Source organism: Pan paniscus, chromosome 19 (assembly GCF_029289425.2).
Source record: "Pan paniscus chromosome 19, NHGRI_mPanPan1-v2.0_pri, whole genome shotgun sequence".
Taxonomy (NCBI): Eukaryota; Metazoa; Chordata; class Mammalia; order Primates; family Hominidae; genus Pan; species Pan paniscus.
The window spans coordinates 62779189-63325103 of NC_073268.2; the positions used below are offsets into that span (position 1 = coordinate 62779189).

General features: G+C 42.5%; 9 protein-coding genes, 1 non-coding gene and 2 pseudogenes across 29 annotated transcripts; 10 read left to right on the forward strand and 2 right to left on the reverse strand.

Moving 5' to 3' along the window:
- Positions 1–90471: 90471 nt before the first annotated feature.
- Positions 90472–241824, reverse strand: LOC134729455 (uncharacterized). Of its 8 annotated transcripts, none has more exons than XR_010110552.1 (4): positions 241693–241796; positions 217033–217166; positions 169135–169244; positions 90472–91449 (listed from the first exon to the last, which is right to left on the reverse strand). XR_010110552.1 is itself a non-coding variant. In XM_063598741.1 (4 exons), exons 1-4 carry the CDS (start codon positions 241777–241779, stop codon positions 156593–156595), a joined length of 420 nt encoding a protein of 139 aa, XP_063454811.1. In that variant the 5' UTR covers positions 241780–241818; the 3' UTR covers positions 152973–156592. The 8 variants fall into 8 exon arrangements, 1 of the variants encoding a protein (XP_063454811.1); XR_010110554.1 differs by lacking the exon at positions 90472–91449 and adding an exon at positions 143314–145636; XR_010110551.1 differs by lacking the exon at positions 90472–91449 and adding an exon at positions 152973–165479.
- Positions 108195–111322, forward strand: LOC134729430 (large ribosomal subunit protein eL15-like; annotated as a pseudogene).
- LOC112437731 (U6 spliceosomal RNA) lies at positions 113851–113956 on the forward strand. The gene has a single exon (XR_003026273.1). It is a non-coding gene; the product is annotated as a U6 spliceosomal RNA (small nuclear RNA).
- On the forward strand, positions 133462–149166 carry PIRT (phosphoinositide interacting regulator of transient receptor potential channels). The gene is made up of 2 exons (XM_003818105.6): positions 133462–133650; positions 145848–149166. Exon 2 carries the CDS (start codon positions 145986–145988, stop codon positions 146397–146399), a length of 414 nt encoding a protein of 137 aa, XP_003818153.3. The 5' UTR covers positions 133462–133650; positions 145848–145985; the 3' UTR covers positions 146400–149166.
- TMEM238L (transmembrane protein 238 like) lies at positions 165479–167918 on the forward strand. The gene has a single exon (XM_055101923.3). The coding sequence runs from the start codon at positions 167679–167681 to the stop codon at positions 167916–167918; it is 240 nt and encodes a 79-aa protein (XP_054957898.1). The 5' UTR covers positions 165479–167678.
- On the forward strand, positions 241198–291102 carry LOC100988585 (transmembrane protein 220). 9 transcript variants are annotated; one of them, XR_004667236.2, is made up of 14 exons: positions 241683–241813; positions 242535–242564; positions 245324–245384; positions 246454–246577; positions 248260–248319; positions 267738–267824; positions 273772–273843; positions 274169–274550; positions 275929–276019; positions 278797–278994; positions 279793–279885; positions 284603–284718; positions 288891–289097; positions 290185–290323. XR_004667236.2 is itself a non-coding variant. In XM_034942370.3 (13 exons), exons 1-13 carry the CDS (start codon positions 241742–241744, stop codon positions 290317–290319), a joined length of 1521 nt encoding a protein of 506 aa, XP_034798261.1. In that variant the 5' UTR covers positions 241683–241741; the 3' UTR covers positions 290320–291102. The 9 variants fall into 9 exon arrangements, 7 of the variants coding, with proteins under 7 accessions (XP_008969600.1, XP_003818151.1, XP_034798262.1 ...); XM_034942370.3 differs by lacking the exon at positions 288891–289097 and having other exon boundaries at positions 290185–291102; XM_034942371.3 differs by lacking the exons at positions 242535–242564; positions 288891–289097 and having other exon boundaries at positions 241682–241813; positions 290185–291102.
- LOC134729454 (protein mago nashi homolog) lies at positions 252182–255988 on the forward strand (annotated as a pseudogene).
- ADPRM (ADP-ribose/CDP-alcohol diphosphatase, manganese dependent) lies at positions 260671–274215 on the reverse strand. 2 transcript variants are annotated; one of them, XM_008971356.6, is made up of 4 exons: positions 274117–274215; positions 266368–266985; positions 265345–265457; positions 260671–261070 (listed from the first exon to the last, which is right to left on the reverse strand). In XM_008971356.6, the coding sequence occupies exons 2-4, from the start codon at positions 266966–266968 to the stop codon at positions 260900–260902; spliced, it is 885 nt and encodes a 294-aa protein (XP_008969604.1). In that variant the 5' UTR covers positions 266969–266985; positions 274117–274215; the 3' UTR covers positions 260671–260899. The 2 variants fall into 2 exon arrangements, with proteins under 2 accessions (XP_008969604.1, XP_003818152.1); XM_003818104.5 differs by having other exon boundaries at positions 265341–265457.
- Positions 291103–292807: 1705 nt separating the features above from the next.
- MYH3 (myosin heavy chain 3) lies at positions 292808–342789 on the forward strand. The gene is made up of 42 exons (XM_063598738.1): positions 292808–293168; positions 298986–313999; positions 315132–315190; positions 316213–316424; positions 318733–318876; positions 319629–319785; positions 320902–320929; positions 321619–321727; positions 322654–322746; positions 323864–323927; positions 324010–324108; positions 325258–325361; positions 325445–325583; positions 326593–326711; positions 326795–326944; positions 328304–328474; positions 328577–328883; positions 328989–329059; positions 329934–330021; positions 330104–330221; positions 330620–330743; positions 330837–330973; positions 331055–331310; positions 331503–331745; positions 331831–332007; positions 332116–332261; positions 332342–332432; positions 332873–333262; positions 333370–333496; positions 335469–335587; positions 335758–335954; positions 336298–336481; positions 337139–337304; positions 337606–337730; positions 338538–338846; positions 339314–339517; positions 339594–339719; positions 340870–341040; positions 341131–341235; positions 341390–341485; positions 341593–341730; positions 342642–342789. The coding sequence occupies exons 4-42, from the start codon at positions 316221–316223 to the stop codon at positions 342666–342668; spliced, it is 5823 nt and encodes a 1940-aa protein (XP_063454808.1). The 5' UTR covers positions 292808–293168; positions 298986–313999; positions 315132–315190; positions 316213–316220; the 3' UTR covers positions 342669–342789.
- A 77540-nt stretch (positions 342790–420329) lies between these two features.
- On the forward strand, positions 420330–448881 carry MYH2 (myosin heavy chain 2). The gene is made up of 40 exons (XM_003818100.5): positions 420330–420429; positions 420571–420613; positions 422046–422269; positions 422374–422517; positions 424488–424644; positions 425874–425901; positions 425985–426099; positions 426198–426290; positions 426840–426903; positions 427028–427126; positions 429312–429415; positions 429944–430082; positions 430447–430565; positions 430655–430804; positions 432173–432343; positions 432466–432775; positions 433402–433478; positions 434645–434732; positions 434820–434937; positions 436378–436501; positions 436589–436725; positions 438123–438378; positions 439953–440195; positions 440287–440463; positions 440546–440691; positions 440775–440865; positions 440948–441337; positions 442153–442279; positions 442971–443089; positions 443232–443428; positions 444154–444337; positions 444414–444579; positions 444682–444806; positions 444965–445273; positions 445361–445564; positions 446144–446269; positions 446362–446532; positions 446616–446720; positions 446843–446938; positions 448597–448881. The coding sequence occupies exons 3-40, from the start codon at positions 422066–422068 to the stop codon at positions 448747–448749; spliced, it is 5826 nt and encodes a 1941-aa protein (XP_003818148.1). The 5' UTR covers positions 420330–420429; positions 420571–420613; positions 422046–422065; the 3' UTR covers positions 448750–448881.
- A 2596-nt stretch (positions 448882–451477) lies between these two features.
- On the forward strand, positions 451478–477837 carry MYH1 (myosin heavy chain 1). Of its 2 annotated transcripts, XM_008971348.5 has the most exons (40): positions 451478–451500; positions 451750–451780; positions 453337–453580; positions 453677–453820; positions 453937–454093; positions 455124–455151; positions 455893–456007; positions 456106–456198; positions 456330–456393; positions 457052–457150; positions 457233–457336; positions 457471–457609; positions 457825–457943; positions 458029–458178; positions 460364–460534; positions 461347–461656; positions 462063–462133; positions 463918–464005; positions 464088–464205; positions 464506–464629; positions 464718–464854; positions 464952–465207; positions 466765–467007; positions 467099–467275; positions 468098–468243; positions 468325–468415; positions 468510–468899; positions 469257–469383; positions 470892–471010; positions 471162–471358; positions 472072–472255; positions 472537–472702; positions 472796–472920; positions 473440–473748; positions 473836–474039; positions 474689–474814; positions 474905–475075; positions 475332–475436; positions 475556–475651; positions 477436–477837. In XM_008971348.5, the coding sequence occupies exons 3-40, from the start codon at positions 453377–453379 to the stop codon at positions 477586–477588; spliced, it is 5820 nt and encodes a 1939-aa protein (XP_008969596.3). In that variant the 5' UTR covers positions 451478–451500; positions 451750–451780; positions 453337–453376; the 3' UTR covers positions 477589–477837. The 2 variants fall into 2 exon arrangements, with proteins under 2 accessions (XP_008969596.3, XP_054958233.2); XM_055102258.2 differs by lacking the exons at positions 451478–451500; positions 451750–451780 and having other exon boundaries at positions 453377–453580; positions 461347–461662; positions 462066–462133.
- Positions 477838–500417: 22580 nt separating this feature from the next.
- Positions 500418–526383, forward strand: LOC103786029 (myosin-4). 3 transcript variants are annotated; one of them, XM_008971345.5, is made up of 40 exons: positions 500418–500440; positions 500641–500689; positions 503192–503434; positions 503560–503703; positions 504066–504222; positions 504956–504983; positions 505078–505192; positions 506021–506113; positions 506263–506326; positions 506477–506575; positions 506697–506800; positions 508608–508746; positions 509343–509461; positions 509563–509712; positions 510259–510429; positions 511951–512260; positions 513125–513195; positions 513779–513866; positions 513949–514066; positions 514385–514508; positions 514603–514739; positions 514870–515125; positions 515795–516037; positions 516352–516528; positions 516748–516893; positions 517174–517264; positions 517350–517739; positions 518228–518354; positions 518784–518902; positions 519030–519226; positions 520632–520815; positions 520895–521060; positions 521158–521282; positions 521552–521860; positions 522462–522665; positions 524310–524435; positions 524526–524696; positions 524773–524877; positions 524973–525068; positions 526146–526383. In XM_008971345.5, exons 3-40 carry the CDS (start codon positions 503231–503233, stop codon positions 526296–526298), a joined length of 5820 nt encoding a protein of 1939 aa, XP_008969593.4. In that variant the 5' UTR covers positions 500418–500440; positions 500641–500689; positions 503192–503230; the 3' UTR covers positions 526299–526383. The 3 variants fall into 3 exon arrangements, with proteins under 3 accessions (XP_008969593.4, XP_008969594.4, XP_008969595.4); XM_008971346.4 differs by lacking the exons at positions 500418–500440; positions 500641–500689 and having other exon boundaries at positions 503231–503434; positions 511951–512265; positions 513127–513195; positions 526146–526298; XM_008971347.4 differs by lacking the exons at positions 500418–500440; positions 500641–500689 and having other exon boundaries at positions 503231–503434; positions 505078–505185; positions 506017–506113; positions 526146–526298.
- The last annotated feature ends 19532 nt before the right edge of the window (positions 526384–545915 follow it).

Here is a 545915-nt window from a genome sequence, read left to right on the forward strand (position 1 = left end):
CCATTTTTTTATATTGTCCCTGAGTTTTTGAATATTCTGTTTGCTTGTTGGGTTTTTAAAATTCTTTTTTCTCTTTACCTTTCAGTTTGGAAGTTCTGTTGACCTACCTTCATGCTCACTGAAAAGTTCCTCTGTTGTGTCAAGTCTACTGATGAGCCCATCATTTTTATTACAATGTTTTTAATTTCTAGCATTTGCTTTGATTTCTTTTTCTTAAAGTTTCCAATTATAGGATTAAAAGAAAATTCCCTATCTGATAATCCCAAAGTGTGTGCATATCTGAGCCTGGTTCTAATGATCACTTTGTTTCTTCATACTGTGTTTTAAAAATATTTTCCTTGGAGCCCTATCGCATGTTGATTATTTTCCCCTTAGGGGACTGGAGTAGGGGAGAATTCTTTTTCCCACAGTTGGAGAAAGTTTCCAGAACTGTGAGTAGGCAAAGCCCTTTCCCCTGGGGAATGGGCCTTGGTTATTGAGAGGATGCTCTGTATATTTGACCATAGCTAATCCTTCCCTCCCACTGCCAGGGCCCTGAGGGTATCTGAGTGAAATTTTCACCATGAGAAACCTGGTGGGGTGTCTAAAGGGAAAGCTCATAACAGTGTGGAGGCCCCAGGAGTTTCTCACTCTCACACTAGCCCTCCAGCAGTTCCTTGAATTTACCATGTAAACGTTCCTACAGGGTTATGACTGCAGGCTTCTGTTCCAGATAAACAGGTCCCAGTTACTGTACCTCCCCAGATGTACTCAATGTTCCAGTTTCAGGTTTGCCCAGGTTTGGCAGTTTACCCTGTGATCTCAGTTCTTTGATGTGGTCAAGAAAAGTCATTGATTTTCCATTTGTTCAGCTTTTTCTTATTTTAAGGATGACAGTGACCATTTCTAGGCTTTTCATACTGGAAGTCTCTTCATACTATTCTTACACCTCAATGAATATGAGTCATGAATCCATTTTTGTGTATTTGAGATATAACATCACATAATATGACCACAGAAAGGGAAATGTGGTGAATATTAATAATCCCAAATACCATGAAGTTATAGTGGCAAGATAACTTCACTCCCTGAATGATGTGTTAGTTGAGACAGATGGATGAGTGCACTCCTTGTGGGGCCCATGCAGCCTTCAAGGTTGTAATGTTTAAAAAGTCACAGTGCTTCTAAGAAAAAATAAAAAAGCACACATTTCCCTTTTGTGAAATACATGTTTCTCACAAATAAAAAAGTTTTTTCTTATTAATATTTCCTTGGAAACTGCCCAAATGTCTATGGACTACTTGATAAAATCCCAGAAATTACACCATGAGATTCTCCTCGCTAGGTATTTTTAAAATTTTCTTTTATTCTCCTCACTAGGTATTTTTTAAATCTTCTTTTAAAGTGTGATATCTTGTAAAAGAAGACAGCATTAAGGGGTGAGTCCAAAGAAGCAAGGTGATGGAGAGGCAGGTGTTTACTTGTTTATGAATTCATTCATTTACTACATTTTTATTAAATATAACATATTCCAAGTGCCCCATAGTCCAGATATATAGTCCCTTTTGAAGAGTGTTTTAGTCTGTTTGGGTTATTATAATGAAAATACCATAAACTGAGTAGCTTACAAACAACAAAAATGTATCACTCACAGTTCTGGAGGCTGGGAAGTCGAAGATCAAGGTGCCAGCAGATTGAGTGTTGGGTACAGGTTCACTCTCTGGTTCAGAAATGGTACCTTTTCGCTGCATCCGCATGTGGTGGAAGGGGATAGCTGGGTCTCTGAGGTCTCTTTCATCAGGGTACCACCAATCCCATTCATGAGGGATTAGCCCTTATGGCCTAATCACCTCCCAAAGGTCCCATCTTATTGTTATCATATTGGGGATTAGGTTTTAATGTATGAATCTGGGGAGATCACAAACCTTCAAACCACTGCATATTATTGTGATTGTGAAGCTCTCCATATGTGTAAAGCTTGCTATAGAGAAAATTAATTTACTCTTCAAGGGTCAAATGAACATTCTCTTTGCCTTCAAACAAGATTACCTCTCTGGTAAAGCATCGTGGGCCTATAATAATTGCACCAATTATGGCAAATTAACTCATCATTGGTGGCCCAGAGGGTAGTCATCACCAGCATCTCTCCTTACTTCCACTTGCAGGAATCACATAAGAAAGAATAAGCATTTGGTCACCATCTCCGTTCCCTATCTGACTTCATAGGAAGAAGGATTATCTATTTGGCTAAAACTGGGCTCAAATGTCTTGTGAGAGAAGTGGAGAAATAGAATCCTTAGTCATTTGTTAGTGTTTTCTTGGCTAGCCCCTGCTCAATATGAATGTGGTACATTCAAAGCCACCCACTTTAGAAGCTCCATGTTGGTCATGTCCATCCTTACTGCACATCCAAACCTTCTTCTTCTATAGCCTTGCTCTAATGTTGCTAGTTTACGTCTAATTTTTTCTCTGGCTCTCAACTTTCTTGGGAAAAGGGATACGACTGCTTCTAACAACTCAAATCCTTTTCATATCAGGTGGGAGTGCATTTTTAGGCTTGTCTGTTAGTATAACAGAAGTCATCTTGTCCTGATTTCATTTACTGAGAAGTTTGATTATATTCGTCTCAACATGTATATACCCCAGACATTACAGTTGACATTGTCTGCTTAGGTGCGTGGTCTGTTGTCATTCTCAAGGTGTTCCCTGCACATAGTCAATAGGTAAAGCAAATAGGTCTTGTCCTTCTGTTCTGTTTACAATGTTGTGGCCCAGAGGATATATCAGCCTGAGGGAAGCAGATCCTTTTTATAATTTATCTTCCCAAAAAACAATTGATATAGCTGAGTAGATGTGACTCTTACTAGAACAGTGACATCAAAGGAACACGATGAGTGAGTGAACCTCATCCACTGAGCTTAAGAGAAATGGGTTCTGAACAGAACAGATAGTGATTTCAAATATTAGAAATTGGGATGTGTGTCTTTCTTTGTCATTTTTATCTATACAAATAGAGAAGTTGACACATGTCTGCCCACCAATGAAACCATAAAGTTAAGAGTACTTCTGTGCGCATTGATCTTGTTATAATCTAGAAGTGGTCTCAATGGACAATTTGGTAATCTCATCATTGACAGACCTAAAAATAAAAGCTTGACATCCATTTCTGTCATCATCTTTGACAGATGCACTTTCACTTATTTAGATTGCCTCCAACATCTATATTTAAAATTTAAATAATGATTTATTTAATCATTAGTTAAATGATGTGTATCTTGTAAGAGAAGACAACAGTATGGATTATTTGCATTTATCCTAGAGGGCTCACCATAAAGCTGCTTTGCTAAGTATTGAACTGCTTTTGGAAGCAGTATATTTTAATAGTGAAAAAACGCAGACTTTCATAAATACTAATTATAAATCTATAGCAATTAAGAAAGACTGCTATTTTCATGGAATATATTAAAATATATTGATATTTTAATTGAATACCCAAATAGAACAATGGAACAGAATAGAAAACCCAGAAACAAATCCATGTGTACAGAATTACAGCTAGATAAGAGGAATTAGTTCTAGTGTTCTATAGAACTGTAGGGTGACTATAGTTAACAATAACATATAATACAGTTTCACATTGCTAGAAGGAGGATATTGAATGTTCCCAACACAAAGAGATGATAAATACTCAAGATGACCTTGATCTGATCTCTGTACATTATATGTAGCAAAACATCACTATGTACTCTGTTATTACGTACAATTATTATATGACAATTAAAAAAGAAAAAAACCCAAAAAATCCACATGTAAAAAAATGTGTGTATATATGTATTTATATACATAGTCATGGATTTCATACAGTCACAGATTTTGAATTAATGAAGGATAAACTATTCAATGAATGGGGCTGGATCAATTGATTATTCCTAGTTAAAAAATAAAATTGGAACCTGTGTTAGACCATTCTTACAATGCTTTAAACAAATACCTGAGACCGGGTAATTTATAAAGAAAACAGCTTTAAATGACTCATGGTTCTGCAGGCTATGAAAGCACGGCACTGGCATCTGCTTGGCTTCTGGGGAGGCCTCAGGGAGTTTTACTCATGGCAGAAGGCAAAGCAGGTGAAGGCACATCATGTGGTGAAAGCAGGAGCAAGAAACAAGGTGTGGGAGGAGGTGTCACACTTTACATTAGAGAGAACACTCTAGACAACTCATTCACTATCACAAGGACAGCACCAAGCCATTAGGGATCCACCCCCATGACCCAAAAACCTCCTACCAGGCCTCAGCTCCAACACTGGGGATTATATTTAAACATGAGATTTGGGTGGGACATCCATACTGTATCATAACCTACCTCACATCATATACATAGGTCAGCAGGAATTTCAAAGTGTGATGATACCAAGTATTGGTGAGGAGATGGAACAAAAAATAGGACCTCTAAAACACTGTTGGTGGCATGATTTTTTTAATTGCTATGGAAAATAATTCGACATTTTCTAGCAAATTTTCAGATGGGCATGCTCTACAATCAGAAATTCCGTTCCCAAGCATCTACCCTGGAGCACTAGTTCACAACCCTATCAAGCCCAATGTCCTCTTTTGATAATAAACAGTTGGTAACACTCTCTTTACCTTCTTTAAACGAAATTCACAAATAACACAACTTACCCACACACATGATTTCAAAAAGTCAACATAAACTGGAGAATCAAGGATCTGTTACAAAGCAAACTAAATTGTGAACAATGATTGAGTATTTCATACAATATAAGAAAACTACACTTTCCCTTGATAATAAAAACATTCTCTTTTGAGGGGCATTAAGCCCATGAAAAAGGAAAGGTAATTCTAGAAGATGACTTAATTTTTCAATTAAAGATATTTCTAAGTCATAAAAAAGTTAATATGGTACCTAACTGTATTTTTAAAAGGAAATGGATTATACTAAAATATTATATTTCTTTTTATTTTTTAAAATGTCTGATTTTATTATGATAAAATATACCTGGTAATACCACTGGTAATATAATATGTACCTTTTTTTTTTTTTTTTTTTTTTTTTTTGAGATGGAGTCTTGTTCTGTCACCCAGGCTGGAGTGCAGTGGTGTGATCTTGGCTCACTGCAAGCTCTGCCTCCCGGGTTCATGCCATTCTCCTGCCTCAGCCTCCCAAGTAGCTGGGACTACAGAAGCCCACCACCACGCCAGGCTAATTTTTTTGTATTTTTAGTACAGACGGGGTTTCACCGTGTTAGCCAGGATGGTCTGGATCTCCTGACCTCGTGATCCGACCCCCTTGGCTTCCCAAAGTGCTGGGATTACAGGCGTGAGCCACCACGCCTGGCCCAACATGTACCATTTTAACCATTTTTAAGCATACACTTCAGCAGCATTAAGTACATTCACGTTGTTGTGTAGCCATTACCACCCATCCATCTCCAGAACTTTTTCATCTTCCCCAACTAAAATTCTATACACATTAAACAATAACTCCCCATGCTCCTTCTCTCCAGCCCGTGGCAACTGCTGTTGTATTTTTGGTCCCTATGAATTTGACCACTCTAGGTACTTCACATAAATGGAATTATGCAATATCTATCCTCTCTAGACTTGTTTATTTTACTTATCATAATGTCTTCAAGGTTCTTTCATGCTGTAGCATGTGTCAGAGTTTCCTTCCTGATATGAAACCTACTTGATCATGGTGGATTATCTTTTTGATATGTTGTTGAATTCGATTAGCTAGTATTTTGTTAAGGATTTTAGCATCTATGCTAATCAGGGATATCAGTCTATAGTTTTCTTTTTGGGTTATGTTTCCTCTTTCTCTAACTTGTGGAATAGTGTCAATAGGATTGGTACCTAGCTGTATTTTTAAAAGGAAATAGATTATAATAAAATATTATATTTCTTTTTATTTTTAAAAATGTATTATTTTATTCAATTCTTCTTTGAATGTCTGGTAGAATTCTGCTGGTAAATCTGTCTGGTCCTGGACTTTTTTGTTGGTAATTTTAAAATTACCTTTTCAATCTCTGTGCTCGTTATTGGTCTGTTCAGGGTATCTAATTCTTCCTGATTTAAGCTAGGAGGGTTGTGTTTTTCCAGGAATTTATCCATCTCTTCTAGGTTTTCAAGTTTATGTGCATAAAGATGTTCATAGTAGCCTTGAATGATCTTTTGTATTTCAGTGGTGTCAGTTGTAATATCTCCCGTTTTGTTTCTTATTGAGGTTTTTTGGATTTTCTCTCTTCTTTTCTTGGTTAATCTTGCTAACGGTCTATCAATTTTATTTATCTTTTCAAAGAACCAGGTTTTGTTTCATTTACCTTTGTATTTTTGTTGTTGTTGTTTCATTTTCATTTAGTTCTGCTCTGATCTTGGCTATTTCCTTTCTTCTGCTTGGGTTTTGTTTAGTTCATTCTTGTTTCTCTGGTTCCTTGAGGTGTGACCATAGATTGACAGTTTGTGCTTTTTTGTTCTTTTTGATGTAGGTGTTTAGGGCTATGAACTTTCCTCCTAGCACCGCCTTTGCTCTATCCCAGGGGTTTTAATAGGTGTCACTACTGTTGTTCAGTTCAAAGAATTCTTTAATTTCCATCTTGATTTCATTTTTGGCCCAATGATCATTCAGGAACAGGTTATTTAATTTCCATGTATTTTGCATGGTTTTGAAGGTTCCTTTTGGAGTTGATTTCCAGTTTTATTCCACTGTGGTCTGAGAGGATGCTTGATATAATTTCAATTTTCTTAAATTTATTCAGCCTTGTTTTGTGGCCTATCATATGGTCTATCTTGGAGAAAGTTTCATGCGTTGTTGAATAGAATGTATATTCTGCAGTTGTTGAATGGAATGTTCTGTTGTATCTGTTAGGTCCATTTGTCCCAACATATAATTTAAATCCATTGTTTCTTTGTTGATTTTCTGTCTTGATGACCTGTCTAGTGCTGTCAGTGGAGTATTGAAGTCCCCCACTATTATTGTGTTGCTGTCTATCTCATTTCTTAGGTCTATTAGAAATTGTTTTATAAATTTGGGAGCTCCAGTGTCAGGTGCATATATGTTTAGGATTGTGATATTTTCCTGTTGGACAAGGCCTTTTACCACTATATAATGTCCCTCTTTTTCTTTTTTAACTGCTGTTACTTTAAAGTTTGATTTTTCTGATATAAGAATAACTACCCCTGCTCATTTTCAGTGTCCATTTGCATGAAATGCCTTTTTCCATCCCTTTACTTTAAGTTTATGTGAATCCTTATGTGTTAGGTGAGTCTCTTGAAGGCAGCAGGTATTTGGTTGGTGAATTCTTATCCATTCTGCATTTCTGTGTCTTTTAAGTGGAGTGTTTAGGCCATTTACATTCAATGTTAGTATTAAGATGTGAGATATCATTCCATTCTTCAGGCTATTTGTTGTCTGTATAACTTAGTTTTTTGTTTTTGCTTTTTAAATTGTATTTTTGTTTTATAAGTTCTGTGAAATTTATGCTTTAAAGAGGTTCTGTTTTGATGTGTTTCCAGGATTTGTTTCAAGATTTAGAGCTCCTTTTAGCAGTTCTTGTAGTGGTGGCTTGGTAGTGGCAAATTATCTCAGCATTTGTTTGTCTGAAAAAGACTGTACCTTTCCTTTGTATATGATGTTTAGTTTTGCTAAATACAAAATTCTTAGCTGATAATTGTTTTATTTGAGGAGGCTGAAGATAGGGCCTTGATCCCTTTTGCCTTGTAGGGTTTCTGCTGTTAATCTGATAGGATTTTCTTTATAGGTTATCTCATGCTTTTGTCTCACAGCTCTTAAGATTATTTCCTTTGTATTAACTTTAGATAACCTGATAACAATGTGCCTAGGTGATGATCTTTTTGCAATGAATTTCCTAGGTGTTCTTTGTGCTTCTAGTATTTGGATTTCTAGGTCATTAGCAAGGCCAGGGAAGTTTTCCTCAATTATTCCCCCAAATATGTTTTCCAAACTTTTGGATTTCTCTTCTTCTTCATGAACATAAATTATTCTTAGGTTTGGTTGTTTAACATAATCCCAGACTTCTTGGAGTCTTTGTTCATATTTTCTTATTCTTTTTTCTTTGTTTTTGTTGGATTAGGTTAATTCAAAGACCTTGTCTTTGAGTTCTGAATTTCTTTCTTCTACTTGTTCAATTCTATTGCTGAGACTTTCCAGAGCATTTTGCATTTCTGTAAGTGTGTCCAATGTTTCCTGAAGTTTTGATTGTTTTTTCTTTATGCTTTCTATTTCCTTGAATATTACTCCATTTGCTTCTTGTATTGTTTATTGAATTTCCTTGCACTGGGCTTTGCCTTTCTCTGGTGCCTCCCTGATTAGCTTAATAACTAGCCTCCTGAATTCTTTTCCAGGTAAATCAGGGATTTCTTCTTGGTTTGGATCCATTGCTGGTGAGCTAGTGTGATTTCTTGGAGGGGGGCCTTGTTCTGTCATATTACTAGAGTTGGTTTTCTGGTTCCTTCTCATTTGGGTAGGCTCTGTCAGGGGGAAGGTCTAGGGCTAAAGGCTGTTGTTCAGATTCTTTTGTTCCATGGGGTATTCCCTTGATATAGAACTCTCCCCCTTTTCCTATGCGTGTGGCTTCCTGAGAGCTGAGCTGTAGAGGTTGTTATCTCTCTTCTGGTCTAGCCACCCAGCAAGTCTACCAGGCTCTGGGCTGGTACTGGCGGTTATTTGCACAGTCCTGTGATGTGAACAGTCTATGAGTCTCTCACTTGTGGATACCAGCACCTCTTCCAGTGGAGGTGGCAGGGGGGTGAAATGGATTCTGTGACAGTTCTTAGCTCTGGTGGTTTAATGCTCTATTTTTATGTTGGTTGGCCTCCTGCCAGGAGGTGGCACTTTCCAGAGAGCATCAGCTATGGTAGTATGGAGAGGAACAGGCAGTGGGTGGGTCCTAGAACTTCCAAGAGTATATGCCCTTTGTCTTCAGCTACCTGAGTGGGTAGGGAAGGACCATCAGGTGGGGGCAGGACTGAGCATGTCTGAGCTCAGACTTTTCTTGGGTGGGTCTTGCTGTGGAGTATTTGGGGTATCTCCTGGGTCCTGCAGAAGCAGTTCCCATCCTTCAGAGGGTCTGTCCTTTCAGAAGGTCCTCTCGGGATTCCTGATTTTTCCTGCAGTCGTTCTGGAGCTAAAATTCATGATACGAGCCTCCACATGCTGCTCTGTCCATCCAAGTCAGAGCAGCAATCTAGTCCTGCCTCTCATCCACCATGATGATCCTGAATCTATGTTTGATTTTTTGAGGAACCACCATACTGTTTTCCACGGCAGTTGCACCATTTTACTTACCCAATTGCAATTACAATTCCCAGAGCAAAAGTGTTTTAATTTCTTCATATCCTCACCACTTTACTTCCTGCTTTTTGGGTAGTAGCCACCTTAATGGGTTGAAGTGGTATCTCATTTCAGTTTTGATTTGCATTTCCCTAATGATTAGTGATGTTGTACATCTTTTCATGCACTTACTGGACTTTTATATATCTTCTTTGGAGAAATGTCTCTTCAAATCCTTTGCTCATTTTTAAAGAATGTTGCTTGGGTTTTTCTGTTTTTACAGAGTTGTAAGAGTTCTTTATATATTCTGGGTATCAATCCTTTGTGAGTTATATGATTTGCAAATATTTTCTTCTAGTCAATGGGAAATGCTTAGGTAACTGAACTAGAACACACCCACCTTTGTGTAGTATGACCTTAATGCATCCATTGCTAAGGCAAACTTGAACAAGCGTGTTGAATGGGTAATTCAAGTACACCAGTAGAACTGCTGTTGATGATGTGATTTTCCAGAATAGTGAATACTTGGTAAAGTTCTGAAAGTGCATTTTTAAAAAATTACATGTCAGCTACATTCTTGGAAAGCTCATGTGGACTAAACCTATGTAGAGTATTTTGTGGTTTTATGTAAAATAAATTTATTTTATAGATTCAAATAATTACAAATTTTACACCTGAATATCTGGCAAAACACTTCAAAGTCACAAGATGTCAGGACACATTCCTGTTTATAAGAATGTATCATACACTGCAGTACATCTAGCTTCTCTTGACCTCAGCCGCTAAATGCCAGTAGTGCCTCCCAATTATTGTGACAAACAAGTTTCACCCAGCTGGGCCCGGTGGCTCACGCCTATAATCCCGACACTTTGGGAGGCTGATGCAGGTGAATCGCTTGAGGTCAGGAGTTTGAGACCAGCGTGGCCAACATGGTGAAACCCTGTCTCTACTAAAAATATAAAAATTAGCTGGACATGGTGGTGCACATTTGTAGTCCCAACTACTCAGGAGGCTGAGGTAGAAGAATCGCTTGAACCCGGGAGGCAAAGGTTACAGTGAGCCGAGATCATGCCACTGCACTCCAGCCTGGGTGACAGAGGGATACTCTATCTCAAAAAAAAAAAAAGTTTCACCCACAATTCTAAAATATCCCACTAAGCTGGAGAAACTCTTAAACATATCCACCAGGAGATATGGACAAGAATGTTCAGAATGGTTTTTTCATTAACAGCAAAATATTAAAAATGACTCAAGTAAACATCAATAGAAGAATAAATGCAATTCTTACAATAGAATGCTATCCAGCAGTGACAATGAATGGATATGAACTACATCTATGAAGATGGATAAAACTAAAGTATAGGTTGGGCACAGTGGATCACATCTGTGATCCCAGCACTTTGGGAGGCGGAGACTGGTGGACCGCTTGAGCCCAGGGGTTTGAGACCAGCCAGGAAAACACGGCAAAACCCTATCTCTACAAAAAATTACAAAAATTAGCCAGGCATGGTGGCATGCACCTGTAGTCCCACCTACTGGGAAGGTTGAGGTGGGAGGATGACTTTAGCCCAGGAGATTGAGGCTGCAGTGAACTGAGACTGTACCACTGCACTCCAGCCTGGGTGACAGAACAAGACCATCTCAAAAATAAACTAAAATAAAATAAGTATATACAGTTAAACAAAAAATAAGTTAAAGAAAGATCCATACAATTTGGTATAAATTATTTAGTGCTTTGAAATACACAAAACAATATTGTTTGGGGCTATACATAATGATATGTAATTATAAAGACATTCATGAGAGTGGTATCAATTTCAAGAATAGGGGCTATCTCTAGGAGGAGAGAATCAAGAAGAGAATGAGATCAGGAAAGAATCTGCGAGGGTGTCAACTTTATTCTTAATGCTTTATACCATAAGCTGGGCAACGGGAGCATGAGTGTTCAATGCATAATACCTTAAATTTTGTATGTTTAAATATTTTTAAGCAAACAAAGATTTGGAGATTTCTGATTCCAGAGAGACCTGATTTTGAATCCTGGCTCTAAGACTTACAAGCTTGTAAGTTGAACAAATCACTGAACTCCTCAAAATGTTAGCTTTTCTGTAAAATGGGGATGAAAATAGAAGCCACAATAAAGGGATGCTATAGGATGTTCAAATGACAGAATATATCTAAAGGTCTCAGCACAGCACCTTCTTCTAGAATAAGAACACCTTGCACCAAGGAGGAATAACCCCTATTCAAACACACCTTATATAGTCTTCACGATTTTCAACTAACAATAATATCCTACCTTCTGTCTGATCGGTTGTCAAAATATGTGTATCAGCCCTTAATGGAAACATTGAATAGATGTATTCTAGTTACTTGTCAGATAAGTCTCTGTTGCCCAAATCCTATCAAAACCCCATTTATGAGAATAGATATTCAAGGAGGATTGTCTGAAGGATGTGCTATTTATCTATTTTCTAGAAATGATAAATTTTGCCCTAGGATCAGAGCACACCATCTGAGAGCTGTGTATCTGGATGGCATCACTCTGACTGTTGTCAGATTTACTTGACATAATGGAGCTTTGCCGTTCCAATATTGACTTGCATTGAGGGATGCTGCACGAAGCAACCAAGCAAACTTTGCTCTTCTTGTATTTATTGCTTGGATGGAAGCCAGGAAGATATTCTCTGAATCAAAAGGTGGTTTCTTTATGAAGACCCAAGGGAGAAATCTTTTCTCAGCTCAGCAAGATGAAAACCTTAAACAAGTGGGTTGTCTTTTTCTTCTGGACAATATGGGTTTTTTAACCAAACACATTTCCCTACTTACTTTAGCCTCCAGAAAATATACAGCCCAATCTCTAGTATCTCTATAAAATAATCTGGTATACATTCCTGGGGGGTAAGTAAATTTACCCCTGGATTGTTTTGGGGTTTTTTTCTCATATTATCTCTTTGTCCAAATATTTTTAATGATTTATTTTATGAGTACTTTTGGAAGCTGGTTCAAATCCTTTATAAAACAAGATAGAAGAAAGGGGGGCGGGAATGAGGATAGAGTAAAGAAAAGTGTAGTATAAATAAGTGACAGATAAAGAAGTAAAACAACGTCTTTTTTACCTTTGTATTCCCCAGAACACTTTGCACTGACTTTTACAACTAGTATATGGTTAGTAAATGTTCATTATAGTAAAAAATGATTTTAAAAATCTCTCACTCTCCAGAATATCCTTTTTTGTGCTTGTGCATGGCTATAAGGTTGGACCGCAAGTGAAAAAGGCCTAATGGACTCCTGAGAAGCAAAACAAGAATATTTAAGTACTTTGTTAGTGATGTTCAACATTTGTAAAGGGATGTCCTAACTACTCTCCAAGGCTCACTCAAATGCCATCTACTTTTATAAAAACACCCCCAGTTGTAAACAAAGACCTCTCCCTCCTCCAAACTCCTTCAGAACTTACTGCCTCTAAGCAGTCATTTAGAATTTTTTTATGGTAACTTACCTTGAGATGTACATATAAAGATAGATAGATGATAGATAGATAGAAAGATAGATAGATAGATATTTGGAATGGAAAAAGACCATGCTTATGGATATTTATTTGTGTTTATTGAACTTATTGAAATTATGACCAAGCATATTAATGGTCATAATTTCAATAAGTTCAATAAATATTTTTAAATTAGTAAATGAATATCTATTTCATTGATTGATCTCTTAACTAACCTTGAATTAAAACCTGTTCACATGCAACAATGTGGATGACTCTCAAATGCATTATGCTAAATGAAAGAAGACTGTCTCAAAAGGCTACAGACTTTAATTAAATTTATATAACATGCTTGCAAAAGCAAAACTATAAAGATAGAAAGCAAATTAGTGTTACCAAGGGCTTGAGGTAAAGGGAGGAGCTGACTACAAAAGGGTAAGGGGGAATTTGGGAGGATAACAAAACTCTTCTGTAATCTTTACTGCATGATGGTGGTTACACAACTGTGTGTGTTGTCAAAACTCTCAGAATGCTATCCTAAAAAGTGTAGATTTCACTGTTTGTAAATTATGTATAAGTTAAAAAGAACAATGGAAAACCCATCATTCAGCATATACTGAAAATACTGAGTAGAGTTTCCAATTTTGTTACTCTAGTGAGTTAACCCATCTCTGAGGCCTAGGGCAATAGGATAAGGTCTGTGTATGTGCTGCCTCTCCTCCCTATTCCCAAAATAGATACTGCTAATCAACCATGCCATTTTTTTTTCATTGTGCGGCAAGATAGGACTTTAAACAAAATCTTCAACATAACACTCTAAGCGGCTACCAATGATATTCTGGAATTGGCATGAGATAAAGCCTATTTTCTGACTGGGACCCAGGTCATCCCATACAGGCACTACCATTTGCTTATTTATACCTACTCAAATTGTAGGAATAATGCTTACAAAGAGTTCATTTAATTTCACATAATTTTGTCCCCTTTATCTCAATGTAGTATATTTTTTTCAAAAAGAAATAAAGAAAACATAAATGTCAGCACAGGATCTCATTCTGGAAGCTACATCCATACAACAATTTTCGGAAGTGAGTCTCTAGCCATACAAGTAAATCAGATGATCCCAGAATGAGACTACAGCACAAGGCAGGAGATTTGGAGCCAGAGCACATGGATGCAAGTTCTAGCTGGGACCCCTTAAACAGTGTGTAAGGAGAGAACATGAGGATAGACGTAAAAGATTAAAGATGGAAATTGTAACAGACCTCATTTTGAGTCAGACACTATGCTGGGCATAGAATGATGAGCAAAAGAGGTGAATTTCCTACCCACAGATCTTATAATCCAGTGGAAGTAATAGACATAAAAGAATTAATCTCACAAATAAGTAGACACAAACCATTGTAAGTGTGATGAAGGAAAGGCACAGGAAAGAGTACAACAGAGGAATTGACTGAGATACAGGGAGGGGATCCCGGCAAAACCCCTTTTGAAGAAGTGGCTTTTATTATGAAGGCCAGAGGAAGAAAAGTTGTTGCCCAAATGGTACGAACAAACATATCACTGGCAGAACCCTATGCTTAGATCTTGAAAAGGGACAAAATACAAAGCCTTCACCAACCGAAAGGCCACTAGTGTTGTAGGAAAACATTGTCCTAGGAGCAGTGTGACTCCAGCTCAGGCAGGGGAGGTGGGCAGGGCCAGGTCACGCAGGCCCCAGTAGCCAACTCTGAAGATTTTAAATATACCCCAAGAGCACTGGAAAGCCATAAAGTCAGGTCATACCATCATTCATCTGGACCAACAGCCATGAAAAAAACTTCAAGAAAAACTTCAAGAAAAAAAAATGTATAAGCTCTAAGATACTCTCAAAAACGAAATAAAATCCAAAACTTAGCAGCTTGCACAGCATTTTATGCTTATCATGAGTATCACTTGCCACACTGTATCAAGATCTGTCTTTTCTACTAGATCAAGGGCTTCTGAAGATCAGCATCCACATGTTATGAATTATTTTATGTCCAGGGTTTGATGCATAGTAGGTGCTCAATAAATATTTGTTGAATTGAAATAAATCAAACAAAATTTCTAAGCATGCAAATATATAGCATTCCAAAGCCAATTTCATACATGAGTTCCATGTCATGTCCAAAAGTGGTTTCTGCTCTGAGGCTGGAAGCCATGTGTACTGAGAGATGCAAAATTACAGATGTATGTGCCTAAGAATAAAATAACCTTTATAGGCCTGCCATGAATATATGCTAATCGAAATTACTCTGAGAATTTTCTGTCATGGTTCCAGCAATGTGAAGCAAAAGAAAAGACAACGTAGAGAAAAAAATTACAGGTTACAAAGGATTATTTTTGGAATTTGTTCAAAAACCAAGACAAATGCAGCAAGAGCACGAGAACAGCCAACTAGTGACAGAATTTCCCCTCAATGGATCAAGAAAGAGTCAGAAAAAGTAATGACAGTCAAAGAACGAGACTAAATTGAGCCAAACTTCTAAAAAAAGGAAAGGTGTGTGGAGCAGGTGACTGAGCCTCACAAAGAATTTGGAAATTTCTCAAACTAGAGAGCACCAACAAAGAGCAAGATGGGACAAAACTAGCAGAAGAGAGAAGTTATTGACAAGCCAATTATTATAGATTGAATTGTGTCTTCCCTACCAAAATTCATATTTTGAAGTTCCAACCTCCCCCATCTCTTAATGTGATCTTATTTGGAGACAGGGTCTTTACAGAGGTACTAAATTTTAAAGTGAGGTCATTAGAGTGGAGCCCAATCCAACATGACTCATGTTCTTTTCAAAAGATACAAGTTTTACACAATGATATGCAGAGAGGAAAGACACTAGGTGAAAAGACATAGAAGACGAGGAGAGAGGCATAGAAGAGGTTTCTCCTTCACAGCCCTCAGAAGGACCAACTCTGCTGACACCTTGGTCTTGGACTTCCAGCTTCCAGAACTATGGGAAAATACATCTCTGTCATTGAAGCCATTGAGTTTGTGTTACTTTGTTACAGCAGCCCTAGCAAACTAATACAGTAATCAATCTGAAAAATCCTCATTTATTGGAGGATTAAAGGGGGAAGGCTGGGAACGGTGGCTCATGCCTGTAATCCTAGCACTTTGGGAGGCTGAGGCAAGTGGATCACTTCAGGCCAGGAGTTCGAGACTAGCTGACCAACATGGTGAAACCCCATCTCTACTAAAAATACAAAAGTTAGCCAGGTGTGGTGGCATGCGCCTGTAATCCCAGCTGCTCGGGGGGCTGAGGCAGGAGAATCGCTTGAACCTGGGAGGCGGAGACGACAACGAGCCCAGATCATGCCACTGCACTCCACCCAGGGAGACAAGAGTGAAACTCTGTCTCAAAATAAATAAATAAATAAAATAAAAAATAACAAAAAATTAAAGGGGGAAAAATATAAACAAGTTAGTAAATCAAGGGGATAAAAGAGGTCTCCGTGGGCTCATATTTGTATAAAATAGGTGATTTTTGTGGAAACCCATTCACCAGGAACTACTTACAAGACTGGAATGATAATATCAAACCTGGAATGATAATATCAACTAATAATAATAAATAATAATAATAGGTCTTAACATGTGCCCACCACAGGATCATGTGTTTTACATAAATAATTTTACTTCATCCTTATAAAAATAAGTTTAATTATTTTACCAATGAGAATTCTGAGTCTCAGAGAAGTTTAGTTACTTGCCCAAGGTCAGACAGCTAAAGGGGTAGAGGAAGGATTCAAACCATGGCACCTTCCCTCCCTCCTCTCTCCTGCCTTCAGTTCCAGAGAGTCTGGGGGATACCAGGAAACTTTGATATCACAGAGTGAACAGTTACTCTCTCTCAAGCATCAGATTAATGAAAACTGGAAAAGGTGAATACTAGAATCTGTTTCTTGGATTCACAGACATTAAATTATATGTATAAGAGTTAGTCTTTCTCTTTTTCTCCTCCTCTTTTGTCCTCTTCTCTATTTCTCTATGTCTTTTAACTGCCAAAAGTGGAGCCAAAAATAACCCACAGGTTTCTAGATTTCTCTGGGTAGCAAACTGAACTGTGTGAAAAAGTTTCTTCTTTATATGTGAAGGTTTGCAGAAAGGAGCACAGACAAAATGGTCCTCAAAAGGACAGAGTTGAGAAGGAAACATACATGCAATTTAAATGTTAAAATAGGCCAGGCGCAGTGGCTCACGCCTGTAATCCCAGCACTTTGGGAGGCCGAGGTGGGCGGCTCACCTGAGGTCGGGAGTTTGAGATGGAGAAACCCGGCTTTATTAAAAATACAAAAAAAATCAGCTGGGCATGGTGGGGCATGCCTGTAATCCCAGCTACTCAGGAGGCTGAGGCAGAAGAATCGCTTGAACCTGGAAGGTGGAGGTTGCAGTGAGCTGAGATCGCGCCAATGAACTCCAGCCTAGGCAGCAGAGCGAGACTCCGACTAAAAAAAAAAAAAAGAAAAGAAAGAACAGAGCAGAAAAAATATTTGAAGTAATAATGCCTGACAATTTTTCAAACTTAACAACTTGCACCAAACAAAACATCCAGGAAGCTCAGAGGACACCAAGCAAGATAAGTAAAAAATCTACACTTAGGCGTATTATGGTCAAACTTCAGAAAACCAAAGTCAAAGAGAAAATTTAGAAAGCATCTAGATCTACATTGAAAAAGAAAGCATTGGAGAAGAAATAAGTGAAGGTAAAATAAAATGTTACGTTTTTCTTATTTTTAATTAATCTAAAAGATTTTTAAAGTAATGATATTAAATGTATTGGGTAACTATAAATATGCAGAAGTGAACCGAATGGCAGCAATACCATAGGGAAGGACAGAAGGAATTGGGAATACTCTGCTATAAGGTAACCAAACCACATGTTGAGTGGCATAGTGTTATTTGAAGGTGAATTTAGTTCAGTAGATATTAATTCTGCTATATCAATAAGCATTTTAAATGTGAATGTTCTAAATACATCAGTTGAAAGACAAATATGATTAGAGTGGATGAAAACATAAGAAAAACACTTTAAATATAAAGATACAGATAGGTTAAAAGTAAATGAATGGAGAAAGATATACCATGCTAATACTAATCCAAAGAAAGCTGGCACATTTATGTTAATTTCAGACAAACAAGACTTCAGCTCAAAGAAGATTATGGGTGATAAAAAGGAGCATTACTTAATGATAAAGGGACCAACTTATCACAAAGATTTAATAATCCTAAATGTATATTGACCTAAAAATGGAGTATCAAAATTTTTGCCTCAAAATTTTTGAGGCCAAAACTGATAGAGCTAAAAGAACAAATACACAAATCTAATATTGTAGTTGAAGATCTCAACACCTCTCTTTCATTTACATTGTATCAGTTTTGGCCTCAAAAATTCACTGTAATCATATTTGTCTTTTAATTGATGTATTTAAAACATTGACATTTAAAATGTTTATTGAAATGAAAGATCTAGCAGACAGAAATCAGAAAGAATATAGGTAACTTGAATAACACTATTAATTCACTTGATCTAATTGATACTTATAGAATACTTCATCCAACAACAGCACAGTACATATTCTTCTCAAGTTCTGATGTAATATTCACCAAGATAGTTCACATTCTGGGCCATTAAACATACCTTCATGATTTTAAAAGAACACAAATCATACAAAGTATGTTCTCAGAGGACAATAGAATTAAACAAGGTATCAATAACCAACTTTAAATAATAAATCAATCATTAATACAAATAGTTGGGAAATTCTTAAATATTTGGAAATTAAACATGTTTCTAAATAACCCATAGATAAAAGAAGTCTAAAAAAAATTTAGATATTTGAACTAAATAAAAATACTGCTTCAAAATTTGTGGGATAAAGTAAAAACAGCATTTTGAGGAAAATTTATAGCATTAAATACATACAGTTGAAAAATAGAAAAATCTAAACTTGAGAACCTAAACTTCTACTTTAGGCACTAGAGAAAGAAGAGCAAATTAAACCTCAAGCAAGTAGAATAATACAAATAATAAAAATTAGAGCCTAAATCCACAAAATTTTAAAAAGAAAACAATACAGAAAATCAACAAAACCAAAATCTGGTTCTTTGAAAAGATCAATAAAATTGATCAACTGTTAGCTAGGCTAACCAAGAAAAACAGAAAGAGGATACAAATTACCAGTATCAGAAATGAAAGAGGGATTATCACCACAGACCCCAAGGACATTAACAATATAATTAAGAAATACTATGAACAACACTATGCCAACAAATTTGATTATTTCAATGAAATAGACCAAATCCTAGGGAGATACAAAGTATCAAACATCACTCAAGAAGAAATATATACTCTAGGCCAGGCATAGTGGCTCATGCCTTTAATCCCAGCACTCTGGGAGGCCGAGGAGGGTGGATCACGAGGTCAGCAGTTTGAGACCATTCTGGCCAAGATGGTGAAACCTGTCTCTACTGAAAATACAAAAATTAGCCAGGCGTGGTGACGGGCGCTTGTAATCCCAGCTACTCGGGAGGCTGAGGCAGAGCATTGCTTGAACCCGGGAGGTGGAAGTTGCAGTGAGCCAAGATCGTGCCACTACACTCCAGCCTGGGTGACAGAGCAAGACTCCATTTCAAAAGAAAAGAAAAGAAAAGAAAAGAAAAAAATATATACTCCAAATAGGTCCGTATTTATTAAAGAAATAGAATCAATAATTAATAACTTTTCAATACAGAAAGTATCATGTCTGAATGATTTTACTGTTTAATTCTTCCAAACACTTAAAAAGGAATTGACATCAATTATCCACAATCTGTTCCAGGAAGTAGAAGCAGAAGGAACACTCCCTAACTCATTCTATGAAGCTAGAATTACCCTAATACCAAAGCAAGATAAGGACATTACAAGAAAGGAAAAATTAGACAAATTTCTCTCATGACAATGGATACAAAAATCCTCAAAAATATTAGCAAATCCATCCAACCACATAAAAAGAATTATACATCACAACCAAGTGGGATTTCTTGCAGGTATGCAATGCTGGAACAACATTTGTAAAAAGCAATCAATACAATTCAGCACATCAACAAGCTAAAGGAGAACAAAATCATATAATAATATCAATGGATTCAGAAAAGCTTTTGACAAAATTCAGCACCTATTCATGTTAAAACAAAACTAAACTAATCTAAATCTCTTAGCAAACTAGCAATGAAGAAAACTTTCTCAATTTCTCAAAGAACATCTACAAAAGAAACTTACAGCTATCTTACTTCATGTTGAAAAACTGAATGTTTCTCCCCTAAGACTAAATACAAAGCAAGGATGTCCTCTTTCACCACTCCTATTTAACATCATACTGGAAGTCATAGTGTAAAAGGACAAGAAAAGGACATAAAATGTAGACAGATTGGGAAAGAAGAAATAAAACTGTCCTTGTTCACAGATTAGATGACTGTCTATGTGAAAAATCACAAAGAATCGACAAAATTCTCCTGGACCTAGTAAGGCAGTATATATAGTAAGATCACAGGGTGAAATGTTATTATATAAAAGTACATTGCATTCATATATAACAGCAACTAACAACTAAAATTTGAAATTAAAAATCACCATAGGATTTACAATAGCACTGAAAAAGGAAATATTCACATGTAAATCTGACAAAATTGTATTCAGGATTTATATGCAGAAACAACAAAACTCTGATTTAAAAAAAAAGATCAAATAAACAGAGAGATATTCCATGTTCATGGATTGGAGGACTCCATTGTTCCAAACTTGATCTGTAGATTCAACACAATCCCGATCAGAATCCCTGGATTTATGTTCAGTATTGTAACATTGCGCAATACTTTCAGTTGAGAAAGAAGAGGTGGAAACGCATTTCAAGATCAAAAAGGAAGATTAAGATTTATTCCTAAACACCACTTATGATAATAATTTACACAACATTAAAACTAGTACAACATAATCCTCACAACAGTCATATGATGAAGACTCACACTTTCGCCAACAAATCCCACCCCCAAAGTTTCTTTGGTCAAGGACAACAGTAATCTTCACTCCAAGGGTCAGTTCTCAGCCCTCATCTTAACTTGCCCCATCTGTAGTGTTTGACACCGTGTATCATTCTTCTTCCTTAAAACACTCCTTTACTTAGCTACTAGGATACCTCAGTTTCAGTCTTAGCTGATTCTTTCTCTTCTTCCTATTCTTTCCATATCAGAAAGTTCCAGAACTCAGTATGTGGTCCTCCTTTCTTCTCTATCTGTTCCCACTGCCTTATTGGGTTCTTAGCATTTCAATGCTTTAGAAACACTTCTATAGTTAATCCTGAATTTATTTCTCCAGCCAAGACTTCTCATCTGAACTCCAAATCCATATAGCCAACACATCGTCACCATTCCCACTTGGATATTTAATAGACATCTCAAATTTAACATGTCCTAAACTGAACTGCTGATCTTCCTCTCAAAACCTGCTCTATTCACAAACCAATTCCTAATTTTAATGTATAGTAGCTACATCCTTTCAATCTCACTGTCCAAAAACTTAGATTCCTCCCTGACTCCATTCTCTGAAACCCAGTATTCTATCCCTCTACCAGTAATGCTCTTGCCCAAGATAATAATTTAGCTAATTCCCTCTCTTCCTTCAAGTCCTTACTCAAATTACATTCCCAATGAGGCCCACCCTGATTAGCCCTATGTAATACTACGACCTGCTCTTTCACTTTCCCTTGCACTCTTGGTCTCTCTTGGACTACGCTTTTCCTTTGTTTCTTGGCACTATGGCCTTCCAGCACACACAATACTTACTCTTTTAATTATTTTCACAGTCTGTCTCTACTGGACAGAGGTCTTCACCCCTTTGTTCACTGATATATCCCAAATCCATTAGATGGCATCTGGTACCTAAGAAGCACTACACAATTATTTGTGAATGTCATTAATATGTGAATGTGATTATTTCTGTTTTACAGGTGAGGTGATGAAACTGCAGTGTGGCTAATAAATGATGGAATAGAGTCCCAGATATGCTTAACTTCCAAATATTGGTGCTTTCTATCATTATGTTATTTTTCTCCTCTCTTTAGATTCAGTGGATGTTAAAGCTGGCTACACAGCAAAATCATCTGAGGAATTTGAATAAAACACTAGACGCCTCCGTCAGAGTTGGGGGTCTGTGCGCCTGTGTTTCCACTCCCCTAAGTGATTCTGGTGAACATCCAGGTTTGTGAATCACAGCCATAGATCGCACTCTCTTCTGAGGGCATGTTTCCTTTCTGGAATGCTTAAAGAATGAGAAGGGTGTGTATGGAAATCATTAGTTCACCAATACAGCAGCCGTTACAGAGCATCATAAAGGAATAAGCTGCCCCATATTTATTAACTTCTCATAAAACAGAAGTTTCGCCTTTTAAACACCAAAGTGTTTTTAAGTAAGTCATCTGAGATCCAAATCTTTCTGAAATGTAATGCCCTTTTCTTTAAAAATAGCGTGTTAAGGCCGGGTGTGGTGGCTCACGCCTGAAATCCCAGCACTTTGGGAGTCCGAGGTAGGTGGATCATTTGAGGTTAGGAGTTTGAGACCAGCCTGGTGAAACCCCATCTCTACTAAACAATACAAAAAAAAAAAAAAATAGCTGGGCATGGTGGTGTGCACCTGTAGTCCCAGCTACTCGGGAGGCCGAGGTAGGAGAATCACTTGAACCCAGGAGACAGAGCTTGCAATGAGCCAAGGTCATGCCATTGCACTCCAGCCTGAGTGACACAGCGAGACTCTGTCTCAAAAAAACAGAAAAAAGTGTGCTAAATAAATTTTAGTTTATTTTTATCTAGGTTCTTCCTTCTTCCTGGAATGTACCTGGACAATTCCCACTCATTCTTTACGATTAGCCCAAGTAATTCCTCATCCTGGGATTCCTTCTCCAAATCTCTCAGGTTGGGTGTGGCCCCACTTCCCCAGCCACAGATTCCAAGGCACTTCTGCACACGTCTATTATCACGATGTGTTATAATAAGTGATCGACTCATCTTGCTCCCGTTTTACTCTAGTACGAACTGTTTTTGTTTCAAAAGACAAAAACCCACATCTAATTGGCCTAAGGAAAAAAAAGATAATTTATTAGTAATTGAAACATTCATGGGTAGATTTGGCATAATTGGATCTAGGTACTTATATGATGCATTAAGAAATCTGTTCTCCTCTATTGTGGCTTCATTCTCAAGCAGTCTCTTCTCGAACAGCAAGAAGGATAGCCCCAGAATCTCTAGGCTTTCCTCCTGCCTCTTAGAAACACTGGTAGAAGGAAAAAACTCAGTTCCAAGAGCTCTAGCAAAAATGATGGAATAGAGCAGAGCAAATGATGGAATAGATCCAGGACTGACTCTTTCTGGGACTGAGACGGGTCGTGTTCCCTCTCTGAACCAGTCATTATGGCTAGGAAAAAGGTACAATTTGTGGGACTGTACTCTAATAGCTAGACCTGGCTCATCTGCCAAGCCCTTAAGCCAGGAAATAGAATCAGTTCTTTCCTTCAAATCTCTGTGGATAGAAAATGGGACGAGAGGGTCCCTCGGGAAGAGAGTAAGGTGTAAGTATCAGATAAGGAGAAATAGATGTTGCTCAAGTCTCAAACATACTGAACCCCTTGAGAGCAAGAGCCTGCCCTCTTGCTCATCCATGTATCTTCATCTCCTAACCTAGTACTTAACATGCAGAAGGCAGTTCATGGTTAGTGAATTAATCATTGGACAAATGAATGCAGTCAGGGTTATCATTAAAATTACCTTGTGTCGCAATGCAGGATGTCCTCAGATTACAGACATGGTATGCCTCTCTGGTACTCAATGCCTGCCGTCTGATGGATGTGGACTACATTGCCGTCTGATGGATGTGGACTACATGGAACACAGGCCTCTAGGACAAATCCAAAGATGCTCTTTGTTATTTCACAGAGATACAATTCCCAGCTCCAAGTATGACTATTGGTAAAAGCACTGTCGGCCTTTTAATTAGGTATCCCAGGAGATCAGTCCCAAGATGTTGCAGGAAGACAAAGACAACAGAAGGAAGTGGAAATGTCACCCTCGTTAGTGTGGCCATTCATGCGAGGAAGGGCCCTGGTGAGTGTCAGAGGGCAGGTTCCCGCCAAGAGCCCGAAATGAGTGTCAGAGAGAGAAGCTGCAGAGTTTTGGGGTGGGGAGGGGGTGGGGGACTTGTTGAATTCAGATTATAAGGCAGAGGGAGCAAGAACATCTCTAGGGCTGACTCCAGCTCCACTTCCCTCCACAGCTCCTGGGGGATCCTGAGGACTTTCTTCCAAGGTGATTCTGAAATGTGAATGTTGTGGCTATTGCTTATTTATTTCCCATTTATATTAATGTACCCTTATTATGGGAAACTTCTAACTATTTAGACATGGGCCCTCTGACCAAGCAAAAGGGCAAATTAAGGTGTTTTCTGAAGTGTTCCATGCTCTCCCCAAAGTGCTGCCAACTCCCTCCACCCTCCTCTGTGCACACACACACCAGCCAACCCACACTGCAGGAGGAGAGACTTGTTGAGTGCTATCCCATGGACCCTCTCACTGCTCCTGTCACAAACCTGACTGGCCAGACAGTTGCCAGGATGCTCAAACTGAGGAAGCTGTGGGTTGTAGGAGAGCAGTGGACTAAAGAAGCCCTGAGTTCAAGTCAAGTCATAGAAATTTGGGCAGTTTGACCCATGTACCTCCTTTTCATTTTTCCTTTCTTTCTTTCTTCTTTTTTCTTTTTTTTTTTCTTTTTTTGAGACAGTCTCGCTCTGTCACCCAGGCTGGAGTGCAGTGGCGCAGTCTCAGCTCACTGCAACCTCCACCTCCCAGGTTCATGCCGTTCTTCTGCCTTAGCCTCCCGAGTAGCTGGGACTACAGGCACCCGCCACCACGCCTGGCTAATTTTTTGTATTTTTAGTAGAGACAGGGTTTCACCGTGTTAGCCAGGATGGTCTCGATCTCCTGACCTCGTGATCCACCCTCCTCAGCTTCTCAAAGTCCTGGGATTACAGGTGTGAGCCACCGCGCCCGGCCTTTCTTTCTTTCTTTCCTTCTCTTTCTTTCTTTCTTTCTTTTCTTTCTTCTTTCTTTTTTTTTTTTGACAGAGTTGCACTCTTGTCAACCAGGCTGGAGTGCAATGGCACAATCCCAGCTCACTGCAACCTCCGCCTCCTGGGTTCAAGCAATTCTCCTGCCTCAGCCTCCTGAGTAGCTGGGATTACAGGCACCCGCCAACATGCCCAGCTAATTTTTCTATTTATTTTCTTTTTTTAGTATAGATGGGGCTTCACCATGTTGGCACAGGCTGGTCTCGAACTCCTAATCTCAGGTGATCTGCCTGCCTCGGCCTCCTGAAGTTCTGGGATTACAGGCGTGAGCCACCATGCCTGGCCTCTGTTTTTTTTTTTTTTTTTTTTTTTTTTTTTTTGAGACAGGGTCTTGCTCTTTTGCCCAGGCTGGAGTGCAGTGGTACAATCTTAGCTTGCTGCAACCTTAACCTCCCAGGCTCAAGCCATCCTTCTACCTCAGCCTCCTGAGTATCTGAAACCACAGGTGCATGCTACACCAAGCTATTTTTCTTTTTTTGTATTTTTTGTAGAGAAAGGGTTTCACCATGTTGTCCAGGCTTCTATTAAACTCTTGGGCTCAAGCAATCTGCCCACCTCGGCCTCCCAAAATGTTAGGATTACAGGCATGAGCCACTATGCCTGGCCAGTCCACAGATCTCTTCAATTTCTTCTTCTGTTAAAAATAAAGACAAAAGCAACCACATGAAGGATTCTGTGATCTCTAAAGTCCCTGCCCTGGAATTAATAAAAACTTCAATAAAAAAACATAGGTTCCTGCCAACAAGAAATTCAATTCCAACTAAGTTAAGCATAAGGGATCTCAGGGTTGTATAGCATTGAAGAGAGATTGCTGAGCCAGGCTAGGAACCAAAACAGATCTAGAAGAAGGTACCTAGGCACCACACTTGTCCCATATTCTGGCTAGGACCTGACCACTGGGGTGCCCTGGAACACCGGCCATGCCAGGAGCCATGTCACGTGTAGGAATCACCTAGCTGGCCAAGACTGGGTCATGGGATAACTGGACCATGAGGACATTTCCATAAGACTGTATCACACAAGGAGGAAACAGTGCTTCAAGGGGAATCAGAGGACCCTTTAGAGCAGAAACAGATGTCAGACACCCAGAAAACATTAGCGAAAGAGGAGAGTTAAATGCTGCCATTATATCCACAAATCTAGAATTCTGATAGCCCAGGACACGTGCACCCATGGAGAGCATCCCAGGCCACAGAGGCTCACTCAACCCCCAAACAATTGTTCTAATTCGATCTGATTCTCCACTGTCCTTTGCAATTTTTTCATGATGACCAAGAAGCCATCCCCCTAGTCATTAGTCCCCCGATCAAGTAATTTAAGTATAAATTTACTGCCTATTTAATGAGCTTAGCCAAGCAGACATCACAGGTAATATTGTCATGGCAAGTGGGCTACCAAATTTCATTTACAAGTAATACATCAAAATGGTGATCTCTATGAACCAGCAACAATCCCTCTGAAATTTGCCGAATGGGTGTGAGGTGTAATATCAGAGACTAAAATCTGAGTCCCCATTGATGGTCCTTCGCTTCCTAGCACCCAAGCTAGGCAGCAGCTCTGTCTCGTCTTCCCTGTGACTGCTCCACATTCTCCACCCCACCCCTCATCCCTTACCAGCCCCCCACCAATGTACCTTCACCTTGCACAATACTTTTCAGCTTCTTGGTTTGAATGCAGCATCGGTCCCTGAAGCTGAGCCAAGGACCTACATCTCAGGTTGATGAGAACAAGCTCTCCCCACCTCCCTCTCTCTACCCCCTGGTCTCTGAGACTGCCCATGGCCCCTGCAGGTTAAGCAAAGAGGAGATTAGAAATTATCTAAATCACAACAATTCCCCAGCAGCTTTTGTATGATTGCAGGGTCTGGTGAACTAAACTGTCCAGCTGGGTAATTGAAGGAAACATATTTATTGAAATGTTCATGCTTACAGTTATACTTAGCCCCTGGATATCAGCAAAGCTGACCTGAAAGAGAATAAAAAAACCCTTTCAGCATTTCAAGTAATCATTCAGTACAGGCCTTTTGGGGTTTAACTCTCTGGTGGCAAGAGAGAGCTTTGATTTTCCACACCCTTGGTGCCTCTTGGCTGCTGACAGCAGCCAGCGGGGTTGCCAGGACTGGAGCAGGACGTAAAAATGGGACCTACAAACATTGACACTTCCCCCTATAAAAGGCTTTGCCCAAGAGGTGTCAGCAACATGGCCTTGCTTTTCAGATTTCATTTTATGCTCAGAAAGAGGAGGGCTTTGATCAGCCAGTGAGTTCACTCTGAGTGACAGCTGCAGTTAGTAGCAGATGGGTTTCTAGAATAAGCACCTACAAGCCTACCTGGGCAAGGTCTCCCTGAGCCCTATGTAGCTTCACTGAGACAAGCTGTAAAAAAAATGTCACGTTAAGGCAAAGCATGCTATGTATTACACATAAATATATATGTTCCCTTTTAATATAAGGGAGGACTAACAGTGATGTTGCCCCCCACCTAGTACGGAATCATAGTCCTTAGAATTCAAAGAAATGTCCAAGGTCATCAGACCCTGTCTTCTGCCAGATGTTGGAAGCCTTTTCCTAAGCCCCCATGATCTTCACCAGGATTTTAATTAGGTTTCAATTCATAAGCCCATCCATAATCAGTGGAGCATCCTATAGTTGAAGTTTGCGAGCCCATATTTGGGTTCATCAACAATGTCATATGATGTTTGACAAGGGCTCTGGTGGGAACAGCAGCAGCATCAGGGCGAGGAACTTGCTACCTCTGAGCTCAAGCGTCAGCAGTGTTACTGGTAATGGAACCTCTTTCTGCTAAATAGGCCTGGCCCCTGTAGCTTAAGGGGTGACATATGACAGGCAGAAACCAGCCTGAATGGAGAATTGTGATGACTTTGTAGGCACCTTGGCCAGCAACTTATAAGTGAGTAATGAGACACCTCAAATCCAACCACCAGAAGTGTATTGACAAATGTTTATGTTGGACCTGTGCCCCAAAGTGGGAGATATTTTTCCTTGGCAATCCCATGCAATAATTTCACCTTTTATTGTTTGTTTGTTTGTTTGTTTTTTGAGTTGGAGTCTGGTTCTTTCGCCCAGGCTGGAGTGCAGTGGCATGATCTCGGCTCACTGTAAACTCCACCTCCCGGGTTCAAGTGATTCTCCTGCCTCAGCCTCCGGAGTAGCTGGGATTATAGGCGCACACCACCACACCCAGCTAATTTTTGTATTCTTAGTAGAGACAGGGTTTCACCATGTTGGCCAGGATGGTCTGGATCTCTTGACCTCACGATCCACCCTCCTCGGCCTCCCAAAATGCTGGGATTATAGGTGTAAGCCACCGCGCCCGGCCTGTTGGTTTTTTAAAGCACCTTTAGATATATTATAGCATTCAACTCTAAGCACTGGAAATGTCCAGACAGGCCCAGAATCTTAGTACTGAGACTTCTTCCTGCTTTCATGCATAATCCCTAGTAACAAGAAACAAAAGCTAACATAAATGCTGAAATGACACAAATCCTACTTAATGGGGAAATGGTGAAAGTCAATATGTGTCATCAAGAGGAACGCAGGCTAGAATCACTAGATAGTCCATCTGTACATAAGGAAATGCAAAATTTTCTTGAGGAGGGACAGGACCAAATCCCCAAACATAAAAGAGAAGCGAATTAATTACTGGCCAGAGGAGACTAGACTTCATGCGCACTCAGGCTGTGTCTCCAGCCCTGTGCCTGGAAAGTGAAGAGCCCATGCAGATTGCTGTTTGAAATTACACCTAAATTTTGTTGATCTGTTCTCTGAATTGAGAATAAAGTTCATGCTTTTGCATTCCCTGCAAGAAAAGGGTTCCTGAAGTCAAATAGATTGCCTAAATCCTATTTAAGGGAATTACAAGAACATACTGATTTTAAGGACTTCAGCGCACTAATTGTCAGAATAAAGATGGATAAAACCAATTACCAAGGGGATTCACAGAGTTTCCAAAGTGGTCCTCCAGGACCTCCACTCAGAAACACTTTGTCAGCAGTCAGTGGTGCTGTGTGTATATGAAATTGAGTCTAAGAAGTTAATGGGTTTTTTTTTAAAAAGTAACTCAGAGTAGCCTACCATCCCCACGCCGGCCAACAGTGGGTTTATTCTGCTTTTAAAAATATCTAATCTATAAAGATAACCTAGATTTATAAAAGAAGTCATATACAATAAAGAAAAAGATTTGCTGTATGCTATTCCTATGAACAGTAAGCTCTCCTACCGAATCTGAAATTTTATCTTTCCTAAAAATAAGCTTAAGAACAAATGCTTAGGAAGATGTCAGTTATATAAAGTGACTCACATCTATGAGGCAGATTTATATCAGCAAGCTCGGGACATTTTATATGCCCTCTGGTGAGACCTGCCCTGGTGTGAAGACAGAGATTGTGGCTTTGCGTGGGCTGTGGTCGCTCCTGGTTTGCAAGGGAACGGGAACTGATCTTCCTTGCTGCTAACTGGAGTGTGTTTTCCTCTGTAGGAGTATCCATTCATTTATATATCCAGCAAGATTGTATTGAGCACCTGCTATGCACATAATATATGCGCAGACATATACCTAGACATGAATAAACATGAGGCATGTGGAGTGTGTAGGAAATCAGTGCCAGTCTTTAGGGATTGATAGTGGGACTTTGTTAATGTTTTTGATTGGTACCAATGTCTGCTTCCTCACAACACCCCAATTTTTTTCCAAGGAGCCCCCTTACTTCTTGGATTCATCATGAGGGGCTGCTGTCAGGTTGCCCACCCTCTCCTGGTCAGGTATTGGGCTGGGCCAGTTGGCTGCTTCCTCCCTGAACTGAACTGAAAGTGTTGGCAATTCCAGGTCATCTGTGTGCCACTGTTTTGACTGGGGTGTCCCTGACACAAAACGGTAGCTGGGCTTCTTCTCCCTAACCTACAGTGTTGCAAGGGTATCTCTCCAGCTTTTCCTCCTTCTGTGACTCTCTAATAGGCTTTCAACATTCCCTCCCGCAAAGTCAGCCAGAACCATTTTCTGTTGGTTGTAACCAAATCACCACATGGTACTAGACCTTGAGCCCTGATCCCGTGCATCAGAAACTTTCCCTAGCATAGAAGCTGAGCCTTGCTCCCTCCAGTACCTGTGCATTTTCTAACTGCTTGGAACTCATCTACTTTGGGTCTCCTTTGCTATCGTTTTAGAGGAAATAGCATCCCTCCTTTTTGAAATTGAGCCTCCACACAGTAAGGTGGCCAACTCATCTGCGTTTGCCCGGGACTTACTATCCAGTTTTAGCATTGACAGTCCCATGTCCTGAGAGCTCCCTCAGTCTCAGTAAAACAGGATGTTTGGTCATCCTAACTGAGAGCTTTTATCCCATATCCTTATGCATAATAATAGGAGTTTTGCCCTCCCTCAACCAATCATGCAATGTTTTGCTTGGATTACCCAACTTCCCCGCTGTCCCCACTTTCTAAGAGAGCTTACAGAGTCGCCACTATAATCCACATCTCCAGTCTTAAAACTCTAACCTACCTTCTCTCCAACCGGGTCTTCAGGAAGAGGTGCTCTGCTGACAATTCACACCAACATATTCCAAGCAACGTTCATTCTCTTCTCACAAACACTAGTTCCTGTGTGGGTGGCCACTGCCGCTTTGAAGGCAACATATCTAAATGGCAATATAGCCATCAAGTAAATACCAGACAGTAAATACCAAAATGCCCCATTTGCCGTAGAGAAACACTTGTACATGTGTAAACAAGCAGACACAAGGACATTCATTAGAGGATTGTTTACAATAGCAGAAAATGAAACTCTCCCCCAATAGCATATTCATAGAGGGTAATGTATAAATAAACTATGGTAGATCCCTACCGTGGAATCCAAGCAGCAGTGAAAAATAACAATTGCTAATTTGTATACAGCTTACTACACTGAGGCACTGTTCTAAGTTCTTAAGCGTATAGAGAAAGGTCTATAAAACTACTTCTCAAAGTAGTTTTTACCTCTAAGAAGGGAATTGAGTTTATCGGGAGGTAGTCAATAATGACTAATGTTTTTACATTTTACTCAGGATAATATTTCCACAAATTATTTGATTAATAAAAATTATTTTTTAAAAAAACTACGGCCGGGCATACTGGCTCACTCCTGTAATCTCAGCACTTTGGGAGGCCAAGACGGGTGAATCATGAGGTCAGGAGTTCAAGACCAGCCTGGCCAAGATGGTGAAACCCTGTCTGTACTAAAAATACAAAAATTAGCTGGGTGTGGTGGTGGGCACCTGTAATCCCACCTACTCGGGAGGCTGAGGCAGAATTGCTTGAACCTGAGAGGCAGAGGTTGCAGTGAGCTGAGATCGCGCCACTGCACTACAGCCTGGTTGACAGAATGAGACTCCATCTCAAAAAACAAACAAACAAACACACACGCACACACACAAACTACATTCTCAAACTCCAATCCCCCTATCTGCTAATACTGCCATTCTTCTTTAATCACTCAGACTCAAATCCTTAGTGTTAGTCTCTGACGCTTCCCTTTCCTTTATTTCTCCTCTGTAATCAATGAGTTTTCAAGCACTATCAAATCTTTCTGGAGATCAATGTTTGGATCAATGTGCTGGAAATTGCTGTTAATAGGCAAATGTTACCTGAAAGGAATAGCAGATTAAATGTGTAAACATGCAAATCAATAACAGATAACTCAGCCTGAATTCTTTTGTCCCATCTGCCCACACAGATTCGGCAATGGCATGAAGGGAAACCCATTAAGTGGGAGACGGGAAAAGCTGAGACCCCTGAGAATCTGATAAGGGGAGGGGGTGGGGATGGGGCTTCAGGAGGATGAAGAATGAGGCGTGGGAGATAAGCACAACTTCTGCTAAGCGCTTAGAGAGAGAGGAGATTTGTATGGAAGAGATCCTATAGGAAACTCGCAGTAGGGTTTCTAAACCTCAGGATCGAGCAAATAGCATCTGACTAGAAAGGTCTTAGAGGCTGTCTTGTCTCACCCATCAGATGGTATGTAACTTGAAGCCAAGATCTCTTTACTCAGTGTCTCTGACACAGAGGCCTGGTACAGAGCAGAGGCTCAATAAATACTGGTTGGATGGATGAAATACACAGATCGGGAAACTGAGGCAAAAGAGGTATGGTTATTGGCCTCAGCTCCTCAAGCAAGAGAGGGCAGAGCCAGGAATCAGCCTTAAGTCTCTTTATTCCCTGATCTTAGCTGCTCCCCGACACCACATTGATGCTCTCAGCCACTTCCTCTGGGGCTGCCAGCCTGTCTTCTACATGGAAAGCTTTGGCAGGCACAAGGCCCACCCACATGATTTTTTTCCATGCCACTGTCTCAAGATTCACTTGTAAAATATGAATGCTACTCATCCCTCTCAGTAGCCAAATACTAGGACATCAGCTGCTGCACCCTGTTTCCAGCAGAGGGAAAGGGCTTCCTGTCTCTGTTACATTTTATCCTCATAGAGTGCAATGCTTCCAAACTCTGTATCACTCCCACTGGCTGCTTGCAAGACTACCTAAGAGCCACCAGGCAAAAGGATATTAGAAAGCATATTCATTCAAAGAAATAAAATCATTCCTCTCACCTTCCTTTGGGCTCTGATCTCCAGGTAGTAGGCAGAATAGAAGATGTGTTTCTGGATCAGAAGTTCTGGTTGCAAGGTAAGAGCTACATAGACTCCTAAACAAAACAACATGTGTTTGATCATTCTCCCTATTTCTGAACACACAACATTTCTCCTTTCTGTAAGAACCAGAGCCCACTGAGAGATTCCCATTTCCTCCCTCACGACTTCTAAGAGAAGTCATCCTTGCTTCCCGTCAAAAACAGATGCAACTGGTCTGTCTAGGCACTGCCAAAAAAAATACGGCTTTTCTAGGGGCGAGACCTATGCTCCTTAGCACTGAGGGCTCTGTGTGCTACCTACTTGCATTTTTCATGAGGTGCAAGTGGACGAAATTTTCAAAAACACTCTCATAGAAGCTGAGCAGAAGACGCTGTGTTATATTGAATTGTGAAGAACATAAATCACAGTGTAAAAGGCCCATTTTCTGCTTAGAAATGATGACTTTGACCCAGGCGGTCTTCGCTTTAGTCCCAAGAGGGCAGCTCCCACTCCTAAGGCAGAGCAAGAGACTCCAGGTCTCTCCCTAGAGACTTCAAATCATGCCCCATCTTTATCTTTACTCCAAGGCAGGGCTTAAGATGAGTAACGATGAAGGGGAGATGCATCTGCTCTAGGTACTACTCAGGATTGGGTGAAGATGTCACATCAGTGCTTGCAGCAGTACTCCTGGTACCAGGTCACAAAATTCAGTCGTCTGGCGCTGTTTACTGAAGAGAGCACCACATTTGCTCTCCTTAAGCCAACTGTCCCAGCATTTCAACATCACTCCTCCTGACCCCTCCAGCCTCCCAGTCTCCCAGGAGAAACTCAGCCCAGGGAATACAGTCTAAGGGAACTAATTAAGAGATTTCTGTGGTGCAACAGTAGCTTGATCCTGATTTAACAGATATAATAAATATTTCAAGAATATCAGGCTTCAATACGCAAAAAATAAAATAAAATAAAATAAAATAAATGTAGCTTTCTTAATATCTAGAGCTGACTTTAATTTCTGGCTCTGAGCCTCCAAACTGCCCTGGAGTAGGTAAAATAATATGATCCATTCAGTTTTCATATTCCAATGTGATTTTTCAAATTAAATCTGGGGGCCAGGCTCAGTGGCTCACGCCTGTAATCCCAGCACTTTGGGAGTCCGAGGCAGGCTGATCATTTGAGATCAGGAGTTCAAGATCAGCCTGACCAACACGGTGAAACCCTGTTTCTAGTAAAAATACAAAAAATAAAAATAAATAAAAATTAGCCGGGTGTGGTGGCGTATGCCTGTAGTCCTGGCTACTCCGGAGGCTGAGGCAGGAGAATCACTTGAACCCGCGAGGGGAGGTGGAATCTGCAGTGAGCAAGATTGCACCACTGCACTCCAGCCTAGGCGTCAGAGCAAGACACCATCTCATAAATAAATAAATATAAATAAATAAATAAATCTGGAATGGATAACTCTTTCCCAGTCTGATTTTGAAATTATAACAATGTCATTCCTTTCTGTACTTTCCTTGCATTTTTCCCAACCAGCTCTGTCTTCCTTCTCTATCTTCTATTTTTCCCAACCCATTCCATTGAGTTGCAGCACCTCAACTCCACTGAGTCGCACACCTGAGGGCGGCAGTGCTGTGATCATCTTTGTAATTGGCCCAACTCTGGTGGAGCTGAGAAGAAGCTGTCCATCTTGGTCACTCATAAGCTGGTCTCTTGCTGACCTGCTGCCTGAGCCCTCTTTTTCTGTGTTCTCAGTGCTGGCCTCCAGAAGGCTGGCTCTGGCCATGGGAAACCAGCAAATTGTCGTAGGGGCGATTAGTTCCAAGGTTCTTATCAGGGCAGACCTTCCACCAAAAGATTTTAGGGCACTTTCCATTCTTTCCCTCTGTATTTGGCTGTATACATCTTGAATCCCCCCACAGCATACCTCTGGGGCCAATACAGTGACAATCTTGACAGATGCTCATGTGTCCTTGCTATCCTTCAACTCAAGACTGACAAATTTTGAGAAATTTATTCTTTCACCTTTGACAAATATGCAAATCTAAAAAGGGGTCTAGGTCTGAGACTAAGCCTACATGTTTCACACTACCAGGGATCCTAGGTCAAAAGCCAAGAAATAACCTGTCACCCTTGCTTATTCACAAATACTCTTTTATATCAAACAAGATCATGAGAGGCAGGGAGAAGAGTAAGCAAAGGCTGCCTAATAAGGTGTCTTTACTGTGAAGCTAACAAAATTTAAGCTTCACAACCCTTCACCTACACAGGCTACTTCCACATTCCTGGAGGGACCTAGTAATATTTCTCCACAGTCACTTTGTTATTGTGAAATTTTCAAAAGTCAAAAATTTTAATCTCAATTGGTCAGGACCAGTATTTCTTCTTTGACTTCTCCTCCATCATACCTTCTTTCATATCTGGTGGCACTGAGATGGCCATGAGCATTTTGGAGATACAGTTAAAGGTAAATTGAGTTGGGAATATAATTTGAAGTTAGGTGGATATATTTATATGGTTGGCAGTCACTTCCATATATAACAAAGTTATTGCTAGCTGTCCTGACAGAGTAATGGCTTCCAAGAGGAATCCTAATGTGCAGTCTACCAATCACCCAGTGCCTTGACTTTGTACAACAAGGTGCAGGGCCAGAGTTGTGTCACCTATAACCATGGCCTACAGCTCCCAGCAGAGAAAGCTCAGGGACAGTGGAAGCAAAATGACATTTCAAAGTTGATATGGTTCGGCTCTGTATCCCCACCCAAATCTCATGTTGAATTGTAATCCCCAATATGTTAGAGGTGGAGGCTGGTTGGAGGTGACTGGATCATGGGGGTAGTTTCTAATGGTTTAGCACCATCCCCCTATTGCAGTCTCATGATAGAGTTCTCATGAGATCTTGAGATCTGCTTGTTTAAAAGTGTGTAGCACTGCCCCGCCCCCACTCTCTCTCTCCTGTTGGCCATGTGAAGATGTGCTTTCTTCCCCTTCCCCTTCTACTATGTAAATTTCCTAAGGCCTCCCCAGAAGCAGAAACCTGTATAGCCTACAGAACCATAAGCCAATTAAACCTCTTTTCATTGTAAGTTACCCAGTCTCAGGTATGTCTTTATAGCAGTGTGGGAATGCACTAACACAAAATTCTGTTTCCTACCTGACATGGCATATCTGCTGACCTTTGCACATTCACATTAAGATGGGGCCGGCCTGCCACTGACAGCAAAGGGCTGAACTCGACATTATGAGGCTCAAAGAAAACTTGAAAGTGGATGTGTTTAGGTACAGCTACTTTCACACTCCTATGGTCAGGGTCAGTGGTTCTCACTGAGGGGCAGTTTTGTCCCCCAGGGGACATTTGGCAATGTCTGATCTTGGGCATGAAATATAATATCTCTTGACACTGTCTTATCGTCTGTAAACTGAGATAATATCTATCTTGCAAGGCTACTGTGAGAATTACATGAACTAATGTAGTGAAGTGTCCTGTACAGAGCTTGGAACATATTAGGGGCTCCATAAACAAATGTTCTATAAACATTTATTTCTTTGATAACCAGATAAGCAAAGGCAGAATTATCATACATGCAGTCAATTTCATTTATATGCAAGTCACTTATAAGACACAGTTTCCAAGTGTGCATTGTATCTAAAAGTGGGATCTTCTGTACCATTAAATGTGAATAAATACAGTAGCCCAGTAGAATCACTGAACTATCGGGAAGAACCACTGAAAAGCCTCCTAGGAATGTGGTTGAAATTCCAGGCACAAGATGAAGGAACAGAAAATTGTTCATACATTTCCTCTTATTCAGAAAAATATGAGCTAAAGCAGGAAGCTCAGCTCCTATTGTTGAGAGCAGCAGGGAATATTAGGGGCTGTGTGTGCTGAATATATATTTTTGTGTATTATCTTGTAAAGAGCGGCAAATTTGGCTTCATAACAGTGAGATCAAGCATAACAAATTTACTTAAATTCTTGGAGTGCATTACTGACTCACACAGCTTTTTTATATATTTCACCCCTAGAAAAGAATTTAATAACCTCTCTGCTGCATTCTTTGTCTGGGTAAAAAGCAAGGGAAAAGAGTATGAGTGGATTTGATAAATTACAGCTTGTCTTGTGCATAGGACAAAGCTCATTTGGCTGTTGCAAACGCAGAAAATTGGCATCTCCTGTGGATTAAAAAAAGCTGATACAGCTTAGGAGAAAGGTGAGCTTGTCCTTCTGCCCTTTGAAGCCTTAAGAACCCTGCCTGTGGGTTACACCACTGTGAAAATTCCACTGGGACAGAATTTCATGGCTGCCAGTGTTCACCTAGGCAGGTGTCCACAGAACTGGAGAGTGGTGAATATCCTGTTTGACCAAAAGGAATACAGACAAATGTCTGATGCTTGAGTGTGAGTGGCTGCAGGTCACATGTGGGAGCCCAGCTGATTGGCAGAGCTTAACAGTTCTTTGATTCATTGGGGCTTAGAATTGGCTAGATTGTGTAGGACAGTGCTGGACCCAAAAATCTTCTCTTAGCAAAACTTAACTTGCCATAATTAAGGCAGATTCACAATTCCCAGCACATCACCTTTGACCTCTCTCCAGGTGAAGATGGGTCTAAGAATTTGCGAGTCAGAACATGTGCAGCCGTGGAATTCTGGCCCAGTGGAATCTTCATAGTGGTGTGCATGTGGCAGGATCCAATCCCCTGGGATTTTATTACCAAATGTTTGCTGAAATCTCCACCCTGGCTCTTTAGGTAGCAATACTGCAATACTGTAGTCAGAGGTTGAAGGGGACCCAGAAGACAAGCCCAGACATCATTGCCCTAGTCCTTCTCGAATTTGTCCAGTCCCATAAAGGGTTATTCAGCTTCTCCAGCAGCTGGAAGCCTCCAGGATGAAAACAAATCACTTTCTATAACACTATCGACAGCTGCTCCAGATTTGCAGGATTTTTCCTTTGTGGCGGATTAGTTATTTAACTTGGTGAAGGTTAATGACTCATGGGGTTTGAGTCTGGCTGGATCAGTAGCTCACAGTCCTGACTACCCATTAGAAACTCTGGAGGTGCTTTTAAAAAATGTCAATGCCTGTGCTCCACCACTGAAGATTCTAATAAAGATGGACTAGGGTGAACCCCAGGGAGCCCAAAGCTTTGAAAGCTCCCCTGGTGTTTCTGATGTGCAATAACTGGCTGGAGAAAGTGCAAAGCATAAGAGAGTGTCTTTAGAAGAGACAGCAGGAAGCATTTCTCACCACACATGTAAACACCAACCCAGCAGTCCCTGAACTGCAAGGCCATGGAATATCAGTTTATTTTGCGGCTAATGAAGGATAAATAGACCTTTCCTAAAATTTTTGCTTGGAGGCCCTGACTGTCCTCAACTACTCAGAACTAACTAGTGCTACTTTAAGGGTATGACCTAAAGTAGAGGCTGGGCAAGGAGGAGGGACAATCAGAAAGGAATACTATAGACTTCTAGGTTGGATGATTTGGTAATAAGACCCATGCCTGGTCCCACCACTGCCCCCAGCCACCTTAATGGACTCAAAATGCAAATAGTTCCTCAATTCTTACCAAGAACCATTCCATGTTCCCATAAGCAACATGCTCCCCTATTCTTCGTATAGACTGGATCAAACCTTTCCTGGTTTTCCTTTTACTCCCTTGACTGGACTTTCTCTGACTCTATTGCTTTCATTCTGTTCTTTGTGGTCCTTTGTGTTCTATCCTTTACCCAGTTCTCTTCCCATTTGACCTATTGTGCTGTGAGATCTCTCCTGTCATATGCAGCTTGCTGGCTCCCACATCCATTGCCTCCAGCCTATACCTCTCCCTGAGATGCACACCCTACCAAGCAAATTCCCTCATTGGATATCCCACTGACATCTACATTCAATAGTGCAAAGTGGAATTCACCATCTTCCTTTCCAAACTTGTTTCTTCCTCCTGGGTTTCCTAATTTCTTGAAAGATGCACCATCCACCAATACCCAAGCCAGAAACCTGAAAGTCATCAAGGACTTATTTCTCTGACTCCTCTACCTAGTTAACTACTCACTAAATCCTCTTAATTTTATCTGTTAAATGTGTCTCAAATCCAAACACTTTTACCTATGCCAATGCCCTAGTTCAGGCTATCATCATCTCACCTGGAACAATTTCAATAGTCTCCTAAAACCTCCCCATCTCCCGGCCAGGTGCGGTGGCTCACGCCTGTAATCCCAGCACTTTGGGAGGCTGAGGTGGGTGGATCGTGAGGTCAGGAGATCGTAGACCATCCTGGCTAAAACGGTGAAACCCCATCTCTACTGAAAATACACAAAAAATTAACCGGGCGTGGTGGCAGGCACCTGTAGTCCCAGCTACTCGGGAGGCTGAGGCAGGAGAGTGGCGTGAACTGGGGAGGCGGAGCTTGCAGTGAGCCCAGATCATGCCACAGCACTCTAGCCTAGGTGACAGAGCAAGACTCTGTCTCAAAAAATACAAACAACAACAACAACAACAAAAAACCCTCCCAAACCTGCCTCTCTCCAACCTATTCTCCATACCAAGAGTCAGAAAAATCTTTCTAAGTCTGCTCAATTCACTTGTTCACTCTCTTCCTTAAAGCCCTGCAGTGGCTCCCACTGTCTTCAAGATAAAATCCAAACTATTCCACAAAGACCTATGAGGCCCTTTATTACCTGGTTTCTGCTAATCTCTGCAGCCTGATCTCATGCATCCCATCTCCCATTATATTTCAGTCATACTGATTGCTTGTATTTTACTTCATCTGGCTAATTCTTATTCATTTTGCTTTTCACTGATACTGATCACCCTTATTATTTGATTGACAGTTTACCAGTGTGTCTTCCCAATTAGGCTGTGAGCTCCTTTAAGACAGATGCTTAAATTTAAGGGTGCCAATGAGCATACCCCTCTTTCCTTCAAGGTCAGAATCAACTGAGACAAACATCAGATGGTAACGACACATTAAATTTATTTATGGTAAGACATATGGGGGAAAAATGCTTAGTCCTTGCTGTGTAATTACCCTCCACAATGGAAACTACCTCGTAGTTCAGGTCCTACACCCACTCACGCCACCACACACAGCAAGGAAGGAAGCAGGACAGGACTTTTACTGAATGGAGAAAATAGGAATGAGAGCGCACACAACTAAGATCCTAAACAGAAGCAAGAAGGGGCTAAGCTACATAGGAAAGTTTTCTTTCTCCAGTGTTAGCAGTTGGGTAAGTCAACGCCTCCTCCTGGGAGAAGAAACAGCAATGCTATTGGAAAGAAGGATGGACTTTTTTTTCCCTATGAATAGAAGGAGAAATTGATTCCCTTCTACAGCAGCCATTATGTCCATTGTCATGTGCATGGAGAACTGCCTCGGGGGACACATAAAAGAAGCCCCCAGAAGTTTCTTTGGATGAATAGAAGGAGCGAATTGCTAAAGGAGTTTGCACAAGAAGGAAAGAAATTAATATTCTCCTTCCCAGGACATGGTGGTCCTTTCTCTAAATGGAGAGGATACAGTAGACTTGCTAATAAGTAATGCAACTGATGCTTCTGAAGATGTTGTTCCCACTAGTTAGTCGAAGTGGGGAGAACCCGCCCTGCACTGTACTTTGAGTTCAGTAGCCAGGGAAACACAAAGGCTGTATTCATTCAGCCCTGGCAACATCAACCTTGGGGAGCTGCAGCAGCTCTTGGAACTAACATCCAATGCAATCAAGAGAAAGTTGACTTTGCAGCACCCACTGGTTGGCTATTCAGTATGACTGCATGACAGTGGTTCTGCCACTTTCTCCCTGTTTCAAAGAAGGCATAACATTAACTAAACCCTTAATATAATCATTTGGGGCTGTAAATTATATGGTTATTCTTAAAGAAATGTTTCATGTTTCTGTTCATAAATCATTTTTCTGGCTTAGAATTGAAGCTGCCATATAACTAAAACTATTTCTCCCCAGATGGAAAAAAAAAATCTTTGAATTTTAACAAAAGGGAACCTGCCTAATTGTCTGGTGGTAAAAATAATAGTAAAAATTCTATGCAGACTTCCCCTCCCCCTTTCTCTGTGTTGTTTGTCATAGAAGAAAAAAGCTTGACCTAGTATTCAACATCCCACCCACAAAATGAAATAGACTTTATCATACATCTCACAAGGCTTCACATACAGGATTGATTCCTACTAAACTCTCCTTTTTTTCTTCATTCCTTCTGTCCTTCTAACCTTTCCTCCCTTGCTCCCCTACTTCCTTTTCTTCTGTCCATCTGACAATATGTTTTGAAGCCCTACTATGAGCCAGCCACAGTGCAGAACCCAGTTATTTCACAGAGAATATTCCCTGACCTCATTAAAGTTCAGCTTAGAGCCCAGAGATTCAACTTTTCTGCAAAATCATCAATACCTCACTGTTCTCTCTTTCCTTAAAAGGGAAGAGAAATTTGGAGAACAATTCCTCTTCTGTGGGATCCCAACATACCTACATTACTCAACTAGGATCCTTTTGTAAAGTTTTGTAAAGTCTTTGGTGAAGACCGTGTATAACCTTAATAAAAACTCTAAAGTTAGATATTGTCGTCCTCATTCTATGACGAGGAAAACTAATGTCTAGTTCAAACTGCACAATTGGTAAATTTAAGGTCTAAGAATTTTGATCTAGATTTGTGCAAATCTAAGTCCCTTTCTGGTTCCAACAGCCAATTGTGCCTCTTCTAAGTATAACTCGTATAAGACTGAATGGCCAGGCGCGGTGGCTCACGCCTGTAATTCCAGCACTCTGGGAGGCTGAGGTGGGTGGCTCATGACGTCAGGAGATCAAAACCATCCTGGCTAACATGGTGAAACCCCGTCTCTACTAAAAAAAAAAAAATACAAAAAATTAGCCGGGCTTGGTGACGGGTGCCTGTTTTCCCAGCTAATCTGGAGGCTGAGGCAGGAGAATGGCGTGAACCTGGGAGGCAGAGCTTGCAGTGAGCCTAGATCGCACCACTGCACTCCAGCCTGGATGACAGAGCGAGACTCCATCTCAAAAAAAAAAAAAAAAAAAAAAAGATGGAATGAAAGGATAATGGGAGGGAGAAAATATGTATTTTTGGAGGCTCTAAGATGTAAACTTTAGAAAATGTACAAGCAGAGTTTCCCTTGATCCAAGAAACTAGACTCTTAGAAAGAGTAAGAAAAGAATTCCTGCAGATTCTTCATGTCCACCTTCAAGCCCATCAAATGGATGTGTCATTTGAAGTCAGAATACAAGCCAGAGGGTCCATCTGGAGTCACCTAGAGAGTGACTCTTTAGTTTTGAAGTTGTAAGAGGGGCTGAACTCACTCAAGGAATGAGGACTAAAGAAAAAGAAGAGAGCCAGGCTTTAGTCAATAACACTGCTGTGAAGAGGCGAAGAGGCCGCATGGTCACATGTGTCTATTCTTTCTATTTGATTCAACCTCCTCCTAGCTCCGGATGTGTGGAAAAGAGCCTACAGGCATGTCCACCAATGGCTGGCAGAGGGATGTGGGATGGGTGTTTTCTCTCAAAATTTCCCTGAGTGGGGTAGGAGACAAAGTACTTCCCTGTATGTCTCAGGACCCTGATGCTACTGGGAGAAGAGGGGAATGGTGGTCTGGCCTTGGCACCCAAACAATGATGGAGCGCTGGGGCAGAGGAGTGCTGCTGGGGTTGCTGAAAGCAGCTGAACACCGCAGAAGCGCCAAAGAACAGAGATCTGCCTCTCCTGCCCTTGGAAAGGGTGAAGCTGCTGCACCAGCACATGTATCTGCATTCTACCATGTACCCACACAGCCCTGTGCTCCAACACACGTGCCCGAGTGTGTGCATGTGAGCACCTCCCCTCACACTCCTACCTGGGCTCTCAGAGAACTGACAGCAAAGCCTATTGACTTGGTTCTTAAAATATATACCAAATCGGCCAGGCGCGGTGGCTCACGCCTGTAATCCCAGCACTTTGGGAGGCCAAGGCAGGCAGATCACATGTCAGGAGATTGAGACCATCCTGGCCAACATGGTGAAACCCTGGATCTACTAAAAATACAAAAATTAGATGGGCATGGTGGTACATGTCTGTAATCCCAGCTACTTGGGAGGCCGAGGCAGGAGAATGGCTTGAACCCGGGAGGCAGAGGTTGCAGTGAGCCAAGATCACACCAGTGCCCTCCAGCCTGGTGACAGAGTGAGACTGTCTCAAAAAAAAAAAAAAAATATATATATATATACCAAATCCAGCAGACATCATCTCCCCCTCTGGCATCCAGTCTAGGTCCCCATCATTTCAGTCCTGGACCCCTGAAACAGCCTGCTCACTCAGCTCCCTGCTTCCACGCCTGCCCCCGTAGTCTATTGTCAACACCATAGCCAGAGGGATCCTTTTAAAATGGAAATCAGATCATGCCTCCCCTCAGCTCTCATCCTTCAGAGGCTCCCATCATGTCACTGCCCAAAGGTCCAATGCCTGGTCTTTGATTTCCTTTCCAGTCCTCTCTGTGCCCTCCCATCATCTCACTTCTCTCCAGCCACTCTGAGTCTTCATGCTATTCCTTGGAAGGCCTAACACACCCTCACTCAGGACCTCCAAACTTGCTCTCCTTCCTGCTGAAAAGCTCTTCCCTTGAGTACTTAGAAGCCTTGCTCTCTCACTTCCTCCTGATCTTTCTTAAATGACACCTCCTCAGACTGGCCTTTCTCTTTCCTCTGCTCCATTTAAACTAATCATTTTTTGCCTTTTATCTGCCTTATTTTTCTTAAAAGCAGTTTTCAGCTCCAGATACATATTAGGTGACACATCTACTTGTTTATTGTCTGTTCATCCCTGCCTCCTCACCAGAATGTAAGCTTCAGGAAGGCAGGTTCTTGATTGCTTTTCCCCTGCTGAATTCCTAATGTCCACAAGAGTCCTGACAGGTGTTTTATAAATACTTTGTGAATGAATGTTTGAGGGAATGAATGAGTGAGTGAGTGAGTGAATAAATGAGTGAGTGAATGAAAGAGTTGGTGAGTGATGAATGAGTAAATAAATAAGTGAGTGAATGAATGAGTGAATAAATAAGTGAATGAGTGAGTGAATGGATGACTGAATAAATAAGTGAATACATGAGTAGGTGTGTGAGTGAATGAATGAGTGAATGAGTGAGTAGGTGAGTGAATGAGTGAATGTGTAAGTGAGTGAGTGAATGCACAGATGAATAAGTGAGTGAATGAATGAGTGAATGAGTGAGTAGGTGAGTGAATGAATGAGTGAATAAATAAGCAAATGAATGAACAGGTGAGTGAGTGAGTGGTGAGTGGGTGAGTGGGTATCCTTCTGCATCATCCTTCACACCATACACGACTCAGGGGAACAGGACAATGGCAGATGCTGTTCTGGCATCAGACCCCAGGGAAGTGCAAGACTGCTCCACATCAGGCTGTGTGCACTCCTTCCTCCAACCCAAAACAAACAAAAAGACCAACTTTGCTCTCTCTTCACTTCTCTCCACCTTTGGGATGCAGGAGCCCCTCCTCTCCCAGTCACCCCAGACAGCAAGGAAGAAACTTGATATAAGGGTATGGTGCTGAAATACTGACCTGGGAAGCTGGGTGGGATCTCAGGTAGACACACAGAGCTGGAAGGGCTGCGATGAAGCCATCTTGGGAATGCCCAGACCCAGAGGTCGGAGAGCAGAGTTGGCCGGATATCTGCCCATGGGCCAAACTCAGATTACAGTTGTATTTTGTTTGTCATGCCCAGCATTTTTGAAGATTTTTAATTAGTCATCAACATTTATAAAGCAGATTTCCCTGAAAATCTAGATTTCCAGCTTTTGTGGAAAACTCAGAAGATGGGTCATGTCTGGGCAGTCAACACTGGCAATGAACTGGAGGAAAGTAGACTTTGGCCCCCTGCAGGCTAGTTACAGTTCCCACCCAGGACTTTTGCCCATTTGGGTGACCTGTGGGAACCCTGCTTGTACTTTAGCTGAACTTGAGAGCCCTTTAGTCTCAACTACAGGGAGTGGGCTTATTCCTTGTGAGGAGAATGCTAGTCATAAGTTATTAGTGGTGGTTAAAATGTCAATATTTGCAAGTAATTTACTTTTAAGCTGAATCAAAGCCGCACCAAAGTCATCCTTAGAATCATCCTACTCTTGGTCAATTGCATTCCAACATGTTTTCTGGTGAAAGAGAGGAAGGGAGCTGTTAAAGGGAGGATCCATCCGTGGGCATCCATGTTATGGCAAGAGCAGGGTTGAAACCTGCAGGGATAGATAGAACCGCAGCTGCTCTTCTCCCTTAGAGGGGAGAAAAATATTCCAGGAGTTCAAAAGACAAAACCTGGAGGGCAGGCCCAGTTGGTCTCCCTTGAGAGCACAGGAAAGAAACACGGCCAATCCCACTATGTGATTCCAGCCCTGGAGCCTCGCGGGCTGGGTAAAGCAGCATGCTCTATCTCAGCACAGGGTCAAGTCTGCTCTTAGGTGAGCCTGGTCTTCCTGGAAGATGTGCAGCTCAGGTGAGGTTAAGAAAGAAACAGTGTGGACACCTGAGAAAGCAAAGTTGTGAGTGTCTACAAGTTGAAGTCTATGGCAGACAAAGGTAGGGCAAAGACCTCTGTCTGGTTGTTAGCATGCAGTCAAGTCCCCAGCCTGCCCAACCCATTCTGTTCATCCCTGTCTCTGTCCCAGGCTAGAGCTCTTTGAGAGAAAGAGCAGAGTTCTGCATCTCTCTACCTCCATCTGTATTCCAGTCCTGTGAACATGCCTGGCTTCTGATGAGCATCATATAAATGTAAACCTACTGTTCCCAGGTTCTTTTCCTGTGACTTTAACTCACTAAATTTAAGATAACTAAAACTGCTGGTGTAATTGCTTCCAATTCCTCTTCTCCCCTTCTCTCTTTCCTTTTTTTTTTTTGTGATATGGAGTTTCACTCTTTGCCCAGGCTGGAGTGCAGTGGCATGATCTTGACTCACTGCAACCTCCGCCTCTCGAGTTCAAGCGATTCTCCTGCCTCAGCCTCCCAAGTAGCTGAGATTACAGGCACACACCACCACGCTCGGCTAATTTTTGTATTTTTAGTAGAGATGGGGTTTCACCATGTTGGCTAGGCTGGTCTTGAACTCCTGACCTTGTGATCCACCCACCTTGGCCTCCCAATCCCCTTCTCTCTTAAACCTGCTCCAATTTGTTTTTTGCTTCAATCACTCCATCAAAGTGACTTTGTCCAGGCTATTGCTAAATCCAAAAAGGAGCGGAGACAGTAGGCAGTAGCTGGTGAGGAAGTGGGGCCAATAGAAAGTTTTGCTCTGTAAGATGGAACAAGTAACAGCGTGTTACTGGAGAGGGAGAGAAACTGACACTGTAAAAGACAGCAGGGAGAATTGCCAGTGTGATGTCACAGAGTAGAGGAGAACGGATAGAATGAAAGTATAAAAACAAGATTGGCTTACTATGGAAACACAGACAGTTCATCTAGAAAAATGGTCCAGAAGGTAAAGCATACGGTGCAGATGCCTTAAGTGGATGGATTTGGTGGTGGGAATTTGAGGAAGCCCTCTTCAGATTGCTTCATTTTCCCAGTGATACAGGAAGCAAGTCATCAGCCAATAGTGCGGGTGTGTGAGGAAGCCTAGGGGATTTCTGAGGTGAGAGGAGAAGATATCAACCAGTTATTTGAGAGAGGAGAATGGATGAACTAGGAAATATATTACTGCTCCCAACATTATGTTTGTAGTCATGAGTCAACAAAAGAATCATCTTAGGTTTATTTTTTTTTTTGTTTTCAAGTCTTATTCAGCTGCATGGGTGCAGGCATGGAGCAGGGAGAATAAAACAGTGTGAGACATGCAAGGAAGTTGAAGGCACATACAAGGAAATAAAAATAATAGTCAGCCATGGACTTTAAACTGCATGAGGAGGGAAGCCATAACATCACGATGCAGTGGGCAGGGGAATGATCAGATCAGTGGATGGACTGTCCCTGCGAGATTGGAAAATTGTTAGAGTTAGTTACTAGACGCAATAAGTTAAAACATAGGAGGTAGTGGTCAAAAAGAGTTGCATAAAATAGACATTATGACAAGTTGTAATTATTGATCATGAAGAGTTCTAGGATAAGACCACAGGAGTGAATGGCCAAGCTAGGGTAGAATATAACTTCAAGGGAGGAGAGGAATTCAAGAACAGAGAAAATTATCCAACGGTTTGTGAAATCTTCAAGAATTAAGATGAGAGTGGTGTTGGAGACAGTGAGATGGCCTTCAAGGATGCAAAACTGTCAAGAAGTGTGAGACCTGAGTGCTTGGTCAAGAGAAGTAGTACTGGAGGGTAGGGTCTGACATAGCCTGATAACATGAGAGTTCAATGGGGATTTGAATGAAGGTGGGAGAAAGCCTGGTCTGAAAGAAGAAATGAGAAACCAGGAGACTCTGAGGTATAAGGAAAAGGGATGGGAGAGAAGCAAGCCATCACTTAGAGAGTGGCAGAGAAAACTGCCCTCAATGAAAGCCAGGTCCCTGTTACAGCAAGAAGAAAAAAGGTCCATCCAGAGGAAAGGTTGAAGACACAGAATTTGGCTAATGATGGACCAGGAATTCCTGATGTCACCATGGATGGTTTCCATGAGATGAGGACAGATAGGAAATGCATGAGAATATGGAGTGCATTTGGGGAGTTAATGGGCTAAGAAACATGGTAACCTAGGAATCTGGAGCCTTGTGTGTAGTGGAATTGAACAGAGATACAGGGGAAAATGAGATTTGTTATGAAGGACTCAGGGCAATTTGTAGTAGGGCTGAAAGCATTGAAGCGCAGAGAAGGGTGGGTGTCTAGAACTGACTCTGGACTCTGTCGTTGGAGGTGAGGAGGCTGGAGAAGCTCAGTCTCATTGCAAACTCCAGAGACTCCTTCCTGATCCTTATCAAGGCTGGATAGGTTTTCTGGGAGCTGAGGTCTTAGGCCCACTGCTCGGGGTTCACTCTTGGCTCCTCTTGAGGGAAGGGCAGCCTTGCCACCATTTCCTCATATGAAAAAAATGAGTCATAGTTACAACTATCTCTTAAGTAAAAATTATAGCATACCTCATGGAAGAATACGTTCAAAAATGAATGTAAAAAGCTTGGCACATTAGTAAGACTGCAATCTTTCCCTTTCCTCAACCACAACTCCATTTAAAAAAATAGACTATTAACTGATGGAAGAGTTATGTTTAGTGAGAAAAAAATGCAGAAATGAGTGGATCACATGCAAAATGCCTACTTGTCCTAGGTACACTTGGGAAGGTCTAACAGCTGGGCCTCCATCAATAGGCTACTGTTCTCCAAATGGAAACTAATGCAAGTGCCCAGGAGGAATTAATCAGTCTCTCTAGGACTGGTCTAGGAACCCACACTTTTTTTGTGACATAGATTCCAACTGGTGGCTCACTAAATCTTGTTGATTGATTGGGAAGGCTGGGAGGGCTGGAGCCCAGCTGACAGCTCTATATCGATCGTGGCTTTTAGCCAAGTTATTAAGTGGTTGGAGTAAGGGGTTGTATGGCAGAGTCCCACATTCCCTCTCTGCCCTCCCCTTCCCCGACATTTCAGCTGAAATCACAGTATTTCCCAAAAGGATATTAGCTCCCACGGACAAAAGGGCTGAATGCATTAAGCAAGACAGGCTTTATTGCACACATCAAATTTTCATGTGCTGTGTGGGGTGCCTGGGCTGTGCTCAGAACAGCTTACCCCTCACTTAGAAACCTGAGAGGAGTGCAGGAGCCTGTGTGGCTTAGACATTTGGGGAAAGAGCAAAGAAGTCACCTTCAGAAAGGACTCAGTGGATGTTTGGCCTTCTGTAGCAGGGAAACTAGAGTGTGCAAAATTCTTCAGCAGTTCCAGGAATTCCCTCCTTCTGAGTCAGGAGGAAATAAATTAACCTATGGAATGTTTCCCCTGAGCAGATGCAGCTTCCATCTGCTTAGCATTGAGAAAATCAGTAAATCTATTAAGAAATAAATAAATGAAAGGGCCAGTATTATTGAGTGTGAACTAAGGGTTAAGACTGATTTAGGCAGGTTCACATAGAGTCTCTCAGCTTTGGTCTCTGCATTAGTCTATAATACTAAAACAAGCTCATGTTTTTCCTCCTGTAAAACTCTCTAAGCTCATTATCTTGTCCCATGAGATGGTTCTAGTTCATCAGGATATAAGAGGACATATTCAGATCTTCTCCCATAATAACAGTGAGTCCAATCTCGAGATTTGTAGAGTTATTAATGCATCTTCCCCACTGAATCTCCTCTTGGGGAGTAAGAATTATGCTGCAGGAAGATTCCTCTTCTACCAAGTGTAAGTATGAGGGAGACTGATGAAAATGGTACACACAGGAGACTTAGGTGGGACCCATCCCATATGGGAGAGGGAGCAAAGAGCACAAGCACAAAGAAGAAGCCTTCTCTGAGCCCCTGCCTCTTTCCTCCAGGTGAGCCCCTGCCTCTTACCTCTTGACCTTCAAATGTAGGATGGTCACTTGCAGATAAGTCCTAACTCCAACCTTTATCATGCTGAGTCCAGCCCTTGAGGACCCCTTCACAAGCACAGAGGTTCAAATGGAAGGAAAACTGGAAAATCCACAGAATCAGTAAGAGATATATGCTTTGGATTAGAGCCGAAGGTGAAACTTGATGATAAACCCTTGGATGTTTCACGTGAGCAATCTGCCTTTTTGCTGCCTTTCCCCAGTTATTTAGCATCCCACAAGATTCCAAGAGTCAAGGGTGTTGGGGGCAAAAATCTAGAATGGCTGAGCAAATGTTAACAAAAGATTTGAGGTGGGGATAATGGGCAGCAAAAGCCATTAGGACAAAGCCAGGTGCAGTGGCTCGCTCTTGTAATCCCAGCACTTTGGGAGGTCGAGGCAAGCGGATCACTTGAGGTCAGGAGTTCAAGACCAGCCTGGCCAACATGGTGAAACCCCATCTCTACTAAAAACACAAAAAGTAGCTGGGCGTGGTGGTGGGCACCTGTAATCTCAGCTACTCAGAAGGCTGAAGCAGCAGAATCACTTGAACCCAGGAGGTGGAGGTTGCAGTGAGCCAAGATCACACCATTGCACTTCAGCCTGGGAGACAGAGCGAGATTCCATCTCAAAAAAACAAACAAAAAAGCCATTAGGACAGATAATGCTGAGCAATGGATGGCCATTGTTGAGTGAATGCCCACCCAGGTTTCTTTCATCGCAGGTGGTGTAATTTCAGTGGTAACTGTGAACATTTTGTTTATTCGTACTGTTCCAACATGGGCAGGTCTGGGCAAACCTACTCCCAAAGTCCAAGGAAGCTGAAAGACCAAAGAAAGAGGCTGACAAATCCAGTCTCTCAGGAACATTTAATAGGGACTTACAAACAGAAACCATGACTGTGTCTCAGGAAGCGGCAAGGTAAGATGGTAGATCCTTGTGTAGTTACCCCCTAGAGCCAGGGCTTATATACCATAAAGAAAGGGTGATTCAGAAGGGATGTGTAGAACACTTGAAGTACTATAATCTCAAGGTTGTTTGACCTAAGGGCAGGATTTATGATAAGTACTTGCTGTTACACAAGGAACAATGGGTAAACTAGAAATCTTAGAGACATTCTCAGAACAGGGGTTAATCAGAAGCCAACATGGCTGATTGGCACCCACGTTGTTCTGACCTACACACTCCATCCACAATCTGGTTCTTAGAATCTCACATTCCCCGCTCTTCCACGATGTTCCCTCAGCCTTTAGGGAGGATGCTTGATGTGGTATAGCTTTAGCAGCTGTGCTTTGCCAATGAAAAACAGATCAGGCCCAGTGGGATTCCAAATCAGGGAGATTCACAGGCTGTTTAATCAGCTCTAGTCTTCAGAATACGGTGACTTTGTTTTTCTCAGAAGTAAAACAATGAGATACATAACATTAGTAATTTAAATTGTAGTGTCGACAAAAAGAGTAAAACTCTGTAAAATATTTTAAGAGATTTATTCTCAGCCAAATAATGAGTGACCATGGCCTGTGACACAGCCCTCAGGAGATCCTGAGAACATGCGTCCAAGGTGGTGGGGGTAAAACTTGGTTTTATATATTTTAGGGAGGCATGAGACATCAATCAAATACTTTTAAGAAATATATGGGTTTGGTTTTAGGAAGGCGGGACAACTCAAAGCAGGGGGGCTTCCAGGCTACAGGTAAATTTAAACATTTTCTGTTTGACAATTGGTTGAGTTTTTCTGAAGACCTAGGATTAATGGAAAGGAATGTTCAGGTTACAATAAAGGACTGTGGAGACCAGGTTTTATTATGCAGAGGAATCCTCAGATAGCCGACTTCAGAGAGAGAGCAGGTTGTAAAATACTTCTTATTAGACCTAAAAGGGTGCCTGGCTCTTAGTTATTATCTCCTGGATCTACAAAGGAAGAAAAGAAAACAAAGGGGAAAGGAGATTCTCTATAGAATGTGGATTGTTCTCACAAAAGACTTTGCAGGGCAAAGGTATGGCAAGGAAATATAGTTTGGGGTTAAATATTTTTTCCTTGTCTCATAATGTTGTGCCAGGGTCAGATTGAAAAGTAAGTCATGGCTGAGCATGGTGGCTCACACCTGTAATCCCAGCACTTTGGGAGGCCAAGACGGGCAGATCACTTGAGGTTAGGAGTTTGAGACCAGCCTGGCCAACATGGTAAAACCCCGTCTGCACTAAAAATACAAATATTAGCCAGGTGTGGTGGCAGATGCCTGTAATCCCAGCTATTCGGGAGGCTGAGGCAGGAGAATCGGTTGAACCCTGGAGGTGGAGGTTGCAGTGAGCCCAGATCACACCACTGCACTCCAGCCTGGGTGACAACAGTGAGACTCTCTCCAAAAAAAAAAAAAGAAAGAAAGAAAAGAAAAGTAAGTCACTATATATAGGGTCAAATAAAATCCATCTGATGAGAATTTATGTTTTGTAGGGCATGACTCCCTAGACCCCTTAGGCAGGAATTTGGGCTAGATAAAAATCAGAGCTTAGTCCTCAGTAGAAATATAATGCACCCAGGATTACAATGAAAAGAGAATCTGTAAGCCAGAACAACAAAAAAAGAAGCCATTCCATTAAGAAGGCAACTAAAAGCGTTGTGAAAAAAAAGTAAACCTGGTTCTTCTTTAGAGACTTGTTGCAGCCAGAAAACAATTCAGTATCAGCCCAAACTGTAGGCAAATAATAAAAACTTGAAAACAATGGCCAGGGCCAGAATCTAAATTTTTCTCTCTCCAGTCTCCTCATTTCTGCCAAGGATAAATCATAGTAGGACAGATTTATTTGCAAAATAAATTTTAGTTTTATTCTACTTTGCCTGATTATTTGCATAAAGTGTCACAAAAATAGTGATCAGTCATGGGCTCCTTTTAAGTTGGCTTTTCTGAAACTTTTATAAGAAATTTTGGATTCCCTCAAGGCCAGAAGCCAAGCCAAACACTCGCCATTAGACTGTGCTTATAATACCTGTATGAATTCCTCTCTTCCCAAAGTCCCAAAATATTCCTCTCTTCCCAAAGTCCCCCATCAGAATGTTTTTCATAAAAACATTTAGGTGAAGAAGACACAAGTACTTTACATAAAGCCTGTTTAAATATTCTAACCTTCATAAACGTATTAACCTTTCCATTTTATTTTCTAGTCCCAGAAACTTTTCTTCTCCAAGACCAACTTTCTTCAAGACCATTTAACCCTGTCTTGAGAAAAAGGCTTTGCGTTTCCAGCAGGCAGTTGAGCCAAGGGATCCAGTCCCTTTCTCCCTCTTTATCTTGATTAACCTGCCTCAGTATTGCTCCAGCAATTGTTGGCCGACTTTTTCTTTGGAATTTTCGCCTTCTGATTTTTTTTCCCTCCACTCTGGGGTAAATACAGAAAACCAGTTTGAGGCCCTTTAGTATTGGGGAACTAGCAGGGGCTAACTTTGGTCCACTCAACCTTCTGTAGCATTGTATTAAGACCTTTGTTTTAACCCATTAATTTTCATTTTACTCACTGCATTTCTTAATAATTATTTTCAAAATTTCCATTGACTCTCTCCTTTCCTTTTTCCTTTGAGTTTCGCTCCATCAGTGTTTTGGACATTGAAGTTAGCAAATGGGAAATTGAGACAGCAAATTTAGGTAAGGCTTCCTGGACTGTCTTTTGGTTTTGCAGCTGTAATGAGGTGCAGAAGCAAAAGGGGTCCCCTTAACCACAGCATTTACCATGACCTGGAGAATGGGCACATTCAGTGGGTGAATATCCCTGTCATTATAAATTAGCCAGTCCTACATGGCTTGGATACAAAACACACCAGCTGCCTTACCTGGGGTGTCCACTTGGCATTTGTGGGTGGAGTTGAGCAGTCTGCCTTCTCAGGGTAAACAGACCTTACAGGCCTTTTATCCAGCCCATCAGGCTGGCTGTTCCCTCGGGAATACCCACCTGTGTGTCTAAATCACATATCTGCGATTATTCAATAGTGAGCTGTGGGGCCTGAATCAACCCAAACGTTTTTTTAGTCTGCAGCATTTAAAAGCAAAGACACACATCTCAAACATGTTATTCTCACTACCCACTTTAGTAAAGGTTCCACTGTGAGCTGATGATACCAATCTACTAAATGGAACAATTCCTTCACACTATCCCCTCTGGTTTCCATAGTTACTTGGTTTTGCCCTCCCCTGTGTTGACTACCTTCTTGGTACTCACGGGTCTCTTGCCCTGGGCATAACTTTCCCCCTTTGTGGGTAGCTTTGAGGCTAGTGACATGAGCTCAGACAGACCCACATCAGCCTCAAGGCCCAACCCAGCACTCTTTTACTTTCATGTTAGCTACTATAGATAACGATAACCAAGGGTTTAAATATTTCACTTTTTCCTTGTTGGTTTGCATTTCCTTATGTATCCAGTGAACCAACTCCCCAGGAGTTGAATTCATCTTTAAATTTCACTGCTAATGTTTTCTTTAGTAACTGAGCACAGCACACCTGGAGTTCCATACCATGGATGGCCATATGGCCACCCAGGAATCAAAGATTCTGCATTTTCCACCCTTTTGTCCTTTCTCCTCCTATTGACTATGATGAATAGTGTTTTTGTCAACATCCATGTACGAGTTTTTTTTTTAATATCTGTTTTAAATTATTTGGGGTGTATACTTACAAATGAAATTGCTAGGTAGCTCTATGTTTAACTGGGGTAATATATTTAATAATATTTCACTGTGTATTTTGGTGATTGAATGAGATAGTGCATGTAAACTCACTTTGAACACTAAAGAAATCTGTGAGACAAAATATTTTCTAAAACAACCCTGTGCGTTATTGCTTCCCAAAGACACTCACTGGCTAAAAGCAGAGCTACTTTTCTCAGGGATATTCTTCTGTTTAAAAATGTGGGTTATCCAAATAGTAGGGATGAACATTCTTCCATGGGACTCAATAAAAGTTTTCATTTGCATTTGCATTATTAAAAAGGTGAGCCTCTTGAGCTAAACTATGGGTTGGCAAAGGCATACAGAGTGAGTGGAATAATGGACTTTGGAGACTTGGAAGGCAGGTAAGGAATAAAAAACTACATATTGGGTACAATGTACACTACTCAAGTCGCCGGTGGACTAAATCTTAGACTTCACCAGTGTACAGTTCATTCAGGTACCACTTGTACCCCAAAAGCTATTGAAATTTAAAAATATATACATATATATATGTATATACATATATATATGTATATACATATATATATGTATATACATATATATGTATATACATATATATGTATATACATATATATATATGTATATACATATATATGTGTATATACATATATATATGTATATACATATATATGTGTATATACATATATATATATATTTTTGAGACAGAGTTTTGCTCTTGTTGCCCAGGCTGGAGTGTAGTGGCACGAGCTCGGCTCACTGCAACCTCTGCCTTCCAGTTTCAAGCAATTCTCCTACCTCAGCCTCCCGAGTAGCTAGGATTACAGGCACCCACCACCACGCCCAGCTACTTTTTGTATTTTTAGTAGAGACGGGGTTTCACCATGTTGGGCAGACTGGTCTCGAATTCCTGACCTCGTGATCTGCACCCCCACCCCCGGCCTGGCCTCCCAAAGTGCTGGGATTATAGGCGTGAGCCACTGCACCTGGCCTTAAAAATATATTTTTTTAAAAAAGTGATCCTGGTTTAGGCTAGTGCAAACCAAGTTGCTCATTATTAGAAATTGAAGAAAAGCTAGAATTTGAACTGAGATCTGTCTGGCCCCAAACTCCATCTGTTTTCTTGTCATTAATTCTTGAAGGAGCTTACACACTTAAGATACATAGAAGTAGAGAGAGTTTCTAAACAATAAAAGAATTTTCCATTTGTGTAGTTCTGTTTAGATTATAAAGCACTTCCGCATAATTCTTATGAACACAAGTGTCTCCTCAAATCAGCATTATCTCTGGATTTTTTGATTCATTCAAAATAGTGCTTGACAAATGTTTGTTTCATTCATTCAAAGATTATTTATCAAGGTCCCCCAAGGTTGCAGGCATTGTGTCATGCCTGGCGAATACAGAGACAAAGGAAATACCCTTTTCCTTCAAGTAGTTCAGTCTAGCGGAGAAACCGGCCCACAGGAAAACAGTCTGATGAATGTTTTGCCCAGTTTGCTAGAGAGACAGAGTAGAAGGAGGCCAATTCAGGCTAGAGGTGAGTCTCAAAGAATGAGAATGAATAAATGAATGCGTGCATGAATACATGGCTCAAAATGCTTTACCATTAAGATAAAGCTCCACCTTCTTAACAAAAAGAACCACAATAGGCCCCTTCATTATCTGAATACCAGCGAATGCTTCAATTCAATATGAATCACCAGTATATTGAGCACCTACCACACGCCAGGCAATACACTGGAATCTCCATACCAGGGCACATGGCAGAGTTAGATGAGAAGTCAACAACTTCATCTAGAAAGGGCCAGATAGTAAATATTTTGGGCTTTGTTAGCCACACTGTTTCCGCAGCAGCAGTGGTGGTTTCTGCACCACTCTGCCATTGTAGGGCAAAAGCAGTCACAGACAATATGTAATCAAAAGGGCATGACCTTGCTCTGATACACCTTTATTTACAAAAACTTTTGGCCAGTAGGCAATAGTTAGCCAACCCCCTGAATTAGATAAACAAAGCTCCCAATCTAATGGTGTTGACAATCTACCCATCCTACTTCCCATCAAACTGTAGCTGTCTTTCTACATGTGATGTGTTCCCTCCACCTCCATACTTCCGTCCCTGCTTCTCCACCTGCTTGTAGTGACTTTTCCACCTTTTAACTCTCTGTCCTTCCCCCAAATATCTCTTCAACCCCAATCCCTACACACAGGACACACTTTATTACCTGGTAAAGTCCTGCCGAGTCTTTCAAGGGATGGCTAAGTTGCCTTTTCATGTATTTTGCTAAGTTGTTAAGTCTTCCAAAAAATAATGTAGCAACCTCTTTGGCAATTACATTTTACAAATGCTTTCTTTGGCAAAGGACACGAGAATTTACAATTCTCAAAATTAGACATTTTATGAGTGCTTCACTTCAACTTTTTAAATAACCTACATGGTTATTAAATAGTATCCGCTTTTAAAAGTATTTGGAGTAAAGTTTTTACAGCCATGCTCCATGGCTTAGAACTTCGACGCTTCAATCATTCATTCTTATGTGTTGAAATCAAGTCACATTTATTTATTGAAGAATACATTGGCCCTGAAAAAAGGAAAGACTGGGGAAAAGTCATTCTAAACAATACCAGGAGGTACAATGTGTAGTAGTGGGGTGGGCTTATATTTAGATATATTTTGTCTTAATGAAACTGCCTTTGCAAAGATGATGACAGTAAGAAAGTCTAGCATGGCTGATTCCATTTTGCTTCTAGCCTCACAGGCTGGCCACCCTCATTCATTTCTTGGAGTAGGACAAGCTAACTATGGGATGAATTTCGTTCAAAGCTTAACTTTGCCGCAAGGGTGATAGTAGCCCCTCCCTATAACTGACCCCTTTCTTATTCAGGGATTGAAACTTGCCTTTATAAGACTAATGAAAGGCGACATGAATAGGATTATGGGAGGGGACTGCATTCTGCTAAAATGTAGGCATAGCTTGCCTTTCTATAGTCATTTACTGTGACAGAGATCACAAGATTTGTAACTTCCCCAATTGCTCCTACAGATAACATCACTATTATAGAACCTAAGATTGGTCTTTTGAGATATTTTTCAGACTTCTGCATTCTGGCAACCTACTGACTCCACCAAGACCCATAACTCATGGCTCCCTAGCCAGAGGCTAACTCAGTACACAAGGACCATTTTCCACAAGACCCGTAACTCATGGCTCCCCAGCCAGAGGCTCAGTGCACGAGCACCATTTTCCACACCCTTATGATTTCTCCCCCAACCAATCAGCAGCACCCATTCCCTAGCCCCTGCCTGCCAAATTGCCCATAAAAACCCTAGCCTCTGAGTTCTCAGGGAGATGATTTGAGTAATAAACTCTCACCTTCTGCCTGAGTAGCCTTGCATTAATTAAACTCTTTCTTTAATGCAATACCACTAACTCAGTGAATTGACTCTATCTGTGCAGTAGGCAAGAAGAACCCACCAGGCAATTACATTAACCTACTCAACTTCTATTTAAAAATTTAATCATTCCCATTGTTCTGTCCTTAATTGGAAAAACAGGACAATTGTACAATAGGTACTTGTTAGAGAGTATACCGTGGAAGGCAATGTTGCTCAAATCTTAATAAAAACCCGATTAAGACTAATTGTTCAACATTTAACCATAATTGAACAACTTAATTGTTCAACTCAGATTCCCAGGAAGAATGAGAAAAGGTAGAACCCTGCAATTCTTAAATCTAAGACTGATTAATAAACAACTGCCAAAATGGAGAATTGGGGTTCATCTTAATAGTAGATGGAAGTGGACTCAGAAAATCCTTCCTCAGCTTCACATCCTGGTACCCTTTGTCTTCACCCTATGAAAATGCCTGGGAAAAGTTAAAAAGGTGTTTCAATTTTTTAAAGAAATCCCCATCATTGGTCTAGTTCAGAGACTCAGGGTCTCTACCAGTCAGTTCTTTCTTATCCCTCAGATTTTAGCTAAAACACTTCCTTAAACCCGCAATTGAAAGTAGTCATTTTCTTTTTTCTTTTTTTTTCTTTTTTTTTTTGAGACAGAATTGCACTCTGTCGGGCTGGAGTGCAGTGGTGCAATCTCGGCTCACTGCAACCTCCACCTCCTGGGTTCAAGCAATTCTCCTGCCTCAGCCTCCCACATAACTTGGATTACAGGCATGTGCCAACACACCTGGCTAGTTTTTGTATTTTTGGTAGAGACAGGGTTGGCCAGGCTGGTCTCAAACTCCTGACCTCAGGTGATCTGCCTGCCTCAGCCTCCCAAAGTGCTAGGATTAAAGGTGTGAGCCACTGCACCCGGCCAAAAGTAGTAATTTTCTAGCTTAGGAGTTTATCTATTTTCTACTAAACATTTAATTCAATAAATATGATCTTGTTTAAATGTTTCCTTATTCACAGTCTGTGCCCCTCCATTAGAATGTAAGCCACATGAGAGAAGGCACTGTGTCTCCCTTGGTCACAGCTGCTTCCACAGCAACTAGAGCAGGACATGTAGAAATCACCACTAAATAAATACTTACATAATGTGTGTGTACAAATATGTACACTTAAGAATCTTCGGCTGGGTGCGGTGGCTCACGCCTGTAATCCCAGCACTTTGGGAGGCCAAGGCGGGTGGATCACAAGGTCAGGAGATTGAGACCATCCTAGCTAATACAGTGAAACCCTGTCTCTACTAAAAATACAAAAATTAGCTGGGCATGGCAGCGTGCGCCTTTAGTCCCAGCTCCTGGGGAGGCTGAGGCAGGAAAATGGCGTGAACCTGGGAGGCAGAGCTTGCAGTGAGCCGAGATCGTGCCACTGCACTCCAGCCTGGGTGACAGAGCGAGACTCCATCTCAAAAAAACAAAAACAAAAACAAAAAACAAATAAAAAAAGTATCTTCAAAATAGTGAAAACTTGAAAACAATCTAACAGTCCAAGTTAAATAAATGCATGGATATTATGAACTACATGCAACAATTTAAAAAATTGAGCGAAATCAATATGTATTGACATGCAAAGATGTTTAAAGTATATTGATAATTGAAAGAAAACAAAGTCATAGGGCAATAAATATTGCATGATTCTACTTATTTTTAAAAGATTTATGTGTCTACTTGTGTAAAAGACATGTATTTGTATATGTATTAAATGTATTATAAACATTAAATGTAAGGGTCACATAAAACCTTTGCACAAATTACAAAAAGGTACCCCTTCCTCAAGATAGTTTACTTCAAGCTATCATAAAATTGTAGTGATATTCTGACTTTGTTAGATCAAGGTATTTTACTGCCTTCTGCCAAAAAATTGTCATGATAACTACACAAATCTACAATGTCTAGGTGTGGTACCCTGTGCTGTTTATATCCTACAAAACCACACATTGAAGTGCTTTAAAAAAAATCTGAAAGCAACCCATTGTATTGTTACTATTCAGTATCTCCAGGGGTAAAGTAGGAGCTGGAGTGAAGGTGAAGGGTTGCATTTATATTTGACTTTCTTACATCTTTTCAATGTTTGAATCCTTTATGATGAGACTATTCAGGTAGTACTTGGATTTCAAAAATAAAAAGACAATAAAAAAAGAACCAATAAAAGCAACTAACAAAGACTCTAATCACCAAATATTTTAAAAATCATTCTCTGTCTTATAAACCAGAAAAAAACATTTAGAAAATGGAAGGGGTTGGAAATCCTATTTACAATGACAAAAAGAATGATAAAACAATTAGAAATAAATGTGACAAGAATTGTGAACTTACATTTACCCTATGACACAGCTATTTAGCCTGTAAATATTTACCCAAGGCAAGTGAAAACACATATCCACAAACACACTTGTATAAGTGTTTTAACAGCTTCACTCATGAGAACCCCAAACTGGAAACAACCTAAAAGTCCATCAACTGGGAAATGTATAAAAAATATTATGAAATTGAAAGTATTGTATGATACTACTAAGGAATAAAAAGAACAAACTACTAGTATACAATTACATGGATGAGAAAAGAAGCCAGACACAAAGAAATGCATGGTGCCTGGCCCAGGCACGGTGGCTCACGCCTGTAATCTCAGCACCTTGGGAGGCTGAGGCGGGTTGATCATGAGGTCAGGAGATCGAGACCATCCTGGCTAACTTGGTGAAAACCCGTCTCTACTAAAAATACAAAAAAGCTAACTGGGCGTGGTGGCAGTCACCTGTAGTCCCAGCTACTTGGGAAGCTGAGGCAGGAGAATGGCGTGAACCCGGGAGGCGGAGCTTGCAGTAAGCCGAGATTGCGCCACTGCACTCCAGCCTGGGCAACAGAGCCAGACTCTGTCTCAAAAAAAAAAAACCAGAAAAGAAATGCACAGTGCCTGATGACAATGGACAATTGCATTTATGTGAAGTTTTAGAACCAGTGACACGAATCTCTAGGGTCAGGCAGCAACACGAATCTCTAGGGTTGTGGCAGGCCAGGTTTCCATGAGCAGCCAGAACAGACAGTTTCCACTAACCCTTTACTGTAATTCTTATGAGTGTATAAGTTAGACATTAAAGAGCTGGAGAAACTGGTACCTGAGTACAAGGGCTGGAATGTAAAAACAACACCATTAAGACCCCACCTGCGGTTTCTCAGACCCTAAAGTCTGATCAAGTAAGAATAGTATTCTTACACATACACCTCGTTGCAGGGCCCATTTAAGATTTAAAAACCTTCCAAAGTTCTAGAGAAAGCTTTCCAAACCCTAGACCCTAGTTAAAGATTAGATATAGATGGAATGAAACACTTCTACTGGTAGGTGCATTTCCACACATAGGCATAAAACTTTAAATGTATATAAGCACTAGAATAAAACCTTCAACTTTGAGTCGGTCTGGTGAGTTACTCTGAACTTCTCCCTGTCACCAGTTGCAGAAATCAACTCCCTTCTTTCCCAGTCTGTCTGCATCTCATTATTGGACAGTAGGAACTTGCTCTGTCCAGGAACAGGGTGATACAAAGCAGGTGGTGATTGCTTGCAAGGCATGGTGATTGACTGGAATGGGGCACAAGGAACTTGCTGGGGCAAAGAATTGTTCTGTGTCTTGATGGGTGTTGGTTGACTACATGAATGGATACATCTGTTAAAAGCATCAAAGTTTCAGATGTGTGCATTGACTGTTGGTAAATTCAAATGCGATGTTCAGATCTGTGTATTGACTGTTGGTAAATTTTATCTCCATAAAAAATAAAAAGAAAATGTTTAAAAAACTCTTGTCAAGAATTATATAAAAGGTGGGGCAGGAGGGACTTTCCTTGAAGAAATGTCAGATTTCTAGTTGGTTACAAAACATAAAGGAGGCAAACGTTTTTCTGCATGTTTGCACAGTTGGTTTCAATTCTGTCACACATTAAGACAGTATGAGACTTCTGCATGCTTTTTGTTGTTGTTGTTGTTTTGTTTTGTTTTTGGAACGGAGTTTCGCTCTTATTGCCTAGGCTGTAATACAATGCCATGATCTTGGCTCACCACAACCCCTGCCTCCCAGGTTCAAGCAATTCTCCTGCCTCAGCCTCCTGAGTAGTTGGGATTAAAGGCATGCACCACCATGCCTGGCTATTTTTTTATTTTTAGTAGAGATGAGGTTTCTCCATGTTGGTCAGGCTGGTCTCGAACTCCCGACCTCAGGTGATCCGCCTGCCTCAGCCTCCCAAAGTGCTGGGATTACAGGTGTGAGCCACCGCGCCCAGCTTGAGACTTCTGCATGTTTAATAATCACTCTCCATAATAGCAGGCCCTAGTAACCATCTTACACTCGTTAGCAGAGGCTGCAGAAGCTTATGCAAATCTAGTTCACAGGACATCAACTAATTCCTGAGACACATCCACATCCACTGCTCTCTAATGATGGCAGATGGCATTCTGCAGATAAAAGTGCAAGACTTCAAGAAAGAAACTGTCAAATCTTACATAATCCATCTAGGAATGTGTGGAGTAAATAAATAAATAACAATAACATCAATGGGAGCAAAACTTAAGTAGCTATGCGTTGATTTTACATAAATTTCCCAGCAGCAGAATAGGGAGATTAGAAGGAAGAAGAATATCACTTAGAAGCCAGTGACAATGTCCCTCCATATCTGTGCGTCACAGCCCAGGCTCGCACTGGGGCCGTGCAGGGAATGGCAATAGCTCCTTCCTATTCCCTGATGGCTCAGAAGCGGCTCCGGAAGAGGCTGAAGCAAACACCAGCTGCTCAGACTTCATTTTTCCCTCCTGACTTTATCCTTGTGCTTTGTTCAAACTCTGGAATGGAGATAATAATGGCACCATGGCTCTGTCTGTGAGAAAACCTCACATGGAGGTTAGCCTTACTTTTTTTTTTTTTCTTGGAATGGAGTCTGGCTCTGTTGCCCAGGTGGGAGTGCAATGCTGCGATCTTGGCTCACTGCAACCTCTGCCTCCCAGGTTCAAGCGATTCTCCTGACTCAGCCTTCCAAGTAGCTGGGATTACAGGCGTGCACCACCCACCTGGCTAATTTTTGTATTTTTAGTGGAGACAGGGTTTCACCATGTTGGCCAGGCTGATCTCGAACTCCTGACCTCAGGTGATCCACCCGTCTCACCCTCCCAAAGTGCTGGGATTACAAGCATGAGACACCATGCCCGGCCGAGGTTAGCCTTACTTTTCAACTACCATCACAATAAATCATTAACTTTTCCACATGAAACCTACAGTACTAGGGAGCTTGCCCCATGAAAGGGTCAGACCAGAGCATCTGAAAACAGGAGACAAGAGGAGGAGAGACCCCCAAGCAAGAAGCCCAGCCTCCCTGAGGCCTCTTCCCTCTCAGTTCCCCATCCCTCACACCCACCTCATGTCCTGTAGGCAGCTCCGTTATCATTTACTTACTCCAGGAATAACCACACAGTTGTCTAAGTAGCTTGTGCATATAAAATGTGGTCTCTGCTCCCAGGGCCAGCTAAAGGCAATGTGTCAAAGGAATTTCTAAGTATCAAGGCAGATTGAGCACAAATGTATAACTTGACTGCTCCCTGCTCCCCATCCCATTCCTGACTTCCCAAATTGCAACTAAAACTATCAGTGAAATATCAGAATATGGGGAAATTATATGAGAAAGTTGAGAAAGAATGACACCCACATACCATTCATTCAGCAAGTTCCAGGCACTCCCCTGGGTGCTGTGCTGTATACTGTAAACGTTCAGCTATCTCTTCTAAATATAGAGGAGAAAGCATGAGCCTAATGAATAGGACTTTGAAATAGATATTCTCTTCCTGGGATCCTCTAATGAATGGTTTGTTTGAAAACCCACTCACCGACTGTGAGCTCCCTGACAATCTGTGCACATGCATACACACGGCCTCTCATAAATTTTTATCGTCTCACTTTAAAAAGTAAACTGAAAGAGCCAAGAGCAGTGGCACATGCCTGTTGTCCCAGCTACTCAGGAGGCTCAGGCAGAAGGATCGCTTGAACCCAGGAGTTTGAAGCTATGACGCACTATGATCATGCCTGTGAAGAGCCACTGCACTCTAGCCTGGGCAATAGAGAGACCCCATTTCCAAAAAAAAATGTAAACCAAAAGAATTGAAATCAGGGACTTGAACTGATCTTTGTACACCCATTTTCATTACAATGTTATTCACAATAATCGAAAGGTGGCAGCAACCCATGCCCATCAATGGATGAATGGATAAACAACTTATGGTCCAGACATACGATGGAATATTATTCAGCCTTGTAAAAGAATGAATTTCTGATACTTGCTACAGCATGGGTGATCCTTAAAAACATTTTGCTAAGTGAAATAAGCCAGACACAAAAAGGATAACTATTGGATGATTCCACTTATATGAGGTACTTCAAATAGTTAAATTCTTCGAGAAAGAGGAATCATGCTTACCAGGGGCTGTGGGGAGAGGGGAATGGGGAGTTAGAGTTTAATGGGTACTGAGTTTCAGTTTGAGATGATGAAAAAGTTCTGGAGATGCATGGCAGTGATGATTACATAACAATGTGAATGTACTTATCACCACTGAACTGTCTACTCAAAAATGATTCAAATGATAAATTTTGTATGCTGTATATTTTGCCACAGGAAAGAAAATGGCCAGCAAAGGATAACCAGACACTTGAAATGTCCTCTAATCGACAGAGAGAAAACGAAACTAGTATAAATAAGGGACCTTGGTTATGCAGAAATGACTCCAGGAGCAAAGGAAAGATCTACATCTTTATCTGGATCTGTATCAGCGTCTTTAGTAGAATGAAAGGAGATATTTCACCTGCCTGGACCGTGAATTGCAAAAGGAACAACATTCCACACAAAAGAATTGTCCAAGAACAAGGAAAGAACTTTTAGAAATTAAAGTATTTGAAGTCCTTGCCCATGCCTATGTCCTGAATGGTAATGCCTAGGTTTTCTTCTAGGGTTTTTACGGTTTTAGGTCTAAAGTTTAACTCTTTAATCCATCTTGAATTAATTTTTGTATAAGGTGTAAGGAAGGCATACAGTTTCAGCTTTCTACATATGGCTAGCCAGTTTTCCCAGCACCATTTATTAAATAGGTAATCCTTTCCCCATTGCTTGTTTTTCTCAAGTTTGTCAAAGATCAGATAGTTGTAGATATGTGGCGTTATTTCTGAGGGCTCTGTTCTGTTGCATTGATCTATATCTCTGTTTTGGTACCAGTACCATGCTGTTTTGGTTACTGTAGCCTTGTAGTATAGTTTGAAGTCAGGTAGCATGATGCTTCCAGCTTTGTTCTTTTGGCTTAGGATTGACTACTTTAAAGTAGTTTTTTCCAATTCTGTGAAGAGAGTCATTGGTAGCTTGATGGGGATGGCATTGAATCTATAAATTACCTTGGGCAGTATGGCCATTTTCACGATATTGATTCTTCCTACCCATGAGCATGGAATGTTCTTCCATTTGTTTGTATCCTCTTTTATTTCATTGAGCAGTGGTTTGTAGCTCTCCTTGAAGAGGTCCTTCACGTCCCTTGTAAGTTGGATTCCTAGGTATTTTATTCTCTTTGAAGCAATTGTGAATGGGAGTTCACTCATGATTTGGCTCTCTGTTTGTCTGTTATTGGTGTATAAGAATGCTTGTGATTTTTGTACATTGATTTTGTATCCTGAGACTTTGCTGAAGTTGCTTATCAGCTTAAGGAGATTTTGGGCTGAGACAATGGGGTTTTCTAGATATACAATCATTCTAAAACACCAAAAGCAATGGCAACAAAGCCAAAATTGACAAATGGGATCTAATTAAACTAAAGAGCTTCTGCACAGCAAAAGAAACTACCATCAGAGTGGACAGGCAACCCACAAAATGGGAGAAAATTTTCACAACCTACTCATCTGACAAAGGGCTAATATCCAGAATCTACAATGAACTCAAACAAATTTACAAGAAAAAAACAAACAACCCCATCAAAAAGTGGGCAAAGGACATGAACAGACACTTCTCAAAAGAAGACATTTATGCAGCCAAGAAACACATGAAAAAATGCTCACCATCACCAGCCATCAGAGAAATGCAAACCAAAACCACAATGAGATACCATCTCACACAAGTTAGAATGGCAATCATTAAAAAGTCAGGAAACAACAGGTGCTGGAGAGGATGTGGAGAAATAGGAACACTTTTACACTGTTGGTGGGACTGTAAACTAGTTCGACCATTGTGGAAGTCAGTGTGGCAATGCCTCAGGGATCTAGAACTAGAAATACCATTTGACCCAGCCATCCCATTACTGGGTATATACCCAAAGGACTATAAATCATGCTGCTATAAAGACACATGCACACATATGTTTATTGTGGCACTATTCACAATAGCAAAGACTTGGAACCAACCCAAATGTCCAACAATGATAGACTGGATTAAGAAAATGTGGCACCTATACAGCATGGAATACTATGCAGCCATAAAAAATGATGAGTTCATGTCCTTTGTAGGGACATGGATGGAACTGGAAATCATCATTCTCAGTAAACTATCGCAAGGACAAAAAACCAAACACTGCATGTTCTCACTCATAGGTGGAAATTGAACAATGAGAACACATGGACACAGGAAGGGGAACATCACACTCTGGGGACTGTTGTGGGGTGGGGGAGGGGGGAGGGATAACTTTAGGAGATATACCTAATGCTAAATGATGAGTTAATGGGTGCAGCACAGCAGCATGGCACATGTATACATATGTAACTAACCTGCACATTGTGCACGTGTACCCTAAAACTTAAAGTATAATAATAATAAAAGAAAAAAAGAAATTAAAGTATTTGATAACTAAAATTCGATAATAGAATATGAAGTTGAGGGAATATCCAATATATAGGTGAAAAGATCAGGAGGTAGAAAATAGTGGAGAAAAGAAAAAAGTATTTTTTAAGAAACTGCAATATCTAAATACTTGGACTTAAAATAGCAAAGAAAATAAAGAAAAGGAAGTCACTGAGGGAAATAATAGGAAAACATTCTTCAGAATTGAAAGGCCTAACTCCAGATGGAAGGAGCCCATAAAATGTTACTCATGATGAATATTAAAAAGTCACACAAGGCACATCACTTTGAAATTTCAGAACCCCAGGGATTTTTACAAAAGGTTCTAAAAGTAACCACAGAGGAAAAATTAATAGGTCATATACTAAGAATAAGAAATCAGAAACACAATCTCTTATGAGCAACATTAGATGCTAGAATATAATGAATCAAAGCCTTACAAATTCTGAGGGAAAACTTATTGCCTAGAATTTTATATCCCCCTAAACTATAAATTGAGTATGATAAAGAATGTAGATGTTTTAAAACTCATGTAAAAACTGAAATTTTCCTTGCTTTGTGACCTTTTTTTAGCTATGAAGAAAAAAGGAAAACAGCAAATCTAACATAGAATAGTGAAGAAGTCACAGATAACAACTGTGCATTGTGGTTTTTGGTGCAGATTTAAATTCTGCAGTGGGATGTTAACGTCCTTATTTTTCTTGACGTCTAAGCAACAATCACTTTCATTATCTGATCTAATCTTTCCAATGAACCCTATAAAGTCAGTATGATTTTAACCTCCACATGAGCTAAAGGTTAGCTAGGCTGTCAGGCGGTAGAAAAGGTTTTGAGGGGAAGATAAGAACTTCTTTTTGATAAACAAAACTTGACAACAGTTGAATGTATGGATCTGAAGCCTAGGATAGAGATCTGGGCTAGAGACAAAGGTTTTATAAGGGAAATAAAGTTACGGGAAGGAAAAATGAACTATGGAAAGTAAACATATTTTAGTTTTTTTGTTTTGTGTTTCATCAAAAGACAGAGCCTCACTCTGTTGCCCTGTTGTCCAGGCTGGAGTGCAGTGTCATGATCATAGCACACTGCAGCCTCAAATTCCTAGGCTCAGGTGATCCTCCCACTTCAGCCTCCTGAGTAGCTGGGGCTACAGTCATGTGCCACCATGCCTGGCAATTTTTTAATTTTTTTGTAGAGATGGGGTCTTGCTACATTTCCAGGCTAGTCTCAAACTCCTGGCCTCAAGAAATCCTCCCGCCTCAGCCTCCCAACATGCTGGGATTACAGGCATGAGCCACCGCACCCGGCCAAAAGTCAACATATTTTAAAAATCAAGAGTTTAAAACCATAAGAGAAATGATAATAAATAAGATAATAGATCAGAACCGATAGACTAGAAATAGTAATCAAAGCTATCTTAGAAGAAAGAATGTGTGACCTGTAGGCATAGTGGAAGCTACCAATGAAAAGATTTTTGTTACATAGCTGGAAAAATGAGTGAACAGAGACCAAGGGCAAGAGCTTTCTTAGTTAAGGTGCTGTATTAAAAAGACAGAGAGATAAGAACATGTTTCCAGACAGAAAATACTGGTTACTATTAAAAGAATCAACCTCCCCACTAGTCTTATAGTTCTATGGGGAGGAATTTTTATGAGAATAACACTCCTGGCCTTTTTCTCTACCTCATGATTTCTCTGCATAAGAAGAGCAGCAACTTATAAGTGAAAAAAAAAAAAAAAAAGAACAGTAAGATAAGTGCATTTGAGAGAAGTAACTAGAGAAGTAACTATACTAAAGACTCAGCCCTTGCCCCTGTCTGATCAGGTCTATCAGCTGTAGGAAGTATGCCCCTATCTCCTTACCTGCCAGGTGGTAACAGTCCAGCCCACAGGGTAGAGCCAAGCAATGGTACTCATGACTATGCCCAGGAGTCTGCCAATTTTAGGAGGTAGGGGTTAGTAAGTCCGTTTGGCCACAGTTCTAAAGCCTCTTTCTCCAATCAGCTTTAAGGTAACACAACTAACATTTTGATTTTCCTTTTTCCATCTCCTGTGTTCTCAAGTTTATCCCAAAGTATGTAACCCAAGTCAGTACCAACTTGGGAGGGAAAGAGGAAGTAACTTAAAACACCAATGGTTACCCACAGAAGATTACAAATACATGAGAAGACAGTAGCAAAGTTCACCAAGTGCTGGTTCTTAGGCAAAATATAGCTCAGGTGTGTGTGCTGTTTGCTGATTTTACTTGGCATGTACAATGTTTGAAGTGGCCATATAATTAGGCAGGCACGATATTTGATTGTAACACACCTTTCTCCTGGGCATCACATTTAGGTTTCCCACATAATGGATGTAGAATTTGAGTTTTCTACCCCTCCAATACAGCAATGTTGACAGAATCAAAAGTTAAATAGAATTAGGTAGATATATAAGTACCAATATGGCTAGACCTCCAAGCCAACTGTTGACTGAAAAAGCAGAACAATTGCATACAGGTCTTTCTAGAACCTTGTGGGATCTTTTTATGTATTCATATTCTGAACTTCACTTTCAGATGCCTATGGACCTGAGAGATGAAATCCCTGTCTTCTCTTACATTCCAGTAAAGTTCATTCCAGTGAATTTACATTCCAATAAGTGAGGCAGCCAATAAACGACATAATAGAATACATATGTAATATGACAGAAATTGATAAATTAAGAATAAATAAATTGGAGCAAGGGTTCCCTCTCTCTTCCTGAGGTTGTTTCTGAGCTCTTGGTGCTTCGTATAGGACAGAACCATCCTATGTGGAGAGAGAGGCACAATGCTGAATGGAACTTTGATAAACTGCCAAACCACCTTCCCAAATGGCCATACTGATTTATAATCCCCCTAGCAGTGAGACTACAGATATTCCCCAATTTGAAAGACACAAAGTATTGTATCCATTTTCACTTCCTTGATTAATCTGTGGTTGGTTTCTTGTTGTTCTTGGCCCCCTTTTCTACTGGGTTGTCCAGCCGATTTCTATTTCACCTTCACAGACCCAGTTTCCAGTTCCAAATTTGTTGGTCCCCCCCATGGTCCTTTTACCAGAATCCCTACTGGAAAGTAGATATGAAGCTCTCCTTAATCAAATATGATTCAATCACGCAACTTGTAAATACAATTGGATGACAATTTGTAATGCTTCTTCCTAGACTCAATTAGGTGATTTGCCAACAAGATGTTATTTAAGCCTTATTACATGAAAACGTAAGTGATAGTATCGTCACTGCACAGATAAGCAAACAGTCTTGAAATAAATTACTTTACTTCAAGGTCCCACAACAAATAATTACAGAAGCCAGAACTCAAAACTGTGTCTGATGATCTGTAAAGCAATGCTCATCTCCCATCAGTACATTCCTCATTAGACATGGAGCACAAAAGTGACTCTGCAACAGCATTGGCTGTTTCAAATTTTAGCTAAATTCAGATTGGCACTGGAAGCAGCTCACAAAAATAAAGTTTTTGCAGTTGTCCACAGATCTTCTTAGCTCATCTTCCACCCCCAATCCAATGCTATTTTATCTCTGAAAAACAAGATCTCTCTTTCCATCCAGGTTCTAGGCCCATCCTCCCAATTCTAGGTCTTAAATTGCCCTCAACATAGCTTGACATTAATCCAGATTATTTTCATAAAATTGTCTTCAATTGTTACTTCCTTAAGTGACATAAACCAGGAAAATACCTAAGAGAGATTTTTTTCAGTTTTCCACATCCTTTTCTTCTGTACAAACATTCATTTAAACATGTTTAAAATCACATTTACATGTCAGTTTCTCAGGTCCCAGACAAATGGTGGTTACTCAGATTATCATGTAAAGTTTAACATCACAGACTCCTAAAACATTGAAGCTGCAAGGAATTGCAAAGTCAACCCAGCCCAAGGATGGCCAGCAGGGTCTATAACTGGAAGCAGGTGCCAGGGAAGCTGGGGTTGCATCCAGGCTCTTCAGGAAGGAGTGCTGTGCTCCATTAGTAATGTCTGCCCTGGACAGCTGCAGGAACTCAAGCCTCTGGGGCAGCTGCTGGAAAATGCTGATGTGAAAGAAACACTAAAACATCACTGGGATAGACTAGTTAAATGTAATTTGTTCCATTCCCACCAAAGCAGATAGCACTCTGAAGTGAAACTTTTAAAAGCACATCTCTGCTTATGTCTTTTGCAACTTGCTCATGAAGTCCCACTTTGTTAAAATTCTCAATTGAAATATTTCATGATATAGTGCCTTTTGCCCAGAAGAAGAAATTTGTTTTATTAAATACATTTCAAAGGTTGTAATATAACTCCCAAGAAATGGACTAAAGAAATCAGGGGAGAGAACAAGAACACACAAAAAAGGGAATATTTTAGAGAGTTTTTCAGTGACTCTGATTAGCCTTGTTGAAGTAAACTAGCAAATATAATTTTTATTAATACAATTTTTTTTTTGAGATGGAGTCTTGCTCTGTCACCCAGGCTGGAGTGCAGTGGTGCGATCTCAGCTCACTGCAAGCTCCGCTTCCCGGGTTCACGCCATTCTCCTGCCTCAGCCTCCTGAGTAGCTGGGACTACAGGCACCAGCCACCACGCCCGGCTAATTTTTTGTATTTTTAGTGGAGACAGGGTTTCACCATGTTAGTCAGGATGGTCTCGATCTCCTGGGCTCGTGATCCACCCGCCTCGGCCTCCCAAAGTGCTGGGATTACAGGCGTGAGCCACCGCTCCTGGCCAATACAAATTTTTTTCTTTCAACTTCTCTCTCCTCCCTAGATAAATAAATATTGAACAACTTTGTAAGTAATATTGGTTGGATGAGGGCCAATTAGTCTGGAGTGCCCACACGTCAACATCTGGCCCTGCTGCCTGGTGTGTGGGAGAGAATGTGCGTGCCATACATTTATTATCCTTAATATCATCCAAATCCTACATTTTATGGAGTAGGAAACTGAGGCTCAGTTAGACTGAGCCATTTATCCATAAACATGCAACTAGTTAATGGTGGAGCTAGAATTTGAATTGGCGCCAATCATAATCTCTGATGTGGTTTGGCTCTGTGTCCCCACCCAAATCTCATCTCGAATTGTAATCCCCATAATCCCCACGTGTTGAGGGAAGAACCTGGTGGGAATTGATTGGATCATGGAGGTGGTTTCCCCCATGTTGTGCTCATGACAGTGAGTGAGTTCTCACGAGATCAGATGGCTTTATAAGTGTTTGACAGTTCCCTTTTCACAGGCTCTCTCTCACCTGCCACCATGTAAGATGTGCCTGCTCCCCCCTCTTCTGCCGTGATTGTGAGTTCCCTGAGGCCTCCCCAGCCATGCACAACTGTGAGTCAATTAAACCTTTTTTCCTTTATAAATCACCCAGTCTTGGGTAGTATCTTTATAGCAGTGTGAAAACAGACTAATACAGTCGCTAAAGACAGAATTCCCAGTGCTTAAATCCTGAAAGCCAAATTCTGGGGAAGGGATTAGTGTGCTTTCAGTTGTATTAGGGATAGTTGCATTGTGTTAGTTGCTTCACATTAGGTGGAACTGATACCTTGCTATTGTCTTTATTTGCAAATTAAGTATGGTTTAAAGAGATGCATACGGTTGCCAAGTTGACAAGGGGTGGATTTGTCAACCTAATTTTAGGTGTCAACTTGATTGAATTAAGGAATACCTAGAATCCAGATAAAGCATGATTTTGGGTGAGTCTGTAAGGGTGTTTCCAGAGAAGAATAGTGTGTGAATCTGAGTGGAACAGGTGGGGGAAGATCTGCCCTCAGTGCTGGCAGGCACCAGGCAGTTGGCTGGGGGTCCAGAGAGAAAAATGTAGACAGCAAACTGAGAGCTGGGACAGACTTTTCTTCTGCTGCCTGGAACGTCAGAAATTTGACTCCACCAAAGTGCATCATCACAACATTGACTTTGTGTGTCAGCATCATGCCTGTAATTAATAACGTTGAAACTTCCTCAGTAAATGAAGAGATGTCCTCTATGTGCATCTTCATTTGTGAAAGGCAAAATTTCTCAAGATCTTTGCTCTTTGGGTGATTGCATAGGCAATGGTGACTCATCGCTGTTTTTGATGGATTTCATTGAAAGACTTAGGTTGTTTGTCACGGTATTTCAGGTGAACACAGGTATAAAGCTGGATGCACACAACACCATCCATAGTAATATGTATCTATATATTTCACTTTTTGACATGATTCTTTATGAATATGGTTCATCTGATGCTCATAAGTGTCATATTCATGTGACTGTAGTTAGTAAGCCTGGGTGTTTGTGCTTGCAATAATATGTATGTTGTTATTGCCTATTTTGTTGTATCAAGTGACCTGTGAAGTGTTCTGTTGTGTTTTTATGTTTCTTAAATACATCCTCTTTTTAAAAATGTAAATAAATATCTTTTTTCTTTTTTTTTTCTCGAGACAGAGTCTTGCTCAGTCACCCAGGCTGGAGTGCAGTGGTGCAATCTCGGCTCACTGCAACCTCCACCTCCCAGGTTCAAGCGATTCTCCTGCCTCAGCCTCCTGAGTGGCTGGGATTACACGCACCCACCACTACGCCTGGCTAATTTTTGTATTTTTAGTAGAGATGGGTTTTCACCATGTTGGCCAGGCTGGTCTCCAACTCCTAACCTCATGATCCACCGCCTTGGCCTCCCAAAATGCTGGGATTACAGGCAGGAGCTACTGTGCACGGCCTAATAAATATCTTTTAAATAATTTTTTAAACTAATTTTTTTAAGAATCATGTTTTTGGGATTTTGATCTTTCAGGATTGTGATTTTCAGGGTTTCAACCATCAGATTTACGGCATTCAGGATTCTGTCTTTTGGGATTATAGCCCAAGCCCATTTGTAATCCATTTCTGCTGCCTCTTGGTTTAGTACTTTAACCCTAGCTCATTGTTCAACAAGTAGACATAGATTTAGGAGACAGAACTGAAATGGCACAGACTTGGGTGGTCCTAGGATGCTCACAGCCTGATAGCAGAGGCAAACCAGCAACTCCACAAGCCCCTTGGCTTTCCTGAGGAATGCAGTCAGAGGTCTTTAAAATCCCCAAGTTCACCATTGCGTTTAGACCCCTTCACTCCCCTACCAGCACTAAAAGTCAACTTCCTTTCTGGAGTCCTTTTAGGACAAAGAAACTTATCTTTAACACTTCATGGGAGTTATCCTGTACCGAACAATAGAGAGCCACAAAATAACCAAGCTCATTCCTGCCTTGGGGTCTTTGCACCAGCTGTTTGCTCTGGTAGGAACGTCACCTCCCCTCCATCTTCACATGGCCGGCTCTTGTCATTGAAAGTTTCTTTTCTTAATTTGTTTTTAATTGTGGTAAAATATACATAATATAAAATTTGCCATTTTTACCATTTTTAAGTGTACAAGCCAGTGGCATTAAGTATATTGACAATGTTGTGCAACCCTCACCACTATCTCTTTCCAAAACTTTTTATCACCCCAAACAGAAACTCTGTACCCACTAAGCAATACTCCCCATGCCCTCCCTACCCTCAGCACCTGGTAATTTCTGATCTATTTCCTATCTCTAGGAGTTGTCTATTCTAGATATTTCACATAAGCAGAATCATACAATATTTGTCCTTCTGTGTCAGCTGATTTCACTTAGCATAATGCCCTCAAGGCTCAACCATGTTGTAGCATGCGTCAGCACTTCCTTTCTTTCTTTCTTTTTTTTTGGAGATGGAGTTTCACTCTTGTTGCCCCAGCTGGAGTGCAATGGCGCAATCTCAGCTCACTGCTACCTCCACCTCCAGAGTTCAAGTGATTCTCCTGCCTCAGCCTCCTGAGTAGCTGGGACTACAGGCGTGCGCCACCACACCCAGCTAATTTTGTATTTTTAGTAGAGACGAGGTTTCTCCATGTTGGTCAGGCTGGTCTCAAACTCCCAACCTCAGGTGATCCGCCCACTTTGGCCTCCCAAAGTGCTGCGATTACAGGCATGAGCCACCGTGCCCGACCCTGCACTTCCTTTCTTTTTAACGTTGAGTAATATTCCACTGTATGGAGAGACCACACTTTGTTTATCCATTCATCTGTTGCTGGACATTTGGGTAGTCCCATCGTTTGGCTACTCTGAGTAACACTGCAGGGCTCCCTTCTTTTTTTTTTTTTAATTTAATTTTATTTTAAGTTCCAGGGCACCTATCCAGGATGTGCAGGTTTGTTACATAGGTAAACATGTGCCGTGGTGGTTTGCTGCACCTATCAACCCATCATCTAAGTATTAAGCCCAGCACGCATTAGCTATTTATCCTGATGCTCTCTCCCTCCCCCTGTTTGTTCCCCCAACAGGCCCCAGTGTGTGTTGTTCCCATCCCTGTATCCATATATTTTCATTGCTCAGCTCCCACTTGTAAGTGAGAACGTGCAGTGTTTGGTTTTCTGTTCCTGCATTAGTTTGCTGAGGATAATGGCTTCCAGCTTCATCCATGTGAGGGCTCCCTTCTAATGCTGACTGCTCTCCCTCCTTCCCACTTTCCATCACGTCACTCTGTTTTATTTTCGTCAGTCTTTACCCCTTCAGTCTCCTTCCAAAAGGACAGTCCATGGGAACAGAGAACCTTTTTATTCATCAGTGGATCTCCAACTAGAAGTCCTAGTATGAGGTCTGACACACAGTAGGTACTCAATAAATATTGTTTTTAACAAATGAATTAAAAAAACAACAAAATGCAAAGACTGGGCAGGTAACCAGGCTCACTAACTTGCTAACTAACTCCAGCCCTCCCATTGCAGAGCAATGCATACAGATTCATATCTTAGCAGGATAACCAGTGACTACCTGTCGTGGGTCTTTGGGATGTGATGTATAAAGTACAACTCAAAACGATAAATCATCAAAACCAAGGATCTACCACATCATATGGTTGAAAGTTGCTATAATGCTGATGTGGACAAAGGATCCAGGACACAGAAATGCTAGTGAGTAAAAGAAGTAGGATGAAGAGAAGAAAGAAGCTTTGCATAAGCTCTGTGCCTGGAAGAAAGGGCTGCTCATGTCTTTATACAAGGCGAGAATCTCCAGCATAGCTGACCCAGAGAGGCACGCGAGAACGCAGCCCACCCTGGCAGCTCTGTGTCACCTTCTGCCCGATTTAACAGGGCTCTCTTTATCCCCAAGGATAAGACCACACATCTCTCCAAGAGAGCCTTCTTCCCACTGATCTCCGCCCTGGGGGATTGTAGAAAATTTCAGTCGGTGCACGTTGATCCCATTATTGCTTACTACATGACTATTTCCTGGGGCAGGGAGATTATCCAATTCTGCTCCTTTCCCACACACAGGCATAAAACCATAATATATAATAAATGATGTCAGATGCAGCTCTATCCAGTTCAGCATTCTGTCCTTAACACCAGGAGCAAGGAATATTTTGTGAGCAGCTCTAGTACTTGTTCCACCTGACACAGACGCCACGTCCTGCTCTTTTACCACAAAGTCCCACTGTGTCCCTGAATCCTACTGTCCCATTCTCTACATCATCCCTACTGGTTCCACTCAGCACATGCCCACTGACCTCCTGCAGTGTTCCAGGATCTGTGTTGGGAATGAGAGAGACAATGAGGGATGAGTTATGACCTCCGTCCTCAAGGGCTTCACCAAGAAGCAGGAAAGACAGACAATAAATCAGTTCCCATAAGACACTTGAGTAAGTGCTTAATTAGAGTTTGTTATTACGCTCCAGGGGAATATAAATGAATAAAGAGTGTCAGAGAGCCCTGACATTTTATTTGGACCTTGAAGGTGAGTAGAAGGTCACCAGGGAGTTAGAAGGGTAGGAAGGGAGTCCAGGAAAGAGCAAGTACAGAGGCACCAAAGATTAAATGTATGTGCAGTGAACAGTGTGTTTCTGCATGAGGAAACTGAGGGGCAAGGAGTAGCTGGCAGCAGGACCAGAGAGGCAGACTGGAAGCAAATTGTGAATGGTCTTCTCACGCAGGATACAGGATTTGGACTTCATCTTGTTGCAAACTGAGACCTCGCAGAGGTTTCCAAGCAGAATGTGACTGCAGTGACAATTGAATCTTTGTTAGCCAATCAGATGCACATGTGAAGGAAGGAAAAATGTCAGTGATGCCTCCAAGTATTGGTAGCTTGGCCAATTTAGTGGGAGTAGGAGGAATGCTGAGCACATTGATAGAAAAGGAACAGAGAAGGCAAGAGAAGAAAGGGATGGGAGTGGATGGCACTGCTGCAGAAGAATGTGTAAAGTGAAATAAAGTGGGTTAGCACAGAGACACCAAGAGAGGAAAAGAAGCCAAATGGGGCAATGAAAGAGAAATCTAAGTGGGAAGAGAGCTGGGACAGAACATTGCCTTGGAAGTCCACAAGGTTGAAAATGTGTATTAAGAATCACATGCTTCATAACTGTTGAATAGCCTGAGGCCTGAAGGTGGTGGCAGAATTTCGGAATGAGGAAATCCTTGGTGACTTTAGGAAGTTCATTTTCAGTATAGAGGTGGCAAAAAGAAGATGGATTGACATAGGCTGAGATTTGAATACAAGCAGAGGGAGCAGTGGCTCTCAGCCATGGCTGCACATTAGAGATACTTGGGAAGATTTTGAAAATGCAAACGCCTGGGCCCTAAACCTAAAGATTCTGGTTTAATTGTCCTGGGATAAGGAATAATCATGGGGATTTTTTTTTTTTTTTTGACAGAGTCACCCAGGCTGGAGTGCACTGGCACAATCTCAGCTCACTGCAACCTCCACATTCCGGATTTTAAGTGATTCTCCTGCCTCAGCCTCCCCAGTGGCTGGGATTACAGGCACGCGCCACCATGCCTGGCTAATTTTTGTATTTTTAGTAGAGATGACGTTTCATCATGTTGGCCAGGCTGGTCTCGAACTCCTGACCTCAAGTGATCCACCCTCCTTGGCCTCCCAAAGTGCCGGGATTCTAGGCCTGAGCCACAATGCACACCCAATCATGGAGATTTTTTTTAAAGCTCCCCCATAGGATTCCACTGGGCTGCAAAGGTGAAGGACCAGTGGACGAGTGACTAAGAGAGGAACCTACAAGGCAGATCTTGAAAAGGAAGCAAAGTAGAAAGAAATGGGGGAAAAGCATGTGAAAGGGGAAATGAATACATAATTGTATGTGGTGGGGGAAAGCCCGGAGAAAGAAAGAGACAGTGAAGATGTGAGAGTAGAATAATTTCAGATATAATGATGAAGGAAGTAAAAATATAGACAAATTTAGAAGTAAAAACTTAGAAGGGACATACATGAAATAAATCACTTCTGATGACCTCCATATTCTCTGCAGAGCCTCGGCTGGGAATAGGGGGTGATGGTGGATTGGGTGAAGCAAGGGGAGGTCAGGGCAGCCACTGAAAGGAAAGGGAGAGAAAGTCAACAAGAGATGATTAGAAGATAACTGAGCAGGGTTGGCAGCACAGCTGAGGCTGGGAAGCTCATAAATTTGTAATGGAACCAATTCAGCATGGTTATGTGATTTTTCTGCAGCATTGGAAGGCACAGAGGGAGAAAACAATCAGTTGGATTGACATAGCATTGGGGATGGAAGGGAGGCACAGCTGTGGAAGGAGGACAAGGAGATGGAGGAGATGGGGGCATGGATGAGAGTGCCCTTGCAGGGACGGGTGATTAAATCTAGCTGAGGAAGGGGAGAAGGGCAAGGCCAAGTGAGGTCTGACAGCCTGTAAAATCAAGTGCCAGTTACATCAGAACACATATTTTGGTATAAGGTTTTGTATTTGTAGGTTTTGACTAGATATAAATCAGGGTTCCCCAGAGAAACAGAATCAATAGATATAGATAGATATCGATATAGATACAGATATAGATAGAGAGAAGAATGTTTATAATTAAGAACATTTATAATAAAGAACATTTATAATATATCATGTATATATATGAGTTATTATGACATTATTGTAAAGAACTGGCTCACACAATTAGTGGCTGAGAAGTCCCATGATTGGCCATCTTCAAAGACCCAGGAAAACCAATGGTGTAAATTCCAGTCCGTGTCCAAAGGTCTGAGCACTGATCGTGTCCCAGTCCAAGTGCACAAGACCAATGTCTCAGGCAGAAAGAGAGGGAGAGTTCAACCTTCCTCTGCCTTTTTGTTCTTTCTGGGCCCTCAACAGGATGAGCCATGCCTCCCCTCCCCACATTGGGAGGGGTCTTCTGCTTTACTCAGCCTACCAACTCAAATGCTGATCTCTTCCCTCACAGACACACTCAGAGATAACGTTTAGCCAGATATGTGGGCATCCCATAGTCCTGTCAGGTTAACACACGAAATCAACTATCACAGACTTGATAACAGTAGCTCTCATTGTAACCCTTGGTATTTATGCACCAGTTATCATGCTAACAGCTTTACATGTAGGGTCTCATTTAGTACTCTCTCACTTTGCAGAAGAGTAACTGCAATTCAGAAAAGTCAGATTACTGTGGACTTCTCTGACTCTAAGTCTCAGGCCCATGAATGTATGACCCAAAAGGGTTGCAGAGCTAGACTTCTGAGCATATGGATTTTTCAGGTTGGGTCATCCCAAGTGATGGGGAGGAACAAGGTATAGGAGGTGACAACAGGACTGGATTGGTGAAGTGAATGGAAGCTGAGTCGTTGACAATGAGGAAGTCAGAGCCGTCTGTGGCCAGAGAATGGAATGCTTCAACAACAAGGATGTGAAGTTATGCCAGTGGTCCAGCAGTCAGGGACCTCAGAGATCACAAGGAAAATTTAACTTCCCAGAGGCGGTAACATGAAGAAGAACCAGCCTAAAGCCAACTGGAATAAACGTTTAAAGGCCAGGGAGACTCTGAGACTTGCCAAGAGGTGGCATCTCTCTCTTTGCAGGGTTCTCAGTTGTGCTGAGGGTCCCCAGGACCACCCTCAGGTTCAGTGATTCACTAGAAGGACTCATAAAACTCAGGAAAGCTGTTATATTTATGGCTATGGTTTATTACACTGTAAGGATTCAGATTCAAAATCTGCAAAAATAAAATAAAAATGGCATAGGGTGGCGTACAAGAGAAACCAGACATGAGCTTCCAGTTGTCCTCTCTCAGTGGAAAAACACAGACAGGGCTTAATTGTCTCTGCAATGACACGTGCCTGTGCACAAAATATTACCAGCCAGGGAAGCTCACCCAAGCCTTGGTGTCCAGGATTTCTATGAGGGTCAGTCATATAGACATGGAGCACCCACGTGGTATACAAAGACATTCTTATCAGGCAGAGTATTCCAAGCATTTCAATCACTTACATTCTGATAATGCCTCTTGAGCAGAGAAGAAAGTAAATGGTTCCCTTACACCTAGCATTCTAGGCCATGGACAACACTCAGCTTGTCTTCTCCATGCTGCAGTCCAGTCTAATATTCGTGAGTGCCTCCTGTTTTACAATTCTCAATGAGTAACTCTTTTGTAGAGGGATATTCTATTAGAGATCACCTATGAGAGTTTTGCCTGGGGGCTGCTTTATGCCTACCTTTCCTTGACCAATGGGGAGACCATTCTATTCCAACTGCCATTGGGGAAGGGTGTTACATCAGCAAAAAGGAAAAAGAAAAAAAAATCATGCTTAGATTTCCTTTTCCAAATGAACATTTGAACTTATGGCAGAGACAAAATTTTGACAGGAAAGGGATTTTGGAATTCCAAAGCAGAGCCTAGTAAGACTCAGGGCCTAAAGTTTAGTTAAGCAAAAAGATTTCATGACCAGTCAGAGCCAGCTTTTACCTCCACTCATATTAGATTAAAATCTCTTAAGTAGAAAGAGGGTGAAACTAGGAGTGGTCTGAGAGAAGCCTCTGTGTCCTGATCCTCTGGGGTCAAGTCCATGGTGCTGGGAAGAACCATAAGCCCAAGAGCAGAAGGAACCCACACTTACCTGCTTAGCAGGGCTGAGGCAAATAAGCAAGGTCTGGGAATTCTCCATCTGTATCCTACCATGGAGCCACAGTGATGGAGAATTGGCCTGAAGGGTCCAGGGAAACAGGCTTGACCTCCCAGGCCCCATGCAGTTAAAAAAAGTAGGTCAGATGCTTCCCATTTAATCTTTTTTTTTTTTTTTTTGAGACAGAATCTCACTCTGTCATCCAGGCTGGAGTGCAGTGGCACCATCTTAGTTCACTGCAATCTCCACCCCCCAGGATCACGCAATTCTCGTGCCTCAGCCCCCTGAGTATCTGGGATTACAGGTGTGTGGCATCATGCCTGGCTAATTTTTGTGTTTTTAGTAGAAACAGGTTTTTGCCATGTTGACCAGGCTGGTCTCAAACTCCTGGCCTCAAGTGATCTGCCTGCCTCGGCCTCCCAAAATGTTGGGATTATAGGCATGAGCCACTGCACCTGGACTCCCATTCGATTTTTAGGGTTGATGAGCCCTAATGTCCCCTTGTTGTCTTGTGAGGCTGCAAAGTGAACTTTATGGACTAACCACCAGGGAAAAGATGAAAACTTGGATATCGCAAAGGACATCAGCAAAGATGGGCATTGACAACAGAGCCAATGGGAATGAGGATGTGGTAGAGATGCAGAAGAGAAGATGTGATGGCCAAGAATCAGAAACCATTCCCAACAGCTTCCCAGTAGTCAAGTCTCCTCAAAATTAAATACAATTGTGGAGGGAGGAGGAAAAGGGGGAGCTGTGATCTGATTGAGAAAAATCTTGAATTAATTAGTTTTCCTAAAACGGCTAAGATTAAACATTCACTGTCAGTGACATGGAGCTGGAGGTAGAAATCAAATTCAGTTATGGAAATAAAAAGAGAATTGTCTTTTATTTTGCAAACCTGAGTTTGAGGTCTAGGAAATGAGCACTTGCCACATTTTAAACTCTTGAAAGTTCAGAGATGGGAGGATAGGTAACATCATTGGTAGTAGCAGGAGCAGCAGGAATTTTTTCATGCTATGTATATAGATGTCACTTTCTCCAAATCGAAATTTGGGATGCATTGTTCTGACCATGGAGCACATCTGTAAGGGACTGCCTTCAAAAACATCAACAGTGTGTGCCTAGGATATCTTGTTTCTGCATCAAGAGCATAACCATTCCTGAGCAGGCAGATATAGTGACCGTGCATTTCAAAAGGGAAGATGTGTACAACTTCTAGATGTGTGAAATTGTCTCAGAGATGCAGACTGGGCCCAAAACTGTTGGAATATCTGAAACAATTCATGGAATAAATTCAAACTCCCTAGTATGGAAAACAAAGCTTTTCAGTCTGTGGCCTTGCTTTCCTGACCCACCTCTCTGAGGCTTTCCAGCGGCACTCTGGTCACGATGAGCACTGGAAAGCCTCTAAACCTGCTGTGTGCACCTGCTTCGGGGATTTTGCACAGCCCATTCCCTTTGCTTGAATTGTCATCCCCACCCTTGTTGTTCTGGCTACTCCTATTTATCCTTCATGTCTCAAATTGAAATTACCTCTTTGTCTTAATCAGTTTGGGCTACTATTTAAAAAAAAAATACCATAAACTGGATTGCTTAGAAACTATAGAAACTTGTTGCTCACAGTTCTGGAGATTGGGAAGTCCAAGATCAGTGTGCTGGAAGATTCAACGTCTGGTGAAAGCCCCCTTCCTGATTCACCAACAGTGCCTTCTGGCTATGTCCTTACATGGTGGAAAGGATGAGGGGTCTACTTCAGACCTCACTTATAAGGGAACTAATCCCATTTATGAGGGCTCTGCCTTCCTGACCTAATCATCTCCTAGAGGATCCACTTCCTAATGCTTTGGGGATTAAGATTTCAACATATATTTGACTTCCTCTCATTATTGGGTATACACCCAAAGAAATATAAACTGTTCCATTATAAAGACACATGCACGTGTATGTTCATTGCAGCAGTACTCATAATAGCAAAGACATGGAATCAACCTAAATGCTCATTAATGGTAGACTGGATAAAGAAAATGTAGTACATATATACCATGGAATACTATACAGCCATAAAAAAGAATGAGATCATGTCCTTTGCAGGGATATGGATGAAGCTGGAGGCTATTATCCTTAGCAAACTAATTCAGGAACAGAAAACCAAGTACCACATGTTCTCACTTATAAGTGGGAGCTAAATGATGAGAACACATGGACACATAGAGGGGAACAACACACACTGGGAACTACCCTAGTGTGGAGGGTGGGAGGAGGGAGAGACTCAGGAAAAATAACTAATGGGTACTAAGCTTAATACCTGTGTGATGAAATAATCTGTACAACAAACTCCTGTGGAAAAAGTTTACCTCTGTAACAAACATGTGCATTTGCCCCTGAATATAAAATAAAAGTTAAAAAAATTTTTTTAACAAAAAAAGATTTCCACATATGAATTCTGAAGAGACACAAACATGCGGACCATAGCACTCTTTCAGAAAGCCTTCCCAAATTTTCCCAAACTGGTTTTATTGCCCTTCCCATGAACTCCCATGGGATCCTGAGTTTTCCCTGGCTGAGCAGAACTTAGAAGAATGTATTTAATTGTCCATCTACTTATCCATCTCCCTCACTAGACTGTCAGCTACTTGAGGTGTATCTTGATCATCATCACATTCCCAGAGCCTAATGCTGCCCATGGCAACAAGATTGTGCCCAATAAATACTTATTACCTCAACAGGGTTAATGACTCATAGAGAAGGAATAGCTTTGACCTGAACCACTTTAGAAAATCCAGGCTTACCAGCCCACTTCCCAAAGGGAAATGGCCCCCAGCAAATAGACATCAGAATCAGGGTTGTGGCCAAATAATTTTTCTTCACTTATTCCCTGGCAGAAATTAACACCCTGAGCAGCAGTGTGATACTTCTTATTCTTGGAGGAAGAGAAATCCCCCAGGGTAGTTAACCCAAATCAACAGGTGCACAGCCGCTGTCTCTGGAGGGTCTGTTTGTGCTGGTGCCAGAAGGCAGAACCTCAGCATCCCCATTCCTGAAGCTACTTTTCAGAGACTGGGCTGTTGGGGTTGACTGTGTGGGCACTCCCCAGGGGCTCGTTCTCTGCTCCGGGGCTTTTGTTATGAATGTCCTGAACAGAAAGACTCACTGGAAACCTTTCCGATGGAGGCTCTATGCCGGGCACTCACAGACAGCATATGATTTAATCCTCACAAAAACACTGAGAGATAAAACCATTACTCTCAGATTTATAGAGATAAAAACTGAGGCTCAGAGCGGTTAAATAACTCACTTGAAGATCACAGCTAGTCAGAGGGTAAGTTGTTCTTGAGAAAAATAAATAAACAACCTCCATCATGTGGCTGTTCTGTTTTTACACTGCTATGGCAAAAAAACATTCAATACCCCACTACCTGTTTCAAAAGCTTCCGGTGACGACAACACACACACACACACACACACACACACACACACACACACACACCATTAAGAGTCCAGCAGGTGATAATTGGTGTTGCTACAGCATGAAAGAAAAAAGGGAACTGTGAAACTCTCCACTATCCTGGGAAAGAATCGGGCGTTTTATACTTTGTTAACCATGGTATAAGGTAAAGATTTAAGCAATAGTTTTCCAGGCTTCTGATTTAAGTTTAAAATGTTCAGGAAGAGCAGAATGTGTCAGTTAGTTAGCTCTTTGCCTTTTTTTTTTTTTTTTGAGATTATGTAAGCTGTTTACTCTCACAAATACTCAGGTGAGTTTGAGTGCTGTTCACTGGCTCACCCATCGATATTTCATGCAGTCATTAATCGTTCACAGATTATTTATCCTCTGCACATGCCCTCTAATGTTCCTTTATCTTAGTTGGTTGGCTTGAGTTATAAGTTCCAATGCCTACGAGAAGCAGACCCATAATATAGAAATTAAGAGTCCCCACCATCCCCATTTAACATAGCACTGGAAGTCCTAGCCAGAGAAATCAGGCAAGAGAAATAAATAAAAGGCATTCAAATAGGAAAAGAAGAAGTCAAGCTATCTTTGCTGATGATATGATTCTATGCCTAGAAAACCCTAAAGACTGTGCCAAAAGGCCCTAGAGCTCATAAATGACTTTGGTAAAGTTTCAGGATGCAAAATCAATGTACAAAAATCAGTAGCATTTCTATACACCAATAACATTCAAGCTGAGAGCCAAATCAAGAACACATTCCCACTTACAAAAGCCACAAAAGAATAAAATACTTAGGAATATAGTCAACTAAAGAGGTGAAAAATCTCTACAAAGAGACTTACAAAACACTGCCAAAAGAAATCACAGACTACACAAATAAATGTAAAAACATCCCAAGCTAATGGATTGGAAGAATCAACATCATTAAAAATGACCATACCGCCCAAAGCAATTTACAGGTCCAACACTATTCCAAACTGTCAAAGTCATTTTTCACAGAATTAGAAAAAACTATTCTAAAATTCACACGAAACCAAAAAAGAGCCTGACCATACTGCCCCAAGTAATCTACCGATTCAATGCTATTCCTATCAAGTGACCGATGTCATTTTTTACAGAATTAGCACAAAAAAATTCTAAACTTCATCTGGAACCAAAACATAGCACAAACAGCCAAGGAAATGCTAATCAAAAAGAACAAAGCTGGAGGCATCACGCTACCCAACTTCAAACTATACTATAAGGCAACAGTAATCAAAACAGCATGATACAGGTACAAAAATAGACACATAGACCAATGGAACAGAATAGAGAACTCAGAAATAAAGCTGCACACCTACAACTACCTGATCTTTGACAAAGTTTAGAAAAATGAGCAATAGGGAAGGGACTCCCTATTCAATAAATGGTGCTGGGATAACTGGCTAGCCATATGCAGAAGAATGAAACTGGACCTCTACCTTTCACCACATACAAAAATTAACTCAAGATGGACTAAAGACTTAAAGGTAAGACCTCAAACTGTAAGAATCCTAGAAGAAAACCTAGGAAACACCATTCTGGACATTAGCCTTGGGAAAGAATTTATGACTAAGTCCTCAAAAGCAATTGCAACAAAAACAAAAATTGACAATTGGGACCTAATGAAACTAAAGAGCTACACAGCAAAAGAAATTACCAACAGAGTAAACAGACAACCTACGCAATGGGAGAAAATACTTACAAACTATGCATCCAACAAAGGTCAAATATCCAGAATCTATGAGGAACTTAAATAAATCAACAAGCAGAAAACAAATAACATCCTTAAAAAGTGGGCAACGGACATGGACAGACACTTCTCAAAAGAAGACAAACAAGCAGCCAACAAACATATGGAAAAATGCTCATTATCATTAATCAACAGATTAATGCAAGTCAAAACCACAGTGAGATAGCATCTCACATGAGTCAGAACGGCCATTATTAAAAAGTCAACAAACAGCAGATGCTGGAGAGGCTGTGGAGAAAGGAAAATGCTTATACATTGTTGGTGGGAATGTAAATTAGTTCAGCCACTGTGGAAAGCAGTTTGCAGACTTCTCAAAGAACTTAAAACAGAACTACCATTTGACCTAGTAATACCATTACTGGATGTATATTCAAAAGAAATAAATCATTCTACCAAAAAGACACAAGGACATACCATCCTGAACATGCCTGATCTCATCTGATCTCAGAAGCTAAGCAGGGTCAGGCCTGGTTAGTACTTGGACAGGTGACACATGCACGTGTATGTTCATCACAGCACTATTCACAATAGCAAAGACAGGGAATCAACACCAGTGCCCATCAATGACAGTTTGGATAAATAAAATGTGATACATATACATCATGGAATGCTATGCAGCCATAAAAAAGAACAAAACCATGTCCTTTGAAGCAACATGGATGCAACTGGAGGCTGTTATCCTAAGCGAATTAATGAAGGAACAGAAAAACAAATACTGCATGGGAACTAAACAATGGGTATTCATGGACATAAAGAAGGGAACAATAAACACTGGGAACCACTAGAGGGGAAAGAGAGGGAGGCAAAGATTGAAAAACTACCTATTGGCTACTATGTTCACTATCTGCATGATGGGATCAATCATACCTAAACCTTAACATCATGCAACATGTCCAAGTAACAAACCTGAACATGTACCCCCTGATTCTAAAATAAAAGTTGAAAAAGAAATACATAACCACCTATGGGTGTTCCTAAGCAGAAAATAGAATCTCGCATTTATTTTGGCACCTAAAAAAAAACTGGGCTGAGTGCGGTGGCTCATGCCTGTAATCCCAGCACTTTGGGAGGCTGAGGCGGGCAGATCGCCTGAGGTCAGGAGTTCAAGACCAGCCTGGCCAACATGGTGAAACCCTATCTAAAAATACAAAAAATTAGCTGGGCGTGGTGGTGGGTGCCAGTAATCCCAGCTACTTAGGAGGCTGAGACAGAAGAATCACTTGAACCTGGGAGGCAGAGGTTGCAGTGAGCCGAGATCACACCATTGCACTCTGGCCTGGGCAACAAGAGCGAAATTCCGTCTCAAAAAAAAAAAAAAAAAAAATTAGTAGTCCCAAGAGGCTTACTTGGAGGGATATGTAATGACTTAAAGTATGTACTCCATCTGCAGGGGGCGCCATGACTCAACTCCAGCCAATGGTTGCTATGTAGAATGTCAGAGTTCCTGTGCCTGGGTCTTTTTATATTCCTCCGCCCACCAAAAAAAAAAAAAAAAAAAAAAAAAAAAAAGTCATTAATCTGTAATTTTGCATGAAATTTCCTGATTTGCAAAACACTATGTGATCCAAACAGCATATGCCTGTGGGTAATTTTCTATCCAGTCTGTGACTCCTGTATGACCATCTGCAACAGACCCTAGGATCCAGGTCTTGAATTAGCTCATCAGATTGCTGAACAGCACAGCCCATAATCTAAGAGCAGACAGCCCTGAGCAGGTGAGGATGGGCAGCTGTGGGGCACAGTGGCAGGAAAGTTCTGTGTCTGATGAAGTCTCAAGCATTGAGCCAAGGAAGAAAGGAACTATCCGTCCTGTCAGAAAACTACAATGCTCAACAAGTCTTTGTGGTCTCAATTTTAACATTTTTGGTTATCACTGCAACAGTAGCATCTGTTCAGGCAATATGAGACAGGACTCTGGGAACATTATGTGACACCTTTTATCTCAGCTCTGGGTGAGGTGAACTGCAAGTACAACTATTTACAAGCAAGACAATCACAGGTACAGAGGTGTGCCAACATGCTCGGTGAAATTCAGAGGGAATCTGACCAAGAGCTTCGACAGATTTCCAAAAGGGTAGTGTGAGGTGTTAGAAGAAGCAGAGCCGATAGGAAAACTCATAACAGCATGTTCCTCCTCAGAAGCATCTTTTGTTTATTTGGCAAGGATGCAGCGAGAGCTTGGCTAGACCCCAGGGATATGCCAGTGAACCACACTGACCATGTTCATCAGTGGAAGTCAAAGTCAAGAGGAGGCCCCTGAGTTCTGCACTGTCCAGGCAAGATCACCCTTCACCCAGCCCTGCCATTCAGACAGCAGGACTCCCTAAACTCATCCCTCAGTATCCTGCCTTTCATCCCCTAAACCTCTGTGAACCCCGTAATCTGACTACCCCCAACTTCCCAAACCCACCCACTGGGTCACTGGAATGCATGATCTATTATCAGCAAAATCTCTTTATCTTCAATTGTGACTGTAAACATTCCCCTCACCTTTCTGTCCTCACAGAATAAGGGGGCCATCAAGAGCAGAATGTGATGGAAAAATAGTTATACTAATAACAAACATTTATATGTGCAACCACTGTCCCAAGTCTAGTGCAAGCACAGCTCCTATATCTATTGCCTGAACTTCACAACAATTCCGTAAGCCCATTACCATTCTATCTTTTGATGAGGAAACAGAAGCACAAAGAGGTCGATTAATTAACCCAAGATCACAGAATTGAGAAGTAGTGCATTAGAAACACAGGACTTGAATCGAGACAGTTGGAGCCCAAACCCTGTGTATGTAACCACTGTGATATACAGTAGTACAGAATGGTCTGTGGTCAAAGACACAACTCCAGGAAGCAGCAACAGAGGCAACAACAGGGAGGAAGCATTAGGAGGGCTCCGCATCCACTGGGTTCCAGAACTAGCCCCTAAGAAAATCTCAAAGCTCCCTGCAAAGACACCATTTCCCCTGCTGTCCTCTGAAAAGGCAGCTGATTTTTTCATTCCCATACCCCTTGTTCCACTGGGCCTGGAGGTGAGGCAGGGCTCCTTTTTGCCCGTTACTCCTTTTTGCCCGTTACTGATCTTCCATACCACTGCCCCCAACACTCCCGGTTTTAAGGGTCATGCGGCCATACTGAACAACCCACTACCCTCCTTGTCATAGTCAACTATTGAGCCCTGTGTCATTCCCCTCCTTTCTACAAGATCCCGGCACCTGGGTCATGGTCACCCTCTCCAATACTACCTCAGCTGTGATTCTCAGTGATTTTGCTTTCCATAGAGAAATCCCTGCAAAGCCCTGGACTGCCCATTCCATGACCTCCTCTTTTCTGGGGATTGTTTTCCTCCATCCTAACTCATCCACTCTCCCTTATAGTCATACCCTAGACCTTTTTACACAAGTAACTGCACTCTGTTATCTCAATTCTAAGAATCCTACTTTCCAACCACCACTTCTCATTTTCAGTTTGCCAATTCCAAAAATTATTGACCCCTCTATAAACTAAATACATGATTATATCTAAATATATGGTCAATACATGGTTGTACTGTCCCTCAACTCCTCCATTGCCTCACTCTTCTTATCCAGCTTCCATTCAAGTAGGTGCTGTTACCATTACTCCCCAGAACATACTCCAGCTCCTTTTTTCCTCACTCCCTAATTCTCACCTAGGAAAAAAAAACCCTCAACCCTTATTAAATCTCACTCTCTAACTATTCTGAACCTTTATCCAAGCAGCTGAACTTAGTGGGAGAAAAATATGCAAGCATATTGACTGGCCTATTTCAAATGCATGAGATCCTACCTCAAGGGGCCCAAATGCTACCTTCCAATCCTACTCCATTTCGCAAGTCATCCATTCATATGCTTTTCTGCCTAGTGTGATTGGAGAAAATCCAATTAAGAGACTAAACTATTATTTTGTAACTTCTTTCTCCTCCTCACTCTGGACTAAGAAAATAGAAGCAATCAGAAGAAAATGTTGCAGGCTTCCACCAAGACATCTACCACCCTCAGGGCATTTGTCCTAGAAGCTCTGCATTCCCACTCAACATCACAGATGAACTGAAAGCTCTAATGCCAGCCCTTCTGCTTGAACCCTAGGTCCTCATTCTCTTTTTCAATAACAAGGTCATTGATCGGTCAGCCACGCTGTCTCCTGCACCATCAAATTTTCTCTCTCTTCTTGACCTTTTCCATCCAATGCAAAACACAAATCCTTTGCTGACCCTTTACCTACTTCTAGTTCCCACTCATTTCTCTGCTCTCCTTTGCAGAATGGTCTCCAATTTCTGACCTCTTTTTCCATCTTGAACTCAATCCTTTTGGGCTTTTTTGCCCATCACCTCACCAAAACAGCCCTTATCTAGGTTTCCAATACCTCCATGTTACAAAGCCCAATCATCAATTCTCGGTCTTCATCTTACTCAGTCTCTCAGAAACTTTTGACAATTTTTGTCCCTACCTTCTTCCTGAAAGTCTTTTATGATTTGCCTCCAGGATGCTCTTTTCTCTAGAGTCTCCTTCTACATCACTGGCCACTCCTTCTTGGTTGTTTCTCCTGGTCCCTGCTCAGATCTCAGACGTCTGAACATCAATGGCCCCAGACCCAGCCCTCGGCTTTCTTTTCCTGGTCTACCCTCCTCACTAGAGACCTCTCTAAGACCTCATTCAGGCTCATGGTGTTAAATGCAATTTACACTGATGGCTCCCAGGTTTATCTCTCCTGCTAGACCTCTCTCCTGAATTCCACATGCCTCAACCCAACTTTACATCTCAGCTGGATTCTTAATACACATCTCAAACTTTAAACGAACAAAACCCAACTCCTGAGTCACATACCTCCCATTCACATACCTCCCAATTCTCTCTCTCTCTCTCTCTCTCTGTCTCTCTCTCTCTCTTTCTGTCTTTCTCCCCTTGCTCAAAAACAGCTTCCCGTCGCACTCAGAGTAAAAGCTAGGGCCACCTGCTACCTCTCTGATTTCATCTTCCACCACTCTCACATGGGATTATTCTGCAACAGTTGCATTGGTCTTCTTGCTGTTCCTTGAACATACCAAACATGTTCCAGCCCTCAAAACCTTTGCACTTTCCATTTTCTCTTCTTTAAATGCCCCTCCTCCCAGAGAGCTTCATAATATGGTCCTTCACTGCTTTCAGTCTCCATTTTCATGCAACCTGATTTGAGAGACTTTTTCTGACAGCTGTGTTAGGTAGCAATTCCCTTTGTCCCCATCCTGGAACCAGAATGGGAGTTCTGGGTGAGCAGGTTGTATCTGAAGGGCTTAAAACAGTACCTAGGATGTGTATAGGTAATTTGTAGCTATTTGTGGTAAGCTCCTGTCCTTTCGGAGCTCACACTTTAGTAAGACAGACAAACATTGAATAATTAATGACACATATAATTAATCCTATTGCTGAAATATGTTGTGAAGAATAATTATAGGCCAGGCATGGTGGCTCATGCCTGAAATCCCAACACTTTGGGAGGCTAAGGCGGGTGGGTTACCTGAGGTCAGGAGTTCGAGACCAGCCTGGCCAACATGGTGAAACCCCGCTTCTACTAGAAACACAAAAATTAGCCGGGTGTGGTGGCATGTGCCTGTAATCCCAGGTACTCAGGAGCCTGAGGTGGGAAAATCGCTTGAACCTGGGTGGAGGAGGTTGCAGTGAGTGAAGATCACACCACTGCACTTCAGGATAGGCAGCAGAGTGAGACTCCCTCTCAAATAAAAAAAAAAAAGAATTACAGAGTAAATTTAGGGTATACGAGTAGCATATTCAAGGATGTTACATGAAAAGGAATATGACTTCCAGACCCTAAGCTATGGGAACTCTCTAACTCCTTAAGGATCAGAGTTACGTGTCTCTTAGAAAAAAAAGGATGACATAGACATATCCAAATTGACTTGTCCTAGGAATTTCCAATTCTCTAGCATTTATTTATCCAAATATCTCTGCCTCCACTTTTAGCCACATGTAAAGCATCCTCAAGGTAGGTGGCAGAGCAGAGGAGATACCCTGTATGTCCAACCCTTTAGTGATAGAGAGTTTTCAGTTTGCTCAGAGGCCACTGTACCTCCATAGCTTCCAGTATCCTGTGCTTGGACTGTGCCTTCCGTGTATCAACTTAAAGATGCAAGTAGACACATGAGACAAGAGGTTCCATTGCATTTGGTGGCACCTTCTACACTATAGACATAGTGAGAGCTTGATCAGTGATGGATGGGTGGATGGATGGAGGTGTGGACAGGTAGGGATAAAGTGAGGAAGACATCAGATCATCCAGGTTTTCCTCACGCTGGTTCCTCAGGTTCCTTGCCATTCCCTGTGGAACAAGAAGACAAATTCAAGAAGAATCTATGCCAGCCTGGTGGTTAGATCCTCAATTCCCATACCTTGGAGTTGTAATGCCATGGAAAAGAACTTTCCACCAACACCCTCACCAACCAGCATCCTTCAGCCTTTTTTGGGACCATGGTGGTTAGGACATCATCTTGAATCAAGCTTCCTATCCTGGAGCCCAAAGGTGGCTCCTTGTGCAGTTGGTCATTATCATCACCTGTCATCATAGGCTTTTTGAGTCAGTTCCTTGACCTCATCTTTTCCACTGATTTTTTTCCTCCATCCTAACTCAGCCACTCCCTCTATAGTCGTATCCCAGATTCATTTTATAGAACAGGCAGGGGGAAAATGAAGGTCAGAAAAGGTAAAGTGAAATGCTCAAGGTCAACATCAAGAATTAATGAGAAAGGTGGGACTTGATTCAAAGTTGCCAATCCCTCAACAGCACTGCAACACCCTCTAGGAAATGTGCTCTGTATCCAGCCCCCGCCCCTGGTACTTTGCATGCAAAGTTGCTGCTAGGGGATGAGCCAGGTTCCCAGTGAACAACCAACCCTTGGTCCTTCCGCCGGGGCTGAGCCCAAGTTAAGCAGACACTGAGCTGGGAAAGGGCGGGGAGAGGAGATTCTGCTCTGCTTCTAGATCATACTCCTTCCCAAAAAGATTGCAAAAAGAAAGCAACTTAAAGCCAGTATCCGTCCAGCCCTTAAGCCAAAAGTTATGTGTTTCCCCGGGGGATGGAGTATAAAATAGCTGCTGGATGTGCACCACGTTTATCTTGTTCTCTGTGCCCCCGGAGTGTGCTGTTTACTTTCTCACTGGAGGTGCAATTATTTAATGAGGTGCTGAAGCCTGGGGAAGATTGCACATTTTAATCAAAGCACCAGAGGAGCAAGTCTACATGACTTTACAAAATGTATTTGAGGCAAATTTTGCACAGCAATGTCTGGATATCAGGTAATTAAGTGAAAAGGGAAATAACTTCCCAAGGGGTGTAAACAAACACACCAAGTCAGTCTCATTTCAGTGTTATGCTGAGTGGGGAAAATGGATTTCGGAGTGGACCGTGGACTGCAACTGGGCTGCTTCCTCCAATGTCAAAACAGGCTTTGTGAGGCTGGGAGCTGCAGGGCCATGGTGCCTCCTACAGGTTGAGGGGAAAAAACAACCCTCAGAGAAAGTCTTGTCGAATTTCTTCAGTTAGAGGAGGAAGAGGAAGCCTGAAGCCTGGAAGGGCAAAGTGACTTCCTCAAGGTCGCATGGCTGTTTAGGGGAGAAGCAAAGACCAGACTGGTTTTCTGACCCTCAGTCCTGTGTTGCTTCCAGTCCACCAGGCCAATGCTACCCAAATGTCAGCTACTGGGAACAACAAAAGAAATAATAATAACAACCCAGTGACATCTAAAATAATGAGAGCTAACATGTATAAGTGTGTGTGCCAGGTGCTATGTCTTGTATGATGTCTCCATTTCTCATTAGATAGCTCCCCAAGACCCCAGGAAGAAGACACTATTATCCTCAGTCTAGAGGTGAGAAAACAGAAGCAGAACATTTAAGAAACCAGCCCAACGTTACAAGTAGAAAGTGTCATAGAGCAAGTGCCAGACACAGATGCCCTGATATCCCATGGTTCCACAGTCTCTGAGCTTCCAGACCCTTCCCCAGGTCCCTAAGACTTCAGAAGCACAAGCCTAGAAACCTCCATCTCCAGGGTCCTGCTACTAAATCTGTTACTACATTTACCAAGTGATATCTCTTTGGGACCACACCAATCCTGATGAGTAACTCAGTCTTTTTCTCAGTTCCATGATAGCAAAACCAAAACAAAGCTGGAGGAAACAAAATGCAAGATGCATTTGCAAGTGTGGTTACTTAGGAGTCATGAGGGAGGGTCCCAGAGAACACCTTCCAGCCATCTCCTGAAAACAACCTTTTAGACATTTTCTTCCAAATTCCAGGGGTTTCTTTCCGGCTTTCTCATAGGCATTTCTTGCTCTTTCTCCTGCTTGGGTCTGGGCTATGGTTCAGCTTTCCAGTTCTTATCTTTCCCCTTATTCCACTTCTTCTATCTCCTTTGTCTCTTTCCTGCATTGTGAGGAAAAAATAAACAATTCATTTCACTGGACACCCATGCCTTCAGGGTCTCTCACCTTCTGCCCTGAGGAGCTTATCAAGATATTTTCTTGGACAGAGGCAATCTCCTTGTTGGACCGGGATTCTGGAACTAGCTGCTAAGAAAATGCATTATTCACTTTGTGACACCAATAAATATGAGGTCTCCACTTCTTTTTTTTATGCCCACATATATGTTTACTTGCACAGCATATGGTTTCTGCAGGATAATTCACATTTGGGACCCCAGAAGTTGAGCATCTTTGTTTATTATGTTTCCCCTGAACTTGTTCTTTCTTGAATTTCACCCTCAAGGCATCATAATGATGCAAACACATACTGGCTGAGGCGGAAGGATGTCCACCTGCCTCCTGACTCCAACCCCTCAAAAACAGCTCTCTCAGAGAGCACACATAGTAGAAGCTCCTTGAGAATAGGGTCCTTGGTTGGCTAAATTCTGTATCCCCAGAACCTAATACTGTATATGGCCTGCATACAAAAGGCACTCATTCATTCTACATACATTTATTGAGTGCCTGTTATGATCAAGGCCCTATATTTTAGGTTTTGAAGATATATAAATAAAGAAAATATAGTCCCTAAACTCAAAGTTGGGTCTATATCAGAGGTTCTTGAACTTTTGCAGATATGGGTCCCAGTAAGAAATTGGTAAAAGCCTTAGATCATCTTTCCAGAAAATATACAGTATTTTGGCATACAATCCATGGTAGATAGCAGCAATGGCCCTAATTCTTCTCTCTTTTCTGAATGATGCCCTTGGCCACGCAGCATGGCCAACCTTCCCTCTGTGAGTAGGGGGGCCTTCCCCACCACTTGACTTTGAGCTCATCCATGTAACTTGCTTTGGTCAAAGGGATGTTAGTGGGAATGAACAATGCAGAAGCTGATGAAACAGGCTTGCATTTTGGGGCCTGATCTTTTGCATTTCCACCACCATTATGAGAAGGACCTCCTGGGTTAGCCTTCTAGTCCAGAAGGGAGATGGGAAGCATGTGGAACACGGCTCAGTTGCCACAGCAAGGGCCAATCTCCATCAGCCAGCAGTCAGGTAATCCCAGATGTGTAAACAAGCCCATCCAAGAGTGGCAGGACCCCTGCCTGGCTGAATTCCAGCTGACTCTAGACACATAACAAATATTCACTTACTATGGGCCACTGAGGTTTTGTGGTTGCTCTTATTCTGTATTATTGTGGCAGTAAGTAAATAATACAAAATTTTTGAGGGCATATCATGGATAGCCTAAAGGTCCAAATACCCCAAGTTGAGAACCCCTGATCTTTTAGGGGATACGGAGAAGGATTCGTGAATTACAGCATAGTAGAAAGAATAACAATGGGGTAAAAGCAAGCACCTAACAAGCTCTTGTTTTGCACAGGAGGTGATGTCCAATCTAAAATCTGAAGAATAGGCAGGAATAGATCAACTTAAGATGGAGAAGAAACTGTTCCAGAAGTGGAAATTAGCAAGCGCAAAAACAATAAAATCAGAGAAAGCGTGGTCGGTTAGTTATTTTGATGGGACTGCAAGCATTTTAGTTGCTCTTCAAACAGGTAGCTCTTCAAAAATTGAGAAAGGAGTCCTAAATACTTCCAATATCTAAAGATGCTGACATATTTTTAAAACGAAGGTATGCTAAAAAAGAGCACAAAAATAATGATACAACTTACGTATACCATTATTCGTAAGAACGAATAAACTGTTTTAACATTGGGAGGGATATAATGATCGTATGCGTGGCCTTATTTGAATGCAACATTAAATGCCTAATCATGTTCTTCATAAATGTGAGAACTGGGACTGGTGGCCTTCCTGTCCCCACACCCCAATCCAGTCTAAAATAGAGGGTGTGAAGACAGAGGGGGTGTTAGTGAGAGCTGAGACTCAATAATGTCTTGTTCAACTGAGTTGAAATGAAGTGAATAATTTTCAGATTTCAACAAGAAGAAAATGCACCCTGGCTTAGTAAGAGTCCTCTCCATTCATCTGCTCATGGGCAGCATAAACTGGAAAGCCCTCAACTCCAACTACAGAGTTTGGTGCACAGACCCCCATCTTGGCCATCTTGATTCCCAAGAGGCCCCCAGCCACTCCACCGGCCCCACGCAATCGGTCCAAGTTGCCCACTAGCCCACGGCGAGGTGATGATGGTGTCACACCACCACCTAGTGGCCACTCCTGTGAAATCGTATTCTCCTTAACCTCTGGGATTTACAAGCTCGCCCAGGTGAGTCTTCTGCTTGGGAAAGGACTACCAGTGACTGGGAGGACCTAGAGTTCCTCTCTCTCAATATACTAAGGGTGATATAAAGTGTTTTGCCCAAATCCCAGCATGTAACACTGAGAGCTTAGTAACCGCAATGAACATTACCATTGTTATTGCCATGATACTGTAGAAATTCCTGAGTCTCTTTGAAATTAATTGGGCTGCCGGAAAATGAGATTTTTCAAAGATAATTAAGAATCCATTTCTACTTTAATTTCATTCAATAAACAGGTACTAAATGTTTAATATATGCCAGCACTGTGCTGGTAACTGGGACAGCGTGAAGAAGATATAAAAATGGCTAAGATGCAGTCCCTGCTCTAAGACATTTCCAGTCCAGAAGGAGAAGTAGGCACGTAAACAGCCAGCTCTCAAGTGCTAAATAGAGACACAGCCGGAGTGCTGGCTATGACAGCGCGGAAGCAGCAGTGATTCATTTAGACGCCTGTGGTTTCCCTTAATTCTCAAAATAAAATCCTGGTCCTTACTATGGTCTTGCAGGGTCTGGCGGGGCTGCCTCTCTACGCTGCTTCTGGGCCTCTCTCCAGAACCTTGGAGAGCTCCTGGCCTCAAAGAAGGAAAGGAAATTTCTTGAGATTGCAGAATAGGCAAAAGGCCGCGGGGGTGGGGGGTTGGGGGTTGCAGATGCTGTTTCTGGAGTCAAGGTTCTAGCTCTATGACCTTGGACAAGACACTTAATCTCTCTGTGTCTTATTAGCCTCATGGTGGAAAGGACGATGTTAATAACAGCACCTACCTCCTGGGGTCATTGTGAGGATTCAAAGACTTTATATTACAATGTAAGGCACTTAGTCTCTGAGGCATGGTAAATCTTCCTCTTTTTTTTTAAGACATGGTCTTTTTCTGTCTTCTGTCACCCAGGCTGAAATGCATGGCACGATCATGGCTCACTGCAGCCTCAACTTCTTGGCCTCAAGCAAGTGGCCTCCCAAGTAGCTGGGTCTACAGGTGCTCACCACCACGCCCTGCTAAATTTTTTGTATTTTGTAGAGACAGGTTTTCCCCATGTTGCTCCGGCTAGTCTCTAACTCCTGAGCTCAAGCAATCAGCCTGCCTTGGCTTCCCAAAGTGCTGGGATTACAGGCGTGAGCCACTGCACCTGGCCTAGATCCTCCATATTTTTATTACCAGCTGTACTCTGCAAAAACCTCCTGGGCTCTCCATGAGATGCAGATCCAACTTCGTAGACATTCAAGCTTTTGTGTTGTTGTTGTTAAAGCTTGGTCTATCCTGTTTAAAGCTTTGCTTTCATATGTGATTCAGCACTTCCCACGCATCCACTGAGTGCATTTGGAATTGGAGGTGCAGAAGAAGGTGCCTGGCAAGCTCCCTTTTTTCTTTTCTTCTTGATTTGTCCCCTTCATCATCCTGTGTGACTCTAAACCCTTTAGAGGCCTACACTGGCCTGTGGCCCAGCAGCAAGGACACGAGGAGGGGAGATTCTGCTCCCATTGCTCACGTGACAATGTTCTGACTCATTCCTGTGCTGGTGACCTCTATGAGGGAGGATCCTGACGGAGGTGGTGTATTTGGCTAATATGGAAAGCTGTTCAGCCTTGCACTGCTCACCCTTGACTCTTTTCTTTTCTTTTCTTTTCTTTTGAGACAGAGTCTCACTCTGTTGCCCAGGCTAGAGTGCAGTGGCGCAATCTCAGCTCACTGCAACCTCCACCTCCCAGGTTCAAGTGATTCTCCTGCCTCAGTCTCCTGAATACCTGAGATTACAGGTGTGCACCACCACACCCGGCTAATTTTTGTATTTTTAGCAGAGACGGGGTTTCACCATGTTGGTCAGGCTGGTCTCAAACTCTTGACCTCATGATCCACCCACCTCGGCCTCCCAAAGTGCTGGGATTACAGGCATGAGCCGCCGCACCCGGCCCTTTGACTCCTTTCTAAAGAAGATCTCTGGAGGCGAACCATGTGGCCCTTTGTCCACCAGTTTATGTTCACCCTCTTCTCCAGGCCACCATCCTGTTGTCCAGTCTGCTAGACTGGGGGATCCACGTGGGCAGGACCTGTCCATCACCTCTGTAGAGTCAGTTCTGGGTACAGTGCCTGGCGTATGTGTGTCTTCAACAAGTGCTCGTGGTGTTTGCAATATTTTCCCTTCCCAGCATCAGGAAATAGATGGGATGAATATTTATGATCACTATCTGATGTCCTTAGACAAAGGGAGGAGAGGGACCAAAAGGTCCACTCTGCATCTTTGGGGGGTGTAGGTATACAATAACTGCAAGTCCCTATTAGGGCCTCAGCACTCAGAGAGGCTGCTGGCCTGCTCTTATGATAAATATGCCTCTAAAAATATATTGGGAAAAATTCATCTCTTTGTATCCCAGTGAACCAAAGGGAAGTGAAACAGGTCATTAAAATGAGACTTTTTGTCATCTCAGAGTTTCAGCTGTCACCCCAAAGCTAAAAACAATGAGTGCCAAGTAGACGCCCACTGAAATGCTGAACCACATGTGTAGGCTTGGCGAAGGGCATTGCCAAAAGCTACTGCTGCTTTCAATAGATGTGCACCCGTCTCCAGGCTATGGAGGAAAAAGCCGAGACTCACAGGAGGTTAAAGAGATGCAAAGGATTAGATCTTTGAAGAGAGATATTGGTGTTTTGTATGGGTTGCTCTCCACACATGTGTGAGAGCAAGCTTCGGGTCCAACACCTCAGGTCAGAGAAAGGACAGGACTTAAGGAGAACTATCGAGGCTCCCTGAAGCCTGGGTGGCAGCCAGGCTCATTCCTAAAGAGTCTACAGGTAATAGGCAACAGCTGAATACAGAGGCTGCCAAAGATGCAAGCTGCACTTACACTGAGCGTGGGGGAAGGAGCCTGTGATGGGTGGTCCAGGAAAGAACCAGCCATGGCCCTTCTAGAAAAAGACCCTGTCCGACATATACACCATGGAATACTATGCGGCCATAAAAAGGAATGAGACCATGTCCTTTGCAGGGACATGGATGAGGCTGGAAGCCATCATTCTCAGCAAACTAACACAGGAACAGAAAGCCAAACACCACATGTTCTCACTCATAAGTGGGGGTTGAACAATGAGAACACATGGACACAGGGAGGGGAACAACACACACCAGGGCCTGTTGGGGGGTGAGGGGCAAGGGGAGGGAACATAGAGGATGGGTCAATAGAGGCAGCAAACCACCGTGGCACACGTATACCTATGTAACAAGCCTGCATGTCCTGCACATGTGTCCTGGAACTTAAAGTAAAATAAAAAATAAAAAGAAAGAAAGAAAAAGACCCTGTCTGAATATGCCCAACAGTAAAAATGTTTAAATAGTTTTATTGAGACATAATAGATTTACAAAGAACTGCACGTACTTAAAGGATGCAATTTGATACATGCACAAAACTGTCTCCATAATCAAGATAAGGAACTCATCCATCACCCCCAGAAACGTCCTTCTAGTCCTTTAGCATCCATCCCTCCCACCCTTCCCTTTGCCTCATTAAAAAGCAATCACCGCTCTGCTCTCTGTCACTGTAAATCAGTGCATATTTTTGAGCATTTTATAGAAATGGAATCAGACAGTATGCATGCTTTTTTTTGTCCGCCTTCTTTCACTCAGCGTGATTATTTTTAGATGCAACCATGTTGTCGTATCAATAGTTCACTCCTTTTTATCGCTGAGTGGTACTCCAGCATGGGAATGTACAACGATTTGTTTCTTCATTCATCCGCTGATGGGCATTTGGGATGTAGGTGGTGGGAATTTGACTAATTATCTTCTGCTCTCTTATTTTTAGAAATATTCTGTTGTCACGTGTGTTGCTTTTATAATCAGGTTACCACTTAAGTGTTTTTTTTTTAATGAAGAGGAAGAAAAGAAGCTTGCCCATGTGGGCTTCCTGCCAGCAGTGAGGCAATCTCAGCAGAAGGAGCTGTGGGCGTGCCATTGGGTGCACAGCTGTCAAGAGAAAAAAGTCAAAGGCAGCCAACGTGTGGTGGCTTCCTCAGCTTTAGGGGCTGCAGTCAGAGGGCTCATGGAGGAATTCACAAAGTGCCACATAGAGAGAGAGAGAGACATGTGCTTACTGCCACAGACAGGTTACAGGCGGGTGCAGGAAGCCTCTTCTGTCCTTCCTCTCCTCTCTCCTCCCCACCTACGACCCCAACACAAGAGGGTCCTAAAATGTCTGCTGAGGTGTTAGGGTAGGTAAGAAGGAAATGGGTGGAGAAGCAATCACAACTATTTCCCCCACTATGACTTCTAAACCTGAAATCGGCCAAGTGGTGGAAGGAGGGTCTGGAGTTTGTATATTAGACTGGACTAGATTTTCTCTTACCTAGAAGTAGCCAAGTAACATTATTATATCAAATTTGTCGTTATTGTCTAAGAGTGACCACAAAAGCGACTGCATTCACCCAAAATGTTTTCCAGGGACAGAGATCAGGTAGAAATGGGCAGATACAAAAAAGAGTGTTCTCATTTAACGAACCAGTTGCCGAAGTTCTGATCGAATGGTACCATGAAGCAGTAATGTCTACTTTAAGGAAGACCAAAACACTGACATATATATGCTTATACCTTTAAAACAAACTTGCTTTGCCAAAATTGTTGCCTCTTTATACTTTCAGGGGCTCAACTTGAGGCCATAGGTGAAGGCCCTCCACACCCATTCCCATCACAAAGCATTTGGGGAAGCTCCAGCCTGTTCAGACCTTGTAAAAAGAATGCACAGAAGGATGGAAGCAAAGCAGGCCACCTGGCTATTGCTCAGCAATGCAGCCAGAACTTTGCTGAGAGGGAAACTGTGATTGTTTTAATCTCTGGGTGTGCTAAAATGCTCTCCCCTTATAATCAAAAGAATCAAAGCACAGTTTTGCCTGGAGAGGAGAGACAACCTAATTTTACCAATGCCTGGAACAGTGAAGCCAGACTGAGGTATTGCAACTTTGTTAGTTTGTGGGGAAAATAAAAACTCAGCAAGGTCCTTGAGCTCTTAGGTGCAGAAATCCATTAGCCTTCCTTAAGGAGAAGTCCACCCCAGGAAAGGCCATGACGATGGCATATCACTGAAAACTCGTCAGGCGCCATTGCATATAACAGATTCACTGTACGTATTAGAATGAAAGATCCACACTTGACCATCATTCTACATCAATGAGTCATTGCCAATGTACGTGATAATCATAGCTACATTTCGTTGAGCTGCGTCACTTTCATCCTTGCAACATCCCTATGAGGAATCTCATTTTACAGATGGAGAAACCGATGTTCAGAAACATTACATTACATGCCCAGTATTATATAGTCAGAAGGCAGCAGAGACAGAATCAAGCCCAGGTCTGTTTGGTTCCAAATTCCAGAATCTTTCTAGCATGTGACACCAACACCATGGGCTGTTACTGAGTGAGATGGAGTGGGGAGGGGGTGTATGGTTAGTATCAAAGTTGGAAATGTTCTTCTTCTGAAATGCCAGATGGTTATCACCAAGACGAAAGGCCAGCAGACTATCTTCCAAGATGTCTCATAAACTAATACGGCTTACTTTGGGGAATTTTCCATCATCCTAGATCTGCTACTTGGATGCTACAGAATCTGAAAAGGGATCCATCTCTCAATAGAGACACTTTAACCAAGCACAGAACACTGGCAGATAAAACCAGAATGCCAATGCCTTCATTTACTGTGAGAAATTACTGGCACGGAGACCTAAAAACTCAGATTCCATAGAATGAGCCCAAAGTCTCCCCATAGACAGACTCCAAGGAGAAGCCAAATCATAGACTGAAAGTTTCTGGTGAGCCTGAATTCAGAAAGAGGGAAGTTCAATAATCCAGTGCTTCAGGCATCCAGCTGAGATACCTCAGTGTTTTCATTCCGCAAGGAGGACGGTCTTGCCAGTGAGACCAGAGTCGCTTAAAATATGTGGGCTCCACCTCTGCCCTGACAAAACCAGAACTCTTCCAGTCACTGGTTAAGTGGAATATCCTAGGATGGATCCTGCTGATATTTGCCTCTGACAAGTCCTTCCTCTGATGGACACATCCTTTCTTGATGGAAATATATTCAATCTGGTGGCTGTGGGGGCTTGTCTACCTGAGAGCTGTGCCTCCTCCTTCAGCTGAGTTCACATATCTGTACTGTGATGCACTGTGCCTAATTCCCCAAAAGGCAATCTTGCTTCCTTCATTTCCAAATCTGGGAAGGCAAATGTCTACTGTGCCCAGAGAAGGAAAGGTAGCTGCATCCTTTTCTGTGAATACACTTCTATATATGAATATTAGATTTTTTAAGGAAAGAAGCAGTTTTAATTAAGATGTATATAAACATTATATGCAGAGAACCCAAAAAAGAAGAAATGGATATTAGTTTCCAAGTGCTTAATGAGGGCTTGGTGCCATGCTAGGAGCATTTAATAAGCACAACAATTCAAGGAAATAGTTATTAGTGCCACCATTTTACAGTTAGGAGAACTGAAACTCAGAAAGATTAAGTGACTGCTAGTTTCAGGAGAACTGGGATTTCAACACTGGCCTGTCTGACTCTGAGACTCTGCTAGGAACCCGTGCACCAAGAAAAGTGCTCATATCTGTGAAGATGCATTGTGAGCTGCCAATGAGGTATGGTAACTGTCTAAAACTGAAAGGAAAGCTGAGGAGCCATATTTTATAATCAGCAGACTGCTTTTTCAGCTAAAACATGAGTAACCTTCTAGAATGTTTTGCAAAGGCTTTGATACCTGCACTGGTTGCATTTCCATAATGATACCATTTAAATCCAACTGGACTATCTTCCCGCCACAAACCAACATAGGAACTCCTTCACTCATTCCATTCCAATTCCTAGGGTGGTGAGGTCAAAGGCAGCCAAGCTCCTTCAAACATAAAGTAAAATAAGAAGTTCTCATCAGAAGCCCGTGGCTGTGGTTACAGATGTGCAGAGCTCACCAACACTTTAAAGAAATGTAAGTTGCTCATTTACAATAACAAAGACTTGGAACCAACCCAAATGCCCATCAGTGATAGACTGGATAAAGAAAATGTGTCACATATACACCATGGAATACTATGCAGCCATGAAAAAGAATGAGTTCATGTCCTTCGTAGGGACATGGATGAAGCTGGAAACCATCATTCTCAGCAAACTAACACAGAACAGAAAACCAAACACCACATGTTCTCACTAAGAAGTGGGAGTTGAACGATGAGAACACATGGACACAGAGAGGGGAACATCACACACCGGGGCCTGTCAGGGGGTGGGGGGAAAGAGGAGAGGGAGCATTAGGACAAATACCTAATCCATGCAGGGCTTAAAGCCTAGATGACGGGTTGATAGGTGTAGCAAACCACCATGGCATATGTATGCCTATGTAACAAACTTGCACATTCTTCACATGTATCCCAGAACTTAAAATAAAATTTTTTTAAAAAAAAGACAAAAAAAGGAATATAAGTTGCTCAAAGGGATGGGGAAAAGCTTGCTGTAGCCATGATCTGGATGCAGTCTATTGGGAATTCTTCAATACCTCCCATCATTCAGATAGGCCCCCGAGATCACTGTCCTGGCAGCTCCTACTTAGCAACCCCCAAATATCCTCTCCTTGGCTTCCTGGCCCTTGTCATTGTAAGCTGTGAGAAAAGAAAGACAAAAAGAAGACCTTGAATGGCTCTCGCTCCCAGAGATAACAAGACCTGAAATATGGGGCAGAAGGAGCATGAGGAGATTATGGATTGTCATCCCGGTGGAATGCTAGTTTGAGATTTCTAGCACCAGGTCACTTCTGCAGCTGAGACATAGCATGACCAAGACAGCATGGGTCCTCACTCAAGAGCATTCTTGGTATATTCAGTTAATGGTTCCAGGCTGGAAGGAAAGGAAAAGGAAAGTAAGGAAAGTAAGGAAAGCAAAAAAAAAAAAAAAAAAAGGCATTTATAATGTTTTTTTAAAAGCATATTTGATTTCATCTAGTTCCCCAAACATTTCATCTAGTTCCGCATCATTATCTGCATTTTATGGAGGAGGAAGCTGAAGTACAGAGAAATTAAACACACACACTCAAGTCATAGACTTGGTAGGATCGAACTCAGGCCTAAAGGAGTGGAAAGTCCATGCTATTTTTCATTAAAGCATGGGTTCAGAAGATCACTAGTTGAGCACCAAAGTTTCCTAAGCCAAAATGAGTATTTTTAAAGAATGCTCTACATTGGTATTTGTTGTTTTCTCCCCATATGGAGTAGGTAGAATAATGCTCCCTACCCACCAAAATGTCCATGCCCTCATCCCTGGGCCCTGTGAATTGTTAGGTTATATGAAAAAGGGGAATTAAGGTTGCTGTATTAGTCCATTTTCATGCTGCTGATAAAGACACATCTGAGAATGGGAAGAAAAAGAGATTTAATGGACTCACAGTTGCACATGGCTGGGGAGGCATCACAATCATGGCAGAAGGCAAGGAGGAGCAAGTCACCTCTTACATGGATGGCAGCAGGCAAAGAGATAGCTTGTTCAGGGAAACTCCCCCTTGTAAAACCATCAGATCTCATGAGATTTATTCACTATCATGAGAACAGCATGGAAAAGATCTGACCCCATGATTCAATTACCTCCCACCAGGTCCCCTCCACCACCCATGGGAATTCAAGATGAGATGTGGGTGGGAACATGACCAAACAATAACCTTGAGATGAGAAAATCATCCTGATTTATCCAAGTGGGCTCAGTGTATTCACATGGGGCAGGGGAGTAAAAAGAGTGAGTTGGAGAAAGCTGTGACACTGGAAGCAGAGTCAGAAAGATGCCACATAATTCACTTTGAAGGTGGAAGAAGGGGCCACAAGGCAAGGAATGTGGGCAGCCTCCAGAAGCTGGAAATGCACAAGGAAATGGATTCTTCCTGAGAGCCACCAAAGGAATTGGCCCTGATGATGACTTCATTTCATCCCAGTGAGACCAATGTTGAACTTCCAAACTGAAGAATGGCAAGATAATAAATTGACATTGTTTTATGCCACCCATGTGTGGAAGCCACATTATTATACAACAAGGTCCCAGCTTTCATAATGGTAGGCCACGAATCTAAGAAGAAGACACAGTTTGAGTCCCAGCCTGACCATGCCTGGCTGACGCAGCATGATCCATCCATTTCACTCATGCTGGGAAGATCTTGCCAGGAAAACTTGAAATAATTGAGGCTGTCACCTAAAACCCCATCTTAGTTAGAAATGGTTTGGTTCTGTGGAACATAGCTCTACTCATCAAGGCTCACGTGAAAAGGGAAAGCTATTTAGAAGCAGAGCGAAGCTTCGTGGAACCAGAAATTTAGTAGATGGCATTCTCGCTCTCTTCTTTCTTTTCTCTCTCACTCTGTCTCCTCTCCTCCTCTTATCTCTTCTTTTCTATAAATATCTTATTTATTGTTCTCTTCTTGCAGACATGACTTTGCTTACATCTCTGTGTGTACAAGGCTTCTACAAGGCCATCCCAAGATGATGGCTTCTGTTCCATGATGTCCCAACATTCCAGCCTTGTTCCCCCCACAGCCAACTGTGTCAGTCTTCCTATCCCTGATGGAAAGGTCTGAACACATTGAAACTGATAAGCTCAGCTCTAGTCTGATGTTCACTCTTAACTCTATCAGTTATGGTCAGGATGGAGGAGCCAGGAGCTGGGGCTTTTGCTATAAAAATCTGTCTCATTGGGTGCTGTGGCTTAGGCAAGCCCTTTAAGATGGCGTCAGAGAGCAGAGAGGAAATTACTGGCATCATCAGAACATCTCTGCATCCTAGGGCTGGCCTCAGAAACAGAAAGCCATCACTTCTGCTGGCTGAACTGCCCTCCTCCCTCCTTTCTGCACAGGCCAAGTCAAGCCTGTTTGCCTCTGTGACTGCTTTTCCTGTCCCTTAATTCTCTGATTGACATACTTTTTTTAAATATGTAAATATATTCAACCAAGTTACATTTAAATGGTGCTGGTCTGAGAACTATTCTATATATTTCTGGTGACTTTGCATGTTTCACTTTAACTCCCAAAGGAAGAGAATGATTGTCCAGTTGTTGAGAGAAGGAGCACTTCACTGCGGGCTTCAAGTTCTGATTATCAGTATTATTAATAACAACTTTATTTAGGGTTTTCATTAGTGTTCAGAAAATGCATCTCAGATCTACAGAAAATAATAATTGTTTTCTCTTATTAAAAGTAGTGGCTGGTACTCTGTAATTGCCCTTTCTGATCTTCACACTACCCCTTCTAGCCAGGACTTTGCCCTAAGTCCCACAGTTAGTAGGAGCACCTGACTTGAAAGCCCAGACTCCCCACCCTCCCAAAGTGCCCCACCTGTGTCCCTGAATTCTTGAGAGTGTCTTAGATGGGATCTTCTTTTCTGTCCTTTAAGGCTCTGCTCAGACACCACCTCCTCTGCAAAATCTTCCCTAGCTCTCCTTGCAAACATGGCTGCTCCTTCTCCAGGGTTCTCCCAGCAACCAATTCATGCACAGATGGTTACTGAGGGCTGTCTCTGTGGCAGGCAGAACACCAAGGGCTGAGCATACAGCTGAAAATGAACCAGACCACAGCTGCTACCTTCTTGAAGCTAAGGTATGATGGGGAAGTGAATGTAGGGAGGAAATATCGAATGCCAAGGGAGTCCTCCTTGAGGGCAGCAGCCTTGCTTGGAAAGCCAAGATGCTGGCTTCCTAGGAACTGGCATTTGTGTTGCAATGTGAAGGAAGAGCATGGCACAAGTAGGTGGAGAAGGGAATCAAAGTATACTCTGGCAGGAGGACGACAGGGGCAGGGATAAAAGAGAGGGCAGTATGTCCAGGAACTGGAAGTCTTCCAGGGTGACCATAGTACAGAGCACAAAGCAGTGAGAAGCCAAGTTGATCAGGGCTTTGGGTCCAGCTTCAAAATTTGGGGCTGTGTCCTAAGGTCAAGGGAATTTTGACTTTTTTTTTAACATGATAATGCCAGTGTGTGAATGAAAATTATTTGGCTGCAAGGAATAGAAATCAGCTCAAAGTAGCTTAAGTGAAATGTGGAAATTTATTATAACGACTCATAGAAATTTGATGAAACTTAAGAAAGAAAAGAGCCTGGAGTCATAATGTGGAAACTCTTGGGAAAGCCTAGAGTTGGTCTCTCTCCATCTGTGCTGTTGCCACTCAGTGTTTCTGCTTCACTATTTTCTCTTCCTCTGTTTGCAGTTATTTTCCTTGCTTCTCCAAAAACAGGGTGAATGACAGTCACCCTACAACCCTCATATTATAATTTATTATTCTATCTGTAGGACATTGTATTAGTTTGTTTTCATGCTGCTGATAAAAACATACTCGAAACTGGGAACAAAAAGAGGTTTAATTGGACTTATAGTTCCACACTGCTGGGCAGGCCTCAGAATCATAGCAGGAGGTGAAAGGCACTTCTTAACATGGCAGTGGTAAGAGAAAAACGAGGAAGAAGCAAAATCGGAAACCCCTGGTAAACCCATCAGATCTCATGAGATTTATTCACTATCACGAGGATAGCACAGGAAAGACTGACCCCCACGATTCAATGACCTCCCCCCAAGTCCCTCCCACAACATGTAAGAATTCTGGGAGATACAATTCAAGTTGAGATTTGGATGGGGACACAGCCAAACTATATCAGACATTATGCTAAATGGAATAAGCCATGTACAGAAAGACAAATACTGCATGATCTCACTTATATGTGGAATCCAAAACAATCAAACTCATAGAAGCAGGGAGTAAAATGGCAGTGGCCAGAAGCTGGGGTGTAGGGATAATGGTTCCAGAGATATTGGTCAAAGGGTACAAACTGTCAGTTACACAGGATGAAGTTCCAGAAATCTAATGTACAGCCTGGTGACTACAGTCAGTAATACTTTCTTGTATACTTGAAATTTGTAAAGGCAGTACATTGTAAATGTTCTCACCACATACACACAGTAACTGTGTGAGCTGATGAATATGCTAATTAGTTTGATAGTAATTATTTCTCAATGTATAGTACACGTATATCAAAGCATTGTTTTACACCTTAAATATATACAATATTCGTCAATTATATTTCAATAAAACTGGATGAAAAAGAAAGAAAAGAGAAAGGGAAAAAGAAAGAGGAAGGAAGGAAAGGAAATGAAAAGAAAGGAAGAAAGAAAGAAAAAAAAAAACCAAAGGGTCTGGCCATACAGAGAGACACACACAACAGTGGTTATTGACCCCAATTCAAACTTCATGGAGAAGGAATTCAATTAAGCCAGCTTGGGTCAGCGTATTCATCCCTAATTCAATGAGCTATGAGCAAGGCAAGGGAACTCCAGCTCTCATGACGCAAACATGGCTTCAGGAATCAGCACACGTCTCTGTGAAGGAGAGGCTTATAGGTTTGGCAGACCTCCAATGACAACTGCTGTAGACGTAATCAGATCTACAATTGAAGCAGATCACCACATCTGCCATGTGGAAGAAGGCCTGCAGGGGAGAAACAGTGGAGCTAGAAACACCAGAACATTACCCCACCCAGGTACGAGACGGTGAGGTCTTAGACAGGCGTGGTGGCTGTGGCACTGGAGAAACGCTCCAGAGATATGGAGGGAGGTAGAACTAACAAAACTTGATGATTTGTTGGATATGAGGTATAGGGAGAGGAATGCCAGGTAATTGTTGGGTTTCTGGCTTGACCAACTGGGTGGACAGTAATGTCATTAACAAAACATCTAGGACATTGGACTAGAAAGAGGGTGTGGGTGCGGTTCAGAGAACAAGAATTCTATCTGAGACATGTTGAGTTTCAGGCAGCCTGTGAGATGTCTAAGGAGAGACATCCAATGGGCTGTTGGACGCATTGCTCTGGAAGAGAGGGTTGCTCTTAAGAGACTGGCACAGCAATGGTAATTAAAGCAATGGAAGTGAAAGAAATGTTCTAGGAAGAGCACAGAGCATGAGAAGAGAAAGGCTTAGGACAGGTCCTGGGGAATTCCGACTTTTAATTGTTTGGATAGTGATATGGTTTGGCTGTGTCCCTACCCAAATCTCATCTTGAATTGTAGCTCTCATAATTCCCACATGTTGTAGGAGGGACCCAGTGGGAGATAATTGAATCATGGGGGTGGTTTCCCCCATACTTATTCATACTTATTCATGGTAGTGAATAAGTCTCATGAGAGCTGATGGTTTTATAAGGGGAAACCCCTTTCACTTGGTTCTCATTCTCTCTTGTCTGCCACCATGTAAGACTTGCCTTTTGCCTTCCGGCATGATTGTGAGGCCTCCCTGAGCATGTAGAACTGTGAATCCTTTAAACCTCTTTTTCCTCATTAATAATCCAGTCTTGGGTATGTCTTTATCAGCAGTGTGAGAACTGACTAATACAAGTAGCCCACAACTGAGAAGAAACAACCTGAGAAACGGAAGGGAAACCAGAAGAGAGAGTCACTCTAAGCAAATGTTTCTGAAAGAATGGAAATGTTGTCTTTGACAAACATTCCTAAGAGGCCAGGGAAATGACTGAAAGATGTCCAGTAAAATGACGCATTTATGGTATTATGTATTTTTTGTTAACATGTCTAGTTACTGGCCTGAAAACTCCTTTAGTAAATATGGTTTTGTGCCTTTGTTCCCAGCAATTAGTACAAATGTCTGGCACAGAGTAAAGCCTCAAAAACTGTTTATTGAATGAATGAATATGCCCTAGGCATTAAAAGATCTTAATAATCACTTCTGGAGGAGATAGAAAACATGGAACAAGTCTTCAGTCATTTGCAATAAATGAACAGAGAAATCAACAAGATCTTTGAAAAGAACTACAGTCTCACTGATATTTTTTATGTGAATAGCCCACAGCCTACCTAGCTTAAATCACAATCCCACCAGTGGTCACTACCTAAAGAGTGAGTTGGGTGCTTAAAACCAATTTTACTTATGTGCTTTCAGTGTTCCAATTGTATTTGCATAATTAAATTTCATTATCTCCAAAGTCAAGGTCATCTTCAGTCTAATCCTTGCCTGAATTATCCAAAGGCTCTACCATTAACAGGTTTTTCCTCCATTTGTGAAGCAAAAGTGCACGTGTTAATAGACACTCACAGCCAAAATCTGACCTTGACCCCACCCAGCTGGCCAAAAACAAGGAGTCAGATGGAAAAATCTAAAAATCACCTTTCTTTTTGTTTGTAGAGAGTGTAAACAACCACTAACTCATCAGGTGGGTGATGCTTCTCCCCAAGGGCATTGATGTCATTTAGCCGTGGGCACGGCCAAGGTACTGAGGACTCAAAAATGACCTTGATAACAACAATAAGGACGCCGTGTCACAAGGCATCTGGACCAGATGTGAAACTTTAGCTGATGCTGATGGGAGTCCGGGTGAGGAAACCTGCAGCCAATGCAGCCAAGGCGATCAGGAGGCAGTGGGCAAGGGGTGCAGGAAGAGGGGCTTTGATGGTGGCTGTTTGCCAGTTGGCACAGAGCATTTCTGCATTTCAGTAATTCCAACGGCCTTTCCATCTGGCGGCAGCCATCCGGTAAGCCAAGATGGGTACACACAAAGACATCCAGGAGCCACGGAGGAAGAAGCAGTCTGATGTAATGCAGTTTCTTCTAAGGGTTATAAGGCCAAGGAAGGTTACAAGAGCACCAGAAGAAAAGGGGCTAAGGACCGGTCCTGGGGATTCCAACTTTTAATTGTTTGAGTAGCCCACAATGTGGACTGAGAAGAATGCACTTTCTTCTGAGAGTTACAAGGCCAAGCAAAGTTACAGGACACGAGAAGACTAAAGGAGTTTTCAGGCTAGTGGACAGACATGTTAGCAAAAAAATATAATACCATAATGGGTTGTTTAACTGGACCCATTTCAGTAAAACCCTTTCAGTTATTTCTCCTGGCCTCTTAGGAGTGTTTGTCAAAGACAACATTTCCATTCATTCTGAAACATTCGCTTAGTGTGACTCTCTCTTCTGGGTTCTTTCCCATCCCTCAAGTCAGATACAAGGCGCACGGACTGGGATAGAAGGCCAAGTCAGGTTACATTATATATAGGATTCACGTGCGCCATGGTGGCGGAAAACACCCAGTTCCTACAGGTGCAACTTACAGCAAGCCTGTCCATCCTGGTGTTAACCAGCTAAAGTTTGCTTGAAACCTTCGGTTCATTGCAGAGGAGTGAGCTGGATGCTACTGTGGGCCTCTAAGTGGCCTGAATTCTCACTGGGTTGGTAAAGATTCCCCATACAAATTTTTTGAGGTTATCCTCATTGATACATTCCATAAAGCTGTCAGAAGAAATCCTGACACCCTGTGAATCACCACACCAGTCCACAAGCACAGGAAGATGAATGAGCTGATAGCTGCAGGCTGAAAGAGCTGTGGCCTTGGAAAGGGCCGTAAGTTCCACCACACTATTAGTGGTTCTCGCCGCGCAGCTTGGAGAAGGTGCAATACTCTCTGGCTCCACCGTTACCGCTAATATAAGTAATGTTTGTAAAATTCACACCTAAGAAACAATTTAGGACAGTCAAAGAAAAACCTCCAATGGCCAAACCTCTTTGCACTTGCTGATGTGCCAGCAGCCCAAGGCATACCAGCTCAGGCTATTACACTTCTCTCTATTTAACAGATTAAGAAACTGCAGTTTACATTTGACCCAGCCATCCTGTTCCTGGGTATATACCCAAAGGATTACAAATCATGCTGCTATAAAGACACATGCACACGTATGTTTATTGTGGCGCTATTCACAATAGCAAATACTTGGAACCAACCCAAATGTCCATCAATGATAGACTGAATTAAGAAAATGTGGCACGTATACACCATGGAATACTACGCAGCCATAAAAAAGGATGAGTTCATGTCCTTTGTAGGGACATGGATGAAGCTGGAAACCATCATTCTCAGCAAACTATCGCAAGGACAAAAAAACAAACACCGCATGTTCTCACTCATAGGTGGGAATTGAACAATGAGAACATTTGGACACAGGAAGGGGAACATCACACACCAGGGTCTGTTGTGGAGTGGGGGGAGAGGGGAGGGATAGCATTAGGAGATATACCTAATGTAAATGACGAGTTAATGGGTGCAGTACACCAACATGGCACATGTATACATATGTAACAAACCTGCACATTGTGAACATGTACCCTAGAACTTAAAGTATAATTAAAAAAAGAAAAGAAACTGAGGTTTAGTGAGATAAGATTTGAAGAAAGGCCCACAGCTAGTGGCATAAAAACTGGCCATGGAACTCATCTCTTCGTTCTCAGATCCAGCGTTTTATTTTACGTCATCACTCATAAATTTCCCCTAGAACTGTTATGAGCATCCAAATACCTGTTATTAATGAGAATACTAAACCTGGGCTGGCTCAGCAACTGTACCACTAATAGACAGTCCCATAACAATGGACATATGATCAGGAAGAGGTCTTCTCCTCCATGGAAAATCTGTAAGTTTTCATCACGGAATCATGCATTCTAACAGAGGCTGGTTCCAGGAAGAAGCAGGCAAATTCTGAAATATTCTCCCAGGGTGAACTCCCCTGCAGGTGATCCATCTGACTCAATTTCACTGCAGGGAAGATCCATCTCCAGAACTCTTTCACATGCCGAACATTCTAGGTATGAGACACGATAATTAACTGCATGTTCTGATAAGCTGGCTGACAATTAAAGCTGAGGTTGCTAAGCAGTTCTGAGAACAATTACCGATGTGATTTTCATATTTTGTGACAATGGTCTAAGAAAGAAGCATATTATGATTCCTGGTGGATGAGGCCCCTGCTAGTCATGTTTTAATTATTAACTTAATTATATGGATGAAGCAATAAGTGGTAATTTAGTTCCTTCACTGACACTTAATTCTCGCTCGCTCAGCCACCAGTCTGGGGACTCTTCAGAAGCAATTTGTTTTAGGAATTCATTCTAGATACATCCAGCAGTATCAGGGCTCTACCACCATGTGTCCCTCTGAAACAGAGGCAGGAATGGGTAGGAGGGTGAGTGGGAGAAGAAGTGATGTGTCCTGGTAAACTACCATGATCTGGATACACTAAAATGAGCTAGTGATGGGAGAACTGGCCCAGATGGGCACTGGCTGTGAGTGTGAAGCTGAATGCGCCAAGCGCAGTGTTCAAACAACACACTTTCCTCATTAAGTCCAAAAATTATTGGGAGGATATAAGAGTGAATAAGAGGCCAGGCACGGTGGCTCATGCCTGTAATCCCAGCACTCTGGAAGGCCAAGGCTGGTAGATTACCTGATATCAGGAGTTCGAGACCAGCCTGGCCAATATAGTGAAACCCCGTCTCTACTAAAAGTACAAAAAATTAGCTGGGCGTGGTAGTGGACACCTGTAATCCCAGCTACTCAAGAGGCTGAGGCAGGAGAATTGCTTGAACTCAGGAGGTGGAGGTTGCTGCAAGCTGAGATGGTGCCATTGCACTCCAGCCTGGGCAACAAGAGCGAAACTCCGTCTCCAAAAGAAAAAAAAAAGGTGAATAAGAGATTGGAAAGATTGTTCTGGGCTCCCCACTTAAGAGTGGAGGATGTGGACTCAAGGGTTTTAGAGAAAACATTTTTTCTTCCCATGGTCTTTCTAGAGTTTTACATGTTCTTATTTTTCAGAAAGAGCCACTCCATTTCCCTTGGAATGTTAGTGGAATCTGTTTAGATGTGATACTCCCCTGATCTCTGCTTGCTAGACCAAACAGGGAAGGACCTGGTGTAGCGGACAAGGAAAAAAGAAAGATCACGAGGAAGAGTTATGATCTAGAGAAAAATATACCCCTAGGGCTGTTTCCTAAACCCACATGGTTGGGAATGTGGTCAACTTCAAAGGCAACTCAGGAAGCCACGTGGGAGCCCAGCCATCAGGGATAGACCACTGAAGCCAAGATTGGGAGGTATGGCTTAACGCTTAACCCAACCAAGTAGAGGCTTAAGCTGCTGATTGTTTAGTACCTCAGTTAAGATTGGTCTAAAAAATTAAGTCATGTACTCACCTTGGCAGCACATATACTGAAATTGGAATGATACAGAGAAGATTAGCATGGCCTCGGTGCACGGATAACAAAAAACTTGTGAAGCATTCCATAGTTTTAAAAACAAAAATATAAAAATAAAGTTTAAACGTTGGATCAGGGTAGGCCGGGCGCAGTGGCTCACGCCTGTAATCCCAGCACTTTGGGAGGCCGAGGCAGGCGGATCACAAGGTCAGGAGATCCAGACCATCCTGGCTAACAGGGTGAAACCCCGTCTCTACTAAAAAATACAAAAAAAAAAAAAAATTAGCCAGGCGTGGTGGCGGGCACCTGTAGTCCCAGCTACTCAGGAGGCTGAGGCAGGAGAATGGCGTGAACCCAGGAGGTGGAGCTTGCAGTGAGCCGAGTTCACGCCACTGCACTCCAGCCTGGGCAACAGAGCGAGACTCCATCTCAAAAAAAAAAAAAAGTTGGGTCAGGATAGATGTCTACATTTGCGACTTTCGTAAGTAGAAGTATCCATGTATGTGAATGTGTTTAGCAAACATGGATCACACGATGCTTTTTACTGTTTTGTTTTTTGAGATGGAGTCTCACTCTGTCACCCAGGCTGGAGTGCAGTGGCACGATCTCGGCTTACTGCAACCTCCACCTCCAGGTTCAAGCGATTCTCCTGCCTTAGCCTCTGGAGTAGCTGGGATTACGGTTTTTTGTTTTGTTTTGTTTTGTTATTTCAGTAGAGATGGAGTTTCGCCATGTTGGCAGGGCTGGCCTCGAACTCCTGACCTCAGGTGATCCGCCCCTGCTTGGCATCCCAACGTGCTGGGATTACAGGCATGAGCCACTACGCCCAGCCCTTTTTACTATTTTGTAAAGTGTGTTTTTGTGCTCACTGAACAGTATATCATATACATCTCCATAAATAAAGTTTATCATTTTGTCATTTAGTAACATCATAGTTTTAAAATGGTTTATTTTGTCATCTCGTGAATGCATAGTCTTAAAAGATATTTTATTAATTTTCTATTGTGGGACATTTGTTTTGAATTTTTCACTATAAATCACAGTGCAGGACAGAACTGCCATCTTTTCCTACTGGCCTGAGGCATTGCTGCTATCACATCCTAGTTTCCACACATACATGGGTTCGTTCTGGACTCTCTGCTCTGTTGCATTTGTCCTTCAGGCTATTTACACACCATCCCCATATTGTTTTAGTTATTATTACTTTGTCATGTGTTTCCCTGCCCCTCCAAGCCTCTGATTTATATTTTTAAATGTCTATGCTATTCTCTTACATTTTCTACTCCAGGTGCATTTTTTTCTTCAGTTTGAAAAACTCCATGAAATATCCCTAAGGTTATTAAGGGAATTGCTTTGTATTTATAAATTACTTTGTGTAGAACTGACCTACTGGGGCTTCCCACCAGGAACACAGTTTGTCTCTCTTTATTCACATCTTCCTTTGTGGCCTTCTGGACAGTTTCACAACTTTTCTTCATATCGAAAGCCTATATTTTCTAATTGATTACTCCTAGTATGTAAGAATGCTTTTGAATTTTTGAATGTTACTTTTTTATCCTCTCCATTTTTTTCTATTGAAGTGTTTGTCTTTTTCTTAGTAGTTCAGGTATTAGACTTTCTCAGGCTCTGAAGAAGCAGGTTACCTGTGGTGATGGGGTGGATGACCGCCTGCCTCATACCCACGTGTGATCACTGCACTGTGATCTTAAATCAGTCACACCACCTTTCCACTCCAAAGTTTCATTGTCAATAAGATGATACATTTCTCCATTCCTCTCTCAGAGAAGTAGCAAAGATCAAGTCAGCAAGTACCTTCTTAATCCGCATTGCCCTACATGGTAGCTACTAATGCTAAGTCACTATTTAAATTTAAGTTAATGAAAAGTAAACAAAATTTAGAATTCAATTTTCACCTAAGGTCCCTTTGGTCACCTTCCAAGTGCTCATAGCCACATGTGGCTAGTGGCTGCATTTTGGACAACACAAAGAAAGGATACTCTCATCATTGTAGAAAGTACGACTGGATGGCCCTGTTGAAAGCCTGGTGAAAGTACAAGTTAGGTTATCATTGCTGCTGCTGGAGGTTGGAATTCTCATATATACATGAGGAGAGGCACTCATTCACACAGGCCCACACTCCAACATACATGGGGGCTGCCTAAGCACTCACAAAGACACTCATATTTCATCACTGTATCTAAAGCAGTCACGAAGCAAAGAAAACATAAATTAAACCTTTGAAAAACGGGAGCAAGGGTCAAATAATTGAATGCACTATTTTTCATAAATGTTACTATCTCGACCACAAATAGATTCATGAACCTTCTAATTACAGCAGCAAGAAAGTACTATTTTCTACGAAGTTGCTCATTCAGATTAGCCATTTACAAAAAAAGGCATGTTATCTTCTAAACTCTAACATCCTTTATTCATGGTCTTCAATATAGGACTTTGGGCTGTGAGCAGGATGGAGCAAAGAGCAGCCAGAGGAGAGCAGGATGGAGCAAAGAGCAGCCAGAGGAGAGCACCAGGAGCCTAAATCCTGCTCAGAAGGTGCCTGGATTTCTCTGGCACAAGGCAAGAAGACAGTGATGAATAACAGGTGCTCCCCCCACCACAGGACTTAATAAACCAGCAACTAATAATAACAACAGCAAGAGCAATAGTTTCAACCATTTACTACATTCCAAGGCTCATGCTAAATGCCTTATATACCTTACTGCAGTAGCTCTTGCCAAAAGACCAATGAGGTAGGTATTTGGCATTATTCCAATTTTACAGATGCAGAGACTAGGTTCATAGAGGTTTAATAACTTACCTGAGGTCACACGGGAAAGAGTTCAGAGTCATGGATTGAATGGAAGTATGCGTGACTTGAGAACTTATGTTCCTAATTGTCATGTTTCTCATCTCTGGTCAGGATGGTCCTAAATGGAGGAAATGATGCTACCTGCACAGGAATGTTTGGGCTCTGATTCCATCCCCCATTCTTCTCAACCTCGGCTCCATCCTGAACTACAAGGACCTCACATGGCATGTGGACATCCCAGCCTGTACATCCAACTCCATCCACTCCCTTCCCATCTCCTATGAATAGTCCCCGTGCAGGCCCTGGAAGTGGGCTCAAGGCTAGTTGTACAAGGATCTCAAGTACCCAGAGTAGGGTCTAGTGGGGAAGAGGATGGTCCCTTGGTCCCAAGACTCCCCTGTAGGGAAGGGCACAGCTGAAGGAGGATCAAAGGAGGGTCCTCTGAAGAACCATTACTCAAAGTTTGATTCTGGGACCAGCAGCATCAGCATCACCTGGGAACTTGTTAGAAATGAAAATCTGGGGGCCCCACCCCAGACCTCTTGAATCAGAAACTCTGGGATGACAGCCAGCAGTCTGTGTTTTATTAAGCTCTCTAGGTGATTCCGATGCTAAGTTTTAAGGTATATATAGCTTGGATATTGAACCCTCCAAACCTCATGTTGAAATTTGAACCCAATATTGGAGATGGGGACTAAGGGGAAGTGTTTGGGTCATAGGGATGGATTTCTCATGAATGGCTTGGTGCGGTCTTGGTGAAAATGAGTAGTTTTCACTCTGTAGAACTGATTGCTAAAAAGAACCTGGCACCTCCCTCCTCTCTGTCTTGCATCCTTTCTCACCATATGATCTCTGTATGTGCTGACTCCCCTTTCCCTTTCACCATAAGTGGAAGCAGCCTGAGGCCCTCCGCAGATGCAGATGCTGGCACCATGATTTTTGTACAGTCTGCAACACCATGAGCCAAATAAGCCTCTTTTATGAATTACTTAGCCTCAGATCTTCCTTCGTAGCAACACAAATGGACCAAGACACCTTGAGAACCACTGCTCCAGGGCAGCTCTTGTTACACAAGTGTGGTCTAAGAGCCAGTGGCATCAGCATCATCTAAGAGCTTGTGAGAAATGCAAATTCTGGGCCTCCCCACAGACCCGCTGAATCAGAATTGATGAGGGCCTAGCCCAGCCATTTTTGTCTTAACATCCTCTCCACGTGATTATAAGCCATGCCCAGGCAGAAACATAGAAATTGCAGAAATCACAGGGAGGGCTTTGAACTTCCATAGGAAGTTCAAGGAATAACCTTACCTAGATTTCAAGAAGCAAGTAGACTCAAGGTCATTTTAGAACTTTCAAGGTCACGAATTATCTTCATATTTGGAGACACTCAACCTCACAGCATATTAAAAATAGCAATCAAAATATGCCCACATGGGACATGATTTATATATGATAATATAACCATGCACTGAATTTTAGTGAACTCAATGACTTAATGTTACCTTGAAAAAGATTTTGTTAATATTTTCTTTCTGAGTTATGGAGAGTTTTTTTTTTAAACCCTCAGTTACTTTTGTAGGTCCTAGTGAAGCTTGCAGAGCTCTGGCATGGGTCTGTATTAGCGAGGTCATCTTTATGAACTGGATGTAAATAGATAAGAGTGTGTGAAAGTCACTGGCTTGGCGAATGCTGGAGACACGTTCCAGGATTTTGTCCTCTGTTACTGTAGAGGGGAAAAAGCAGGACATTGTAGCTGTTTAATTTCATTGTTATTCTTTGGACAGGGGTCCAGTACACTACAAACACTGGCTGAAATTATCTAATCCATTTGAGAACCTCACACCAGGGAGGACCGCTTAAATCAGACAGGTCCACAGAGAAATTAGTGTGAAAGGACAAGTGAATGTCAATTCAAACCAGTGACTGGCGTTGCAGGATGAGATTTGGACTTTTAGGGCTAAACAGAAAAAATGTCCATCCTTTGGGGTTGTAATCCACAGCAGCAAGTCCTCCTCATAGACCTCAGTAAGATTCTCAGCAAAACAAATGACCTCATTAATTAAATGGGTTAGTACTCTCACCACGCTTTTCTTAATTGCTATTCTGACTTTCGGGAGAGGCATTTTCAAGCCAAATTGAACACCCAGAGCCTCCAGTAATCAATGCCACAATAAGCCCTGTGTGCTCTGAAAGCGACTGCAAAGACACCCGCACGAGATGTGCCCACAGCTTGCCTCCATCTGCTGAGGCTCCCCATGTGAGCCTAGTGCCTAAGTGCCCTATCCAACTGGCTTTGTCCTCCAACCCAGCTAGAAATCCAGGAAGTCCTTCATCATCATTCTCTCCTTACAGAAGACATTTTATTTTAATTTGAAGATATGCTCCACTTCCATTTTATCTATTGAATACATATTATGTGAATGCCTTTGATCCTGTGCTAAGTATAAGAGATAAAGGAATAAACATCATAGGCCAAAATCACTCTTCCATGGGGCTTTTATTCTATTTGGTGAGTTTCTTCTACAGCCTTGAGTTCTGCTTGTTTTGTGTGAGATGTCCCTTTTTTGTTTTATGCTACCCAACATGTATCTGTGTTGCATTTGAGAATAGTGACTTTTTCTTTTTTTTCTTTTTTTGTTTTTTGAGACAGAGTCTCACTGTCTCCCAGGCTGTAGTGCGGTGGCACGATCTCGGCTCACTGCAAGCTCTGCCCCCTGCGTTCAAGCCATTCTCCTGCCTCAGCCTCCCTAGTAGCTGGGACTACAGGCACCCGCCACCACGCCCGGCTAAATTTCTTTTGTATTTTTTGTAGAGACGGGGTTTCACCGTGTTCGCCAGGATGGTCTCGATCTCCTGACTTCATGATCTGCCCACCTCGGCCTCCCAAAGTGCTGGGATTACAGGCATGAGCCACCGTGCCTGGCCGATAGTGACTTTTTCACATGAATTTCTTTCCGCAGTGCCTAGGACTGCCTAACACATAGCAGTTGCATCAGTTAGGAATTGGTTATATTTGTTTGTAAGTAGAATTTGGTTGTAAGTGACAGAAATCCTCTCCTACCCCCCAAAAAACATGCAGTGGCTTAAATCAGATAATGATTTTTTAAAAAGTCATTTAGTTCAGGAGTAGAAGGTCCTGGGCTGTCCTGGTGGCTCCACAATATTCTCAATGCTCCAATTTCCTTTTATTTCTGTTTTCACCCTTTTTACTGCTCAGTTCCACCCACAAGACTTCTTCATTGTCCTCAGAGGGCCACTGCAGCAATAAAAGTGGCACTCACAGTCCAGACGGTAAGAAAGCAGAAGGTGTAAAGGGAAAACAAGCCAGGTATTTAGGAGGTGCTCCTGGAAACCCCAACTGCATCTTCTCCTGGTGTTTCATTTTCCTGAACTATGTCTCAAAACCACATCCTTCTTTAAGAACGTGGTAATTTTTAAATGTTTCTACTTGGATAAACCTCCTTCTGAGAAGTGGAGCCTAACTTTTCTCCCCTTGAGTGCACACTGTACTGAGTGACTTGCTTCTAATAAATAGAATGTGGAAGAAATGATGGTGTGTGACTTCCGAGATTAAATGATAAGTGATACTGTGACCTCTTTCCAGGATCACTCATTCTGGGGAAGCAAGCTGCCACGTCATGAGGCCACACAAACAGCCCTGTGGAGACGCTCATACATGCAGGAACTAAGACCTCCTGCCAACAACCTGCATGAATGTTCCCAACCCATTGAAGCTAGGAATGAGCCACCTGGGAAGCAAGTCCACAGCCTCAGGCAAGCCTTCAGATGAGTTGCAGCCCAGGTCAAAGTCTTGACCACAACTTCATGAGTGACCCTGAGCTGAAAACATCAGCTAAGCTGTTCCCAAATTTTTGACACACGGAAACAATGTGAGGTAACAAATGTTTATTGTGCTAATCTGCTAATTTGGGGGATACTTTGTTACACAGCTTTAGATAACTAAAACAAAGGGAGACTATGAAATATTAATTTTGGTCATCAATGTGGCAGAGACTGCTAGTTTTCCACAAAAATCTACTTATCACTTCTTTGAGCACAGAGCTAGACTATATTTCCCTTCCTTCTTTACAGTTAAGTGTGGCCATGTGACTAAGTGCTCTCAAATGGAATGTGAATAAAAGTGATATATACCACTTGTAGGCTTGGCAAAAAGACCTGCATATGCTCCTCCAAACATTTTCCCTTCCAACCCGACTTTTCTGTTTTGCCAGATCAGTGTAGACAATAAATGACAAGGCCATAGGAGAGAGCAGAGCCACAAATGGAAGGAGCCTGGGTCCCTGAGGAATCAAGTAGAAAAGAGTTGCCTTGACAAGGTGAAGACATGCCAAAGGTTACTATGAGAGCATGAAATAAATTTCTATTATGTTAAGCCACTAACATTTTGGAATCCTTTTCTTTTCTTTTCCTTTTTTATTTTTTATTTTTTGAGATGGAGACTTGCTCTGTCACCCAGGCTGGAGTGCAGTGGCGTGATCTCAGCTCACTGCAACCTCTGCCTCCCAGGTTTGAGCGATTCTCCTGCCTCAGCCTCCCCAGTAGCTGGGATTACAGGCACACATCACCACGCCCAGCTTATTTTTGTATTTTCAGTAGAGATGGGGTTTCCCCATGTTGGCCAGGCTGGTCTCGAACTGGAATCCTTTCCTTATCTCAGCCTAGACTTTTCTACCAAATATAGAAATATTTCTGCCGCCCCCCTCTGCCCCACCAAAATTGCAACTGTTAGAAAGAAAGAGAGATTGCAGGTGAACCCTAGAAGTCTTAGTCTCAGGAATAGTCCATGGTTAAGTATATACAGCACCTCCTGGCTGGTGCACAGAGGGAGGTCTGTCTCTGAGACTGTTCAAGGCACACAAAGTCCCTAGACCCTGCCCTCAGGAGATCATGTTGGTATCTTAAGAAAGTGAGGAGGGGAATTGGATCTTGGAGGAGAAGGAGGTGAATTGTAGGCCTGATCCTACCTCATTATCACTTCCATAGGCACCAAACACTGATATCTAACTCAGGCTATCTCCACCCTGGGGTGTCCCTGCTCCATCAAGAAGTGTGCAATCTGCCCGTGTCCATCCTTATCTCCTCCTTGGCTTACGTAGAAATATTTCCTTCTTCACCCTTGCTTGAACATTTTCACCACTGTGTTGCTATCTTGAAACCTACATAAGGCTACCCAAGGGTACCTAAGGAAGGACACCTTTCTGATATTTCATTCATTCAGACATGGAAGCTAACATTTACAGAGACTCTATTATTGATGATCATAGTCTACAAGGTGCAGCAAGCTCTGGCCCCTGCTTATGACTCCAGTTTCATCTGAACCACTTTTGCCTGGTTTTCTGACCTCCTGCCAAGTACCTTTCTAAGTCAGTCTTACCCAGGCTCAGAGCCTCCCCCTGCTAACAGGATACCAAATGCCAAGACCTTAGCTTGCAGGTCTCTATTGAAATGGTCCCTGCTCTGGGACGCCTCCATGATACTCTATGAACTAGGTCAGGTCCTCCCATGGTATAGTCTTATAGCTCCTGTACCTCTTCTTTCTAGTCACTATTGAGTAATTACTGGAGTAATGACCTATTTAATGTTTACCTTTCTCAATAGTCTGAATGCTTGGGAAGAGCAGGCACTATGTGTCTCTGATTTCCCATGCAACAGAAGCATCCTGGAGCTTGGTAGTAGGGAAACATTTCTTGAATGAATTCATGTGCTAGAGACAGGGAGGCAGGGGCTGAATCTCTTGCCCTGGAGAAGCTAAACTGACTAGAAGGGAAGGAAGCATGTAGACAAATAAACTGTTATATTTGATGAACTGTTTATCCCTTGGATTGGACTTAAAGGCAGTCCTCTTCCCAATGAATCTGACTTAAGGAAAACTATGTTACAACAAAGATCACTCAATAGCCATAGCTCCAGGGATGCATTTCTGGACTGATCAGGGAAGAATTCATAGCCTTTCTTAAATGCAACTCGGACTGAAAAGAACTTGTTCTTATTAATTATTATTGTAATTATTCACTCACCCTTCCCCATCCCAATATATACTTAGAGATATAGCAGAGGTCCAGTGAAGGTGCCTTACTAACTTCTAATTTGTACAATTTTTCAGGCCCGTCTATGACTAATGGTGGAATCTTCAAGAAATCAAGATGCATATCCTTGTTTTGGGGAGAAACAGCAGAAAGGGACTTATCCATGGTGCTTTCAAGTAGGACACCATGACCTGAGGGAATGAGTGAATAGAATATTCCAGTGTTATTGTTGTTTGTGGCCATATAAAGCCTGCCCTGCCAATGCACTGTGGTATTCAGGATTTTGAGAGATTCTGGACACATTTCTTTCCACTGCAAGTTACAGAAACACCCTTTTGAGCAGCTTAAACAGTAAGAATGTGGACTGTCTCATGCAAGAAGTACAAAAGTAAGCTAGCTCCAGGCTGAGATGGTCTGCCTCCCAGTCTAATTCTCTGAAATTTTCTGAGCTTTGCCTGACACTACATGTCTCTTTTTCCTTGGCCAAGTTCCTTCTGTGGTCACTGACTGTCCCTCACATCCATGGTACTTTGAAACGTTACCAAGGTCTGAGCTCTTTCCACAGCTGAGATGCTGGTGCACCACTTTGTTTTTCCGAAGGAGCCTAACATTATTCCCTTTTGCAAATATAATGCCCACAATGCTCCAAAGAGGGAATGCTGTGTTCATCTCAGACCAAAAAATGTTCACAAGTATTCGGAATACAACCTCTATTGATGAGGCCCCTTCCATGGGGTGTGTTCACTGGTATTCTTGGTTAGAACCCACCCAGGTTGAATCCAAAGGTGTGCTTGGGCCCTGCCTTCTGAAAAGCCATGGCAGACTGGCCCAGACACTAAAAAGAATGCAAGGGCATGTCACATGGATGATGGAGCTAAGAAAAAAGTCTTAACAACAGGAAGGCCTTCTCTCCATCCACCAACATCCACGTCATTCCCCTCTACCACCCCAACACTGGGAAAGGATGTCCTGAGTTGAGAGAATGGAAGAGAATCATGGTATGCATTATTCTTCTTGGGTCATCATAACAAACTACCATAGACTGGGCGATTTAAACAATAGAAATTTATTTTCTCACAGTTCTGGAGGCTGGAAGTCCAAGATCAAGGTGCTGGTAGGATTGGTTTCTTCTAAGTTCTCCTGAGCTTGCAGTCAGCAATCTTATCGCTGTGTCCTCACATGGCTTTCCTCTGTGTAGGCATGCACCTAGTGCCTCTTCTTCATCTAAGGACACCAATCCTACTGGATTAAGGCCCTTATAATCTTACTTAAACTTAATTACCTCTTTAACAAATACAATCACGTTGGGGGTTACGACAGCTTCAACCTATGAATTTGGGGATGGGGGCATACTTAACACATAACAAAGAGTAAGAAGAAAACACAGACATTGGTGTTTTCCCAATACAGGGTCCCTGCAACCCACTGCCTGGCCTGAGGCCCATATTGATGAATAACTCAGTTGCATCTTGGAAAAAGTACAGCAAAGAAGAACAAATTTCTTACTCCAAGTGGAGTTCCAGAAAAGAAGCAGGGAAGTGACCAGATCCTAATGAGAGGGAGCTGTTTATATCTCTAGAGACGTATCACCTCCGATGGCTGCTCAGCAATTCTTTGTGCCCTGAGGCAGTATGGAAGCAGTAGAAGGATTTCTGAGGACCAAGAATGGGTAGAAGTAGAGATGAGAGTCTCCAACCCTGGAAAGGCCATAAAGATGGGAACCGGTGGAGGCTCAGCAGTGACCTGTGTAGTAGCAGCAGCTATGGATGACTTGAAGATCAGACCTCCACCTCCATCTCCATCTGCAGCTCCCTCACTGCCACTACCACTACACCATGACCACCACCACCACCACCACACCCACCTCTACCAATACCATCCACATTCATCACCATCACCAAAACCAAAGCTAACACATCCAACAACAACAGTGCTATCATCAGCACACTCACCAACACTATAACCACCACCACAATCGCGACTCTCCTCATCATCACCACCTTCATCACCACTGCAACCGCTTCTACCTCTATCAGCTCTACCTTCACAACCACAGCCTGCATGGCCTCCAGCCTTTAACTTTACTGCCTCCAAGACCTCCACCACTATGTCCACCATCGCCTCTATTTCCACCACCACCACCGCCTCCATCTCCACCATCACCTCCACTTCCACCACCACCGCCTCCATCTCCACCATCACCTCCACTTCCACCACCACCATCACCATCTCTACCATCACCTCCACTTCCACCACCACCACCTCCATCTCCACCATCACCTCCACTTTCACCACCACCATCACCTCCACTTCCACCACCACCGCCTCCATCTCCACCATCACCTCCACTTCCACCACCACCATCACCATCTCCACCATCACCTCCACTTCCACCACCACCATCACCATCTCCACCATCACCTCCATTTCCACCACCACCTTCATCTCCGTCATCACCTCTACTTCTACCACCATCACCACCACCTCTGTCACCTCCATCACTTTTCTTTGGCTCCTATATGTCCTTCAAGCCTCATCCTAACCACCAACCTTCATTTGTTTCTTTTATTTTGTTGGGTTTCTTTCTTTCTTTCTTTCTTTCTTTCTTTCTTTTGAGACACGGTTTCACTCTCTTTGCTCAGGCTGGAGTGCAGTGGTGGGATCTCTGCTCACTGCAACCTTTGCCTCCTGGGTTCAAGTGATTCTCCTGCCTCAGCTTCCCGAGTAGCTGGGACTACAGGTGTGTGCCACCGCACCCGGCTAATTTTTGGATTTTTTTGTAGAGATGGGATTTCACCATGTTGGCCAGGCTGGTCTCGAACTCCTGATCTCAATTGATCCACCCACCTCGACCTCCCAAAGTGCTGAGACTAACCATTACCTTTTTGAGGAAGCCTCTCCCATCACCACCCTATGCCAATCGTCCTTTGTATTTTCTCTTTTTTCGACAAGGTCTTGCTCTGTCACTCAGGCTGGGGTGCAGTGGTGCCATCTCCTCTCACTGCAGCCTCTACTTCAGAGTATTCTCCCACCTCAGCCCCGCCAAGTAGCTGGGACTACACATGCGCGCTACCATGCCTGGCTAATTTTGTTGGGGGGGTGGGGGGGAGTTTGTTTTTTGTAGAGAGAAGGTTTCCCTGTCTTGCCAAGCCTCTCCTTTGTATTCTCAATTGCGCAGCACAGACATGGCTGTATTGAAGAGGTTTTGCTTCTGGATTGGAATTGTTGATTCAGTTGCCTGTTTTTTCACATAAATTGTATAGTTCTCTTTATTTCCAATGCCTAACCTAAAACAGTGTCTGGTATGTAAGAGACCTATGTAATCAATATTTGATGGTGAGAGGCATACATGACTACATGAGTCTTTTAAATTATTTAAAAACTAGTAGGTCTTAATTATTTGACATTTTGAAATTGCAATGAATATTACTGTGAGATAGTATTTATCAGCATTGTGTAAGATTCGATTTTCTAATTTCCAGTCCACCGTGAATGACCAGGCCAGAGACAGATCGCGAAGGAATAATTGAAGTCGACTTCAGATAGCAGCACTGCTCCAAGTTCACCACTAGGTGGCAGGCGCACCCCAAGAGGAGGCCACCTCCGCCCTCGACCACAGCCCCGCCCTTGGGCACCGCGTCCCACCCAGCCCCAGCTCCTTCCTGGGACTGACGCCCCCACCCAGGAGGGGCAGGTGCCAGCAGATAACGATTGCCCTGGGAACTTCCCCGAAGAAAGATGCTCCTTCCTCCGACACTCCCACTCCTACTTCTTGTAAACTCCACCAGTCTCTTCATTCTTCACATCCCCAGCTCCCCGTCCCCACCTCCCCATACACAATTGCCCTAGCTTTAGCGCTCCCGGCTCCCGGCGCAGAGCCCAGGGGGCTGCTGTCTCCCACGTCACTGCTCAATTATATGCACCGAGAAAGAGAAGGGACAGACCTTCCTGGAGGCTCCCCCGAAGGACATCTTGAGAACTGTCTGGTGTGTGAGGCTGCAGCAGACAGGAGGAAGAGAGACAGGAACAAGGAAAAACTTCAGAAGAGTCAAGAAGAGAGAGAAAAGCAAAGCCGGAGGGAGCTGGAGGTTAAGGATAACGCCTTAGACGCTGTGTAGCCTCAAGACAGCTTACGGAGCCCAGCCAGAGTCAGGGAAGACACCTGTACTTGGGTCTCTCAAGAGAGCCAAGAGGACCAGACCAGCAGAGACTTAGGCTCACAGAATTCCGTCTCCTTGGTCATGAACCCCGATGGGAAGGGAAAGGAGGCAAAGACAAACGTAGTGGGAGGTGGAGCAGTTGGAAGATGGTGGTCCCTCCCTGGGCTGCCTAAGTTGAGTAATTGCTTTGCATAACTTTCCTGGGCCCTGGGTTTAAAAAAAAAAAAAAAAAAAAAAAAAAAAGGCTTCTTGCCCTCCTTGGAAGGAGCCTAGAGTCTTATGGGCAAAGGGGGCCTCGTCTCCTCCACCCCAACCCTGGGGCTGGAGCCCCTCCCTCCCAGCCTGCTTCCCCACTTACTTCCCCTGGCTTTGCATCTTGCTCTGCTCTTGGGCGCAGTTTGGGAGGGGGCTGGGACTCCCTCTGAGCACAGTTTCCAATAGTTTCCCAAAGTTGGTGGTGTTTTCTTTCAGCTTGCTGTGTGTTTGGTTAGGACAATGAGCTACCTAATGGTTATTAGACTACAATAAAAAGACACCAAAACAAACAGTGGAAGACAAGGATGTCAACATAGGCACCTCTTTGTTAGGCTTGTCACCGACAGCCAGTGCTGACAGCCCACCCCGGACTCCTTCCCATGGTTAGAACCTCACTCCCCCTCTGCACTGGCATTGGCAAGAGATACCCAGGGTCCTGTGGAAACTCCTGCTCAGGGCAGTTGCCTCCTCTGAAGTTACCCTGAAGGTTCCTATTTGCTCATTCCCCTGCCTTGGCGTGTGCGGGAGGGAGAGTGTAGCTGGGTTGCAAGTTCAGTTGCTCCCGAGATCTGCTACAAAGAAAGTGACTTTGTTCCAAAGCTAGCTCAGGAGAAGAAGCACAGGCTTCCTGCCTTAAGGGTACCGCTTCTCTTTTGGAAGAGAAAGGAGGGGTTTTTAGAAGGAGATTTTGCACGCGTGGTATGCAGGGGAGGAAACAAGCAGGTGGGGGTCTGCATAACTTCCAGTGCCTTATCTATATGTGCCTTATCTACAGGGCTGCCTTACCAGAAGTGGTCAAGTTGGTGCCATTGCAGGCAGAACTAGGTTGTAAAGTGGACTTGTCTCGAGGTGCTCTTCAGATGAGAGAGAGTTTTGTAGCAGGCATACTTTTGGTTGTAAATTTGCTTTTGTCTCTCAAGGCAAACTCCTGGTGGGAAAGGTTTCCACTGTGGAGCTTTTAAATACGCACACAGTTAGATAAGCTTACCCTATAGGCAGTGTCTGGTGAAGGGAAGGTAAAAGGTTATAACTGCATTCCTAAAGAGCTAAGTAGGAAGTGGGGCACAGGAGAAGAGGAGGAAAGAGGAAAAAAAAGAGAAAATATAATTTTAAATATTATTATCCCTTAGAAAATGAGAGTACTGGCCGGGCACGGTGGCTCACGCCTGTAATCCCAGCATTTTGGGAGGCCTGAGGCGGGTGGATCACGAGGTAGGAGATCGAGACCATCCTGGCCAACATGGTGAAACCCCATCTCTGCTAAAACTACAAAAAATTAGCCGGGCATGGTGGCAGGCACCTGTAGTCCCAGCTACTCAGGAGGCTGAGGCAGGAGAATCGCTTGACCCGGGAGGCGGAGGTTGCAGTGAGCCGAGATTGCACCACTATACTCCAGCCCGGGAGACAGAGCAAGACTCTGTCTCAAAAAAAAAAAAAGAAAAGAAAAGAAAAGAAAAGAAAATGGGAGCACTCGGTTAGAAGGGGATGATGGAAATGACCATGGCATTCAGAGTCTTTTGGCTCAGTAACCAGTTCCAGCATCACAAGGGAGAAGCAAACAGAAAATGTAGCTCCTGGCCGAACGGCATGTGGGCCAAAGCCCTCTATGCATTGCCAGGTACCTTATGAATATTCATGTGACTCCTTATTCACCATTGACTGGGCACCCCTCCTGGGCCAAGGCATTGTACTAGGATCCAGGGCCACAGTGGAAATTGAGACACGGCCCTTGCAAAATGCAGGCAAGTGATAAATGGCACCGTGAGGAAGCAGGCAGCCAAATCTGGAATGAGGGAAGTTCTCTAAGACAGAAGTCCTGTGTCTTCAATAAATAAATGTTATGAATAGAGGAGGGAAAGGCTGTTAGAGGCCAAAAGAAGTGCTGGAGGCAGACCTACTAAACGTAATCGCTGGAACTTGCTGGGATCCTGCTTTGAAGAAACCTGACTCTAAAAGGGTGGTTTCGAGGCTGGGCACGGTGGCTCACAACTGTAACCCCAGCACTTCAGGAGGCCAAGGCAGGAGGATCGCTTGAAGCCGGGAGTTCGAGACCAGCCTGGGCAACAAAGTGAGACTCTCTCTACAAAAAAATTTAAAAATTAGCCAGGCGTGGTGGCGGGTGCTTGTGATACCAGCTACTCGGGAGGCTGAGATGGAAGACTCTCTTGAGCCCAGGAAATCCAGGCTGCAGTGAGCCATAATTGCACCACTGCATTCCAGCTTGGGCAACAAAGCAAGACCCTGTTTCAAAAGCAAAAAAAAAAAAAAACGTTGTTTTGAGACAATCAAGGGAATGTGAATGTGGAATGGGTATTCACTTTAAGAATGCTTCAACTTCATGTATGGTTATGATGGCACTGCGGTTATGATTTCAAAAAAGAAGGAAGGAGGCCATCTGTTAGGGAAACACAACTCTCTATTTGCAAGGCTTTACGAAGAAGAGACGTATAGAATTAACTTTAAAATACTACATGAAATAAAGTATCTTGACCAATGTGGGGGTTAGGGGTGCCAACCTCTGTGCAGTCAAAACGTCATATGTAAGTTTTGACTCCCCCAAACTTAATTATTAATATCCTATCGTTGACCAGAGGCCTTACTGATAAGATGAAGAGTCAATTAACATATAAATGCAACAGTATCTACTCATATATATATATATATATTTTTTTTTTTTTGAGATGGAGTCTTGCTCTGTTGCCCAGGCTGGAGAGCAGTGGTGTGATCTCGGCTCACTGCAACCTCCACCTCCCGGGTTCACACCATTCTCCTGACTCAGCCTTCCAAGCAGGTGGGACTACAGGGGCCCGCCAGCACGCCTGGCTAATTTTTTTTTTTTTTTTGTATTTTTAGTAGAGATGGGGTTTCACTGTGTGAGCCAGGATGGTCTCAATCTCCTGACTTCGTGATCCACCCACCTCGGCCTCCCAAGTGAGCCATGGTGCCCAGCCAGTATCTACTCATATTTTATGCATTTATGACATATCTATCTTTTTTCTTAATTTTTTCAATATTTCTAGGCTATGCAGTTTGTATGTAGGTTTCTTCAAATTGTCACAAGTCTCAAAAAAGTCAATATATTTATGGAAGAAATATCCAGGCCAGGCATGGTGGCTCATTCCTTGTAATCTCAGCACTGTGGGAAGCCCAGGCAGGAGGATCGCTTGAAGATGGAAGTTCAAGACCAGCCTGGGCAACAAAGCAAGACACCATCTCTACAGAAAAATTAAAAGTTAGCCAGACATGGTGGCATGTGCCTGTGTTCCTAGTTACTCAGGAGGCTAAGGTGGGAGGATCGCTTGAGCCCAGGAACTCGAGGCTGCCGTGAGCTGGGATAGTGCCACTGCACTCCAGCCTGGAAGACAGGCAGACCCTATCTCAAAGAAGAAAAATTGCCAACATATAAGTTGTTCAAACTTGTGTTGTTCTCAAGGGTCAACTGTACATACACAAGGGAGACATATGAAAAAGAATGAACGTTGATAATTGTTGAAGCTGGATTGTGGAAGTTCATTAGGTAACGTGCGCACGTGTGTGTGTTTAAAATTTTTCGTAATAAACACTTTTTATTTAAAAAAAAAAAAACTACTCCAAGGAGTTTAGGGGATGCAAGTAGGGGACAGACAGACAGTCATCAAGAAGTATAATAGAGCAGAAGAGCGAAGGCCCAGAGGCTGTGCAGGGCCAAGGCCAGACTGACTGGATCAGCTAAATGAAGATGGGCTGGGCGCGGGGGCTCACGCCTGTAATTCCAGCACTTTGGGAGGCTGAGGCGGGCAGATTGCTTGAGCCCAGGAGTTCAAGACCAGCCTGGACAACATGGTGAAACCCCATCTCTACAAAAAAAATACAAACAAAAAAATTAGCCAGGCATGGTGGTGCGCATCTATAATCTCAGCTACTGGGAGGCTGAGGAGGGAGAATCATTTGCGCCTGGGAGTCAAGGCTGCAGTGAGCCAAGATCACGCCAATGCACTCCAGCCTGGGAAACAGGAGTGAGACCTTGTCTCAAAAATAAATACATACATACATACGTACATAAAGATTGGCAGAAAGAACATTCCAGAAGGAGACAGCCCATGTGCACAGGGACGGATGTTCCAAATGACATGCCACTGCCCAAAAGTGTTTACTAAGGAAACCAATTCATCTGGTTTGCTTGGAACTTTCATGGTTTTAGCACTGAAAGTCCCACATTTCAGGAAATCCATCAGTACCCAGTGAGCCTGGATGGCTGGTCATCCTACCTTACCACTGTCTCGTGCAACACTGGACTGGCCAGGTGAGGGGGCACAGCGCTGAGCAGGAGCAGCTACAGGGTGGGGAGTTAGGGCACTGTGGATAAGAGGCTAAGAGCCATCCCCAGGCAGTGACCATCCCTGCTCCCATTCCCTTCAACACCACAGCTGCAGTAGCGGCCTCTTCATCCCGGGACACTGGAGTCAGCTGCCCAGGGACCATGATGGCTCCTCATGCCTCCTCATCTGTCCTGCTAGGAAGGGGGTCTGCAGACAGAACAGCTTCTACCCTGGACATGTTCTCCTCTGATGCTTGCTGCCCCTCCAATTTACATTTATATTTAAATATGTACTTATACACATGTGTATTATGTGCATATATATTATGTATATATTCTTTAAGCACTTGCTATGAGCATTTCCTCATTTAATCTTCATAAAAACTCTGTGATGTAGTAATGATCCCACTCAATGAATACATGAGGAAATTAAGGCCCAGAGAAGTAATTCGTCCAAGGCCAAATACAGAGATAGCAATATACCTCACATGGCTACCTCATGGAGTTGTATGGGAAATAAGTGAATTGCTATATATATAAAGTGCTTAGAAGAGTGCCTGACATGGAGGGAGTGATGAATAAGGGTTTAACTTAGGATGGTATTACTCTGCCACACTGCTGTGCCCTGCAGAGGGTGGGGGAATAGCCCGAACTTTGTAAAAATAAATAAATAAATCATTTGATTATTTGTATTGCGAAATAATTCACTCTAGGGTTCCTCTGCGAGCCAGGCCACTTGGTTTTACAAACTGATTTGAGTATAAAGTCAGAGGCACCTAAGGCAAAGCAACTCACATCCTCAAAAACCTTCAAAGTCAAGTTCCCCTGGACACTCAAGGCAGGCCTCTCCCTGCTCATTGCCCTGAGCAGAGATGCTCATCTTCACAGAGGACAGAGGGCGTACTCAGCCTGATCCCTCACAGCAGCTCAGGGGACAGGCTCATCCTCCTAGCTCTCTGCTTCTCTAGGCATGGATCACACAGCAACCTCTACAGAGCCTTCTAGGCTCAGAATCTCCTGCTCATTGCACAGATGAGGAACTCAAGATGCCAAATATGGGAGAGTCTCATACCTGCCTTGACAGCAGCTTCCTTGGATGGCTCCTAGGAAAGCCCTCCCGGCAGACCACAGAGGAAGCCCCTCAGGGTACTGTTCCCAGTAGCAAGAATGCCCACCCACCAGTTATCCTGAGGAACAACAGTTGCCCACGTTCTCAGGTTAGTGTGGGCCAGGGCAGAAGCCAGCATGCCTTCCAGAATCATAGGCAATTTTGCTGACCTCAGTGTATCCGTCAGCATCTTGAGAACTGGCCACTCAACAGCTCACACCCAGCTTCCCCAAGCACAGTCTGGTAAAGGTTTATAGAGGAGAAAACCTTTTCATCCTCCTTGCACTGATTTGCATCATTCTCTTCTCATCATTGTGGCAGCAGGCATCCCATAAAAAGCAACAGGGCACCATGAGGAATGATTGGAAGAGCGATGGGGAACAAGCTCTTTTGCCTCTATTTGAGATGTCGGGCCTGGGATGGAGGTAAGTCGTGTTGTGGGCTCCTGGCAGTTTGTAACATAGGGTGCCCACCTATGCATTGGAAAGTTCCAAGAAGTGTCCCTGCCATCTTGCAACCAAGGATGTTTTCTAAGTCTGCATGTGCCCCCTCCAACATCCAGAACACAGAGAGTTCCCAGATCAAATTATTAAGGCCTGCACTGAACAGAGCCAGTGTAGCCTGAGTCAGCCGGAGGGTCTGATCCACTCTTTGGCAACTCATCCCCACCACCATGGCCACCACACACCTCCACCAATCCAGAAACTCCAGGTCCTCTGACTTCTGAGCCTGGGTCAGGAGAAGCTGCCCTGCCCAGGCACCAACGGAACACACGCCTCCATGAAACTTGAAGACAGACTGCAGAGAAGCATCATGAATTTTTCACAAGATTCATCTAATTGTGGCTGAGCAGAGCTGAGAAAGCCACAGTCCAAGGACCCATGCCAGCAGCTCGCAAAGAGTTAACCCATTAGGCCATCGCCTGGTGAGCTCATCCATCCCTGCTGGAGCCTGCTCAGTTGCTGGGATTCACAACACACTGACTTCTGGACGTGGTCAGGGTGGCTTTCTCCGGCTGGCATGGACTTGAGCAGAAACTCATTGCCGGCTTCCTCCTTGCACGAGCACCAAGTGATTCCCAGGTCCCCCATCCTCCCCTGGGACATCGAGGACAGTAAGTAAGGAGGGAACGTTTCCCTCTGCCCTTCCTTCCATCTCGCTGGAGGAAGGAGCAGGTTTTAACTTTGCTTTGGAGCGTGTTGTCTTTAAACTGGGGTTGGAAGGCAAGCATGAACAACAAGCGGAGAAGAGGGGGCTATGCCCTGGAAGTGGGTGAAGTCAGCCTGGAGGCACTGCCTGCTGAGGGTCTTGGCAGACAGTGGTGGCCAGAGGAAGGGGGGCTGCCCCTTGCTGTGTACCGGGAAGAAGGGAATTTGTGGGCAGAGGGCTGCTTCAGTCCTGCGTCTGTAGCATCCAGCCTTCACTCTTAGCAGCCATTGTGGGAAGGGCTGGGCAGGGACTCTCCTCCCAAATCTAAGTGGAAGAAGAAGCAAAAAAGCCAGACAGTAAAGTGCAAGGCCACCCCCCAGACCCCGGAGTACATGGGTGGAATCTCGGACCCCAGCCGTCCTCCTGAGCACCCTGTGTCAGACCTCTGCAGCTGCCAATGTCTTCCTCTTGCAGCTGTGGCAGGTGTCTGGGGCAGGTGCCAGAAAAACAAGGTGGAGTGCGTTGGCTGCCTCGGGAGTTTTATCTCAGACAGGGGGAACAAGGCAGGCACATGCAAACATGGACAAAGACGTGGCTCAGTCAGGCAACTGTGTGCCGTGAGGACCCTGCATCCGGGTAAAGCCAGCCGTGGTCACACACGCAATCGCCCGAGCTATTTTTCTACCCTGTCACTGGCCAGGGTCTGGGCACCAGCTGGGTGGCCCAACAAGGGAGGTGGGTGGCACCCTCTAGGTTGACTGTGACCTTTGGGAAACTTCCCTTCCTAGAAGCGCTATGAGCAGGTGACAGATGGGTGGCTATGGCCATGGTGACAGCAGCGGCTTACTCAGAAATCCTCTAGCTTCTATTAGCCCAGACACTTGGCCCCCACTCACCTTATCAGAGGGGTGGACAGTCACCAACTGAATGTCCTGGTGAGGGGAAGACAGCACCGCCAGAGAAGATAAGGGACCGTGGGGACGACCACTGGCAAGCTGGAGCTGGGTGGGGCCTTAATGGGGACTCCGTGAGGGAAACAGGAGGACCCTCCACTTCTTACCACTCTGGGTCTTCCACATGAATAATACATGGTGTTATTCCCACCACTTCCATCCTGCCTTCCCCGCTTCTCCCCCAGACTCCCCTCGCTGGGCCCAGCCTCCCAGCAGTGAGGTAATGTGTGCCTCTCTCCTCTGCTTTCAGCTCTTGCAACTTCCAGAATAGCCCAGGTGCTATCAGAGCTCTCTAGATGGTGGGGCCTGAGGGGCAGAAGCTCAGGAAGGGCCAGATAACTCCAGGCCCAAGCACAGCAGCACAGCGGGATCTCTTACAATATTAGGGGTGCCAGATGTATTGCCAGATGCCCAGTTCAATTTGAATTTGTCAAACAACAAATACATTTTTTGCATGTGTTGGTCCCATGCAATACTGGAACATTCTTACATGAAAAAAACTATCCGTTGTTGATCTGAGGCTGAACTGTAACTGGACACCTTGTAGTTTTATTCTCTAAATCTGACAACCCTATTAATACCAACTGTATTTCAGCACGTTCGAAGGAGGACAGCATCAGGGAAAGGCTGGGGAGTGAGTTCGGAGGTGGAGATGTACAGGTATAGCGTGGTAGAATGCAAGGAAGGCGGTGAAGAAAACAAGGAGAAAAAAAGGCAGGGCCCTCTCCTTGAGAAAGCATAAATAAAAGAGCAGGATTGGCCGGGCGTAGTAGCTCACGCCTGTAATCCTAGCACTTTGGGAAGCTGAGGGAGGTGGATCACCTGAGGTCAGGAGTTCGAGGCCAGCCTGGCCAACATGGCAAAACCCCGTCTCTACTAAAAATCCAAAAATTAGCCAGGCGTGGTGGCATGCACCTGTAATCCCAGCTACTCAGGAGGCTGAGGCAGGAGAATAGCTTGAACCTGGGAGGTGGAGGTTGCAGTGAGCTAAGATCACACCACTTCAGTCTAGCCTGGGCAAAAGAGCGAAACTCCATCTCAAAAAAAAAAAAAAAAAAATCAGGATTTGGAGGCTGGCAGCTCTGAGCCTGTGCTCCTAGCTGCAAAATGGGAATGATAATAGTATTACCTTCCTAAAGCAGAGGATTAAAAGAGACTCCCCAGGCGAAGAAAGTGGCACATGCCAGGCATCTTATGTTGGATTTGTGGCATGGTGACAGTGGTGACTTTAAGGCCACTGTGCCACAGGCCCCTTGCTGGCCTCTTGCTGCTTGCTGGCCCCAGCTCGGGGACCCCGGCGTCCTTGGCAGCTGTAACCAACAGTCCTAGGCCTACCTCCTCAGCCAAGGCTGCAGTTCTGTTCACTATGTCCCACTTTGGGCATCCTCCTCACTTGCTTTTCCCATAATTTGAAAATAAACGTTAAAACCGCCCCAAAGAGGGGCGGAATAGACTTGAACACAGAGTCTGGAGCCAGGCTGGCTGCAAAACTCACATTCCAATCCAGATGCTCTCCTCATCTGTGAGTCATCTTGGGCAAGTCACTTATATCTCTCTGATCCTCAGTTTCCTCACCTGCAAAGTGGGGCAAGAATATGGCTTCCCCAGAGGAGTGACTGGGTGGGAGGATGAAATGAGGCAATGCAGACAAAGCATTTGGCGTGGCTCCCACCACACACTAAGCATTTGATAAATGGTAGTTTTTATTATTGTATAAAAAGCACCTGCCCTCCCCAGCCGCATGGCTTCTTTGGCTTTGGAGAAGCAGCTGAGGTACATTGGAGATTTTTGTAGGAACTTCGGCCAGCAGAAGGAAGCCTGCCTTGGCGAGGTGAGCGGTCACTTAGGCCAAAGAAGGGAGGCAGGGAGGAGTTGGTCAGTGTGTCCTGCCTTTGCCCCTTCACAGCTGCCTCCATGCCGCCTTGTGAGCTACTTCCATCCTAACACCTGGCTGTAATATCAAAGGGAGATTTTTACAACCACTGGGTGGGAAGGAACAGGACCAGTGACTTGGTAAAGCGGTGCTAGTCAGTTTCTAACTTTCTGTAGTTAAAAAAAAAAAAAAAAAAAAAACAACGCTGGGCGCAGTGGCTCACGTCTGTAATCCCAGCACTTTGGGAGGCCAAGGCGGGCAGATCATGAGGTCAGGAGATTGAGACCATCCTGGCTAACACGGTGAAACCCCATCTCTACTAAAAATAGAAAAAATTAGCCAGGCATGGTGGTGGCGGCGCCTGTAGTCCCAGCTACTAGGGAGGCTGAGGCAGGAGAATGGCATGAACCCGGGAGGCAGAGGTTGCCGTGAGCTGAGATCTCGCCATTGCTCTCCAGCCTGGGCAACAGAGCAAAACTCTGTCTCAAAAAAAGAAAAAGAAAAAGAAATGCACAGATCTAACAACACCATATTGACAAATGGGTCCCTCATGCAACCCCCACCAATGTCACCGCATAGAACATGTCCATCGACCCTGGGAAATTTCCTCGTGTATCTTCCAGTTGGTTTCTCCTCAAGCCCCACAACCATTTTCTGAGCTTTGCCACCTTAATTAGTTCTTAGCTGGCTTCAGAATGCCAGGTAGATGGAAACATGCCATATAGGTACTCTTTCATATCCGATCTCTTCCACCCAGCATGTCTGTGTGGCTCATCCATGCTGTTGTGCGCTTCAGAAGTTAGCTCCTTTCTACTGCTTAGTAACATTCCATTGTGTGATTATACAACCATTTATCCTTTCTTCTGTTGAGGGACATTTGGGTTGTTTTCTTTTTCTTTTTCTTTTTTTTTCTTTTCTTTTTTTTTTTTTGCTATTATGAATAAAGCTTTTATGACTATTCTTAGAGAAGTCTTTTTGCAGACATGCCTTTTCATTTCTCTGGGACAAATAAACATTTGGAAGCGGAACTGCTGGGTCAAAGGGTAGACGTATATTTAACTTTGTAAAAAACAACCGATTTTACATTCCCACCAGCTCGGGTTGTTCCACGTTCACACCAACCTACGGCATTGTGAGATTTTCACATTTTATCCATTGTAGTGCATGTGTGGTGATGTCTCGTTGTGGCTTTAATTTGTATTTTCCTGTTAAACATCAATGTCAAGCACTTTTTCCTGGGTTCCTTGTTCACTTGTTATATTGTAATGAGTTTATTTAAACATTTGGCCCATTTTAACTGGGCTCTTTGTCTATTAATCATATGTAGCATTGACAGATACTTTTTTTTTTTTTTGAGATGGAATCTCGCCCCATTGCCCAAGCTGGAGTGCAGTGGCGAGATCTCAGCTCACTGCAACTTCCATCTGCCAGTTTCAAGTGATTCTCGTGCCTCAGCCTCCCGAGTTGCTGGGATTATAGGCGTGCACCACCACACCCAGCTGATTTTTTGTATTTTTAGCAGAGACAGAGTTTCACCATGTTGGCCAGGCTGGTCTCGAACTCCTGACCTCAAGTGATCTGCTGCCTCGGCCTTTCAAAGTGCTAGGATTAGATTGCAGGTATGAACGACTGTGCACAGCCCAGATACATATTTTGTAAATATTTTGTCACAGTTCAGAGTTTGCCTATTCATTTCCTTCATGGTGTCATCTAATGAGCAGGCATTTTAAATTTTGATGATATCTATTTTATTGATTTTTTTTTCTGTCTCTATCTTGTCTACAAAATCTATGCCTGTCCCCAGGTCACAAAGATTTTTCTCCTGTGGTTTCCCCAAAAATCTTTATAGTTTTAACTTTTACATTTAGGTTAGACCAAGGATCCAGCTCTAGTTTTTGTTGATGACGTCAAGTGGGATCAAGTTTCATTCTTTTTTCCATGTGAATATCCAGTTGTTCCAGCACCATTTGTTGAAATGACTTTCCTTTCCACGTTGAATTGCTTTGATGCATTTGTTGAAAATCAATTGTCCTCTGTGTTTTTTCCACCCTCTTCCCTTCCCTTTTCTTGTCTGGCATCCCTGTCCCTACCACATATCCATGTAAGAGGTGAATAAGTTATTTCTTTAAACCAGGAAGTGGGCCCCGAGTTATACAGTCAGGGATCATCACTCCGGGGTTCTGGGCCTGTCAGGTGGATCCCCAGACCCCCTCTCATCCTCTTAGCACTAAGGGTCTATGCAGTTGATTTGACCTTAGAGGTCAGCAACTACCTAGGGAAAACCAGTGCTGTTTGGGGGATGGAAGGTCACAGAGCTCTAGGGATAAATCTGCTTATGGAAAAGGGAAAGGAATCATGGTTCACACTGAGGCTGAGACGTATCCAAGTCCATGTTCAAACTTCCCTAATTATCCCCAGTGCCTTTGTACAATTGGCTTGTTCTAATCAGAATCCAAAGGAAGGAACGTATTGCATTTAGTTATATCTTTTAATTGTCTTTGTTTAAGCATTTTATTGACATAGATTGCACACACACAAAAACGGTCACAACTCAAGTGTACTGTGCCAGTAGTACACACCCTTGTAGCCAGCTGCCAGGTCAGGAATCAGAACATAGCCAGGTGTGGTGGCTCACGCCTGTAATCCCAGCACTTTGGGAGGCTGAGGTGGGCAGATCACGTGAGGTTGGGAGTTCGAGACCAGCCTGACCAACATAGAGAAACCCCATCTCTACTAAAAAATACAAAATTAGTTGGGTACGGTGGCACATGCCTGTAATCCCAGCTACTCGGGAGGCTGAGGCAGGAGAATCACTTGAACCCAGGAGGCGGCGGTTGTGGTGAGCCGAGATCATGCCATTGCACTCCAGCCTGGGCAACAAGAGCAAAACTCCGACTCAAAAAAAAAAAAGAATCAGAACGTTGCCAGCACCTCAAAAGTCCCCATTCCAGTCACTACCCCCACCAAAGGCAGCCACTATCCTAAGCTCTCATAGCATAGACTGTTTTACACATATTTGAATTTTACGGAAATGAGATCACATCGCATGCATTCTTTCTCTGTCTGGCTTCTGGTTGCTGTATAGTCCCAGACTGGCACTGTTTCTTGGTGCCAGCCTGCAGCCTGCTCAGCCTGGTTGTGTACTGTAATTAAGTCCCCACCCACTAACTCAGCCTTCTGAAGCTCCAAACTGGCCTCCAGGGGAGAAGGACCCATCCGCCCTTCTCCAGTTGCTGCCCTGCAGGCGAGCTGACATTCAAATCTGAGGTGAGTCCAGGAGGCCCTGCAACTCCAGGCTTCTCCTGCTCCTCCATAGGCCCATCCTCTCTGGAGCCTCAGTCCTTGCCCAGTCTGGGGCATCAGGACCTTAAAGGAAACTGAGTATACTTATTTTTTAGGGATGCCATGACAAATTGCCACAGACTTGGTGACTTGAAACAACAGAAATTGAAGGTCTCACATTCCTAGAGGCCAGAAGTCTAAAATTAAGGTGTTAGTGGGGTTGGGTCTTTCCGGAGGCTCAGAGGGAGAATCCACTCCTTGCCTCTCTCCCAGCCTCAAGCAACCCTTGGCATGCCTTGGTTTGTAGAAACATTCCTTCCATCTCTCCTCTGCACATAGCCTTCCCCTCTGTGTGTCAAATTCCCTTCTCCCTTCTCTTAGAAGGAGGATGCCAATCATTGGATTTAGAACCTACTCTCACTCAGGATGTTTTAATCTCAAGATCCTTATCTTAATTGTATCTGCAATGACCCTTATTCCACATAAGGTCACATTCTGAGGTTCTGGGTAGACATATCTTTTGGGGGCCACAATTCAACTCCCTACAGTGAGTGAAGGATCTCCTGAATCACACAAACCAAACTACCAGTAACTTAATTGAAGTGGAAAAGGGTGGTTCTCACTGGACCAGCCCCCTGAGTGTTACCTTGTCCCCGACAGAGCTGCAGCATCTGGACCACGTCCTCTGAGCAACTGCCAAGTGCCAGGCTGTGAGCCAGGTGCCGTGGGGTAGAAGATGAGGAAGCCCAGCCTCTATCCTGAATTTTCAAGCTAGGCAGGAGGAAAGGCTGGCCAGAGCAGCCTTTGATTCACCACATTGATCTTGCCCACCCCAGGGGACTTTTGCAATGTCTGGAGATATATTTTATTGTTGTTTATTGATGATAACAACAGGGAGGAAGAGGTACTGTTGGCATCTAGTGGGTAGAGGGCAGGAATGTTGCTAACTATCCTACAATACAAACATCCTACAATCCTATAGTCTGCCACAGCAATCCATTTTCCAATCCACAATGCCAACAGTGCCATTGTTAAAAAGCCCTGGTATACACAAAAAAGGGAATCTTATTGGGGCTTTAATAAAATGTTATAAAACTCCTACAGCCCATGAATTGGTGATTTTCTGAAAACCTCAGTTTTCAGATTTCAAGCTGATTCATTACCTATAGACTTATCTGAAATAGCTAAGAAAACTCCTTCATTTTATAAATGGAAAAACAGAGACCCAGAAAGAAAATAATTGCAATGGCAACAAAGGCCATTTCCTGAACACGTAGAATGTGTCAGACAATATAGCAGTGTTACTTGAAATTTGACTGTCACCGCAACCCTATGAGGTAGACACTCCATTATCCCTGTTTTATATGGGGCTCGTAAGGCTCAGGGGCTGAAGTAACCTGACTGAGGTCCCACAGCATGTAAGTGGCAAACTGCGTTCAAATTGTGGTCGCTCTGATGCCAAAGACCTGGGTCTTTCCATCACAAGCAGCTTCTGCAAGTAAGTTTAGTGACTTGCTGGAACTGTGAATAAGTAGGCTTAATTCTTCCCAGTACAGAGTTCCACTCACAGCCCTGCCCTGCCTGCCTGCCTCTGTTTATAGATGCTCCTTGCCTTTTTCCTGGTCACAGTTACAGAGAGTAGTGTGGGAGGGAGAGGAGGGTAGGCATTCCCTCTGCTCAGGGGAAGAGAACTTCTTCTCTTTCAGTCATTGCCTAGAAGTGCCTCCCTGCCCATTCACTCTCCCAAAGACACATCCTCCCTCCCAACAAATGGATAGTTGCTTTTCTTTGGGATTTCATGGACCATTGCAGATAGATGATGATGATAGATAGATAGATAGATAGATAGATAGATAGATAGATAGATAGACAGACAGACATCTACATAGTGGCCAATTTTTTTCTGAGCAGTTACTAACAAAACCAATGATCCTCTTCCATCATAATTATTTCATAAAATGAAGACTATTCTAATGCCAAGGAAGGACTCCACTCCATTACATTATGATCTCAGAATAAAAAATAGTCCTTCAAACTGAATAAATGTAACGTTATGAAAAACTTACAACAGAATTCTTCTTTCTCACATCACGTGGTGGTCAATGTTAGGGGGTTATGAATCTAAGTCATTCTGTATTCATTGAGAGATTATTTTACTACAGGATGGAGCCACAAAGTGAAAATCTCAAGATTCTTGTAGTTGAGGAACCTTCGGGACCCATCTAGACTAGCTGCTGTGCAGTGCAAGGAGCTTTGAGGCCGAAGACCTTGGCCTGATGCAGGGGTTGGTATAGTTCGCCAAGCTCCTAAACCCCACTGGGCCTCAGTCTCTGCCCCTAGAAAATGAGACTGAACTAGCGACCGCGTTGCAGAGCCAGAAAGAAGGTCTTAGTTACTTCCAGCAAGGCCCATTTTCCTCTCTCAGAATCTACAGTCCAATGTCCCTGCAGTGGCCCCAGCCTCCAGTTCAACACTTCCTGTTCCTGAGCCCCCTCACTCCCAGATGGCAGCTCCCAGGAGCAAGCCCTTCCCCTGCCCAGCCCCAGCTATCTCCTCTGGCACCACTGAGAATCACTGCATTTAATTCCTTCATCACAACCTTTCCAGCCTTGGGAAACAGCCATCATATTGCCCCATGTCTTCACTGAAAAGGGATGGAAATGACTACTGAGAAAAATAAATTCTGCTGAAGATGATCAAACATCCTCACATGAGACCAGATTGCAGTAACCAGCACAAAGTCTCCTAACAGCTTTATGAACCCATCCCTACTCCCAAGCCCACAGGGGGAAAAAAATCACTTTTTAAATGGCTACTTTGCTTATGCAAATATACCACAGGCTCCAAAGGGAAGCACACACTGGGTGCCTACAGTTACAAAAGCACCTTGTAATATTTTCAGAGTCTTAGGAAGCAGAGATCCAAACTGTAACATTACCAAGGCCAAATTCCGAAGGCCTTGGTTACAACTCCTATTTCCCCCTGTTAATGGTGAGGGATCTGTAACTGCTTGTTCTAGAGAATGGAATCATTATTCTTGGGGTCAGGGAAGACACTAGTTCAGAAAAGTTCAGGCCTGAGCAGTGAGGGTTGGAATGAACAGGTTGGAGGGACTCCGCTGAAATTGACGTTGTCGGAAGGATTGAAGGAGAACCCATTCAGTAAAGGACTCCTCTCTGTGTAACATGTGTCCGGAGCTGGTGGCTCCCAAGCCCTGATACATGTTACATTTATCTGCAACCTGCCCCTTCCTCTTGACCAAGGTTTCATGGTGACCAGGATGAATAGCCCACCTTCCCCAATACAATTTTTTGCTATGGAAAGAAATCTCCCACATCCCACTCATAAATAGAGATATTTGTAAATGCTGACGTGAGTGGGGCATGAGTAGCCCAACAGGAAACAGAAGAAGAAGCCAGAGGAGGAATCGCAGGATTCTTGGCCAAGAAAGAAGGTAGAAGCCAAGGTCCAGAGGCCAAGGTCTCCCTCTTCATCTGAAGAGGCAGAAAGAGCAGAAGCCTCGGAGAGCTGCTTAAGGAAAGTCATCCCAAGCAGGCAAGGGACCCTCAGAGAACAGCCAGAGAGCTTGAGGACTCAGGGTACAGGAGGAGAGAGCCTGTGGGCTCTGTCCCAGAGAGCAGCAACCACCTGAGCTTACTGCAGGGGAGGCACCAGGCTCCTGCTAGAAGATAAATAAGTGTGTAAGTGGTTTCTATATAAGTGGAGCAGGTCCTGTGTTTGTCCTTAGCAACCAGTGGAAGGAAGAGGAAGGGAAAGAAAGGAGAGAGAGTTGTTCATTTACTTACTCATTCAATTAAAGATGTGTAAAATCTCTGGGGTACAAAGCACTGTACAGACACCTTGGAGACATCTGAAAGATGAATCAGGGCAGTAACTTTGTGAAACCTCCAGGCAGGGAACCTGGGCTCTCTCAAACAGAATCTATCCTCAGGAAAGTATCTAATATCAGTCATTTACATCTTATTATCTTGTTGTAAATATATAGACCTTTGCCTTGAACCCACATTTCTGATTATGAAATGAAAGGCTTTAATCTAGGCTGGGTGCGGTGGCTCACACCTGTAATCCCAGCACTTTGGGAGGCTAAGGAGGGTGGATCACCTGAGGTCAGGAGTTCAAGACCAGCCTGACCAACATGGTGAAACCCTGTCCCTACTAAAAATACAAAAATTAGCTGCGTGTGGTGGTGGGCACCTGTAATTCCAACTACTCAGGAGGCTGAGGCAGGAGAGTCGCTTGAACCTGGGAGGCGGAGGTTGCAGTGAGCCAAAATCGCACCACTGCACTCCAGCCTGGGCAACAAGAGCAAAACTCCACTTCAAAAAAAAAAAAAAAAAAAGAAAGAAAGAAAAGAAAAGAAAAAGAAAGAAATGCTTTAATCGGACATTAAAAGAATTTGAGAAAGCACTGGTCTGGTGAAGTATTTGGCGGGCAAGCAGTACTTCTCTGCAGCCCAGCCCTGAAATTGCTCCACACGGGTGACCATCTACCTCCCCTGAGTCAGGGTCAGTGATGAGGGAGCCCCAGTGGCTGAGAGCTATGCAGATGGGCTCTCGATTAGACCCTGGGGTGGGCAGTTGAGTGAGACTCCATACCTTTCCAGGCCTGAGAACAGGAAGCTGGAAATTGGCCTTGATGTAATTAACATGGAGGGTAGGGAAGGGTGGCGTTTAGATCTTAGAAGGTTGCACTGTGGGGGCCAGGCACAGTGGCTCATGCTTGTAATCCCAGCACTTTGGGAGGCCAAGACAGGTAGATCACCTGAGGTCAGGAGTTCAAGACCAGCCTGACCAATATGGAGAAACCCCATCTCTACTAAAAATACAAAATTAACTGGGTGTGGTGGTCCATGCCTGTAATCCCCACTACTCAGGAGGCTGAGGCAGGAGGATCGTTTGAACCCGGGAGGCGGAGGGTGTAGTCAGCTGAGATCACCCCATTGCACTCCAGCCTGGGCAACAAGAGTGAAACTCCATCTCAAAAAAAAGAAGGTTGCACTGTGAACCTGTGACATCATTGTCCTCTGCTGACAGAGCACGTGAAAGCCCAGGCTGCACGAAACGGTGTTCTCCAGACTATGCATAGCCTGGTAGGAGTGACAGGGTTCAAATCTGAGCTCAGGCTGTTCCTTATCATGTGATCTTCAAGAAGTTGCTTCACCTCTCTGAAGCTTCACTATCTCATCAGTAAAACAGGACTAATGCCTAATTCACAGGTTTATTGTCAGGTTTCAATTTAATAAAGGAAGTGTTTGATGCAGTGTCTGGCACAGGACACACATGCAGAATTTATCTGTAAAGCATCACTCTTCTAATAGACAAACGATATCATGTATGGAGTACTTGCCATATGCTAGGCATTATTTCAATGCATTACATCCCTTAACTCACACCGTTTTGAAAATTCTATGAAAGAAGTAACATTATCCTCATCTTATAGATAAGAAAACTGAGGCAAAGAGAGGTTGAGTAATTCCATCAAGATCAGACAACTAGAAAGTGGTTGGGTCTGAAAATAAAATGCCATTCAACAAAATATAGCTGGCCGGGTGCGGTGGCTCATGCCTGTAATCCCAGCACTTTGGGAGGCCGAGGCAGGTGGATAACTTGAGGTCAGGAGTTCGAGACCAGCCTGGCCAACATGGTGAAAACCCATCTCTACTAAGAATACACAAATTAGCCAGGCTTCATGGCAGGTGCCTGGAATCACAGCTACTCAGGAGGCTGAGGCAGGAGAATCACTTGAACCCGGGAGGTGGAGGTTGCAGTGAGCTGAGGTCACGGCCACTGCACTCCAGCCTGGGTGACAGAGGGAGACTCCATCTAAAAAAAAAAAACAAGCAAACAAACAAACAAAAAACTATAACTATAACTTGTTTGTTTCTAAAATGGCATCACTGTTCCTTGTTTTAAATATTAAAAGCTATTGAATAAAATGTTATAATATTTATCTCTTGCAAGAAAAAAAAATTATACCAGCTTGGGTGGTTTCTTATTTACGTGAATTTCATTTCATTTTCTTTTTTGGCTTCAGCACAAAAACCTTGTTCACCCTCCACTGAGAGTGGGGCTAGAGATGGATGCTGAGTACAGGAAGGGTGTGTGAGGATTCCTTTGGCTCCACTCTTGTTTCCAACTATTGCCGGTCCTAGGCGCCCAGTCCTGAGCAACCATGACGATGGAGACTCTCCCCAAGGTTCTAGAGGTCGATGAGAAGTCTCCAGAAGCCAAGGACCTGCTGCCCAGCCAGACCGCCAGCTCCCTGTGCATCAGCTCCAGGAGTGAGTCTGTCTGGACCACCACCCCCAGGAGTAACTGGGAAATCTACCGCAAGCCCATCGTTATCATGTCAGTGGGCGGTGCCATCCTGCTTTTCGGCGTGGTCATCACCTGCTTGGCCTACACCTTGAAGCTGAGTGACAAGAGTCTCTCCATCCTCAAAATGGTAGGGCCTGGCTTCCTGTCCCTGGGACTCATGATGCTGGTGTGCGGGCTGGTGTGGGTGCCCATCATCAAAAAGAAACAGAAGCACAGACAGAAGTCGAATTTCTTACGCAGCCTCAAGTCCTTCTTCCTGACTCGCTGATGGTGGTTTCCACATCTCCCTGCCACCTTGACTGGGAGAAGATCTGATGACCAACATCCGACATCCCTGTCTCCTCTGTGGGGTGCCATAAAACTGATCCAGGAAAATGCTCTTCCTGACCCTGTGGGGAAGATAGAGCTTGGGGCTCCACCCTCCATGCAGCCGGGAATGTTGCCAGATGTATCCACTTGATCTCTATTCTGACTGATGCTTCCTTGGATCCCGGCTGTGGCCTTCCCTTTGGTCACTCTAACCCCCTGCCCCTGCATCCAGGCATCATTCATCCAACTCTCTCTGCCAAGTGCAATGCATGCTGGGAAATTCTTCGAAGGTGGGCTATGCCCAAGGGAGAACCTCATGTTTACATATCTGAGTGCCAGAGCTGGATTCTTCATTTGCATACTTCTGGAACCAAAACTGACCCACGGAGGTCCTTTACAGAGGAGGGAGGGATGGCTGAGCTCTGACCCATTGGGTTTGACAGCCCTAGCTCCCTTAGCAGACTTTCAAGATCACAAGTATCAAACATTCCAAAGACTGAACAATGAAGGGAGGCCTGGGAAAAACACTCTCCAAGATGGCACGTGCCCCTGGACATGACAACATGACTCTAGGGGTTAGTCAGCTGAAGAAGTTTAGTTCCTAATTATATAATATTTACATCAGAGGCAGTGGGGTAGGCTAGGGGATGTCACTGTTTCCGCTTGACCTTATCTTTCTCATTGACCACTGTCTTCTCTGAACTTGATCATTAGCCAAGGACAAAATGCATGTTGCCCTAATTTCTTTCCTACCCCTGCATCTATCTCTGCATCTAGAACAGCTAAATGGAAAGATACAGAGGGATCCTGTAAGGTTGTTTCCCCTTTCACGTCCATCAAGATCAAAATTGAGAGAATCAAGTTCCATATCTGAATGATCTGTAGGTTTCTAGAGATGGAATTCACGTCAGAAAATTCCAACTTCTGTTATCCCTGCCCCCACCCACCATAAAAGCCAACATTTATTAAATGTCGCACTCTGGGATAAGCCCTGGCTGGGGGCAAGACACGGTCCCTGCTGTCTTCTTGCTTCCCGAGGTGAGAGAGGCAGCCAAGCCAACTGGCGAAATGTGGGTGGGTGTGGGAACACAGGCGGTGTCTACCCTAGACTTGATAGAGGACGGAGAAATTCCTGGAGGCCATGTCCTCCAACCCAAAAACAAAAGGAAAGATAAGATTTACCAAAGAGGGGGAAGAACGGCATTGGAAGCAGCAGGAGCTGCTATGCGTGTGCAGGAGTAGCTTGGGAAAGGAGAAGCATGATGGAATTAGGAAACTGCACGGCCATTTGTCTGACCTCCCAGATGTTTTTACTTCATCCCTCTCTTGCCTGGCTTCCCACCTCTTCACCAAGTGCCTAGCGCAGCTTCTCCTGGAGGCACATTGAGGGCCTCCTGGTGTCTATGGTAGAGACGGGAAGTGGGTTTCCAGAGGGCCTGGCAAGCAAAGAGTCCCTGAGAAGTAAGTGCTTCTGTAACTCCCTGTGGCAACCAAGAGGCCCGTAGGTGAAAGAACAGAAGCAGTACCTGTGAGGGAGCCAGCCACGCTGCCCTAGGCCAAAGACCCCTGGAGAGCATTTGGTAATGAGGTGTGAGAGGAGAGCATCCTGCACCAGAATCACCCTTGTCTTGAGCTAATTCTCTTCACTCCTCAGCCTTGTGGCCTTCCCAGTCACCATGGCCCTCCAGATATCCCCATCCTGCATGGCAGTTCCATATGCAGAGCCAGAATCCATCCTTGTTCCTTCTGCATTGTGAGAAAATCCATGGAGGCAAGCACTTGTGTCATGGGGACCACCTCTTACCTGACCCACCTACGGAGTCAGAGTTTGGGGAACTCATGGCCGTTGAGGCTCACCCAGGATGGCCATAGCCTTCATGGAGACCCATGCCAGGGTGGCCATGTCTCTAGCTCACCTCTAGCCCTGCACACAGGTGGTCAGGACCAATCTTGGGAGTGTTGCAAGTGCTATGTCGTTAATTGTAGTTTTAGTGCCTCAGTGACAAACCTTGCAGATCATTTCCCTTCTTCTGAGATAAATGCAGATTTGATGGCCCTGTAATATTACTCTTGCATTCCTTGATGCATTCTTAAATGGGAGCAAATGGGGTGGGCTCCAGATCACTCACTGGAAACCCACACTCCAGGTGCCTCATTTCCTCTGCCCAGGAGCTTGTAGCCTGGGCACAGCTATATGAGGAGGGCCCATTTGGATACTGCTATCATGGATGTCTTAGTGGAAGGAAGTTTAGGGATAACCACAACTCTAGAAGTCCAGGTTCTGGACTCAATTTGCAGACTCTAGCAGTACCTGCCTCCATTCCCTGCCCACTCAAGCTAGTTTCTCAGCAAAGAGAATATGAGGAAATATCCCCAAACATCGTCATCCCCACTGGGATCCTCCACATGAGTATGAGCTGGAAAGGTTCCAGGGTCACACTGAGGCAGGACATTTTTTGCCAATGCCTGTTACCCCATGGAAGGCTGAGGTATGGATGCACCTGATCTGGAAATGCAGCCCAGGTCAGACTCCACATTTCTGCAACAAAGCATCACCTGCAATGACTCTTTTCACGTCAGTGGGTCAAAGGACAGAACCAGCTTCCATGTTTTAGGCTCACTAGATTGTATCATGCTCCCCATGGCTATTCTGTTTGGGAGAATTTGATCTAACCCGAAGCCTAAAGGAATCAATGTAATGTTGAATTGTATTCTATGTAACACTGTCTGCTGTGTTTTCATTCTTCTCTTCAGGAATTTCAAGACCATGTCCACCAATTAATTCATCTAAAATGCACCCCACCCTCCACTGCCACACATCCTTCTCCCCAGATTGCTGCCTGGGAGAAAATGGACAGGATGGATTTTGTGCATGGTTCCTCAGGCATCTTGTAGGAGCTGATGACCCTACTCTGAGATGCTGACGGGGCAGAGACCAGCAGCTTCCAACTCTTTCCATCCTCACAAGCCAAGTATTGAGACCAAAAAAAGAGATATCGAGAAAGAACCATCCAGAATGAATCAGTGTTTTGGGGCAAGGCAGGCAGCTGCTCCAGGGTCAGCCTATCAATGTCCCCAGTAACTGACAAGAGCAGGCACAAGGAGCAGGTGCAGTTCAGCTCCCCAGGTCTCCTTTCTTCTAAGCCCCTTCTCCTCGTCTCCTGTGCTGGCCTCCTCTGCCCCTCCAGCCTTTTAATCCTGACTCTCTTACACTTGGCTTCCCACCAAACTCACTGTGGCCTTGACTTTCTGCTTGCACTAGCTGGCTCAATCCATAAAGGAAATAAGAAAGCAACTGGTGGTATGTCTGGGTAGAGCAAAGGATATTTTATTCCTCCTTCAATTCCTGCAACATTGCCAGAGTCATGACCCCCCACCCTTCTTGACCCTCATACCCATCTCCTCACTATCTCCTGCACTCGAAGATCAGAGGGCACCAGAAAACCAAAACCCAGAGCTCCAAACATGTCTGATATTAAATGTGGGCAAGGAAACTACCCAGGGGGTGTACCTGGGGATGCTGCTGGGTGGCAACAACCCTGTGCCATGGGGGTTTGGAGGGTAGGGTTGGGGAGGGGAGGACAGAAGAAGGAGGGGTGATCAGAGGCGATTGGCAAGGAGGCATTCTGGGGTGGTGTCTGAAGAGCAGAGGAATGAAATGATGACTGTTTATTGGGTGTTCACTACATGCCTGAAGCTGATCTAAGCACTTTATTCATTGACTCATTCAATCCTTTCCAAAATCCTGTCCTGAAATACTGTTACCATCATCCTCACTTTACAGGTGAGATAAGTAATGCACAGGGACATCAAGCTAGGACAGCATGATTGAAACCCAGCTGGTCTAGTTGCAGAGGCCATGCCCATACCCTCCACCTCCACACAGCTCTCTAAAGGCCTCTAAGGAGCAGCAGAAGGCACCAGCATCAACAAGGTGGGGAAAGCGGAAAGGGAGCTGAGGTCACCAGACAGGCTGGGAGGGCACACCAGGCAGGGGCCCAGGACGGGGGTAAAATTCCTGGCCAGGAGCCCAGAAGGGAAGACAAAAGGAGCCACCAGCCAGGAAGAAGCCCGCATTCTGAGCACCTCCTCTGTGCCAGACCCCGTGCTGGGGGCTTTCACACAGTTTAGTTTGTTCTTTTTCTCCCCTGTATGCAAACCTTTGTAGCACCTTTCCCAGTTAAGTAAATGGGGCTTAGAAAAGTAAGTTACATGCCCCAGGTCTCAGCCTATAAGCACCGGTCAGAGGCGTAAGCCCACGGCTACCTCCAGAGCTCATATGCTCTCATATCCTGAGCTCCAGGCCATAAGCATGAGGTTCCATTCTATGGGCATGGTCAGGGGCAGGAATGGGGGCTCCAATCACCACACTGTCAAAGCAAGGTGGCCTTGGTACATACAGCCTTTGTTCCAGGGGCCAGGCTCACTTACTGAGCAGCAGGAGGATTCAGGACCTGCTGACACAGGTTATGTTCACATTGCATCACATTATAGGCCAAGTTCATAACCCCTCATAAGGCTAAGACCACCTCCCACAGGGAGTGCCTAGAAGCAAAGGGGCAATCAAGATCCAGTACCATGCTGGGCGTGGAGGCTCACACCTGTAATCCCAGCACTGTGGGATGCCAAGGCAGGCAGATCCCTCGAGGTCAGGCATTCAAGACCAGCCTGGCCAACATGGTGAAACCCCATCTCTACCAAAAATACAAAAATTAGCAGGGCGTGGTAGCAAGCACCTGTAATCCCAGCTACTTGGGAGGCTGAAGCAGGAGAATCGCTTGACCCCTGGAGGCAGAGCCTGCAGTGAGCCAAGATGGTGCCACTGCACTCCAGCCTGGGCAACAGATGGAGACTCCATCTCAAAAAATAAAAAATAAAAAAGACCAAATACCACTTCTCCAGAGAAGAGCTGCTGAGCACCTGGTCTTCCCACAGGCAGAGGTGCTTTAGGGGCCACTTGCTCTGTTCCTTCATTCTCAAAAGACCCTCCCTCTATCTCTCAAGACTAGAGAGGAGTCACTGAAGGACCTTGGGCTTGGTCACTGAAGGGCCTTGACCCTACTACACCAGCTCCTGGAAAGAAGCCCCGCCCTGCAGAAACCCAGGCAGACAATTGCCCTCCCAGGTCCTACCTTCATTCCCATCCCCAGAGCCCTGAGCCTGTGCTCCTAGCACCTGCAAGGAGGTCCAGTTGCTATTGGCCGTTTCCTCCTATCCAGACCTGCACAGAGCTCCAGGCACTCCACCAGCCCAGCTGAGCCCTGGCTCTGTGCAGTCAGCTTCCCCTGGTCTCCATGTGGGGGGGGGGGGTCCTCTATGGCTAAGGGACAGTGCTCACGTCTGTGGACTACAGGTGCAGGAAAGAGAGATTGCAGGCCTTCTCCAAGTCCAGGTCTCCTATTCCAAAGAGAACGAAGTTTAGGTAAAGGTCACCTCAAAAATAAGACCATCTCCCACTGCACAGCAGGGCTCTCTGGCAAAACCACCAAAGTGACTGCAAAGAGGAGGGGGAGTGATGGCCAGTGGCCCCTCTGATAATCATGTAGACCATGTTGGGCTCTTTTTCAATCAATAAAGGAATGTAAGCATTAATCATGGTCCTTTTCCTGTGGGGTTGCATGGGAGGAAGACCTGAAAGAGAAGGGAAGCAGATTCTATTCAGGCAGCCTTTGCCCATCTCATTCCCTAGGGCCTGGGGACCTTCCCTTCCTCTGATCCCTTTCTCAGACATGGTCTCTGATCCCTCCCTCAAGAGTAGCTGTTAGCCTAGCATTTCAAGGCCCCGAGTACCTGCCATGCACCAGACATCAAAACTGGAGATGCTGTGAGAAAGATGAGCTCTCATCTCAGAAAGCAATCAGGAGAGTCCCCAGAGGAGAGAAGCAAGGAGATCATCAGTTAGGATGGAGACAGAGGGAGGACAGAATGCACAGAGGGTGCGTGCCCAAGTCATTCTGGCTCCAGGCTGCCTTTCCAGCTCTCTAGAATGGAGATATGATAGGTGTTCACGTAGGGGTGGGAGGTGAGAGGAAAGGAATGGGGAGATGGAGGGGGTGGGGACTGGGAGCTGCCTATGGGTTAGTAGGAGAACCCCAGCCTATAAAAAGCAATGCACTTTTGATTCTATTCACACCTCTATTTCACGGTCTTGCTTTTTGCTGTTTCCTTGGAAACCTGTCCATCATAGCCTTCGATTGTGTTGTGTAGCTGTCATGTCTAAGGTAGGCACTTAGGGGGATCAGTGTCTCCCCACATGTCCCCATCTGGCTACACTTCTGTCCTGAGACCCAGCCATCAAAGAAACAGCAGTGCAATTTTTTCCCTTTCCTGGAATGTTGGTCTCCCAGAAGATTCTTCCCTGGATTCCGTCTCTTCCTCATTCTAAATAATTCTCTGAATGATTTTGTCCATGACAATGGCTTCAGTTATTCTCTGCGTGTTGGTGACTTTGCAAAACATACATCTAAATGCCTACTGAATATACAGTGTTAGCCTCCTATTGTGATTATAAAATAAAAAGGAACACCATAACTTTAGTAGCTTAAACCAACAAAAATTTATTTCTCACAGTTCTGGAGGTGAGTAGTCCAACATGGATCTCACAGGGCTAAAGCCCAGGTGCAGGCAGGGTTGTGTCCTTCTGGAGTCTCCAGGGGAGAATCTGTTCCTTGCTTTTTTCAGCTTCTGGAGGCCGCCTGCAGTCCCTGGTTTGAGACCCCTTCCTTCTTCGTAGCCAATGTCCACAGAAGACGGCTGGTGTTCTTATGTCATCACAGCTTTTCTCCGGCCCTCCTGCCTCCATCTTTCATTTATAAGGACCCCTATGTGATGCTGTACATTGGGCACTTATATTGAGACCTTACATTGGGCCCTCCTGGATGGCCCAGGATAATCCCCCAATCTCAAAATCCTTTTATGAGTCTGCTCAGGCTGCCATAACAAAGTGCCACGACCGGATGGCTTAAACACCAGAAATTTGTTTTCTCACAGTTCTGTGGGCCAGAAGTCTGAGAGCAAGGTGTCAGCAGGTTTGGTTTCTTCTGAGGGCTCTCTGTTTGGCTTGCAGATGGCCATCTTCTCCCTGTGTGTCCATGTGGTCCTTTCTCAGTATGTGTCTGTTCCCTAATCTCATCTTCTTACAGGGACACCAGGCAGATTTGATTAGGGCCCACCCTCATGACAACATTAACCTAATGACCGCTTTAAACACTCTGTCTCCAAATACAGTCCAATTCTGAGGTGCTGGGGATTCAAATTTTAATATAAGAATTTGGGGGCAATGCAGTTCAGCCCATAACACCCCTTAATCACAACTCAAAGTCCCTTTTGCCATGTATAGTAACCTACTCATAAATTCCAGGGACCTGGATTTGGACATCTTTAGGGGGCCATTGTTCTGCCTACAACAAAAACCTTCACCTTAATGCCTCCAGCAGCATATACTCGACCTGCCTCAGACTGAATTCCTCCTCTTCCTTCTTCTGTGTCGCCTGTCTCAGGAAACAACACCACCATTCAGTACCATTTAGCCAATTGCCGAAGCCAGAAATCTGGTTTTCTGGAGGAAATGTCAGAGACAACTACTTGCCTGTTGAATATCCTTTTCCCCCATCTTCTTTGGTAATAAAACCTCTAGTTTTTTTGAAGGTAGCAATATGCCCGGCTAAAGTATGATCCTTCCTAGATTCCCCAGCCTCCCTCATGACAGCAGTTGACCAATGAGATGTGTCTGGAAATCCTTAGTTGGAGGCCAAAAAAGCTCTCCGTCTGCCACAAGCTCTTCACCTGCCGGATGCTGCTGTCCCTTCACCCTTGCTTCTTTGGATGCAGACCCAATGGCTGGAGCTGCAGCTGCCATCCTGGGACCACTAACTGACCTTGAGAATAAAAGCCATTGTCAAGGAGGGTAGAGCAGGAAGTTATAAGATGCCTGTGACCTTCAAGACATCCAGGGAGCAACTGCACTGCCCAACCCCAGGCTACTCTTACAGAAGATAAACATAAAATTTTATCTTATTTAAGTCACCATTATTTTTGGTCCGTTACTTGCAGCCAACTGCAATTCCTACTTAGGTGACATGACTGGGAGAAGTTATTTTCTTCTTCTGAGTTTTGAATATGATTTGATTAGGTCCTGAACTGATATACTTAGAGCAAAGACTCTCATAAGTAAGTTCTGAATCAATGACATTTTATATTTGGCTGTCATCTATTTCAAAGCATTCCTCCAGTCTCTAAGGAAAGAGAAAATAGAGAAAAAAGTCAAAGCATCATGACTTTGATGGTTCCAGTCCTCTTCCCCTCCTATCTCTGAGGCTGCAGGAACTTTCTCACACTAGACACCCAGGTGGTGGACAGGGAAGAGTGGGGTTCACACAGGGCACCCAGTTTTCTCAGTGGCCTCTCAGGCTGGCCCACCCCTTCTAAGAGCTGAGGCAGGGGTGGGTGAAAGAGGGTGGTGAGGTGGAATTGTATTGGAGGAGACACCGCTCTCTCTCTCTCTTCCAGGTCTCAATCTCTGCAGTTGTCAAAATTAAGATTACCTAACCTTACCGAATATACAGCATCATGTATGTTTAAGAGTTGACTCTGGGCCAGGCGTGGTGGCTTACACCTGTAATCCCAGCACTTTGGGAGGCCGAGGCTGGTGGATCACGAGGTCAGGAGATTGACACCATCCTGGCCAACATGGTGAAACCCCATCTCTACTAAAAATACAAAAATTAGCTGGGTGTGGTGGTGTGCACCTGTAATCCCAGCTACTCGGGAGGCTGAGGCAGGAGAATCACTTGAACCTGGGAGGCAGAGGTTGCAGTGAGCTGAGATCACACCACCGCACTCCAGCCTGGGCAACAGAGTGAGACTCTGCCTCAAAAAAATAAAAAGAGTCGACTCTGGAGGCGGCCCACCAGGTCTCACACCCACTCTGGGCTTCCCAGCTGTTTGACCCTGAGTAACTTACTACAACCTGGAAGAGGGCCCTCACCAAACTCCAGCCAAGCTGGCTCCCTGATCTTGAACTTCCAGCCTCCAGAAATGTGAGAAATAGATGACTGTTGCCCATAATATAAGCCACTCAGTCCATAGCACTTTGTAACAGCAGCCTGAACTAACTAAAACAGTAGGCATTCAGTAAAATGCAGATATTGTTATTATCTTTGTCACAAGAAGAGAGAATTTCAGGCTACAACCATAATACAAGAATTCCCAAATCATCGATAAAAATAGCTTTACATTTGAACATGTAAAACCATATATAGATTATTTCAGGTAGGACATAGATATCTGATTTCAAACAAAGGCTACAACATTTTGGCAACCAAGAGCAGGGTCTTACCCGTAACATTACTGTAATTATTAGAGATCCTCTTAAGACCCAGACTAATTTGCACGTGCACATTTTTACTCAGAATTTTGCTCAGAATCCAAGTAAGAACCTCACAAAAGTCAGGTAAGAACTTCAAGTAAATAATTCTGGGAGCAATTGCCAAACTCCCCTGGTGCCTATGCACGGGCAAGAGGGAAGAAGAGGCCAGTGGAACGTGCCTGCAGGAATTGCCATCCCTCAGGGGAGAGGGCGTGGCTGCTTTCTGGGACAGGCAGGGAAACCAGACTAGCAACTGGCACCAGGCATGACCCATGGTCAAGGCCAGAGCAGCTGCTTTCAGGTTCACCCCAACAAACAGATGAAAGGGAGTGGGACTGGCCCCTGGGAGAGCCTGTGTGTGTGAGAAGAGACAGGCCAAGGTAGGCGTGGGTGGAGCCCACGTGAGCTGCTGGAGAATGAGGAGTGGCTGCTCAGTCTGGAGGAGGAAGGGGTGGCCAGGGCTTGAGGCTGATGCCGATGTAGGAAAGGCATGGGATGGCTTACAAAGCTTTCTCCCATAAAGCCTCTGAAAGACCACACTGTTCCATTCATCCACTCAGTGAGTAGCTATGGAGCACCGGAGCACACAGCCTCAGTGTTGAGCTGGGCCCTGGGGAGAGGAAGGGTGTGAACAAAACAGACAAAGTTCCTGCATTCTAGAACTTCCCCCTGCCAGGAGCAGACAGGCCACAAACAAGGACACCATCAAATGAGGAAGATGCTGTCGGAGAGTGATGAGGACTGTGAAGCCGAGAAACTGGGTGAAGGAGAGAGACGAGCGGGGGCTACTTAAGATTCTGGCTGTAGGAGGCCTCTCTGGAGAGGGAGCATTTGTGCTCAGACCTGAATGAAGAGGAGGCAGCCACGTGAAGATCTCGGATAGAACATTCCAGAAGAGGGAAGGGGAAAACAAGGGCAGAGCGGCTCCCTGCAGAGAGAAGGCAAGCAGTGTGAGTTGGAGACCACGTCTCACCTCTTTCTACCTCCCCTCTCTCCTCTCCACGCTGCCGGATGAGCCTTGTCGGTCCACCATGTTGGTCTGACTCACAGCCCTGTTGGGTGATGCCTCTCATTTGGTTGTTCTTCCCGATCTCTTTGGTTCACATGGCTGAAGGGTGTTCTGTTTTGTTTTTTTCTAATTTCTTATGATGTCTAGTAGCTTTTAAATCAAGTTTGGAAATCAAAATACAGTGAAGTTGTAGTTCTACAAAATGAATAAATTCTAGAAATATGCTGTACAGCACGGTGTATTGTGTGCTTAAAACTTTATTAAGAGGGTAGATATGACGATAAGTGTCTCAGGAGGCACCATTAGCACCCAGCTTTGCAAAACAGAAAGCTGGTAGTCCACAATAACCCCTTCCCTTTCCCTCATCCCACATTGCATCCACCACGGTGTTCTGTTGACTTCACTCCCCTGCAGGCTCTCAAATTGATCCACCTCTGTGGAAAGAGAGGTGTCTTTACTGTCCTCACCTTCCTCCTATCAGCTTAGCTGCAACTGTGCTTGCTGTTTGCCACACTCCCCTCTGATTTCAGCCCCTTCCAATCTGTTCTCTGTACAGCAGCCTCCTTAAAAAAATATGGATTGCTTGGGTGGGTTCCAAGTCTTTGCTATTGTAAATAGTGTTGCAATAAACATATGTGTGCATGTGTCTTTATAGCAGAATGATTTATAATCCTTTGGGTGTATACTCAGTAATGGGATTTCTGGGTCAAATGTATCCCGGAACTTAGAGTAAAATTTAAAAAAAAAAATTTTTTTTGAGATAGAATCTTGCTCTGTCACCCAGGCTGGAGTGCAGGTGGAGCGATCTCAGCTCACCACAACCTCTGCCTCCCGGGTTCAAGCGGTTCACCTGCCTCAGCCACCCGAGTAGCTGGGATTACAGGCACGCACCACCATGCCTGGCTAGTTTTTGTATTTTTAGTGGAGACGGGGTTTCACCTTGTTGATCAGGCTGGTCTTGATCTCCTGACCTCTTGATCTGCCCGCCTCAGCCTCCCAAAGTGCTAGGATTACAGGCATGAGCCACTACGCCTAGCCAAATAAAAATTTTTTTAAAAAACTTAAAAAATAAAAAATAAAATAGGGATCACATCCCCTACTGATTAAAACTCTCCAACAGCTTCCCAACACTCCTAGAAGAAAGATGTTAGCACGATTCTTTGCCCCTTCCTCCTCTCTGTCCCAGCCACACGGCAGGGCCATCTACCACCATCAGTGCTTTCATACACTCCTGCCTTACCTGGGAGCCTCTTCACACCCCTTTCCCTGGCCTCGCCTGCCCATCCTTTGAATCTCAGTTCCAGCAGCAGAGCCTCAGGGAAGCCTTGGTCAGCGCCCTCTTTATCACATTCTCATAGATCATGGTCCTTCACCTCTGACTGCTGATCTCTCATCTCTGTCATATTTACATGTTAATTTACATGATTAGTTCATGTCTGCTTTTCCACTGTCTTTCCTCTTCCTCCCTCTCCCCATTTTTTTTTTTTTTTTTTTTTTTGAGACGGAGTCTTGCTCTGTCGCCCAGGCTGGAGTGCAGTGGCGTGATCTCAGCTCACTGCAAGCTCTGTCTCCCGGGTTCACGCCATTCTCCTGCCTCAGCCTCCCAAGTAGCTGGGACTACAGGTGGCTCCCACCACGTCTGGCTAATTTTTTTGTATTTTTTAGTGGAGACGGGGTTTCACCATGTTAGCCAGGATGGTCTCGATCTTCTGACCTCATGATCTGCCCGCCTCAGCCTCCCAAAGCCTCTCCCCACTTTAAGCTCCCTGAAGGCAGGCACCATATTCCTCTTGCTCGTTTATACCTGGCTTTGCACATCTTTAAAGACATCTTGGCAGCTTAGGAGTGCTGGACCCCAGCTCCAGTAGGAGGTCATGGCTAGAGAGGCAGTTAGGCCTGAAGCTCTGGCTCTGAAGCTCTGGGTGGAGCTGCCTGGGCATGGCCTCTGGAACTTGGCACTGGGCCTGGCTGCGGGAGGAAGGGGGTGACAGCCAAGACCTCTGGCAGCTTAACCCTGGAACTTTGCAAGCAGGCTTTGCACCTGATTGCTCCTGGGGCAATCCAGTGATGCCAGAAAATGGTGACAGAAAGATCGGCTTTAACGCCTAACCCAGCTGCTCTCATGGTGGTGATGCCTCAGGATTTCCATCTCAACACCTTGTACAATGTGCCCAGCAATGAACTTGGAGCTGAGTGTCAGCAGAAACAGGCAGCAAAAATAAACTGGTGTGGAAGGGACCCACATTCACAGTAGTCCACTGAAGCGCTGGATTCCCCGGCATCATGGGACTTCACGGTATTATCGTGGAAGCAATTTGCTTTGATGGGAGGTAGCTGGGAGACTACCTCCCCAGAAATGGGAGGAAGGAAGAGAGGAACAACACAGAGGCACTTTGAGTAGAGCTGAGTAGAGTTGGGGAGATTTGGCGAAGCAGCCTCAGCTTTTCCAATAAACTGGGAATGTCCCAGGAATTATAAAGAATGCATCTATTCAGTGAACACCAGGTGCTGGGCTACCAAGGAGAAGGCAGGGATGCTTGTACTGAAAGGGATGCCCAGCCTCATGAGGGGGGCAGAAAACTAAACAAACTAATTGAATCAATGTAACGAGGACTAGTATAAAAGTAAATAGGAATCCAGCTTTCACTTTAGGATAAGATAACTATTATCAAGAAAACCGAAAACAACCAATTTTGGTGAGGATATAAATAGACTAGAACCCTCCTAGATCACTGATGGGATTGTAAAATGGTGCAGCCACTGTGGAAAGTGAATGGGATCCTCACATGAGAATGGGTTCCTCCAAAAATTAAACATAGGCTGGGCACGGTGGCTCACGCCTCGAATCCCAGAACTTTGGGAGGCCAAGGCAGGCAGATCACCTGAGGTCAGGAGTTCAAGACCAGCCTGGCTAACGTGGTGAAACCCTGTCTCTACTAAAAATACAAAAATTAGCTGGGCCTGGTGGCGCACACCTGTGATCCCAGCTACTCAGGAGGCTGAGGCAGGAGAATCACTTCAACCCAGGCGGCAGAAGTTGCAGTGAACCGAGATAGCACCAGTGCACTCCAGCCTGGGAAACAGAGCAAGAGTCCGCCTCAAAAAAAAAAAAAAAATTAAACATAGAATTACCATATGATCCAGCAATTCTACTTCTGGGTATATACACTCATACCAAAAGGAATCAAAAGCTCGGATTCAAATGGATATTTTTATACCCATGGTTATAGCAGCATCATTCACAATAGCCAAGAGGTGGAAGCAACCCTAGTGTCCATCCACAGGTGAATGGATACATAAAATGTGGTAAATACACGCAATGGAGCGTTATTTAGCCTTAAAAGGAAGAACATTCTGACACATGCTACAACATGGATGAACCTTGAGGACTCTATGCTAAGAAAAAGAAGCCAGTTACCAAAGGACAAGTATAGTATGATTTCAATTACATGAGGTAGGTAGAGTAGTCAAACTCACAGAGACAGAAAGCAGAATGGTGGTTGCAGGGGCTTATGGGAAGGCAGTCTGGGGGGTTAGTATGTAATGCGCACAGAGCTTCATTTCAGGACAATAAAAATGTTCTGGAGGTGGATGGTGGCGATAGTGGCACAATGCGAATGCACTTAATGCCACTGAACTGTACACTTAAAAATGGTTAAGGCAGCAAATTGTTAGTCACATACATTTTCTACAATGAAAATAAATAATTTTTAATTAAAAACTTAATTAAAGGCCAGGCACAGTGGCTCATGCCTTAATCTCAGCACTTTAGGAGGCCGAGGCAGGTGACTCAACTGAAGTTGGGTGTTTGAGACCAGCCTGACCAATATGGTGAAATCCTATCTCTACTAAAAATACAAAAATTAGCCAGGTGTGGTGGCGTGTGCCTGTAATCCCAGCTACTCGGGAGGCTGAGGCAGGAGAATCTCTTGAACCCAAGAGGCGGAGGTTGCAGTGAGCCAAGATCGTGCTACTGCACTCCAGGCTGGCCTGGGCAATAGAGTGAGACTCCGTCTCAAAAAAAAAATTAATTAAATGGGAATAAGAAAGAAACTAACTTGATTATCTGAGGATTTGGGAAACAACTGACACAAGGGTGGGGAACAGGAAAGGGAGAAGAGTGGTATTTGTATTTAATGCCCATTAGACGACAAGACCAGGTTCTAATTGCAGCTCTGTTACCTACTTGCTGGCTGAACCTAGGCAACTCTCTTAATGGCTTTCAACTCTGGAAGAGGAACAGGGCTGCAGGGAGGACAAGGAGATGCTGGATGTAGATTGATGTCCATTGTACATAAAGTGCAACACAAATGCATGGAAATACTATTATTATCTGCTGAAAGGGGGCAAGGTTACCAACCTGCAGAGAAGGAAGGTGATGAGCAGCAAGGAGGTGGTAATGGGAGGATGCTTTTGAGATGTGGACAGGAGTCATGAAGGTTTAGGTCAGCCCAGTGGGGAATAAGATAGGAAAACCAGAAAAGAGGGCTAGAGTTTCCTGAGCTGGAGGGAGGGTCCTCGAGCATGGATTACAGAGGTCCAGGCAGCGCACTTTGGGGAATTCTTATAAGACCCTGTGGTAGCCTAACAGAGGAGGAATGAAGAGCTCTGAAAATTGTCAGGGGTCACTAAGATAAGAGCGAATACATTTCTGAAAATAGTGACCCTAAGTCCCACACTGAGAAAAAGGAGGAGTAAATGAAGATTGATTGGGGAACATTGATCAGGGTCAACATTTTTCCAGATTCTGGCACTATATCCCTGGCAGTATGGGAAGGGATTTCAGTTGGCACACAGGCTCACATTAAAAGGCATAGCCATTTCAATTTTCATTCAATCTTTCCTATGACTTCCAGGACAAAGCCACTGGTTGGTGCTATTATGTTTTATGTACCTCTCTAAACTTTGTGAGTCTTGGGTCTTTATTTGAGAAAGAGAGTAATTTCAGTAGGCAACAATGTCTAGTTTGGAAATCAGCATATCTGACCTGCTGCCTGGTTTTGTAAATAAAGGTGTTTTGTTTTGTTTTGTTTGGTTTGGTTTTGTTGGAGATGGAGTCTCCGTCTGTCATCCAGGCTGTAGTGCAGTGGTGCGATCTCGGCTTATTGCAACCTCCACCTCCCTGGTTCAAGCGATTCTCCTGCCTCAGCCTCTTGAATAGCTGGGACTACAGGCATGGGCAACCACACCCAGTTATTTTTTGTATTTTTAGTAGACAAGGTTTCACCATGTTGGACAGGCTGGTTTCAAACTCCTGACCTCAGGTGATCTGCCCACCTCAGCCTCCCAAAGTGCTGGGATTACAGCAAATTTTTATTGGAATGCAGCCACACTCATTCATTTACATATCATCTCTGGCTCTTTCACTATGCAGTAGTCTATTTTCATACTGCTATAAAGACATACCCAAGCTGGGTAATTTATAAAGGAAAGAGGTTTAATTGACTCACAGCTCAGCATGGCTAGGGAGGCCTCAGGAAACTTACAATCATGGTGGAAGGGAAAGGGGAAGCAAGGCACCTTCTTCACCAGGCGTCAGGAAGGAGAAGTGCCAGCAAAGGGGGATGAGCCCCTTAGATCTTGTGAGAACTCACTATCACAAGAACAGCATGGGGGAAACTACCCCAATGATCCAATTACCTCTACCTGGTCTCTCCCTTGACAGTTGGGGATAATGAGAATTATGTGGATTATAATTTGAGATGAGATTTGGGTCGGGACACAAAGCCAAACCATATCACACTACAATGGCAGTGTTGAATGGCTGTAACGGAGACCAACAAGATTGCCTGCAAAGCCCGAAACATTTACTATCTGGCCCAATACAGAAAAAGTTTGAGTACCCCTGGTCTGATTTAATTATAATTGTGTTGTGTTCAGTATATTTATTCCCAAGTACTTTCTGTCTAAGTCACACCAGTTTTCCACTGATGGTGACAATAACTGATTGCAGTTTTAACAAATCCATTTTTTTTTTTTGAGATGGAGTCTTGCTCTGTCGCCCAAGCTGGAGTGCAGTGGCGCAATCTCGGCTCACTGCAAGCTCCGCATCCCAGGTTCACGCCATTCTCTTGCCTCAGCCTCCCGAGTAGCTGGGACTACAGGCACCTGCCACTATGCCCAGCTAATTTTTTTTGTATTTTTTTAGTAGAGACAACAAATCCATTTTTAAAAATTAACAAAATAATATAATATTAACAAATGAATGTAATATTCTATAAGTAAGAGACACAAATTGCAGGGAATGGTACACTTAAACAATAAGTGCAGCTTGATAAACACTGGATTACGAGATTAGGGGGCGTTGAGGGATTTGAGGATGGTGAAGATAAAGAGCCACTTTGGTAGAGGTAAGGGATCTGAAAGATAAAATGGGTCTGGGAAGAGGAGTTCATGAAAATAAAGGATTTGTACCCATCGAAGAATGGTGAGACAGCACTGCACGTCCTAATAGATTTAGTGAGGGTAGTATGGGGAGGCCAAGGGCTGGGCAGCTGCTACCAAGTGAAGCCCAGGTTGGTAAAGGGGAGAAAATGATGGTGCCAGAGAGTCATGGATGGATGCCTTCCAATCTGGGGTTTTCCTTACATAAGCATCATGGCAGAAATGTAAAGATTCCCAGCGGCAACCACAACAATAACACTTGTCCCTGTTTACAGAGTGCGGGTTCTAAACACTTCACACCCATGCATTCACTTACGCCTCACAGTAATCCTGTGAGGAAATTGAGGCACAGAGAGGGTAAGTGACTTGCTCAAGGTCACACAGCAAGTGAGTGGCACAGCCAGGCACTCTACTAAGCTCTGCACCATGAAAAGGTAGGCAGACCTAATGAACAGGCCGGCATGGCTAGACCCGCCCAACATCTGAGCCTGCCACCCAGGATGTGACTGGGCCTTTGTCATTCATGGAGTCAGGTCTGGGATCTGTGACGCTGGGTCAGCTGAGCACCTGGCTAGTCCATCCTGGTGTCAGTTGCCTGCCCTTTAGGATCCAGGTCATGGAGAGGCTGTCATCTGGTGACATCACAGATGACAAATCATGATGACTTTGCCAAGGGAGTGACAAGGTCTCAGTTGCCGAGAAGAGGTGGAGCTGTGAGACAGCAGCAGAAAGACAAACCTCTCAGAGGCACAGGGGTGGCTGCAGCCCCAACAGCCCAGCAAAATCCCAGAAGGAGAGAGGCAGAGGGGCCCTCAGTGACCAAATTGGAAGTTGCAGGCCAGGGGCTAGGCGTCCACCTGTGCCTTCCACACCATGTTATGGTTCAGAAAGCAAATGTCCAGAGGAGTGTAACAGATGCCTACTGTCTTATACTTCCCTGTTTTTGCAATTTTTTTCTGAAATTATTAAATTGCAATATAATCTGAAATTATACCATTCATGTGTTAATTATTTCCTCCACTCTTAGCATCTTATGTCTGTGATGTTAGGTCAAGATCAAGATCATACTTGATCTTGATCCTGCTGCCTGACCCAGAGTAGGTGCTAATAATATTGGTTCAATTTAAATCCCACTTCAGCTCAAACTTCAAAATGTGTAGGGGTCACTTAGGGTTACTCACTCATGGAGAATGAGCACCTTGGCTTGGTGAATAGAGGGGACAGCAGCCAGAACCCAAGCAGGGTGAGAAGACCCCACCTTCTCAGCCTCTCGCCCAGGGACACAGACATAGCCAACAGCAGCTCCGTGTCCCCAGGAGAGACAGGGAGGGGTTGAAGTAGTGCCTGCTGGCATGGAGGGCCACCTTCAATGCAGTGCTGACTTTGCAATTATGTTTTTTCTGAAAACTTGGCTTGAGAGTCTAAATTTTCTATCTATACTACAGCTAGAAATCAAAGGATGTCCAAATAAACAAACAAACCTTTTAGCTACTGCTATGGGCTGTGGTTGAATTCTGTCCTCCCAATTCATATGCTGAAATCCTAACCCCCAGTAACTCAGAATGGGACTTTATTTCGAAGTAGGATCTTTGCAGATCTAATTAGTTAGGATGAGTTCATACTGGAGCAAGATGGTGCTTCTTATAACAGGGGAGATGTGGACACAGACATGCGCACATGCGCACAGGGAGAACGCCATGTGAAGATAAAGGCGGAGAACAAAGTGGTACATCTACAAGGCAAGGAACGTCACAGATGGCCAGCAAACCACCCGGAGCTAGGGCCGAGGCCTGGACCCCATTCTCCCTCACAGCCCTCAAGGGAACCAACCCTGGAGACACCTTGATCTCAAGACTTCCAGGATCCAGAACTGGGAGATGATACATTTCTATTGTTCAAGCCACCCTGGCTCTGGTGCTTTGTTACAGCAGCCCTGGCAAAGCATGCAGCTATTTCCAGCTGTGGATCCAGCCTTGGCAAGTGAGGAAGTCACAAAGGATCTCCGTGAGAAGAAGAGGGTGGTGGTGTTCTTCTTGCTAATGGGGGTGCAGCAAACTGCTCTCTGATCACCTGCCCCTCGTCCACGCCTGCCTCCGCCCAGGCAGTTTCTGGTTCCCACACTTGGAGCCACCCTCCTTACTCACTTTCATCTCCCTTCTTTTCTTTCTAGCCTGCCCCCCTCCAGGGCTCCAGACTCACCTGGCTTTGCATCAAACGTCCCAGTAGGTCTCTCCCAGCTGTGCAAATACCGAGGCTGCCTCAACACACAGGAGTGGTAACTTTGGGAAACAAGAGTAAGAAAGATACACAGGGGCAGAGGTGGAGGGGCACTTCACAGCCTGGCCAGTCACCTGGAATGGGGCCATGGTTAGCGATTTGCCAGAATGGCCAGGTATTAGGAGAGAGAACACAGACCACGGAACTGAGAGTATGATGTGGCCCAGTTAGATGGGACTACATTGACCAACCATGCCAGTTGACCCAGAAACAAAGGATTTTCCAGCATGCAGAAATTTTAGTGCTAAATTGTTGTCCATGGTGGACTAGAGCCACACACACAGGACTCTGCAAAGGGACCTGGGAACCTGTATATGGCTAGACAAGGACTCATTAGCCCGGCCCTGTGCAGACACAGCAGCAGTGCTTGTCCTGGCACTGGGAAGAGGCCATTACTGTCCATCAATAGTTTTTCCCAAGAGACTCTCTCCTACACGGGGAACAAAAAATTGAAAGAGTCATGGCTTCCCCAGCAATGCGAGGTGTTCCTGTAGGTACCTGGCCCCTTCCGAGGAACTAGTGGGACAGGAGGCAAGTACTGAGACGGAGATTGGCCTCAGCTACTTCCCACTTTGAGATGTCCAGAGTGTTCACCTGGCTTGGCTCAAGTCTCGTGGCGTTTCAGATCCTAAGAGCTATGGTTTAGGTCATCCCCTGCCACCTTCCCCAAAATATTTTCTGAAAGTTTCTTTCTCATCCTGGCTTATTTTACACATAGAAAAATGAAGGCCGGGCATAGTGGCTCACGCCTGTAATCCCAGCACTTTGGGAGGCGGAGGCGGGCGGATCACCTGAGGTCAGAGTTCGAGACCAGCCTGGCCAAGTAGAGTTTGAAACCCCATCTCTAATACAAATACAAAAATTAGCCAGGCATGGTCATGGGCACCTGTAATCCCAGCTATTCCAGAGGCTGAGGTGGGAAAATTGCTTGAACTTGGGAGGCAGAAGTTGCAGTGAGCCAAGATCGCACCATTGCACTCCAGCCTGGGCAACAAGAATGAAACTCTGTCTCAAAAAAAAAAGGAAATCAGATCCACCTACTTATTCTCACCCTCTGGGGAAGGCAAAAGTGAGAGTGGAAATTATTTTCTTCACTTATCTGGGGAAACTGAGGCCCAGAAAGGTTTGGTGCCCTGTTCTAGCCTCCCTGTGAATCAGGGACAGAGGGGTGGCTGTCTGCAGCCCTGCCGAGGACTGCCGCTGCATTTTCCTCATTTGATGTTCACCCCCACACCCCCCGTGAGCGGCCACGGGGATAAGATCGTTCCCATCAATGTAGAAGGGACGCAGGCAGTGTCTGGAAGGGCTTACAGGGTCATCTATTATGAGAAAGAAAATGAACATAAAATGAGTTCATGTAGAAAACACAGAGGCAACAGGCCCCGGAAACATCCCTTGACTTTTGCCTGGGAATTGCCCTTTGGTCCACATAGAATCCACCGCAGGAAGAGGCCAGAAGCTTCTTCTCACCCTGTTGTCTTCTCTCTGTCCTCTCTGTCTTTTCCATCTCTACCCCTTTCCCGCCTTTATCCTTACTGTCCATTATCCTAGGGAGCTCAGATCCTTCCGTCTGCAGAGTGAGGGCTCTACAAGAAGGCAAAACTTCTCTTGCTAACATGGACCAATTCTTACAGCAACGCTTCAAAATCGATTGATCTTACAAACTCTTGCTTATGTCCTTTACATAAAATCTTTTCCCCCAAGGAAGAGAGTGGGGCAGAGAGGTGAAGAGGAATGGAAACTCCACCACTCCACCCCGCTATACTAGATGAAGCAGCTGTGTCTCAGAAACAGGGCACTCAGGCTCTCTGGCTCCCAGGGATTAGAGAACAAGGCACAGAACAGCCCCTCCCCCAGAATCACAGGACCGCCAACTTGGCAGATGCATCCAAGGGCACCCTGACTCCTCTGCCACGTGGATTGTAGGTCCCTGCGATGAGCAGCCCAATTAACAGTGATGTCAGACTGTTTGGGTCCAGATCATTCCTGAGCCATGAAACAGTTAAGAAATATCCTGCCCCACTGGCTGCCGTGCTCATAAAGGTAGACCCACGTGTACTTCCCTGTGGCTCCAAGACGCGCCGGCTCGCTCATTTGCTCACACCCAGCAGGCAGAGAAGGCAGCAGCAGGCAGGACCGCCACCCTCCCATGCAAATCACCCCCGGGAGTGCAGCTGGGCTCCTCCCGCTCCTCCTGGGCAATGCTCCTGGGGAGTCTGTGGGGAAGATGCCATCCAGGGCGCTGTGCGCTCTTCCTCATCCTCGCCCTCCTGCTGGACGCGGTTGGCCTGGTCCTTTTGCTGCTGGGAATCTTGGCCCCCCTGAGTTCCTGGGACTTCTTCATCTACACAGGTGCCCTGATCCTGGCTTTCAGCCTACTGCTCTGGATCATCTGGTATTCCCTCAACATTGAGGTGTCTCCTGAAAAACTGGACCTGTAGTTTGGCCATGGGAAGAGGAGAAGAGACACAGGTGCTGTATGCAGACATGTCTGTGAACCTGGGGCTCTTGGGCAGCAACACGTTGCAGCTTCCACCTAGCAAGCCACGCCGGGACCAGGTGAGTGCACACAAGACCTACCTGGCAGGGTGGCCAGAGAGGCTTGGACAAGCAAGGGCAAGACCAGGCCTCCTGAGGCTGCATAAGCAAATAGCCAGACACTGCACCCTGACTGGGGATCCTGTGGCCCTGGCCTCAGGTCCTGCTGGGGTGGCCAGCCAAGAGGACGTGGGGCAGGTGTTTTCTCCTCCGGGCCCTTTTCCTCGCAGAGGCTGGAAAGAGAGTCTCAACAGCCCCTTCCACCCCTGATATGCCACGAACGATCCTGGCTTCTGGGCACAATGGGAAGTTATCCCTTTACCTTGGAACTTGGGGACAAAAAGACCCCATCTGGGTTCTCTGTTGGGAAGAATCTCTGCTGGGGAGAAAAGTCTTTAGCACAGGAGAGGACGGAAAGTTCCCCAATGACTCTTGTGCCCTTGCATGCATGAAGGGGTGTGAACTGGGCCACGGTAAAAGCAAACAGAGCAGAACCACCCAGAACGGCCCCTCTCATTCACTTCCTCCCTGCACCTGCCCAGATGGGATACATGAAGCGGGGTAGGGACTACTCGCCTCCATGCCCACTCAGTGCACACACCTCCTCTCTCTGCAGTATTCCCACCCCACCCTCACTCACACTCACACGCAGCCAACACATGTGCCCAGCCAGTCTCCAAGACCCAGAAGTCAAGAAAGTTTGGCTTCATGGATTTCATCCGCTGAGTTGCATGTCACAGCTCAGTCTATCGCGTGCAACCAAAGAGGCAGAGAGTTGTAAGATTTTTTTCACATCAAGACAGAGTCCCAGAGATAGCGTGGTCTGGTCCTTACAACCCTGAATTAGAGATGGACAGCTGTCTCCAGGGGACTGAAGTCAGAGCCACGGTCCACTGGGCAGCCATACCCTCCTCCCCAGGTGGGCCCAACCTGCACACAGGTGTATCCAGGCACTCCCGTTTCTTACTCCCTTACCAGAAGTAAGAGCAAAGGTCGTTGCTGAGTTGAAAGAAGGAAATAATAATTGTGTCTTTTGTGGGGGATTACACCTGACTCTCAGAACTCAGAGAAAAGAGAAGCAAATTGAAGAGGTCTCAGTAGAGTAAGGTAAGCCCATACCTAGGAAATGATGTAGAAAGAGATGAGAAGTCAGTCCCACGCTGATCTTCAGCACTTGTTAGCTGGGTGTTTTTGGCCAGGTTGCACACTCTGAGCCTCAGGATTCTCATCTGTAAGATGAAGAGAATATTTCCGGCCCTTATTGCTGCAAGGATCGAAAAGAGATAAGGCAGGGAAAGGCTGTACAATTGATGTGGTTCTTACACCAGATGTCAAGCATACAAAACACATAATCTGGGATGAGTTAACTGACCCAAAGTCCAAATGTGAAGTACCTTGGTGTCTCTCAAATTGGTAGTGATGGGGGTCAACTCACACTTTGCATCAGGAAACTTCAGAGCAAAAAGGGTCCCTGATTTGTGTGCTGGTACGTTGGAATGTGTCAGGCACTGTGCAAGACACTGGAGATAAGAAATGAGACACATGGACCAGGCACAGTGACTCATGCCTGTAATCCCAGCACTTTGGGAGGCCGAGGCGGGCAGATCACTTGAGGTCAGGAGTTCAAGACCAGCCTTGGCAACATGGTGAAACCCCATCTCCACCAAAAATACAAAAAATTAGCCACGCATGGTGATGCACACCTGTAATCCCAGCTATTCAGGAGGTTGAGGCAGAAGGATTGCTGGAGCCCAGGAGGCACAGGCTGCAGTGAGCAGAGATTGCACCACTGCATTCCAACCTGGGCGGCAGAGTGAGACCTGTCTCAATTAAAAAAAAAAAAACAAACACACATGACGTGGGGGCTCTCCTCTCAGGGAGTTTACCATCAGGTGAGAAAGACAGACACTCACCAAAGATTCACACTTACAGAAGTACAATAACAAAGTCAGGTCTGCTCTAGGAAGGAGAGGAGCATCCTGCCACAAGAATATTCAATAGAGAAACTGACTCAGAAGATGGAGTCAGGGAAAGCTTCCTGGAGGAGGTGATGTTAGGCTGAATGCCAAAGGAAGAGTGGGAGGTGAATGGAAAGTCTTTCAGGGAGAGGCAATGGCTTGGGCAAAGGTCCTGGGATAACAGGAAATAAAAGACGACAGGGAGATTGAAGGGCAGAGAGCAAATGTCGGTGAGGGTTAGGGCTCTGTGGTAGACAGAGGCCAGATCTGGCAGGGCCTCGAGGGCCCTCTGAAGGATTTTGGTCATTACTTGAAGAACAATAAGAATCCACTGAGGGCTGGGCGCTGTGGCTCACACCTGTAATCCCAGCACTTTGGGAGGCCGAGGTGGGCGGATCACGAGGTCAGGAGATCAAGACCACAGTGAAACCCCGTCTCTACTAAAAATACAAAAAATTAGCCTGGCGCAGTGGCAGGCGCCTGTAATCCCAGCTACTTGGGAGGCTGAGGCAGGAGAATGGCGTGAACCTGGGAGGCGGAGCTTGCAGTGAGCCGAGATCGCACCACTGCACTCCAGCCTGGGTGACAGAGCGAGACTTCGTCTCAAAAAAAAAAAAAAAAAACAGAAAAAAGGAATCCATTGAAGAGATATAAGCAGAGGTAGGGGCTTAACATAATTGGACCTGTGTTTCCAAGAGACCACCCCGGCCACAGTATAGATTATTATGGTTATGATTATTACCGGCTGAAACCCATTTGGGGAGCCAAGACAAGTACCCAAACAACACAGAGTCCCCAGTGTGAGGCTCCGTGCCCTGAACAGCCTTCCCTCATTGAACAGAAGTTCAATAGCCCGGCGTTGAAGAGCATGGGCCATACCTAGACTCTGGCTTGAATCCAGTTTTATTCCTTTCTAGCAACGTGACTTGGGGCAAGTTACTTCACCTCTCCGTGCCCCATTACTCCAAATATGTAAAATGGAGATGGTGCTAATAATAGCCACTACGTCATAAGGATGTTGCCCAGATTAGGTGGATTAATATTTGTTCAGCACTATGCAAGTGATGACTAAATAAAGCGTCAGTCACGATGCAGGTAGCCAGCACATTACAGAGGGTGAGGCCCTGATGCATTATGATCAGTTCTAATGGCAATGTACAACCTTAGGATTTTTCAGTAGATATGAGACTGAATGCTGCTCCAGAATGCTAGAGTTTTGTCCCGGTTCAAAGAAACTTTAGAAGTTTTAATATGTTCTTTATTGTATTCTTTACTGCATCTCCATCCCCTGACACATTTCAGGGATGGCCCAGAGTGACAGATTTGTGTGTGCTGAGTCCTGCTGTTCAGGACGTTGCTCACTTATGGGGCTGCCCAACCCTCCTCCACCCCATGGCCTTGGGCGAATCATTTTACTTCCCTTTAGAGTTAAAGATGTGGTTTCCGGCCAGGCGTGGTGGCTCACGCCTGTAATCCCAGCACTTTGGGAGGCTGAGGCGGGCGGATCACGAGGTCAGGAGATCGAAACCATCCTCGCTAACACGGTGAAACCCCGTCTCTACTAAAAATACACTAAAATTAGCCGGGCATGGTGGCGGGTGCCTGTAGTCCCAGCTACTTGGGAGGCTGAGGCAGGAGAATGGCGTGGACCCGGGAGGCGGAGCTTGCAGTGAGCCGAGATCGCGCCACGGCACTCCAGCCTGGGCGACAGAGCCAGACTCCGTCTCAAAAAAAAAAAAAGATGTGGTTTCCAAGGGAGGTTTCAAACTGTGTTCTGCCAATGTCCCTGGAAGGGAATTGGGCCTGGGGTGAGGGGCAGAGTGAGGGGACAGGAGTCCAGCAGCCCTACCCACCCCGTAACACACATTTCACCCAGAACAGTGGAGCTCTCAGCAGCTTTGCACATTAAACTGGCACATAAGACTTTACATGAACACAAGTTTCTGATGCCAAAAAATATTTGAAAAGCAGCTCGTCTCACTTCCCCTACAGCCTACGACCTTTGGCCTATATGTCAATTCCAGACACATTCACGATTTACAGGCGGATTGTAACTGGCTTTGCCAGCTCTCTCATTCTCAGAGCGGGGTAAAAGGAAAGAATGTGGCCTCCCTGCATTCAGAGCTGATGCCAACATTCCTAGCTCAGCCTTCAGAGGCTCTGTAAGATGAGGTTGAGGCCGGGCATGATAGCTCATGCCTGTCATCCCAGCACTTTTGAAGGCCAAGGCCAGAGGATCACTTGAGGCCAGAAGTTGGAGACCAGCCTGGCCAACATAGTGAAACCCCGTCTCTACTAAAAATACAAAAAATAGCCAGGCATTGTGGCATGTGCCTGTAACCCCAGCTACTTGGGAGGCTGAGGCAGGAGAATAGCTTGAACCCGAGAGGCGGAGATTGCAGTGGGCCAAGATCGTGCCACTGCACTCCAGCCTGGGCGGCAGAGCAAGACTCCATCCCCCAAAAAATTAAAAATTAAAAAATGAGTTTGATAGGACCTGCCCCCACCCTGCCCCAGAGATGAGGAGGTCCCATGCCCGGTCAGGACAAGGCAGGGGCCTGGCTGCCCCACAAGCCTTCTGCCCACAGCCTGCGTGGTTCTCCAGAGACAGAGGGCAGGGTGGCTGCTAAACCTCAAAGGCACCCCCAGGAAGTTTCAGGGCGAGTGGCTGATTTTTATAGATCAACTGTGCTCCAAGAGAGACAAGCTGCCGTTTGATTTTATCACCTGGTCACTGTATTTTCAGATTTTTTTTTTTTGCTCCATTTTCCACTTCTTGGTTATTTCCTGCAGATAAAGATAAGTCCCCAAGCAAAGTCAGATGAAGACTCTTGTCCTTTTTTAATAGGGTGTCCAAGACTACACACCCAAACAATACACACACACCAACACCCCACACACATACACACACATCCCTCTTCTACTCCACGTGTTCATGCACACACAAACACGCCCCCACACACTCACACCTACCACACACACACCCAGAAACACACACTCACAGAAACAAACACACCCACCACACACTCACACCTACCACACACACACCCAGAAACACACACTCACAGCAACAAACACACCCACTCTCACACCAACCAAAGCCAAAAGGCTCACAGCCTTGAGCCTTGGAAAATGAAACTTCTTCCTCCACTTCGACTTTTTCCAACAGGTAGCCTCTCCCCTCTGCCCACAGAGGAGGCCAGTGGAGCTGCCAAGTCAGCTCAAAGGTGAGCCTGGTAAAAAGCCCTCCTCTCCTGCTCAACGAATCTGTGCCCCATGCAGACATGGTGCCAGGGCTGTGTGGAGGAGCAAACATTTCTCTAATCTCTCCAGGGATTTTTAATCTAAGGGGAGAGATAAAGCATGTGCACGATACTTCACAAAGTTTCCAAGGGAAAATGCATTGCGGGAGATAAGCACAGTCTTGCCAGGGCTCTGAAAGCTGAGAGGAGGCACAGAACCTCCTGGCTGGGGGAAGCGTGCTGTGTGTGGTTCTGGCTGGGCTGCTATGGAACAGGTAAGAATGTGACAAGTAGAGATGGCACAGGGACAGCAGCGGTGGGTGGTGGGTAGGGGGGCAGTCCAGGCAAAAGGAAGGGCTGCTAAGGAACAGGTAAGAATGTGACAAGCAGAGATGGCACAGGGACAGCAGCAGTGGGTGGTGGGTAGGGGGGCAGTCCAGGCAAAAGGAAGGGCTGCTAAGGAACAGGTAAGAATGTGACAAGTAGAGATGGCACAGGGACAGCAGCCGTGGGTGGTGGGTAGGGGGGCAGTCCAGGTAAAAGGAAGGACTGCAGAAATGAAAGAATTAGGGTGTCTAGGAAAAGCTAAGCAGGCACATTTGCCTGGGGGTTGGAGTCTTCAGTGCCGGCTGTGCAGGACTTTGAACACCAGGTGAGGAGTCTGACACTAGAAGAGGAGGGAGGAGTCTTCAGTGGTGTTAGATACTAGAGAGCAGCATGATCAAGCTTTGCCTGTAGAAGAGTAACTGAGCATCGTGTGCAGAATGGATGAGAGAGAAGCAGCAGAGAGACAGCAAGGCCATTCAGCAAGCTCAGGTGGCAGGTAATAAAAGGGTTCAAGCTGAAATGATGGCCACGGAGGGGAGGGGAGAAGAGCAGAGACTGCATGAGTGGAGAACGGCCTGTCCTGTTCTACAGCAGGTCGGGGGTGGCATTGTCAAAGACTTCAGAAAGCGCCCCTGGGGCATGGAATGAGGGAGGTCAGAAAAAGGCATGAGTTTGTTTAAAATGATTCATTTTCTTTTGAACATGCAGAGTTTGATATGCAAATTGTATACGAGCAGAACTACCTAATTAGCATTGAATGTGCAGATTTTAAACTCAGAAGAAAGATCAGATGTGGAGGGAGAGGTTAGGGGTTAGAGACATGTGGATGAGATTACAGAGGGTGAGGATGTAGAGAGAAAAGGGATTGGGAGAGTGAGGAAGGAAGGAAGGGAGGGAGGGAGGGAGGGAGGGAAGGAAAGGGGGGAGGAAGAAAGGAGAAAAGAACACTAAGATTCACTGAACCAGGCCCTAGGGTTGCACATTATCCCATTTCACCCTATCAACAAGGCCATGAGGAAAGTAGTATTATCATCATAATCATTATTATTCCTCTCTATTACAGATAACGATAATAAGGTGTATGGAGGTTAAGTAACTTGCCCAGCATAATGGAACTAGGCAGTGATCGAGCCAGATTGTAAAACCAGGTATATCTGACCCTGTGGTTTATGCTCTTTCCATAAGACCAGGGGTAGGCAACTACAACCTATGGGCCAAATCTGGCCCACCTCCTGTTCTTGTAGATAGTGTTTTATTGGAACACAGACTGGCTCGTTCACTCTCATATTATCTATGGCTGTTTCATGTTATAGTGGCAGGGTCGAGCAATGGTAACAGAGACCATGTGGCCTGCAGAGCCTATGACATTTACTACCTGGCCCTTTACAGAAAACATTTGCCAGCCCCTGGCCTAGTCACGTATGTTTCCTATAGGAGCCAAGTCAGAATCTTGATCCATGCCTGCATGTGGGGAACGGGAAAAGGAAAGCAGATGGAAGAGACCAAATGGAAGTTCCCAGTAATAATAAGGAAGAGACGTTATGCCAATGGCAAAGAGGACAAAGAAGGACAATTATCAAGAGTGAGGGGAACTGACCATCAAACACTTCAAAGCCATCAAAAAAAGGCTGAAGCCTAAGGAAAGGCAGTTAGGCAGACCCAGCAATGTGCCTTTCTCAGTAAATGGTGGAGACAGAAATCAGATGATGCTACTTATCAGGTGGCTGAAGATGGGTGAGGAGTGAGCGCAGATTCATCTTCGAAGTATTTGGTGATGAGATTAAGAGGGTAGGGCAGTCACCTGCTGGCATAACTGTGCTAAGGTGGGAATTTTTAGAGAAGGGATATAGAACATTGAGCAAGACGGTAAGTGGAGGAGAGAAAGCCAGCAGAGAGGAAAAGAGGATGCTGACGTGATAGACGAAGATGAACCTGTGATCACATCCAAGGTGGAGGTTGAGGCAGAATCCAGAGAGCAGAGAGAGGTAGGCATCGGCTTTGCCTGCAAGGAAGGGTAAGGAGAGGAAACTAAGATTTGATGAGAATCTTGATATTTATTAAGCCAATCACTTATTTTCATGATCTTATTCAGTGCTTACAACTCTGTGAGTGCGGGATTCAAATTTCCATTTTCCAGGCAAAGGAAGCTGAGTCTCATGTGGTTTCAGGGCTAGCCCAAGGTAACAGTGCCATGGAGAGGCTGCTCTAGGATTCAAACCTACGTCCGGCAACTCCAAAGACTATGCTGGTTTCACCACACACAGGCTTGAAATTGATGGATTTGGGTTGGGGGCTGATCCATTTTATCTTCCTTTGTTCAACACAGGTCCCATCTGATGGAGGAGAATCAATTCAAGGAGATGCCCTCCCTTTACAGCACACCCTTTAACAGCATCCAGGAGGAACGAGAGGCTGCAATGCTGAGGCTTTCAAAGTACTCACAAGGATGCCCGAGAATGGCTGTGATGCCGGGCTTCTGGCAGGTTCCAGACTCCATCACAAGCCCAGCATCCCTGCACCAGATCTGACATCGCTGCTGCTGTGCCAGCTGTTTATGAAGGGCCTGAGTGGCTAGCAGGTTTTTATCAGGAGCCTTGCTGGGGGCTTAGACACCAAAAGAGAAGTCTCATCCTCTGTAGTTCTTCTTGTGAATGTCCTTTTAGAAAAACAATTAGAACCAACCACAAGCACCAAAGTCCAAATGGAATCTCCTGCGAGCACATATCAAGCAGGATTGTTGCTATTTCTCCTCACTGGCTCTTTGGACAGACTGTGTGAGCTCCTGGAGGGTTCCACTGTATCTACCCTTTGATACTGACCAGTTGGCACATGGTGACATATTCCAATGTGTTGATTGCAAATGTGAACGTACAGCCAGTGCTGTGTGCGGGAGGACTCTCTCCTCCTCAGTGGGGCCACACCGTGCACTATTAATGGAGCCCCACTCGTTTGCACAGCCTGGCCATGCAGTGGCTCATATTGAGCTTTTAGCCAACTGAAATCCCCCGTGCATTTTTCTGACAAGCCAGCTAGGCCACTGCTATGCTGTCCTTGTGTCTTTCATTTGATGACCTTAAGGGTGGGACTGTTTTATCTTAAGTTACAGCTGGTCAAGTCCAGCCCAAGGACAGCAACTCTGAAGGTCAAGCCTCATAGGCTAACCGGATAGATGTTCTCTGCTTTGCCACCCACCGGAGCCTGACCTGCCCCACTAATTTATATTTCCCCTGGTCTCATTTTGTACTTTTTATTTATATTTCACCCTTAAAGTGTATGTGTCTCTTATAAGCTGCCTCTGATCTTTCATGGTATGAGGTGGTTACCTAAATAAAGAAGGAGATTTGGCCTTTGTTTTTATGTAACAGGACAGATTTGTGAGTCTTCGTGATCTCATAACAGTTCTCCCAGTTTTAGGATATCCTTTTCCCATTTGTTTAACCTGCCTTGGTGCAAATCCTGTAATTCTGCACTCAGTACAGTGCCTCCAGGGAAGGGACATGTAGAACACGGTGTGATAAAGACAGAGCAACAATGGGCGCTGTGGCTCACGCTTGTAATCCCAGCACTTTGGGAGGCCGAGGCGGGTGGATCACGAGGTCAAGAGATGGAGATGGTCCTGACCAACATGATGAAACCCCATCTCTACTAAAAATACAAAAATTAGCTGGGGGTGGTGGCATACACCTGTAGTCCCAGCTACCTGGGAGGCTGAGGCAGAAGAATCACTTGAGCCCAGGAGGCAGAGGTTGCAGTGAGCCGAGATCGTGCTACTGCACTCCAGCCTGGTGACAGAGCGAGACTCTGTCTCAAAAAAAAAAAAAAAAAAAAAAAAAAAGACAGACCACAGGTTATCCTGACACCATGAAGTCTTCTGGTATCTCTGTGCTCTGCCACCAGTCTACTATCTCTGAATTGGGCTGGACTCAGAAACCTGAAGAGCTATCACAAAAGAGCATTTGGAATTAAGAAGAAAGATTTCTTTCCTACTCAGAATCTCCCCCAACCATCTTCACTTGTAATACTCTTCATCTTCCCAGTTGGAAGTTTCTTTCTATGTCTGAACTGACTGTACACCGTGAGGGGCCAGAGCCTCTTACGTGGGGTTCTAAAGTTCACAGGGAAGGAAAAGTTGCATGTAATCAAAATCACTCTGAAAAATTTCTTGGGAAGACATTGTGTTGGAGACCACATGACTTCTCTTAATGAGACCAACATAGTTGTTTTGTTTTGTTTTAATTCTAGAAGTGGAACCATTTTCTGTTTTCTTTGGCTGGGTACCAAATGTAATCGTTGGCTCTCACTTAGTAGAAGCCACATTGTTTAAAATAGCAAATCTTAAAAAACTAGGATCACACTTAGGCCAGAGCACATGTTCACATCTAAGAGAGACTGAAGGAGCTGAGAGTGGCTGAGCAGCAGATTCCGACCTTACATGTCACACTCACTCTAGGGAATTTCCCACACTATTTACGTCGTCCTCTCTCACACTTGGGCTGTTAGTCTGCAAGTTAAATGCATATACGGTGGTTCTCCATATAGAGCATTTGTTCGACCCAATTAGAGGCCATGTTGCTTGGTAGAATGACTACAGAATAAATCTGTGATAATAGGAGTAAGGGGTGAATTAAATGCAGTCCCCGCTGATTACTTACTAGTCTTTAGATTAGCCTGCAGGAAGAAAAGGGAGGCCCACAGAGGAGGATTTCCTGGAATTTATCATTGACCACCCAGCAACCACATTTGAGAACTGAAACTGAGAGGGCCACCTAGACAGTGCATGTGGAAATTGCAGGGCAATCGCTCCAGGGCAAGGCTTGCTCCGTACCTGAGCATCTACAAGGATACCACTCAGAGAGACTCCTTACGGTACAGAATTGGAGGACATGAGCCCCGAAGCCATCATTTTTTGTTTTTGTTTTTTTGAGAAGGAGTTTCGTTCTTTCACCCAGGCTGAAGTCGAGTGGCGCGATCCTGGCTCACTGCAACCTCCGCCTTCTGATTTCAAACGATTCTCCTGCCTCAGTCTCCCGAGTAGCTGGGATTACAGGCGCCCACCACCATGCCTGGTTAATTTTTTTATTTTTAGTAGAGACAGGGTTTCACCATGTTGGCCAGACTGGTCTTGAACTCGTGACATTGTGATCCGCCTGCCTCGGCCTCCCAAAGTGCTGGGATTACATCTTAAAAACCATGGAGCCATGCTTCTCCAACTGTATGCAGATCACTTGGGGATCTTGTTCAATGCACATTCACTGTGGCTCATGCCTGTAATCCCAGCACTTTAAGAGGCCAATGTTGGTGGATCACTTGAGTCCAGGAGTTTGAGACCAGCATGGGCAACATGATGAAATCCAGTCTGTACAAAAAATGCAAGAATTAACTGGGCATGGTGGCACATGCCTGTAATCCCAGCTACTTGGGAAGCTGAGGCGGAAGGATCACCGGAACCTGGGGTAATTGAGGCTGCAGTGAACTGTGATTGTGTCACTGCACTCCACCTGGGTGACAGTGAGATCCTGACTCAAAAAATAAAATAAAAAAAATATAGAGAGATTCAGATTCTGTAGGTCTGGGGAGGGGCCTGAGACTCCGCATTTCTAACAAGCTCCCAGGCCATGCTGCTGCTACTGGTTCCTGAGACACTTTGAAGAGAGAGGCTCTCAAGCAACCCCATCATTTCAGGGATGGGGAAACTGAAACCGCAGGTAAAGCGGCATCACCAAGTTCAAGCAACTGAAAAGTGACAGATCCAGGTCTGGAGCCCAGGTCTCCAGGCTGCCAGTAAAGGCCTCTTTCCTCTCCATAAATGGCTGACTGGCTTCTCCCAAGCCCTGCTGAGCCTCAGGCAGAACAAGCAAGCGAGCAGGTCAGCAGCTGTGGAAGTGAGGCACGCTCATACTGCAGAGTCATGCACCTTTCCCCCTTGGGCCTCACCCCGGCTGTGCCGCGTGCCCAGGAAGGAGCAGGCCTCCACGCTGCTCTGCGTCACTTCAGATACCACAGCACTGAGCCCATGGGTGCCCCTCACACAGGGCAGGGAGGGAGGAGGAAATAGGAGGGGCCACAATGCCACCAGGCAGCTCCACATTGAGCCGGACTACATCTGATCTGGACTTGTCCTCCCAGAAAGCTCTCCACCAAAGGGCTGGGCATGGTGAGCCTCCTACTGTTCCCCAGGCCCACCTCATGGCCCCTCCTCCTGTTCATTCCCTCTAGAGGCAATTGGGCCTCTTCATTGACCTGAACTCTGTCCACCCTGCCACTTACAGGCTGAGTGACTATAGGTAGCCCTCTCCTATTAGGAGGTAATAATAATGACATCACAATCACAAGTGATCCAGCGCCAGTCTTCAGGACTTCTGCAGCCTCCTGAATTGGCAAATACCTTAGAAGGTATCATGCCTCATGTCTGTAATCCCAGCACTTTGGGAGGCTGAGGCAGGTGGATCACCTGAGGTCGGGAGTTCGAGACCAGCCTGACCAACGTGGAGAAGCCCCTTCTCTACTAAAAATACAAAATTAGCCCGGTATAGTGGTGCATTCCTGTAATCCCAGCTACTCAGGAGGTTGAGGCAGGAGAATCGCTTGAACCCGGGAGGCGGAGGTTGTGGTGAGCCAAGATTGCATCATTGCACTCCAACAGCAAAACTCCGTCTCAAAAAAAAAAAAAAAAATCAAAATGTAGAGCTGTAAATCTTAGGCCATCACCTCCTGATTCTAGGGCTATAAACCTGTTGTTTTCAAAGCTATTTAAGGTAAGGTTTGCCATAATGATCAAGTCCACATTTCTCACAACCTCATCCCCGTGGCTTATTGCAGAGATGACCAACAGGACCCACAAAACCAGGGGAAGGCGGTCACACTAGGTGGAAGGGCAGCCCACCCCCCAATCAGTAGCCTCGAAGCCCCTCAGATTGAACTCATCTCTCAGTGAAATTACAGTACGATTGAGGAAGGGGAGCTTATCCTGGCTGGATCACAAGCTGACCGCCACCGTTGAGGCAGGCTCAGAAATGTATTTGCATAAAGGATCGAAGAGCCTCCTGGGTAAAAACAAACCCTAAGGGTACAGGGAGTCAGGCAAACAGGCTTGGCCTAGTAGCAGAAACTTCACACGGATATGTTCAGCTTCCTTTACCTTCCATCTGTGTTTGTTCTCAGAGAAAAAGGGTTGCAAGAAGGAATAGAATTGCGGGGGAAACATACTCTCTATGATACTGGGATATACATCTCAGCACTTGAAGGCATCCAGCATACACTTGTGTTTGTTCCTGGTAGACAGAGTAATAATCTGGCAGAAAAATAAAACAATAGATGCCAACTAATAGCTGACTGAACTTGTTTAAGAGCTGAATCAGTTCTTCCAAGACTCCCAGAAGTTTCTTGGCAGGGCAGGCACACAAGGGGAATAGGCGCTAGCCAGGAAAACAAGGATAACAAAAAAGCCATTTCTTGTCAGGGGTATTGGGAAGAAAGGCTCAGAATACCAGAAGCTGAATATGAATCTGGGAATACCACAGCTTTGCTGTGTGAGCCAGTGCTATGCACAGATCCAAGGACTAAACAAAGGGAATGGCCAGAAGCAGGTGCCTCTGACTTTACAGTAGCCACATGGTTGCAGGCTTACATGCGTTCCTTTATTCAACAGATGGTCACCTTGGGTCTCATTCCAGCCTGGGTCCCAAAGACTGCCTCAACCGGAACTTGGAAGGTTCCTTAGCATTTGACACTGGTAACTTTTAGGAAAGGAAGGGAGAAGTAAGGTACAGATTCCCACTGGAGCCACCCTGCCATCAGACATCTCTGCCATACCCCATACTGCACTGGTCTGTGTGTACCCAAACCCCCCAAGTCAGCATGCAAATAATTTGCATGCCATTTCTACACACTATTTTATAAGTTAACATCTTAAATGCCGAATTTGGCCCGCCTCTGCTTTCCAAGTTTCGGCACCCAGTTTACTATTATCTATTTCTTTTCTTTCCTTTCTTGTTTTTCTTTCTTCAAACTGGCTGTGCCTTCACCAGCCCCAGCCCTCGAGAACAGCTTTTACCTATTTCACCCACTTCACTTCCAGCCAAAGCCACAGGCTTATCCCACAGTGAAAAGGACAGAGGCCCTCCATCAAAGCATTTTTCTGTGTTGGGCATATACCCAACACACACAGACTCAGTTTGGATGTCCTCTCACCCCTTGACCCCATCTTTCTGACTAATCCCTTCCACTCCCCGTCAATCTGGGGCTCTGTGGCCCTCCCTTCCCAAGTTCACATCTACCTCCCTGGCTACAGCTATTCAGAATCTGAACTCTGACACCTGCCCAGGACCTCTCACTCTGAAGAAGAGTCCAGGGCTACAACACCCAACACCAGACCTCAGTAGCTCCCTGGGAACAATAGAGCAGTGATTCTCAAAGTGCAGTCCCTGGACCAGCAGCCTCAGCCTCCCCTAGGAGCTTGTTAGAAATGCAAAGACTTCAGCACTCCGTCGAGTAACAAACTCATCCCAGTTTCCCCAGGACTTTCTTGGTTTCAGTATTAAAAATTCCACATCCTGAGAACCCTGATCAGTCCTGGGCAAACCAGGCTGGCTGGTCATCCTAACTGTATCCTAGACCGGCTAACGGAGCAGCTACGGGGGTAGGGGTCAGCAATGGGTATTCAACAAGCCCTCCAGGGGATTCTGATGCCCGTTCAAGTCTTAGAACTTCACCTTAAAGGGTTTTTGATGCTGAACTTGTGCCTGCCTGAGGGCTGCCCTCTGGGTGAACCCCTCTTGTCCATCTTGTCTCTGGGCACAGAAAAACAAACCATGTCATTTGGAGTCCTCCCAGACTGCACCAGCCCCAAGCAGCTCTGTCAGCTGTGAAGAACCTCAAGTCCTGTCCAGCTTATACCATCTTAAGTCACCTGCAACAGGTGTCCTCGCCAACTAGGGGGGTGCACTCATTTTTCTTCCCATCTCTTTCACATTTCAATTTTCAAGAAAATCGAGTTTCCCTTTGTTTGGGGAAAAAGTCATGTGGGATGGGGGAGCTTGCTGGGCCTGGTGTACAAAAAAGGAGGGAAAAGGAAGGAGAGGGGTCTCGGTGGGGTGGGGGAAGGGTGAAAGGTATTGAGGGAATGACGTTGATGAAGGGAGGATTAAAAGAAGGCTGGGATGGAGAACAGCAGTGGCAAAGCCATGGAAGAGAGAAAGTGAGAAATGGGAAAAGGTTTCTCAAAGTGTGGTTCCAGTGCACCAGCCGCGGCAGCAGCCCCTGGAACCTTGTGAGACATACAGATTCTCAGTCTCACCGCAGACCTACTTAATCAGAAACTCTGGGATTGGGTCCCTGTGTGTCTGCAGTTTAAAAAGTCTCCCCGGCCAGGCACAGTGGCTCACGCCTGTAATCCCAGCACTTTGGGAGGCTGAGGTGGGCAGATCACGAAGTCAGGAGATGGAGACCATCCTGGCTAACACGATGAAACCCTATCTCTACTAAAAATACAAAAAATTAGCCAGGCGTGGTGGTGCACGCCTGTAATCCCAGCTACTCAGGAGGCTGAGGCAGGAGAATCGCTTGAACCTGGGAGACAGAGGTTGCAGTGAGCCGAGATCACACCACTGCACTATAGCCTGGTGACAGAGTGAGACTCCGCCTCACAAAAAAAAATAAAAAATAAAAAATAAAAAGGCTTCCCAGTGATTCCGATGCCAGCTATGGTCTGAGAACCACTGGGCAAAACAACTGTATTTCTTTAAGCAAGCATCCTACTCCCCTTGAGGCTGGGTTTTCTCGTTTTCAAATTTCTGCTGGTCATAGTGGCTCAGGAGAGAGATGGGGATTCTTCTAATGTGGCTCTCAAATAACACCTCTTGCGCTGGTCTAAAAACTTCCTGAGTCACACATGGGGACAAATGGCTGTGATATCTGCCTTTCCCTCCATGGCTCTCGCTGTGCCATTGGTCCCGCCAGCCTAGGGCAGCTCTAGACTGGGCTGCCTCTGGTGCTGTCATTTCCAAATCTAGTCAATATCAAAACCCTCCTTTATAGTTTTATCTCCTCTCTCCCTTGTCTTGACATAGGTTGTCTGCCAAAGAGACTGTAATCATTAAGGAATAATTAATTCATTTCCCCATGATTTATTAATCAAACATATCCATAACCCCATAACCGGGTATACAAAAAGCATAAAACAAATGTATTATGATTTCCATTAGAGTTTTTGAAACATTTAAAACAATCCATTACAATTTCCATAAACCCCTGGGGATCTGGGAGGAACAAATGAAACCAGAGATCCAGATCTCAAAGGCCTGTGTGAACAAAGGTAGCAAAAGACCCAATCAACTAAATGCCTGTTGGCGCTTGTCACTGTCCCCCAACCCTCAGCTACTCAGGACTTTGTCCCCTTTCACAAACCCCACCCCTTCCCTTTTCTGGGAATCCCCAAGTGGCTTCTCATGTGGGCTCACAAACACACCCAGTACTAACTCAGTGGGGTCTGTGACTGGCTGCTGCTTTGCCTGTCCCCAACAGCTCAGCCTTTCCCAACCTGGCAGCCCCTACTAGATCCCACCTCCACCTCCTGCAAAATAGGGCTTCATTTTTCACCATTAAATCCACCAGAAAATGCCAGACTGCATGGCAGTGTGGCAGAGTAGGGAGGCAAGGCCTGGTGCCCCAGCGGTCCCCTCTGTCACAGCAATCTCAGAGCCATGCTGCTTGGGCCACAGTATGATGCAAGGTGCTAGAAAATTATATTTCCCGTGTCCACCCGCAGGGCCCTGCTCACACAGGAATTCATGGCAGAATGGAGCTGGGAGGCAGATGGAGCGATGGAGACCATATGCTCAGGATCCCTCTCCCCCTTCCATGACAAAGGCTTTGCCCCTGCTTCTGGCTGGAGGGGCCTGCCCTCTCCTTGCTTGGGACACTTGTTAACCAACACATCTTAATGACAGAGGAGAGAAGAATCAAGACCTGGGGATGGAGCTGGGAGAGGCCAGCCTCGAACAAAGAATATCTTGAAAGCCTCTTTTTATCATTAAAGTGTGTATGAATGTTACCTTTTACTTCATCATACACTTGTGCTTGTTCACTGTGTTTTAAATGTCCTCAGATCTTCAAGTATAATGTCTTCGTTCTACCTGCGGGTTTAACTTTCCTCCGGCACAACGATGTGGACCCCCAGACAGCCACACAGCACAGCTGAGAAGGAATTCTCATGGCTGGCAGCAATTCTCTGTCATAGGCTGGGAGGCTCTTGATTAATACGTTTCAAATTAGTCAGGGCTTAAGATCAAGATGCACTACTCTTTATTTTATTTTATTTTATATTTTATTTATTTATTTATTTTGAGATGGAGTCTCGCTCTGTCACCCAGGCTGGAGTGCAGTGGCGTGATCTTGGCTCACCGCAACCTCCACCTCCCAGATTCAAGCATTTCTCCTGCCTCAGCCTCACAAGTAGCTGGGATTACAGGCACCCGCCACCATGCCCTGCTAATTTTTGTAATTTTAGTAGAGGCGGGGTTTCATCAGGTTGGTCAGGCTGGTCTTGAACTCCTGACCTCCAGTGATCCACCTGCTTTGGCGTTCCAAAGTGCTGGGATTACAGGCGTGAGCCACCACGCCCAGCCGAGGCACCACTCTTATGCAAGCTTCACATGAGAAAGCTGAGATGTACAATGACTCTGGGGTGTAAAATGACTCACCCGAGGCCACAGGGCTGGACTGGAACACACACTTTCTGACTCCTGACCTACTGCTCTTTCTGCCATTCCGTTCTCTCTCTCTGAGTGAAAGCAAAAGTCTGGTGGTGAAACAAGGACCCCCTCTACCACTAAGCCAAAGCACGTGGTCAGCATAACAGGGGAATGAGGGTGTGTGCCTGGGCAGCCTCTGTGTACCTCTTCTATGGAATGGGAACATTGATGCCAGAACTATAGACTCCAGAGGATGGCTGTGAGATGTCTGCTGGGTAGTAACAGCCATACAAGGCTTTGGAAACGTATAAGTGTGGAACAACGTGGGTTGTGGCTCTTGATTCCCCCGCTGGGAAGGCTCAGGTGAAGCTTTGCTCATTCTAACCTTCTCCCTGCTCTTGCCCTGTTTACTGCACTTCAGCAAACACACATGGTGGAGTGTGGGGAGCTCAGGGAAGCCAACTCTGTAACAAGGAGGGCAAACACCTGGCCCATGAACCAGAGCCACCTCCACACACTCCAATGCCAATGTAAGTCATCAACATAGGATCTTATAACTGTACTTCTGGGCACCAGCATGGTCTCCATCCATGACTGCAGAAGCCACCACCAGGCCACTGAAATTGGCTCCAGAGGCCGGGCGCGGTGGCTCACGTCTGTAATCCCAGCACTGGGAGGCCGAGGCAGGTGGATCACCCGAGGTCAGGAGTTCGAGATCAGCCTGACCAACATGGAGAAACCCCGTCTCTAGTAAAAATACAAAATTAGCCAGGCATGGTGGCCCATGCCTGTAATCCCAGCTACTCGGGAGGCTGAGGCAGGAAAATTGCTTGAACCCAGGAGGTGGAGGTTGCAGTGAGCCGAGATCACGCCACTGCACTCCAGCCTGGGCAACAAGAGCAAAACTCTGTCTCAACAAAAAAAAAAAAGGAAAAAAAAAAAGAAATTGGCTCCAGAGATGAAATCATTTATCTTCGCTATTTCTTAAAGTTCAAAAAAGCCAATTCTCAGGTGTCAATTATGTAGGTGAACTTAGACCAGCTGCCATAGCGAGGGAACACCTACAAATCACTCCTCCCACTATAGCGCAAGTGATTCAAACTGGGAAGATCCCTGATTAGTTTGAAACTTATTAATTAATGTAGTCCTACATTCCAGGCATAAGGCTAGTATTTGTACTGTCCTTCATTCCAAATTCTTCTTGATCTACCTTACATGGGGAAAGTCTTTGTGCTTTATAAGCATAACTTTTGAAATGGGCTTGGTAGACCCTGTATTAAAGTTAAAAAAAAAATACCGTTTTCCCCATAAGCCAAAGAGGCTTAAAAAGAGAACTCAACTCAGAGAAGATCTAGAGATGGAATTAAAGGGTAAAAGCATGAAAGGGTAATTAAAGAGGTGGATTGTTTGAAACGGGCAGTTAATTGCTTCAAACCTGAACCAAACAGGCAAGTTGAGTGGCTCAGGGTTGTGTGACTGTAACTTACCTTATCTATAAATAGATCCTACTCTGTATTATAAATAGCTTTACACTTGAAGAGCTTCTGAATGTGCCGTACTAGAGCAGATGGGACTGGGGGCCAAACTGACGGACGTGGCAAAGGAACCAGATCATAAATCCAGAGTCCTACCCTCCCTCCATACATACACATACTTCCAATTTCCTAAATATTGAAGGCAGAGTAAGAGACATGCAAGAGACATCAGTGGAACTCCAGCAACAGGGGATTTAATTTGGAGTGTAGTGAGGACTTAGCATAACATAAAACCCCGTAGTTTGGAGGAAATCTCCACAAAGTTAAATGACAATAGCTGACTTGTCCCTCTTGCAAAGTGTAATGCAGTTTCCCCTCATTAATGCAAACACACACACACACACACACACACACACACACCCCTGTGGTTCCTCTCCCCTTGCTGGTAACCCTCCACCTTGATATAACTGTCAACTGAGGAAAGAGAATGTTTTGTACTAGAAGTCAGACCCGGGTTTCTGTTTCAGCTCTGCAACTTGCTGGCCAAATGACCTTGTCACTATACCTTCCTCCAAGGCTCCAATTTCATCTGTAAAATGGGCTCTTATAACTATCAAGAGATACAATACATACAATAATAACTAACATCTACTGAGGGCTTACCATGTGCCAACATAATTTATTCCTTATCGTAACCTTACTTGTCACCAATTGTAATCTCAGACAAATTTCTTAACTTCTCTGGGTTATCTTTTTATGATAGATAAGATATTACAGTAGTGACAAGTAGAGATGGAACTGGAACCAATCAATCTGACTCCAGAGCACTTTGAAATCTATAAAGAAGACTACAGTTGTAGGCCAAAGAAGGAAGGATGTCTGAAGTCAGCACTTCTGAAATTGTGGCCAGAGTACCTCACTGAAATGCAGATTATTTTCTCCCTCTCCAGACACCATATTGCTGTGTGGGAGCATCTGCATTTTAATAAGCCTCATCAAGCGATTCTTATATAGAGCAACTCCAGAACTTCTGAATTACGATTAGACCCTAAAGAGTCACTTCTGGCTAAGATGGAATAACAAAGACTGGATTTATGCTCCTGCCTGAAATAACAAAAAATAAATTAACAAACAAGACATATAAAATGATAGTTTACAAAAGTGTGGAGGCTGGGCATGGTGGCTCACGCCTGTAACCCCAGCACTTTGGGAGGCTGAGGCGGACAGATCACCTGAGGTTGGGAGTTCGAGACCAGCTTGACAAACGTGGAGAAACCCCGTCTCTACTAAAAATACAAAATTAGCCTGGCGTGGTGGCGCATGCCTGTAATCCCAGCTACTTGGGAGACTGAGGCAGGAGAATCGCTTGAACCTAGGAGGTGGAGATTGCAGTGAGGCGCGATCACGCCATTGCACTCCAGCCTGGGCAACAAGAGTGAAACTCTGTCTCAAAAAAAAAAAAAAAAGTGTGGACATCAGGCAATGAAATACAGTGATAAATGAAAGATGGGAAAAAAGAGATAAGGCCAACCGTTGCCGCAGCTTATGGCATTAGAGTTTCTAGAACACGGTATAAGGAAGGGGAACATAAATGGAGGCTGGAAGACTCCCCAAGTTAGAAGGAAGTGATAGTCCAGAGAGAAGAAATCAGCTACGGTCTGAAGGGCAAAATATCAGATAGGAGGAGAGAGCTGCACAGACAGAAATCTGCAGAGAATTCCAAAAGATTGTTCAGCAGAGTACTGATTGGCATGTGTGTGTGAGGAAACTACCCAAGGCTGGGAAAAGAACCATGGAAACAACTGGAGGGGAGAGTGGAAGGTGTTCAGCAGGAGTAGGAAGGATGCCTGGTCCAACAAAACACTATAAAAACCCACGTGATACATGCATTAAGTGAAGCACTCAGTACTTAGTAGTGCAGAATAATTACCTCTACACTAAATGCTACTCTAGTCTTGCAATAGTAAGTCTAAAAACAACTCCCCACCCAAAGGATTAAACTATTTCCAAGTAATTTAACTGTGTCTCAGGACAAAGCTCCAAGATGTTTACAGAAACACAAAAATATCTAGCATCACCAAACAAGTTAAAATTCACAATGTCTGGCAACCAAAAAAAGATTACCAGGCATGCAAAGAAGCAGGAAAATGTGACCCATAATGAGAAGGAAAATCAACCACAAGAACCTGAAGCAAACTATACTAAGGTACATCATAATGAAATTGTTCAAAACAAATAAAGGGAGAAACTTGAAAGCACCAGAGAAAGACAGAAAGACATGCTACAGAGGAACACAGATAAGAATGGCAATGTATTTCTCATCAAAAACAATGTAAAAAAGAAGACAATGTAGCAATATCTTTAAAGTACTGGGGAAAAAAATGACAACCAAAATTTCTTTACCCAGCAAATATACTTTTCAAAACCAAAGGCAAAATAAAGATTTCTCAGATATTCAAAAACCAGAACAATTCATCACTAGCAGCCCCATGCTACAGAAAATAATAAAGGAATTTCCTCTGGCAGAAGTAAAATTACAGATGGAGATACAGATCTACACAAAGTAATGAAGAATAGCCAAAGGGTAACTTCTTGGGTAAATACATAAGACTTTTCCTTATTATTTAAATCCCTTTAAAAGATAAGTAGATGTTTAAACAAAAATAAGAATAGTATATTGTGGTACTTATAATATATGCATAAACCCTTCTATATCTACATCTATATCTATATATACATCCTAAATAAGTGAAAACTAAATAACACACTTTTATGAATTCATGAGTCAAAGAAGAAATAAATAAGAAATTAGAGAAATTGGAAAGTATTTTGAATTAAATAAAAATGATACACAGCTTATCAAAAGTTGTAGGATGCAGCTAAAGCAATACTTAGAGGGAATTTATAGTTTGAAATGCTTATTTAGAAAATAACTTCTTGAAGAAACAACCTAGAATCCCATCTTTTAAAAAATCAGCAAAATTACTGCAAAAGAAACCCAAATGAAACAGAAGAATGGAAATCAGATCAGAGCAAAAACCAATAAATAGTCGATTAAAAAAAATAGAAGAAATCAGTGAAACCCAAAGCTGGTTCTTTGATAAGTAAAATTTGTAAACCACTAGCCAAAGTGATTAGAAAAAAAAATGAGACACAAATTACCAATATTAAAAATGTGAAAAAAATAAAAAATTAAAAAATTAAAATGAGAAAGGTGACATACTGAAGATTCTGCAAATAGTAAAGGATATTAAATGAATATTATGAATAATTTCATGCCAATAAATTAGATGAATTAAATGAAATAAACAAATTATCTGGAAAATACAAACTATAAATGCTTATTCAGGAAGAAATAGGTAACTATCGATAGCAACTATCGATAATAGTAACTATTGATAGTTATCTATTGACAATAGTTAACTATTGATAATAGATACCAGAATAGCTCTCTATATATTAAACAAATTGAATTTGCAGTTTAAAGTCTTCTGATAAAGAAAAGTTCTTTACACTGAAAACTATAAAACATTGCTGAGAGAAGTTAAATAAATGGATAAATAAATAAATAAATAAATGAAGAGACATATGATATTCATGTGTCAGAAGGTTTAATACTTTTGAGATGTAATGCTCTCCAAATTGATATATAGATTCAAACAATTCCAATAAAAATCTCAGCAGCGTTTTTTAAAGAAATTGACATGTTCATTCTAAAATTCACATGGAAATACAAAAAGCTAGTACTACCTGATTTCATGACTCATTATAAAGCTGTATTAAATAGGATCATATGATATTGGCATTAAGAAAGAAAATTAGGTTAATTCAACAGAATAACAGTCCAACAATGGATCCACACATATTTGGAAAAATGATTTTTTACAAAGATGCAAAGGTAATTCAGTCAAAAAAGACAGTCCTTTCAATAATTGATATTGAAATAAGTAGATATCTACATTTTTAAAAACGAACTTTGATTTATACCTAACACCAAATACAAAAATTAACTCAAAAAGAATCAAACACCTAAATGTAAAACCAAAAATATGAAACTTCTAAAAGAATAGCAGAAAATCTTTGTGAACTGGGATTAGGCAAGAAGTGGTTGAATGACATCCAAAGCATAATCCACAAGAGAAAAAAATGATGAATTTGACTTCATCGAAATTAAAATTTCATTTAAAGTGTCTCTGCAAAAGTCTCTGTTAAGAGACTCAGGAGTTTGAGCCCAGCGTGGGCAACATGGTAAAAACCCATCTCTACAAAAAAATACACAAATTAGCCAGGCCTGGTTGCATGCATCTGTAGTCTCAGCTGCTTGGGTGGATGAGGTGGGAGAAGGATCACTTGAGCCCAGGAGGTCTAGGCTTCAGTGGATTATAATCACGCCACTGCACTTGAGCTTGGGTGGCAGAGCAAGACCCTGTCTCAAAAAAACAACAAAAAAAGAATGAAAGAGGAGATATCACTACAGATCCTGCAGACCTGAAAAAGGTAGTAAGATAATATGAAATACTATGAAGAACTCTATGGACATCAATTTGATAATTTAGAGGAAATGAACTAACTCCTTAAAAGCCAAAAGTGACCACAACTCATCCAAGTTTAAATAGATGATGTGAATCACCTTTTTTTTTTTTTTTTAATTAAATTTGTGGCTAAAAACTGCTTTAAAAGGAAATCCTGGGTCAGCTGCGGTGGCTCACGCCTGTAATCCCAGCACTTTGGGAGGCCGAGACGGGTGGATTACAAGATCAAGAGATCGAGGCCACCCTAAAAATACAAAAAATTAGCCAGATGTAGTGGTGGGCACCTGTAATCCCAGCTATTCAGGAGGCTGAAGCAGGAGAATCGCTTGAACCCAGGAGGCAAAGGTTGCAGTGAGCCCAGATTGCGCCATTGCACTCCAGCCTGGGCAACAAGAGCAAAACTCCGTCTCAAAAAATAAAAGTAAAAAAATAAAGAAAGAACTCTCAACATTCATTAATAAGAAAACAATGACAACAACAACAAAATAATTTTAAAATGGGCAAAAGAGTTGAACAAACCTTTTAACAAAATACACCATATGGAAGGTGAATATGTTTAACATCATTCACCATTAGAGAAATGCAAATAAAAGCCACTCCGAGATATCACTACATGCTTGTTAGAATAACTACAATAGAAAATACTAGCAGTATGTGTGATCCAAGGGGTAACCAGAGCTCTCATTCAATGCTGGTGGAAACAGAAAATGGTACAGCCACTCTGGAAACCAGTTTGACAACTTCTTATAAAGTTAAACAGATATATTCCTTACCAGATGACCCAGGAATACCAGTCCTGCACATGTACTCCAGACAAATGAAAAGTTATGTCCACACAAAAACACCAACGTTTACAGCAGTTCTGCTCACAATTGCCCAAAACTGAAAATTCAACTGTGAATCAATAAACACACTGTGGTACATCCATACCATAAAATACTACTCAGCAAGGAAAATGAATGAGTTCTTGATACTTGAAGTAACTTGGATGAATCTCAAAGGCACTAAGATGAGCGAAAGAAGTCAGTTTCATACCGTATGATTACAGAACATGTTTGAAAAGACAAATCTATAATGATGTAGAACCTCTCGGTGCTTGCTGGGGCTTAGGGTTGGGGTGGGGATATGATCACAAAGGAATAGCAGGGGAGAGGTTTTTGGGGTGATGGAATTCTCTGCATGCCGATTACAGTGGTTTTTAAACATATCTATGCATGGATTACAAGTCATAGAACTATACATTCTCTGAAAGAATGTCAACTTTATTAGATGTTAATTTTTAAAATAAAATAAATTAAAAACTCAAGTTGTTTAGATTTTGTATTCCCTGAACTCTGCAAAAGGGTCTCTACATGTGGGCCACAGCAAAACGTCTTTGAAATATGCTTTGTCTCCCATCTATTTACACCGTCTGCTTGTAAACCTGTCTCACACTTCATTTTCAAATCCCTCTATCTGGTGCTAAGGGGAATTAGGGGACCAGGAGCCTCCCACAATCTCATCCCTTCATTCATTCTTCAATATTGACAATAGGCATGCCCAATGTTAAATGCAGTTTCAAGTTCCTCACTGTCAACTTTTCCAGCCTCCCACACTTTCCATATGGAGATCTGGAGCAGGCTACTGTCCCCAGCCTCCCCTTCTCTCCTGTATCTTCAGTCTGCACAAGTTCAAAAGAATCCTTCTGGGGAAACAGGACCTGCAGTGGGTGTTGGGGGACAGTGGGCTAAGCCAGCATCCTCTTCAGACAGCATAAGGAGAGCAGGATTTAGAAATCCACCTTAATGTGGAATGCGTGCATCCAAATGAGTCCTTCTAACAGCCAAACTGAGGCTGGGCGCAGTGGCTCACGCCTGTAATCCTAGCACTTTGGAAGGCTAAGCGGGTGGATCACCTGAGATCAGGAGTTCGAGACCAGCCTGGCCAACATGGCGAAACCCTGTCTCTACTAAAAATACAAAAATTAGCTGGGCATGGTGGTGGGCGCCTATAATCCCAGCTACTTGGGAGGCTGAGGAAGGAGAATCGCTTGAACCCGGGAGGTGGAGCTTGCAGTGAGCTGAGGTCGCACCACTGAACTCCAGCCTGGCGACAGAGCGAGACTCCATCTCAAAAAAAAAAAAAAAAAAAAAAAGCTCTAAGGTGATTTTACCAGGCAGTCAGATTTAAGGAGCTTCCCTAGGTCAGGGGTCAGCAAAACTTTTCCATAAAAAGCTGCATATTAAACATTTTAAGCCTTGCAGGCCACATAGAGTCTCTATCACTACTTCTTTTTTTTCCTTGTCCTCTCCCTCATTCTCCTCTTCTCCTCCTCCCCATCTTTCTTCGCCTTGTTCTCCTTTTCTCCTTCTCCTTCTTCCTCTTTCACAATCTTTTTTAAAATGTTAAAATCTATTCTTATCTCATGGGCAGTACAAAAGCTGGCATAGTTTGCCGACCTCACCCTCAGTCAACAATTCTCTGACATTAGTCTTTGGACCAGAGATGAGCAGACTTGGTGGAGAGCAGGTAAACAGGCTCTCAAAAACAAAAGCCCTGGCCGGGTGCGGTGGCTTACGCCTGTAATCCCAGCACTTTGGGAGGCCAAGGTGGGCAGATCACGAGGTCAGGAGTTCCAGATCAGCCTGGCCAACATGGTGAAACCTGTCTCTACTAAAAATACAAAAAAATTAGCTGGGCATGGTGACATGGGCCTGTAGTCCCAGCTACTCGGGAGGCTGAGGCAGGAGAATCGCTTGAACCTGGGAGGTGGAGGTTGTGCTGAGCCGAAATCACACCACTACACTCCAGCCTGGGCAACAAAGCGAGACTCCTTCTAAAAAAAAAAAAAAAGGCCCTGATTTGTAACATTTGCTGATATCGTGGTGTAAATACTCCCACCGTGCTCAATTTCAAACTACCAATGTGTTGTTATTGGACACAGAGTTGGCAGAAAATGCTCAGAAACGGCTGTCACCAGCCAGTGCCAGCTGCCTCCTGCACATCACTGTACTGAAATCACCTGGGAAGCTGATTAACAATACACCCCTGGAAATTCTGGTGCTGCCAAGTAGGGGAAACACTGTCCTTGGTTGCATGAGGAAAAAATAAATTGATAGAATCATTCTCCAAATGCTTGTACAAGGCACTGTGCTAAACTTTGGGGATCCAAAGGTGTATAACATACGTCGCCAACCTCAAGGAGGGCGTAGTCTAAAGGAGGAGACTTCACAAACAAACAGGCATCCACAGGATTAAAGGAGACTGTGACAAATAGGCTCAGGCACTATGGCAGCCAGAAGGAGCGGCACTTACCTTGAGCTTGCAGTCAGGGAAAGATTTGTTTAGGGAAATGACATGACTTAGATATAAGAAAAAAAAAAAAGATTGTGTGACCGACCATCCATGCTAGAGCATTCTCTCTTATTATTATTATTATTATTATTATTTTGAGATGGAGTTTCACTCTTGTTGCTCAGGCTGGAGTGCAATGGTGCGGTCTTGGCTCACTGCAATCTCCACCTCCCAGGTTCAAGCGACTCTCCTGCCTCAGCCTCCCAAGTAGCTGGGATTACAGGCACCCACGACCATGCCAGGCTAATTTTCATATTTTTAGTGGAGACGGGGTTTCGCCATGTTGGCCAGGCTGGTCTCGAACTCCTGACCTCAGGTGATCCGCCCACCTTGGCTTCCCAGAGTGCTGGGATTACAGGTGTGAGCCACCATGCCTGGTGAGCATTTTCTAAAAATCCCACCTGGGGGTCATCTGACTATCTTTTATGCAATGTACCTTTATTTGATACATTCTTGGTAAGGGCCTAGACATAAAATAAAAAGTTAACTTGTATAAAATTGATAAAGCCCTTTTTTTTTTCTGTCCAAGAAAGAAGTGTAAAGATAAAAACTGACACTGAGACTTTCTAATTCTGGTATCGTTGCATTCTTCCTCTTTTTTTTTTTTTTTTTTTTTTTGGAGACTGTCTCATCCAGGCTGGAGTGCAGTGGCATGATCTCGGCTCACTGCTATCATTGCATTCTTTATCTACTACAGCTAGAAAAAAAACTAAGCAAAAATAACAAGATCTCCCTGCCTGGCTCAGGTCATCTGCATCACAAAACCCTGGCTATTTCCCACAAACCTAGACTCTTTTTAACAAAATCATCTTTTCCTTGAATTTTGCTATGCTGATATCTGAAGATTTGCTGTGACCTTTGGGATTATGAGGATGATATGAGAAATATGTTTTTCACCATGAAAAGGTTAATGTAAACTTTATGAGTTGGTCATTTTGCAGGTTTTTTTTTCTTTAAATGCTCATTGTGTTTTCTATTTGGCAAGCCAGCCCTTCTGAAAAGGCTGACTACTTGATGCTCGTTAAAGATAAAAGTTTTCTTTCATTTCCTAAATGCCACCATCTATGAGTCTTTGAGATAACTCCAAAGGTTACTTTTTATTGCCTGGTTAGGTATTAACCAGTTTTACACTGAATTTTGCAGTCTTATTTCAGCATTCTTTTTCCTTTTGCTGTATAAATCCCAGTTCCTCATATCTTCAATGAACTTGTTTTTTTTTTTTTCCTGCTGATTCTCTCATGTATCAGTCAGCCTCAGCTGTGTAACAAAGTATTCCAAAACTGAGTGGCTTAAAACAAGAAGCCTTTCTTTACTGATGATTTTGTGTGCTGGGAAGTTCTTCTGGTTGGGGTAGTTAATGTCTGCTGGTCTGCTTACACATCTATAATTAACTGGCAGGACACTTGGAAACTCCGTGGTCTAAAATGCCCTCACCTGTATAAGGGACAACGAGTCCCTGTGTCTCTCACCATCTGGCAGGCAGGCCTGTGGTTTTTATCTGCTACTTGCTGGGTTCCAAGAACAAGAGCAAGAGTAAGCAACAACATGCAAGTACTTTTTGAGTGTCGGCCCATATTTTATTTGTCATGTCCCATGGGTCAAGGCAAGTCATATGGGCAAGCAGGGTGGGAAGTTGCAGACACAGGGAGGTGTGGATAAACTGAGGACCATTACTGTAACAGCTCACCACACCTCACTCATGAGTTGAATAAAAGTCTGGCGTGTGCTAACAAAATACTTTGAGAATTATGCATTTACAGGATGAAGAGATGACCAAAAGGAACCCTATAAAAAGAAAGGAGTGGGGAAAATGAAGGGACAGTGAAGGGAAGGGTGTTCTCAGCAGCAGGGATTGCAAGTGCAAAGTCCTAGAAATGGGGTGGGCCACGCCTGCTCCAGAAAGCTGCTCACTATGGCTGGAACAAAAAGAAAAGCAAATACACCTTGATTTAAAACTTCGGTTTTTTTTTTTTTGATACAGAGTTTCACTCTTGTCACCCAGCCTAGAGTACAGTGGCGCAATCTCGGCTCACTGCAACCTCCACCTCTTGTGTTCAAGCGATTCTGCTGACTCAGCCTCCTGAGTAGCTGGGATTACAGGCACCCGCCACCACGCCCAGCTAATTTTTTTGTATTTTTTTAGTAGAAACAGGGTTTCACCATGTTGGCCAGGCTGGTCTCGAACTCCTGACCTCAGATGATCCACCTGCCTCGGCCTCCCAAAGTGCTGGGATTATAGGCATCAGCCACCGCACCCAGCCAAAACTTGGGTTTTATTCAGATTTGCTTTTATTTAAACACAAAGAAGTAGACCATTAGTGGCCAGACCATTGCAATATGAAACTTAAAAGGTTGTGAGATTAAGACCTGCCTGCCTTAAAAAAGGAAGATCTGGTCTTTGGTGATTTCAGGTCAGGTCTAAGGGGCCATGATGGTCTACAATGAAAGAACAAAGCCAGGAGTGATAGTGCGTGCCTGTATTCTCAGCTACTCGGGAGGCTGAAGCGGGAGAAGTTCTTGAGCCCAGGAGTTCGAGGTTGCAGTGAACCGTGATTGTGCCACTGCATTCCAGCCTGGGTGACAGAGCGAGACCTTGTCTCAAGAAAAAGAAAGAGGCCAGGCACGGTGGTTCATGCCTGTAATCCCAGCACTTTGGGAGGCCAAGGCTGGCGGATCACGAGGTCAGGAGATCGAGACCATCCTGGCTAACAGGGTGAAACTCCGTCTCTACTAAAAATACAAAAAAAAAAATAGCCAGGCACGGTGGCATGTGCCTGTAGTCCCAGCTACTCAGGAGGCTGAGGCAGGAGAATCACTTGAACCTGGGAGGCAGAGGTTGCCATGAGCCAATATTGTGCCACTGCACTCCAGTCTGGGCAACAGAGCAAGACTCTGTCTCAAATAAAAAAAAAAAGAGAGAGAGAGAGAGAAAGAAAAAAAGAAAAAGAAAGAAAGAAGGAGAGAAGTAGAAAGATTTGCCCCTGGAGAAAGGAAGAATTTCTCAGAAATGGAAAAGGAGACTCCAGACAGAAGGAAAGAGAGAAAGGCAGGTGTTATGAGAATGGATTGACAGGGAGCTGGGTCAAGATTCCACAGAATTTGCTCAAGGGGAAGGGTATGCAGCTGGGAAGAAGTGAGGGTAGAGGGAAAGGGCGAAGAGGACCTGACAAAAGATGGCAGTCAAGGATCTTGTTCCAGAGTCCAGAAACTACATGGGGTCCTGTCTACACTGGGTCACCACACAAGCTCTTCCTCCCACTGGGGTCCATGAGGACTTTGCTTTGACAGCATCTGGCATTTAGCAATTTGCCCAGGGTCTTCCTTCCTTGGTTTCTGAGCACCTCACCTGGAAAACCCACTCTCCATATTCCCATAAAGCTACAAGAAAGGATAGCTGGGGACCTGGTCTGCTTGCGTGACCGTAGGGTGAAAGAAGTCCCCTCCTTCTAATCCTTTTCTCTAAGGCCTGAGGGAGTGAAGGTAAGATGGTATTGAGTCAGCTAAGGTACCCCAAGCTCCCTGCTTTTAGAAGATTTTATACAAGAACATGAACCAGCTCAAACATCCAGTCTTGTCCCCAGAGGCATTCATTGTTCATCATTTCATGTGCATTGTTCCAAAAAGTTTGTTTGTATTTATACCAACTGACCCATAACATTGGCAACTGTGTATTTCAGATGTGTTTTCAAATACTTAGAAAAAGAGAAGAAACAAACAAACAAACAAACAAATGACCTAGACTCAGAAGAAAACTGGGTAGCAGTCCCCGGGTTGGTTCTATGAAAATATTGAGTAATTTTATGCAAAATAACTTGTACCCAGGGGTGAGTTTCAAAGGCAGGGGAATGAATGATTTGGCTTAGTTGTCAAAGTCACGCTTCCCTAACTGCAGAAAGAAAAAGTGTCAGTCAGCTTTTACAATTACCCTCCTTGACATCTACATCCGGCTTTCCTGATCACAGAAAGGAAAGAAAGCTAAAGTGGCTTGCAAAGAATGGGCCCCTGGGAGCAGAAAATGAGATTCTCTCCTTAAAAGCAAGGGGGAGGGAGGAGCAGAGAAGGCCAGATTGACAGAAAGAGCAGCTCAAGAGCTAATTAAGTCTGCAGAGGAGCCAGATAGGCCTCCTCCCTGGTTCACTGCCAGCAACCAAAGCTGTTTGATGTTTCACTGAAATCTGAGTGGGCAAGCCCAACTTCAGGCCCAAGAAGGATTTTTACTACAAAGGCCAGAAGAATCAAGAGAAGTGGAACATAGGAAGGGAACTTGGGCAGAATGAAAACCACCATCTGACTGCACAGAGATAGTGTGAGAAAGGCATTTACACTCTCACCTTAATATCTAAATGGTTATTTTAGTAAATTATTTTACTTTTATTTTTTTAAATACCATGTCTCACTCTGCTGCCCAAGCTGGAATGCAGTGGCATGATCATAGCTCACCGCAGCTTCAAACTCCAGGACTCAAGGATCCTCCTTGCATACAGCTGGGGACAAACAAGAGCGAGCCACTGAGCCCTGCCAAACTATTTTAACCAAAGGGAACAGGAAATTGTCGTCAAATGAGATCTTTGCCATCCATGCCATGAATCGGGCACCCCCTAGTGTCAGCTTCTGGAATTACAAGCATAGGCGTTCTTGGCTTTGCCTGGTCTTGGGAAAACTAAATCAGAGTAGCAGGATGTGCCCCTCGGCTTTTCTTTCACTACGATCTTGCTGTAATTGTACGCCCACCTCTGGCCCCATTTTTTGGGTCTCTACAAGGGGCTAACACAAATAATGCTAATAATATTTTCTTGCGTTCTTGTATCCTTTCAGAATGCACAAAGCCCTTTCACACATTTGACCTTACAACCATGGCCAGGAAGCATATCCATGTGGATAATGCAATTATCTGCATCTTACCAAAGAAAAAAAAATTAAGGGACCAGAAAGACAAAGTGGCCTGTTCAAGGTCAAAGGCAACTTAATGATGGAGCCAGTACCAAAACCTCCAGGTCTCAAGTTTAGTGTGGTTCCCCCTAATCCTCACTAAGGGGTTTCAGAACACACCTTACATTGGTTGCAATTAGAGTTACCTGTCAAGCTTCAGAAACATACCAGTGCCCTGGTCCCACATCTGGAGACTCTGATTTAACTGATGTGCTGTGATACCCACACATGAGTATTTTATAAAGCTCTCCAGATGGGACTAATGTGCAGCCAGGGTTGAAAACCACTGTTAGAGAAATAAAACAGAAGGACAGAAAGCAATTATGCTTACATCTCAGAGAGCTAAATTGCCACTAAAACACCATGCACACCAGAGATCATCTCGATTGCCATGGACAAAGAACCCAGAACTGCCCCTCAGATCCCCATTTATTCAACTCACAGAGACACGAAGATAAGCACACAAAGACACAAACGGACACACAAACACACAGATACACAGAGACACACACAGTAACACACACAGCCATAGACACACACAGCCGACAACTTCATAATATACGAGGGACACAGCCTGCTTTCCTGGACTAGGACTCTCCCTCCTATAATCCACACCCAAACCTAAACGGGAGTGCCTCAGGTTCCTACTCTCCCACTCCAGGATTAAGGATCTCCTTCGTGTTTGTTGAACACTATTCATCACACTTGTCAGATATCAGAATTCAGGAAAATCTCCCAAACCTAAGTCTATTCCCTGCTCTCTCTGATCAGAGGAATGAAACACCCAGAATGATCTCAGGTCAACCAGCACATGTCACTCAGGAAAATGCTCCCCCTGAGTTGTCCACACAGAAAACTGGAGCAACTGGATTTACAGAACTTCAAGTTTCACTTGTGCAAGTCACACAACATTTTCTTTGGCAAAGACTGGGTTAAATTCAAGTCTACAGTCAAACACCTGCCTTCCTCCCCAGACCTGTCTGGCCAGACCCCTGGCCTAGCTGGAGCAGGCTCTGGCCATACCTGCATTGAAGCCAGTGATGCTGGGGCTAAGGAAGGTAGCCGTATGTCCAAATTCAGGCTTACCTCCACACTCGAGGCTAGGATGGCACCAGCATCAAGGCTGCAGGTCCCCTGGGCATGAATGTCAGACATCCATGCATCCATTCAATAAATACTCATCAAGCACTCACTATGTGCCAGACACTGGGTGCATAGTAGCAGACCAAAGATACAATTATGGGAGTTCCATTCTGGTTGAATGGAAAGACAGAAAACAAGATAAATAACAGTACACACACACACACACATACACACACTCCAGCTAGTGATTAATGCTAAGAAAAAAAGCAAGAAAAAGCAAGATGAAGAGTTGGAATTTAAGGCCGAGCAGCAGAGGAGGTGTTGTCTGAGTAAAGGTGGTTAGGAGACGGTATGCCAACATCTGGGCAAAGAATGGGGACAGGAGATGCAAAGATCCTGAGGTGGCAGCTGGAGGCCAGGGAGGGCTTCACCCCACACCACTCTCTTAGAGGGCCTCACCCATACCCCAGCTCTGAGTGGCCAAGGGTTGAAGAAAGAATCCAAGCTCAGAAAATCCCTCCCCATCCATCTTCCTCACCCAGAATGGAAAGATGGATTCGGGGCCTGGTACTCCTGGCAGAGACCCACGTTTGCTGATCCCCAACATCCAGACCCAGTGACAATTTTTAAGTTCACCCTGGCTAGAACATAGAGGAAGGGACCAACCGCTGGCCAGGACCAGCATGACTAACTAGGCCTGGGGTAGAAACAGATGCTTTGAGGTAGATGAACCTCGTAGTGAAAGAAGTCAGACACAAAAGGCCACATAGTGTATGAAATGTCCAGAATAGGCAAATCCATAGAAACAGAACACAGATTCATGGTTGCGGATGGGAGGAATGGAGAGTAATTGCTTAAGGGGTGTGGAGTCTCCATTAGGGGTGATGAAATTGTCTTGAAACCAGATAGAGCTCATGGTTGCTGCGGCTGATGCAGAGTTATGGCCTCATGGGAAAATACAGGCCCAGCTCTGCACCCTCGGACAGTGAGCAGCGGGCAGGGGTGGCCGAGAGCAGCAGTGGTGACTGGTTGGCCTGGCTTCCCAGGCACAAGGAGTGGGACTATGTCTTTTGGGCAGCAAGGAGTCTCCAGCCACAGGCCCCAGGAGCAGAGGCTGTTCCTCTCCTGTTCCAATGCCTGCTTAAACTGACCTTTCAAGACAACTAGGAAAACGCCAGCCTGCTGAGTACTGGTGTCAAATGCAGGCCAGATTCTCTCTAGGGACAGCGCCCACTTGGGAGCCAGCCTTTGCCAGAGATCAAAGGAAGGTACTGAAGGTACTGAAGGAGGAAGGAAAGCCAGGATGGTGATAAGCCTAAGAAGCTTTCTTTCTAAGAGGAAAGGCCAGAAGAACAGCGAGGTCTTAGCCAAGACAAGGTGAAAGTTCAGGGAGATCACATGAGTGACATCTTCGACCATCAAGACACCAGAAAGAAACCAGATTAATTCCACATGACCCCCAGACAATAGAATTAGGACAAGTGAATGGAAATTAAAGAATGGAGGTTTTACTCAACACTAAGAAAAACACTCTGGGTGGGTGCAGTGACTCACACCTGTAATCCCAACACTTTGGGAGGCCGAGGTGGGAGGAGCACCTGAGACCAGGAGTTCAAGACCAGCCTGGGTAACACAGCAAGACCCCATCTCTACAAAAAATAAAAAATAAATTAGCCAAGTGTGGAGGTACATCCCTGTAGTCCTAGCTACTCGAGAGACTGGGGCAGGAGGATCACTTGAGACCAGCAGTGTGAGGTTACAGTGGGTTATGATAGCACCACCATACTCCAGCCTGGGCAACGAAGCAAAATCCTGGCTCTAAAAACAAAAACAAAGCAACAACAACAACAAACATGTTCTAGAATCTTAATATCTGTGAGCAGGGAGACAGCTAGCCCATGCAGTACCCCTGTAGGAAAAAGGAAATGGTGCTCTCCAGGCAAGACCGCTTACAAAAAGGCACCTCTTCAGGCTAACACAGCCCTTAGCTCTGGACCAAGTGAGCCCAGAGCCTGTGCTGAGCAACAACCTGGGTGGGCAGCCCTGTGTGTGAGCATAATGGGCTGTACTGGAAACAATGAATTCAGGATATTCCAGTTACTATGGCTGTATAACAAACTATGCCAAAACTCAGTGGCTTAAAACAATAACATCATTTATTTTGCTCAGAAATCTGCAGATTGGACAGGGCTCAGCAGGGATAGGTTCTCTGTGCTCACTCAGCATAAGCTGGGACAGCTTGCAGGCTGAGGCCTGAAGTCATGTGAAGGCTCTCTCTCACGCATCTGGTGGTTGATGCTGGCTGATGGCTGAGATTCAAGCTGGCGTGCCTGCCAGAGCACTCACAGATGCTTCTCCATGTCACCTGGGCTTCCTTCCAACATGGCGGCTGGTGTTCCATAGGTAAGTGGCTCAAAATAGAAAGAGCCAGGTGGAAGCTGTGTTGCCTTTTAGGATTTGTCTTGGAAGTCACATGATATCTTTCTTGCCATAGTCTAACCATTGAGGCAGTCTTAAAGGGAAGGGAAATAGACTCCACCTTTAAACTGAGAGAGTGACCGGCTCTAGAAGCACATATGGGACTGGAAGTATTGTTGCAGGCACTTTCTGGGAAATATAATCTGCCACAAGGAGGAGGCGATGTGATTACCTGTCTGGCAGGGGCCTGGGTGCACATATGAAGGGGCAACTACTGCCTCAAACCACCCCACAAAGCCAGGTTCCTGAGAGACCAATATTCTGATACTCCATGTTTTCCTATAGGTGATCACTGCGGGGTGCCAGAGCCCCACCAAAGCAATCAGTACTAAGGGGTCTCTCCTTTCCTATGGACAGGAGGGGAGGGCTTTGAGTCTCTAGCAGTCCCCTGACATATAATAGATGCATCCTGATACCTCCACAGTTATTCCGAAAGTGTGGGGTTTGGAGATAGCCCAAATTGGGTTCAAATCCCCTTCTGCTGCTGTGTGCCTTTGGGAAAGCTACTTGACTACCCTGAGCCTATTTCCTTAGCCTATAAAATGTGGAAGATACAGAACTGTTGTGAGGATGAAATAATATATTCTGCATATACAATGTCTTGCATCAGAGCCCTGATGAGGCCAGGTATGGCACTGAGAATGGTGCTGTTGGGGGGACTTCTGCAGAGAGGGAAACTGGTACCACCTCGGTATACAGCTGTCAGTGGTCCATCCAGATTCAGTCCTGAAAACTTCTGCTCCTTTCACACCACACCCTGGCCACACTTGCACCATATCCAAGGAGCAGCTCACCCAGATGCAGCATCCCTGGACAAGGAGCTCTCTGTTCCAGAAGTTTCTCCTCTGCAGTAGCCCCACAGGAGCTGAGGAGACCAACAGGATTAAGTTAATGAGGTCCTGGCCAGGGTAGCCTTCCTGTTTCTTAGGTGCTTGCTTATTCCAGCCGGTGATTAAGAGGCAGGCCCTGCAGGGTGCAGGTTCATTCCTTCCCATGTAATTGAATCTCCTCCCAACGGCCAGCTAAGGCATGGAGAGGCTAACTACATTTCCCAAGATCATGAAGCCAGCCAGGCTGCCATCTGAGCTCCTTGGGGACAGTTCCCAGATACTGGGAAGTATGAGACCCTTTGAAAGTGTGCTTGATAGAAAGCTACTTCTGCCTATTGGTGGCCCACCCAGCAGCTGCTTTGAGCATAAACCACAGATGAAACCTCAGCCGCTTCTCCCCAGCATCACCCAGTGCTGTCCATAGCAGAGGCCTCAAGCTCAAAGTGCAGGACTTGGTGTCCTCACTGACAGGGGCTATGGGAATAAACTTGGAGGTGGGAGTGGCCTGGGGAGGGCGCCTCAGCTGAGCTGCTGGGGAGCACAGGCAAGAAGGGTGGTGAGGCAGCATGACTAGGTGGTAAAACGCAGGACTCTAGAATCCAAACTCTGCCATTTACTAGCTCAGTGACATTGGGCAAGTAGTAACTGCTGTGCCTCAGCTCCCTCATCTGCAAAATGAGGATAATAAAATTACTTATCTCATAGGTTTGTGGTAAACGTTTAAAAAGTAATTGACATAAAGCCCCGGCCAGGTGTTTGCTGCTGGGCTCCTCTCTTGGTTCCTGGATTCCCAGAAGCTTTGCCATTGCAATGATCCACAAGGATCCAGGTTGCACTTCATCCCTTTTTCAGAACTGAGCGGACAGCAGGAGCATTAGTTGCTCATGTCTGGGACTCCATGGAACGTGTGATAAGCACTTACTATGCTCCAGATACTCAGCTAGGTGTTTACTTACAAAGTCTAATGTACATTTCATGATATTCAAGGCAAGTGAACATTATACGGGAACAGGCTCAGACACTTGGGGAGGTAAGGACCTTACCCAGGGCCTCACACCTACAGCCAGCGAGTGAAGGGGCTGACATTTGAACCCAAGTCTTTGGGACTCCCGTGTTCATGTTCTTGCCTATAATTGATGGTGGTCATATGTTCCAGGAGAGAATCGATAGGAGAGTAGTCTGAAGAGGTTTTATTCCTCTTTGTTAAGGGAGCACAGGTGCCTTAAGAAAGGAAGAACAGCATATACTATGAACGTGTAATTTATGTCTGCATTGCTTTGCTTTATTTCTTATTCAGCATTGACCCAAGAGTCTGCATATTCCTCATAGCACTGTCTGCATCACTCTGTCTGTGGTAGACAATAAATTTCCAGGAGGATCTGATATATTAGGGCAAGCTGTCTTTAACAAATGAAGATCTGGTTTGCAACGAGAAAAACATAAAAAGCAAAAGGGACTTGCTGATTCCACTAATAGTTAACGCAAGTTTTCTTGATCTCCGCTCTACTGATGTTCTAGGCCAGATAATTCTTTGTTGTGGGTGACTATGCATTATAGGATATGTAGCAGCACCCCTGGCCTGTAGCTACTGGATGCCAGTAACACACACCCCTCCCTCCTCACTGCTAGTTATGACAACCAAAAATGTCTCTACATATTGCCCAACACCCACTTAGGGGCAATGGTGGTTGAGAGCCACTGTGCTAAATTTTTAATAATATAAGTACAAGCCATTGTAATCAGATAAGAAAATGAAATAAATATATATATTTTATATATATATCTTATATATATATTTTATATATATCTTATATATATATCTTTTATATATATATATCTATCTTATATATATATATATATAAAAGCCAGGAGAGGTGGCTCACGCCTGTAATCCTAACACTTTGGGAGGCCGAGGCGGGTGGATCACCAGTGGTTGCGGGTTCAAGACCAGCCTGGCCAACATGGTGAAACCCCTTCTCTACTAAAAATACAAAAATTAGCTGGGCGTGGTGGTACGTGCCTGTAATCCCAGCTACTTGGGAGGCTGAGGCAGGAGAATCGCTTGAACCTGGGAGGTGGAGATTGCAGTGAGCAGAGATCACACCACTGCACTCCAGCCTGGGCAACACAGTGAGATTCTGTCTCCAAAAAAAAAAAAAAAAAAGAAGGAAAATGAAATAAAATTAGTTCACTTCCTTATATGACATAACAAATTGAATTTCAGATGAATTAAAGAATTTAAGGCTTTGGCTGGGTGTGGTGGCTCACACCTGTGATCCCAGCACTTTGGGACGCCAAGGCAGGAGGATTGTTTCAGCCCCAGGGGTTCGAGATCAGCCAGGGCAACAATGTGAGACCCCATCTCTATTTGTAACATATTCATTTTTAAACTAACTAACTAACTAAATAAATATTTAAGGTTTAAAAATAATCAAAAATGTAAAAGATATAGGTGAGTGTTTATCTGGCCCCATGGTCTTAAAAATTAGAACATCTGTAAATCAAAAACATCATAAATAAAAGATAAAATTCAATATGACATATTCTATATGACACATAACATATATGAATATCTGACAGTCTACATTCATATAAAGGATTAATAATCCTACATTATAAATAACTTTTACAAATAGATAATAAAAACCACTGCTCTAACAGGGGAAAAATAAAATGCAAAGAGTATGAACTGGTTATGTGTAAAAGAAGAAAAGCAAGTAGACATTTTGTCTGATTTTTTAATAATCAAAAAAATGCAAATTGAAACAATTGCAATGTACCCCTGCATAGACAATTGGAAAAAAAATGATTTTAAATAGTAATATCCCGATGCAGGAAAAATGTGCAGAATCTGGCACTGCAGATGTGAATTTATGCAGTTTCACCTTTGCAAAGGAGAGTTTGGGGTTAAAATGGGCACATATTTTAACAAAAACATTTCACTTCTATAAATTTATCAGAAAAATATCATGAAAGTGTTCAAAATGTATCATCAAGACTCCTTATCACAGCAGGACGCCACCTGGTGCATTAATGATGCTACATCCATAAAGGTAAATCCTGGCCAGACGCGGTTGCTCACGCCTGTAATCCCAGCACTTTGGGAGGCTGAGGTGGGCGGATCACCCAAGATTGGGAGTTCAAGACCAGCCTGACCAACATGGAAAAACCCCGTCTCTACTAAAAATACAAAATTAGCCAGGCGTGGTGGCACATGCCTGTAATCCCAGCTACTCGGGAGGCTGAGGCAGGAGAATCCCTTGAACCCAGGAGGCAGAGGTTGCAGTGAGCCGAGATCGTGCCATTGCACTTCAGCATGGGCAACAAGAGCAAAACTCTATCTCAAATAAAAAGGTAAATCCTATGCAGTCTGTTAAAGGGATATGTAGACAGTGTTTTGCAAACTGGCCTTTTCTGAGTCCAAGTGGATCCCTGAGGTGTTTCAGTGTTTATGACTGGTGGGAGGGTGGCCAGGGGACAAGAGCACACAAGACTGGCAGCTTTGCACTCGCATTTCAACCAATCCAGCTCAACTTTTGTCTATTTCACCTATTAGGCTTCTGGAAAAGCTCCCTGAGTGCATTCCACAGCCAAAAAGGGCTTGCAAAACTCTGCTATAGCACAGTGTAATTGTGGGAAGAGCATGAGTTTGGAGTCAAACAGATCTAGCTATCATCCTAGTTCCGCCACTAAATTGGCTGTGTGACCCCAAGCAGTATATTCTCTCCCTCTGTGAAATAGGAATAGCGATGGTTTCTATCTTATCGTTACTGTTGTGAGAATTGAGATAATATAATAAGTGCACAGTTTTTTGCACAAAAAGCAACAGTGAAGGTTATTTGTGATGATTATTTGCAATAAAATGAAATGCAAAAATGTTCACAGAGACACTTAACAGGGATTATACACAGCATAGTAATATGTGTGGAAAGGTATACACAGATCGTGCGTGAGAGAGAATGTATATATAAAAGCTAGCATTCATTTTTGCTGGGAGGTTGACTTATCATTGGTTCAGAGATAACTTTTTGCTTCCTCTCCCAGAAAGTACAGACCCTGCATCTCTGTATCTGCAGGGGAGGTCATCTGATATTAACCCACATTCCTTTTCGCTATGTCCCCACAGTCAGACAGAGCCAGACTTTACCTCTAGCCTACATAAGAGGTAGGAGTTATATCATCTTCAGCACTCATCTTGTCTGCTAATGCTGGACATTGAGGAGATGATATATTCATGTCAATATGATATATTTGGGGATTGCTTAAACCCAACAGAGAATTTCTCATGGGAGCTCATGGAAGGATGCTGTACATCACAGGATGCCAGCGTCCCCTAAGCCCTGAAGACAAATATCTCCAAAATGGGGTGGGGACAAGATGGCCAAATGTGCCAGTCACTTTTTCTGTCACCTTTGATAGAAATGCTTTTGCTTATTATGGGATGTCCTTGATATTATGATAGGAAAGGACAGAATAAGAAAGGAATTTTAAAATGTGAGAAAAGGCATGGCCCATATAAAACGATCTCAGTGCGGTGGCTCACACCTGTAATCCTAGCACTTTGGGAAGCCGAGGTGAGCGGATCATTTGAGGCCAGGAGTTCAAGACCAGCCTGGCCAACATGGCGAAACCCCATCTCTACTAAAAATACAAAAAAAAAAAAAAAATACAAAAAAAAAAAAAAAGCTGGTGTGGTGGCAGGTGCCTGTAATCCCAGCTACTCAGGAGGCTGAGGCAGGAGAATTGCTTGAACCTGGGAGGCAGAGGTTGCAGTGAGCAGAGATCGTGTCATTGCACTCCAGCCTGGACGACAGAGCGAGACTCCATCTCAAACAAAAACAAAAACAAAAAACGATCTCAATTTTATATGAGGCTACATTATCTGGCAGCCATCAGGAGGTCAATGAAATGTCCTAAGAATCTTCAAATCAGACTGACCCCTGTCCTTTCCATGCCAGGAACACCACAACTACTGATAGGAGTATGGATGAGTGCGTTTTGCAGAGAATTCAAGGGTTGAAAGGATCCAGGTCAGGTGTCCAGGCCTGGTGCAGAACTGTCCAACAGAACTCACTGGGAGGGGGACATGTTCTACATCTGTGCTATCCCACAGGGCAGCCACTAACCACATGCAGCCAGTGAGCACTTGAATGTTGCTCATGGAACTTGATGAATTTTTTGCTGTTTTTCATGTTAATGATATATATTTAAGAAGCTGTATGTAGCTCGTGACTACCTTATTGGGCAGCTGAACATAGTGGTTAAGAACACTTTCTGGATCCCGATTGCCTGGGTCTGAATGGCAGCTACGCTCACACTTACTTTTGGTAACTTATTTAACTTCTCTGTGCCTCAGTTTTCCCAATCCTTAAAATGGGAATAATACTAGTCCCTAGGCTTCTTCCCAGAATCACATGAGTTTCCATACACACTGTGCTCGTAACAGCTCATAGGAAGCCTTCTCTATGCTGTTATGTGGATTTTCTCTATTTGCCCCTCCTGATCCACTCTCCACTCCTCTCTGCTCCATGCTCCAGTAGGTTAGCCTTTATGGACCACATCAATGGTGCCCATTCCCTTGGACTTGCAGCTGGCTGGAACCAGTAAGAAGCACTGACAGGAAACTGAAGGCAGGAGGGAGGAGAAAGAGGTTGGGGTATTTATTCCCCGTTCCCTCCCTGCTGGGTCCCAGTGGTGTACCTCTCCACTCAAGGCCACAGCCCCAGCCAGGCAGCCCTCTCCTCCAACAATCCTCTCCAGTTTCCAGTTCCAGCTCCATCTCCTCACCCCTAGAGCCTAGAAGTAGTAGGGATTGGCTCCTGGTTATTGTCAGTCCTGGTGCTTCCTCAAAGCTCTTAACTGCCTTCTCTTCATCCTGTCCACACCATGGAAAAGAGTTCCTTGACTGGACTCTCTGCAATGGCTCCATTTGAGGGTGCTTTTCACTTTCTACCAGATCTGACATGGAGTTATTGTTCTGCCACTGTTATCATTTCACCACCCCTCAAACAGCAAGGCAGCCAGTGAGTATGCAGGGGCCTTAGAGGTGTCCCCAGCACTGGTTGGTTTTCTCTTTCTGATGCACCTTCAAGCCTTATTCACTGATCTCAGCTGGTTGGCTGGGGACCGTTAGACATGGGAGATGATCATCAGTGAGGAGAAAATGTGTTTTCTCCACAAGAATCCCTATCCCCAGAGGACAGTTGGATGCACTTAGTTAGCCAGCCAAAGCCACAGAACATTCTAATTGCTGCATTTCTGAGTTTTACATGGGGATACTGAAAGCTTAAATCCATTTATCCATTTTCTCTGCTCCAGTGGGAGCAGGTCTCTACCCCCTCCACAAGCCTGCCTACCTGTCACACCCTTACCCACAGCCATCCTGAGGACAGACGGGATTAAGTATGTCTCCCTAAAGAAGATACACAAGCTGTGACTCTGCCATTAGGCCTCACTGGCTGGAATGACAAAGCCAACGGCCAAGGTTAAGGGTTGGGTTGCCAGGTGCTTGGGGTGGGGCCAAGGGTGCACTTAAATGAGATTGAGATGAAAGCTGGAATGGCAGCCCTGAGCTTTGGGGTGACTTACTCCTGTATCAGCAAATATTTACCATGTGTAGGTGCTGGTGTATCTATGGGGTTTTCATACTTGTAAGTGTCAAAGAAAGTCTACTCTCGTACATTTAAGGAGAAAGGTAGTTAATTGAAAGGCTATCAACTGGGTCCCCAAATGGCCACGAACACTGGAGAGCCAGATTCTGAGAATGGGAAGCTGATAGGGAGACTAAGCCAAGCTCATGCCAAAGAGACAGTCATCCTCCCCCGCCGTGTGAGTGCCGGGGTCCCCAGCTCACTGCACCGCAGTTGCTTCTGGGAACTGGACCCTTGCAGATGCCACCACCAAAGCATTCTCCACCTTCTCTGCTGCTTTGGGTCACCAGCTCCTGATTCAAAGTCTTGGGTTAGTGAGACTGCTTGACTGAGACAAGGCCACATGTCCATGTCCCCTGTGCCAGGGAACTGGGCAAGCAGAATTTTTCAGATGCTATGGAGAAATGGGTTTTGTCTCCCATCAAGATGCTATGGCAGGGTTAGATACGCATGGTCGCACACACCTATGCTCCCAGCTACTCAGGAGGCTGAGGCAGGAGGATCGCTTGGGTTCAAGAGTGCAAGGCTGCAGTGAGCTATGACCATGCTACTGCATTCCAGGCTGGGTGACACAGCAAGACTCTGTCTCTAAAAACAACATAAATAGGCCTGGTGTGGTGGCTCATACCTGTAATCCCAGCACTTTGGGAGGCTGAGGCAGGTGGATCATCTGAGGTCAGGAGTTTGAGACCAACCTGGCCAACATGGTGAAATCCCATCTCTACTAAAAATAAAAAAACTAGCCAGGCATGGTGGTGGGCGCCTGTAATCCCAGCTACTCAGGAGGCTGAGGCAGAAGAATTGCTTGAACCCAGGAGGCAGAGGTTGCAGTGAGCTGAGATCTTGCCATTGCACTCCAGCCCGGGCGACAGAGCAAGACTACGTCAAAAAAAAAAAAAAAAAAAAAAAAAAAAAAAAAAAAAAAAAACCATAAATAAGTAATAATTTTAAAATTAAAAAGTAAAAAAAAAAGATGATATCGCAGGGAATTCCTCTAAAATAGGACAGGGGTGAGGTGCTGGAGAGCCATTACAACAGCATATACGTGGATAAATAGTATAGCCAGTAGCGTGAAGGAACTGACACTCTAGACCAGTAAGTCTCCAATGTTAATGTGCACGTGGATAAGATCAGGAGAGGCGGTTCATGCCTGTAATCCCAGCACTTTGTGAGGCCAAGGCAGGCAGATCATGAGGTCAGGAGTTTGAGACCAGCCTGACCAACATGGTGAAACCTGGTCTCTACTAAAAATACAAAACTTAGCCGGGTGTGGTGGCAGGCACTTGTAATCCTAGCAACTCAGGAGGCTGAGGCAGGAGAATTGCTTGAGCCTGGGAGGTAGAGGCTGCAGTGAGCCAAGACTGTGTCATTGCACTCCAGCCTGGGTGACAGAGCAAGACTCTCTCTCAAAAAAAAAAAAAAAAAAAAGATCACCTGGGCTAGTTCAGTAGATGTCCAGATTCACTGCCCCACCTCAATAGGCCTATGGCAGGGTCTGGGAATATAAATGACGCTGAGACAGGTGGTTCCCGACTCAGGGTCCTCTGAGAGTACAGAGGAGGCTCTAACCTATTCCAAGGAGATAAGCTGAGTCTTGAAGAAGAAAGTAGGGGGAGGGGGTTGTGTTGAAGGGGAAGAGGACAATTTGGGCAGATGGAATGGGGTGAGCAAAGGCACCAGCATGAGACCCAGCATAGGGTACATAAAGGAATTCAAAGAAACAGAAACTTATAAGAAACTGAAATGGCAAGAATGGGTAAGGTCTGGGAGGTGGGTAAGGTCTGGGAGGCGGGTAGGGGCTGGGTTACCAAGGAACCTTTGATACCATTCCAAAGGAGTTTGGCTTTATCCTTTAAACCAATATTTTACACACAGATTGTGACCCTCTATGGGTCACATGAAATCAGTGTACTGGGTCCTTGGCCATCAGGTTTTAAAAGTGATACAGCATATAAACTTAAACTCAGGTCAGTTTTTGTTTATTTGTTTGTTTTGAGACGGTCTCACTCCAACACCCAGGCTGTGCAATGTCACCATCACAGCTGACTGTAGCCTCGACCTCCCAAGCTCAAGCGATCCTCCCACCTCAGCCTCCCCAGTAGCTGGTATTACAGGTATACACCATCACACCCAGCTAATTTTTGTATTTTTTGTAGAGATGGGGTTTCACCATATTGCCCAGGCTGGTCTTGAACTCCTGGGCTCAAGCAATCCTCCCGCCTCAGCCTCCCAAAGTGCTTAGATTACAGGCATAAGCCACCACACTTGGCCTCAGGTCAGTACTGATTCTTCTAAATGTTACTTCTGTTATATAAATGAGTGTACTGTAAAATCAGTTGCAATGTAAAATAAATTTCTTTCAGAGGGTCAGGGTCACAAATCTGTGAGCTTCTCTGTGCCCTTCCCATACCTGTCCTTTTTGATTAATTTAGCCAAAGCCATTTTCTTACCACCAAAAAAAAAACAAAACAAACAAAAACAAAAACAAAACAAAAAAAGCCATTTGCTTATTGCCCAGACTAGTGAAAAACCCTGATTGATAAGCAACGCCCACTCTGTTGACCTTGTGCCTCTGGGTGGTGATTAATGAGCTCAAGTTTCGAAGTGCCCTGCAACTATTTAGTGCTGGACAGGTGTAAAGAATTAGAACCAGACAACATTGCCATCTCCCTTAAGTCCTTAGGATGCCATTTATTCATTGGCTCACTCAGAAAATACTTACTGTGAACTTCCAGGGAGGCACCATGGTGCTAAATTTGGCTATAAAGAGTACAGAGATGAATACTCCATGGTTCTGAAACCACGCACACGCACAACTGTGATCCACAGTCAACCGCAATCTATGATCCCCCTTCACAGATGAGGGAGCATTTGTGTGGATGTGAAAAAGTCAAGGTGGGATTTGGATTGAGATGGACCAGGAGATAGGAGGAGGACAGTGACCAGGCAGAGGGGACAGGCATGAGCAATGTCCCAGAAGGGGCACCCTTGCTAGACTACTCAGTTGCTGCAAACAGCCTGCCATGCATTCCTTGTGCTCTGGACAAGAGAAACGGGGTGGGGCCAGCTGAGGCCTCCTTGATGGGGGCAGAGGCTTAGCTCAAGGAGGTATGACAATCAGGGCACAGACTTGAGCTGATACAGACCTGGAGCACTTAGGAAGGAATCTGGGGGGCTTAAAAGCTGTCCCATTAAAGGGAGGGGAACAGAGTAGACTTGTGGCTCAAAAATAGGTATTGAATGTCTTGTCTTCAAAGCCCCCTTGAACCACACCAGCAGGGCTGGGTTGGAGCCTCCTCTGTGTCACCCCTGTGCTTCCCCAAGGGTAATCATCCCTTCCTTGCTTGTTTTCCCCAAACTCTGAAAATCCAAGAGGACAAGAACAGTATCTTGTTCACTGTGCCTTTTACATGGTGCCTTGGATTCAGCAGATGCTCCATAAATGTCGAATGAATGAAAGAACCAGCCCAACGTCCCTCTTCCCCAGTCCTCCCCTTGACATATCAGACCCAAATGCTATGTACACTTCCACTCTGCCTCAGAATCTACCCGCTTGGTTCCTTTTCCCTGGGGCTGTGTGCAGAGCTCTTGTTTACCCTGTAGATAAGCAGAGCCCAGGTCTGGTCAAAGGGAGGTGACCACATGGCCGTGAACCAGGCAGTGGTGGAAAATCCCAGCCTGGCCCCAGGCTGCCGGGCCCAATGCCACCCCCAACCCCTTTTCCAGCATAGGAAACTCCTGGGGATAGAAGACCCCCTTTATTTAGCTTCAGCCTGGAGGACTACCCTTCCTTTGGATGGAAGAGAGTGGGTGGGCCCACCTGCCCCGGTCCTTCTACCACATCACATTCTACCAGACCCCTTCAGGGTCTGAAAAGGGGTCGGTAGACTTTTTCTGAAAAGAGCCAGATAGTGAATGTCTCAGACTTTGCAGACCAGATGGCCTCTACTCAGTTCCACCCTTGTAGCAAGAAAGCAGCAGAAAGAAGATGACAATGAATGGGTGGGGCTGTGTGTTCCAGTGAGCCCTTATTTATAAAAACAGGTGGCTGGCCTGATTTGGCTTGAGGACAGTAATTTAGAACTTGGCCTTGCCAAGTCCCCACAGAGTCCACTCCACCCCCAGGACAAAGAGTTCTAGAGCAGTGGTTCTCAATGTTGGGGTGATTTTGCCCCCATAGGAGATATCTGGCCAGGTTTGGAGACATTTCTGGTTGTGGCATGTGGAGGAGGGTTACTACTGGCATCTGGTGGGTAGAGGCCAGGGATGCTGCCCAACATCCTACAGTGCACAGGACAGGGCACACAACAAGGAATTATCCAGCCCAGCATGTCCATAGTGCCTGGGTTGAAACACCCTTCTCTAAAGCAGTGGCTCTCAGAGTGGGTCATTATCATCTGGGAAATTGTTAGAATTGCAAATCATCTACTCCTCCCCTGCACTGAATAGGAAACCCTGGGGGTGGAGCCCAGCAATGTGTGTTTTGACAGGCCTTCCAGGTGACTCTGATGCTTGCTAAAGCTTGAGAACACTGCTGAAAGAGACCAAGGGGGCCGAAGTAGAGGGAGGGAAGGAAGGCAGGACTGGCAAACTCAGAACTCCCACCATATGCCAGGTTCTAAGCCACAGAGGGGCCTCCAGGGCAGTGAGACATTGACTATTAGGAGACACAGAGAGAAGCCTCAAGGTGGCAGCAGCTGGGGTGGAGGAGCATGGAGGGGGCCAACCCCAGACACAGGGCCCAGGCGAGGCTCCCAGGATGAGAAGGGCTCAGCTAAGCCTAGAGGACAGCAGTCTGGGTAGGGAGAACAAGGTGATATAGAAAGGCAGGGAAACCCGAGAGAGAGACAGAGAGAGAGAGAGAAAGAGAGAGAGAGGAAGGGAAAGAGGGGGAAGAAAGGAAACAGACGGGGGGAGGGGGACAGAGAAAGGGAGAGAGAGAGAAAGAAAAGGGGTAGAGAGGAAGAGAGAGAAAGGGAGAGAGAGAGGGAGAAAGGGGAGAGGGAGAGAGAGGGGGAGGAAGGGTGAGAGAGAGGGAGGGAGAAAGGAAAAAAGAGAGGGCGAGAAGAAGAGAAAGGGAGGGAGAAAGACAGGGAGGGGGAGAGGATAGAGAGGAAGAGAGAAAGGGAGAGAGGGAGGGAAAGGAAGAGGGGGAAAAAGAGAAGAAGGAAGAGAAAGAGACAGAGGAGGAGGGAGTAGAGAGGGAGAGAGAAAAAGGGAGGGAGGGAGAGTGGGGGAGAGAGAGAGAGAGCCCTCTGGGAAACTGTAAGATGTTCAGCAGCCTCTAAGAGGCAGGGTTGCGGGGTGGGAGGTGGAGTGAAGCCAGACAGAGTGACAACAGCCAGGACAGAGGGGCCCTGTTGTTGGCCAAGCAGCCCACAATGGTTCTCAGCCCCTACTCAACCCATGAATCACCTGGGGAGCTTTAAAAAAAGTAGCCAATGCCCTAGTCTCATCGAAGATCCGCTGAGTCAGAAAGGCAACTGGGAGACCCGCAGGGCGGCATTCAGATGTTCTTAAAGTTCCCAGGTAATTCTTCTGGGCTGCCAGGGTGGAGAGCGCCTGAGCTGTAGCTGAGGGAAGAGGGGAGACATTCGCTCTATTTCCTTTGATTCCTGAGGCATTCCATTTTATAAATAAGAAAATCAAGGCTCAGAGAAACTAAGTGACCTTTGCAAAATCACAGAGCAAGTCGGTGATGGGACCAAGATCTCAGAGACGCGAGACACAAAGATCCCGCGGCAGACAGGAAGAGCCCAGCAGAGCTCCTTTATCCAGCTAGGGGAGGGGCTTAGTGACACTGCGGTGTTGGACAGCAGAAAGATGATGGAGGAAGGCTCAGAGGATCTTGACTTATATCCAACCAAGGAGTGAACAGCATGGGCTTGCAGAGGCCTGGGCTTCCCAGTCAGTGGCCTTTCGGGACTCCTCTCCCCATTGGCACAAAATGGGCTCTGCATCCACTCCTTCCCCCAAGCCTCTCTCTACAGGCTGGACCCAGGCACGCTTCACTTTTTGGTGAGGTAGGTTGTTTTGCTATGACAAATGCTTCCCTGGATGATGACAGCTAAGGGGCTGTTGGAAGCTCTTTGCGGTTTGCAAAGCGATTTCATTCAACATTAAGAGGCCTCCCGTGTGCTGGCTCTGGGCTCAGATGTGGATTATACAGGTGGTCAGTTTTCCAGTGTAAGAGATGAGAATGTAATGAGATAACAATGCGAGCAAGGGTAGCCCCAGGTGTTCCAAAGGGTACCGGTAGATGAGGAAGAGGAGCCAGCTTTCTGAGTGCACACAGACTCAGAAAGATGCTGGGAGGAGGGACAGCTTGAGAAACGAAGAGCAGGGCCCCCAGATGGAAGAGGAGGAAGGGGAAGAAAGGCCTTTTGCATAGTCTTATTTACTTCTCACAACAATCCTGAAATGTAGGGCTGACTATTGTCTCTGTTTTATGGCTGAGAAAACTGAGGCTCAGAGAGGTTATGTAACTTACCCAAGGTCACACAGCAAGGACCTGGCAAAGCTGAGACTCAGGCTCCTCAGGAAGAATCCCATGCTCTCTGCTGGCAGCACGGAAGTGACTAGAAGTCAGAAGGGGACTTGGAGCATGGCTTTTACCTTAGGGGCCTGCAGAAAAGCAGATAGCCATCCAGTTACTGCAGTAGCCAGAATATCTCCAGCATCCTTCTCCACACCTCCCTTCCCCATCTTAAATTTTATAATTTCTCCTTCAGAGGAAAATCAGCCAACTGAGGCAATTATTCTGTTTCAAATAGACATAACCCTGGGAGGTGAGAATTCTTTTTTTTCTTTCTTTCTTTGAGACGGAGTCTCACTCTATCACCCAGGCTGGAGTGCAGTGGCCTGATCTCGGCTCACTGCAAGCTCCGCCTCCTGGGTTCATGCCATTCTCCTGCCTCAGCCTCCCAAGTAGCTGGGACTACAGGCGCCCGCCATCACGCCCAGCTAATTTTTTGTATTTTGTTTAGTAGAGATGGGGTTTCACCATGTTAGCCAGGATGGTCTCGATCTCCTGACCTCGTGATCCGCCCGCCCTGGCCTCCCAAAGTGCTGACATTACAGGCGTGAGCCACCGCGCCCAGCCAAGAATTCTTGTATAAGTCTTTTCTTCGTGAGGGACTTCACAGGGGACTCCAAGATAACCACTCCTGTTCTTCTCCCCAGCCCTTGCCTGCCCCTGCTGATATTTTAAACTGGAAAATACTTCTGATTTGAATATTCTCCCTGTGTAAATTTTCTTCCCTGGCATACTTTCTGCTAGATTTCAAGAGGGAACCAAAGATGTGTATCTTTGCAATTTAATTAAAATGTTTTTGCTCACTGGTTAATAAAGACAAGCTTCACCACGGCTCACACCTTTTTCTGTGAACTTTCCCAGCCATTGGAAGCATCCCCTCAATGGATAACTGGGCTGGGCAGTTATCCAAGAGAGTGGGGGACCTGTGCTGCCAGATATGCAGTGGCCAGAGCCCCCAACTGCCTGAATGATGTCAGTACAGGACTCCCTAGTTGGGACCCAAATTAACCAGAAAGGAGGACATGTCGGGTGCATTAGATGAGCAAATAGTGCAAATGTCATTCGCTCTCTACACAGAAGGAAATTGCCCAAGTAGCTGATGGTTCCCTTAATGGGTGGCTTTGAGATCATGGGAGAGAAAAATGGAAACAGTGAGCAGCCACTGTCTCCCAGGCAGCACTTCCTGGCCAGCCCCTCGGGGAAAAAAGCACAGACTCCTGGAAACAGCCAAAGTGCCGGGATCTGCACAGTTGCCTGGAACAAAGAGGGTCAGAAAGGAGGTCAGTAGTCAGTGTCCCAAAACACATCCCTCCTGGATGATTTTCTTTATCCAAGCTGACTCACACACCCTCACCCAGCCCCACCCAACCCCACCCAGCCGCAAACCAGCGAGTCCTTTATGTGGTTCTTAGAGTGCAGGTGTTAGGGAGATAGAGCAACTCAAGCGGTCTGAGTGGTCCAGCCAGCCCGAAGTTCAAGTACAGCCTTCACTTCAGACTTGGTTCTTAAGAGAGCATATTTTTCTAGAAAGGCAGAGGAGCAGGAAACGTGAGGCGAGCAACTAGGAGGCAAGTCAGAGAGTGTTTGGAGGCAGCCAGGTGGGTCCTAACAGAAAAGGGGGGCAAATCCTCGTGTCATCAAGCCCTCTTTGTCTTCAGCACAGACAATATATTTGGGGCATGTTCTTCACTTCTCAGAGCTCCACATTCTTCTTCCCAAGCTGTACAGGTGCTAAGGGTCTCCCACACCTGAGCACACAATAAAGGCTGCTCCTCCCTTGCTTCATCCTCCTCCATCACAGGTGCCTGGAAATTTCTCCCGCGTGCTTCTGCTTTACAGAAAATTCATATTAGTCCTTAGCTTTCCTGGGAGTGGATGGCTCTCCCAACCCAATAAAAAACTACTGGAGGCCAGGCGCAGTGGCTCACGCCTGTAATCCCAACACTTTGGGAGGCTGACGTGGGCGGATCACCTGAGGTCAGGAGTTCAAGACCAGCCTGGCCAACATGGTGAAACGCCATCTCTATAAAAATACAAAAATTAGCTGGGCTTGGTGGCGGGCGACCGTAATCCCAGCTACTCTGGAGGCTGAGGCAGGAGAATCGCTTGAACCTGGGAGGTGGAGGTTGCAGTGAGCCGAGATTGTACCACTGCACTCCAGCCTGGGCAACTGAGCGAGACTCTGTCTCAAAACAAAACAAAACAAAAACTACTGGAGGTCAAGGACTGTGTTTTAAATTCCCCACTGTTGCATAGCATATTCAGCCCATATCTCAACCAACTTAATATTCCCAGAGATGTACACATATTAGTGGCTCAATAGATAGACACAGTAGAGATACAAAGTATACCTATTGAATGAATCAGTGAATGAATGAATGAATGTAGCCTCCATGTAGCCTCCTCCCCAGGGTCCTTTCTCTGGGCCTTTGTAGCACAGAGCTCTGAGTAATGGCTCCAGTGGGGTGGGCAGGGGCCAGGCTAAAGTCCTCCAGAGAGAAGGGTCAACAGCACATCCAGGAGCTTCCTAGGGTAAACACTGACACAATGCCCACGGTGAGCACGCAAGACTCTTTTGTCTCATCTGCCCTCTGTCTGTGGTTCATGTGCCCTGGGGCTGCTAGGATGCTGTGCTGTTGCTAGGGAACCACCTCACTGAGCATCCAGGAAAGGAGGACCTACAGTCACCGGGGGTCAGAGGCCCAGTCCTGCTCCCTGCTGCTGAGAGGACCCTGCGGGGATTTGTGATGGGATCAAATGAGCCCTCACCTGGACCATCCCTTGTACTAACTGAGAGCTTTGTCCAGTGCCCAATACAGTTTACGCACCAGATGAAATTAGAAGCCCAGGTTCTCCTGGAAAGAAACAATGGCTGCCAGTCCCTCCCCTCCAGGGAGAGAGAGGAGTGGGTGCTCAGTCCTGTCTAATGAAGAAAGTGATGGCCAGGCCGCAGCCTCAGGGAGGCTGGGAAGTGTTGAGTGGTGTTTGTGCCTTGATGTGTAATCACCAAGGGAAATGGATAAATGATTTTTCCCGCTCCCTTTTCTTCTTTAAATATTTTTTAAGAGACAGAGTCTTGCTCTGTTGCCCAGGCTACAGTGCAGTGGCATGATGATCATGATTCACTGTAGCCTTAACCTCCGGGGTTCAAGCAGTCCTCCCACCTCGGCCTCCCTAGTAGTTGGGACTATAGGCATGAGCCACCACGTCCAGCTAATTTTTTAATTTTTTGTAGAGATGGGGTCTCACTGTGTTGCCCAGGCTGGTGGTCTTGAACTCCTGGCCTCAAGTGATCCTCCTGCCTCTGCCTCACAAAGTGTTAGGACTGCAGAAGTGAGCCACCATGCCCACCCACCTCTCCCTTTTTAAAACCACTAATTCTCCGCCAGGGGTGATTCTGACTTCCCCTCCTCCCCAGGGTCATCTGGCCACATCTGGAAACATTTTTGATTGCCACTCAATGCTGGTAAGATTCTCCAAGTCATGACGAAACGCAAATACCCTTATAAATGATCCCACCACCAGGAATTTGTTTTTTAAATCCTTTCAACAGCCTGAAGTGTGGTCATTATTATCCCCATTTTACAAATGAGGAAACTGAGGCACAAAACGCTGAAGGGGCTTGTCGAAGAGCACGGTTGCAGGTTGGGTTCCCGGAGAAGCAGAACCTGAGACAAAGCTCTGCGTGCAGGACTGCCAGGAAGAGATGGGAAACATTGAGCTGCGATGCCGTCTTAATGAAGATTTCAGTCAACCCTGAGAGGAATTTTGGAGCTGAGCTGACCCTTTGGAGTTATCTCAAGTTGGGTAGAGGGAACCAGGCCTTTATACCCTGGCTTGGATCAGTCCCTGATCACAGGCTGCCCCTGGAAAGAGGCATGACTTTGGGACGGGCTATTTTTTTCAGGTGAGGTGATCCAGGGCGGATGGCTGAAAGCCACCTCTGGCGGCACTCCCAGAAGCTGGGCAAGTAAGTCCTTCATTCCCCAAGAGGGGTCTGGGTGCATTTCACAGCATCTACCAGTCACCTCACTAATAAGGCCAGAGGTGGAATTGTGTCCAGATCCTCTGCTCACCCCCTTCCCTTTGCCATCAAGTCTCTGTCCTCAGTCTCTGATTTACAAGGGGATCAAGAGGCCCCAGGAAAAGAACTCAAGTAGTCTCCATGACTGGAATTCTAGCTGGACTAGAACTCAGCTGCAGGAGTGAGGGTTGCGCAACAGAAGCCCAATTGTAGGGCTTGGGACAGTGCAGCTGCAGGGCCCAGAAAGGAAGAGAACTCGCTCCTGGTCACAGAATGGAATCACCCTTTATACCCTCTGACCCCATAGTCTGACTTGGCCCCCTACACTCTCTCCCCTTCCAATCCCTACAGACCCTTGCAGGATGGTTCCATCTCATTGCTGCAGGACTCAGAACCTAGAATTTACATAATCATGGGATTTTCGCACTGGAAGTTAGTAATCTCCAGTGTTTTCCCCTGAGGAGGTGAAACCCAGGTGTGCACCGTGTGTTCTCAATAACACGTGAGTAACTCCTCTGGGGACACAAAGCTAGAGGTGCCACTGGAACCCAGGTCTCCCAACTCCAAGGTCCTGGCACTGGGCACTACGACATGCTGCTGCAGGCAGCAAGACAGAGAGACAGTACTGCTTTACCGGGCACCACCCTGCCCTTTCCTCTCTGTGCCCAGCCCCCGTACTCCGCAAACAGTGCGGAGGTGAAGAGATCCACTTCGCTCCTGTGCTCTGCTCATTCCTGCTCACTCTTGGTTCTCCTGTTCCCTTGGAGGCTTTTTCGGACCCCCTTCCCCAAAGGCTAGGTCAGTTTCCACCCCACTCCTCATTTTATTCTCTCATGACATCCTGTAATAATCCATCACGCATATTACTGTTGTGGTTAGTCAACCACTGCGCAATTGCTTAGTCAATGTCTGTCTCATTAGAACACAAGCTCCCATGACTGTGGGACCAGAGCTGTGTTATCCACCAGTGCACCCTCTACCACCAAGAATGACTGAACTAATGAAGAGTCCATGCTGTCCTGTATGTTCTCCAATTCTTTCATTTCTTAGCCACGGTTGTCCTGACTTCTTAGACAAATGTCAAATGCCTCAAAGGCACAGAATGAGATTTAATGAGTGTCCCCACCTCCTCAGCACCTAGTCCAATGTCAAGCACAGAGTGGCCAATCGCTGATTGATTGATGATTGCTTGCTGCCTGAACCTCCGGAACTCCCCTGCTGGGAAAGGGAGTGAGGGATTCTTGTGCTTCTCCAAAGACTGAAGGGCAGAGGCCTCAGTAATTTCTGGACTGAGCTTAGGCAGAGAGGAGGTAATTAGCTCAAATCACATTAACATGGTTCTCAGGAAATGGCTGCTGAATTAGACATTCCAGCCACAGCAGCCACCTCTATTTAATAGGACATTAATGCTCATTCTGAGCAATTACTGTATTTGCAATGGTTTCTTAATGTTCAGCTTCTGGAGCCCTGAAAGGAAAGGGCTTTGTGCTTCCAGTAACCAGCTCTCCACCGTAAGGCAGAGGAATGAGCTGGGGAAATGCTCCCGGCCAGATCAGGGAGCCAACGCCCCAGACAGTCTGGAGAAGAGGCCAGGGACTCCAGGCTCCTGTGCCTGGCTTCTCTGACCAGCCGATACCCCCAGGGCCTCGCTAAGGGTGGGCCTATACAGGCAGAGGCAGGAAGGTCTCTATGCACAAGTGAGCCTCACTGAACCTTCTCTACTGCTCCCTGCAGTTATGCAGCTGCCTAAAGCCAGTCCCTGCTAAGTGCTCCTAACAGCATCCAGTACCTCTCCCAGCACAATGCTTACCATACTTATCATTTTGATTCTAATAGCATTTCCCCCCTTGATTTTAGAGTAATTAAGGTTCACTGCAAAAATAAAGCAAAGTGTAAAATAAGCCAACGGATCACATCTCTAATGTTTTCCTGTGCATAGGCACACATAAACATATGTAAAGACTGGCTTTAAAAAAATGGAGCCAATCCAATCATCCACTCTCTGCTTTGGGACAATGGAGTGACCACTTTGTTTTAATTGCTTATGTAATTGTCTGCCTTTTCCTATGAGACGTAGCCTCAGCATGGGCAGCACCCAGCCAGGCTCACTACTGCTTGTTGGCAGAGTACCTAGCACATGGCAGTCACCCCACAAATGATAGCTGGCTAGATGGCCTGTCAGGTAGGATCCTTTGGGTTGCAAGCAACCCAGTTACAGCACCCAATTAAAACTGGCTAAAGGAATGTAATAGCTAAAAATCTTGGATGTTCAGGAATAGTTCTAGCTTGAAATGAGACTTGATCCAGTAACTCAAACCATGTCATCCAGTATCTAATCAACCTTTCCCTCTCTCTCTGTATCTGTCTCCCACTCCATCCTATCTTGTGTGGCTCCTTGGGTTGGCCCAGAACACCCAGGCAGACAAGATCTTGTTCTTACACCACATGGTCCAGATAAGAACCAGCTGTTCTCTCATTAGCCTAAACTGGGGCACATGACTTTCTCTGAAGCCATTCCAGTGGCCAATGCAATGGCTAGATCTGGGGTGGGGTCCATCCCACCAAAGCCCCATGGGAGGAACTGGAGAAGGGAAAGGTAAACAGATACTCAGTAGCAACAAAAGACGAAGAGATGGGTGGACACGTAGGCAGGTGGATGGAAGAATGAATCAGTGACTGAGGAGAGCAGCAAGAGGAGCTAGATCATTGCAACGTTCTCTCTCTTGGGAATCTGACCATGACTAGCAGTATGGGAGTGCGGCAGAAGAGGCAGAGAGGTTGCGGGCAGGAGATGGGCAGAAGGGTACAGAAGAGAAGAAGCAGCAGAGGGAACGAGGAAGCCTCCCCATATCCTACCTGATACACCATCTAGCCAGCTACCATTTGTGGAGTGACTGTCATGTGCTAGGTGCTCTGCCAACAAGCAGTAGTGAGCCTGGCTGGGTGCTGCCCACACTAAGACTGCACCTCATAGGGAAAGGCAGACAATTACATAAGCAATTAAAACAAAGTGGTCACCCCACTGTCCCAAAACAGGGGCATGAGAATGAGTGGACGATGGGCTGTTCCAGCAAGAAGCCACCAGCTCCTGCTTCTGAAGACCGAAGGGGACGTGGCTGTTCCACCTGCAGAAGCCACATCGCATGGGGTCCCGCATTCAAGAACCCATTCTCATCCTGTTCTGAGATTTTTGTCTCCTCTTTTTGCCCATCATTATGCTTATAATAATCACTATGTTCCCTATCCTATTTAATTTGTTTCTTGAGCTATCCAGAGTAATTTTTTCTTCATTCCAACCAAAGGGGCTAACCAAATAAAATGTCTTTATTAATTTGACCAAGCATCAATATTAAAGAATGAAGTGGAGTGACAGAACTAGTTATTGAAGGGAATTTTGACTTCTCCCCTGATTGGCAATTAGCAACAGCTGCTTAATCTAACCTGGGTTTCCCACCCCCGAGTTAAAAGCTAAGAAGGCAGTTGCTGAATGCATTTTCTCAGTGTGTCACGTACATCCACTCACGTAACACTCTCAACCCTAGGAGGTACAACTGCTTCCATCTATCCATTTTACAGATAAAGAAATGCAAATCATATGAGGCATAGCTGGGATTTGAATCCACGGAGTCCAGTTCTAGAATCTGTGTTCTTAGTTACTAGGTTTTCCCAGTCTTTTAGTGTGGACTACCCTTTCTAATGTACCCTCCCTTTGTTGTATTTTCAAACCTCTTTTTTTCTGTCAACCTACTACAAGATCCTGAATGCAGAAAATATTCTGGCTTTTCAATCTGCCAACTGCAGTGGAACCGCCACCAAAATACAGATTTTTTAATAAAAATCTTTACGGGGAAGACCGTCATCCTCAAGGTCGAACCCTTGGATATGACAGAAAATATAAAGGCCAAGACCCAGAATAAGAAAGGAATTCCTCTTGATCAGCAAAGGCGGATCTTTGCTGGAAAGCAACTGGAAGAAAAAGATGGATGTACTTTGACTCTTTCTTTCTTTCTTCCTTTCTTTCTTCTTTCTTTTCTTTTCTTTTCTTTCTCTCTTTCCCCTCCCTCCCTCCCTCCCTTCCTTCCTTTCTTCAGAGAGAGTCTTGCTGTGTCACCCAGGTTCCCAGGTTGGAATGCAGTGGCACAATCTTGGCTCACTGAAACCTCCACCTTCTAGGCTCAAGTGATGCTCCCACCTCAGCCTCCCAAGTAGCTGGGATTACAGGCACACACCACCATGCCTGGCTGATTTTTGTATTTTTAGTAGAGACAGGGTTTCACCATGTTGCCCAGGCTCGTCTTGAATTCCTGAGCTCAAGCAATCCCCCACCTCGGCCTCCCAAAGTGCTGGGATTACAGGCATGAGCCACCGCGCCCGGCTGATTTTCTTTTATTTGTAGTAGAGACTGGGTTCCACCATCTTGGCCAGGCTGGTCTCGAACTCCTGACCTCGTGATCCACCCGCCTTGGCCTCCCAAAGTGCTGGGATTACAGGCGTGAGCCACCGCGCCCAGCTGACTACAACTTTCAAAAAAAGTCTACTCTTCATCCTGTGGTAAGACTTCATGGTGGTGCTAAGAAAATGAAGAAATCTTACACCACTCCCAAGAAGAATAAGCAGGAGAGAAAGAAGGTTAACTGGCTGACTTGAAATACTAGAAAATGGATGAGAATGGCCAAATTACTTGCCTTCTTTGGAAATGCCCTTCAGATGATTGTGGCACTGGAGTGTTTATGGCCAGCCACTTGGAGCGAAATTACTGTGGCAAATTGTTGTCTGACTGATTGCTTCAACAAACCAGAAGACAAGTAATTGTGTATGAGTCAGTAAAAGACATGAACTAACATTTTTTTTAAAAGTCTGAGTGGAGCTGCTCTGATTAAAGATGGGCGTGAGAGTCACATCTGCCTCGGCACCTCCCTCCTCCCTCTCAAGGAGCGTTGTTTGAAAATCTCCTGTGTATGTGTGGACAGAAGCAGGGGGGCTGAGAGTCTGAACTGTAAGATTCCAGGGGGGGTCCCCACTCCACTCGCTCTGGGATCCTGGTAAGCCATGTCACCTCTCAGATTTCAGGGTAACCTCCTACAACTCACAGGGGACCAAATGCTCCCTGCCCATCTCAGGGCTCTGCTTGTTGGTTGGGCCAGGCTGGTGACAGATTATTTTCTGCCCAGATAGGCTAGAAGCTAAAAAGAGAAAAATAAAAGGAAGGAAATAATAACTCTTACTCTGCCCCTAGCTCCTAGCTCACCAACTAGGTGCAGAAGTAAAATACAGTAACGCCTGTAGCTGTCATCAGCTGGAATCCTTTCCATCTCTCTCAAATTTGAAGAGTTATTTTGTCTCTCTCCCTCTCCCTCCCACCCTTTTCCTCGCCTTCTCCCCCATTCCCTCTCTCCCCTCCTCCCTGTCTCTCTCCCTTTCTCTCTTTCCCTCTCCCCACAATCTATGCCTACGTGTGCGTGTGTGTGTGTGTGTGTGTGTATCAATATCCTCCTCTGTTTTGCTCCTTTCCATCAAGTATTTGAACTTCATCAAACAGTCACTGTATGATCAGCAGAGCAGGCACCGTATATTTGTTCTGTGATTGTAGAACCTACAATCTCCTTTCTGATAAAGGAATCCTACTTGTTTCCATAGAGTATGACGTCCTCAGAATAAACTTACACAGAACATAATTCGATTTTTTAAAGTGCTATATATAAAGCAGGTCTCCCCACAGAGATCAAAGGCCCACTTCCTGCCCACAGTACACGGGGCTGTATCTATTTGTCTGCGGAGATAAGAAGGTCCAATATCTGAGCAGAACTAATTTCAAAGCCTGCTCAGCAGAATTCTGATAAATGTCTTTTAAACGGCTCTGTTGAAATGTGTAACAGCGCTTTTTTTTTTTTTTTTTTTTTTTTTTTTAAGACAGGGTCTTGCATTGCAGCCACTGGAAAGCTTTATGCCTTAGGGGTGGAATCACTGGGTGGTAGCATGCTCAGGGTCATTTCAAAGAAATGCACGCAGGCCCCATAGCAAAACCTCATCTCTACAAAAAATTTAAAAATTAGCTGGGTATGGTGGTGTGTGCCTGTAGTCCCAGCTGCTTGGGAGGCTGAGGCAGGAGGATCACTTGAGCCCAGGAGGTTGAGGCTGCAGTGAGTTATGACAGAAGCACTGCACTCAAACCTGAAAGACAGAGTGTGACCCCAATTCCAAAAAAGAAAGAGAGCGAGAGAAAGACAGAAAGAAAGAAAGAAAAAAGTAAGAAAGAAAAACAGAAAGAAGGAGGAAGGAAGGAAGGAAGAGAGGGAGAGAGGGAGGGAGGGAGGGAGGAAGGGAGGGTGGAATGAATGCACTCGAGGCAGAAACAGGGAATCTGGAGTCAGATGAAGAAGGAATTTAGGCAGGAGAACAGAACTATTGGCCAGGATAGTTCTGGGCAGTAATTTCTGGATCAAATGACAATCTATCTTCCATGCCAGAAAAGGAACCTCTGATTCATACTAATGATGAAACTGCCCAAGGGATTAAGTATTTTTCCATTCAGGATCTAACTTTAAGATCAGAATCAAGTTCTTCCCCTCTAATTTGGCCCATTTTCTCCATAAAGGACCATTATTATGATACAATAATCATTTTGTGGGTGCATTTTCTAGGCTAGGCACTAAGCGAGCCATTTTTTTTTTACTCACTCATCCATCCTACAAACCTTTATTGGCAAACCACCGGGCGCCAGGCTCTGTCCTAGGTGTTGCAGATACAGTGATAAGGAATATATTTGAAGTCCCTTTTGTCACGTGGCTCACGTTCAAGTAGGAAGACACATAATCTTTTTAATGAGCAAGTAAATACACCATGCCAAGCAACAAGGAAAGCAAAAAAAAAAAAAAAAAAAAAAAGCAGAACGAGGAGATTGAAATAGCATGCAATTTCAGATAGAGTAGTCGAGAGAGACTCTAAGATGAGGTGCAATTTCTACAACCCTGGCCAGCTGCCTTGCAAAGAAAGACAAGCGACCGGTCACAAAGGAAACCAGATTAGGGAGAGATAGATCCGGTGAACCTGTCATCCCTACTACAAACATGTGTTCAGCTGGTAGCAGATCAGTAACATCTTCTCCAGGAGTAAAGGAGAATTTATTTACATGCTCATTACATATGCAGAGTAGTGACCAAATTGCTGCAGGTGACAGGTCCAAGTTCCTATAAGGATGTTCTATGGCTTAATACCCAGACTTTGTTCCAGACTTCATCTCTTAAGTGCTGTCATTTCTTCTGTATAAGCTATGGTTACTTTGGTTTCTTTTCTTCCTCTTAGACAGAAGATTCCAGCTATTATCACATAGCTTCCTCATTTACACTAAATAGAGTAAACCATTATTATGGATGTAAGACAATGGGTTTCATAAGTGAACCCACTGTGAAGGTAGCCTGGACAGGTGTATTAGTCCGTTTTCATGCTGCTAATAAAGACATACCCAAGACAGGGTAATTTATAAAGAAAAAAAAAAGATGAGGTGCAATTTGAGCAGGAATCTAAAAGCGGTGGGAGATTCAGCCTTCTAGATATCAAGGGAAGGGCAATCCAGTGGAGGGCACGGCGCAGGGAGAGGCCGTGAGGTGGGGGCGCATTGGTGTGTTGGAGGGGTAGCTGGGAAGTGAGCAGTGATGGAGCAGAATGAGCAGAAGGAGGGCATGAGTCCAGAGGGGTCACAGGCCCTGGGAGCATCCTGGGGACGTGGATTTTATTCTGAAGCTGTTGGAGAGCTTTGAGATGAAGGAGAGTCATGATTCTATGCATTAAGGACAATTCTAGTTACTGTGAGGAAAACAGGGTTTAGGGAGACAAGACTGGAAGCTGAGAGACTGGTTAGGCAGCAGATGCCACAGTCCAGGTACGAGGTGTTAGGGTTTGGGTTAGGCTCCTAACCATGAGGGTGGACAGGAGTCGCCCAATTGCAGATATGTTTCCAAAGTGGAAGCAATGAGATTTGTTGTTGAATTAAGCATGGAGGAGAAAAATAGGTCAAAGATGCTTCCAAGATTGTGGCTGGAGCAACCGGGAGAACTCATGTGCCATTTAGAAAGAGAAGAAGACTTACAAAGAAAGGAGCTGGTTGTGGGCAGGGTATCCAAGATTTGGCTTTGGACCTGTTTGAACAGAAACTGCATAGGAAATGGGGCAGGGTGTAAGGAGAGCCCAAAAGAGGGCTGAGGACTGGGCCCCGGGGTTAGCCCAACTTGTGATTTGGGCAAAGAGGAGGATTCACCAGAGAAGGATTCACCAAAGGAGGCTGAGGAAAAGTAGCCCGGGAGGTTAAGAGAGACCTAAGAGAGAGTGATGTCCCCTGGCAGAGAGCACCAAGTGTTTCAAGGCAGAGGGCCTGATCAACTGTGTCACAAGCCACTGATAAAGGGAGCAACAGGGGACTGAGGCTTGACCTCAGACTTGGCAACACACAGCTGACCTTAATAATGTCAGAATATGTAATTCTGATACCATCCCTGCAAGCTAAATATTATTGTCTTCATTTTACAGACAAGGCAACAGAGGCCAGAGGAGGTTCAGTGACGCACCCAGGGCCACATAACCAGTGAATGTTGGGGATCAGATTAGAGTGCCCACGTCTCCAGCCTCCTTCTGCCATTGACACCATCCATCGACCATCCGGGCAAGACCCCCGCACCGCCCCCAAGGGCGCAGGCTAGATTTCACTGCCAAGCCAATAAGGTCAGCAACAGCACTTATGGTGCTGGACCATAAATGAAACAAGCTTTGAGAGCTAACTGCCACCCCAGAGGCCTCAGGGAGGAGGTGGCTGCCCTCAAAGGCTCAGTCTCGTATTCTGTAACCTCTCTACCCTGAAGAGGATCCCACCAGCTGCCTCTTCTTCCAGATCCTGCCAAGAATTAGGCATCTCCCAACCCCACTCCTGGGCCCCTTCTCCACATTCTCCCTGCCAATCATCCCCTTTAAACTAATAAAAAACGGTGAATAATTTTCTATCATGCATCTTTGGATTGTTTACTGATTACCACAAACATTAGCTGCTTTTGAAATGCATTTTTTCAGCTTACTGTATTTTTTTTTGACTGATTTTTTTTTTTTTTTTTTGAGATGAAGTCTCGCTCTGTCACCCAGGCTGGGGTACAGTGGCTTGATGTTGGCTCACTGCAACCTCTGCCCGCCAGATTCAAGCGATTCTCCTGCTTCAGCCTCCCAAGTAACTGGGATTACAGGCTCCTGCCACCACGCCCAACTAATTTTTGTATGTTTAGTAGAGACGGGATTTCACCACGTTGGCCAGGCTGGTCATGAACTTTTTTTTGACATTTTATAATGAAAAATTTCAAACATACAGTACAGTTAGAAAGTTTTGAGCAGTGAACACCCACACCCCCCACCACTAGACTCTACATGTACCATTTTACTCTCCTCGCTTTACCCCGCGTCTGTCCATGCATTCCTCCCTCTGTCCACCAGCATCCATCTTATTTTCTAAGCAAGCTACAGACGTCAGTACGCGTCACCCCAAACACTTCAGCATGCATGTCACGAACTAGAGTTCAATATTGGTTTAAGAGTTTGTTTGGTTTTCCAGATATAATGTGCAAAGAGAGAAATTAACATATCTCATGAGTATGGATGCTGACTTTGGACAAATACATACACAAATAGGTGACTGAAATCTCCATCAAGATACAGAACATTATCATCACCCCAGAAAATTCCCTTATTCTCTTTCCCAGACACTCCCTGTCTCACCCCAAAGGCAACTACTGACCTAATGGCTCTCACATCCATGGTTTTTCCCTCTTCTGGAATTTCACATAGAGTCACACAGCACGTAGTCTTCTGTGTCTGGCTTCTTTGGTTCAGCATGTTTTTGCAATTCATGGATGCGACAGCATGTTAGTAGTCTGTTTCTCTTTTTTGCTAGTGGTATTCCATTATGTAATTATATCACAGTTTGTTTATCCATTCTCTTGTTGATTGCAATAATTCTTTTAATAAAATAAAATTATTCTTTCATGAATTTCTAGTTAGGATGCTTCTGACTTTCTGTTAAGAATTCTCTCATCATCATCTAAAGCAAACTGGGCTTGAGTCATGGCTGTTTAGAGCCTGATCTTTGAAATCAGAAAGCTCTGGATTTCTACTTCAGTCTCCACTGTTACTAACTGGGTGACCTTGGGCCAGTTACCTAACCACCCTGCACCTGCACCTTACTTTTACATCTATAAACTGGGAACAAAAATATCTAAAGGATAGGAGGGGCTTATTAGGATTTAAATAGTTCATTTATTCCTTGGCTCTTTCCTGTAGCAATAGTTAATAAGAACCCACCAAGTTCAACCCTGCTAAGCCTGGGAAGGTAGCAGGAACCAAAAGCAGAGAGAGAGAGAGACATTGTTCTCATGGGCCTGTTGTTCTGTGGGCTACACAGACACTAAACAACTAATTGTACAGTTAATTATTTAATGGCCATTGTGATCAGTGCTGCAAGGGAGATGTGACAGCTGCTAAGAGCCTGTGACAGGCTTACGTAAGGAGGCTAAGAGTGGAAAGAGGACAAAGTAGGCAAAGCGGGACCCTTCCCGACAGAAGGAAATGCAGTGTCTGAAAGCTCTCTGGAGGGAAGAAGCACTGCCCTTTGGAAGGACTGAAGAGGCTGTGTAACCACAGGGCCAGGGGTGTGTGTGTGTGTGTGTGTGTGTGTGCACGTGAAGTGGTGAAGAAGGAAGGTGAGCTGGAACAAGTGGAGGCTGACCAGGCTGGGCAGTGCTCTGAGTATGCAGGGCTTTGCAGACCAGGTTCAAATGTTGGTTTTTAACCCCAGAGCCATAGGCAGTGAGGGGTGCTGGAAGGTAAGCTTCACACAAGAACATCAGGTGGGAGTTGTCTGTTTCGTTCACTGCTATATCCTTAGTGCTTAGATGAGTGCCTTGGATCCATCTGTGGGAGGAAGCGAGGGAGGGAAGGAGGGAGGAAGGAAGGAAGGAAGGAAGGAAGGAAGGAAAAGGGAAAGGAAGGGAGGTGAGGGGAGGGGAGAGGAAGGGAGGAAGGGAGTGGGGAGGAAGAGAGGAGAGGAGAGGAAGGGAGGGAGGGAGGAAAGGAAGGGAGGGAAGGAGGAGAAAAAGGGAGGGACAGAGGAACGGAGAGAGGAAGGGAGGGAAGGAGGAGAGGAAGGGAAGGAGGAGAGGAAGGGAAGGAGGAGAGGAAGGGAGGGAAGAGAGGAAGGGAGGGAGAGAGGAAGAGAGGGAGGGAGGAAGAGAGGAAGGGAGGAAGAGAAGAAGGAAGGGAGAGAGGCGGGGGGGAGAGTGGAAGGGAGGGAGGGAGGAAGGGAGGGGAGGGAGGGAGGAAGAGACGGAGAGTGGAAGAGAGAAGAGGAAGGGAGGGAAGGAGGGAAGGAGGGAGGGAGGAGAGGAAGGGAGGGAGGAGAGGGAGGGAGGAGAGGGAGGGAGGGAGGAGAGGAAGGGAGGGAGGGAGGAGAGGGAGGAAGGGAGGGAGGGAGGAGAGAGAGGGAGGGAGGAGAGGGAGGGAGGGAGGGAGGGAGGGTCTTAAGCAGAAATTGGAGATTTGTGTCTCATACAGTCACTGGCTGCAGTGTGGAGACTGGGTGGGACAGAGCACAGAGTAAGTATTCTTCTGCTCAGGCTGCCAGAGCACTACAGACTAGGATGATGCTTAAACATTGATTTCCTCACAGCTCTGCTGGCTGTAAGTCCAAGATCAAGGTTCCATCAGGGTTGGTGGCCGGTGAGGCCTCTCTTCCCAGCTTATAAATGCCCTCTTCTCCCTGTGTCCTCACATGGCCTTTCCTCTGTGTGGGCCAGGAGAGAGCCAGCTCTGGAGCCTCTTCCTCTTCTTGTAAGGATACCAGCCCTGTGGGATTAGGGCCCGACCCTTACTCCCTCATTGGCCTTCATTATCTCCTTAAAGGCCCTATCTCCAAATACTCAACTTATGAACTAGGGAGTGCAGGGAGAGCACAAGTCAGTCCATAATAGGGTGGATGCCATCCATAATAGGGTGAGAAGCCAGTTAGGAGGTTAATGTGTTCAAAGAGGGGAAATGCTGATCGCTGGGACCAGGTGTCAGCAATAAAAATGGGGGACTACTGAGCAGAAAAGTTCACCAGAATCAGTGGTGGACTGAGAGAGGAGGAAGGATGAGGTGTCAGGAATAACTTCCAGGTTTCTACAATGATCATGGTGGCTCCCACAAAGAGATGTCTACATCCTAACCCCTGGGACCTGTGAATGGGACCTTATTTGGCAAAAGGGTCTTTGCAAACATTACATTGAGGATCTCAAGATGAGACATCCTGCATTGTCCAGGTGGGTCCTGAATCTGATGATACATTGCCTTATAAAAGAAGAGCAGAAGGACAGACACAGAGAAGGTAACGTGAAGAGATTGGAGTCATGTGGCCACAAGGAGCCACTGGAAGCTGTCAAAGCAAGAAAGGACTTTACCCCAGAGCCCTCAGAGGGAGTGCAGTCCTGCTGACACTTTGACTTTGGGTACCTGGCCTACAGAACTGTGAAAGAATAAATTCCCCTACTTTTAAGGCAAGCTGGTGATAATTTGCTAAGGCAGCCCTAAGCAACCGATAACAAGGAGCACTTGAATGGGTGAGAGAGGGAAACCGGAGGGGCTCAGGTCTTGTGGGATAGGAGGGTGGGTATGAGTTTACATGTAAAAATTGAGAAATTGTGGTGGCTTTCAGATGTCAGGAGGTGAAAGGGCCGTAGCTGGGCTTACAGTAAATACTCATCAATTCATAGTTGTTATCATCATTTACTTTTAGAGTACGCCTACATTAGAAGTGATTGCTCCTCTCAAGCATATCTGAATTTCCTGGAGTACTGGGGTGGCAGTTTCAAGCTCTGCCAGCACCACAGCAAAGCTTAGCTCTTTTCTTGCAACACCCTTGTTTGGGGATGAATATTTCCTGGTACAAAGTTCTATTTGAATCACTTCTCCGCCTATTGGTTAAGATCAAGTGTAAAGCTCTGTTTGCACTTCTTCACCTCCAGCTGATGCCAACCTCGTACCCACCCAGAAGTCTACATCACAGGCTTCCTGGGAGAGCCAAGGGGAGGCACAGCCCACTCTTCCCGCCTCCCCTCCTTCGTTCCACGCCCGCACGACTCCATTCCCAGCAGAAGTCCGCCATCTTGTGGACACATACAATTCCAACAGCCCAGGCCAAAATCAGAAAGTCAAGATGAGAGAGAAGATGGCTTCAAAGTCACTCAACTTCTCTTCCTACCTTCAAATACAGCTTCATCTAATTGGCTCTAAAAGTCAAGGGCATGAGTGGAGAATCTTCCTGGTCTTTAAAATAGCTAAGACATAAGAAGAATGGCATCAAAGGAGGACCTCAAACATCACCCCTTCAGCCTTTGGAGAATTGAGCCCCTGGTCTACAGATGACCCCTTCCACCCTCTCCAGTTCATGGAAACAGGGTAGCTGTTGAGTTAAATGCTCCACTCTTATGGGAGAGAGAGCCCACTTCACTCACTCCCTTCGTAAACCTGCAGAAGGCCTCACCATGAGCTTGAAGAAGTCTAATTTCTGACTCACTTATTGCTTAACCAGGGTACTTAAAAGCTAGTGTATGCCTTTGTTTCTCTATCCATAAAATGGGGATGATAGTACTATCTACCTAATAGATCTGTTGTGGGCACAAGATGAGTTAATATATATGAAGTGATTAGAATACTGCCTAACTCAGTAAATTCAAGACGCTACCTATTACATCCCCCACCACCAAACCCAATATTCCTACAACATTTCAATGTATCCCCAGTCACCTTGGATATTGTTTATATCCAGGTATGTCAGGTGCTACTGGAGAGAAGAAAAAATTAACAGGTTATAGTCCTTACCTTCTGAAATTTGTGGCATAGTCTAGGAGCATGAGCAACAACACACATACACACAGAACAATTATTGCCAGATTAAAACTAAGGATTTCCAGCCAAGTGCGGTGGCTCACGCCTGTAATCCCAGCACTTTAGGAGGCCGAGGTGGGCGGATCACCTAAGGTTAGGAGTTCAAGACCAGCTTGACCAACATGGAGAAACCCCGTCTCTATTAAAAATACAAAAAATTAGCTGGGTGTGGTGGCGCATGCCTGTAATCCCAGCTTCTCGGGAGGCTGAAGCAGGAGAATCGCTTGAACCCAGGAGGCGGAGGTTGCGGTGAGCCAAGATCCCGCCACTGCATTCCAGGCTGGACAGCAAGAGTGAAACTCTGTCTTAAAAAAAACAAAAAACAAAAAACCCCCACACACACACAAAACTAAGAATTTCCATAAAGGGAAAAAAAAGTGAAAGTATAAGGAGAAGAGCATCCACATTCCCACCTAAGGAGATCAGGCGACTCTAATCAAGGCCAGGTAGGTGCTAGCACAGGCTGACACTCAGCGATTCTGGACGGAACAAAGGCAACACTGGGAAGTGCTTTGCCATTCCCTTGAAGAGCTCACCTACCTTCTGCAGTCTGTTCTCAGCCATGCAGGATCAAAAACTTGTTTTTTTAAGTACTTTCTATCAATTATTTTTATTTATTGTGTAATCTGCCATGTATGATTTTGAAAGTCCTTTTTTTTTTTTTCAATGGGGTCTTGCTCTGTCACCCAGGCTGGAATGCAGTGGTGCAAATCACATCTCACTGCATCCTCGAGCTCCTGGACTCAAGCAATCCTCCCGCCTCAGCATCCCAAAAAGCTACAACCACAGGCACATGCCACCATACCCAGCTAATTTTTTTAAATTTTTTTGTAGAGATTGAGTCTTGCTCTGTTGCCCAGGATGTCTTGAACTCCTGGGCTCAAGTGATCCTCTCACTTTGACCACCCAAAGTACTGGGATTACAGATGTGAGCCACCACACCCAGCCTTGAAAACTTAACTTTGTCATAAGGAGTGGAGGCATTTTTTTATTCCCTGCATACAGTCTGATTGACTTTATCTCCCCAATGTCACTCATTCGTGCTTCTTTCCCTCCATGGCCACTGCTACCCTGTTAGCCCTGGCCAGCATCATCTCTCTCCTGGCCTACTGCAAGCACCTCATGGCCAGTCTCTGCTTCTTCTCTGGGCTCTCCCCAGTGCATCCTCCTCCATGGGGCAGCCCAAGCACACCTCCCATCATGCTCTCCCCACTCAGTGCTCCAGGGGCTCTTCAGCACACTTGGGATAAAACCAAACTTTTTTTTTTTTTTTGAGATGGAGTTTCACTCTGTTGCCCAGGCTGGAGTGCAATGGCGTGATCTTGGCTCACTGCAACCTCCGCCTCTTGGGTTCAGGTGATTCTCCTGCCTCAGCCTCCTGAGTAGCTGGGACTACAGGCATGCGCCACCATGCCTGGCTAATTTTGTATTTTTAGTAGAGATGGGGTTTCACCATGTTGGTCAGGCTGGTCTTGAACTCCTGACCTCAGATGATCCATCCGCCTCGGCCTCCCAAAGTGCTGGGATTACAAGCGTGAGCCACCGCACCCAGCCAGGATAAAACCAAACTCTTTACCTGCATTGTGCTAGCCTCATCTATGTCTACTTGTACTCTCATTCCCTGCCAGGCCCTGAAGACCTTCAGGATTTGGTCTTCTCATAAGCACTTCTCTCTCGGCCTTAAGCACTGGTCCATAAAGTCTTCACCTGTCCTCACCCATTCATCTTTCAGGGCACACCTGAAAATCACCTCCTCAGGAGGTTTCTGAAACCCCTGGGAAGAGGTCAGATTCTCTGGTTTCACACATTCCCATAGCAGCCTCACTTCTCCTTCTCAGCATCACCACCATTGCTGGCTGGAACCCCTACCTATTTGTGTAATTATTGTTTGGCCTGTAAGCTCTACAAGGGCAAACACCATGTCCCGTGAGGTCACAGTCACATCCTCAGTTATTAGCATAGTGCCTGACACGTAGGAAGTCTTGAATAAATAGACAGAATAAATGGATAGAATAAATGGCTCACTGAGTGTTTCATGCCAATGAATAGGGTGGATATAAATACATGCAGAGGGTTCATTTAACCATATTCTCCTTCCAGTGGCATAAGGGGATATTTGAGGAACATTATTCAAGCCAAGTGTTTTTCATTGTCCATCAATATGCGTAAGCTTTAAGACTTTCATAACACGGGCTATATTTTGCTAACAGTAGAAACCCAAGTCCTTCATAGAGACTAGATGGGTTTTGTAGAAGCAAATCAATCCTTGCCGTGGCGAGGTGCTTTTCTGATTTCAAATATTTTAGCAGAAGGCTGTCTAGCTCCTAGTAGAATTCGTCCACTGCTCCTAGTAGAATTCCTCCACTGTTCTGTTCCAACCCTTTCCTGCCCCAACACTTCATTCACATGGAATCAGCAGAGCCTGGAGACAGCATGGTTTGGCCTTTGCTGATCTGGTGTGCTGGACAGAGGGAGGTAGATGGCATGGGCAGCAGTTTCTGATCCTTGTAATCCTTGTTCTCAATATGTCACCTTGGGAGCATCACCAGCACACACACACTCTGGACATCCAGCACAGGCAGGAGCCACTCACTGGTGATGACCCTGTTTCAGACTTTGTCCGGCCTCCACCCCTGCCACATTCCAGAGTAGCTGACCACACCTGGAAGGATAGATAATGGAGACTACTAAAAGGAAAACAAGTCTATAAAAGAGAATGGCATGGGCATTCCATTGATACACACTTTGAAATGCACCTGGCTCAGAGAGCCACATGTTCTCCACTCTGTAGCCCAGCTAGGTGGGAAGCCAAAGTCTCCAAAATTGGCCTTCTGGAATCACAGCAAGGGGAGGGTTGAGCCTGTGAAATTTTCAACCCACGTAAGCCCCAAAGAGGTTGGCCTGACCAAGAAATGTGAGTGTCCACATCTGGTGGAGCAAAGCACTCTCTCCAGTCTGTGTGAGGATGGACTTGGTCTACGCTTGCCTTTCAGATGACCTAACTTGGAGCCTCCAAGCCCATCAATCCTCCTTTGCTGACATTCTTCTTTTACATACTTTCATGCATTCATTTTCTCTCTCTCAATCCTGTGACCCTGGGAGGCCATTTGTGTCTTTATATGAGCTTCCTGTCTCTGCTCCAACTCTTAGCATTGGATTAATAACCCTACTCTCAGGGAATAAGCAAGCACCTCTATTTCCAAGTTCTCAGAGGGCAGATGTCCGGCCATTCTCGGATTCCAGCGGGGAAGTGAGTCCAGCTCACCTCACTCCTGTGGCTCAATTGCTTTTATGATGCTGTCACTGACTGGGCAGCCAGGGAGTGTCCAGCAGGATGAAGGGTCCTTTGTGCTGCCCTTTCTGCAGAGGGAAGCCAGCTTTGACAAGACCCTACTGCCTTTAAAACCTCATCTTCTCTGCAGTATTGTATCACAGCCTTTTGCTAAAAAGGGAAATGAAATTACTCTTTAAGCAGAGCTGTCTGAGATATTGGATTCATTTAAACGTATTTTTCATTACTTTTCAGACTAAGCCTTCTCTTCCATGTCTCTGCAAAGCCTGGACAAACCTATAGCAGGAGGTTTGAGAGGATTTCACACATTGCCTTAACTATTGAATCATGACTTTACAAGTCATCATTCTTTGTTGCAAATTACAAAAACCCAATTCACACGGGCTTATGTAAAGAAGAGACTCTGTTGGTTGTGAGATTGTTGCAGCTTCAGGCATGGCTGGATCCAGGCTTTTAATCTCAGGTCCACTTCCTCTACAGTGACTTCACCCGCAGAAAGCCTTTCTCCCTGTGAGGCTTTCTCCTGACAGCTCCAGGCTCACATTCTACCAGCTCTACATATTCATCACAAAGAAAGCTTCTCTTTAACAGTGTGAGTAGGATTGCCAGATTTAGCAAATATTTGGAACACATCATTGATGATCCAAAATTCAGTTCAACTGAGGTTGTCCTTTACTGACAACCTAAGTCCCATATAGGTCATAGGATTGAATCTGGGCAATTTGGATCCTATACCCATCCTAGACCCAATCACAGTGGTCAGCAGAATGGGATATGTCAGCTGGCAGGCCAAAGTCACCTGCCTGTCCCCAAAAGGAGGGGAGCATGGTCAACCCTGTAGTCCACATCCACCCATAGTGCATGTGGTAACCCACAGTACTAAAGACACTGATCCTCGAAGAAAGGGGACTGAACCCTGCAAAGGCAAAACCAACAGACGCTCACTAAGGTGACTTTGAAAGTCCCAGCCGGGTGCAGTGGCTCATGCCTGTAATCCCAGCACTGTGAGAGGCCGAGGCAGGCAGATCATGAGGTCAGGAATTCGAGACCAGCCTGGCCAATATGGTGAAACTCCATCTCTACTAAAAAAAATACAAAAATTAGCCCAGCATGGTGGTGGGCGCCTGTAGTCCCAGCTACTCTGGAGGCTGAGGCAGGAGAATCGCTTGAACCCAGGAGGCAGAGGTTGCAGTGAGCTGAGATCATGCCACTGCACTCCAGCCTGGGCAACAGAGCAAGACTTTGTCTCAAAAAAATAGAAATAAAAAAAGAAAGTCCCAGACAACAGTGAAAACTATAAAACTTCATGGTGGTTGTACGGCATTCAAGAGCTTAAAAGCACTTCCATGCCATTGTTTCCTTGTGGGTATTATAATCATTCCCTGTATTAATTTGCTAGGACTGCCCCAACAAAGTACCACAGACTAGGTGGCTTAAACAACGGAAATTTATTTTCTCACAGTTCTGGAGGCTGGAAGTCCAAATTCAGGATGTTGGTAGGGTTGGTTTCTCATGAGGCCTCTCCCCTTGGCTTGCAGACGGCCGTCTTCTCCCTGTGTGCCCATGTGGTCTTCCCTCTGTAACTGTCCCCTCTTCGTATCAGGACACTAGTCATATTGGATTAGGGTCCATCCTATAACCTCATTTTAACTTAATCATCTCTGTCAAGTCCCTGTCTGCAAATGCAGTCCCATTTTGAGGCACTGGGGGTTAGGGCTTCAGCATATGAATTGGGGGTGCAGGGGGAATGCAAGTCAGCCCCTAGCACTCTCGCTCTCATTTTTTTCTTTTATGTAAGGAAAAACACAGTGAGAATAGTCTTTGCTTGTTTCCAATCCCAGGGCTGATTTAGCTGTGGAACTCCACCCAGTGCTGGTCCCCGCTGTCCCCACCCCACCTCTGCAAACACGGGTGCCCACCCCCGCCAGCCGCCAGGCTCCCTGCCTAGTCCCGGTACCGGACCTTCACGGTCCCAGCACCAGGCACAGAGCAGACAACGTTCTTGAAATAAGTATTTCGTGAAAAGAATGAAACTGAGAGGGAAAGAAAAAAAAAAAACTAGACAGTTTTAGGAGATTTAGCTCAAAGGAAAAGAGGACAGGCACAGAAGCTCCTGATTTGAAGCGATAAAGACTCTTTAGAACAGCAGAAATGAGGCCTATGGATGTGTAAATGAGCCCGGGGAGGAACTAAGCAGAAGGGCGAATTACAAAACAGAAAAAGACCAGACAGACTAGGGGAGAACAGTGAATACTTCAGTGTCTTCGGTTCATAAGAAATTCATGAGCAATTTTGGAAATTTTGTTGGTTTTGGTGGTGGGAGAGAATTGTAAATATGTATAATATGTAAATATCTTTTATAATAAAAGCCCATGAAAATAAATGAGCCTGTCTGCCAAAAAGCTGTGAGCCGTATAAGATGTTAATATAACTGTCGTCACTCTAGAAATTACCATAATGCTTACAGGGATTTGAAAGTTCCTGAGCTTTGGAAGGAAATGCATAAATACTAAACAGAACACACACACACACACACACACAAACAAACATCTCTTTTTCTTTCTCTTATTTTTGTAAAAACAATGTTTTTCCTTTTTTTTTTTTTTTTTTTGAGGAGTCTCGCTTTGTTGCCCAGGCTGGAGTGCAGTGGCACAATCTGGGCGCACTGCAACCTCCGCCGCCCGGGTTCAAGCAATTCTCCCGCCTCAGCCTCCTGAGTAGCTGGGATTACAGGCTCCCGCCACCACGCCCGACTAATTTTTTCGTATTTTTAGTAGAGAGACGGGGTTTCACCATGTTGGCCAGGCTGCTTTCGAACTCCTGACCTCAGGTGATCCGCCCACCTCGGCCTCCCACAGTGCTGGGATTACAGGCGTGAGCCACTGCGCCCAGCCCTTTCCTTCGCGTGAGTCACTGCGTCCGGCCCTTTCTTTCTTTCTTTTTCTTTCTTTTTCTTCCTCTCTCCCCTCCCGCCTGCCTTCCTTCCTTTTTTCCTTCTTTTTTTTCTTTCTTCCTTTTTTTTTTTTTTGTGAGAAAGGTAGCTTTAGTGAAAACAGGGTTTGGAGTTGAACCTACACGGGTTCAAATTCGACTTCCGTCCACCACCGAGACCTGCGCTCCCTGAGGGACTCGCTTTCCCATCCGCGAAACCAGGACGGCGCCGCCTACACCCCGCGGCGTTCGGGGCGGGCTGAATGTGTCGCTGAGTAGGGGCTACACCCACGCCCTTCGCTCCCCGCCCCCGGCGCGGAGCGACGGCCACGGCAGTGTCCCCAGGGCACCGAAACCGAGGCGGGGTCTCGGTCCCTCCGCGGAAGGAGGGAGCCGGACCGTACGTGGCAGGACTCACCGCCCCGCACGTGGCAGGACTCACCGCCCCGCGCCGCGTTCTCCGAGCCATGGCGCCTGCCCTGTGGCGGGCCTGCAACGGACTCATGGCCGCCTTCTTCGCGCTGGCGGCCTTCGTGCAGGTCAGGCGGCCGCGGTGGGAGGGGGACCCGCCCGGCTCCCAGCTCCGCCCCCTGGCCTAGCGGGCCGTGTAACTGACTAGCGGGCAGAGTCGCAGGGGCGCACAGTTAATGGGGAGGACGGGACTTGGGCTTTCTGCTTGGGGAGCCCCCACTTTCTCCCCAGTCTAAGAAACGCGGATGTGTTCATGGAAGCGAGTCCCATACCAGGGCTCACACCCTGGAAGGGGCTGGTTCCGCGCGTGGAACTTCCCAGGGGACCTCAGAAGAAGCGGCCCTGGCTCCTGCCTTAACGTCCAGCCCGCGGACGACACTGAACATATCTCAGGGCCTAGGAGACGGAGCAGACCAAAACCCTTTATAGCATCATTAAACTTTTTAGTCGGCTTGGGGACCCCCTTCATAATAATTTCCCTCATTTCTTGAGACTGGTGGGGGTGGAGGGCCCTTAAAATACCCGTTCTGGGTTGGCGAGTCCTCTCCAGAGCTCCCGTGAAGGCTTTTCAAAAATGTGTGGCTGCCTGTTAAAAACATCTCTTGTGTCAGCCAGAAACCCCTTCACCCATCCTCATCTGGACTATATCCTGTTCAGATTTTGTATCCTCGATGCCTATTGCAGTGTCTGGCACTTAACAAATTAATAAAAAAAATGTGCTTAAATGAATTTAAAAGGAATGGAACAGCGCAGGATGTCTGCTAACACCTTGGTATTCTGGCGTTCCAGGTAAATGACCCAGATGCAGAGGTGTGGGTGGTGAGTATGAGCCGCTTCCAGGCTTTCCTCCGTTTGGAAGAATTGGGGAACGGCACAAAACACACGGTTTTATGTCTTTACCCCTCCTCCCTGCTTAATTTTCTGAGAAACTTAAAAATCAAACCCTTGGGAAGCTCTTTTTCCTAAAATATTAATAGGCAGGATCAGAGTTCTAATGTAATGTGTGTGTGAATTTCGAACTTTCTGGAAACAGGTCTTTCTGCAGTATTCCCTTTGGTTAGATGGCCCAACTGAGGACTTTCTTGAGGACCTAGAGTAGGCCTCTCAAGATCAGTTGAACAATTCCTTATGAGTTTCTAGCCAGACACTCAATGCAAACCTTTGACCGGAAAATAACAGGCTTAAGTTCTGAGGTTCTGCTAATTCAGTGACTTATATTTCTAGAAAGTATTAACTCCTGGCTGGGCAAGGTGGCTCACACCTGCAATCTCAGCACTCTGGGAGGCCAAGGCGGGTGGATCACTTGAGGTCAGGAGTTCTAGATCAGCCTGAGCAACATGGTGAAACCCCGTCTCCACCAAAAAATACAAAAATTAGCCAGGCGTGGTGGCATGCGCCTGTAGTCCCCAGCTACTAGGGAAGCTGAAGCAGGAGACTCGCTGGAACCCAGGAGGCAGAGGTTGCAGTATGCTGAGATCATGCCACTGCACTCCAGTCTGGGCGACAGAGTGAGACTCCATCTCAAAAAAAAAAGAAAAAGAAAAAAAAAAAAGGAAAGAAAGGTATTAAATCCTATAAAACCTACAGTCTTCATATAAGCAATGCCCTGATTTGAACCATTTGGAGGAGGGGGCCATTGTTCCATACATCTTCTAAATATCTTTTTTTTTTTTCTTTTTGAGACGGAGTTTTGCTCTTGTTGCCCAGGCTGGAGTGCAATGGCGCAATCTAGGCTCACCGCAACCTCTACCTCCCAGGTTTGAGCGATTCTTCTGCCTCAGTGTCCCAAGTAACTGGGATTACAGGCATGCGCCACCACACCCAGCTAATTTTGTATTTTTAGTAGAGACAGGGTTTCTCCATGTTGGTCAAGCTGGTCTTGAACTCTCGACCTCAGGTGATCCACCTGCCTCAGCCTCCCAAAGTGCTGGGATTACAGACATGAGTCACCGCGCCCGGCTCTAAATATCTTTTATCTTCCAAAATATCTGAATTTTGTCCAGTTTCTCTCAATATAGATACACAAGACTGTACAGTACACCAAGGAGATGATTCTTAAGCTTTAGAATAATATTGACAGAGGAGCAACAAGGATGATGGTATCTGGAATTATAACATGAAATTCTATCCAGGTTTTGTTTTTTTAGTGCAGTAAAACCACATTCTGATATTTACTATCCAGATCAGTATGCCTCTGAATCAAATCAAACTGCCTTTGCCTTGGCACCCTGGTCCATATCTTGAATTCCAAATATTATTTCCCTGCAGACAAGTCTCAGACATCCAGCTTAATGGTGAATTTCCAAAAGACTGCTGCGTATATTCACCTGCATTTCACAGTGCTCCTCAGATATGCCCAAGGACCTACCTAGCATCTTTCCCTCCAAAATCTACTTATCCTGACTCACCCATTTCTGTTATCAGCAGAATCATTCTCTGAGTCATTCTTGTTCAGAATCTCAGTCATCTTTATCATCCCTCTGTTCCTTACCACTGCCTTGGAGAGCCCCTCAAAACACAAAATAAATTTGAGTCGGGCATGGTGGCAGGCATCTGTAGTCCCAGTTACTCAAGAGGCTGAGGCAGGAGGCTCACTTGAGCCCAGGAGTTCGAAGCCAGCCTGTGCAACATAGCGAGACCCCCCCCCCATCTCCAAAAAATTAATTAAACAGTCTAGGTCTAATTGCTTATCTGTATAGTACCTGCACATTTTACCTTTCATTCATGCTCAGACGATATAATAGGAGGAATAGACCCCCATGTCCCCATAGACATCCTCCCTCATTCACAGTTCAGCCCTCCACTACCTCCCACATGGACCCCTGGCACCTGCCTTAACATCTTCTGATATAAGCACAGAAATTGATGTGATTAGACAGCTACATTGCTTGGAAAGTCCCCATCCTTCTTATAAACCCACCCTCCCTACTTATTCCCTGCCAACAACACACACAATAGTAAGTTTGGCTAGAGCCTGCTTGTTATGAACAAGGCTTAGGAATAGGGCCTCTTTAGGGCCAGTCTTCTCATTTCCAAACGCTTATCAGCAGTTCCAAAATGAAGAGCCTGACCTTATTACTGGGCACAGCTGATTGTGTATGCATTATTAGAAAACTTTCTGTGGTCTCACAGAGATGCAGTACTGGCCTGGATGGTCCATTGGGTCCAAAGCCAGCAGGGCCATCTAGCATCGTGGCTGCTCCTGCCCTACTTTTCAAAGAACATTTTCTTTTATGCAAGTGGGGAAAGGCCATTTGGGCATGAAAGTTGCTTGGGAGCGACTGGAAAGTTAGTGTGTCTTAAGACCAAAACCCTGTGCTCAGTGTTAGAGCTCAAAGATAAATGAGCTTCTGGAATAGCCTATAGTCTAGGAGGAAGGTAGATAAAATTGCAGGCAGACATGCTAAGTGCCACAAAAGGAGAATCTACCACTTTCTCAATCACCATTGAAACTTAGAGGCAAATCATGGGGCACAGCAGCCACTGATCTCATCTTTCTTTACTTCCTGTATCTCTGAACATCTCATATATTGGGCATACATCTTAACTCATGTAATTTCCTCCCTTTTTGCTAACAGGTGGTGTACACAATCCCTGCAGTACTGACCCTGCTTGTTGGACTTAACCCTGAAGTCACAGGTATAAGCCTTGCATTCTAAATGGAGAGACAGCAAATCAGATTTCCTCATAATAATGAGGGTCTATCTGCCCAACTCCCAGGAGTAAAACGGGGCTCTCTAGGCCTTTCTTCTCATTTCTGATAATAAAAGGGCTAATTCTAATCATCCTTACCCATCTTCAGGAAAACGTCAGAAGGATCTGCTATAAAACAGCGTCTTCTGTTTTATAGAAGTGAGAGGACAGATTCTTCTTCACTTTCTTTAAAACAGTTTCTCCTAGTGGGGCTCGAATGTTCTCAGGGGCCTTAGAATAAAGACTAATGAGTCCCACCTTAGTGGGGAAAATTCTAGTTCCCTAGATGCCTGGGCTCCTTGTATAGGCAGCGAGAACTCCGTCTGCATCTTTAAGGTAGATCAGTTAGGGCTCCTTTAGATACAAGCTAGAAAATAACTCAAATGTGCTATGAGCTAAGAAGAAAAGGTATTGGTACAGTTTACTGAAAAGGTGAAGGGTGGTGCTGGCTTCAGACTGGTGGACTCGGAACTTTACCTTCTCTCCACCTCTCAGTTCCACCATCTGTCATGCTAACTTCACTCTTGGGCTCCACACAGTGGCCCTGCAGCCCCCCATTCACATCTTCACGATGCCACGTCCAGTGGAATATGGACTGTGTTTCTTCACTCTACCAAAGTCTCAGAATGCAGTTGCTGGCTCTGATTGCTTGTCCGTTTGTGCTGATCCAAATCACTGTGGCTGAGGAGATAACATGTATTGATTGACCTAGCCAAAGTCCAGTTCACTGGGAAACATGGACTGTGAGTGTGGACATGGTGGATCCCCAGAGAAAATAAGGGTAATCATCCTAGGAAGGGGAGCTGCTGAACAACCCAAACAAGAAATGGCCACTGAAGTTTATAATTAGTGCTGTGACCTCTGTGTTGTCCTAAAACAAAAAGGGGCGATGGGGCTGAGGGAGTCTGAATGTCTTTTCTGAAAGCAGACTATGGCAAAACATACAAAAAGATCATTTTTTTTTTTCTGTGGGCTGTGATTCCATGGTTAACAACATCAGAACATCTATTTTTAGGTAATGTTATTTGGAAAAGTATCTCTGCAATACACATACTCTTTTGTATGGTGTGGGCTGTTGGCTTGGCGTCCTACCTCTTGCATCGTACACAACAGAACATCTTACATGAGGAAGAAGGCAGGTGAGCGGTGACGGTTGCCCTGTGGAGGGATAGAACTGTGGGATAGAACTAAGGAATCGTGTTTGCAACACCTCATCTGTGCACAGTGATAACTGAATTCCCCGTGTATCCTGTGGAGCAGGGAAGGTATTATCTTCTTTATAACCTGATGAAACTGAGGAAATAATGGAGCCAGGATTCAAACCCAGCCCCATCTATCAGACTTCATTATCACTGCTAGTGGCAGTCACTACATATTACATTATATTACTGTCAGGCCGTTGGACTTTGGCCCCCTTGTAACTAGCAACGGTATGATACAGTAATACTCAGTCCGATCTAATATGGTGATAACTCTGTCAGCCTCAAATTCAGTTCTGGTTTAAGCCAGAATCTTATCTACAAGTATGAGCAGCCATCTCAGAGGTCAGTCCTTTTTTTTTTTTTTTTTTTGAAACGGAGTCTTGCTCTGTCACCCAGGCTGGAGTGCAGTGGCGCGATCTCTGCTCACTACAACTTCCGTCTCCCAGGTTCAAGCTATTCTTCTGCCTCAGCCTCCTGAGTAGCTGGGATTACAGGTGCATGCCACCATGGCCAGCTAATTTTTGTATTTTTAGTAGATACAGAGTTTTATTACGTTGGTCAGCCTGGTCTTGAACTCCTGACCTCGTGATCCGCCTTCCTTGGCCTCTCAAAGTGCTGGGATTACAGGCATGAGCCACCGCACCCAGCCAAAAGATCAGTACTTTAAGTCAACCTGTTAGGCTTGCCCTGGTATGTCTTGTGTCATTTCCTTGTCATGACCACTTGCTCCTATTTTATCACCTCTTCCTTTGCTTCCTCCCACCCTTGTCTCTGAGGACTTATTAATAGGTCCTTTTGTTTCTTTTCTACTCCTACTGCCATCTGCCAACAACAAAATTCATAGACCTGTAAGTTAAACATCACTGAAAAGGTGTTTCTTTGTTATAACCCCCAGTCTTTAGAACACTGGAGAGCCAAACTATAGGTTGGGTCTGTAGATAAGAATGTAGACCAAATGGGTTGAATCACTTCCAGCATGAAGCCCATGGGTTATAGTGAACTCAGCCTGGGGCTTCTAGTGGTATTATGGCTGAAGTGATTGTTTTTTATTCTATGTAAAAGATATGTGCATATAATACATATTTATAGAAGCATATACCCACCCCCAAATTATTAGTCTGATTTGTACTACAAATCATTCCTCTCCCCTAGGAAGTGACCCAATCTCTTGTAGTATATACACAGATCATGTATTGGTTTGGGCTCATTCTGCCTCACACTGAAGCCTCTTTAAAAATGTAAAAGTATTGACTGATCAAATCTGGGATTTTCTTAGTTGCACTGTTTCTTCTAGCGACCTGAAAAAAGTGATATATCTGTGGATTTTATAAAATATTCATTTCATTTTGGGGGGATCCACTTATAAATCAGGGCATAGTCAGGGATCTCATACCTGCTTTTTAAGATGAAATGTATTTTCATATGAGGCTTTAAATTCTCTGAAAAAAGTAATTTATGAATCATGGTCAGATTTGAAAATATTCCATTGATGCCATAGATCTTGAGGGAGAGTCAGTCACTCAATCAGAATGCGCTATCAGGTGGTCATGGAGAGAATGCGATGATATGCATCTCACTTGTAGCCACTTCCAAAATCTGAAATGTACACCCTTTTATAGGGAGCTGTCTGGTCTGGTGATTATTACAGCATGGATTATCCTGTGCCACAGTTCCTCAAAGTAAGTATTCAACTCATCAGTTAAAATCACATCTTCACTTTGGGAGGCCGAGGCGGGCAGATCACGAGGTCAGGAGATCAAGACCATCCTGGCCAATATGGTCAAACCGTGTCTCTACTAAAATACAGAAAATTAGACCTGTGTGGTGGCACGCGCCTGTAGTCCCAGCTACTTGGGAGGCTGAGGCAGGGGAATCGCTTGAACCCGGGAGACAGAGGTTGCAGTGAGCCAAGATTGTGCCACTGCACTCCAGCCTGGGCGACACAGCAACACTCTCTCAAAAAAAAAAAAAAAAGAAATCACATCTTCAAGGCTGACAAAATCAGGTAGTAAGTGAAAATACTGCCATACAAGTAAAAACAGGAATCTTTTGAAAGAAATCTTCCCTTTTCTTAAGGGAAGTTAATAATAGTTGATTTAAAGTATCCTGGTCACTCTTGTCCACAAAAACCGTAGTTTTCTACAAGGCCCAGTATAGTCATGGACAGTTGTCAGCCTAAAGGGTGTTCTTCAGGGTGAAGGGAAATGATCTCAGGAGGAAACTTAGAGATTCAGGAAAGAATGAAGAGCAAAGACAATATAAGTGCGTGTGTACATATCAATGAATGTTAACTAATTAAACATATACAGGATAGAAATACATGACAACAGTGGCATAAAAGCTGGAAAAGAGTAAATGGAGTTTAAGTGTTCTAAGGTCCTTTAATTGTGTGAGAAGAGATAAAAGTATCCATTTATATTAAACTTTGATAAGTCAAGGATTAATGTTGTAATCATTAGGGTAACCACTGGTAGCATTAAAATGAGTACAGAAGGCAGGAGAAGGGGAAGGGGAAACAGAAACAATGGGACAAATAGGAAGCATGTGTTAAGATATAGATTTAAACCCAAATATATCAGAAATTACATTAAATGTAAAGGTAAAGATTTCAGTTAAGAGTCAAAGAATTTCAAAGTATGTAAAAAGATTAAAAACCCAACTCTAGGCCAGGCGAGGTGGCTCACACCTGTAATCTCAGCACTTTGGGAGGCCGAGGCAGGCGGATCACCTGAGGTCAGGAGTTCGAGACCAGCCTGGCCAACATGGCGAAACCCCGTCTCTACTAAAAATACAAAAAAATTAGCCAGGCGTGGTGGTGGTCACCTGTAATCCCAGCTACTTGGGAGGCTGAGGCAAGAGAATGGCTTGAACCCGGGAGTCGGAGGTTGCAGTGAGCTGAGGTAGTGCTGTTGCACTCCAGCCTGCGCGATAGAGCAGGACTCCATCTCAAAAAAAAAAAAAGAAAGAAAAACCCAGCTCTACACTGCTTACAAAAGACAACCCTTAACTGTACTGATATAGAAAGATTTAAAGTCAAAAGATGAAAAAAAACTACAAACACCAGCCAAATGAAACACAATATTGCAATTTTAACAACAAAGTAGAATGTAAGACAATTATTGGAGAAAAACAACTTTTTGTGAATATTTTTAATTTTTTTGTTTTCACTTTTTATTTTGAATTTTCAAACATATATAAAAGCAGAGAGACTAATATCTTGAATCAGATATACTCATCACCCAGCTTCAACAATTATTGGTATGTCCAATCTTGTTTTATCTGAACCTTATCCACGCCACACTGCCAAACTATTTTTTTTTTTTTTTGAGACAGAGTCTTGCTCTGTTGCTCAGGCTGGTGTGCAGTGGCGCGATCTTGGCTTACTGCAACCTCTGCCTCCCGGGTTCAAGCAATTCTCCTGCGTCAGCCTCCCAAGTAGCTGGGATTACAAGCAGGTGCCACCACATCCAATTTTTGTGTTTTTAGTAGAGACGGGGTTTCACCATGTTGGCCAGGATGGTCTCAAACTCCTGACCTCAAGTGATCTGCCTGCCTCAGCCTCCCAAAGTGCTGGGATTACAGGCGTGAGCCACTGCACCCAGCCAGTTTAAACATATTTAATGTGTTTCAGTCCGTGACAGTTATTGTCTTTATTGATGCTCAGACTGTCCCATTTTTGTCCAGTGGCACTTATTCAGGTCTGCTCCTGAATTCTTTCTGACATGACCCTAGTAAACCTTTGATAGTTTCCTTGCTTTCTGGTATGACAAGATGTTCCAGGCGCATGTTATACCCAGGATCATGTTTTAGGCCACAGACCTGGAATCAACAGTGTTTGCAATGTTCGTGAATTCATATATATGTCATAAATGTATATGCATACATAAATATATACATGTACACATATACATTTAAAGTTGTCTTATGAGTTTATACTAACTACTCAAATTCAGAGGTACCAGTTCTTATTAACCTTATTGAACATTTTATATCTGGATCTCCTTTTAATCATGGCAAAATTTCTAGTCTCAGTGACCTCAACATAATCACCCATTTGATTTATTCTACAATACAAATGCAATCTCCAAATAATAATATGACTACTGAAAACAGGTTCTCTTGTTTGTTTTTGTTATTAGGATATAACCTACTAAGGGATGTACACTCAAATTACTGGGCATAGTGTTCTGTATGCTAATCCCACCAAGTAAATACACAGTTAGATTCATTTATTTCTAGGGCTAATTGTATTGAAAATATATTGATATTATTTTATAATTATGTAAAATATCTACATGGCTCAAAAGTCAAATCTATAAAATAAGATATATTAAAAGAAATTCGGCTTCTCCAGCCCCCTGACCCTATAGCTTCCCTTTCCCTATGGGGGAAAAGTTTTTCAGTTTTATAGTTTATCCTTCCATGATTTTTCAGTGGAGCAAATGTGTGACTTAGTTGTATTCCTGCTTATCTAAGGTAACTGGCAGTCTATTGTACACAGTTGTATTCCACTTGCTTTTCCACTTACTACATCCTGGAGATCATTCTATAGTATAGAAAAACTTTTCTTACTCTGCTGATGGCTCCATAGCTTAATCAACCAGTTCTCTACTATTTAGATAGTATCCAGGCTTTTGCTATTAAAAATAGTGCTGCAGTTAATAGCCATATGCATATATCTAACATATTTTTACCAGTGTGTCTTTGAGATAAATTCCTGGAAGTGAGACTACTGGGTCAAAGTGTAATTGCATAGTTCATATTTCTATATACTCCCGAATTCCCCTCCAGATGGCTCTTCCATTTTGCATCCTAACCAGCCATGGCTAACAGTGTCTGTTTCCCCATAGCCTTGCCAGCAGAGTATGTTATCAAAATCTTGAATTTTTACTAATCGGATCATTGAGAAAGGGGTAGTTTTAGCTTGCATTTCTCTTATTAAGAGCAAAAGTGAGCACATTTTCATATGGTTCAGAGCCATTTATATTTCTTTTTCTATAAAAATCTTGGTCTATCTCTGAGCAATGTAGGTTTAACCTGATTCTAAGGTTGCTGGTCTTCTCTATTTTTAGAAGCTCTATCTGTGATGTAAGCTGAAAGTATTTCTTTGCAGTTTGTTATTTTCCTTTAACTTTGCTTATGCAAACTATACTTTGCCATGAAAAAGTCTTTTGTTGTTGTTTTTTCATGTAATTGTATTTATCAGTCCTTTTCCTTATTGCTTCTGGATTTGGAGTCATAGTTAGGAAAACCTTCTCTCTCTCAGGTTGTAATGTAACTTACCCAAGTTTTCTTCTAATACCTGTATGGTTCCATTTGTACATTTAAATATTTGATCTGTTTAGAATTTATCCTGATGTAGGCCGGATGCGGTGGCTCACACCTATAATCCCAGCACTTTGGGAGGCTGAGGTGGGCAGATCACAAGTCCAGGAGTTCGAGACCAGCCTGGCCAAATGGTGAAACCCTGTCTCTACTAAAAATACAAAAATTAGCCGGGCATGGTGGCGGGTGCCTGTAGTCCCAGCTACTTGGGAGGCTGAGGCAGGAGAAACCGGGAGGTGGAGGTTGCAGTGAGCCGAGATCGCGCCACTGCACTCCAGCCTGGGAGACAGAGAGAGACTCCGTCTCAAATAAATAAATGAATAAATAAATAAATAGATAGATAGAATTTATCCTGGTGTAATGTTATGAAGAACATGTCCAATTTCATATTTTTCTATGTGGCTATCTGGTTATCTCAACACCACTTATTAGAAAGTAGATTCAAGATGCCAAAGGAAGACACTTTTTAATGACAAAAGATTCAATTCATCAAGAAGATATAACTGCTGAATTTGTATGGACCTAATAACATAGCTTCCAAATAGAACAAAAATTGACAGAGCTAAGAAGAAAAATGCAAAAAGCCACAATCATCTTGGGAGACTAACACACTTCTCTCAGTTACTAACAAACACACACAAAAAAGAAAAGTAACAATATAAAAGATTTTAACCACACAATAAACCAAGAATGGCAGGATACACATTCTTTTCAAGTGCACATTGAGTATTTTACAAAAAGACTATATGTTTGGCCATGAAATAAGTACTAACAAATTTTAAAGGACTGAAATCCTACAGAGTATGTTATTTGACCACGGTGCAGTTAAGCTAGAAATCATTAACAAAAAGATAATTAGGCAATTCCTGTGTATTTGGAAGTTAGGAAATATACTTTCAAATAACACTTGGGTCAAAGAAGAAATCACAATGGAAATTAGAAAATATTTTGAACTGAATAAGGTGAATACTACATATCAAAATGTGTGAGATGCAGCTAAAAATCATGCTTAGAGGGAAACATATAGCCATAAGTACATTTTTTTTTAAGCTTCCAGGAAGTTAGGAATTTTTCATTTCAAGAAGTTAGGAAAAGAACAGCAAGTTAAACCCCAAAGAAACAAGAAAATAAACATGAAAGCAGAAGTCAGTGAAATAAAAAATCAACATAAAAATAGAGAATTAACAAGGTCAAATATTGATTCTCTAAAATGATTTATAACATTGATAAGCCCTGACAAGACAAAAAGGAAAAAAGAGCACAAGGAAGTACAAATAACAAATATCAGGAATAAAAAAGAGAATACTACTATATATCTAATAACTATTGTAAAAATCATAAGTGGATATGATGAAGAACTTTACACCAATAAATTTGAAAATATAAATTAGACAAATATCTTGAAAAAATACAGTTTACCAACATTTACATAAGAAGAAATACTCAGAACAGTCCCATAACTATTAAAGAAATTGAGTTCATAGGGCCGGGCGCGGTGGCTCACACCTGTAATCCCAGCACTTTGGGAGGCTGAGGTGGGCGGATCACCTGAGGTCAGGAGTTCAAGACCACCCTGGCTAACATGGTGAAACCCCATCTCTACTAAAAATACAAAAAATTAGCTGGGCGTGGTGGCGGGCACCTGTAATCCCGGCTACTCGGGAGGCTGAGGCAGGAGAATCGCTTGAACCCTGGAGGCAGAGGTTGCAATGAGCCGACATCACACTGTACTCCAGCCTGGGTGACAAGAATGAAAGAAACTCCATCTCAAAGAAAAAAAAAAAAAAATCGAGTTCATAATTTAAATTTTTCCTAAAGGAAAACTCTAGACCTAGATGGCATAGCTGGAGATGTCTACATAATATTTAAGGAAAAAAATAATACCAACTTTCAATAAATACTTCCAGAGAACAGAAAAAGAAGAAACACTTTCCAACTAATTTTATGAGGACAGGTAACCAAAACTTGACAAGAACATGACCAAAAAATGAAATTACATGGCAGTCTCACTCATGACCACAGATGGAAAACTCCTAAACAACACATTAGCAAATCAAATCCTGCAATATATAACCCAACTACCAAGTTGGGTTTATTCTAGGAATGCAAAGTTAGTTTCACATTAAAAAAACCAACCAATGTTTTCCACCACATTAATGGAATGAAATAAGAGAATAAACTATCTTCTAGAGCCATACAGAAATAGCATTTCATAAAATTCAGCATCCATTTATGTTAAAAGCTCTTAGAAAATGGGCGTAGGAGGGAACTTAACCTGATAGAAGATATCTACACTGAAGCCTGAGACTTAATGGTGAACAGTTGAAAACTTTCCCTCTGAGATCAGGAATGAGATGAGGCTGGCCATATTGCCACTTGTACTCAATGCCATGCTAGCTATTGTCCCAGCTATTGTCCCAGCCGGTAAAATAAGGCAAGAGAAAGAAATAAAATGCCCAATGATTGGACAAGAAGAAATAAAATTTTCATGATTTGTGGGTGATATGAATACATGTGTAGAAAATAAAAAAGAATCTAAAAAATTACTAGAATAAGTGAATTTTGTATGATCACTGGATCAGGATACAAGAATTAACTGCTTTTCTATCAGGAAGTAACAGAAAGTGATAAAACAAAAAGTTAACATTTATAAAAACATTCAAAAAATCCACTCCGTAGGAATAAATCTAGCAGAGATATGCAAAATCTCTACAAATAAAACTATAACACATTATGGGAGAAATTGAAGAAGACCTAAATAATTGGAGGGCTAAACATATAATGACAAAAGGATGAATAAATAAAATGATAGAACAATAGAATTTAGAAACGGATCTATACATATGTAGGGTTTTGACTTATGGCAAAGATGGTACTTCAGGGTAGCTAAGAAGGCAGTCTTTTCAATAAATAGGCTAGGATAAATTCAATGTCCATTTGCAAAAAAGTGAAACAACCTCTACTTTACAACTTTCATAAAAATCAATTCCAAGGGGATCACAGGTCTATTATAAAAAAGCAAAACAGAGTGTTGGGTGCAGACCGCGGTGGTGCGGCTTTCTTTTAGAAGTTCAGTCTTGGTTGTCTTTTGCAAGCCATGAAGAGTGACTTTTATCTGCGCTACTACGTGGGGCACAAGGGCAAGTTCAGCCACGAGTTTCTGGAGTTTGAGTTCTGACCGGACGGGAAATTAAGATAAGCCAACACAGCAATTACAAGAATGATGTCATGATCAGAAAAGAGGCTTATGTACATAAAAGTATGATGGAGGAACTGAAGAGTATAATTGATGACAGTGAAATTACCAAAGAGGATGATGCATTATGGCCTCCTCCCAACCGAGTGGGCCGGCAGGAGCTTGAAATCATTATTGGAGATGAACACATTTCTTTTACAACATCAAAAATTGGTTCCCTTATTGATGTCAGTCAATCCAAGGATCCAGAAGGCTTATGAGTATTTTATTATCCTGTCCAGGACCCTGAAGTGTTTGGTCTTCAGTCTTACTGGATTACACTTCAAGATTAAACCAATCTAAACTGAATATTGATGTGGACATGGGGGGGTGGGAGTAGTTTTTAATTACCATTATCAAGAACATTTTGTGTCTATCAGGGCAGTATATTTTTATAAACTATAAATGATTATCTTTAATAAATATGTGATAAAATTTTAAAAAAGCAAAACAATAAAACTTCTAGAGAATACCTTCAAAACCTTGGTGAGGGAAATTCTTAAACAGAACACAAAAATCATTAGGAAAAGATCAACTTTAACATTGTCAAATTAATCAATGACTTCTCTTCCTCAAAAGACATCAAGTGGAACAAAGTATTTGTAACACATATAAACAAGGATTTATATTTAGCATATATATAAAGAATTTCTATAAATCAATGTTATATTTCAATAAAACAACTGAGATGAGAACATACTAAAATGTAATTATGTGTTTTATCAATTCAGTCTTTATACTTGTTTCCAAAGCAATCCATGATTTTTATTTATAATAATTTTTGTGTCTTTATAGGAATCCAGTTGGTGGAAGAATTCAATTGGCTATTGCCATTGTAATCACACTTTTCCCATTTATCTCATGGGTCTACATATATATTAACAAGGAAATGCGGTCCTCTTGGCCAACTCACTGCAAGACAGTAATTTAAATAAATTCAAGAACTTCGTTTTTAAGATGAATATTTTCAATCAATTTTTTATAAACATTAGGGGAACAAGCCAGGAGTTTATTTCAGGTAATTTGGGCTAATAGAGTTTTTTAAAACTCCAAATAACTTTTTAAGGGTGCATATAATTTGATGTAAGATTGGATGGGACAAGTAAGAGATGGTCTGATATTTTCCAGACGACTTTCTTTTTTTTTTTTATTTTATTTTTATTTTTTTTTTTATTTTTTTGAGACGGAGTCTTGCTTTGTCACCCAGGCTGGAGTGCAGTGGCTCGACCTCGGCTCACTGCAAGCTCCGCCTCCCGGGTTCACGCCATTCTCCTGCCTCAGCCTCTCCGAGTAGCTGGGACTACAGGCGCCCGCCACCACGCCTGGCTAATTTTTTGTATTTTTTAGTAGAGACGGGGTTTCATCGTGGTCTCGAACTCCTGACCTCATGATCCGCCCGCCTCGGCCTCCCAAAGTGCTGGGATTACAAGCGTGTGCCACCGCGCCCGGCCTCCAGACGACTTTCTGCAGGGTCTTGTGTCATAATGTAGTGGAAAAGGCTAGAGAATAGAAGTTTAAAAATACGAGTTCTAACTTAACTTTGTAACTATGTAATTTGGGCAAATATATAAACCTCCTGGTGGATATTTATCTATAAAATAGGATTAATGCCAGATCTACTTACTTACACAGTAACAAGGATCAATCTAGATAATGTAAGAACACTCTGAAGATATAAAGTGTTTGGAAAGATTACGGAGGGCTGCCCATGATTAAAATAGAGGGGAGCAGGGATTGGGTAATATACTGAAATAGACATTCAAGAGAGGGCTATACCCCGATCTTTTTTTTTTTTTTTAAGACAGTCTCACTCTGTTGCCCAGGCTGGAGTGCAGTGGCATGATCATGGCTCACTGCAGTCCTGACCTCCCGGGGCTCAGGTGATCCTCCTACCTCAGCCTCCCAAGAAGCTAGGACTACAAGTGTGCACCACCATGCCCGGCTAATTTTTTTTAAATTTTCTGTAGAGGCAGGGTTTCACCGTGTTGTCCAGGCTGGTCTTGAATTCCTGAGTTCAAGTGATCTGTCCACCTTGGCCTCCCAAAGTGCTGGGATTACAGGTGTGAGCCACCATGCCCAGTCCAGCCCTAAACTAATCTTATCCAGAGCTGGCATAGTGCAGTGAACTAAAGGAGAACTCTAGATGAATCAAATGAGCAGGCATGTCTTGGAAAGAAAGGGAAGCTGGATAGAATAAAGGAATTAGGGACCAAACAAGAAGGCAATAGGGAATATAACTACATTCTAAATGAGAAATAAGGTCAAAATCTATATACATTCTTTATAAATGGATGTCCAAAGTAACCCGAGGGAGGAGAGCTTTTTTTTTTTTTCATTTCCATTTTCATTTAAAAATGGATACTTGATTATTAGAAAACTTACAATTGTGTTTGGAACAACTTGGGTATTTGAATCTAATTTTCCAATTGCAAATTTTATGATACCTAAATACAGATAAAGTATTTCCAATGAAAATTTAGTGTCCAAATGAGTGGGGCTATAAATGTAAAATACACTGGATTTTAAAGACATGGTAGAAAAAGAACAGAAAATATTTTTTGTATTGATTACATGTTGAAACAATATTTTGGCTATAATGGGTTAAATATACTATTAAAGTTGATTTTATCTGTTTCTGTTTACTTTTATTTACGTGGCTTACATTGCATTTCTGTTGGACAGTCCTGTATTTAAGTATCTAGATGGCAACATTTTACATACGCAAGCATCAAACTCTGTGGTCAGATACTGTTTTTTCTGATCTAGGAAAGAGACCTGGGAAATACTTCACTCAAAAAGAACGAGTAGTACCTTCCACAGGTTAGGAGAGTATAAATGAGTCTGGTAGTTTGTCTATTTTATTGTCTTTATTACTATAGTAAATATTCTATAAATATTTGTTAAAGGAGGTATGTGTATTTTGTTTTTGTTATTGGCACAGTGGCCACTGAATGGTGAGAAATTATCTAAGATTAAGACTTGAATGAGTAAAAAGGGGGAAAACAAATCTAGTTGATATTAAAACAGTCAAAGTGAAACTTAAGGGTCAGTAAAATACACATAAAGGATTTGAGTTTTCCAGTGTATATTTTGCTTACATATTTGTGGCTTTTGTAACTCCTTTAGTATTAATAAACTACTGAAGTCACATGCAAAAAAAAACCAGACTCATTTGCAAATTCCCTGTGGGCTCTATCCATTGACCAAGTCATGTTTACTTCTGTGCTTAAAGACAGTAATGTTCAAGATGTGCTTTCATCATGTATGCCTCTCCCATATCAGACTACGAAATTATGTGACTATTCATAGTCTCTTTTGCATCTTCAGTTAAGCATATAAAAGGCACTTTTGGTGGAATAGTCTTTTGAAGAGTATTAATGAAATTGAATTTAAGTATTATTATATTTAATATTTCTATTATTAAAATCTTTTTTTTTTTTTTTGAGATGGAGTCTTGCTCTGTCCCCCAGGCTGGAGTGCAATGGCGCGATCTCAGTTCACTACAATCTCCACCTCCTGGGTTCAAGTGATTCTCCTGCCTTAGCCTCCCAAGTAGCTGGGACTACAGGCACCTGCCACCATGCCCAGGTAATTTTTGTATTTTTAGTAGAGACGGGGTTTCACCATGTTGGCCAGGCTGGTCTGGAACTCCTGACCTAAGGTGATCCACCCACCTCGGCCTCCCAAAGTGCTGGGATGCGTGAGCCACCATACCCAGCCTCTATTATTAAAATCTTTCACACCTTCACATTTTTCTTCCATTGTTCTCTATTTCACACAAATCTAATCACGTATTCCCCAGCTCAGAAAGCCCTAAGGGCTCCACACTATCTGGCAAGTTAAATTCTAACTCTTGGCTCATCATTCAAGGCTCTCCATAATATGGCCCCAGCCTGTCCTTTTCTGCCATATTTCTTGCCATATCTCCCTTCTCCCAGCCCAGCACCTTTCTGGTGAATCGTCAACAGCATGACTTGCCATGTCTGACTTTGGCATATCCTTCAATGCCTCTGCTTTTGCTATTTTACTTGATATACTCTTCCCCACTTATTCAAGCCATTTTTCTTCATTTTGCATGTCATCCCCAATCCCTTCGAACAAAATTAAATTCATCTTCCATGTTCCCTCAGTCCTTTCTTTGTGTGACAGCAAATTTCACACACTTGAATCATGGATGTCTGTCTAATTCATGGTAAGGTCTATGAGTGCAAGAGTACATTATAGTCACCTCTGTGGTCAGCTGAACAGTGGCCCTCAGAGAGATACATGTCCTAATCCCTGGATATGTTACCTTATATCACAAAATAAATTTTGCAGATGTGATTAACCCACCCTGAGATGGGGGTTACCTGGATTATCTGGTTGGACCCTAAATGTTACTACAAGTGTCCTTGCAAGACGAAGGCTGAAGTAGATCTGACTACAGACAGCAGAGAATATGATACGACAGTAAAGAAAGATTTGAAGAGGCTACACTGCTGACTTTGAAGACAGAAGAAGGGGCCATGAGCCACAGAATGCAAGAAGTACAGCTCTGGAGGCTGGAAAAGGATTCCTCCTAGACCCTCCTCAGGGAGCATGGCCATGCCAACACCTTGGTTTCAGCCAAGTGGAAATGATTTCAGACTTCTGACCTCCAGAACTGCAAGAGAACAAGTATATGTTGGTTTAAGCCGCCAGGTTTGTGGGAATTTGTTACAGCAGCCATAGAAAGCTAACACTCCTTTATATCCCTATAGTGCCCATGTATTCAACAGGCATGCTTATTTCTTACAGTTGTTTAGGCCGTGAATCAAACTTCCTCCACACCTGAATAGTCCCCATTTGCCATCTAATGTTTCTACACATGAGCCTTAGCATATATGAAAACGGTGTTAAACATGTCCCATTAGTGTATAAAGGGAGTCAGTGTAAATTTATTTACCTGCTGTAGCTTCACACAGCAATGGCTGGTGGCCCAGACCAGGCCGGGTGGCACATGGCTGCACTGCCACTTGGTCCTATGAATCCCAAGAGGACTACATGACTTTTCTGGAGGCCCTTCTTACAGCAATGGGAGTGCCACACGCTTACCCGTGAAATAACTATTGGTAATTTTGTTTACAAAATGGGAATACAAGCCTATGAAAATCCAAGTATAGGTGTTCTGAGCAAAAATTGTCCAAAGCTCATTTACACAGCAGGGTGAATAGAAAAAGCTTACCTGAGCTTATATGCTGAACTTGAAGTTACATAGTTAACACATGTGAATACAATCTCCTTGTAAAAAGTTAAAAAAAATCAGGTAGGGCCAAATAAGATCCCTCATGAGGACTATATGCCCCTTATGAGGACTATACACCCCTGCCTCAGTTTCCTCCCTGGTTTGTTTCTAACTTACAATGGATACATGATCCAAAATAACATTTCTGAGTATTTTATCAACCATCACACACTGAAACTATAAATACATTTTGTTATGCAAGCTGAATACTAAACAATGAGACAGAGGATTTTTATTTTTTTGTTTAGGAGGGACAAACACAAAGCTCATTTTCTATCAAGTTAAAATAAATTAGACTAACAATGGAAGGCTCTTTCTTTCTTGTAATTCATAATTCTATCTGGAACTCTGCCTCTCCCTTTCAACATCATTTTGTCAGGATAGACATGAACTGTGCCAAAGGCTTGGCTGTCTGGAGCTGTTTCAATAACTCCTTCTAGGTTGACGTGGTATACACCAAAAGGATCCTCAGAGTAGCCACCATCATGGGTGTGACCAGCAAAGAAACACACCACACACTCATGAGACCAAATGACTGCCAGGACATCTCTGTAGTTCCAGGCCAGGCACACATTGTCAGAGGCGTCCGGGTAAATGGGAAGATGGCCTGTTAGTTAAAGAAAAGAAGAGTTATGAGCCAATTAAGAAATATCTCTTCTATAAAAATAAATGGCTAAAAGCTAGTACTCAGAAAAAGAAAAAAAATTGCTATCTCATTATGCAAATGAACTGAGACCAGAGAGAATTCACACACAAGAAAACTAGGCCATCTACACCCACATCTCTGGAGCATAGAAGAAGGGTAAGACAGTTCACATGAGGCGCAACAGGCTGCTGTAGAGGCAAAACCCTGAATCTCTGAGGCCTACGTCATCTCAAGTTGCCCAAACACCGAGGAAGATCAAGGGTGTCCTATGCAGGGCAGTCTGCAAAGGCAGCCTGAAACTGGGCAGATGCTGTGCTGGAATCCAATCCAATTGATTTCCTTAAATATGAATGTTATATACACAGAATGATGTAACACTAAATAAAAGAACAGGCTGGGTGTGGTGGCTCATGCCTGTAATCCCAACACTTTGGGAGGCCAAGGCAGCCGGATCACCTGAGGTCAGGAGTTCAAGACCAGCCTGGACAACATGGTGAAACCCTGTCTCTACTAAAAATACAAAAATTAGCCAGGCGTGGTGGTATGTGCCTGTAGTTCCAGCTACTCGGGAGGCTGAGGCAGAAGAACTGCTTGAACCCGGGAGGTGGAGGTTGCAGTGAGCCAAGATCACACCACCACACTTCAGCCTGGGTGACAAAGCGAGACTCCATCTCAAAAAATAAAAATGTAAATATAAATAAATAAACAGTTTAGGCATGGGCCATGGATTATGTGTCATTGACATAAACAATGCCTCCGAACTGATTTATGGGACTTTAAACACTCATGAGATCAAGGTAGCCATACCCACTTTTCAGATGAAAAACTGAGTTAAAACAGGGAAGATTTATACTGGCATCCACAGGAGATACGTGGAAGTAGAGTTAGGAGAAGTTCGAATTTCTGACAGCAACACATCTATGATCAAGCCACGGTTCTCACTCTGAAGTACAGCTCACGTTGCATCTTCCCATTAAATCACTTTTTGTCTATTACCGTTCATTTTTATTCTAAAATTTAAACATGCTTCTATTTAATATGTTTGTAATACAATTTTTTTTTTTTAAAGTGCATACATGTGCTGATTACCACCTTAGGGCTAAGCGTCCAAAGGCGTGTGCTGCTTTCCAGCACCTCGAAGCCATATTGACTCATCTATCAAGTCCCTGCAGCATTTGACGCCATTAGTTGTTCCCTTCTCCCTGAAACACTTGGATTCCAGGACACCACTGTTTCTCCCAGGGGTGTCTTTCTAGTTTTTCCCCAACTTCAATGGCCACTAATTTCCAGTCTCCTATGCTGGTTCCCCCTCATTTCCCCAACGTCTTACCAGGAGTGCCTGAATGCTTGGTCCTCGGACTTCTCTATTTATACTGAATGCATTGGTGATCTCTTAGTGATTTACATGCCTTAAATGTCATCTACACTCTTTCAACTTCCACGTTTATTATCTAGCCCAAATCTCTATTCTGAATTTCAGACTTCTAATGTCCAAACTGCCCACTCAACATCTCCACTGATGTCTAGTAGGCATCTGAAACTTCTATTTCCAAACCTGAACCCCTACCCTCTCCACTCGCACTCCTCATCCTGCAGTGTCCCCTATCTCAGCTAATGGCAATTCTATCCTTCCAACTGCATGGCCAAAATTCAAAAGGTATAGGATGACCTTGGAGTAGCCATAATGAAAGTTAAAAAGCAAAAGAAAATTTTTTTATTACACTTTAACTTTTAAACTTTACTAAAGAGAACTTCAATCATTCCGTTTTTAAAAGTTTGCTTTTCCAGTTTCTAGGCTTACATCAAATGGTAGAAGAAATGTAAGAGACTGCTAAATTAGATAGGTGTACCGCCATGAGTAAAAAGAAAAGGGAAGAACACAGGATCACATGGGAAAGGGGATGGAGACATAAAGCATGGATTCTAGTCTCAGTGCTGTCAGCAGCTCCATGATTCTGCTATGCAATTCAGTCTCTTTGGGCTTCAGTTTCCTTATCTTTAAAATTCAAAGGTTTGGCTATATGACTCTAGCTTCCTTTCAGCTCCAGAACAGGCTGAGAGTGGAAAACTTAAAAGCAGACACAAGTCAAGAAGTATCCTAGTTTCTGAGACCACTTATTATAGAGCCAAAAGGTGTCACATCATTCCAACAACCCAAGGGCACTCATCTCTTCCAACCCTTGAATGACACCTGGTATTCCAGTGGTAGCAGAAACACTTCTGCTCCTTCTACGTGTTTTTACCACATCAGTGGAAGATTAGTAAGTAAAAACTACCTTTACAGATAGAAATATAGTTTTATATAATCAACTATCTGAATAGCCTATCATTTTCAAAGGGTTTTTTTTTTTTTTTTTGAGACGGAGTTTCACTCTTGTTGCCCAGGCTGGAGTGCAGTGGGGTGATCTTGGCTCACTGCAACCTCCGCCTTCTGGTTTCAGGTGATTCTCCTGCCTCAGCCTCCCGAGTAGCTGGGATTACAGGCGCCTGCCACCACGCCCGGCTAATTTTTGTATTTTTAGTAGAGACGGGGTGTCACCATGTTGGCCAGGCTGGTCTCGAACTCCTGACCTCATGATCTGCCCACCTCAGCCTCCCAAAGTGCTGGGATTACGGGCGTGAGTCACCGTGCTTGGCCAGGGGTTTCATATTCATAATTTCATTAGATACACTATTGAGAACACTGCAGTTTGTAGGTTTGCTATTTGCCCAGGACTACACAGTTCATATAAACCAGAGCCAGAATGGCATCCTGTCCTTCCGGCTCTCAGTCTAGCCTTCTCACCTGTTATCCCACATCAATTCTAACTCTAAACCAAGGGCTCTAATCTCAACCTCCAAACCAAGTCTCCCAGCCATGCTGCAAACCCAAATTCAGTTCCGTGTACGTTTTCACGTGCCCGTGCGCACACACAGGCTTGTATGTTTTAAGCACTCCTGGATTCCTACAATCTCTGATGGCAGTGTACCCATCAAAAATGATTCTAAATGAAAATACAAATCTAACTTCCTCGTGACTGTGTGGGAGGCACAGCTTGCACAGTGCTCACTGCCAGCCGAGCCTGTAGCACACATGCCCTGTGATACCAGTTTTGCTGCATCTGGGCAGCAGTGGCCTCTGTTTGGTGGCCACTTTGCTGATAGGCAGGTCTCTAAGGCTGAGATTTGGTATGGTCCCCTAACTGAATTTCTCACTTAGAAATTACTTCATTAGAGTTTATGAAACTCAGGGCTTCCTACCTTGAGGAAAGGATCCAAGCCCTGGTAATGACTTCCACTATCAAATTGTTTAGTGTGGTGTCAAGCTCCTTTATAAGCTGATTGCAACCTGGATTCCACACTTTAGAATTCAGCTTGGTGTTTTTTGTTTGTGCTTGGTTTTATTTATTTATGTATTTATTTATTTATTTTTGAGATAGGGTCTTGCTTTGTCACCCAGGCTGGAGTGCAGTGGCACAACCTTGGCTCACTGCAACCTCCACCTCCCGGTTCACGCAATTCTCCTGCCTCAGCCTCCCAAGTGGCTGGAACTACAGGCACGCACCACCATGCCCTGCTAATTTCTTTTTTGTATTTTTAGTAGAGAGAGGGTTTCACCATGTTGGCCAGGCTGAATTCAGCTTGTTCTTAATTTTGAGTCAAGTTTCTTGGTAATTTTTATGTCTTAGTTATCATGGTGAAGTCATCTCACCTTTGGGTTCTTGCTTCTCTTATGGAGAGAAGGTTCAAAAAACAAAAAACAAAAGAAACTTAGAAAAAGCCAAACTTCTGGACTTTTTATTTTTGTATTAATGTCAATATTCTGCTTGTGATATTATACTAAAGTTTTACAAAATGTTAATGTTGGGGGAAACAGCAAAGCATATAAGTGATTGCTCTGAATTATTTCTTACAAATGCACGTGAATCTACAATGATTTCAATAATAATATTAATGTTTAAAAAAGAAATTACTTCATAAACTGATCTCATTTGAGGAAATTCGACTTTGAACCTAAAAGGCCAACTCACAGGCTCCAATATATGGCAAGATGTTTCTGTTATTTACCTTTTCCTGGTTCATCCTTAAATGTTAATCTTATATTCAGGTGGTTTCTCAATAGAAATTTTTAAACTAAGTGTCCATTTTATAGAAAGAGGATATCGAAACACAAATATTGTTAGTATGCTTTAACGCCTAACTTTTCCCAATCTCTAAAATGTTAGTGTAATCAGATAAATTAAATACTTACTCACAATCACCACCTTTTCTTGGTTTGTGTCAGAGAATGTTAGCACTTCATTCAACCAGTTTAGCTGTTCTTGGCTGAATCCTCCATTAAACTGGACAAACTGGGGCTCAGAAAGTCCTGAAATGAATTCAGTAAGTTAGCCCCATCAAGTCATTTTTCCCCTCATTTGGACATTCAAATTTAGTTAATGTAGAGACACTTGTTTTTTCTTTAGGAATATCTGATTAGCAACAATCAACTTAAAATAGGAAATCACAAGCATTTAGAGAAACATATATATATATATATCACACTGCATCTCACTCTTGACAGTCCCCTGCTTACTTCGCTGGCTTTCCATTATATTAAAAATGCAAACTTCTTAAGTCCACTCAGCCGCTACATATTCTTGGCCCCGTTTACACTCCAAAATCACCTTGTACCCCACTGGCCCTTTCCTGTGCTCTTCAACAATGCTCAAGTCTTACTCCATTTAGTGCCTTTGCAGGTTTTTCCCTCAGTCTGCTGACTCCCTATGCCCATTCATTCCAAGGGAGACTCCTCCTTGTCATTTAGGTCTCAGCTTAAATATCTTTCTCCTTGGAGAGACCTTCCCTAATCACCTAATCTAAAATAGTAACCCTAATCCTTTTCCGTAACACTCTATAACATCATACTCTATTTCCTTGGCAGCACTTCCGACCATGGAAATAATCTTGTTTGTTTCATTTATCATCTGTCTTGCCCACGTACTGTTTGTTTCCTCCATTCCAGCCATCAAAAAACTAATATTGTTAGTATTGTTTACAGCTCGGAATATCTACCCCTAGAAAAAGTGCCCGGCCTAAAATAGGCATTTAAAATATCTGTTAAATCAATCTTGAATCAACTGTAACCAATCCATGTGAGAGAAGGCTTGTGAGAAATCCTGACCCTGAACAAGTGACAATATACTTTTACCTTAATTGTCCATCTTCCTGCTGAATAAAAGGTAGCTGAAGAATTTAAAGACAATCTATTAGATTCTCAGCTCAAAGGAATAATTCACCTTGAGGACTATTCAGTTCCGTATTTGGATTGTGCTCCCTCAATATCTTCATACACTGCTCGTATTTTGGAGAAGACTGATCCACGCCCAAGACACTCAAGTCATATGCATCAAGTAAAATGAACCGGAATTTAGGGAATGGTACAAAATGATAAGCATAATAATCCTCTGAAGGCATGGTCTCAGGATGATGTACAATCTGATCTTCTAGAAACTTAGTGTTAAGTTTAGAGTGTGTTAAATACTCTCTACTGAAGTTATAGAATTCATGGTTTCCCCATGTATGATGAACTGGAACTTTAAGCCTCTTGAACATGTCCATAACAAGTTCTAGGGACTTTTCGGATGCATTATACAGTGCATTATATCCATCGATGATATCTCCAAGCTGAAGGACACAACAGGGCATGCTGCTTTCATTATTCCAGTCTTCAATGGCACCCTGTAAGTGAAGAAGACTATGTCTGTAGTATCGCCGCCTGGTTCCTTGGAAATTAAAGCCATCTTCTAAGTCTGCATATTGAACATCTGCGATAACGCCAAAGGAGAAAAGATGCTCTGAACTGTCACTTAGGGCTTCAGGATTGGGTTTATCATCCATAACCTCCAAACAGGTTTCTAAATAAAGTAAAAAGAAGATAACTAAATTATAAACGTTTTAGTTTCCCAATTTCACTTAAGAAAATGATAGAGGGAATGTTAAAGGTTAATTCATTAGGCAGCTTGGTACAGGAAAAAGTACATGGGCTTTAGAGCCCAACAGTCTTAGGTCTAAACTATTAACCCTCTAAAACACTTGCTTTCTCTTCTGTAAAACAGATGATAATCTCTTTCACAAGAGTAACAATTTACAAAAAGGTACTATCCTATCAATAAATAGACATTCTAATGCTAATAAAGCCCAATTTAAATCTGGAATAATTGCTAATTTTTAAGAAATACTCATTTTAAACACACACGCACACGCACACACACATACCCCTGTCCCACAAACACCAAACAATTCTATCAAAACTTCAAGATTTTTTTTTTTTTTTGGAAAGCTGTGTATTACATTCATTCACTGTATGTACTTTGTAAAAGGTTCCTGTTATGGGTTATTTTGTGTCAGGCTGAATCTTTTCTCTTCCTTGGTGGGTAGGTCACCCAGTTTCTCATATTTTATATCTGAATAGGTGAGGGGGAGGCAATGCAGATATGAAAGGAGAGGAATAATTTTAAACAACAACAAAAATCCAGCACAAAAACTAACTGACATGACTATTATCATTTCTGTGAGCAGTGGTTCCTGGTTCTTCAATAGCTGGGATTAAAATTTGCTTTCTTTGTTTGTGGTTTTTGTTTTTTGTTTTTGTTTTTGTTTTTGACAGGGTCTCACTATGTTGCTCAGGCTGGTCGTGGACTCCTGGGCTCAAGCAATCCTTCCACCTCAGCCTCCCAAGTAGCTGGGATTACAGGTAAGAGACACCACACCCAGCCCTGGATCCTAATTTGAACCAGGATTTTTTTTTCTTTTTAACTTGAATATTAACCTACCCCACAATCAAAACCGAAAATATGAAATCTTTTCTTCTTACAAATGATCTCTGCCCTGCCTCAGCGGCCAAAAAGAGCAAGATTTAAACTTGAAAAAACTATTATTCGATTGTTTAAACTGTAAATTATAATCTCTTAAAAGAGCCCAGAACACTAATGATTCAAACAAAACTCAAAGGCCAAGATTCTAAATTGTCAATGATTTTTGTCATAAAGTCTATAGTAATAAACTGTTGCTGTGGTGTCTGAACTATTTAAAACCTAAAAATTCATTTGACTTTCTAAAATTACTTTCAGACTCCCCATCTCTAGTCATTTGACAAATATATCTACAGAGTTCCTACTTAATCCTCTGTGGACATGTAAAATCCCAACTCTAAGAGTACTCCTGTAAGAGATGAAAAGAACAACTCCACAATTGGAATAAGGATAAGACTTCAATTTGACTTATTTCAGAATTAGGGGCCTCTTTTCATCCTAAAACTGTTGTTACTAATGATACACTCTTTAATCCACCTAATTATGAGTTTCAGCTACTTTCTTCCTTAATCTGGTTGGGTATAACTAGCCCTAAAATAGGTAACAGCACCAGAAAGAGATGGAAATCCTTAAACATGGTGTTCTCATACTTTTTTTTAATTTGCCCATTTCTTCCTGCAGCCCCTACCTGAAAATCTCATTAGATATCAAGTCAGTATGTATGAGGGTGTATAAATGAGAGGTAATCTGATTTGAAAAGTGGGTAACTTCAATACAATTACAGGACAAAAATCCATCTAAGTCAGTTTAAAAATCTTTAGCCTTATGTTAGGTTTCAAATATTTGCGATTCCAAGTTCAGATTAATAGAAGAATCAAATCAGAAGATAACTTAGCAAGTATATAACATGAATATTATCACCAAGGTTGTATTAACCTTGGTGATATTAACCATTAAGGTTATATTAACCATTAAGAGTTATATTAACTCTTAAGAGAAAACTATTTCTGGGGGTGATCTTATCCCCTGCCAAGTGAGCTTGTTTTTATCTTTAAACTCAGAGCCTTTATGGTGATAATATGTATTGTGGATCTCCTAGAGGGGATTTGGTCCCAATGAATTGGATCTTCTCTCCAGTGGACAGCTGTTATTTTTGCCTACCCAGCATTCATTTCCTGTTCTTAAGGTGACAGCACCCAATTTTTCTCTAGGCATTTATCCAATTCCCCACTCTCAGTTCTTGTGGTCTGACCTCCAACCCCATTCACTGGCTGGGGAAGTGAAATAGCAGACACATGGCCCAGACCTGGCCCGTAAAAACCCAGTTTCCTCTGGCCAGTTAGGGGTAGGCATGTAACTCAACCTGGGTCACAATAAGCATCAGCCCTGGGACAGGCACTGCCACTACTACAAACGCTGATAAACTAAGGCTTCAATTTTTGGAGAAAAATGAACTGACAAGAAATCCAACATAGAAGGAAACAATTCTGAATGATGGAAAGATGGAGATTTCTGAAAACATTAGTTGAATACCTAAATTCACCTGTCCCTGCTAGAACACTGGTCATTTAGTTACACATATCAGCACATAAATTCTCCTGGGCTTAAAGCTAAATCAAATTGATTTTCTGTCATTTGATACCAAAATCCTCTCAAATACACCTTCCACTGGAACACAGTTCAGTTTAGAAAAACTCAAGGCTATCCTAAGAACTGGCAATTTTTAAGGAAAGTTAATGTGGAGAGAAGCACCAAGGGGCACACACTTCAAAACAGCAATGTGTTCTGGGGTAAAAAGAGAGATCCAAAGTGTTGAATATACATGGCTTTTGAAAATAAGGTTAGTATCCCCTTATCCAAAATGCTTGGGACCAGAAGTGTTTTAGATTTCGGACTTTTTCAGATTTTGGAATATACTTAACAGTTGAGCATTCCTGATCTGAAAATCCAAAATCCAAAATGCTCCAATGAACATTTCCTTTGAGCTTCATGTTGGTGCTCAAATTTCTGATTTGGGGCCATTTCACATTTTGGAAACATATTCAGGGAAAGATAGGATCAGAAGTGAGTACGGCAGGGCAAAAAGAACCAGGTGGTCAGGGAATTGACTCTCCTGGAGAGTTTAGCCTTTCCTTTCTTGGTTCAGGGACATGTAGGGGGAGCTCAGAAAGATTGGTCCTGGTGAACAGAGAGATCAAAAACTCAAAGCCACCTCCAGTGAGGAAACTTAGAATTAATAAGCATTCTAATGTCAGGAAATTTTTTCAAAATAGCTCCCTCCCTCCATCAAATACAGACACACAAAAAAATCAGTGAGTACAGGATAATTGTGGAAGCTAGAAATGGGTGCATGAAGTTTATTCTAACTACTTTGATGTGTGTTTAAAAATGTATATATAGGCCAGGCGTGGTGGCTCACGCCTGTAATCCCAGCACTTTGGGAGGCCAAGGGGGGTGGATCACGAGGTCAGGAGATCAAGACCATCCTGGCTAACATGGTGAAACCCCATCTCTACTAAAAACACAAAAATTAGCTGGGTGTGGTGGCGGGCGCCTGTAGTCCCAGCTACTCAGGAGGCTGAGGCAGGAGAATGGTGTGAACCTGGGAGGCGGAGCTTGCAGTGAGCCGAGATCGCACCACTGCACTCCAGCCTGGGCAACAGAGGGAGACTCCACCTCAAAAAAAAAAAAAAGTATATATAAAGTTTTTTTAAAAAAGAAAATTCAAAAATTTAGAGAAAATCAAATCTGGAAAAATTAGAAGACCTAAGGAAATATTTCGCTTTTGAATAGAAAGGAGAATGGCAAGTTTTTAGTGAACTTTGTTTTCAAAGTTTGCCTGCACCATTTATTACATGCTACACTAAGTTTTAAAGAGGTATTATGAAGTGCTGAACCCTTTGAAATGAAAAACCCAGAACTGAATTATAGTCCTCGTGTTTCCTGAAGCAAAATAACCCTGAATAGGTTATCGTGAGCTTCAACTGAGTTATGATCACAGTAAACTATTACTCTGTAAATCTCTGTAAACCATAAAGTACTATATGCATGTTAAGAAAATAATTTTAAAATTATATATCTGAAAATCTGTCTAATGAGCCTCATAACTGAAACTACTGCAACATTTTAATAGAAGAGAATAATGTAGAAAAGTTTACAAGAGTTGCTCTCAAAATTCCTATCACGTCATAGTACAGGATAAGCAGCCAGTATTTTGAGAAAACTACCTTAGGCATGAGAGTTTTTTTTTTCCTGAGACAGAGTGTGGCTCTATTGCGCAAGCTGGAGTGCAGTGGTGCAATCATGGCTCACTGTAGCCTCGACTTCCTGGGCTCAAGTGATCCTCCTAATTCAGCCTCCCCGGTAGCTAAGACTACAGGCATGTACCACCACACCTGACTTTTTTTGGCTTTTTTTTTTTTTTTCTTTTGTAGAGATAGGGTTTTGCCATGTTGCCCAGGCTGGTCTCAAGCTCCTGAGCTCAAGTGATCCACCTGCCTCAGGCCTCCCATACCCAAGGATGCTTAATTACTGAAAAGTTGCTATAAGATCATACTAATAAAACTTTTCCAATACTTAAGATTGGCAGAAGGCTGAAGTTCCTTGTGGAAAGCCTTCAAGCATCAATAATGAACTTGTAAAAGAAGTAGCTCTACCCTGAAAAGAGTATGTTTCCTTCACTCTATTGTCAAAGGTGAAGGCGGCAGCAGGGAAAGTTTAGAGATTAATAAAGAGAGACTTTGTTAGGAGAAACTATTGTAACAGAGGCTCCTAGCCTAAGGGTGCAGCAAACGTTTTCTACGCAGATACCATACCAAAAGGAAAGTTAAGTTGGGGCAGGAAATGTTTGTGGTTAGGAGTTAGGCACAAGGGGCAGGGGCCTGGAACAAAAATGAAGTAAACACATTAGGGTGCTGGGAAGTTCACAAAAGTTAGGGCCTAGCTGTCCCCATTCAAACCAGCCTAAAGTTATGTCAAGAACAAAATCTGATCACTATTGATAGAACCAATATCAGATGATACTAATCCATGCCCTGCTTCTCTCAAGAAAAATATCTAAATTGGGGCCGGGTGTGGTGGCGCAAGCCTGTAATCCTAGCACTTTGGGAGGCCGAGGTGGGCAGATCACGATGTCAGGAAATCGAGACCGTCCTGGCTAACATGGTGAAACACTGTCTCTACTAAAAATATACATATTTTTAAAATTAGACAGGCCTGGTGGCACGCACCTCTAGTCCCAGCTACACGGGAGGATGAGGCAAGAGAATCGCTTGAACCCAGGAGGCAGAGGTTGCAGTGAGCTGAGATCGCACCACTGCACACTCCAGCTTGGGCGACAGAGGGAGACTTTGTCTCAAAAAAAAAAAAAAAAAAAAAAAAGAAAGAAAGAAAAGAAAAATATCTAACTTGGAAAACAAAACATAAACCTCATTTGGTGACTTTGGTGGTTTCACAGCAGTAATAAAAGTGATAAGGTCTATACGCAATAACACTGTAGGCGCCTTCTGGCACTAAAGTTTCATGGGTCCTTGCCATCAGGCTCAGGTGTTACTAGCAATTCATCCAAAATGCAGTTATAAAACACCTACTTTGAGCCAGGAACTATTTTATATTTATTTTATTTATTTTTTAGAGGCAGAGTCTTGCTTTGTTGCCCAGACTGGAAGGCAGTGGCCCGACCACAGCTCACTGCAGCTTCAAACTCCTAGGCTCCAGTGACCCACTCACCTCAGCCTCCCAAAGTGATGGGATTACAGGCGTGAGCCACCACATCTGGCCCCAAGAACTGTTTTCAATGATAGTATTTTATTTAATATTATAAAATTAATATGAAGAAGTTGCTACTAAAAGAAGCACTTTAGCAAATAAAATTTAATAGATCAGCTAGAAACACTGACTTCAATCTTAATTTGGGTAGCTGATCAGGTAACCTACAATTGGGCAATTAGAGATGAACAATAATTTTGTATGCTATCTGCCTGACTACACAAGGTACTTTTATGTCTTTTTGTCAATTACAAGAAAAAATTATCCCTGGGCAAACAAATACACAAAGATAAAAGAGCAAAAATCTTACCCACAGGCAACTATAAGATAGAAAAAAATAGTTTGATTAACGACTTTAAGTGCTGAACAAACATTTAAGAACTTTGGCAGAAATTTCTGAAAATTCTAGTCCAACCGCGAATCAAGAAACACAGGTAACACTATGTTCCATTACTGGGTTAGAGAACAGAACAGTTGGCTAGTTTGGCTAACTCATAGAAAACAAGCAAACCAACCATGCTCTGGTCCAACAATCATCAGAGCACGAGTTTCTCCTACTCAGTGTCGGTCCCATGGGGGAAAAAAAAGCCACACAGGAGCGGGATCTGTAGTTAAGGAAGATAATTAGAGGACGATTTTCCTTTTTTTATTTCTCTGTATTTTGTAAAGCAACCACCGAGGTAGGGGCGGGGAGGGAGTGGTTAATATTGCGGATATTAAGATATAAATAAAGGCAGATGAAATGAAGTTAGACTTTCACAAAGAACGAAAAACCTACGAATGCTCTTGGCCTCATTAACAAGGAACATAAGCAGTTCCAGATGAGGAACCCATAACAAACTTCAAATAACGAAACTGTAGGGAGCAAGGGAGTCCGTGAGAGTATTTTAAGAAACTGGGACCCAGGAAGACTAAGTTAACGGATGGGATATCATGCTGTCTATATTTCTTTACACACTGCTATGCTTTATTAATTAGGTTACATTATAATGTTAAATAACTAGAAGCGCTGGGCATTTAAAGTTCTTCCAGACCACCCTAACCACTCAAATTATCCTAATTAGCAATTTTTTTTAAGTTAAAGACTATTTCAATCGCAATGGGTCGGTTTCTATTTCAAAGATGTAAAGGAGTCAACATTCTGGCACTTCCTCTTGGCCGGCAGGACGAGGTTGACAAAGTCGGCCAGACAAGGTAGGGTTATGGGGGCTGCCCAGTCCCGTGGGTCTCTAGGCAGTGTGTTCTCTCTTCCGAGGTGGGGGTGTCCCCGGGGCGAGGAGCTAGCTGTGGTCACCTAAGCCCACGACCAAAGCGGGGAGCCCCCAGCGCTTGGGGCCGCCTTGCCTCGGCCCAGCCGCGCACCTGGACCCCTAAGGCAGCCCCCTTCCCGGGGCTCCGCGGTCCCGCGGCCGCGCAGCACCGCCCAGCCCGCGCCGGACCCGCCTCCAGCCGCAGGGAACTACCTACCGTGCGCCGGCCCCTGGCCTGAATGGCCTCTGACTACTGGCTATGTTAACAGCGCCACCAACGAGCGGGACGGACAGAGCGACTCCTTCCGACTTCCGGAGGAAGCGGAACGTTACCGGAAATCGAGGGGAGGGTCAAAGGCGACCCGGTCTCCGAGGCTCATGGCGATGCTGGTCCTAGTACCCGGAAGAGTTACGCGGCCTCTGGGTGGCCAAGTTTGGCGCTTCTTGCCTCGCGGACTGGAGTTTTGGGGCCCAGCCGAGGGGACTGCGAGAGTCTTGCTGAGGCAGTTCTGCGCGCGGCAAGCGGAGGCGTGGCGTGCCTCGGGGCGCCCTGGCTATTGCCTGGGAACCCGGCCCCTCAGCACTGCGAGGCCGCCACCCCCGTGGTCGCAGAAGGGCCCCGGAGACTCCACGCGCCCCTCGAAGCCCGGGGTGAGTGCACACCTGGAACCCTTCTGGTGCTTGTCGCGGCTGTCGGCCAGCCCAGCGACCACATCCCCCTTGGTCGTAACCTCAGACACTACTCCGCCTCCCCTAAAGTTGTCCTTAGCTTGCGCGCCTTACCTGGGTCATGGAATTTCATCCTACATTTCCCGTGCCTTGCGGGTAGTCCCAGTTCTCCACAGAGAACTTGAGACCTTACACCCTCTCCACGTGGCTGGATGCCCCGACTTGGATTTTATGTTAGCGTTTCCATCAAAAAAAAAAAAAAAATTAAGTTTCAGGTTTTCTTAAGGGTGTGAACCTAAAGTTTACCGTGATTGAGAAGTCAGAGGACTTTTATAATTTGTCACTTGAGCCCCATCCAGAGTTCCATGTATACGTTGAAATTGAAACAAAAAGTGGAACTTAGTTATGTGTGGATATGCCTTTTTCTTGGGGTTCTCTCGAGTTCTAATTCTGACCCAGAAATAACTTGAGAGCCACTACCCTGTGGTAAGAGAAGTGGGTTTTTGGAGCTACGGGAAGGTTAATGAGTTAGGCCTAGTTGGCCAACATCATCTTCATTTGGGGAGTTGAATAAGGGTACAAAGAAATAATGGGTGTAATTTGCAAGAAGCTCCACTTTTAGATTCCTCTTCTACTTTGGCATTGTTACTTCTGGAAGCCAGAGTTAGGTTAACCTCCCAAATTTCGTTTGGTCTATTTATCTCAGTGTCAGCATAAGCAGATAATTGTTTTGTGTGTGTGTGTTTTTGGATTTTGGTTTTTGTTTTGAGACGGAGTTTTGCTCTTTTGCCCAGGCTGGAGGGCAGTGGCCCTATCTCGGCCCACTGCAACGTCCGCCTCCCGGGTTCAAGCGATTCTCCTGCCTCAGCCTCCCGTGTAGCTGGGTTTAGAGGGGTCCGCTACCACGCCCGGCTAATTTTTGTATTTTCAGTGGAGATGGGGTTTCACCATGTTGGCCATGCTGGTCTCAAACTCCCGACCTCAGGTGATCCACCCGCCTCCGCCTCCCAAAGTGCTGGGATTACAGGCGTGACCCACCGCGCCCGGCCATAATTGGTTTTAAAGTCATTACTGGAGCTAGGGTCACACATAGTAACAATCGTGGTACTTGAGCTTTTTTTTTTACATGAAGAGAACTGACTTAGGGAACTTTCCCCTGGAGATGAATGCCTTTGTAGTTCAGATCCCAGACCTAACTGCATCCACAGAAACTTTGAGCATTTTCTCATCCCTGAAACATTTTGCACATTTAACATCATGGCCTGTGTGTATGTATATTAAAAACTACTGTCATAAGTTTGTATGGTTAAATGTTTGCATCTTACTAGAATTTTTATGTTTGAAATCCCTGCCCCAGTAGCCTGTTTCCTGGAAGTCTTTAGCAATCACATTTGCTATTGGAGGAGCTTTACTGGCTGGAATGAAGCACGTCAAGAAAGAAAAGGCAGAGAGTAAGTAGATTATCATCTGCTCAGCCCTGTATAAAGGTCTTCCTGGCTATGGACTAGCACCTTTTTTGTTGTTTTTTAGCTTTTTGTTTTGAAACAACTTTAGATTTACCGGAAAAATTGCGAAGATAGCATAGGTTCTACATACCTTTCACCCAGCTTCCCCTAATATTAACATCTTGTATAATCATGGCACATTTTTCATGACTAAGAAATTTTAAATGGCACACAACTATTAAATTACAGATTGTATTTGGATTTCACTTGTTTTTCTATCAATGTCTTTTATTTGTTCCAGGATCCAAGCTAGGATACCACTGCATAACAATATTAAAAGATATACTGTGGATAGATTTGACTGGGCAAGATGAAATCTGGAGGGTACGAAGATGACTAAGATGCAGTCCAGCCTTTGAGGTGCACATGGCAGGGAAACAGACACAGAAGTAAAGGATTTTACTAGAGGTGATTCTGCCAGGCCAGAAGGAAGCTTACCATGTTGTGAGAGCAAAAGCAAGTCCCAGCCTTGAGATTTGAGAAGGCTTCCTAGAGATCAGGCAAGGAGCATAGTGCGAGTAGATATTGCATGCCCTCTGTGGATGAGGGGGAGGTGAAAAGAGCCTGGTCAGGAAATGCCAGGAACTGCTCTGGATTAGCATCTTGAAATATTTAGAAATTATTTATAAGAACTTTGCATTTTAGTGAATATCCTAGGACTTTTAAGATTTGGTTTAGAGGTTTTAGGTAAATCTTTAAAGTATTGCTTAAATCTTTCCATTCTTTGGAGTCTCTTTTGATAGCATTATATACAAAGGTTAATGATTAAATCTGGGAATTCATAGGCTTTAGGAACTTAGCAGTGTTAAGTTTGGTACTGACATACATATATATGAGACTCTTTGGCATAATAAGTAGTATTGGTAAGATTTTCATAGTCTAATAAGCAGTAAGTTTCTTTAGTTTCACAAAGAAACAAAAGCTAGGAAAGTTGTGGCGGGAAAATTCTAGAATATGGAAGCTTTTTTTGACTTTTGTTTGGAATTTCAAGTGCAATTCTAACATTTGTTTTATTTAAAAAATGTATTATTAAATAATCTGAAAAGTCTTCCTAAATAATTTGAGAGTATTTATTTGCTGACATGTTGCGTCATTAGCTCCAAACACTTTTTGGTGTATTTCCTACAAACAAGGACCTTTTCTAGCATAACCACAATACAACCATCAAAATTAGAAAATTGACGCTGATAATTTTGCTGCTGTTCAGTCTTCAGATAATCTTCAGGGTATTGTTTGTTTGTTTGTTTTTTGAGACAGAGTTTCACTCCTGTTGCCCAGGCTGGATTACAGTTCAGTCTTCCAAGTTTTGCCACTTGATGTCTTTCAGAGCAAAAGGATCTGTTTCAGAACCATACCACCTTGTATCTAGTTGTTCACCTTAGCCGCCTTCATCGGTAACAGTTTCCCAGGCTTTAACTGACTCCCACGACCTTGACAGCTTTGACAGTTACAGGAGAGTTATTTTGTAGAATGCCCCTTAGCTTGGATTTGTCTGATGTTTCCTCATTCAGGTCATTCGGGTTGTGTACCTTTGGCAGGAATATCACAAAAGTGATGCTGTATTCTCCTTGCATCTGGTCAGATACCACATAGTACCAGTTGTCCCATTACTGATAATGTCCAGTTTGATCACTTGATTAATGTGTGTCTAACAGGTTTTCTACTGAAAGGTTACTCATGTGATTAATGGTCTTTCATGATTTGTATTGACATACGTATACTTACATATTCTGTTCCCCATCCCACTATCAATGTATTCATTTATTTATATCTGTGGACTTGTTTCCTATATATTCATTCAGTTTAAATCCATATTCTCTTTATTTTGATGCCCAAGTTGTCCCAGATTGATCAGCGGGAGCCCCCTTGGAGCAGGCTTCTGTGTCTTTGACACGTCTCCAATATTCTCTAAATTCTGCTTTCCTTCTGCCACAACAAGAGGTTCCAGCCTCATTTTACACTTTCTTTGCCGCAACCCTGGTATCAGCCATTTCTCCAAAAAGCTGTTTCCTTTTAGTGAAGAATGATATTTAGAAGTCAGGTTCTGGGCTCATGGTTCTTGGAGTGTGTCTGCTCCCTGGTCCTCTCAGTGGACATGGTGAGAAAATAGATATATTTATGTACATCTACATTTATTTATATCTATATAGATAGAAGTTCACACTAGTACCTGCAGTGTATTTCCAGTACTGCAGGGTTCAGCCTAGCTCTCTTTCTCTCCATAGTTGACTCTTGTTTCCTATTGTAACTCTCTTCTCTTTAATATACTCATTTATTTCATCAGTTTCCTGTGTGTAACTAAGGTCCCGTCACCACTATCACCTCCCCACCCAGCTGCCCTCCTTAGCACCCTCAGGATCAGACTCCCTATGCCAGGCCACCCACCGCACCCCACTTGTTTAGACATTCAGCTCTAGGCCACTGCGGCCCCTCCCTGCCCCCAGCATGGACACAGCTAATGGCTTAGGACTGAATTGTTCCTGAAAAAGAAGAAATATTTTTTCCTTTTTTACAACATACAATAGCATTTCATTTGATTTTGTTTTAATGTTTTGTGCTTATTTTTCTGAAAAGATTTTTTTAGCTTCTTGAAAACTGAAACTGTTTTTTCCACATTTTGTGCCCCCACCATGAGTAGCATAGTACTGGCCATATGTCAGGTATTTGAGTACCTCTGGTTAAATTGACTTTTTTTTTGGTGTCTATGTTTTTGTCTCCTTAAGAGTTAGAGAAGGAACGGCAGCGACACATCGGCAAGCCTTTACTTGGGGGACCGTTTTCCCTCACAACTCATACTGGGGAGCGTAAAACTGACAAGGACTACTTGGGTCAGTGGTTATTGATTTATTTTGGCTTCACTCATTGCCCTGATGTCTGTCCAGAAGAACTAGAAAAGATGATTCAAGTCGTGGATGAAATAGGTAAGAAAGCCATCACTAACTAAACAAAGTATATGTTTACTTAATGTTACCAGGTTTTTCACACCCTTGTATTATTGTTAGGTGGGGTTTTGCAATTATGTGATTTGTAAGAACATAAAATCTCAGCATTTGGCTTGTTTGTTGCTTTGAATCTTGTGACCTTATTCTCCACTGAAAGAAGCTTGTTTTGATGTTAAATGTTAGATCACTTAAAAATGTCAGTGTGGTCTCCCTTAACTCTACTTTTGTGTCCCTTCCTTTGCATCACTGATGCCGCCATTGCCTCTTCCCCACTGATTGTGACAATTAAATTATGAAATCTTTGCAATGGTCTGCAGTCTGTGGCATTTTACTAGTACTAGTAAGAAGGAAGGGTGCCTCCTCCATACAGTGAATTATTTCAGGATATTCAGCTCTTATTAACAATTTACCTTCTTGCCCTTGAGATATGGTGGGAGTGAAAAAAACTACAGATACTGGAGTGGATTCAGAGATAAGATAGCCACATGACATTATCCAGGGGAAGAACATTTATGTGCTGGTGCAGGCATTTGATAGGATATGTAACCTTGTATTATCCACCACAGATAATACTACGTATATGGGTCTCCTCCTCCTAAAGGCCATCCCTTCTCCATCCCCTTCCCCGTCCTCTTCCTCTTCACCTGAATGTTAAGATGTCCATCTGTTTCCAAAACACCTAGCTGTCCAGCACGTCCTATACTCTTCTATTATTGCTGGTTTTCTTTGTCTTTTCCCTTAGGGTGTGAATACGGACTAATTGGAACTCTCTTTCAGATAGCATTACAACTCTGCCAGATCTAACTCCACTTTTCATCAGCATTGACCCAGAGAGGGACACAAAAGAAGCCATCGCAAATTATGTGAAAGGTATTTTTTTTAATAATACTTTACATTTATTTAGCCTTAAAGTTTTTGGAATATCAGTTCATTTGAACCTTACAGTGCCTTGTGAAATAGGACAAATGGTGTTATCACCAGTTTTATGGGTGAATAAAAAGGTGAAGCTAGGAATTGTTATTATGGATAGTTAGTGCATAAGTAAGAAATGGGTTTCTCAATTCCTGATGCAGTGCTCTTTATATTTTGTCACAGAGAAAGGATTTGAACTTGGCCTTCATGTATCAACTAAGTTAATTGAGCCTTGAATTGAGAGTAAGGACACATTGCTTCTAATTCCAGCGCTGTAACTCATTCTCTGCATTGTAAAATCAGAACAAACATATATTCTGGAAGTATGTTCATTGGTAGATTAAAGATGAATAATTAAATATAAACATATTTTGAACTCAGCGCATGTTTTATAAATTTAAAACATTTACTGTAACAGGCCGGGCATGGTGGGCCTGTAATCCCAGCACTTTGGGAGACCAAAGTGGGTGGATCACCTGAGGTCAGGAGTTTGAGACCAGCCTGGCCAACATGGTGAAGCCCCGTCTCTACTAAAAATACAAAAATTAGCCAGGCACGGTGGTGCACACCTGTAATCCCAGATATTCGGGAGGCTGAGGCAGGAGAATTCGCGTGAACCTGGCAGGCGGAGGTAGCAGTGAGCTGACATCACACCACTGATCTTCAGCCTGGGCAACAGAGCTAGACTCTGTCTTAAAAATAAATAAAACATTTACTATGACAAAATAACTGTTGTTTAATTGACACATAACAGTTTTACATATTTATGGGGTACAGAGTCCCTATCCTCCCCAACCCTTTCCAGCCTCTAGTATCCACAGTTCTTCTCTCTACTTCTGTGAGATCAACTTTTTTAGTTTCCACGTATGAATATGCAGTATTTATCTTTCTGTGCCTGACTTTTTTCATTTAACATATTAATAGTATCCTCCAGGCTCATCTCCATTGCCACAAATGACAGGATTTCATTCTTTAATATGGCTGGGTAGTATTCCATGACGTATGTATACTGCATTTTCTTTATCCATTCACCTGTTGATGAGTACTGTTGGATTTCATATCTTGGCTATTGTGATTAGTGCTGTGGTAAACATAGGAATGCAGACGCCTCTTCAATATACTGTTTTTATCTCCTTTGGATATATACCCAGTAGTGAGATTCCTGGATTGTATTGCAGTTCTGTTTTTAGTTTTCTGAGGAACCTCCATACTGCTATCCACAATGGTTATACTAATTTACATTTCCATCGATGGTGTGTGTGAGGTATCTTTGTTCTGAATCATTGTCAGCATTTGTTATTTTTTTGTATTTTTGGTGATAGTCATTCAAATTGGGATGAGATACCTAATTGTGGTTTTGATTTGCATTTCCCTTGTGATTGGTGATGTTGAGCATTTTTTCATATACTTGTTGGCCATCTGTATGCCTTCTATTGAGAAATGTCTATTTAGATCATTTGCCCTTTTTAAAAATGTTATTTGTCTTTTTGGTGTTGAGATGATTGAGTACATTCTGGATATTACTCCCTAGTCTGATGAATAGTTTGCACATATTTTCTCCCATTCTCCAGGTTGTCTCTTCATTCTGTTTATTGTTTCCTGTGCTGTGCAGAAGCTTTTTATTTTGATATAAACCCATTTGCCTATTTTTGCTTTTGTTGCCTGTGCTCTTGAGGCCTTATCTATCAAATTTTTTCCCAGACTAATGTCCTGAAGTGTTTCCCCTATGTTTTCTTCTACTAATTTTATAGTTGCAGATCTTCCATTTGTCTTTCCTACATTTATATTTGATTTTTGTATATGATAAAAATAGGGATCTAGTTTCATTCTACTATGTAGGGATATCCCGTTTTCCTAGTGCCGTTTCTTGAGGAGACTGTCCTTTCCCCAGCGTATGTTTTTGGTGTGTTTGTCAGAAATCAGTTGGCTTAATTTCTCGGTCCTCTATTCTGTTCCATTGGTCTGTGTGTCTGTTTTTATGCCAGTACCATGCTGTTGTGGTTACTATGGCTTTGTACTATGTTTTGAAGTCAGGTAGTGTGATCCTACCAGCTTTGTTCTTTTGGCTTAAGATTGCCTTGGCTATTAGGGGTCTGTTGTGGTTTCACAGGAATTTTAGGATTGTTTTTTCTGCTTCTAAGGAAGGTATTACTTTCAATGGAGGAATTTCAAACACCTCTGTATGCTAGTTAAAAGCTGTTAGGCACTTTTAAAGACTACAGATTATAGTAGAATTGAGAGTGGATGCTTAGGTTCTAATTCATCTGTGAGAATGGGCAAGTTTAATTTCTCTAGACTCAAGTTTCTTCAGCATATGTGCTTAAAAATCAGGAATCTGAATTTTAATTATGTTAACATTGATTTAATAACTGGTTAAAAGCACTAAAGAATAGTTTTATATTCATATTTATTATATGACACATTCAAATACATATCTTCTAAACTTTGAGGTTATTTAAAAATATGTTTTATGAAGGATCTGCTGTATGTGTAATTACTTTTAACACATTTATTAAGATATAATTGACATGCAATAAAGTATAGATATTTGAAGTATATAATTTGTTGCCTTTTGTAACTGAAACCATCCCACAGTCAAGAAAATGAACATACCTGTTACCCTCAGAAGTTTTCCTTTGCCTTTGTTAATCCCTCCCTTTTTCCCTCCCCAATCTCCTGTCTGCAGAACTGCTTTCTATTGATAAAGATTAGTCTGCACTTTCTGTGTATCATAGTTCATTCCTTTTTGTTGCTGACTAATAGTTCACCGATAGACATTTGAGTTTTTTGCATTTATTGGCTGTTACAGATAAAGCTGCTAAGAACATTTATGTACATGTTTTTGTGTGGACACATGCTTTCATTTCTTTTGAGTAAATAGGATAGGAATGGTTAGATCATATAGTAGGTGTATTTTAACTTTCCAAGACACTGAGAACCTGTTTTCCAAAATGGTGTATTTCTGCATTCCTGCCAGCAGTATATGAGAGTCCCAGCTCCTCCACAGCATCACCACTCTTGGTGTGGCCAGTCTTTTTAATTTTAGCCACTCTAGTAGATGCTTAGTGATATCTCATTGTGGTTTTGGCATACATTTTCTTAATGACTGTTAATGTTAAGCTTCTTTTTATGCTCTTATTTGCCATCTGTATTACCTTTAGTGAAGTGTCTGTTCATATCTTGTGACCGCTTTTTATGGAGTTCTTTGTTTTCACATTATGTGTATATGTATTATTTATATTCTGGATACAAGTTAGGTATGTGATTTGCAAATATTTTCTGCCAGTCTGTGGCTCGTCATTTCAGTCTCTTAACAGTGCCTTTCAAACAGCAGTTTTCAGTTTTAATGAAGTCCAAATTTATCAGTTTGTCCTTTTAATATAGTGCTTTTGGTTTGGTATATAAGAAATCTTTGCCTAACCTAAGGTTACAAAGGTTTATGTTTTCTTCTTGAAGTTTAGAGTTTTTACTACGTATACTTAAGCATAATTTATATCTACAGTTTATAGGTTTGTCAGAAATTTGGGCAATAGTATAGTCATTTCATGAAGCAATGAAAAACAGATATTTATGAACTCATTGAGTTATGCACAGTCTTCAATTTAAACATGTGTTATATCGGCAAAAATCACATATTACTAACCAAACCATAATATCCCCAAATGAGTAGACATTCGAGTTGCTGTACCTAACCAAAACACCAGACTTTATGGTAATTTTCAACAGAACATAGCGATTGATGATGTAGTCATTACTAGTTGCATTTTGGGGAGATTTTTAAACTTTAACTTGGTATTTAGAAAAAAATGCAGTTTCAGCAATTTAGTTTTAAAAAAAGTTTGAATGTGCAGCTAACTCAGGCTTCATTCACCTTTCTCTTTATTTACCCAGAGTGGAAAAAGAAAGCCTGTCTTTTCAGAAACTGAACAATGTCTCATTTAGAATGATGAGTTCATCCAAGGAACAAAAATTGGCTTCTGTACCTTTAGAAAAAGGAACTGCTGTTAAATGTTGGGCTGTCATTTCAGTAGTTTGATGAATCCAGTTGTTTTAAGTGACCTCTACCGGTTCACTTACATGAATTCCAAAAACTGAATAGCAGATACACGCTGTGAATGATTTGCCCTTATTTCAGAACTTTGTTAAGATTGCGTTTTGGGGATGACTAGTATTAATTAATTAACCAGTTTTTTAAAATCAGAAGTAAAGAGTAGAACTTGATACCAGTGTTGAAATTATTTGCAGGAAAATAAGACACAGGTATTTTGACCTGATATGAACTTAGTTATGAAGCAAATTTTTTCCCCATATGATGCCATGAAAAGTTATAGTATTTAATTTATGATAATATTTTTAAGCTTTAGTATATCTCAGAACTACATGTGACTACTTCTTAAAAATCAATTTAAAATGTGATACAAGTGATTAGAAAATATTCCCTCCAGGTCTTTACTAGATAGTCATAAAAAGATTTGACTTATATATTACAAAGGAGAATTTTCATTTGTTCTTTGTGAATTTCTTCTCCTTTTCCTTTGAATCATGAAGAAATGTTTGGAGACTCACAGGAAGAAAGTGGCAGTAGAGCTGCTTTACAACTGATACATTTTTTGAAGTAGAGATGGTTGTTTTACTGGCTTCTCATTTTTCACTGTCTCTCTCATTTTTTATTTAGAATTTTCTCCCAAACTGGTTGGCTTGACTGGCACGAGAGAAGAGGTCGATCAAGTGGCCAGAGCATACAGAGTGTATTACAGCCCCGGCCCCAAGGACGAAGATGAAGACTACATAGTGAGTAAATGTTCCAGTTTTAACCCATGGACCAGCTCCCAGATCCCAAATAGTCATAAGGGTTTCAATGACTGACTAGCTTCTGAGAAGAGAGAATACCTAAGATTATTGCAAAGTCCTTAGGAAATTTTTTTTTTTTTTTTTTTTTTTTGAGATGGAGTCTCATTCTGTCATCCAGGCTGGAGTGCAGTGGCACAATCTTGGCTCACTGCAACCTCCGCCTCCCAGATTCAAGCAGTTCTCCTATGTCAGCCTCCCGAGTAGCTGGGATTACAGATGCGCACCACCACACCTGGCTACTTTTTATATTTTTTGGTAGAGACGGGGTTTCACCACGTTGGCCAGGCTGGTCTCGAACTCCTGACCTTACCTGCCTCAGCCTCCCAAAGTACTGGGATTACAGGCGTGAGCCACCGCACCCAGCCTCCTTAGGAATTTTGAATATTTTAAAGGATAATAGAAGCATGTTTTTTACATTTTATTTATTTTCGAGACGGAGTCTCACTCCATCAGCCAGGCTGGAGTGCAGTGGTGCGATCTCGGCTCACTTCAACCTCCGCCTCCCAGATTCAAGCAATTCTCCTCCCTCAGCCTCTCGCGTAGCTGGGATTACAGGCATGTGCTCCCACGCCTGGCTAATTTTTGTATTTTTAGTAGAGAAGGAGTTTTGCCATGTTGGCCAGGCGAGGCCAGGGGGTCTCGAATTCCTGACCTCAGGTGGTCTGCCCTGCCCACCTCAGCCTCCCAAAGTGCTGGGATTACAGGCCTGAGCCACTGCGCCCAGCCAGAAGCAGTTTTTTAAAAGATGATTGTTTGATTTATATTCACTGTTCTCATAATTCAATTGCCTGTTTTTCTCTTATAGTGGCATATAGGATTTTAGGGCAATTTAAAACCAGATACTTGGGTGCCATGTTGGAAATAAAGAGAAGCCATCATTTGGAACAACACTTATTTTAAAGAGATTGTGTTGGTTCTCACTGTGTCCCCAGTAGAGGTATCAGAAATTGCTCTTCTGGAGAACCAGTTTTAGGCCATGGAGAACTGCATTTTTAGGTTGAATGAGAATTCTGAAAAGCAAAAGATAAAAGGTTTATTTGCCCATTGACTATATGCCTTGGACAGTTAGGCGTTAAATATGTGCTTTTTAATGATAAGGAACAGAAATTCTGTTGTACTTGTGTAGCTCTTAAATTAACTATCTTCATATTCATCAGCACTGCCCCAGAAGCCTTAAGGTCATGCCCAAGTTACTGTGTTTCTTTTCTTGTCAGTGGTTTCACAGTGAAGCACCAAAAGGCATTAGCACCACCACTATCTAGCAATTTTCTTCTTAATTTGGACATTTTTCTCCTATCATATGAAGAGTCAGCATTGTATTTTAGCATTATTTCAGTATTTTTCTTAGTTATCATACTCTGTTTTTTCTATAATATTGTTTGGGCAGAGTAATCATAAGAGCCTTTCTAGCTGTGAAGCTGTCTTTGTAGAAAGAAAGATGGCCAAGACCCTGAGTCACTGATCGAGCAGCTCCCCATGGCCCATCCCAAGAGTTGAGATGCAGAGGGGATGGGATGTCTCACTGCAGTGCTTTGTCTCAACAGCCAACTATGGTTTCTTTGTCCCTTTGAACCTGGAACGTGTGTGCCCCTGGAGCCTACAGCCTAAATTAAAAGCAAGCTTCTGGCCCGTTTGCCTTAATTAAGCCTACACGGTAATCCTGTCTTCCAGATGTGGTGCCTCGTAGAATTAGGGAAACTTGGATTCCTTGGAGTAAAAGATGAGAAAAATGAGCACTTTTCTTTAAGCCTTAATTGTAAGGAAAGTAGAGGGACCCTCCTCTGTTTTCCTCTTGCTGCTGCTCTAGCAGAATGAGAGAAGAGCAGAGAGCCACAGTGGCCAAAAGAGGAAACCATAGGAAAAGGACTTTCCGGACTTCTGTCTTTATAGAGAGTTGTATTAACTGGTTTTGAGTTTATCCGATGATGATAGCAGGAATAGATGAGCTCATCAGTCTGATTTCCAGCATTAAATGAGTTATATTAAATTGTTTAAATGTATACAGTCCTAAACTAGGGAACACTCCATAGTCTGATGCTTAGAACTCATAACTCAGAGTCAGAAAGTCAAATCAGAAAGCAGTTGTACAAATAAACCCAAACAGCCTGCAAAACTTAAACTGAAAACATTCAGTTACATTGACAAGAGATTTTGCTGAAACCAAAGTGCTGCTCAGGGCAAGAAGGGAGGGGGTTTTGGTCAGACTGCTGTCACATACCCAACTCTACTCAACTGCCCCTCTGCATTTTCTATTTAAAATACTTTGAAACCTTTAATCGTGTAGCCTGCCTTGCCTGGTTAGTGTTGATTTGGCAAGAATGTATCATATTCATGTCTGCCTGTAACAGCAGTGGGCAGCTAGGTGCCAGTGAGATCATGGAGCAAACACAAGCCTGGGCACTGAAATTTATACTCACAACACAGATAATCCAGAATATGGATATTAATGTTTTTAATTACAAATGAAAACGAAAATATGTAAGTCTTATGGAAACTTCTTGGACCTTGTAGAATGTATCTTTGGCCCCATTTTGAGAAATACTGGCCTACTGCCATAAGAATTTGACTTTTGATGAGATTCGATGAGGAATTCATGCCGTACATTTGCTAAATCATCCAATAGGGGGAGACACTCTTCAGCTTCTTAGGTTTTTCATTAGTATGACTTCAGTCCCTTGAGGTCACAGATTTTCATCCATGGGATGGTTTGGGAAACTTCTGTTAACATTTAAGGACCTGCAGGAAGTAAGGGGGTACCTTTAAGGTTAACGTTGAGATGTAATGGAATGAAGTTTTCTTAATCCCAAACAACAGCAACAACAGGCAAGCTTCTGGCTTTTGAGTGGACTCTTCAGAGTGATCGAACTGGGTATACCAAATATTTGGGATTCCATAGAAAGCTGGATCTGCACATTATTGTATTTTATATATATAATACTATATTATTATATAGATATTAGTTAGAAAATACTTTTGAAAAAAGAATACAAATAGCTTTCAAACCTAAATGTTCAGTTTCATAATAAAAGAAATGTGAATTGTATAATGAGGTAACATTTTTCTCTTGGCTCAGCAGTGATCAGAAAATCTGAAAATATATTGTCGAACTTGGAAAAGCAGGAAATAAACTGCAGGAGTGAATTTGGAACAGCAGGCACACTCATGCATTGTTGATAGGAATTAAACTCATACACCCTCTTCAGAGGGCAGTTTAACAGTATTTCTCACATTTAAAGTGATATACTTTTTATGCAAGAGATTCTACTTTTTGGACTTTATCCTATAAATATACCTTATGGCATTGTTTTTAAAGAGAAAAAACTGAAAATCCAGTAACCATTTTTTAACTACTGTGTATAATCTAATGTAGAACAATGTCCAATATATTGTTAAATGAGAAAGCAAGTACTGTAGAATATATTGTTACTTGTGTATAAAAAAATAAGTGGTAGTGGATATATACACATAGTAGATGCAGAGAATTTCTTTGGAAGGATACAGAAGGAACTGATGGCATTGGTTCACTCTAAGGGGAACTGAGGCACTCTGGGTGTGAAGAGGGGGAGAGACATTTTCATTGTATGCATTAACTGGATATTCGTTTTCTATGTGCATATATTACCTTTTCAAAAAATAATTCACACTAAAACGTAACTTGCACACTAGAAAAACTGAGTTGCTGCTCTCCATTAGAATTGGAGCTAGAGGCAACGTGGTGATAAAAGTTTGTGGACTTTGAAACTGGACAGATTCTAGGTTTTAAAGTTAGGCCTGGCACTTACCAATTATATAATTTACTCTCTCCAACCTGTGATATCATTTGAAGAGGAGGAGAATACCTGTTTCACGGCTTAAGATGACATGTGAAAGAATTTGTCAGTTAATGCTAGTGTCCTTTTTCTATACAAGGAAGTACTAGAACTTGGAAGACCTCTGTATTAGAATAAATGTCAATGTGCTCTGTCACAACCCAAAGGAATATTGAGGAGTGACCTCTGACAAGTTCGACAGATACAGATAAAACAATATTTTTGTTGTGTACTACAAGGTAATTTATATTAAGAACACTCAGAAAATAAGTCCCACATACTGTAATTTGTTTTTTTTAACAGAGAATAGAGAAAAGGAAGAAATAGGGAGAAAGAGTGATGTAAGCTACAGAGTAAGGCTTGAAGAGAGAACTGGAGACTTAATTCTGACTTCTGTATCAAATATGTGGAGAAACATAGCCCCCCATCTTGCTCCTGCAGTGAACTATCCCACAGCACTTGGAATCCAGTTGTTGGCGCTCTTTTGGTGTACATTCTTTCCTTATGTGGGTAGGCAAGTGCTCTTTCCATTTGCTATCTTAAGAATGTGTGTATAAAAAATAATACCCTCACAGACATATAATGCGTTCCGGGGTATGTTTGGGAGGTGTCTCCAGTTTGGTATTTGTAGTCACATTCCTGTCTTTCTTTGTCTTGCCAAATAGCAGTCAAGCCTGCAATAAATTCCAAGGACTCTAAGTGCCAAATCTCACTTAAAATTGGATTTTATGGAAGTGTCTAACTAAAAAATCTGATGACTAATCTAAGTTAAAGTTAGAGCTGGGACCATTTTAGGACTTTGCTGGGAAAATGGATGCTGAGTTTACTATGACTCTGTGGTTAGGAGGGCAGCATTTATGCTCCCGAGGATTTGCTTTCCAGGTGATGGATTGATTTCAGATAGGATTATTCAGTGGAGGAGACAAAAATTTCCTTGGGGAGAAAAATGTTTCTTTTCCTGTTTCTGTTTGAATTACTAATATTAAAACTAAATATTGTTCAAATTTATAGATTATTTAAACTAATGATTAGTTTTCTGATTTCTTCTCATAAAGCATGGTAAGCAGAATTTTGGCAGTAATGAATGACAACCAGTTCTTTCTAAGACATGAATAAACCCAAGAACTTACTAAAGAAAGCAGTTTTTCACCAACACTTAATTCCATGTGATGTCTCTTTGTAACATGTTTAGGGTCTGAGGAGATATCTTACTCAAAAATGAAGGTATTTTTCAACAAGCATTGCTATTCCACAAACATTGACTGCTTTATGAAAGCCTGCAGCAGCTATTTCTTAGAAGGTGAATTCTTTTCTCAGAGTGTGTGGGTAAATATGTTAAGGATTAAACCAAAAGAATTTCAGGTTCTAGCTGATGTGACAAGCAATAACCAGTGCAGATGTTTAGGACACAAAAGATTTTAGACAATTTTTGTTAGGAATTTGCTATAATAGACTTAAGCCTATTCCATAAATAATAGATACTGTAAAGGTTATTTAAGCATTAATGTAAAGTTCTCTTATCTTGCAGCATACATTCAGTAAAATAAGCAGCTTATTTTGGTAATCTTTGTCACACTCTCCCCCCTTTTCTCTGCAGGTGGATCACACAATAATAATGTACTTGATTGGACCAGATGGTGAGTTTCTAGATTATTTTGGCCAGAACAAGAGGAAGGGAGAAATAGCTGCTTCAATTGCCGCACACATGAGGCCATACAGGAAAAAGAGCTAGCCAAAGCAGTGTTGCTGGATGCAGTATTCTCTTGCTAAGAGGAAGGAAACTGTCTCGCATAGGAGCCTATATAAATATAAACATATATACGTGCACTCTACAGAATGGCCTTCATACCATGAGAACATTTCTGTTTTGGATGGGGATGTTACCCTTGTGTTCAACCAAAATTGATTCTTGGAACTGTAAAGATTACAACCCAAAGTCTCCCAGGAAGCTGTGGGGAGACCAGAGGATCAAGCTGAAGTGAAGCCAGTGAAGAGCCCACCTGCGGAAGGACATGGCGGGGCGAGGCACAGCCAGTGCATTTCTGCCTGCGAACAGGCCCTCCCGGCAGCTTTGCCGCCTCTCCATCGTCTTGGACCCTTGCTCAAATAGCTGTGGGACTGAATTTCACAGAAAAGAATATAATTTCCATAGTGCTCTTGCTTGCCTCTTCTTGAGTTCTTTGCTCTTCTGAGTTCTTGGTGGCTAATAACAGTCAGATTAGGGTCTCTGCCATTCAGAGTTGATGCTTGAAAACTTTAGTTTTCCTTATTAATGAATATCACTATCAGATTTGACTAATGAAGAGGAAGTCTATTGTTTGGGGGAAAAAAAAACATCAGTTTGATTTCTCTAGGGGTTCTTTTATGTGATTTTTAGCTAAGTGGTGTGCCAGGTTTTCAGTGACATACCAAATGGAAATAAGAGGATATTGATCACGAGTGTGATGCTGAGTACCTTTCTGCATATACTGGATTGTACTTTGTGTAAAGTAAACATACTCAGTTTTGCTGTTCAGACAAGCGTGATCTTTTTCATGGGTGATGAGTGGGTGCATAGATGGCTGCACACAGTTCTCAGGGAAGAGACCCACGGGCTCCAGCGGGCAGGTGGGTGGGACGCTTGCTGAAGTGCAGGTTCCCAGACCCAGAGCTGAATTCACTGAATCTGCAGTATGATGCAGAGACCTGCTTCCATGACAGATACCCCAGGTGACTCAGATGCTGGCGGACTGGGACCATCCCTTAAGAAAGTGTTTTTTGGGGAAATAACTTGCCTGGCACAATGGCTAATGCCTATAATTCCAACACTTTGGGAGGCCAGGGCCTGAGGATTGCTAGAGGTTAGGTGTTCAAGACAAGCCTGGGCAACATAGTGAGACCCCCCCCCCCGCCCCCATCTCTACAAAAGATTTTTTTGGCATGGTGGCACATGCCTGTAGTCCCGGCTACTCAGGAGACTGAAATGGAGGATCACTTGAGCCCAGGAATTCAAGGCTTCAGTGAGCTATAATCACACCACTGCATTCCAGCCTGGGCAACAGAGTGAGACCCTCTAGATATATCTATGTAGAGATACAGAAATTAAAATGAATTTAAAAATAAATAAATTTGACCCTTCTTTTGGTGTGTCAGCCATTGAAGAAAATGATTATTGAGTGATAGAATGAATCTTGGCTTTTGTTTGTAAATTTAACTGCCCTAGAATCCTGGGTTTGGCCTTTTTCTGCCAGAAGCTGCTGCCCTAGGGGCAAAGTTCTCCAAAAGTTTTTCAGTAAATCCTAAGATGCAACAAATATAATGCCTAGATAGGCAACAGATTCTTTTTACATGATATGTTTCTACACGCACATGATAGAGGTCTTTTGGTTTTTAAATTCTCAATACTTAAACCTAAATATATCAAAGTAAAAGTATGTGAAAAAAAACTATGCTAGTTATAGGTTGAATAATGTCCCCCAAAATTTATACATTGAAGCCCTAATCTCAGTACTTCAGAATGTGACTGTAATTGGAGATAGGGTCTTTAGAGAGATAGTTAAATTAAAATGAGGCTGCTTAGGTTGGCCCTAATTCTATATGACTGGTGTTCTTAAAATAATAGATTAGCTGGGTACAGTGGCTTATGCCTGTAATCCCAGCACTTTGGGAGGCCGAGGTGTGCAGATCACCTAAGGTCAGGAGTTTGAGACCAGCCTGGCCAACATGGTGAAACGTCGTCTCTCTCCTAAAAATACAAAAATTAGCCGGGCATGGTAGCGGGTGCCTGTAATCTCAGTTACTCCGGAGGCTGAGGCAGGAGAATCGCTTGAACCCAGGAGGCAGAGGTGGCAGTGAGGCAAGATTGCGCCATCGTACTCCAGCCTGGGCGACAGAGCAAGACTCCGTCTCAAAAAGAATAGGAGACACAGTGAGACGACCACGAGAAGCCAGAGAGAAAACAGCCATCTTACAAGCCAAGAGAGAAGTTGTGAGAAAAAAAAAAAACAAAAACCCTGCTGACTCCTTGATTTTTGCCTTCCAAGCTCCAGAACTGTGAGGAAATAAATGTCTGTTGTTTTAGCCACCAAACCTGGTAAAGCAGTCCTAGCAAGCTAATACAATAGCCTGTTCCTTAATAAACAACTGCAAGATTTAGTTTATAGAAACCAGCTCGGAAGCAGTTGGTTTGGAATGACTTTCCTAGGAATCTGGTCAAGAAAGGAACTTACTAAAAGACTATTCTCATTTAACAAGAGAGATATTAAGTATCTCAAAGGCCAAATCTTTAAAAAGATTATCTGTTTTAAGCCACAAAACATTTGTGTGGATCCCTTTGCAGCAAGTTTGCTCTTAAATAAAATTCAGTCTTCGTTCTCAGCTGTTGCAGGTTAAGGCTTGTGAAATGATCCAAAAAGGGAACAGCAGCTTTTGGAGAAAACTTTTATTTGTTCTTCATTCTAGTGTCAAGTTTAAAGGCTTGAAGTCAGAATGTTAGAAGTGGGGAAGGGGACCTTAGAGGTGACGTCTTCCAGATGTTCCTGTTTATGCACAAGGGGACAATCTCGGAGAATTAAGGCGCAAAACTCGGGTCCCAATTTCTAGGTAGGTTCCTGTTTGTTCTGCTGCTATCGTGCGCTTATGGTGACTGTGTGAATCCAACCAAAACGGAGGTTCCGTATGCCAGTGGGGCAACCTTTTTCAGCTGCAAATCTTGGGAAATCAAAAGCAAGGCTGTTTTTTTTTTTTCTTTTCTTTTTTGAGACAGAGTTTCACTCTTGTTGCCCAGGCTGGAGTGCAATGGCACAATCTCAGCTCACTGCAACCTCCACCTCCCAGGTTCAAGCAATTCTCCTGCCTCAGCCTCCCAAGTAGCTGGGATTACAGGCATGTGCCACCACGCCCGGCTAATTTTGTATTTTTAGTAGAGACTGGGTTTCTCTATGTTGGTAGACTGGTCTCAAACTCCCGACCTCAGGTGATCCGCCGCCTCGGCCTCCCAAAGTGCTGGGATTACAGGTGTGAGCCACCACGCCCGGCCTCAAGGCTGTGTTTCAGTGAAATATCCCTTGCAAATCTTTACCTGGGTGGGTTACAGTGTTTTCACTAGACTCTTCAATAGAATTAATATTTTAAGAAATGCCACTTGTTTATTTGAAAAGTACAAGAATCCTATCAATGCAGTAGGCATGAATGTACTTCATGTGTCTGGCTGTTCATGAAGCAGCTGATATCTTAAGTGTAAGAGGTGAGATTTACTGACTACCAGTGAAATATGCGAGTTGGGAGGCTAATGATTTTAAATTGTAAATGCATCTGCATAAGATCCTTTAAAATAGCTTTTATTGTTCTTAAATTTATGTTTAAAAGAAATTAACATTAATATTTTCAAATCATCCATAATCTCCCAAACCTTTTTTGGTTTTCTGTTTAGTACCATTTAAATCTTTGTGTATGTGTATATGAGCTACCTTTAAAAGAGCAGTCCACCCATGCGAGCATTTGTTACCCAATTAGTTTGTACTTTTTTTTGGTTTTTATTTTGTTGTTGTTGTTTGTTTCTTTTTGAGATGGAGTCTCGCTCTTCTTACCCAGGCTGGAATGCAATAATGGCATAATCTCGGCTCACTGCAACCTCCGCCTCCCAGGTTCAAGCGATTCTCCAGCCTGAGTCTCCCAAGTAGCTGGGATTACAGGCGCCCACCACCACACCCAGCTAAATTTTTGTATTTTTAGTAGAGACGGGTTTCTCCATGTTGGTCAGGCTGGTCTTGAACTCTCAACCTCAAGTGATCCGCCCGCCTTGGCCTCCCAAAGTGCTGGGATTACAGGCGTGAGCCACTGCGCCCAGCCTAGTTTGTGCTTTTTACTTACCAGTTAGGGGTTATATTACTGTTTAACAAAATGGACGGTTATTTCTATTCATTAACAAGATGCAAGTAATAGCCTCTTTAGCCACATATTCGTTAATAACACCTTTAGACCTTATGGGGGTAATTATTTTCTATATACTTTTCCAATGTATTTGAAAGTTTGTTCGCTCTTCTTCCGTAATTATACTATATCCTCAGTAAAGAAAGTTTGGTATACAGAAAAGTTGAAGGAAGAAAATTTTCAATCACTGTTGTTCCACTACCAAGAAATAATACTTGGAGGTATTTCCTTTCAATCTTCAACATGAGAATGCTAATGTCCCCCTCATAAGGGGCCTTAAAGTCACTGACTCTGTGCACTATTTCATGAGAACATTGATGTGGGTATTTAACCGAAAGAAAACTTGAGTTTTCTTTTTTCCTTTTTATTGTGGAAATTTTGAAACTTATTCAAAAAGTAGAATAGTTAACTAATTGATGTACCCATCAGCAAGCTTCAGTAATTACCACCATTTAATTTTGTCTGCACCCCCCCCCCCACCCAATGCCACCCCAGCCCATTCCCAGCATGTGCCTCTGAAAGAGACCAACTTTGTCCTTTAAAAACAACCACAGTTGGCTGGGCACGGTGGCTCATGCCTGTAATCCCAGTACTTTGGGAGGCAAAGGCGGGCAGATCACCTGAGGTTGAGAGTTCGAGACCAGCCTGACCAACATGGAGAAACCCGTCTCTACTAAAAATACAAAAGTTAGCCGGGCGTGGTGGCGGGTGCCTGTAATCCCAGCTACTCGGGAGGCTGAGGCAGGAGAATTGCATGAATCCGGGAGGCGGAGGTTGCAGTGAGCCGAGATCACGCCACTGCACTCCAGCCTGGGCAACAAGAGCTGTCTCAAAAAACAAAAAGGAAAGAAAGGAAAAAACAACCACAGTTTCATCAGCACAGCAAAAAGGTTTTTGTTTTTGCTCTTGGATTTTGTCGTTTGGTTTTTGCTTAATATCAAATATCCAGTCAGTGTAAACTCGTTTATAATTTGGTCCTTTGATTTCAAGGAGCTACGATGCAGTTTGTTGTGGGGATGTGTTGTCTCCATGTCATACATGTGACTTTGTCCATGTTTGCACCCAGTTCAAGGAAGACACAACCCTAGGGAAAGACAACCCTCCCCGCCAAGCCTCTCTTCCCATTCTTAAACATAGGGTGGCGTTATTCAGGTTGGACCAGATTAAAAAGACTAACGCACTTGTCCTCGTTGTTGGGTGTTTTTTTTCTTTAAATTTGTAAAACAGGAATAATTGTGTTAGGATGAAGTATGATGCTACGAGAACAGGGAAAACTAACCCATCGTGATAGAAGTCAGAATAGTGCTTAACTCTGGCAGGAGTTGAGATGGTTAGTAATTCAGAAGGGGGTGCCAGGAGAGCTTCCAGAGCCATTGAAATGTTCAGTGGCTTGATCTGGGTGATGATTTACATACATAAAAACATATTAAACTTTGAACTTAAGATTTATGCCTTTTACTGTTTGCACCCTATAACACCAAAAGAAAAGTGGAGGGGAAAAAGAGTCCCTGCAAAAGGCAGTCTTGAAAGAAAGCAAGTCTGTGATGTGGAGAATGCATTGGACAGCTCTCAGCAATTTACTGTAGCTTGGGCAGAGAGATAAAAGCTAATGCCAGCATCAGGTTGCCCAGGCGAGAGAAGGCCTGAAAGAAGACAGCATGGAGAAAGTGTCAGCAAGCTTCAGCAAAAGCAGGAGGCAGATGGTAGGAGAGTGGGCCTCGGGTGTGGTGTGGCGGAGCAGGGTAGCCACACTTAGGCCCCAGAGACAGTGTCTTCTCACCCTTAGTTGAAGGGGCAGGAAATCAATCGCTCTAGTCACCCCCAAGCTGGAGGACGGGACCTAAAGTTGCCACAGCTTTGAGAGGCAAAGAAGTTTGCTCAGTGGCTTTTAGAGACTTCTAGGGCCCTGGGACCCTGACACTGAGGAGGAGCAAACTGAAGGAGAGAGTGGGCACATTCCTTGTTGGCTGCTGTGGTGAGCAGCAGCTGGTCGTTGTCAGTCAAGCTCCGGACCGCTCCGATGATGCTCACTGCATTTTGATGGAGTAAGCCAGGGACATTACCACTGTGTTTGAGCCATCTGAAGTATTCCTGGGTGGGTCTGCAGTTGGCAGCCCATGATCCTTTTTCCATTCAAGGATGATGCAAAGGTAAGGGGCCAAGGCTGAGCTCTGTAGATGCCTGCGAGAGCCTCCTGGTCTCAAGAGGTCATACCAAGGGCCTTGGCCACCAAGGTTTCGTGAGGACCTTGAGGTTGTTTCGCCATCACAGTGTCAGACGTGTCACACACCATCTGGTATGTCCTCACTGTATAGAGGAAGAAGGGCCCAAGTGGTGAATTATCTACAAGTTTGTAGCAAAGCTAATACTCAGACTCCCTCTACAGCCTTGCTACTCAGTGTAGTCTGTGGTCCGGCAGTGTCACACCACTGGGGAACTTAGCAGAAATGCAGCTTCTCAGGCTCCACTCCAGCTCTCCTCAATCACAGTCTGTTTTTTTGTTTGTTTGTTTGTTTTGAGATGGAGTTTCGCTCTTGTTGCCTAGGCTGGAGAGCAGTGGTGCGATCTTGGCTCACTGCAACCTCCACCTCCCTGGTTCAAGTGATTCTCCTGCCTCAGCCTCCCAAGTAGCTGGGATTACAGGCGCCCGCCACCATGCCCAGTGGCGTGCGTGGTAATTTTTGTATTTTTAGTAGAGACAGGATCTCGCCATGTTGGCCAGGCTGGTCTTGAACTCCTGACCTCAGGTGATCCACCCGCCTTGGCCTCCCAAAGTACTGGGGATTACAGGTGTGAGCCACCACGCCTGGCCCACAGTCTGTATTTTAACAAGATCCCCACCTCAGTCTTAGGCACATGGATTCTCCTCAACCCCCAATACCACAGAGTCTATTAATTTTTACCCAATAGGGAAGGGGAAAAAGTCAAGAAAGAATAATGAATTAAGTAATCTTTCCCCCTCCAGGAAGCTCTTTATTTAATTTCACTCCCATGAAACACAATTTGAAGAGTCTCTCAAGTAAACAAATTCCATTTTCTGATAATTATTTAATTGCCCCACTTTTGAAATTTTTGTCAAAGACGACTGTCACTCCCTGTCAGAACTTCTATTCAGCACAGTATACCAAGCGTTTCTCCATCGAGTCGATGTAATATGATCAAAAAGCAGGGAGAGATGCTGCTTGGTTACCCTGTGGGGCCTTATCGGGGCTCAGTGCAGTCTTTCCATGTAGGCATTCTCAAATATTCAATTGAAACCTGATTGAGGATCATTTGATCTCTGTCGGCCCTAGTGCAGTAGGCTGCTGAGAACCGCTGATGCAATAGACTGAGAGAGACTAACTGCCTGCTTCCCTGTCAGCCCAGGCTCTGCTAAGGCCCTCTTAGTTACAGAAGAAAGTGGGGCAGAGAGCCCTGCAAGGATTAAATTCCATTCCTAATGGAGACAGGCAAGCGTTCAGTGCCCGAAGCAGGGCAGGCCTTTGTATGGCTCACTTTTCCCTCTACCAGCCTCAGCCCCGTACATTCAGAAAGCCCTGTCAGGAACGTGCGGGATCACAGCACAAGACAGTCATTCACTGATTGATTGACGACGTCAACATTGCGGAATACCTATGTTAAGCTGAGTACGAGGGATATAAAAAGTAGGCCCTGGAGAGTGCCTCTGGGATGCACATAACCAGACAAGATAAAAGGCAGATCACGAGATCAAGAGATCGAGATCATCCTGGCCAACATGGTGAAACCCCATCTCTCCTAAAATTACAAAAATCAGCTAGGTGTGGTGGCACGCGCCTGTAGTCCCAGCTACTCAGGAGGCTGAGGCAGGAGAATCGCTTGAACCCGGGAGGCGGAGATTGCACTGAGCTGAGGTCGTGCCACTGCACTCCAGCCTGGCAACAGAGCAAGACTCCGTCTCAAAAAAAAAAAAAAAAAAAAGAAAAGAAAAATTAGGGCAGCTTTTAGACATGAGGCCCCAAAGTGCCAACTAGTGCACCTAAACTTCAACTCTCTTTTGAGTGTTTTATGTATCTACTCAGCATCCAGTTGTAAATATGCAAAAATCAATGCCTACTGTATTTAAAAATTACTAAATTCACAATAACCACACAGAATCTATAATAAATAGAATCAATGTAATAATGACTCATCCAGGGGAAGAAAATTATAAAATTTTGGAAAAAATGATGAGCTATTAATTAAGAAAATAGTTTGTTCCTTGGTGAGAAGACTCAATGTAAATATGTCAGTTTTCTCCTGACTTAAGTCTTCAACACAGGCCTAATATTGCAGTGGCAAATGATTGCCAGGGGCAGGAGGGGATTTGGGGAAGTGGTGAAAATGATCTGTGTCTTGGTAGTGGTCGCTGCACAACTGCATACATTTGTGAAAACTCACTGAACTGCGCACTTTAAAAGGGTGAATTGTAATATATATACCTCAGTAAACCTTACTTAAAAATTACAGTGTCTTTTTTTTTTTTTGTAGCTCAACAGAAAGATTCTGAAATTTGGAAAAACAAATGTGAAAAATAAGACCAAGGAGGAAAGACCTGCCTTATCAATAGTAATCTATATTGCTGAGCCATAATACTTTTTTTAAAGTGTAGTACTTATGTAGCATTTAACAGAAAGATCCAGTTGGAAATAAAAGTATGGAATAGATCCATATTATGTAAAACGTTACTATGTAACAAAGATAGTATACTGATCAAGATTATTAAAAATATTGGAACAGTGATTAATGAAATGAAACAAGTTAGGTTCTTAGTCTGTGTCCTCCTTTAAAATGAACATGAGTTTTACAATACCCACTGCCTCCTCCCCTTCTTTCTCTGGAGGTTCAGAATGAGCCTGTTTTTCTAACCACCAAAGTCAGACTAAAATAGTAGGGATGGTTTTTGTAAGCATGACAGCAAAAGCAGAAAGCATAAAGTAAACCATTACTAGGCTTGATCAAAAATATATAACAAAGAGTTACTATCACCGATATATAAGCAGTGTTTAGAAATTCATAAGGAAATAAAAGATGAACACCCTGGCCGGGCGCGGGTGTTCCCACCCTGGGATTACAGGTGCTCACGCCTGTAATCCCAGCACGTTGGGAGGCCGAGGCGGGTGGATCACAAGGTCAGGAGATCGAGACCATCCTGGCTAACACAGTTAAACCCTGTCTCTACTAAAAATACAAAAAATTAGCCGGGCGTGGTGGCCGGTGCCTATAGTCCCAACTACTCAGGAGGCTGAGGGAGAAGAATGGCGTGAACCCGGGAGGCGGAGCTTGCAGTGAGCCTAGATCACACCACTGCACTCCAGCCTGGGCGACAGAGCTAGACTCTGTCTCAAAAAAAAAAAAAAAAAAAAAAAAAAAAAATGAAGACCCTGAGAAAAAGCAGGGCAAAGGACACAAACAGCTTCAGAAAAGAGGAATACAAATAGTTAATAATTTAATTCAAATAGTGGAATTTTTGTCTCAGTTTGACAAAACACTAAAAGAATGACGTTACCCATTGAGGATGGGGGTGAAATGGACTCTCACATGGAAAGCGATGGAATGTGAAGTGTGGCAGTCTTTCTGGGTAGCAATTTGTTGATATACAGCAAGCCAGCTATTCCATCTTTATGCATTTATTAACAGAATCATAGATATGCACAAGAATTTGTTCACTGCAGTATTTTTGTAATAATCATGGAAATAGTAAATAATGGAAAACAACCTAGATGCCCAACTCTAGGGCATCCATAAGATACAGCAGAGGCCGGGCATGGTGGCTCATGCCTGTAATCCCAGCACTTTAGGAGCCAAGGCAGGTGGATCACCTGAGGTCAGGAGTTCGAGACCAGTTTGGCCAACATGGTGAAACTCTGTCTCTACTAAAAGTACAAAAAAAATTAGCTGGGCGTGGTGGTGCGTGCCTGTAGTCCCAGCTACTCAGGGAGGCTGAGGCAGGAGAATCACTTGAATCCAGGGGCTGGAGGTTGCAGTGAGCCAAGATCGCGCCACTGCACTCCAGCCTGGGTGACAGAGGAAGACTCCGTCTCAAAAAACAAGCAGACAAAAACAACTACAACAGATAAAACAGTGGTACATTCATAAGTGGGGTACCATAGAACCATTAAAATAGAGCTATTGATTAATATTTAATGATCTGAAAAGATATCCAATATGTACTTTGAGTGAGCAAGTAAGCCGTAGAAGTTTGATCCCATTGTTTGCATAAGCACAAAAAATACCCAAACCTTAACAGGCATTAATAATAGTGGTGTGTTTGTGGATGGCTTTTTATTTTCCACATCTTCCTAAATGAACATATATTAACTTTGCAGTAAGAAAGAGTCATTATTAATTGGGCACTGTGGCATGTGCTTGCAATCCCAGCTACTAGGGAGGCTGAACTAGGAGGACTGCTTGAGCCCCAGAGTTCAAAACAAGCCTGGGCAACACAGTGAGACCCCCATCTCAAACAAGCAAACAAACAAAAAACTGTAAATTTCACTTAGAGAAACTGACAGTGAAAAAAAAGATCATTAGGAAAAATAGTCTAGTGTCAGTAAGATAGTTTATCTCTGGGTCAATTTCAGTCAAGTCATTTGCTTCCTACAATACAGCACTAAGTATGATTATGAAGCCGTGGCCAGGCTCAAATGTTGGGTGCTGTGATCCACTGATGATGCCTGCAGGGGTTGTGGGTAAAAGTAGTATCTCCCTTGACCTACTACTCTTTGGCCATGGAACAGAAATGCTGGAGTTTATTGTTGCAGTGTGTGCTTGATTGCTTTTGGTTGGAGAGAGGCATTTCGGGACTCAAGCCTATGAAGGAAATGTTGTTGGTAACGTACTGTCATGGACATTCCCCCTGGAGAATGTCACACGTGGGACTGATAACCCAGCTGCCTCCGCCTCCCCACCTTCAACATACATACACACTTTGAGATAAAGCCAGTGCTTTGGTCCAAGTAAATCTCTCTTGTGCCTTAAATCACAGAATCAGAAGATAGCAGAGCTGAAGATGATTTTTTATTTTATTTTCTTTATTCCTTTTGAGACAGGGTCTCAGTCTGTCACCCAGGTTGGAGTGCAGTGGTGCAATCGTGGCTCACTGCAGCCTCAAATTCCCAGGCTCAAGCAATCCTCTCACCTCAGCGTCTGGAGTAGCTAGGACTACAGGCACATACCACCACGCCCAGCTGATTTTTTTGTTTTTTATTTTTTGTAGAGATGGGGTCTGGCTATGTTGCCAGGGCTGGTCTTAAATTCCTGGGCTCAAGAGACCCTCCCATCTCGGCCTCCGAAAGTGTTGGGATTACAGGTGCAAGTCACCGTGCCCAACCTGAAGATGACTTAAGAGGTCATTTAGTTCAACTCCTCTTTTTTTTTTTTTTTGAGATGGAGTCTCACTCTGTCACCCAGACTGGAGGGCAATGGCGTGGTCTCAGCTCAGTACAACCTCCAACTCCCAGGTTCAAGCGATTCTCCTGCCTCAGCCTCCTGAGTAGCTGGGATTACAGGCGCCAGCCACCATGCCTGGCTAATTTTTGTATTTTTAGTAGAGATGGGGTTTCACCATGTTGGCCAGGCTGGTCTCGAACTCCTGACCTCAAGTGATCTGCCCGCCTGGGCCTCCCAAAGTTCTGGGATTACAGGTGTGAGCCACCGCGCCTGGCCTCAACTCCACTTTTTTGGTAAGAGAGGAGGAAATTGAGGCCCAAATATTTAAGAAATTTTAATTTGTATAGGGAAAATTATTTGTCCTGTAATCCTAAAAGATGCTATTAGGGCTCACATCCCTGCGGGACAGCAGGACATCCTGGGACATGAGGTCTTCCCACAGCCCTGTTGCCCTGGGCAAACATTCCCCACTGAGTCATAGTTTCCCCATCAATCAAGTGGGGATAATTCCACCTGCTCTGCCTAACCCCTGGGATTGTAGAGAGGTTCAGAGGAGATAAGAAACAAATGGGGAAAATATTTGCAATATACACAGTGATTACTAAAATCTTTGCTATGTGAAAGTTCTTAAAATAGAAAAACATTAACATCTTAAGAGAAAAAGGGCAAAGGATATGAAGACTATTCACAGAACTACAAATGACAAGCAAGTGTGTAAGCTGAGGTTCAACCTCACTTGTGATAAAAGAAAAGCAAACTAAAGCATCAGAAAACTACTGATGTAAACTCCTTTATTTTCTTTTTGTTTGCAGTGTGTTGTATTAGTTACCTTTCTCCAAATATTTCAGTCTAAAACTCCTATAAGTAAGCAACAGTGTCCTGCGTAACTGTAACGCTATTTACACACCTAAGAAAATTAACAAATTCCGTATCATTTCATATCCAGTTTATGTTCAAATTTCTTCAATTTGTCCCCCAAATGTCTCATCAGATTGTTCTTTTTTTCCTTTCCTTTTTTCCTTCTTTCTCTTCAACCTAGGACCTCACCAAGGTTCATGTAGTATTGCATTTTGTTCTATCTCTTTGATCTCTTTCAACCTAAAATAGGCTGTAGATTTGAATAGATAGAAAGATAGGTAGGTAGATAGATAGAAGAGTCTCCCTCTGTGCCCCAGGCTGGAGTACAGTGGTGTGATCTCGGCCCACTACAACTTCTGCCTCCGGTGTTCAAGCGATTCTCCTGCCTCAGCCTCCTCAGTAGTTGGGACTACAGGCACGCGCCACCACGCCCAGCTAATTTTTGTATTTTTAGTAGAGACGGGATTTTGCCTTGTTTGTCAGGCTGGTCTCAAACTCCTGACCTCAGGTGATCCACATGCCTTGGCCTCCCAAAGTGCTAGGATTATAGGCGTGAGCCGCCACACCCAGCCACTGCAGTTCTTTTTATGCTTTGAATATATCTCACTAAGAATGTACAGAGTACTTTTCAAAATTGACGGGAATTAAGTCTTTTGTAAGTGTAGTTATGTTATCAGTTTGATATAAGTTAGATTTATTAATGTTCTGTTCATATTCAATTTCAGGATTTGCTTTTTCCTTCCTTTATATTTACATTTATTTTCGAATCTGTAAACCATTTATATGGTTCAAAAGTCAAAATCATATAAGAAGGCACTCCTCTCCTGGGTCCCATTCACCCTCTATAAGTAATCATTTTCAATAGTGTCTGATTTATCCTTCCTATGTTAGATGTTCTTGTCTCAAAATATTACATTCCAGAACACTGATTTTTTTTTAACACTATATCCTGGAAATTAACCTATTTCAGCTCATAGAGACCTTTCTAATTCTTTTTTTTTTTTTTTAGACAGAGTCTTGCTCTGTCACCCAGGCTGGAGTGTGGTGGCACAATCTTGGCTCACTGCAAACCTCTGCCTCCTGGATTCAAGCGATTCCCCTGCCTCAGCCTCCCAAGTAGCTGGGACTACAGGCGCCTGTCACAACACCCGGCTAATTTTTGTATTTTAGTATAGATGAGGTTTTACCACGTTGGCCAGGCTGGTCTCAAACTCCTATCCTCAAGTGATCCATCTGCCTTGGCCTCCCAAAGTGCTGGGATTACAGGTTTGAGCCACTGCACCCGGCCTCTGATTCTTTTTTAAGGGTGCATAACATTGTCTCATGTGGATATAACATAATTTATTCAATTAGCCTCCTGTCAATAAACATAGGCTGTTTCCAATCTTTTACTATTATGAACAGTGCCACAATAAATATCGTTATGCTCACAGTATTTTAGTATTTGTGAAAATATCTCTTACCATAGGTTCCTAGAAGTGGTTTTCCCAATGGAAGGGAAATTGCACGTATCATTTTGCTAGTTTGTTTTTCTAAATTATCCTCCGTAGCAGTTGCACAATTTTCCACCCACCAGAAAAGTGTGAGTGTGTGTGTTATTACAGCTTTGCCAACAGAATGTCTTGCCCAGCATTTGGATTTTCTCCAATGTGATTGGTTAGAAAGTGTGTTTTCAATATGCATTTTTCTTAAATAGGGAAAGGTAAGCATTTTTCATATGTTTAAAGCCCTTCTGTGTATCATTTTCTATAAACCGTCTGCTTGTTTATTTGCCATTTGTTGCTATCTGCAGGGTTTTGTTGTTTTGCTTGTCTTTTTCTTCGTAACTTCTAAGAATTATTTATGCAGTAAGGAAGTTGGCCTTTTGTGATGTAAATTACAAATATTTTCTTCCATTTTATCACGTCTTTTTGTTTTGTTTTGTTTTTGTTTTTGTCTTGCTCTGTTGCCAGGGCTAGACTGCAGTGGCGTGATTGTAGCTCACTGTAGCCTCAGCCTCATGGGCTCAAGCAATCCTCCCCACTCAGCCTCCCAAGTAGCTGAGACTGAGACTGCAGGCATGCACCACCATGCCTGGCTAGTTTTTTAAGTTTTTTTTTTTTTTTTTTGTAGAGACAAGGTCTCACTCTGTTGCCCACGCTGGTCCAGAACTCCTGAGCTCAAGCAATTCTCCCACCTCAGCTGGCCAACGTGTTGTGATTACAAGCATAAGCCACTGTGCCTAGCCTGTCATGTCTTTTGGCTCTATTTTAATTTTCCTATAAAGATTTTTAATTGTTATGATGTTGGATTTATCTATTGTTTTTTATTTTACTGCTTTTGAGTCATGGTGGGCCTTCCCCATTTCCAGATTATAAAAGAATCTACCATGATCTAGTTTAGTGCCTGTTTCCTTGCTTTGCATTTTGATTTGATCTATTTGTTATTTAATCTGGTGTATGTGTGAGGTATGGATCCGGATTCATTTTTTTTCCAAATAGCCATCTGGTTGTCTCATCACCACTTATTAAAGAGTCCATCTTTGGTCCACTGACTTGAGATGCCATTTCAGGTATCACATTTCCATAAGTATCCAGGCCTCCTTCTGGACTCTCTATGCTGTTCCGCTGGTCAGTCTGTCTCTTCATGCATAGCACTGCCCTCTTCATTATGTAGACTTTAGAGTGTATGTTTTAGTATCTGGCAGAATGTCCTCCTGTGGCTTTTCTTTTTTCAGTATTTTCTTTACCATACATCCACGAAATTTAAAATCAAGTTTCTAGCTCCAGAAAAAGGAAGTGTTGGTATTTTTATTGGGACTGCATTACATTTATATATTAGCTTGAGGATAATTAACATCTTTATTATGGTGAATCACCCTATCCAAAGCAAGGAATATCTACTTTTGTGTCCTTCAGCAGTTTAAAGTTTTGCATATCTCCTGTTAAGTTTATTCTTAAGTATTTTATCCTCTCTATTGCTATAGAGTCTTTTCTTCCAGAACCAATTGATTATACAAACAGCTCTTCGGGTGATTCTAAGGGATAGCCAGGTTTGAAATCGCTGCTTTAAACAAAAATTCAGTGTTAAATTAAAGGTTATAGGCTGGGTTCGGTGACTCACACCTGTAATCCCAGCACTTTGAGAGGCCAAGGCGGGCGGATTACTGGAGGTTAGGAGTTCAAGACCAGCCTGACCAACATGGTGAAACCTCATCTCTACTAAAAATACAAAAACTAGCTGGGCGTGGTGGTGGGTGCCTGTAATTCCAGCTACTCGGGAGGCTGAGGCAGGAGAATCGCTTGAACCCAGGAGGCGGAGGTTCCAGTGAGCCAAGATCGTGCCACTGCACTCCAGCCTGGACGACAGAGCAAGACTCCATCTCAAAAATAAAAAAATGAAAAATAAAAATAAATGAATAAATAAAGGTTATGGCTTACATTTTAACCAACCCCTACCTCCCAAATTGGCCACCTTTCTTCTATATTTTCTATTATCATGATGCCGTTTGCTCCCAATTTCATCCCTTTGGTAACCTCACAGTGATCTTTGATCTTTCCCTTCCATGCCTGATATATAGCTGGCAGACTAATTTATCTGCTTCCTTGTCTATGTCATTGTTCAGGCCCATCCATTACTTTTAATTCCTTTCTCCAAATCCCCTGGCAAGGTCCTGGGCCATGCCTGCCTCTTTTTTGGCCTTGGAATCTGTCTTCACCTGTTCTGCTCAAATCATTCTTCTCGGCTTCAATCATGTTGCTCTGAGCTCCCTACCACAAGGGTCCCGTCAATCATCTGAGTTCAATGCAGCCTGCGACGGTAGCCGCCACCTGCCCCACCATAGATACGGGGTTGTCTCCTTTTTGCCAGCTGAGTGTCTTGGACCTGACTCTCGTCTTGAGTCCTCTCCTTAGGTTTCCCCGTGGCTTAGGTTTCCCCGTCAACTCATTACTTGTTCATCTTTCAGCACCAGCTCTCCCTTTCACTCACAGATCAAGGTTTGACATTTTCAGGAAATTTACTCTGATTAACTTTGCAAACTTTCCAGCTTATGTCATAATTCCTGAACCGTCCATCCCCTAATCTTTTCTCATGTATTAATAGTTAGGGAGGTGGTTCTCTGCAAGGCTCTGACATCAAACCGGACTCCATTATAATCCTGGCCAGTCACTCACTAGCTACCTACCCCAAGCAAGTTTCTCTACCTGTCTCGTGCCTTGGTTTCCTCTTCTGGGATTCATAGCTAATCATAGTGCCTCCCTCGCAGAGTTTACATGAGCATTAGATGAACCAATGCTCACAATATCTTTAGCAGAGCAGAGATGAAAATGTGCTAGCAATTTTTACTCCTGCATTAACAGTGAGTTTTTATAAGACGCTACATAACCTTCTTGAAAGCAGGCATAACATTCATTTTTATTGTATTTGCAAGGTGGGAAGCATTTTTCATACTAGCCCTTTTTTTTTTTTTTTTTTTTACACGGAGTCTCACTCTGTCACCCAGGCTGGAGTGCAATGGCGCGATCTTGGCTCACTGCAACATCTGCCCCCCAGGTTCAAGCAATTCTCCTGCCTCAGCCTCCTGAGTAGCTGGGATTATAGGTGCACGCCACCACATCCGGCTAATTTTTGTATTTTTAGTAAAGACAGCATTTCACCATGTTGGTCACGCTGGTCTCGAACTCCTGATCTAAGGTGATCCACCTGTCTCGGCCTCCCAAAGTGCTGGGATTATAGGTGTGAGCCACCGCATCTGGCCGTGTTAGACCTTTTTTTAAGTGTTAGTTAGTTTTTGGAATAGGTAACACATATACCAAGCACATAATTCAAAAGTTACAGAAAGGTAAATAGCAAAAAGCCAAAAGAAAGTCCCCCTCCTGTCCTGTGTCCCCCCAGCCACCCATTTCCCCTCCCAGAGGAAAGGACCCTTCGAGAAATCCATCAATGTCTGATGTCTGTCGACTTGGCTTTCCCTGTACCACAGCTTTCCAGGAGCCTTCATTTCCTGGGCCCCTGTGAGCTTTCCCACTTCTGCCTTTGGCCCTCCTGTCCCCTTGCTGAGGATGCCTTCTTGCACCCTTGACTTCTCGAGCACTCTTCCTGCTCCACAGGGCCCCACATGAATGCCTCTTCACAGAGTGCCCTAGCATTCCCTCCCTGGGGCCACCTTGTTCCGTGAGACATTCTTTCTCCCTCATTCAAACACCATCAGCATGTGTGACTTTTTGATCCCCTCAACACTTTTGATCATGTACCATACAGTTCATCTGGAGGAATATGTCTGCCTCTTCTCACCCTTAGAGGTGAACGCCTTCTTGAAGACAGAGACCAGGCTGTCTCCATCTGTATCTCCCTGGAAGGGCTGGGTTCTGTGTCTGGCACGTAAAATGTCCAATAAGATTTATTTTATTTTATTTTATTTTATTTTATTTCAGTTTACTTTTTTTTACTTTATTTTATTTTGAGATGGAGTCTCACTCTCTCACCCAGGCTGGAGTGCAGTGGTGTAATCTCGGCTCACTGCAACCTCTGCCTCCCAGGTTCAAGTGATTCTCCTGCCTCGGCCTCCTGAGTAGCTGGGATTACAGGCACCCACCACCACACCCGGCTAATTTTTGTGTTTTTAGCAGATACAGGGTTTCAACATGTTATCCAGGCTGGTCTTGAATTCCTTACCTCAGGTGATCCACCCACCTCAGCCTCCCAAAGTGCTGAGGTTACAGGCGTGAGCCACTGCACTCAGCCCCGATAATGTTTATATTACCGAAAAATAACTAAATAAGGTAGGAGGAATGATCAAGACTAAAAGAAACTAAAGAGACATACTCATCAAGTGTAATGCCTAAAAAAAGATTCCATCTTTACTTGGGGGTTGGGGAGAACCCAGCTATACATTGTTGGAAGAACTGGAAAAATTTACATGCGAACTGCCTAAGACATGATATAGAATTATTACTAATTTTATTGGGTAAAACAATGGCATTTTGGAGATTGTCCTTTTTCTTAGGAGATATATACTGAATATTTAAGGGTGAATTTGCATAATGTCTACTACTTTCAAATGGCATAGCAAAGTAAGACTTAGCTACAGAGAAAGAAAGAGAAGGGAGAGAGGGAGAAAGCAAACTGGCAAAGTGTTAACAGTGGTCGCATTTAGATATGGGTGTTCATTTATTACGCTTTGTACTTACCTATATGCTTGACATTTTTCATGATAGAAAGTTGGGGACCAGACGCGGTGGCTCCTGCCTGTAATCCCAGCACTTTGGGAGGCCAAGGCGGGTGGATCATTTGAGGACAGGAATTTGAGACCAGCCTGAACAACATAGGAAAACCCGGTCTCTACTCAAAATACAAAAATTAGCCTGGCATGGGGGCGCCTCCCTCTAATCCCAGCTACTTGGGAGGCTGAGGCACAAGAATCACTTGAACCTGGGAGGCCGAGGTTGTAGTGAGCCAAGATCATGGCACTGCACTCCAGCCTGGGTGACAGAGTGAGACCCTGTCTCAAAAAAAAAAAAGAAAGAAAGAAAGCTGGGGAAGGTGCATAATATGGTTGAATTGAACTAAAAGGAGAGCTATGGCCTCTCTCTTCTTGAATTTCTTCTGGAGACTCTGGGCATTTTGGCTTAGGACCCCCGCCCTTCACCTCAGTGCCAGGGAATGGTCTTGGCTCAGGATAACCGAGTTCCTCATTTCTAGTGACACCTAATCCCCATCACAGTGGGGCATGGAGAACGCTCTTGATCCAGGAGCCATGTGCTCTCCAAGGCTGACTTCATGCTCTGGCAGACAGCGGTCCTGGGCATGATGCTGCGAGGCTGGGAGCCCCAGCGTCCGTTCTCAGGACTGAACATCAAACGGCGGCGGTGGAGAAAATAGCTGGGCAGGAAGTGACCGAGCATCGTGAAGAAGGGGGCAGCCACCTGATTCATTGCCTGCTGAGCTGGCCTGCATTCTTGAGACACAATACATATATTTTCCAGCCCATCAAAGGATAAATGCAGCTCTGCCCTGGCTGTGGGGATTATCCCTGGCTGTGTGATGGCTGAAAGAATAAGGGCTCCTTCTGTTCCCAAAAGCCAGCTAATAATATGCCACTAAGTCATCTGTCCCCTGTTCATCAGAGGAGGAATTCCAAGAGAGGATCCAGTTCACTCCTGAAGCTATCTCTTGAAGCAGCAAGAGACTCTCTTCTTTAAGATTTTTCTCTTTGGATGGAATTTTTTTTTTTTTTTTTTTTTTTTTAGATGGAGTCTCAGGCTGGGTGCAGTGGCTCACACCTGTAATCCTTGCACTTTGGGAGGCTGAGGCAGGTGGATCACCTGAGGTCAGGAGTTCAAGACCAGCCTGACTAACATGGTGAAAACCCATCTTTACTAAAAATACAAAAATTAGCCAGGCATGGTGGCATATGCCTGTAGTCCCAGCTACTCGGGAGGCTAAGGCAGGAGAATTGCTTGAACCTGGGAGGTGGAGGTTGCGGTGAGCTAAGATAGCACCATCGCACTCCAGCCTGGGCAACAAGAGTGAAACTCTGTCTCAAAAAAAAAAATAAGGAGTCTCACTCTGTTGCCCAGGCTGGAGTGCAGTGGCACAATATCGGCTTACTGCAACGTCTGCCTCCTGGGTTCAAGCAATTCTCCTGCCTCAGCCTCTCGAATAGCTGGGATTACAGGCACCCACCACCACACTCAGGTAATTTTTGTATTTTTTTTTAGTAGAGACAGGGTTTTACCATGTTAGCTAGGCTGGTCTCAAACTCCTGACCTCAAGTGATCCACCCGCCTTGGCCTCCCAAAGTGCTGGGATTACAGGCGTGAGCCACCATGCCCGGCTGGATAGAATTTTTTTTTTTTTTCGAGTCAGAGTCTCACTCTGTCGCCCAGCCTGGAGTGCAGTGGCGTGATCTCGGCTCACTGCAAGCGCCGCCTCCCAGGTTCACACCATTCTCTTGCCTCGGCCTACCAAGTAGCTGGGAATACAGGGACCTGCCACCATGCCAGGCTAATTTTTTTTTGTATTTTTAGTAGAGACGGGGTTTCACTGTGTTAGCCAGGATGGTATCGATCTCCTGACCTCATGATCCGCCCGCCTCGGCCTCCCAAAGTGCTGGGATTACAGGCGTGAGCCACCGCGCCCGGCCAGAAACTACTTTTTAATATTACATATGTCTCTTTCTCCCTCCCCATCTCAATAAGACATATATTCAGTGTAATTTACTCAGGGTTCTCATTAAGAAAACCAGTCATACTGTGCCATAATCTGCAGGTAGAGAAGAAAACTTACACCTGGCAAACACCTGCAATGTACCAAACACAGCACGAGGCATGGTATGTGCGATGTTGGGATATCCCGCTGAATGCACATAACTAGTCTGGGAGGCAGGTATGTCACCCCCGTTTTACAGAGGAGAAGACAAAGGCTCAAAGAAGCACACTGCCTGCCATCACGTGGTGTGCAAGCGGGCAAGCCGGGATCCACATCCAGGCCTGTAGGACTCTCAGCTCCATGCTCCTCCTGCTCCGACCTGCTGCTGTGGAAGTACATGCAGTTCTCACCTCTCCTAAAGATACGTTTCCAAATGACCAGACTTTGTGATTCCTGATATCCAGCTTTTCAACTGCTCTCCAGACTGCCATGGGTGCCGTCCCTTCCAGCCACTGCGGGATTTCTCCTGGAGAGCTGACCTCCATCCCTGACGCTGGCCCTCTTCTCACTGCTTCCAGCAAGCTTCCTGTGGCTCCTGCCTTCGGTTTCCTCATCTGAAAAGGAGACAGTTCAGCCAAAGAGATGGTTCAGCAGGATGTTCTTTCTCCCTCATTTGAACGCGATCAGCATGGGTGCCTTTCTGGTCCACTCAACACCTTTGATCGTGTACCACACAGTTCATCTGGGGGAATGTGTCCTCCTCTTCTCACCCCTACAGACGAATGCCTCTTTGAAGGCAGGGACCAGGCCGTCTCCATGTGGAGCACTCTGGAAGTTCTGGGTTCTGTGCCTGACACATAAAAAGTGTCCAGTGATGTCTATATTACTGAAAAATAAATACGTAAGATAGGAGGAATGATCCAGACTAAAAGAAACTGCCAAGATCTCACAGCTGAACACTCTAGGAGTCTGTGACGTTTTCTCCTAGATTCACTTATATTTGTTTGCTGAAGATGAAGAATTCTGATGAAGAGAAGGAAGGAAACAAGGACAGTGTGGAAAGCCAGGCGAGAAGCCATCAGCATTTTAGAGCTTGTATTAGGTCCCAACGTGATATGAGTGCTCTCTTAAGGCAAGTAAAAGAAATGTTGAAGGGAATATTTCTTTTCTGTCTCCTGGAGGTGCGTATGGATGTAGTTATATAGATAGATGAGTACATTGGTCACTGCAAAAGGGAAAAAGCAAAATTGCCCCCTATTTCATTTCCACACAGTTCCTCCTGTCAACAGGTCTGGGTGTTGACGTAGGAACTGCAAGTTCCCACGTCCACCCCCGCCACACCCACAGCCTGCCCTGCATACACCACTGCTGGAGATGTAGCCAGGACAGCTCGCCCTGTCCCCTGACCCCACGGACCTTGTTAACACTGCTGCTCCCCTCGGTGATATTTACCTGTCCGTGGCTGTCCTGACCAATACTCCCAAGGAGACAGCCCGCCAGTCGCACAGCAGCCTCTGCCAGTGCATCACTGGGCCAACAGGGCAGAGCCCCAGGGGACCACTCCCTTTATGACATGGATGGACACTTTAGGAGTGACAGTTACCCTCTCCTTGGATGAGGAGGGGCTCCAAGGATGGACATGTCAGTCTCACCTGGAGGGAGAGGGGCAGTGGGTGGGGGCAACGCTCAGTGGCTGGTGGACAGGCAAGGAGTGAGTGAGCCCTGCCCAACTGACTCCATTGGCGGCCACTGGCCTTGCCTGGCATTCACGGAACAGGCGCTTCATAAACGTGTTGCTTCAATGTGAAATCACCTCAATTTTGTAAATGCGTCTGTAGCATCCACAGGACTCATCATCTAGAATACAAACCCTTAAGGGTAAAGGCTGCATCTTCTGTTTCCTCTGCATCTTCTCAAAGCACTGTGTGTAAGGGCCAGAGCACAGAGGATGTTTCATACACGTGTCTTTGCCCTGAGACCGCAGCCCTGCCTCCCTGGTCCCACGCAGACCTCATGGAGTGGCCTCCACTTCGGGGCTTGGTACTGCTGTGTACGGAAGGGGCAGTTTCTATGGGAAACATGGACAAACAGTTCTATTTAGAATAAGCAACCACAGGGTGCCCACCCAGCCATCCTCCCAAAGATTTGTCAAGAAAAAAAAGTAGAACGAGAATGGGCAAAAGCGTCCGACATACTTTACTCTTCTCTTGAGGCTTTATTTTTCCACTCCTGATTTAGAGATGACCACATTTGTTAGACAGTCCCCCCTTGTCCGCCCCTTCTCTGCAGGCCACCACCGTTCCCCCTACCCTATCCCAGCCAGCAGCTGGTCTTTCCTAATTGGTAATCTATCTTAATAGCCACAGGTCCTCAGGCAGCTGTCGCTGGGAGTACGAGCTGGCAGCATAGCTCCACGTCACTAACTTAACTGGCTGGTCCTATTAGAGCTTAAGAAAGAATTAAGTTAATAATGATACTAATGAGACAGAACGTTGCATAGGAGAAAATAAGAGAAAGAAGGAGAGGAGTAGAAGGAGGAGAAGGGAGAAGAGGGCAAGGGGGGAGGGGAATTATTGCTATTAATTATTATTATTATTAATTATTCCTGGCACAGGTTTTGCAATCACAACCCAAGGTTGTGATAAAATCTTGCTCAAAATTCAAAAAGGATTTCAACTTTTCACCCAGTCTTATTCACTTTTCCATATGATGAGATTTCTAAGTAAGCCACCCGACTTCAGTCCTTGGTGCCCAATAGCTAGGGGCTCACGCCGCGTTCAGGGTGTGATGAGCGCCTGAGAACGGAGGTGGCTGCCCCCGCAACTCCTCCTGGAGTGAGGCCATCCCATCCCATCAGGGGAGGGAGCACCGGCCCCAAGTTCAGAGAAAGGCATCCCAAGCTCCTGACATTCTGCGGTCGGAAAATGGTGATGGATCCTGCTCATTTCTAATTATACCTTTCCCTTGGCAACGACAAAGATACGTGTGGAAGAAGCTGGTTCTCAGCTTGGGGGGCCACTCATCCTCTTGCCAAATATAGAGAAGGAATGAGCCGCGGGGGTTACCAATGGCCTATAAAAGCCCCGGGGAGCAGCCAGCCCTCTGTGGCTCGCTTGTGGGCGGAGGTAAGTCACAGGCTCCTCTTCTAGGTCTCAGCTGCTTGGAGCACACCCATCCGGTGAGCACATCCACAGCCCGTGCGTGGCTCCCTGGCCCTGCCTGGCTCTGCTGAGGTGGCGCCTCATGCCTTTCTGAGTTTTCTTAGGATAAGCAAGGTGTAGAGAGCGAGGTTCCCTGGGCCCAAACACCCAGCACCCTCTGGCTCCAGCACCTCCCCCAAGCAGGAGCCCTGCAGGTTCTCTCTCCTCCACCCACTCTCCCCTGTCCTCCTCTCTAAGTGTCCTCTTGGGCAGGATCCTTTTGGATGCCCCGTGAGCCCAGCTGCCATGGCTTGACCTTCTCCCATTGCCTCTGTGACCCATGAAGGGTCAACAGGACTGGGGGCCTCACTCTGCCCTCACCTTCCCCACCTGGGCTGTACAGCTGCCAGGTGTCTTGTCCTCTCAAGACCACACTGGCTGTGGGCATTACGTGTAAATTAATCTCAGAGATATCGCCTCTTCACAGACAAGGAGACCTGCCCCTGCCCTCAAACTGTTGGCTTTAAGCAGGGATGCGGTCCCTGCTGTCCGATTCTAAATGGGAGTCAGGAAGACTGAAGAAGGTGCCAGTGCAGGCTGAGAGAAACCAGATTTCTGCACAGCTGAGGGTTTTTCCTCCCTGCCTGGCTTCCTGTGGGTCATGTCCCATCTGCTCTTCCAGCCTGCCTCTTTAAAGTATTAGTCCTTTTTTTTTTTTTTTTTTTTTTGAGACAGAATTTTGCCCTTGTCGCCCAGGCTGGAGTGCAATGGCACAATCTCGGCTCACTGCAACCTCCGCCTCCCAGGTTCAAGTGATTCTCCTGCGTAAGCCTCCAGAGTAGCTGGGATCACAGGCATCTGCCGCCACGCCCAGCTATTTTTTAAATTTATTTTTTATTTTTAGTAGAGAAGGGGTTTCACCATGTTGGCCAGACTGGTCTCAAACTCCTGACCTCAGGCCATCTTTCTGCCTCGGCTTCCCAAAGTGCTGGGATTACAGGCGTGAGTCACGGCGCCTGGCCCCTTTATCCTTTTTAGTTAACTCATCAGAAGCCAATTCTACATGGACGCAGCCACCCCAAGTGCCGCTAAGTTGTCTATGTGCGTATTATTCCAGGTCTGGGATCTCCTGGCTGCTGCTGTCTTCTGCTCTCATCCTGCAGGTGGGACTCTCAGGTGAGAAGTTGGGCCCTGTCCCTCGGCTGTTGGAGATCTCCAGGCAATCCAAGCTTGCCAGTTCCTTCCTCCCTCCTCCCACCGGCCATAAGGGCACAGAGGGACAGGGGAACTAGCACGTTTAGACAAGGACAGGTCGTGGCCGGGTGCAATGGCTCACACCTGTAATCCCAGCAGTTTGAGAGGCCGAGGTGGGCAGATCATGAGGTCAGGAGTTCAAGACCAGCCTGACCAACATGGTGAAACCCCGTCTCTACTAAAAATACAAAAATTAGCAGGACATGGTGGCAAGTGCCTGTAATCCCAGCTACTCAAGAGACTGAGGCAGGAGTATCGCTTGAACCCGGGAGGCAGAAGTTGCAGTTAGTGGAGATCGCGCCACTGCACTCCAGCCTGTGACAGAGTGAGACTCTGTCTCAAAAAAAAAAAAAAAGACAAGGACAGGTCAGGCGGGAGAGGAGGTGGCATTTGGGGGACTGTCAAACAGATGCTGATGTCAGATGCTTGATTTTGTTCTTAGCAACCCAAGGAAGCAAAAGGCAGGTTCCCGCTTGCGAGCGTGTAGCCACCTTGATTGAAATGGTTCAAAAATATCTTTGCTGTTTGCCATTAGCACACTCTCTTTGAAGACGGCGTTTATTTTTTAAGGGTGTTTATTTTTAAACGTTCCCTCAGCAACACCTGGTTGTCACAGAAGCGGAAAAGGCGGTCCCAAGAGTGGTGCTCACTTCCAAGCCCCTTATCGCCAGTTCAAGCCTCAGGTGCTTGAGGAGCTTGGGTTAAATAGGCTGTAAGCCTGTCGCACAAGAAGCCCCTCAATAAATATGCACCCGTGTGATTTCCCAGCACTGAAGCCCTTTGGGTGGAGCTTCTCAAGGCATGAGGACAGCCTGGTTCCTGGGGCCCTGACTCTGAGGGCTCCTGCGGCTGAAGGAGGGCAGGGCGGAGGCTGAAACAGGCCTGGAGCTGCTGGGTGCCTGGCAAGGGGGCTGCTGAGCTCACCGGGTGGGTTTGCCTTCCAGCTGACACCATGAGTAGTGACACTGAAATGGAAGTGTTCGGCATAGCTGCTCCTTTCCTCCGGAAGTCAGAAAAGGAGAGGATCGAGGCTCAGAACCAGCCCTTTGATGCCAAGACGTATTGCTTTGTGGTGGACTCAAAGGAAGAATATGCCAAAGGGAAAATCAAGAGTTCTCAGGATGGGAAGGTCACTGTGGAAACTGAGGATAACAGGGTAAGGCTCTGTACCCTCCACAGGCTGCTGGCCCTCCACCTGGTCCTTGTGCTTGCCTGGGGTATGCATCTGCCCAACCCCAGCCACTTCCAGATGTGGTTCCAGCACTGGAATGCCGCATACAATGTAGCCTGGGGCTTCCCAGGTATCCTCAGAGAAAGCAGAGTGAATACTGGCCTCAGGTTCCAGGGTGGGAATAGAGTCTGGCTGTGGCTGATTAAAACAATTAGTTTTCAGGTATTTTTGTCCATGTTCACTGTAGGCCAGAGGGGCCCAGCTCCACGTGTCCCAAGGGTGTGGTGTTGGGAGTTCAACACGAATGAGCGCTGTTTCAGAACACTCTCCTTTGGTAGCCTAGATTTGTCCCAAATTATTCTATCAATGGCCATCTAACCAAGGAAGTAAGGAAAATGTGTTAGGGATCCTAGGGGACCACAAGCTCAGTGAAATAGCAGCCTCCTTGTATCATGAAGGGGATGAGCACTGCAGCCCATTACATTCTGGCCCAAGCCATTGTGGGGGTGCTGCAAGGAATTCTGGACCTCACTAGTTTCTAAAATCCACATCAGGAGAATCTGGAAATGTCCCAAGAAAAGTAAAAAGCAAAAAAAGGAAAGAAGAAAGAGTGAAAGAGGGATGGAGGGAAGGAAGGAAGGAAAGAAAGAAGGAAGAAAGGAAGGAAGGAAGAAAGAAAAAGAAAGAAAGAAAGAAAGAGAAAGAAAATAAAAGAGACAAGTAAAGGAAATACTATCATTGGTTTGGGCATGAAGGAAAAGAGGCATGAAAAACCGCCCTGCACGTGAACCCGGGAGGCGGAGCTTGCAGTGAGCCTAGATCGTGCCACTGCACTCCAGCCTGGGAGACAGAGCAAGACTCGGTCCCCCCCCCAAAAAAAGAACCGCCCTGCAGTGCTATCAAGCATTGGAGCTCCGAGAAGGTGGCTCTCTGTGTATTTCCAGTAAGGAGCTAAGAATCGGCTGCTAACACATCAGGGAAGGAGGAAGCTAGATACAGTGAATGATAATCTAAGACGACCTTAAGAGACCATCATAGACAGCCAGGGCCCATTGGCCGGGATGGTTTGAATGAATCCCTGCTTGAAGGCAGGGAAAAGGCAGGTTTCCCATCCACACTGCCCAGAGACGGAACCAGGAAAACTGACCATTTCAGAGGAGATCACAGAGAAAAAGGAGGTGAGGACAGGGCAGGGGAGAGGAAGACAAGTTCCCCACCCCCTGTGCCTGAGGTCCTCCAGCTTCCCGAGGGTGTGGGGGTTTGTCCTGCTGAAAGAAGTGCAGGTGCTCAGAACCACTGCTCTGCCTCATGGTGCCGTTTGCCTGGCTTATAACACTCTGACCCCAGAAAGGGCAGGAAAGGGGTGGGAAGGGCAGCTGAGGGGCCCTTTCCTGAGCATGCTGGGGCTGGGTGGTGAAGGGGGAAGAGGTGGGCCGGGGGCTGGACAGCTGCTTTCAGAGAGCTCAGAATGTTGGCGATCCATGGGCACCAGCCTGGCAATCCAATGCCCCTTCCTCATTCTCTTTGGTCCCTGCCTCACGACTGCAGGGGACATACATGTCATTTTCTCTCAGTAGACAGGAAAGAGCCAGCTGCTGGAGTCAGCTGCTGGAGCTGGATTTTGGTCCAGGCAGTGTTACTGACTGAGCTGAAAGGTTCCTGCTGGCCCCGTTCCCAGCCACCATCACCCATATCCACCCACACAGATCCTCTTTTCTCATTTCCGACATCCGTCTCTCACCTCAGGCCCACTGGGGAGGAAGAAGACACCCTGAATAACAGAAACAAACCCCATTCCATCAGCACCACCGCAAGCCGCCCCATAGCCTTTCCTCCTCTCGCTGTGAGCTGGCCTTGTTCTAGGGTTTGGCCCTTCCATCTCGGCTCAAGAGTCTCTTGGTCTGTTGGTGGGGGCAGCAGACAAGACGTGCAGACAGGCCAGGCACGGTGCCTCACACCTGTAATCCCAGCACTTTGGGAGGCCGAGGCGGGTGGATCACGAGGTCAGGAGATCGAGACCATCCTGGCTAACACGGTGAAACCCCGTCTCTACTAAAAATACAAAAAATTAGCCGGGCGTGGTGGCAGGCGCCTGTAATCCCAGCTACTTGGGAGGCTGAGGCAGAAGAATGGTGTGAACCCGGGAGGTGGAGCTTGCAGTGAGCCGAGATCGCACCACTGCACTCCAGCCTGGGCGACAGAGCAAGACTCTGTCTCAAAAAAAAAAAAAAAAAAAAAAAGACGTAAGACGTGCAGACCATCTTAGTGAAGCACTGTGCCTCTTCCTTTTTAGACCCTGGTGGTCAAACCAGAGGATGTGTATGCCATGAACCCCCCCAAGTTCGACAGGATCGAAGACATGGCCATGCTGACGCACCTGAATGAGCCAGCCGTGCTGTACAACCTGAAGGACCGTTACACATCCTGGATGATCTATGTCAGCGAGGGCTTTCAACGTAGTTTCCCTGGGGCATTAGATATGCGGGCAGGGGAGGGAGGCAGAGGTATGTGTGTGGGCCGTGGGATTCTGGAAGATGAGTGCTTGCCTAGCTGATGAACAAAACACAAAGGCGGAGGAGAAAGAAGGCAAGAAAGCAAGAGGTGGATGGGGCAGGAAGAAGGAAGGTGGGAAGGAGGACCAGGAGCCGGAGAGCGGGGAAGCTGGGGCCAGGCTTGGTCACGGGGTGCTGTGACTTACCAACTGTGGGAGGGTCACCACTCCCCTTTTTGAGTCTCAGTGCCTCACTATAAATAGGAATGGTAGCTTCCCCCCTTTATAAGTTTATCCCAAAGAAACATGAGATAATAATAAAGGCGGCCGGGTGTGGTGGCTCACGCCCGTAATCCCAGCACTTTGGGAGGGTAAGGCAGGTGGATCATGAGGTCAAAAGATCGAGACCATTCTGGCCAACATGGTGAAACCCCATCTCTACTAAAATAGAAAAATCAGCCGGGCGTGATGGCATGTACCTGTAGTCCCAGCTACTCGGGAGGCTGAGGCAGGAGAATCGCTTGAACCCGGGAGGTGGAGGTTGCAGTGAGCCAAGATCGCGCCACTGCACTCCAGCCTGGTGACAGAGTGAGACTCCGTCTCAAAAAAAAAAAAATAATAATAATAATAATAAAGGCAAGGGGTTTTCCATACGCACATACATACATATACGCACGTATATGTTTTTCCTCCCACAGACCTACTCAGGCCTCTTCTGTGTCACTGTCAACCCCTACAAGTGGCTGCCGGTGTACAACCCCGAGGTGGTGGAAGGCTACCGAGGCAAAAAGCGCCAGGAGGCCCCACCCCACATCTTCTCCATCTCTGACAACGCCTATCAGTTCATGCTGACTGGTGAGTTTCCCAGGAGGAAGCATGGGGTGCTGGAGCAGGCACTGCATGAGGCGAGCGGCAGTTGCCCCTTACTCCCAGGCTGGACCCCATCTGGTGTTTAGCACAGGGAAAGGAGGAAGAAGGAGCCAAAAGAGGCAGAAAGGGGCTGCATCATGTAGGGCCCCGCATGCCAAGGTGACGAGTTTTGGATTTAATGCAAGTTAGAATATGCAAAACGGATATGGATGTTTTCATGGATCAAAACCAAAGACTGATCATTTTATATAGTTCAGCCTAATACAGCAAGAACGATGAGAAGCCACTGGCTGGTTTTTTTTTTTTTTTTTTTTTTTTGAGATGGAGTCTTGCTATGTTGCCCAGGCTGGAGTGCAGTGGTGTGATCTCGGCTCACCACAACCTCTGCCTCCCGGGTTCAAGCGATTCTCCTGCCTCAGCCTCCCGAGTAGCTGGGACTACAGGTATGCACCACCATGTCCGGCTATTTTTATATTTTTAATAGAGACAGGGGTCACTTTGTTGGCCAGGCTGGTCTCAAACTCCTGACCTCGTGATCTGCCTGCCTCAGCCTCCCAAAGTGCTGGGATTACAGGCATGAGCCACTGCACCCGGCTGCCACTGGCTGATTCTGAGTGGAGACTTGACCTCTCTGAGTCTCAGTCTCAAGAAGGAGGCTTTTGATATTGACCAAAGGATACAGCTGGAAAGGAGAAATTGGTGCTGGTGATCTGTCCCACAGAATGGTGACTCCGATAAGTAATAATGCATTGTATGTTTCAAAATCACTAAAATAGTATATTTTAAATGTTTTCTCCACAAAAAAATAAGTATGTGAGGTGACAGATTTGTTAATTAGCTTGATTTAATCATTCTGCCATATAAACATATATCAAATCATCACATTGTACCCTACAAATATATACAAATATTGTTTGTCAATTAAAAATAAAATAAAATAAAAAACAGATGGAGGCTCTTCAGATTCCCACCTAAAGGCTAAACAAAAAATATAAAGGAAGAGGAATTGTGCAATTTAACTCTGGCTACTTGAGAGCTGGGTAGAATCGGGAAGCTCTTTTTCTATTGCCATCAACCCTATTTTATTTTTTCCTCTGGCAGATCGTGAAAACCAGTCCATTCTGATCACGTAAGTATCCATGGCATAGAGTGGTTTCATAGCTGTGCCACTGGCTCTATTCTGTTCATTAGAAAGTGTTTGGAGCAGAGTCTATAATAAAAAGATCAGGCTGGGCGCGGTGGCTGACACCTGTAATCCCAGCACTTTGGTAGGCTGAGATGGGCGGATCACGAGGTCCAGGAGATCGAGACCATCCTGGCTAACACGGTGAAACCCTGCCTCTACTAAAAAAAAATACAAAAAAATTAGCTGGGTATGGTGGCGGGCACCTGTAGTCACAGCTACTCAGGAGGCTGAGGCAGGAGAATGGCGTGAACCCAGGAGCTGGAGCTTGCAGTGAGCCGAGATCGCGCCACTGCACTCCAGCCTGGGCAGCAGAGTGAGACCTTGTCTCAAAAAATAAAAAATAAAAGAGAAAAATGAATAAATAAAAAATAAAAAGATCGATTTGGGGATGGGGAGGAAGGTCTGCATAAGGCCTCAGAAAAATGGAATTACCCATCCTTGGGTCAGCTGAGCAAGTGGCTGTGGCACCTGTGCCCTGGGCCTCTGCCTTCTCAAGTGGTCTATCACATTAGTGTGGTGAGTGTGTGTCAGAGATGGCTCAGACCATGCCCAGGCCTCAGTATGACATCCTGAAAAGCCTGTTTATACTAACAGATGTGTTTCTTTCTCTCTCTTTTGATCACTCTGCACAGCGGAGAATCCGGGGCAGGAAAGACTGTGAACACCAAACGGGTCATCCAGTACTTTGCAACAATTGCAGCTACTGGGGACCTGGCCAAGAAGAAGGACTCCAAAATGAAGGTATAGATGGAAGAGGAAGGCTTGCTTTGCTTCCACTTTTAACTGTGGTCTTAACCTCAGAATGAGGGGGCCAAATGTCCTCACATTCCCCCCTCTTCAGAGAATGGAGAACAGGCTAGGATTTACTATCTTGAAGGACAGCCAGTCACCTTAGACAACGCAGTGTCGAGTTGGTCTTGTAGGACTAGATCCCGGGATTTCTTAGAAGACAAGGCTCTAGGGCTAAACTTCAGAGGTCAATCTGCAGACGGCTCAGAGAGCTTGTTCTTTTATGGAAGAACATATATACCAATGTGAGTGACTCACAGCATATCCTGGGCTTTTGAAACAAATGTGTTACAGCAGCATGAAATGAATACGGACAACTGACTGGAGAATCAAGGGATTGAAGTGTTAAAGGAATGTTCAGTCAAGAGATCCCCAACTGTAGTGCCAAATATAACAAAATGGCAAAAGTGTTTTGAGTAAGACATGCTGCTGATTTGGTTGGTCCTAGGATTGGAAAGTCAAGGAGGGTGGGGCTTTATCAGGGCAAGCCAGAGTCACAGAGTGGGTGAGCATTTTTTACTGTCATTCTGTGGCTTAAAAACATGTTTCCTCAGGCTGGGCTCGATGGCTCACGCCTGTAATCCCAGCACTTTGGGAGGCCGACGTGGGTGGATCACCTGAGGTTAGGAGTTCAAGACCAACCTGACCAATATGGAGAAACCCCATCTCTACTAAAAATACAAAATTAGCCGGGCATGGTAGTGCATGCCTGTAGTCCCAGGTACTCGGGAGGCTGAGGCAGGAGAATCACATGAACCCGGGAGGTGGAGGTTGCGGTAAGCCAAGATCGTGCCATTGCACTGCAGCCTGGGCAACAAGAGTGTAACTCCATCTCAAAAAAAAATGTTTCCTCTTCTTCCCTCAATTTCTTGCATTAGGGGACTCTGGAAGATCAAATCATCAGTGCCAATCCCCTGCTGGAGGCCTTCGGGAACGCCAAGACTGTGAGGAATGACAACTCCTCCCGTTTTGTGAGTCTGAGTTTGGTTAAGATGGAATTTGCTTTGTGCCTCACAAAATAGGCAAGAGCCCTGTCCTCAAAGAGTGTAGAGACCAGAGGCAACAGATGATGAAAAACAAAACAACCCAACAAGACCATTTCAGATAAAGATAAATTCAGACCAAGTTCAATGAACAGCGTGTGTAAGAGAGGAACTGGGGGCCAGGCTTGCTTTAGGCAGGATGGGCAGGGAAGACCTCTCTGTGGGGCTGGCACGGGAGCTGAGAGCCGCAGTATGAGAAAGAGCCCAACTTGAAATGACAGGAAGGAGGGGGAACGAAGGAAGGGCCAGGGCAGTCCCTGACATGGGGGAGGGCCTGGTGTAGTCAGGGCACCTACAGAGGGTCTGTGTGGTTGTAGGGAGGAGGGCAGGGGGGCCAGTTCCATGAGGTGAGGTGGAAGAGAGAGAGACCTGGTCATGTGGGAGCCACAGGCCATGAGAAGGAGTTTGGATTCCTTTTGAAGTGTAACAGGAAGCTACTGAGGGATTCTATAAGCCAGGGAGTGATATGGTTTGATTTACACCTTGAAACAATCACTGTAGTTGCTTTGTTGACTAGATACGTTGAAGTGGGGGATGAGCATAGAATAAAAGGGATAAATAAAAGGAAATAAGAAGAAACCCCAAACTGGAAGAAGAAGGGAGAAGAGGAATGACATATCTAATTTCAAACTGTAGGGGGTGCTGGGCACGGTGGCTCACACCTGTAATCCCAGCACTTTGGGAGGCCGAGGCGGGTGGATCACGAGGTCAAGAGATCGAGACCATCCTGGCCAACATGGTGAAACCCCGTCTCTATTAAAAATACAGAAATTAGCCAGGTGTGGTGGCTTGTAGTTCCAGCTACTCGGGAGGCTGAGGCAGGAGAATCACTTGAACCCGGGAGGCAGAGGTTGCAGTGAGCCGAGATCACGCCACTGCACTCCAGCCTGGTGACAGAGCGAGACTCTGTCTCAAAAACATAACAAAACAAAACAAAACAAAAATTTTAGGGGGAATAGGCTCCTATTCACATTACCCATAAGATGAATAGGAACTATTGGGCCATGGTAGAATCTGGTCTCCCCTTGAATCCCGCCCCATACAGGGCAAGTTCATCCGAATCCATTTTGGAACCACTGGGAAGCTGGCCTCTGCAGATATTGAAACTTGTAAGTAGATCCATGGGGATTCGATGGCGTCTCAGAGTTAACTGGGAACAGTTTGAAAGAGAGTCCTGTGTTTGTGTTCCAGATCTTCTGGAAAAATCAAGAGTCACTTTCCAGCTGAAGGCTGAAAGAAGCTACCACATCTTCTACCAGATTCTTTCTAACAAGAAGCCTGAGCTCATAGGTGAGGAAGTCACCAGTGGGGCTGGTCTTTTAGGTAGTTTGACTCTGATCACTAGACCAAGGAGAGTTGTATCTACGTAGAGTGACTCTACAGTTAACAGGGAAAGTTTATTTTATTTTATTTATTTATTTTGAGATAGGGTCTCACTCTGATGCCCAGGCTGGGGTGCAGTGGCACAAGCACAGCTCACTTGTAGTCTTGACCTTTCTGGGTTCAAGTAATCCTCCAGCCCCAGCCTCCCGAGTGGCTGCGACTACAGGTGCATGCCCCCACACCAGGCTACCTTTTGTGTTTTTTGTAGAGATGAGGTTTCACCATGTTGCCCAGGCTGGTCTTGAACTCCTGGGCTCAAGCAATTTGCCCGACTCGGCCTCCCACAGTGCTGGGATTATAGGCGTGAGCCACTGCACTTTGCCAGGAAAAGCTTATTTTAGAAATGGGATGTGGCTATCTGGGCAGTGACATGCCAATTTGAAAACCTAATCAAATGGAGGGCAACAAGATTAGACCACTCCTGACCAGCTCTGGTTTATAAAAACCTTCTGAGCAACTGAACACCTAACTGTCCTTTGGCGCCCCCTTGTGTTCTGGCACAGAAACAACCTATGGCCAAATGCGACGCCAAAGCAAACAGAATAATCAAGCCCACGGAGGCACTGCACACTGCCCCTTGTCTGCCCCTCACAGAGGTCTCCATGCACACTGCTTCTTTGCTCTTTGGCTGTATTTGCTCAGCCTTCTGGTCTCCAGCTTGGAAACAGGCTGCTGCTTTTCAACAGATTTTAGAAAAGGCTATGATTATACCAAACCACCTGGGCTGGCTCTTGTCCTGACCTGCACTCAGCCAGTTTTCCCTATTAACTTCTCCCAGCCGACACTGATATGCACCATTAGCGTGCAAGGCAAGGGAATTTAAAGGTTCTCTCTAGGGTCCTTCATCTCCATTGTGTGGGAGACTGAAAAGTCTTCCCTGGACTATATTCTCCATGACAGCCTGAGTATTGTGGAACTGTCTAAAAGATTTTTAATTCTAAGTTCAATTTAGGATCCAGCGGTAAAAGTTCCAGCCCAGGGTGCAGGAGCTCAAGTCCACTGGGTGGGTTTTTTCTTTGCATCTGCATGACCTCCTGGAACTATTTGTCATTTCAGAGCTGCTGCTTATTACGACCAACCCTTACGACTACCCGTTCATTAGCCAGGGGGAGATCCTGGTGGCCAGCATAGATGATGCAGAGGAGCTGCTGGCTACAGACGTAAGTGGAACCAACAGAAGGGGTGGGTGTTCCTCCTCCATCACTGGGGCCAACTGACTGACGTGCTGCCCTTTCCATGCCAGAGCGCCATTGACATCCTGGGCTTCACCCCAGAAGAGAAATCTGGGCTCTACAAGCTGACGGGAGCCGTGATGCACTACGGGAACATGAAGTTCAAGCAGAAGCAGCGAGAGGAGCAGGCCGAGCCGGATGGCACAGAAGGTACAAAATCAGTGTGACAGGCTGCAAACCAGAGCGGGTGGCTGATCTGCTGAGGTCACTTGGTACTGCTTTTGAAAGCAATTAATCCAGCCAGGCACAGTGGCTCACACCTGTAATCCCAGCACTTTGGGAGGCTGAGGGGGCCAGATCACCTGAGGTCGGGAGTTCAAGACCAGCATGGCCAACATGGTGAAACCCCATCTCTACTAAAAAAAATTAGCTGGGCATGGTGGAGCATGCCTATAATCCCAACTACTCAGGAGGCTGAGGCACGAGAGTCAGACAGAGTTTTGCTCTGTCATCCAGGTTAGAGTGCAGTGGCATAATCTCAGCTCAGTGCAACCTCTGCTGCCTGGGTTCAAGTGATTCTCCTGCCTCAGCCTCCCGAGTAGCTGGGATTACAGGCGCACACCACCGCGCCTGGCTAACTTTTTTGTATTTTTAGTAGAAACGGGGTTTCACCATGTTGGCCAGGCTCAAACTCCTGACCTCAAATGATTCGCCTGCCTTGGCATCCCAAAGTGCTGTGATTACGAGTGTGAGCCACTGTGCCCTGCCGGCATGAGAGTTTCTTGAACCCAGGAGGCAGAGGTTGCAGTGCACTGAGATCGCGCCACTGCACTCCAGCCTGGGCGACACAGTAAGACTGTCTCAAAAAAAAAAAAAATGGATGGAAGCGATTAATCCTTCCATCTGGAGAAGTGAATGACCCTTTCTGGGCCTCCGATGCCCATAGCTATTGTTACCACTCGCTTTTGCTGAATCACTCGAATAGTCTTGTTTCAGATGCAGTGAGGGATGACCAGGGCTTTCTGAAACCCAGCCCTGGCTTTTCATAAAGTCCGTTATATTCTCTGAGTGACTTAGCTTCCAATGGCCATGTATATGCAGTTTAGCCACAGGGAATGCACAATGTACCAAGATGAACTTAACCAACCTTTGAAACTTCTGGATGATTTTCAAAGCAGCTCTTCTACTTTTCTAAGCACTGTCCTTGTTTTCTTGCCAGTGGCTGACAAAACAGCCTATCTGATGGGCCTGAACTCTTCGGACCTCCTAAAAGCTTTGTGCTTTCCTAGAGTGAAAGTTGGGAATGAGTACGTTACCAAAGGTCAAACTGTGGATCAGGTAACTGCTTCTAGGCTGGGAAAGGGTGCAGGACCCTGCTGGCCACTTCCTTCATATCCACTAGCTGATCTTTCCCCTGATAGGTTCACCATGCTGTGAATGCTCTTTCAAAATCAGTTTATGAAAAGTTGTTCTTGTGGATGGTCACTCGCATTAACCAGCAACTGGATACGAAGCTTCCAAGACAACACTTCATTGGTGTTTTGGACATTGCAGGCTTTGAAATCTTTGAGGTTTGTGTTACTTATATTCATATTTTCATATGGCTTCATATGAGGGAAATTGGTTTCATGATCCTAAAGGGAAGATAGCAAGATGGCGGCTGTCTTAGTTTCCTGTAAGAAACTAGATGGAGAGTGGATGGAATAGAGGAGCGGTACTTATTGGAAGGGTTTGTATTAGGGTTTTGTTTGTTTTTTTTTTTTTTTTTGAGACTGAGTTTCACCCTGTCACTCAGGCCAGAGTGCAGTGGCGCCATCTCTGCTCACTGCAACCTCTTCCTGAGTTCAAGTGAACCTCCTGCCTCAGCCTCCTGAATAGCTGGGATTACAGGCGTGTGCCACCATGCCTGGCTAATTTTTGTATTTTTAGTAGAGATGGGGTTTCACCATGTTGGCTAGGCTGGTCTCGAACTCCTGACCTCAGGTGATCCATCCGCCTCGGCCTCTGAAAGTGTTGGGATTACAGGCATGAGCCACGGCACCTGGCTGGGTTTGTATTATTTTAAAAGAGGAGAAGATGTCTATCAAGTGGAATTTTAAAGGACATTTTCAAATGGATAAAAGAAAAAAAAAATTAAATGCCATCAGTGATTTAGGGACTGCCATAAAAGAGATACAGAGAATTTGATAAGTTAATCACGCACTATTTTCTATAAATATCCCACTGGTTCTGTGTTAGACCGTGCATAGCCGCGGCTGGGCATGGTGGCTCATGCCTGTAATCCCAGCACTTTGGGAGGCTGAGGCAGGCAGATCGCAAGGTCAAGAGATCAAGACCATCCTGGCCAACATGGTGAAACCCCGTCTCTACTAAAAACACAAAAATTAGATGGGTGTGGTGGCGTGCACCTGTAGTTCCAGCCACTCTAGAGGCTGAGGCAGGAGAATCATTTGAACCTGGGAGGCGGAGGTGGCAGTGGGCCGAGATGGTGCCATTGCACTCCAGCCTGGTGACAGAGCAAGACTCTCTCTCAAAAAAAAAAGAAAAAAAAAAGTGCATAGCCACTCATCAAAGTGTATATTTAGGTTTCCCAGGTACAAGACATACAGGTGAAAAAAATAGATGAGCTTGTAGTCTAGTAGAGAAGAAATAGAAGTCTATATGGCACATTGAAGAGTAACTACAAAATAAAGTACACAAGAGATGCCCAGACCTTGGGAACTCAGGAAAGGGAGAAACACCTTCTAATTGGAAGTTTACAGAAGACGCCAAGGAGGAGATGCGGTCTGAGGCAGGCCTTGAAGATTGTGATTGTATTTGAAAGCATTAATGTGTTTGACAAGAACCTGGGGCAATGAGGAGGAATGTTGACAGTCTTTGATTCTGAAAGAAGTCTAACTTTTCACATGAATGTTGTATTTTTTTATTAGTATAACAGCCTGGAGCAGCTGTGCATCAACTTCACCAATGAGAAACTGCAACAGTTTTTCAACCACCACATGTTCGTGCTGGAGCAGGAGGAGTACAAGAAGGAAGGCATCGAGTGGACGTTCATTGACTTCGGGATGGACCTGGCTGCCTGCATCGAGCTCATCGAGAAGGTATCCAGTTCCATCCCCACCGTAAGCTCTTCTCATAGACTCTTCTGCTCATTACTGCAGCTCATATTTACCTCTCTGCACTTTGCCTTGCCTTCAATCCAGCCTATGGGCATCTTCTCCATCCTGGAAGAGGAGTGCATGTTCCCCAAGGCAACAGACACCTCCTTCAAGAACAAGCTGTATGACCAGCATCTTGGAAAGTCCAACAACTTCCAGAAGCCCAAGGTGGTCAAAGGCAGGGCCGAGGCTCACTTCTCACTGATCCACTATGCGGGCACCGTGGACTACAGTGTCTCAGGTTGGCTGGAGAAGAACAAGGACCCTCTGAACGAGACTGTGGTCGGGCTGTACCAGAAGTCTTCCAACAGGCTCCTGGCACACCTCTATGCCACGTTTGCCACGGCGGATGGTAAGAGGAGTGCTTTGTGTTCATGTGATTTCCCTCCATTTGTTCCACAGTAACAAAAACCTTTTAGATGCACCTACAGCACGTGCCCTCCCTTATTGCTTTCAGCTGACAGTGGAAAGAAGAAAGTTGCCAAGAAGAAGGGTTCTTCCTTCCAAACTGTCTCTGCCCTTTTCAGGGTAAGAAAAATACAAGTTTATTTGCTTATAATTGATTTAAGTAACATCTAAATGAGCAATGTTGAGATGCTAAGCTTGATTTATTTGAGAGTAGTAGTGTTGTCTTAATCTGATTACTGTCACTTACTGAGGTGAAGTGACAGATGATAAAATATAATAAATACGGTCTAACCAATGTGCGATGAGAGTATCACTATTATCTTATACCAAAGATAGCTGAGTTGGCTTGTCCGAGTTTCCAGCATAAACTCTCCAATTTTCCTAAAGGACACCAGCAATAGACCTCACGCTCCCAGTGGATCCATCACCTGAGTTGATTTTAGAAAGCATTTTGTACTTGGCGAGCCTCTGGCTCACTGGGAGACAGCAGACAATTGTATCAGTTACTAACCTACACCTCCAGCCATAGGACCATTGAAAGCCTGAGTTAGGCCGGGCACAGTGGCTCACTCCTGTAATCCCAGCACTTTGGGAGGCCGAGGTGGGCAGATCACAAGGTCAGAAGATCGAGACCATCCTGGCTAACACAGTAAAACCCCATCTCCATCAAACATACGAAAAATTAGCCAGGTGTGGTGGCATATGCCTGTAGTCCCAGCTACTCAGGAGGCTGAGGCAGGAGAACTGCTTGAACCTAGGAGGAGGAGGTTGCAGTGAGCCAAGATTGAGCCACTGCATTCCAGCATGGGTGACAGAGCGAGACTCCGTCTCAAAAAAAAAAAAAAAAAAAAAAAAAAAGACAGAGTTAAATCATTTCACTATACTTTAGAACTTATGATAAATTTTAAACATAGATCTTATTTCATTACAATGGATCTCTGTCTTCATAAAAACCTACAGTAGGTTGGCAAATGTCATTTTTTTTTTCTCTTAGGAAAACCTGAACAAGCTGATGTCAAATTTAAGAACTACTCACCCTCATTTTGTGCGTTGTATAATTCCCAATGAAACCAAAACTCCAGGTGAGACACCTGCTGGCTCGCTAGGTGGTGCTCAGTTTTTAAGAAATTCTGTGTAAGGCTGATATCTTGCTTCTGTTCCCAGGGGCTATGGAACACAGCCTTGTTCTGCACCAGCTGCGGTGTAACGGTGTCCTGGAGGGCATCCGCATCTGCAGGAAAGGGTTCCCAAACAGGATTCTCTATGGAGATTTTAAACAAAGGTGTGTAATAAACATGTTCTATATGCTTGGGGATGAGATGTACGAACACTGGAATTTGAGAGGGAGAAAGATTCGTATGAAAAGACCTATTTTGAAAGAACAGATATGGACCTCCATGTAAACTGAACAATCTACCATTTGGCCAAGTTATATATATTTGTTTCTTCCATGTTTTTCTCTGGAATTTATCTGGTATACAAAATGGCAGGAAAAGCTCTGACTGAAGAGTCAAGAGATCTAGATTCTAGACTGCTCTCTAGCAATGTGACTCCGAGCTAGTTCCCTCATCTCCTGGGACCTTGGCCTTCTGCCTATCGGAAGAGAGGCCTGAACTACATGTTCTCCAAGGTTTGTGTCTTTGCCAACAGTCTGTGATGATTTCCGTGTCTACAATGCAGATACCGAGTGCTGAATGCCAGTGCAATCCCTGAGGGACAATTCATTGACAGCAAGAAAGCCTGTGAAAAGCTTCTGGCATCCATTGATATTGACCACACTCAGTACAAATTTGGACATACCAAGGTAATGCATCAGTTCTGACAGATGCTGGCCTTTTCGTCCTCTTGACACAGCTTCTCTAGGAAACTGACTCATGTCACCCTTCTGCCCCATAAGGTGTTCTTCAAGGCTGGCTTGCTGGGAACCCTGGAAGAGATGCGGGATGACCGCCTGGCCAAACTAATCACCCGGACACAAGCTGTGTGCAGAGGGTTCCTCATGCGTGTGGAATTCCAGAAGATGGTGCAGAGGAGGTCCAGCAGGGTCTTTGTTCAAACATGAGCTCTTTGGGGAAGGGGAGTCTCTCTCAGAAATAAGCAATGTCTTGTTTTTAGGGAGTCCATCTTCTGCATCCAGTACAACATTCGCTCATTCATGAACGTCAAGCACTGGCCCTGGATGAAACTCTTCTTCAAGATCAAGCCCCTCCTCAAGAGTGCGGAGACTGAGAAAGAGATGGCCACCATGAAGGAAGAATTCCAGAAAACCAAAGATGAACTCGCCAAGTCGGAGGCAAAAAGGAAGGAGCTAGAGGAAAAACTGGTGACTCTGGTCCAAGAGAAGAATGACCTGCAGCTCCAAGTACAAGCTGTACGTGTTCAGCAATCTTTTTTTTTTTAACTCTTCTAGATTTGATTATTTATTTAGAAAAATTGAGTTATTGGTGGGGATTTTTGCTTTGTAGTTGAAATGCTTCATAAAGAACTTCATATATAGCGAAATACTGGAATGTCGCAAACCTTATATCATTCAACGAAGTTATTATTCTTTTTTTTTTTTAAGGAAAGCGAAAATTTGTTGGATGCTGAGGAAAGATGCGATCAGCTGATCAAAGCCAAATTCCAGCTCGAGGCCAAGATCAAGGAGGTGACAGAGAGAGCTGAAGATGAGGAGGAGATCAATGCTGAGCTGACGGCCAAGAAGAGGAAACTGGAGGATGAATGCTCAGAGCTCAAGAAAGACATTGATGACCTTGAGTTGACCCTGGCCAAGGTTGAGAAGGAGAAGCATGCCACAGAGAACAAGGTATTCTTATTGTAGGTGTGTCTAGCTTGATATAGTCATTTCAAACTAAACTTTAAGCTTATAATTGCTTGCGGATTCTTCTTAGGTTAAAAACCTTACTGAGGAACTCTCTGGGTTAGATGAAACAATTGCAAAGTTAACCAGAGAGACGAAGGCCCTCCAAGAGGCGCACCAGCAGGCCTTGGATGACCTCCAAGCTGAAGAAGACAAAGTCAATTCTTTGAACAAAACCAAGAGCAAACTGGAACAGCAAGTGGAAGACGTAAGTAAATAATGCTCATTGGGAGTCCCAGAACTCCAGGGTTGGAAGAGCCCTCAAGGGTCCTCTTGCAAAGCATTTGTTCCCAAAAGGAAATGGTGCCTTTTTCAGCTGGAAAGCTCCCTAGAACAAGAAAAGAAGCTCCGCGTAGACCTGGAAAGGAACAAAAGGAAATTGGAAGGAGACTTGAAGCTTGCTCAAGAGTCCATATTAGATCTGGAGAATGACAAGCAACAGCTGGACGAAAGGCTCAAGAAGTATGCCCTTCAACCACTGGCTTCCATTTTGCAAGTTACTGTGTATTTTGTCTTCATGCATTCTACATTTCTCTTCACAGGAAAGATTTTGAATATTGTCAACTTCAAAGCAAAGTGGAAGATGAGCAGACACTGGGCCTCCAGTTTCAGAAGAAAATCAAAGAGTTGCAGGTAGGAGCCCTCTGCATTTCTCTCTTCCATGTGAGGCCACTTACAGTGAGCTGGGTGCTGTCTGCTATAAGCCATTTAGAGAAAGTGGGCAAGACTGTGGGGCCACCTGCCTCATGGTTCCCTTTCTGCTAGGCTGGCCTGGCCATGATGAACCATTTCCCCAAAACATCTGATTAAATACTTTAATCCATAATTAAAGTATTTAAGTTAACAACTAAAAGTTAACATTTAGTTGGTGGAAAATGTTCAGGTTTGGTCACTGCAGGAGTAATTACCATGTTGGGGCAGAAAAAATTCATGTGAAAGGAAATTCGCAGTATTCATTGGAGGGGAGTCTAAGACTCAGTTTGTCTAATGGGAAGGGAAACCAGCCTGTTCTTGGCAATCAGAGTCCCCGTGGTGAACCCACTGCCCACGGGGTGAACGGCTGCCCTCCACAGGCTCGAATTGAGGAGCTGGAAGAGGAGATAGAGGCAGAGAGGGCGACCCGCGCGAAGACAGAGAAACAGCGCAGCGACTATGCCCGGGAGCTGGAGGAGCTGAGCGAGCGGCTGGAGGAGGCGGGAGGCGTCACCTCCACGCAGATAGAGCTCAACAAGAAGCGGGAGGCGGAGTTCCTGAAGCTGCGCAGGGACCTGGAGGAGGCCACACTGCAGCACGAAGCCATGGTGGCCACGCTGAGGAAGAAGCATGCAGATAGTGTGGCCGAGCTTGGGGAGCAGATTGACAACCTGCAGCGGGTCAAGCAGAAGCTGGAGAAGGAGAAGAGCGAGTTCAAGCTGGAGATCGATGACCTCTCCAGCAGCATGGAGAGTGTGTCTAAATCTAAGGTGCTGCGCGGGGTGGGGGTGGCTCAAGGCTTCCCATCAGACACACTCCGTGGTCATTGAAACCTGACTTTGCCGACTGACTTTGCTCCCCTTTCTGAATCCTTCAGGCAAATCTGGAAAAAATCTGCCGAACCCTGGAGGATCAGTTAAGTGAGGCCAGGGGCAAGAATGAGGAAATTCAGAGGAGCCTGAGCGAGCTGACCACACAGAAGTCTCGTTTGCAGACCGAGGCTGGTAAGCCACGTGCAGAAAACCCGTGGGGCCAAAACCTCCTGGCACCCAATGGGCGCAGCTGGCCAAAACCAAGGGCAGGGTGTGTTTGAAGGAGAATCTCTAGGGAAGCATCTTTTCAGGAGAGAAGAAATTGAAATAACTCATAGAAAGAGCCATTTGAAATAGCCTGAAGGGAGAGAACATTGAGAGTTCAGTAAGAATAAGAGAGACAGAGGAGTAGACCAGAACGAGAAGGGGCTCAAAATATCATCTCATTCAAACTTTTTCAAAATTAATATAAACTTGCATCAGACAGACTCTGATGGGCAGAAATGAGACTAGAAACTAAGAGCCAGGGCCTTGATACTTCTTAACTCAGATATTCATTGTCTGCGTCCAAGTTTTTGAGACTAAAGAGAGAAACATGGCCAGTGTTTAAAGGTCCTGGTGTATAATAAAAACATAAGGGAGGCCGGGTGTAGTAGCTCATGCCTGTCAACCCAGCACTTTGGAAGGCCGAGGCAGGCGGATCACCTGAGTTCAGGAGTTCAAGACCAGCCTGGCCGACATGGTGAAACCCCGTCTCTATTAAAAATACAAAAATTAGTGAGGCCTGGTGGTGGGTGCCTGTAATCCCAGCTACTTGGGAGGCTGAGGCAGGAGAATCGCTTGAACCCGGGAGGCGGAGGTTGCAGTGAGCCGAGATTATGCCATTGCACTCCAGCCTGGGCAACAAGAATGAAACTCCATCTCAAAAAAAAAAAAAGTTTAAGAGAATGTAATTTGGAGTTTTCGCCTAGAAAATGTGGCTTCACCCAGCCCTGGTGCATCCTCACAGGTGAATCCATCCTTGGCTGGCAGTCACAGCCAAGACAATGAAGAAAAGAAGTTTGGTAGCCACATTTTTTTTTTTTTTTTTTTTTTTAGACAGAGTCTCACTCTCTGTCACCCAGGCTGGAGTGTAATGGCGTGATCTCGGCTCACTGCAAACTCCGCCTCCCGGGTTCAAGCGATTCTCTTGCCTCAGCCTCCTGAGTAGCTGGGACTACAGACACATGCCACCACACACGGCTAATTTTTGTATTTTTAGTAGAGACAGGGTTTCACTGTGTTGGCCAGGCTGGTCTCGAACTCCTGACCTCGTGATCCGCCTGCCTCGGCCTCCCAAAGTGCTGGGATTACAGGCGTGAGCCACCGCACCCGACCTATGGTGGCCACTTTTACACTCATGTTGGGGGATTCACGTCTGGAGCCATAAAGCCCCATTCTATGTTTTTCTCTTACCTCTATGCAAGCATATAAACTTGAACTTACCCTATTCACCCAAGAATCTAACTAGAGATATAAAGCTCTTAAGTATTTCCCTATGTATTTGCTGATAACAAATCAATAAACAGCTGGAAACACCTGCCACTGGGGAGGTCGGATGGGAGTTATTAGGTGCTCCTGGTAATGTTGACATTTACAGTTCTTCTCAATGGATTTTTTTTTTGACAGACATCAGTCCCACCTTCCGGTAGTTTATAACAATATCTTTTTTTTTTTTTTTTTTTTTTGAGATGGAGGCATGATCTCAGCTCACTGCAACCTCCACCTCCTGGGTTCCAGTGATTCTTCTGCCTCAGCCTCCCAAGTAGCTGGGACTACAGGTGCCCATGCCCACGCCCGGCTAATTTTTGTGTTTTTAGTAGAGATGGGGTTTCACCATATTGGCCAGGCTGGTCTCAAACTCCTAACCTTGTGATCTGCCTGCCTCAGCCTCCCAAAGTGCTGGGATTACAGGCGTGAGCCACTGCACCTGGCCTACAACAATACCTTATCAGTTCTGCTTTCAGTTTCCTTTTCATGAACAATATACCTTCTCCCTGAAGAAGAAACCATATCTTACCATTTTCTCTCTCCCCAGATCTTAGCACAGTGCCCTATACATAATAGAAAGTTGGTGAGTGAATGAGTGAATAAATGAAATGAAACTATTTCCTTCTGGACACAGGTGAGCTGAGTCGTCAGCTGGAAGAAAAAGAAAGCATAGTATCCCAACTTTCCAGGAGCAAGCAAGCCTTTACCCAGCAAATAGAAGAGCTCAAGAGGCAGCTGGAGGAAGAGAACAAGGTACACCATTGAAGGAAGACTTCTTTGCCCTTATTTTTAAATATCACCTGCAGGAGGAAAAATAAAAGGCAACTTCATTCAGAAGGTGGTGATAGAAGGGACACACTTGGATTGTATCATGCACCTGGCACTAAATATATCAGGTGCTCTTCTCTTTTTAACTTCTGCAGGCCAAGAACGCGCTGGCGCACGCCCTGCAGTCCTCCCGCCACGACTGTGACCTGCTACGGGAACAGTATGAGGAGGAGCAGGAAGGCAAAGCTGAGCTGCAGAGGGCGCTGTCCAAGGCCAATAGTGAGGTTGCCCAGTGGAGAACCAAATACGAGACGGACGCCATCCAGCGCACAGAGGAGCTGGAGGAGGCCAAGTGCGCAGCTCTGTTTGCTTTTAGAAGAACTACTTAGGAATGAATTCGATGAATTTATTTTTATTACTAGGCGTTTCCCCATCTCATGTGTCTTTAAATGCGGTGCTGGGCCATTAGAGGGACCTGGCGTTAGCACATTTTATTAAAACAAACAACTTTGATCTTGGTCAGACACAAGGCAAGTTATTGATCGCAGATTTTGAGTAGACAGGAAATTCTCCTGGGCATATAAAAACACATGGGTATCTGAATCACATAGATTAGTGATTCCAACTTGATGAATAGTGATGTTCAAGTGGATGGAAACTGAAATAACAGCTGCTTCTCTTTCATATTCTTTAAGGAAAAAACTTGCTCAGCGCCTTCAAGATTCCGAGGAACAGGTTGAGGCAGTGAATGCTAAATGTGCTTCACTGGAGAAGACCAAGCAGAGGCTGCAAGGAGAGGTGGAGGATCTGATGGTTGATGTTGAAAGAGCCAATTCCTTGGCCGCCGCTCTGGACAAGAAGCAGAGGAACTTTGACAAGGTGTGGGGTCCGCTGTGTGCTGGGTGAATGCCATGATGTAAGGGGTTCCTAGCAGCCGTGGAAGGAGGAGAATGCATCCCGGACCTGACTCTGCCCTCACCAGCAGTGTGGCCTTGGGCAAGTCCCTGAACTTCACCGGGCTGTAGTTTCCTCATCTGCAAAACAGAATGGGAATGGGCTGGGGGTAGAGGTCCCTTTCAGATGTTGTCCATGGAAACAAACCAATTTCTACAATGTCCGTGCAGTCCTAAGCATTTTTCCTTTCCGTACTGCTGGTCTGTCTAAGCTGAGATCCTATTGGGAGGCTTTCTGGAAGCCCTTCTTTCAAGATGGCAGATAAAGTTGATTGGAACCAATGCTTTAATGAAATATTTAGAAGTACAGGGCCCTTTTTGTATTAGGAAAAGGACAATTATGCCCAGCTAATTCCTTCTCAAAGGATCTATTTGCTTTTTCAAGATGGCAATTGTTCCTGACTCATTACCTTGAGTACATTTATGGAACAGAATCTTGATTAGCCCAATAATTGATAACAAGGAGCCAGGCAAGTGATGCCAGGTGTAGCCCTAACTCTGCATTTAATTTAGTTATTTAGTATTTAGTTAGAAACCTAGAGGAGAGCTCAGAAACGGAGAGAACTTCCGTCCGGTGTTTCAGGTGTTGGCAGAGTGGAAGACAAAGTGTGAGGAGAGCCAAGCAGAGCTGGAGGCATCCCTGAAGGAGTCCCGCTCCTTGAGCACTGAGCTCTTCAAACTGAAAAATGCCTACGAGGAAGCCTTAGATCAACTTGAAACTGTGAAACGGGAAAATAAGAACTTAGAGCGTAAGCTATTCGAAACCCTCTGAAACCTCCTCCTTTCATGCTCTATTGCTCGAGAGCATGCTGGCGTGGGTGTGGCTTCATCACTCAGTTTCCTACACACATGTGTGTTAATGCACATGCAGAAAGTGTTCACCATCTGACGGGTTACGTTTTAGCCTCTCTCTGTACAATAACTTATCTCTAGGAAGCAGGAAACCTTAGGATTATAATAAACCGGGTAAAAAGCATTGAGTCAATGCTTTGCATGTCTGGAAACCCACGCAGAGGTGCTCATATGCAATTGAAACTTACTTCTTTACAGAGGAGATAGCAGATCTCACAGAACAAATTGCTGAAAATGGCAAAACCATCCATGAACTGGAGAAATCAAGAAAGCAGATTGAGCTGGAAAAGGCTGATATCCAGCTGGCTCTCGAGGAAGCAGAGGTGAGTGCTGGGAGGCAGGCTCAGGCGCAGATGCAGCCATGGTGAGCCACGGCCAGGGAGGCTGGCTGCTCCATGCTGTGTCTTCATTTTTGCCTTTGTCAAATCACAGTCCTAATGCCTGCTGCTTTCCCGTCACACAGCAAAACTGTGAGGCTGAATAATACCTGTGAATTATCTTAAATTTATTGGAGAAGACTGTCATATTAAATAGGCCTAAAGATGAGATTTTACAAAATATTACATGAATTAAAAATATCTAGAAAGTGCTTTATGCTCCTAAGAAATATGATTTAAACATTATTATTGGTTGATAGTATAATCAAAACCAAAAAGCAATGAAACGTGGTTTTATTTCTACACTGAAGATAAATTTGGGACTTTTTTTTTTCTTGAGACAGAGTTTTGCTCTTGTTGCCCATGCTGGCAATCTAGGCCCACTGCAACCTCTGTCTCCTGGGTTCAAATGATTCTCCTGCCTCAGCCTCCCGAGTAGCTGGGATTACAGGCGGGCACCACCATGCCTGGCTAATTTTTGTATTTTTAGTAGAGACAGGGTTTCACTACATTGGCCAGGCTGGTCTCAAACTCGTGACCTCAGGTGATCTGCCCCCCTCGGCCTCCCAAAGTGCTGGGATTACAGGTGTGAACCACCGCACCCGGCCAATTTGGGGACGTTTAAACAGTGAATTGTGACTATTGTAGGATTAGATTTAGGACTATTCCACTGAAGTTTTGTTATCCTGCAGGGTAGTGGAGCTGGCTCCATACCATCACAGACGCTATTTGATTTGCTTTTGTTTCTTAAAGGCTGCTCTTGAGCATGAAGAAGCCAAGATCCTCCGAATCCAGCTTGAATTGACACAAGTGAAATCAGAAATTGATAGAAAGATCGCTGAGAAGGATGAAGAGATCGAACAGCTGAAGAGGAACTACCAGAGAACAGTGGAAACCATGCAGAGCGCCCTGGACGCCGAGGTGCGGAGCAGGAATGAAGCCATCCGGCTCAAGAAGAAGATGGAGGGGGACCTGAATGAAATCGAGATCCAGCTGAGCCACGCCAACCGCCAGGCGGCGGAGACCCTCAAACACCTCAGGAGTGTCCAGGGACAGCTGAAGGTTTGAGAGAACCCATCGGGGAAAAACCTCTCTCCTCCTCACATACTCAGAAATGTAGGCTGGGCACAGTGGTGCACGCCTGTAGTCCCAGCGCTCTGGGAGACTGAGGCAAGAGGCTCACTTGAGCCCAGGAATTTGATACCAGCCTGGGCAATATAGCAAAACCTTATCTCTACAAAAAAAATAAAAATTAGCTAGGCATGGTGGCACAAGCCTGTGGTCTCAGCTACTTGGGAGGCTGAGATGGGAGGATTGCTTTCCAGGAGGCAGAGGTTACAGTGAGCTGAGATCACGCAACTGCACACCAGCTTGGGTGACAGAACAAGACCCTGTCTCAAAACAAACAAAACAAAACAAAACAAAAACAAACAAACAAAAACAAACAAAAAAAACCCTCAGAGATGCAGATGAGGCTCGTGGTCCTAACGCCTCAACTTCAAATAGAATGTTCCTTTTTCTCTGGCTAGGATACGCAGCTCCACCTGGATGATGCCCTCCGGGGCCAGGAGGACCTGAAGGAGCAGCTGGCGATCGTGGAGCGCAGAGCCAACCTGCTGCAGGCCGAGGTGGAGGAGCTGCGGGCTACTCTGGAGCAGACGGAGAGGGCCCGAAAACTGGCGGAACAGGAGCTCCTGGACTCCAACGAGAGGGTGCAGCTGCTGCATACCCAGGTGAGGGGAGGGAGAGGAAGAGAGGCGAGGTTCCAGCCTCATACGCACCTGGTTAACAGCCCTCCTCTTGCCCTAGAACACCAGCCTCATCCACACCAAGAAGAAGCTGGAGACAGACCTCATGCAGCTCCAGAGTGAGGTAGAAGATGCCAGCAGGGATGCAAGGAACGCTGAGGAGAAGGCCAAGAAGGCCATCACGGACGTAAGGCGTCTCCTTCCTGCTGCCCTCGGGCTGCCGGGATTGCATTGCATTAAAGCCCTCACATAGTTAGACAGGTGCGGTCTCCCCCAGCCACACCTGGTGCACATTCTGCTCCCCGAGGGCTCCCATCTCCGCTCAAACTCCCCTGTTCCCTCCTGCACTTTAGAAGAACGGCATAAGAAAAAAAGGCAGGAAGGGATTATATCCTAGTAGTTCTGCCTGTGGAGAGGTGTGCATGTCTTTCCTTCAACATCTGACTTATTCCAAATATGAAAACAAGAACCTGAGGTGTCAATATCCCACACATTTTTCCCTTCCTGGGTCTCGGAGGCTTTCTCCCGGCGGCCCACCGCGCTAATGGCGCCACCTGCTGCCTGGCGGGAGAACTTTACCTCGAAGCGATTTTGCTGTTTCTGTACAGCCTTAATTCTCCAGAGGCCTTCCCTTAATCTCACTATCCCCAAATCTATGAGGCTGAGTATCAAGTCAGACTACTCTAAGTCTCAAGCTCCTTCGAAAATATATATTGGTGGTAATGAAAAAAGAATTTCCCTGGGGCAGGGGAGAGTTTCAAAGGAGGCCAGCTTAAGAAAGGGAAGAAACTGTTTCCCAGCCTGTCGCTAAAGTTCTCATTGCCTCATTGATTAGGTTATTTTATCTACTGGGTGTAGCTCTGGCCCTCTTCCAGGGTGGCAGAGTGTGCTTCATCACAGTCTCACCTGTTGTCCTTTTTCTTTCTTTCTTTCTTCCCCCACCCCCGAGATGGAGTTTCACTCTTATTGACCAGGCTGGAGTGCAATGGCGAGATCTCGGCTCACTGCAACCTCCTCCTCCTGGGTTCAAGCAACTCTCCTGCCTCAGCCTCCAGAGTAGCTGGGAATACGGGCACCTGCCACCACACCCAGCTAATTTTTTGTATTTTTAGTAGAGATGGGCTTTCACCATGTTGAGCAGGCTGGTCTTGAACTCCTGACCTCAGGTGATCCACCCACCTTGGCCTCCCAGTGCTGGGATTACAGACGTGAGCCACCGCGCCTGGCCTGTCCTTTTTCTTTAGCATGGTCTCTGGTCCTCTGAGGTCCCCAGGTTTTGACAGTTCCAAGGTACTGGAGCTTCCTCTGCATCCTAGCAAGTCCCATGTGCTTTTCAGGCTGCCATGATGGCGGAGGAGCTGAAGAAGGAGCAGGACACCAGCGCCCACCTTGAGCGGATGAAGAAGAACCTGGAACAGACGGTGAAGGACCTGCAGCACCGTCTAGATGAGGCTGAGCAGCTGGCCCTGAAGGGCGGGAAGAAGCAGATCCAGAAACTGGAGACCAGGGTGTGTGCAGGAGGAACCCGCCTGTGCCGAGCTTTCCAGCCTCCCAATCACGCTGCAGCCCCAGACTAATTTCCCCACCCTCTCCCCCAGATCCGAGAGCTGGAGTTTGAACTTGAGGGGGAGCAGAAGAAGAACACAGAGTCTGTTAAGGGCCTGAGGAAGTATGAGCGGAGGGTCAAGGAGCTGACGTACCAGGTAAGTGGAAAGCAAATGCCATGATCGTGTCCTCTGTGACGTGCAGATTCTCCACCAAACCACAGGAAGAAACACTTTGGCCCAGAAAGCTGCCCATGCTGTGTGCAAATCTGCCCCCTCCTCTCCAGTGACATTCCCACTTTCTCATTCTTAGAGTGAAGAGGACAGGAAGAATGTGCTGAGATTGCAGGATCTGGTGGATAAACTGCAAGTGAAAGTCAAGTCCTACAAGAGGCAGGCGGAGGAGGCTGTAAGTGAGATAGGTGCTGACTGCGGCAGGCAGACCGTGCTGTTTCCCGTGGTGAGTTCTGAGAGAGGCGCGTGCTGATATAACCTGCCTGGGCTCTTTGGTTTTAGGATGAACAAGCCAATGCTCATCTCACCAAATTCCGAAAGGCTCAGCATGAGCTGGAGGAGGCCGAGGAACGTGCGGATATCGCAGAATCTCAAGTCAACAAGCTCCGCGCTAAGACTCGAGACTTCACCTCCAGCAGGGTGAGTCGCTGAGCTGGGAGGAGCCCCCCAGGGACTGTAGAAACTTCTTAGCTGGAAGGAACCTCAGAGAACCCTTTACTTTAGAGCTGGGGAGTCTCAGCCTCAGGAAGAGAAAGCGCTTAAAGTCACTTAGCTGACTGGACCCTCGCTAGAATCCTGGTCTGTGAGTCACAATAAAAACCGCCATCCTGCACATGTACACCATGGAATACTATGCAGCCATAAAAAAGAATGATATCATGTCCTTTGCAGGGACATGGGTGAAGCTAGAAGCCATCATTCTCAGCAAACTAACACAGAAACAGAAAACCAAACACCACATGTTCTCACTCATTAGTGGGAGTTGAACAGTGAGAACACGTGGACACAGGGAGGGGAACATCACACACCGGGGCCTTCCCGGGGGTGGGGGCGGCAAGGGGAGGGAGAGCATTAGGACAAACAGCTAATGCACGTGGGGCCTAAAACCTAGATGACAGGTTGATAGGTGCAGCAAACCACCATGGCACATGTATACCTGTGTAACAAACCTGCACGTTCTGCACATGTATCCCAACAAAACAAAAACAGCCATCCTGAAAAGGAGCGAGCGGGTCCCACTGAGCTCTTTCATGCGCCCCCTGCTGGTAACAAAAGGCTGCTGCAGGAGCCCCCTCCAGAGCCCGCTGAACACACAGCATCCGACAGTAGGTCGCTGGCTCTCCAGCGTTTGGGGCTTGCTCTTTCGGAGGGCCAGTTTCTTAGGCTATGGGGTGACTTCATGTGTGCAATCGTGCATTTTCCCAAGGTCCAAAAAATATCCTGTGTCCCACTGAAGTAGGCAAGCAACTCTGATGCCAGCCGGCAGAAGTGGTGGGTGGGAATGTGTCTCTGCCACCCGACTTGACTCCAGGTGCCTACTTTCTTCCTAGATGGTGGTCCACGAGAGTGAAGAGTGAGCCAGCCCTTCTGGAGCAGGACAGAAGATATGCAAAATGTATATTTTCTTGATTCCTGACCATTGATACTTAATGTCCATGTGACTCTTTTCCACATGCAATAAACTTTGCTTTGTTTCAATCTGGGGCTGCTTTGCTGTATTTGTTTTCCTCTTCCCCATGCAGAAATGGTTCCTAGTTTGATGATTTGTATGCTCAGAGGTGAAAGCTTTGTAAGTAGATGGCTCGGTAAATTCAATTGGTGTGTGCATGTGCGGAGGGAGAGATGGCTTTTGGCTTAAATCAAAAAGGAAAAAAAAAACTTCCGGGTTAACCTTTGCTTTGGTGGGGAATGGGAGGGAGAGCTTTTCAAAAGAGTCATCTCTTAATATGACATGAAGGAAACACAAAGGTAGGCTCATGAAAAGCCCTTGTCTTGAGTTGAATAAGGTTATAAAGCAAAGGCCCACATTCTCCTTCTTTACATTCTACTGGGGAAATACATCTGAAATCTAGTAAATATTTGTTGGGCAGCTGTTCATGTAAGCACTGTGCTATCAAAAATACATAAATGAATAAAAAAGAGGCTGGCCCCTTCAAGCGCTCAGTCTAAATCCAGTACTGTTATCTTAGCTCAGTGTGCACTATTTCAAAGCTGCACAACAGAAAATCCCACCCCTGACCCAAGATAACCTTGTCTTTACCTTAAGAGGGAAGGAAGTCAAATAACTGTCTGGTTGACTTGCTACTAGAAAGAGCATCTTCTAGCCTGGGATCCTTTGTTTATTGCCATCAGTAAATTTATTAGCAATAGCTGCCAAGTTCCCTTCTTTGTCTGATTCCAGAAGATTAGGGGACCTAGTTTGACTCAGGTGAGAATGAAAGGCCAAGGGGTGTTCTCTCCAGATGTGGGGGAACTCAACAAATCATTTAGCTTTTTCAATAAATAAATTGCAAAGAAAAAATATAAAACAAATAGAAGGGAGACCTGTAGATTAAAAGATACTTAGTGGACCCACCGACCAATCGCACTGTGTGGACCTTGTTAGGATACTGCTTTGTACAAACATGCTGCTAAAAAATAGACACACACACACACGCTCCAATTGGTAACTTTGAATATTGACTGGATATTGATGGTGACATGAGATTATTGTTCATTTCAAGGTATAATGTGATTTTGTGATTATGCTTTCTAAGGTAGTCCTTATCTTTTAAAAATACATGGTAAAGGCTGGACGCAGTGACTCACGCCTGTAATCCCGGCACTTTGGGAGGCCGAGGCGGGCAGATCACGAGGTCAAGAGATCACGACCATCCTGGCCAACATGGTGAAACCCCGTCTCTACTAAAAATACAAAAATTAGCTGGGTGTGGTGGTGCCCTCCTGTAGTTCCAGCTACTCGGGAGGCTGAGGCAGGAGAATCGCTTGAACCCAGGAGGCGGAGGTTGCAGTAAGCCAAGATCACACCACTGCACTCCGGCCTGGAGACAGAGCAAGACTCTGTCTCAAAAAGAAAAAAAAAAAAGGTGGTAAAATATGTACATACCAGAAAGGAAGAGTAAGCGAGATATCTTTGAAGTAAACTTATTTTACAGAACTTACGACTTAAAGAATTAATAAAAGAGGCCCCTAATGCATTTTATGCAGAACTGGAGTGCCTCTGCACTTGAAAATACCTGGGGCCATGGAACCCCCTGTGTCCACTTATTGGCAAAGTGTGACATTTCCCACAAAGGAGAAGGTGCGGAGTTTGGTGCTGGAAGCAACCTGTGACTATTTCTGTTAGGCTCTGATTTTGTGAAGGATATAAATGAAAAGATTCATTTTCTAAGAGTGAATATTATGACCAAAGTCACCCATGTTCATTTATTCCATAAAAAAGGATGCCCACGACTATAGAAAATGTAAGCTGTGTTATTAAGAAGCAAAACATGAAAGCACCAATTCCATTCCAAATCAGGAGCTGCTGTGCCACACGAGCCGGAGAGGGGGTCTCCTCCGACCATGGAGAGGAGGAGGATGAGATCAGCCACTATTTACTGAACTCCACCCATGTGCACTTGGCATGCACTCTCTCGTGCCCTCAGCATACAGACTTGGCGATGAGGAGATGGACCTTATCACCCACTTTACAGATGAAGAGACGAAACTCCGTGATTTGTTCAAGGTCAAAATGGCAGAGCTGGATTCTCTCTAGATCCTAAGACTCCTTTACCCTACAAAGTACTAACCTTCTACCGGGGCAGCCGGCCACATAGGCGAAATCCCTCAAAGAGCTGGCGCACAGGGTAAAGCTGTGTTGAAACTGGGCTGATAGAACCCAAAGCGTTCTTCGTGTTTTCTTTTTGATGATCGACTGTTTCTGTTAGCGTCCTCCAGGTGTTTCTCTATAACCCTCCTCTTGTCCACCACCTCAGCCCACCCCATCCTCAGAGAGCCTCTCTTAAGATAGGACCTTTGACCATTCAGTAGGAACGTGGGTGACTTTAGCTCATTTGCAGTATCCACTGGCTCTTTCGTACATGGGCTCCAGAACAGGGTGGCAAAAGAATGAAGGGCGCCTTCTCTTCAGGCTCACTTTTTTGGGTGAGCCTCTCCAAATTAAGGACCATTTCTTATTATATTTTTTATTTTTATTGAGAAGGAGTCTCACTCTGTCACCCAGGCTGGAGCGCAGTGGTGCGATCTTGGCTCAGTGCAGCTTCTGCCACCCGGTTTCAAGCAATTCTCCTGCCTCAGCCTCCCAGGTAGCTGGGACTACAGGCACGCGCCACCATGCCTGGCTAATTTTTTTGTATTTTTAGTAGAGACGGGGTTTTACTATGTTGGCCAGAATGGTCTCGAACTTCTGACCTCAGGTGATCCACCCGCCTCGGCCTCCCAAGGTGCTGGGATTACAGGTATGAGCCACTGCACTCAGCCATTAAGGGCCATTTCTAATTACTTTTCCTTTTCATAAATAGCCTTGTTTTTTCTCTTTTATTCTTTTTTTCTGGTGTTGGGACATGGAATTTATTAACCTTCTCCTTGTAATCCTCATACTATCCAGAAACCTCTGGCTTTCTGAAATTTTTATTGAGTCTTAAATCTCTTAGCAGTGGATTTGTATTTTTTATTACCTTTTATAATTTTTTAATTACACAAGAAATGCATGGCCAAGCACAAGATTAAAAAAAAAAAATCTGTCAACTATAAAAGGACTGCCAGCAAGGAGGGTAGACTCTTTCTTTATTTGGAACGGCTGAGATCTTGATTTATGATTGGCAGATGGCCCGCTTCTTAAGGACATGTGAGGGACACAGTTTCTAATAGGAGTAACGTGTCCTTATGGGGGAAAACTGGTTGCAGTTTGCAGTCCACCACCAGCTGGTGAGGGCGGCCTTTCATTTCTCCACGCCTGGATCACCCGACAGCTGAGAGCTTTAATAAAACAAGTGTGCCTAGGAATGTGGGGTGAGCGAGCCACTCAGAACACACATGTCTATTTACACCCCTACCAATAATCCCAGTGCTAAAAACAACAGCAGCTGGGAGGTTCTGAGGCTGCCTGCTGGATCTGAGCGGCGATCCGGTTACCCTCAGCAAAGCCGAGACATTCTGGAGGCGCTCATGCCCCAACTGCTGTCCATCCGGAGCCAGGGGATGGCACAGATTATTTTTATCTCAGATGTTTCATGCTTTCCATGGCAGTGAGGAGTAAGAACTCCCAACTCCTGGGCTTTGATGAGTCTTCTTTGTGTGACATTAAACGGGACATGGCCCTTGTTCAAAAGTCCTGGGGAGATTTAGGAGGGGAATGATAGACACCCTTAGGTGGCCTTCATGGGGAAGCCTGGCGCGAACTTGCTGAGAGAAGGGGCAGCTTAGGTAAAGCATATGGAGAGGTGTCATTGACATAGGACTCCTTAGTGACTCAGGGATATGGAGACAAGATGAGGTGAAGCCTCACACCTCAAGGACAGTAAAGGAAATATAACTTTCCAAATAATAATGATGAAAGAACAAAACCAAACCAAGCCCATAGGGGTCCTGTGTGATAGAAGATGGTGACAGGGTGACACCCTTTTATAGCCAGAGAACAAAAGAAAGCCCATCTCTTGGATTGAGTTCCTAGCAGGAAAAGTCAAGTGTTGGAGCAATCTGTGTGGCCTTGGGGAAAACAATTCTTTCTCCGTTGACTTTCTGCCTCCGCATTTCGGTAATAAAGAGAGAATGATAAGGCAGAAGTGGTTCTTTTTGTTTTTTTTGTGAGCAATCCTGGCCATGAACTTGGTTTTCTTGGCCTGGGGAGTGGGCATGGCTGTTTGCAATTCACACTGCTCAGAAGCCCGAAGAGAGGATCGAGCGTCCTGGCAAAGGCCCGGTGGGGAGGGGTGCTGCCACGCGAAGCCAGAACACCCTTAGCAAAAAGCCCAGGGCCAGCCAGAGCTTCCTGCTCCAAACTTTGCTGCTAGAAATTTCAGATCTGTGTTTCCTTGTACATGTATTCATTCATCTGTCATTTACCAGCTGCCTATGACATGCCCAGGAACAGGTGGTGGGAGGAGCAGAGATACCCAAGAAAGACTGGGGAGAGGGAGCGAGGAAAGAGCTCACGTCTTAAAGCCCTAAGGCTCCGAATGAGGATGGGAGGAGGGGATGGAGGGAGACATATTTCCAAACATGGCCCAGTCTCAGCTCCAGGAGGGCAAGACGAGCATCCATAGCAGCTGTGCCTATTTTGGGCCTGGGGTCTCTGTCCCAAGAGCAACAGGTGTTGAGACCTGAAGGACAGGTGGGCGTTTATTTTGAGGGCCTCCTGGCATCATTTCCAGAAATAGAGACCAGCTTTTCAATTCATTATCTCCAGCTAGAATCATAAAATGTCTTCCTTTACTGCTTCCCTAGTGGCCCACCAGCCTGTGGCTCTCGGAGCCTGCCTCATCACACAGGCGCACCCAGGGGGACTTGCAGGTTTCTGGGAAGGGGAGAGGTTTGGGCTATGTGCCCCTCTCTGGACTGGTGAGGGGTAAAGTACACATTCTCCTCACAACCACATCCCACTCCTGAGAAGGCCACAGAGGAGAGAGTCAAGTCAGGAAGGAAGGACGACAACGAGGCAGATACAAGCTGGCCCTCTCTTGCCACCCCACCCCAAGGTGGGTACTCCCAGCACCTGCCTGTGCTGATGATGGAAGGACAACAGCAGCCACTTGCAGAGAATGCTATCTAAACATGAGTATAATTTCCAGCACCATCCCACGAGGCAGGCAGAGGCCGCGAGCATTCAGACGTGATGTTCCCTGCTGAAAAGTAGATTAAAAGGACATGAATTTTTACCTTTTTAAGTGACTTGCTTTCAGCCCCACAGTAAATCCCAGCCGTGTCCCAGTCTTGCATGTAGTGAGTGATCCATAAATACACACTGATTACACTCTATGTGACCACAGTTGATCTCCCATGGCCAAGAGCATGCAGCCCCATAGGGCTCACTCTCATCCTTTGAGAATGAGGGGTTATTTTCTCTGGGAAGACCAGCACTTCAACTGCAACCTCAGCAGGTCCTGTTGCAAGCAGAGGGAGCCCTCAACGGGGTGTCTTCTGGCCACCTGTTTCTTCTCCCCACTCCTTCTCCTGTGTCCACCTTAGGGAGGGGTCAGAAGGGCAGCGCCAGCCCCAAACCTGGAATGAGTGCAGCAACGAGGGACCCCAAACTTCTAACCCCCAGAACAGCTCTACAAGCTGGGATTTGAATTCCTGGCTCACAGCCCAGGGGCATTTCCACTGCTTGCTCAGGGCTGAGCACAGAGTCAGTGTTCATTCAACCTTGGTTTCCTCCCAGCCTTCTTCCTTCAAGTTCTGTCTTGCCTTGTAATGCTGAGAATCCATTGCCTTCATGTCACTGTCTGAAATATGGGGGTGGAGATGAACATGAGCTTTTTTGTTTGTTTGTTTTGGTGGCTGTTGCCACCTCTGTAAGGAAATATTAACACTAGGTCTATAGTTTAAATCATCCTGTGTTGCTGAGTTAAAAAGACAGTTTGAATATTAAGTGTTACAGAAAAAGGAAGAAGCAATTTTGGGCAGTCTCTTCCTGCATGTCATGGCTCAATTGAAACGAATTTTTGGCTTGTATGGTGATATGAAGAGCTGGTGATCTGGGGTACACATGGTTCACCAGCCATTTGGCCCCAAAGAGTGTAGTGTTCAAGACAGACAATGTTACAGCTGAGTCCATTCAAGTTAGTTAATACAACTTAGTCCTCCTTAGGCCTATTTGAAACACAACTCTGACCTGTCACTGCTCTGCCCAGCAACTGTGAATGCCCCCGCCCTGCCCATCAGTTTAGTACACTTGCCTCAGATGGATACTTATTATTATTATTATTATTATTGTGATAGAGTCTTGCTTTGTCACCCAGGCTGGAGTGCAGTGGTGCTATCTCCGCTCAGTGCAACCTCCACCTCCCAGGTTCAAGCAATTCTCCTGCCTCAGCCTCCCTAGTAGCCGGGACTATAGGTGCCCACCACCACACCCAGCTAATTTTTGTAATTTTGGTAGAGACGGAGTTTCACCATATTGGCCAGGCTGGTCTCGAACTCCTGACCTTGTGATCCACCCGCCTCAGCCTCCCAAAGTGCTGGGATTACAGGTGTGAGCCACCACGCCAGGCCGCCTCAGATGGATACTCAACCTGTCCTTCCACATGTGCCCGCAGATGTGGCTCCCCTTCGCTACTCCCGCCCAGCCATCTCCCCTTGAAATCTTAACACACCTCAGGCTGTCTTGGTCCTCCCCACCCACCAGTGGCTACGCCCCTATCCTTTGTGCACCTTTTTAGGGGCATTTTAAAAAACTCCCTCTACTCTCCCTGAGTAGCAGTCATGACTTACACTGTCCTACTTACCTTTGTTTGTATCACAGTTCCTATTCCCAATACTTTGTATTTTCAAAGCTACACACACACAGTCATTGGAAGAACACTCAAGCAGGAATGAGAAAATCTCTGTTCCAGTCTTCACTTTCCTTCCAGTTTCTTTCATAATCTTTGGCATCTCACTCTCCAGGTTTCCGGTTCCTTACTTGAAAAACGAGAGGTCTGAACTATTCCAAGGGTTTCTAAACCTAGCTGGGCATCAGCATTGCCTGGTTTACTTTTTTTTTTTTTTTTTGAGATAGAGTCTCACTCTGTCACCCAGGCTGGAGTGCAGTGGCGTAATCTTGGCTCACTGCAACCTCCGCCTCCCGGATTCAAGCGATTCTCCTGCCACAGCCTCCTAAGTAGCTGGGACTACAGGCACCCACCACCATACCCAGCTAAGTTTTGTATTTTTAGCAGAGACGGGGTTTCACCATATTGGCCAGACTGGTCTCAAACTCCTGACCTTGTTATCCACTCGCTTAGGCCTCCCAAAGTGCTGGGATTATAGACGTGAGCCACCATGCCTGGCTGCCTGGTTTACTTTCTTTAAAAAAAAATTCAGAATTTAGGGCTGCACCATCAGAGATTCTGAGTCAGTAGGTTGGGTTGGAGCTGGGGAATCTGCATTGAAACGTTCCCTGGTGATTCTAATGATCTGCCTAAAGGTAAACTCTTAGAGCAGTTGTTTTAAAAAGTGGATTCCTGGGCCCAAAGCCAGATCCACAAAACGGGAATTTCCAGGGGAGAGACCTGGTAACTTGTATAGTTAATAAGCACCCAGGTGACTTTCATCATAAAGCTTGTCTGGGAAATGCAGGCCTAGATCTCTGCTACACAAAGTTTTCCAAAGACCAGCAGTATTGTGTCACCTGGGAGCTTGTCAGAACTGCAAAGTCTTAGAACCCTCCCTAGGCGACTGGATCAGAATCTGCTTTCTAACGAGATCCCTGGGTGACCGGCAGGCACAGCGGGGTTTGAGAAGCATGGCTCTAAATCAGTGATTCTCAAACTTGAACATGCCTCGGAATGCTCTGCAGGGCTTGTTGGCTGAAACCCACCTCACCAGACCCCACCTTCCAGGTTCTGATTCTCAGGTCTGGAATGGGGCTCAAGGTTTTACGGTTCTAGCAAGTTCCCTGATGATACTGATGCTGGTGGTCCAGGGACCACCCTCTGAGAACCAGGCCCTGGAGGATTTCTCAAAACTCCATGTCCAAGAGTGAAACCTCTCCATTCTGTTTTTTTTTTGTTTGTTTTTGTTTTTTCTCTTGCTAATCTACTCTGGCACTCAGGCACTCATAAAATCCTATTTGCCACCCTAGTGTCTAAGATTCTGGGAATTAATTAACAGTATAACCAAGTGCTAAGCTGTTGGCACAGGCAGCATTTGTTACTAAAGTTTCCAGAAAGTCACAATCTTGAGGCTGGGTGAGGACATCCACATGGAGAAGTCCTTTCCTCCTTCCTCTCCCTCGGATTGGATATGTGGTGGCCGGTGATGCTGCTCCTGGGACTGTCATGTCAACAGTGGCCTGGAGGCCAGGTGCAGCGGCTCACGCCTGTAATCCCAGCACTTTGGGAGGCCGAGGTGGGTGGCTCACCCGAGATCAGGAGCTCGAGACCAGCCTGGCCAACATGGTGAAACCCCATCTCTACTAAAAATACAACAATTAGCTGGGCATGGTGGTGGATGCCTGTAGTCCCAGCTACCGGGAGGCTGAGGCAGGAGAATGGCGTGAACCCTGGAGGCGGAGCTTGCAGTGAGCCGAGATCGCGCCACTGCACTCCAGCCTGGGCGACAGAGCGAGACTCCGTCTCAAAAAAAAAAAAAAAAAAAAAAAGGGGGTGGGGGCCTGGAGCTGCCAACAGGAGACTGTTTTGTCGCTCGGAAGCTGATTTCTCACACCCGTCCCTGGAACTGGAAACTTGGGTACAAGTTTTGAAGAATATGCAAGCCACAGAGACAGACGGTCTGTGCTGACCCTCCTGTTTCATAGACGAGGACAAGGAGGGGCGACTGCTTCCAGGTCACCCCATCTGCCTGTGGCGGTGCTAAGACTGTGCATGGGAATTTTCTGCCTGCAGGAAAAATCAGTCTCAGCAACACTGACTCCCACTTCCCTGCTCCTGCCTCATCTGTTCATTCAGCCTCCCTGCTGCCCCACCTCAGCTCCGCCCGTGCAGCTGCCCATGCAGAGGCTCCCGTGCTCCTGTGCTCTGGAAAACCGTCTCTTCCGGACAGCTTCTGGCCCTCTCTGTTGCTCTGTCTGGCATCACCCTTCATGCCTTGGCACTAGAGCCTCCCAAAGTGCTGGGATTATAGGCGTGAGCCACTAGGTGGCACTGCTGCTCTGCCAGGCATCAGGGTCTCTAGCCTGGCCTCACCCTGAGTGCTAAAGTTCTTGAGGTGCCAAAGTTGACTGGTGGCTCCTGCAAGGTGTGGGTGAAAAATAGAAGACTCCCTTACAGAAGTCCAGAGCCGTGCTGTGCCACAGAGGAGTAAAGGCAAGAGAAGCCGTTTAGGCTCATAAAGGCAGGAACACCCATCCCATCTTCATTTAAAATTTTGTTAATCATGGGTGTTTTTTGCACTAACCTTGATTTTAAAAAGTATTGCAATACAATATGATTAATTTTGATTATTGAGCTTTTTCTGTTTTTTTTTTTTTTTTTGAGTTGGAGTCTCACTTTGTCGCCCAGGCTGGAGTGCAGTGGCACGATCTCGGCTCACGGCAAGCTCCGCCTCCCGGGTTCAAGCAATTTTCCTGCCTCAGCCTCCCTAGTAGCTGGGATTACAGGTGCGTGGCACCATGCCCAGCTAATTTTTGTATTTTTACTAGAGACTGGGTTTCACCATGTTGGCCAGGCTGGTCTTGAACTCCTGACCTCAGCTGATCCACCCGCCTCGGCCTCACAAAGTGCTGGGATTACAGGCATGGGCCACCGCACCTGGCCTTGATTAATGAGGGTTTTTTGCAGTCCCCTTAGATTTTGTGCCAAAGAGGGTGCCTCACTTGCCTCCCTCTAGTCCGGGCTTGGGCCGCAGCAATGTGGTTTGTGGCCCAGCATCTTGAAGAGTTATGGCAATAGCTATTTTCTGCCTTTACGGAAGGCCCTTTTTCTCTGTGAGATCCCAGTGCTGGGCTGGGGCAGATATGAGGGCAGCCACCATGCCTAGGGACAGAGGTGTTGGGCTGGGTCAGTTCACTGTCACTGGCTGGAACCAACTCCCCGCAGGCCCCTTATTCTGCCTGTGAAGCCCCTTCTGCCAGCCCATACCCGCAGGTCCCCAGAGAGTCCTGAATTCCGGAACTGCCACTGCCTGGCCGCATGCTAAAGCTACCAGAAAGAGAGAGGTCTCTGGCCCCCGGCCAGCGTGTCACCCTGCCTTCTGGAACATTCCCCTGCCCTCTACATGGCTGGAGTAAATTCACTTCCTGGGGGAGTTAAAGGCCTGTAACTCCTTCATGGGCACTGTTTAAGCTCCTGTTTCTTCTCTCTCTCCTATTTTTAGAGGGACCTATTTTGTTGTCTCTATCTTAATGAGCTGGTATGTTTTGTAGCTTCTGGTGACATCTCTTTTAATGCTCCTACTTTCTCTCCATGGGTCCAGTCTCCCCCTGCAGAGTACAGTGAAAGAAAATAAAATGAAACAATCTGCTCACCGAACCCACAGAAATGGCAGGGTCTAAGCAGTCAGTCACTCCAAACCTTGGCTTAGAGCCACCTGAGGAGCTTTCAAAATTCCCAATTCCCAGGTCCCACCCGAGACCAATTAAATCAGAATATCCGGAGGTGCAGCCCCAGGCATCAGTAGATTGCAATACCCTAAATCTCCAGATGAAAACAATACCCAGCCAAGGGTGGGAACCAGGGCACCAAAAACAGGCCTGGGTTTTACAGAGCCAAGGCTGCCACCTAGAGGCAGGAGTGGGTACTGCAGTCCACTGGTAGGATCACAGACTGGGAGACCGGAACATCAAAGGGTTTGCTGGAGTGTAGGGCGCAATCATGACCCGCAGCAGCCTCAACCTCCCAGGCTCAAGCGATCCTCCTGCCTCAGCCTCTGGGACTACAGGCGCACGCCACCATGTTTTTGTTTGTATGTTTGTTTGTTTGTTTGTTCTGCTTTGTTTTTTTTTTTTGAGACGGAGTCTCTCTCTGTCGCCCCGGCTGGAGTGCAGTGGTGCCATCTTGGCTCACTGCAAGCTCCGCCTCCCGGGTTCACGCCATTCTTCTGCCTCAGCCTCCCAAGTAGCTGGGACTACAGGCGCCCGCCACCATGCCCGGCTAATTTTTTTTATTATTATTTTTAGTAGAGATGGGGTTTCACCGTGTTAGCCAGGATGGTCTCGATCTCCTGACCTCGTGATCCGCCCGCTTTAAAAAATTTTTTTGTGGAGACAGAGTCTCACTACGTTGCCCAGGCTGGTCTTGAACTCCTGGGCCCAAACGTTCCTCCAGCCTCAAGCCTCCCAAAGTGCTGGGATTACAGGCGTGAGCCACAGCACCCTGCCATAGCTTTAATACTTTAAACCCCAATCTTCTCCCCACCACTGACTCTCCTGTATAAACATCCCAGTAACTTCCAGCTTAAGTTCTTTCAAAGTTATCCCACTTTTTCCAGCAGAGGGCAGCCCCTCCTGGCTAGCAAGATGCTTTGTCACACAGCTGAACTCCCGTTTTGAGAACTCCACCTCCTGACCCTGGGTCTGGGCGCTGGAGACACACACGGAATAAATCTGCTCTCTTGGATCTTCCAGGGTCATTAGACAGCCACCATACTCCTATGAACCCCTGTTCTCTCAAGGTGAAGGAGCTCCAGTTCCTGTATCCTGCCTCCTCCTTCCTAGGCTGGCAAGATCCCTTCATCAGGGATGACACCCAGAATTTAGTCTACAATTTAAAAAAGAATTATAGAGATAATATATGCTCATTATAAAAATACATTTGTAAAACATAAAATAGAAAGTGCCCCTTCCTGTCCATTCTCCTCAATTCCACTGTCTGAAGGATGGACTGGGGTAAGGTGAGGAGGTACCATTGTTAACAGGTTGGTGGCACCCAAAACTGAATGTCATATCTATCTATCTATCTATCATCTATCTATCTGCCTACCTATCCATCTATCTGAGACAGGGTCTCACTCTCACCCAGGCTGGAGTGCAGTGGTGCAGTGGCGCCATCTCAGCTCACTGCAGCCTAGACCTCCCTGGCTCAAGCGTTCCTCCTGCTTCAGCCTCCCCAGTAGCTGGGACCACAGGCACTCGCCACCACGTCTGGATAATTAAAAAATTTTTTTGTATAGACAGGGTATCACTATGTTGCCCAGGCTGGTCTCAAACTCCTGGGCTCCAGAAATCCTGCCCCGTCAGCTTCCCAAGGTGCTGGAATTACAGGTGTGAGCCATCGCACCCAGCTGAATGTCATAGTCTTGCAGCAAGAATAACAGCGCCTCTCTGAGCCTCAGTTTCCTCCTCTGTAACGTGAATAATTATAGTACCTGCCTTAAAAGATTTCTGCTACGAAGCAAATTCAAGGCCCTGCATGATGCCTGTCACATGTTATAACTATAACTGAATTGTCTCAGACAATGGGTGGAACCAGATGGAGTCTTGAAGTACATTGACTTTTCCTGCTTATTACACTCACATCACAGCAGAACTGGGTTCATGTGAGTTAGTAAAATTAGTCCTAAAGCCCCAGTGCTGAGGAGAGCTGAGGTGAGTGGTGAGGAAAAGGAGCTCCCACACCAGTCCTTTTAAACCGAGGTGCAGTTGATGGAAATGACCACCAGAGGGCAGGGTTGGGTCACTTATGAGGGGAATCACTTTATGGTCTGTCAAATGCAGGCCCACCAGGGTAGCTGCGGTGGAGGCTGCCTCAATTCTAACCACCTTGGGTTGAGCCTGGGGGTGTCCTGTCTGCTAATCTGCCCAGGTCTGAGCTCAGCAGAATCCCTTAGTGTCAGGTTATCCAAAAGTGGATGTGCCCAGACTCTTCTCTGATTCCCGTCTGCAACTGAGGGTCACTGCAATATATTCAGACTCCAGTTCTGACGTCTCACCACAGGTCCTGCACCTGCATCGTGCCCCTTCCACTCACTCACCTGCACCTGTGGCAGAGCAATCGTAAATTACAGCATTTCCCGCCAAGCCTGGCCTGAGAATCTTTCTCAGCCTCTCATGACAGACCGTGGCTACCGACCGCTCAGTGACATCAGCGGCACCGTCATTCAGCAGATATTTCTGGTACCTCTATGTGCCAAGCACTGTTCTACTTGCCATCCATTCCCCAGCCCAAGTCAGGCCCAACCAAGGATCGGTTTCTCTGACACGGACTGAAATTTCTTGGTCTCTCCAAATTCAGAATGAACCTGGGCTACTCTCTGCAAGGGTGCCCCCACACTTACGGGCTTACCCTGACAACAGGTATAAGATGAGAAGCCCCCCAACCTGAAATTCCCATACTATACTGTAGTTGGACCCTGCCATGCTCCCTTAGCCAAATTCAGAACAGTAACCACTCCCTCCCTGCCAAGTTGACTCATCTAACCTCAAATAACCCCCATAAGAGTCTGACCCAGAGCTGTGACAATACCCTAAATCAGACTCTTCTTCCTTCACCCTATTCCTACCAAGAAGTAAAGAAATACTCACAGAGGTTCCTCTTTCCACGACGGGTTAGATGTCAAACATCCTCTCCCTTCGAACATCCAAATGCTCTTGGAGTTGACAGACACATGCTGTGCCTGCGGGTTTGCATTTAAGAATGTTTTGAGAATGTTTGCTCCTGAAGGAAAAGAAGGGAAAATATTCTTGTAGGATTATGCAATTTTAGAGAAAGGGAAGCTGAGCAGGTCCTTGACATGAGCGCTACAGACTATTTTAAGAAAGGGGAGAGGAAGGATACAAGGAATCAAAAGGTTTAACACTGCTTAGATCAGAGAGATCACAAAATATTTGTGGGGGATTTATCACAAAGATGGAATTTAGCTGACTGAATGATATAAGACGCTGAAGATAGCAATGCAAGAAGAAAAGATTTCAGCTTGTTTCATCACTCCAGGAGAAAGGCAGAAACACACCAGAGAGGCTCGCAGTGGAGTGACCTTATGAGGCTGGGTCAAGCGAAGGCGTGAGGGCTGAGGCCTGATCTCATTTATGTACCTATGACCAACTTTGCAGACATGGGGGGACTGGAAAGGAAATAATGGTTAACATGAGAGTTCAGGATCAGAAGACAAAGTGTTCAGCAGTCACCTGGTGGCCCAGCCACAGAGCCCAAAGGGAGCCACATGCACATTAATGGGCCATGGAATCTATAAGAGGCAAACAGGGACCCTATCTAAATATTTCTCGAGGTTGCCATGAGCTTGGCACAATGCCAATCATAATAATCCTAAATCGTAAAGAAAAAGTAACATGCTACTAACTGCACTCTGTTTAAGAGGATAGGAAACACAAAAGACCCCGCATTGTATGAGTCCATGTGAAATGCTCAGAATAGGCAAATCCACAGAGAAAGAAATAGATGAGTGGTTTCCAGAAGGTGAGAGAAGGGGAGAATGGGGAGTGAGTGCTTAATGAGTATGGAGTTTCTTTTGGGGGTGTTGAAATGCCCTAAAATTAGCTTGTGGTGATGATCACACATCTCAGTGAATATACTGTCGTAAAACCACTGAACTTTTAATAGGTGAGTGTTAATGGCATGTGAAACGTGTCTCCTCAAGCTGTAAAATAAAGAGGAGAGAGGGGTATGTGATGCAGCTTCTAAATATCCCATTAGAAATTACTTCAAACCTCAACAACATAAAGGGATTAGATTCATTTACCTGGAGAATTCCCAGTGCGGGAAATTTCATTCTCAGGTAATGCTAGAAAAATGAGGTGTTTCTATATAATCGTCAGAGTTGAATTCAGTAAAGTAAAAAGATTACAGAAAGAAAATATAAAATGTACCCCCAATTCCGTGGAAATGCAGATTCTTACAGATGGCACTCAGAAGATCACGTGGCCATTCAGATCTAATCTCTCATTTAATGGAAGAAAGAGCAGTCTAAAACAGCACAAAATATCTGAAAATAAAAATAGTCTCTTTTGTATCCCAGTTCATCCATGCCCCTCCCTAAAGTAAGCACTGTTTACAGTTTCTTGTGTGCCCTTCCATGAGTGTTCTATTCACATACAGGTACCTACACACACACACACACACACACACACACACACACTTCCCCTACAGTCCAGTCAGACTGAAGGTGTAGGAGAAGAAATATATAAATTAATTTCAAGGAAGAGCTTCCTGAATATATGAGCAAGTCCTCAGAGTTACTCTAACTTTGTTTTTTTTTGTTTGTTTTTTTTTGAGACAGAGTCTCGCTCTGTCGCCCAGACTAGAGTGCAGTGGCACGATCTCGGCTCACTGCAAGCTCTGCCCCCCAGGTTCACGCCATTCTCCTGCCTCAGCCTCCCGGGTAGCTGGGATTACAGGCGCCCGCCACCACGCCCAGCTAATTTTTTAATTTTTAGTAGAGAAGGGGTTTCACCGTGTTAGCCAGGATGGTCTCGATCTCCTGACCTCATGATCCGCCTGCCTCGGCCTCCCAATACTCCAACATTTTTACATGGTGGAAGCACTTCCTTTTATTTAAACACACTCAGAAATGGGCAGGGAGTGGTGGAGCCTCACATGTTTATGCCTGCAATCAGAGGTTGGCAACCTATTTGCACATGAGTGACTCTGAGTGACACACCACTGCTCCAGTCAATGGCCTAAAAAGATGTGCCATGCACACAGCTCCATTTGAACCTGCAGCGGCACCTTCCACACTTTCCTCCAGACAAACACCAGCTCCTAGGTAACAAAATACATCTCTGTTTCTCCTATCCTAGGTTTATGTGGAAGCCCTCAAGTTATACTATGGGGGCGGTGGAAGACAGAGATGGTATGTGGAGGATTGCGGCCGACACGCACCGATGGAAGCTTCCATTTTCATGGGGGAAAATGCAGCCCTGGCAAGGTGCACAGGGAAGGTGGCCAAATCTGCGTACGGTGGCTAAGCAGTAAAGGTACTGTCAAGAAAATCACTGTTGGGTACATTCAAGGGGGCAATGGTGACATAATCACAAGGTTCCGCTTCAAGATTGGCTTCCAATCAACTGTAAAGTGAAATATTCGTCTGGCGGGTAATGTGTAGCTCAATGCAAGAACAAGGCTATTGCCTTGAAATATGGTACTGAAATAGAAGGAATACGGTCTCCAACTTGCAAAGTCCCCTTGAAGATTCTTCACCCTCCGAGGTATTTTTAGTCATGGTAATTGTAGATGGTGGGCAAAGTGCTAGAGCCCTGAAAATAAGATGGCTCTTAAAAACGTAAGGTCAGCAAATGCCATCTCCGTAAGTCAAGCCTGCAAGAAGGATGGGATTAGCTGTCTACAGGGCAGCTTTCCAGAAGTAACCCATCTTGCTGAGTGATTTGGAGTGACCTTGCAGAGGAGATTGAAGTGTTTCTCTTGAGTATGTCATTAGCAAGCGGCAAAACAATCCAACACTTAGGAAAGTGTGTGTTATGGTAACAAGAGTGCAAACGGCAAGGTAGTGGTCGTATGAGTATTTGCAAAGGGGAAGTTGGAAAATGAAAATCTATCAGCGTGTCACCAGGAGGTCCAACACCCACTACGATTCTGGATGACTGATCCTGACACTTTACATAAAAACAGGCTTACAGAGAAGGAGGTCCAGCCATCAGACCTTCAGAACTTGATGGAAATTGCACATAAGGAGCTCCAACTTTTGGCTGGGTGTGGTGGCTCATGCCTGTAATCCCAGCACTTTGGGAGGCCGAGGCGGGAGGATCATCTGAGGTCAGGAGTTCGAGGCCAGCCTAGCCAACATGGTGAAACCCCATCTCTACAAAAATACAAAAATTAGCTGGGCATGATGGCGGGTGCCTGTAATCCCAGCTACTGGGGAGGCTGAGGCAGAAGAATTGCACGAACCCAGGAGGCGGAGGTTGCTGTGAGCCGAGCCACTGCACTCCAGCCTGGGTGACAGAGCAAGACTCTGTCTCAAAAAAAAAAAAAAAAATCCAACTTTTGTTCTGTGCTCACCAAGCGACCTTCTGATATTGTTTACCACAAAGAGAATGTTCTGGAACAGAGTTTGGTTTCACTTCCTGGACCCAGAAGAGTTCCCTTAATAAACTAATAATCAACTGGAATTCTGGTAGAAAATTCAGTGCCTTGCGAGTTTGGTTAGTATGGACCAATTTCTGACCACTTGATTAATTCCAGATGCCCTAATAAATCACATTCCTGAGCTCCAACCTATCATTCTTTCATCTAACATTTATTGAGCACCTACTGTCTACCAAGCACTATGGTAGGAACTGGTAAAAGCCAGATAAAGGACACAGCCTCTGCCCTCAGGGAGCTTTCAGACCAGTGTTGACCCAATCCTGGAGTGTGAGAAACATCACGCTTATTATGGCTGAGCCTGAAAGGGACAATGAGCCTCCTCCACTGCTACTGAATCAGAACTTACTTTGCATTTACAGTCTATCCATGGGATCAGAAAATCAGTCAACCTTAGATTTGAAAGGAACCTCAGACATCACCTTACTTAGTGACTCTCAATGCTACCTACACATGACAATCACTGGGAGAGCTTTTAAAAAATACTGATGCTGGCCGGGCGCGGTGGCTCACGCCTGTAATCCCAGCGCTTTGGGAGGCTGAGGAGGGTGGATCACCTGAGGTCGGGAGTTCAAGACCAGCCTGATGAACATGGAGAAACCCCGTCTCTGCTAAAAATACAAAATTAGCCGGGCATAGTGGTGCATGCTTGTAATCCCAGCTACTCGAGAGGCTGAGACAGGAGAATCGCTTGAACCCGGGAGGTGGAGGTTGCGGTGAGCCAAGACCATACCATTGCACTTCAGCCTGGGCAACAAGAGCAAGACTCTGTCTCAAAAAAAAAAAAAAAAAAAAATACTGATGCCTGGCCTAACCCTGTCCCTACCCTAAGTTGTTAATGAAATTGATTTGAAGAGGGCCCCCAGATGCCAGCATTTTTCATTATTTGTCCGGGTGATTCAAAGGTGAAGGCAGGGCTGAGAATCCCTGATCTAGTCCAATGCCTGCATTTTCCAGGGGCTAAACTGAGACCCAAGGAACTGAAAGAATGTGCCCAGAAAACATTCACTCACATAAATTCAGGGACTTATCTAGGACCCTAAGTCAGAGTGTGCTTTGCTTCAATCAGTGTCTCCCAGATCTAGTCATTTGAATACAGTCTTCCCAATACTGTCACAGCCACATGCATCTCTATGTACTTTTTAACTTATTTATTTATTTACTTATTTTGAGACAGAGTCTCACTCTGTCACCTAGGCTAGAGTACAGTGGCGTGATCTCGGCTCACTGCAACCTCCGCCTCTGGGGTTCAAGTGATTCTCCTGCCTCAGCCTCCTGAGTAGCTGGTATTACAGGCGTGCGCCACCACGCCCAGCTAATTTTTGTATTTTTAGTGAAGATGGGGTTTCACCATGTTGGCCAGGCTGTTCTTGAATTCCTGACCTCAAGTGATCTACCCACCTTGGCCTCCCAAAGTGCTGGGATTACAAGTGTGAGCCACCACACCCGGCTTCTATGTACTTTTTTTAAAAAATGATCTTTAAAATGTAATGCTGTTTAGCCTTGTCTTCAGCAATAAAATCTGTAAAATACACCTTAAAATTAAGAACAATTAAGATGCGATGGACTTCACAGTCGACCACCTAAGCTCCTGCTGTACATCACGCTTTGTGCATGTATCACACTTTGAAACACAGAAGACTGAGGTACTGGGAGTGCTGGGAAGACTTGGGAAAGTTTAGGGCAGGTGTTGTAGACCTTTGTCCTGAGTTACTCGCATGTGGGGCTGAAGAAGCTGCAGGTGACCACATGTACCAGGCAGCAGCTGACCCTCATGGAGTCTGTCAGTCCTCGGCAGCACTCAAATCCTCAAACGGGGATTAATGATGGAATTGGAGCGAGGAAGGAGGGGGTGACAACCGGAGGATTCATTTTACCTCTTCTGGAAAGTCTACAGGTCACCCTGTACCAACAGACTATTAAAATGAAGCTGCCTATCCATCACCTGGAATCTGCTGGTACAAACACGCTGAAATTGATCTAGCAGGAGGGGAAAAATACCATTACAGAAGGCTCATAAAGTCACAGCACAGTAATGCAGCTTTCACTAGAGGCCATCTTTCAGCCTGGGTTTAAAGATTCAGAATTTTAAATTTATTATTCTACTTACCAGGACTTATTTTCTTTTCTGAATAAGCTCATTAATCTTGATAGGTTGTTTAATATATTCTAAAGTGATACTCAATATTCTGAGAGAAAGGAGAGAAAAAAACAATGTATTCACCTGTCTCAGTTGAGCTTCAAGATAAGTTAGTTCTTTGAGTTTGAACAAATTCTCCATAATCAGGGCTTTAATTAAGAGGTTTCCCAGTTTTTAAATTTGGGAGAAAAGCGATGAAAGGAATTGGAGAATTTATACTCTGGGTAAAATGAGATGACGTGGAATCCTTATCTAAACCAACCAATCTAAAAAAAACCTAAGACTTTGTTCAATTCTCTTTTTCTCTCTCACTTTTATATTTAAAAAGACTGTTCAACCAACTAATTTCCTAGCAATTCCATTCCTAGGAAAGTCCCTTGGATGGATTCTGATTCCAGTGCACAAGAAGACATAAAGAAGGATGTTCAATGCTTAATTTTTTATAATAGAGAAAAATTAGAAGTACGTTGAATGTCCATCAACTGGATAAACAGGATAGATAAATTGTGGTAGAGTCATATATGAAATGCCATACAGCCATGAAAATGAATGAATAAGAGTTACATATGTCTCAAAAATTGATGAAAAGCAGCAAAATATATATATATAAATATATATATTATATATATATTTATATATAAATATATAAAATATTTTTTATATATAATATATAAAATATATTATATATAAATATATAAAATATATAAAAATATATATAAAAATATAAAAAATAAATATATATTTATATATATTTTTAATATATATTTAAAAAGTATATATGTATAGTGCCATACTATTTAGGTATAGTTTTAAAATATAAAACAATAGTGCCTAGTGCTTATGGACATAAACACATACAATAAAAGTGTAAAGCACTGGGCAGGAAGATACACACCAACTTTAGGGAAACAGTTGCTCCTGGATGAAGGCAGGAGATAAGTACAGTATTTTATTATTGCAATTATTTTAAAGATCTGAAGCAAATATGAAAAATGACATTTGTTAAATCTAGATGGTGGGTCATGGAGACTTATTAAATTATGTTTTCAAACTTTTCTGTCAGTTTGAAACTTCATAGTTGAAAAATAAAGTTATTTAAGCCATTGAAGCCACTGAGTCAAAAATATATACATGAATTCCTTGGGTAGAAATATCTGATTATGACAGAAAAGCCTGCCTTGTCCTATTGAGAGACAAATGCAAAACTCAATGTTTCTTAGGGATGCAGACACAAAGAAAATTGGCAGAAGGAATTTGCTAAGTCGTTAATAAAATAAAGCCCAAGGGCCAAACACGATGGCTCATGCCTGTAATCCCAGCACTTTGGGATGCCAAGCTGGGAGGATCGCTTGAGCCCAGGAGTTCGAGTCTGCAGTGAGCTATGATCGCACCATTGCACTCCAACCTGGGTGACAGAATGAGACCTTGTCTTTTTTTTTTTTCTTTTTTTTTTAAGTTCAACTAAAAATTTTATATAATTTAAAAAATAGTGAGATAAAAGTATTCCACTTCATGAAACAGCCTTGCTTTTTAAAAACACATCGCAAAATAATTCTTTTAACTTTCTTTCTGTCTTGAATTTGCTTAAAAAGTTAAAAAAGTAATAGGTATTCATTTAACAAGTCAGGCAATACAGAGACAGTTAAAGAAGACTGTATCACATCTCTCATTTCAATTCCAACCCCAACCCCCAAGTTAACCTAGATCAACAATTGGACATGTATCCTTTTGTCCCTTTCTTTAAAAAATGTCTAAAATAGTTTTGCAAAATTTTTCAAACCAATTCAATTTTTTATTTGATGTTAAATATTTAATTATTAATAATTATTAATTAATAATAATAATTAATTATTAATAATTAATTATTATTTTTTAGAGTCTCACTCTCTCATCCAGGCTGGAGTGCAATGGTGCATTTGGGGTTTACTGCAGTCTCAACTTCCTGGGATCAAGTGATCCTCCTGCCTCGGCCTCCTGAGTAGTTGGGATTAAAGGCACAAGGCACCACGCCTGACTAATTTTTTTTCTGCTTTTTATAGAGATAGAGTCTTGCTATGTTGCCCAGGCTGGCCTCCAACTCCTGGCCTCAAGCGATCTTCTCATCTTGGCCTCCCAAAGTGCTGAGATTACAGGCGTGAGCCATTGCACCTGGCCAATTCAATTTTTATAATTAAAAATCATTACTTTTTTCATGACCAAAGCAATCCATAGTTGTCATAGAAATATATAGAAAATCCAAGTGAGTAAAACCAAGGTAAAATAAAAATATGTAAATGGGCATGCCTTTTAATTCATGGCTTCGGTAAAATACATATTTAAATCCTGAATCAAAGATTTAGGACAAATGCCACTTGCTAGCACACAGGTGGCTAGCTTCATTTACAGCAGTTGCTTAATGATCCCCCAGGGGAGTCAGGCAGAATGGCGCCACTTTAGGAGGGGTGTAATTTGTGTTGGTAAATCACTACTCATACCCTGAGGTTTAAAGAAGGGTGCCATCCTGGTCCCCTAGAGTACAGCAGAGGGTGCAGGCCGAGAAAGGATGTTCCACTCCCTTCCGCCAGCCTGCAGGACTGCCGTGGCTCTTCATGTCCCCCCTTTGATTTTCCTTACTCCTCCCCACCCTCCTGTCACTGTCCTCCTGTTCTTCTCTTCACCACCTCCCTCCCCCTCCTCCTTCTCTTTCTCCAACTGGCAAAGGAAGTGTCCATGTCACTCCCCTCTAGGGTAACTGGAGCCCTTCAGCTGTTTGGGTCCCTGTTTGGAAGGACATCTCAGCATCACCCAGGGCTCCCAGGACAGCCAACCTCCCAGAAGGCTTCATCTGTCAGAGCAGGAGCTTACTTAGAATTCCTTACAAGAACACTGCAAGAGCAATTAAAATAAGTTATCTTAGGTGATGAAAAAAAAATATCTCCAGAGGAGCCTCAGTCCCTTCCTGAGACTTCCATCTCAAAATAAAACTTCGCCCTATACCAGTTTGGGGGTGGGGGTGGGCACTCACCATGCAGACCTGGAGGGTGAGCAGGGAGAAAACTGCAAGGAAAAGATGAAAAGGCAGCACTATTACTCCAGAAAGAGGGTGGTAAGGCAGATTTAGGGAACAGGAGAAGAGTGTGAACATCTTAGGCAAGAACTGTGTTAGCCTTCACCTGCCAAGAGCTTCAGAGACTGGGGGTGGGACTGGCCTGGGTGAGTGAATGGTCTTTTCTCTTTTCTCTCTTTTCTTTCCTCCATGCCTTTATTTCTTTCTTTTGCACTTCTGCTCAATCTTAAACCCCTTCTCCAAAACAGGTTATTTGGAAATAAATTAGCATCACCAGCCTTGCCCCGAGCTATTTGGATAGGCTTCCGCAGGACAACTACTGGTGTAAAACGTCAACAACTCCCATAGAAAGTGCAACACCAAGAGTGAACCCTAGTGTACACTGCGGACGAAGGGCGATAATGATGCGTCAATGGACTATAACAAATGTACCACGTGGTGTGGGATGTTGATAGTCGGGGAGGCTATGCTGTGTATGAAGGCAGGGAGTATATGGGAAATCTCTGTACTTTCCACTAAGTTTTGCTATAAACCTAAAGTTGCTCTAAAAAATAAAGTGCATTAAAATATTTTTAAATTTCAAAAAAATTTTTTTGTAGAGCTAGGATCTCGCCATGTTGCCTAGGTTGCTCTTGGACTCCTGGCCTCAAGCGATCCTCCCACCTTGGCCTCCCAGAGTGCTGGGATTAAAACATTTTTTTTAAAGTCAACCACCACTGCCAGGAGACAGAAATACACACCATTCCCACTTGTACAATGCAGCTATTAAATAAACAAAGACATTAAGGGGAAAGAAACAAGGACTTTCAAGACAGTCCCCAGGGTCTAATATCAGTAAGCACCTAGTAATCAATGTGGGGACAAGGAGCCTTGGCTGGGGGCCACGTGCCCTTGCCTGGTGCCAGGATCCTTTGGCATTATCATTTTACACAGGGAGATGCAAGAATGTCTTTATAATCCAAGGCTTGGGCTCCCCCTCCTTGATCCCCATGGGGTAAGAAATCTGAGGACAGAATGAGCCTGCCAGCCATGTCCTCCTGACATTGCAAATCTGGCCAAGGGATGGGGCTGAACTTGCAAATCCCTCCGGGGCTATTCTCAGAAACCAAGTGATGGGGAAACCTGACCTCAGCTGATCTACCTGATATGCTGGGTTTCTCTACTGACCCTGACCAAGGTAATGTTATTATCAATCATACGTTATTCATCAGATATTATCAATCATGTATTATTACAAACTCAGCATCTGTTGATTACTTACCGTGGGCCAGTCACAATACTGAGTCCTTCACATACATTCTTTTACTTGCTCCTTTTGCTCCTACTTAAGACATAGGTGCCATACTTATCCCTATTTAACAGATAATGAGCCTGAGTGAGGACTGAGGTTTGGAGAGAGTAAATAATTTGCTAAAACCACAAATATTAAGGTTTGGAGCTCAGAAAGTCACTCAAGTCTTCCATGCACCAAGGTCCACACTCTTCCTTCCTACATCCCTCTCTTGGGGTTTCAATGTTGTTATAGCTGTAACAATGAGTGGGAGGGAGAGCCCTTTAGGTTTTACTGGTCAGTTGCGTCTGTTTCATAGTGTCCACAACTGGATTAGCTGCAGACCCTTGACTCCCACCTCTACGTATCTCTCCAGATTCTTCTGGGTTCACTCTCCCTGCCACACCCTATACAGCAGCCACCCTGGACCACTGACTCTTCTCCAGACTTATCGAGCTTTCCTACCACTCCATGTGGTATCTGGTGCTCATGTGGTTCTACCTTCTGGGAATGCTCTTTCTCCATTCCCTGTCCACAAATCCATCTTTCAAGAATAAATTGCAATGTTGTCGCCTCTTCAGGGAAACCTTTCCTACCCTTGCAAGAATTACTTTTCGTGTCCCCACTGTGTTCCTGCCACACTGTGAGACACTCTCAAATCTAGCTCCTAACATATTGCTGTTTGCTACCTTTTTTATTCATGAGTCCTTCCCACTAGACTCTGTGGAGGCAACAGTTGTCTACCTTATCTTACTCACTTTCATAGTGATTAAGTACCAGTCCTATCATACTAAATGCATCTTGGAGGCTCAAAATATCTATTGTCCTATCTATTGTATGAGTGAATGTGTAAAATGAGCTTTAATTAGGAAGTATAATTAGGACTTTTGAGATGAATGGTAGCATAGGATTTAGTTTGCATTTGCAGAGTCTATGGCTCACAGCAATTGGCTCAGAGTCACACTACCCAAAGCATGAAATAATAAACGGGGAAAGCTAAATTAAAACCAGTGTAAGTGCATTGAGCAAACATTTAGCATTAGATTGGAACCTCCTAACTGTGAATTTTTATGTGGTCCAAGATGGAAGGTTTGTCATGAAAACTGGCCATGGTGACACGTAGGATTTAATAGGAAGATTTTTATTCAGAAGGATTTAAGGAGACTTTCCCCATCTATTGACTTCCAATAGTCAAATATTTCTTTTTGGGACCACGTGAAAAAGGCAGGATATCGCTTATTCTGGAAATTAGTAGAAACCAAATAGCAATGAGTTCTATTTTAACTGCTTGGCAAATAATACTTCTTCCTAATGTGCCCCCATGTAGCTATGAGAGACTTCCCAGTTCATTCCAGACTGGGTTCTACACCAGCCAGAGAAACCACAGACTGTGTTTGCACAACGGTCCATTGGTTGCCTGGCGTAGAAGCCATCGGGACCGTGGGTCCTGGGATGTAGGAGACCCTCTGATGTTACCGACTGGCCAGTGCTTTGGGGGTGTGACTTGTGAAGCAGGAAATATTTGGGGAATTTAGCCCCCAAACTGGACTCCAATTCAATTGGCAAACAGGTGTGTCAAATGATTAGGTCCATCACTAATATGTCTGTCTAAGCTCAAACTCTATCTGAAGCATTGCCCACTCAGATAGTAATTGTGAGGTGGTAACGGGATAAGCCAGAAGGTGTGGACCCTACCATTTCATCCCAACTCTTCTTCCCACCTTCATCAGCTACATATTATTGTACACACAATATGAAACTCTGGCCACCACCAGGTCATGGATGGACCTGACACTTAAATTCAATTGGTAAAAACAACAGGGTTGTGTTAATAAATGCTGTTGGGCAAAAATAAAACTTAGCTCTGAAGTTCCCTGACTGGTTGTTAACAAATGGAAGTTCTCTGCACATGTATTCAGCTCTGGACTGCCATCAGCAGTGCTAACAGCAGCAGAGTGCTGAGAATGAGGATCCTTTTTAGGAACTATCACTTGCAAAGCATCTACTTTTTGCTGTTTAGGAAAAATTTGGCCTCTTCGTAGGGTGAACTGGTTTGTCTTGGTTTCATTGGAAGGAGAGCATCACAGTGCTTTTTCCATATTGGCCTCAGTTTCTCTATTTGAACAAGGTGGTCCCTATCTTTACTCTTTTATAATTCCATATTCTAATCCACTGCCATAACACTGAAAGAAGAAATTAAACATTTCAAAAATGTAAACATTTCAAAAAAAAAGTAGTTTTTTTTGTTTTTTGTTTTGAGATGGAGTTTTGCTCTTGTTGCCCAGGCTGGAGTGCAATGGCAGGATCTCGGCTCACTGCAACCTCCGCCTCTTGGGTTCAAGCGATTCTCCTGCCTCATCCTCCTGAGCAGCTGGGATTACAGGCACCTGTCACTATGCCCAGCTAATTTTTGAATTTTTAGTAGAGACGGGATTTTGCCATGTTGGCCAAGCTGGCCTCAAACTCCTGACCTCAGGTGATCAACCTGCCTTGGCCTTCCAAAGTACTGGGATTGCAGGCGTGAGCCACCATGCTCGGCCTACAGTAGTTTTAAGCTTCTTTCGTTGCCACTGAAAACCAAAGTAGGCGTGAAGTTTCAACTCTCATTTTTGTTTTGAGGAGGTGGGGATGTTTTGTGGAGGTTCATGACTTTAAGAAACCTTTTGATTCTATTCTTTATTAAAACTGATGCTCTTGAAAAGTGATCTTACCACATTATTGCTTCTATGAATGGACAGTCTCTTCCATACGCTAAAAACACCGTGCCAGTAGGGATTACTTTGAATGAGTTTAACACAGGCTTCTCCATGGGAGAATGCAAGAGAAGAGCCAGATGGGAGCCCTGGAATTAGTACAACAATAAACTCGGCAGCAGGAGAGGTAAAAGAGGGCCCGCTAACATGATGGAATGCTTTATCTACATTCCAAAAGCTTAAAAGAGGTGCCAGCCTTGGAAATCCCACAGTGGCGAGGACAGGGACTGGTCACACTGCATTCCCACTGTTGCATGGGTAAAGTTTAATATACAATGACTTCTGGCTTCCTGCCTGCTGAGCCATGCTGTAGGAATTGTCTGAATTTACTGAGCTGCTTCCAAAAGTTCCAACCATTTCCTATATGCGATTGCCCTTAACTGTACAACGTTCCTCCGGAAAGGAAGTGCCCTGTTCTTACTTCATTCAATGAATGGTGACACCAAACCATGGAGACAGAGATTTGAGAGAAGCTGGCTCAGCACAGACTAGCATCTAGGAGATGATGGAGTTATTTTGTCCATTCTGGTTCTGCTGCAAAACTGCTGTCGGATCAGAGATAAGGAATTCAGTTACTCAGTGAAAATCCATCCACACATTCATCAATTTGAGTGCCTATAAGTGCTATTACTGGGCTGGGTCATGGAAGGAAGACAGGCATGAAAGCTATCCTTATGGAGCTAAGAGTCTTGCAGCTGATTGCTTTATTATGTGCTAGATGATGTAAGAGAAATACAGACATCTTTTTAAAAAATCCTTTGCCATCTAGGAAACCTATGATCACCCACATGCCAAGCTCCTTCCTACCCCAGGGCCTCTGCACTTGCTGTTCCTTCTGCCTGGAAGGCTCTTTCCCCTCATTTTTGCATGACTGGCACCTTCTATCATACACATTTCAAGTCAAATGTGTTCTTCTCAAAAGATCTTCACTGAGCAGCCTCTCTCCTCCTTAGTCACTTTATCACATCATCTTGCTTCATTTTCTTCACTCTTTGGAATCATTGAATTTGTGTACAGTACTTATTTGACCTGCCTCACATATTTGAAGACAAGCTCCATGAGAACAAAACTTGTTTATATCACTGGAACCTGAAGAGTGCCTGGAATATAGTAAGTGCTCAACATACATTTACTGAGGGCAGGTACAATACCACCTTTCATAGAGAAGTACCTTATGAGCACAACAGACAAGGTTTTGCAAACATGCAAAGGAGACTCAGCACTGTTGATGGGGTTGACTGGCGAATGAAAATCTAGATTTTTCAGAAATGTCAGAAATTTCTGAAAAATCTAGATTTGGATCTGGATGATAGCGAATAAAATAAATGAACTGGTAGGGGCCATATGAGGGCAAGTTAGCAGAGCATGAGTAAAGACTCAGAAGAAGAAAGGGATTTTCATAAGGGAAAGGACGCCAGTGTCGCTGGGAGCAATAGTTCATGGGAGAAAGCAATGAGAGATGAACCTGTAAAGAGAGGTTGGACCAGCTCATGAAGGGGCAGGCTTCAATGCCAGCTGCAGAAATTATTATTCCAGATGGGAAAAGACTCAAGAATATCCAGTTGCATCCCTACTGAATAAAATCCATGGTGTTTTTTTTTTTTTAAAGGAATGACCATCCAAATTTCTCAGATAACATCATATACTATTTAGACCTGTCTTTTCCTACTTAGAATGTAAGTGCATCCATGGGAGGCTAGAGAAAGGAGAAATAAATCCACCTGTAGTCAACTTGTCCAGAGTTCTCTCAAACCTGCTATAGGGTGAGCAGCAATGAGGTCCTGGGTGGGCACAGAGAGATGAGGTCGACAGTGTGTGCAAGGCATCCATGGAAATGGCAGGCACATCACATTTAATCAGACTTACTACCTAAGAACCATAAATCTATTGGCAGCTCTGGGACTTAATAAAAAGTAGATTACCAAGGAGTTTCACTTTTATGAGAACTGGCTTTGCCATTTAAGACAGTTTAAAGTAGACGAAGATAAGGCAAATAAAAACCTTTGTTCTGCCACCATTTTGGAATAACAGAATATCGATTAAAAATCTAACAGTGGAAAGATAATCTTTTCTTGCTATTTTCTTCTTCTTTTAATATATAAGCCAAGTGGAAAACACTGAAAAGGGTCTGTGTGCATGGGGAGAATGACACTGCAGAACTTAAAAACAGAACCTGATGATGCCTAAGAGCACATGTGTAACACTTGAAGCTTCCTTGACATAGATCAGCTTCTGTTTGCAGCTCAGCAAACCATATGCTATATTCACTCACTCCTCAAGGATCATCTGCTCCTTTCCAAGTATTAAGATGTCAGCGAAAATCTACCTTCTGGTGAAATTTAATCTGCAGGAGAAGGGCTGCTGATGCTCATAAAAATAGCTGTCAGATGTTATGACTCCTCTGAGACATGTACGACAAAGAAGGGGTCATGGAGCCCAGGACAGAAGAGTAAAACCACTTAGAACCCTGGAAGGCTGAGCAGCCCAGAAGCTCTCAACCTGGGGTCAGGAAGCCCTAAGGGGTCTATGAATGGGCTTCAGGGTATCTAGAAATTCCTTCAAATTGAACAAACATATTGTGCCTTTGTGGGGGAGGGGAAACTTTTGTCAGATTCTCAGAGCTTCGTGACCAAAAATTATTAAGTATACCATAATATATCATCAATCTAGTATATTATTTCCACAGAAATTTTTTTCACACCCCAAAATTATTTTTTATTGCTCAAAAAATTCTTGGATACATAATCTTAGCAGAAATTTTAAAATTATAGATAAGGCTGAAGTCTCTTTGTCCACACCTCCATTCTGGATGTTTGCCCCACCACATTTCACGTAGACCATAAACTGTATTTGATCCGTGTGTGTGCAACTTGCCTTTGCATTTCGCAAGGTCTTGGGGGCAGTTCTACACGTGCACATGTAGAGCCACCTCATCCTTGTCACTTGCTGCCTGGACTCTATAGTAAGGCTGGCCTCAGTATACTCAGGCATTCCTCTCGTGATGGACACTTGGGCTGTTTCCCATTGCAAAAACAGCATGATGCATATGAATATCTTTTATTCATCATTTTATGCACTAGTACAAGTGTGTGTGTGCGTGTGGTTTTTGTTTGTTTTGCTGTTGTTGTTTTTGAGATAGCATCTTACTCTGTGGTCTAGGTTGGAGTGCGGTGGCACAATCTCGGCTCACTGCAACCACTGCCTGCGGAGTTCAAGCAATTCTCCCACTTCAGCCTCCCAAGTAGCTGGGAGTATAGGTGCGTGCCACCACACTTGGCTAATTTCTGTTTTTTTTGGTAGAGACAGGGTTTCACCATATTGGCCAGGCTGATCTGGAACTCCTGACCTCAAGTGATCTGCCCGCCTCAATCTCCCAAAGTCTTGGGATTATGGGTGGTATAAGTGTTTCTTTAGCAGGGAGGCCAAGAAGGGAATTGCCTGGTCCTGGGATATACATATGTGTAATCTGTAATTCAACTGACAAATTCTCTCTAAGGTTGTTATAGTGGTGGTGGTTTACCCCTCCACTAGTCGTATATAAAATGTTTTCCTGTCTCCTACTGTCACACTGGATATTATCGATCATTTCAAGTTTTGCCAGCCTGAAAGATTAAAAAGTGTATCTCATTGTTACTTTTTTTTTTTTTTGAGACAGAGTCTCACTCTGTCGCCTAAGATGGAGTACAGTGGCAAGACCTCAGCTCACTGCAACCTCCACCTCCCAGGTTCAAGCGATTCTCCTGCCTCAGCCTCCTGAGTAGCTGGGATTACAGGCAAGCACCACCATGCCTGGCTAATTTTTTTTTTTTTTTTTTTTTTTTGAGATGGAATCTCCCTCTGTTGCCCAGGCTGGAGTGCAGTGGTGCTATCTCAGCTCACTGCAAGCTCTGCCTCCCAGGTTCAAACCATTCTCCTGCCTCGGCCTCCCAAGTAGCTGAGACTACAGGCGCCTGCCACCACACCCGGCTAATTTTTTGTATTTTTAGTAGAGATGGGGCTTCACCATGTTGGTCAGGCTGGTCTCGAACTCCCGACCTCAGGTGATCCACCTGCCTCGGCCTCCCAAAGTGCTGGGATTATAGGCATGAGCCACCGCACTGGCCCTCATTGTTACTTTCCATTGTATTTCCCTAAAAGTGGTTGAACATCTTTGCATATGTTTATTGGCTATTTGTTTTTCCTTTTCAATGAATTGCCTGTTCTGAGAGCAGTGGTTCTCAAACCTTACTGTACATCAAAATCATCCAGAGAGTTTAAGATAGAGTTTCTGGGCCCCACCTTCAGGGTTTCTGATTCAGTGAGTCTTGGGTGAGGTGCATGAGTTTTCATTTCTATTATGTTCCCAAGTGATGCTAATGCTGGTGGTCCAAGAACCAGACTTAAAAACCGCTGAACTAAAGAAACCACTTCATCTGTGTACCTCTCTGTAGTTTTAGCTCAGTGGTTCTCAACCCTGGTTGCACATTAGAATCACCTGGAAAGCTTTATAATGGTACTGGTGCCTAAGTCCCACCCAAAACTAATTATGTCCAATGCCCTTCCCATCCATTGTTTGTTTGTTTGTTTGTTTGTTTTTGAGATGGAGTCTCACTCTGTCACCCAGGCTGGAGTGCAATAGCACAATCTCGGCTCACTGCAATCTCCGCCTCCCGGATCCAAGTGATTCTCCTGCCTCAGCCTCCCAAGTAGCTAGGATTATAGGCATCCACCACCATGCCCGGCTAATTTTGTATTTTTAGTAGAGACAGGATTTCACCATGTGGGCCAGGCTGGTCTCGAACTCCTGACCTCAGGTAATCCCCCTGCCTCAGCCTTCCAAAGCCTTCCATAGTGTTTTAAGCTCCCCAGGTGGAACCAATGTTCAGCCAGGACTGAGAACTATCACCAGCTGATACTAGTTGCCTTGAAGGAGGGCAAATTTCTTCGTTCTGTTTCCTCCTCCCTTGCAGCATATCATAGATGTACAATTCTTGGCTGGGGCCATCTCAAAACATTCTTGCCCTGTATTTTACCCAGAGGTGTAATCCTGTGAATTTACAGAAAATAACTTATATTTGTTCAAAATGTTTATTATGTATTCTGTTTGGGGACAACCCAATATGATAGGCCTTTAGACCTGGCCTCTTATCCCGATTCTGCAATTACCAGCTGCATAACACATATGCTAGTGACTAAGCTTCCATTTGTTCACCTATAAAATGGAATTCATTAAAGCTACCTGATAGGCTCATGTAAATAAAATGAGGTATACTAGGTGCTACAGACAGTGTGTAGCCCAGCAGGAATTCAACAAATCGACACTTGGATCCCTTCCCATTTTGTGACTCGTTTGAGATAAAAATGTGGTTTCTCGATCGCCTCCTCACAAATGGCACAATTCTACTTTCGCTCATTTTGAAGAGCAGTTGCAAGTCTTTTTCAGGTCTCCAACCAACATCTTCATACTACTCTTAAAACTTAATTACCTAGGCAGCTTCACTTTTACCTAACTGGACAGGAATACACTTAGAAAGACAGGCTGCAGGCTAGGCATGATGGGCTCATACCTGTAATCCCAGCACTTTGGGAGGCCGAAGTGGGCAGATCACAAGGTCAGGAGTTCGAGACCAGCCTGGCCAATATGGTGAAACCCCGTCTCTACTAAAAATACAAAAATTAGCCAGGTGTGGTGGTGGGCACCTGTAGTCCCAGCTACTCGGGAGGCTGAGGCAGGAGAATCGCTTGAACCCAGGAGGTGGAGATTGCAGTGAGCTGAGATTGTGCCACTGCACTCCAGCCTGGGCAACAGAGTGAGACTCCATCTCCAAAAAAAAAAATTGTGGTATGGAATGATAGAGGATAATTAATCAACATTATTGAGTTTCTATTACATGCAAGGCTCTGAAGGAGTTCCAAGAAGGACACCAATCCCATCCTCAATAACTTGTAATGAATTTAGGGGGACTCAAAACTTAAACACAACCAACAAAGTCAGTTGGCTACAATGGTAAGTTATAACAAACTCTAATGAGTTCCAGCAAGCCGAAGAGAAAGGTCCCTTAGAGTGGGATGGTCAGGAAAATATTTAAAGATTTTGAAGAAAAAGCAGAATGTTGCTAGGTAGAGAGAAGAAAGGTGTTTCTGTTGAGACATGTGAAGTAATCAACACCAAAGTAACTGAGTTACTGAGTACTTTGCAGGGCAAGGGGTAATCCAGAGGGATAACCAGATACACTCATGAAGGGGGTGGTGAGAAGCAGAGCTGAGCAGACAGAGCATGAGGACAGCTTGCAGAAGGTCTAGAAGACCAGGGAGGGCATTTGGGTGTCATTTGATACATTGGATTTTTGATAGGCGTTACTTTGTTTTCCTGAGATTAAAGACAAACATGATTAAATTGTTTTTTTCATTTTATTATTTGCATTTGTTTTTTAAGTTTAATTTTTTGATGGCTACACTTGTGTAGCCCAAAACAAAAAAGGAATTATAGTAAAGAGTCCCCTCCCACCCCATCCCTCAGCCACCTAATTCTGTTTTTGGAGTCACTGGTGTTACCAGCTTTTTATACATCCTTCAAGTGGGCTTTCCCACATGAATACAGTCAATTATCATTATTTGCAGTAGTTCTATAAAATTACTGTGGATGCTGAATTAGTGAATACAGAGCCATTGCTCCTAGGGGAAATACAGGGTTCGGTTCCTGTGAGCCTCTGGTCACATTTTCATCACCTGACCAATAAATAACTTTGTTTCATGTGTGTTTCTATTTAAAGACACCTGATTATTTAAAGACAGTTATATATTGTTTATTTATTAACATTGAATTCGTGGCCAATAGCACTGTAACCCATGCCTGAATGTAGCTTGTCTAACATATGTATTTCCTCCACAAGACACATCACAGCCTTCTTGCACTTAGGGACACTGGGCAGAGCTTCAGCACTACACTTGGGAGCCATTTGTAAGTCACCAACAAAATGCACAAAAATGCAAAAAAAAAGTAGTACTAAATAGACCACAAAAAGGACACTTGTTTATACCATGAGAGCCAAAACAAGAAGGCCAAACGCCACCTTGTTTGACCTAAGCTGAGAACATGCAGGTTTGTTCACTCAAATTCTTCTCCATCTTGCACATGTCCTCAGATGATCACAGAAGTGTGTGAGTATTGATTTGGAGGTTATGAATAAATTCTGGCAACTAGATGAATTCACAAATATGAAATCCTCAAAGGATGAGGATCAACTCTATATGCCAGTCATTTGAAAGAGATCATTTGTCCCCAGTTTCACATAATGATGAAGGTTACGATTAAGAAAGGTGGATGATAAGCATGATGAGGGTGAAGTGACATGGGTAGGAGCACACCCCACCTTTGGAGCACAGAGCTCTGGAAAGGAGGACAATGACATTGGTTCTGCTGTTGGGTCACCAGGAAGAGTGACTGTATTGCCAGGATGGGAGGCAGGGGCCATGATAGGCACTGCCTAGGGCAGAAATTCTCAACTTGGGGGCAATTCCACCCCCCTGCCCCTCCAGGGGACATTCTGCAATGTCTGTAGATATGTTTGATTGTCACATCTCAGGGGAGGGGGATGCCACTGAGAGGAAAGGCCAGGGATGTTACTAACATCCTACAACGCACAGGTCCACCTCCTACAACTTGTCAATAGTATCAAAGTTGAGAAGCCCTGGAAGAGGCAGAGTAAACAAAGTAGTTTTGATCTTCCTCTTCCAGGGCTTCTTGTTCAAAATGTGTTTAAAATATATTGAAATATATTTCAATTGTTACTTCTAGTCAATTTGCTGAGAGGTTATTATTCATGTAACTCAGGACTTATAGTTCAGGGTTTGACATATGAATGGCAATCAAAACACACGTACACAGGAATTAACTTTCCGGATTCACACTTTCTGTTGCACTTTCTGCATTTCACTTTGCACTGCTGACTCAATAGATTTCCTTATTTTATCACCATGTCCTCAAAACTGTCACTAACAATGATACTGAATGAAGTTGACATGAGTTCATTTAGTGCAATCTGAAACTTCACATGCATGCTACTGATCCCACCTCTAGACCAGCAGAAGTAAGAGATAAGACTGTGTTTTTTTTTTTTTCCACACAGGTATTTACCTTAGGACAGCATCAAATGTCTAAGTGATAAAGATACCACGACTGACTACTCACTTAAAAGGATGCATTAATAGTGTGTACATAAGAAACAATATGTTAGGAGATAAAACCATTCTAGAAAACACTATTCTTATTTTCTTATGAGAAATTCCCAGAGTTTTAAAAATAATTTTCTCTGCCTTAAATGTGAATTAAGTGAACATTTAACTATGAATCTTGGACATCGGACTAGGAAGCATGCTATATCGTGATATGAATCACCTGGGGATCTTGTTAAATGCAGATTTTGATTCAGTAGCCTGTGGCATGGCCCAAAATTCTGCATTTCTAATAAACTCCCAGCTGGTGCTGATGCTGCTGGCCCATGGACCTCTGAGTACCACCCGATCGTAGAGGATTCTAAGTAGCACTTTGTCAGAATTTGTCACTGTTTTATAGCCACAGAGTCATAGTCTCTGGTATTTATAAATCCCTTCCATTCCCTCATTTTTTTCATTATGTGATGAGATAGAAACCTTGAGCCTTTGCTCCTTTGAGGATCTAGAAAAAAGAAACATTTATATGAGCTGAAAAGGAATAGAGGATGTTTATAGATAATAATCATTAGCTACTTTTTAATTAATTTATTTTTTTGAGACAGAGTCTCACTCTGTCACCCAGGCTGGAGTGCAGTGGTATGATCTCAGCTCACTGTAACCTCCATCTCCCAGGTTCAAGCAATTCTCCTGCCTCACCCTCCCGAGTAGCTGGGATTACAGGTGCCCACCACCACTCCCGGCCAATTTTTGTATTTTTAACTAGAGACAAGGTTTTACCATGTTGGCCAGGCTGGTCTCAAACCCCTGACCTCAGGTGAGCTGCTCACCTCAGCCTCCCAAAGTGCGGGATTACAGGCGTGAGCCACTGCACGCAGCCCATTAGGTACCTATTTTGACTTGAAAAATATTCCTTGTTCAAAATAAATGTCAAAAATTTGATGTAGTGAAAAACTCACTGGAGCAGGAATTAGTAGAACCAGGTACCATTCTATGTCTCTGGGTCACCTTGGAGAGTCGGGTAGCCTCTGTAGGTCCCAGTGTGAAGCGTATGAGGTCCATCTACATTCTGAAAGACCTCAGCTGTAAGGGGAGAAAAACTTGGAAAGGATAGCAGGAAGGGGCACACAGGACTCTTTGAGGGCAAATACCTTTGCTGGGTGTTTCTTAAACTAGCTGGAGGATACCACGTGTTTATGTTATTATGATTTAAACAACACATATATTCTATATATGTTCTTTGGTATGTATGAATAGTTCATAATACCCACACTTATTTCAAAAGTCAATTGGTGGGCTGGGCACGGTGGCTCACGCCTGTAATCTCAGCACTTTGGGAGGCCAAGGCAGGTGGATCACCTGAGGTCAGGCATTCGAGGCCAGCCTGGCCAACATGGCAAAACCCCATCTCTACTGAAAATACAAAAATTAGCCAGGCATGGTGGCAGGCACCTGTAATCCCAGCTACTTGGGAGGCTGAGGCAGGAGAATTGCTTGAACTTGGGAGGTGGACGTTGCAGTGAGCTGAGATTGTGCCACTGCACTCCAGCCTGGGGCAGCAAGAGCGAAATTCCATCTCAATAAATAAATAAATAAATAAATAAATAAATAAATAAATGTCAATTGGTGACTGGATAGCAATTAGAGACTGTTATTCTGTTTTTAGGTTAATGTCTTATTTAATCTGTAAATAGGTCCAGTTGAAATTTCCTATAGAATGTTGATATTTGCCAAACATGTACCTCAGGACATAAGCCTCCGAAGGGGCAGTGAAATATCTGTATAAATATATATGTGAGGCCAGGCGCAGTGGCTCACGCCTGTAATCCCAGCACTTTGGGAGGCCGAGGCGGGCAGATCACGAGGTCAGGAGATCAAGACCATCCTGGCTAACACGGTGAAACCCTGCCTCTACTAAAATTACAAAAATTAGCTGAGCGTGGTGGCGGGCGCCTGCAGTCCCAGCTACTCGGGAGGCTGAGGCAGGAGAATGGCGTGAACCTGGGAGGCGGAGCTTGCAGTGAGCCTAGATCCTGCCACTGCACTCCAGCCTGGAAAATAGAGTGAGACTCCATCTCAAAAAAAAACAAAAAAACAAAAAAATATATATATATATGAAAGATATTAGACATTGCAATGTAGCTAATTATCTGCCTATAAAAGTAGAATGCAAATCACAATTGAGAGAGATTTGGAATAGAGGACTTCATAGACCTGCAAGGCAGTCCAGCCCTGCCTTAGGGGTCGTGGCTTCAGTGGGGTCCCAATGTAGGCAGAGATTGCATAAATGAGTCTGATGCACAGAATTCTGGGGAGCTTTTCTTACAAAACGACATCTGTTGGCACCCTGGAAACAGGAAATGGGTGTTTCAAGTACACATTTAAGGAGTAAACTTTGACACAGGTTTATACAGGTTATGACCAAGTTCTTATTTCATGTTCCATTCTCAATTACATCTTTTCCTATCACCATAACCACCAGCAAAACAAATAGTAGGGATATTAGAAAAGAAAAGGGCAGTGAGTTTGTAAAACAACCTATGCTCCCTGGTTTGGAAGTGCCTGGTTTTGGATTCTTTTGTTGTTTTTGTTTGAGACAGGGTCTCACTCTGTCACCCAGGCTGGAGTGCAGTGGCGCAACCACAGCTCACTGCAGCCTCAACCTCCTGGGCTCAAGTGATCCTCTCGCCTCAGCCTCCCAAGTAGCTGGGATCACAGGTGCGTGCCACCACACCTGGCTAATTTTTTTTTTTTTTGAGTTTCACCTGTTGCTCAAGCTTGAACCCAAACTTCTGGGTTCAAGCAATTCTCCTGCCTCGGCCTCTCAGAGTGCTGCGATTACAGGGGTGAGCCACTGCACCCAGCCCCTCATCTTATATGATGATTCTTCTTCTTGAATTCTTAGCATCTTGTTACATTTGGCTTCTGCCTTTGGGCAAAGAAAAATTCTCTAGATGAACCTGATGGCCCTAGATCTCCCTTCTCCAGTACACAGCATTCAGCAAATAGCGTAATTCAACTAATGTGAAGAATTTCAACTTTCTCTCCCCAGTGACAATGGGAGCCTACTATCAGAGAGAGCCCTGAGTGTCGGCCTGATGAAAGCACTATCTAAGGGACTAGCAAGAAGGGAACTAGAGAGAACACTGACAAAGTCGAGCTTGGAATGTTAGCAGAACTCCGACCTCCGTCCCTTAAACTGGGAATCCAGAATAGTTCATTGCAATTCCGCTGGAGAATTCCCCATTGATGCTTCTTGCGACAGCAGGTTTTGCTCAGTGAGTAGCTAGAAAAGGCCCACTTTGTACATCATTATGTCAATCAGCTCAGGGTACTCATGCTCAAATAGATATTACGGAAAACTACTTAGTTCCTAAACAGGTGCTGAATGTCTTAGTACAGCTGCTTATAGTTAAAACTAAGGGTGGTAGTGGCAGAAGAAGAGGATAAATGTTGATAACATGATAATTTTAAGAAGTTGAATAGAGGCCGGGCACCGTGGCTCATGTCTGTGATCCCAGCACTTTGGGAGGCTGAGGCGGGTGGATCACAAGGTCAGGAGATGGTGGCCATCCTGGCTAACACGGTGAAACCCCGTCTCTACTAAAGATACACAAAATTAGCCGGGCATGGTGGTGGTGCCTGTAGTCCCAGCTACTCGGGAGGCTGAGGCAGGAGAATGGCTTGAACCCGGGAGGTGGAGGTTGCAGTGAGCCGAGATCGCACCACTGCACTCCAGCCTGGCGACAGCGCAAGATTCCATCTCAAAATAAATAAATAAATAAATAAGTTGGATAGAAATGAAAAGAATTAGTTTTATATAATTATAAAGGAATCACAAACCACTGGAAAGTGATTTATCCTCTCCTACCAGGTTTAGATGAAAAAGATCCACTTTTCCCTTTGAGTTTCACGTCATAAAAGAATTGACCAATCCAATTGATTTGAAAACTTATGTCCACACAAAAACCTGCACATGAATGTTGATAACAGCTTTAGGAAATCACTAAAAACTGAAAGTGGTCAAGATATCCCTTAGTAATTAAATGGATAAACAAAGTGTGATACATGCATACAATGGAGCATTATTGAGTGATAAAAATAAATGAGCTATTGTGTCATGGAAAAGGCATGGAGGAACATTAAATGCATATTGCAAGCGAAAGAAACCAGTCTAAAAAGGATACATACCATATAATTTGAATTATATGACATTCTATAAGAGCCAAAAGTATAGAAAGATTAAAAAAATCAGTGGCTGCCAGGGGCTCAGGAAGAAGGAGTAGAATGTATAGGTGAATGAGGGGATTTTCAGACCAGTGAAACTGTTTGTCTGATACTGTAATGGTAAATAAATGAAATTATGTATTTGTCACAACCCATAGAACTTATAGCACAAAGAATGAACCTTAATATATGCAGACTTTAAGAATGATTTAGGAGGTCAAGGGATCCCAGTAAGGAATGCAGACTATGATAAGAGAATGTAACTATATGACAAATTTATGAAACAATCTTACTGAAGGAGATGGGGAGAAAAGGTGCTGACCTCAGTAGCTCTGGACATAAATGGCATCTGTAAACCTAAAAGAAAAAGGAACTGCATATGAGCGCTGTACTCTACTCGATTGTTTCCCAGGGAGGTCCAGGGTAATAATTCTGATACTGCTATGCATGTATATTGGGATTTGAACAACTAAGTAAGTGGAAGGCCAACTATGGAGCCAGGTTTCTCACCCTTGAAGTGGAAGTTTACAGATAAGCGAGGGGAGGAGGCTAGAATGGTCCATGTGGTAATGGATTATAAAGTTTATCACTATGAACTCATGTTGAGCTTAATATAGAGATTTTTATGTACAGACATGTGTATATACATAGGTTTGTATGCACACTTTTATTTCTTTGCTCTGTCAGCTGAAAAGGCCTAAAAGAAATGATACTCCAGTAGCAATGAGTATGCGTAGAGCCCAGGTATTGCCTTCTAAAGCCATTATCCAATAAAGGGATAATGTTTCCTTGGAGAAACAGCTGAATTAAGGACTGGGAAGGGAAATATACAAGATGAGCTTGGAGCATCTCGTAGTGCCAGAAAGTAAGAAAGTACTCAAACAAATGAATAAACAAAGAACCTACACACACAATAATGGGGATATGTTAAAGGAGCACAGGAGCTAAATGAAAGAGCCTCTAGGCTGGGCACGGTGGCTCATGCCTGTAATCCCAGCACTCTGGGAGTCCAAGGCAGGTGGATCACCTGAGGTCAGGCGTTCAAGACCAGCCTGGCCAACATGGTGAAGCCCATGTCTACTAAAAATACAAAAATTAGCTGGGTATGGTGGCGGGCACCTGTAATCCCAGCTACTCGGGAGGCAAGGCTGGGGAATGGCTTGAACCCAGGAGGCAGAGTTTATAGTGAACTGAGATTGCACCACTGCACTCCAGCCTGGGCGACAGAGCCAGATTCCATCTCAAAAAAATAAGAAAAAAAAGAGCCTCCAGTGGCTAAATATGTAACAATATGAGCAAAAAAAAAAAGCATTGGATTATAACCAAAAGTATAAAATAAATACTCATGAATCTATACTGATATAAATACATGACTGAATAAATTAATAAATGGCGGAGAAGAGGCAATTCCCTATGCAGGAGAATTGCAAAGAATTTATGTAGGTATTCTGCCCTCAAGGAGGGGGAGCATAACTCCTGACAAAGAGTGTGGGCTGCCCATAGTGACTTCCTTCTGAAGAGTACAGTATGGAAAAGGTGGAAAAGAAGCAACTTTAGAGTGGAAAACTTGGCACCTACCTCAGCCAGGTGATCAAAGGTAACATTAACAGTCACAAATCATGTGGATGAAAATGGCACTTTACCTCTGTGATCTTTGTCCCCAAGCCCCAAAACATGGGACCTGAGAAAAACATCAGAGAATAGAGAAGCATCCTGTCAAATACCATCGCAGTACTCCTCAAAACTGTCAAGGTTGTCAAAAGCAAGGAAAGTCTAAGAAACTGCCAAGGCCAGGAGATGCCTAAGGAAAGATGACAACTAAGTCTAATGTGGCCTTCTCATGAGATCCTAGAAGAGAAAATGAGTATCAGGTAAAAACGAAGGAAATAAGAATAAACTAGGAACTTCAGTTAATAATAATGTATCAATATTGGTTTAGGCATTGCAACAAATGAATGATTCTCATATAAGATGTTAACAATAAGGGAAACTAGCCAGGCACAGTGGCTCACGCCTGTAATCCCAGCACTTTGGTGTGGTGGCTCACACCTGTAATCTCAGCAGTTTGGGAGGCTGAGACAGGCAGATCCCTTGAGCTCAGGAGGTCGAGACCAGCCTGTACAACATGGCAAAACCCCGTTTCTACAAACAATACAAGGCATGGTGGTGTGCACCTGTGGTCCTCAGCAGCCTGAGGTGGGAGGATTGCTTGAGCCCAGGAGTTGAGGCTGTAGTGAGCTGTGACCATGCCACTCAACTCCAGCCTGGGTGATAGAGATAAACTAGATGCAGGGTATATGGGAATTCTCTGTACTATCTTCTGTTTTTCTTACAATCTAAAACTTTTAAAGAATACATTCTATTAAAAAATAAAATGTGTTAGATTTGAAAGTCTTGAGCCAGGCGCTCATGCCTATAATTCCAGCACTTTGGGAGGCTGAGGCGGGTGGATCACTTGAGGTCAGGAGTTTGAGACCAGCCTGGCCAACATGGTGAAACACCTTCTCTACTGAAAAATACAAAAATTAGTCAGGCATGGTGGCAGATGCCTGTAATCCCAGCTATGTGGGAGGCTGAGGCAAGAGAAATGCTTAAACCGGGAGGCGGAGGTTGCAGTGAGCTGAGGTTGTGCCATTGCCCTCCAGCCTGGGCAACAGAGCGACTCTGTCTCAAAAACAAAAAAAAGTCTTAAAAAGTAGGGGTGGAGGTGTTGAGGGGTAGAAAAAAACAATTGTTTCCATAGAATAATTGACAAATAAGGCTTTGGCTCCATTTATATGAGAAAGTCCAAATTTCCAATACATTTCTTCATATTCTTCCTTTAGTCTATTATGAGGGCATAAAGATGGAAGCAGGTTCTAGCTAATGTGGCTAATCTCCTCCAGTGCTGTTCCCCCCAAATAAGAAGGCTGGAGAGTACCAAGACTACGGTCCCTACAGACCTATAGCTGTCAATCAGCAGCTACATACTCTTCTAAGTTTCTACGTCAGACTGTAGCAGAGTCAGATGAGTTTCTGTGGCTACAACAGTCTGCCAAGAGTTGGCTTATCTACCGCAATGAGGGTGCTGAAGGCGTGTTCTTGTAAATCAGCACCCAGCGTCTCAGCAAGTTTCGTGACGATGTCAAGTTTCCATATTTTCAGCAGTTCTTTTGAAACAAATCCTTAAATGCTCTCACAAACATGCACAGGAAAATGAGCAGCGGTTTTATTTTCCGTAATGTGTATCTTTAACCAACAGGTGTAATTATATTTATTAGGCCTTATAATTTCTACTATAAAGAACTTGGGAGTGTGAGGCTATAAAATTTCAAAATCCTGTAAGAGTATATCCCCGCGCCGGTGCTTTATTTAAATGTACAGAATAAAAAATAAAAATAACCATGAGGGCAAAGAAATAAAACAGCAAAGGGGAATGAAATTGGGGTTTCCAATTTATGGAAACACAGATAACAATTAGGGTAATTTTAGAAATTTTAAATCTCTTACATTATTTATTAAGGAAAAGGACATTTTAAGCATTACCCTCTTTTCACTAAGTTTATATCTTTTCACTCCCTGACATGAAGAAGTGTAAATCCATCATGTTCATTGCAAATATATGCTTTGGAAACATTTCACCTCATTTAAGGAGTGAACTTTGCTGAGCTAAAGAGTTTGTGTTAAAACTAACAAGAAATCAACCAAAATGTTTTCAAATGGGATAGCTGGCAATTTGTCTCATATTCCCTTTTCAAGCACAGTCAAAGCGTCCTGCAACCATGAGCATCATTCGTGAAATGCTCTGAACAGTGACTGGTATTTGCAGATGGCTATTTAGTGTCTCTTTCCCCATCTCCACCTGTACAGCCCTAGAGAATGTTATCAAGATTTTGGATTAAGCCTTCTCACTACTAACCAAAATCATCTACTCTCCAAAGGCAGAGCTGTGTAAAATACTCATACCCCCTGCTATCACAACTGGGAAAGACCAAGATCCACTTATGAAATGCCTTAGGAAATAGTACCTTTTGGGCATTTATAGTAGACATCTTTAAACTCATTTTTAAAACTAATTCATTATTCCTTTCTTCACTTAAATGTGCTAGGTACTTCACCTACATGTGCTAGATACTGTTTTAAATGCAGAGGGGAATAAAAGATAAAAAATATAGGCCCTCATGGGGATAAGAACACATATGGATGAACATATATAGCTCTATCTCAAACTTTTAAATATTGATTATTAGCTCATTGCATGGGTATACATAATGTTTTAAATCAGTCTCCCATTGATGAGTATACAGGATTTTTTCTCTTTTTTTTCTCTTATTGCAACCACTGCTACAATAAATCTTGTGTTTATATATTGGTACACCTATGCAACTAAGTGTACAAGCTAAATTTCTACAAGTAGAACTCTTGCCCAAATGATTTGTGCATTTTGAGTGTTGATAGATATTCCCAAGTTGCCCTCTTAATGATGTTGCCTCAGTCTATACCTCCACCAAAATGATTTGAGAATCCCTTGCCACAGGCATTTTTAAAAGGTAGACGAATGGGCCACAGAGGACTAGAGCTGTACCAGGGCAGGAAGATAATCTAATCCAACCCCCTCAGCAAACGAAAATCCTATTTCTGGGGGAGGAATCACCCTGTTTACTTCAAGGTTGCTATGTGACAAATGTGTCCCCAGCTCAAATTTACAAGTTCCAGATGAAGGTGGCTTGTCTGTCAACACAAGCCATCTTTCACCAGGCTGATCGTGAACCTCCCGAGGGCAATACTCTACTTAGCACTCTGTGCTCAGGACGTGCCTGGGTAGGAGAAGGAACATTGTGAAGTCCCAGAAGAACAAGTACAATTTTCTTTCATTATTAGCAGATGCTTTTCATTTCTTAAACTGAGGTATTTCTTCTCCATCCGAACCCACTTCATTCTTTCAGGAAGATAACATTAGGGACGTTACACCTGGGATATTTTAAATCCTTGGCCAAGACCCTTATATTTGGATAAATTGATGAAGAAGAAATCTCCACAAGGCATGTTTATAATTATTACCAGTTGATAGCAAAAATACACAATATCAATATCTTATGTACTATTTCTGGAACACTTGACAAATGAAAATATCCCTTTAGGCTGATCAAACAAGTGGACTCACTTTGGTTTCATGCAGGGTCATCCCTTCGGTTCTTTGACTTAGACTTAAGTGGATGAGACAGAATTCCTTAATTTTTCTTAGGAGAGTAAATGTTTATTCACAAGTCAGGAAACCAAGCTCTCGCTTTTCCCAAGGGTCAGTACACTGACAGATGATGCTCTGTATCCAATTACCTTTCGAAACATGCTAGCTTTCCATGGGAGCTATTTGATGGCCAGTACTCTACAGACAGGTAGGACACTGGTGGGGTTACAGGAAACTAATTTCACTGTTTTTTTTTTCTCCCTTTTCTATCGACCCTGCTGCCCTTGGCCTCACTTTCCTTCCATCCCTGCATACAACAGTATCATTAGATCCTCTCTCATATTGCAAGAGCCACTTCTCATCTTATTTCACTTGAATTTCCTCCTGCCTGCCTCCTCTTCCTTCACTTTTCACTCTCCAAGCCTTCCAGGCCCACCACCAGTGTCCTCACATCTAAAATCTGCCCTGGTCCTCTCTTGCCACTGGTCTCCTCTAGCTTCTCCAGCCTGCAGCCTTAACTCCTCCCTCTATAATTTACTTGGCCTCCAATCACCATTCACTCTCATAGTTTTCCACTAACAGAAGCACATTTGTAACTTCTCTTGACCTGGGCATGGCAGATAACTTACCATTCTGAACTTTCAAATGACTGTCTTTCTGTTTCATAGACTGTAGGTATAATCCCACCTTTCCTGTGGGTACAAACTTCCCCTTGAAATGCTGCATTTCCACTAATGCGTTTTGACAGAGAGTGTCAAAGTGTCAAGGACCATCTGTTACATTTCAATTACCCCGAATGGAAATTTAAATGAAAGCAAAAAGTAATAAATCTAAAGTGTTGAGAATAAACCACATTTGGAAGGGGAAAATGCTATATTTAAACCATCTTTGATAGAAAAACATAATTTTTTGAAAACCAAAGAGCAAGATCGTCTCAATATTCAAGTTTCTCTGTTATATACAATTCAATCGTTTCTTATCAAAAGTTAAAAGCTTAGGATGGCACAGGTATTTCTGCTGGCATAGGTGTTTCTTGGGAAGTATAAATTGTACCCACAACAATCAAATCACAATCAGAGAGTTACTTAAAAGTTGACATTCACAAATGGGTAGCCACTATGGAAAACAATATGAAGCTTTCTCAAAAAATTAAAAAGAGAACTATTACATGATCTAGCAATCCCAATTCTGGGTATTTACCCAAAAGAACTGAAATCAAGATCTCAAAGAGATAATTGTACTCCAGTGCTCACCACAGCATTACTGATAATAACAAGAAAGTGGAAACAACCTAAATGTCCATTGGTGAATGAATGGACAAAGAAAAATGTGGTAAATACATAAAATGGAATATTATTCGGCCTTAAAGAAGAAAATCCAGTCATAGGTAACAACATGGATAAACCTGGAGGACATTATCCTAAGCGAAAGAAGCCAGTCACAGAAGGACAAATACTACCTGATCTCACTTCTACGTAGAATCAAATTAGTCAAACACATAGAAGCAGAGAGTAGAACAGTGGCTGCCAGGGGCTAAAGGGAAGGGGCAATGGGGAGTTGCTATTCAATGGGTATAAAGATTTAGTTACACAAAATGAGTAAGTTCTAGAGATCTGCTACACAACACCATGCCTAAGGTTAACAATACTGTATTTTATGCTTAAAAATTTAAGAGGGCAGGTTGAGCATGGTGGCTCACGTCTGTAATTCTAGCACTTTGGGAGGCCGAGGTGGGCAGATCATTTGAGGTCAGGAGTTCCAGACCAGCCTGACCAACATGGTGAAACTCTGTCTCTACTAAAAATAAAAACAAAATTAAAAAAAATTAGCTGGGCATGGTGGTGCACACCTGTAATCCCAGCTGCTCGGGAGGCTGAGACATGAGAATCGCTTGAACCTGGGAGGCAGAGATTGCAGTGAGCTGAGATTGTGCCACTGCACTCCAGCCTGGGTTACAGAGTGAGACTCTGTCTCAAAAATAAAGAAAAAATAACTTAAGAGGGCAGATTTCATGTTAAATGCTCTTACCACAATTTTTTTTAAAGTTGACATTCACCAGACTTTTTTGGCTACTGGTGATATTCAACCAAACAAACGTCAAAGTTGGCTACACTTCCGATAAATATGTGTGATCTGAATCGATGGTGTGCAGTTATGACTGAATGAACACACACACAAACACACGGCCTGGTCCCAGGAGCCAATGTATGGTTGGAGGAAAGGGAACAGGAAAGTGTTGAATCGCCTGGGAGCAGGCAAGCCAATGGCAGCCACTCTCCCAGCTCTCAGTCCCAGCAGAGGCCCAGCACAGGCAAGGGAGTCAGGGGTATTGGAGGAGGGTCCCCTCCGCCTCAGCCTGGCCATCTGGCCCCTGGTTTGATGAACAACTTCAGCAAAAGCAGCTCCCATGACCTCTCAGCTTCTTATCTTTTTTCTACACATTCCCTCCCCAGCCTTTTCCTTCCTATTCCAGTCCTCAACTGCTTCTTCTATCCTACCTCAGAAAAACAAGTAACTGTAAAAACTATAAAACAAGTAACTATAAAATAGCTACCCACTGATGTTTTAAAATACTATTTCCAAATTCACATCCCCTACTCCCATCTCAAGATCCATTTACATAAATATACATATGTTTATTGGATTGAATTATATATATATATTTATGTAGATTGATAGATGTCAGATCTGCACTGATATTCTAATAAAACAGAAACTAGTTAGAATAACAAAAACAAATATATAAATGTTCTATAAAAATATAGGGCCACTTGGTTGGGTGCGGTGGCTCACGCCTGTAATCCCAGCACTTTGGGAGGCCGAGGCGGGTGGATTACCTGAGGTCAGGAGTTTGAGACCAGCCTGGCCAACATGGTGAGACCTCGTCTCTACTAAAAATACAATAAATTAGCCGGGCATGGTGGCACATGCCTGTAGTCCCAGCTACTCGGGAGGCTGAGGCAGGAGAATTGCTTGAGCCCAGGAGGCAGAGGTTGCAGTGAGCCGAGATCGTGCCACTGCACTCCAGCCTGGCTGACAGAGCAAGACTCTGTCTCAAAAAAAAAAAAAATAGGGGCCACTGACTAAATACTACTGACATTATTATTTGTATAAAATGAAGTAAGAAGAACAGTTTCTTCTATAATAATCTTTACAAAGTAAAACACCTTAAAAAGCTATTAGCAAATAACCATCACTTGCAAAGTATGTATTTAGTATCCTGAATTAAATAGTAAGGTACAGTCTCCACTTCTTTTTTTGTTTTGTTTGTTTGTTTGTTTTTTGCTATTTAATATTTTGCTTCTTTGCTCACTCATTGCTGCTTAATAAAGATCCATATCCTCTACATCTCATCAATTCACCCTTCCATTTGACAGATTCTGCTGATGTACCAAAAGGAGAAAATTATTGTTATGGGCAATTCAGATTTTTGCTTAAAGATGTGTTTTTTGGGAGCAAAGTATTTCTGAAATCGGTCTTCCAGCAGTGAAATACTGACATAACCAAGTTAACAGTTGACTCTAAAATTGCCATGATATTATTTCAAAGGCAGACTACATGCTTTTGGTAGCCTTATCCCTAAACTGGATTAAGCATAAACATGGTCAGAATAACATGTAGAAGAAAGCTACTGGAGTGGCAGCGATGTGCTGGTTTTCAACGTGGATGCTCATTAGCTCGTTGTATTCAGTTGGTGAAAATTCATCAAATTGTCATCTTATGATGTTTAGTTGTTTGCATTTTATATCATACTCAATAAAGAGTTTTTCTTTTAAAAAATGCTATCTTCATATAAAGATAGCGGAGAAGTGGCAATCACTGTGGATATGTTTTACTAACAGTTTATCTGGTTAAAATTCTGTAATGGTTGCTGCTTGAAACCAAAAAAGGGTCAGTTCAGGGACCCAATCTTATAACCTCAAAGTGCATTTTTATATGCCTGTGCACAGTGAACAGTAAAATCCTTTTAGCAATAATTAAACAGATAGGTTTAGCTCTCAAGTAGCTTGAGGCTATAGCTGTGGCTTGACCTCACAGAAAAAACTGCTCTGTAACCACAGCAATCCCCAAGAGACACTGCCTTGAGTAACCAGCTGTGCCCGTTCATCTATCAGGCAGTTCAAGTTCAGGATACCAGAGCCAGTTGCCACAATCTAGTTACCAAGCCACACACCCACTGTCTCTCTCTGTCTAAATCCTTTCTCTTCCCCTCCTCCTCCAGGACGTCTCTAATGAGTTCTAGACTTCAACTCACCCCATCCCCACTTTTCTGCCCTCAAACACACACATATACTCTCTATCTAAAACAAACATTAAAAGCTTACCTCCTTTCAATGGCTTCTCCCCTTGTCTTTGTCAAATGCTTCCCTCTGCACCAGCCAATCCCTCTTCCCCCTTCTCAATACCCTCAGATTTCTGTTTGGGCATCTATACAGTCCCAAGGAAGGTGACTTTCCTCTTGTTACCTCCAGGGATGGATGGGGCATATGGCCTAAGCTACGGTCTTCAGTTTTGTTTTTCCTGCTCATGTACACCTAAAAGTATAAGTTACAGGGCAGAGCTGAGAGGCCAAAAGGATCTGAGTTCTTGATAGTATCACTGAGCTTCCAGATCAAGCCTTGTCTTATGCTAGTCTTCTCTCTGATCCTTCCAGATACATTAGCTGATACATTTAATGTTTTAGCTTCTTTGAGTTGGAATTCCTGGTGCTTTTAACAAAAACATAGCAATTGAAACATTTTAATACGTTTATTTTCTTTTATTTTTTTAGACTGAGTTTCACTCTTGTTGCCCAGGCTGGAGTGCAATGGCACGATCTCTGCTCACTGAAATCTCTGCCTCCTGGGTTCAAGCGATTCTCCTGCCTCAGCCTCCCGAGTAGCTGGGATTACAGGCATGTGCCACCACACCCAGCTAATTTTGTATTTTTAGTAGAGACGGGGTTTCTCCATGTTGGTCAGGCTGGTCTCGAACTCCTGACCTCAGGTGATCCGCCCGCCTCGGCCTCCCAAAGTCCTGGGATTACAGGACTGAGCCACCGCGCCCCGCCATAAGTTTCTCATACAAATAGTCCATGCCCACTGGCTCCATTCCCTTATCACTTCCTCTTGACCTATCTAAAATCAGCTTAGCTAAGGGGTAAAGATACGAACCAATTGCCTCTCTATGGGCCCATAGCCTTTTCTTTTTTACTTTTCTTTTTTTTTTTTTTTTTTTTGAGATGGAGTTTCACTCTGTCACCCAGGCTGGAGTGCAGTGGTGCAATTTCAGCTCACTGCAACCTCCGCCTCCCAGGTTCAAGTGATTCTCCTGCCTCAGCCTCCTGAATAGCTGGGATTACAGGCGCGCACCACCACACCAAGCTAATTTTTGTATTTTTAGTAGAGATGGGGTTTCATCATGTTGGTCAGGCTGGTCTCCTGACCTCATGTGATCCGCCTGCCTTGGCCTCCCAAAGTGTTGGGATTACAGGCGTGAGCCACTGAGCCCGGCCGTTTTTGGTTTTTTTTGTTTTTGTTTTTGTTTTTGAGACAGGGTCCCACTCTGTTGCCCAGGCTGGAGTGCCATAGTCTTTTTTACAGTGGCATTTATATCACTTTGTCATGTGTTGTCTAGGTCCACCATCCCTTATCTACAATTCTGAAATCCAAAATGCTTTGAAAAGACAAAAGCTTTTTTTTTAAGAAAATAAGTTTTCCCTTTCACAACAAAACTTGACTGAAAGTGGTGTAGAGATATTTATCTCTCTTTATCCCACTTAGTGTGAGTATTTATGTGCAGAGATTCTTTCACTGCAGAAATATGAAGTTGTTTGATTCTGAGGTCCTCTCCCAGATCCTGCTGGGGATACTAGGGAGTATAGATCCACAACTCCAAATCCACAACCTTTGGGGCCAGGTGCATTTGGAACTCAGTATTTTAATAACTTTTGGAAAGTTTTACAGTGCACATCACATATATTACCCTGCTGGGAGTATGACATAATATTCAGTAGTTCTTTAGGGAGAAACTACCTGCAAAGCAGGAAGAACATTCAAAGCTTCTGGCAGAACAGTGGGAATCTACTGATAACATTACAGACACAGATATCTGGTAGTCAAAGAAAATTCCTTCATTGATACAGCATTAGTCTACACTGTCTCTGAAAAAGAAATTGATATCTATGTGATACTGTAATGGTGGATGTATGACATTAGTCAAAATCCATAGAATGACCAACACAGAGTGAACTCTAATGTAAGCTACGGACTGTTAAATGTAGACATATCGTATTGGGTAGTATATTGGATCAGATAACTTCAAAGATACCACCTAGCCTGTCCACGATTCCTCTCTGTAAGCCCCCCACTCCTTTAGAATATCTCAGAGTCGGCTGGGCACGGTGGCTCACGCCTGTAATCCCAGCACTTTGGGAGGCCTAGGTGGATGGATCACAAGGTCAGGAGATCGAGACCATCCTGGCAAACACAGTGAAACCCCGTCTCTACTAAAAATACAAAAAATTAGCTGGGCGTGGTGGTGGGCACCTGTAGTCCCAGCTACTCGGGAGGCTGAGGCAGGAGAATGGCGTGAACCCGGGAGGCAGAGCTTGCAGTGAGCCAAGATCACACCACTACATTCCAGCCTGGGCGACACAGTGAGACTCCGTCTCAAAAAAAAAAAAAAAAAAAAAGAATATCTCACAGTCATCTCATATCTGTAAGCCCTGCCCAGACATTCAATCGAAACTCACACATGCCTCTAATCGCCAGCGTGAACTCTTCTCCCACAGTCTACACTATACTTCCAGATTTGCTTCTCTAACCTACGGCATTCTTCTCCCTCCTTTTTCTTCAAGACCTTCAGTGACTTCTATTGCTTACTAAGCCAAGGCCAGAGAGTTCCCCTGGGCATTTAAGGTCTTACTGAATTCAACAGGTATTCCTTTACCCATGCAAACTTTTAGATCACTCTTCCTCCACAAGGGCCCTCTAGTAAGAGAAAATACCTAAGAGAATATTTATCAAAGGGGCCCTGACCCCTTTTCCTCTCACACCTCTCCACCATTTACCATTGACTGATTTGAAATGTGTCCCTTTAGGTTCTTTTTGTCATTAGCACAGTCACTCAATTCTTATGCATTAATCTTCTCTTAGCTCCTCTGAATTGCTCTACCCTTTCAAAAACTTTTTGGTTCTAATCTAACATTTCTCTCATTATCATTGTACTTAACCTAATTAGTGCTCTCTGAGCTTTTAAACATCATTTTCCAAAGGGGAATCCTTGGTGAATTATACTCCCTCTGAGTATCTGATCTGTATAAGAAACTCTAAATTTGCATTCCACACATTTAACAGTGCATATTATCAGATTCATCAGTAGGAAAAATTAATTGTCTCATTGTTTTTAATAGAAGATCAGGAAGAGAAGGGATCATTTTCTTGAGGTATAAAAGCACCATTCAATCATGAACAATTTAGCTAAAAGAAAAGAATTAACTTGTATTTGAAATATGTCATTTTCTGTCATTCCTGGAACATAGAGAGGGGACTTGTTCTCTGAGATCAAAACTCAGAATGCCATTTTTCTTGATGTTGGTCTATTTTATCTTTCATCTTTTTTACCTACATGTTTTGTTTGCTTTTTGTCAAAGCACATGCCAATAGACTAATATGAAGCTTCAGGCTACTGCAGTGTCTCATCTAAGCATAAACTTAAGATTTCAAAGAGGAATCAACATCCCTCTAGTCTTTAGTTTTTTTTTGTTGTTTGTTTGTTTTGTTTGTTTGTTTGCTTGAGACAAGGTCTTGCTCTATCAACCAGTCTGGAGTGCAGTGGTGTAATCATGGCTCAATGCAGCCTTGAACTGCTAGGCTCAAGCAGTACTCCTGCCTCAGCCTCCCGAGTAGCTAGGACTTCAGACATGAGCCATCATGTCTGACTCTTTTTTTTTTTTTTTTTTTGTAGAAATAGGGTCTTGCTTTGTTGCCCAGGTTGGTCTCAAATTCTTGGCCTCCAGTGATCCTCCTGCCCTGGCTTGCCAAAGCACTAGGATTACAGGTGTTAGCCACCATGCCCAGTTCCCAGTCTGTGATTCTATTTATTTTGATTGCCAAAAATAAGCCAGAGGAAAATTACTGTGAAATTTCTTTTAAAGGTCAATCCATTTATTGAGTGACTTACTACAGAAGAAGACTTCAGGATTATTCACATCCAATAGCCTCAAGAGAAAAAGAACTTTTCTATAAAATAGCCTGGTCCTTCAGCAATTATCACCGAAACTTTTCCAAGCAAATAAAACCAATGTATTAAGAATTTTGACAATATTGAAGGAAGATCTGACAATGATATACATTGACACAATTAGACATAAAGTAATGACTTCCTAGATGGGATGGTTAATTTTATGGGTCAACTTGGCCAGGCCCCAGTACCCACTTTTGGGTCAAGCACCAGTCTAGACATTGTTGTGAAGGGATTTTTATTTTTATTTTTTGAGACAGGGTCTTGCTCTGTTACCCAGTCTGGAGTGCACTGGTGCAATCATAGCTCACTGCAACCTCAACTTCTTAGGCTCAAGTGATCCTCCTGCCTCAGCCTCCCAAGTAACTGGGACCACAGGCATGTGCACCATGCCTGGGGCTAAAATTTTTTATTTGGTAAAGACGGGGTCTCACTGTGTTGCCCAGGCTGGTCTCTAACTCCTAGGCTCAAGCTATCCTCCCACCTTTGCCTCCCAAAGCGCTGGAATTATAGGCAGCAGCCCCCATGCCGAGCCAAAGAGATTTTTTAAGGATGCGATTAATATTTAAATCAGTAGACTTCAAGTAAAGCAGATTACTCTCTATTATGTGGGAGGGCCTCATTCAATCAGTTGAAGGTTTCAAAAGACTGAAGTCACCAAAGGACTTAAGACTACAACATCAACTGTTTCCTGGCTCTTCAGCCTGCTAACCCTGCTCTGCTGATTTCAAATTGCCAGCCTCACAACAGTGTGAGCCAATTCCTTCAAATAAATCTCTCGCTTTCCCTCTGTGTGTGTGCACACGTGCGTTTGACTCCTTGGAGAATCGTGACTAATAAAGCAGATATGCATATTTACAGTTGAGGCATACAAGTGAGAACATGGCAATGTGATACAGAACAAACAAATAGTAGTGCTTACAAATAGGAAAATTTCTTGAACTCATCCCCTTCTCCTCCAGCGAAGGTCCAAACTTTGCTACTATGACAGTACATTAGTTCATAAACTAATAAGTATATGAAATTATTATAAAAACTGGAATGATCTCTTCAAATCAGCAAATCTGCTGCATCTGAATTTCCAGGTTCATATTGCTTGCTCAGATACTGCCCCAAGTCACCTTTGAGCTAGCACTAGACTGTCACTGAGTCGAATTTTGCAGCTTCTGGAATGTAGGAATTTACTTGGTGAGACACAAGTCTGGGTTTTCAAGTTGTGGATTAATGGACCAAAGGAAAATCAAGAAATGAAAGAACACCAAACTTGTAAATTCAATAACTAGAGGTGAGAGGAATGGAGACAAAATCTGTTGTCAGTAATTGGCAGTTTGTCAAAAAAATACGCATTTGGAAGTGAAGGTGATATCTCAGTTTTTAACATGAGATAGATGTCCTGGAAAAGTCTACACAAAATTGGGAGTACAGGCAGAAACAGCAAGTATAGTAGGCACAAGCTTTTAATCTGCTCAGGATTTCTTTAGGCAACTACCCTTCCCCCATTCCCAGTCCCCATCAATCTGAGACTGACTCAATCTCCAGGATTCAGGAGTCTGTCAGCCTTTTGGCCACAGGTGGTTGGCATAGGAATTAGGTTGCCAAGTTCAGCAAATAAAAATACAGGATGTTCAGTTACATTTTAATTTCAGATAAATACAATTTTTTTAGTATAAGCATGTCCCAAATATTGCATAAGGCATACTTATAGTAAAAAAAATTTGTTTTTCTGAAATTCACATATAACTGGGAGTTCTCTATTTTATCTGGGAATCCTATTTAGTGATGAAAATGTGACATTAACCAGGCCAATCAGAGCCCTTCCAGAATTGGTACCGGAACTCCTGGGAAAAGTCTTTCTCTTTTCCTTAGACTATCAGGACAGTGAAAACCTAGAGCTGCTACGAACTAGATTTCCCACCACAGAGAGGGAGCTTGTTGCAGGTATGAAGCCAATACAGAGAAAAGCACAGTCAAGAAATGGAGAAAAAGAGCAATTCCTGGAGGTGTCATTTTAATCCCAAGATTGAAGCCAGAATACATTTTGTTTGTTTGCATTACATTGATTTGAATTTCCATCACAACCAAGATGTCCTAACTGCAGGATAAGAAGCCAGGGTTAGAAAAGATTTTAAAACTCATCGATGTTGATGGAAGCTGCCAGGCATACCAAGTTCTTGAACTGAAAGAGTCCTTGGGCTTCTAGATCTGGGAGTGGTTGCCTTTGGGGATGGCTATTGTAGGTCTATACCAGGAAAAAATAGAAATGCTTTCTGTCTCTGGTGGGCTTCTCAAGAACTTCATGGTCTTTTCACCTCTGAGTGTATGTTTCTCTTTCCTGATTTTATAGCCCTGCTCTGTCTTGACCTTCAGCTTTTGGGGATTCACTGGCTTCCAGTTTTTGTCCTGGCTATACACAAACTCTTCTCAGCTTGCTTTGGAACCCTCTTCCCACCTTTTAAAAATTTTTTTGGTTCTCCTTATCCTGGATTATTGCCATTTTTATGAATGCACTGTAGGGGTGAAAGGAATTTTCCTTCTCTGTCCCCCCCGCCTTAAAGGTTTGGTAATTTAAATCTACAAAACAAAATTATAATAGATAAACGGGAGAAAAGGCATACAAATTTACTATAAGCACGTGTATATAGAAGCCACTCAAAATATGAGACTCAAGGGAGGGTCAGATGACTGAAGTTTTTTTTTTTTTTGAGACGGAGTCTGGCTCTGTTGCCCAGGCTGGAGTGCAGTGGCGCTGTCTCGGCTCACTGCAAGCTCCGCCTGCCCGGTTCACGCCATTCTCCTGCCTCAGCCTCCCGAGTAGCTGGGACTACAGGCACCGCCGCCGCGCCCGGCTAATTTTTTTGTATTTTTAGTAGAAAAGGGGTTTCACCGTGTTAGCCAGGATGGTCTCAATCTCCTGACCTCGTGATCTGCCCGCCTCGGCCTCCCAAAGTGCTGGGATTACAGGCGTGAGCCACCGCGCCCGGCCGACTGAATGTTTTATACTGTACAGAAAGGGGCAGAGGCTTGGGGCTCCCAGAAGGAGGTGACAGTAGGTCATGGGATGGTGAGGGAGGAAATACACTGTAAACAAAAGTGGTTGTCTTATGCAAATGAAGCCACTCGGCTGACAGTCCTCAGAAAGAATAGATGGTAGGCTATGTACAAGTTTCTCTCTGTCAGACCTTTAAAATGTCAGAGTTCCGTCTCCTTTTCCTCTGAGTTAATCTCTCCTAGATCCGGATAAGGAGAACTCAGAGAAAGCCTCTGCATCCGCTGTTTACTTCACTAATGTAGATTTCCTCTACAGATGCAAATCTCCCCCACAAAAGGATAGCTTTTCAGAGCTATTCCTGTGTCTGCAGCCCCTCTGAATAGCCACCTTGAAATATGCCAAAAGAAGCGTACTTTGGGTTTCAGATTTTAATCTCCCACACCAGAGTTCCCTATAATCTAATTCAGAGGCATATTAAAGGACTAGTTAGTTCCTTATTAGAAATTAATCAGGACTAAGCAGCTAGCCCTAATTCAAGGACAGATTAAGATTCTAGAGGCTAAGCATTGAAAAAAAATAGATGTCCCTTCTATATAATTTAAATAAAAGAAAAAACAGAGGGCACCCAATATAAGTGTGCTTCTTTTAAGGGGAAGGATTCACACAGACCCCTTTGAATCCTAGCTCTGCCTCTTTAAACTGGGCAGCATTGAACAAGTTATTGAACCTCTCTAGGCTTTAGTAGCATAGTGAAAAAAATCAAGAAAATGATGCCCGGCAGAGTGAAAATCAGGGGAAAGCCTGGGTCTGAAGGACCTGCTATCTGGTAGTTATTCAGTAAATGTCAGTTTGACTTGAGTCTCACAGTTTGCTTCAACCTTATTGGCTTTTCTTCATTTAAGTGATCGCTCCTTGCAAAACATGTATCTGACAAAGAACTTAGTGTGTATATATATATGTGTGTATATATATATATGTATACACATATACATATATATGCCATTTAAAAAAATAGACAAAGACTTTAAGAGAGAAATTCCTAATAGAAGATAAACAAATGGCCAAGAGTGCCTTAAAAGATGCTCAACATAATGAGTCTACAGGGAAATGCAAATTAAAACCACAATGAGATACTTCTTTAAGCCTAGCAGATAAAGCTAAAGCTGAAATTAGTAAGACTAACAGTTCTTAGTGTTGGTGAGGATGTGGAGAAACTGGAGTTCTCATACCTTGGAGGTGCAACTATAAAACGATAAAATCAGTTTAAAAAGGTGTTTGACAACTTATTATAAAGGTAAATATATACATACCCTATGACTCAGCAATTCCACTCTATTTATCCAAAAGAAATAAAAATATAAGTCCATGCAAAGACTCTCACATATATGTTCATAGACTGTTTCTATAATAGTAACAAATTAGAAACAACCCAAATGTCTGTCAACAGGAGAATGAATAAACAAACTGTGTTCTTTTTTGTTTTTTTGGGAAGGAGTCTCGCTCTGTCACTCAGGGTGGAGCGCAGTGGCGCGATCTCAGCTCACCGCAACCTCCGCCTCCCGGGTTCAAGCCACTCTCCTGCCTCAGCCTCCCGAGTAGCTGGGATTACAGGTACATGCCACCGTGCCTGGCTAATTTTTTGTATTTTTAGTAGAGATGGGGTTTCACCATGTTGGCCAGGCTGGTCTTGAATGCCTGACCTCAGGTGATCCACCTGCCTTGGCCTCCCAAAGTGCTGGGATTACAGGTGTGGGCCACCGTGCCCGGCCCAATCTTGTTATATTTTTAAAATAGAATGCTACTCAATGATTTTTAAGAAGATCAAAGTACTGATATATGCCACGACATGGATAAATCTCAAAAGCATTATGCTGAATTACCAGAGGCTGGGAAGGGAAGTGGGGTTAAAGAGAAGTTGGCTTAAGAGAATAAAAATATAGTTAAAAGGACTAAGTTCCACTATTCAATAATACAGTAGGGAAATTATAATTAACAATTTATTGTATATTTCAAAATAGCTAGAGAGAAGAACTGTAATGTTCCTAACATATAGAAATGATCAATGTTTGAGGTGATGGATATCCATCCCAATTACCCTATTTGATCGTTATACATTGTAATACATACAACTATGATAAATTAATTAAAACGTGTTTTTCCTTCACCTTACTCCAATACCATTTGATTCATTTACTCACTACATATTTACTGAGCACCTACTATGTGCCAAATACTAACTAGATAAAGATTCTTACCATGAGCAATCTTACATTCTAGGGAAAGGAGGAGAAACATATGATACATAATAAACATAATAAATAAGTAAATATATAAAATGTAAGAAGACATTAAGTGCTATGAAAAATGAAAATGCAGAACAGGGGAACGAGATGAGTAACATGGAGGGGAAGGAGCAAGTGACAATTTCCAAATATGGAGGTCTAGGTTGGCCTGTTCATAGCTCCCCATTTCAGTACGCTGTCCTTACATGTAATATACATAGGAACACACTTATAGACACAGACTACTTGTGGTTTTTTAAACAAAAATGATAATACTCTTTCAATTGTTTTGATAACTTGCTTTTTTCTCCCTTAACAATGTATCCTGGACATAAGAAAAAAAAAAAAGGGAGTCAGACACAAAAGAGAAGAAAGTGAATGATTCCATTTATATAAATCCCAGAACAAATAAAGCTAATTTGTGGTGAAAAAATTCAGAGAGTGGTCACTTCTGTGAAGAGAGATTAAGTGGGACAGGGCACAAGAAAACTATGAGATAGCAAAATGTTTTAAATCTTAATCTGGATGATGATTACATAGGTGTATACATAAGTGGAATTTCATTGATCTTATTACTCACTGATTTTATTATAACTCAATAAAACAATTTTTTAAAATGTGACATAGAATCCAAACTTTACTTGTATTATATAATTAAAAATTAAAATACTGTATTTCATCAATATCAAGACAAAATTTTTTCCACATTTTAACATTTCTAAAGTCAGGATGTGCCTTAGAATCAATGGCATTTCAGAGTTTAATTGGCACATTTTTTCTTTCTTAAAAGTATGTCAAATAATGTAAAATAAAATGATTTTCATTAAAAATTGGCAGCTTCTTTCTAAATATTTTTTTATTTTGAAAAATTCTTGTTAAATTCACCAGAACTCAATGTTTCTTGTAGAGTCATTGCTTTGGTAATGCTCTAAACTTATACTTAAGCTACTCGGTAGTCTAGGATTATCCTGATTTTAGAATTTATGTCCTGTTAAATGCATTCTCTCTCGGAGTCTCACTCTGTCACCCAGGCTGGAGTGCAGTGGCACGATCTTGGCTCACTGCAACCTCCACCACCCCGGTTCAAGTGATTCTTCTGCCTCAGCCTCCCAAGTAGCTGGGATTACAGGCATGTGCCACCACGCCCAGATAATTTTTGCATTTTTAGTAGAGAGAGGGTTTCACCATATCGGCCAGGCTGGCTGGTGGCCAGGCTCCTGATCTCAAGTGATCCACCTGCCTTGGCCTCTCAAAGTGCCGGGATTACAGGAGTGAGCCACCATACCCGGCCTGAAATGCATTCTTTAATAACTACATCTTTGAGTCATTGAAGTCAAATTAAAACGGCTCTCTGGCTGCAGCCCCACATTGTTCCAGCCCCTACAGCTGGAGCCTTAGCCTCCACTCATAGGCCCAGCCAGGTCCCAGCCTTAGGCATCACCAAGCCAGAGGCAGGAGAACACAAGTGCTGCTATGGCATGGCCATTCAGTAGTTATTCCACCAGTCCCACTCTCTTCCCTAAGGACTGGTTTCACAGAATGGAGAAATGTGTCAAGTGAAGTTTCTCTTTTCCCCAAGTTAGTGTGAACAATACTCTATGTTGGCTCACTCTGCATCTATTCCCAACCTCATCATCCCATGTCATCCTCAATTATGGAGGTTGGAAAGCCAAATGCTAGCTTTTCCAACTTCTCTTGGTACTTGTGGTATCCACGTGATACAACTCTGACCAGTGAGATACAGCTGGAAGTCAGGTTGTAAGGGTAAGGGGCAAAAGGATCTGGGAAACCTTTTGTTTTTTGCTATCCTGCCTCCCAGTGTTTGGCCTTGAACTAAGATGTGATGGCTGAAGACAGAGAAGCTCTCTCACAACTGTTAGCAAGGATAAAGAGCCACATGCTGAAAAGGGCAGAGTGGGAAAATACAAATAGCCTTGAAAATATAGCCAAGGATTTTACGAGTGCTAATGATATTGTGCCTACTTTTCTAGGAGTCTTTATCTTTTCGTGATCCATACTGAAATATTTATAGATTAAATGTAATGTTTACAACTTGCTTCAAAATAGCCCAGGGGTGCTACTGGGAAAGTAGATGGAGGTATAGATGAAATAAAATCAATAATTGTTGAAACTGGATATAGATACATAGGGGTTAACTATATTGTTTTCTCTACTTTTGTGCATGTTTCAAATTCTCCATAATAAAAAGACTAAAAGGTCAGTGATCAAGTTTAACATTACCAGCTGACTATCACAAGGTTAACATCACTAGTGATAAGTCCTTCTGATATCAGGACACCTGATAATGAGTAGGGCAATCCACCCCAGTGGTATTCCCTGCCAACCCACAACTCCAGTCTAATTATGAGAAATCACCAGATGAGCTCAAACTGAAGGACATTCTACAAAATACCTGAGCAGTAGTCCTCAAAAGTGTCAAGACCATGAAAATCAAGTGAAGATCAAGAAACTGTCACAGCCAAGGGATGCCTATGGAGACATTAGAACGAATGGTACCCTGGATTAGATTCTGAAACAGGACAAGGATAAGAGAGGAACAACGGATGAAATCCCAATGAAGTCTGTACTTTAGTTAATAGTAATGTACCAATATTAATTTCCACTTTTGACACATGTACCAAAGTTATGTAAGATGTTAACATGAGAAAAAAACTGGGTGAAGGGTATGTGAGAGGCCTGTACTGTCTTTGCAACTTTCCTATGGATCTAAAGTTATTCCAAAATAAAAAGTTTGCTTGGAAAAAAAGTCTGAAAGAAAAGAAAAACTTGGGTTCCTAGTGGCATTACTGAACCACTGAACTGACATCAGCAATGGTCTACCCCAAGATTTCTTGTTATGTGAAAAAAATAAAACACATTTTTAAAAGCAAATGTCACTAAACTAGTCTGTTACTTGCAGCTGAATGAGTATCTACTGATAAAATGTGTTTATCTTTATCTTATTTTTTTTCTGATGCAATTAGCTCTTAAAACCCACAGCTGAGAACAATGGCACCAAGTACCTAACAGCAAATGGTACCCTTTTCCTACCCTCAGGCTGTCCAGAGGTGTCATTTCAGCAGAACTCTCATAACTGACCACCACTCCACTCCAATCCCCTAGTTTTTATAAGGGAAAGGCAGGAAGTGAGGAGGAAAGCATGGTCCCTTCCAGAACCTGCCTAAAAGCAAACAGTTTGTAAGACCCTTTAGTAACGAGTTCTGTACAAAATCAACACCCCAAAACAACAGTTTTCTTTTCAACCTCAATTCATCTTCAGTTATTTCTTTTCAACTTCAATCCATCTACTACAATGAATTAGTAAATACAATAGAAAACAAATCTCATTCAAATAGCAAAAAAAGGTACAAAATACCTAGGAATAAACCAGGACAAAAGTGCAAGAAATATAGGAATAAAACCATAAACTTTATAGGACACAAAAGACTTGAATAAATAAAAAAAGTATTACCATGTTTCTAGACATAAAGATGCTACATTGTAAAAATGTCAGTTCTTCCTAAATTAATCTATAACTTAAATCTCTTGCCAATCAAAGTTTCAATGTAAAACCTAACTCTCATAAACGATACAAAAATTAACTCCAAATGGATGATGTATCTTAATGTGAAACAAAGCAATAACAATTTTACAAGAAAACAGGAGTGAAAATCTTCATGATCAAAGAGTTCTTGGACATGACACCAAAAGTGCAATCCAACAAAGAAAAAATTGATAAACTGGACCTTATCAAAGTTGAAAACTTTGTTCTGGGAAAAACACTACTAAGGGTATGGAAAGACAAGCTAGCACTGTGAACGTATATTTGCAAATTGCATATCCAACAAACAGGACCAGCTACGTAATTTATGGGGCTAAGTACAAAATGAAAATGTGGGACCTCCTTGTTGAAAAATTATTAAGAATTTCAAGACTGCAACTGTAGAACATTGAACAAAGCTCTGGGTCCCTTTGAGTGTGGAACCCCGTGCAGCTGCACAGGTCACACTCCCATGAAGATGTCCCTGCTCACAAAGGATTTGTATCCAGAATATATAAAGGACTCTCAAAGTTCAAAAGTAAAAAGACAAATAGCCCCTTTTAATAATGCGCAAAGGATTTGAACAGACACTTTACCAAATGAAAACATGTTTAACATTATTAGCCATTAGAGAAATGCATATTAAAACCAACGTGAGACACGACTATACACTGCTCAGAATGATTAAATTAAAAATATACTGACCATATTGAGTGCTGTTAAGGATATCGAGGAGCTGGCACTCTTATACACCTCTGGGGGAATGCAAAATGGTATAGCTACTCTAAAAATGTTTTGCAGTTTCTTATGAAGTTATACCTATGCTTATCATTTAACCCAGCAACCCCACTCCTTGGAATTTACTCAAGAAAAATGAACTTGCATTCATACAAAAACCTGTACATGAATGTTTAAGACAGCTCTATTCATAATGATCCAACGCTGCAAAAACCTAAGTGTCCTTCAGCAGGAGAGAATGAATAAACTGTGGGACCTCCATACAGTGCAATACTACTTACCAAAAAAAAATAGGAACTACTGATACTGTCAAGAACTTGGACGAATCTCAGGGCATTTTGCTGAGTGAAAGAACAGTCTCGGCCAGGTGCGGGGGCTCACTCCTGTAATCCCAGCACGATCTCGGCTCGCTGCAACCTCCGCCTCCTGGGTTCAAGCGATTCTCCTGCCTCAGCCTCCCAAGCAGCTGGGATTACAGGTGCCTGCCACCACACCTGGCTAATTTTTGTATTTTTGGTAGAGATGGAGTTTCACCATGTTGGCCAGGCTGGTCTCAAGCTCCTGACCTCAGGTGATCCGCCCACCTTGGCCTCCCAAAGTGCTGAGATTACAGGGGTAAGCCACCTCGCCTGGCCTAGATATCCATTTTTTAAAGTAAAGTTAAATTTTTACATCACGTTACATATAAAAATAAATTTTACCTGCATTAAACAACCAATTGTATAAAACAAGATTATAAAAGTATCCTCCAGATATATATGTGCATATGTGTATGTGTTTGAGTGTAGAACAGAGTGTTTGTTGGTGCATTGTTTGTAATAGCAAAAAAAGAGAGAAGAAGAGAAAGAAAGGAATGTTCATCGGAAGTTAAATAACATATTTATATTACGGAATAGATATATCAATATATGTTCGGACATGAAAAGATTTTTGAGATGTAGAACAAAATGTACAGAATGATCTCTTTATTACATTTTTTTGTGTGTGCATATTAAAACTGCATACAAATTGATCCGAAAGGCCATGCTCCAAACTGCTAAGAGTGGCACGAAGGGGAGAGAGGGAAAGGAGGACATTCACTTTTTAACTCTATATGCTTATATACTTAATTTTTACAATGTTATCACTGCATATAGCAAGGTATTATTTATTGCAAAAAACCCTAAGTAACTTCCCCACCACATAATCAACACCAGAAAGAGGTCTGAATAAAGGGCCATGTCCGACTGGAGAAAGGCTTAGTGGAGTCTGTGAGAGGCTGTCACAAGAGAAGGGACATTTGTGCTAGGTCACTGCCAGATCCCTCTTGGACAGCAGGGCATTTTGCTCAGACCTGTCCTTTTGCCATCCAAGGCTCCAGTTCCCCAGTTAAGAAATAGATGTCAAGGAATAAGAGGATTCTTCTAGCTAAAATTCAGAGTCAGTAAGTGTTTACCAATTTGTATTTTCCAATACTTTCTATTAAAAAAGAAAAGCAAAAAGCAAGACAGTGTTAAACTGTGAAAAGAATATCTTTGCTTTCAAATATGAAGACCAATCATATTCAGTCTTACTAGCAGAGGCTTAGAGAGTGAATAACTAATGACTAGGTCCACTGAAATGCTTTGATAACCATTTCCTGTGGGATTTATAAAAGCAAGCCATTAAAGAATATCAGCAGCAATAACTTACATATATGTATATACTATATAATATAGGTATGTATACAGTCATGCACCACATAACGTTTCAGTCAACAATGGACCACATATACAATGGTGGTCCCATAAGATTATAACGGCGCTGGCCAGGCATGGTGGCTCATGCCTGTAATCCCAGCACCTTGGGAGACCGAGGAAGGTGGATCACAAAGTCAGGAGTTTAAGACCAGCCTGACCAACATAGTGAAACCCCGTCTCTACTAAAAATACAAAAAAAAAAAAAAAAAAAAATTAGCCAGGCATGGTTGTGCATGCCCGTAATCCCAGCTACTCAGGAGACTGAGGCAGGAGAATCACTTGAACCCAGGAGGCAGAGGTTGCAGTGAGCTGAGATTGCACCACTGCACTCCAGCCTGGGCAATAGAGCCAGACTCCATCTCAGAAAAAGAAAAAGATTATAATGACACTGACAAATTTGTATTGCCTGGTGACATTGTAGACCTTCTAGTGGGACAAGATGTGGAGATGGTAGACAGTGATATTAATGATCCTGTAGGCCTAGGCTAATGTGTGGGTTTATGTCTCAGTATTCAACAAAAAAGTTTTAAAAGTCAAAAGAAATTAATTTTAAAAATAGAAAAAAGCTTAAAGAAAATATTTTTTTCAAAGCTATACAATGTGTTTTATGTTTTAAGCTGTGCTATTACCAAATAGTCAAAAAATTATAAAGTAAAAATGTTATGGTGAGTTAAGGTTAATTTATAACTGGAGAAAAATACGTTTTTATAAATTTTATGTAGTATAAGTGTACAGTGTTTATAAAGTCTGCAATAGTATACAGTAATGTCCTAGGCCTTCACGTTCACTCCTACTCACTCATTGACTCACCCAGGGCGACTTCCGGTCCTGCCAGCTCCATTCATGTAAGTATCCTATATTGGTCTGCCATTTTTAAATCTTTTATATCACATTTTTACTGTACTGTTTCTACGTTTAGATGTTTACATACATGAATATTTCCCATTGTGTTACAATTGCCTCCAGTATTCAGTATCGTAACATGCACGTAACAGGTTTGTAGCCTAGGAGCAATAGGCTAGACCATATAGCCTAGGGCATGTAGTAGGCTATACCATCTAGGTTTGTGTAAGTACACTCTATGATGTTTGCACAGTGAAGAAATTGCCTAATGACGTATTTATCAGAATGTATCCCCATTGTTAAGTGATGCATGGCTGTATATGTATATATATACTTATACATATATAGTGTTTAGTGTTATGCTGATAGAGTGCTACTATATATATATATATGCTGTTATACATACACACATGCATAGGTATATATAGTTTTTCCACTTATGAAACCCTTTGTCTTTCGCTGTTTCATGTTATAACAGTATATCCCAGATTGGATAATTTATGAATAAGAGAAATTTATTTTTCACAGTTCTAGAGGCTGTGAAGTTCAATATCAAAGCACTAGCATCTACTGAAAATCTTCTTGCTTGTCATTCCATTGTGGAAGACAGAAGTGGAGGAAATCAGGAGAGAAGAAGGGAAGAAGATGTCCAACTTATCTCATTCTTTTATTAGGAACCCACTCTTGCAATAACAGCGTGAATCCATTCATGAAGGAAGGGCCCTCGTGTCCTAATCACCTCTTAAATATCCCACTTCTCAATCCTGTTGCATTGGGAATTAAGTTTCCAATACATGAACTTTGGAGGACACTGTCAAATCACAGCACCCTTATACACAATTTTTTATTTGATCTGTAAGCAGGACAGGTGTTACAATTCTGACCTTACATATAGGGCATTGGAAGCTTGGAGAGTTTCATGATTTAGCAATTCTCTCACCAGGTCTCATGGCTGTCCCAGGTGGGTGGCTAGGCATCTCACCACCAGAAGATACATCTCCCAGAACACATGAGAAAGAACCTTGCAGCTTATTTAGAAAAACTCATAGAAAAGACCATCTCATCTCAGCAATGGAAAGAAAAAGTTTGAAAAACATGGTTCTAAAAATATTTATCTAGTGACTATATAAATATAACATATATATTTATACATACACATAAAAACTTTTTGTTAGAATTATTGAAGTCTAAAATAATAAGAATGGAATTTAAAATTACTTCAACTGACTAACCAATAATACTCGTAAGGTAAATAAGTCTTGCCTTGTGTTTTGAAGTTATTCTCAGTCACTTTAATTTTACTTGCAAACCCAAGGAGGAAATTCCTTTAGCTGTGCTCCTAATTTTAAAAGTCCTTTAATAATGCTTGGGTAAATTGGAGCTATCTTTGGAAGTCATGGTGAGTTAATTATCACAAGGTTGTTGGGTAAAATTATCCTCTTATGAAAAGTTAGTTTACCACTTTGAGGGAGCTAACACAGCTTTCTACAAAAACAACAATAAGAAAATAAATTTAATGTAACATGTATAGTTTCTCATAAAAATATTTGTAATTTCAAGGTTATAAGCGAGCAGTCCTTGGAATTAGTAAAATATATTTTTCAATATTACGGGACATTTTTTGGCTTATCTTAAATAATAGACTTAGAGAGAAATTAAACTTCAGGTGAGGCAATACAGAGTTAAGTATCATGATGGAGAGGCAGCAGAAACTGTCAAAAGTTAAGCAATGTGGTTAAAAGCACACAGCAGCAAGTTTCAGAACCAACACTTGAAGCCCGCAGATCCATGTGAATCCAGAGCATGGGTCCTCATCAGAGAACATGAAAATAAATGCCTCAGAGTGGGATCTAACTTTTTTTTTTTTTTTTGAGATGGAGTGTCGCTCTGTCGCCCAGGCTGGAATGCAGTGGCACGATCTTGGCTGACTGCAATCTCCGCCTCCTGGATTCAAGTGATTCTCCTGCTTCAGCCTCTGGAGTAGCTGGGACTACAGGCGCGTGCCACCAGGTCCGGCTAATTTTTGTATTTTTAGTAGAGACGGGGTTTCACCATATTGGTCAGGCTGGTCTTGAACTCCTGACCTCATGATCTGCCTGCCTCGGCCTCCCAAAGTGCTGGGATTACAGGCGTGAGCCACCACGCCCGGTGGGATCTAATATTTTCAAAGTAGTAATTCATGTGTTTAACTTTGTGTTTCCTTCCCCAGCATTCCATTTAAGAAATATTTATTGTGTCCACCAGCACCAGGAAATATCCTCAGTGCCAGTCAGATGTGGTGGTAAATGAGATTTCCTTGACTTATGTTCTAGTGAGGAGGGAAGACAACAAATTCACAAATAAGCAAACAGATAAATAAAGAAAAACATTGGAAAGGGCTCTGTCGAGTACTAAAGAGGATAAAGAGGGACTGTAGTTATTTGTATTCCCTGCTCTCGTTTCTCTTCTGTGTTGTGAGCTCTTTGAGAGAAGGAACACTTTTCAGCATTCTCTGTTTTGTCTTACACCACAATTTGCACGTAGTAGAATCAATGCATCAATGACACGCTATTTAAAGAGCAAAGTACACTATCTGACAACTTGCTATTTGAATATACATAATGGTCTTTTGGAAATCGTAGTCTGCTGTAGCTTTAGTTTATTCTACCTATACTTTGAAGGTGAAATGCAGAAGAATTTTCTTCCTTTATTCTGTAGAGTATAAGAGCTCATATTGTCCTTCCTGTAGTCAAGAAGATCAGAAAACCCCAAAGAGCTCAACGCGGCAAGTGCTCCTGATAGAACAAAAAAATGCAGGCCGGGCGGGGTGGCTCACGTCTGTAATCCCAGCACTTTGGGAGGCCAAGGTGGGTGGATCCTCTGAGGTCAGGAGTTTGAGACCAGGCTGGCCAACATGGTGAAACCCTGTCTCTAGTAATAATACAAATAATACAGGTGGTGGGCGCCTGTAATCCCAGGTACTCAGGAGGCTGAGGCAGGAGAATTGCTTGAACCCAGGAGGTGGAGGTTGCAATGAGCTGAGATCGTGCCACTGCATTCCAGCCTGGCCAACAAGAGTGAAACTCTGTCAAAAAGAGAAAAAAAAAGCAAAGTTTCCTTTAATTTGGTGAAGGCATTTAGGTTTCTAAACGCTGACCTTTTTGCTTGTTTTTCAAAACTCTCTCATAAGCCAAATCACTAGTTGGAGCTACTAGATGAACAACAAGTGCATCATTTGTTAAATAATTGTCTTGCAATAAATGGCACCTTCAAAGGGAATATTTATCTTTCAAAGGACTTGTGTCTAATTTCTATAAAAGTCAGCAGACACTGAAAAATATAGTTGCACAATACGTAGGCCTCACAAATTGCATTTCTTTCTTTTATTCAACAAATAGTTTCTAGTCCAGACCATCTGTCAGGCACTAAGACAGTCCCTTGAGGTATAACGGTGAGCAAAATTGGACCCTACCTTTGACCTCATGGAATTTACCAGATAATGGTACTTTTTCCATGAAGTTTTCTGAATTCCGCTCCATTTCTTCAGAATCAGAGTCCTTAGGGCAGTGATTCTGAAATTTTAGTGCATTCCAAAATCATAGACTGTGGGGCCCTACCCCCAGAGTTTCTGATTGTGTTGGTTGTAGGTAGGGCTTGATAAGTTGCATTTCTAAGAAATTCTCAGGTGATACTGATGCTGCTGGTCTGGGGATCACACTTAATGAACCACTGGCCTGGGAAATAGAACCCAAGCATCTGCAGGTTATTCTGATGTGTGTTCAGGGTTGAGAACCACTGGAATACCAGGTTCCCATCAGTATGCTGGTTGCAGCTGAGGCAGGGCATTTCAAAATAAGCAGAAGTCCAGTCCCTGCTTCCATGAAACCTACACCGATAAAGGAGAGATGAAACACAAAGTTGAAATGTTATGAACAATTGAAGCAGCTTGCTGGGTGTTATTATTATATGGACACAAAGGCTTCAGAAATGTGGAGTCTCAGTGGGGATTGTAATGGGTGGAGAAATCTGCTGGTTCTTGAAAAGTGAGCAGCCTTTGGACTGGGAAAATATGAAGTTATTAAGAAACAATTAACCTGCAGTTCATTTCCTTCAAATATGATGTGGGAAACAAACCCAAGTACTAGTAGTAGTGCTTGTGACTTTGTCGCTTTATCAGTCACGGTTCTCCAGAGAAACAGAAACAACTGAATATATGTGTGTGTGTGTGTGTATCTATATCTATATCTCCTTGGCCCCGTCAATTTGATGCATTAAATTAACCATCACAGTCACCAAGATAGATATTCATATCATATTTCAGTAGTTGTAAATATTTTATTTTATTTTTTTGATAGAGCCTTGCTCTGTTGCCTAGGCTGGAGTACAGTGGCATGATCTCAGCTCACAGCAGCCTGTGCCTCCTGGGTTTAAGCGATTCTCCTGCCTCAGCCTCCCAAGTAGCTGAGATTACAGGTGCCCACCACCATGCCCGGCTAATTTTTGTATTTTTAGTAAAGACAGGATTTTACCATGTTGGCCAGGCTGATCTTCAACTCCTGACCTCAAGTGATCCACCCACCTTGGCTTCCCAAAGTGCTGGGATTACAGGCGTGCCCAGCCAGAAGTTGTAGATATTTAAAAATATTATTTATAGGCATCAACACTTTGAAACTATAATACAGTCATGCACCAAGCAATGGCACTTCAGTCAGCTGATAAAAACTTTCTGTTCCTAAGTTTTTGCCTGCGGGACCTGAGTAGCTCAGCCAACATCACGAGATTCAACTGAAGATAATTTCCAGAAATTCAGTTTCTTTATTTCACTTATTGATTTTCCTGAATGCCAAGTTAGAATCGTTTGCTTTGGTAAGATCTTAGCAGGGAGCACTTATCTATCTAAACACCCAACTACCCCCTGATGAGTCTGAATCATCCAAGAACAGTAAGTAGCTCCACCGTTCCTGCCTTTCTCCTAATTGCAAAGGGCACTGCATGAATGCTAGGCACACATAAACACACAGTGCACCCACATGAAGTACATGCATGAATGCTGGGCACACATAAACACACAGTGCACCCACATGTACACACGCCAGCGTCTGATCTTTGTTTCATCCATTCTTCCCATAATTTTTACTTTGAAGACTGTTCAAGATTGGCCAGCTAATATTTTCCTACAAGGATATGATATATCTTGGGGGTTTCCAATGATCATTTTTGTTCTTATTGCTCAAAGAAGAAATAATTTAGAACATTAAGCTAGAGTCTTCCACAGGGCAATCAAAACAAAGCAAATGCCTGTGTTCATGAAGGTTTATAAAAGGGGCAATGGATGAGAAAATCCATGAAAATGTCTGCCATCATGTTTTCCAAATAGACCAGAAGAACAACTGGGTCTCCAGCATTTGGCTTCCTGAAGCTTGGCCTTTGGCCGCATTCCTTTTGAAGTGCTTCTTGAGACATGCCAAGTAGCAGCTTCTGCACAGGACTAGTACTTTGGATGACATTACCATCCTTTCCTTCAAAAAAAAAAAATTCTTCCTCAAGATCTAAAAATACTCTTCAGCCTTGGAACACAGCCTTGTTTTAATCAACTCCTGTCCACTGGACCAGTTGCTTGACCTGGGACAAGCCAAAACCACAAAGAAAAAGCAGCAGTTTTGAGGAAGTTGATCCACATTTGGGTTTCTTTAAAATGTCCAGCTCACAGAATAGCAAAAATCTTTCCTCCCTCAACCATGAGAATTCCATTCCCACCCTAATTCATACTTCTATTTTTCTTTTCTCTTTTGAGATTTGGGTTTGCATTTGTTTGTTTGTTTGTTTGTGGGGGCATAATTTTGGCAGGACAAGATGAAAATTATTTTAATCCAGTTTTTATTCTTGCAACTGAGAGAAGGAAAACAGAATTGGGTTAATTGAATACTTTTCCCATTCCTAAAAATTGACTTTAAAAAGCACCATAGTCAAGTAAAATTAAAATTCCTCAAAAAATGTTGGTAGATTTTATTTTAAAGTAAGCATGAGATAATTTTTGTCCTCAATGATACAGCATTCTAAATTCATGGAAGTGTTGTTTTGGCTAACAGCCCCATATTTATGGGTTAACTTTTAATTTTAATTTTTGTAGAGATTGGGGTCTCATTATGTTGCCCAGGCTGGTCTTGAACTCCTGGACTCAAACAATCCTCGCACCTTGGTCTTCCAGAGTGCTGGGATTACAGATGTCAGTCACCGTGCCCAAGCCAAGAGGGTTAAATATTTTATTCAAGTCAAACCCTGGTGCCAAGCATTCAAGGCTCGTTGTTGTCACAAGCTGAGTGGGCTTGGCAGGGCAGGAAAAACAACCCATAACTGTTTCCAGCTTCTACAGGCATCAGCAGGAGGAAGGACGTTGGTCACAGAAGTAGGAGAGGGCTTAAATGCCCTGACTAATAGGATCAAGTATGGTCAAGGGTGGGAGATCATGAGCAAAAGGAGGCCAAAGGAGGAGGCCAAAGTGGCCGTGTGGATATGGGGGATGGAAAACTAATCTGAGAGTGTAGAACCGAGTGAAAAATAAGGAAAGAAGGGGTCTGTGGTCTGAGAACAAAGATAAAAAGAAGCTGCTCTGGTCAGCCTCATTTGGAGTTCTGGGCCAGAACATTCCTTCTTAATGAGTGAGGCCTGACAACAGCTTCTGATGCATCTGGTTCCAACTGTCTCCCTAGACTTCTTCCTTACACTTATGTTAGACTCCAGTCAGACAAGACTGCTCTCTCCTCCTCAAACAGACTTCAAATTTTCTTCCTTCCACTTCAGTTCTTTCAGTTTCTGTTCTTGCACCTAGAACTTCTTTCTTCCTGGATCTCCATCTGTTAAATCCTACCCATTCCTTCATGGACCATCTCAGATGACACTTCTACAAGGCCTTCCCTGATCCTTCAATAAAATGCTACTTCTTCGTTAAAGAAATCTGCCTATACTCTCACAGTCAGTGTGCTAATTTTGAAGAGACTGAGCAAACAGGATAGCAAAGGGTTTGTGGGGAATGCCCTCTCCTTTGGGGATTTACACTTAACATTTTCTACATCCTGGAATAACTATTGGCATATTTATCATTTTATCTTCCTCACAATATTGTAAGAAGCCTGAGTAAGGCTAGCAGTTTATGAATGCACATCCTAATAGTCAACCTAAAGGCGTTAGAGCAATTCTGGAGTGAACAGTACTCAGGGTTAAATATATTAGGCATTAAAATCAATGGAGAATGGGGCAAGAAATCTTTGAGCTCCGCCCTGATTAGGTAAGCCGTATAATACCCCTTTAGATCATGGTTTCTTAGAAAACAAAGAAGAGAAGAGAATTTATCTGTGCTATCCGTACTTCAGAGCTGTTGAAAGAGGCTCACTTTACAGGCTATAAAATGCCAGGTAAGTAGTGGCATTATCAGAATAACGCTTATTCCTTTGTCATCCAACCAACACGTATTGATGCCTAATATTTGACAGGCATGAGGACTATAGAGTTTATATACATACTGATTGTGCCTCTTAATTGCATAATCAAATTAACCTAATGAAAGATGGTAAGCAAATGTTGAAATGTGCAGAAATGAATGCATTTTTTTCTACACTCACTAGTAAGAAATCATTTCTCCTAACTTTCATTCTTTTGTTGTGCTTTTTCCAAATTTCTAGAATATCCATGTACCAATTTTACTTTTGTGGATAGAAAAACAAACAAACGTTAATTTAGTCTTAAGGGAGTTAGTTTTGCTTCTCCCAAATTTTTCCATGAAGGATCACCAAACTCCCTTATTTACATGCAGATTATGTGCTTTGTGCTGGTGGAACTGCTGAGAGCTAGGCCCATCTTCCTCTCTCCTAAGCACTTAATAGAATGCTTTACATACAGCAAGTCTTTGGATTCTTGGATTTTGATATAGCACCCCCTCCAGCAACTTCCTGTACAATTCTACCCATGAGTGCAAACAGATACAAATTTTCCTTTTTCCACTTATTTCAAATTAGGACTAAATAATGTATTCTTTGAAAGCTAAATCTGGAAGTAAAAAGAGTAATGTAATATATGATAAAAATTAAATTTGTAATTTATATATAAATATATTTAAATAAGTACATAAATTTGAATATATGTATATATTTTTATTCAAATTATAAGTGGCTCTGAATTATGTCTCTCAATAACTTCAAATCATGAGCTCTCCTACAGGCCTCTTACTAGCCAATTTTTTTCTTTATAAAGCAAATTTTCAGAAAGTTCTATGACTAGACATTTGGAAGCAGAGCTCTCTATCGATGGGGCTTTATACGTGTGGGTTACTGGTGCAAAGGTACCAAGTTTGAAACAGAAAACCAATGCATTCCTAGAAAACAATATCAACACTCATTAACAATGTGGATTGATGGGCCTGGAGTTTAGTCCATGGAAAAAACACAGAAGCCGTCACTGGGAAACTTTCATCTTGAGTCCTGACTCTTCTATGGCTTAATCTGGCATCTCTTTAATTCTTCTTTTAATCCCATCTGTTCTTTTCTTCCAATGTTTAGGGGAGATCCTGTTTTGGCAAATCATCACTTTTAATTTTTAAAGCAATAATACATGCACCCAGCATAAAATTTTGAAAATACAAAAATGGTATGGTATGAAACGTCAGTCTCCCCTCCACCAAGTTACCTAACATTCAGTTCCCTGCTCCAAAGATCACCTGTTAACCAATTTCTTGATCAGTTATCTACTTCCACCACCAACTCCCTAGCCTGGGCCCTCATTTCTTCATATCTTTCTCTTTTTTTTTTTGAGACGGATCTCGCTCTGTCACCAGGCTGGAGTGCAATGGCGCCATCTTGGTTCACTGCAACCTCCACCCCCTGGGTTCAAAAGTGATTCTCAAAGAAGACATTTATGCAGCCAAAAAACACATGAAAAAATGCTCATCATCACTGGCCATCAGAGAAATGCAAATCAAAACCACAATGAGATACCATCTCACACCAGTTAGAATGGCGATCATTAAAAAGTCAGGAAACAACAGGTGCTGGAGAGGATGTGGAGAAATAGGAACACTTTTACACTGTTGGTGGGACTGTAAACTAGTTCAACCATTGTGGAAGTCAGTGTGGTGATTCCTCAGGGATCTAGAACTAGAAATACCATTTGACCCAGCCATCCCATTACTGGGTATATACCCAAAGGATTATAAATCATGCTGCTATAAAGACACATGCACACGTATGTTTATTGTGGCACTATTCAGAATAGCAAAGACTTGGAACCAACCCAAATGTCCAACAATGACAGACTGGATTAAGAAAATGTGGCACATATACACCATGGAATACTATGCAGCCATAAAAAATGTAGAGTTCATGTCCTTTGTAGGGACATGGATGAAGCTGGAAACCATCATTCTCAGCAAACTATCGCAAGGACAAAAAACCAAACACCGCGTGTTCTCACTCATAGGTGGGAATTGAACAATGAGAACACATAGACACAGGAAGGGGAACATCACACTCTGGGGACTGTTGTGGGGTGGGGGGAGTGGGGAGGGATAGCATTAGGAGATATACCTAATGCTAAATGACGAGTTAATGGGTGCAGCACATCAACATGGCACATGTATACATATGTAACAAACCTGCACGTTGTGCACATGTACCCTAAAACTTAAAGTATAATAATAATAAAATTTTAAAAAATTTAAAAAAAAAGTGATTCTCCTGCCTCAGCCTTCCGAATAGCTGGGATTACAGGCGCCAGCGATCACACCCGGCTCATTTTTGTATTTTTAGGAGAGACGGGGTTTCACCATGTTGGCCAGGCTGGTCTCAAACTCCTGACCTCAGGTGATCCACCCATCTCAATCTCCCAAAGTGCTGGGATTACACGTGTGAGCCACCACGCCCAGCCTCTTCTTACACCACACCTTTCTTCATGTAACAGCTAATGCCAGTTTGTCTCTCTGCACAGGCCAAACTGCCTTTTCTCTATCTGATGGAATAATTGAGAAAATGTCTGAATAAGAGCTGAGCTGGATTTTGATATAATGAAACAATAATATGAAAGAGAGGAGGGCATTCCATGGTGGCAGTGGGGAGTTTACCCGAGAGCCTGACGTATAGTCATGCTGTGCAAATGTTTATTGAGTAACTGAAATGATCAAGGGAGCATGTCTTGTTATAGAGATCAGAAAGAAAACTAGTTTCACTTCTGCAGAGACTTCAGAATAAGAACTAACAAACTGGGGGGGGCAATAGTAATCACAATTGTTAATATCAGTTGAATGAGTGATGGGTACCAGGCACTGTTTTCAGCTTCTAAGCACTTTCGTGTCTTGTTTACTCCTCACAAACCCCTATGAGGTAGCACTTATCCCTTTTATAGAGCAGGAAGCTGAGTCTTGAGAAGGTTTAGTAAATTTCCAAGGATATCCAGCTGGTATGCAGCCAAAAGTTAAATCCAGGACCCAATTTCAGTTATTGGGGACAAGAATGATTAGGATAAAGAAACCCAGGGCATCTGAGAATTTATAAACTAGAATTTCAGAGCACTTTCTACATGTCAGCACTATCCTAAGTGTTGATGAGGATCAAGTAGATGCAGAAAATATGGATCCTTTTCTGCAAAGGATTTACACACTGTAACTTTTAAAGGCCGCCGTCACGTTGTTCTGAAGGTGACTTGAGCCATCTATTAGTGCTCTCCCGATTTCTCAGATTGTAACCTTCCTGAAGACCAGATCAGTGGCTGCTACTCTCTCTGAATCTCCTCGCATGGCATAGACAATGCAAGGAGATTCAGAGAGAGTATCAGCACTCTTAAATTAGCTCATTCCCAAGCTGTCACCACACCAAAATGTGACAGATAGTCCCAGGTGTGAGCAATGCAAAGTAGAAAGCCTCTGACTTATTGCAGCAGTGGTAAAAATACAATGAAATCAAGAAAAGGACACAAAGTGAATGTATGTCTTTGACCTGTTTACATAGTGGAAAAGATGATCCCGAATGACATATTCCTTAAGCTCTCGTTCTCAGAGAACATTTAACAGTCACAGATCCTGAGCCAAGTGGCACGGGAACAATTAAGGTGTGTCTCTTAATTACTGGGAACAAGGCTTTGCATTTTCTTCTTTACAGTCAAAAACAATGTATTAGACAGCGGCTACCTATAGAACACAGTATTCACTGAAGGAGTTTACCAAATGAGGAAACAGAATATAGAACCATGGATTGACTTAAAATTGAAGATCAGGCTGGGCGCGGTAGCTCACACCAGTAATCCCAGAACTTTGGGAGGCCGAGGCGGGTGTATCACGAGGTCAGGAGATTGAGACCATCCTGGCTAACATGGTGAAACCCCGTCTCTACTAAAAATACAAAAAAATTAGCCGGGCGTGGTGGCACGTGCCTGTAGTCCCACCTACTTGGGAGGCTGAGGCAGGAGAATTGCTTGAACCTGGGAGGCAGAGGTTGCAGTGAGCCGGGATCATGCCACTGCATTCCAGCCTGGGTGACCGAGTGAGACTCCGTCTCAAAAAAAAAAAAAAGTGAAGATCATTTTGTAAATAACATAAAATAAGAACTATTTAATAAAACATAAGGAAAATGCCCATTGGCAGCAGAGATGGAACAAGAAAATATTAAACTATTGCTGTGGGCACTAAAAATGGCTGTTTAGTTTGGAAAAACAGCTCAACAGCTCACCTTAAAACAGAGCTTCCCAACCAGTGTATCTTGGCATCAAAAAGGTAACTGATGTGCCATAAAATGTTGATCTCTTCAGTCTCAGAATGGCTGGATGGGCAGGGGGGACCACAGCCTTGGGAGGTGGCTCCTAGCTGGGAGAAGGCTGACTAAGGGTTCCTCAGAGTGTTGACTGGGCTGCATTCGAGTTTGACAGCATAACCTATGATTCCTACAGGAGGCAAGCACAATGGTGGTATTTGCCATGTGCTGGATGGAACCAAGAAGGACTTCAGCAGCCAGCTGAGAATGTAATGCTCTCTTCTGCAGTCAAGAGACCCCTGGAATTGCTGGGAGGGTTGGTGTTCCAGGATGCCTGGGACAAGGCATGCGGCCCAGAGAGCATCCAGCCAGAGTAAAGGTGCCAGAAGGCTAAGTAGGTTGTACTGGAAGAGGTAGCCCACAGTAATAGCTCCAAACCTTAGACTTTGAATAGATCAGGTACTTGTGTGTATTTGTGACTGGTGTGCCCTTTGACCAATGCTGATGACTCCTTTAACCCATGAAGTTTTTGAAGATTAGAGCTTCATTATCCTTTGAAATATTTGATATGAAAGAGAGAGTTTAAATGGATTAAAAACTTATTTTCACTGTACGAGAATATTCAACATTATATTTTTCAATGAAGGAGAAAGAAGAAATGGTGAATTTTTAAAATACTCCAACAGTTGTAAATTACTTGGTTTTCCATTTTCATCCCTCCTTCTTGGACAAAAATCCCCGCTATGGTAATTATCAAGAACACAGATACTGTTTGTATCATTTTTGAAAATTTGATCCAGAAATTTGTGTCATATTTCAAGAATAAAGTCAGAAACAAACAAGTTTTATTTGTAGGATATAGCTCAAATTTTTCCTTAGGATTTTCAAGAAGATATTATTTGTAAGTTTCCGACATATTCAGTATTTAATATTTTCCTTAATGCTATGTGTATCATAGTTATTATATTTATATTACATAAAGGAATGTAAAAAAATTAAAAATATTCTCCCCAAGCCCTTTACAGATATGGACAAATCCCTTCCACATTACTCTAGCATGCTACACTAATATTGTCATTTTTTTCTCAGCGGGCTATGACACGAAAAAATGTTGAAAACTACTCTCTAAAAACACCTCTGCTACTAGAAAATATTCAACCTTTTTTATTGCAGGCAAGTCAAATGGGTAGGGGGACAGGAAATGGTGTGCTAAGTAGAGGGAACAACTTTGGCAAAAGCAAAAAGGTGAGCGAGCAAGGAAATTCCTGAAACTACAGGAATATTGGAATAACAGAGAGGACCTTCTGTCTCTTTAAGTTGTTGAAGGCACATCGCTTAATTTTGCAGGGCTGGAAAGAAAGGACCAACAGGTAAAAATTAACTGTCACAAAATTAAAATACATATTTGTATTTTATTTATGTGACTTAACACGTGAAATATGCGAAAGTGATGTGAGGCAAGCCCGAATGGTGTGCCCAGCAAAGCCAAAAAGAAGTTCCGAGGGAAGCCAGGTATCCTGGCTGCCCAGCCACTGCCTTTATCCACCAGCTTGACTCTTTCAGATCATCTTCTCAAATTATCCATAGGAGATTTATCCACATACTCAATAAGAAAAATATTTCTAATTATATCCAACCATTCTTAATATGAATGAGAATTATGCGGGGACGCTAGATTGCCAAGAGGTATTTTGCCAAACAATTCCTTTTGACTTAAGAAAGAAGAGGCAGCTGCATTGTTTCCATAGCTATCCATATAAAAGAGCCCTTGGAATGAGGCTGACTCGTCCTGCTTTAAAAAGCTCCAAGGTAAGTGGGAGCAGGACGGGCCTTTCAAGAGGGACACTGGTCACACTGCCCAGTGTCAGCAGCAGCTGCTAGTTCTGGTACTGCTCCTTCTGGAACTGCACGTTTTACCTCTATGAATTTTGTTACTTCTGTTTACAATAGCAAGCCATGCCATAAATGGGATTTTTTCCCCCTCTTTTTGGTCAACTAATCAAGTGCTTTTCCCTTTTCTTTTATAGAACTGTCTCACTCCCAGGCTACATCTTCTCACTTGCTAACAAGGTAAGATTTGGACTAACCAGTTCCTGGAGGAGAATGCAAGAGGCTCTGGGATGGATTTCTGTCACTTAGCAACCTTTCAGAAAGTGCTTGTCTCAGTAAATACCCTTTAACAACTGTGCTTCAGGAAAGCGGTGAGAAAGGGAGGACTGCCCTTTCAGGACAATGCACACATCCTCATTTACGGCTCAAGCATTGGTGGGGTGACATTTGAGCAGGGGAATCGCTTTGAATAAATATATTGTCTGTACAGGAAAAAAAGTCTACCCTCAGATTCCCTGGCTAAAAATCTCAAATTTGATAAAAATGTATCCTGCTGTTAGAATTCATTTAGTAAACATAATATCCAACAATGTAAAATGGAAGTAAGACAATCCTTCCTTTAAACTTCTTAAAGCCCTTGTAAAAAGTCACCTTACACAATGCCGAGTGCTGTGGCATTTTTCTTATATATAATAGAGTTATTAATCTGCCCTCCCACTACTTACTGCATTTCTAAAGGGAGAGACTAGGAGAGACGATTCAAATGAGTTTCAAGTAATTTGATCATGTAATGACTGCGGTAGAATTATTTGCCAAACCTTTCATTCTACTGATACCACTGGCAACCTACAGATCACATAGAACGGAGCAAACAGGGCCTGCATGCTTCAAAGGAAAATTTGGAATAGTAAAGGGAGCCCTTAGATGTAGAAGAATGAGGTTAATGTTGGCTACTGTTTTTATCCCTAATTAGTTTAAGGGGGTTAAACTGATGAACTGTATTTAATATGCAAAAAATTATGTCAGAGAAACTATACTAAGCACCTAACCTAAAAGAAAAAAAGGTAAACAAAATTATAATCTCCAATAAGCCACTGAACTTCAACAAATCTGGCTGAACAGGTAAAGGAGGAAATAAACTTCTTCTACATTACATTCAAGACACGGAATTTTGTGACATGATAATTCATGACATCTCATATATAAATGGTAGCCTGAACAATTTCAAATTACTTTCTCAGTCATCATTTAAACCTCTTTTTCAAAGTATCTTCACATATATCATGGGCTGTGAATTTAGATAGGCAGAATTTATAATCCCTATTCTAAAGATGGAGTCACTTAGGCTCAAAAACATCAAGTGACATACCCAAGGTCACAAGCTACTTGACAGCAGCACTGGACTGTAATTCAGTTCCCAATGAGAACGTGAGTCCTGGAGGATGAAATAAGACAATGGATGCAAAGCCCTAAATACAGCATTGGGTACACAGAGACCACCTGATGCATTTTCGTTCTTGTGATTATGTTTGTCTCAGTAACTATAGTATGGTGAACAGTAGACCTGTCTAGTGGAATTTCCAACTGGGCCTATGAAATACAATAAATATTAAGATTTATTGGTATACGTGGCTATCCAGACTCTCTAATGTGAAAGTTTTATCTCCTTTAGGACCTCTGAGTTCAGCAGCCATGAGTTCAGACTCAGAATTGGCTGTTTTTGGGGAGGCTGCTCCTTTCCTCCGAAAGTCTGAAAGGGAGCGCATTGAGGCTCAGAATAGGCCCTTTGATGCCAAAACATCTGTCTTTGTGGCGGAGCCCAAAGAATCCTTTGTCAAAGGGACCATCCAGAGCAGAGAAGGAGGAAAAGTGACGGTGAAGACTGAGGGAGGAGCGGTGAGTAGAATCCCAGGAGCTTGCCACATTTTATTGATTTTTGTTGTTGTTGTTGTTGTTTGGTCACTCAATTAATGTAAACGGTTATCTTTCCTGTTTACCAGACTCTGACAGTGAAGGATGATCAGGTCTTCCCCATGAACCCTCCCAAATATGACAAAATCGAGGACATGGCCATGATGACTCATCTGCATGAGCCTGCTGTGCTGTACAACCTCAAAGAGCGTTATGCAGCCTGGATGATCTACGTGAGTGTCCCCTGCCAGTGCTCTGTATAATCATCCTCATGTACCCTACCATCCTGCTTCTTCCACTGAGCATAAATGGGTCACAGGTAGTGACCCATTTCACTTTCATTGCAGCATAACTAGTTAAAAGGCTTCATGATTGCTATCGTAAAGCACAGCTCAACAGCCAGCACTTCCTTGTTTTCCCATCCAAAGCTGGGGAAGGCCGCTGTCCACGTTGACTGGGTTTGCCCAGAAACCCTTCAACAGGCATTTGAGCAGTTACTGCTTATATTTCAATCACAGGTAATTTTCCCCATTCCTTTTCCCCACTCCAGCCGCAGAATCATCCAGAGTGAAATGATAAACATGTTTTAACACTTTAAACTATTTTAATTTTTTTTTTTTGAGACAGAGTCTTGCTCCTTGTCCCAGGCTGGAGTGCAGTGGTGCGATCTCGGCTCACTGCAACCTCTGCCTCGTGGGTTCAAGCGATTCTTGTGCCTCAGCCTCCAGAGTAGCTGGGATTACAGGCATGTGCCACCATGCCCGGCTATTTTTTGTTGTTGTTGTATTTTTTTTTAGCACAGACAGAGTTTCACTATGTTGCCCAGACTGGTCTTGAACTCCTGGGCTCAAACGATCTGCCTGCCTTGGCCTCCCAAAGTGCTGGGATTACAGGCATAAGCCATCATGCCTGGCCTAAATTTTTTTTTTTTTAAACAAATTTCACTCATTTTCACTCCCCTGAAATAACAGCAATTTGTATCTGTGTGTTCCGGTCCCTTCTATCTGGAATGTCACCTCCTCGATGAAACCTCTCCCACTTCCCCAAGCAGTGAGATGTTCTGTCCTTTCATTTCTGTCCCTGCCTTAACACTAACCATGTTTCTCCTTGATCATTCATTTACATGACTGTCTCCTACATAGACTGGGGATTCCTCAAGGGACATCATCTCATTTATCTGGTCTCATTTATACTGTCTGGCAAAGGCCTGCACATAATATACATGCAGTAAATATTTTTAAATCAAATTTATTATACTATATTCATATTTTTGCATAGTTTAGCCAGTGCTGTTATTTAGCTAGGCAACACCTATACAAGTGTACCTAGAGGTGATGGTCAGCATCCAGTTTAACTAGTTGGTGCTTGTCTTGAACCAATTGTCAAAGATTTTTTAAATCCCCCTATTGTAATCATGATGTGTATATATATATATATATATATATATATCATTTCGTGTCCTGTTTCCTTATAACTTAAAAATGTTTTGTAAATATTTCCTGAGTGTTGCTGTATACTTTCATGTTCACTTTTTTAAATGCCTGCATCAAATTGTCTTAGAAGATTTACCATAGTTCACCTAACCATTCCCTTACTGTTGGCCACTTAGCTTATGTCCAAATTTATGTTCTCATAAATTTGAATTATCTTAATGCTGCAAAGAAAATATAAACCATTTCCATAAAACAATAAAAGTTTCATAGCACATGTGTTTAATAACATGTACTTCTTCTTCTGCTATGTAAAAATCACTGTGAAAAGCCCTGAGGAGAGCAATAAGAAAGCTGAATTGTAGTCACTTCCCTCAGGATTCTGCTATCACATTGTTGAACTTGCCAACTAGTTTTCACGCTGATGCCTTGAAGAAATAAGAGTACTCACTTAAAGTGCTCCTTTTTGTTAAAATTCAATTAATTTCCAGACCAGCCTGGGCAACAAAGTGAGACTTTAGCTCTACAAAAAGCACGTACAAAATTAGCTGGGCATGGTGATGCATGCCTGTAGTACCAGCTACTTGGAAGGGTGAGGTGGGAGGATTGCTTGAGCCCGGGAGGTTGGGGCTGCAGTGAGCTGAGGTAGCACCACTGCACTACAGCCTGGGTGACAGAGCAAGACCCTGTCCCAAAAGAACATTCAATTAATAAGTTAATTTCACAAATAACAGGAAAGGTCTTTGGGTACTTATTCTTTTTCCTTCTCATAGACCTATTCAGGTCTCTTCTGTGTCACTGTCAACCCCTACAAGTGGCTGCCAGTGTATAAGCCCGAGGTGGTGACAGCCTACCGAGGCAAAAAGCGCCAGGAGGCCCCGCCCCACATCTTCTCCATCTCTGACAACGCCTATCAGTTCATGCTGACTGGTGAGTGAGCCGAATGCTTTGCAAGTGCGTAAACCTTTAGAGCAGAACCATAGGAGAAAGAGACTCGAGGCAATCTCAACACATTCCTTGAGATCGTCCCTTTTAGTTGAGACTGGTGTATTTATGAAGGAGAAGGTCCAGGAAGGGGAGAAAGGCTGATTTGTAATGCGTAATATTACATAATTGCTAATGATCTCTTAAATTTTGAAAAGTTCAACAGAGGCTGGCCATGGTTAGTTAGTATACTTTTGAATGACTCAGAAACTCAAATAAATATGAGCAAAAATACAAATATTTCTGTGTATGTATACACACACACACACTCATGCACGCACAATCACACATACAAACTGTGTCTCCGTTACTATGAGCCAAAAAATGGAAGAGTAAAACTTGTCTCTGTAGTTTCAGCCTCAGCATCCTAAATTGTGACAGATTAAACAGTCAAAAAGGTATATGAAGGACGTCCTATATGAAGGACGGCACAATGCTATCGCCCTTTGCCCAGAACCAACCTGAACAGGCTCCAGATTTAAGGTGTATTTGGTATTAAAACAGTTAGATGTTGAATCTGCTTCCTACAATATTGTCTTGGCTAGACCAATCTAAACTACTTGTGGCACCTTGAGAAGGGGCTTAGAGAATTCCTCTTCAGAGACAGTAAAACATCAAAACAAAATTTTACCTTTTCCTAAAAATATGACCAAAGTCGTATTTCTAAAACTATCACCTTTACTGTACTTACTCCTTTTCACACATTAAAAATATCTCTAATGCTCATTCCTCATTACGTCTTGCACCCACAATATATATGTCCCTAACTTAAATCATCAACTAAACCTAACCAAAGAGCCAAGTCTACTTTTGGTGTTTATTTAGTGATAGAGTATTAAAAAGAAAAAGTCTGGTGCTTCAGGAATACACAGCCACGTGGTCATCACTTATAGAGTGGCATTCAAACATTTTCCTTCATCTTAGAATTTTTTTCCTCGAAGGAAATATTTCTTGGAAGATTTGAATATAAAACCAATAAAAGTAGTGGTGTTCTGTTTAAATGGGTGGATGTGTGCTAAAGTTGGGGAGGGAGAAAGTGGTAGGTCTAAAGCCTGCCAAGCCCTAAAGGTTGCAAAGTCCAGACTGAATAATACTAAGTTCATTCCATTTTACTTTACTTATCATTTACAAATATGTAAGAAAACAGTATTAAATGTCTACAATTTCTTTTGTAGACCGAGAGAATCAGTCAATCCTGATCACGTAAGTAGATTTTATGCTTTCTTTACATGGCTGTGATAGCTGCTAGGTTTGAGACCACATCTGATTGAGTTTTGATTTGACAGCGGAGAATCTGGTGCAGGGAAGACTGTGAACACCAAGCGTGTCATCCAGTACTTTGCAACAATTGCAGTTACTGGGGAGAAGAAGAAGGAAGAAATTACTTCTGGCAAAATACAGGTGAGTCTGATTGTCACAGTCAGAATCCAGACTCTGTAGGGACTCTCAGGTAGGAAATTCCCAAGCCCCAGATGCAAGGACTGCTCTTGCCTTTGCAGGGGACTCTGGAAGATCAAATCATCAGTGCCAACCCCCTACTGGAGGCCTTTGGCAACGCCAAGACCGTGAGGAATGACAACTCCTCTCGCTTTGTAAGTCTCTTGGACATGCTAATAGATGCTGTTCACTGGTCAAAATTTATGAGATGTTTGTAATTACATTCTCTGAATCTTTTTCATTCCCATTCTATTACATCATTGTTCTTTCCTTTTCCTCTGAGCATGTAATAACGTGGATCAAAGCCCCATCTTGAAGGATATATGGCCTTTTTCCTGAGTTCTTTCTTATCTGTCATGATCTACACTTACTCACAATTTTACAATTTTTATTTTTAATTTACAAATAATAATTGTACTTATGAAATACAATGTGATGTTTTGATATATGTTATGTGTATATTATGGAATGATTAACATGCTAATTAATGTATCCATTACTTCACATACTTAATAAATATTTACAATTTTTAAATCAAAGATAAAACTCTTCTACTTATAAAATAGGAGATACACCTTTTTCTACCTGATACAAATACTCTCTGAATTGATTTAATATTAAAGTACCAGCATCAAATGTTTGGAATTTCTCAAAGATTTAATATTATATAAAAACAAGGTAGTAATATTAGCTTTTATTTCAAGGGTAAATTCATCAGAATCCACTTTGGCACTACTGGAAAACTGGCATCTGCTGATATTGAAACATGTAAGTGTTCAGATATCTTTAAAATCATTTCTGATTCATATGACCTAAAAAACTGACCAAAAATCAAATTCACATGTCACATGAATTTTTACAATTTTCTTATTTGTTATTTGTTTCCTTCCAGATCTGCTAGAGAAGTCTAGAGTTGTTTTCCAACTTAAGGCTGAGAGAAGTTATCATATTTTTTACCAGATTACATCGAATAAGAAACCAGAACTTATTGGTAAGAAATGTCATAATTCTTTTCCAGAATTACTGCATCAGTACCTATCAATGCATAGTCCAACCTAGTATTCTATGACTGAATTTTGTCAAGTTTATGTGCCTTTTTATTTTTTAAATAGCTTTGTGAGTTTGATAAAAATTTATATGTGCTCATTAGAAAAATTCAAAGGAAATCAAAAGGAAAACTGAAAATAACATCTCTAATTCCTACTACTATGAAATAACCACCATGAACACTTGGATGAATACCTCTCTAGTCATTTTCTGTATACATATCTCTACATATAGATACATACATACAATTTTCATAACTGAAATCATGGTTACATGCTCTCCTGTAATCTACTTTTTTACTGAGCAATTATGTATCATAGCTTTTTCCATGTCACTAAATATAGCTCCACATCATTATTTCCAATGGTTGCATAGTGTTCTATTCTAGAAATAAGCACAATTTACTTAACCATACCCTCTTTACAGATAGATTATTTCCAATTCTGGATTGTATATAATCAACACTATAGTGATACAACTTTTCCCATTATGTGATTATCCTCTTTGGATTACAATAGTTTTGTTTGTTTGTTTGTTTGTTTGTTTGTTTGTTAAGATGGAGTCTCACTTTGTCACCCAGGCCAGAGTGCAATGGCGAAATCTCAGCTCACACCTACCTCCACCTCCCAGGTTCAAGCGATTCTCCCTGCCCCAGCCTCCCAAGTAGCTGGGATTACAGGCATGCGCCACCATGCCTGGCTAATATTTGTGTTTTAGTAGAGATGGGGTTTCACCATGTTGTCCAGGCTGGTCTCGAACTCCTGACCTCAGGTGATCTGCCCACCTTGGCCTCTCAAAGTGTTGGGATTATGGGCATGAGACACTGTGCCTGGCCATTTTTTTTTTTAATAAGGATTTATAAGAGCACCATGACATCAACTTCAAGGTGTTTGTGATGGTGCCTAATATCCTTTAAACGCCTCTCCAGTGCCCATCAGTCATCAACCAAGCATCATGTGATATCGGGGGAACCCACCCCCAATAATTCAATGTTATTTCACATAGGTTCTTTTCTATTTCCTAAGTGCTGGCTGGTCTGAGAAATAAAGGGAAAGAGTACAAAAGAGAGAAATTTTAAAGCTGGGTATCTGGGGGAGACATCACATGTCGGCAGATTCTGTCATGCCCCCCAAGCCACAAAACCAGCAAGTTTTTATTAGTGATTTTCAAAGGGGAGGGAGTGTACGAATAGGGTGTGGGTCACAGAGATCACATGCTTCACAAGGTAATAAAATATTACAATGCAAATGGAGGCAGGGCGAGATCACAGGACCAGGGTGAAATTAAAATTGCTAATAAAGTTTTGGGCACCCATTGTCATTGATAACATCTTATCAGGAGGCAGGGTTTGAGAGCAGACAACCGGTCTGATTAAAATTTACTAGGCGGGATTTCCTCGTCCTAATAGGCCTGGGAGCACTAAAGGAGACCAGGCTTATTTCAACCCTTATCTACAACTGTAAAAGACAACATTCCCAGAGCAGCCATTTTAGAGACCTCCCCCTAGGAACGCATACTCTTTCTCAGGGCTGTTCCTTGCTGAGAAAAAGAATTCAGCGATATTTCTTCTATTTGCTTTTGAAAGAAGAGAAATATGGCTGTGTTCCACCCGGCTCTCAGGCAGCCAGACCTAATGGTTATCTCCCTTGTTCCCTCAACACCGCTGTTATCCTGTTCTTTTTTCAAGGTGCCCAGATTTCATATTGTTTAAACACACATGCTTTACAAACAATTTGTGCAGTTAATGCAGTCATCACAGGGTCCTGAGGCAACATTCATCCTCAGTTTATGAAGATGACAGGATTAAGAGATTAAAGTAAAGACAGGCATAGGAAATCACAAGAGTATTGATTGGGGAAGTGATAAATGTCCATGAAATCATCACAATTTATGTTCAAAGAATGCAGTAAAGACAGGCGTAAGAAATTATAAAAGTATTAATTTGGGGAACTAATAAATGTCCATGAAATCTTCACAACTTATATTCTTCCACCATGGCTTCAGCCGGTCCCTCTGTTTGGGGTCCCTGAGTTCCCACAACAATATAGTGCCTCACAATTTGTCTAGAAATCTCTTGTTTTAATGAAGAAGATAATTATGCTTATCTTTGTTCTGTTTCCTGTACTTAGAAATGCTTCTGATTACCACGAACCCATATGATTACCCATTTGTCAGTCAAGGGGAGATCAGTGTGGCCAGCATCGATGATCAGGAAGAACTGATGGCCACAGATGTAAGTAGAACACAAGAAAATTGGAATTATTATGGTGGGTCAGAGTAATGGTGATCCAGATAAATATTCAGTGTCTAGTAGAAATGGCAAAGGAAGATTCCAGGATGCAAATGGACATGCCCCTTGGAGTCAAATGAAAAGAGTATGATGTGCCCCTATAGCATTTTACTTACCCCTTACATTCTTCTAAAGATCTATCATTTCTGAAAATTTCTAAACTATTTTTTTGTTTTTTGCAATTGACTTGCATTAGATTCCTACCATCTCTCAAAATAACAAGTTCCTTAGATTTACTATCTTTGTTCTCTGTTCTAAGTTCCCGTTTTGAATCTTCAGAGGGTATGCACCTATAATTCTAATGCTCTGTGCTGGCCTTTGGTTGACCAACTCTCTATATACCCAATCTAAGGGGTTCCTTGTCTCCCATTAGCACTGGTAGTTTCCTCAGGCCAGCAATGGGAATGTGCAGTATTAACAGTAAGCGTGTGGATCACAACCTAACAGCTATCCTATTGGTTATATTGACAGAGTGCTATTGATATTTTGGGCTTTACTAATGAAGAAAAGGTCTCCATTTACAAGCTCACGGGGGCTGTGATGCATTATGGGAACCTAAAATTTAAGCAAAAGCAGCGTGAGGAGCAAGCAGAGCCAGATGGCACAGAAGGTATCAACTAAGTCACTCCCATGTTTTGCATTTGTTTGAAAATCACATTCTTAACTTGTTACCCAGGAATTTTCCTAGGGAAGGTAAATTCACTTTTAAGAATTAAGTTTTAAAGTATCTGTATACCTAAGTAATGTGCAATGGGAAACATAAGCACTAGGTAGGTGTTTCCTATAATTATTGAAGTTCTTTAGGGCAAACTACCCCATAATCAAAAACTTGAACTTAATGAACAAATGGGTAAGGATACTCAGAAAGAGATATTTGAAACACTGCACAAAATACTTGCAGTTTAAAAAATATTTTTAAGGAAGTGGGTTTCTTTGGGCCACAATAACATTGTTCTACTCTTTCTTCTTTTTAGTTGCTGACAAGGCGGCCTACCTCCAGAGTCTGAACTCTGCAGATCTGCTCAAAGCTCTCTGCTACCCCAGGGTCAAGGTCGGCAATGAGTATGTCACCAAAGGCCAGACTGTAGAACAGGTAGGTGCATAATTCAAATTAACTGCCAGGGATGAAAGCATTTTCACAGGCCTCTAATAACTTTGAGAGTTATAATTTTGTCTTTTAAGGTGACCAACGCAGTAGGTGCTCTGGCCAAAGCCGTCTACGAGAAGATGTTCCTGTGGATGGTCGCCCGCATCAACCAGCAGCTGGACACCAAGCAGCCCAGGCAGTACTTCATCGGGGTCTTGGACATTGCTGGTTTTGAGATTTTTGATGTGAGTTTGTAGCTGGTTGGTGAGAGGATTTTACAGTAAGGCAATGGAAATATCTATATGAAGGAGTTAGTGAAGACTATGACCTTTTCTTACCACTGTCGAAATTATTTTAAGCCTTAAAAGAGAGTAACTGGGCAGTTATTGTAGTACCAATTCCACTTCTATAAAAAACAACAATGCACTTAATAAGGACTCCCTAACTTGTTATTGATACAAAGGGAGTTCTGAATTAGCTTAGTACAGTGGGATTGAAGGTCTATTTTAAGAAATACTTAGAGACAATAAGAGCTGAGAAACGTTAATAATTTAGAGTCAGCAGTAACAAATGCAATTAGCTTTTAAGACTCATTAGTATGATATCATGAAATAAAAATTCATATTTGATTACGAAATATATTTTTCTTGATTATAGTTTTCAAGAAGTTTAATTTTTTTTTCTAATTATACAAGCAAAACTTAGGGCTTTGGAGAGGATATAGAAGGTCCCAAGGAAAAAGATTCCACATAATTCTACTATTTATGTATAATGTTAACATTTTGGTGATTTTTTTTTTTTTTTTTTGAGACGGAGTCTCACTCTGTCGCCCAGGCTGGAGTGCAGTGGCGTGATCTCGGCTCACTGCAAGCTCCGCCTTTGGGTTCACGCCATTCTCCTGCCTCAGCCTCCCGAATAGCTGGGACTACAGGCGCCTGCCACCACACCCGGCTAATGCTTTTGTATTTTTTTTAGTAGACATGAGGTTTCACCGTGTTAGCCAGAATGGTCTCGATCTTCTGACCTCGTGATCCACCCACCTCGGCCTCCCAAAGTGCTGTTTGGGGAATTTTTAAAAATACAAATGTATATTGTCATAGTTTATATAATACTTGGTATCTTGATCTTTTTTTTTTCATTTCGCATTAAAGAATAACAGGGGTGGCAAATTATTGTTCACTTGCCATGCTGACCATGTGATTGCCACGCAAGATAGACTCCTCCCAGCCAGCTTCTCATGGGTTGCAAGTTGGCTCCTAAATGAGTCAACAGAAAACTGTAAACCTTCTGGAAAATGTAGAAGATAATGGGAATAAACACAGGATGATTAAGTAGGTACTCAGGAAAATACCTGAATAAACTTAAGCAAATGCAGGAAAAGAATATCATAATGGTAGGATTTTCTACAAAATGACAGCAGAAAAATAGTAGCTTCCGCATGCCCTCAAACCTTCCATACTTTTCACCTTTTATTTCAAAGTCTCTTTAACCCAGTGATTTTAACATCTGTAATATAAAGGCTCTTGGACACATATTTTTAAAATGGAAAAGTTCTGTATTTTAAAAAATACTCAATTTGCTTAAGAGAGAAGTAAACATATCTATTTATTTAGTTCAACAGCCTGGAGCAGCTGTGCATCAACTTCACCAATGAGAAACTGCAACAGTTTTTCAACCACCACATGTTCGTGCTGGAGCAGGAGGAGTACAAGAAGGAAGGCATCGAGTGGACGTTCATCGACTTCGGGATGGACCTGGCTGCCTGCATCGAGCTCATCGAGAAGGTTGGTTTTGCATTTCCGAAACCATATTTTGCGGCAACTATATTATTCACTGCTTTTTATTTTAATTCTATAGACAGAAAAAAAAATAGAAGTACAATTTTGTGTTGTGGTCTGCTTTTTAGCCTATGGGCATCTTCTCCATCCTGGAAGAGGAGTGCATGTTCCCTAAGGCAACAGACACCTCCTTCAAGAACAAGCTGTATGACCAGCACCTGGGCAAGTCTGCCAACTTCCAGAAGCCCAAGGTGGTCAAAGGCAAGGCCGAGGCCCACTTCTCTCTGATTCACTATGCTGGTGTTGTGGACTACAACATTACTGGCTGGCTGGAGAAGAACAAGGACCCCCTGAATGAGACCGTGGTTGGACTGTACCAGAAGTCTGCAATGAAAACTCTAGCTCACCTCTTCTCTGGGACTCAAACTGCTGAAGGAGGTAATGCTCAAATGATAATAATACTCTCTAGGTATTACAAAATGTGATGTTAAATTGAAGCTAGTGATCTCTTAGGTCTGGCAGAAGGGTTGCAGACCAAGCCCCTGGTTCCTCCAAGTATTGAATAGATAGGCAGCCTTGTAATTACACATTTGTGGCTCACTCCACTACTGACAGGAGCCCTATTGCAGAGTCAGAGAGGATTATCAGGCTCTCAACCAATGAAAAGCCTCAGCTTCTACGATTCTCTCCTACTTCTTCCTCCACATCTGCAGGATATATAGCGTATCTGAGGGTATAAATCTTAGGCAACAGAGTGACAAACTTCCACCTCTCAGTACTAGCTTCTGTTGATGATTTTTGAAGTTAGCTCCTCACATGTCCTAATATTAGGGAATCCCTCTCTATACGGTCAGGTGAATATCCCTGGCCTCATTTCCCACTGGAGAAAGAATCACAGATAAGTGGCTGCAAACTTAGTTGAAAAATAAGATTCATTCAGGCTCAATCAGAGAGGCCAGCTGAGTAGAAAAAAGGCTCCACTCGATGAACACAGAAATCAGCAAATACGCAAGAAGTAGCCCTGCCAATTCAAAACCGTATTTCTTTTCTTCCTTTTTCTTCAGAGGGAGCTGGTGGAGGGGCCAAGAAAGGTGGTAAGAAGAAGGGCTCTTCTTTCCAGACAGTGTCTGCCCTTTTCAGAGTAAGGAAGAAATTGTTTTTGACATTCTCCAATTACTTTGGGATTTTTTTTTACATGGGTCTGTTTTTCTGAACTTCTATTTTTGTTCTAAGGATATATTTATCTATTCATATACTAATATCACATTACATTTATTAAAATTACTTTGTAATATGCTTTGACATCTCGCTGGGCAAAATTCCCCTCGTCTTTTCTTTTTTTAAATTTATTTTTTATTTCAATAGGTTTTGGGGAACAGGTGGTGTTGGGTTACACGCATAAGTTCTTTAGTGGTGATTTCTGAGATTTTGGTGCACCCATCACCAGAGCAGTGTACACTGTACCCAATGCATAAAATTTGCTTTTAAAAGTACAAGATCATTCCATGAGTAGTTTAGAAAAGGACTGATAGTAACTAGTGACTCTGTTGATCTAACTTTGGAAAGAAGGGATTTAAATTACTCAGAAATTATTAGTTCACTTTTCATGCTAAGTCAAATAATGAGAAATATTTTATAGAAAATCTTATAGACCATAATACTCTGCCATTCATAATCTAGCTGAGCCATGAAAAAGAGCAATGACATGAACTCAGAGAGACTAAAAGACATCAGTATGGCTAATGAACTCATGAATTCTAGCAGCAAATCTGCAGTGCAGCTAATATGGTATCCTTGCTCTTAATCGAGTCAATTTTCAATTATAATTGGTAGGATTGCTCCCCTGTAGATAATCTCTATCCCCTAAAAATTGACAGAGCTGGAAAAGAGGAGCTGTATTATAAGGAAAACGTCCAAATGTGGTGCAGGCTTCCATTTCCTTACTGGAGAACTATGGAATTTAGTAGAAGAAAGAGCGATCATCTCGCATGGGAAGGCAATGGCCTTGTAAATGTATGTGTATGGCCAGGGACCAGGGTAGAAAGGATGGTGTTGGCATAAACTGAAAAGAAGCAACATGCCAGGGTGCTTTCCTTGTTCTGTGTGTAACTCTCAGAAACTCAAGTGCAGAAAGATCTATTGAGGAGGAAAAAGCATCTCAGAAGAAGCATTCAAAGTGTTGCCTTATATGAACGCAGTCCATACTGGTCATTCAACTCAGCTATAGATATTGATTTTATAGACACCAATGACTGCTCATATCCATGTCTAGAGCCTAAAATGACAGGATTTTTCCTGATTTTACAGGAGAATTTGAACAAGCTGATGACCAACCTCAGGAGTACCCATCCTCACTTTGTGAGGTGTATCATCCCCAATGAGACAAAAACTCCTGGTAAGAAATTCTATAATGAAAGTGCAAAGGATGACTGCCACACCTCCTTTTCAACAGCTCTGCAGTGAAATAAACATGCATTTTTAGGTGCCATGGAGCATGAGCTTGTCCTGCACCAGCTGAGGTGTAACGGTGTGCTGGAAGGCATCCGCATCTGTAGGAAAGGATTTCCAAGCAGAATCCTTTATGCAGACTTCAAACAGAGGTCAGTTTCTCCTGATTATGGTGTATTCTGAAGTTTAATATGAACAAGTTTAATGCAAGCAAAACAATTTAGTGAAACATATGCCTCTACTTGTTAGTTTTGTCACAAAAAGAAGTAAAAAAATTACAAGTCTCAAGTCTCGAACACTTTTGTTTTGAGACAAAGTCTTGCTCTGTCACCCAGGCTGGAGTGCAATGGCGTGATCTCAGCTCACTGCAACCTCTGCCTCCTGGGTTCAAGCGATTCTCCTGCCTCAGCCTCCCAAGTAGCTGGGACTACAGGCATATGCCACCACGCCCAGCTAATTATTGCATTTTTAGTACAGATGGGGTTTCACCATGTTGGCCAGGCTAGTCTCAAACTCCTGACCTCAGGTCATCCGCCAGCCTCGGCCTCCAAAAGTTTTGGGATTACAGGCATGAGCCACCATGCCCAGCCTCAAATACTTTTAAAATATAAATATACAACATTTTAAGCACCTTGTGGAATTTTCATTGGATTTATCAGGCACTTAGCTTAGCTCATAGATGTACACGTTAACTCCAATAATAATTAAGAGCGACCTTTTTGAGTGCTTAATATGTTTAGATTATCTTGTTTAATCCTCGCAAAAACACAGTAGAGGTAGGTACTATTAAGACTTCACTTTATAGATGAATAAGCTGAGGCTCAGGGAAATTAAGGTACTTGCCCAAAGTCACAGTTATTAAGTGGTTGAGTTAGAAACTCTTCCATGCAAACATAGCTATTCATTTTCTGTCATTTCCTTTGGTGTCATCTATGTTCGTCTTTTTCTCCCACATATTAGACTCCCAGGGTTTCCTGGAGGCAGAGGGAACATGTCACAATGACTGTTCCTCAGGTCCCTTTTCTCCTCTCTAGATAAGCCCATCTTGAGAATCAAAGAAAAGGCAGAGGTGGGGAAGGACTGGGTAGCAGCTGCTAGGAGCTGATCTCTCCCAGGTCTGGGTCAGGTGGCACTGACAGAGGATTCCAGGGCTCAAGATCCAAAGCATGTCTAAGTTTGATTTTAGGTGATTAGGATAGTTCCGAATACCTAAAGTGTACTGTCTACCAAATTCTTCAATGAAAAGTAGCTTTCTTGGATTCAGGGCCTTAAAAAGCAAATGCATCTAGTAAAGATAACAGATTACATTTTATTGGTTAGGCACACCATAATGTGTGCCTTTCTTAAGGCAGAACCCTTTTCTAAGAACAGGGTCTGATGAGACAGAAAGGAAAGTTGCAACTGGGAGGGAAAGGCAAATGGAATAAAAATTGGTTGCCAAAGGGTTGACCATTCAGATAAACAATGTTCTCCTTGTGAACAAAGAATAATATTTTTTTAAAGCTCTGCTTTAAAAAATGAATCATTTAATGTTTAGCTAGTATTTGTGTCATCAGTAAACTAGTTGTTAAAAGCTATATGTACTTCAACAGATACAAGGTATTAAATGCAAGTGCAATCCCTGAAGGGCAATTCATTGATAGCAAGAAGGCCTCTGAGAAGCTCCTTGCATCCATCGACATTGACCACACCCAGTATAAATTTGGGCACACCAAGGTAATTTTCTGTAAATCCTACCTGATGCTATTCCTGTCCCTTTGAACTTTATTAAAGCTTGTGATCTGCAACTCTTTCCATTCACAGGTCTTTTTCAAAGCTGGTCTTCTGGGGCTCCTAGAGGAGATGCGAGATGACAAGCTGGCCCAGCTGATTACCCGAACCCAGGCCAGGTGCAGAGGGTTCTTGGCAAGAGTGGAGTACCAGAGGATGGTGGAGAGAAGGTATAAAAAATATGTTTATTCACATATTCCATCTTCAAAAACATATTTGAAATGGCTTACAGTTAAGACTCAGCTTATGATAAGGACACTAAAGAAGAAATGAATAAGAGTCCTATAATGAAGTGGGAATATACATGTACCAGAAAACTTAAGGAAGGAACCATCACCATCTGATTGTATGGGTAAAAACTTGAGAGGTTAGGTAAGAAGTGTGTACTTCTTATCTAATAAGATAAAATACACCAGTGAGTAAGCAGAAGCAAACTTTTGCCCTAGCACCTGTTTCTAATATGAATTTATTGGACAGATCATTAGATAAGGGACATTGACCTGCAAAACAGACAGTATACTCAAGAGTGGTTTTACACAGGCTGTAGAAACAACTTTTTCCCTCTGATCATTTATATTATCAAACTATCATGATTTAAAATATTAGGGGCCATTTATCTGTGAAGGACTTTTTGCAGTAAGTTAACACAATGCATCAGGGAATGTAGCTATTTGGTGATCTAATTTGATGCAAGGACAGAGTTCAAAGACTATAGAGCCAGGTATCTCAAAGTACAGGATGTATGTGATCAGGACCATTTCTCCATGTTGAGAAAGGCATTTTACATTGCCACCTATACATCTACACATATACATATGTGTATGCAGATATATAAATAATTTACATGAAGCAAATTTTATTTTTACCACTTGTAATTATGCTAATATTTTCAACTATATTCCATTTCATTAAAAATAATAAATTTTGGTCATGATCCACGATATATATATATTTGGGTAATTGTCTATATATGGGGTAATTAGCTGTAAAAATCATTTAGATGAAAACAAAAGTGGTATTAGAGAATAGAATACAAAATTCACACAACATTAACATATAAAGCCAGAGATTTTCTAAGAAATTCTGAGTTTTTAATATCTCATGCCCCATATACCCCTAAAGAGCTGTGTTCCCCCTTCACTGCCCTTAGTGGTGTTTTAGTAGCAATGTTTGAGAAGGACTGACATACAGCAAGGTTTCTCAAAGGGTGCTCCTTGGACTTGCAACATCAGCATTTCTTGCAAACTTGTTAAAAGTGCCAATTTTCAGGCTCCACCCTAGATCTTCTGAATCTGAATCTGAATCTATGGAGGTGAGGTTCAGGAGTCAGTATTTTAACAAGCCCTTCAGGTGATTCTTATGCATGCCAAAGTTTGAGAAGCAGTGATGTAGAGAAATGAGTGACCTTAGCAAGACCTTGACCATCATCCTGAAATAGAATTTTTTTCATCTGCGTGTTTGAAAGCAGAGTAGGAACAAGGTGAAGCAGAACCTCCAACTCTCACTGCTAAGGTTTCATCCCATTGCATCAACCACACAATACTAATTTGCATCAATTAAATTTCAGGGAGGCCATCTTCTGTATCCAGTACAATATCAGATCCTTCATGAATGTCAAGCACTGGCCCTGGATGAAACTCTTCTTCAAGATCAAGCCTCTGTTGAAGAGTGCAGAAACTGAGAAGGAGATGGCCACCATGAAGGAAGAATTTCAGAAAATTAAAGACGAACTTGCCAAGTCAGAGGCAAAAAGGAAGGAACTGGAAGAAAAGATGGTGACGCTGTTGAAAGAAAAAAATGACTTGCAGCTCCAAGTTCAGGCTGTGAGTTTGAATATCACCCCTGGTATCACTAACCAGGATGCAGGTGCTAGAACTTTGGCCATTGTGGGCCATGAGTTGGGTAATCGCAAGGGAGACACTCATTGGAAGGAAAAGGTTAAAACACTCCAATGGCACGAAAAGGTCCAAACATTCCTCCATTGCCCAATAACCCCCAACAAACCAGCACCAGGGCAGTGAGGTAGAAATATCCCTCATTTTCCATTGTACACAATTTCATCAAACCACAAGATTTTTGACTTATTTTCTCTTTAAATACAGTCCATAAAAATGATTTTAATATGACACAATCCCAAATAAAATATGAAGGGGAGGATAGCATGGAGAGAGTAATATTTTTCTGAAACTTCCTTGAACTTCTAGATGTCCACGGGTCTTAAATTATAATAGGAACAGCTGACACATGACAGCACTCTCATCAAATTTTACTGAATTATCGTGTGATATTGATCTCAAAAACTCAGACTCCCTCTTTCTAATCTGTCTCCACAGTCAGTGTCCCATCATGTCACACCCACATTGCTGCATCAGCACCAAAGTTGCTCAGCCTACTTCCCAATTGTCTCTTCTTCCATCCAGCCCGCTCACTGCCCTCTCCTGAACCAATCATTTTAGAACTGCTTCCATCAACTTCAGACTATAATTTATAAGACTATGTTTTATTTGGAGTGAATTGAATTGGTCTACTTATCATAAAGTCATATTTTTTTGTTAAGACTGGTCTCTCTGTCAACGTTGAGCAGTGTAATAACTCCAAGCAGTGTAATAACTCCTTCTAGATTACAGAAGGAAAAAGCCCTCCAAATCTACCCTGTATTCTCTTCTGTTGTCCCCAGAGATTTATGCAGAATCTGTACTAAACCACTGTATTCATTACACAGTTATACACAGCACCCTGCATTCCTTAATGTAGTCAAAGACTGATATGGAGGATTACTGATGAGTATATATTCCAGTGTCTCCTTTATTTCCCGCCTGCCCTGACCCCCTTAATTGGAAACAGCAGGTTGCCAGGAATTTCTTGATTACTTTATGTTTCAACTTGAATTTAGTACATCATAATCAGGAGCATCCTCCAGTACTACAAAAAAAAAAAAAAATCAGTAGCAGCTGTATCTTGAATTTGTCCTGCTAGAATGCTTCCCCACAACCCTCCTGCTCCTCTCCACAATAAGTTGATTTCTGCAAAAGCAAATCCTACCCCTCTCTCAAGGCCCAAATCAAATAGCAATTCTTTCATGAAACCATCTCTGATCCAACTTCTCTAATCTGTTATGTCACTAATTGCTTTCTACATTAATGGTAGCTTTTGGGAAATAGGTTTTCTAATCTACTGTAGAATACATTCTTTTAGGGGAACAAAACAACTGGTACATTTTGGCTTACCCACATGTGGAAAATGTACACAGTAGGGTGGTTCATGAAACAAAAATTTGTGAAGGAGTAAACAAATGAATATAGGAAATTCAAAAGATCAAATGCAGAAACATACACTCTTATCCGTTGTGAAGTATTTCATGCTTTCTTCCCAATTTTGATCTTGTTTCCAACTTAAGGAAGCCGAAGGCTTGGCTGATGCAGAGGAAAGGTGTGACCAGCTAATCAAAACCAAAATCCAGCTAGAGGCCAAAATCAAAGAGGTGACTGAGAGAGCTGAGGATGAGGAAGAGATCAATGCTGAGCTGACAGCCAAGAAGAGGAAACTGGAGGATGAATGTTCAGAACTCAAAAAAGACATTGATGACCTTGAGCTGACACTGGCCAAGGTTGAGAAGGAGAAACATGCCACAGAAAACAAGGTATCAATCATATTCTACAGTACTGTATAGAGGTTCTGCCACCCAACTAAGCTGCTTTATAGCAACTAAGCTGCTTTCTTCACCTTTGTAGGTGAAAAACCTCACAGAAGAGATGGCAGGCCTGGATGAAACCATTGCTAAGCTGACCAAGGAGAAGAAGGCTCTCCAGGAGGCCCACCAGCAGACCCTGGATGACCTGCAGGCAGAGGAGGACAAAGTCAACACCCTGACCAAAGCTAAAATCAAACTTGAACAACAAGTGGATGATGTAAGTCTAGTATCATCAAGGACATTCTTTTCTTCTAAAGGAAGATAAGCATTCCTTCTGATTCAACATTATTTATATTTAGCTTGAAGGGTCCTTGGAGCAAGAAAAGAAACTTCGCATGGACCTAGAAAGGGCTAAGAGGAAACTTGAGGGTGACTTGAAGTTGGCCCAAGAATCCATAATGGACATTGAAAATGAGAAACAGCAACTTGATGAAAAGCTCAAAAAGTAAGTAAGAAAGAATTGCTTATGGATTTGCTTCCTACATTAGATATGGACTAAATTGTTGTCCTTTGCTACTTTTCTAAAAGGAAAGAGTTTGAAATCAGCAATCTGCAAAGCAAGATTGAAGATGAACAGGCACTTGGCATTCAATTGCAGAAGAAAATTAAAGAATTGCAAGTAAGTACATGATTTTCATCAGTCTGGCTCGGAGGTAGTTATGACACAAAGAAGCTGAGTTTGTATTTTCCACCATTCCCAGGCCCGCATTGAGGAGCTGGAGGAGGAAATCGAGGCAGAGCGGGCCTCCCGGGCCAAAGCAGAGAAGCAGCGCTCTGACCTCTCCCGGGAGCTGGAGGAGATCAGCGAGAGGCTGGAAGAAGCCGGTGGGGCCACTTCAGCCCAGATTGAGATGAACAAGAAGCGGGAGGCTGAGTTCCAGAAAATGCGCAGGGACCTGGAGGAGGCCACCCTACAGCATGAAGCCACAGCGGCCACCCTGAGGAAGAAGCATGCAGATAGTGTGGCCGAGCTTGGGGAGCAGATTGACAACCTGCAGCGAGTGAAGCAGAAGCTGGAGAAGGAGAAGAGTGAGATGAAGATGGAGATTGATGACCTTGCTAGTAATGTAGAAACAGTCTCCAAAGCCAAGGTACTACAAATTCTGGGAAATTGTTATTGAAAATAATGCATTATGGACACATCATAGTTTGCACAGGGCACTTTTTACACATTAAGTCATTTGTTAACTGCAGTAATTCAGGGAAGTAAGCACAAAAAATCAGCATTTTTTATTATTTCAACTTAACAAATAAAGGATCAGAAATTCAAAGAGGCCAAGCACTTTGACCCATCACGCCATTAATAAACAACAACACCAGCTTTTGAACATAAGCCATCTGTGTTCTCCAAGTCTCCAGTTATAGAACAAAGGTCTCCAATTATTTCAAGGAAATTGAAATAAGGAAAGTTTCATTGTACATAAAGGCAATGAAGTATTTTAGAACATGCTTTTAGAAAATGTACACTATACAATTCTAACAAAATCTTAAAATTAGAATATAACCTTAACATTTTCATATTAATATTGAACAGAGCTTCATGATTAGCTTTCATAAAATATAAGAAAAATCAGCCAGGTGTGGTGGCGCGTGCCTGTAGTCCCAGCTATTCAGGAGGCTGAGGCAGGAGAATCGCTTGAACCCGGGAGGTGGAGGTTGCAGTGAGTCGAGATCACGCCACTGCACTCCAGCCTGGGGACAGAGCAAGACTCTGTCTCAAAAAAAAAAAAAAAGAAAGAAAGAAAAATTTTTATGCATTATATTACATATAAGATAATTTGGTTTCTTTTCTATATTAAGATAAATATTGTATTTTTTATTTCGGGGAGAAGTTACAGCAACTGCAAAGGTGATTATTATTCGCTTAAAAGGTCTCTGTTTTCGTCTTTTACTTTTTCTTCTATAGGGAAACCTAGAGAAAATGTGCCGGACTCTAGAGGACCAACTGAGTGAACTGAAATCAAAGGAAGAGGAGCAGCAGCGGCTGATCAATGACCTGACTGCGCAGAGGGGGCGCCTGCAGACTGAATCTGGTAACTCTCCCCTCTTCTGTGCAGCTTCAGGGTGGAGAGGATGTGATTAAGAACAACGGACTGATTTGGTGACGTGGGAGCCTAATAAAACAGCTGAGAACATGTCCGATTCACTGAACAGCTCAGACACCTGACCTATGTGCAAGGTCATCTTGGGACAATGCTGGAGATAAAGGTTTCAATAGGACAAAATCAAGCTCTGTTCCAGAATGGCCTTGAGTATTTGCTCATTGCGAGGATGCTGGGATTAGCGGTTACTCCAGCATGAGTTCAGGGCTTCTCTTTCAGGCCAAGTTTCTCTTTATTTATATGAGGGTCAACTAACTTCCAGAATGGGGCAATGAATATCCCAGTCTCTCAAAAGTCCTATGGAATGGGGACTCTGTAGAATTAGACATTTTAGCTTACTCATTTGACAGTCCTCACCAGATTTTGCACAATATCATATAATTCTGAAAGAATTAGTTATGGAAAGGACAAAAGGAATTTAAGCTGTATTTATTCATTCCGATTGATCTGAAAGTTTCACCATAAAAACTGAAAACCTGCATTGAGCATGAAGATGTCAGTATAGAATTCAACCATCTGAGCACTCAATTTGGGAAAATAAGAGTCAAAATTTCTTTCTAACATGGGCTTGCAGAATCTTGTTTTTCACTTAAAAAATGGTGCCATTTCTTTTGTCCATCAGGTGAGTTTTCACGCCAGCTTGATGAAAAGGAAGCCCTGGTGACTCAGTTATCAAGAGGCAAACAAGCCTTTACTCAACAGATTGAAGAATTAAAGAGGCAACTTGAAGAGGAGATAAAAGTAATTATGATTCTAAGACTGATTTTTTCCCTCATGAGCTGATTCTACATGGAGCCTGTTATACCAGCTTTCAAAAGGTTTTGAAAGTTAAGAGTTAAATATTTAAATATCCAGTAAAATGAAGGTGTAACTGCCTCCATAGGCCAAGAACGCCCTGGCGCATGCCCTGCAGTCTTCCCGCCACGACTGTGACCTGCTGCGGGAACAGTATGAGGAGGAGCAGGAATCCAAGGCCGAGCTGCAGAGAGCACTGTCCAAGGCCAACACCGAGGTTGCCCAGTGGAGGACCAAATACGAGACGGACGCCATCCAGCGCACAGAGGAGCTGGAGGAGGCCAAGTATGTGCACAGATATGAGAGAATGAGCAGAAAACTTTGCATATTGAATCAGAAAGACATGACCTTTGAAGATTCAGTGAATTAGTCCACAAATGCTCATTAATCTGCTTTTATGTGCCAGTCACAATCAGGCCCTGAGAATAAGACATGAATAAATCAAATATGGTCCCTGCCTTATGATCCTAAAATCTAGTTAAGAAAACAAAGAAGAGCAAATAATTACACTGATAATTAGGGGCCTCACTGCTGTTTGTCAAGCACAATGAGCTCATCGCTGCATCAGGGGCTTGTACCTGCTCTTCTCTCTGTCTGAAATACCCTCTCCACAGACTTCCCTTTGGCTCTCTGACTTCTTTTAGCTCTTGACTCAAATATCTCTTCATGGAGGCCTTCACTGAATATCTAGAGTAGTTGCCCACCATTTATTTTATTTTGCTTCATTGCACTTGTATCTGTAAGGTATTATTACGGATGTTCTGATTTGCTTATTGTTTACCTCTCTCACTTGTTTGTGGTCTTCATGAAGCAGAGATCTTTTTTGTCTTGGTCACTGCTGCGTAGCCAGTGTCTGGTTCATAAAAGGGGCTCATCAATATTTGTTGAAAGAATGAAAGGTGGCTGGGCAGCATTAATGTGAAGTTTCTAATACTCTTCAACGTGTGTGGCAATAGCTCATAATTCATATTATGGTTCACTTCTCTCTGAAAACATGTATAATATTCAAGGAAGAAGCTGGCCCAGCGGCTGCAGGCAGCTGAGGAACATGTAGAAGCTGTGAACGCCAAATGTGCTTCCCTCGAAAAGACGAAGCAGCGGCTGCAGAATGAGGTCGAGGACCTCATGCTTGACGTGGAGAGGACAAATGCCGCCTGTGCCGCCCTTGACAAAAAGCAAAGGAACTTCGATAAGGTAATTCCTCCAGCATCTTCTGCTCTTTACTCTACTCTTTTGTCTTTGCAGCAGGTAACAGGTCTTGGTTTTTCAGATCCTGGCAGAATGGAAACAGAAATGTGAGGAAACGCATGCTGAGCTTGAGGCCTCCCAGAAGGAGGCCCGTTCCCTTGGCACTGAGCTGTTCAAGATAAAGAATGCCTACGAGGAATCTTTGGATCAGCTAGAAACCCTGAAGCGAGAGAACAAAAACTTACAGCGTGAGTCCCTATCATATTCAATAATATTCATAACTTGGAAGAATCTCTCCCTTATGTCACATGTTTAACCAAATCCCTACCTGTCTTTTACTCAAACAACAGAGGAGATTTCTGACCTCACGGAACAGATTGCAGAAGGAGGGAAACGTATCCATGAACTGGAGAAAATAAAGAAACAAGTGGAACAAGAAAAGTGTGAACTTCAGGCTGCTTTAGAAGAAGCAGAGGTACATGTAAAATTGTGCATTATAAAAAAATTTGGAAAATAATTAGGTACATCTGCATAGAGTGAATAAAAAGACACATAGCACAAAATTATTGCTGTGCAGAAAAACTTCATAAAGCTTTTGGTTCCTTGCTAATGTCACCTCTTGCTGTCATTAAGGCATCTCTTGAACATGAAGAGGGAAAGATCCTGCGCATCCAGCTTGAGTTGAACCAAGTCAAGTCTGAGGTTGATAGGAAAATTGCTGAAAAAGATGAGGAAATTGACCAGATGAAGAGAAACCACATTAGAATCGTGGAGTCCATGCAGAGCACGCTGGATGCTGAGATCAGGAGTAGGAATGATGCCATTAGGCTCAAGAAGAAGATGGAGGGAGACCTCAATGAAATGGAAATCCAGCTGAACCATGCCAACCGCATGGCTGCTGAGGCCCTGAGGAACTACAGGAACACCCAAGGCATCCTCAAGGTAAATATGTCCAAGAGATGGTCCCAGGACTATTGGGGTGCCTGCAACCCTGAGAACATGATGTCTCAATGATGGTTTGTTTCACAGGATACCCAGATCCACCTGGATGATGCTCTCCGGAGCCAGGAGGACCTGAAGGAACAGCTGGCCATGGTGGAGCGCAGAGCCAACCTGCTGCAGGCTGAGATCGAGGAGCTGCGGGCCACTCTGGAACAGACAGAAAGGAGCAGGAAAATCGCAGAACAGGAGCTCCTGGATGCCAGTGAGCGTGTTCAGCTACTGCACACCCAGGTGGGATTCAGCACAAAGAACTCTCCTTAGTAAATTTTATATGTCCCAGAATAGATAAGCCTGAGTTTTCATAAGACAGCTAGACCTAATATGTCTATCAAATTTTCTTTTCAAATAATACAGAATAGTAATTCTGCATTATTGAGAAATCTTTCACTGTTTTGCTTTGAAAAACTATTGTTGATTTGCTTCATATAATATTCTAAGGCTGCCCCCGTATTCTATTGTGTTAATATCTTTATTGGCCCTCATTATCAATATTCACATTTCATTCTGGAGAAATGGAATGTTATGAGAAAGTCCATTATACTTTTATCCCTGTGAATGGTCTATTGGTAAATGATAATTATAAAATTATAGAGCTACTTGGTCTGCTTGTGACCTATACACTTGAAGATGCTGAATATTCTATAACATTTCTATTTTATTTAATCATATTACATAACACAATCCTTTAATTCTTTAATATTAAAAGGCATTTTTGACTTGCAAATTTTTATCTGAATTTTTTTCAAGAATGGTTACCAATAAATACTTTGGTAACACAATTTTTTAAATGTACAAATTCTTTTTAAACAGAACACCAGCCTGATCAACACCAAGAAGAAGCTGGAGACAGATATTTCCCAAATGCAAGGAGAGATGGAGGACATTCTCCAGGAAGCCCGCAATGCCGAAGAAAAGGCCAAGAAGGCCATCACTGATGTGAGTGGCAGGCACACTTGTCCACTGATTTAGCAGTAAGATTTCCTGACATCTATAACTTTCTTGGTTTTCTTGATTTATTTGCTATTTAGGCCGCCATGATGGCTGAGGAGCTGAAGAAGGAGCAGGACACCAGCGCCCACCTTGAGCGGATGAAGAAGAACATGGAGCAGACCGTGAAGGATCTGCAGCTCCGTCTGGATGAGGCTGAGCAGCTGGCCCTGAAGGGTGGGAAGAAGCAGATCCAGAAACTGGAGGCCAGGGTGGGTCTCCCAATATCTGTCTATTTCCATCTGCTTTCAGTGCCTTATTGGATCAAAGTTCTTAAGAGCCTACTTATTTGCAGGTACGGGAGCTGGAAGGAGAGGTTGAGAGTGAGCAAAAGCGTAATGCTGAGGCTGTCAAAGGTCTGCGCAAACATGAGAGGCGAGTGAAGGAACTCACTTACCAGGTACAGCCAGTAGTTTTTAGCGGCTAAGCACTGGTCGAAGTCTATGTGAAATACTCATATGCAATGATGCAATAGTCATGTGCTTTAGTAATTAAGGTCCTGGACTTTTTATAATCTTTCAGACGGAAGAAGATAGAAAGAATATTCTCAGGCTTCAAGATTTGGTAGATAAACTTCAGGCAAAAGTGAAATCTTATAAGAGACAAGCTGAGGAGGCTGTAAGTATTTTTAAGATTGAAGTCCTCAAATTAAGCTAATAAATAATTACTACCTCTTGTAGTAAACAAGCTGTTTGCTTTAAAGACTACTGCATGCATATTTAACATTTGTTTTTGTACAATAATTCTTGCATATCATTCGTAATATCAGTAGCTTCATTTTAAAAGTAAACTTTCAATCCACCAAGAAACCTGAAAAAAATTAAAAGCAGAAATAATACAGGCCATATTCTCCGGCCACAGTATGATGGAGTTGTAAAGTGATGACAAAATATAAGCAAAAATTCTTGGGTACTTAAATATTAAAAAAACTAACTTTCTTAAATAACTCTTGGTTTAAAGTAAAAATAAAAACATAATTACTAAATAATTATTACTTATAAGTAAAATCACAAGGAAGATGCTACTTTCACAAACCTACAGAATGTAGTCAAAGCTGTGCTTGGAGGCTAATTCATTGCTTTAAATGCTTTCATTATGAACCAAAAGTAAAAATAAACAAACAGACAGTCCAATAAAGAAATTATAAATAATAATAAAACAGTAGAAGTAAGAAGTACTGTTAAAAATAAAAGTAGAAATTGGTGAATTAGAGTATACTATTTTCTATTTGATAACTTCAGTAATATTTGTAACTTCTGGGGAATTAATAAAATAAATGTATTATAACTAGTTTCATCAAGGAAAATAAGAGAGAAAATATAAACAACATTAGAAATGAGAAAGGGAATAAGCTATATACATAGAGGATTATTTTTTAATATAAAACACATCTATCAATAAAGTTGAAACCCTGAAAAAAATTGATGATTTTTCTAGGAGGATATAAATTACTAAGTTGGCTGAATTACTTCTAGAAATGGACCCAAGTCCAGATAGGTCTTTCAAAATTTCAAGGAACAGATAATCCCCCAGCTATGTAGCTGTTCAAGAGCATGGGAAAAGATGGAAAGCTGTCCAGTTCATTTTAAGAAGCTCACATAACCCTCATACCAAAGCCTGCCCAAGAGAGGACAGAGGGAGAAAAACTAAAGGCAATTTTACTCATAAAGACAGTTACAGCAAAGATAAATTACTAAGTAGTAAGTCTTACTTTATTAAAGGAATTGTCTTCCAGTGATTAAATAAGGTTAATTCTTACAATGTAAAGATTACCTAATATTAGGTTATCTGTCAATAGAATCATTACATCCAATGCAGGAGGAAAAAAGTAACCATTTTGAAATGTGCCAAAATGATACATGACAAAATCCAATATTTATTTCAATTTTTAAAAACTTAATAAGTTCATTCTTAATATGATAAAAAAATCTAACTCAAGGGAAAATCATCATCTTATAGCAAGCATTAACAACTATGACTTTAATATTCTTGCCTTCCTCTCTAAGCTTATATTTTTCTTCTTATTCTACTTGTGGTACATATATTTTATGTGTTTTGGTTGCCAAAATAGGAATGTGAGATACATATGTATGTATGTATGTGTGTGTGTGTATATATATATATATATGACATCAATAAACAAATCTTAAAATTAATTTCAATGATAATCCCTAGATGTTGCTTCTCCATAGATGCCAAGTCCTTTCTTCTATTAGGTCTAAAGAGTCTAGAAAGATGCAAGTATGAGTTCCTTACAATTCCATTTTTATTCTCAGGAGGAACAATCCAACACCAATCTAGCTAAATTCCGCAAGCTCCAGCATGAGCTGGAGGAGGCCGAGGAACGGGCTGACATTGCTGAGTCCCAGGTCAACAAACTGCGGGTGAAGAGCCGGGAGGTTCACACAAAAGTCATAAGTGAAGAGTGATCATGTCCTGATGCCATGGAATGACTGAAGACAGGCACAAAATGTGACATCTTTGGTCATTTCCCTCTGTAATTATTGTGTATTCTACCCTGTTGCAAAGGAAATAAAGCATAGGGTAGTTTGCAAACAATATCCTTAGACTGGTCTTGTCTTTTCTCTTTCCTGAAGCCATGTCAAAGTTTGAATAGTCACAGAGTTGTCAAACAATCACATTCAATTGGCGACTTTTTTGGGGGTCTACGGCAACACTTTAAGGCTGTAAAGATGTCACTTATCCAGAAAGACTGCTCTAATGAACAGAAATCTGGAAGTCTATTTTATTTCTTTCTAACCTTTCCTGATATCTGAGTATGGTAAAATCTTAGAAAGCTCCTGCTTCCCCTAACATGAACCTTTTTCAGGATAGTACTAGCTATATTATCACATAGGGGATTCAAACTGAATTGTATCATTAATTCTCTTTGTTGAATAACTGTTATCAAGAATATAAATACAAAATATTCTTAATTAGCCCATGGATATTTACATTATCAATTCCAGTGTACCATATGCCCACAGTAGGTGCACTGGGTAATGGGTTTGACATGACCTTGTTCTTCACGAAGCAAGTTTCAAAATTAAATTAAATATGACTCTTCTCCCTATGAAAACTACAGGGTGTCTATCAAATCTGGAGACATAGAGAATATTATTTTTACGTTATAATGTAGTATCCATGAGCTATTAGCTTATGTTTCCAATCTTTATGGTCTCCCGGATAATCATATAAAGAGCCAAAATAAATGACTAAAAGTGTGAAGAAAATATGATCTCAAAGTAGGTTATTCAAATCTATATTCAACACACATAATGATGGGTATGAGTTTGGTACAAAAAGTAGATATCATAGCAATCTGGACCACTCAGAGACGTTTTCCTAGAGGATCAAGATTTTTAAACTGGATGCAGCTGAGATGCATAGCCAAAAATATAACCTTCCTCGACAGAATAAAGGAAGAACTAAATGGTAACTTCCCATCAAATAGAAAGCAAGAGTATCTTGGTCTAAATGGCACTGTGTGAAAATGATGTAAATTAGACATGGTAGTTTAACAGGTAAGTTGGATTCACACTGTCGCACTAGCCTTAGAAAGGGTGTGGAATTGCTCTTCTTGCTGCATAAGCCCCTCTTTCACTTTGTTCCTGTATCACCTGGAATTGCTTAAGTGCTTTATAACGTGGCAGTAATAAACAAAAACAATATCTTACTTCCTACTTATTGAAAAGTTTATCCAGAGCAAGACAAAAGGTTGTCTGAAGATTCCCATCAAATCCTATCGAGAGCATTATTAAAATGTTTTATCTTCCTGAAAATCATTACCCACATTTTGCAGGTGCCTAATAAAGAAACAGACATGTAAGAAAGTAAAATTAGGTACCTGTGGTAACAAAGCAGGCTAATAGATGGCTAGGAAAGGCCCTCTCAGACGCACATCCCTGCAATACCCTTCCTGATGGCTTTAATCTACCCCAGGTAGAAGAGTGTCACAAGTGAGTACGCTGGACCGCAAGTCAGATGACCAGAGTCCAAACTGCTGTGTGATTTGTGGAGATTCTCTTCTATTTTTTGGATCTCAGTTGCTGTATTAGTAAAATGAGAAAGATGAATTAGATGATCCCTTATGGTAATAAAACTATGTGACCTTTACAACTAATATATCCAGATATCTCCTTTCATAAGGCAAGCTACAGCCATTAAATCAATAGAGATATAAGTACAATAATACAGATGTGGGTGCAAAACCAGGTATATTAAGCAAATGTTGTCCCAGTCCTAGCCAGACAATGCTGACAGACAGAGACGTGAGGCCACAAAGACAGTAAAATAAACTTTTTAAAAAAATTAAAATAGAAAACAATATTCAGGTATTGTTTGTAAGCAAAATACTAAATATATCCCATGGACTGCTGATAGAGGAAAAATCATCGATGCTGCATATTTAGACAGAGAAATACCCTGTTTCCAATATTTTCTTATGTTGAGTTTCATAGAGGAAACAAGATTTCACAAGCAACTTGGGCACCAAAAAAAAATGAGAGAAGCAGGACATCTCTGTTTGGAAGGCAATGCAATTTCGGAGCAAGTCCGAAGTGCCGGTGGAATGATTTGACAATGAATAAGAGGCGACTGATTGAAGGAAACAAAAGAAGCTATCTTTGGCTGCTCTTCATGAAGCAAGTTTCAAAATTAAATTTCCAAGCAACTTTGAAAAAGCACAATAAATTGCAAAAAAAAAAAAAAAGGAAATCTTTTTGAGAGAAAGCAACGTTTTTATAACCCTCTGCTAAAGAGCAGAAGTTTTCCTCCCGAGTACACTATCTGTAACTGCGCAGGCAGTTGAAAAGACTTCACACAGGCGACTCTGTGAAACAGAAGAGCAGTAGGCAACAAAGTCCAGGGATTCCAGAACTTAGCTGTCTTTGAAACAACACCTTACATTCCAAAGGCCAACAACTTTAAGATTGCCAACGACTCAAATTATTTATAGGAGATTGATTCATATACTTAACCCAATATGAGAGGAAATATTTCTAATTATATCCAAACATCTTTAATATGAGGGGAATTAGGCTTGGAGACCTTCAATGCCAAAAACATGTTTTGCCAAATATGTTTTAAGAAAGAGGAGGAGGTTACGTGTTTTCCATATTTGAGCCTATAAAAGTACCCTTGGAATGAGTATGACTTGTCTCTCCTCATAAAGCTTCAAGGTAAGTGTGTGTGAGGACAGGGCTCTGTCTGGAGGACGGTAAGGGATGTCTGGCTGCCCGCGTGCATGCCACACATCCTGGCTCCCACTGTCCCTGGCAGCCCTGCCAGTGAAGCACCAGCTTACTCCGTAGCAATTTTAATTAGATGTTGTAGTCTTCCCAGTCATTTCCTGGTTCTCAGTTAAGAATTATTCCATAATTGGGAATTGTTATAATTTAATCAGAAGAAGTTTGCTCTTTTTCTTACAGTTCTGATCCACTTTAAGGTCGCATCTCTACGGTAAGATTCTGATTTTTTTTTTCTCATTCCTCACAGAGTGCAAGGAATCTTCTGCAGTGGTTTGGACAGTGGTGGGGGGCGGGGTGAGGGGAGTGATAAAAAAAATCATTTCCATTTCATGGTTGATCACGCTTCTCTTAAAAAATGGAGAATGACTTTAGAAACTGGTTCTCCTTAACTCATATCCCTTGCAATATATGAAAATGCTTTCTCAGAGTCTTTGGGAATTTTATTCACAATAGTGAATTTCATTCACTATTTCCAGCATTGTAGTTTATCTTTTAAATGACTGCATTACAATATGCAATGTAACATTTCAAAGTGTTACTCAATTATAGAGAAAATTGAAATTTTCTATACCATGGCTTTTCCTCAGCACTATAAATATAAAAACCTATGAGAGATGATGTCTAATTGGATGAATAGAATGGTCTGAATCTTTGCCTTGGAAAAAGTTGCTTAACTGCATGTTGTTTCACAATCTATAAAATAAAAATTAACGAATATATATATATACACACACACATATGTATATATACACACACACAATACGAAACATGATTGTCAGCATATTCAGCAAGATGAAGCATTTTAATTATGTTATCTGAGTCAACATAGTTTCAATGGGAGAAATGTATCCAAATGAGCTTCCCTGGAAAAGGTATCTTTATTATTATAAAGTAGAATATACATGAAGATTATTGACAGCATTAATGAATGCTAGCTAATGTGGCAAGAGGGGGATCCTGAAAAGAACAAGTTTTGTGAAATTGTTATAAAAATGTTAATAATAGAGCAAGAAAACATAGGTAATAATGTTTTACAATAAATATTTAAGAAATGCTAAAGATCAGTGAAGAAGTTGAGTTTGTCAAAATTATTATACAGAGACAACAGAAATTGATGGATAACAGAACATTTTTTAACAATGCAAAACAAAGAGCCACACATTTCTGCTTTCCTGTATATTAGGAAGTCTTCGTAACTCCCAAGTTTATAATGAAAATATTTCTGTCATGTACAGAATAGTTCCTAAAATTATAGCAACATATTCCTATTGTTCTTTTAATTCACCAAGCCAGCTTTGAGCCTTTCTCTGTGTCCAGCATTTGTTCTAAGAGGTGTGAAGGATACCATAAAAAGAAGAGTGCTCCCTGCCTGCAAGGTGCTTATAATCCAGTTGGGAAGATAAAAACTATAAGTGAAAGAACTGGAGACTATCCTGCCACCATTATAGCTTTATGTTCTCCATAAGCCAATGATAGGCAGCTTATAAAGATTAATATATCTAACAAATGAAACAGAGAAAGCAGCTAAGAGACTGCAATAGGTGAGCCAGAAACAACAGTCTCTTTCCAAATGCATGATTAAGTGTCTGTCAGCACTGGCACAGAACAAGGAGACTGACATTTTATCCTCAACCAAGCCAGGGAGGTGGTCATACCCAATGCAATGCTAAGCACTCAATTGGTCAGTAAATTTTTTTTTAAAGTTTTAAATGTGAATCTAATGGTCCAGTTTCTTAATTTCTACAATTTCTTTTCTTCCTCTCCCAGCCAGGGTCCTTAACTGGGCTGCCATCAATAACCTGCAGCCATGAGTTCCGACTCTGAGATGGCCATTTTTGGGGAGGCTGCTCCTTTCCTCCGAAAGTCTGAAAGGGAGCGAATTGAAGCCCAGAACAAGCCTTTTGATGCCAAGACATCAGTCTTTGTGGTGGACCCTAAGGAGTCCTTTGTGAAAGCAACAGTGCAGAGCAGGGAAGGGGGGAAGGTGACAGCTAAGACCGAAGCTGGAGCTGTGAGTAAAAACACCTGGAGCTGATTAGACTCTGCCTCATTTTGGGTTAAGTTAGCACTTACTTTTTGATCTGGCCTCTCTTGTTTGACTGGACAGACTGTAACAGTGAAAGATGACCAAGTCTTCCCCATGAACCCTCCCAAATATGACAAGATCGAGGACATGGCCATGATGACTCATCTACACGAGCCTGCTGTGCTGTACAACCTCAAAGAGCGCTACGCAGCCTGGATGATCTATGTGAGTTCTTTCTCACGGTCTTCTACTCATGAGAGTAGTTAATAGTTTTTGAAAAGTAGTAGATGATTAAGGTCCCCATCAAATAATTCTGTTCCTCCCTTTTGTTTTGGGTGCAGACCTACTCAGGCTTGTTCTGTGTCACTGTCAACCCCTACAAGTGGTTGCCAGTGTATAATGCAGAGGTGGTGACAGCCTACCGAGGCAAAAAGCGCCAGGAGGCCCCACCCCACATCTTCTCCATCTCTGACAATGCCTATCAGTTCATGCTGACTGGTGAGTGGCTCAGCTGGTTTTCATATGAATTATTTTACCATCCATCATCACAAAATATTAGAACTAAAAAAAGACCTTTAGAAAAAAACCCAATTCACGCCCCTGGTTGTTCAGCAGAGGCGACTAAAGCACAGAGAAGTATATACTGTCAAAGCTCGTATTAAAACACAGCTCTCCTGATTACACCTCCCTGACTTTACTAGGCCATGCTATTACTCCATCCCATTAAGTTTAATTTGTTTATGGTCTGCTTGCTTGGAAACACACAATTTATTTTATATATTTAAGTAATAAGAGCCAAGATTAAGTAACAACTGAATCATATAAATCATGTATTATCTGAATAGAAATGAAAAATAGGAGTTCAATCCTTTTGGTGCCTCAGTTTCTTGTTAATTATAAATTAGATTCTTTTACAAGTACTGTCATCTCTTTAAAGTTATCAGAGTACATCTCAGAGATAATACCCTCTGTTTGAATGAAGATGATGTTTTGGGGCTACACACATATAAACAGAAATTGTTTTCCCCCCTTAGAAAGATTTTATTTTGATTGAGGCATCCTCTCTTACCTCATCTTTCTTTACCACAATGGTACACTTTGGGGAAGGCTGATCGAAGTTAGGGCTATATTGAAGTTAGTCTGTGGCCATAAGATAGTAAATTTTTTCTCTTTGTGAAGTCATCTGACACATTTAGAAACAAAATCTCAGTCATGGCTTGATTAACACTATTTCAATCTATTAAATGACAGTCCAAGCCTTTAGCATATTATGCATTTTTCAGCTATATGCATTAATTAGCAGATAGCATGCCATTGAAATCTACAGATGACAACTACGGAATGTATCTAGCTTTGGAGAATACTGCTTTTTATATTAAACCAACAGGACACACCCATAACTTTACCATAATATATTGAAAAACCCCACTGAATACATGACACTTATACTCAAATGCCCTGTTTCCCTATAGAAAGTTTTGTTTGTGTAACTGATACATATGCTGATTTTCCACTGTTTTTCTTCTAGATCGGGAGAATCAGTCTATCTTGATCACGTATGTATTCCTATTCTGAGATTTATTGGCAGTTTGTTCTTACTGGAAAAATGACGAACCAAAAAAAGAAATTAGTTAATGTTCCCTACTAAAGCACTGAATGATCAACCTGGAACTAGATATTGGTTTAGCTTTATTATAAGGTTTACATTGCATTAGAATGTAAAATAATAATGTTCTAAATCACCTCATTTGCTGGTCTTGAAAGTTCCACAGAACTTTTTGGTGTGTAGAAAGTGTAAAATGAGTTGGGCTGGAACCCAGTATAGTGCAATGAGCAGCATACAGCCTTCAAAAGGTACAACAGTTTGGAAATATTACTAGCGGTTCATTTTTAAGGCCCACTTAGAGAATGTCTGTTCCTTCAAAGACCAAACTTGAGCCGTGTCTCTAGTCCGAGGAAATGGAAAAACACATGCACGTTTCATAGAGTTTCCTACTAATTGTTACATTCACTACAGAGGTGCTGAGTAGCTGCTTTTCAGACCCCTCAAGCCCAGGCCTCAGCACCCAGAAAAAAGCTGACACATTATAAACACTCAAGAAATACGTGTTAAATGAATAATGACTGATTTTGTCTACTTCTTGCCAGTGCAAAGCAAAAGAAATAATACGAGCTATATGTAGGCTGAAAAGAAAGATGTAAAAGGCTCTCTAATAGAGATATAAAGACAAAGGCATGAGGTAGTTGTAGTTTCATTTGTCACGTGCTTAATTTCTCATATGTTTGGTCTTTGACAGCGGAGAATCTGGTGCAGGGAAGACTGTGAACACCAAGCGTGTCATCCAGTACTTTGCAACAATTGCAGTTACTGGGGAGAAGAAGAAGGAAGAAGTTACTTCTGGCAAAATGCAGGTGAGTCTGATTGTTACAGTCAGAATCCAGGCTCTGTCGGGACTCTCAGGTAGGAAATTCCCAAGCCTCAGATGCAAGGACTGCTCTTGCCTTTGCAGGGGACTCTGGAAGATCAAATCATCAGTGCCAACCCCCTACTGGAGGCCTTTGGCAACGCCAAGACCGTGAGGAATGACAACTCCTCTCGCTTTGTAAGTCTCTTGGTTGCCAAAGGGTCTTCTCTGCCTTTAGATGCCAGAGAAAGCATGTCTGAATTATTTCAGTGGCATCCCCACTACGTACTTCAAGCTTTGGGTATAACACCATTTTTTTTACTTACAAGGGTAAATTCATCAGGATCCACTTCGGTACCACAGGGAAACTGGCTTCTGCTGATATTGAAACATGTGAGTAACAGGACCTCCTAAATAGAATCCAAGAATGACAAATATTGGTTTGGAGGAACACTTTGCAGCTCCTGCTGAACATGGAGCTTGTAAAGCACCAGTCTGCTGCCAAACATGCTTGTGGTTAATGTCAGTCTTATCCATAGCCCACAGTATGCTTTACCCACTCCAGTCATGAGGTAATGCTTCTGTGGGAACTGCCAGGAACTGCTGGGCATGTCCAAAGTATTCCAGCCTCAGAATGATTTCAATTTTTTTTAAGAAAAAACTAACACTAGAAGTAAACAAGTTGTCCAGGGATTGAGGATATGTGATTTATTCCTAGTCTGAGCTTTAATACTGTTGCTTTTAGTAGTCCCTCTATTATATGGTGACAGGACCCTGCAGAGGGAGTCTCAGGACTCAATTATATTCCAAATGTCAAGGATCTTCTGTATGAGAAGTGAATATCTTGAGCCAAGCATATTTCACTTTTTTCCCAGGAGGCAGGATGAACTGCAATAGTGTTTGTAGAGACATAATATGTGGTACTTCACAGGAACATTCAGTTGAAATCTCAAGAGGCCAATGAGATTTAGCTAATGATCCCAAGTCCCCAAATCACTCCAGGACATTGTGTAATTTTTCCCCGTAATCTGATGTCTACTATCCGTTGCAGATCTTCTGGAGAAGTCTAGAGTTACTTTCCAGCTAAAGGCTGAAAGAAGCTATCATATTTTTTATCAGATCATGTCTAACAAGAAGCCAGATCTAATTGGTAAGAAATAAATTCATAGCTAGAAGATTGTCACTGTACTGTCTTCTAATGTAAAACATATGCCCTGAATTCTGTGACCCAGAAATGCTCCTGATCACCACCAACCCATACGACTATGCCTTCGTCAGTCAAGGGGAGATCACAGTGCCCAGCATTGATGACCAAGAAGAGTTGATGGCTACAGATGTAAGTTATATATGAATTTTAATTTAAAATCCATTATGCATGGGAATGGCAATAACAGCCATCTATATGTGTGTAAAGGATACAGTATAAATTCTCTTGTGCCCTAATCTTTGTCTTCTCATCTCTCATGGTAGAGTGCCATCGAAATTCTGGGCTTCACTTCAGATGAAAGAGTGTCCATCTATAAGCTCACAGGGGCTGTGATGCATTATGGGAACATGAAATTCAAGCAAAAGCAGCGTGAGGAGCAAGCTGAGCCAGATGGCACTGAAGGTACCAAATGAATCTCCATCTGGGTTTAATGAGAGAATATAGGCAAAAATGTCCATTCCAAAACTCAAGTCTTCTTTACAGCTGAGCTCCTGATGGACATACTCAGATGTACCCACACACAGACTTTCTACAAAGTTATTTACTCAATACTATGCCCCTTTGAACTGTGGGTCCCAGAGTAAGTCATATTAGGTATCCGAATTATGTTTCTGCAGTTGCTGACAAGGCAGCCTATCTCCAAAATCTGAACTCTGCAGATCTGCTCAAAGCCCTCTGCTACCCTAGGGTCAAGGTCGGCAATGAGTATGTCACCAAAGGTCAAACTGTGCAGCAGGTAAGTGCATGACCTCAATGAATCACACACATCCCAGGCCTTCATGACATGTCTTTAATAACACCAACAAACTTTATCTGTGAAGGTGTACAATGCAGTGGGTGCTCTGGCCAAAGCTGTCTACGATAAGATGTTCTTGTGGATGGTCACCCGCATCAACCAGCAGCTGGACACCAAGCAGCCCAGGCAGTACTTCATTGGGGTCTTGGACATTGCTGGCTTTGAGATCTTTGATGTGAGTTAGCAGAAAAATTGTACCAAAAAAGTTTCCAACAAGCAAGCTTGTTGCTGCAGTCATACAGCATGCCTGTAGTCACTTATGGAAAGGGTCTATGAAAAATAGCTGCACTATAAACTTAACTGACACATGAAAGAGCACCAAAAGACCGTGAAAGGAAGTGAACTTTGGAATGAGACAGACCTGGATTCAAACTCCTGCTCTGCCAATTACTAGCTGTGTAATAATGAGAATGTACCTGATTGATCATTGGGCAAATTCAACTAGGACCTGTAGGTAAAGCACTTAACATTCCAGATCACAGATTCACTTCTGAGATCTGTCTGCTAGTTTCAAGATTTCTGAATTTTCAGCCCTTAACACAGTCCCCAAGCATGCAGGCAGCACTCAGTAAACAGTAAGATACTGAGGGCAACAATAGAATCAAAGATAGCAGTGGAGAAGACAAAGTCTTTAAAAGAAAGACTTTGAGATTCTGTTTGCCAAGAAATGAAATGTGTTTAATTATTAGGATAACCTCTGCAATACCCAGGTATTGAGTATAGAAATGGCATCATAAATAAACTCAAATTTGTCTGCCTAAGAAAGAATACCTGCTACACAGCTTAGGAAATAGGGTTACTGCAATCCTCCACTTGACAGCAGTATCTCGGATGTGTCTCATTTAGAGGTCCCAATTCTAAACTTTTATCTGTGTACAGACTGATTGAAACTGGATGAAATTTTAGAAACGGAAGCACTTCCAGACATTTCCAAGCCAACGTGGAAAGAAAGGAATAATGTGTCATCAAGCAGGAACAGAAAAAGCAATCCACACTTTTTAAAATAAGAGAACTAATGACAGGGTACTTGCAATCATTTTGAGCTTCTTTTTTTTTTTTTTTTTTTTGAAGTAACAGCTTTATCGAGATATAATTAACATATCATAGAATTCACCTATTTAAAGTATAAAATTCAATGGTTTTTAGTATATTCACAGGTACGTGCTATCATCATAACAATTTCAGAACATTTTCATCATCCCAACAGGAAATTCTATTTTGTCCTCCCCCTAGGCCACAGAAACCCCTAATCTACTTTCTGTCTCTGGTTTTGGCTGTTCTGGACATGTCTTATAATGGAATCGGATAATATGTGGTCTTTGTGACTGGCTTCTTGCACTTTGCATATGCTTGCCAGATTCATCCCCCTCATAGAATTCCTTTGACTTTTGTGTATGGTGATAGTGCCCTTAAACAAGGGCATCCTCAATTGTGTTTCTATGTAGGTGTCCCGAATAATAAAGCAGGGCAGGTCTACTCAAGTTCTAAGAGTAGTTACAAACACTGGCTCTGGCATCAAAATGTTGGGGTTCCTGCCATGACCCTTACTACCATGGTCTTACACAAGTTACTTAGCCTCCCTAATAGTGTTTCCTCACCCATGAAATGAGCAAATGATACCACCTACAAAGGTAGCTGTGAGGATTAAATGCAGTAACTTATACAAGGCACTCAGCATAGTGTCTACTGTAGAGTAAATGTTCACCAAATATTAGCTGTTGAATTTTTATTATTAAGGACAACATACAGACCATAATGGCTCAGATCTAGCAAATTTAGCTAGTTTACAACATAATCATAATCATTAAGAAACCTCTGACTAACAAAAACAAATACTATAAAAACCAAACAACTTTTTAAAAAAAACTTTTAAGTTCAAGGGTCCATGTGAAGGTTTGTGACATAGGTAAGCTGTGTCGCCCACGTATGAAGCCTAGTACCCATAAGTTATTTTTTCTGATCCCCTCCCTCCTCCCACTCTCCACCCTCCAATAGGCCTCAGTGTGTGCTGTTTCCCTCTATGTGTCCATGTGTTCTCATCATTTAGCTCCCACTTATATGTGAGAACATACAGTATTTGGTTTTCTGTTCCTGCGTTAGTTTGCTAAGAATAATGGCCTCCAGCTCCAAACAACTTTTTTTTATTGCATAGGAAAGCATCATTCAGAGCTTGTTGACAGGTGTTGAAGAGACAATTTTAACAAGTATGCTAACAGCAGCAAAAACTTCATTGTGTAGGTATAGGTAGGACAAAACGATACCATCCTAAGAGGGCAATTTGGCTAACTAAAAAAACACCCCTTTCAAAGAGAAGATTTCATTATAAATTGAATGCTAATTTGTATTTTCAACTCATTTAGTTCAACAGCCTGGAGCAGCTGTGCATCAACTTCACCAATGAGAAACTGCAACAGTTTTTCAACCATCACATGTTCGTGCTGGAGCAGGAGGAATACAAGAAGGAAGGCATTGAGTGGACGTTCATTGACTTTGGGATGGACCTGGCTGCCTGCATCGAGCTCATCGAGAAGGTTGGCTTGCTTTTTGCAGACCACAGATCATACTGCTGTACAGTATTTAAAAGAAAATCATAAAATCTTGATATAGGCAATGGCTAAATATTTCTACTTGTGAAAAACATGAGGAGAATTCCTTATTTTGCCAACTCTGAAGTAGATATTCTGGTAAAAGGAGATGAAATATTTTCTATAGAGTCCAGAACACAACACTTACCCACAGTTTGCAATACAAAGTCTTACGTTTAAAGTCATCTTTCCTTACAAAAAGTGCACTGACTAGAATATTTTTTACTTACTGTTTTTTGTCATCTTAAAGTCATTATTACTGCATTCGAAGTATGAATTTCTACTACTGTACGTTAAAGCAGAGGCTTTTAAAATCCAGTGTGCGAAAGACTCACCAAGAATACTTGGTACAATTGCAGGTTTCCCTCGTCTCACCCCTAGAAATATTTTCTGGTAAGTGTAGGATGAAACATCGGAATCCTCATTGTGAGCAAGTGATTCTGATGCAGCTAATTCGCAAGTCACACTTGGAGAAATATTGCTCTCAGGTCTTTGGGGTAAAGACACAAACTCCACAGGAGCACAGCCCTCATCTGTCTTACTCTGTCATATCCCAGAGCCTGACACAGCACGTGGCTCCTGATCAGCACCCAATAAATATTTGTGAAGTTAATGACTTCTGACCAAAGGAACGAGTTTTCGTTAACTCTGTAGAATTAAAGGATGAATTTACTCAGATGGGATAATTATTAATGTTAAATGTTATTTCTATAAGCAGACAGAATTCAAGTGGCATTTATTTCTTTTCATTTTTCCAGCCTATGGGCATCTTCTCCATCCTGGAAGAGGAGTGCATGTTCCCCAAGGCGACAGACACCTCCTTCAAGAACAAGCTGTATGAACAACATCTTGGAAAATCCAATAACTTCCAGAAGCCCAAGCCTGCCAAAGGCAAGCCTGAGGCCCACTTCTCTTTGATTCACTATGCTGGCACCGTGGACTACAACATTGCCGGCTGGCTCGACAAGAACAAGGACCCCCTGAATGAGACTGTGGTGGGGCTGTACCAGAAGTCTGCAATGAAGACTCTGGCTCTCCTCTTTGCTGGGGCAACGGGAGCGGAAGCAGGTAATTATCAATATAATTAATCTTTTACCTAATGTATAAAACATAACCAGAGGCCAGACACGGTGCCTGTAATCCCAGCATTTTGGGAGGCCAAGGTGGGTAGATTGCCTGAGGTCAGGAGTTCAAGACCAGCCCGGTCAACATAGCAAAACCCCATCTCTACTAAAAATGCAAAAATTAGCCGGGCATGGTGGCAGGTGCCTATAATCCCAGCTACTCGGGAGGCTGAGGCAGGAGAATCGCTTGAACCCGGGAGGTGGAGGTTGCAGTGAGCTGAGATCATGCCACTGCACTCCAGTCTGGGCAACCAAGAGTGAAACTTCGTCAAACAAAACAAAACAAAACAAAACAAAAAACCCATAACCAGAGAAAGGCTGTCCTATGATTGCTTTCTTTTTCCCCTCAGAGGCTGGCGGTGGAAAGAAAGGTGGTAAGAAGAAGGGTTCTTCTTTCCAGACTGTATCTGCTCTCTTCAGGGTACAAACTTCATTTTCTCTGTCTAATTAGATTTAGGATATTAAATGTACTCTATGGTGTGGGGGAAAAAACTAACCTTGCAAGGATTCTAGAACTGATGTGACTCAACGAGATAGTTCAGCTGGTAGTGGTAAAACTGAGTTTTAGGGAGCTTGAGGATAGTTTGGAAGAGGGGATAGTTTGGAAGAGATACCTCACTATTCAGAAGACACAGGAGTCAGGAGAGATTAAAGTGAATTGCAGAAGTCAGTATTAGACGGCAAAATTCGATTCTGGGGCCTGAGAATGAGGTCATTTAACACTTAAAAGATTCCAGTGGGATAGGATTAAGTAAAGCTGAGACTTGCTTGAGGCTTTGGGAGCCTCCAAGTGATTTAGGTGCTTAAAGATACATTGGTATAGAACCGAAATGAGTAGATTTTGAAAGCTAAAGATCGAACAGTGGTGGGAATTGGAGCCGAGTCAAAAGAAGGAAATAAGAAACCAGATGTGATAATAAATAGCACTTAAAAAAAAATTACGGCCAAGCACAGTTGCTCACGCCTGTAATCCCAGCAATTTGAGAAGCCAAGGCAGGCAGATCACTTGAGGCCAGGAGTTCGAGACTAGCCTGGCAAACATGATGAAACCCCGTCTCTACCAAAAATATAAAAATTAGCCAGGCATGGTGGTGCACACCTGTAATCCCAGCTACTCAGGAGGCTGGGCATGAGAATCGCTTGAACCCAGGAGGCGGAGGTTGCCATGAGCTGAGATCATGTCACTGTACTCCAGCCTGGGTGACAGAGCAAGACTCCATCTCAAGGAAAAAAAGAAAAGTCTATTTTTCTTTTGGCAATCCCATTTCTGATTCCATCTCTAATAACTGATGCTGTAGATATTCGGAAAAACCAGGATTTTCAAAAGATAGAAAACTTTACACGCTTGGTAACATGGCTGTCAGTTTTCTACCAATTCCCAGAATAGGCATTAATAAAGGCCACTTTCTGTGGAATAAGCAGGAGGACACAGCTCTGTATCTATGGCAAGGAATACGCATTTGATAGACACACAGATACAAGTGAAAGTCAGGTAAAGAAAGAAGTGAGTGTGACTGGGCACCATGGCTCATGCCTGTAATCCCAGCACTTTGGGAGGCTAAGGCGGGTGGATCACTTGAGGTCAGGAGTTCGAGACCAGCCTGGCCAACATGGTGAAACCCTGTCTCTACCAAAAATACAAAAATTAGCTGGGGGTGGTGGCATGTGCCTGTAATCCCAGCTACTCAGGAGGCTAAGGCAGGAGAATTGTTTGAACCCGGGAGGCAGAGGTTACCGTGAGCCAAGATTGCGCCACTGTACTCCAGCCTGGGCAACAGAGCAAGACTCCATCTCAGAAAAAAAAAAAAGAAGAAGAAGAAAAGACAAAGAAAAAAGTGGGAGAATTAGAGGAAGGCATTGATTAGTAGTAAAATCAGACCATGTATCTAGGCAAAAAAAGAATGGGTAGAGTATTTCCATATATTTCGAGTGTCATAGTGAATTTAAAACATATACTAGGAAATTAAACAGCAGCGAACAGTCACTTCAACAGCAACTAGAAAACTATGCTTCTAATGCACACCAACAGAAAACAGGGGGACATATTAGGAATGTGGAAATTCCAGAGATAACTCTTTGAAAATTTTCATCTGGATACTATTCATTAGAATTAAACCACTGTCATAGATCTCAATAATTATGTCTATAAATATGAATGTAGAAAACAGTACATTTTTTAAAGTATAAACTCACATGGTTCCACAGGAGAATTTGAATAAGCTGATGACCAACTTGAGGAGCACTCACCCCCACTTTGTGCGGTGCATCATCCCCAATGAAACTAAAACTCCTGGTAAGACATTTCTGATATCCAGACAAGCTCCAGTGTGTGTGTGATAGACCACGAAGTATGGCATGTGGATTCATTCTTTTAGGTGCCATGGAGCATGAGCTTGTCCTGCATCAGCTGAGGTGTAATGGTGTGCTGGAAGGCATCCGCATCTGCAGGAAAGGCTTCCCAAGCAGAATCCTTTATGCAGACTTCAAACAGAGGTCAGACATTTTTGCTGTAAATTATTTTAAGAGGTTTTTATTACTTTTTAAACATTTTTCAATGAAAGAATCCTTTATACCTCCTCTTAAAATTGAAGAGAAGATAAACTCACTTAACAAACTCCATATTGACATAAGAAAACTCTGAAGTCCTTTGAATAAACAGAGGATAGATAAAGGGGTAGATATGATTTCTTGTTTATTTCAGATTACCCAGTGGCTATGTTGTTTCTATAGCCAGACAGGAAGATTTCTTGTCTGTGACAACAGCCATATCATTTTTTTGTCTGGCTTAAACAGATACAAGGTGTTAAATGCAAGTGCTATCCCTGAAGGACAATTCATCGATAGCAAGAAGGCTTCGGAGAAGCTCCTGGGGTCCATTGACATTGACCACACCCAGTATAAATTTGGTCACACCAAGGTAATATTCTGTAAATCCTACCTGATGCTATTCCTGTCCCTTTGAACTTTATGTAAATTTTCTGATCTGAAATTCTTCCCACACATAGGTCTTTTTCAAAGCTGGTCTTCTGGGGCTCCTAGAGGAGATGCGAGATGAGAAGCTGGCCCAGCTGATTACCCGAACCCAGGCCATGTGCAGAGGGTTCTTGGCAAGAGTGGAGTACCAGAAAATGGTGGAAAGAAGGTATTAATAAGAATTCTTTACTTAACCTCATCATCTTAGGTGTTTTAATTCTGCTTCTTATTATAATCTGATTTGGACATTTCTGTTCCTATGACAGAGAGTCCATCTTCTGCATCCAGTACAATGTCCGTGCCTTCATGAATGTGAAGCATTGGCCCTGGATGAAGCTGTATTTCAAGATCAAACCCCTCCTCAAAAGTGCAGAGACAGAGAAGGAGATGGCCAACATGAAGGAAGAATTTGAGAAAACCAAAGAAGAGCTGGCTAAGACCGAGGCAAAAAGGAAAGAGCTGGAAGAAAAAATGGTTACTCTGATGCAAGAAAAAAATGACTTGCAACTCCAGGTTCAAGCTGTGAGTATCCCGAAGTCATTTCCTGCAATCTGATGCTAAAACTTCAGCTCAGTGGTCACTAAGGAGAGATCTAGATTCTACCAAATAAGGGACAGATTATGAATCTTTAATAATCCACAACTCCTTAGAATGTTCCATAGAATTCCCTACACAATATTACTAAAAATCACTGTGGTAGGATTCTTTGATGTCAAGAAGGGAAAAATAAAAGCATTTTTCCTTCCCCTCTGTTGTTTTCCACAGCAGAATGTGAACAGGAAATAAAGTGAGCTTTGCTCCCTAAATTCTCTCTACTGAAAAATGCAAATAAGAGCTGTGAAAAAGAAAAATATTGTCAGTGAAGAGGAGGGAGACTTTGATGAAAACACATTAACTTGAAATCAATATTTTGAGTTTTGTATCTACAATCCCCGAGCAACTTTGTGCCCAACTTTATTTTTAGAAACTTTTAGTACCTGAAAGAGTAGGATTATGGCAAGAATAATGGCAATGCTTTCTGTAAGGATAATGGCAATGCCTTCCACAGATAATGTCTATTTTTATGCAAAGTATGAGAGATAGGGTTGATATTCTTATTCTAATGTCCCAGTAACTATCCAGAGGCTTGGAGAGAAATATTTGATCAAAAGCCACTATCTAACCCATTTTTGTAACCCAAATAACAAGACAGTTCAATTGCTGCCACCAAAACCAACAGCAGAAACATTAAAAGTTACCCTCCCAGTTCTCTGAATTCAGAAAGGGAATTGACTAGTCCCATTGTGCCTACAAGTTTGGAACACATATTTAGAAAATCTAAAGAATGATGAATTGCAAATACCTAGGTTGGTACTGTGACTTTCCTGTACTTTGTATAGATCAGGGTTTTCCACATTGAGGAGTGGTTCATCGTGCCTTCAAGAAACAGGAGATAATCTATCCAAGAATACTCCTCTCCTTTGAGGATAGTATTATAAAACTTCTGTTTAACAATATTCTATCAACTATCCACTAATAAATATTGGGTGAAGTCCCAGACAGGGATGTAAGTTTGAATGAGAGACATGGTCCTTCCCTCACAGTTTATCTCAACTCCTATTTCTTCTTATGAGAAATATGCTTGCTACTTCTCTAAGCATCACCTTGAACATGTTCCATTCCCTTTGTCTACTCTGTCACTGGATGACATTTCTTCCTGTTAAGGCACTTTTCTGATAGTACCCTTCTCTCCCAGCAACCTGCTAGAAACCCAATCCTTTTGTCTATTGGTTTTTCATATATTGAATGCTCCTGAAAATAAATATTAAATAAAGAAAATTGGCTGACCCAAAATTATATACCAACATATTATATATGTTATAACAAATATAATTGTAACATAATTTCACCAGGAACTATGACTTAAGTTCCTTTTTTTATTACCAGACTCATAAGTGCCCAATATTTACTGAATGGTAGAAAGCTAATAAAAATTAACCTGAAGGCTTAAAACAATTTACTTGTTTGGTTTCAAAATATTAATAAAATCTGAAAATGTCTAGGAAACTAAAATCTAAAATATCTATTGCCTCTTCTCAGGAAGCTGACAGCTTGGCTGATGCAGAGGAAAGGTGTGACCAGCTAATCAAAACCAAAATCCAGCTAGAGGCCAAAATCAAAGAGGTGACTGAGAGAGCTGAGGATGAGGAAGAGATCAATGCTGAGCTGACAGCCAAGAAGAGGAAACTGGAGGATGAATGTTCAGAACTCAAAAAAGACATTGATGACCTTGAGCTGACACTGGCCAAGGTTGAGAAGGAGAAACATGCCACAGAAAACAAGGTATCAATCATATTCTACAGTACTGTATAGAGGTTCTGCCACCCAACAAAGGTGCTTTATAGCAACTAAGCTGCTTTCTTCACCTTTGTAGGTGAAAAACCTCACAGAAGAGATGGCAGGTCTGGATGAAACCATTGCTAAGCTGACCAAGGAGAAGAAGGCTCTCCAGGAGGCCCACCAGCAGACCCTGGATGACCTGCAGGCAGAGGAGGACAAAGTCAACACCCTGACCAAAGCTAAAATCAAACTTGAACAACAAGTGGATGATGTAAGCCTAACATTATATAAAAATGATTTTTTAAATTTTGTAACTAAGTAAGCATAAGTTTGTGTTGTTATGATATAGTGAGTACTTATCAAGTGCCTCCTATGAATGAGGAATATGGAACATCATCCCTATTACAAGGTCTAAGATGTACACACAATAAAGTTTTTAAAATCAATAAAGAAAGTTAACTGTGAATAATAGACAATATGGGTAAAAAGAATTGATGGAAAGGAAGGTTAATGTGTTCACAAAGAAAAGCTATACAAGCAAAACAGGTCTTTCACTGGGCTTGAAAGACAAGGGGCTATGTGCAAAAAGAAAGAAGAGGGAGGGTGTTCTAAGAAGGCAGCATAGCAGCAGCAAAGAAGTTATAATGATCAATAAGGTTTTCTCTCACAGAAACAAAGGACACTCAGAATTAGGAATGTGGAAGATAAATTTGGCTTTAAACATGATCTGATATCTAATAGAGAACCCACTGAAAATGCCTGAGTAAGGGAGGCGTTAAAAAAGTTCATGGTTTGGAAGTATTAGCATGGTGTCCATCCCAGCTGGAAAAGTATTGGATTCCAGTGGGGAGATGCAGAAGGCATAATGTCTCACTAGTAACTTATTGTAACAACGTGACAAAGAGGCACATTTTACCTTTTAAACGATGACTTTTTCGACTAGGTAAATACCAAGGAGAATGGAATCAATGGGACAAATCTGCCTAATTCATAGAAAAATAGTTTGCTGAATAGATATAATGTTTAAAAATTTCATCTGGGACAAAAGGTGCTACCATTCTAAGAACCATATTCATGGATTATTAACTTTTAGCTTGAAGGATCTTTGGAACAAGAAAAGAAAATCCGGATGGATCTAGAAAGAGCAAAGAGAAAACTAGAGGGAGACCTAAAATTGGCTCAAGAATCCACAATGGATATAGAAAATGACAAACAACAACTTGAGGAAAAGCTTAAAAAGTAAGCAGTTTTAGGTCAACAGTTTTGTGGGGAAATTACTCTTAATATTTCTGAGACTGACATAAAGGGCTTTTCTAATAGGAAAGAGTTTGAAATGAGCGGTCTGCAAAGCAAGATTGAAGATGAACAAGCCCTTGGTATGCAGCTGCAGAAGAAAATCAAGGAGTTACAAGTACGTTAAATGATTTTCGCCAGGCTAATTTAACATCGAAAAGTTACTGACACCAAGAAGTTGAGTTCTTATTAATATTTTTCACCATTCCCAGGCCCGCATTGAGGAGCTGGAGGAGGAAATCGAGGCAGAGCGGGCCTCCCGGGCCAAAGCAGAGAAGCAGCGCTCTGACCTCTCCCGGGAGCTGGAGGAGATCAGCGAGAGGCTGGAAGAAGCCGGTGGGGCCACCTCAGCCCAGATTGAGATGAACAAGAAGCGGGAGGCTGAGTTCCAGAAAATGCGCAGGGACCTGGAGGAGGCCACCCTACAGCATGAAGCCACGGCGGCCACCCTGAGGAAGAAGCATGCAGATAGTGTGGCCGAGCTTGGGGAGCAGATTGACAACCTGCAGCGAGTGAAGCAGAAGCTGGAGAAGGAGAAGAGTGAGATGAAGATGGAGATCGATGACCTTGCTAGTAACATGGAGACTGTCTCCAAAGCCAAGGTACAATCAACACTTCACATTGATTATTTGGTTTTTTGTTTTTCCCTTTAGCACAAATATGATTTGTATCTCAAAAACGTCTCATGAACTAAATCAGGCACCCTTTTTCTCGTATCACGGATAGTACAACTTAGTAAAGTAGTTAGATTAACAAGTAATTCAGTGGCTGTATGCTTGGACTATGTATATTATTAGTCTTTCCATTCACAATCTAAGACCTTTGCTGGTTTTGTTTGTAAAGATAGTTTCTTCTCAAAATAAATGAGTACTGCAGCTCATATGGAATGTTTAGATTACTGAAACTTTCTTTGGTCCAACTACTTACTTGAGATGCCTTCTACCACTTTTTGAATGCAGGGAAACCTTGAAAAGATGTGCCGCGCTCTAGAAGATCAACTGAGTGAAATTAAGACCAAGGAAGAGGAGCAGCAGCGGCTGATCAATGACCTCACAGCACAGAGAGCGCGCCTGCAGACAGAATCAGGTGGGCCATGTACCAGTACTGACCTTGAATGACAAATTCACCCTGCATGTGTAATCCGCTGAAAAACTCTGCATTTATTTACTTCAGGTCATATACTACCTCCCTGGGAGATCCCCACTAATATGAACACATTATTGACCACTGGCATGAGGTTGCTTTCTTTCATATATATACGAGAGAAATACATGTGTATATATGTATATATATATCCACACATATATATATTATATATATATAGAGAGAGAGAGAGAGAGATAAATAGCATCAGGCCCTTTTATTTTTGAAGACTTTAAGGGAGACTTGGCTTTAATCAAAAAGTTATCAAAAACAAAGTGCATCCTTACAGTACCTCTTTTCACTTTTCAAAATACTTTCGCAAGCTATGTGTTACTTTATTTTCCTCATTAGTCTGTGTAATACTATCCCCATTTTAAAGACAGTGGATTATGGTAGTGATGAAGCGACTTGTCCAAGAATGTTTACTCCAGTCTTTTTCCTGAAGTCTTGCCAATTACTGGTAACTAACACAGTTAAGTAGGGAAATATTCAAGACCACAACCCAGCTGAGAAGCATTCAAGTAAGATTTGTAGATTTTTGATTAGAGAAATTGGAAGGTCTCGCATTTATTCCCCCTCCTACTGACTTGTCCAACTTTCTACCAAAGTTGTATCTCCCCAAGTAGAGGTAACAAAATGGAAATTGTTTTATGGGTAATTTAGGCTATTAAAGTAATAGGCAGGTTAAAGTGTTGGAAAATCACTCTACACTTTTGGTATTCAAATACTGTTCTTTCTATAACAAAGTTCAGAATAAATATTTATTATAATTCTTATTAAATGACAGAGACAAAGTTCAAGATAACTAGTACAAAAATGGTGTGGAAAAATTTTACTATCTTTCTAACATAATGTAGTGCATTTTCTGCATTATGGTGCTTAAAAAATTGAAGACATGTGTAAATGCCATTTAGTTTGGAAAGTACTTATCCAGAAACCAATTCATTCTGGGGATGGGAGACCACTTAATCATTTCTTAATATAAAAATCTTTCCAGAATTTCTCTTGACTATCATTTCTACTTACAGAAGACATTGCCCAAAGTCTCTTATTTTCCACAGTATAAATCCTTTGTTTCAACCAACTTTCAATGGAAGGCAAATTAGACAACACTACTGCCTTACATAAAATAAAAAGTACTAGAATATTTTGTTGGCTTGATTTACATTTTTTTCACGTTTCTTCATCAATTTTGACTATGATCAAATAATCGTAGAAATCTCTTGAAATCTTTTGTGCTGTTCACAAGCATGTAATCTGCCTCAAATTTCTCCATGCTTCTAATTTTTACATGGATCTGCTTATCAGGGTTAAAGTGGATGTTGGTGGTTTGTTGTCACCCATACCCTCCATCAAGTTTCAAACTCAGCTCCCTTTCCCTGCTCAAGTTTTTATTTTAGAGTTTTAATTTCCAAAGTAAGGTTGAGTTTTCTGGACTTGGTCTTTTATAGGTGAATATTCACGCCAGCTAGATGAAAAGGACACACTAGTTTCACAGCTCTCGAGGGGCAAACAAGCCTTTACACAACAGATTGAGGAACTGAAAAGGCAACTTGAAGAGGAGATAAAGGTAAGCTCCACTTGTCATTCTTGTCATTATTGTTCTTGTTATTTGTTTTTTGCTTACTTTTACAGACTTTCTTCTGGTGGCCTATAGGAGATCAGGAATCAAACATCACTTTAAATATATAAAATTAAGTCATCAATCTCTATGTTCTCAGGCCAAGAGTGCCCTGGCACATGCCCTGCAGTCCTCCCGCCATGACTGTGACCTGCTGCGGGAACAGTATGAGGAGGAGCAGGAAGCCAAGGCCGAGCTACAGAGAGCAATGTCCAAGGCCAACAGTGAGGTTGCCCAGTGGAGGACCAAATACGAGACAGACGCCATCCAGCGCACAGAGGAGCTGGAGGAGGCCAAGTATGTTCCAGACTTAGTCAAAATGGAACTATAAGTTTGCTTGCTCCCAAAACATATGAAAAACTAGGGAAAAAACATTCTGGGACCATATACAGCCATATTGTTGGAATTAATGTTTTGGTAGATGCCTTAGAAGAGATTCTGAGAGGAGTTCTCGATGCAAAATATATATTGATGTGGGAAAGCTTCTTTATTATTAATGGATTAATTAAAAACTAGCACAAATAAGGGATACAATTAGACAGACAAAATCAAGTATATTTCATTTGAATTCAATTTATCCAACATTTGAGCCCTTAATATGTTGGACAGCCTACAAGAATACAAAGATTAGTATAGTACAGACTCTCCCTCTGGGGATTAAAATTATGTGGAGACACAGAAAAACAAACCAGTAATTCAAGGTAGATATTAATATTCTATGGAAGAGGAATAAGCCAGCTACCTGGAAGGGTAAAGTGTTAGCTCATGCTTGTCATGGATGGCCTTAAAGCCACTCTATGAAGTATGGCAATACCAAAACTGGGGTTGTTTTTGGTATTTGGTGGTAGGATAATGGGAATGAGTTAATATAGAACTGGACCTACAAAGCAAGCTTGAGAAGCAAAGTATTAAAGAAGTCTGATTGTGGAATTCACTCTCTTGTACCCACTTTGAAACACCCAATTCAGTTGACAGCCATTCACTTTTATTGCCCATATTTCACTTTTTAGGAAGAAGCTGGCTCAGCGTCTGCAGGATGCTGAGGAACATGTAGAAGCTGTGAATGCCAAATGTGCTTCCCTTGAGAAGACGAAGCAGAGGCTCCAGAATGAAGTTGAGGACCTCATGATTGATGTTGAGAGGACAAATGCTGCTTGTGCTGCCCTGGACAAAAAGCAAAGGAACTTTGATAAGGTATTCTCTCCAGTTTTTGCTTCAACTTTCAACACAGAATTAACAATAGCCTGCTACCTTCAGTGTGCCCAATTCAAACCATCTGAGGGCTGTTCTCAGTAGCTCTTAACCCATCAGCAGCTGTCTGTGGAGAGGGGAAGTGCTCCTATGGTTTCTATTCTTCTCATTCGTAATTTTTTTTCAGTCCCAGAACACCTCAACTCTGAGAGGTGCCAGAATAGATGGTTTTTATCTCATCAAATTTTGTCCACTAAATTTCTTGTCCATTCCTTGACCTTCAGATCCTGGCAGAATGGAAACAGAAGTGTGAAGAAACTCATGCTGAACTTGAAGCTTCTCAAAAGGAATCCCGCTCACTCAGCACAGAACTATTTAAGATTAAGAATGCTTATGAGGAATCTTTAGACCAACTTGAAACCTTGAAGCGGGAAAATAAGAATTTGCAACGTGAGAACATTTTACCTTTTCTTTAACAATAAAAGATTTGAAAGAATCTTTTCCATCTATAAACAAATTTCTATATTTTTTGTTCACCAACAGAGGAGATTTCTGATCTCACTGAACAGATTGCAGAAGGAGGAAAGCGTATCCATGAACTGGAAAAAATAAAGAAGCAAGTTGAGCAAGAAAAGTCTGAACTTCAGGCTGCTTTAGAGGAGGCAGAGGTAAGCATTTTATTGCATACTCTAAAACAATTAGAAGAGGAATTGGGGTCTATTAAATGTAAGGAATGGTGAATCAAGAGAAACGAAAAATAATTTTTGCTCCATGAACTAGGGATGAGAATGGAGAACTGATCATGCATACAACCAACATAACCATACGTCAGGAACTGTGCTACACACTGAGCAAACAAAGATGAATCAGTTAAAGGCCCTGCTTTCAAGGGCACAATCTACCTAGGGAGATAAAAGCATATAAAATCAACAATAACATTCAATAATTTGTAGAAATGTCTAAAACAACAAAATAAAAATGTATGATGGCAGCACAAAGGCAGACAGTGTGTGTGTTAGAGAATAGCAAGAAAATGCAAACGCATGAAAATGACACTCTTGCTTAAATCTTACTACTACTTAGAAATCTATTTATAAATAAGGTTTCATGAATGATAAATCATTCTTATCTCTAGAATACTACACACTTCCATTACCCTACTAATGTCACCTCTTGCTGTCATTAAGGCATCTCTTGAACATGAAGAGGGAAAGATCCTGCGCATCCAGCTTGAGTTGAACCAAGTCAAGTCTGAGGTTGATAGGAAAATTGCTGAAAAAGATGAGGAAATTGACCAGATGAAGAGAAACCACATTAGAATCGTGGAGTCCATGCAGAGCACGCTGGATGCTGAGATCAGGAGCAGGAATGATGCCATTAGGCTCAAGAAGAAGATGGAGGGAGACCTCAATGAAATGGAAATCCAGCTGAACCATGCCAACCGCATGGCTGCTGAGGCCCTGAGGAACTACAGGAACACCCAAGCCATCCTCAAGGTAAATATGTCCAACAGATGATCCCAGGACAATTGGGGTGCCTGCAACCCTGAATACATGGTGTCTCAATGACGGTTTGTTCCACAGGATACCCAGCTCCACCTGGATGATGCTCTCCGGAGCCAGGAGGACCTGAAGGAGCAGCTGGCTATGGTGGAGCGCAGAGCCAACCTGTTGCAGGCTGAGATCGAGGAGCTGCGGGCCACTCTGGAACAGACAGAGAGGAGCAGGAAAATCGCAGAACAGGAGCTCCTGGATGCCAGTGAGCGTGTTCAGCTCCTGCACACCCAGGTGCATGTAATAATAGAATAGTAACAAATACAAGGGTATGAAAATGACATTCTTGCTGAAATCGTGGTACTATTAAGAAATCTATTTATAAGATTTCATGAAGGATAAAGTTTAAAATATTTTATTTTTTTTGATTATCTATATTTTTGTTTATCTGAACTATAACATCCATAGTTGATTGTATTTTTTTTTTTTTTTTTTTTTTTGAGACGGAGTCTCGCTCTGTCGCTCAGGGTGGAGTGCAGTGGCGCAACCTTGGCTCGCTGCAAGCTCCACCTCCCGGGCTCACGCCATTCTCCTGCCTCAGCCTCCGGAGTACCTGGGACTACAGGCGCCCGCCACCACGCCCGGCTAATTTTTTGTATTTTTAGTGGAGACGGGGTTTCACCGTGTTAGCCAGGATGGTCTTGATCCCCTGATCTTGTAATCCACCCGCCTCGGCCTCCCAAAGTGCTGGGATTACAAGCATGAGCCACCGCGCCCGGCCAGTTGATTGTCTTTTAAACATATGTCAACTCAGATAATTTATGAAACAAGGAGGAATATTAATGAATTCATTTAGTTAATTCGTTTATGGTTCATTAGAACATGAGGTTTCCTAATTTTTCTCTCATGTGCCTAATATTTCTAAATTTCACATTTTAAACAGAACACCAGCCTGATCAACACCAAGAAGAAGCTGGAGACAGACATTTCCCAAATCCAGGGAGAGATGGAAGACATCATCCAGGAAGCCCGCAATGCAGAAGAGAAGGCCAAGAAGGCCATCACTGATGTGAGTGAAGGGTAACACAGTGGTGGTCAAACTTAAATCTTAATATGCTGTCTTAGCTGTCTTAACCCATTCTGTTTTACTGCTAATTAGGCTGCCATGATGGCTGAGGAGCTGAAGAAGGAACAGGACACCAGCGCCCATCTGGAGCGGATGAAGAAGAACCTGGAACAGACAGTGAAGGACCTGCAGCATCGTCTGGATGAGGCTGAGCAGCTGGCCCTGAAGGGCGGGAAGAAGCAGATCCAGAAACTGGAGGCCAGGGTGGGTCTCCTAATCAGCATGTATTCCTATCTCATTCCAATCCAACACACGATTCTGAATACCTAGCACTGCTAGATGATGTGGGGCATACTGAGATGAGGGAGAGCTATTCCCTCATGCCCAAAAGCTCATAATAAGGAAAACTGAACTAGGGCATTAAAAACTACATATAAAGCAGAGTAAAAAAGTATGTGGGTCATGTGAAGAAGTAGAAATTCGTCAAATGAATGTCCTTAAAATGTCCATCTTCTTGTAGGTTCGTGAACTTGAAGGTGAAGTTGAAAGTGAACAGAAGCGCAATGTTGAAGCTGTCAAGGGTCTACGCAAACATGAGAGAAAAGTGAAGGAACTCACTTACCAAGTAAGGAAAATGGCCTGTCTAGGTTTTCACTTTAGTCTACATGGGATTAAAAGTCATATGTATGACAAAATGTAATATTTGTACTTTCAAGAAACTTACTCTTGAAAACATTATTTCAGACTGAGGAAGACCGCAAGAATATTCTCAGGCTCCAGGACCTGGTGGACAAACTGCAAGCAAAGGTGAAATCCTACAAGAGACAAGCTGAAGAAGCGGTGAGTTCACAACCCCTTGGGGTGATTTTTCTCAGACATGACCAGGCCAGTTTAGTGAAAGTGACAAAAGAAAAGATGAGTAAAATGAGGAAGGATCAAAAGAAAACAAATGGCTACATGGAGGTCCGAGGCTGAGGTAAAACCAATCACCTGACAAGCCAGCAGAAGATGTTCTAGAGATGGGGAAGAGCAAATGCAAAGCTTTTGAGTGGGAAAGAGTCTGGCTCAAGAAGCAGACACAAAAAGGAGGAAAGCACCACAACTGGGACTGGAGAGCCAGGCAGGAGGCAGCTCATAGGGTCTTCCAGGCCATGGTAAGAACAATAAGGTACTGGGAAGCCAGGGAGGGTTTTAATGTGGGTCAGTCACTACCTGATCTATATTTTTTAAAAAGAGCATTTGGGATACTATGTAAAGAATGGGTTACTGGGTAACACAAGTGGGTGCAGAGAGACATGTTAGGAAGCTTTTCAGGTCAGTTCTGTGGCTTGGATAAGAGAGTGGAGCAGAGAGAAGTGGAGAAATTCAGGACATATTTTGGAGGTAGAAACTACAAGATTGCTAATAGGTTGCACTTGGGAGATGAAAGAAAGGCAATTAAGAGTAATTTATCAAGTTTATGGTTTGAGTAACCAAGTGGATGATGTAACACTTAAGTGGGGAACAAAGGGAAGAACAGAATTGCAGGGCAAGAAAGAAACAGGAATTCTGTTTTAGATACATAATACCATATATACACAAGTGAACATGTCAAGTAAATAGTTAAACATAAGATTCTGAAACTCAGAAGGTCTTGGTTATGTTCAAATCAGTAGATTCTTAACACTCCACTTTATCTCATTTCCGTATCCCATGATTCATCTGGATTAATAATCAAATAGTTTCAACTTCCTACATATAAATATGCATAGTTACATATCACAAATGAGTTCCTCTGTTCATTGATGGTTTTTATTTTACCCCTGACATCTAAGGTAAGAGAGAGAGAAAGATGGGAATGGAGGGGAATGAGGGAGGGAGAGAAAACAAACACACTTGTATGCACGGACACACACACACACTACTGTCCATACCTCGGACAAATTGCTTAATCTTTCTCCAGTTCCTACTTTCCTCATCTGTAAGAGGAAAAGCTGCGGTTTTTTCTCAAGCTATACTATTTAATGATTCTAAGCTTTATGTCTGTTCTAAATTTGAATGCCACATTTTGGAGGTTCTTACTGAGACTTTTAAATAAGAATGATTATCAGAGACTAAACTAGAACTGACCTGCTCAAATTCTCTGCTATATATTTAAGTATAATCAGAGACAGCTCAGACTATTTTAGGAAACAAACTTCTTGCTTAATTTCTAAACTTAAGTGGCAATAATTTATACTCACATGGCAATAACTTATATTCAAGCTTAATGGTTTGGTTTGGTATAGATTGCATACTTGCACTCTTAAAAGGTTTGGTTCCATTCTCAGGATTCTGAAAAAAACAAACAAACAAACAAAAAAAAACAAAGCTGGACACCTGGCATTTTTAGTAGTAGCTCTAGGATGTTCTGCTGTTCTAAAAGTTCAGATACAAAGGTCACCTGTCCTTCCTTGTTATCTATGAGTTCAAGAAGCTAATGCAAAAATAAAAAAAAAATAAAAATTCAAGAGCATTTCTCTAGGTTTCTTAAAATATCTGCTAGAGTGAATCATTTTTAAGTAAAAAGGAAATTCAAGATCCACTGACCTAAGAATGGAAAAATTCTGAACTTTCTTCTCTCATAAATGGATTTCCATTCACAGGAGGAACAATCCAACGTCAACCTCTCCAAATTCCGCAGGATCCAGCACGAGCTGGAGGAGGCCGAGGAACGGGCTGACATTGCTGAGTCCCAGGTCAACAAGCTGAGGGTGAAGAGCAGGGAGGTTCACACAAAAATCATAAGTGAAGAGTAATTTATCTAACTGCTGAAAGGTGACCAAAGAAATGCACAAAATGTGAAAATCTTTGTCACTCCATTTTGTACTTATGACTTTTGGAGATAAAAAATTTATCTGCCAAAAACTTGTGAGTCTCTTTTTCCCCTCAATTTGTCTTTAGAAGTACCGAGAAAAGAAAAACATCTCAACATTTTGGTTACATTTTACAGAAAAGTGCTTAGTCACCAATATTAAGACATGATAGAGAGCAGCTAGGCAGACCCGGTAAGTGCCACCATATGCGTCCCTATAGGAAGTAGGTGAACCTAAAGGTATACCACAAGCCATAAAACATAGAATATTTGGTAACCCTTACTTGACAAAACATAGCTAGTTTCTGTCAATGAAATTATTGATTTTCTTCATAAAATGATAGGAAATCCTTCATCCTAAGGCTGAGTAAAAATAAATTAAAACATGTTATTTACATAAAATAATTTAAAAATTAGGTTTAAGTACTGTCAAAAATATTTAAAATGCAAACTCTTCACTATAACTCTATGAACCATTTAATTGGGATTAGAATCCCTTGAGAGGGAAGCATGTTCTGTAGGTTTTCTGGCCCTTTGTAAATACAAGAGATTTTTAGTTTTTTATTATCTACAGATGTTTAGTTTGCTGGATTGTGCCCCCTCCTTGGTTATCACAATCAAATGGTAACCAGGAGTTAAAAATTGTTAAGAAATATGTTTCTATTGTGTCTTCTATCTCTTTGGCTACTTCTGTATTTTACAAGGATTTCTTCCTTGTAAGTATATTGATAGCAATAGGTCACTTCATATTTTTTAAAGTCACTACCCTACTCTCATTACTTTATATTTAGATGTCTGTATTGTGCCTTTCTACAGTGCTATGGCAATTATTGTCATCATTGTTGTAACCGTGGTATTACTACTACAGGTTTACCTGTACTGAGGGTAGCATGGGCCTTCCACCTATGTCAATTTTTCATACAACATGAGCAAGTAAAATAGCAAGTATCTCATCCATTAAAGACATAACAAAGGTCTTGGAGAATAGTACCCAGTCTACTTAAAAGGAACAATATACAATTAAATGTTTCTAATCTTATGATCCAGTAGGTTAAAATATCCAGTCATACATCTCTGGACCTCAGTTCCTGGGGAAGATTCTCTCTGGGTCATTATGCACCTCCACTTATTTTCTATTGATTACTGGAAACAACTTGCTATTGTAATGCTATATCTTGGGTTGGACTTTAAAATAATTTTAATAGACTTTAATATCCATTTTTCTCCCAAAGTTTATATCCTAATATTCGAATTACACATTGCCATTTCCTTTGGTTATTCACAATGAGAAAAACGATAAATAAATGGGCATATGTTAAGCAAAGAGTCAGGAAAAGATGGAAGGATCTGATTATGGTAGCAAATCTTAGCTGTACCCTCACTTAATATTGACCCTCCTGGAAAACATGAGATCTCTTATGATCTTTGGAATATTCCCCTCAACCCACTTCTTGGTTTAAATTGAAATCTGCCTCCCCCTGATAAAAATCCTTCCCTGTAAGTCTTCTTAAGAGGTGGCCATTATTCTCTCATGGTTCAAGAACTCCTTAGTCCTAAGCTAGAAATAATACCCCTCTCAATTCCCCTTGTTGCTTATCCTCCTATAGAAGACTCTTCCTTCTTTGAAGTTCATATTATTTAGCTATTCCACATACCTACTGTGGTCATTTACTAACTTTTCATTCATCAAAGATTTTGGCACCTGCTTTTCCTTTCCACCCAATCCTTACCACATTCCTGGGAGATTTCAATGTCCACATGGATGATTCATAGACTATACTGACTTCCACCTCGACTATCTTCTCTGCCACTACCCCTCTTCCATAGTCTCATCTCACTCTAGAAAATATCACAAAACTGCCCAATCTCCATTCTCCAAACTAACTACATAAAGCAACTCCTTTCTGATTTTCTACCTTAGTTGTTGGACTATTCCCGACATAACATTTCTTCAACCCCATTAGCACCTGAATATTTGGTCTCTTTACTTCTTAACTAAATCAGCCTCTTTTTTATCTTTATTTCTCTTCCCATTTAAGGAAAAATTCATAACCTATCTTTATAGCCATTGTCTTGACAACTCCCTAAATTTCTCTGCCATTCTCTATACCCTATTACATTTGAGTGGAAAGAACTAAACCTGAATAAACTCAGGCACCAATGCAGGACTACACAGATAACAAAGGATCATGTAAACATGACACCACCAAATGAAACTAATAAAGCTCCAATAACCAACCCCAAAGAAATGGAGATCTATAAACTGCATGAAAAAGAATTCAAATAATAATCTTAAAGAAGCTCAATGAGAAGCAAGAAAACCAAAATAGACAACTAAACAAAATTAGGAAAATAATGCATGAACAAAGTGAAAAGTTTAACAAAGAAATAGAAACCATAGTAAAGACAAAAAAAAAAAAAAAACCCCAGAAATCCTGGAGCTGAATAATACAATAAAAGATAGAAAAATTCAATAAAAAGTTTCAACAACTGACTCAATCATGCAAAAGAAAGAATTAGTGAATTCAAAGATCTGTCATCAGAAATTAGTCAATTAGAGGATCAAAAAAGGAAAAAGAAAAAGCATAAAGGACTATGGACACCATCAAGCATACAAATATATAAATTATGACAGTGTCAGAAGGAGAAGAGAGAAAAAGGGACAAAAAGCTTATTTAAAGAAATACTAGCTAAAAATTCCCAAATCTTGAAAAGGATATACATATCCAGATCCATGAAACTCATAGAATCACAAGACAAATTAACCCAAAAAAAGAATATTCCAAGATATTGTAATAAAATTGTGAAAGTCAAAGATGGAAAATTTTGAAAGAAGCAAGAGAAAAGCAGCTCATCACATACAAGGGAACCTACATAAAGCTAACAGTGGACTTCTCAACAGAAACCCTGCAAGTCAGAAAGGAGTGGGATGACATATTCAAAGTGCTGAAATAAAACACTACAAGCAAAAATACTGTACTTGGCAAAGGTATCCTTCAGAAATGAAAAAGCAATAAAGACATTCCCAGACAAACAAGAGCTCAGAAAGCTCACCACTACAAGACCTGCCTAACAAAAAATGCTAAAGGGAATTCTTCAGATTGAAATGAAAGAATGCTAAGTACGACATGAAAACATATGAGGTCGGAGATGGTGGTTCACGCTGGTAATCTCAGCATTTTAGGAGGCCAAGGCAAGTGGATCAATTGAGGCCAGGAGTTTGAGACCAGCCTAGCCAACAAGTTGAAACCCCATTTTGTGCCTATAGTCCCAGCTACTCAGCAGAATTGCTTGATTCTCCCTCAGGCAGGAGAATTGCTTGAACCCAGGAGGCAGAGGTTACAGTGAGCTGAGATCATGCCACTGCACTCCAGCCTAGGCAGCAGAGCAAGACAAGAAAGAAAGAAAGATGAAAGAAAGAAAGAAAGAAAGAGAAAGAAAGAAAGAAAGAAAAGAGAAGGAAAGAAAGAAAGAAAAGAAAAGAAGGAAGAGAGAGAGAGAAAGAAAGAAAGAAAAGAAAAGAAAAAGAAAGAAAATAGGAGAGAGGAAGGAAGGAAGGAAAAGAGAAAACATATGAAAGTATAAAACTCATAGGGAAAGTTAAATACACAGTCAAAATCAGAATACTCTAATATTGTAATAGTGCTGTGTATTTCACTTCCAATTCTAGTATAAAAGCTAAAATACAAAAAGATTTTAAAACTATAGCGATAATAATTTAATATAAACTAATATATATAAATTTTATACACAACATAAAAATATGTAAACTGTGTCATAAAACATGGAGAAAAATAAAAGTGTAGAGTTTTTGTATATGATTAAAGTTGTTATCCACTAAAAAGAGAAGGTTATGTAAGCCCCATGTTAACCACAAAAATAACCCCTATGGTAGATGCACAAAAGATAAATAGAAAAAAATCAACATGTACCACTAAGAAAACCCAAAAAATCACAAAGACAGCAAGAAAGAAGAAGGAAACAAAAGATCTACAAAACAATCAGAAAACAATTACCAATTAAAAGGCAATAGTAAGTCCTTTCAATAATTACTTACAATGTAAATAGACTAAATTCTCCAATCGAAAGAAACAGAGTGGCTGAATGGATTTAAAAGACAAGATCCAAAAATATGCTGTCTACAAGAGACTCACTTTAGTCTGAAGGACATAGGTAGACAGAAAGTAGAGATAGACAAAGTTATTCCATGCAAATGGTAACCAAAAAATAACATGAGTGGCTACACTTATATTAATTTCAGTCAAATTCTGTCATGAAACAAAGTAGGTCACTATGTAATGATAAAAGAATCAATCCATTAAGAGGATATAATAATTGTAATTATATATGCACCCAACATTAGAGCACCTAAAAATATAAAGTAAATATTAACAAAACTAAGGGAAGAAATAGACAGCAATATAATAGTAGAAGACTTCAATAACCCACTTTTAACAATGGATAGACCAACCAGACAGAAAATCAGAAGGGAAACTGCAGACTTAATAACAATATAGACCAAATGGGTCTAACAGACATATATGGACCATTCCATCCCAAAACAACAGAATATATATTCTTCTTAAATGCACCTGAACATTTTCCAGGACAGGTTACATATTTGGCCACAAAACAAGTCTTAACAAGTTTAAAAATATTAAGATCAAGTATTATTTCTAACCACAATGGTATAATACTAAAAAGAAATAACAAGAACATTTTGAAAAATTCACAAATATGTGAAAGTTAAACAACACACTCCTGAACAACCAATGGATCAAAAAAGAAATCAAAGAGGGAAATAAAAAAATATCTTGAGACAAATAAAAATGAAAATACAACATACTCAAATTTATGGGATGCTGAAAAAGCAGTTATAAGAGGGAAATTTATAGTGATAAATACCAACATTAAGAAAAAAAAAGACTTCAAATAAACTACCTAACTTCACACCCCAAGAAATCAGAAAAAAATAAACTAAGGTCAAAGTCAGAAGAAGGAATGAGAAAGAAATAAAGATTAGGGGAGAAATAAATGAATCAGAGACTATAAAGAGAGTAGAAAAGGTCAACAAAACTATGACTTGGTTTTGTCAAAAGATAAAAAACATTGGCAATTCTTCAGCTAAACTAACCAAGAAAAAAAGAGGACTCAGATACATAAAATTATAAATGAAAAAGAAACATTACAACTCATATTACAGAAATATAAAGGATCATAGGGACTATTATGAACAGCTATAGTCAATACATTGAATAACCTAGAAGAAATAGATAAATTCCTAGAAATAGAAAACCTACCAAGACTGAAGCATAAATAAAAAGTCTGAACAGACCAATAATGAGCAAGGAAAATGAATCAGTAATCAAAAAGTCCCAACAAAGAATAGCCCATAACCAGATGGCTTCACAAGTGAATTCTACCAAGCAATGAAACAATTAATGGCAATAATTCTCAAACTCTTCCAAAAGAATGAAGAGAAGAGAACATTTCCAATCTCATTTGTTTGAAACCAGCCTTACTCTCATACCAAAGCCAGATATGAACACTATAAGAAAACAGAATCACAGGTCAATATCCCTGATGAACACAGATACAAAAATCCTCAAGAAAATACTAGCAAACTGAATTCAACAACACATTAAAAGGATCATATGCCATGATCAACTGAGATTTATTCCTATAATTCAAGGATGGTTCAATATATACATATCAATAAATGTAGCATACTACATTAACAGAAAGAAGGATGGATTAAAATCATATTATCATCTCAGTCATGCAGAAAAAGCATTTAATATAATTCAAAATTCTTTCATAATAAAAACAATGACATAGATATAGATAGAAGGAATGTTCTTCAACACAATTAAGACCATATATGACAACCCCACAGCTAACATACTCAATGGTGAAAAGTTGAAGGTTTTTGCTCTAAGATCAAGAGCGAGATAAGGTTACCCACTCTCACTACTTCTTTTCAACATAGTGCTGGAAGTCCTAGCCAGAACAATTATGCAAGTAAAAAAAAATAAAAAGCCATCTAAATAAAAAAGGAAAAAGTGAAATTGTCTCTGTTTGCTGATGACATAATCTTATATATAAAAAGCCCTGAGGATACCACCAAAAAACTGTTAGAACTAGCAAGGAAATTCTGCTAAGTTGCAAGATACAAAATTAACATACAAAAATCAGCAGTGTATACCACTGATTCTGTACACAAACAACTATCTTTTAAAAATTAGGAAATAATCCCATTTACAATAGCATCTAAAAACAAATACACATAGAAGTTAATATGGTTTCTGTTGTGGGAAGTCAGGGACCCCAAATGGAGGGACCAGCTGAAGCCATGGCAGAACATAAATTGTGAAGATTTCATGGACATTTATTAGTTCCCCAAATTAATACTTTTATAATTTCTTACACCTGTCTTTACTGCAATCTCTGAACATAAATTGTGATGATTTCATGGACATTTATCACTTCCCCAATCAATACTCTTGTGATTTCCTATGCCTGTCTTTACTTTAATCTCTTAATCCCGTCATCTTCGTAAACTGAGGATGTATGTCACCTCAGGACCCTGTGATGATTGCATTAACTGCACAAATTGTTTGTAGAGCATGTGTGTTTGAACAATATGAAATCTGGGCACCTTAAGAACAGGATTAACAGCGATTTTCAGGGAAGAAGGGAGATAACCTTAAAGTCTGGCTGCCTGTGGGCTGGGCAGGACAGAGCCATACTTCTCTTATTACCAAAAACGGGTAAGAGAAATATCGCTGAATTCTTTTCCCAGTAAGGAATATTAATAATTAACAGCCCTGGGAAAAGAATGCATTCCCGGGGTGGGGCCTCTAAAATGGCTGCCCTGGGAGTGTCTGCCTTATGCAGATGTAGACAGGGATGAAACACGCCCTAGTCTCCTGCAGCACCCCCAGGCTTGCTAGGATTAGGAAATTCCAGCCTGGCAAATTCTAGTCAGATCGGTCCTCTGCTCTTGAACCCTGTTAAGATGTCTATCAATGACAATGCGTACACAGTGGGATGTGGAAGTTCATTAGTGATTCTAGTTTCCCCCTGACCTTGTGATCTCACCCTGACCTTCTGCCTTGTGATCTTTTGTTGCCCTTAAAGCATATGATCTCTGTGACCCACACCCTATTCGTACACTCCCTCCCCTTTGAAAATTGCTAATAAAAACTTGCTGGTTTTACGGCTCAGGAGGCATCACGGAACCTGCCAACATGTGATGTCTCCCCCAGACACCCAGCTTTAAAATTTCTCTCTCATACTCTTTCCCTTTATTTCTCAGACCAGCCGACACTCAGAGAAAATAGAAAAGAACCTATGTTGACTTATCGGGGGCTGGTTCCCCTGATAGGTTTCAATCTGTGTCCCCACTCAGATCTCATGTTCAATTGTAATACCCCAGTGTCAGAGGTGGGGCCTGGTGGGGGAGGGGTGGATCCTTCATAAATGGTTTAGCACTATCCCCTTGGTCTTGTTTTGTAAGAGTTCTCACAATATCTGGTCATTTAAAAATGTGTAGCACCTCCCCACCTCTCTCTTCCTCTTGCTCCAGCCATGTAAGACGCTCCTGCTTCCCCATCACCTTCTGCCATGATTGTAAATTTCCTGAGGCCTCCTCAGAAGAAGCCACTATACTTCCTGTACAGCCTGTGAAAGTATAAGCCAATTAAACCTCTTTTCTTTATAAATTACCCAGTCTCAGGTATTTCTTTATAGCAGAGTGAGAACAGACTAATACAGGAGTAAATTTAACCAACAAAGTGAAATATGTGTTTACCAAAAACCATAAAACATTAATGAAAGAAATTGAAGATGACACAAATAGATGGAATGATATCTTATGTTCATAGATTGGAAGAATAAATTTTGTTAAAATGTCCATACTACCCAAAGTGATCTACAGAGTCGATGCAATTCCTATAAAAATTCCAATGTCATTCTTTATAGAAATAGAAAAAAAAATCCTAAAATTTGTATGGAAGCACAAAAGACCCCAAATAGTCACAGCAATTTTGATCAAAATGAACAACGTTGAAGGCATCACACTACCACATTTCAAAATACATTACAAAGTTATATGATATGGTTTGGATTTGTGTCCCTGCCCAAATCTCATGCCAAATTGGAGGAGGGAGCTGGTGGGAGGTGACTGGATCATGGGGGCGGATTTCCACTTTGCTGTTTTCATGATAGTGAGTGAGTTCTCATGATATCTGATAGTTTAAAAGTGTGTTGGATCATGGGGGTGGATTTCCCCTTTGCTGTTCTTGTGATAATAAGTGAGTTCTCATGAGATCTGATGGCTTAAAAGTGTGTGGCACTTTCTCTCTCTCTCTCTGTGTCTCTCTGTCTCCCTCCTACCACTGTGTGAAAAAGGTCCTTGCTTCCCCTTTGCCTTCTGCCATGATTGTAAGTTTCCTGAGGCCTCCCAGCCATGCTTCTTGTTAAGCCTATGGAGCTGAGTCAATTAAACCTCTTTTCTTCATAAATTGCCCAGTTCCAGGTAGTTCTTTATAGCAGTGTGAAAATGAATAAATACACTATAGTAATCAAAATAGCATGGTAGTTGCATGAAAACAGATGCACTGACCAATGGAATAAGAATAGAAAGCCCAGAAATAAACTTGCACATCTATAGTCAACTGATTTTTGACAAAGATGCCAAGAATACACAATAGGGAAAGGATAGTCTCTTCAATAGTGGTGGAAAAATTGAGTATCCACATGCATAAGAGTGAAATAGACCCTTATCTCATCATTTATAGAAGAACTAACTCAAAATGGAATAAAGACTTAAACATAATACCTGAAGCTGTAAAACTACTAGAAGAAAACATGGGGAAAAAATCTCCATGACAATGGTATGGGCAGTGATTTCTTTGGTATGACCCCAAGAGCATGGAAAACAAAAGCAAAAATAAACAAATGAGACTGCATCAAGTTAAAAGGCTTTTCTGTACAGCAAAGGAAAGTTAATGGCATGAAGAACCAACCCACAGATTGGGAGTGATATGGTTTGACTGTGTCCCCACCCAAATCTCATCTTGCATTGTAGTTCCCATAATCCCCACACATCATGGAAGGCACCCAGTGGGAGGTGACTGAATCACAGGGGCAGTTACCTTCATGCTGTTCTCATGATAGTGAGTTCTCATGAGATCTGATGGTTTCATAAGCGAATTTTCCACCTTTTGCTTGGCACTTCTTGCGGCTAGCATGTGAAGAAGCGTGTGTTTGCTTCCCCTTCAGCCATGACTGTAAGTTTCCTGAGGTCTCCCCAGCCATGCTGAACTGTGAGTCAATTAAACCTCTTTCCTTTATAAATCACCTAGTCTCAGGTATGTCTTTATTAGCAGTGTAAGAATTGACTAATACAGTAAATTGGTACCACAGAGAGTCGGGTGCTGCTGTAAGGATGTCGAAAAATGTGAAAGCAACTTTGGAATTCGGTAACAGGCAGAGGTTGGAACAGTTTGGAGGGCTCAGAACAAGACAGGAAAATGTGGGAAAGTTTGGAACTTCCTAGAGACTTGGAGGGCTCAGAAGACAGGAAGATGTGAGAAGTTTGGAACTTCCTAGAGACTTGTTGAATGGCTTTGACTAAAATGCTGATAGTGATATGGACAATGAAGTCCAGGCTGAGGTGGTTTCAGATGGAGATGAGAAACTTGTTGGGAACTGGATTAAAGGTGACTCTTGCTATGGAAAGAGACTAGTGGCATTTTGACCCTGCCTTAGAGATCTGTGGAACTTTGAACTTGAGAGAGATGACTTAGGGTATCTGGTGGAAGAAATTTTTAAGCAGCAAAGCATTCAAGTGGAAGCAGAGCATAAAAGTTTGGAAAATTTGCAACCTGATGATGCAATAGTAAAGAAAACTCCATTTTCTGGAGAGAAATTCAAGCTGGCTGCAGAAATTTGCAAAAGTAATAAGAAGCCAAATGTTAATCACTAAGACATTGGGGAAAATGTCTCCATGGAAGGTCAGAGACCTTCACAGCAGCTCCTCCCATCACAGGCCTGGAGGCCTAGGAGGGAAGAAATGGTTTTGTGGGGTGGGCTCAGGCCCCCCTGCTCTATGCAGCCTTAGGACATGGTGCACTGCATTCCAGCTGCTTCAGCTCCAGCCATGGCTAAATAGGGAACAGGGCCAAAGTACAGCTTGGCCATTGCTTCAGAGGATGCAAGCCCCAAGTCTTGGCAGCTGACTCATGGTGTCAGGCTTGCAAGTGCACAGAAGTCAAGAATTGAAATTGGGGAACCTCTGTCTGGATTTCAGAAGATGTATGGAAATGCCTGGGTGTCCAGGCAGAAGTTTGCTGCAGGGGCAGAGCCCTCATAGAGAACCTCTACTAGGGCAGCATGGAAAGGAAATGGGGGTGCAGAGCCCACACACAGAGTTCCCACTGGGGCACTGCCTAGTGGAGCTGTGAGAAGAGGGCCATTGTCCTCCAGACCCTAGAATGGTAGATCCACCAACAGCTTGCACCATGCCCCTGGAAAAGCTGCAGACACTCAATGCCAAGCCATGAATGCAGCCAGGTGGCAGGCTGTATCCTGCAAAGCCATGGGGGCAAAGCTGCCTAAAGCCATGGGGGCCTACCACTTATATCAGCATGACCTGATATAAGTCTCACTTATATCTGTGAGACATGGAGTCAAAAGAGATTATTTCAAAGCTTTAAGATTTAATTCCTGCCCTGTTGGATTTCAGACTTGCATGGGACCAGTAGTCCCCTTTTTTTGGCCGATTTCTCCTATTTGGAACAGATATACTTACCCAATCCATGTACCTCCATTGTATCAAGGAAGTAACTAACTTGCTTTTGATTTTACACGCTCATCGGCAGAAGGGAGCTGCCTTGTCTCAGATGAGACTTTGGACTTGGACTTTGGAGTTAATGCTGGAATAAGTTAAGACTTTGGGGGACTGTTGGAAGGGCATGATTTTGGTTTGAAATGTGAGGACATGAGATTTGGGAGGGGCCAGGAACAGAATGACATGGTTTGGCTGTATCCCCACCCAAATCTCATCTTGAATTGTAGTTCCAATAATCCCCATATGTCATGGGAGAAACCTGGTGAGAAGTAATTTAATCATAAGGGTGGTTACCCTATGCTGTTCTTGTGATAGTGAGTGAGTTCTCATGAGATCTGATGGTTTTATAAGGGGCTTTTTCCCCTTTTGCTCAGCACTTCTCCTTGCTGCCACCACGCAAAGAAGAACATGTTTGCTTCCCCTTCTGCCATGATTGTAAGTTTCCTGAGGCCTTGCCAGCCATGCTGAACTGAGTCAATTAAACCGTTTTCCTTTATAACTTACCCAGTCTCGGGTATGTCTTTATTAGAAGTGTAAGAATGGACTAATACAGGGATAAAATGTTTACAAATCATAAATTGGATAGGGAGCTAATATCCAAAATGTAAAAGGAACTCAAACTACTCAAAAACAAGAAAACAAATAACCCTATTTAAAAATGGGCAAAGGACCTAAATTTCTTAAAAGAAGACATACAAATGGCCAACCAATATATGAAAAGGTGCTCAATATCTCTAATCAGAAAAATTCAAATCAAAACCACAATGTCACTTCATGTGTGTTAGGATGGCCATTATCAAAAAGAGAAGAGATAGTAAGTATTTGGCAAGGCTATAGAGAAGAGGGAACCCTTGTATATTGTTCCTGGGCATGCGAATTGGTATAGCCATTTTGGAAAACAGTATTGAGGTCCTTTAAAGAATTAAAAATAAAACAGCAATTCCACTTCTGAGCATACAAAGGAGATTAAATCAGTATCTTAAGGAGACACCAGCACTCCCATATTTACTGCAGAATTATTCACAACAGCCAAGATATGGAAACAACCTAAGTGTCTATCAATGGGTGAGTGGATAAAGAAAATGTAACACACACACATACACACACAAATGTTATTCAACCATATAAAAGAAGATAATCTTGCCATTTACAATGACATGGATGAACCATAAGGACATTATGCTAAGTGAAATAAGCCAGTCTCAGAAAACCAAATACCACATGATCTCATTTATATGGTGGAATCCAAAAAGTTGAACTCACAGAAGCAGAGAGTAAAACAGTGGTTGCCAGGGGCTGAGAGTGGGGGGAATCAAAAAGATGTTGGTTAAAGGGTGAAAAATTTCACATATAAGAGAACTAAATGCTGGAGATCTAACATACAGCATGGGTAGTGATGGATGTGTTAATTTAATTGATGTAATCATTACACAATGTATATGTATAGCAAATCATCAAGCTGTACACCTTGAAAATATACAATTTGTCAATTAAATATTTTAAATTAAAAAAAGAAAAAAATAGATGTCACCAAAAGGAAATGGGCTCACGTTTATACTGCCAAGCCATCTTGCTCAAAAGGAAATGGACTCACATTTACACTGCCAAACCATCTTCCACCTTCCAGTGAGGAGGTGTCTCCTCCAATTTAAGGCCATCTTCTCTGCTTGGCACTAAATCTCCCTCCCTCCCTCCTTTCTTTTTTGGAAGATTTATATAATAGACTACTTCTCTTTCATTTTCATCCCCAATATCTCCCACTGTACTGGATCCTTTCTTAAACTCTCTCTTGATCCTATTTCTTTCTCCAGATTTTGTCTCACTTCTCAACTTTACGACAAAGTGTCTGAAAAGAATTGTGTATACACGCTGTTTTCATTTCCTCACCTCCCACCTACTCTTTAATTCATTTCAAAATAGTTTTTGCTCCCTCACTGAAATGGATCTCACTATGATTCAGTGATTCATTTGTTGCTAAATCAAATGGACACTTCTCAAGCCTTAACTAACATAACCTTCCAATTACATTTTATACATTCTTTCTTTCTGAAATTGATCTCTTCACCTGATTTCCAAGACTTTTTCCTGCCCTGGTTTTCTTCAGAGCTTTGGCTCTCTAGTCTCTCCTTCTCTCTCCTTTGTCAGTTCAACTTCCTCTCTGTAACCTTCAAGTGTTTATGTGAGCTCAATGTGATATGACTCAAGGTCCCATCTTAGACCCCCATCTCTTCTCACTTAACATTTTCTCCCTAAATGATTTCATCTACTATTAGCTTCTATTGCCATTCATAACCTATGAATTCCAACTTTATATCCCAAGCCTAATTCTCTCCCCTGAGAGTCAGACTCAATCTCACTACTAATAGGCACTTCAAACACAACACAGCCAAGAAGAATTCATGACCTTACCCTCCTCTCTTTAAAACTTGCTTTTGTTCCCATACCACTCTATCATAGTGGATGGCAACATTATCTACATAGTTGGCTCAAGCTAAAAGCTAGGAATCAGCCTTGAAATCTACATGTCCTTCATTCCCCCATATCCAATCAATCATTAACTTTTTTTTACTACTCCTAAACATCTTTCAAGACCATCGATTTCTCTTTATCTTTACTGTCATCTTCCTTGTCCAAACTACTATCATCTACTGCCTGGTCTTCCACATACCTATTCTTACTTCACAAATCTATTCTAAACTGCAGGCAGAGAGAGCTTTTTAAAAATAATAGGCTGATCACATCACTCTGTAGCTTAAAACCATCCCTTTGCTCTTAGCATAAAGGCCAAAACGCTAAAGAAGTCCTTTCGCACCTTGGAAGCTTCGCCTTGTGATACTCTTCACTTCCTAGTCCCTCCAGAACAGTTAAGATGTCCCTGTTATATGATATCATCATTTATTACTTATAATAACTATAATAATGTCTTTCTCTCTGATTAAAATACAAGCTACATGAGTGTAAATTGGGGGTCTTACTTGTTCATCCTTGTATCCTTCCACTTGGGATTGTGCCTTGAACAGTTTATGCTCAATACTTGTATTTTGAAAGTATAAGTAAATGAATGTCTCCAATTTTTACCCAACTTTCATGCTTTCTTTAGGCATCAAAGTATTCACTTTTATAAATTCTATGATACCCAGGTAGACTGAAGTGCTGCCTTTCCCATATTTTAATATCACAGTTATATTCTTCTTTCTCCTGTTGTAATGCTTTTTCCTCCTCTTTGCAAGTCCACCCTACTCATCCTTCAATGTTACCAGCTTCAGAAAGCATTCCCTAGTAGGAAGGAGAATCTGTCTGTAATAAGCTAATATTTTCCCCCTTTCAGTTATTACTTCCTATCTTACATCTCCTATTGATTTACTCCATCCTGATTATCTCTCCTGTTCAGTTATTGCATCCAGTCTTATGTCTCCTGCTTAGTTATTGCATCCTGTCTTAACTTTCCAATCCAGATATTCCACTCTTTCTTATTTCTCCTGCCCTTTTATTGCATCCTATCTTATCTTCCCATTTCACTTACTGCATCCTGTCTTATCTCTTCTGACCAGTTACTCCTGCTTGTCTTATCTTTCCTATTTAGTTATTTCATCCTGTCTTATCTTTCCTGCTCATTTACTACATGCATCCTGTCTTATCACTCCAGTTCACTTACTGTATCCTGTCTTATCTCTCTTTTTCATTTATTGTGTCATGTTATCTTTCGCATTGAGTTATTCCATCTTGTCTCTTCCACTCATTTTTGTACCGTCTTATCTCACCTGCTCATGTACTGCATCCTGTCTCACCTCTCATATCCATTTATTGCATCCTGTCTTCTCTCTCTTTCTCTCTCATTTGTTGTACCTGTCGGATCTCTCCCTCTCATTTATTACATCCTGTCTTGTCTTTTTCATTTATCACATCCTTTCTTCTCTCTCCTCTCCAATCCCTGTATCTTGTCTTATCTCTCCCATTCAATTATTGTATCCTGTCTTATCCCTCCTGTTCAGTTATTCCATCCTGTCTTATCTTTTACCTTCAGTTATTGCATCCTGACTTGCCTCTCCTCTTCAATTATTGCATCCTGTCTTATTTCTCCTGTTACTCAAGGCAAATCCAGATTTCAGATTGATACATTCATTTTACTTGTTCAAAGAAAAATATCTGTATTTATCCACATTTTACTTCTGCATTTTCCCCAGCTACAACCTATGTTTAAGAAACAATTATTTTTTTCAATCTTTTCTCTTAGTTTCAACACTGTCAAAATCAACAGGCTACTGTTTACCCAGTAAAATTTATAAAAATCCAAAGTACTCACAAACAACTAGTACATGAAAAAGAAAACATTTAATCCATTTTCCCAACATAACTGCCTCTTATCTTTTTACAGTTATCTTTCATTGCTATCCCACAACTTGGAAACAGAGTGTATTCTCTTCCTATCTCTAATGCCAACTCTACAGGAGATGCTAGCTGTTGGCAGGAACAGCAGTGACTTCCCGGTACTTCTTTTCTTGATTAAAGGTATCTTAGCGCCATACCCAAAACTTGAACACAAATAAAATTCTTGAAAGGAAGCATGACTTTTAACATAAAAGTCCACCTCCTGGAGCAAGATGCCTAAGCAAGTCTTGCTCTCTAACTGGAACTGAGGAAGAGGTGAGAATTTAAGGAAATCGAAGATATAATTAAATTTGTCCACTGATTTATTTGTACTACTGTTCATCAATACTTGGAAAATCAGATTCTCAAATAGTAAGTATTAATGTTGCCTGAGCAGTGGAGCTAGCATATGATTTTTCATACCTTAGGGTAGAAATGTCAGATAACAACAAGGAAGGAAAATAAGAGTAAGCCACACAAATAAGTATCGACCCTTGGGAATCCAGGTCCTAAATAATAACACAGAATAACTAGAAAGAGTTGAAAGATTCTATCTCTCCAATTTTTTTCCCACTGAGACTTGCTTGCCCAAGAAAATGTGTGCCTCTGAGTTATTATCACATTTACACTTCTCTATTCATACAATGGAAGAAGTAAGAGGAAAGGTGTAGACAGCCAGGAGGGGTAAGTGGTGAGTGAGCAAAACTGTTTCGTGTATTGGGGCCAAATGATGAATATGTCACCAAGATAGAATTTTTGAAAAACAGGTTCAAGTCTCTACTTATATCCTGTAGTAAAGAAAACATAAGTCTCTATACGTTTCTATCTTTCAGAGTCATGTAATTTCCATATCTGTATGTGTCATGATTTTAATTTATTTGTGGCATCCTGGTTTTGAATATGTCTGCTTCTGGTGGATAAGAATTATGGTATGTTCAACAACTGGATACCATAACATCACAGGAAGTTCCCATACATGTAGGTTTTCATAAAGTGTAAGTCATTTTACAGGAGGTCCCTCACTTATTATCCTGTTAGCTTTTTACTTCTGGCATTGCCTTTACTGTGTCAATAAAATACCACATTAGATAAATATAGAATCTTTGAGTTGGAAGGGCCCTTAGAGGCCATACAGTAAAAGGATAGGCAATGCACCAGGCATGGTGGCTCACACCTGTAATCTCAGCACTTTGGGAGACTGAGGCATGTGGATTGCCTGAGCTCAGGAGTTCAAGACCAGCCTGGGAAACTTGGCGAAACCCTGTCTCTACCAAAAATACAAACAATTAGCTGGGCATGGTGGTGCGTGCCTGTGGTCAGCTACTCAGGAGACTGAGGTGGGAGGATCGCGTGAACCTGGGAGGCAGAGGTTGCAGTGAGCTGAGATAGTGCCACTGCACTCCAACCTGGGTAACAGAGTGAGAGCCCATCTCAGAAAAAAAGTGAGGGGAAGGGAAGGGAAGGGGAGGGAAGGAAAGGAGAGGCAAGGGGAGGCAAAGGGAGGGGAGGGGAGGGGAGGGAAAAAAGGATATGCCATGGTCTCTGGGGTAAACCTGCCTGAGCTGAGCACTAACTCTACCACACACCAGTTATGTGGCCTGGGCAATTTACTTACTCAGACTGTGGCTCAATTCCTTTTCAGTATATGGTAATAATAGTACTTTCTACTCTTCGGGTTTGTGTGAGGATAACATGAAGCAATGTATATCAAATGTTTAGAATACACACATGGTTTGTAGTAGGCATTCAAAATACGGAGCTATTTTTTTCTCCCTCACTTCCCCCAAATTTTCCCTACCTGGAATGCTCTTCATTTAGATTTTTGCATGGCTAATTATTTCACATTATTCAAGTCACAGCTGAAAGAAGCCTACCTCTTGTGGTCCTCTCCCCACATCAATCTCTATCTCGTTACTCTAACTTATACCTTCCATGGTCTAGCACTTGGAATATGAAATTCTTCTTCAAGTATTTTTATGAGCATATTGTCTCCACTACCACCCCCATCAAAATGTAAATTCCATCAGAGCAAGCACTTTGGTTTTTAAACCATTGTATATCTGCTCAATAAATACCAATTGAACGAGTGAATACTAACATGGAAAGAAGCTCAAAATACAGTATAATGAAAAAAAAATCCGTATAATACAATCCCATTTGTATAATACAATCCCATTTGTATAACACAATCCCATTTGTATAAACACCATCCGTATAATACAATCCCATTCGTATAAATATATACACTATATATGTGTGCACAAAAATGTGTTTGCATGTATAGAAAACGGCCTCTGGGACTCCCCAGAGTTTAGATTCAGCACATAGTCATCCTTGACTTAATCATCACTATGTGTGTACCTTCTCCAAAACCTCAATTTCAATCATACTATTCAGCCTCTGCACAAACTTGCATAAGGAGAAGCAGATAATCTAAATAGGACTATATCTATTGCGGAAGTTGAATCAAGAATTCCCTAAAAAAGCACCAAGCTCAGATGGTTTCACTGGTGAATTCCACGAAACATTTAAGGAAGAAATAATACTAATTATCCACAATAATTTCAGGAACATAAAAGCAGAGAAAATATTTTCTGACTCATTCTTTGAGGCCAGCATGACCCATACCAAAACCAAATAAAGATCTTATAAGAAAGAAAAAATACACACCAATATCTCTCATAAACATAGATGCAAAAATCCTCAACAAAATCTTAGCAAATCAAATCCAACAGTGTATAAAAAGAGTTACACATCACAACCAATTGGGATTTATTACAGTCAATCTCTATCCAATACCTTCTGTTCTTCCAGCTCACCTACTCCAGATTTTCATCCCTACAATTTCTTTGATATCATCAAGACCTTCTATCCATTGATGCCCCTCCACTTTTTCATTGTTCTGGTGTGTCCCCTCATATTCTCACTTCCTTCCTTATTCAAGCTTAAATTTTATGGCACATTATTACAATTACACACTTGAAAATATTCTTAGCTCCCTTGCCCATCTCTCCCTCTATTGCACTTACCCGATAAACTCTTACCTTGGTTAAACCCAAATATTCATCTTTTCTGTGGACACATCCAAGCAAACAAAGTTGTGGGAAAAAAGCATGTAACTTTGCTAAACAGGTCTCACTTTAATTTCATGATTATCACTCAGTACTCTGGGGACATGTAGTATACCTTTCACTCTCCAAAATGAACACTTCACATCTTCTCTCTATATACCCACTACATCTCCTCCCCTGCCTTCCACTCAGTCAATGACTTTGCTGCATACGTCACTGAGAAAACAGAAGCAAGCAGAATTCCTTCCTAAAATTCTCAATGGCTTCCCATATCACTCAGATTAAAAGCCAAAGTCCCTATTGTCCCATAAGTACCAACTCCCTCATCTTTTCAGCATCAAATCTACTAAGCTAAAACTTGCCTTCACTCTCAGTCTTCTTTCCTAATACACAAAGTGTTCCTGTTCCCATCAGAGTCCAACCCTTCCATTTAGCCTCTGGATTCTAGCCCCTCCATCTTTTGCATTATCAATTTGTTTAACTCACAGAATTTTTCTCCCCAACACAAATATATTTAATCTTGCCCATCTTTTAACAATATGCTTAGTTTTTCCTATCTTGACCCCATGTCTGCCTCCAGATACCACTTCATTTATTTGTTATCCTTCTCAACAATCCTTTTTTTCTCTAACCATTATTATAAGACAAAGTACTTGTCCCTAGGTGTTGAATCACCCCCAGGATTTGGGATCTTAGGGGCCCCAGATATTGGAGAACAGAGAGAACACTGTGTCCTTTCCAAATTATTGACCCACAGAATGCATGTGCCTACTAAAATGGCTGTTTTAATCCACCATATTTGGGGTAATTTGTTATGCAGCTATAGTCACTAGGACACAGTCCAAGCCATTACTCTATTCCATCTGCATTGTGGCAATGCCTATCTATCCTTGGCCCTGCTGCCCACTGTTGGCCTACCCTTGATGCCTGCAGTCTACACTCAACATAGAAAGCAGAGTGATTTTTACATTCTGTCAGATTTTATTGCTTCTCTTCCTAAAATTCTCACTGGCTTCCCATATTACTCAGATTAAAAGCCAAAAAGTCCCTATAGTCCCATAAGGACCTACATTACCTGACCCTTCCTAACTCATCTCCTGCCACTCTCCTCTTTGCCCATTTTGCTCCTGTTACAGGTTTTCTTGCTGCTTTTTTAGGTTGACAAATAAAAATTATATATATTTACACATATCATGGTGTACAACATGATGTTTTAAAATAAGTATACATTCTGGAATAGCTAAATTCAACTAATTAACATATGCATTACCTCACATACTTATTTGTTGTGGTGATAACACTTAAAATCAACTTTCTTACCAATTTTCAAGTATACAATACATTGTTATTAATTATAGTTATGATGCAGTACAATAGATCTCTTGAACTTATTCCTCCTAACTGAAATTGTATATCGTTTAATCAACATCTAATTCCTTCTCCCAACCCTCAATCCCTGGTAATCACTATTCTATTCTGCTTCCGTGAATTCAACTTCAGATTCTACTTATAGGTGAAATCATGTTGTATGTGTCTTTCTGTGCCTGGCTTATTTCACTAGTATAATATTCTCAAGGTTCATACGTGTTATCACAAATCAGACACTTTAGGCGTACTCCTACTTTAGAGACTTGGTACTTTGTGCTCCCTCTGTCTGAAAATTCTTCTTCCAGATATTCATATGGGCTGCTCCTTCACTTCTCTCAAACTTCTACTCAAATGACACCTTAATACAGAAGCCCATCCAGGTCACTCCCCTTGGTGCAGTATTCCCTTTACTCCTTACTCTGCTTTATTGTTCCTTTTATAGTAGTTAATACCATCTGACATGCTACATATTTACTTGTTTATTTGTTTATGTATATCCACCCCTGCTGACTGAAATTGCCATAAGGGCAGGGCTTTGCCAGTTTTTTGCATTATCCCCTGTGCTATAACAACAGCTGACACATAGCGGACACTCTGTAAGTATGTATTGAGCAAACAAGTGAGTCAATGACCTACCCACATGATGAAATATAACTATGTAGAATGTAATAAAAGTAGTTGACTTGAAAGTGACTATACAACCTCTTTTCAGTAGTGATGGCCCTTTGGAGTCTCAGAGAAATTTAAAAGAAGACAAACACCAGTCTGACTTGCTGAATCTTAAGGATTTTTTTAATTAATGTCATGCTGCCACACTGGACACTATAGAAGCTAAGACATGAACATCTCCAACCTAGGTCCCAAATGTATTTTTAAACAAAATTTATAAAAGAAAAAAAAATCTCGTTCATTAGACATTTCCTATCTACCATCTATCTTCAGCTCTTTACTACCACTTTAACTCCCTGGGTATATTTGGGAGAAATACCAGCAAGCCATTGTGACCTTCATCTCTAGTGAAGAAATGTTTGCTTCAGCTGCCCCTGGTGACACTATCCTAAGCAGTTTACATACGTGCATGTATGAATTACATAAGATTACATATAATAAAGTATATATAATCTCCCATATGTGATATAATAATATAATTTCTGATACCTATATATATAAAATCTAATTTAATTCATACAACCCCGTAAGGTGAAGGCAGTATTTGACTTTCACCACATTTATGTTTTTAATAGATAAGGAAATGCAAGGTTATAGAAGCCTATAATATTTCCTAATCTGAGGAAAATAGAGAGCGAGCAGCTTTTACACAGACTGCTTAAAGACAGTTTCCAAAATAATTCTCCTTGTTTAGATTGGAGCCATTCTTCCCACTCATATCTAATCACAAAGAACCATACAAATACAAAAGCCTTCGCATTAATCTCCTGTGTTTTCTATGTAGACAATCCTTTAAGAAGCAAGTCTAAGGGAAATGTGTACTCCCTCACTCAGTGCTGCTTCTCTTCTCTCCTTGTCCAAGCTCTGCAAGGTTCTCTGATCCACTCCTGGTGGCCCATAATAGGGGTCCCACTAGAATATTATGGTCTTGTTTCAGAGCTTTCAAAATCTGAGTGATCAGTCTATCTGTAATTGATCAGAGTTTTAACTATTATGTAAAGAGTCCTCACTATCTGTAATCCTATAACTCATCCTATGTATCTTGGTCTCATTCATATTTTCTTCTTTCATCTTTCAACTTCAAATACAGTAAATATGATACATACTTATGTCTGCAAGTCAGATGTTAAGTTCCAAAAGAAGTAAAAATAAATGAGTTGTGAAAATCTGAGAGAAAAAATAGAACAAGTTTCCTTCTGGCCTAGAGCCTAGCACTTTGGGTAAGTCGCTAGACTTTGGTGAGTTATTTTCATGGAGATTTTGTTTTTAACGCCTGACGACCTATTTCATAGAATTTTATCAAAATAAATTTTTAAAGTATAAAAGATTCAATCTATCAATGTGTCAAAGATAAATTCTAAGTCAACAGAATTATAAAAACAGTGATCTCATTAATTGGTAATTTAAGCCAGCTAATGATAGTTGAAAATATCTCACCAGAGCTCAGTTAGGGTCACACTTAGAGTAGGTATATTTCCTGCCATATTCAGTAACAGCTGTGTATGTAGCAAAACCATCAAAAGCCAATTTATGAGTATTATGGGCATATGTGATGGCCCATCCATCTTTTCAATCCACAGGGAGAATATTGTGGATACCATGACTTTCCTCCCACCTTAAATAAAAATATGCGGTACCCACCTCATTAGAGCTATAGCTAGTCATGAGAGTCTGCCCATGAACTAGGAATGCATGTTTGTGTCTCCTTCCATTATGCAGAGGAAACATGCATGGAACATCACACAGCATCCTGTTGTTCCTTCAGTGAAAACATACAAGCTGGAGATATCCATGGAAAGTCCTCCAGAAAAAGAACAGAAGCGTTTATATCTATTCTAAATCCCTTATGCCTCCCCCAGTGGTCCATCACCACTGCCTAATCTGAGAATTCACTTTCACCTTCATATTTAGACTTTCAGACTTTAAAAGAATCTATCGCCAGTCTTCCTAAAATCCAGACTGTGGCTAGGAATGTTGTCTTAATATCCATCGCTCACTGCTTCCAATCATAGTGTCAGGTCTAAAATTCATTCCAGACTCCTTAATGGCTCTAAGAACCAACAAATTAATTAATCCTAAATTCCTCACATCAGACTCATTCTGTTGGACCAATTTTATAGGCAGAGGAGTAAGTGGGAATCTGGCTTTGAATTCTGTGATGAATGATGCAACAGCCAAACTGGAGAAACAGTGTTAGAAGCCCTGAATCCCCATCCCCTATCAAATGCCTATAAAGAACCCTAGATCATCCTCTGTTAAATTATTTATGGGTGTCAAGAAATATTTCTAATTATATCCATTCACAGCCACAGTCAGTGAATATTGTGCAAAGAGATTGCCAAAAACGGTTTTGCCAAGTAGGTTCCCAGCTAGGACAGCTGAGGTGGCTGCTGTGTTTGCAGAATGGTCTCTATAAAAGTGGAGCTGAGATGCCTCTGTCCCATTCTTCCTCAAAATTCTTGAAGGTATGTATATGTGGAAGAACACTTACTTTTACATTCCTGATGATGATGATTTTTCATTTAAGGGATATCTACTGCTTCCCAAATTTTAATTATTCTTTCCAACATTCTTAAGGACGACATTGTACACAATATAGTTACTAGTATTTTGTGATTAAATGGGGGGAAAAAAGCATCCCACATTCTCTTTTTTCTTTCAACAGTAGTTGTCTGCTTTGAGCCTGCCACCTTCTTCATCTCATAATACAAGAGGTAAGAATAATTTATTATTACACTCTAAAGAACAAAGGAATCTCTATATTGCTACATCTTAATGAGCTACCATTTTATTTCCTAGTTCAGTATTGGGAATAGGATATCGGGGCAGCTGTTCTTTAAAAATGCCTTCTCATAAAATTTTGACTTTTTAGGCCACTTAATCAAACAAAACTTAATGAAACTTCTCTTTCACATGTTGTTAGAACTTCAGAAAGAATGCAGCCATCATATGTAATATTTAATGTGAACTACTACTCCAACTTAACCCATAAAGATATATCAGAGAGACCGCATGATAAAATCAAGGTGTGTTTATCTGGAAGTCGATATTTCTAGGTGCCAATCCAGGCTTTTCACTGATTCTATTTGCCTGGGTCAAGCCAGTTAGCCTTTATGTATCTCGAAATACAGTGTGTTGCAGTGGAATTAACAAACCTGCATTTAGCGGAACAGGACTCATGTCCCAGTACCGCCACTTATCACCCACCTCTATGACACTGAATGACCCTTAACCTTTCTAGGCCTTAGTTTCCTCATCAGTAAACGAGGAGGCTGGATTCTATTGACTGCTAAGGTCCTTCCAGCTCTTGCCAACTGTGATTGAAGTCAGTGGTTTTCAAGGACTCCTCCACAGAATCAAAACATTTAATGGAACCCTGCTAATGGAGAATCAAAACTAATGGAATCCTGCTAATTGTTCATGTGGAGACATGTACTTTTAGTATTATGTTAAGGATATATATAATCATGAAAACCTCTTCTACACTTAAGAATTATTTTAAATGTGTTTATATTTAACATAGCAGCTATATTCATTTAGAAAAGAACAGAAAACACTGTTCATGTGGAAATGTTCCTTCCTTAAACTTGAGGCAATGATCACTGTGTGGGTGGATTCAAGAACCCCCTGCAACAACCTGAGGCTCTATGGGGGCTTGATCCCCAAGTTGGGAAACAATTAATCTATAATAAGACAGGAGATGGGAAGGGTAGCAATCATCTTTCTGTGTTTCCTGGATACACTGCATTATAGTAACCTCCACGTGGTAGTGTGTTGTTAATTCAAGTTGCCTGGTGTAAAAACAAACACAGAAACAAAATATAATGTAATATAAATAACATTTCTTCTTCAAAGAAAAAAAACCTGACATTAAATGTTCCAATATATATCCCCTGAAAATATGTCTAAGTTTCACAGTGTCATCAGGACACTGTTACAGATAAGACTGATTTTGAAAATAGAGTATGTGGAAATTCCATAGCTAACATTTTAAGTTGAGGGAAAGTTAATGCTGATGACAAAAGATCAAGACTCTGGAAAGCCTACAGAAGGTGGTGGCTATTGCTGTTGTTGTCGCCATCATTGCTGTCATTGTCATTGGCAACCAAGACACTTCTGCTCCACAGAGGTCACCTTCTTTTATTCTGGCCACTTACCCTGTCCTTGCCATCAGGACAGCAGGACTTATTTTATTTTCTCATAATTAATTTGTCAGTAGGGAAAATTTTTTAAGTTCATTTTGGCTTGAAATTTTATACTGGCTATCCATTTCAGAAAAAATATTTAGAAGACTGGTTGGTATTTTTAAAAAGAGGAGAAGAAAGAACGAGATTATAAACCTAAGAAAATAAGAATCAGATTTTAAAATATGTTAGGTTGAAATCCAACTAAAAACAAAGAGAAATACAGACTCAACACATACAATCACTATAAAATTTTATTAAAAATTAAGAAGTTCTTTTTCTCCAAGAATCTTTTAAAGTTGTTTTTGTTTTAGATACTACTTCTGACTTTCAAACAACTTCAAAGCTAATAAAGGAGATCCTAATTTTAACTTAGGGCAAAATTATATGTTGGATATTCAGCTTTCATTGTAGTTATTTTTTCCTTTACTTACCTAATACCTGTCAGTTAACTAGGTGTTTATTTGTAATGATTAGATCTGGACTTATGTCCTGAAAGAACAGGTGTATCTGTCTACATTCAATTTTAGTAAATCTGACATCCAATTTTAATAATTTGGGATGAGAGGAAAATTTGCCTAAAGATCTGTATTTGAGTTTTTAAGACAGGTTCATTTATATTGTAAAGCCAGTGGAAACAGTTATTGTCCATTTCTTTGTATCATCACGATGTTAAGAGGGGGAAGTTGGAAATAAGAAAGAAAAGTAGCAAGAAAAAGAAAAAATTCTGAACATGCTTGGAGCATCACAAATGTTGCTGATTGAACGTTGATTCCTCCACATTTCTCAACTAAGATTTACAACATAGAGGATGGAACTTAGGCTTAAAGTATCACAAAAATTAAGCTATCAACATAGTGCTTTCAAATCAATGAGCTGATCTCTCAGCTCCTTGACATAGTACACAGGAGTGGTCCCTAAAGGCAGGGGTGAGGAAACAAGCATGGAAAATTAAGCACATTAATATGAAATCAACAGAACAATTCTCCACCCCAACCCTGAATCATCATTTGGCTCTGTTTCTTCCTTTAGGTATACCTAGTCCAGTACTGCCATCAATAACCTGCAGCCATGAGTTCCGACTCTGAGATGGCCATTTTTGGGGAGGCTGCTCCTTTCCTCCGAAAGTCTGAAAAGGAGCGAATTGAAGCTCAGAACAAGCCTTTTGATGCCAAGACATCAGTCTTTGTGGTGGACCCTAAGGAGTCCTACGTGAAAGCAATAGTGCAGAGCAGGGAAGGGGGGAAGGTGACAGCCAAGACCGAAGCTGGAGCTGTGAGTAAAAACACCTGGAGCTGATTAGACTCTGCCTCATTTTGGGTTAATTTAGGTGATATTTTTTTGACCTGGCCTTTTCTGCTACTTATTTGATATGCACTGGCTCTTTCTTTTCTTAACAGACTGTAACTGTGAAAGAAGACCAAGTCTTCTCCATGAACCCTCCCAAATATGACAAGATCGAGGACATGGCCATGATGACTCACCTGCATGAGCCTGCTGTGCTGTATAACCTCAAAGAGCGTTACGCAGCCTGGATGATCTACGTGAGCACCCTTTCAACGCTATTTCTCACTCACTCCACATTCTACACATGTTAGCTAAAATAAATTAAGGGCTTTCAATACATTTGGCTATTGCACTGTTCTTTTATGACCAATTGTTTGGTTAATGTTGTAAACTCTGATATGTTTTAAAATGTACATGTGGAAAACCATTTACTTAACTGAATTAGTTGAAAAACTGAAGCATTTTGTGCAGCAGCAATGATGGAGGGAGGCAACAAATGAATGAAACTTTATGAGAACTAACACAGTACTTAGGTCCTGCTCTACTTGCCCTTAAACAGTATTTCCAAGATAGATAAACAAGGTGATTGCTGATCAAGCAACCCCATCCTTTCCCACAGACCTACTCGGGCCTCTTCTGTGTCACCGTCAACCCCTACAAGTGGCTGCCGGTGTACAACCCTGAGGTGGTGACAGCCTACCGAGGCAAAAAGCGCCAGGAGGCCCCACCCCATATCTTCTCCATCTCTGACAATGCCTATCAGTTCATGCTAACTGGTGAGTGAGAATTACAATTTCCATAGCCATTTGTAAAATAGTTGTATACTGATATCAGAAAAAACATAGGGCTAGTATTCTGAGAATAAATGTTCAGCACAAACATGATAACAGAAATAATAAAATTAGGGAAATACATTTAGAATAAAATGTACTAGTTCCAAACATAGAAGAAGTTTTGCTTAGATTTCTATGCTAAGCACTAGTTCCAAAAATAGAGGAAATTTTGCTTAGATTTCTATGCTAAAATCCAAATTAACTACTGCTAGTTCCACCTCAAAATTAATTAAATTTAGGCATCAACTCTGCATTTGAATTATAGATAATACATAATCTCTCCTAAAAAGTAAGTTTTGAAGACTCACAGTGACAAGTTATCACAAGCACAGTACAAAACTTTAAATTGGACATTGACATAATTTTGTACTATGAACCAGGTGACTGGATGGGACACAAAATTGTTATTAATCTGATATTGATAGATTATTCTCATGGATAAAATGGTAAAATGATGCATTACATAGTCTATACATTAGAAAGGTAATGGGATTATTAATTAGCACATCTTTGATACTTATTTTTAGAAAAACCTTATGAGAAGCAAAGCACAAATTCATATAGTTATTTTTGCAAATGGGGAGTTTTAAAAGACAATTTTGAGTTTATAAGTACTGCGTTGACCTATGTGTTAAGTGTGTTTTTCTAAATATTATCTTTGGCTTCTCTTTTACAGATCGTGAAAACCAGTCAATCCTGATTACGTATGTAGATTTCGTTACTTTCTTTCTGTTTTGATCATTGTAGTGGCTACTACTACCTTAGATTCTGACCTTTTCTTCTGTTTGAACTTGATAGTGGAGAATCTGGTGCAGGGAAGACTGTGAACACGAAGCGTGTCATCCAGTACTTTGCAACAATTGCAGTTACTGGAGAGAAGAAAAAAGAGGAACCTGCCTCTGGCAAAATGCAGGTGGGCATGATATTCATCTAAGGACAGAATAACAGATTTTAAAATCTAACCATGTGCATATCAACAGTAGACTGTATAAAGAAAATGTAGTATGTATATACCATGGAATACTATGCAGCCTTAAAAAAGATCAAAATCATATTTTTTGCAGCAACATGAGGAGGCCATTGTCCTGAGAGAATTAATGCAGGAACAGAAAACCAAATACAGCATGTTCTCTTATAAGTGAGAGCTAGACATTGAGCATGAATGGGCATAAAGATGGGAAGAATAGACACTGGAGACTACTAGATGGGGAAGGGTAGGAGGGAGGCAAGAGCCAAAAAACTACCTATTGGGTACTATCTATGCTCATTACCTGGATGACAGGATCATCCATACCCTAAATCTCAGTGTCATGCAATATACCCATGTACAAACTTGCACATGTATCCCCTGAATCCAAAATAAAGGTTAATTTTTTTAATTGACTGTGGTGCTTCAAAATCATAGCAGCCAATTGCAAGTGATGCCAGAATTTGGAAAATAACTCTTGGAAGAGCTCATGAGAATGAGATGAATAGGGCAATGTATTGGCAAGTATAATAGGCAAAAATTCTCACAGTCATTTTTTAGGTGCTTTTCTGGGCCTGGGGGATGCAGAAATCAAGACCACATCACTGGAGTGTCCCACTCCCCTTCCCAATTTACCTTCTTTTTAACTCATTTTAGAAAGCCTTTCCCAAAGTTACAGAATACTGTGCAGGGGCAATGGGGAAGGGAAAGAGGTCAATGGGAAATTATTTACTGCAACTTTTTTCCTTGTCTGTCTTATTCATTTCTCTTAAGGGGACCCTTGAAGATCAAATCATCAGTGCTAACCCCCTACTGGAAGCCTTCGGCAATGCCAAGACCGTGAGGAATGACAACTCCTCTCGCTTTGTAAGTCTCTTGATCTTCATTTTCATGAGGATCAGCACTGACTCTTGTGTGCATGTGGGGTCAATATTTTTTCCACCTGTTTGGTCCACAGCTAAAGAAATAGTTTCTGATTTTAATGTGTACGATAATCCCTCCTTTTCTTTTTTAAGGGTAAATTCATCAGGATCCATTTTGGTGGCACAGGCAAACTGGCTTCTGCAGATATTGAAACATGTAAGTTAATAAATATTAGTGATTGAGAATCTTTTTCTTTGTGGGTACATATTAGAAAATCTTGTACTTATTTCTGTTGTGTGAAATTTTCAAACATTTAATTTTTCACTGTGGTATCTTCTTTTAAATGAGCTTAATCTGACTTTCCAGATCTGCTAGAGAAGTCCCGAGTTACTTTTCAGCTAAAGGCTGAAAGAAGCTACCACATATTTTATCAAATCATGTCCAATAAGAAACCAGAGCTCATTGGTAAGACACATCTTTGATTTATTTCTACCAAAGAATAACAGCCCTTCTAAGAAGCCTCTCTGAAATGTTTTTGATGACCAAAGCAATGCTGTCTATATATTGTTCTTTTCCACGTGTTCAGAAATGCTTCTGATCACCACCAACCCATATGACTTCGCATTTGTCAGCCAAGGGGAAATTACTGTGCCCAGCATTGATGACCAGGAAGAGCTGATGGCCACAGATGTAAGTAATAGGTACAAAGTAGTAAAAAGTAAATTCATTTTCCAGTGTACAACACTCTCCTCTATTAGGGTGGAAAGCAGTGGCAGAAAGACTATAAATAGGTAATACAACCCTTTGGGCTTTCTTACTTTTGGAAAAAAATTGTAGGATATTTCAATACCCTCCCCCTACATGTGTTAAAAAGCTTTCACTGCCTGTAATAAATGTTGGGTCTTTAGTATTCCTTAGCTAGTAGGCTCCTTTCATTCTATCTTTCTTATTAGTCATTTTTGGTTGATATTTATGCTCCAATATTAATGTTTCTCTGCTATTTTATGCCAGACCTCACACCCAAGATTCTGGGAAGGAACTGCAATATTATTACAACTAAACATGGAACTCCCACTGTTCTTCTACAGTCACATGTAAACATAAGCCTTATTTTGAATAAACCTCTGTGGGCTAATGATATATCCCTCTCTACTCCTTAAGCAGCATTAGAAGAAGTGGGTTGTCTACTTCAAAAACACTCATTTTGGGGACACCATAAGCCTTTATATTTATTTTTGAAACAACACACTCTCTCCCCACCATCACCTCTTTTTTAAGGATTATTGCTTTTTGGCTTACTTTCTTTATATGTAAACTTTATGTATATTTCATGTTTTCTTTTGATTTCTGAATAATCTTCCTTATTTTTAACTTTAATATCAGTGGGACTATCCCAATACCCCCAAGTTAGGGTTGACAGTGCTTGCAAAACTGCTTTTTCTATTAAAATATTATTTTCAAGAAGTCAATAATTCATTTGTGTGGCTTTATATTATAAATATCAGCTTGTACTCTCTATAACTTATTATCTTTGTATGTCCAAAAGTGATAGGGAGTTAAGAAACACACCCTGGTCTGCGAGGTTAAAAAAATGTAGCAGTCTTGCTCTAAGACTTCCGTAATAATGTCTAGTTTCTGTAAATAGGTAGAGTTAGTGAGCTGGAAGTGGAAGTCAATAATCTGGGGAAAGAGTCTTAGGTAAGAATGGTAAATAAACATATTTTCCTCTGCCTGCTCTGAATCCTGCCCCCATTTATAAGCCTTTTCAAAGCCTATGTGGGCAACTAAAAAGGTAATCAAAATTTGATAGAGAAAAAAGACACAGAAATATTACACTAAATGGCAAAATTCCTTCTTTTCATAAATGTCTCTTCTCTGCATGAGAAATAAATGACTAGGTAAAGTTTGCTACCCCAGGCATCTCAAGGTCGCTGAGCTGTGGCTTGCTATCAGAGAGGCATGTGGAGAAAGACTCACAACCATTGCTGTTCTCCTCATACCCTCTTTCCAACTTTATCACTCATGCCCATTAGCAGGGGAAGGTAGACTGGGATTATGTATTAGGATAGGACAAATAGGAGAAGAAGGAGCAACAGAGAGACTCGCGAGACTGGAGAAAAGAAACAAAAATAGCTAAAAGACCAAGAGGAGCATGTGCCTGAGAAGCAAAGGGGGGCTGGGGTGGAGAAAAGGGGCAAAGCACTGGCCTTGGCATCAAAAGTCATGGCTCTGAGTCCTGGTTCAGTGAGTGTGGACAAGTCACATCATATCCTGTGACCAAATGGACTCATGACTCAAATGGAAAGACTGATGCATACCTCTTGGTGTTGCCATGTGGATCAAAAGGTAAAGCATACGAGTACCTTTTGAAGATGGCAAAGTGCTAGTCAAATATAAGGCAAGGCGTGATGAGAAAAAAGTGGGAGACAGCCCCGGTGTTCTGAGGGATTCTTCCATGGTGCTAATTGGGGATGAGCAAATTCAACTCTTTTGACAGAGTGCTGTGGACATCCTGGGTTTCACTGCTGATGAAAAGGTGGCCATTTACAAGCTCACTGGAGCCGTGATGCATTACGGGAACATGAAATTCAAGCAAAAGCAAAGGGAAGAGCAGGCAGAGCCAGATGGCACGGAAGGTACCACCCCCTGTTGGTATCTTTCACTTGACAAAGCTGACATAGTGAACTTTTCAGAGGCAGGGACCGTGTTTTTACTTTCTCTGACCTAGCTCGTGAAGGGCAAAAGTATTAAGAGAAGGAAATTACACACTGCCTGACGTTTTACATTATTGAGCAGATTTGTGATTTCTGCTCATTCCATTATTCATTGGCTTTTCGTAAGCTCATATTTGCTATTTGACTAAAACATATTTTATTTCAGTGGATAATCTGTGTGCCCACAGGCACTGAAAGAAACAGAGATCTGAATATTTCTGTCACTACTCCTCTAGGTTAAGGTTTCTCAAATTATTTTTATCTGTGGTCTACTTTTGCCAGGTTAAATATCACAGACAGCATCGATTCCCCAACCTCCAATCTATCATCACAAGAAATGACTAAAATTAGTGCAAGTGGTGGCAATGCTTTTGAGGCAATATGAACAAATGAAAAGGTTTCAATGACATTTGCACATCTTACTTTTTGAGTGAAACCCTTTTTCTTTGTCATCATCATTTACATTTTAAATTGTGTAAGCCATGGTCAGTTTCACCATTCTCACCTTGTTCACACAGTTGCTGACAAAGCTGCTTATCTGACAAGTCTGAACTCTGCTGACCTGCTCAAATCTCTCTGCTATCCCAGAGTCAAGGTCGGCAATGAGTTCGTCACCAAAGGCCAGACTGTGCAGCAGGTAAACGTGACTTAAATTCTCTGATTTATTTGAACCGCAAGTGACTCAGGAGTTCATCACTGTTTTCAATTTAAAAAACTAAACTATCACTTCTATTGAAGGTGTACAATGCAGTGGGTGCTCTGGCCAAAGCCATCTACGAGAAGATGTTCTTGTGGATGGTCACCCGCATCAACCAGCAGCTGGACACCAAGCAGCCCAGGCAGTACTTCATCGGGGTCTTGGACATTGCTGGTTTTGAGATCTTTGATGTGAGTAGTGAACTGACAGAAAATTAGCAAGTGAAAATCCTCAGTCACTTTATCAATCTTGTTAGAGCATACAAAATCACATTTACAAAATGTACCTTACAAAATATACAAATGTAATTCCTACTGAAAAGAGTCTTTGAAAAGATATGAAAAGTAAATAGGTATAAATAGGAAAAGAGAAAATTCTATTCTTTTGAGTCTAGAAGTCTCAAAAGTTGATCCCTGAGAGGTTAAAATAGTCAAAATCTATCCTGGATCCAAGCAGATGAGCATGAAAACACCTTTTTAAAATTACTCTAAGGAAATATTTCAGAGTCCTCATTTAACAGTATTTTGCCTAGTATGCATGATCTCATGCAGTTACTTGGAAAATAAGTATTCAAAGAATCAATTCTACTTTGTTTAGAACTATATAATAGGAAAACAATCTGAAGGTTTATAATTTAATAAACCAAAATGCCTTAAATTCAGAAGAAAATACTAATAGATACTCTGTAGATAGAATACTTGTTATGTGTAATTTCCTATATTTATCTTGTCCTGTAGTTCAACAGCCTGGAGCAGCTGTGCATCAACTTCACCAACGAGAAACTGCAACAGTTTTTCAACCATCACATGTTCGTGCTGGAGCAGGAGGAGTACAAGAAGGAAGGCATCGAGTGGGAGTTCATTGACTTCGGGATGGACCTGGCTGCCTGCATTGAGCTCATCGAGAAGGTTCATATGACTTTTCTAACTTTCAAAACATGAAAACCAAATTGCTTGCCTCCCTGTGCTTAATCACACTCCCTGTTCTCAAAGAACAAGCAGTGCTGTTTCCTGACACACTCGTATATTCTGATTGGTTGTGAGGTATGTTCCAAGTGATCTGTTATTAATAAGTAGAGCAGTTTGTAGAAAAATGTTTATCACTCACACACATATGGATTCGCATTTATCCCTCTAAAAACTTAATTCTCTCTCACTTTTCTTCCTACACGATTTCATGCATATGGGAGAAAGGGATGAAATTACAGCTATTCCTCTGGGTTATGTAATTAACCCTGGTGTACCCATGACAGTGTATTGTGCATTTATCATCATCCCTCATGTGTAACAAGGCAGGCTATGTCAACATGTCTTAAAGATTGGAAAGTTAGTCCTTCAACTGTTGCAGTCATTAAGTCTTTCTCCGTTCATGATAACTACTGAATAAACACCAAACCTCTGTATCACTTACCTAGAAAATGGGCCCTGAATTCCCCATTACTAAGGGGGTGGAGCAATAGTTACATCAGATCTAGATATGTTAACACTCATCAAGCAATCGTTAAACACTTCCAAAAGTATCTTGGGAGCTTGTCATATACTTATTGATATCAATAAAGTGTATGTGTGAACCCTATCCTAAGCAGTGGGAAGGGAAGAGTAAATGCAATTGCCACCTAGGAAAACTTAAAATACTCAGGTTAAAATTCACAAAAATATGAAAGATAAGAGTTTAAAAGCAGACTAGGTCTGCACAATTTGGGGAAAAGATATGTTAATTTGGTGATATAATATCTCTACTATTCATGAAAACTTTATGGTCCTCAGAAAAGGCATTTATTTTATTCTCTAGTATTTCAGTTTCTGTATCACCAAAATAGTCTTAGGGGTACAATTTGTGAATTTGTTAAATCATCAATGTTGAATTTTCTTTCAGTCTTTCCTATCAAATACATTAAGAAAAAAGCCAAACTCTTAGAAAGCAAAACCAAATTACTATCACTTCACTCCACAGTGGTAGAGAATATAGGTTAAAGTACAGAATTTTAATGATACAATATAAGACGCAATTTTCTCCTAGGAATGCATCATTTTTAGTCCTTACACATAATCTCTCTTCCCTTCATACTTCTGTCACCTCTAGATTCGAGGTAAAGGAAGTTATATTGTCAGTAGGAAAGAAAGTAGTCAGATATATACACTTATGGAATAAAGAATTCAATTTTGAAGTGATGTTTTCAGAATCTGATTTTATACACTGAACATAAAGTGTGCCAAATAGTTCAGATGTATTTTTTTTAACTGAGTCTTTCTAGCAAGTATATTTCCCATATGTTCTGGGTACATAATGATTGCTTCACATGTCATGCCTATTTAATTTATCATTCAAAGTCTTCTTTTGAAACATTGTATTTTCAGTTTTCCATCAATTACATGGAGCATAACTTTCTGAGGGACTCATCATTATCATCCCTTTTTTCCTATTCTTAGCCTATGGGCATCTTCTCCATCCTAGAAGAGGAGTGCATGTTCCCCAAGGCAACAGACACCTCCTTCAAGAACAAGCTGTATGAACAACATCTTGGAAAATCCAACAACTTCCAGAAGCCCAAGCCTGCCAAAGGCAAGCCTGAGGCTCACTTCTCACTGGTGCACTATGCCGGCACTGTGGACTACAACATCGCCGGCTGGCTGGACAAAAACAAGGACCCCCTGAATGAGACTGTGGTGGGGCTGTACCAGAAGTCTGCAATGAAGACTCTGGCTTTCCTCTTCTCTGGGGCACAAACTGCTGAAGCAGGTCATGTTTAATAGCATTAATATGTTACAAGAGTCACAAAATAGATATACACTGTTCAACAGAGACAAATGTAGTTATAGCAAAACCTGACACGAAAACACTGGCCAATACATGCCTAATGAAAGAAAGTGTATTTAATAACTGTGATACAGTCTTACAGTCACAGACTTTCAGAGCTAAGTGACACTATGGAGTATTTAGCCCACAGCCTGATTTCACTCATGAGAAAACAAGAATCTCAGAGAGGTTAAGTGATTTGCTCAGGATCATAAAACTCATTTCTATCATTTTAATAGTATTGGTTCTTTCAAGGTTCTCCAGCTAGGCTGGAGATAAGGAAATCCTTTGTCAGGGCCCTAGTGCTTGGGGAACTGAAGTTCTGTTCTCTTAAGTGTTCTAAGACCAGATGTGCAAGTAACACCATGGAAGCACAGGCAAATGGGAGCCAGGATTTCCCTGCAGGTGAGCAGAGGCTCACCTACCTGGGACCAAGTGTGCAACTCTGCCTGTTGTCCAAGTGAGGCCTGCACTAACAAGGCATTACTACTCTGTCTCCTTGGCCCTTCCTTCAGAGAACAGACATTGCTGACTTGGAGTAGGGGAGTCCCATCCCCTACCCACGTCTACCCCTTACACTCACAATTCTTTTGTTGTTGGTTTTTTCCTGAATGCCTATAAAGTCAGCCAAATCTTAGACTTTCTTAATCTACAATTGAGGGAGGAGAGATATGGAAAGAATAGGAATGATGCAAGTGAATGAGTGCAAATTTAAATTCTAAAGGGAATTTTGGCAGTCCTGATGTTTATGGATAGTACTTAAAAGGCAGTTGCAAATAACTTTATTTTTTCCATTTTGTTTTTTAGAGGGTGGTGGTGGAAAGAAAGGTGGCAAAAAGAAGGGTTCTTCTTTCCAGACAGTGTCAGCTCTTTTCAGGGTACAGTATATTCTTGAATTACAGATAAATACTTTCATTAAAAAACTAAACTATCAAAACAGAAAAATTTTTTAAAGATATTTATGGTGAAAGTGAATAAAGTAGTATAGTATACTTTTTAGTATACTACTAAAGGTTTTGTAAACTTTTTAAATGGCTTAGGAAAAAAAATTAGCACAAAAAAACAAACTATGTATCTCTTCACATCAATCTTTATGATACGTGAACCATTGCCCCTGAGCCCTACATCCAAGAGATCTGGTATTGTACAAATTTCACATGAAATCAAATGCTCTTTTAAAAATAACCACTGTATTCAATTACATCTCCTTCATGTGACAAAAATCTCAATACAAAGTTTCTCTGACTGGTGGTGCTTGAGAATAACAAACTGAAATTAACTGATTTTGTGTAATCTGTAATTTCCTACCTGTGCTCCACTTATATGATTCCTCTCTGTTATGATAATTTGTTTTTCCTTGAGACAGCTCATTAAAATGTGAAATGAAAGACAAACATTGATAGGGACTCTCATGTCGATGCAACTAGAAATGATTTTAAAACTTTTCATATGGTTCCACAGGAGAATTTGAATAAGCTGATGACCAACTTGAGGAGCACTCACCCCCACTTTGTGCGGTGCATCATCCCCAATGAAACTAAAACTCCTGGTAAGACATTTCTGATATCCAGACAAGCTCCAGTGTGTGTGCGATAGACCACGAAGTATGGCATGTGGATTCATTCTTTTAGGTGCCATGGAGCATGAGCTTGTCCTGCATCAGCTGAGGTGTAACGGTGTGCTGGAAGGCATCCGCATCTGTAGGAAAGGCTTCCCAAGCAGAATCCTTTATGCAGACTTCAAACAGAGGTTTGTGTCTCATTATTTTTCCCTTCCAATGTCTTAGTCTACACAAAATCACTATATAATTCCAACATTTTTAAACTTTCCCTTGAAAAATGACATGCAATTATTTGAAAATTGATCATAAAAGAAAGAAGCTTACGTTTATATTATCATAAGTTTTTCATCATATCTTCCGAAGTTTTAAATAAAGCACTGACTTTTTAAATGGCATTTTGTTCACCAAAACTTAATCTATCATCTTTTCAATGATAGCTACCAAATGTTCTACTGTTTTTTTCAGTGAAGAAAAACCACATTTTTATATTCTTTTTATTCTGACAGATACAAGGTTCTAAATGCGAGTGCTATCCCAGAGGGTCAGTTCATTGACAGCAAGAAGGCTTCTGAGAAACTTCTAGGGTCTATTGAAATTGACCACACCCAGTACAAATTCGGTCATACCAAGGTATCACCAGTCCAAATTTCTATCTGTCATAATTATATCACTTTTAGACTTTCCTGTAAGTGGAAATAACATATTTAACTTGTTCTTTCATAAGGTTTTCTTTAAAGCTGGCCTGCTGGGAACTCTAGAGGAAATGCGAGATGAAAAGCTAGCTCAACTCATCACGCGCACTCAAGCCATATGCAGAGGGTTCCTGATGAGAGTGGAGTTCAGAAAGATGATGGAGAGGAGGTGAGAGCCCACACACAAGTCTTCCTGCTCCACACTTTCATAAATGAATCCACTGCAGTCATTACTTTTGTTGAGTGATGATCACTTTCCACATTATTCTCCATTTGCATCTTTTTTTCTTTTCCAACAGAGAGTCCATCTTCTGCATTCAGTACAACATCCGTGCTTTCATGAATGTGAAGCACTGGCCCTGGATGAAGCTGTATTTCAAGATCAAGCCCCTCCTCAAGAGTGCAGAGACAGAGAAGGAGATGGCCAACATGAAGGAAGAATTTGAGAAAACCAAAGAAGAGCTGGCTAAGACAGAGGCAAAAAGGAAAGAACTAGAAGAAAAGATGGTGACGCTAATGCAAGAGAAAAATGACTTACAACTCCAAGTTCAAGCTGTAAGTATTATACATTGCAGTTCAGCCACATCTTATTACTTTTAACGTTTTAAAATGAATGGTTTCCACTGAAACATTTATTCTGATTGTTTGCTGTTCAAAAACACCAAGACTCGGGCATAAAGAAGCAATAGATGCAAAGTCACATATCATGCTGCACACATTCATATGTGCATTCACACACAGTTTGGTCATCAGTGAGCAAATTCATAAAAATATCAACAGACATTTTCCTTTATTTATGGAACTTTCTCTCAGATCAGATTATTCTTTCTTTAGTGTATTTTTGTGCATAAAATAGAAGTTATGTTGTTTTTATCAGGGCAGAGAAATGGCTAAGTTAATCCCCTCTTAAATGTGAGAAAACTGAGTCCTACAATGAACAAGTGACTTTTCCAAAGTTGCAAAGGTTAGTAAAGTGGCAGATTTTTGCCAAAGGGCTAGTTTTCCTGATTTGGCCTTCCACACATGAATATCTGAAGGAAATTTGTTATTATACTTGATCAGTAGATAACAGTATTAACATTTTGTCTGTTTCATTTTAAAAGTTAGCAACTGGTATACATGTTGACCAAACTGGTAGTCACTGAAATTTCCACCTTATAATAAATTATTGTGTGCTTGTAGATATAGCTCAGACAAATGAAAACGCTTAATTTCTCCCTTTAGGAAGCAGATGCCTTGGCTGATGCAGAGGAAAGATGTGATCAGTTGATTAAAACCAAAATCCAACTTGAGGCCAAAATCAAAGAGGTAACTGAAAGAGCTGAGGATGAGGAAGAGATCAATGCTGAGCTGACAGCTAAGAAGAGGAAACTGGAAGATGAATGTTCAGAGCTCAAGAAAGACATTGATGACCTTGAGCTGACACTGGCCAAGGTAGAGAAGGAGAAACATGCCACAGAGAACAAGGTACAAATCATGATCCATTTTAGAATATTTATAAGTACCTTGATACTGAAGTATTTGAATTAAAAATTTAATCTTAAGATGATTGAATATAAAAAATATCACTGTCATAACTATGTCATCTCTTTAGTCTTCACCACCTCAATCTACTTGTTTGACCTTTACCTCCTATATTTTCAGCCATTATAGGCCTGGGTTAGCTCCTGGTTCTCATTTTCCATCTTAGGCTGACATTATCCTAAGATACTACAGCATCATGTTTTTCATCAAGATAATAGGTTGTCATTGGCATTCCGGTCATCTGTTCTAATCTAAAGGTGAAAAACCTCACAGAAGAGATGGCAGGCCTGGATGAAAACATTGCAAAGCTGACCAAGGAGAAGAAGGCTCTCCAGGAGGCCCACCAGCAGACCCTGGATGACCTGCAGGTGGAGGAGGACAAAGTCAACACCCTGACCAAAGCTAAAACCAAGCTAGAACAGCAAGTGGATGATGTAGGTGTGAAAAAGAAAATGTTTCCCCTTGCAATGAAATAACCAATTGTGACATGAAACCAGCACTGATAGTCATAAGCCTTTAACGCTTGGTCTGTGAATAAAGTTCTTGTGCTATTTGTTGTATCTTTAAATTTTTTTCTTACGTATCTTTGAAGGCTACTAGCATAGGGTTCAGTGCTTAAGAGCTGAAATAAATAAAATGCATCATAAATTTAGCTTGAAGGATCTCTGGAACAAGAAAAGAAACTTCGCATGGACTTAGAAAGAGCCAAGAGAAAACTGGAGGGTGACCTAAAATTGGCCCAAGAATCCACAATGGATATAGAAAATGACAAACAGCAACTTAATGAGAAACTCAAAAAGTAAGTATGGTATAATTCAGCTATAACCTGCTTGTTGTATGTCAATGCAAATGAAACATACGCTAAAAAGATCTCCAAAATGTTACATCATGACATATGGAAAAAAATAATGACATCTTTGACCGTTTTATTTAATTAAACTAATACAATTATTAATCTGTAAAACATTGTACTACTCACTCCTTCAACACCAGCAGTATAAAAAAAGTCTTAGATTATACATAGAAAAGAAGATTGGTAAGAGAAGTGATTATAAGCTAATGTGTTGCTCTTCTAATAGGAAAGAGTTTGAAATGAGCAATCTGCAAGGCAAGATTGAAGATGAACAAGCCCTTGCAATGCAGCTACAAAAGAAGATCAAAGACTTACAGGTAAGTTATAACCTCCACCTTTTCTGGGCATTACAGGAAACAAAACTGACATAAATTCACATTAATGTTGACATATCACAACCAGGCCCGCATTGAGGAGCTGGAGGAGGAAATCGAGGCAGAGCGGGCCTCCCGGGCCAAAGCAGAGAAGCAGCGCTCTGACCTCTCCCGGGAGCTGGAGGAGATCAGCGAGAGGCTGGAAGAAGCCGGTGGGGCCACTTCAGCCCAGATTGAGATGAACAAGAAGCGGGAGGCTGAGTTCCAGAAAATGCGCAGGGACCTGGAGGAGGCCACCCTGCAGCACGAAGCCACGGCAGCTGCTCTTCGGAAGAAGCACGCAGATAGTGTGGCTGAGCTTGGGGAGCAGATTGACAACCTTCAGCGGGTCAAGCAGAAGCTGGAGAAGGAAAAGAGTGAGCTGAAGATAGAGATCGATGACCTTGCTAGTAACATGGAGACTGTCTCCAAAGCCAAGGTCTTCATTAACTTGTGCCCTTTTCATCTTTATTTGCAACAATTCAAAATGACCAAGTTTATATATGACTATTTTTAGCCAAATTACACAAACATTAGATGGCATCTGAAGCTTAAACTTACTCCTAGTACACATTATTGTATTGAATCACTTAAGTTCTCTTAACTTCTTTGTAGAAAACACTTTAACCTTTGATACTATTACCATGAAAAAATATGTAATTACAAAAAAGGTTTATCTAAAAACCATACTCTAAATGATGCAGAATTTAAATGATGTTCACACTTTCAAAGAGAATATAATTTTGATAATCATGTGTTCATTATTTAGCCAAATTAAATGCCTCTACTACTTTACAGCCACCATGCAAGATTGATAGAAAAGTAAATAAAAATCAGCCCCTTTCCACAGGTAGTTACAGATCTCTAAATCCCAGCCTCTGGAATAAAAATGTATTGTCTCTTCCTGTTTTCTACCTCTCACCCCAGGCAAACTTTGAGAAAATGTGCCGCACCCTAGAGGACCAGCTTAGTGAAATAAAAACAAAGGAAGAAGAGCAACAACGCTTAATAAATGAGTTGTCAGCCCAGAAGGCACGTTTACACACAGAATCAGGTCAGTAAATAAATAGCATCAGCCTTCGGAGAGGTGACGAATGAAAGACAAGCCTTTACCTACCTATCAAATACAAGTAATTTCTCAAGCTCTGTACATTCATTTATCATGTCTTACTTATTCCTCCATTTTTTATTATGAGACAGTAAAATGCAATGATTCTAAGCTACAATTGGGGAAAAGAATTAAGCTCCCTGGGCTCAGGAGATTTTTTGTGACTCAGCATTACTCAAAAGTTCTCGAATTCTAAAATATCAAAGAAAACTCATACATTTTTTAAAAAGCAAGAAATAACCTTCTCAACAGCACTGAAAATCTTGAGGGGTTTTTTCATCATATGAAATAAGAGGGTTACAATGTTATTCCATTCTTTAAATTATTGTTTACCTAGACAACAGAACTAAATCATTGATGTTTTGTCTTCCACAGGTGAGTTTTCACGACAGCTAGATGAAAAAGATGCTATGGTTTCTCAGCTATCCCGAGGCAAACAAGCATTTACACAACAGATTGAAGAATTAAAGAGGCAGCTAGAAGAGGAGACTAAGGTGAGAATTCTCCAGCTGATACTTTCAATCACTTGAACTGTGCAACATAACACACTATTGAACTTTGCATAGAGAATTTCAATGATCAGAAGATAAACTTATATCACATAGTTTTTGGTTGGTCTAGGCCAAGAGCACTCTGGCCCATGCCCTGCAGTCAGCCCGCCATGACTGTGACCTGCTGCGGGAACAGTATGAGGAGGAGCAGGAAGCCAAGGCTGAGCTGCAGAGGGGAATGTCCAAGGCCAACAGTGAGGTTGCCCAGTGGAGGACCAAGTACGAGACGGACGCCATCCAGCGCACAGAGGAGCTGGAGGAGGCCAAGTATGCGCTTTTAGTGCAGGGGGGCAGGAAGAAATAAAAGTAAAGGCAGTGAAGGAAAAATAGAAGAAAGAGAATATTCCAGGCTTGGGGACACATGAAAGACTTCAGCTTATTTTATTATAGGTTGGTGGATTCCACCATATTCTTCTTCTTAAAGCCCAGTGTATGTCCACTGGAGAATGGAATGAGACCAGATCCCTCCACCCATTCTGGTCCAGAAGCATCTTAAATTTCTTTCCACCAAGATGGATTATTAATTATCAGAATATTATTTATGAATTACATAGAATTAGTATCTTTTAATAGAAGGAAAAATTGAGATATTGAGACTCTCTGGTAAATTACTATGAGTATTACAATTAACAATAATCAGTTTTTCCTTACCTGGAGTATTGAATGTTTATATTAAGGTTGTCATATGCTGTCATTATTTCAACTAACAACCTATATCAATGGATGTATTCACTAATTACACGTACTGTTTGTGGACTACAAGTCATGAGATTCACAGATTTACACATAGAAGGAAAAAAAGCATTACACTCCTAGTGAAAGAAGCCTTTCTAAATTTAATTTATCTCAGTAGTTGTTAGAATTAAACAGGATGAAAGAGTTTGTAGCAAGCATTTCCAGAGAGAGTTCTAGATAAGAGTGTGGGCTGGGAAAGGTCATGAATTACATAGGTTGGTGAAGAGTAGTAGATAAGATTTTAGAGGAAATTTGGGAAATGCAATAATGCAGTAATATTTATTATCAAAGGCCACCAAATCCAGAAAGTTACTGATTCATTGTATGACCTTGAACATATCACTCTGGGCTGCAGTTTCCTCATTTGCAAAATAAACAGAACCATACTAGAAAATGCTTAAAGATACTACTCAATGCTACCATTCCTTGGTGATATGCTTCCTGTTCATGGTTGCCATTTCTTCCTCAAAGTAAATAAAACTCAGCCCTTTTCCTCAAGTAGTTACAGATCTCTAAATCCCAGGTTTCAAAAGAGAAATGTATTGTCTCTTCCTTTTTTCTACTTCTCACCCCAGGCAAAGTTCAAGAAAATGTGCCACACTATAGAGGATCAGCTTAGTGAAATAAAAACAAAGAAAGAGGAGCAAATTTTCACATTGCTCACTCAGCTCTAGTGCTAACTTATATTCTCTTTCTCTCATACACACACATACACACACACACGTGCTTCGTAAATATGTTTGGCAATACCTGAGATGGATAAAAATAAGAACTCAACAGGGAAAACAGAATTCTAAGAGAGTGAAAATGTTTAGAAAAATTCAACAACTTGTAGACAACTCTTGGGGAAATATGCTTTCCTAGTCAGCAGCTTTATAAAGGGCACTGTGGTGACTCTGAGTCTGCTCTTGGTCACTCATACTGACCCAATTTTCAGGAAGAAGCTGGCCCAGCGTCTGCAGGATGCAGAAGAACATGTAGAAGCTGTGAATTCCAAATATGCTTCTCTTGAAAAGACAAAGCAGAGGCTACAGAATGAAGTAGAGGACCTCATGATTGATGTGGAACGATCTAATGCTGCCTGCATAGCTCTCGATAAGAAGCAAAGAAACTTTGACAAGGTGGTCCACAGTACCAGCTCCCCCGGGGGAAACTGACATCATTCTTGGTTTCAAAGGCTTATTTTCTATATACTTCCAGGTTCTGGCAGAATGGAAACAGAAGTATGAGGAAACTCAGGCTGAACTTGAGGCCTCCCAGAAGGAGTCGCGTTCTCTCAGCACTGAGCTGTTCAAGGTGAAGAATGCCTATGAGGAATCCCTGGATCATCTTGAAACTCTAAAGCGAGAGAATAAGAACTTACAACGTGAGTCACTGTAATCATTCTATTTCAAAAATGGTAGGGAGATATCTTTTCAATTTTTCTTTCTACTCAACTGAAATTTGGTACTTTATTATTACAGAGGAGATTTCTGACCTGACAGAGCAAATTGCAGAGGGTGGAAAGCATATCCACGAACTGGAGAAAGTAAAGAAACAACTTGATCATGAGAAGAGTGAACTACAGACTTCCCTAGAGGAAGCAGAGGTACATTTTTCATTTGCTTAGCTCTGCATTATAAATAAATTGAAAATTAATAGCAACTGAGATCTCTATCATGTTGCAAATCTTTAGGGAATAACACATGTAATTCAGTGAAAAATACTGAATTGTACCTTGAGAATGCAGAGCTAATAGGCTACATTAAGACGTATGATAGTTTATGGGTTTTTTAATGCCTTCTTGGGGAAATTATCATAATGTGAAAGAAATAAAAAGCTCTTTAGGTAACCTAAATAAATGTTGCTTTTATTAAGGCATCTCTTGAGCATGAAGAAGGCAAAATTCTTCGCATTCAACTTGAGCTAAATCAGGTGAAATCTGAGATTGACCGAAAAATTGCTGAAAAAGATGAAGAACTCGATCAGCTAAAGAGGAACCATCTCAGAGTTGTGGAGTCAATGCAGAGTACACTGGATGCTGAGATCAGGAGCAGAAATGATGCTCTGAGGATCAAGAAGAAGATGGAGGGAGATCTTAATGAAATGGAAATCCAGCTGAACCATGCCAACCGCCAGGCTGCTGAGGCACTAAGGAATCTTAGAAACACACAAGGAATACTGAAGGTATGCTGGGGTAAATACACATAGTGTTGTACAGTCTCAGTGCTACTGTGTAACTCAAATTTTAATGTTTTACGAGGACTATGTGTCATAAATCACCTAAGCAACATGGTAATCAGTTCAAAGTTCAAAGTTATACACACACAACTGAAAAAGAGCTTAATTCTGGAAGGCCCAGGACAGAGTTTGCTTTGCTATCTGCAGAGAAGCACTGTGGTGAGGGGTAGGGAGATAGAGGAAGTGATGAAAGAGTTGGGCTACATGCCACTGCTTAAATCACTTCATTAATCTGGACTTCATTTGCTTAATATGTAAAATAGCACCACTGGATTCGCTGAAGTCTAAGGATACTTTCCTGATCCAAAATTTTGTAGAGCTAGCCATGGTATTTTTTAATGATTCAGGGTCTAAAATAATAAAACATCATGTTCTTTTGAGTAGAACTGCAACCCTCAGCTACAAAGAATTTATTATTAAAGGTACTTGCCGATTGCTCCTATCTAATCATACTCTAAGTCATTAAGATCAAAGAGTGTACATGACCATAAGTTTGCATTTGCTTTAAGTGCAGCATGAGTAAGAGGCTTTTTCTCTTTCTGTGTAGGACACTCAGCTACATTTGGATGATGCCATCAGAGGCCAAGATGACCTTAAGGAACAACTGGCAATGGTTGAGCGCAGAGCTAACCTGATGCAGGCTGAAGTTGAAGAGCTCAGGGCATCCCTGGAACAGACTGAGAGAAGCAGGAAAATGGCAGAGCAAGAGCTTCTGGATGCCAGTGAACGTGTGCAACTTCTGCACACTCAGGTGAGGTTCTAGACTATGGTTTAGAAAATGTACTCCCTGAAGCTGAAGATAATTTGAGAAGATAAGCTTGTTTATAAAGTAAAAAGTAATCTTCGTCCCTTCCTGGAGCTCTGGAAAATGTACAGGGTGCTGTAAGGATTTACTGGGACCTAGCTGGTTCACGAGTATATTTATGGGCTGGCATAATCATGTTGAGTTGAAATAATCTGGAATTCTAGAAACTTTTATTTAAAAAGCACAGAAGACCATCTACAAATAAACATACACACAACATTTGTAGCTGTCTTGTCTTATGCAACTCTAAGCTACAAAAAGATAGGCAAATAAAATAGAGGAGAAAAACAAAAAGCCACTAAATAATATTTACCTATCACATATGCACAGAATGCTAACCTCATGGGATACAAAGAGAAGCTCTTTAGTTCAAATTCATGGAGGCCATTATTAATACTAGTTAGCATTTGTTGTATATAGTGAATTTGTTAAATAAATGGTGGTATATCCTCACAATGGCTAATATGTAACCACTGTAGTATGAATTTATTGCCATGGGAAGATGTTTATATTATAGTAAGTTAAAAAAGCAACTTAAAAATAATATAGGCTGTGTGATCTTTTTTCCCGTATAAACATATAGAAAACATCCAGAAGGATAAATAGAAGTTTATCCTTTATCTCTGGTGAGAGCACAGTAATTATTTTTTGTTTCTTGTCTGCTAATTTGTATGTTCTACTATCTTTTACAATAAATATATAGTACTGTATACTTCAGAAAGTTGCACTATATAAACATAACTATTATAGAAGTGTTAAAATCACATGCTTTATATAATTTTAAAATCAAATTAATATGCAACATTTTTCTTATTAACAGTATCTGAAGTTGACTATTCCAAACACCATCAACTTGCCAAAAACAGAAGGGATTCTTGGCTCATTTTTATCCCAACAAGACTACTATTTTTTTTTTTTATTTTTTGAGAAGGGGTCTCACTCTGTCGCCCAGGCTGGAGTGCAGTGGTGCAATCTCGGCTCACAGCAAGCTCCGACTCCCGGGTTCACGCCATTCTCCTGCCTCAGCCTCCTGAGTAGCTGGGACTACAGGCGCCCACCACCACACTCGACTAATTTTTTGTATTTTTAGTAGAGACGGGGTTTCACCGTGTTAGCCAGGATGGTCTCGATCTCCTGACCCCGTGATCTGCCCACCTCGGCCTCCCAAAGTGCTGGGATTACAGGCATGAGCCACTGCGCCCAGCCAACAAGACAACTATTTATGCATTTATAAATCTGGAGCCAACCAACATGAGTTAATAGCTAAAAATTACTGATTCATTTTAAATGAGCTGTGGTGTGGTGCTCCATGGTACAGCACTTTGAGTTTTGTGGGCTGTGTTTCATGCTTACAAATGGCAATGGTAATAGTTGAATATGTTTGACATCAAAAATTAAATTTAGAAGTTTGATTAAAGAGCTATATATAGAAAGGAGAAAAGGCATAAACTTAGAATTATCTTCTAATTTGGTTTTTATTCTAAACATTTCTTATGATCAATAATTTTTGCCTGTGTACACTAGGTAAAATGACAATGTGAATTGTTATAAGTAAATGTGCTTCTCTTCTCTTTCATTAATTTGAAACAGAACACCAGCCTGATCAACACCAAGAAGAAGCTGGAAACAGACATTTCCCAAATCCAGGGAGAGATGGAGGACATCGTCCAGGAAGCCCGCAATGCAGAGGAGAAGGCCAAGAAGGCCATCACTGATGTAAGCAAGATGAGCATTTGTCTTACTGACACATGCATGCTGCCTGCTATCATCAGAATTCATTATTTTCAAAATTTATTTGCTAACTAGGCTGCCATGATGGCTGAGGAGCTGAAGAAGGAACAGGACACCAGCACCCACCTGGAGCGGATGAAGAAGAACATGGAGCAGACCGTGAAGGACCTGCAGCACCGTCTGGATGAGGCTGAACAGCTGGCGCTGAAGGGTGGGAAGAAGCAGATCCAGAAACTGGAGGCCAGGGTGGGTCTCCACAACCTCACTCACTTCCTTGTGGCCAGTTACAGCCAAACTGGTAAACATCTTTGTTCCCTTCCAGGTGAGAGAGCTTGAAAGTGAGGTGGAAAGTGAACAGAAGCGCAATGTTGAGGCTGTCAAGGGTCTTCGCAAACATGAGAGAAGAGTGAAGGAACTCACTTACCAGGTGACCAGTGTTTTCATATCTTCCAGGCCTATAGTTTTCAAGAAAATCATGAGTTGTTTTAAAATAATGGCACTATCTACTTGCACCTCTTTCAGACTGAGGAGGACCGCAAGAATATTCTCAGGCTGCAGGACTTGGTGGACAAATTGCAAACCAAAGTCAAAGCTTACAAGAGACAAGCTGAAGAGGCTGTGAGTATCTCCACAGTGGAAATGAAAGGTTCAGATGCACATCCAGGTTTTTAGGGGCCTAAAGTTTATAGAATTTAGGGGGTTTTCTTTAAATTGGGAATACATAATTAGGTATGAACATGAATATTTAGAATGAGAAAAATGAACCATAAATTACTGGAGCCTTACAGATTTGAGTTTATTTCTTCTGAGACCTCTTTAAGCAATTTTCCAGACATGTTAACATACAAATGTTTCTTGGTTGCAATCCACTTCCCTCCCTATCTAGAACATTCTACAACCCCCAGCACTCATATGGACCTGTGCAAATGAGAGTATGAATTCTAAGCTTCATTTAACTTCATGATAAATCCATCTTGGGACTTTTTTTTTCAATTCGGCTGCAGTTATCTTTTTCATTCTGTTAATTCTGAAACCTTCCTTAGGGTTCTTGGCACCAAATGCCACTACTGCACCTATTTTTCAAAGTTTCTTTTTTAGAAACAAGATTGAATTCAGATCCCTGCTACTTTGTTCTTCCAGTTATCACTGCAGCCTCTTCAGTTTGCCAGAAAGAGAGTCAAGTGAGAGAGAGACTTGAGGAGGGTCATAAGCACATTCATTTACATAGGCGAGTTTGTGGGATGCCTTGCTCTCAAATAACTATGTTACTAACTAATAAAGCCTTTTTCTCTTCTTTTTTTTTTTTTTCGAGGCAGAGTTTCGCTCTTGTTGCCCAGGCTGGAGTGCAATGGCACAATCTCAGCTCACTGCAATCTCTGCCTCCTGGGTCCAAGAGATTCTCCTGCCTCAGCCTCCTGAGTAGCTGGAATTACAGGCATCCACCACTACGCTGGGCTAATTTTAGTAAAGACGGGGGTTTCACCATGTTGGCCAGGCTGGTCTCGAATTCCTGACCTCAGGTGATCCACCCGCCTCAGCCTCCCAGAGTGCTGGGATTACAGGTGTGAGCCACCATGCCTGGACAACGGAGCCTTTTTCTTTCTCATTCATGAGGCAAATCCTGAAGTAACAAAAGCAATAACAATCAGGAAATGTCCAATTTTCTTGTTATCTCAAATGCATCTCTGTTTTCAGGAGGAACAATCCAATGTCAACCTTGCCAAGTTCCGCAAGCTCCAGCACGAGCTGGAGGAGGCCGAGGAACGGGCTGACATTGCTGAGTCCCAAGTCAACAAGCTGAGAGTGAAGAGTCGGGAGGTTCACACAAAAGTCATAAGTGAAGAGTAATTCACTCTAATGAAAGAAAATGTGACCAAAGAAATGCACAAAATGTGAAGTTCTTTGTCACTGTCCTGTATATCAAGGAAATAAAATCTTTAGATAATTTTGCATCTAAAAATACATTTGTCTCTTAATTATAAGCTCTTTAGTGCTATTAGAACTAATTCCTTTATTCAACATTTGTGGAGTTCCTAATATGTGCAATCAGAGATAATAACAAAAATGAATGTAGGCAGTGAACCCAACTTTAATAGAAGGTAAATGAAATAAGGTGCTCTGAGAAGACATGAAGGTGACAAATGCACTCTCAATTCCATTCAACCAATTTTACTGAGTATCAACTATATGTCTGGTACAGAAATGGACACAAAAGATGTGACAGTTATCCCTGTCTTTGAGAAGTTCAATCCAGTGTGGAAGACGGCAGTTCAAAAAGATATACGCTGTATGTATGTGCAACATACATACTCTGACATAAGTGTGAAAAACAAATGTGGCAATAACATAGAGTGAGCTGCTAACTTTGGAAATCCAGAAAGGCTTCTCAAAGGAGACTATGAGCTGATTCCTAAAAGAGGACCAGACAGTTATCAGGTGAAAGAGAAAAAAAATTATGATCATTCTAAGAAAAGAAAACAAGCATGAGATTTCAGCATAGTTTTAGCACAGGCTTCATGAGCAAAGGGGAGCAGATGAGGCCAGATATGGAAGTTAAGGCCTGATTGTGAAGGGTATGTCCTCATATGTAGTGCTAAGGAACAAGGACACACATCAAATTGGTCCAATTTCTTGAAGAGGAGAATTGACACAATTATGGCAGCAGTATGGAGGAATGAGTAAAGTGGGAAAGATCAAAGCCTTCAAAGACTGTTTAGGAGGCTATTAAATTGGTCAAAATTAGAGATGATGGTGATGGAAATAAACAAGAATGCAGAAGGAAAGCACAGTTCTAACACAGTATAAATAAAAGGGCTTGAAAGAATGGAAGAAGTTAAACAGTTTCACAGCATTCAAACATCCCAGTTACTTTGTGGTTACAGATTTCATTTCCTTTTGGAAGAAGTTATTTTCCTCTGAACTTTCTCCTTCTACAAGAAAAACAGAACTTTTTAGATAAATCTTTCTGTTGACCTTCTAATTCTACATACAGTTCTGCTTACTTATGAGGAATACTTCACCTAGGCCATGATGAAGATGAAGTTCTGTTTACTGTAAGGTCAACAGAAAGATTTATCCAAAAATCTAACGGTATGTAGAATTAGAAGGTCAACAGAAAGATTTATCCAAAAAGTTCTGTCCATTTTTGCTCCAGAAAAGGAGCCTGACTTTTCTCAGTATCTTGCATATTTTAAGGAGGAACCATAAAGGAAATCTAATTCTTAATTTCAAAAACAGTATTTCCAAAATTTTATCATAGCCATTGCCATAGTGTTCTTTTCTTTGATATTTTCTTAGTTTAAAATTTTGCTTCTTCCAAAAATAAGAGAATACCAATTTATTCTTTATAGTGGTGCTGTCTTTTCAAACTTAGTCTTTTCTAATGGAGGAGCTGCTTTGGGAAATCTCCTTCCCCAATGTGGGAATCCTAACTAGTAGTGAGAAGTTTGCTTCGTAAGAGGAGAATTTTAAAGGGGTAGAAAATAATTATCAGGAATACTTCACCTAGGCCATGATGAAGACTAATGAAATATCCTCCCTAGAGCAAGCATTTATTATCGCTTTTTAATTAAGCTCTGTAGAGTTAATCTACTGACCTCAAAAGCACTGGGCAATTGCTTTATTATTCTGACTCCTAACTTAAATAATTGCTTATGTAGACAGTCAAGAGTGTATTCTATTATATATGGGTCAATTATTATGGGTTTCCTGATTAAAGGAGCAAGCATATAGAGTCACAGTTATTCTGGTCAATATTCTTCCTCATCTTCCTCACAGACTAGCTGATTTACAGACGTATTTCCTTATCTACTAAAATAAAGCCACACATAATAATCTAGGACAGCTTATAGCACTCTTCAACTTTCCTTTAATTGATACGAGGTATTAGTGAGATTTGGTGACTGTTTCTAATCTAGTGCTGCTGGATCTGAGAACCTAAATAGGATGCATGCAAGGAGAAGGCAGAGGCTGTCTCCAAGAACACACAAGTCTGAATTAGGACAAATAGAGGTAGTTTAAATTCAATTCCTACCTGATTGTAACACTAACACTTAGTGTGACAGAAAGAAAACGAGACTGGAAAAAGACTTTGAAATGTTAAAAAAAGCAAGGGACTTCTTCTCTAACTTACAGATAAAACTATTTAAAGTGTACACACAGAGAACTAGGCAAAGATGACCACACCCTAGTGTTTTTGGTAAGTCAAGCATCATGACGCTAATAAAACCTAAGAATCTTGGCCGGGCGTGGTGGCTCACGCCTGTAATCCCAGCACTTTTGGAGGCCGAGGCGGGTGGATCACGAGGTCAGGAGATCCAGACCATCCTGGCAAACACGGTGAAACCCCGTCTCTACTAAAAATACAAAAAAATTAGCCGGGCGTGGTGGCCGGCGCCTGTAGTCCCAGCTACTCCCGGAGGCTAAGGCAGGAGAATGGCGTGAACCCGGGAGGTGGAGCTTGCTGTGAGCCGAGATCGCGCCACTGCACTCCAGCCTGGGCAACACAGTAAGACATCGTCTCAAAAAAAAAAAAAAAAATCTGTAATAAGGCCAATCCCTTTTTTTCTCTATGTTCTGAGAACTTAAAAACCATGGTTACTAGAAGCAAATTCTGTGACTGATACTGGAAATATCATAAATCTTCTTTCCACTCCATTCATAAGTGTTCAAATAACCAAACAGGTGTTAAGAATAGGAGAAATCTCAGGATCCTTCTACTCCAGAGCATTACCTCTTCTATGTGTCTTATATCCAAATCTCCTATTAGAATCTGAATTCTTGGGACCCTAAAGGATGGTCATTTTATTTACTCTCTTATTAATCTGAAGATGTAGTAATTTCAACTAACACCCTGACTAGAGTTATTGGCCAAACAACTAAGAAAGCATCTAAGGAAAGAGGTTCCTTGAGATGTGCCTGAAGAAAAGGTAACCCTGAAGCAGGAAAAGAGGGAAGATTTTTAAATGCCCCTACAAAGGCCATTTAATCACAATTTTGCTGAAGGCTCACCCTGGGCATTAAATTCTCCAGTGTCATTCTTTATGAGTGAAGGGGTTTGTGAACCTCCCTATTAATCAATCGTTCTCAAATTTAGCAAGCACCAGAATCATCTGGAGGGCTTGTTAAAACACAGACTGCTGGGCCCCATCTCCAGAATTTCTGACTCAGTAGGTATAGATTGGAGCCAAAGAATGTGTATGTATTTCTAACAATTCCCTACGTGATGCTGATGCAGGGACCACATTCTGAAAACCACAGCTTTATATTACCATTTTTTTTCACAAAGAAATCAGATGCTATATTCTATAGCCCCACATTTACATCTATAAATTAGGCTGCAGCTCCTCTGGGCTTGTTTCTTTAGCCATGAAATTAGGAGGTTGAGCTAAAAATAATCTCTAAAATCTAATCTAAATGTTTTTGATTCCAAGTTAGATAGCACTGGCAGTAATAATGATGCAATCATAATATCTTATATCTATAGAACCCTTTGCTTCATTTGTAAAATGCTTTTTCATGTGCAATTTGTCAGTCACTGAATTCTCACAACCATGTGAGATAACAGAATCCTTTGGAAAATGAGGTACAAAGAAGATTGTGCTTTGTTAAAAGTTGTATGACTTATAGATGGGAAAGCCAGACCTAGGGCATGATCATCTAATTCTTCCTTCTGGAAACAATACACTGTTCTGAGTTCCACCGTACCCTGACAAGCAAAAGGTTCTGATGACATTCTTCCCTTACAAATAAGGTCAGTAATCTGTCATTTCACCAAAGCAGAGGCTCTTCACCCAGATATCCATGTGGCTTGCTCCTTAATGTCTTTAGGATTCTGGTCAAATTACACCTTATTAGAGAGACCTTCCCTGGCCACCCAGTATAAAAAAACAACCATTTCTCCCTACCCTGCCAGTTATGCTTCTTATCTCCTTGATTTGCTTCATATCTGTCCATGGCACCACTTAACTAGTAATTTATTTGTTTAATATCTGTCTCCTTCTGCTAAAACATAAGTTCCATAAGGGCAGGGACTTTGTTATGCTCACTGTTGAATATCTGATGAACATTGCCTGACATGTAATGGGTGCTCAAGAAATATCTGTTGGGTGAATGAATAATAAGAACTTAACCTGTGCCATGCACAGTGCTAGGTATCTTACACATACGATCCATAAGTAAATCCTAAAGCAGTGTATATTTTAACACCTTTTCCTCAGTAATTGATGGAACTACAAAAAAAATCTACAAGGAATCTTCCACTTCTAGGAAGATAGAGTATTTGTACTTTTCCCTATTCCTCTCATTAAGTACAACAAAAAAACCCTGGGCATTATACATAAAACTTACATAAGAGATTCTGGAAGATGGAGAAAAGATGGAAAAGCCAGGGACCTGATATGGTTTGGCTGTGTCCCCACCCAAATCTCATATTGAATTGTAGCTCCCATAATCCCCACGTGCCATGGGAGGGAGGTAATTGAATCATGGGGGTGGTTACTCCCATGCTGCTGTTCTTGTGATAGTGAGTGGGCTCTCATGAGATCTGATGGTTTTCTGAGGGGTTTTCCTCCTTTTGCTTAGCACTTACCCCTGCTGTCACCATGTGAAGGACATGTTTGCTTCCCCTTCTGCCACAATTGTAAGTTTCCTGAGGGAAAAATGGTTTCCTGGACTGGGTCCAGGGCCCTGCTGTGTGCAGCCTTGGAACTTAGTGCCCAGTGTGCCAGTCACTCCAGCCATGGCTAAAAGGAGCCAAAGTACAGCTAAGGATGTTGCTTCAGAGGGTGCAAGCCCTAATCCTGCAGAACTGTGAGTCAATTAAACCTCTTTCCTTTATAAATTACCAGTCTCTGATATGTCTTTATTAGCAGCATGAGGATGAACTAATACAGGACCTCAGGACCCAAAGAATGACATAAATTCCCTGAGTTTTCTTTTTGACTTATATGCCCCAGACTTGGAACTGAAGAAGCAGACAATAGAGAAACCCAAGTGGATGAAGATTTTTAAAGCCCAACAAAGGCCTTTCTCTTTAGCCAGAGGACAAAGAAACAGGCAGCCTAGCAAGACAGAAAACTTAGACAATAGCTTTTTAGACAATAGCTTCTCTAGTGGAATCAAACAAAAGAGAATAAGACTGTGACCCCTCCCCACCCCCAGCAAAAGATGAGTGGAAAGCCTATACTTCTGCCTTTATGAGGCTATAATAAGATGCTCAACACCTGCACTAGAGGATGATGATGCCAACCAAGCAGGAAAATGGGATTTTCATCCCTGCTGGTCAGTAATGCCCTCCTACTCTATATCAGTAGTGACAACATTGGGATCTTTGACCCCCATGCACTGGGAGTAACAAGGCACCCCTTGTCCTTCCCACCATCAGAGGAGGCCTAGACGAAAGTCAGCACTTTCACTGTTGCTCAGTAGTAATGAGCTTACCCCCATGCAACAGTAATGAAAAGATACTCCCCATTCAAGTGCTAACAGAAGGGAAACTGGACTTTCAACTCTATCTGGAAGCAGTAAGGTAGCATCACCAGCCCTGCTTCCTGTATTAGTCTGTTCTCACATTGCTGATAAAGGCATACCCAAGACTGGATAATTCATAAAGGAAAGAGGTTTAACTGACTCACAGTTCCACGTGGCTGGGGAGGCCTCACAATCATGGCAGAAGGCAAATGAGGAGCAAAGTCATGTCTTACATGGCAGCAGGCAAGACAGTTTGTGCAGAGCAACTCCCATTTATAAAAACCATCAGATCTCATGAGACTTATTCACTACCACAAGAACAGTACGGGGGAAACCAACCCCATGATTCAATTATCTCCACCTGGCCCTGACCTTGACATGTGGGGATTATTACAATTCAAAGTGAGAGTTGAATGGGGACACAGCAAACCATATCACTTCCCTTATTAGAGAAGTGTAATAGAAAGCCAATTAAAGGGTTTAAATAAGATCCAGATTCCAAGAACAGTACAAAAATGCCCAAGTTTCAACTTAAAATCACTCATTATGCCAAGAAAATCTCACACTGAATGAAAAGAAGATAAATGAGTTACAAAAGCCAAAACCAAGATGATAGAGATGTTAAATTATCTGACAAAGATTTTAAAACAGACATAACAAAAGTGCTTCAAAGAGCAACTATGAACATGCTTGAAACAAATGGAAAAACAGAAAGCCTCAGCAAATAAAAAGAAGACATTAAAAAAAGTGGAAATTTTAGAACAGAAAAATACAATAACTGAATTAAAAAGCTCAGTGGGTGGGCTCAACAGGAAAAAGAAGAGGACAGAGAAATCAGTGAGTTGGAATAAGAATAATCGAAATAATCCAACCTGAACAACTGAAAGCAGTAGATGAAAAAAATAGTAGACAGAACCTTAAAACAAATGATCTAACATTCATGTTATTAAAGTGCTGGAAGAAGAGGGTGGGGCTGAAAAGTACTTAAAGAAATAATGGCTGAAAACTTACAAATTTGCTAGGAAACATAAACCTACAGATTCAAGAAGGAGTTTATCTACACAAGATAAACTCAAAGAAATCGACACCCAGGCATATCATTAACTTCTAAATATTAAAAGTAAAGCAAAATCTTAGAAGCAGCCAGAGAAAAATGACATCTTGCCTATAGGAGAAAAACAGTTTAGATGACAGGGGATTTCTCATCAGAAATCATGAAGGACAGAAATAAATGGTACAATATTTTTCAGTAGCTGAAAAAAAAAGTCAACCCAGAATCTTATGTCCAGAAAAAATAAGCTCCAGGAATGAAAGGGAGATCAAGACATTCTTAGATTAAGACTATTTTAAGTCTTAAACCTAAGTCTTAGATCAAGACTATGAGAATTGTCACCAGCAGACCTACCCTAAAAGAATGGCTAAAGGAAAGTCTCTAAGCAGAAAGGAAAAAAGTGAATAGATAAACCTTAGAACATCAAAGAGGAAAAAAATATATAAGCAAAAATAAAAGTAGGTATAAAAGGCTTTTTTGTTCTTGAGTTTCCTAAATTATGTCTTATGATTGAAACAAAAATTATATCACCTTCTGGTGTGGTTCTAAAAGTATACAGAGGAAATATTTAAGACAATTACAAACTGGGAGGGCAAAAGGACTTCCAGTGAGGTAAAATTTCTATGTTTCACTTGAACTGATAACATGACAATAGAAGACAGTGATGAGACACACATAATGTAATACCTAAAGCAAACTACAAAAAATGACATACAAAGAAACACACACACACATACACACACGTGCTATAAGGAGGATTGACTTCCAGCATGACAGCATGAGGAGCTCCACCGATCCTCTTCCCAGTGAAATAGGTGAAAATTATCTTAAACAAAACAACATTTAAAGTCTCTGTAAATGGTTCTAAAGAAACAGAAAAGGAAAAAACATCTATCAAGAAAATCCATGCAAATTCAGTAAGAAAGGTAAGGTTCTGTGGTATTGAACCAAAATCACTTCCTGCCTCTTACCATCCCAGCACAGAGAGGTGGGACTCCACTCCAGATTGCTACAGCCAACCACAGGATTTCCTTTCCCTCAAGCTCCCAGTCAGAGAGCTTTCTTTCTAGAAAGAGCAAGACATTAATATTTTTCATCTACCTCCAGCTACCCGTTTCTGAGGCTAAGACCCGAGCAAATGTGATTGAAAGGCTTAGGCTCTCTTTTCTGCCCAGCTACCACTCAGGGAACAGAAGCTCTACCCCGGGTGCTGAGAATATTGGGGCCCTGATCACCCTTGACCTGACTTATGAGGTGTAGGTTCCACACCAGGAGAGACAAGCCAAGAGGGCCTTAGGCTGCCGCTCATCCCCACCAAGTGCTCAGTTCCCAGAATGGAGGTGTCAATCAGAAGATTAAAATTGTCTCCACCACCAGCTCCAAAGCTCTGGCTCGGATTTTGCCTGAGGGGAGAAGTGAGTCATAAAACAGAGCTCCTAATCTTTGCCCAAAGGAACTGATTTCATTTGCAACAGAAGGCAGAGAAATTAAAACCCAAGTGCACTTTCAACAACAGGGCACATTGTGGTAAAAACAAATTGCCATGAAATTAAAGATATAGGCTAAACTGTATGCCAGCTAGTTTTTAGGAGAGAACCAGGTAATAAGATAGCTGGGAGAAGTCCCCCTGGGATCAAAACAAATATTAAACACTGACCTCAGAAATTATGTTTTCAAAGGAGGCAGAATTTGATTGGATTAGTTCATAGAACAATTTATGCCCAAAGGAATTATTAAAATCAATAAAGCTATCGGCCACCAAGTAGTGGAGTTTGACATCTGGGTGTGGTCAGGGAAAGAGAGGAAGAGAGCCCTCTCAAAACCACTGTCATCACAGGGTGGCTGTGGGCATACCAAAGCTGCACCTCCCTGAGGAGCAATATCAGAAGCTTTAAACTGTGGGTGGGAAACAAACTTCACTAAAATAAACCAGCCAGTTAAAAACAAATATTCTTGTGCTGACAAGAATAAGTTCCAGTGTTTGATAACAAAGGAGGCTGACTCTAATTAACAACAGTATACTGTATATTTCAAAATAGCTAGAATAAAAAAATGGAAATGTTCCCAATGCAAAGAAATGATAAATATTTGAGGTGATGGATATCCCAAATACCTTGACTGGATCATCACACAGTGTATTCATGTATCAAAATATCACATGTACTCCATAAATATGTACAAATATTATGCACTAATTTTAAAAATAATTAAAATTTTTAAAAATAATAAAGGTAATAAAGAAATTGTTTAATAACAAATAAGTAAGAAAATAAAACTGACAGTCCCTGGAGACGGCAACACTACCCAAGGTTGCTATAATACATTATCTAAAATGTCCAGTTTCCAACAAAAAATTATGATACCTGCAAAGAAATAAGAGAGCATAATCCATACGCTGAAAAAAGCAGGCAACAGAAACTGCTTGTGACAGCAATCAATGTTGAATTTAACAGAAAAAGATATCAAACTAGTTATCATAAACATTTTCACAAAAATAAAGAGAATATGATGAAAGATGTAAAGGAAGGCATAATGACAATGTCAGATCAAATAATGTCTATCAATAAAAACGTAGAAATTATTTTTAAAAAACAGAATTGTTGAGTTGAAAGTATAATAAATGAAATTTTAAAATTCACTAGAGGAGCTCAACAGGAAATTTGAACTGGCAGAAGAAAGAATAAGTGAACTTGAAGAGAGATTGATAAAGCTTATGAAAGCCAAAGAATAGAGAGGGAAAAAAGAATAATAAAAAATGAAAGAGCCTCAAAGAAATGTAGGACACAATTAAGTACACTGATATATACACAGTGAGAATACCAGAAGGAGAGGACAAAGAGAAAGGAGCAGAAAAAATATTCAAATGTATAACGGATGAAAACTCCCTGAATTTATTGAAAAACAATTATCTATACATCCAGATAACTCGATGAACACCAACTAGGATACATGCAAATAGATCTATAGATACATCATAGTAAAAATGCTGAAAATTAAAGACAGGGAGAAAATCTTGAAAGCAGTGAGAGAAAAATGACTCATTACTTGTAAGAGAACAGTATGATTAACAGCTGACTTCTCAGCCAAAATAATAGAGGCCAGGAGAAATAACATATTCAAAGTGGTCAAAGACACATACACACACACACACACACACACACACACACACACACATCAACCAAAAAATCTTATATCCAGCAAATCTATCTTTCAAAAGTGAAGGTGAAATAAACAGTTTCCCAGATAAAAACAGAGTATTTGCTGATAGCAAACCTGCTTGATAAGAAATACTAAAGGAAATTCTTCAAGCTGATGGCAAGTAACTCCAGACAGGAATTCATATCCACACAAAAAAAGGAGTACCAGAAAATGTAAGTATGTAATTACAAGACAGTATAAATGCATATTTTTTTTCTCCTTTCTTCTCTTAACTGACTTAAAAAGCAATTGTATAAAATAATACATATACATTGTATGGTTGGGCCTGTAACATAAAGAAATGTAATATAGGTGTAACATACTTGCCAATACAGCATAAAGGAGTTGTGTGGGAACAAAGCTGTATTGGGCTAAGGAAATGACTATAAATAGTAAAATAATAACTTTAACAATGTACTGCTGGGTTTGTAACATTAAAAGCTACAGGTAACAGTAATATGACAAAAATGGGGAAAAATGGAATAGAGCTATATAGAAGTAACTTTTCTATATGTCACTAGAATAAAACTAGTATGAATCTGAAACTGGTTCTGATAAGTTAAGGTTTACAGTATATGGTAAACTCTAGGGTATCTATTAAAAAAATACAGTGAAAGGAGTGGGCATGGTGGCTCATGCCTGTAATCCCAGCATGTTAGAAGGCCAATGCGGGAGGGTTGCTGGAAGCCAGGAGTTCAAGACCAGCATAGGAAATAAAGTGAGAACCCATCTCTATAGAAAAATTTCAAAATAAAATAAAAATATACTGAAAGAATTACTAAAAAGTTAAAATGCTACATTAGAAAATTTTCAATGCAAAAGGAAGCAGTAAGAAAGAAAGGAGGAACAAAAAAGGCATGGGACATACAAGAAATAATTACAACTATACCAATAACAGCACTAAATGTGAATCAATGTGAATGTGAATTAAGCAGTCCAATCAAAAGCCAGAGATTGTCATAATGTATAAAAATATATGGTCAAACTATGTGCTGTCTACAGAAGCCACAAATATAAGTAAAAAGATGAAAAAATACATTATCTTGCAAACAGGAACCATAATAAAATGGAATGGCTATACTGATAGGAGACAAAACGACTTAAAAAAAAGTTACCAGAGATAAGGAGAAACATTTTATAATGAAAAAATAATAAAAGAATAAGCCCATCAGGAAGACATAATACTTATACATATATTTGCGCCTAATAGCAGAGGCACCAAAACATATGAATCAAAAACTGACAGAAATAAAGGGAGAAACTGACAATTCCACAATAATGATTGAAGATGTCAATAACTCACTTTCAATAATGGATGTAACAATTAACGAAGATCAATAAGATAAAAAGGAAGACTTGAAAAACACTATAAACCAAATAGACCTAACAGATATCTATAGAACACACCACCCAGTAACAACAGAATATACATCCTTCTCAAGTTCAAATGTAACATTCTCCAGGACAGACCACATGCTAGGCTATAAAACAAACTTCAGTAAACTTAGAAGGATAGGCATGATACAAAGTATGTTCTCTGACCACAAATGGAATGAAATTAGAAATCAATACTAGGAAAAAAATTGAGACAATCACAGATTTGTGGAAATTAAACAACACACTCCTAAATAATCATGTGTCAAAGAAAAAATCGAAAGGGAAACCAGAAAGTACTTTGAGATGAATGAACATGAAGATACAATATACAATATACAAAAACATATGGGATGCAGCTAAAGCAGTGCTTAGACAGAACTTTATAGTTGTAAATGTCTATATAAAGAGAGAAGAAAGAGCTCAAATAATAACCTAATTTTCCACCTAAGGCACAGCAGGTGGGAAAAACAAATGAAATCTAAAGCAAGTAGAAGAAAGGACATAATAGAGGGTAGAGGAGAAATTAATGAAATCGAGAATAGAAAAACAATATAGAAAATTATAGTCCAATATCCCTAATAGATGCAAAAATCCTTAACAAAATGTTGGCAAGTCAAATCCAACAACGTCTAACAATATAGTCGTGTGTTGCTTACCAATGGGGATATGTTCTGAAATATGCATCATTAGACAATTTCCTCATTGTACAAATATCACAGAGTGTACTTACACAAACCTAGACAGTATAGCCTACTACACACCTGGGCTATGTGGTATAGCCTACTGCTCCTAGGCTACAAACCTGGACAGTATGTTGCTGTACAGAATACTGTAGGTAACTGTAGCAGAATGGTATTTGTGTATCTAAACATATCTAAATATAGAAAAGGTACAGGAAAAATACAGTATTATAATCTTATGGGACCACCATCATACATGCAGTCCGCTGTCAACCAAAATGTCATTATGCAGTGCCTACTATATATGAAAACAATATTAACAACAACAATAATAATAATAAATCATGACCAAATGGAATTTATCACAGGAATGCAAGGTAGGTTTAATATTCAAAAATCAGGTAATTCATAACATTCACAGAATAAAAAAGAAAATCATATAACTATCTCAACAGATGAAGTAAAGCATTTGACAATATCCAACACCCATCCATGAAAAAAAACCTCTCAGCAAACAAGCAATAAAAGAAAACTTTCTCAATTTAGTAAGAGGCACCTACAAATAAAGCACAGCTAAGATATCTTGCTTAATAATAAAACAGTGAACACTTTCTGTCAAAAAATGGGACTAAAAGAGAGAGGGGAGAGAGAGACACCATGTTCTTGGACTGAAGTCTCAATATTGTAAATCTGTCAGTTTTCCACAAATTGATCTATAGTTTTAGTGTAACCCTAATCAAAATCCTATCAAGCTTTTTTTTTTGGTAGAAGTTGGCAGTTTGATAATAAAATGCATATAAGTATATAAAGTACCTACAGTAGCCAAAGAAGTCTTAAAAAGTAAGTAGTACAAAATTGGAGAACTTACTCTACAGACTTTAAAATTTATTACAAAGCTACAGTAATTAAGATAGTGTGGTATTAGTGTAAGGGTAGAAGAATACTTGAATGGAACAGAATAGAGTAGAATGGAGAGTCTGGAAATAGATCCAATATGTATATAGTGGACTTTTTACTAAGTTGCTAATGCAATTCAACGTGGAAAGAAAAGTCTCTGCAACAAATGATGATGGATCAATTAGCCATCTGTATAGAAAAAAATAATAACGCATATACAACAATTAATTCAAGGTAGACAACAGATTTAAATGTAAATACTAAAATTATACATCTCCTAGAAGAAAATATAGGAGAGTATCTTTGTAATCTCATGCAAAATTTCTTAAACAGAACACAGCAAGCACTAAATATGAAAGAAAAAATGATAAAACTGGTCCTCTTCAAAGTTAAAGCTACTGCTCATCAAGGTACTGTTAAGAACACAAAAAGGCAAGCCACCTACTAAAAAATATATATGCAATACATATACTGAAAAAATGACTTATAAAGAACACAAACAAAACAATATTCTTTAAAAATAATCCAACAAAAATGGGCAAAACACAGACATTTCATCAAGAGAATACATGAAAGCTTAATAACAAAACTAAAAGTTGCTCAATATCATTGTCTAGGGACATACATTTTAAAACCACAAAGAGATTCCACTACAAACCAACAAGAATGGCTAAATTTATAAAGACTAATGACACTGAGCAACCACATTGCTCATATATCACTAGCGAGGACGTAAAACAGTACAGTTACTAGACACCTACCTGTTGATCCAACAATTCCACTCCTTGTTATTTAACTGAAAGATATGAAAGATATGTCTATAAAAAGATAAAAAATATATACCAGCAAGAGAACAGATGAATAAAATATGGTACATCCTCACAACGGAGTACTACTCACCAATAAAAAGAAATGAACTACTGATACATGCAAGAATGTGGATGAATCTAAATAACATTCCTCTTTGGCATGAGTCATATGAAAGGTCAGTTGTTTCCTTTGGTTGAAGAGAATATAATTACAGAGTTTTAGAAAAGGTAGAGATGTCTTAAAGTGGCTGTAATTCATCTGCTTTTACTCACTGCAGACAGAAAATAGAGGAACTCTTAGGGCAGAGGAAATCTTAGGAATTGTAAGCTAATTTCTGGCAAGGACTCTTAGAGCAGAAGGGTCATTGGATACAGTAACTTAATGTTCACCCTGGGCTTAATTGTAAGTGGATACTAGCAAGAAGAGCAAGGACAAGGGATGTAAGCCAGACCTTGGAAGGGCCTTTACTCTAAGTTAAAATAAATGAGTTGTCACACAAGAATGGTAGAAGAGATATCTGTACATTACAGAAGGGTTGAAATATACTAATAATTAGGCTTTAGCAAAATATATCTCCCAGTTTAGTATTCTTATATATGTTACCTATAAAAACTCTTTACTTCATTGTTTATTGTTATTTTAAATAAGATTTTCAGTTATCAGTATATCTCAAAGAGAACCAGTGGAAAATGCATTATGCTGATCCAAATCTTAGATTAAGGCAAGTTTCAAGTTTCAACCACTGACCACATCATCGGAGCACCACCACTTAACAGGTGGCCACTTAATTAACTTACAAGTAACTGAATTGACAGTTGTTTCCAAAATTTTGCTAATAGAAGAAATGTTAAATGTACAGTCTTGAGCATCCTTCCTATTTCAGTGTGCTTCTGCAGGAAAGAAAGTGAGAAGTGAAATCACTGCAATTTTAAATTTCAAAAGATACAACAAATTGCCCTGGAAATTTACACCTTTACTCACAACATATTACATTCACCTCTCTGCACCACCATTTGCTACCATTATTATTATTTTTTTGCCAACTTGATGGGTAAAATACACTAGCTCTTTGTTATTTTATTTTGTACCTCTTGAGATTGAGCATGTTTTCATGTTTATTAGCCATATGTATTGCATCTTCCATGAATTATCTATTTCTATCTTTTGGCTATTTTTTCCTACTTGCTTGTATCTCCCTTTCTTTTCTATTTGAAAGAGGTGTGTGTGTGTGTGTGTGTGTGTGTGTGTGTGTGTGTTGAATATAACTTCTTTATTTAAGTTGCTAATAGTTTGTCCAAGCCTGCCACTTGTCTTTCAATTTGTTTGTGTAGATTTTTTTAATGATTGAGAAGTTTTACATTTTGATGTGGTCAAATGTCTGATCTTTTTGCCTTATTAAAGATCTCCCCCTACTCTGACAGTATCAATATATTCTCCTATAATTTCTTCAATACTTCTTTGTTTTTATGCCTAAGATGTTAATTCATCTAGAACTTATTTTTATAAATGGTGTCAGCCAAGGAAGTAATTTAATTTTTTTTCAAATTGTTAAGTCTCAATTTTAATTCACTGAATTGTTCTTCCCTTCCTCTAGTGAATCAGAAATGCACCTTTATCTTATGCTAACTTGCTATACATACAAGAGTCCATTTCTGGACTACATTATGTTCTACTCTTATACTTATCTACATTAATTATATATTGTTTTAATCCCATATTTTAAAGATGTGTTTTGATGTCAAGTAGGATGGCTTGTTAATTCATTGGGTGGTAAAAGCTTTTTATTCCTGGAAACTTGCTTTCTTTTACTTAGAACTCCACTACTGCAATTCTCCAACCAGAATAGATGCAATATCTTTTGTCTGCTACTTCCCAGTCTGGCCATTTCTTATAATATCCAACATCTATTCCGGGAAAACAAACCAATAAAAACAAATGTCTGAACAACAACTTATGTGGAATGTTAATAACAGCATTATTTATAAAAGCCAAAAGCTAGGAAGAATTCAAATGTCCATCAACTGGTGAATGGATAAACAAAATGTGGTACTTCTAGACAATGGACTACCACATATACATTCATAAAAAGAAATGAATTACTGACACATAAAACAGCATATAGATGAAATTCAAAAAATTGAATTTCCTTCTAGGATACGAACACACAACAACCAAACACACTCACAAAAGATAAAAAGTTAATAGCTAGATAAAATCTGCCTCCCCAGCACCCAACTTTCTACACCTGGAAGTTTAAAAAATAAAATAATTTGGGAGTTGAAATGAAAATGCTAAGGGAAAGAAGCCAGACACGAAAAATTGCCTATTGTAGGATTCCATTTCTATACGATTTCTTAAGAAGGCAAAATTGTAGAGACAAAAAGCACATCAGTGGTTCCCCAAGGTTTGGGGTTGAATGGGAATTAACAGCAAATGAGCAAAAGGAAACTTTTTGGATTGATAACAGTGTTCTAAAACTAGATTGTGGTGATGACTGCACAACTTTATAAGTTTACTAAAATTCATTAACTGTATAATTAAAATGGATGACATTTAAGGTATGTAAAATTCTACCTAAATAAAGATGTTTAAAAAAAATACCCTGATCTATGAACAAAGCCACAAAAGAAATGTCAACTAATTCTAAAATGAGATATCATACAGGTGACAGTCACTGTTCATCATGCAATCAATCAATCAATAAACTACAGCCAAAAACTGGGAACAACCCAAAAATTTGTCTGCAGTAGAATAAATAAATAATCATATTATCAGACAAGGTAATACTGTACACAATGAATATAAAACACAGTTACAGGCAACTTCATGGAAAAATCTCACAACAATAATTTTGGGCAAAAGAAGTAAGATACTAAAAAATAAATTCAGTTGTATTCACATGAAGTTCAAAACCAGCAAAACTAAACTAGGGATGCATATACAAATTTTAAAACATTAAGAAATGCAGAGAAATAATTATCATAAAAATAAATTCATAGTAACCTTTTAAGGAAGGAAAATATGAGTTATAATACAGAAGATCATGAGAGTTTCGTGGGGTATTGGATACTATTTGAATTGTTTTATGACTTACATCCACACACACAAACACAATCACAAGAACCATAATCCTCATTCCCATTGGGCGTACTAGGATATGAACACACCACAACCACACACACTCACAAAAGATAAAAATAATTAATGGCTAGATGAAATTCGCCTGCCCAACACCCAAATTCATATACCTGGAAGTTTAAAAAACAAAATGCTTTAAATAATTTGGGAGTTGAAACAAGAATCAAAATTTTAAACTAATTATAATTAATCAAAACAAATCTAAGGAAATAAAGCAATTGATAAAACTAAAAGAAAATAAGAAGTTAGAAAATAAAAGCTATCAGTAAAACTAAATGAAAAAGATAAAACTTTGGCAAATATGATTTAAAATAAAAAGAAGAACAAAATTAATATAAATAATGAAACAGATTACTAAACTGAGATTTTTTATTATAAAGAGATATGCACAAAAAAGACCCAAAAATATAAAAACTCACACAAAATAAGTAATTTTATAGGAAAATATAAATCATCCAAATGGGCCAAAAGACAAGTAGAAACTCTACAAAGACTAATCAATAATCATAAAAATACTCAATAAGAGTAAAAAAATTATATTCCACAAAGGCTAGAGGTCAAAAGAATTCCATGGAGGAACTCTATCAAACCATCATGGAACAGATAATTCACATCTCAAACGCAATGTTATAGAAAACACAAACAAATGGGAAGCTGCTCAGTTTATTTTACAAGACTAATATGATCCTAATATCAAAACAAGAAAATGATAGCACAAGAAAACTTTGACCTAGTCATATATGAACTCAGATTTTAAAATTCCAATAAAAAATTAGAAAACTGAAAGCAGCAGAGAATTAAACAATATTATATCAATAGCTTTTATTTCATGAATTCTAGGGTGGTAAAGGTGAGAAAAACCTACCATATAATTCACTCCATTGATAGGTCAGGGGAGAAAAACAGTAATCTCAACAGATATAAAAAAGTTGGTAAAATTCAACCCATTATTTGTAGACATAATTTACATACCATAAAATTCACAATTTAAAGTATATAATTCAGTGGTTTTTATTAGATTCACAAAGTTATGCAACCATCACTATTAATTCCAGAATGTTTTCATCACCCCAAAAAGAAACTCCATGTCCATTTTCAGTCACTCCCCAATTCTCTTCTCTCCACATCCTCTGGCAATCACTAATCTATTTTCTTTCTCTATGGATTTGTCTATTCTGGGCATTTTAGATCTACAGAATCATCAAATATGGGCCCTTTGTGTCAGGCTTCTTTCACTTAACATAATATTTTTAGGTTCACCCATATAGTAGTATCTAACTTCATTCCTTTTTATGGCTGAATAATATTTCATTGCATTAATAGAGTCCATTATAGGATAAACAGGATTTTGCTTATCTACCTGGTGCCCGATGGACATCTGATTGTTCCCACTTTTTGGCTATTATAGATAACGTTGCTATAAACTTTATGTACAAGTTTTTATATAAACATGTTTTCAATTCTCTCGGACATATACCTAGAAATAGAACTATTTAACTCATTTTTATGATCAAAATGATTAGCAAACTAGATACAAAGTATATAGTAAATATTATGTTTGGTGAAACATCAGATGCAATCCAATAAAAGTCAAGAACAAGATAAGGATGCCCTTATCTTGCACAGGATATGTACACAAGTATCTCTGTATTAATACTATATTAATACTATTCAACACTGTCCTAAATGTCATAGACAATGTAATAAGAGAAGGGAAAAAAAAACATATAAATGACAAGAGAAAGAGGACACAAATTGTGATTATTTGCGCATGACACATTGAAAATCCAAGAGCATCAAATAAATTATTAGAGGTGGTAAGAGAGTTCGGCAAGAGGGCCAGATAACAGTTAACACAGAAAAGTCAGTAACTTTCTGAAACACCGTGTATGTTAGGGATTGTGTTTGAATGTAACAAAAAAAACCTGAGTAAACAATGCCTCAAAAAATTAGTGCTTTACTTTTTTCTTCACACAATGAAATTCAGCTCACAGGTGTCAAGGCTAAGGTCTCCAAAAATCTCTTGACCTTTCTTTTAAGGCTATAGTTCTAGCCATTACATCTGTGTTCTACGCAGGAGAAAGATAGAGATAGGAAAGAAAAAGGTAGTATGAGCAAAGTCTACCCTCTTTTAGAAAAGAGCTTTTCTGGAAGCTCCACCCAGCAACTTCTGCTTGCATTTCATTAGCCAAAACAGTGTCATATGGTTACCCTATGCTGAGAGTCTGAATATAATAATATATAGTTTGGCATACTACTGCCACAAACAAAAGTGAAGCTCTGATTATGCAAACTTGTCTGCCACGTGCCAGTAGTAACCAAGTAGAAAGTGTAATAGAAAAAATAATCCTATCCAACATATCAACAGAAAACTCTAAAATTTGTAGGAATATACCGAACAAGGAATATAAGATCATTATGGAAAAAACTTTTAAAAATAACTAAAAAGTATTTTTGAAAAGGACTTGGAATAAACAGGAAAATATATCATCCTTATAAACTGAAAGACTCACTTTTATAAAGCTATCAACTCTTATCAAATTAATCTATTAAATCAATTTAATCAAAATCAAAATCCCAATAGAATTTTCCATAACCTGAAAAACATGATTCTAAAACTCATATAGTAGAAGGTAAAAATTAACAGGACAACTTTGAATAATTAGGGAAAATTGGCCCTACTGGTCATCAAAACCTATGCTATTGGCATAGAAATACGGTACAAAATATGGAATCCAGAAACAAATTACATACACACGAACACACACACAGCTGGATTACAAATCTCACTATTTTTTAAGCATCAGATTGAAAATACAGGATTACACATCTCACTATTTCGTA

What these genes read in the sequence shown, in the direction of transcription:
- PIRT (XM_003818105.6), top strand. Translation starts at nt 145,986, where the DNA reads ATGACGATGGAGACTCTCCCCAAGGTTCTAGAGGTCGATGAGAAGTCT.
- TMEM238L (XM_055101923.3), top strand. Translation starts at nt 167,679, where the DNA reads ATGCTCCTGGGGAGTCTGTGGGGAAGATGCCATCCAGGGCGCTGTGCG.
- LOC100988585 (XM_034942370.3), top strand. Translation starts at nt 241,742, where the DNA reads ATGGCGCCTGCCCTGTGGCGGGCCTGCAACGGACTCATGGCCGCCTTC. An exon ending in TTACATGAGGAAGAAGGCAG is followed by an intron (nt 246,578 to 248,259) that starts GTGAGCGGTGAC and finishes ACCCTTTTATAG; the next exon opens with GGAGCTGTCTGGTCTGGTGA. An exon ending in ACGAAGATGAAGACTACATA is followed by an intron (nt 284,719 to 290,184) that starts GTGAGTAAATGT and finishes TTTTCTCTGCAG; the next exon opens with GTGGATCACACAATAATAAT.
- LOC134729455 (XM_063598741.1), bottom strand. Translation starts at nt 241,779, where the DNA reads ATGAGTCCGTTGCAGGCCCGCCACAGGGCAGGCGCCATGGCTCGGAGA. An exon ending in GTCCTGCCACGTGCGGGGCG is followed by an intron (nt 169,245 to 241,692) that starts GTGAGTCCTGCC and finishes TTCATCTTACAG; the next exon opens with ATGAGAATCCTGAGGCTCAG. An exon ending in GACGTTTGATGCAAAGCCAG is followed by an intron (nt 156,736 to 165,399) that starts GTGAGTCTGGAG and finishes TTCTCTCTGCAG; the next exon opens with GGAGCCGCTCTGCCCTTGTT.
- ADPRM (XM_003818104.5), bottom strand. Translation starts at nt 266,968, where the DNA reads ATGGATGATAAACCCAATCCTGAAGCCCTAAGTGACAGTTCAGAGCAT. An exon ending in GGAACTGAATAGTCCTCAAG is followed by an intron (nt 265,458 to 266,367) that starts GTGAATTATTCC and finishes AATTCATTTCAG; the next exon opens with GACTTTCTGAGCCCCAGTTT. An exon ending in AGAAAAGGTGGTGATTGTGA is followed by an intron (nt 261,071 to 265,340) that starts GTAAGTATTTAA and finishes TTTAACTAACAG; the next exon opens with GCCATCTTCCCATTTACCCG.
- MYH3 (XM_063598738.1), top strand. Translation starts at nt 316,221, where the DNA reads ATGAGTAGTGACACTGAAATGGAAGTGTTCGGCATAGCTGCTCCTTTC. An exon ending in AGGAGCTGCTGGCTACAGAC is followed by an intron (nt 325,362 to 325,444) that starts GTAAGTGGAACC and finishes TTTCCATGCCAG; the next exon opens with AGCGCCATTGACATCCTGGG. An exon ending in GAGACTTCACCTCCAGCAGG is followed by an intron (nt 341,731 to 342,641) that starts GTGAGTCGCTGA and finishes CTTTCTTCCTAG; the next exon opens with ATGGTGGTCCACGAGAGTGA.
- MYH2 (XM_003818100.5), top strand. Translation starts at nt 422,066, where the DNA reads ATGAGTTCAGACTCAGAATTGGCTGTTTTTGGGGAGGCTGCTCCTTTC. An exon ending in CTATCAGTTCATGCTGACTG is followed by an intron (nt 424,645 to 425,873) that starts GTGAGTGAGCCG and finishes TTTCTTTTGTAG; the next exon opens with ACCGAGAGAATCAGTCAATC. An exon ending in AGAGAACAAAAACTTACAGC is followed by an intron (nt 444,580 to 444,681) that starts GTGAGTCCCTAT and finishes CTCAAACAACAG; the next exon opens with AGGAGATTTCTGACCTCACG.
- MYH1 (XM_055102258.2), top strand. Translation starts at nt 453,377, where the DNA reads ATGAGTTCCGACTCTGAGATGGCCATTTTTGGGGAGGCTGCTCCTTTC. An exon ending in AATCAGTCTATCTTGATCAC is followed by an intron (nt 455,152 to 455,892) that starts GTATGTATTCCT and finishes GGTCTTTGACAG; the next exon opens with CGGAGAATCTGGTGCAGGGA. An exon ending in CTGCTTTAGAGGAGGCAGAG is followed by an intron (nt 472,921 to 473,439) that starts GTAAGCATTTTA and finishes GCTGTCATTAAG; the next exon opens with GCATCTCTTGAACATGAAGA.
- LOC103786029 (XM_008971346.4), top strand. Translation starts at nt 503,231, where the DNA reads ATGAGTTCCGACTCTGAGATGGCCATTTTTGGGGAGGCTGCTCCTTTC. An exon ending in AACCAGTCAATCCTGATTAC is followed by an intron (nt 504,984 to 505,077) that starts GTATGTAGATTT and finishes TGAACTTGATAG; the next exon opens with TGGAGAATCTGGTGCAGGGA. An exon ending in TACAACTCCAAGTTCAAGCT is followed by an intron (nt 515,126 to 515,794) that starts GTAAGTATTATA and finishes TTCTCCCTTTAG; the next exon opens with GAAGCAGATGCCTTGGCTGA.